This window comes from Cyanistes caeruleus, chromosome 10 (assembly GCF_971803275.1).
Source record: "Cyanistes caeruleus chromosome 10, bCyaCae1.hap1.1, whole genome shotgun sequence".
NCBI classification, from domain to species: domain Eukaryota; kingdom Metazoa; phylum Chordata; class Aves; order Passeriformes; family Paridae; genus Cyanistes; species Cyanistes caeruleus.
In genome coordinates, this window is record NC_141710.1 from 3,282,866 (window position 1) to 3,832,657 (window position 549,792).

The 549,792-nt window shown below is 40.6% G+C and overlaps 4 protein-coding genes and 4 long non-coding RNA genes across 33 annotated transcripts; 4 read left to right on the forward strand and 4 right to left on the reverse strand.

The window, feature by feature from the left end:
* Positions 1 to 1,183: 1,183 nt before the first annotated feature.
* Positions 1,184 to 3,507, forward strand: LOC111933751 (uncharacterized). The gene is made up of 2 exons (XR_002866862.2): positions 1,184 to 1,260; positions 1,353 to 3,507. It is a non-coding gene; the product is annotated as an uncharacterized LOC111933751 (long non-coding RNA).
* Positions 3,508 to 9,458: 5,951 nt separating this feature from the next.
* On the reverse strand, positions 9,459 to 18,134 carry RBP2 (retinol binding protein 2). The gene is made up of 4 exons (XM_023933506.2): positions 18,009 to 18,134; positions 15,191 to 15,369; positions 12,308 to 12,409; positions 9,459 to 10,616 (listed from the first exon to the last, which is right to left on the reverse strand). Exons 1-4 carry the CDS (start codon positions 18,079 to 18,081, stop codon positions 10,563 to 10,565), a joined length of 408 nt encoding a protein of 135 aa, XP_023789274.1. The 5' UTR covers positions 18,082 to 18,134; the 3' UTR covers positions 9,459 to 10,562.
* A 17,923-nt stretch (positions 18,135 to 36,057) lies between these two features.
* RBP1 (retinol binding protein 1) lies at positions 36,058 to 51,714 on the reverse strand. The gene is made up of 4 exons (XM_023933505.2): positions 51,639 to 51,714; positions 50,850 to 51,028; positions 39,410 to 39,511; positions 36,058 to 36,331 (listed from the first exon to the last, which is right to left on the reverse strand). Exons 1-4 carry the CDS (start codon positions 51,709 to 51,711, stop codon positions 36,278 to 36,280), a joined length of 408 nt encoding a protein of 135 aa, XP_023789273.1. The 5' UTR covers positions 51,712 to 51,714; the 3' UTR covers positions 36,058 to 36,277.
* NMNAT3 (nicotinamide nucleotide adenylyltransferase 3) lies at positions 51,310 to 72,582 on the reverse strand. Of its 7 annotated transcripts, none has more exons than XM_086843381.1 (8): positions 72,299 to 72,352; positions 68,152 to 68,192; positions 66,734 to 66,811; positions 64,639 to 64,775; positions 61,853 to 61,891; positions 58,804 to 58,987; positions 54,904 to 55,013; positions 51,310 to 53,593 (listed from the first exon to the last, which is right to left on the reverse strand). In XM_086843381.1, the coding sequence occupies exons 3-8, from the start codon at positions 66,775 to 66,777 to the stop codon at positions 53,184 to 53,186; spliced, it is 924 nt and encodes a 307-aa protein (XP_086699507.1). In that variant the 5' UTR covers positions 66,778 to 66,811; positions 68,152 to 68,192; positions 72,299 to 72,352; the 3' UTR covers positions 51,310 to 53,183. The 7 variants fall into 7 exon arrangements, with proteins under 7 accessions (XP_086699507.1, XP_086699506.1, XP_023789269.1 ...); XM_086843380.1 differs by having other exon boundaries at positions 66,734 to 66,827; positions 72,299 to 72,333; XM_023933501.2 differs by lacking the exon at positions 66,734 to 66,811 and having other exon boundaries at positions 72,299 to 72,327.
* A 40,963-nt stretch (positions 72,583 to 113,545) lies between these two features.
* Positions 113,546 to 120,583, reverse strand: LOC147651196 (uncharacterized). 2 transcript variants are annotated; one of them, XR_015274473.1, is made up of 3 exons: positions 119,767 to 120,583; positions 119,345 to 119,676; positions 117,677 to 118,669 (listed from the first exon to the last, which is right to left on the reverse strand). It is a non-coding gene; the product is annotated as an uncharacterized LOC147651196 (long non-coding RNA). The 2 variants fall into 2 exon arrangements; XR_015274472.1 differs by having other exon boundaries at positions 113,546 to 119,676.
* A 110-nt stretch (positions 120,584 to 120,693) lies between these two features.
* Positions 120,694 to 126,947, forward strand: LOC147651197 (uncharacterized). Its single transcript, XR_015274349.1, has 3 exons — positions 120,694 to 120,914; positions 124,624 to 124,647; positions 124,759 to 126,947. It is a non-coding gene; the product is annotated as an uncharacterized LOC147651197 (long non-coding RNA).
* Positions 126,948 to 131,646: 4,699 nt separating this feature from the next.
* CLSTN2 (calsyntenin 2) lies at positions 131,647 to 460,019 on the forward strand. Of its 19 annotated transcripts, none has more exons than XM_086843491.1 (20): positions 131,647 to 131,772; positions 131,927 to 132,573; positions 137,305 to 137,408; positions 289,917 to 290,039; positions 348,877 to 348,998; positions 392,256 to 392,451; positions 394,080 to 394,288; positions 400,261 to 400,410; positions 411,133 to 411,318; positions 415,341 to 415,589; positions 416,112 to 416,233; positions 439,518 to 439,680; positions 447,474 to 447,640; positions 451,051 to 451,199; positions 452,107 to 452,330; positions 454,757 to 454,927; positions 456,085 to 456,230; positions 456,707 to 456,830; positions 458,383 to 458,567; positions 459,169 to 460,019. In XM_086843491.1, the coding sequence occupies exons 6-20, from the start codon at positions 392,291 to 392,293 to the stop codon at positions 459,376 to 459,378; spliced, it is 2,616 nt and encodes an 871-aa protein (XP_086699617.1). In that variant the 5' UTR covers positions 131,647 to 131,772; positions 131,927 to 132,573; positions 137,305 to 137,408; positions 289,917 to 290,039; positions 348,877 to 348,998; positions 392,256 to 392,290; the 3' UTR covers positions 459,379 to 460,019. The 19 variants fall into 19 exon arrangements, with proteins under 19 accessions (XP_086699617.1, XP_086699609.1, XP_086699607.1 ...); XM_086843483.1 differs by lacking the exon at positions 348,877 to 348,998 and adding an exon at positions 170,541 to 170,696 and having other exon boundaries at positions 131,927 to 132,448; positions 137,283 to 137,408; XM_086843487.1 differs by lacking the exon at positions 348,877 to 348,998 and having other exon boundaries at positions 131,763 to 131,852; positions 132,112 to 132,344; positions 132,421 to 132,573.
* On the forward strand, positions 178,026 to 179,696 carry LOC111933745 (uncharacterized). Its single transcript, XR_002866854.2, has 2 exons — positions 178,026 to 178,481; positions 179,148 to 179,696. It is a non-coding gene; the product is annotated as an uncharacterized LOC111933745 (long non-coding RNA).
* Positions 460,020 to 549,792: the final 89,773 nt, after the last annotated feature.

The window sequence follows — 549,792 nt, forward strand, 5'->3', positions numbered from 1 at the left end:
GTGATAATAACCATCCCTCACACATCCTTTCATATCCTTTATGAAGTCTTCCATGGAGAATGGAGATGGGTTGTTTTTTATATGGCTTTCTGAATTGAAACTGAGGATTTTTAACACCATGTAGCCAGTATGTTGTTGGAATTTCATCCCCCCCCACCGAAGTAAAAGTACTTGGAAAGTTGTGGTGGCTTGTAAGTACACAAATTATCTTAACAGTTCTGTTCTTAAGAAAACATGACAGGGATGTAATTCAATTTACCACAGAGGTATGAAATGACTATAGTGACTATTTTTGGTTTGAGGGAAGAGGGCAGTGTGAGTACAAGATTCACCACTCGATGGCGCCTTGATTCTGTTCATCCCCATTTCTTTTTCCTCTCTGATGTCTGGACACAAAATTCCAAAACTAGTTTTGTAGTAAATCTGTCTGAGAAAGCAAATTTATCACATATTTCTAAACGATAGTTTTTAATGTCTTCTGCAGAAGTAAATAAAAATATTTCAATTTTCACTGATGCATTTTAATTCCAGTATTTCAATGAAAAACAGTGAATTAACTCAATTTTGGTTAAGCAGTTCTTCAATGTAAATATTTGTGGGAGGACAACGTCATGGGAACTGTTCCTGACATCAAATCGACTGACAAGGCTTTTTTCCTTTGTGACACCTTTTTCTGTATCAAGGGCTGCACTACACCCATGACAAAAACCCCAAACAGAACAGATTTTGGGATTTTGCTCTGTTCTGTGCACACTTGTCTGTTTTGCTGACAAATGCAGGCTCCTTGGATGGGTTTGTAACTGAAGAGATGCCATCCACTGCTTGAAACTCTTTAAAATGAGTGACAAAATTACTTGAATGAAAATGCTGTCTGATTTTCTATGTGAACTATTCCATGACAATTGATGAGTATTGTTACATTTGATGTATTACAAATTAGTGCTGGAGTTGTTTGAAAGCTCCTCTGAGATGGGATTCAGAAGATTGGCTCTGGCTGCTAATAGAAGCTAGACATATATATATATTAAAATATTAAATAACACTGGAGACAATGCCATTCTGTCAGCAGGGTCTTTAGTGGTTGTGTATTGGCTGACAGAATTCTGCTGGTTGGGAAAGTAGATTTGATTTGCACAAGACAAAAACTGTGCTTTGCTGGCTGTCATCATGTTTGTGTTTATAGACCTGTGACAAAAAGAGGTTTCTGGCAAGAAGCCTTTGCAGTGTAGACCAGACCGAGGAAATTTTTCTATGCTGAAGGTAATAGTATAGGAAAAAAAGTGCTTATTGTACTACTCATATAAGTTCTCTTAAAAAACCAAATATCACTAATTTAAAGCATTTATCTCCAGAGAAGATGCTGCAAATTCTCCTGTGGCTTCAAATAACTTCTGAAAGTTACAGCCTCACACTTCACAGGGAACTACAGAAACCAAGATTTATTTATTTTGCCCTCTAAATACTGCCAGATAAGAAGACATGACACTGAACTGGATATAGAAGTTCTCACATGAAATCCTCCCCTACCATAAGATGTTCTCTGGTGCCTTCTTTTTCTTTTTTTTTTTCTCCTTTTTTTTTTTTTTCCCTATATAATCATTATAATGCAGGGAAAAATGGTAATAAAAGCACCTTTATGCTCCTCAGTCAGAGGAGATTAATTACTGCTGAGGCAGCTGGCAGGGAAGGATAGGACAGTAATGGTGCAATGGTTTCATTACCAAAACCTAATGGAGTGCTTAGGGAAGAAGCATAAGTTATAACCTCTTAACAAAGTGAGAGAAATTGATAGAAATATTTTCATATTTTGGTCCTTAAATCCAAGTGGAATCCAGAAAACAAGCAAAACATGTCCCTCAAATGCTCTAGCATGGACCTAATATTTGAGAAAATGATTTGGCCTGTGAACTAAGGGGAAACTGGCTGTGAACACACCTGGCTGCAGAATTCTATCCAGAGTGGATGGACTGAGGAGTCTTGCTTGTTCTATTGTTTGCCATCAAGGCAGAGGACTGCATATATTTGGAATAAATTAGATTATTAGATAAATTGTTGCACTGTTGTTATATCTACCAGGGTGGCACTTATTTATTCTATGAAAGAATTTTAATCTCTGTCAATTCCTTAGGAAACAAATCTGCAGGGTGAGCTGAACTATTTGGGCCTTATTTGACCCATTCCAAGGTGCCAAAATGTGTTCCATTTTTCACTGAAAGATTCTAAATCTGGGTCTCTTTTTATTTAAACCATTTGCAGCAGGACAGCCACAGAGTTCTGTCACATGTTATAAATAAAACCTGAGATCTGAGGAGCTGTTAGGGTGTTTTCATGCACAGCCTTGCTTATATTTGTTTATATTGAGATACACAGTGAGCAAAACAGATCTTTTTTCTTGTGGTTTGTGAAGGATTGCCTTTCCTATTTGAAACAGAAGCATCTAGAGCATCTAGAGATTTATCCTTGTGAAGAAGCAAGTTATAAAAACCTGGAAAGCCAAGCTCAGGGAAAGGCTGGAGCTGCTTGGACTTCTCTGGGACCACAGTGATCCTGCCAAGGGTTCAGTTCCTCCTGCCACTGTCACTTCATCCTCTGTCCCCTGGCTCTCTGCAGAGCCACTGTGCAATCAGCATGGCCATAGAAAACCTGGGGCTGCTTCTTCTTTTGGATGACACAAGTCCCCTAAACCAGGAATCTTTCATCTCTGATGACCCAAATCCTCGCTCTGGAAATCAGTTATTTTCCTTCTGCAGCTCTGGATGTGCTCACATTTTAACTAAGTGCTCATGTTTGCTGTGTGTTCAACTGATGCCATCAAGGCAAGCAATTTGCTGTAATGCTACACAAGGCACCCATTAGTAGCAAACAGCAATCTGTGTTTTTAGAGAACCAAGGCTGTTATTTCACAAAGGGAGCAATTCAACTCTGCCTTAATCCTCTAACGAGTAAAGCTCATCTTCCAGGTGTTTTTCCTGACTATTTGGCTGCTCTTGGCTTCTCCAAAGTGTTTAGAAAATGAAAGTCTAATTTAAATTAAGTTGTACGTGATTATTAAAAAAAAACAATATATGTGTCTATATAAATAAATGTAAATACTCTTTTTTTTTAATGACAGAACAAAATGCCATATGTCACATGTCTCTATTTTTAGTTGCTTGTTTTCAATATCTAAGCAAAAAGAAAAATGTTTAACTTAAAACCTCATCTCTAAACATTCAGGACTTCATTGCATTTGTTTATTGTATCAACAACAGTGAACAGCAATACACATTTTTCTGACCATGATACTTTGAATGCATTAAATTCTGCAGCTTCAGAATCTGTTTTCAGTAGAGGCCTGATCAGAACTGGTCTGGCTGAACTGAACAAATGACTCCCTGGAAGTGCTCTGACTTAAGCAGAGCTACTTGCAAAACAAATTCCAATACCTATTTCAACACACAATTATTTCAAAAGCTGAAAATTAACTAAAACCATATCAAGAAAATATAAAATTATATCTTTTGAGAACCTGCTGTTGTCTCACTTGTTACACCAACTGACTTTTATTATGACTTTACTCACTTTTGTGCCAAAGCTCAATAAATAACCTTTCTCTGCCGAGGCTGGGAGGGATGATGATGGAGTGGGGGGATTTTCAGCAAAAAAGGCACAGTACAATCTTCAGCAGGACTGCTGCCCTGTTGGAAGAGCACTGCTTTAGTCTGATCATCAGAAAATTTAAGCAATCTTTGACTTTATGGCACCTCCAAGAAAAAGCATATACCTCTGTTATTAAAGTTCTTTTTCCCTACATAAGTGTAGGAAAAAGGTGAGCAAATTTTGAAAAAGCAAGTCAGTTCCTAGAGAGACAGCTGGAAAAAGGCAAATCAGATCATTTAGTAAGTAGAAAAAATATTAAGTATTGTAAAGTAGGCAATGAAACAAGCACTGCTGTGAGCAGCAGAACCACCAAAGCTTGGTTTCTAGGGGATTTTATCTCATGCTTGAGTTCATTGGCATCCAGCTGAAGGTTTTCCATGGTTACAGGCATTTATCCTAAATGATTTTCTGGGACTTGATAAACATGAGTTCACCCTTAGCCTTTATTTTACTGGAGGCATTCGATTGAGCTATTCATTTTCACATAATATCGTAGAAATATTATATTTAAAGAATTTATATTTTACAGTCAGGTTTGCTTGGCCAGTCTACCCTGGGAAACTGATTCAAAAGCTGTGGGCCAATAATCATCGTGGACACCTATGAACCCTTCCAGCCCTGGATATAAGCATATATATCCATGGATATGATACATGTATATATCCAAAAGGGAATGAAATAGAGGTGACAGGGGAAGACAATTAAGAAATTATAGGAAAACAATTAACTTTGGGTGCAGTGCAAAAGGCAGCAAGGGCACTGCACAGTAAAAAACATTTCAAAGGAAGCCTGTTGCAGCTTTCACAGGGAGCCATCCCACTTCACTTTCATGCTTTAATTCTGAAGTCATAATTAGGTTTACAGCCTTTGTGAAGGGTTTATCAGTTTTTCAGGAAGCCTTTCTTTGAAAGACTGGACCCTTAACCAAAGCCAGCAGAAATCCAAAGTACAGTAGCATGAAAACAGGTAAAGAGAACTTCCAGTAGTTCCTGTTTCTGGGTCTTGCTATACATTAGTAGCTTTTCTCTTACTACTTCTGGAATATCTACTGTCATCTACTGCATTCCCATTTCTATTTAATGGTGGCTGAAGCACTGCAGTGTGAGATACAATTAAGGAAATTGTGATATTTAGAGAATAACTGACAACATTTTTGCAGCTATTGAAAAGCTCGTCTCATTAATATTATTTTAAATCTCATTTTCACAAAATGATTTCTTCTAATCCTCACAATCTGCATAAGAAGTGTAATCAGCAAGCTGAAATTAAAGTATCTGCAACCTCTGCCCTTTTCATCAGTCACAAATTAAAGAAAATAATGTCTTCTAGTGGGAAGAACACTTTCTAAAGAAATGATTTCTATCAATCTCTCCCCTCTAAAGCAAAATATGTACCCTTGCTTAAAAGAATACAAATAACAAGAATACAAAATATAAAATATTATAAATATTTAAATATTTAATTTAATAATATAATATTTTAAATATAATAAAATATAAATATAAATACAAATGAATACAAATAATTAAGTAACATTTTTTTGGTTAAATTTTGTCTTCATCAGATCATGAAGTAAATGTTGGTTTAAAAACCTCAGTCTTCTTGCCAGATGGCAGTGGAGTATCTTTCACAAGCAGCAGAGCAGCACAGCATCCAGGATATCCATGGCAAACTGGGAAGGCATTTTCTGCATATCTGTGACCCTCCAGAGCTCTAGAGAAAGTCAGAATCATAGGGCAAGGAGCACAATTGGTAGGAGCAATAACATCATTCTACAGCCTCTGCCTGCAGCATTGCTCTCTTCTTTTAGCAGTTGGAAATAAAATGTTTAACTTTTGGAAGAAAAATTGGCTCGAAGCAGAGCCAGTTGGCTTAATGCAGATTTTTAGAAATTCCACCATAAACATTTGTTCCACACAGCTTTGCCATTGCCATTTGGAAAGCCCAGTGACAGGTGATGGTGCTGATTCTTTCCCAGTGCTGCACTCACGAGGAAGTGCTTTTGTGTTGTTCAGGCTTTTCTGTTCTGGATTTATTGGCTTTGCATGGCCAGGCTTTGGCAGGGTGGGAGCTCCAGGGCTGGATTCTGTGAGCAGCTGCTGGAAGCTTCCTCCGTGTCCAGCAGAGCCGACCCTGGCAGCTCCAAGGACGGAGGTGCTGCTGGCCAGGGCTGCTCAGCCACACACGGTGGGGACACCTCGGCCACAACAGAGCTGAGGAGAGAGAAAAGTTCCTGTGCAGCCCTGGCCAGAGAAGGGCAGCGTGAGAAGTGTGAGAGGAACAGCTCAGCAGGCAGCAAGGGCAGGGAGGAAGGGGGACAGGAGAGCTCCAGGCACCAGAGCAGGGATTCCTCTGAGCCTGAGGTGCAGCTGTGCCCCTACAGCCCCTGGAGGGCATGGGGGATGCAGAGATCCATCCACAGCCCCTGGGGATCCACAGGGATCCAGAGATCCATCCACAGCCCCTGGGGATCCACAGGGATCCAGAGATCCATCCACAGCCCCTGGGGATCCACAGGGATCCAGAGATCCATCCACAGCCCCTGGGGATTCACAGGGATCCAGAGATCCATCCACAGCCCCTGGGAATCCATGGGGGATGCAGAGATGTCCCCACAGCCCCTGGGGATCCATGGGGCATGCAGAAATGTCCCCACAGCCCCTGGGGATCCATGGGGGATGCAGAGATGTCCCCACAGCCCCTGGGGATCCATGGGGGATGCAGAGATGTCCCCACAGCCCCTGGGGATCCATGGGGGATGCAGAGATGTCCCCATAGCCCGGGGAGGAGCCCCCAGTGGAGCAGGACAATCCTGGAGGAGCTGGGAGCCCATGGGAGGCCTGTGCTGAGGGGTCCCTGCTCCCAGGCTGGAGCAGCCTGGCCTGGCAGGACTGAGCCGTGGCAGAGTGACCCCAGAGCAGCAGGGCTGGCAGCACTCTCTGCCCCAGGAGGGACTCAGGGGGGAGAAGTTCCTGGAGAAGTCTCCCGTGGGAGGGACCCCTGGGGCAGCAGGGAGTGACTCCTCTCCCCGAGCAGCAGGAGAAGCCAGGGGTGAGGAGCTGACCCAAACCCCCCCTCCCTTCTCCTTGCACTACTGGGGGCAGGAGGCAGAGCTGGGAATGAGGGAGGGGTGGCAGGAAGCTGTTTTTAAGGTTTTATTTTACTTTTCATTACCCTGCTCTGTTTTAGTTATAAAGTTATAAAGTTAGTTAGTTATCCTGCTCTGTTAGTAATAAAGTCAATTAATATCTCCAATTAGAGCCTGTTTCGCCCGTGATGGTATCTGGTGAGGGATCTCTCTCCCAGTCCTTATCTCAGCCCATGAACCCTTTGTTGTTTTTTCTCTCCCTGTGCAGTTGCAGAGGGCAGTGAGAGGCTTTGGTGGGTGCCCAGAATCCACCCAGGGCCAACCCACCACACAGGATCAGAAGGTTGCTGATAAATTCTCTTCCTGGGGCTGTACTTGAGCAATATTCTCTATGAGCAAAAGAACCCATGCAAATGGTAATCCTTCAAAACAGCCGAGACAGCACTGTGTGCCAGAGGGCTGAAAAAATGTGAATGAACGTTCTTTGATTTACCAGCAAGGTCTATTCCTCCAGCACAAGTATTTAATCTGCTGACAAGGAGATATGGGACTTTGAGCATCAGTGTAACATCACAAATATGATACAAACAAGGATACCTTTGGAAGTAATTCTAATGCAACAGTGTGAATATCTCCTCTGTCTCCAGAGCTGTGCATGCAGCTGTAAAGGAGGCTGCAAGTTCTTGCATATGTGCAAAAACAAAATGTCACTTTGGAGAGTAAAAAAGCTTGCATATTTTATCACTTCCTTTTAAAAAGTCTGGAATTTTCATTTCCAAGATAGGCAAAACAATAGGGTCAGATCCAGCCAAAGTCTACTTGTGCTCAGTTTCCTACTTTCTTTACTTCTAAACCATAACCATGAGATAGAACTAGTGAGCATAAGAAACCAGTTGAAGAACATTTGCTTTCCCTCTTCAAACTCACCCTTAGTGAATTGATGATAGTTCCTTGTGATATAGGAAAGGTTTTCTTTGGATTTATAATTTAGTGTGAATTTACAAACAGGGTTACTCCTGGCAAGAACCAACCAGGAGAAGCATCGCTGATTAAAACATGCACGTTTTGTTTCCTAGTGATTACATTCTGCTAATATTTTGAAAGTTTAATGAGGTGTGGTACTTTTTTGTCCTTGTAACTAACAGAGACTTAGAAATATGAATTAAATACATTTCTACTAAAAAAAAATCCAAGTCAGGGCTGAATACAACAAAATAAGGAGTTTACTAACTCCAAGTGCAGTTTCTTCTGTGCAAACTAACATGAAAGCGTTGCTCAGGCAAAGGACACAGGAAGTTTGATACCAAATCAACTTTTATCAGGAGAAGCAAAGTCCAATTCATAAAAATATCCTGCCATATGCACTTCTATGCCTGTCGTGATTTAACTCCAGCTGGCAACTGAGCACACACAGCCATTCCCTGAGAAAACTCCTGGGCTGAGCTAAAGACAGTTTAATGGTGAAGAAAAAGCTGAGTGCACAAGCAAAGCAGAACAAGGAATTCATTCACCGCTTCCCAGGTGGGTGTTCAGCCATGCCCAGGACAGTGGGGTCCATCACGGGTAACAGCTCCTTGGGAAGACCAAGGAATTTCTAGGGAATGCCATCCCAAACACAGCAGTTTTCCCTCTTCCTTCCTGTAACTTTACATACTCAGCCTGATGTTCTATGGTTTGGAATATCCCTCTGGCCAGGTTGGGTGAGCTGTCCTGGTTCTGCTCCCTCCCAGCATCTCGTGTACCTTCTCACAGGGAGAACAGGGAACCTGGAGTCCTCGACTTAGAGGAAGCACTAGTTAGCAACAACTAAACCATCAGTGTGATATCAGCATCTGTGGAGGGCCAAGGGACTCCGCAAAAATCCTCAGCCCTGGAAAGGTGGTAACAAGCAGTATCTCCCGAGGTGGGGGTGAGAGAAGCCTTTCTCCCCCAGGCCTTTGCAGTTGAACATTAATCTTCTTGGGTTCTGATGCTCTATCGGTTTGCCAAGTTTGTGTCACCCTGTTCAACCCCTGTTCACCATTTATGTAAATCCTCTAGAATGTTCTCCCTTCCCTGGACCCCCATTGGCCATATCTCAGTGCATTGCTCCACCCCTGCTGTCCTATTGGTTCTCCCTGTCCCTAACCCCGCCTATGCACCACTTTTACCTGTTCCCATTGGATCCCAGCCCTTGGAACCGCCCCCTCTTGCCTCAGATATAATCCTGACCCTCAGCCTGTCCTTGTCTTTGTCCTTGGATCCCGTTGAAGGCCAAGTGAAGCTCCTGGATTTCCATACCAAGAGCTGTCCCTTCGTCAGTCGTCGCCTTTTTTGCAGTGTGCTCTGGGCCCCAAAAGCGCAGGTCGCTCTTAGGGCCGTGGTGTTGTTCTCACACTAAATCCAAACCACAGCCAATAAAATGAAAACTAGCTCAATCCCAGCTGGAGCCAGGATAATGGCCACGGCCACAGAAGTATTGGTGGTATGTAAATTAATCAGATTTTTGCAGATGTAACCTAGTTGTCAGCTGGGAGACTCTCACTCCTTTCCTACCCTGAGCTATTGACAGCGAGTGGGCTGAGGAGCAGGTGGAGATGAGGAGAAAGCATATGCTCCTCCATTTCTGCCAAAGTGTTTTCACAATTTTCTGTACTTCCCTACCACTGATATGTTAGGCAGATTTTCACTCCTCCCATACTAAACAGAAGATGGAGGATATGGACAAGAGGGAACTTAAGAGTGCTAAAGCTGATGTGAAAGTTTTTTTATTTGAAAAGCAAAGTTGTAGGAAAGACAGTATTTTTTTAGAATAATTCATGTCATTGGGAAAAAGCGGATGAGCTTTTGGGCACACGAGGTCTTCTGGGGAAGGTATGCAAACATATTGTTGAATAATAAAGTTTTTATCTACTGAAGTAGTGTTCATCATGGTTAACTTAAACTTGCCTTTAGCAAAGAACATGTGAATTCTTTTAAAAAACCCTGAATAGAAGAGTTGCTGGGAAAAGACTTTTCTTTTTACAGTCTCTGAAAGGTGGTACAAGATGAAGATTGCAGCATGCTGACCGCTCTTTCTGCACAGGCTACGCTCAGACTGTGTATGCTCTGCAGTTTTCCTCTCACAGCCCTAAGTGTGCCCCAGTTTTCACACCATGGAGTAACTCTTCAATGCAGAGCTTGCTTCAAGCAGCAGATTTCTCTGCTGGGATGGTTATTAGGCTGCCAGTTCTAACTGGAAATTACAGCATTGCCATTGATCCACGTTAGGTTGGAGCTGAGGAGCTGCAGCTCTTCACAAAGGCCGTGAGATATTTGTCAGGTGATAACCAGCAGCACTTTTGACCTGGGCCAGATTCAAGGGAACAGTCCCCATGTGAAAGGACGTGTATTGTGCTCAGTGAGGCATTCTGTTGCCTGAAACTGTGGACTTAGTGATCCAGGACTAAATGAAACAGAAACAGTCCAGTGAATATCCAAAGTTACTCAGTCACCCAAAGACATGATGACAATACAGCACTTTGGAGACATAGGCTGTGATTGAAATAATTGTCACTGTTAATTTTCAGCCTTGTTGCTAATGGACGTTCTTCCTGAAGTCATTATAGAGATGTAGGGAAACATTATTTAAAAGACAATTGCTTTTATTTAACTCCAGACTGAAAGGCAAAGGAATTTATGAGGTTTGTAACTGTTTGATGTTATTTCTGTGAAATGTGTTTGTTTCCATAAACAGGCACATGATACATTCACACAGAAATGTCAAAGGAATGAAAATCGGGCTTCATTCTTCTTTTTAGACAAACCATAATAGCATAACATTGTGATGGAGATCTGTGAGGCTTTCTGCTCCATTTTAGTTCTTCTTCTTAAATGTCTGATGGCACACCTGGTCTTCACATGTCAGTTCCTACAGTATTAAAACAATTAGTAAGGACATAGTGGTAGAAGTTGTAGTTTGCATGTATATCAGATCCCACCAAAAATGACTGCAACTGAGCCACTGCATTAAAAACTTCTGCTTATGAAACAGAGAACAGTAAAAAAAAATGCATAAATATGTAAAGAGAAGGTTGCAGTAATTAGTTTTTGATATACAAATTGAACTCAAAGAAGAATAAACATGAAAAATACATTAAAATTGTGCTTTAGTTCAAGGCTTTTTCAGGCTCTGTTACTAAAACAATGTACTCTAATAGTTTATAATTCATGTTAGCTGAAAATGCACGAGATTCACTGGAACAAGGAAGTAAATAAAGAGGAATGCCTTAAAAAGCTGATTTGCTTCAGAGGGGTGCCCAGCCCTTTCTCAGGGGCCAGAACAATGCACCATTTCTGCCCAGGGCTGCAGTGACCCCTTGAAGGCTGCCCCACTGCAATGCAGCCAGTTTTGGTGTCATCAGCAGTGTTCCTGTGCCAGACAGGGCTTTGGAGGGACTGGAGCTGTCTTTGTGGCCAGCAGTGGGCCAGACCTGCAGGACAATTTCTGAAGACTGCTGTAAGGATCTGCTTGGCTTTGTTTCCACCAGCCTCAGCCCAAACCTTGGTGCCAGCATGTAGAACCTTTCAGGTCAGCTTTTGAATGTGTGTTCAGGCAGAGCTGGGGAAGTGCCCTGGACAGGTGATTTTAGTCAGGTGGCTCATTGTGGCTTTGAATTCCTGTCTTTGACCTTTTGGGCACAGAGATGGGAGCCACTGTGACTGCCTACACCAACTATGTGTAAAGGAAACTTGTGAAGGAGCAGATGGCTTGGGGCAAAGCAGGACAGACAGGACAGGACAGAACCATGGGCTTTTCTCAAGAATCTACGTACTCTCTACCCTCTGTGCCATCCAGTAGGTGCTACCATGCCCATTTCTTGGTTGCTTTCCCAAGAAACTCTGCAACCTTTATCATCACGAGAGATGTAGCAGTGTTCAGTCAAAACTGGGACTTTGTGATCTTGGAGGTCTTTTCCAACCTTAATGATCTGATGATTCTACAATACTGTTATTTTGAAATCTTCCTGCCCATCACTGATTGCTGATTTCCTGCACAGGCTTTTCTGACCTATCTTGGACTAACCACTTCTATCTTTGGGCTACAGTTTGCTACTTTAGATGTTTGAATTTGTTATTGAACTAGGAAAAAATAATTGCAGTATAGGTTGGTTGTGGGATCCACTTGAATGTCCAGGGGTTTCCAATCTGTATTACAGCACAGTGTGCTAAAATTTCATATTGCTTTGCTCTGAACAAAGAATACCATTTTTCTTCCAATCTGATTGGGTTTTTTTTTCTTCTTTTTTTCCCTACCAGTGATTTTATAAAAATGAAATTATGCTAGAGGTGAAATGTAACAAGAAGGGTTAAGAGCTGGAGGGAAGTGGACTGGAGCAAAAAAAAAAACCACTGCAGGGTTTTGACTTAATTGGGAGCAGGTGGAAAGAAATTGAGCATTCCTGAGTTGAACCAGAGGGGGAAATTCCTTAGAGTTCAGAGATCAGAACTGTCTAAAGACCTTTCTAACTAGAAAAAAAACCCCAAATCCTTTGAAATGGAAAGCTTGAGCCTGTGCTGCAGCCTCAGTGAAGTGCTGTGGATCTGTGGAGCAGCCCTTACCAGGTGCAGTATGTCTCCTTCAATCCAGTGCTTCCAGCCCCTGTTGTTCTTTTCACCTTTCTGAACAGAGACCAGTTTGTCACCATCCCAGGTCACCAGGGTCTGCATGAATCAGAGAATTAACTCAGTTATATTAACCAGAAGCTAATGAACATGCAAAAGTAAATTCAATGTGAATACACAATTACAATTGCTTCCTATCATTCTCCATCTTCCTCATAAAAAAACTAAATAACCCAAAGCATTTAAACAGTCACATTCAGAGTGACAACAGTGTGATGAAGGGAAGCTTTTGCAGTTCTTTGTTGTCATTTCCACGTGTTTCTTCCCATATGTGAGTATCAAGTGGTGAATTGTTGAGTGTGTTTACAGCTGCTTGTGTAATACATACAAAGTGCATTTTTTTCCTTGCTGTTTAAAGCCATTAATGAAAAAATTACAGAGTCTCATGAATGAAGCTTGGGAGCTTGTACTGAAAAGTGCAGTGCTAGCACCTTTTCTAGCTCTGCATAAAGTAACAAGAGGAAGAGTAAGTTAATATCATCTCCTACACTAAATTTGTTTGTGTATTTTCTTGTACTTTCACAAAGAAATTTAAAGAGAGGTGATCATAAGCTGGACAGTGTGGTGTAGCTGACCCTGCTTGAGCAGATGGGCTGGACCTGGTGTTCCCAGGAGATCCCTTCCACCCTCAACCATCTCCTGGTGTGATCCAGTCTGGCAGCAGCACACAAAGTACTGGGTTATCCCAGTTCTTGTCCAGGAGCAGGATAACCCTTAACCTAAGTGAGGAAAAGTTCTCTTTACAGGCTGAATTATCTGTCTGCAGATGTGCCTTTAGGGACGTATTTAACCATGTGTCAGACAACTCCCTGTTAGACACCAGCTACAGTCCATGAAAGCTCAGTTATTATAAAGCTCCAAGCGTATTGGGAGCTTAATTCATTTTCTAGTTCAGCACTGGATGATTTATTTCTGTTATGAGGGAGCTTTCCATTAATAATGAGACAAAACTCATTCCATTTCAGTTAATTTCTTTCTTATTTACGGAATTTTCAAGCTACATGCTCTTTAAATTATCTATGCCCTCTTTACATTTAAATGTGGCCTACTGATTTTATTACCTTCATCTAACTTTAATGTGTTTGAGGCATTGTTTTGTTAATAAAATGACCAGAAAATACTTTTAGAGCAATTCAGAGAATAATGGCACGACATGCATCCTTCTTCCTTCTCCTCTCTAGGAACAAATAACATGATTTGTTTAGAAATTAATGTTAGACTAAAGTAATTAAAGCAGGTAGGGTTATAAATGCATAATTCCTTCCTTCCTCCCTCCCTCTCTCCCTCCCTCAAGTGAACAGATTTTGCAGAGCAAGGCTTTGGTAGTGGTGATGAGCACTAGAGGAGCACTAATTGATGGATTTAAGGAGTGATGAAACTAATGAGTCCTTTGATCCTGAGCAATGCCTTCAACTGCTCTGAAGAGATGTGGGAGCAGTGTTTTAAAGTAAAGACTTTGTCACAGGAATTTGTTCCACCCAGTGCCCACTGGAGGAGGAGACAGAAAGACAATTTAGATATAGGGGTGTTCAGAGTAGTGAAAAAAATGGGTCTTACTCTTCGATGGCTTGCAGTGCTGTGAATGAGAAATAATTTGGAAGAAATCACAGGAATTACACTGCACAAAGTTAGCTGAGAATTCAAAGTGATCCATAGTGAACAAACAGCATCTTCTGTTAAATTTGTGCCCCTCCAGTAAAGGATAATGTGAGTTCAAATGTAAACTTTTCCTTTATGTGGCAATTGCCAAAACAAAGGTGTCTCGTTGACAGTGAGTTTTGGTCTCAGCTTCTCAGAGTTTGGCAGCTGTGAGCTGAGTGGCAGAACAGGGCTGGGAACTTGCAGAGCTGCTAACACAGAGATTCAGTGAATGATGACCAGAGGAGGAAGGAGATGCTGGACTAGCAAGGCTCCCACAGGGACAGCCAATGGAAATTTAAGATCTACATTTGAAAGTGTTGCTTACACATTTTAGGGTGAGAAGAAAGTAAAATAGAGGCAGTATTGATACAGAAACGTGAAACTGAATTCAGGATGTGAATCAGTGCTTGTGTGTGTTCTTTTCCTCCCTGACTGCTCTGAGAGAGCCTTGGTTGAATCCCCCAGGAGCTGACTCTGCCACAGGAGGCAGGGCAGGGGCTACAACACTGCCCTTAATGCAGGTATTGTCCTCAAATCTCCCTGGAAGGTGTCTGAGCAAATGGCCACAGGTTCCTGGGGGAGTTCAGAGCTCAGGTTACCCCAGTTATTCCCCAGGCAGTGAAGCACCCACTGCTGGGCCTCCTTGCCCCTCTGCCCTGCCACCTGAACCGCTCCAAGCTTTTTTTTTTGTCCTTGTCCCTTCCCAAAGCTCCCCTAACATTAAAATCTAAGTGCAGCTTTATTTTTAACAATGTCCAACTGTTAAACTGCGCAGCTGAGACTGATTAGTGCCAACACAGCCATCCCAAAATGAAAAGTTATATTGATACAGTCCTGAATTTACAGGGATGAACCCACAGTTTCATTGAGGAGGATGCAGAGGTAAAAATACAATTTTTCTACTTTCTAGAAACACAAGGTGTATCAGAAAAGCTGGAAAAATCCCCCAGTAGAAAAACCTAATTAATGATTGTCCTCACGTATCCCAGTAGCCATCCTGATTTGCATTTCTTATAAATGCTTGTAGCAGGAAAGAAAAGTGTCTCAGGCTGCTTTATAAAAATCCTCAGATGTCTGTAAAATATTTGGGTTTCACTTAACATATTCAGCTGATTTTGGGAGCTGCTGGCTGCTGGTGCTAACTGTGGTATAAACAGATATCAGGTACCAGGTTTTTACCTTTACCACTCGGTTATCCAGCCCTTTGGTGTGCTCTTCAAACTCCACTCCCACAGTGAAATCCACATCATAGTTTCTGAAAGTACTGATTGTTTTGGTTTTAAAATTGTCTCCATTTTGAACAATCTCCTTTGTTTGTTTCAAGTGTTTTGCAATCTTACGAGTTGCAAAATCAATACCTATCGAAAAGGAGAAAAGAGAGCGAAAATTCCAGTATTTGCTAACAAAATTAAAGTCCCCCAGCATTTATATTTACAAACTAAAAATAAATAAAATAAGTGAGACATACTTCCACAAATGGTGCTTTTACCTGCAGCATTTTTCAGAGAAAAAGGTAATGTCAAATAAAAATCATCTTGTATTTGCGAGTATCTTTCACTGATAATAGATTTATTTATTAACAGGATATCTGTGGGAACATTGTGAGCATCCAATACAAGATACAACCAGGACTGAATAGATGCTGGTATGTTAAATCACCTGAATTTTTTTTGAGAATGAGAAACAAGAGGGGCTATTAAGCCTGAGAGTGCCTTTTTGGCCTCACTAAAGAAGGATATGAGAATAACATTCTTTGTCAGAGATTTGGCATGTTAGAATGGGTGTGTAATCAAGGGAGAATGAGTATGTAATCAAGAGGACCTGGACATGTTACTTTCATGATGAACCTATGGTCTATGGGAGTATACAGGAGATTAATTAATTAGCTTAAAAGAAATAAAATTATATTCATGAAAAAAGAAGCAATCAAATAAAAACCTGAAATCCATTATTGTTGGATAGCAGACACACACATAAATTGCAGTTCAAAAGGAGACAAATTCGAAGTCAAAAGTCAAAGAAGTATCCATGTAGAGCATTTGACAGTTTCTGTTTAATATTCTGTCAGTGTTTTCTGCAGTGCTGATCTCCTTAACACCCTGATTTTGTTCATCATGAGGACTGACATGATGATGCACACAACTGCTGGGGGCTGAAAGCATTGCCAGTCACCAAAGGGAGAACATCCATGACCACCATCCCAGCTTGCCCAGTCAACCCCCCCAGTGCCAGCAGCATCACCATCTGCAATAAATGATATAAATAATAAATAGCTGCCAGGGAATCTTATTTTGGTGCTGTATGCAAATGAAATCATCTCCCATGTTTCTGCAAGAGACTGAGAAATGGGTTTGGTTTGCTGGCCATGCTTTGGTGGTTTCAGGTGGGTGTTAATCACTGTCAGCTCAGCAATGCCACTTGCTAATGGAGCCCTTTTTCTTCTGCTAGATTCATTATCCTACTTGGGAAGTACTAATCGAATTGAGTAAGAGGATAGGCTTGAAAAAAATGTGACTTTTAAACATGGGGAATAATGGTCTTGTTCAGTATTTATATTCAAGACTTCTTGGGTATATTTTATCTGCTGTGGTGGATTAAAGGTATCTCCAGGGCTGATTTATAGCCAGGCAACATAAAATTTAGTTCTCTCTGAGGGAAAAAAAATGTCTAGACCTCTAAAGAAATGCTATTTCTGACTAATATATTGGTCTTGTAGCTCCTGGAGAAAAATCGGGGAGGTTTTATTAAAGCATGGTTTTCATACCTGCATTTTGAACAATGTAAGCAATAAAAATGATATGTAGTTCTATTAGAGTAGATTTAAATACTTTGTAACATGTTTATGATAAAATCAAACTTTCTGATTTAAAGGGCAAAACTAATCTTAATTAAAGTATAGAAAAGTGTATTCATTAATTAAAAGGACAGATGAATTTTTTAAAAGAACTCAAAACCTCAGTGTGCTTTGAATCTGAGCACATTAATATTTGAAATATAAAATAAAAAAGATAAAATGGTGAGAAAAAGAGTAGAAGAATATCTTTGCAGCCTATCCCTGCCATTTCTTTCTGAGAATCACCTGCAGCACATGAATCTTTGCAGTGCTTTGGGGTTGGGTTTTTTTGCTTATTTATTGGCAGTTTTAAATTACTATAACTGATAGTGTATATATAACTTATCATTTATATATGCACGTAAATCACTTCAATTAATGTGTATCTTTCTCCTGAAGTTCAAGGCATTGTCCTAATCATTCTCATTGTCCTAATAATTCTCATTTCCAAGATCTCTTTTTGTCCCTCACATGTGCATATGCACATTATTTACAGATGGCCCTGAAGTTGTTGCGTTTTTTTCCACAAATGCAAAAGCTAAAAAGTATGAATTCTGAAACTTACCTTTCTCCCTTAAAAGGGTCAAAACTGAGAAAATTGCAACTGCTTTCAATTGTTGGTTAATAATGATGAGAGTTTATTTTTATGCGTTTATGTATTTAATCTATTTCAATCTGAACAGATCAATCAATTAGGATTAAGATTCTTTGGCAGAACTAGTAGAAAATCAGTTAAAGCATCAAATTTTCCATCTCTGTACTGTAAGTAGTTCAAAGCACTAATTAAATAATGGCATTGTTACTTTACTGCTACAGAATATCTTATTCCTCTTTAAGCAGATTGTGGCTCCACTGTTACAGTAAGAATATACCAGGAGTAAAAAAGAACTTCTAGATCTGAAAACCTTTTGGTTTGGGGCTTTTTTTCCTGACCTGTATCTGTTTTTTCATTTATCTAAATAAAGAACAGCATCTTTGTCTACAAGTCTTCATCTGCTTATGTAATTAGATCATTGCAATTTTAAGAACAATTACTTGATTTGTGATTGGCAGAAACCCTTATGCCACAATGTACATTACAGAAAAAGCTCATTAATTTTTAGAAGGATTTGACTTAGGATTGAACCATTTATCTCTTGATATCATGAATATTTTGCCATTTACCTAAAGCAACCATGTAGCCTTCAAAGTTTTCATTGGTTACCATTTCCCACGTCCCATTGTAGTCGGCAGGCATGGTGGCGAGAGCCCAGACCCAGCTTCAGCTCAGGAGGTGAGACTGGAACCAGCCTCTGCTCACAGAATGTTTTATAAACCTTTCCATATCTTTTTTCCCACTCAGGTTTATGGCTTTGCAGATAGTGCAGTTGAAGGGGCAGGGTGATAACCCTGGAAACTTTGCTTTCATTGGCAAAGTTCAGCTGAACAGCTGGCAGACAAGGAGCACTTTCAGAAATAGGGACTAATACAGGATGTGATTTTACAGTGACCTTTGTAAAGAAATGCTGGCACCATGGGATACCTTTGAAATATATTGAACACCATGGCAAATTGTACAACCCAGTTAAAGTCTCCAAAGTGAATTGTTCTTGGCTCCTTTCTACGTGTCACCTTTCCCTGTGAAGTGGAGTCTCCCAGAGCTGACCCATCCACAAGTCCCATTTAAAGCTGATGGAAATTTCACTTTAATGTGAAACAAATGTTAGGGCTTGAAAGAGAATATTCCTGTTCAAATCACTTTTTGGTTTTGATTGGTTTTCAATATATCTGCCATATACCAACAGCTGTACTTATACCAGCAACACTTTCATATTATTCTTTTGGTTTAAGAGCAAGTTTAGTAAATGTAAAGAAAACCAAAATCAATCATAATTAGTATCTCCTGCCCTGAAAATGATTTCTTAATTCCTCTGAAACATGTCAGTTTGCTTTGGAAAGCAGTTTTATACATTGTAGTGGATAAAACCAGGGATTTAAGTTGTGCAAATAAGCAAATTCAGAATGTCAGAATATGCAGTCAAACTTTATTGGAATTTAAGTACTAAAAGCAAATTAATTTAAGATAAGGTTTTATGTTATGTGGTTTTTATCAGTCAAGATAACTTACAGATGGCTCTACAGAGACAATAATTGAAGTGACCAAAAGTCAAAAACTTCTTGAACTCCTTGCCTTCCTCTCCTTTTTTTTTTCTTTCTTTCTTTTTTATTTTTTTTTTTTTAATGGGTATTTTATTTTAAAAATTGCTAGAAAAAGTATTAAGCTCCAGATCTTTAACTCAGAAGCTAGTAAAGGGAAGAGTTACTGATCTTATGATTTCTCTTCTATGCCTTTACTTTGTTAAACTGTAATGCAAAATCTCACAAATGCTGAAAGTTTGCCTGGGGATTAAAAAAACTCTCAAAACAAACCTAAAGAAAGTTGAGAGTTTCTGGGAGTTTGAGTTCTTAAAATGCCTCAACTTAAGGAGCTAATTTAAGACAAGGAAAAGAAGTATCTTGATGTGTACCTGTAGGAGGAGGGTTTGCAATGGGGCATCAGGCAGGGAAGTTCTGTGATGGAGAGGTGAATTCCTGTGGGAATGCCCCCAGGAAATGCCCTGCAGCCCTGCCTCTGGAGTGCAGTTTGTCTGAAGAGCAGGATGAGAACAGCTTTCTGAAACCTGGCTCGTTTCACAATTTATTGTGCTTATTGTTATTAAAATGATCGCATTTACTACTGATGTGTTTGTTCAAGAAATTCCAGATGAAACTGTGAGTGATGTCACATTGGAAGTGAAAATGAAACCCCTTTTGTTCTGTAGTGATATTATGCACTGCTTAAGGAATAGGTTGATTTTGGAAGTCTTTGTGTACTTTGTTTCTTAGCCTCTGTGTTGCATCAGTGTCAATAACACATTATTGCTATTCACACATTTTATGTGTGTACAAAAAGGTCCTGTAAAAATAAGAATACATCAGACTGAATGTCTACAATCACCTCCTAGAATCAGAGCACGTGCTAGAAGCTCAAGGTGGGATATTTTAGATGTTCACTGATTTCAGTTCAGCTCCTATGTAACACCCATGTTCATGAAGTGGGGAAGAGACTGAAGCTGTATGGTGTGACCATCAGCAATTAATGCCCATTAACAGCTAATAGAGTAACAGAAGGTTCCATTGCTGTAGCTGTGCAGAGCCAGGCACATTCTGAGAGAATTAATTATGACATGAATACATCCTTTGCATAAAATGTCATAACTAGTTAACAGCATAGACATATACTTGTGGATCTCTTCTTTCCCCAGTGTTTTGGTTATGCTCATCCCTTATTATTTTATACATTTTTTTCCCCCCAATATATGTGTTTTCTAAGCACTTGTTTAACCATCAGGCTAAATGAGCATTTTTGAGCCTTTTCAGGTAAAAATACAACTAGGAGGTTTATAGACACTACATTTAACCAATCAGAGAACTGGCTAAGTAGGGAATTAATAAAACATGAAATATTGACTTGACAGAGTTCTGTGACACCTCATGAGCTTTTAAAGACTGTTGTGCTAAGGTCCACAAAGAGAATATTACATTTTTGAATCAATATCTTGAGAGACAGTAAAGATAGTCAAATGCCTGCCTAAGTCACAGGGTGCCAGGGCACAGCACAGGCACTGCTCACACTATTGCTTGAAAACCCTGCATGGAGAGCTCAAAGTCTGCCTTGCTACTTAGACTGACCTGCCTCCCACAAAATTCTAAAATTTGGAATTGTTATCCACTTGAAATCTCTGAAATTATTCTTTGTGCTGTGTTTTTGTTGTTTATGTACTGCATACTCAGAGACAAACTTTCAAAATGGCAAAACAGTCTTTCCATCCCATAGAAAAAGTCTACATTTGGAGAAATGAAGGTAAGGTGTCCTCTCCTAATTGTCATGACTGTCTTGTTCCCAGCATCCTTTTCTTGAAAAAACAGTTTCTAAAAATGAAATGCTGAGCTCATATCTTCATATCTTTTTTTTTTTTTTTTTTTTTCAACACAGGGCTAAGGTTTATGGCTGAGTATTGAGGCCTTGGAAATAAAGCAAAGTCACAAAAAATCAACTTACTTCTGCTAAAACCCTAAGTAACTTTTCCAGTCTTTATTTGCATGTGAAGAAACAAAGATGTCATTGCTTGCCTCGTTCCTATGAGTCAGGTTTGATTAGAGGCAGTTTGAAAAGAAAAGATTTGATGGCAAACACCCAAGTGCTGTTTGTGTGGAAGAGTCAGCAGTCATGGATGCTGCTTCCAACACTTGCCTGCAGCTCCTCCCCTTGTGTCTGAGACCTGCCCAGAGAGAAATTCTGTCTGGGTAGGTGAACAAAGCTCAGCCTTCCTTGCCATCTGAAAGAGCTGCAGGTGCATTCCCCTTGGAAAAGTTCTTCTGTAAAGCACAGTCAGAGCTCCATATAAAGCACAGAAGGACCAGTCAAATGGAATTTTCCCTCTAAAGTTTTGGGGATGGTGTTTTGAAGAGACAGTAACATGCTTCCCACTCTGTCCTTGCCTCATGTAATTTTCCTTTTAAATTATCCAATCTGCAGATTTAACACAGGAGAGAAATGCCTGGTCCTCCCCCGAGCAGCCCTTACGCTCCTCATGCTTGACAGCTGGGACTTTTGCCTGTAGTTATTTGGTGTTTAACACATGGGAATATGGCAAACTGTGTAAGTTGTTCTTAGCAACTGAATACCCCTGAAGGATTCAGACAGAAGCAGCATGGTCACAGACACCTGTTATTATTTTTAACTTGTTAGCACATGTGCATGCAGTAGGTTTATTTTTATTTTTTTAGAAAATTAATCACTTGCAATGTATTCAGTGGTGGCTGCTGCTGTCAGAGGTGCTGTCTCACAGGCTGGGGGCTCAAACACCAGGAGTCACGTCCAGAAGTGCTCTGGAAGGAGGCAGTGGGCTCCTTGTCCATGTGTGATGTCCTGCAGCCTCAGCTGTCGCCCAGGGAGCTCCCCAGGATGTGGCAGGAGCAGGAGGAGAGGTGTGTACAGCAGGAGGGGACAGGAGCCAGAGGTGTTACTGCAAAAGGAGCTCAAAAAATGCACTTTGCTGGCCCACGTGGGGGCTGCCTTCCTGGTCCTGCTGTACCTTGGACAGCCCAGGCTTCCTCCCTGGCTCAGGGACACTCAGCATGGGCAGCTGCACCTCAGTGCCTTGGAGAGGAGGCTTGCCTGTGACTCCTGGGCTTTGTTGCTTCCTTCAGCCCTCCAGAGAAGGAATGGAAGGATTTTGGCCAGTTGTACAGAGTACTTGTTGCCCAAACACTTCTTATTTGGTGTTGGTTCTTAGCTGATCATGCCAGAACAGAGATCTGCAGGGACAAACTCATTGACCCTGAAGAGGAGGGGAAATTCCCTCATTCCCATCTCAGAACAGGAGCTTGTCGTTGACAAACCATGGACAGGGTGCAGATGCTGTGGGAGGACGAGGGTGTTGATGCTGGTTTGGGTTTTGCCTTTTCTTCTTTTCTATGTTCTCTGTATCCTTCACACATACATTTGTAGCTCTGGAGCCAATTGCATTAGTGGCTCATCTTCCCAGTACTTTTCCATGGCCTTTCCCTTGGCAGAAAGACAGAAGAGATTCCAGAGCTCCAGGTCCTGGGAGATGCAGGGCCCCTGTGCTGTCTTGCTTCTTGCTGGAACCAAGGCTGAGAACAACTCTTCAAAATGCATTTCATGGACAAAGTGCAGCCAGTGCTGATGGGAGTGCTCCAGAGAAGGGGCTTGACCTGGGGGGGAATTGCATCACCACTTGACCTCTTAATTGGTGCTTTTTATCAATTATGCTAATTTCCTAAAACCTATACAGTGTACTCATCCTTGCAGGGATGGGCTTTTGTGGACATCTTTCCATAACTGCTCCTGAAAGCCTTCAAATAAAGATCCACTCTTACATTACCTTCTTACTGAAAATATCTTGAGTTTCGTTTCCAGGTTGGGAAAAAGGCAACAGCGTACACAGGGCACACAGAGCTCACAGTTATGCCAGTTTAGCACATTTTGTGTTTGCCTTCAGCAAAGATGCACAAAATATGCTTTAAATCACTCTTAGAAATAAAATAATTGGCTTTCAGCCACTGAGGTTTTGTCTTTTTTCAGTCATTTCCATCTCTCTTGCTCCATCTGATTTTGCTGATGCAGTTGGATGCAGATGTTACACACATTATTAATCAAAAGCCTCCCTCCTGTCTTAACTAAGGACTTCAGCTTAGCTCTTAGAGACTTCATAATGTCACTTGTGATTGTGTTATTGAGTTTGATAGCATTAAAAATATAATCCAGTGGATTCTATTGTCTGGAGAACTCATTTTTATTAAGGTGGTTTACATTATTAAGTATTACGCTCTAGAGAACAATTAGCCAGTGGATAAAACTGACCGACCTTGATTTTCAAAGTAAATGGGGAATACTGAATTTATTCATTTATTAGTTCTCCTGAGCACTCATTCAAAGCTTTTCATTCAGGCTTCGAGGAAGCAGATAAAAACCATCAGCCTTTGTGAAATCAGAAAAACTGAGGAGACAGCGTGGTTTGGCCAAGGTTATGAGAGAAGCTCGCAGGCAGAGCAATCAGTGAGCAGAATCCTTTACATTCTTCACTAAAGCCTGCTTCCTTCTGCCTAACTCCAACGTGGATGGAAAATCTGAACCCAGTTCAAGTGCTTTGTCATTGCCATTAAGGCTGCTTCAATTTTCCCATAAAAGATTTTTTCAGGATGTGAATTCCCTGCATAAGCTATGCATTAATATCTGCAACTGTAATCTTTAACTTAATTGCATTTATTCTGTGGCAAAGTTTTGTAATTGCAACTGCCACTTCTTATCTTTATCAGATAAAGGTTGTATTACTTAGACATTGAACGGGAACGCTGATGAATGGATTTTGAATTAAAAGAATCTATAGAAAGAATTCTGAAGTTTTTTTTCTTTGATACTTCCATGACAAGCACTATTTAGTTAAGAAAATACATTTCTCTTTTGGCTGGTTCATGCATGGCCATAAAAGCTGAAATGCTATTTTAGTGCAGGGTCTCATCAGTTAGAAAAATATTTTAAAGAATCAGTTTTGTCAGACAGAAACAACCCTCTTTACCACATCTGAATAACACTTCATAGAGATACTTTCAAATGTCTTAGACCTCAAGTTTCCACATAACTCTCTGCTGGTTTTGCATTAATTGACATTTGGTGAGGCGGGAAGAGGCCACCCACAGAAATGATTTTTCTGAGGAAGCTGCCAAGAGCTCCCTCTGTGCCTGGGAAAATCCAGTTCTGACAACTGACAACGTATGGAACCATGGAGAAGCTGGATCGACCTCTGAGATTCACATTTTAGAGGCGGGCAAGCTGCAGAAATCTCTCTCTTGCTTCTTCTTTGAGACTTGCAAAACGTAGATCCTCTCTCAAGTGAGAGAAAAGGACAGAGTGAAAACATGTAGAAGGACAACATGAAGACACCAAGGTCAGTAGAGAACAAGTCAAGTCTCAGATGGAAGGAGAATGAGGAGATGCCCCAGTCTTGGGCTGAAAGCTCTTTTGGTAGGGCCATGGAGATGGACAATGATACACTGAAATATCCCATTTAATTCATGAGAGAGTAAGGGGTGATGGAGTGTTTGAACTGTAGATGTGAGCAGAGGCATCCACTGATGAAGCCAAGCAGATGCTGGAGTAGCTGTGATCCCATGAGAAGCTTGAACAGAGAGAGATGAGAGTGATGAAGACCCTTTGACCCCATGGAGAGAAGAAAACCTCTGTTCCCAGAGATGATCACAGAGACAGATGGAGAGAACCTTTGCCTTTGAACAACTCATCCTTGAAATAATACCCCATGAGTTCATGGCCATGGACACACCTCTAGGAGGGCTGTGAAAATTGGAGAAATTTCGTGATGCAGAACTTTTTCCTGGGCAGCTGCTATTTGTGGAAATGAAAATCCATGAGAGAACTGTTTCTTGTGGAGAAGTCTCCATGGCACGACAAGAGAAAACTCCTCTCCCTACAAGGACTGATGAAAGACTATTGTAGAGGTGGTAACTGATTGAAAATCCCAGGTTTTGTCTCTATGTTGTCAGTGGGGAAGAAGAGAGGTTGGGGGGAGAGGAGGAAAAGTGTTCTAAAGGTTTTATTCTGATTCTTGATATTCTTTTAGTTCTGTTAATAAAGTTTTCTTTATACCTGTTTTGAGCCTGCTTTGTTCCTAACTTATATCTCACAACAAGAAATGAGTAAATAATAATTCTAGTAGGTGCACTGGCAATTTTACCCAGTGCTAAACCCACTACAAACTCATAAGTGATAGAATTCAATGACAGAAATATTTTGCTTCCAGTTCTAGAATCCTGATTAAGAGACAAAAAAGTTGTATCAGCTGTTGTGATTAGTGCATGATTCTGGGTTCAGTGTAGCCATTTAGAAAAAGGTTAGAACCTTTCTAGTGATAACCTCAAGGACTTAAGGCCAGGGTCCCAGAAGGGCTGAGAGCAGAGCTATGGTTAGAAATCCACACTAACACCCAGCCTGTTTTACTTCACTTGGCTGCTATCAGTGCAGAGCAGTTCCAGAACTGTTACCCCACTCCAGGAAAATTCCTGGATAGGTGTATCTATTTCCTGACTGCTTTCTTTTTGCCATAAATCACTTTAACTGTTTTAGATAGAAAAAATTCCATCTCAGAAAGCCAGCAAATCAGGGTGACTGAGCACCCTGATCTGCGCTGCTGCGTCTCCCTGAGAATGTCAAGTCATTATTTTCTGTTGATTAAGGGATGCTTTGTGCAGTAAATCACATGAATTCACTCCTCTCACAGCCCTGTAGGGTTAATTCTTTTCTGTCTGCATCTCCAGCTCCACAGCAGCTTCCATCCCTTCTGTGGAAAAGGCTCTGGCTTCATTCTCCCACACCCTGTTTGAGGAATGAACCAGTGTTTAACTCGCCGAGGCATCCTGGCACATTGGAAAATCATTTCTTGTACTAACAGTGGCATTTAGATATCTGTCTGATCTTTCAGTGAGTTCCTGGCTCTAAGTTGGCAATTATTTGATACAAATAGCACTTGGGATGAAAATCTAGAGTAATCTTTAAAAAAAATCTAAGTTGACAAATCCCAGTATTGTCTGCTGTAGTTCAGTGAGTTCCTCCCCTCAGGGTTGTTAAAATGCAGCACACAGGACACTGCAAGCTGTCTCCTGAGAAATGTGTAGAATCAATCAGTTATTGGGGATGGGCCAAGCAAGATCATCCAGGACACATTGCTGAAGTTAAGATTTCTCCCAGACACAGAGCAGGATTGTTCCTTTACAGCAGTGATGCCGTGTGGTTTCACTTACTGGATGCATCCAAAACAGGGGAAGGAGCATTTAGATCTGTTCTAGTGATGTTGTCACTGGAAAACTGAACTGAAATAAGGAATTGATAAATATGGGAATTTCACTTTTCAGTAAAATGTACCAAGTGCATTTAATATAGGAGAAGATAAAAGAGAAAATAAAGTTTCTTAAATTCTGTATTTTAGATGAAAATATATAGATTTAGACAGAGATTTACCTATACCTGTATCCATATATATATAATATAAGAGAATGGCAGGCTGTGTTTCACTAGAAGAGTAAAAGAAAAGAGAAAATGATTGAAACTTGAAAGGGAGGGAGGGAGGGAGGGACATGACAGTGACATGTGGGAAAACAAAGTCCTGTGCTGAAATGAAATGTGTTACTTGTAAAAATATAGATAACTGGGCAGTTTCTTCTAACTTGTCAAACATAAAGCAAAGCTGTTGCAGTAAGGTATAGATCTGTTAGGATGATGTTTAACATGGCCTTTCTTGCTGTTAAAAGACAATCCTGTCAGGCAAAAGAGGAGTGGTGGCTCTCAGGGTGTGGTGCTCCATTGCTTGACAGCTGAAAGATGGGGAGAACTTTTGGGGAGAGTACTGCTGCATGAATTAGCTCTGCTATTGAAACCAGGGGATGTTTTTTAAGGTAGAAAAAAATGTCTGTTAGAACATTATTCAGCATGAGGGGGGAAAAAAAATATTCCTTTTCCTCCTGGTGACTACTCCAGTTACACCTTCAGCCAGCAGTGCTAAGGATTCAAACAGCACCACGTTGTAAGAGTGCCAGAGTACAGTGTGGCTGGGAGGGCTGGGAACAGACAGCTGGGAAATGACCTCGTGCCTGCCATCCCTTGGAATGTGCTCACAGCCTTCCAAGGCTGATTTACCATCTCTGATTTACCACATCCTTCACTCCCAGCTCAAGGTTCTATTGCTGTGTGGCAGTCAGGTGTAGCTGCAGTTTCAAGGAAGACATCCCATCATCATATAACTCTTCCTATTGCACACACACACTCACCACACCCAGTCTCTAATTGGATGCTTTGGAAGCTTAAATTAATCAAAATTTCCTTTCCCCCCCATTAATACATTTTCATTAGTGTCTGACCCAGCAGCTGCTGGCTCATCTCCCTTTTATTTTCTCAGCACATCAACATAACTTTTTTCTTTCTGTCATTGATAGCATTGTGCTTTAATAGTTTCCACATCAAGGCAGAGATCTCAGTCCCTTGCAGAATCCCATTCAAGAGCATTCACAATGCAGACAGTAGGTTGAATTTAGGTATTTAAATACAACAAGGAAACATACTTGCATTAATCTTAACATGGAAGTTAATTAATTAATCTTAAACATGGAAATATCTACTTTTGAAATCCTTGGCAAAATTACAGGTAATTTTGTTGTATTGTCGAAACATAAAAAAGAAATTAAAAAGTGTTATTTCAGCAAGTATTTTCATTGTGAAAAGACCAAATTATAAACAAATAAGCACCAGAATGGCCCATGGTACAGCTTAAAAAACCCGAATTTTCTAAAATTAAGGAGTACTTACACTATAAAGAAAGGGAGTATGAAAAAAGGAGAAATCTTTTTCTGCCCTGCTGTTTCATCAACAATTATTTTTGTCTGGTGGAATGCACCTGCTGCACAACAGAACCAAATGCACTCCAAAAAAAAGTTGTAGTGGGTCCAGGAAGAGCTTTACTTCACAAAGAAATATCTCATATGAAAATGGCCTTTTTCTCTGCATACCTAGTACATTTGTTTTTTCTCTCATGATCCAGTGTCTTGAGGTTTGATGCTTCAGAGATGAGCTGCAATGAACTGTTGGTCAGCTCTGTCGTTCTGTGTATTTATTTTGTATAATATTTATTTATTTTGCTGTTGTGGGGCCTTTTTTTCATTTTCATTCTGCAGGGGGGACTTAAAAGAAGAACAATATTACTTATCTGGGGATATGTTCTACATTTACCTTCACTAAGATTTGGGGATTCCCTTTTCAAATTTTTAGTGTCTAGTGGGTACTGAAAACCAATCACTTCAGGTGAATATGTGACTGAGAAGGTACCTAGGTGTCCCTGAAATTATATAAGCTGCAGTGGGAAGTACTGTGTGACATTAATCAGATTTTCAAAGCATTTTTGTGGCTGAAAAGGGAAAAACATCTTTCCTATAAACATCCATAGGATGTTCAAACAAGTGAAGTACTTTTTACCTTTAACTCAAAGTTAAGCACCTGGTAAGGTTTTTGAGTGGCTTTCAGCAGTTTAAGTAGCTCCTTGTTTCTTTGGTTCCCCAAATATATTTTGGAAAGACAGTCAAAAATGGAGGTGGAACCAGAAATGGAATTTTGTGTAACATGATAATTCAAATGTCTACAAGGTGGACTTGCTGTGAGAGAAATGTACATTAGAAAGGGATGAACATACATTGAAAAAAAATATTATCTGAAATAATTCTGTGTTTTTCATTTTCCTTGTGTTCAATTGCACAAAACATGACAAGTTGATAGTGGAAGTTTGGGGCTTTTTAGTCCTTAAGGAGGTGGAACCAGGCTGTCCACAGGTTATTTTGCTGAGGAACTCTGATGTTCTACTTCTTTTTTGTTTGGCTTGATAGGGAATGGATCATGATTTTCTGTATCATTTCAGGGTGTGAAACCTCGTGTGCAGCTCTTGTTTGTCTGGCTCCTGTCAGCCCCCGTGTCTCAGGCTGGCTGCAGCCAAGCTCAGGCAGAGCTGGGATGATGTGTTACTGCTGCAGAGCCCTGGGAAAGTCTGCTCTGTGCTTTTGGCTGCTTTTTTAGATATCATAGGCTAAAACTCCCAAGTAATTCTTTCAGAGTTAGAATTTATTACCAGTTCCAAAGAGGAACCGAGAGAGTATCTGTGCTTACAGCTGAAAAAACAAACGTGTTGGAATGAAGGAGCAGTGATGGCTTGGCTTTCCAGCCAGGGCTGCTTCAGACCATATTCTGCCCTCAAGGATTGTTCAGAGTAATTAAGTGTCTCTGATGAACATTGGCATCAGTGTGTTAATGGAGAGACAGCATTACCCTGTTGTACTCAAAGCTGGGTGTGTGGAGGAGCTGCTCAGTGCTGTGTCTGAGCAAGTTCTTTCTGTGTTGCTGTAACACACATAAAACAGCACTTCACTCCCATTTTCCTCTACAAAAATAACCTTGGAAATGTCAGCATCAAGAATGGCAACATGTTTCTTGACAGAACGAGTGAAAGATCACACAGTCATTTCACAGAAGTTCTACTGAGTTGTGTTAACTTCCTCTGCATGCCCTTAGCATGCCCAGCTGGAGAGAAGTGTTGGAAATTGGAATGGTTATGGATGACAAGCATCAGTGCCTTGCTAAGAAAATACAACTCAAATCATGCTGATTTCAAATTAGAGAAGGGGAGCAAGGAACTATTGTGAGTCTTACTGCACTTGATGAAAAGTTAAATTCCAGAGAGCTCTCCCCATATGCTGTGGTTCTAAGCCTCACCAAATCATAATGGTGACTGCACTGCATTATAAACACTTCCTTTTTGTAGCCAATCCACTGGCTTGCACAAGAAAAAAATTCAGTGGGAACATCAGGATGGAGAGGAACTTTTCTGTCTAACTGCAAATTTCAGTACAATTTTGCATTGGGTCTTCATCACTTCTTGTGTTTCACCTCTGCTTTTCTGCACCCTTGCCTTGTGTAGGTGGAAGGGGCAGGGAAATAAAGGCCAGCCAGCCACAAGAGAGCCCTGGAAGTGAGCCTGAAAGCATTTAAAGGACTGCCTGTCTTTGCAGTGTGCTGCTGATAACCAAGTTCTGTGTTTCTGCACATGCACACACAAGTTTTAAATGTTAGCTACTCTAAAATGCTTATGGGGCCATAAATAGCTGCTTGTGCTTCTGCTCCAATCTGGAAATGTTAAATAGCTGAACATTTAAATAAAATCTTTTAAGTTTGGAATGCTCTTGTCACAATATTGACCTTTTATTTGCTCAGCACTAGGATAGTGGTGTACCACAAAACAAATGGTCTCTTGTTATGTAAATAAGTGTAGAGTCAATAACCACAGACTGTTTCCTATCCTTCTTTCCTCCCTTCCTTTAATAAGAAACTTGCCATTTTCCTCCATGGTGCAGAAACTTAATTGTCATGCAGTTTTATCGAAGGGTTTGGTGAAGAACAGAAATGCCATTTTGTTTAAGTGTTCAGTGTGAATTCTTATAATTAGCTATTAATATAGAGAAAGTGCTTGTCCTGGTAATAAAATATATGGTACTGAAGGGACTCTACTTTTGTGTGCACTTTTCCTAGACAGGAGAAAATTATTTAAATAAACATTTGCTTTGAGGGGAAAAAAAAACAACCCAACTTCTTAAAATAGAAATAGCTGTACCACCCAGGTAATAATCCAAGACAAATGTGCTACTGATAGAGGGTGAAAGGATGAATAGCTGGGAGTCTGTTCTGTGAATACAGATGAGGCTGTCCAAAAGAGAATAGAATACAAAATGATACATACTAGGAAGTTTTATTAATGTTGCAGTGGTGAACTCTTGCTTTTTGCTGTCAGGTTTCAGAGAGTAGAGCCAAGCAAATGGCAGAGCTTGATGGAAGTGGATGCACCCAGGGGAGCCCATCCATGGCACACCAGGACTCTGCTGTGCTCCAGTGCTCGCTCCCAGGAGAGACTCTTGGGGAATCTGATGCTCATCCTGGCTGTGAGGAATTTGCCATTCAGCCTGTGTTTATTTTACAGTAAAACTGTTACACAGATCATGGTAAGGAGCTCCTCCCCATCCTTCACAGCTGGGCTGTTGTATAAATGGAGACTTGTCATGGAGTTACTTTACCTTTAAGGGAGTTGGAGTTGCTGGGAAGTGCTTGGAGTCTTTTCTCCTGACCAATTATCGGTCATTGCTGGGAATTGACAGCAGTTTAGGCCATTGAAAAGTGGGATCAACTTGTGAACCCTACCTTAAAATGTAAGAGCAGAGCTCTCTGGGTGCTCTTTGTTTTCTGGCTGTAGAGGGTGGCGGAGCTCCAGGCCTCCCGTCCCTGCCCAGGCCATGGGGCCGGGTGAGGCCTGGGCCGGGCCTGCCCCGTCTCCCGGCCGGGAGATGGGGGGGGCCTGGGGAAGGTTTTCCTCGGGCCCAGGCCGAGCCGATCTCTGGCTCGGCTGCAGGTTTTGCTGTAACTAATTCACTAGAAACTGCCTAGTGAAGAAAGAGAGAAGCTCTGGACCTGCAGCGGGTTAGAGCAGCGACCACACGCTCCAGAGCAGCCATGAGGAACTTTCCATCGCAGACGGCTCCAGCTCCTGTTCGGCAGAGATCCCTAAACCATCTACAAAAGCTTGGGCAAGATTTTAACTCCTTCATTACCCAGATGAGACTTGCGGATTAATCTTTTAATCCAGAGAGAGAAAAAGAGAGAGATCAACATGAAAAGAGACTTTATAAACTACCAGTGACAGGAAAGAAAAGAAGCTTCAGGAAAGGTAGAGAATTAAGAAGATGCTTTAATTAAGCTGAAATATCTTTCTGTTAAAACTATGGAGATGGACAATGAAGTCCTGAAAAGAACTCCTTTAATTCATGATACAGGATCTAGAGAGGAATAAAGTGTTCAAAGTGTAAATTTTGAGTAAAAAGTAGAGTAATTATGGTATAGTGAAGTGCTGGGAGATTTGAAGCCTTGAGAGGCAATGAGAAAACTCTTGGGAGATTTAAAGCCTTGAGAGGCAATGAGAAAACTGTTTTCTGGTGAAGCTCACAGAAACAGATGAAGAAGACTTTTTTGCCTTTGAATAACTTATCCTTAAAAATGCTATCTCTAGACTCATGGCCCATACACACTTCAGAGTGATGTGAAAATGGGAGGAGTGAACTCTAATAATAGCAGCTCTGGGCAGCGAACATTAGGGCAATGGGAAACTATAACAAAAATAGTTTTCTTGTGAGAAACTCCATAAATTAACAGGAAGAAACTTCTGTTTCTCTACAAAGACTGGTGAAAAGACTGTAGCAAGAATTGGGACTGTTTTAACCATCAAAGTTCCGAAGTTTTTGTCTCTGTTGTCATGTGAACAAGGGAATAGTGGGTAGATAGGGGATGGAAAGGTTTTTCTGGACGTTTATTCTGGTGTTCTTATTATTGTGGTTTGTCAATAAACTTTCTTTTTTTCCCTTTTAAGTTTTATGCCTGTTTTGCTCTTGTTCTAATCCATATCTCACAGCAAGAAATAAGTAATTTTCTTAGTTATTGGTTTAAAACCACGACAAGACTGTAACCCCAATTCTCATTTCCATACTTGTTCCTATGGCTTAGATTGTAAGAGATGAGAGCTGCCAAGTTTATACACTGAAAGGGGTAAAGAGAACCTGAGACAAAACAGGGAATGGCTGTTTGCTGGGAGGAATTACATTACAATGTACCTATGGGTTGCAGGTTCAAGTAAACAAAAAGTGTTTTCTCAACAATGGGAGAAATCTATTCTATTTACACTTTCCATTCACACTACTTCTGCAGGCACTGGTCTTTCCTAACAAAATATAAAATTCCCACTATCTGAAGGTGTTGCAGTTCTGTAGAACAGAGTGGATATTGGCAAACTATGGCTGAAAGTTTGTTGCAGGTCCAGGAAATCAATATAAAAGTTTGATTCTTGAGTAGCAAGCAAATGTGAGTATGAATTCCCTGTGAAGGTCTCGGTTACTAGGTAGTTATAAAATTAGCAGGGAGGCAGATGTTTGTCAAGTAATTGTAGAATGCTCACTCAGTAAGCAGCTATTTTATGGAGAAAGTTTTAAATTACATTTCATGAGAACAGTTGTTAAATGTTCATGGAAACAGCATGGTTAATTTTACACACATTAATTGGAAACCATCGTCATGGAAGCAATGAATGAACATAATTTCCTTTTCCAAGGGAAAAGGTTGCTGCAGTGAGATAGGAGGTTACAATTATAATGACAAGCAATTGAAATTATTTGAAACTAATCTATTCAAAGTTAAACATTTCTGAAGTTTCTGTGTTTTCCATCCATGAGCTGTGAAAGTGCTTTGTGAGCTTGCCTTTCCTCCATAATTAGCAGCAGGTTACATTGCTTCTGCTTGATAAGCCATTAGTTATTAGTATGGTGCTAAATTTGCCCTTGTACCAAATGACCCAAAGGGGAAAAGCTGTCTGATTACAATAATAATAGCTTTTAACAATTGGATTTACTTAGCTAGATGTTAATTGATCCACTTACAACCTTCTGCAAAAAGAGTTTTGAATGTTACACAAGACTGGAGAGAGCTGGAGGCAAAAATCAGAAGACAGCTGGTGAATTAAGGGTTATGAACTGCCAAGTTCTGTTGAAGGAAAACTACATTTCAAAAAAGGTCTCAGTCAGTGCTGAACATTAAAAAAAAAATCCTGTCAAGTTTATCTGGGGATAGTGGTGTGAGCCATCACTTTATTGCAGTTACTTGTTTGTTCTGTTGCTCTCCTTGGGGCTGAAGAGTGAAAAGATGCCTGGAGGGTGTCCATGATTATGAAATCAATAATTAGAAACTTGAAGGAAAAAAAAGTTTCTGTGCCCAATAATCTTTCAAGAAAAAAAAATAAAAATTACTGTTGCACTGAAATTTGGCAACTGGCATATCCTCAACCTTGTGTAAAATGATAAACAGTGTTTAAAATAGGCAAGTATTTGCAATTCCCCTTAAGCAGAGAAGCATTTTAGCCCAAGATCCACAGGTTTCTGATCCTTTCCCTCTCCTACACCCTCTTAACCTTATTTAATTGTAACCAGTTTTGACCTGTCCCACTCCAAGAACCAGAAAAGTCAATCCCCATGATCTGGTGGTCTGTCTGTCTGTCTGACAGGACATCTGTTCAGCTATGGACACACAGCTGGCTGGCTAACACACTCTTCCAGGACAGAAAAGCAGCTTCTGCATAGACCTAGCTGATCAGACTCAAGTATATTTCCCAGAGTATATTTCCTCAGCCATAAGTATTTCCAATAAAAAATAAAATATGGGGGAACTTAAATAATTTCATTGCACATCTGTAATTCTGAGTGGTATCATCAACAGATGTTGCAATGGTTATACAAGAATTGATGTGGAGAAGGAGAGTTATTCACCTATTTATCACATGGGGATGCTTAAGTCTCCATGGATAAAATCTTCTGTGTGCTTTCTGAAGTAAAGCAAACTCCAAAACTTTAGAAAATTGAATTATATGTCTGTTACAACACTCACAAGATGCAGCACCATTGAAATAGCAGAGTTCAGGAAGTTTACCATCCCTGCTGTGCTAACTGCAGACTTTGCAATGGCTGTTTCTGAAGCTCCTTTTCTCCATGCTGTGTCCCTGCGTATGGCAGGATGGAACTGCAGGATCTTTGAGGTCCCTTCCAACCCAGACCATTCTGTGAGTCTGTGATTCCAGGATTCCATGTTAGACCAGGCTCCCAGCTTTCCTAAACAGGACTAACAACAGTGCATGTTTTAGAACAAGCTCTGGTTCTAGAGGAGTGGAGGATGGCATCATTTTAGCATTTACATGTCTAAAATGTCTCAGCCAGCACTGAGTCCCTGGGGAAGGCAAAAGCAGGGCTAAGCAGAGGAGCTGCAGAAGAGCAGGGGAAGATGTTCCCATTTCAGAGCAGGGAAGGGATGTTCCCATTTCAGAGCAGGGGAAGATGTTCCCATTTCAGAGCAGGGAAGGGATGTTCCCATCTCAGAGCAGGGAAGGGATGTTCCCATCTCAGGGCAGGGAAGGGATGTTCCCATCTCAGAGCAGAGGAGGGATGTTCCCATCTCAGAGCAGAGAAGGGATGTTCCCATCTCAGGGCAGGGAAGGGATGTTCCCATCTCAGAGCAGGGGAAGGATGTTCCCATCTCAGGGCAGAGAAGGGATGTTCCCATCTCAGGGCAGGGAAGGGATGTTCCCATCTCAGAGCAGGAGAAGGATGTTCCCATCTCAGGGCAGAGAAGGGATGTTCCCATCTCAGAGCAGGGGAAGGATGTTCCCATCTCAGAGCAGGCTCTGCTATGCTGATTTCCCCACTGCCTTAGTCCCTGAAAATGGATGCTAATAGCTGTTCCAGGAGATGCTGGAATTCTGGGTTACATGCTAAAGCTTTGTGAATTTAAACCTTTTTGGATCTGATGTGATCTGGTGGTGCTCACTGTATCCAGTGTGCTGATGGACTGAAAACCTGGCAGAATTATTCCCCTCAGTAAGGTTTAATCAGTGTTCTGATTTCAACTGCCAGGCCAAGGCTTTCCTACACTCCACCTGCACTAGAAAATGGGACTGTGAAGGGCATAAAAACATCTGCACTGATACTGTACAAAGCAATGCTGGACTCATCTGTGTGGTGTGTCTACAGTTATAGACATTTTCTAGCTGTGATCTTACTCTCAGTGTCTCCAGAACAAGAAAAAAAAAACCATGGCCAGATATTGGGTAAAGCATTTGGTGAAGAATTTCCCCCTAGCCATGCTTTTGTAAACATTGTTTTTCCAAAGTACTGATCCATAAATTTACTCGTTTTGAGAAATCAGATTTTTATTTTTGATGGAACACTTCCAGTATGGAGCTACTCCCTGCAGCTAATGGTAACATCCTTACTGGCTTTAGTGAACTCAGGATTTAAGTGCAAGCTGCATCCTACAGCTCTAATTTGCTTCCCTACAACTGCAGCTCACCATTTGAAAACAAGGCTGAGGCTCTGAGTGATTCCTATTGAGAGTAAAAAAATAGCTTACAAGATCTAGCCCTCCAGCATCTTGTTTTATGCCTAATAATTCTTTTTAAGCATAGTTGAGAATTATGGTATGCACACATTTAGGGAGTTTAGTATTTTTAATTGGCATTTCTAAAAACAGCTTTAATTGCAGTCATTTTGTTCAATTTCCTAAAAATATTTTATCCAGCTATACAGTTCTACTGTGATCTTCATTTCTGTGTTTGTTCTTGTCACTGAAGATGCTCAGCACCAGCATTTGGAGAGTTGGTGGCAAGGCTGTAAATTCTACTGTTCTTCACTCCTGTGGAAGCAGTAGCTCACTGCACCTTCTTAAAGACCTGCTTGCATGTGACTCCACATACTCTTATTTCCTAGAAGAGAAAATAATTAAAACCCACAATTTTTACATAGGACACAAACATTATGGATTCATGTGTATGTCCAGCTGAATTTGAATCCACAATTTTCTATTAAATTGGATTGGAAGGTTTGTACATATTTCAGCCTATTTTTCATTGTAAAAGAAACCATCTGGTTTGGGTTTGTTTTCTGCTAAAAGGTGGAGCAAGGGAAGATATTTTGGGATCTCAGATCTTAAAGGGCCAAATATGTTCCTGGTGCATTATTCTCTATTTGCAGTGAATAATATATAACTGCCATTTAGGCCTTTGGAATGGGCATTTTCTATTTTGGATACATAAAGAAGTGGGGATGGATTTGCCTCACCAGCTCTGGGTATGTGTGGTGATGACTGGTAGCTCAAGCCTACATATTTAGCAATCAGAAATTTAGCAACACAGAGCTCATGGCTACAAAAGGCAGGTGACAGCAGATGTGCTCCAGGCTTGTCCACCTGCAGTGAGGTTTGGCTGAAAGCCCTGGGTTCATAAAGCTGTTCCTTTGAGCTCCACAAGAGCCTTCCCAAACCCCTCTGGCTGATCTCTGGATCTCTGTGAGCTGGGCATGAGTAGGGGCAGAGTTTCCCTCCTGGGCTGGGATTTGCTGCTGTTTGCCTGTTCACCCATCCCCGTTCCTGAAACTCCTCAGGTTTGACCTGGGAAGTGAACACAGGTGTGTGTTCCTGTGGCAAGGTTTAGGTGCAAGAAAAAAGAGTGTGGAAGTTCTTAAAGGACATAAAGACAGTATTTATGCACGACCAAGCAGAAGGCATGCACTTTCCAGTTCAAGATGAGACTTTTAATAAAGCTCCTGGAATATTTTGCAGAAATTATGTACATTTCTTATGGGGGACTTTGATAAAATGACTTAAAAAACCCTTAAACTGGGTCAATAACCTTAACTGACATATGTTGCTGGACCCCAATAAGAGCAAGTGCTTCATGCTGAGTTGGTGGAGCAACAGACTGATGCAGTGATTTTAGTTAGGACCTGTTCTGTTCACTCCTGCACAGGTAACCCAGAAGATGGAGTTTGGAATAGGGGCTGAGAGACCAGTTGACAGTGAAAAAAACTATGGAGCAGAAGCAAACACTACAATAGAAAAGGGCAATGAAACTTAAAAGGAAATGGGGAATAGTCAAATAAGTCACTCACATAAAATAAAATCTAAAAGGAACTACACAGTACAGACCACAGAATGAAATGAAGAAAATAGGAAGTGATAAACTACTGAAGGATGTGACCCTACTCTCTGCAGGGCTGTGAAAAAAATAAATTAACACTTGGCGTTGTTTAAAGTTCAATAGGATCATAAAGCTATTGAAGTATTAATTCTTTAAAGGTAACTGCTCATTGTATCATAGCACTCTTAAAAGGACAGAACTTAGTGATCTCAGCTGATCAAAAATAAGGTACTAAAGGGGACTCTACTGTACTTTTAATGGAGAGAGCTGCATTAACAAGGATTGGAGAAATAGAGGGGACATCATTTGAAATTCATGAAATACAAGTGAGAAAATTGAAATACTGAGGAGTAGACTCTAAAATACTTGGTTACTTCCTTTGCATGAATTAATTTTGTACTGACTTCTGCATACATGGGAGACAGATTGTGGTAAATTTTCCAAGTGCCAGTGAGTGAATGCAGGAGCTGGCAGGTATGATCCAGAATTCTTCCCAGCCTTCTGAAAAGCAGCATCAGAGTAGTCAGGTTACCCTTACCTTAACTGGCACTAAACACAAGTATTTGAGCAACTGAATCCGAGTTCCTGACATCTAAAATCAACCTCCAGACAGGGAGTCTAGGAAGTGCTCTGGGCATGGAGGTCCATGGGCAGGCTGTGTGGCTAGAGCAGGAATCAGAGGAAGGACAGCAGAAAGCAGGCTTGAAGGAATGTGTGCTGGGGACAGAAGATGGGAAGAGAATGCCTGGGAACTAGCAAAGGCCAGAAAGCAGGATGCCAGTGCAGGGAAATCCAAGAGCAGCTGATGCTATTGTGTGCATGTGCAGGAGAATGGCCAAGATGAGCAGGACTGAGGTGTGAGCTGAAGTCAGGCCAGGCACTGTGATGGGTAACAGGACCTGGCTGGTGCCTGCTGCCATGGCCCTGCAGGCTGTGCAGCTGGGAGCAGGGTGGAAGTGCTGAAAGGTGCTGCTGGGAGTGTGCATGCACAGGAAATCCAGGCTTCTCCTTCTCACTGCTGCCTCTCCTCCAGGTGAGCCTTGGCCTCAGCTCACTCACACAGCAACCCTCTCCCTGCCTGTGCTGCACCAAGTACAGGTGGGAAGATCTGTCATAGCCATTCCTCTCCTAAACTGGATTCTGGGACCACCAATACTTCCTCAAAATGACCTTTGGTAATAAGGGGCTTGGGGTACTTCTGCAAAGATTTCATAACTCTGCTACTGATTGGAACATTTAGAAGATATCATTTTAGATTGCTGGATGCTAATAGTACTGCACAGTGAGAAGAAATGGAGGTTGGAGTTTATTATCCCAGCAGGAACACTGCCTTTTACCCACACTGATGAGAGAGTGAGGATGCTATAAAGAGATACAGGACAAAAGAACAGGCATCTTCTTTCAGGTCCTGTTCATTTAGAAAGATAAAAATGACGATTTGGAAAAAAACATCAATTTCAAAAGCTTAATTGCTGTTTTAGTTCTCTAGGCTATAATGTAGTGTGGCCTGTAATTATTTTAAAAGAACAATGATGTATTTTTCTCTTGTTGTTGGGTGCTCAGTTTCACAGCTCCCATACTGAGTATTTTACAGACAGTGAGGTGCACTCTGGTAAATGCCTTCCTTGTGTGAACATTTCAGCCTGGGGAGTCTGGACAGACACTGAGCACAGAAAGAGCATTTGAAATTGTCAGGCTTTGTAAGGGATGTAAAAACATAATGTCTCCAAATGAAATTGTTCCTTTAGAGACAAGTCAAATGCTGCACCAGTACACAATCATGTCAAAGCAAGCCAAAATGACATAGCACATTCCCTGCTAACCATTTTAATGGAGGGGCATTCAAAACTGCTGACATGATCTTACCAGGTGCATTTCATCTCCTTCGATCCACTGGGTCCAACCACGGCCTTCCTTCTCTCCATTCTGTACACAAAGCAGCTTATCTCCATCCCAAGACACAGTGGTCTAACAAAACAGACATGTTTGGTATTACTGTAATATTCTCTAATATTATGATGAGTTTCTGCGAAGCAAAACTTATCTCTAATGATGAGTGCATCTCATAAGAAGAGAGATTGGAGAGTGTTGTACTACTTAGGATAACTACCAAAGAAATGAGCTTGAACAGAAAGTTGCTGCCCAAATGCCTGCCAAAAACTTGGAGGGATGAGATAAAGCAAGAAAAAGATATCATCAAAACCATTGTGTAAGAACACCCTCCTCTTTCCCTGCTGAAAAATGCAGGAGCAGAATGGCTCTGCAGCCTAACACTGCATTTACAAAAGGAGCTGAAAACTTAAGATCTAGTTTGGTTTTTTATACCCTATGAGTGATTCCCCAGCTGCTCTACCTGAAAACAATTCCCATTTCCTGGCATTATGGATGACCAAAGCTTTTGAATACTGAGCTGGCTTTTGCTCATGTGTCAGCCTGCCTTCCTGCACAGAGCAGAGTGGTTTGGAAGTATCAGCAGTTGGGTACTTTGTCAGCATCCAGCTTTTTGCAATTGAGGCTGGGGAACTACTCGAGCCAGAAGTGGCAAAGTCAAGAGTCAGGTGCAGTAATCCCTACTGCACTTCTGAAAATATTGGTGCTGTCCTGAGGGGTTCAGCAAAACCTGATTCATAAAACTCCTTCACTGTATGTGTGTGCATCCTGCAGCCTGTTCCTCTGCTTTGCATTTACTGACAATTTGCCTTTCCTGCCTCCCCAAGACAAAGAGAAGCAATGCTCTGTAAAATACTTAAAGAGGGAAGAGCAGAGACAGTTTGTGCTTCATGAGGATAGTTTAACATTAGCACATGGCCTGTAAATCAGCTTGTTTGAAGGTGCTCTGAGAACTAAATATGGAATTAGTGTCTACCTTGTAAAAGTCTTCAGCCACTGCTTGCATGTGCAGTCAGACATGGAGAGATGATGAATTCTGATCTGTCATTAAAGGACAATTACTGCATCCATCCTGTGTAGTTCCTGAGAGAAGAAGTCAGCCTACATTCTTCCTTCTGGTCATTAAACCCAGTTCAACACTCCAAAGCTATCCAGTCCTATTTATTTCATCTGTCACAAACAGTTAATTCTTAAATGATAACCATGACAGCCACTACCTTTGAATGAGTGCAGGCAGCAGCCTCCTCCCATGGGAAGCTTTAGACTAAACCAGCATGGAAAATGAATCACTCCAGGAGTGCCAGGATAGATAATCATGGGCAAGGCCATGGGATTGATCCCATCAGTCTGTCTGCACTACAAGGGGGCTCTGAGAGACAAACTCACGTGTCCTTGTTAAAGAAATCTCTCTAATTTAGAAAATGCATTCACAAATTCTTCCGTTCTCTTCTGTAAACTGATATATTTAAACCAAGCAGTAGAGGTAACATTTAATGAAATCGTATCTTTTTAATGCAAAAAATGCTAATGCAGGAAGGAACAACACATTTGGGTAAAGCTGTAGTTAATGTGGTCACCATTACCTAAATCCTCTCCCATATCTGAATCTGCACACATCCACTGAAGAGATAGAAGATGACAAACAACAGGAGTTAAAGTGACTAATGTTGAATTTATAAGTTAACATATCTACAAATTTCTGATTCTAAGAAATGAATGTAACAGAAAATGAATGATGATTTGTAAGTGTGAGGGATACTGTGGAATGAAGCAATTGTATGTGGAACTTTGCTTAATAACTGCACTTATTTATATCCATTATAACTCATTATATTATTATATCCAGTAATAGCTCAGCATAGTTTAATCTTTAGATTAACAGTTAAATTTGGTGGGTTTATATGTGAATTCAGAGGCAATACACCATGATAAAGTAGGATCCAATTTTATTAGTCCTACTAATGTTCAAAGTCAGTTGTGAGTGTTACACTGACCTAGTACACTTGGGGGAAATAGAGAAATATTTGTAGCAGCACAAGGAAATGTTAACTTTTTGGCCTCCAAGGGTGATTGAAATTGTTTCATCTCAGAAAACAACACAATTTTTTCTCAGGATTTTTTGTTTTTCCAGTCAAGATTAGAAATTGCTTTTTGCAATTTGGTTGTAACCACGAAGAGTCTAAACCCACAGACATTAACCAAGGTGTCTTATCAGACAATATTCTCAGGTATCCTCTGCCTTCCCTTTGAGAAATATAAATATTAAGGGGATATGAGTAAATTGTACAATTCCTGATTTCTGGATGTAGCTGTTTTGCTCTGAATGTTATAAAGGGCAGAACACATTGCAAGAGAACATAATGGGATTTTCTTTGTTAGCAGGAACTATCACTTTATGACAGTAAGATTAATCAGTGGCATCTGTATCCTTTAGGTCAAATTGTAATGTCTCAATGTCTCTTTTATTAAACTAATACATAAAATACAAAATTCTCTTTTAGCTCAGATTGAAACATGTCCTTCCACCCCAAATATCTCTGCTGAGACACAGTGAGTGTTAGCTGAGGCTGAAGTTGCTCTGGCTGTTAATGTGCCCTGGCTGCTGTCAACATTCCACCCTCCACAGCATCTAAAGCAGAGCAACACTTGCTTTACAACATTCCCAAATACTTGAATCAGAACATAAAAACGATTCTCCAGAAATACTGTAGGGCAAATTGCTGTATCAAAGAGCAAGGATTTATTTTTGAGGACGTGATCAGGATCATGGTGTAATCAGGAGCCAAGCACTTGCAGACTGCCAAGGCAGTTCTGTGTGACCCTTTGGTTCTTCCTGGCACACACTCCCAAGATAAACAAACACTTTACCTTTTATATAAAGCTACTTTCCTTAGTAAAGTATGCCTTTGTAATGAACCTTGTTTGCCCCCATTTTGGTAATAGCATTAGCTAAGGGCTGCCTGGTTACAGAGCTGCTGCCACCTGCCCAAATACTGAAAACCCTTGCCATGGCAGCCCAGGCACACAGCTCCCGCTCCTTGTCCTCTTCCACATGAGGGGGACAGGCAGACAAACTCCAGGCACACAGAAAGCTGCAGTTTCCAGTAACAGAACCAACTAGCTGAAAATGGAGTATTACTTCTCTAAAACTGAACTCTTGACTTTTCGAGCATCTTGTACTCCTTGATAATAAATGGAAGGTATTGTTTATTCCTTTCAACTACACAGTACTCAATCTAACTCACCATGAGCAAGCTTAAATCTTGCTCACTTCCTACTTGCTCATACTTAACCCTGAGATGAACATTTCCTAGGTCAGGTGCATGTAGTTCTGTAGGAAGCTTCAAGAGAGAATGGCAATGAGTGCAATCAGCCAGCAAAACTACCACCAATAGTACTAAAGGAACACCACAAAAGGTGACTGAGGGAGGGAAAACCAGGCAGTCTTGCCTTATTTAACTCTTCCCCAAAATTCCAACCCCCAATATTGCACATTTTTCAGATTATGTACACTTTGTTCTTGAGGTGTAATATTAGAGAATGGAGCTCTTCTGGGAAGTGAAAAAGCCTTTGAAGCCAGAGAAAACAAAAAAATGTTCAAATTTTCTTTAGTTTTATGGTATGGTTTCTGTAGTGTTTCACTTTTTATGTACTTTGATATTCTCCTTTTACTACTTGGGCATCCACATACTTTTGTTAGTGATTTAATCTCTTTGTGTTATGAAGTTTTAAATTTATATCCATAGCACCACCTACATTTTCCTGAATATTAAAGTTGGTGGAAATGATAATTAAAGTATTCTCATTACTGTTTCCCAGTTATGAGACAAGGTGGATTTATTAAATGAAGTATTTAGTAACCCCTAAACAAATTATTGACTATGTACCTGCTTTTTCTTTAGCAGGAGCAACTGTAGTGAAATGTTGCACAATTTCAGCTTCTGGTGGCAAATCATCCTGACCCACAGGTAGAGACAGTGACTTTTGTAATTTACTGAAATAGTCATCAAACCTTATCAGGGTACTTTGCATTTCCCAGTGAGGTCTAAGTGCAAAGACATTTGGTGCTGGTTTCACAATATTCCTCATTCCCCTGCTGGCAGTTCCTGTGTGCCTGCCTGGGTCAGGGGCTCGGCAGCTGAGGGTACAAAATGGATTTTACAGATGAATGGAAGAAAATAACTTTTTTTTTTTTTTCCAAGCAGTTCCTGAACATTTTTTTTAAATGCTGCATAGATTTTTGACACATTACCTTTACAAGTATGAATTGCAGCTCCCACATTTCATCAAAAATACGTTATTGATTTCCTATCTGTAGCAGAAACACAGCAGCACCAGTTCTATTTTCCTCCTGCCTCCCTCAGAGTGTTGTCTCTATACATGGAGCACCAAATGACTGCAAAGCTAGGTGTGCACCACACTCCCTGCTCCATCTCCATACAGTAATTCTCTGCTTGGGAGAATGACAGCCCATTTTACAACTGTAATTATGATCTAAGAAGGATTTAAAAAATGGAAAGTGTTTTTTTTTTTTTTTTAGATCAGATGAAACAGAAAAATCCAATTTGAGCTGTGTCTTGTAAATAACACCAAAGAAAGTATCCTAGAACTTTTGGTCAAACACAGCAATATCTCCAACAAGGTATTTAACAACTTCTCAAGATAAACCATTTCATCTGTACTGAGTACAAAGTGATATAAAAACCTCTTGTAAGCGGTTTTTTGGGGTAAAAAATGAAGTGCTGATAGGATAAACTCCTTGTGATGTCCCAGACAAAGTCCAGTATAGCTGTGAAGGGGAATTCTGCCAGGTGGTCACTCCCTACAGCCTTTATGCAGGAGGCTGCTCCAGGGGGTACAGCCATGGGAGTCACCTCTGCCCCTGAAACCCCTTTTGTCTCGTCACATCTGCATCTGGAAGTTCTGGAAGAAAAAAACAAAGCAAACAGAACAATTCCTGGCCTTTATCTCCAGATCGTGGTGCTGGCCAAAGGCTGAACCTATTTCACTCTGCTGCAGCTGAGTCAGGGCAAAGTCTCCTTTGCTTTTGTCATGGCCAACATCTCCAGGGGCAGCACTGCTGGGAAAGAGGCTTAGGATTGGAGTGAGAAGTTTTAGATGAAAGGTAAGCTGTTGTCATATAGGATCAGACCCTAAATGTTCCAATTCCTTATTTTGAATCCTTGCTCATAAGAGCAACAGAGCAAAGCAAAGACAAGGTATGTTCCAGGGACTAGGAAAGTGAAGCTGCAAAGCTCTGGGCTATGACAGTATGTGGGGGGAGGTGGAGAATCAATATTTTAGACAGTGCATATCGCTTTATTTCTTAGGAATGGGGTTTTTTTTCCTCACTGAAATAAAACTGTATACAAATAACACAAAACTAGGAAAAATTGTATATCCCATGCCAGAAAAAAGAGTAAAAGACATCACATCCAATTCACTCTGTGCAAAGATCAGAATCGATTCTAAGACACTTACTGTTTAAATTAATGGCTATAACTAATTTATCCCCTGTGTAATTTTAGCAAGATGCTATTGCACATAACACTAATGGTTTGTCATTCAAAATTGGATTTGTTAAGTCTGGTTCTCAGCTTTTCAGCTGATTCTGATTGCACTTTCTGCATTCATAACTCTCAGGGCTTTTTAGAGTTCACAAAAAGCTGAAATGCTAAACCTACTCAAACCCACTTTCCCTGCAGAGCTTCCATATGCTAGCAGCAGTTTTGTGAGTAACCAGCTCCAAAGCTTCTAATCAGCCTCGTGGTTTAGACATGAATCCAGCCCTGCAAAATGTGAAGTTTATGACATTTCTATGGCCAAAGATTCTGATCATCTCATTTGCTATCACTGTTCAAATGTGCTGAGCACATCACTTCCAGGCAGTAACTAATGCCCAAGGAGCAAGCAGGGTGGGACAAGGCAGGAAAAAGGAAACTCTTCCTCCTCACTGAGGCACAGACAGAAGGGACCAGAGTCCATTGTGACAGAGCCTGAGACAGACCCAGCTATCTGGAGCCTCAGAGGGGTTGACTGGAGGACTTTTCTTGTTGAGAGCAGTTTGTAAAGGACCAGAAATACCAACAGAAAACTATCATAAAGTCTACCTCTTAAATTACACCTCCCTCCCCCCCAAAATAAAAAAAATCAGGGATTATGCCAATAAGGAGCTGGGGAAGTTACAGTACTGCAAAGAGACAGGAGGCACTAAATCTGAGAGAAGACCAGCCCCAGCAACAGTGATTCTAGAATAATGCTTGTTCCACCAAAGTATAGGAGAAAATACAAGCCCAAAATGGTAAAGAAATAAAGCAGCTACATCAGAGGGATTGAGTAAAGATATATTGCTGATCTTGCATCTTACTGGACACGCACAATTTATTTTGAATCTTCTCACCCTGTGGGAGATCCCTCCTGCAATTCCATGAAAGTGGAATGTTGTTTATTGGTTGTTGTTTTTCTGGCAGCAAAGTCTTAATTCCCAGACCTGCTCAGACCTAGATTAACAGCTGTGAATTCCATTTGTGTAACAGAGGAACCTGCCTAAATAGTTAAATAAGCTTCAAGGACCATGTGATTTTGTAACAGGGCTTTATTCTGACCTTGCAGTGGTATAAATCAAATTATGGCCAGAACAACTACCTCCACTGGAGTTTTCCTGAAAACAAACTTGAGAGGAATCAGTGTCACATTAGGCATGTTTGTTAATTAAAACAGAGCCATGATCACTTTTGAGCAACTTCCCTCCCTTCAGCAGGATTTGGCACAGTCAGGTGTCTGTGAACAGTCCTTGTGTGGCTGTTTCAAACACTGACATTTCACATGGTAAGATGTTTTCTAGATTTAATGAGGGAACTCTACAACTCCCAAATCCTCCTCACCCTCCCCCACCCTAGCAAGTTTCACTTAGGACTACAAGTTCTGTTAGTTCCAATAAAGGAACCCTAAACACCCACTTGTTAACTTATTCATGGTTATATCCCACTTGTATTCAGGTTTAGATAACTAAATGGTTAGGATGTATTATTTCCCACATTCACTTTAAAATTCTTGCAGTTTTTCTCTGTTTCCCAGCTCCCTGCCTTTGTCATTTCATTTCCTGCTTCAATGGAAGAAGAAAATTACTGCATCAGAGAGCACAAGGTTCTGAGTTACCAAAGCATCTCTCATATGCTTGGACAAACACTCAGTTATAACACAACTGTTCTCAGTTATCCAAGAAATTCTGCTCTTCTATATTTAGAACATGAAATCTTTCTTGATTTTTTAACAGATCACTTGCCCTTAAGTCTCTGTCAAAAGAGATTAATTCTGCATAGTGTAAGATAAAGCAATTCAGGCTTTCATATGCCTGAAGAGCAGAGAATAATTACAATGCAAAAGTCTTCTCTGACTTTACCAGCAGAATCATTAGAAAACTAAAAATTTTAAGAAAATAATTTTTGCATCTGAGCTATCCAATTTTCAATCTGCTTTGATTCACTGGATGCAAAGACTTGCAATGTGAAACTCCAGCCTTCATTTCAGCATTTTAAGGTTTTTCAGTTAACTTTTTCATAATTTCTTTACTAAACACTAAGTAAATTACACTGTGAAGGTACAGAAGGCTTATGTGCCTTGTTCCTATGTGCTGGTCCATATTTCACACTGCAGATGATTCACCAGCTTCACTGGTTGTGACAGTGAGAAAGGGAAGCACAATTTCCTTTTTTTGCACACACACACCCCTTTGTAGTAGATGTTTTCAACATTGTTATCTTTGATGGTAGTTTAATCACCTCAGTCTTGAATCTTTCCTTGGGCTCATAACTGTTCAGTGAATCTGGACCTCAATATCCTGATTGAGAGCATTCCAGCAGCCCAAATCACACAGTGCCACTGGGGCACTTTCCTAAACACAAATGCACATACTTTCAGAGATGGGATTGGATTAATTGTTTCAATAATGCTTCCTTTTGCATGCACAGTAAATTTTTTCCACAGTAATGTTGATATAAATGAAACAAAGTTTCATACTTGGAGCAACACCTGAGATGGTAAAAAAATCACAAATTGAGATTGTAGAAATTCACTTTAAAATGGAGGAGATTTAATGATGAGACTGGAGCTTCACTGAGAATTAAGATAGCAGGATCAAAGACTCAGTGTGAGAAACACTAAAGCCAGAGCTCTCCATTTAACTTGAAATTTCTCTCCTGGTACATTCTCCATTTGTTAATATGTTACCAATTAAAACTATGAACAAACTCTTCAAAGCAGTTGAAACTTGACTACATGCTTCAATTCACATCATGTGAGAAAAAATGTAACCCAAATTCATGTCCTAAACTTCTTTCTACACCATCTAATGTACACCTTGGGACATCTCAAAGAATGAAAGATGTTCCTGAAGATGTAAACTTTCATTTTATATTTATACTTGAAACTGCCAAGTTTTTAACAACCTGAATTGTTAAGTATGATTGAAGTTGCAGGAAGATCTCTTTCACAAAACTGCCAAGTGAATAGATGAAATTTTTATCTCAGAGTGGGTGGAAAGCTCAAGGAGCACTGCTACCATCATTTGTGATCTCTCCTCTGGTCAACTATCTCCATCTTTGGTTTTGCAGAACACAGAAACTGCATCTTTGACTGAACTTCAGGGCTTTAGAGTTTCCAAAGTATCAAATTTTCACTTCCCAACAGAAACAAAATCCTGAAGTACCTGATGTCACCAACTGCTGTTCCCTCTATCCCTCCAGAGAACAGTCACCCAAAAACATGTGTATGCAAGAGAGCCAGGCTGAGGGTCAGAAAAAGGACAAACTGCAATTGCTCACGTTTATCCTTCTCAATTAACTCCCTGATGCAGAAAGTTCAGACAGGCTCCCAGGAGTGACCAACTATAAAACTGAAAACACCTTAATTGCAAAGGAGGAGAGGGCTTGTACTTTCCTAAGAGTATAAAGTTCCTAATGTCAAAACTTCAGCTTCTAACATAAGTATCAGCAAAACTTTTTAGCCCTTCCTCCTCACAGACAGTACTGATTTGGAATTACTCTAGTTACACTCTACCCTGACTGGCCTGAGGATATGTCTTACAACTGAAAGGTGAACACAATTTCAGTGAATTACACACAAGATCTAACCTGTCCACCATCCTGATACTATTTTTTTCAGATATGTTAACTCTAGCTAGATGACATATTCTTCATTAGAAGAAAAAACAATCCATACTTCTAGGAAGGATTACTTCTAAGGTTATTTTTGCTAGGCTCCTGATGATTGCTCTGCTGTATAGATTAATGTTTAATGTGTAATTTGTCTTATCCATGTTACTTTGTACTGCTCATACATCGAGCTCCTTGGATAAAACTTGCTCAGTGGTCTGCTCAGTCCACAATATAAATAACAATAATTGATTCACAACCTGTCCCATTACACAGGCTGACTATTAATGATTAAGCCATTTATGGCATGCAGTTCCACAGGCTCTACATGAACAAATGGAACATGAAGAATGATATTCAACCTTTGATTTTATGGTACTATTCTTTGTACCACCACTCAGGGACTGGCCCAGAATCTCTTGTAACCTCCATGACTCTTCTCTCACAAGACTCTTTGTGCACTGTTGGAGTCATTTTGCTGCTTAACTACAAATTTTGCCTGGCATTATGGTTATAAGCTTAGGACTGAAGTCACTTCAGAAAGACAGCTTCTTGTACTGTCTTGCTGTTGACAAAACAGAGGTCTCATGTAGAAAAGAAATCTTTAATAAGAAAATTGAACTATAAAGTGTGATGAAAGGCAAATGGAGTACCAGTGACCTGAACTGTCCAGCTACAGCTGGAGACCACAAAGAGACATGGAGATCTCTGGGGAGGTCTTGTGGAATTACATCCCTCCGTCCTTAGAAAAGCCCAGTCAGAGTCAGTGACTGCTATTAGGGGTGTTTGTTTGTTTGTAACAGGCAGGAAGGTGCTGATAACTTCTGCTTCCAAGGTTGAAGGAGCATTTCCCACTAAACAGTAGACAGAGGAATGTCTGAGTAACCTTTTGAAAGTAGGCTGAACTAGGTTCTACTCCAAATCAATCAGCTGTTGCAGTGACTGAAATTATCTCTCTCTAGTTTCTTCTTTCTGGTTTTGAACATTTTGAATCCTTCCCTTATCACTCAATTTAGCAAAACACGGTAGAGAATTTTGGCTTGTTAAAAATAATAAAATATTTCTTCTTTCCACCATGCAGAGGATGGTTTAGTTCTCCTTCAAATGGGAGTTTAATGATATTCAAGTACAGATAATGCTTACACAGGGACAGTTCTGTGCACACACACACCTTTGTAGCAGATGTTTTCAACATTGCTATCTTTGATGGTAGTTTAATCATCTTAGTCTTAAATCTTTCCTTGGGCTCATAACTGTTCAGTGAATCTGGACCTCAATATCCTGACTGAGAGCATTCCAGCAGCCCAAATCACACAGTGCCACTGGGGCACTTTCCTAAACACAAATGCTCCTCCCTTCTGTCCGTGGTGTATTCTGCACTCTCATTAAACTTGTACCCTCTGTAACAATGACTACAGAGGGATTTGCTGAGACACTCAGTAAGTGACCATTCTTTCTCCCTGGTCCTCCAATTTTTTCCTTTTCCTGCAATGATCAGGGCAAAAGCAAATTTGCAAATCTTAGTGTGAGAGAAAAATATTTCTATTTAAAATAGCACTATCTTTCTCAGAATGGAAACCTATTAATTCTCTTTCATGAGATTCTTTATCTAGAGTCCCTCCTGAGATAATTTTATTTGTCAACTTCCTCACTGTAGAATATTGCCAGTGTCAAGCTGTCAAACTAATAGATGAGAACTTGCTATTCTCAAGTTTTTCCCCTGTAAACTGGTATTTATCAGTCCTAAGTTAAAACGCAAAAAGTGCTCATAAAACAGAGCTATTGCAAAACAAAGTCCTCAGTGTTTGCTTATTCATTTCAGTAAGATTTGTTCCAGTGGGCTAATTAAGTGTGTGCTCTAATAAATACACCCAGGCAATCTTTAAGCACTTGGCTATTCTCACACAGGAGCAGTGCCTGACCTTGCAATCAGTGCATTTCCTCCAGTGTGAAACCTTACTCATTAAAGAGGTTCTGGAAGTGACCCTAGATGTCTTTTTGACTAAAAAAAGTCCCACTACAAATGAGCATAGCTTCACTGAGGTTATTATTCACTGATTGATAAAACTGCTTTGTGCTCCTGATGAAAATTAGCATTCCTCTAATCCAAAGGCACGCTCACAACTGTAGGTACATTGTGGCAAACTGAGAAGTACAGAAATGATTTCAGGAATAGCCACCAGGATGGTTAAAACTTGTGTTCTGTGAAAGGCCTCAGGTTGTCAATATTCCTTTTTGTCCATTGTTACAGCTCTACTTCTTACCATGCACTTGCGATCGTCCACCCCAGATAAATCCTCCTCAAACTCCTTCCCTATATCAAATTCCATGATGTAGTTTCTAAAAGTGCTTAGCGTTTTAATGATCATATGATCCCCGTTCTGAAGGATTTCTTTGTCAGGCTTCAGCAGGTTTGCTATTTTTCTTACAGCAACATTTACATCTGAAAAAGAAAGGAGTTATTTTTATCGAGAAAAGTCTTCCCCTTGTCGCTCCTAGGGAGAACTGAAATGAACAAAGATAAACAGATGTCCAAATCTTTCAAACTAGACTTCCCATCCAGAAAAAAATCTGTAACCTAATTCTTAAAACTTAAATAACTTAATGCTTCAATTTTCTGATTATGTGGAATCTTTAAAATATACCATTTGTATTTGACAGTTAATAAGGTTTACAATACTTCTATATGGATATGAACACAACATCAAATACAAACACACAAAATTGCATTAAGAACTGCATTGTATCTTTATTAAATATAAAAATTTTACTGCTTTTCAAATTATAGGAGTTTTTTTATGTTTGGAATCCACCACTTACCTCTTCAAGCTATGTAGTTTAATGTCTGTTAATGTAAGCTTTAAGATGGTAAAAAGTAGAGGCTGCTTAAGGCAAGTCAATTTTGCTTAAGGAAATTCTTAAAGTGCATTTCTGAAAAAAATACTTCTCATAAAAATGACTTATGACTGTACAAGAAAAAACAGATTCATGTAAAGAATAAGACAGGTGGCATTTATTGATTATTCATTCAAGAAGTTTGAAGGGAACCTTACCCAGTGCTTTCAGATACTCCTCAAAATTGTCATTGCTGACCATTTTCCAATAGCCATTGAAATCTGCAGGCATCCCTGCTTCAGGTGATTGTCAAAATCACAGGCTCAGAGCTGTGGTTGATTATGCACCACACAACTCACTGCCTTGCTTTGTGGCAAGTTTGAACTCTGGTTTCTTTTATCTCTTTTTTAGACCATGGGGCTATGCAAGTCCTTCTAATCCGATTATTGTTGAAGTGCTGCCTTTAGATCCTTCCACAAGGCTGAACCTGTGAGATTTCTAATGACAGCAGGATGACTTGATTTAAAATGAATGAAATATTCACCTTTCATATCACTTGTGTAAGGGAAATCCATTTTAACTGTATTATTCTTCATTCTTCATGCCACTCAGAAGAAAACCCCTTTCAAACAGCTTTAGGATATTAGCCAAAGCTATAAAAGTGCTTATCTTGTGTGTTTTTTGAGACCAATTCTTCTTTCTTGAATAGATTTCAGCTACTTTATGCTTTCTTTCAAGAAAAAATCATACAGACCCTTTCAGTCAAAGCCATTTTTGTCTGGTATTCCTTTGACTTGTTCCACAAGCTTCTGAATCAGAGAACCACCAGTGGAAGCTGCTTGGCCAGCTGGGGGCTCAGAAGGACCAGTTTGGTGGAAACTTATATTAGGAAACAGTGGTTACTCTGTACAGTGATAAATGCTACATCACTGCTGCACAAATGCTTTCAGTTAAGGAGCTCTGAAACACAGAGAGAGCACTTTATACAGTTCTGTATTCTCTGAAAGTGACTCCTGTCAGAAATGAGAGACACTGAATCAGCATAACAGCAGAGAGGAGATGGGTTTTCCCTGCTAACATCAGAGCTCAGGTACTGAGCCTCTCAGATGTTTGCATATGGTACAACTGAAGCCCCTACTGGATATTTTATCTACTCTGGGGCTTTGACAATTGCTTGCTCTTAAGACTCTGGATCAGAGAAGAAAAGAAACCCACTTTGAATGTCAGGATGAGGACTGTCATTTGAGAACGTGGAGCCTTAGAAGCAGCTGAAGTAGTAGCATTTTTAAGTGCTTGCATGAAAGAAAGATTGGTTTCCATATCTTGGTCAAATTGCCAAAAAATCCAAAAAGTTATTCAGGGTCTTATAAAGTCAAATTTTAGAAGTAATATATATTTACACATATCTCTCTCTCAAGATATGGTTCATTGTATTTTGCTGTTTTATAACAGTAAGGATTGCAGAATTACAAATTAGAAAAGTACTGTATTTGACCCTTAAGTCATATTTATTGACTTATTAAAATACTAAGAATATTCATGGTGAAGATCTCCTTTCTTTCATTTTCACAAGGAAGTTGTTGTGTATTTTAAGCTGTACAGATGAGCATCCCAATTTTCTTGAGCACTACCACACAGATTCATGGCTTTAAACCACCACATGATTCCAAGAAATTTTGGACTTTCATCATTATTAAGAAACAACTTTCTCAAGAAATCTGCATGAGAAAGCTCCTGGTCTGACACAGCACACAGTGCAGAAATCAGTCCCTCAGAGGCTTTATTGCTGTGTTTTGCAGCCTGCAGGGCTGCAGCAGGTGCCCCTCGTTCCTGCGCTCGCTCTCGGCCGTGTAGACGTTGTGCTGTGCAATGTAGGCAATGACAGAGTCTGGGATGAGATATTTCACACTCAGCCCTCTGCACAGGGCAGAGCGGATCTGTGTGGCACTGATTTCATTCTGGATCCACTCTCTCACCAGAAAAATATTGTGCTGAAATTTAGATAAAAGGTCCAATTCCTGTATGAACTGAGATGGATCAGAGCCAGCCCGGCTAACGCAGACCAAACCAAACTTTTCCACTATTTCTTTGATGTCTTCTTCCTTCCAGAGATTGGGTGTCTTAAATGTCTGTAGAAAATCAGCCCCACAGAGCAGCTTTAGTTCTGGTAGAACTGGAAAGACAAAAGGAAATAACAGATATCTTATCCTTTCTCAGTCTTCTAGGAACTTTATACTTAAAATTGGTTTTAACTCATCACTTTAATTATTTTTTTAAAATTTATTTTTAGAATAATTTACCTTTACTCTTTTTTTCAGAAGATTGCAAGAAAAATTCAGTTTAGGTTTTTATGTGTCTGGTCACAATTACTTTAACACCTGCTTCATCATCCCTCAAAGTATATTGAATATTATCACAGAGGATAATTTTTACTCCACTCAAGCAATCCAAAAAGGGGAAGAAGTAAGTAAAGAGAAATACTTTAGCACAAAGGTTAGACTTGGTTGAACCTGGCTACTCCACACAATCCTGCCCTGCTGTTCTTTATTGTCCCTATTTCTTATTTGCTGTTCCCTGCCTAAGCCCCAGCACAGAACTCTCTCCTCAAACTTCTTCCACAGCACTCATCATTATTCTACCTTGAGCGCTGTACAAACATTGACCAGATAGTTTCATAGCCTTTGTATTCATGTGAAATGAAGGGGAAGGATAGAGGTTTGCCTTCACTTTACACTTATTTGATGGTTAGCACATCTGCAAGTCTCCTACAAACACCTTACAGGATAGATTCAGAATGTAAGAAACATTCCAGTGATGATGCTTGAAAAGCGTGACTTCTTTCCTCCACCAGCTGTAAAGATACAACTCCTCAACAACCAGGAACAACTGAAATGTATTATTCATGTCCAAGAGATGCTACAACACTAGAGGAAAAAAGCAATGTATCAAAAATCCAGCAGCATCCTGGCAAGCCATAGGGCTAGGGAAGATGATTAGATAGGAAAGTGAAAACTGGCATTGTTTCCAGAGCCTGCCGTGCCTCTACTGCCAACAGGAGCTTTTCTGGCCAGCAAACATCAACATGGCAGCATCACTGCTGTGGTACCCACACACTCTGTCCATTGTCTAACAATCCTAGTAGAATTCCAGTAATCCCTGTATTTTCCATATTTTTTATTCATGTATTCTGTGCTTTGCACAATGCCCATCTCTGGTGGGCCACAATGTCCATCTGACAGAGCTAGAGAGATGCCTGTAAAACCAAGAATTAACACAACTCCAGGGTCTCCTCTCTGTGTGGGAGCTATAACAAAACAACTGCCCCAGCAGCTTTGTTGGCATTTGGCATGGCTTGGTTTTGGCACGCAGCTGCAACCCTCAAAACTCACCAGCTACTATATTCAACTTTCTCACAACTAATCTGGTAAAGCTGTACAGTTTTTAATGCTAAACACAGCATCGTGTTTGCAGCCATGAACCAACCTGGTTGCTGGCAAGGAAAGGAATCCACTGTAGAGCTTTCTGTGGGATGTTTGTTTCTCATGAACTCCTTCTTGGACTGGAACGCTCTGAGTGCTTCGTTATAATGGTGCCTGCATTTAAAATAAAGGCTTCTGTGTGAGGTAAATCCTCTCAGAGATGCAACAAAGCGATTACCTGGCACTTTCCCATTCCAGCAGGGGGTCTACTTTTATGCTCCTTGGATTTGAATACCATTTGTTAGAATTTGGCACATTTGTTCTGCCATGAGATTAGTACCAATGTAGTTACATTTTGTGGAATTCACAAGCAATCTCCTTAATGGCATTGTGGTTTGCAAATCCTTTTTGAAGTTCTACCATTATGGCAATTCTGATAGCTACTACAAAAGCATATTTTGCTTGAAACAGGACTAAATCTCACTTCAATCACTAGCTGTAATTTCTTGACTAAATGCAACCCCTCATGGTAGTGTTATAATGTGTGCTCTGTTTTGAGGAGGAGATGTTCTCGGTCCCTGTTCTCCATAAAAATACGTTCCCTGAGTTTTCACCTTGCTGTTTTCTCGTTCATTTTAATTAAAAGAAGCACAATTCCAAGGATCTAAAAATTCTCCTAAGATTTTTGACATCTGCTGGGCTTCTAATTTTACTGAGTTCAGATCCAGGAAGGCAGGCAAGGATCCCTTTGCAGGTTTTTCCAGGTTTCTGCTACTTCATCCTTTCACCACTCCCTGATTTCACTGATCCCTGGTGCCCCCCTGCAACACTGGTATTGCAACCTCATGGCAGTGGCCTTTTCTTTCCAAACCAGCACAGCCTTGCTTGTTTAGAACAGTCCCTGCCTTGCACCATCCTGAGCCAGGCCTAAGTATTGCTCATATTTGCACAAGCCAACACTGTTTGAAAGATACAAGCTCCTGGTCAGGCAGGACAAGCAGACACAGAATCAAGGCTGTGTCCAATTTCTGTGTAGGACATAAAGAGCCACAGTGACCATCAGCTCTTATTGACTGCAACAACACAGAGGGTTCAGAGTTCCAAGGAACCCAGTGTGTGTACAAAGCCCCAGCTGATCCTCAGAATGTCTGTAAGGAATAAATTCACAGGTTAGTGATTTAAAAGTGCACTCTTCAAAACATGGAAACACTTTAGCCACAAGAATTAGCTGCATATGTGTCAAGAACCTTCACCCAGCCAGGCTGCACAGCAGCCTCCAGCGATTTCTGATGCTCAGTCACTGGCCATAGAAACTGCACAGCCAAGAGGTGAGGCACATATGGCAGCAGAGAGTGGGCACCAGGAGCTTGGTCTGTGCCTTCCCACATGTCTAATTTTAACCCTGCCTTGCTGTAAACAGGCTGCTGCTATGTATAGCCAGGCACACTGACTGTGTGTCGTGCTCTGACATTCTTGGGCCGGGATTCAAAAACAAGAATGCTTGGCAAAGAGCTCCCTGCAGGACCAGCGTTACAAACACTGCAAAATCTGAGCTGCCCCAGGTCTAACCAGCAGTTCAAGGGCTGGAGCAAGTGGAGTTGCATTACTTTAGATACAGCTAAAAGAACAAACCCATCTGCTAGCTTCTTAAGTGTTTTCTGATCTGTGTATGACGCTTTGAGTAACTACAGAGCTAAATCACAAGCACAACTCAACAGAAGCTGGGTAATGCAGATCTTTGCCAATTTTTAATTACTCTGTAGTATAGCTGCATGCCAATCAAATCCACAGGAGCAACAAATGCAGTCCTTTGCCTACTGACAATACTGTTTCCTTGTCTAGGAATACTCACGAACAGCAAAGTGGAAAACAGCTCTATTATGTTCCCTCCTCCTCCTCTCTAAGAAAAGCACTGGGATATTCTCCAAGATTTCTATACTCATTTAATAAATACCACTGCTATAAGTGGGATCTGAGTTTTGCTGCTTAAAATTCTTTTATGTCACAACTACTTAGGATCCTCAGCAAAATGCACAGGTTTTGATGAAATGTGTCATTTTTATCGCACTCAGTTAAAACAAGTACTGTAGGAAAAGGCCATTCATGTGTTTCAGGACTAAATGTTCTACTGTAGGTAAGTGTGCAACTCCAACTACTGATAAGAAGAGACATTTAGGCAGAGTAATGATTTCCTCTGCCTTGCAATAGTAAAGTCTCTTTCTATTGGTATTGACACTTCCTACCTGAGGGAGCTTATAGTGAAGGCAGCAGTTAGTCAGTCCTTGGCTTTTTGAGGAGTGAAGAACCTATAGATTAGCTTTGAAAGCATGTGAAGAACAACCACTCTACCCTAAACCATTGCCTGTTCAAACTTACTAAATATCTTCTAAAGCCAGCACTTCTTTAATCTTTTTTTTTTTCACCTGTGACACTTAAATACAGTATAAAGCACAAACACCTGCATTTCATCAGAATGCTGCTTCTCCATGCAAGGGACAAGGTTCAGCACTGGATTATGGCACCACTTCAGCTCATTAATACACATCAACATTTGTGGACAAAACAAGATTTAAGCTCATTTCTCTCCTTAACAAGCAGCCATTTTAATATTTTGTGGATTTACTAATAAAGCTAGAGGTTCACTTTCTAGGCAGATGGGAAGTTTGGCTGTTATACCACACTGCCTGAGCAGAAGATTATACACAAAGGTTTTACTTACTGGACCTCTAATAATAAATAACTCTGAAGTGGATTTATAATTCACAAACCCATGCAAGCAGTGCTCACTTCAGTTGGAGCTGTGCAAGACCAAAGTAGGATATGTAGGATTTGGGAGTACTTTTCTAGAGGAAAATGGTTTGACTGAACTGAAGTTTAGGACAAAAGCCCCATACCCAGGCAATACTGTAGGACAGTACTTGGTGACTTCTCACTCTGGGACATACAGTTATGATTAGAGAAAGAATAGAGTTTTCTGCAAAGGCAGAAAACCTCCCACCCTGATCCTGCTCTGCTGCCTGGAGGGAAGGGGCAAAAGGAGCAACTGGATGTCTGTGTTCCCTCAGGGAAGACATGAAAGCAGATCTCAAATGTTCTATTTGTATTGTAAGTTTGTAGTGAATTCTTATGGATGCTTTTGTAAAGTAACAGGTCTGGCTTTTACAACTGCTTTCACACAGAGCCACAAGAGCTTTTGGGGCAGCTGTTGGAGGGCACAATTTAGAGCCTTGAACACCTGTGTCCACTTAGAAAGTAACATAGAAAGCAGGGATAAAAATCAAGAATCAGTGGCAGCTCTTGCAGCACATTTGCTGCAGACTTCAACGAAGGCTTTCAGTTTAATGGTATCTGTTACCTTCTGCAGCACCTTTTCCAAGGACCAGTTAGCACAAGAAGTTTGTGTTTTCACACCCTGCCCCATATGCATTTATTACTATATAGAAAAGACATATTTCAAGGTCCTTGCATCAAGTTATGGACAACTTGTTTAATTTTTCCTCAGCATAAAACCACAGCAAATTCTTGAGATTTTGAAGAAAACATCAGCAGTTATGGGCTTGGGCTTAATTTACTGTTAGAGTTAACAAGAAAACTTTACAAGCATGTGTAAACAGCTAAACCTGGAGGCATAATACTGTACCATAGCTAACCTGGAACAGAGATACACTTGAAGAACAGAATCATTTTGAACTCTCTTACTGACACCCAAGAAAGGTAACATGAACTTTTCCTGCATATCCCAGCAGTGGCCAACATTTTGCACCCAACTACTTGAAGGGCACAAGGGCACTACCGTGGTTATTGCACAGGTCTGGGAAAAACAAACAAAAGATTCCTGGTGGGGAGTCCTGACTTTGCCTGGATGTTTTAAAAGAGGAGCAAGTTCTGTGCATTGACATGGCAGCCTGGCAGATTTTTGGCAGTCAGTAATCTCATAAAGACAGGAAGAAGATAATGCAATCACCTTAATACTTTCACTGTCTCTGTCCACGTGTCCTGCTCGCTCTCCCAGGGATCCACCCGGATCCAGTCAGACGTCTCCAGGGCCAGTCTGGCCATTGCCACCCTGTGCCTTGCTGACACCAAGCCTTTCTTCCCATACTGATCACTGACAGGAGACATTATGCCTTCAATCACCTGATATCTTCCTGCAAGAAAAAAAGAACAGAAAAAAGTGAAAATTAAGTCCTCTTTACAGAATCTTAAAATTTAGGGTGGATAGGGCCTTGGGAGCTTACTGGTTAACTTCCACATTTTAAGAAGCTATGAATGACTTGATTTAGGTTTTGTTTTTAATCCATTCCCAGCAATGACAAAATTAAAATGCAAGCATTTTGTTCCTCTGTGAACTGCTCACAATTACCATCATGCTTATCCTAATAAATGACCCAAAAAAGCAAGCTGGGTAAACAGACAATTTTAAACCATGTGGACACAGTCAATTGCAACAATTGATGTTGCAAACTGTCAAAACTGTTAGACAGAATTAAGTTTCATAGTCCAGCATAGTACAGCTTTGATATAGCCAGAGCAAAGAATGACTTAACTACCCCTCTTTTATTCTTAAAGATCTGATCATCGTTATTTGCCTCCCTTTGTGTTTAAAGCAAGAATTACAGCATATTGCTGCAGCTGTGATTGATGTGGTTCAGACAAATCAGAAGATTCAAGCACAAAGATGGGGCTAATGAAATCTAAAATGAGACTTGGAGCACTATGCTCCACACATCAGCTCAACAGCCACTCAACACCTTTCTCTCTGGCTGACCATGTTAAATATATTTGACAATATAACCCTGTTTTTTTACCCCTGTAACACAACATAATCATTAAAACAACAGACTGGTTAGATTTTGCAGTTCTGGCCCCCAAAAAGGAAACAAAAATAAAGCACCACCATCAGCTGCATTCCTTGGGAAACTGAGAGGAGAGGAAGAGTGTTTCAACTGAGCAAAAATGAACAGAATTATTTCTTATGTAACACAGGCATTTTAAATAACTATGATAAATATGACACTGAAGAGGAAAATAAACCTGTTCCTTTTTTCTAATTCAATTATTTTAACAAAGAAACTTCAATGCAGCATGCCACCTTTATTGCTTTGTAAGGAAAGCAATACCCCTGACATTTCTGATACTGGCACATGACAATTTAATATTCTAACATGACAATGTCACTCTTGCAATGTCACATTTATTTTGATGTAATAAAATTTTCAGAAGGACTTCATCAAATTTGACTTAAAAAAACCAGCATTAAGATTCAGTGAGATTTACATCCTCTTAAGATGTCAGTTCAAACCATGCTCTGTTTTGAAATATTCTCATTACAGGCAAAATGAGAAAGATGAAGTTTTCCAGAATCATGCAAAGATGTGTATATAATTAAGTCAATCTCTTGATTTGAAATTGGAAATAATTCTGCTTGATTTATGAAGAGCAATTATTCTCTCGTACTCTGGTATTATACAGTGCTATAACAAGTTGTCATTTAAAGGGAAAGAAATTACAGTTTAAATTCATTTCTTGTTTAAAGGGAAGGAAACTGCTGAATTCACTACTATGTTAAATGTATTAAAAGGTTTTTCCTACACGATGATTTTATTTTCCACATTTCAGTTTCTTTAAGCATCTACAGAAAAAGGTTGTTCCTTTTTACCTTAAATGAATATATGAAATGAAAAAAATCATATTTCTGTGAGCTCATGCTAAGCAAGAATGATATAGGTCTGCCACATCCTTGCGAGATGGAAAGATTTCAGTCTCCAGTCTGCTCTAGAGCTGCACAAATGGGATGAGATAAGAGCTTCTGGTGCTATATCAGCTTGTTGCAAAGCAGAAATGAAACCAAGTGGTGGAGAAAAATTAAGACTGGTAACACTTTAGAGAGTCAAACACAGGAATGGCCTGAGAAGACTGACAATGGAGTAACCCAGCACTGTGCAAACAGGATGCATGAGAGCCTTCCACATACAAACACAGGCTTTAGCTGTCAAAATATAGGAAATAGTTTTATTGCTGGCTCTAAAGAACTTTTTTCCTATTCTGTAATTTAAAAGTTCACTTGTCCAAATATGCCCCTCAGTTTTGCCAGGTGGAAAGGAAGAGAAAATCATTAAATTCTGTCACCTTGGGCTTTTCTTAATATCCACTGCAATTCTCTTCTCTCTCACATAAACTATTACAGGTTGCTTCAAACCTTTCTTGCTCCACAGTTATCTTCAAATTCTATTTCTTTGGAATTCTATTTGTTTGCATCATGTAGTATGTTATTATTGCTTGTCCTAAATACGTGTAAAAGTCCTCCAGGCCTTCAAGTGGCTTTGTTTTTCAAAATATAACTACCAAAAGCAGCAAAGAAGTTCCTCTTGCTATGAACTTTTAGTCTCTAAGAACTGTTTAGGAGAACTGGCTAGTGCTCAGAAAACTAAATGTAACAAAAGTAATGAAACAAAAACTGTCCCTCAAACATGTTAAAGCAGATTACAGTTTTCTGTTACCAAGGTGTCACTGTAAATTGTCACAAATACTAACACAAATAGTAATGCTTAATAATACTAAAGCAAATTAATCAAATGCCAATTTCATACAAAATTGTTTGTGTACTTTGGTGGGGCTTCTGAAGATCCATTTCTTCTGGTAGTAAGTCTGGAATTCAATGGGAGAAATTATGCCAGAAATAAATAATAAAAGTAAATAACCACTACAGAAAAGCAAATAAATGAAAGACTTCCTTATATTTAACTCTTGCTCACTGCTCATTTTCCTCTCATTTTCCTTTTTCAGTGTTAAGGGAAAATCCCCCAAGAGAAGCTCTGCAGCTTCCTGGTGTTACCCTACTCAGTGAACAGGAATGCATTTGACTGAACCCACTAATGGTGTCACATTTTCCCAAGTTTTTATAAGATAATAACTCATTATCCTTCACCCTCCTCTCACATTTGTCTTACCACATATAAAGCATCTTGTCTTTCACACCCTCCTCCTTTGCCCTCCATCCCTTTGGGTCTCACCTGGAAACTTGGGGATGTAAGTGTCCTCCACTGGCAACACTTGGGAAACAAGATTAAAAGTATCTCAGATTGATTCTAGCACTATTTCTTTGGTCTTTATAGTAAAACCAGGAATACAGTCACAGAGAAGTAAAAGTGCCTGACATTAGGTATTAAAATACTCCAAAGGCATCTGCCACAGTCAAGTTTCAAAAAACAATTTTAAAACAAGGGACTGAATCTCAGAAAACTTTAGCTGTGTCTGAGGATGTGTAAAGTGTCAAATTCAAATGAGTAGACAGAAATTCCAGATAGAATGATTTGAGTCATTCAGGCACACAGAGCTGTGTGCGTTGTATTTAAAAGGCAGCATGACAAGATTTATTGGCTGATATTAATAGAAAAAAAGATTAATTACTTGACATGTGGCAATGAAACTGCACTTAAACTATCAGAAACCCAATAAAATGTCTTACTTAAAATAGGGATGTATGAAAAATAAGATTAGGCAGCATTAGAAACTGACAAAAAGCTGGCAGCCAGAATTACTGGAGATGTCAGTCAGGATGCACATCAGGGATAGTCATGTCATTCATGGCAGTGAAACCTGCCTCTGAAGTCACAGAATCCTGGAATTGTTAAGGCTGGAAAAGCCCTAAAGACCACTGAGTCCAACCAGTAACCCAGCACTAGAACATGGCCCCAAGTGCCCCATCCACACGTCCTTTGAGCACTTCCAGGGTTGGTGACTGGCCCAGCTCATCATTTCAGCCTGATTTGTGACAGAGCAGCACTACTGAAGCAGCAGGAGGATGAAACTATTCCCAAGCCTAGGAAACATGTCCCTCACACTAATTAATGAATTCCTCACTTATTTCAGGCATCCAGTGTGGATGTCAGCTCCAAGGTGCACTGTTCCCTCTGAGAAGGGAATCAGTGCTGCCTCAGCTCAGACAGGCCCTGTTCTCCACCCTCCACCAGCTCCCAGGCTGCAGCTGCTGCTTCTCAGTAAGTAAGCTCCAAAAAATTTCTCCTTTCCTTCCCTGCATAATCCCAAAAGTGGAAACAGGGCTAAAATCATGAGAGAATGTCCAATTAATGTTCTGTCTAGGAATGGTTCTGCTATAAAACAGACATCTAGAATCAGTCATTTTTACAGCAAGCTGCCAAGCCCTTCTGCTTGAGTAACTCTGTTCCCTGTTGAGGAGGGGCCATAGACGGGATCTGTAGCTGCACATACAAACACATCCATCTGCTCCTGGAGTTCCTACAGCCACCTCTGCCCAGGATGGGGAAAGCTGCTGCAGGCAAACAGCGTTCTGACTTTGCTGCCAAGCTGGGTTAAGCTTTCAGAAAGTGCATAGACAATGCTGTAGGCAACCCAGACACCAAAGAAGGATTCTTTAATGCAGAAAGCCCTTGGACTTGTAAGGTTTCACAAATTAAAGTAAGAAACCAAAACGCAAGTCACACCCTACCCAGACCTAGGCATTGACATCAGGTGTAATATAATGCACAATTTCCATTTCAGCCTTTCAAAATTTCATTTTTAATATGATTTTTACTACATTTTAAGAAAACTGCCTTGAGTAGGGGGTAGAGTCTTTCTAAACAGACCCTGGAGCAGACCAGACATCAAATTGATTCAGACAGAATAATAATTAATTTCCCAGTTCAGTCCTTCTTTAATGGCAAAGAGAAATGTTACTGGACTGTAATTTATGACTTAAAGAGAATTACCAGTAGGTCTCATATTACCTTTCTACTCTTTGCATATCTGGGCAGCAGAATCAGTTATAAAACTACAGTGAAAAAAGTAAATTAAAATCTCTTTTTAACCCTTTATTTCCAGTCCCGCAGGAGCAAAAAAAAAATAAAATAATTTAGTTGCAGGAAAACAGATTTGTAAAGGCTGCTCTGAGAGCCAGCTCTGTAATTGTTCCTCAAGACAGTCAAAGTATCCTCACAGGATATTCTGAGTATGCAGCTGCAGCTGCTGCTTTTACTGCACAGTGCTATCAGTGGTTTCCCAGGTTCTCTCCCCCTGCTCAATTTGACAGCCAAATTTGTTTTACTATTATTTTCTGTTCAGGTTCCAACTGACCCACCTCTCTAGGAACTGCTCTGTCATATTCCAACAAATAATGATTCCCTCCTAAACCCTTCCTGAAACCTAAGTGCATATTTTAGGAGCCAGTTGCAAAAAACAAAAAAAAGAATCCCTGAGCAAGTAAGGAGCTGCTCAAGCTTAGAGTTCAAGGTTTTCCAGTAGCATTCCTGATTCTTTCTTTCGTTCTTGATGTTACCACCTTGCTCTTTTGTTGCCAAAACATTCTAGCCTGGTGGCATCCCGCTTTTCTCATCTTTTTCTAGGACAGATAAAGTGCCTCTTAGTGAAGACAGATAATGAATAATTAATGTTTCATCTTTTCTCTAGTTTCCCCCAGCTGTCAAAACTGCTACCTGGAACTTTTCATATTAAAACACATCTTATCATTGTATCATAAAAGCATGGAATTGGAACATAAATGATTTTCCTAAGTTCCAAAATTTTTAACTGCATTATTTCACAAGGTTCAGCCAGTGCCACAAAAAGGATCCTCAAACTGCTGATAAAACTTTTACTCTCTTTGCATAAACACTTATTGTACTTGTTTATACACTGAGGTAATGCCAGACTTTCTATATTGAATATCCCATGAAAGCTTTACATTAACATCAGTAAAGAATATTAAAATAAACCCAGCTGTAAAGTAGATCCAAGTGAGTACTGAAACTCTTTCTTGCTTTTCCCAGCCCTCACTGACCTGTCTGGTGCAGGTGGTCTCTGGCCAGCTCAAACAGACGCATGTGCATGTTGGTGGTGGGGTTGAAGGAGCCACAGGCCAGGAGGATGACAGGGATCCTGCTCCTCATCCTGACAGCAAAACATGACACCTCTTCCCTGAAGAAAAAAGACATTAAAACAAAAGACAAACCTGAGAAAGAGCAATCTGCCCTTGGTTCCTGAACTAAAAGGAGCTGTTTCCAGAACTAGATGTTCCCAGAGCACCAGTGCAGTGTCCAGAGATCAGTCCTGTCCCAGCACTCAGCACCTGCCTGCTCAGGAACACAGCTGGATATTAATTAGGAGAACACCAACACATTCTGCATCCCCACAGACACGGCTAGAACATACTTCTAGAAATTTACTGTCTTATTATTAAAACCTGACAATTGTTTTACTTTTTAATTTTTAACCTGCTTTTATTAAAGGGAAAGGTGTCTCCTTATCTTTGTGGCCATTGATAATGCTGGAACCCACAAGCCTGCTACAAAATCAGATTTTATTTTTTTTTAAAGAACTTCTTACAGTGAACCTTTACAACACGTGACAAAACTTCACATGCAACACCCAGTGCTAAGGTATGACTTCTTGGAGCTGGGCAGGCAGCACTGGGGGTCAGCCAGCTGGCAAACACTTGCAGCCAGATTATCAGCACTGGTCTGTGTGGTTCCTCTGCTGGGCTGCAGAGCGATGCACAGTGCAGCAACAAGAGGGAGCAGTAGGGAAGAGGAAATCCCTAGGGCATTAAAAAGCTGTGAACAGGGGGAATGGGTAAGGAGATATGCTGTGAGGAGCCTTGCAGGGGTGTTTACAGACAACCCTTGTGTACTTTGGTTAACCTGTCAGTCATCCACTAAAAATATACCAAAAATCAGTTTAAATCCACTGTGCTTGGAGCTATTTACTTGCATAATTCTTTTAAAAACTAATCCGGACTACAACTGGCACGATAAAAACAATTGTGTCCCACATCCATGTCTGCAAACCCAAAGTATTTTCCTAGAATTTGCAATCTCTACATTGCTCACACCTGTGTATCATATAAACACCACATCTCCCTCCTGGCCTAGAGCTCTCCCCATCAAATGGAACAGGTATCCTCCAGGAGATACCTGCATCCCAAACTTCAGAACTCAGTCCAAACCCAGCACAGATTGTGTGTTCTGATCAGCCAAATCTCATTCTCCATCTGCACTGTACCTGTAGCTCAGACCCCACCTCTTATTGTTCCCAGTTCTTACAGTCCCTTTTTTCCCCCCACTTTTTCTGACTTATTAAAATTAATAATCATGGTTAAATCCATGTCAAGTCGATGTTTTATAGCTGCCAACATGATCGGTTCATTTATGGAGGATTTACAACCTGAAGAGTGGGACTGTGTGGGAATAGCACTCAGTGCAAAAAGCAGCAAATACTGTCATTTGTCAATAATATTGTCACTTTTCAAACTTTGACATTTGAACCTTTTTACCAAGAAAATCCTCTGAAGCATTAAGTGCTATCTGTATCTCCAGCATCTAGTACTGAATACAATCATTGTTTTATAATGTTTTTATTCTACTTTCCTCATTTCTCATCCCTTCCATCACACTAGGGGAGACAAACAGGGGAGAAAAGACTTGCTGGCTGTAGAACCACTGAAAGTTAGCAACAGTTTTATGGTCTGTGACAGGAGCAGCTGGAGGAAGCTCCTTTCACTGCACCCTGCACCCTACTCCCTCCTCTGGCTTACTGTCCCTGTGCAGACACAAAAATTCACACGTGGAAACTGTATAAAATGTACAGCTTCTTTATCTGGAAAAAAACAAAAAATGTTCTTCTGTTCAGGATCAGCAATTGTGTAAATGCATCTCCATTGCAGGGAGGAAGGTGTTTCTGCCCTGAAACTGAGCAAAACACCAGCATCTGAATGGAGCTCTCTCAGTGCTGGCTCAGGGCTCTCCTGTGTCCCTCCCTCCTCCCTCCTGCTCTGATCAAGTGCACTTTTTATTTCCATAGCTGTCCTTTATTTGCCATCTCAGCTGAATGATTTCTTTTGCTTTGCTTTTAATTCTACAGACTACTCTATTTCTCACCTGAAACAAAGGTGTTGGACGGTTTCATTGCAGCTCTTACTCATTTACACCCTGGAAACTCCAGGGAAAGACTTCAACCTGTGATTTTTAATAACTGGATAGTAGTGATAACAGAAACTCAAAAATCAAACCAACAAAAACAAAACAAAAGAAAAACAAAAAACTCACAACAAACCAAGACTGTACTAACAATAAATAAAAATGTAATGAAAAAGCATTTCACAAGGTAGTATACATCCATAAACTCACAAACACCCCATATAGATATATATAAAGAAATCAGTGTTTTTATTTTTACTATCCCCAAATATAGTGCACTCTTCAAAAGGTCTAGAGCAACTTTTAGTATTTGAAACAAAACTTTTGGATTCATTTGCTATCTCAGCTGGTATTAATTACCTAAGGGGTTTTAAATCACTAGAACACCACTCAAAGTAACAGGAAAAAAAGAGAGTTAACTGATTTTTCAGCCAAGCTCTCTTGAGGAATCAAACACTGGGGAAAGTTTAAACACAGAGTCTGTGTGCCCCACTCTGGGCCTATGGACCAGCAGCCCTGGGCAAGCAGTGCATTCCCAGAAATGGCAGCCTGCATTTTGGGAAGCTTCCAACAACAGGGACACCGTGTGGCAGTGCAGAAAAGGGCAGTCACCTTCAGACAGGGAGGCCACACTCAAGCTACAGAAAAAAGGGTAATGATGGACAAAGTATTATGATTTTTATTAGGTAATTCCTGCAAGTCCTTTTTATGGTGCCTGTATTCCTACAAAGTGTCAATAACAGATGATGTTACGGATGACCACAGTTAAGCTCTGCTGAAAGTCAGTAATTAGACCCATATCTGATTAATTATCAGCAGCAGAATGGAGTGCTGAGCAGGAAAGTCTGATTCATGAGCTGTTAAATTAGTAAACTGGAGAACAAGACACTGATACGTGCACACTATGAGGCACTCACCCTTGAGGGAACATTTCTGCAAAAAGCAGAAATAAACCAAATCCTAGCACAGGATTAAAGTGTTATCTCCTCCTGTGAGGGTGAATCTAGATTAATTTAGATGAAATTTAGATTTTAACAAGTTCAAAGCTGCCTGATTCCATTCTCTTACTGGGCCACATCGTTACCTCATATAAATTCATGCAGATGCACTGGGACCAGCTGAGTTACACCAAATGACACTAAGAATATTAGAGCTGCGAGGCAGATTTTGAAAGTTGGGGAATAAAAACACATTTAGTAGCTGACCCAAATCACAGCAGCCACAGTACACAAATATCCCTTAAAAATATTACTGAATATGAGAGTTTCTCATGCTGTTAATAATAAGAACTGCTGCCATACAGAAGTTATTCCAGTCAGGAAGTTCCCAGAATTTGCTGTCACCAAAACCAACCCTCCACAACAGTGACAAACATTTACCTGTATATCCTCACCTCCCCTTTAATAATGGGCATATGTACCTGGGTGAGGAAAAATGGAAAATGCATAATCTGAGATTGTATTTTATTTACTCATCAAAAAGTTATTCACTCCAGCCACAAAGGATTTTGCAAGGAGCACATATGTATTACACACAGCCCAATATGATGCTGCAACCCTCCAAAACAGCTTTTTCAGGGCCACACGGTAAGTCATATTATTATTAAATTCCAGTGATTCAGGTGAGCCCCATTTATTTGACTTTCACTGAAAGCCATGACAGGATACATGATTTCCTATCAGATTCACCAGATCACAACCATGAAGCTGCTCCTTCCAATGCCCACACCAGACTTTGAGTCAGAGCACACAAGACCCATTGCAGCTTCAGAGAAATCCCAAGATCTGCTCCCCTCCTACCTACAGTATTCACTAGAGCAGCAATTTATCCAAGTCTATAAAAATCATCTGGGCTTTTTCACGTGTAACACTGCAGATGGCCCAAAACACAACAAATGCTGCCTTTAACAATGCACAGGGGGTTTTGCCTGACACAGACTGCTCGCTTTGGGGGTACTCACTATTTCTTCTTCCTCCCTGTCCAGGTTGCAATTTTCCCAGCAAAACAAAAAATTCTCTGTGAACAAGTCACCTCATGGGAAACTTGTCCAAATTCCAAGTGTCCTGGTGGCAATCAGAGAAAGCAGCCTCAGCAGAAGCATCTCCTCCTCTCCTGAGATTATAATCACAGCACAACACTCTTGCCATTCCTTTAAGAACCAACAAAACCTCTCTATCAGTTATATTTCTGAAATCAACCTAAACACGACTTATGGTTCCATGTACATGGAATGAGTTTTTTCTTCTGAATGAACTCACTTCTGTTTTCAACTTCCAATCCCAACTCTTTCTGCTCCACTGCTACAGAGAATCAGCAGTTCAAAGGAACTAAAGAAAATTCACCACAAAGAGCTCACACTAACAAAAGCATAACAAATATATATATAAATAAGAAATATAATTATTACAATATAAATAATCAATTGAGCACAGGACTCATGCAGTCTGAAACACATGCAAATATTGAACCTCCAGCTAATAATGAACACAGCATTGACTTCAACAATTTTGAACTCTGAAAAATTTGAGCAGAATTATTGCTTATTAGCACAAGGTTACAAAGATTATGTGCTCAACACATTTTTTTTAAGCCTGTGAGTTGCTGCAAGTTTATAACTAGTTTATAACTAGACTTCCACAGTGATGCACAAGAGTGTCTGGTCCCAGAGTCCAGCCAATAAATTATCCACAGAGATATTCCCACTATAATATCCTACATGACATATTTTTCTTAGTGTTCTTAAGGATATTGTATGTTATTCATATCCTTAATTATCTTGCAAAATAATCACGCTTACAGGCTGCCCATTGCCTGAACAGCAAGAAGGAATACAACAACTCAGCAGCATGGAATTCAGAAACCACCATTCGTGCACATCAACAGTAAACTCCCATATATTTCACATCCCTATTTGTGCATTTACTAAATGTTCTGAGGTTATTTCAGATTTTCTCCTGTCCTTAAACAGCAAACATGTAAAGACAACAACAGCATAATGTCCTTAATGTTCTTTTTATGTACTAGGGAAAACAATGAAATAATCCCATTTTGTACAAAAGGTATTAATTACATTCTAACTGCTCATACAACACTTGACAAGACTTGAGACATTGAGCTCTGCAGCAGTTTCATGTGGTTACAAGGCAGTGATACTCCACTAACCCAGAACCATGCAGAAAGTAAGTAAAAAAACCAACCAGACTGGCCAACACCTGGTACCCAGTGTTAGCTGGGTAGTGCAGGATCTCACTGGCCTCAAACACCACCCCCTGCACAGTTCTGCAGCATTTCCACATCTCAAGGGAATACAACCATCTCCTGGTACCTTCTATTTCCCACAGTATGAACTTGATAATTACTTCTCCAATAATCCCTAGTGATCCCTTCCTATTTTTGTGCCCATATCACACTAATAAATAAGATTTTCTTCTTCTACAGCTGTCTAACCTATTCTAAGTAAAGGCAGTAGCCCTTCTGTTTGCATGCACAAGTCAGTCATCCACAATGCACAATATATTGGTTTACAGAAAAGGAGGATTCATGTAGAACTGCAACTCTGGGAGTCTATTTTTAAGCAAACAAACTACTGATTTAGTAAAAGCACCAACTTGGCTGTCAAAACAAACTCTTGCTAAAACTTCAAGAGTTCCTGTAGAGAAGCCATTCAGGGTGATTTTTTGTCTATCAACATCCCTAATTTTCTTTCAACTAGCAAAACACACTTAGCATGTCCTAAGGCAAATCTCAGAAACTGAGCTCGCACACAAATGTAAGATAAATTTAAGTGGTAAACATCTTCAATGATAAAAACCTGCTCTTATAAAGCTGGTTTTAAAAGGGAGCGAGCTAATGAAACCCCTAGCAGTATCACTGCAGAACACTCATGCAAAATAATCATATATAGCATCCATGGCGTGAGGCAGGATTTCCATAACACAGAGCAAGACCTGCCTGTGCCAGATCACTGGGCTGAACAGCATTTCTTATGTTTTTGAAGTTCCCCATTATACCTTGAGTCTGCATGGCTAATTTCTTCATTTCTGCTAGTTATCGTTCAGAGAATGCAGAGTGCTCGGTGAGCAGAGTGACATGCACACAAGTCCGAGTGGTAATCGCACTAAATCAGCGATGTGGTGGGGATAGATGCAGCTGTGCAGCTGGCTGGGGAGACTGCAGCACTTCTGCAGTGGCACCTGCTGGGCCAGGACAGGCAGCTGGGCTTTGACAGCTGCACCCGGCCAACTTCACCTGCTGCAGGTGCAGCAGCAGCAACTGAAACATTGCATGAATGAAACCCTTGGAAATCATCGCTGCTGTGAAACCCAGTTTGTCTCATTAAATTATTTTAAAAGGCTCAAATTCCCCTTGGACAGGACTGTCACCTGTTGTGTCCTCAGTGCCCCCCGCAGGTATCTCTGGACTGCCCAAAGATCTTTGAGATTAGATTGTCACAGGTAGACTAAATTCTAAAATTCGCATTTCTGAAGTTAAAGGCACGAAGGCAGTTTGCTGCTACAATCACACAGTGGAACCAGACTTCAGTAGCAAAACTCGCCTGGAAAACGAACTGGATTGTATTGTTGCAAAGCTTAAAGAAAACAAACATCACGCATTGTTTATAAAATCAAACAGCAGCTGCTGTGACCCCTTATGGCCGGAGGGAAAGACGAGTAAAATACGCGGTGCAAGCCAGACGGATTAAAATAAACAAAATGTAACTCTACGTGCGGTTGTCCTCTTTAACTCTCACTGCACTCGGCTAGGTGTTGGGGGAGAAGGGAAAAAAAAGCTTTCTGTTTTAAACACAAACACACACACACACGTAAATGTGATATATATTTATGTCTATATGGTGGTGGATGTTTATCGAGTGCGAGGCGTGGCCAGCCCGGCAGCACCGGCCGCGAGTTTGAGGCCTGCCCGCGGAGCCCACAGAGCCCGCGGTGCCCCCAGAGCCCCCAGAGCCCGCGGAGCCCACAGAGCCCGCGGAGCCCACAGAGCCCGCGGAGCCCGCGGTGCCCCCAGAGCCCGCGGAGCCCGCGGTGCCCACAGAGCCCGCGGTGCCCACAGAGCCCGCGGTGCCCACCGAGCCCACCGAGCCCACAGAGCCCGCGGTGCCCCCAGAGCCCACGGAGCCCACGGAGCCCGCGGTACCCACAGAGCACACGGAGCCCACGGAGCCCGCGGTGCCCATAGAGCCCGCGGTGCCCGCGGAGCCCACAGAGCCCGCGGTGCCCACAGAGCCCACGGAGCCCGCGGAGCCCACAGAGCCCGCGGTGCCCACAGAGCCCGCGGTGCCCACAGAGCCCGCGGTGCCCACAGAGCCCACGGAGCCCGCGGAGCCCACAGAGCCCGCGGTGCCCACAGAGCCCGCGGTGCCCACAGAGCCCACGGAGCCCGCGGTGCCCACAGAGCCCGCGGTGCCCACAGAGCCCACGGAGCCCGCGGTGCCCGCAGAGCCCACAGCCGCTCCCAGCGGGATCCGCTCGGCTCCTCCCCGGCTCCCCTCCGTCCTCCCGTGCTTACCGCGGGACAAGCGGGGCCTCCCCCGGCGCTGCTCCACACGGCAGCCGGGCCTCCTCACACAGGAGGTGTATTTTTATTGTGTCACCTCAAGGTGACCTCCCAAACTTTCGGCTTCCTGCCGTTAGTAAGGAAGGCCCTGAGATGAGTATCAGATAAGAAGGTGTACACTAGCTGAAGTGCTGAGATCTTCCTCTGCAAGGAAGAGCAAATGACCACAGAAAGTTCCCCAGCAATAATGAAAAATGGGCTAATTAAAACCTGTCTTCTGGCAACCAAATGAAGACAAAGTTGCCGCTGCAGAATCATGTGATGTTCTGACAATTTCCTAAAGAGAAGGGTAATCACTGGACTGGCTTCTACTCTTTATCACAGAATTATTTTCATGGGTTTCTGGCCTAGTTTCAGGGGGAATTTGGAGCAGCATGTTATTATTTTGTTACTCTTACATTAGTATTAAGTCAAACATAAGTCAGAATACTCATGTCAAGGTGTGAAACTATGAGTATGGAATTCCAAGCCAAAGTTGTTGTTGTGAATTGGTTTTTGTAAGAAAATTTGGCATTTAATGCAGTTCTTGAGACACAAAACTCCCAGGGTCTTACACAAGTTATGCACACTGAGGCTGTAGAATTAGGGCTTGTAATTGTAAATAAATAAAAAATCTTTTAGTTCTTGGCATCTGCTCTGTTCTGATGTGTCCAGATCTGAAGAAATGAGATGAGATGGACAAGAGACAAGAGAAGTGTTTGTTAACCTTTCCCCTCCATAACAGAGTTGGAGATCATTAACTTGAAGCTTTGGTGATATTCACATGGCTTCATCTATACACAAGTAAAGGAAATACACAGCTTTTATCTTGAAATTACTTGAGTACTACAGTTATAGCTACTTTGAACATTATATTGAATATCACACTTACGGGTGGGCAAGAAAATGTTAACTTCCTGCAGATGAAAATCATTCCGTTGGTTGATTGCTGTTGAAATTAAAGGCAAACATTAGCAAACCCATTATTACTGAGACAAGCAGCAGGAATCAAAAGGCTAAACTGCAGCACAGAAACAAAGCAAAGAAGCTTCGGTGTGCTGATTCTTCTGAAGCCACAGAAGATAAATGAGCTGAGGTAGAGACAGGGCAGAATACAAAGCTTTGTCTGAAAGCTAAGAAAAAAACCCCAAATCAGCTTTAAAAGATTCAAAAACAATCATAAAACTTTTAAACTTGGCTGCCAGGAAGACTTATCTAGAAGATAAAATACAAACAGAGAAAGGGAGATAAACAAAATTCTTCACTTGTTTAAGGTTCCATAACCATCAAAACAGTCTTTTATTTTTTTTTTTTGGTCACAGGTGAACAGAATGAAATGTTTGGTTCATTTCTTTCTGTGTTTAGAGAGTCTCTCAGACATGCATTTTAAATTGCTTTGGGTTCTTTTTTTTCCTTCCTCTCCTTAATCCTCCATTGTTTGTAAAGTTAGGCCAATGTGTATCAATTGTTTTTGTCATTTCCTTTACTTGCTTGTATTTTGAATTTCAGTGTAGCTAAAATAACTTGTTTTGTTTGCATAATGTTTCTGAAGACATTCCATATTATCATTCCAGCACAGTAAGTGCTATTACTGGCTGATACAATCTTGCAGTTGTTTGGTATTTTAATCACAATTAAAAACAATTTAATTAACAGGGTTGTGTCTGGAGGTAGCAACAGCAACATATAACCAGTGCAACAAAAATGTTATGAGGTCATTTAAAAATCAATTTTTTAATATAAGAAATTTGATATTCTTTTTTCAAGTGGATTTTATTAAAGTATTTGGCACCTTTTCATTCATGCATTCTTTGGGATCATTGTTGGTGAAGGTTAGTGTGGTGCTGTGTTCTTCTGTAAACTATGGAATTTAACTGCAGGTATTTCTAATAATTGCACTGGAAATCACAGCACCATTTTTGTCAAATGTCAGCTTTTCTGTACCTAAAGCCTCTGTATCATTGGAAGTTTAAGATTTAATAGTTCTGCTGAGCTGAAAGTGGGAGTAATCCCATTATCAGAAGGAAACCATTCCTGTTTTCTTGGTATGGTTCTGTTCTAATTCAGAAAGGAGCAAGACAAAAACATACTGCCACTGTGGTGTGTGATACATTTCTGCATAGCAAAGGTGCTGTGACATCCCCATCAAGGAACATGCAGAGTCAGAACTTCTCACTGGTACTTGCTGGATTCCGTGTGCCCTGTGCTGATGATTTTAATTAAACTGCTTTTAGTTCAAACATGGCAGGAGTCAATATGGAAATGCATTGTTGTAGCATATTTGTTCTGATGACGTTCTGACTGCAGAGTGCTCGCTGATCCCTTGCACAGGTAGGGAAGAGAGAAAGGAGATGAGTCCAGGACTGGAAAGCATTTCGGTTTTCATAAAATTGAGTATCTGACACATTTCCCTTCGGAAAAGATACAGGGAGGATTTTGTGTTCTTTCAATGCAGAACAAAGACTAATTTCAAACCTTGAAGGTTTGTTGTGAAACAGAGCTGTCATTTTTTGGAGCTCTGTAATTTTTAGAATAGCTTCTCTGTAACACCAAATTGTGTAGCGTAGAAAAACTGGCGATAAGATGTGGATTTCATTATTGCTTTTCTGAGAGGAATTGCTATAAAGGCATATCATTTCCCCACTCAGAAGCAGAGGTACTCCAGCCTTTGCTTCTTCTGTCACAGCCATGCAGGTTTGCTGAAATACTCAAATTTGTTGCTATTTTCTGATAGAAAACCATACTTACAGGGTTTTCCCCCCACCATGTAACTTTCTTTTCCTCTCCTGGAGTTGTCAGGAGGAAATTGAATTTTTCTCTTCCTCTAACTGATCTCCAGTTGGCACAGTGGGGTTTGTGTTTTGGGGAGGCACTGCAGGGTCACAGGGATTTCCCACAGGGAATTCCCTCTGTGCCCACCCAGTGCTGGTGCTCTGGCTCTCAGCAATGTCACCAGGCCATGGCAGGTCAGCTGCTACCCTCCCTGGGGACCTGGTACTGCCATCCTCCTCAAGGCCTAACCACAACATGGTTTCAATTTCAAAAAGAAAGAAATTAATTTTTTATTCCTATTAATACACTTCTTTAGGACATGCAAGGTTGTACTTTAGAGAGTAAAAATTAAACGTGCTGTAAACATCACATTTTACCCAGTTTTTGACTATCGTTTCTGTTATCTTTGTCAGCTAGAAAATTTCGTTCATCCCTCACCAGTTTACTTTTCAGTGGCTTGGCCAGAGGATTATTTAATCTGTTTTATATAAACTTTGAAATGATATAATGATGCATAGTCATAATGCTTAAAATCTTGATTTCAGTATCATTTAATATAAAGGGCCTTTTACAAAGCCTTATTGTGCAGTGCAAAGCATCAAGGTTTCCATCCATCTTTATTGTTCCTCATTTAGGCCCGGATCGACATTTGCATACCAGATGGCAGCTGCAGAGGAGTTCCAAGTTCTAGCAGTGATGGCTGGGAAGATAAGTGCATCTGGAGAAGGGAAAGCCAGATTGCAGATTCCTTGCAGTTGCACCTGATGACTTATTGCCAGTCACTAATTGGTTTGCCCATACACAGGAAATTCAGAATCCAGCAGCAGTGCCTGACTTTGTCTGGAGCTCTGTTCTTCCTGCAGAGATCACTGCTGAAATAAACCCTTGCAGAGAAAAATGCTTTTATATGAAGCTCTGGGAAAGCAGACCTAAGTGTGTTGGGGGATTTTTTTTGTTGTTTTTGTTTTTACTTTTCATAACTGCTGTGTCAAGATTTTTTCCTTCAGGAGAGCCACAAAATCTTGTGTAACTGTCATTGTTATTTATTATTGCAAAATAGTACAGCTGGCTGTGATATGCTAACAGTTGACAATATATGCATATTTAAAACAGAGACAGAAATGATAAGGAGAGATTGGTCTATTTTTCATTAAAGATAAGAATGTTTTCATAAAAATCTCCCTTTCCCACATATTTCTGAATGCATTTTTATTTTGGTCCTGGATGGGATATTTGACTTATTTATACAGCATCCAGAGAAGTAAGAGAGCCAGCTATGAAAAACACAGAATAACTCAGGAACAAGAAACCGCTGGTTATTTGTACCACTCTGAGGCCATGAGCAGCTGAAGTGTCTCTGGAGCTGTAGAGCAGTGTTGGTGATTGCCATTGTTGTTGATGAAAGACAAAATCTGCGTGCAATGGTACAGCCTACAGCAAAGCTTGTAATAAGCCTTTTAAAAGGTGAAGTATCCACTTCAGAAGCAGCATCCCTCATGCAGTGAAATGTCAGTAATTTTCCTGCTAATGCAGAACCAGCATTATCTCCTGACCTCGTCAGTGGAAAGCATTTCCACTAGATGTGTTTTCCTGAACGCAGTGACAACATAACGGTTATGTAGGAACAGAAAAATAAACAGCTGTCTGTGTTATAAATGATTATTAGTTGTCCTGAAGAAAAAAAAAAAAAACAAGGAAAAAGAGGCTCTGTAATCAAGATCTTCAGTGTCCACTGTCTTTGTTGCCCATGTGTCTGTGATCACAATCCCCACAAAACCTGAAGTGGAGCTGTGAGAGTGCAGCATGTCAGGGCTGGAACAACACAAGTGGGTAAAGAGCATGTCTTGTTAAATAAACATGAAGTAAAGAAATCAGTGGTACTTACCAAAGGTATTCTCAACAAAGAAGAGTGAAAGAGTTGAAATATTCCCAAGTACAACAGAACCACATTAAACATAGGGACAGATTAAACTGGGGAGATTCCCAACACTTCAACTGGACTGTGAATTGAGTTAACGTACTGTAAGTTATTGTTAGCTTGAAAAAATCACTACATTGACTTTGCCTGTTGAGGGCCCTAACAATAAAAGATAAAATTAAATAAAATCACAGCATCCAATCACAAATGAAGCTGTTTAACACTTGGATAGCTGTGCAGTCAAACCTATAGTCCACAGGGAAATGAAATTTAGACATCTCAAATGCGTTAGAAAGCAATGAATGTAGATTCCTAAAAATCCTAGTTCAGGTATTTTCAGTGTTTTACTTTGTTTTTTCTCCAGACCTAAAGGAGAATGGGGTACTTGCAGTGGTCCCACTTCTAGAGCTAAGCCAATGGCTTGTAGCTGACATGACTTGAAATTCTTTCTTGAGATTGGAAGAAATTCTGTTGCTCATACACAGCCACAGGGTGGCAGAGTGAAGAAACCACTTATTTAGCAGAACAGTCTCCCTTTTGGGTTTGATAGCAGCAATGAAGGGTCATTTATCCAGTACAGGGGGTGTCTGCAGCTGTTCCTCAAGCAGAATTTAACAGATGCTGGGGATCCCCTGGGTTTATGTGAGTGAGTGAGTGAGTGACTGCTGTGGTAGTGCACCCTCGGAGTGGGGCTTTGGGAACAATGCACTCATCTGGGATCTCTGCAGAGTGATCAGTGTAGTGGGGTCTGTCATGGCTGAGGCAAAACTGACCTCACTTGATAAACGCCTCTCAAAACATAACTGTGTATTGGTGGATAAAAATGGTTGGGGTGCTTTGTGTTCTAAAGGATTTCTTAAACCCTCTGAGGAATACAAATAATTGCCATGTACAGGGAAAAGTCTGTTACAGTTTGAAGTGAGCACGTTTAGAGATGAAACCCAAATATTTTTGAGGAATGGCTGCAAAGACAGCAAAGATTAAGGTAAGATGCAAAGAGATGTCTGAAATGGTTTTCTGCTTTGTAGTGATCTGAAGACAAACACTTCCTAAGAATAAGAATGGTGAAGTAATACCAGAGTCAGTATCTGAAATCTCTAAAAGTGTTAAATTGAACATTATCAGGTTTTTTTTCCATGACAAGATTTATGTCTGCCTGTATATGTTACAAGGTAGTGTAACAGATGAAATTATCAGATAGAAGCAACCCTTCACCAGATTTGGTTGGTGATTTTACAAATCACTGTAAGAGAACAGATGCTTTACTTCAGGGCATTGCTGCTTTACTTGTGAGGGATTCGGCATTGGTTATAGTCAGAGGAAATTCAGAGGCACAATTGGGCCAATAGTGCAGTTCTGGCAAAGTGACAAAAATAATTTGTATGTGAATTTATTGCTCCTGAAGATGCTGCCTTGAATAGCATAATATACAACAAATTCACCTTTAGACATGCAGTCTCCAAACATGGAAAAGTAGTTTGGTTACTGTACAACTAAGAGAGAATGGTTGTCAACAGAGAAAAATCACTGCTCTTTCTTCTTGAGTTTGAATGCCATTTGTTGAAAATTTTAAGTTCAGCTTTATTTTTCCTTTTGGGCTGAATTCAGTGGAATTGTGAGACCTAGATCAGAGAGTTTTTGCTTGAAACCAGGTAGACTGATTGACCTTGGTTAGAGTTATTTAGTGAGAAGAGAGGTGATGGAGATGCTTATTTTTTTGGTGAGATGGAACATCCTACATTTGAGAATAAGTTAAGATCTCCCTAAACTGGCAGTGAATAGATGACAGCTCTGCATGAACAGTGGGGACCTTTTTGTGCTTACTGTTCTGCCACAGAGACATTTGTGTGTGGACTTTTTAAACTTTCGTTGCGTTTGTTAAACTTGATATTTAAATACTGTAACCACTGCGTTTATTTGTTATTGTAACACATCACACACAGCTCTGCAAATACTGCAGTGGGTGATTTATTTGCGAGGTCAAACCTGTTGCAGAAGGTGCTGTCTCCCAGATGGGTTCAAGGTGCTTTTCAATGAATCATTGCTCTAATAAATCATATTGTATACATACTGGCATATCCAAGCCAGGATATTAATTCCCAAGCAGTGCCTGTCATGAATATGGAGTTTAAAAGACCTGAGATGAATAAAGCATATGGCCTTTACATTTCAAGACCGTATCTGTAATTCACTGTACTTCTTGATACACAGACAAAGGTGAATTAGTTCCAGACAAAAATGCATCAATGCTCTATTGAATAGTCAATTATTAAACATGTAATGGAATCTCTGGTTATCAAGGCATGCTCAGTATGTGCACAGAGTACATAATTTGTCCCAGAATGGAGTGGAATTAGTCTATTTTGAAAAAAATCCAGGCAAAATTATATTAACATGGAATTAAAACAAGTTATTGCTTCTCCTGTGCAATGAATGGGCTTACTTGACTTCATTAACCATCCCAAGGAGCTAATTTCAGAGTCTTATTATATGTACAAGCCTAGAAAAAATAGCAGTAAACAACATTATTTTCCTTGCCCTCAAGAAATAGTCTATCCAATTTACAATGTTCTGAGTTTTTGAGAAATAATGTTTTTGACAAACATACGTGAAGGTAAATGTTCCCACATAAATGTCCTGGCAAATTGTGACTTGCTTGTATAAAATAAAAAATAGAATAAAAAAAAGAAGTTGTTGCTGAACAATGAGGAAAATACGTCATGAATGTCTCCTGCAGGAGGTTTTAAATATTATTCATTTCTCTAAATTTTATTCAGGAGAAAAAGTATTTGACTTTTTGATTGTTGACATTGTCATCAAACTAAAAACATTATTCAAGCTGTGTCTGTTTATTGTTTTACTGCAATTATGGACCATGATTGCTGCATTGGATCATTCATCTATTGCATATTTTTGATTAGCATCAGGAAAGCTGCGGATTTATTGCAGTGTGTGAAAGGCACCATTTAAATCAGCAGATGTGGGGTTTAGGAAAACTTCATTCTCAGTTGTGTTAAATGTAATTATGAATAGTTGATTGCAATATTCCTGTATATGTTTTCATTGTTTATTTAAAAAAAAAAATATTTTTTGCTTTGTGACTTCCAAAATTACTTTTTACTAATCTTTTTTGTGGCGTAAGTAATTACAGTTATTTGCATGCTCTAATATAAATTGCAAAATCTCCCTTCGGTGTAATTCAGCAGTTTGCCATCAATTTATTTTCAAAGAACACCTGGACAGTATGTGAGATGATTATTACTGATATTTTGTGTATATTAAGCAAGAAGTAGGAGTGATGGAGACTTTATAAGTCAAAACTGATATGTGAAACATAAAGAAAAAAGCAGAAATTATTTAAGATATTGCAAGAATTTCTTGCCTAATAAGATGACAAGAACAAGTTAATTTATCTGCAGGAAAGGAGAGGAACAGAGAGGCAGAAATTCAGAAGTGAAAACAACATGTTGATTTCAGAGGCACCTTTTCATCTAGAAATTGGAATTTCTGTTGGAATTGGAATGCAAAAGTTAGCTCTTGATTCTGCAATCCATAATTCTTTGGGGAATTTTTGCCAATTCTCACTGCTGGATTGTTCTTTTGTGAGAGATACTGAAGACAAGAATGATTTTATGTGCAAAAAAATTCTTAGCTGAATTACTTGACGCAGAAGAAAAGTTTGCAAGGGAGCTGGGATAACATTTCCCCATTTCTGCATAGGGAGTGTAAATGATCTGAAGGTGAATGATGCAGGTGGAGTTCTGCTGCAGTACAACACAGGGAGAACAGGCTGGGACTGTAAAAGCTGTGTCTTGTGGTGCTCTGGATGGCTCCAGTCACACTCAGCCCTTGGAAATGATGACCTGCAGGACTCTGATGCCTGTGATAACTCCTTGAAGTTAACTCAAAGTGAGCAGACTTTCAGAAAAGATTTTAACAAGAACTCAACAAATGAGTTAAAATTCCCAGTCCACATCCTCAACATGCAACACACCATTAAGTGCTAACCCCATCAGTGCATGGGTGTCCCAGCAGAGCCCTGAGCAGAAATCTCTGTCGCTGCCTGTTGTAGTTCGCAACCTCAGGATTGTGTCCAGGGAAGCCACAGGTTCTGGGGACCAGCATGGAACACCAATGAGACTGGGTTCTGTTCATGAAACCATTTATTCAGCACGGGAACAACTCAGATCCAGAACAGACAGCCCCAAACAGAGGCTGAGCAGGGGTTTTTGAGGGACAGAACTCTTGAGGGTCTCCACCCTTGAGGGTGGAGTTCAGGGTCAGGGACCACTGGAAACACAGCAAGGGAGAAACCCCCAGGGACTCAAACCCAATCAGAACCCCTGGGGTGCCCTTCACAAGGGGTTTGGGGTAGGGGAACTTCATCCAGGGCTCACACTGCCCATCCCCAACACAGGGGGTCAGAATTCACACACACGGCTTACAGCCATTCCTCTCCTTTCACAATGCTGATCTGAAACTAACTCTGCCTCCCTGAGGCACCTCACAACAGCTGCCCACTGGCCCTGCTGGGACTCTGTGAGGGGAACCTGCCTTTAACAGTGATCAACTCCAGGCACCTGCAGCCAGGGCTTTACCAGAGCTGGCAGTCACCTCCTGACACTGATGAGCTTCTTTATCCTCCTCCTCCTAGCATTGATCAACAAGCTTCTGGTGTTCTGAGTGCCTTGTTGATGCTGCAGCAGATGAAATTGTCTGCTATTCATTCTGTTACTTCTATTGACCTTACAGGATTGTTTTAGTCCTCTGGAAGCAGAAGGTATTTTGTCAGCTATCTGATGTTAGCCTTCTGATTAACAATGTGAGCAGAGGACAGGGGGAGATGTCTGGAATATGAAACCATCTGGGTATGAAGGAGGAGCTCAGTCCCTGAGATTTTTTTGCTTGTATTTTTGTAGCTGCTGGTATAAACCTCAGAATAAGGCCACATCTGCCTAGATGTACTTCAGGCTAAGTCTGTTTCTTACATAAAAACTATTCAGGAGGGAGATACTGTTCCTAAAGCTTTCTCATGGAAATTTTGTCACGTTCTCTGAAAGAAAAGACAATTCTACTCCCAAGTTCTCTGAGTCCTTGGGGAAGTCCTGAGCTTGTTTGGATGTTTGGGGACAATGTGTGCTGATTTTGGCTGCTGTACCTCTGCTGAGTGTGGAGGGGAAGATATGGCCTGTTACTTCTGCACCTTAGTGTGAAATCTGTGTGCACCTTAATCTGTGTGCTCTTCTATTGTCTGGTTGGTTCTTGGGCAAAGTGGTTACTTGAGTTCTGCCCCTGACCAAAACTTTGTCTCCAGGGAACCCCAGAGAGTCTAAAAAGATATCTCAGTACCCCTTTCTAGTTCATCTCACTGTGCTTGCAGTTTTGTCCCCTTCTTTTCACTGAGCTTTATGGTTTTGCCAGTCCACAAAGTCTCTGTTGTTCTTTTCACATTCATTTTCCTCCTGCTCTACTGCTTCTTGCTAATGACTGCTTCTGCTAATCTAGAAGATGTTTATAATAAGAAAACTCCTCAAAATGTGCAATAAAAATGATATGTGAGGTTTTTAATGCAGCAAGACAGACATGAAAATCATTATTTGCATACCTTGTTAAAATTAAAAGCTAAGCATTGTGTTAGGCTAGTAGCTGTTTCAGCAGCAGAAGGACATTCAGCCCATTTAAAAAGATTTTTCCTTAAATACTTCTTGGATTAGAAAAGGAGAAAAGGGAAAAGGAAACAGTAGTTCTGCTAAAAACATTCATGAATTGCAGAGCAGACTTGTTTGCTTGTTTCTTTCTGCCCCTTAGGCATCTGTAAGTCAAATAAACAGAAATCCAAAGTGGTTACTCTGTTTGTCCCCTAATCCCCTGAGCTTTTCCAGGCATCAGTGTCTTTACCTCAGCAGAGCTTCAGTCCTGTTGCTGCTGTCCATGACTAACCCTGGCCCACAAGGGCTGCATCTGTCACTCCCTGAAGCCTGCAGAGTCAGGACTGCCTTATGTACAGTGATGCAACTTTACTGTGGTGTCATTTCTTTGTGCTGCTGGTTTTACAGAAAAAGTGAAGAAGAGAAGGTAGAAAGCCAGCTCTCCGTGTTTCTCCTGTCCTACCCAGACTTTTCTGCAGATGTGTTGAGACTCATCACAAACAGACTTTTGTTTTTAAAGCTCCCACCCCTCTGTAGTGCTGGAAGCTGGGATTTGATTCCTTGCTCTTTTCAGTTTCTCTGCTTTCCCCCCATGGTGGTGTTTGTTGGTAGCAGAGCGTGACTCCAGCGTGGAGCCCTTGGAGTCGCATAAGTGACCAACTCAGTGCCAGCTGCAGGATTGATAGGTTTTTGGAATTTAATGCTGCAAACTCCAGTGGAAACAATGAGAGATTTCTTTGCAAGATAAAAGTTATGAACCTTCAAGGTAAAGCAAAGCACTGAATAAAGAACTGGTTAAAAATGTATGAGGAAAGCAGGGTGGAATCCTTCCTCTCTTTGGAGCAAGGATTACTTGCATGTACTGAAATGTTAAAACACTGATGTCTTTAACCTCTAATTGCTGTTTATGAATACAAGATGTACAACTAAACAACTGCAGAAAGGCCTGGTCTTTTTCAGAAAGGAAGGGAAATCAGACAGTAAACCAGAGGAGAAAAGAGGAGGAAAAATAACCTTTAAAACTTGAATATATGTTGACATTGAAATGCAGGGAGTGCGTTTGGTAGTGCCATTTTTAGAACAACTCAATTGCTCTGCAATTTGCGGGAAATGACACAATAACAGGATTGAAGAAGGAAAAGTATGCCTGATGTTCTTACATAGCTAATGGACTTTCCTTAAGAGAAGTCTTAAACTCCAAAAAATACTCAGAAAAAAAAATAAATTGAAAGAAATAATTAATAGCTAGGAAATGTAATACCTGACTTCAGTCTTTTCACATCTGAAATAAAGCTTCTTAACCCAAGAACACTTCAGCCATCTATGGATATGGTATTCCTAGAAACAGGTATATTAAAGGAGGGTTAGGTTAAAAGAAACATAATTAACATTTTCTTTCTTCTTCCTTAGCCCGTGCATAGCAGCTCTGAATTGTGAGCAGGCAGTTAAAGTTCTCTTTTACAGTTCTCTGCAGCAAAGGTGCAGCTGCTCATATCTCTGAAATTGCTTTATGGAACTGAATTCACATTTCCTACTAATTTGGCTTTCTTTAATCATGAATAATTACATTCAAAGAAGTAGCAGGAAAGGTGGTTTTCTTTTTTGCCAAGACTTGCAATTCAGTGAGGTTAATGACACTGGCACTGCTTTATTCAAGAAATGAATTTGCCCTTAAGTTAGAATAATAATTCTTCAAAAGACATGCTTCAAAAAACCTGGGTAACTTTTTCTCCTATCAATCACTGGCACTTGTTACAGACAGACTGATGGCCTTTAAAATGTGTATTAGCTTTTCATTTGTACGGGATAAGGCTTTACTTCTTAAAAAAGAAGTAAAGGAGGAGGAAAAGGATACAGATTCTATTAAGGTAGATTAGTCTAAAGCATCTAGATAAATTTAGAAGGCCTGAGTTTGGATAATTTGGTCAAGGTAAAATAGGAAATTTTTGAGAGAATAAAGCACAAATTTATGTCTCAGGTCAACCCTGTAGGACTCTCCATGCCCTGCAGAAGTTCTGTAGCTGTCTGGTATCAGGCTTCCCTGTAGGAAGGTGACATTCTTGTGCCATCAGGATCAGTAAAAAATGTTTTTCCCACATTTTCATCTGGAACATTCCTCTAGCAAATTATATAAATATTTTTGAACAGCATAACTAGAATTTCTTATAGTAATTATGGAAAGGTATTTTTTTAAATTTCTTCTGTAAAAGAAGCTGTGTCAGGATGTGCATAGAGGCAGGAAGGAATCTCAGAAAATATAATCCACATATTGTAAAATGTAACTGCCCTTGTCTTGTCAAAGAAAGGGTTAAAATAAGTTTGACCAGCTGATCCAGAAGTACAGAACACAATAAAGAATAACCAAGTCATGTCATTCCTTTTAGCAGTAATAAGTCAATGAATTCTTGATCTACACAATTCAATACTCTCCCTAAGCTGTGCAGTGCACCGTACTTAAAATCAATACTGAAAAGGGAGAGAAACTGTGAAAAGTTAAAGCAAATGATACAAAAATTAGCAGGAAATTGTACCAGATGTATGTAAGATTAAATTTATTGGTAGGTACTTCCTACAAATGTATCATTCTGTATCTTTATCTACTGCCTACCAAGTCAAACTGTCTAAAAAATGCAATTCTGTTCATGTATCTGTGAGGATGAAAAAAAACCACCAAAAAATTTTCAAATATTATTAATGCCTCTGTAGAGTCCGTAATGGAATCTATGTCAGTATAAATCAGTAAAATCCTTGTTACCACTGAAATGATGCTAGAAGTGTACCCTACACAGAAAGTCCAGTGAGTGATCATTTACTCCTCAGATACACTTACTGGATTAGCAGGGAAATGACAGATTGATTTTTGACACTTTTAGAATGGCATTGGCTTTAGTGGTTTGTTAAATGAAACATTGGCAGCGCTAATAAGAAATCCATGCAATTGTTCCAAAAACCCAGAACTAAAGGAGATCCAAAGCAGGGAAAAGCCACATTTCACACACTGGAGAACAGAGCACTAATAAGCTGCTTCTGAGAAAAGACTGAATAAGCAAGAAATACAGGTTTGCAAAAATTCATTTACTTTGTATGGAGGGGAGTGTTTATGTGGTGTTCAGCCTGCATTTCCATGCCAAATAGAAAAGAGCTCAGCTGACATTCCTGCTGGGAGTTCCTGTGTCAGGGTCCAGGGCTTGGTCCTTTATGGCTCTGCTTTGGTGTTCCAAAATGAAGTCCCCTGTGGGCCACTCGTGCTGTTCCCTAACCCAGTTCTGGTGTTTGCATTGGAAACATGATATTAAAAGTGAGCAAAAACTGCTGCTGCCCAGCCAAGTGAGCAGGACAAAAATTAATGATCACATTTTTGGTGGCAGATTTGCATTTCACACAGATACTCGTGCAGCTCAGTGTGAATGCCAGAGCTGGCCTTGCTGATATGCTGTGGTAATGTATGAAAAGGAAGGTGAAGTGAGAGGACAAGGTTAATCTGCCCTGAAAAATGAGAGAGCTCTTAAGACACCAGCAAACTTACAGATTCCTTGTGTTCAATGCGTGGTCTTCCACTTCTTCTCTCCACATCTGATGTTAGCAGCCGTTTTCTTGCACGAGAGTCAGAGATGTACTTGTCCCTCTATCATAAGTTCCACCAGGCAGATAACATGTTGTGCTTCTAATAAATGTGTGTGATCAGGCTGTTAATGACTTCATATTCAGTTGACACTAGAAAGTTCCTGTTCCTGTAACAAAGGAGTTGGCACAAGCGGCACAGTTCTGCCATAAGAGCTGTAGCTATATTGGTCTTTTAATTTTTGAGCTATTTTATATAATTTCCCTCTCTGAATCTGAAAAGCTGAATATGCTTATTTTCCTGCTTTATCCATTCAGATCCTCACTGACATTGACAAACACAGGTGTGCAAACTAGCCTAACAAGTGGCATGTCTTGGGCTGCAATGCAAGATGTAACCAAAAGTAGGAATTCTATCACCATCTATTAAAACCAGGTGGGGCAGTGCTCTTTATCTCTTCCACCACCCATCCTCTCTCCAGGGGGATCTCTTCTGTTCATGGGCCATTGAGTCTCACTGCAGGACTGATAAAATGACATCACCCCACTGTGAGATGCTCCACCCAGGGCGAGGAGCCAAGCATCTGAACATGGATATCCTTGGAGACTCGGAACCCCACAGGAGCCTTTCTCCACTGGATTCCCTGAGGAGAGAGCCCGGAGCCATCTACAGCACCAGACCTTCAGAGGAAAGCTACACCCTGCTATGGGATCACTGCTTCAACAGAAGCATGTCTGTCACTCCAGGAGGACTGCAGCCACCATTTGATCAGACTGTCACCAACACCCTGACCAACAGGGTGTCAGGATGTATTCTGACTGTCTGTGGGTGGGGTTTTTGTTGGTTTTCTTTTATTGTATTACTGGATTTTTATTTTAATTTTCCTGGTAAAGAATTGTTATTCCTATTCCCATATCTTTGCCTGAGACCCCCCTTGATTTCAAGATTATAATAATTCAGAGGGGAGGAGGGTGGTTTGCATTTTTCCATTTCAAGAGAGGTGTCAGCCTTCCTTAGCAGACACCTGTCTTTTCAAACAAAGATATGGCATCACCTGGAGAAATTGTTTACCCCTCTTCTATGTGCATCCAGCCATTTCTGGCTGGAAACACCCCCTTTTGCCATGAGTGTTTTCCTGCTGCACCTCCCTGGATGCTGGGCTGTCCCACAGGTGTGAGAACAGCTGGCTGAGCACACCAGGGGCAGTGGCTGAACTGGGGGAGATGCACAGAGCCGAGCTGCCTGTGCCTGCCTGCCGTTTGTCTGATCTCAGATGCAACTGCAGATCTTGTGCTTCAGTCTTGGAGCTTTTGCAAGGTATTTCAAAGGGCATCCCTCAGCAATTTGCTGAAGCAGCTGTGATAAATGTGGGGAAGGACCTTTGTAGAACAAGGACTAGGAAAGTCTGACTGTGCTTAAAGTCTATTGCAGGATTTTAAAGTCAGAATTTCTTCACAACATAATGTGTTGTTTGGGTTAATTCTGGCTGAAAACATTCAGAATATCCTGAGAATTGACTCAAAAATAAAAGGAAGGGTGTCATACAGTAACCTGCACTTTAGATTAATGTATGTGAAATTAAAATACTAGGAATATTTAAAAATATTAGTTTTCTACAAAGATGGAGGAAAAAATTATCTATTGCAATTCTAAGGATGTTCCTGCATTTAGTTACATTTGTCCATTTTAAATTTTGGAGATACTGTTAGAACCAGGTTATTTTGTCTAAAGATCCACAGGAACTAATACTATTGATCATGGCATAAAAGGAGGAAGGACTTCACATCTGTAAAGTATTTTGTCTTCTGCAACCAAGAGCTTGTTTCAGCTTGCCTTTTGGAACCTTTGTTAAGATATTTTCCTTTCTCTTTTTTTGAAAATACGTAATATTTTCAACTTCATGCATCACTATGCCTTTCCCCCCTCTCCCTGAGAGCTGTGTTGAGACTAAGCCCCTTCTTACACCAAAGAGATGAAGGAGAAGCAAACAAGGCAGTCCCATAAATACATCATAAGGTGGCCTGCAGAAGGCAACAGCCCACGTTGGAAAACACAAAAAATGCTCCATCTTCACACCAAAAAAACGAGACACAAAAACTGCAGCAAATATTGCATTCAGTGTGTGTAGTTTTCAGTTTCTTGGTGGGGCTGAGGAAATCGATGTTATCTCAGTGGCAGCAGTGAATTGCTGCAGCTTTGCTCCTCTGGTGCGGAGGAGCCAGTCCTAGCTCTTCCCAGGGCTCTCTGGATTTGGGGTGATTTGCATTGCCAGTGGCTCAGGCCATTGGGCTGTGGCAGCAAATCTAATCTCCCATCTCTCTGATGTCAGAATGAATCTGGCATCATCTCCCTTATGTGAGGTTGTCCCACTGCAGCTGAAATCAAAAGCTGCTTCTTGCTTGCACATTGATTGGTTTTCATTGGTATTGAGTTTACAGAGCTCTCTGTATGGCTTGTGCTTCTTTAGGGGAACAATAAATATTACAAGGAAGCTGTATATTTTAATGTACATAGCTCATCTCTTGCAGATTCTGAAATACTGCTAAATCAAAAACTACACCACTTAGATTTTTAAAAAGATTTAGATTTTTAAAAGTTAAATAAATTTCACTCAGGCAGGTTCTGTGCTCAGAAGTGCAGCTCACCTCCAGGTTAGAGCCTGGGTGCTCCAGAGCCACCTCAGCACACCTAGCTGCTCATCCCTGCTCTGTGTCCAGTCCCATCACTCCTCTCATTCCTGTGCTTAGGTCAGGAGCACAGGTCACTGGGCCAGCACTGCTGGGACTTCCAGCCCTTCTGGGGAGAAGCTGTGGCTTTAATTTGCACTCTGTGTGTGCCACCTCTGCTGTGCCAGGAAGAGTTTTTCCCTCTGAACAGCTGGTGGCAGGGAACAGAATTCCACTTACTGCAAGATCAGGCATTTGTTTGCTGCTGCTTTTCACTAGGTTGTGTCAAAATAATTTGAATGACAGAGGGATGGCAATTCTGAGCTCTAGCAGCTCCTCATGTAGTAAACTCAGGGCTGGGTGGTAGGGTGGAGTTAGGAGTTAGGGACCCCAGACAGCCTCAGGAGGATGAAGCTCTCTGCAAGGGTCTGAGTCCTCACCAGAACTGTGGGGCTGCATCGGGACTGACAGTGAAATTCTCATTCCTTATGATGTCTTAGGATTTTAGCATTTATACTTTTCATAGATTTGTAATCACTTCTTTAGTGCATCACTAAAGAACTGCAGTTCTTCAGTGTGTAACTCCAAACTCCACACACAGTGTGAGCTGCTGCTTTCCCATTTTGCTCAGACACAGCAATTCCTCTCCAGGCCTGGCAATCAAGGACACCTCACTGCCTCAGGCTGAGAGATGGAAACAAAAGGGAGTTGGGGCAGCAAACTTGGGGTAAATGAGTTCATTCCCTGAAGCTGGAATTGGAAGATGAACCCCCAATGTGTAAATGGACCAAACTGATAAAAGTGTGAAAACCTGTGACCCATCATCCATTTTTGGGTGTAGCCTCTGGGTGGGCTTCATCTTCTCTAACTGTACCTGAAGGCCTTTCATTAAATATATCCATTTTTTATTCTCTTAATTTCGTCTGGCCTCTGTTTTTAAGTAGCCCCAAGAAGGCATCACTTAAGGCAGGGAAATGGAACCCTGTCACTGGTCCTACCAGAGCCCACATACTTACAGAACACAATGGAAATTTCCTGTCTTTGAGAACTGGGACAGAAAATTCTGATACTTTGAGGTGATGCAAGTGAAGTTTGACACAGAAAGTAAGCTTGAGTTAGAAATGGAAATGAAGATCCTTAGCCATGGGAAATAGTCTCTGGAGTTACCACAAACCCAGAAATAGACGCCTTTATTTTTATATCACTCAGTAACTCATGTCTCCTGCTCCTTTTGATAATTGTTGAGGATCTCTGTAACTCCTGATTCCTCTGACAGAAAAAAGTTGAAGACCAGATGGGACTGATGAAAGACACCCTCCAAATCACAGAGTATAATTCAGCAATTGGAGCTAATGTTGATAATCCATAGGTAGTTTGTGTCAAATGAAAAACCATCATTTTGTCATATCTGTCTTTGCTGGATAACACTGAATTTAATCCATTCACACTCTGGATTATTTTTTTTTTCAATCTGAAAGTGGAGGAAGGTGATATGAAAGGCTAGCAGGACAGATGATAGAATTTCCTGTAGCTGCCCTTAATAATTGAGTAAGAGAGACTTTGAATCCCTGTTCTGATTACCATTGTCTTCTTTATTCCCTCAGTGTGGGATGCAGCAGGATCAATCCAACCCCAAATCTTGGTAGCTCTAAGGATCCTCAGGGTAATTCTACTGTCCAACTGTATATTTCACCTTCTCATGCTATTCTGGCTTAGCATTCTCCTCAAAATATACAGAATTTAATCTTTACACTACCTCAAGAAAATCCCTACTTATTTTATGCTTGAAGAAATTTGAAATAAAAGCACAAATAAAGGGCATCTAGACACAGAATCACTGAACAGTTTGGGTTGAAAGGGACCTTTAAAAGTATCAAGTTCATCTCCCTGCAGTGAACAGGGACATCTTAAATGAGACCAGGTTGCTCAGAGCCCTGGCTTGAATTTTTTCAGGGATGGAGCATCCATCACTTTTTTGGGAAACTTGTCTCACCAGCCTTATTGTAAAAATGCCTTCCTTGTATCTAGCCTAAAGCTACCCTCCCTTGAGTTAAAAACTTTCCTTCCTCCTGTTGCAACAGGCCCTGCAAAAATGTTTCTTGTTCCAGGACCCTGCTGTAAAGCATCCCCAGAGCCTTCTGCTCTTCAGGCTGAACAGCCCCAGCCTCAGCCTTTCCCCAGAGAGGTGCTCCAGCATTCCAGTGTTTCTGTCCCTGCTCCAAGAGGTCCCTGTGGATCCACAGGGCTGAGGGATCCACAGCTGGACACAGGGTTCATCCAGGACAGTAATAATGTCTAGAAGGAAGCCTTCTGCACACACTGTCTTTTGTGTTTTATTCTGACTCGTTGCCAAAATTTACCAAAAAATATTTGATAGAAGAGAGTTTCAGGAGTCTATTTCATGGTGGGGTTGAATGAAAGAATATCAGAAATAAAGATTGAGGTTGAGGCCCAGCAAACCCCTGGGTGCTGATGAAAGGTTGAACTCCACGATGGACAACAGGAGAGGGAGCAGAACAAGAGAGGAGTGAACCTGGTTCATAGCATCTTATAATGCTCAAATTCTGTATTTTGCCAGCTTTGGTACAGTTATGGCACAACATGGGTAGCAAGGTGTTTATTGTTTCTGTCAGTGAGCTGATCAGAAAGGGTTCAGATGCCCCAGCAAGCTGAGCCATTGTTTGTCAGAGGAGGAGGTGGTTTAGAGCTGAGGCTCCACAGGAAAAGGCTGCTCTCACTGTGGGTTTGTCCCCAGCTTGCCCTGGCACAGCTGCCTTTGTCAGGATCAATTCACCACTTCCAGAGTGTGGTTTTCTACCTGGCAACGTGTCAGGCAAGACTGAAGGATCTGTGTCTGGTGTGTTCTTAAAGGCTGGAATGCTCTCGTTAGAGAGCACATAACTGTTCAAAACTCCTCATTATTTTACTGGAAAGGTTTGCTTGTTCTGGGTGCATCTGGAGCAGTCCTTTCTGCAGCTAATGACTATAAGGATGCTTCTCAGTAGCAATACTGTCTCTTCTCCCTCCCCTACAACCTCCCCAGTCTGAAGTGCAATCAATTAACTTCTAATTTGGAAGTGCTCTCTGGCTGTTTATATTTTCCAAGTCAGTGTAAAACAACTTATCCAAAGCAATATGGAAAATGAAAGCTTCTGTGGGAAAACATTTAAAAGCTTTCCAATGTTTCTGCTTATTGAACTGATAAAAGTTTGGGGTCTTATGTGAAACATCAGCATGAAATGTATTATGCTCATAATGTGCATTCTCAAATTGCTAGTAAACTTCCAGAGGTATCCAAAGCAATGATACCTGCTTTGAAAAATGTAACTGATGAAAAACTAGAAGAAAGTATAAATAGAAAGGGAGCCTGGCCTTACTAAGGTATCTCTGATTACCCTTTCCACATGTGGAAATTCAGATGAATTAAGCATGTCATCAATAGGATTACTTCATCCTCTTGGGCTTGCTTTGTGTCCTCTAATCTTTTCTCAAATGGTTCTCAGCCAAGTTATCAACACACATCAGCTTTGAACTGGTCATTGGTTCAATTTTACCTTGTAAGGGTACCAAAGACCAATTAATAATGAATGGGCTGGAGTCAAGAAGTATCTCAAGTGTCCCTAGCTTTCAAAAATCTCTCTCCTTCCTCACTCGCTTCTCTGTGCTTAGTGCTTCAAACTGACAATGACAAGAATTGAAATAACTCAAACCTTGCTATTATTGTAGCATTCCAAGCCTGACTTAAATGGTTTTACTGTGTTTCTTGCTGAGTTAGGCTCTCTTGAAAGAGTCAGGGTAGTGTTCTTTTGAATGTCAAATCAATACCAATAACCTGTAGAGCTCTTGAGCTCATGCAGGCTATGCAAAATCTGTTTTATTCCTGGTGACTTGTTCTTAACAATCCATAGTTCATAAAAAATTTCTGTCCTAAGCAGGCAGAATTTTTCACAGGTACAAACTACTCATTATATGTTTTAGAGTGGTTAGATGTTCCCATATAGCTCTGGATGTTAGAGTATCTACAGAAAGTGATTGCATTTTAAGTTTAGCTGTGGTTGTTCCTATCAAGTCACTTTATCACAGTGCACTTCCTACAGCAAAGTCATGGGTCCAGTGGTGATGAAACAGCTATGGCTGGCTGTGGGTAGTGTCAGCTGAATATGCTGGGAGAAGAAAATTACTGAGGAAAAAAATAATGGTATTCCAAAACTCAGTGTAAGTGGGGCCCTGTTCATTTAAAAAAGAATTTAGGTGATAAAATTTAACTATAATATGTACAATTGTATCAAGATACATCACAACAATGCCTGTTTTGAGTGATCTTACAAGTATTTCCATGGTGTTTCTCCAGGTTCAGAAAGTCTGCAGGCAGATCAGTGTGATGGTGACTAGAAGCTGGAGGATTGTTTTTGTAGAAGTGTCTACTCCCCGTGCAGTTTTACTCCAGATGTGTGCTACTGTTCTGTACTGGGGTAGTGCCAGTTCCTTCTAGATAGGAAAACTGTGGTCATTTGTGGGTGCTTTACTAAATCACTATGTAAACAGTAGAAAAGGTTTGGTTTTGCAATAAAGATGGCATTTATAGGCAATTCTGACCCTGGAAACCTTGGTGTGTACAGCATTGTGTGAGACCCTCCTTGATGGTCGTGATCCTTTGATGGGGTTCACCAGTCCCACTGTTCTTCCCATTTTTAGGCAATTCTTCCAACAATCTTTTACCTTTACAGTGCTGCACTTTCTGGTACACCAAGGTTCAGTGAGAGCATCATGCCCTTACACATCTCCATAGAAACAAACTCTCCCAGCCAGGACTTGTGGACAGGGATGTTAAAGGCAGCTCACACTCCTGCCACAGTGTGTGCTGGGCTCATGGAGCGGTCACTCTTGGTAATGGCCAGTTCTCTGAGGCCACAGACTGTGCTTAAATCTCTGCCTTGATCCTGCCTGAAATCTGCCTCTTATTACTGCTGTGGTGTCCACCTGCTACTGATATCAAAATGTGGAGAATAACCAAAAAGATATGCTCACAAAAGTGGGAGTTATGAGCAATGAACAAAATCATGACTTTGACCCTGATGATATGCAAAATCTCCAGGTTTTGAATGAAAGAACAATCGAGGCTTCAGAGGTAAACAGAATAATTTGGAAATGGAATATAATTCCATCGAGTGCAGGTTTCATCAGACTGATTTAATACCGATAATACTGATTTAATACTGATAAGATAGCTGACTTCTTAAACAAGGGGAATACAATGAACCTAATCTGTCTAAATTTAAGCAAAGTGTTTGACATAGTTCCTCAAGGGAAATTATTCTTAAGGAATGAGGAAATGGGGATTAATTAAAAAACTACGAGGTGGATAAAAAGCTTGCTCAAGTAGAAGCTTTGGTAAATTCGATGGAAGGGAAAGTTCCCGGAATGAGAAGTTACTAGTGCTGGTTCTGGAGAGCAACCCTGTCCAGTATTTCAATTAGCAACTTTGTTACAAGAGCAAAGTGGGTACAATTATGAAATTTGTGTCTGACACGAAGTCAGAAAGTGTTACCAATTTTGGAAGAGGACTAGGTCATAATTTAGGAAGGATTAGATAGCCTTAAGGGAATAATTCTTTCTGAATTATGACTCAGTCTTCCTCTAGGACTGGCAATACTTTCTCATTTTGTCATCCACAAATTTTATATGGCCTTGTAGACTTGACTAATGGGAATGGAATGAAGTTTAATTGCACAAAGTCAAACACATAGAGACTAATTACAATAACTTTTGCTGTGAGAGGGAACTTCATTGCTTGGAGTTGGCTATTTCCTGGTTTGTTGTATGCTGGAGAGGGACAGTGAGACCATAGGACTGGTTACACATGCTGTGCTGGGGGTCTGGAGTGGCTAAAAGGAATTTTCATCTAATCATTTACACCAGCATAGGTGAGGGACTGTCATGGAAAAAATTACTATAAAGTTGCATCCGTGATGGCCAATGGCTGCTCTTCCTTGGCTGGGCTGTATCTGGGGTGGTTCCTTCAAGGAGTGCCTTATTCTCACTTTTAAGCACAAATAAGTTGCAGCTCAGTTATGTTGGAACTCCAATTCACACTAACTGTAACACCATAAATTCTTTCAATTTCCCTTTCAAGGGATGATGTCATTGGGGTCTTTTATGATCTACAGATCCATTTTAGGCCCTTCCCTCCAAGACATTGAGGAGCTGGACTGTGCCCAGAGCAGGGCAGCAATACTGGGGAAGGAACTGGTGCACAAATCCTACCAGGAGCAGCTGAGGGAGCTGGGAAAGGGGCTCAGCCTGGAGAAAAGGAGGCTCGGGAGGGCCCTTCTGGCTTTGCACAGAGAGAGAGGTGAAGGGGATGGAGCAGCTGAGTGGGGGTCAGGCTCTGTTCCCATGTAACAAGTGACAGGACCAGAGGAAACAGCCCTGATTTAGACTGAATATTAGGAAAACTTCACAGAAAGGTGGCCTGGCCTTGGAAGAGATTGCCCAGGGAAATGCTGGAGCCTCTATCCCTGGAGGGATTTAAAAGATGTGTAAATGTGCCACTGAGGGAGATGACTTAGTGGCAGACTTGGCAGTGCTGGAAGTGGTTGGACACCATTGTCTTAGAGTTTTTTCCAACCTTAATTATTCTATGATCTCTTGTACTTGGTGTAATTCTGAAGGGATGAAATCTATTGACTTGGGACTACTCTAAGTTATGTGAAATCACTTTTGAAGATGAAGCACACATGGTGAGTCAGTCAGTAATTTGGTGTTTCTCAGGTCACAACATTCATCATATTGCTTAGAATAGTTTAAAAACTGCTATTGATGTGATGCTTTTTTTGTCTGCCTGCTGTATTTTCATAGATATCTAGAAGCCAATTTTTTATAGCTTATAAAATTTCTGTACTGATGTTATTTTTCAGGATTATGAAGTTACAATGAGGCAGAGACAGACATTGACCAACAGCAGTTCAGGGAAGGGTTGAGCCTGGAGAAGGTCAAATTGCAATGAAGTTTGCCAGTAAATGCTGTCCCTAGCAAACACCAAATATTATTGAATTCTATTGACAGTACACAATTTGTAAAAAGGAACCAGTGTCTATATAATCCTCACAAAATTCTCACTGAATTCTGAGTTTACCGGCAGACACTGAATATTCCAAGAACCCTGATAAAGTTAGGAAGTTGGACACTGAGAAATTGGAAAATGCCACATCTAAGTGAAATCTGAGCACTTATAATCTAAGGTGTGTCTAAAGGTAAAAAAGTGATCAAATACATGGTTTTCCATGTGACTTGATACCAGAAATCCTGTCTTGCTTTCATTCTGTGATGCAAATAATAGAACTGCTCAGAATCCTCTGAAAGAATTCTCAGAAGCAAAAGAAAAGGAACAAAACAAACCTGTAATTTTTCTAGAACATGATCACAGAAATGACAAGACCATATTTCATTTAATTTTTATAGGAAAACTTCCCAAAACCCAAAGAAAATTTCAGATATGGAGAACTTAACCTTTCAGAGCAGACTGGAAATCAGAATATCAGAAGAAAGATAAATCTTTGCAAGAGTTATCTCCAACGTGTCTATGGGTCAATACAGACCAGTAGCACTGCTGTGAGCATTGTGGTGGGCACTGCTCTAAATGCTAAGTGGTCACATCAAGGTTTTTATAAAGCCCTAAATTAGACCATTATCTGAATGTGTCTATTAAGAAGTAGGTATTCAATAGGATATATCGCATTTCTACATCATACATTTCTATCCATCGCATCTTCATGCCCAATGTTAACAAATGTAAAGTTTCTCAGAGCTTTTTGAGATCCTCTGTCAGATTGTGATCTGGTAAATCATTCACACAAGCGATTGCACTGACCCAAACAGAGCTATTTCAGTCAGAAGCTCCCCATGGGGGTTATTAACCTGATCACAATAGAGTTCATCAGTGACAAGGTTTTGGTATTGCTGGGGTAGGTAATTAAAGTGGGAAATGCAGATTTTAACAGTGAGGATCACTGGAAGTATTCATAAGTGAAGTACATTTTATATTTTTTTTCTTCAAAAGAACAGAGAAAGTAGGAGTTATGAAAATTATTATGGAATAATAGTGGCTTTGAACACTTGTGTTAGACAACAGCGATGGAATTTCCGAGGCTTTGAGGAGCTGAAACCATGCTTTTATTTTCTAACTTATGCTTCTGTGTTTATTTCTTTGTTGCTATATCTCTCTAGGAGATAAAAATAAAATTACTGTGTTATTGAAGCAATATATCAAATAGGGGAACATTTAGATATATATAATAATTTCTTTCCTTTGACTCTTATGGTCCAGAAGGAATTAAATAATAAATAATAACAATACAGAGATAATCAGAGTTTGGAGCTAAAATAGATTCAACCTACTTCACTTCTGAGTGTGGCTAATACAATCTAATATACTGCTAAGGTGAAAAATCTATTCCATAGGAACGAGTCTCTGCATTTGAAGTGTGAAGGTAGGTGCATGACCTGCTGAGTTAGCTCTCTGCTTTTTGAGACAATCACAGATAATACCAAAACTAAAATCTTGCCATTAGTGCTATTAAAATCGTTCCCCCAGTAAATCCTCCTGCCTTGAACTTTTAGCCAGTGACCATGTCAGGCTGACTTTTATATAAAGCTCAGGCTATTCTTGGTGCTGATTTCCTGCAGTCTGAGTTGATTCACCATACAGCATCCTTGGAGGATCTCTGCATGCAGTGCTTCTTCTCAAATTCAAGAGTTTTAAACCAGACAGAGTTTGGAATACCCAGAGATTTCTCATATTTAATTATTACTAAAGCCACAACCTATTAGAATAAGCAGCAACAAGTGTTGGAGAGAAATCTTTGTTCCGGTTCTGAATGTGAATATAGAATATTTCCTTTGGCATAGCTAAATTCAAACTCACGAGTGAATATTTCAGATCTAAGTATCAGCAATGAAATAGTGAACTATTGTTTATGTGTAAGATGCAAAACATTTAAACATGGCTTTCTGTAAGGGTGGTGATCCAAGCAGCCAGGAGTGAAGACACTTTATGTAGCTGAGCTCAGAGCCAAAGAGAAGATACGGATATTGGGAATTCTGAGAGAAAACCTTGAAGGATTTCTTTTTTTCCCCATGCCATTGTTTTGCACAAAGTTCATTATGATCCCTGTAAAAAGAACACTTGGACTCTGTGAGGGGGTTTTTAAAAAACCTTGAGGCCCTTCAGACACTGGGAACCTCAAACTGTTTGTAATCAGGTGGGTTTTCACCCAGGCAGATCCCACCTGTGGAAAACTTGCCCCTCAATTTTGGGTTTTTTGAGATCTTTCAGGATTTTGTTTACAGAAAGCTATCCCACTAAATACTTATCAAACCACCCCAAAGTTCAAAGGCAGACTTGTGGCACTTGTGGTGGCAGGCAGGGCCCGCAGGCAGTGACATCCGAGCTGAGGAGCTGCCCTCTGTCACCCTGGGCTGGGGGAGCTCTGCAGCCAAGGCCCCTGGCAGTGAGCAAAACTTAGTCAAGCTGGACCTGCAGCCCAGCCCAACAAAGCCTAGCCCAACTCGGCCCAGTCCAGCTCATCACAGCCCAGCTCGGCCCAGCCCGGCCCAGCCCGGCCCAGTCCAGCTCATCACAGCCCAGCTTGGCCCAGTCCAGCTCATCACAGCCCAGCCCGGCCCAGCCCGGCCCAGCTCGGCCCAGTCCAGCTCATCACAGCCCAGCCCGGCCCAGCCCGGCCCAGCTCGGACCAGTCCAGCTCATCACAGCCCAGCCTGGCCCAGCCCGGCCCAGCTCAGTCCAGCCCGGCCCAGCCCAGCCCAGCCCAGCCCAGCTCGGCCCAGTCCAGCTCATCACAGCCCAGCCTGGCCCAGCCCGGCCCAGCTCAGTCCAGCCCGGCCCAGCCCAGCCCAGCCCAGCCCAGCCCGGCCCAGCCCAGCCCAGCCCAGCCCAGCTCAGCCCAGCCCAGCCCAGCCCAGCCCAGCCCAGCCCAGCCCAGCTCAGCCCAGCTCAGCCCAGCTCAGCCCAGCTCAGCCCAGCCCAGCCCAGCCCAGCCCAGCCTGTGCCTCCTCAGGCTGAGCTGCTCAGGGCATCAATAACCCCCTGATTTACAGGGGCCGTCTGCTTAGAATCACTGCAGTGATTCATTTTGATTTCCACCGCTCTCATCTCCCTGCCCACGGGGACCAATCTGGTGACTTCAGACTTAAAAATATAAGGGCCTTTAATTGCAATTAGGATTAGGTTGTGCTAATGTGTCCTACTGGACAGTGACTTTTCAGATTTATTTCAGGTGGATTATATACTACTCAGCACTGTTTAAGAGTGCCCTCAGTTTCAGAATGCTTAAATATCACTCCTCTTTGATTATTGATATCTTTCCCTTCTGAGAAAAGTAGTTACAGCCAAGGAAAAATGGTTCCAAAATGGCTTGTAGTTACCAGTTCCTTTAGGAATAGAATAGTGTGTATCTCTTTGCTTATATATGAATGTATTTATGGAAATTGAGCTGATAAATTGAGTGCTGTCAATGTAATTGATAGCTGGAACATTCCAGGTAGCCAGGGAATGAGGTAGCCGTGCTTCCCCAGCAGTGGCTCAGTGTAGGACTGAGCCCAGGGGATGGTGACACCCATCCCAACAGCTCCCAGAGCCCTGGTGCCTGGCAGAGCTGGCACAGCAGGCAAGGGGAGCCTCAGCTGGCATCAGACTGCATTTGGCTCCTGTGTTTGTAGCAGACCTTCATTCCCATAGTGCCTAACAATAGGAACATGTTTTAGGGGGCTGGGCCCAGTGCTGTGAGCTGCCTAGGTTAAATTAGAGTTTATACGTGGGCTGATCAAGTTGGTTTTCATTCATGTGTAGAGAGGAACTGTCCAGTCTGATTAGCAGAGCCAAGGTGCAATAGGAAAGGGCCACCAATGCCCTGGGTTTTGGCAGCTGTTGTTTAAAGCAAGAATAGCATGGTTTCACTGCTACTTGTTTAAGCTTTTAAAGTTAAAAAAGTAATTTGCATGATAATATATGATTGTTTTAAGCCAGTTGAGCTCTTTGTTAATTTTAAATGGTCCGTTTTGGAGTCTATTTAAGTCTTCACCTTACAAACAACGTTTACTTTTTCAAGTCCTTCTCTTCTTCTCTTGCTAATGTTGAGAGCATTTGTGGCTCAAACAGTTTGAAATATTTACTGGACGCATCATAGGCTTGCACATTCATATTGTATTGTATATATTTGAAAGATGACTTTAAAATAATATTTTGTATTTCTGCTTTGAAGTGAAAAGCAGGTGAGGTGTCTTTGTTTAATCATGGAACTCCTTATTACTATAGGTAGTTCCAAAAGTTCTGTGTGAGAATAAAGAAATAGTTAATTTCATTAAGCCTGGTAAACCTAACAAAAAAATCAATAAGCTTAGGGGGGGAAAAGGTGTATTTATGTTCTCAAGTTGCTTTATCTTATGTGTATCTCACATGTAATAAGGCTTCTAATTAATCTTCTGAATCTTTGTACTAAGGATAATGCCTGTCACCTGTGAACTGTCAAAATCACACAAAGGATTGGCACCTTCTAAACTTTGTATAAAATAAATTTCTCTGACATTTTTCCCCCATTTATTTATTAATCCAAAAGTAAAGATTTATGCTGTCAAACTTTGATCCACCGAAACCCTTCTGTAGAAACATGGGGAAAACGCGCTGCATCAGCCAGCAAAGGAAAAAGATGTTTCCCTTGAATTATTTAAATTTTAAAATAAATAAATAAATTAATAAAATAATCTAATTTCTCTGTATAGAACTACATGGGTTTATTTTTGTGAGAAGAAAGTTGTCCTGTTTCTGCTGTCATAGCTCCTTGCAGTATTTTCCAGGAGGGAATGAGGAGGCGCTCTGGACTCTCATGGATACACGAGCAGCTTTGTACTTTGGAAACAGCAGTTCATAATTGGATGAATTTGAACTTAGAATTGCCTTGGAGTAACCTGAAATTTGTGTTTGGCACTTGGAAGCTGGCACAGCTGTCAGGTTTTGATGGGGGTAGCAGAAATGGCATCCCTCCTGCAAAGTCCAGGGCATGTGGAGTGGAGTTTCCATGTCTGGGCACTGTGTTTTGCCCAAGGTCAGTAATACCTGTCTCGGTTTTCTGAGAGCAAAGGTCCTAATGGTAAAAAGGGAATTAATTCTTGTCACTAGAAAGGGAAAAACTTTGAGTTTGATCTCATGGAAGTCTAGCTCAGTACAGGCACACATTTGTATGAGTATTTGGCCTGTGACAATTTTCCTTTACAATTACTTACACTAACAACTGGCAGCAGATGGCTTCCTACAGGATTGCTACCAAATTGTCTGTCCATCATGAATGTAGCAGGAAAACCAAGAATTTAGGAGATCTGGGTTCTAGTTCTGTGTCTTCTCTAGACTCAGTGTGGTACTGGGCAGTCACCTCACTTTGTCATCTGTAAAATGGGAGACTGTACATCTTTGTGAAGGACTTGGAGCTGTCTGTGCTTTACCAGAACAAGTTTCTTTACAGGCAAATTAAAGGGCACTGGTATAGGAATGTGGGTTTTGTTTCCTTATTGAGTAAAATAAAAGGACAGGTCAAGGTATGAATAAGCAATTCCTCAGCAAGTTAGAAACCTATATTTTAATTCTTGTTTTATTGATTTTCACTGACAGCAAATGCCAGATTAAGCCTGGAGGCTCATGGCTCTTGAAGCTCTGGGAGGAGTGTCCAGGCAGCAGGCAGCACCCAGATCCTTCAATGTCAGCCCAGAAGAGCCACAGGGAAATACAGAAGGCTCCTATTCTATTCTATTCTATTCTATTCTATTCTATTCTATTCTATTCTATTCTATTCTATTCTATTCTATTCTATTCTATTCTATTCTATTCTATTCTATTCTATTCTATTCTATTCTATTCTATTCTATTCTATTCTATTCTATTCTATTCTATTCTATTCTATTCTATTCTATTCTATTCTATTCTATTCTATTCTATTCTATTCTATTCTATTCTATTCTATTCTATTCTATTCTATTCTATTCTTCATTGTTCGTGGCTGTCAAGGTCTGGCTTTGTGAATGTGCCTGCCAGTGCAGGTGTTGGCTGTGACAGGATGTTTGGGAGGGGGACACCTTCTGGCTGGAGCTGTGGTTTGCCCAAACTCCACTCACACAGGCAGTGAATAGCAACCAAAATGGGTTGAGCAGCTGTTGGACTCTGCCACCAGACCTCCTTGGGACTGGGAGGCAATGTTTAATGAAATACATGGCACCAGCTACTCCTCCTGGGAATCAGCTCTTTCTATAGCTGATGCTGGTGTTGGTCAGTCTTATATTTAAACTGATTTCAAATACATTGATCAGACTTCTTGTGAAGTATTAACATGCTATTAAGGCTGATGCTGAAAAATCCTGGGTAGACTGGGAGCTTCATTTCATGAATGACACCTAAAAATCCAAACAGTGAAGCTGCTGTGCAGAAGAGATCTGCTCCATAGAAACGAAATGTTTGCAAATATGTCTCTCCCTTAAGAGCTGAAAGCCTTTAACTTCATCTTTTAGCCAGCAAGAACTTGAAAGCTTGCACTCTCTAATGGAAAACATCTTTCAGCACTAATAACATAATAAGAACAAATTGGGCAATGATCACACATAAAGCAGGATGGATTGCACCCCGGGAATACAATCTCTAACAGATTGTTAAAGGTGAGGCTGTTTCCCCATTTCCAAAGAAATGCTGTTTCAGGGGTGGCAGCTGCAGGCTCTGCAGGGGATACTGCTGGCTCCACATTCAAATGCTGGATTTGTGCTACTTAGAAGGGGATTAGGTAGAAAAAGAATAATCCCTAAACAGGCAAGAATATGCCTTTGAAATGAGAGGCTGAGTGCTGTTGGAAATGGGGCAGCACGAGTTTCAGTTTCTCTCTGTTTGCTGTTAGCTTTTTCCTGTTAAATACATGACAAGTATATTTTCTTATTTAAAATGATCTTTAGAATATTGTTACAGGCATTTGTCTGTATTTTTTCTCTCACTTATCAAAATTTTCCAAAGCTGCAACCACAGGTATGCTATATACATCACAGTCAGTTTGAAAGGTAGTCCTGGAGTAGTTTTTCCAACAATATTTCACCTCTGTTTCAAAAGTGTATCTAAACAGGCTAAAAGGAAATTGAAAGGAAGAAAAAATTCAGTGAATTTGAAGCATATTTTTTCTCAACAGATTAAATTTCCTTGACTATTATATTCCAGGTGTGGTGAACCTAAGATGGAGAATTGAAAAGGTGTTTAAAATAATAAAACAACTATCAAAGTTCTGTTGCTTGCACCATTAAACCTCCCAGTTTATGCTCATAGGTGACCTCTTCTTGTCTTGTTTAGTAGTTAGTGTGCAGCTCTACTGGTCCTTTAAAAACCATATTTGAGTTGCTGTGATGGAAATGGGGTGTTCCTGCTGCTACAGGGGCATGCATTGGGTCAGTCACACTGATTATATATCAGTCCTTCTCTGGTGTCCATTGATGCCTGCCTGGAAAGATTTGCCACCAAACACTTGACAAATGGTGGAAATCAGTTTATGTCCTCCTCAAGGCATTCACAGCTGAAGCCTGCTTTGCTGAGAGAGTCTGATTTTTGGGGTTTTTTTTGGGTGGGAGTAGGGAACACATCCATGTTTAGGGCTGTGGGAGGGAGACAAATCGTGGGAGATGGGAAATGGGCAGCTTGGGGCAAAGCCTGGGGTCAGAACCATCTCAGTTCTGAATGAACAGTTTAATTGAGGCATTTCCTGACCCACTGCAGCAGGGGAAGCCTCCCTGGTGGCACTGGGGTGGCTTTGGACCTGCATGGGGTGCTCACAGCCACACCTCTGCCACCTCTGCATTTAGGCTGAGCTTCCTCCTCAGCCTGCCTAAACGAGGTGGGTGTGCAGTAGAAGAAGGTGTCCTGACCCAATTACCAGCACTTTGCTGAGCTCAGGTTCCTCTCAGCACAAATTCCAGCTAAGTCCCTGTGAATGGCTGTTCCCACTCTGCTTCTGACTTGCCTGCAGGAAATTCAAACCTCAAAGGCTTAAGAGCAGGGAGGGAGGGGAGGATTATCTGGGTTTCCTCTGTTAGAGTCAGCTCTTCTTAAGGAAATTAATGGAAAAGTTAGTTCCTAGTCTCTCATACTTGTTATGATTTGAAAACTAGGGGTAACTATTAGGAAAAGCCTTTATTATGCCAGAGAGTGAAATTAAGTGGGCTGGTTGACCAGCAGGAGGAACCAAATGTTTGTAAGAAAAAGGCTGGCTAAGGCAGCAAATACATTGCACTGCCTTGCCTTGTGCCAATGAACAGTGTCCTCAGATATTGAGTTTGGTTTGTGTAGTAAACACTCGAATTTCTCATTCTGTTGGTTCATTTTAATTTGGTAAAGAGCCACAGCCTCTCTCTAACATTATAGTGTGTAAACTGAGAATTCATGTCTTTATCATGTCCTGATTGATAGGGATGATGGATTTGTCTTTACAAACAGGTTGTGGGTCTGCTGGTAAATAAAACTAGCAATGGGAAGGATTCCACTGATTGATAAATGGAAAAAAGATATTTGCCTTTACAAACAAACTGTGGGTTTGCTGATAAATGAAATTGGATATTGAAAGATAAAAGAGATTGATGAAACACCATAAATTCCTAAGAATTAAAAATTAAGATGGAGAGTTATAGATTAGAGGGGAATTTTAGATACCAGGTGTTATGGGAAGTCTGTACCTCTCAAGTACCTCAGCCAACGGGGAAAGAGAGAGGGACATGGAGCCAGGAAATTGGGATAAAAAGGAGGCTTTGTCCTCCAAAAATCTGAGAGACCCCAGGGGAATGCCCCATGGCCTTTCCCTTTATTTGAATAAAGTAAAAGGACTCCTCTGTCTCCTTTTTGGACATAAACCTCTGATGTTTGTGGATTAATTTTCCTGACATGATAAACCCACTAAAAGGTTGTATTTGAGGCTTTCCTGTTTCTCTTCATTTGATGCCCATCAATAAGGTGAGAAGGTTGCTATTGTTATTTTATTGCAGTACTAACATTTCCATTATTATAACATCTCCTGTTACTACAGGTTTGAATTTCTGAGATTTATATTTTGGGCATGAGATAGTTTGGCCTTGCTGAAATTTGGCAAAGAAATTCTACAGCCTGAAGGGATTTGAAGCTTGTGTTGCTGTTAAAAACAACAAAAGCCAAACCCCAAACACCTCACAGCTCCAGATATTCTTTCACTAAAAAAGAAAAATAATTTAAAAATTAAACAATATGGAGAAATTTCTGTTTCCAGTTGCCTGTAACTTAAAAAGAACAAGGCAAAGTGGTTAAAAAAAGCCCATTTCTAGTGGCCTTAGGAATTTGTCAGCTGTCTCAGTGATGAATCTTCCTGAAACTGAAATGATTCCACAAAATGCGAACATTTTTGGTGCCAGCTGGTTACAGTGACAGTCTTTAGAAGAAGAAAATTCTTGTTTTAACTCAAAGTCATATGTCTGAATATTGCTAAGTATTCCTGGAGTTGTACTTACTTGGATATTGAAAAAAAATTATTGGATAAAAAATATTGGATAGAAAAGTGTAGTTAAATGGTCAGACATCAGTTGAATATTATTTGTCATCATATCTCAAGTAATATTAAGTTGAACTTCAACTTCTTTAGCACTTTAATACTATTATATATAATATACTGTGCTACATGAGTGGTAGTTTCATGGTTTAGCAGGCTGGGTCCTTGAGCTTTTCTTGTTTGCTGCCTTAAGAAAAAGGTCCAATTTTTTTTATTTGTTTTTGTGTTTCACCTAAACATCTGTTCTAAAAGTCATGTATGATAGTTTTTTTCAAGTTGGACATGGTACTTCTAATTTTCAAAAAATTTGCTTTATAGACACAGCTCTACTGTCTTCACAGATTCATAGTGTGTAACTTGGGGATAAATCTAAATACTGGGGAGTTTCCACTGCTGCCTAATTTGCTGCTCTTCATGAACTCTGATCTCATTCTTTTTTAGTAATTGCCTCTCTTCTGAAGCAGACCTAAATCTTGGTGGTTGGAAAAACCAACACGATCGATATTCTGTTGGTCCTCCTGCCAACAAGATTTAAGTTCAGTTTGCAGAAGGATCTAATCTAATGTCTCTTACAAATCCAACTCTGCTCTCAAATGTTTGCCTGCCCTGCAGCCAGACTGCTTCCCTGCCCTCCACAGAGCTCTGGGGATAGGGGAAAGTCCTGGAGCACCCAAGGGGGAGAGCCAGTGTCTGCCCCATCCCTCTCCAAGGGCTGAATACACTGAATTACAGCGCAGCTGAGATGGCCCTGCTCATTCTGTGTCTGCCAAATAAAACCACTGCAAACCTAGAGATAGATAAACCTATCTATGTACAGCTTCACAAACTGTTATAAATGCCCAGGAAGACCCTGAAATCTGAGAGGTGGTCAGTGTTAAAGCAAAGATGATCAATATTAAAGGAATACTTGGAAATGCTTTCTCTTCTGTGTACCAAGCCATGGGTAATTTTGTTTGGTTGCCAGAATAACTGTGGTGGGTGTTCAGTGGGGAACTTCCCACTTTCCAACAAATGATGTAGGATTTTGGAAGGATTTAAGAATATTTTGATCTACTGTTACTCAAGACTATACATAAACACTAAGCTCCAGTAATCTCAGGCTGAAATTAGGAGTGGCATTTTTAACCTAAAAGAGGACAACTCACTAGCTGTTTCAAGGAGGAAGGATTTATCTCCTGAAGTATTTGGTGCTTCTGGCTGCTAAGGGCAAACATTTAGACTTGCCAGAATAGTGGCCTGATCCTGGATGGATGCTTCAAGCTGCCAGATTGGCTGTGAGTGCTTCAGGCAGCCTGGCTGGGTGCCCCAGTTGGAGGCTATCATTCTCCTGTGTCATCTGCCTCTCCTGTATCTGGCATTGCTGCCTTGTTTGCAGGGATAAGCAACAGAACAGAATTACATCTTTAGCAGCTGATGATGTGGGAAAAATCCCCAGCACACTGAGAGCAAGTGTGTTTGGAGAAGTGTTCCTTCAGCCAAGCAGGCAGAGAGGCTCATGGTTCTACAGAGAGGGAACTGAGACAGACTTTTTGGACTCTGCTGGTCAAGAGTCCCCATAATTCAGGTGTCAAGGTGCACATCTTGCCATTTCCACCCCACACTTTGATTTCCCAGCAAAGTTAAATGACTTTCTTGCTGTCAATAGAGAGCTGATAGAGCCAAGCACAGGCCCCAAGGACCTGATTAAAGCCATTTTTCACCTTGGTGAAAAGTCAATGCAAAGCGCAGAAGTGCGGCTGAGCAGAGCGGCTTCCCTTTGTTCCATCAGAGTTCTTGCTCATTTGCTGTCTCCTCACATCAGTTTTCTCTGTGTTGTTTTCTGTCAGTTCTCCATGCACTTTGGTGTTTGTGGACTTCCTTGCATATGTTCTTTTAATGATCCATTTCTGCTGAATTTCTTCCCATCAATAGATGTGACATGCTATTTCAGGGTGTCGGAGGTTCATGCTTGCCATTAGGGATGCCAGCTGAAGTGCACCAATGTGGTCCTTGCCCTGGGAAGATACATTCTTGTGTGTAGATTGCCTTTCATTTCTCTCTTCTGTTAATCTGCAATATTTCCTAGCAGGTAATTTCTGGTTATCCCTCCCCTCATGACCTAGAAGAAATAAAGAACAAGTAACAGCCTCCCTGCTGCTCAATACAGCCAAACTCATAAATTAACAACACGATATTTCCTCAACAAACATGGCTTCTTTTGAATCTGGTAATGACCAATGGCATTATGATTTTCATCAAAATCTCACCCAGATAGCTTTAAGAAATTAATTATTTTTTTCATTCTTCTTGTATCTCTTTCTCTTCATTGCCTTTTCTTTCCCTTCTTAGATTAACTGTAGGCAATTATTACCCAGTTCTTTCCAGCACCCAAAGTTTGACTGGAGCTGTTTTGGTGACAGGTGGCTGGGCTCAGATCCTGGTGCTGAGTGAGTGAATTGCACAAGGCAGAGGGCTCTGAGCTGCTGCTGGGGATGGCTGTTCCAGAGATGAAGGCATTGCCCTCTTGCCAGACCACTTGCACCGTAGATTCATTTGACAAAATCCTGCCCAAGGTCATGCAGAGCACACACCTCAGTGAAAAGGGGACCTGGGGAACACAGAGATGGAAAACATAAGTAGCAGCTCTAAATAAGAAGACTTTTCCTTCCCGTGTGTGTGTGGTCTGTTCTGATGAGGAGCTCCTTGAGGCTGGAGAACACCTCTGCTGTGTCTGTGCAGCACAAGGTCCGTCCTCTGTTAGGACCTGCTGAAATCATGAGGGTGTAAATAGCACCACAAAATGCTTTGGGGGCAGATAAACAGGAGAAGGTAAGGAAATTGCACAGCCAGCCTGGGATGGAAAAGGCAGTGGTCCATGGCAGAGCTCCCAGCAGGAGCATTCCCAGCAGGATTGTGTAAGAGCACGGTGCCAGACAGCCACGCTCACACACCCACGGGCTGGCTGCTGGGCCAGACACGCTTGGAGAGCTTCCATTACACACCAAAAAAAGAACAGTTGCCTTCCTCTTTCTGGTCAATAGCCAGCTGATGCAGTAGGGACTAATAGAGTCTATTTGGTTTCCAATTGTTACTTACTTTGTTCCGATTGTGAGCTGCAGGAAAGTTCCTGCCCTTCAAGATTTCCAATTAAAATAGCTTTGATGTGGGGATGTTGGATACCACAACAATCTGTGAGACAAATATTTTTTCCCTCAATTGAGATGATGAATTTATTTAGTTGCCTGCTAAGAAAATAATGCCTGGGTTTTTTTGTTTCCATCATTTATCTCCCTCTGCAGAGATAAATATGATTTTGGAGGTCCATGGGGAAAGGCTGGCTCTTCCAGTGTCACTCAGCTAAAGGGCTTTAGGGAAGAATGGGGTGTCACAACGAATGTGTGGGTGAGTGGATTGCTCTTGCCACAAGCTCCCATTGCTATTTGGAATTTCTCATCCTTGCCATTATTCAGTGGCTGCCAAATGGACTTGCTGACTTCTGGACTGACCTGCTAGGCTTTATGTTTTATTGATGTCCTATGGTTTTCATGAATTCAGAATTCTCCATTCACTCTAATTAGTTGAACTTGAGTTCATAAACTCAGAGACCTTTCAAAGCATTTGGCAAACTGCATGAAAGTATCACAGCCAAAGTCTCTGAAGTGCACAATGCAATCCATATTGAAAATGCAGGGAGGCTATACAGGCGCTTTTTGAAATCCTGAATAACGAGAGAAAAAAATATCTCAGAAAAAAATACTCTACTTTTCTGCTGAACATCCCCAAAAGAAACTCAGGATGAGCTTTCCCTGAGTATCTAGTGTAGACTTAACGTAGCTCTCGGTGATTAAAACTACAATGGAAATAACCTGAGTACCAAAAGTGTCTCCCCAGCTAAGGAGTTTCTTGGTGTTCTCTCCAAAGCTATTCCCAGTGCAGAGTGAAAGTGTGATGTTGATGTTATCTGAACAATCCATTGTTCAAGTAGCAGCTGGTGCCCCAAGGATAGTTTTAAGTCTATTTCAAGTGTGTGCAGCATCTTGCAATCCAGTTGTGTCCTGGTATTGGTTCTCCAAATAATAGCCATTAAGGAAAATCACAATCATCCCTGAACCTTGTGGATTTTACCTCTGGTATCACTGATCTGAATCAGCACTGTGGTAGCTGAGCACTGAAAGTGTAGGTACAAATCTCTTGAGGCTTTATGGAAATACAGTGGCAAAAATAAAAGGTTTAATTTAAACTATTTAAGATTCACTTAATAAATATTTAAATATATTAAAACCTCTGATAGTGAAGTGGTGGTGCTTAGCAGAAAGTGTTCCAGGGCTGGTATCTGAATTTCAGGTTCCAGACTGCTCCTCTGCAGCCTTTCCTGCTGAGCATGGCAGGGCTCATCTCTGGCTGTCCTGAGAGCTGCCTGGCTCTGTTTGCCCAGCTCTGCTTCTGTCTTGCTCAGATCACAACGTGGGGATGATGAAAAGCAGCTGAGCACTTGTAGGGCTGCAAGTAGAGTGAAGTGTGCAAGGGGAAATCCCCCTGTAAGGCAGGAGCTCTTCCACCCCTTAGGAGGAGAAGCTGCTGGTGCTGAAGGTGTTAGATGGCTTGAGCTACCATACACCTGGAAATTCAGTGATGCAAACTGGGACTGGAAGCCCAGCTGAAAAATTAGTGCAGTTTTACTGCATGAGTAAGTAATGTGTTCCTGATTCTTGTTAAAGGTGAAATAGAGAGGTCACTTCTGGGAAACTGTTATCAGTGTGATGGGAGCTGGAAGAATCCCAGAACCCCCGGGTCAGATTGTATCCCTGCTACTCTGCTCTCTGACTGTTTCCATGGCAATGAATGTCAGTCTGCTGAAAATGGAGAAAAGGAGAGTTTGGAAACAATTATTATTTAAAATCTCTTTGTTTTTGTAGTCTGACAAGGGTTCCTGTGGCACTAGCAGCAAGTACGGAGCAGTTTGGTTGTCAGGTTCGCATCCAGCTACTAAGTGACAGCTGAAAAATCTTGTTTTGCTGGGAGCAAAAAACCAGTGAAAGCACCTAGGTTTATGGATGTGAGAAATAGGAAGTGGTTTCAAAGTGTTTATTAGATAAAAAGATTTAATATGCCTACTTCTAGGACAATATAGAAAGGGAATGTTAAGGAAAAAATGGGTGTTTTAATACTCCTCACATTTCTTGGTGGAGGGAGCAGAGCTGGTCTCCACACACATAAAACTTCCCATCACCATATGTTCAGCTCTTGTAAAACTAACTTGTTTTAACTGTAGATTTCAAATCCAACTCACCCTTGAGGTTTCAAAGATAAGAACTTAATGCCAGGTTTTTTTCTAGATTCCTTTTATGTCTTGGTGAGTCTGTAGGGAGTGGGAGAAGGAGGAGAAGAGGTTTAAAAAAATATAGAAGGTGTGCATACAAGACATAGCAAGGGGAATCTGTCACAGCATCCTGCTCAAAATTTAATTAAAGGGAAATAAATGCTGGCAACACTTTCAAGTGTTTGGAAAAGGAATCTGCAGAATTTGCCTATATTAATAGGTCTTATTTCTACAAAACTGGATTCCAGCTATATGTTTGCCTGACCCGTGGACTGAAACCTCTTCTGGTGTAAATTAATCCAAGAGACATCACACTGAATTCAGTCTCTAGATGACTGGAGAAGTTCTGGGCTGACCAGGAGCTGTGGTGAGGTGTTTTATAGGAAGTGAACATAAGGCCAAAACTCTCTGCAGGGGTGTTAAGGCCACATAATCAATGGAATTTTAGAAATGGGATATTTACATTGTGCATAAATGGTTGTTGATCTTGAGAAATTGTAATGTGCTGGAAAGTGAGGGCATGTTGAAAAATAACACAAGGTTTCACTGATTCTGGATTTTGAAGTGTGATTCAGGAGCTTCTGTCCTGTGGCAAACCAACACATATTAGATTCCAGACTGCAGCATCTACTGCCAGATACACTATTCTCATTCAAATCCCCCTTTAAAATCTACATCTGTCAGAAAGCTTGAGAAAAGGTAAACTAATTAAAATGTTACAGTGGAGTAATTCTGCTTGCCAAACAGCCTCTGATTTTAGGAAGGCAGGAAAGTCTTGTCACTGAGGTCCATCTGTGTTTTGTCATCTCAGCCTTGAGTCTTGGTGTACAGAGCTCACAAGTGTCTCACGTGCCCTGTGAGATACCTGGGGCATTTGTGGGCAAGAAGGGATCAGTAGTGCTAATTAATAAAAATTTCAGTAGGCATTTCAGATATGGTTTTGTCTTTATTAATATGAATTAATGTCAGTCTTACGCTATCTGTAAATTCTCTAGGATTTTTTTGTTCTCATTTACTTTATAAAGACCAGTGCTTCTATTTTTCTCTCCCAGTCTCTCAGACAGCTCTCAATCTGCTCTTCTATTTGTGAATCTTTCTTGCTTTCCCTTTTCTCTGTCAATTCTTTGATCTTTGCTGTGTTTTGCAATTCAGAAAGTTTTTATTTCCCTAGATAATGTGCAGTGTTACCATTTTTCTCCAGAGATCTGCAGAATTCCTTTTAAAGGCAGCAAGAACCTGACAGCTCTGTGGAAATGCCAAACCTTAGGCTTGCACATCATAGGATTCCCTCAGTTTTGTATCCCTAGTATCTCACATTCACACTGCAACAATACCTGTGCAAATAAGTTAAAATGCAGAAGTCAAAGCAAATAACTGCTGTGCTAGAAACTCCTCCCATCCAGAATCAGCCTTAACTCAGCTCCTCAGGTTGCCTTAAACATAGTGATTGACAAGGCTAGAAACAAACATAAAGGTTTTTTTCTTGTGGCAAAGAACAAATTTAAAAAAAAAAAAAAGATAAAAAAATTAAAAACAAAGTCTCCTAAATGAGTAGTGGGCAGGCTGATCTGCATTTGGGGAAGCCTACAGCCCTCTGACAGCTGAACAAGTGAAATTACCAAACCTTGAACTCCAGTATATTTACCCACCACGCTCTGGTGATGGGTCTGTTTATCAAACACTGGCAGAATTTAATTCTTGGGTTGGTTGGGGTTTTTTGTGGGTTTTAATGTTCATTTTAGGGACAGGTAGCATTAGTGTGCCACAGTTTCTCTCAGCCAGTAAAGCTGCTGGTAAAGGAGTAGACAGAGGCATGGAAGAACAAAAGCAGACTATAGGTACAAAGCCCATTGATTTGGCTTTCTCTCTCCTAACTACTCAGCTTCATGTTAACCTCGTGATGCACAAGGGCTTCAGACAGGTGATAGCTTGGTTCCAGAAATGGATTTCATAAAGAATGGGATATTTCTGTAATTGCAGCAGTGTGAGGAAGCGAATGTTCCACTTAATGGCCTCCTGTAATAACCCCCTCATATTTGCTGGGAATTTGTTGCTGTGCTAGAAACTGTTCCTCCTCTTTGCACTGCTTTATTCACTCTCTTTGCTGTAGTAATCTTAAACTTGATAGCAGCTATCTTTTGCTAAAAGTAAAGAAGAAATAAAAAACCCCTTTTGAAGTAGGTTTCTAAACTATAACAGCAGTGGCTTCTAGAACAATCACCCACTAGATGATAAAAGAAACTGATTAATATCTTTGAATATCTGAAGTGAACACTGATAGCCAAGAGCTGACAGAGAGTGATTTAAAAATGAAAATGAAGCCATAATATATTCAAAGGGTGAAATGGGTATTACTTGGGGGGAGGGGGAGGGGTGTGCTGATGTATTTAGTTTGATTTCCAAATTAAAGGAAAAAAACTTGGGAGCCAATTATCACCCAATTGCTTCAGGCTGGATTTCCAAGATGATGTACAAAAATGGCAATTATACAACATTATATCCCTAGAAAAACAGCACTAATCAAAGATCACTTCAGCAAGTGCCTGCAAGTTCTGGCTGGTTGGATCCCAAGTGCAACATCCACCAGGAAAGAGGAGGGAGGAGAGGATTTATGCACAGTCAAAGATATGGGGAAACAGAGACTCAGTCCCAAACTAAAATTGTGAACTGCATCTAATTTCACAACTTATAAAAGGTGATGCTTTAGCAGCATTTAGGGACAAAAAAAAAATCTGGAATTTTTATTATGGAATCAAAAGGAAACGACACGTCCAGTAGGGCTCTGGTGGGAAGGAAAGATGAGGAAATGAAAAGCCACGCATGGTGATCTTCCTGAGAGGTGTGACCCAACTGAGAAACACTTGTTTGTCCTTTGGTTGCAGGGTTTTGATAAATCTTTGTCAAGTTGCTGATCGATTCCCACTGGAAGCCTTGTTGGTTTTCTAGCACATTGTCTGGGAGGTTGCTTGGGAGTCAGAGCTCCTGTGAGCTGCTCCTGCAGTTGTGTCCTGCCATGTGAGGCACTGCAGAGTCTGGGCAGCTGGCAGGAGCTGCCAGGACTCCTCAGGAATCCTGGGGAACTTGCTGTGTTCATCCCAGGTACATATGTCTGTGTGTGTGTGTGTTTATACTTGCTTTGTTACAGCTGATGTGTGCCATGTAAAGTCAGCCTTCACTGAAGATATTTCTCTTTCCACTGGTGCACTTAGTGCTCATAGCACTTCAGAAATGACCCTGTCCAGTCCACTGTAAAGACAAATTCCATTGCTGATGTGCTGCTCATCCCAATTCCTGTTAGTCCCCCTCTTTCCCCTTTGTTCCCCAGATCTGTGCCCCATCCCTGGCAGTGCTCAGGGCAGGCTGGAGGGGCTCTGAGCAGGCTCTGCTGGAAGGTGTCCGTGGCAGGGGATTGGAATGAGAGGATCTTTGAGGTCCCTTCCAGCCCAAAGCATTCCCTGACAGAGCCCATGGAAAATTCTCCATGGTCATTCCAAGTGAGTTTCTGCTGCTGGTGCTAACACACACCAGTAATTTTATAACCTGCATGCATATTCCTGTACAGCTGAGGTAAAGGGCACACTTGGGGAACCAGGAGAGCAGGGTTTGAGTTGTTTTAGTGAGGACAGTAGGTTGGGCTGCTTTTACCAGGCCTTCTAAATCAGTTAAACTTTGGAAAATGGACTTGTTTTCTTTTGGCTGGTCCAGAACATCCAATTAACATTTCAGTGACTTAAGTGCATCTTGTAATAATCCATCTCCTAGAGCTGCCTTAATTGCTCACAGAAAAATAGGTTTCTGCCATAAAAAATGTATTTTTGGGCTGGAAGAAGACGAGGCTGGCAGTTCAGAATGCTGAACAGATGGTGGTGCAGAGTTGTGGACTGCCAATTCAGCTGTGCTTTGGGGTGCCTTTGGTGATAAGGCCACCCCTTTGGAATGCTGCAGAGCCAACAAGGATCTATTCAGGACCTTTTTATTATAGCTGGTGCTTCATCCTATGTTGAGCCACTGAAATAGCTGTTGTTATTTTCATTTTCCCATCATAATCGTGCCCCATAAACTGCTGGATCTGCTTTCTAGCTGTGAGTGCAGGTAATCAGATCTAGCTGGCAGCTGTGCTTCAGGGGCAGTTATTGTAAATATCTCAATAAAGTGTTTTCATTCTTTGCACAAGCAGTGCTTGCTGAAAAAATGCTAAAATAGAAAGGTTTCATGTTCTTAAACTGAAGCAAACGCTGATATTTCACTAATTATGTACAAATGTGTTTTGCTAATGCAACATTGAAGTTTATGTTACGTAGTTTCTTTGGACTTTGTGTTATTACAGTAAGTGTTCAATACCTGGAGATGTTTAATCTGCAGATTTAGGTATGTGATCAGATTAAGAACTTTATTGGAGAATACAAAGAAATGTCATTAAATGTGCAGATGTACTGAGGGGTTCACCTTCACATTTTTGAATGATAACATTTGAATGATAAGGAGCTGATAAAACTCAGTGACCTCTTGAAGGAGCCAGTGTTTCAAGCTGATATTGGCACAAGAAAAGATGCTACCAAATGTAGCATCTTTTAACATGTTCACTTTAAATTCACAGAAAACCAGAGTAAATTATAGATGGAGCCAGGGCTATGATCATCTGTTTTAACATAAATCTATTTCTCAGAGCTACATCACAGTGAGTAAAGGAATGTGAGGTTGTACAAACCCTGAAAGATGCAAAGATCTTGGTCAGTGATTGCTGTGTGATTTTGCATTATTCACATAATGTGCCATTACTGATGGATTAAATCATTCTATTAGAGCTCCGTGCTTCCAGTTTAAAAGTCAGTATCTCTAAGCTGAATGGGATTCACCAGAATTAGTTAAATAACTTTCACTCTCTCTGTTGCCCAACAAATTATCATTCTTCCAGTTCAAATCTCTCAAATAAAACATTTTAACCTTACTTATTGTGTGCATACACAGCAGGAAAGAGTCTGCTTTCTACAACATTTTACAGGCAGATGTAGTCCATTCCAGTCTAAAGGGATTGTCCTATTCTTGGTGTTTTGCAAAACATTTCCTAAAAAATCCAGTTGACAGAGTTAACTGATGAGAACAAGGCATTAATACAAAAGACAAGGAATATTTTTTTTTCTTGCCTGAATTCACTGACAGAAGTATTTGAATGTTGTTACCACTGAACAGGTGGGGCTGTCACTTGAAAATCTGCGTGATCTAAATATATCAATCCTCTAATTATATTGGGTCGTATTAAAAAGGAAACACAAAAGCTTTTTTTTATTCCTGTATAAAGAAAAATCTAAAACTTCCTAGCACTTAACACCTTTGGGGAAGCAGGGAGGGAATGTCCTGGGCTAACCATCCCCCTGAGCACCTCCTTTGGGAACCATGGGACAACATTTCAGAGTGGCAGGCAAGCCACATGGGGGCAAAGGAGGTTTTGCTATGAGTTAGAGCAAAAGTACAAAATTATTCCAAGAGCTCAGCAAAAGAAGACAATAGATGGAAAGGCTCCACAATCAGTGGACTGACTTACAGTATCTGAGTGCTTGATGCTGCCAGTTCTTCAGATTTAGTCATAATTAGTCTAGCATTTGCTCATTTTGCTGCTCTTCTCAGCTACTCATTCTCTTACTGGCTATAGCTTATTAGTGACCATAGTTTCATTTGCACTCTGCTTCCTACTCTGTTTCTGTACCACTTATCCTGCAGGAAATACTTCTTTTTGGCTCTTCCTTGGCCTCGTGCCCTGAGGAGGCCCCAGACCCACAGGTGATTCCTTTATCTGAAGCAGAAAGTGGGTCACTGCTTTTCATAAAACTGGGGACGACGCTTCCTTAGATTTTATCTTCACCTGCTGCTCCTGCATTTTTAAAGCCATCAGACACATCCCAGCTCCATGGGAGACTCTTCCACATCACTGCCCTGCAGCAGGCCTCAGCTGATGGTGTGTTCTCCTCAGCACAGTGATGGTGTGTTCTCCTCAGCACAGTGATGTGTGTTCTCCTCAGCACAGTGATGTGTGTTCTCAGCACAGTGATGGTGTGATCTCCTCAGCACAGTCATGTGTGTTCTCCTCAGCACAGTGATGGTGTGTTCTCAGCACAGTCATGTGTGTTCTCCTCAGCACAGTGATGTGTGTTCTCCTATGCACAGTGATGTGTGTTCTCCTCAGCACAGTGATGGTGTGATCTCCTCAGCACAGTGATGTGTGATCTCCTCAGCACAGTGATGGTGTGTTCTCCTCAGCACAGTGATGTGTGTTCTCCTATGCACAGTCATGTGTGTTCTCCTCAGCACAGTGATGTGTGTTCTCCTATGCACAGTGATGTGTGTTCTCCTCAGCACAGTGATGTGTGATCTCCTCAGCACAGTGATGTGTGTTCTCCTCAGCACAGTGATGTGTGATCTCCTCAGCACAGTCATGGTGTGTTCTCCTCAGCACAGTGATGTGTGTTCTCCTCAGCACAGTGATGGTGTGTTCTCCTCAGCACAGTGATGGTGTGTTCTCAGCACAGTGATGGTGTGTTCTCCTCAGCACAGTGATGTGTGTTCTCCTCAGCACAGTGATGGTGTGTTCTGCTCAGCACAGTGATGGTGTGTTCTCCTCAGCACAGTGATGGTGTGTTCTCCTCAGCACAGTGATGGTGTGATCTCCTCAGCACAGTGATGTGTGATCTCCTCAGCACAGTGATGGTGTGTTCTCCTCAGCACAGTGATGTGTGATCTCCTCAGCACAGTCATGTGTGATCTCCTCAGCACAGTGATGTGTGTTCTCCTCAGCACAGTGATGTGTGATCTCCTCAGCACAGTGATGGTGTGATCTCCTCAGCACAGTGATGGTGTGATCTCCTCAGCACAGTGATGGTGTGATCTCCTCAGCACAGTCATGTGTGATCTCCTCAGCACAGTGATGGTGTGATCTCCTCAGCACAGTGATGTGTGTTCTCCTCAGCACAGTGATGTGTGTTCTCCTCAGCACAGTGATGGTGTGATCTCCTCAGCACAGTGATGGTGTGATCTCCTCAGCACAGTCATGTGTGTTCTCCTCAGCACAGTGATGTGTGTTCTCCTCAGCACAGTGATGGTGTGTTCTCAGCACAGTGATGTGTGTTCTCCTCAGCACAGTGATGTGTGTTCTCCTCAGCACAGTGATGTGTGTTCTCCTCAGCACAGTGATGTGTGATCTCCTCAGCACAGTGATGTGTGTTCTCCTCAGCACAGTGATGTGTGTTCTCCTCAGCACAGTCATGTGTGTTCTCCTCAGCACAGTGATGTGTGATCTCCTCAGCACAGTGAGCCTTTCCCCACAAGTCTGGCAGTGCAGATCATTCAGTGATGGGATCAGATCAGATCAGATCAGATGGGATCACTCCAGCAGAAGTGCAGAGTGCTAACTCTGCCCTCACAGAGTGTGGTGAGCTGGGATAACACATCCTGCTCACTCCTGCACCTTGGCTTTCTAGTGCTGGAACACCCAGCCCTCACTGCCCCCTGTCTCTGCATGGCACCAGGGTACTCACCTTGTTTCCCAAGGCAAAGGGAGCTGCTGTTGCAGCTGAAAACTGAACGTGAACAAGGTTTTTCTGTGTATCCAAAACAGGTATTACACATTACATGTATTCAGAGTTCAGGCGCTATTCAAAAGATAGCCAAACAACTCAGAAAGAAATACATAACTAAGGCACACATGCAGTTTTAGTTTGTGCTGTTGTGGAAGAGCTGCAATTACAAAGGAGGAGGTTAAATGTTTGTAGTGTTGGACAGTCTGAAAGTAGCTCTTGAGTACACAGAGGTTATGTCTGTCTATTCATTGTTCCTGCTTTTGGTGTCCTTTATGTTGTCTGGCTGTGTAATTCCTTACCTACAGTTTCACTGAGACCAAAGGAATCTTGAGAGATCTTATATATTTAACAGTACAGCCTTTAATAGACTCAAAGATAACAGAAAAATCCTTCCCTATTCAAAGATAACTTTAGACAACGAATTCCCATTTGTTTATATAAGATAAAACTTTGATTTAATCAAAGATACATCCATGCTAAAGTGATGGACTCATGGCTGCTTATCTGCTGTAGATACACTGGGAAAAGGGCAAATCTATACTTTTTCTGACTATAGGAACTCCACTCACAGGCTTAGATCTTGTCTTAGAAGCAGCCTATTAGTGAGAGTAAGGCTTGTTGCACCTTTTGTTCGCTCCTTGATTTACTGATGAACTAATTTGAATATTGGCAGTAGTGGTGATGGGCTGTTTGTAGCTATTGATGCTCTACAGAGCTGGACTGAGGCAAACAGCAAAATTAACACAGGCAACTGAGCTGCCATTCTCACTGACCTGAGCTGGACTCACAGCAGTGACCCAGTGCTAAAAGACCCCATTAGCAGTCCCCAGAGCCTCCTGCTCGTCCGCAGCACACAGAAAAATCAGCCACTGGAAATTCAGTGCTGAAAACCGTGTGATCTGCTAAAGTAGAATTATGATTCCCTTATCCTGATTTTAGCCCCTTTTTTTTTGGACTGAGTGGTGAAATGAAAGGCAAAACTTACTCTGTGCCAAGGAAGTGGAGCAGCAGCACATCTCAGCAGTACAACCTGTCACTCCAGGGAGAGCACTTAATTCTTCTCCACTGTCTCTCGCAGCGTGGCCAAGGCTGAGCGGTAATTTAGGGACTGCAGAACCAGGCAGGATTTGTAATACAGCACTCCCCAGCACCCTGAGGTGAGCACACAGGCTCTGCTGCACTCCTGGGGAAGCTGGGTGCCCCAAATGCTGCCGAGTGGGAACACAGGCAGGACACACCAGAGGCAGTGCTGTTCAGCAGGAGTTATTTTAGAAACTCGAGGGTGACTTCTGAGCCTGCCTGAAGGCTGAGGAGCTTCTGCAATGAAACTGGAGTGAGTCAGGAGGCAGGAAAGGGCACAAAACCTTGTAAGATTCCTTACAGAATCTTACAGGGCGTGCAGAGTACCTGGATGTCTGTGTGGAGCCAGCAGTGCAGAACAGCAGGAACACAGTTGTTCCCAAAGGGAAGAACAGCAGGAACACAGTTGTTCCCAAAGGGAAGAACAGCAGGAACACAGTTGTTCCCAGAATGAAGTCCAGCAGTGCAGAACAGCAGGAACACAGTTGTTCCCAGAATGAAGTCCAGCAGTGTAGGAGAACAGCAGGAACACAGTTGTTCCCAAGGGGAAATCCAGCAGTGCAGAACAGCAGGAACACAGTTGTTCCCAAGGGGAAGAACAGCAGGAACACAGTTGTTCCCAGAATGAAGTCCAGCAGTGTAGGAGAACAGCAGGAACACAGTTGTTCCCAAGGGGAAATCCAGCAGTGCAGAACAGCAGGAACACAGTTGTTCCCAAAGGGAAGAACAGCAGGAACACAGTTGTTCCCAAGGGGAAATCCAGCAGTGCAGAACAGCAGGAACACAGTTGTTCCCAAAGGGAAGAACAGCAGGAACACAGTTGTTCCCAAGGGGAAATCCAGCAGTGCAGAACAGCAGGAACACAGTTGTTCCCAAAGGGAAGAACAGCAGGGAGCCAAGCAGAGCCAGAGATAGCTGCAGAGCACAGTCCCACAGTACTGGAGCTGAGCAGGCAGAGCACAAGGGTGGCACCAGCAGTTTTTCCCATCAGTGACACCAAATAAAGCACCAAGTGTTGTCAGATTAAAGCACCAAAAGAACAGGGGTAAAAACAAGAATCTACAAATGGCTTTAAAGTGAGACTGAAAGCTCCTGGGCACAAGGATGGGATCCTGAGAGAGGCTGCTTAGAGCAATTAGTGGCTGTTAATGATCTCTACAATGTGAGATTAAGGCCACTGAAACCCACCTGCAGTGATTAATCACAGGATGAGCCTTACAGCACTTCCTTACTCTCTATTAATATTCTGAGAATAGGTAAATCAGCCAGAGCAACTCAGCAGTTATGGCATGGGGAAGCTACAGGAGCAACTTAATTTGGAGTTGGATAGGATGGGGTTTCAAGAAAGAAAATTGACAATTAAGAAAATTCATCTGTGCTTGATTGGAATGAGCTCTTAAAGTGTATCTAATTTTACAGAAACCAAAAATAAAATAGATTATTTTAATAGTAACTTCATTTGTTTCTAACTCCAGGTAGGGAAAAATTGATATTAATACTTTTGATGAATTTCCAGTTGACTGCACTGTTGAATAGGCTACACTTAAACTGAGTGCAGCAAAGCCTTTTCTTCAAAGACTTATTGTTTTGACAAAAAGTACAATAAACAGAAGCATGTTTGACCAGCTAAGCTTTTATAGAGGTTTTTGGCACAGATTATATTACAGGCTCTTAAAATATGGATGCAGTGACTGCTTTTTCCTCCCCTATTTGGGAAACTCTGTATGCCTTTGTGGTGCCTGGTTAAACCAGGTGTGGTGCTTTTCCCTATTTATTGGGTTTGCTCTTCTAGGGTAAAGTATCAAACTGAGCCCAGAGTGAGCTTTGAGGTAAAAGGTTTAATTTAGTCAGTTCCTTACACCTTGCACAAACACACTGCCTGCAAAGAGGAGCACTTGAGATTTATCTGTGTCATCATTAAAGTAGAGAGAATGCATTAAGAAAAGCTGATAGACAGTAAAATTTGCTGTCTCTTTGCTTTTCATCAGCACTGACTCTGAGCTTGGCTTCTTTCTCTACTCATGAAATCTTAGGGGATAAAAAAGTTGCAATTCCTCATTATTTATAACTACCCAACTGATTTCCTGCTGCTATTAGGACTTTTTTCTATTGGATTTAGGGATGATAACAGGCATTTAATTCCAGTGTTTGAGATGTGATCGGTCAGTTACGTGTCAGGAGTTCTTTTTAGTGTGAGAGGACTAAGTGGAGGTGGTTTTGATTAAGTGGGGGCTTAAAAATGTGTCCCAGAGAGCAGAGAAAGAATGGTTGTCACAGATTTTTAAGGCATCTTCTGTGCCTTTCCCTTCCTTGATTGCCAAGAAATTCTCTGGGTGCTTTTACTACTGCACTGTCATTAGAATTTGTGCCTAACCCTATTAAATCTGATTAGTTGTTTTATGAGAATAGAATTCAGTGTTTGCAGCAGAAACACCAAGAGGTAGATTTGATGTCTGTATTTAAGAGAGAATCAGTTAATCCAGTCTCCCAGAGTTTATGTTAGTTCTGTGGGTTGTGAACCCTTTTCATGATTTGAATTTCCCTCTACTCAGTCTGAATGCTTTTTCCTTCTAGCATCTGAGGATTATTTGAATATTATGGTTGGTTTTTAATTAACTAATTAATTTTTTAGAAAAAAAGCCAAAACTTAGTCAATCACATTCAGTTTTTGGAAAATACACAGTTATGACTATAATGAAATTCTGTTGTGGTACTGAGAACTAGTGCAGCTTTGAACTTTTTAATGCAAATAATGAAATTGAAATAAGTCTCACTAAAATTTGTTTTAAAAGACCACTGAATAACTCAGGTAGAAGATTAATAGGTTTTATTTTTGTTTCTAAAATGCCAACTCTACCCCAAAAAGCTGGCAGAGACAAAGAACCACACAAGTGCAGCTTGTATGTCTTGCCAGGGAAGGAAGTCCCTGCCTTCCCCCGCACAGCAAGGCTTGGCCAAGATTTCAGGGATGGTTGTTTCAGACTCTGAGGGAATCCCTGCCAGGCACTTGGGTGTGGGGAAGCCATACCCTAATTTCACAGATGAACTAAAGTGTTCTTTGCACTGAAAACAGAATTTGGGCGAAGTTTAGGAGGTCACTTGGATTATTGTGAGAGAACTCCCTGGCTGGAGAAGTGCAGGTGTGTGAAAATGCTTTAGTTGGCCACGAGGACAGAGGTCCAACTGAGTGTCCTGGTGTCACAGTGCAGCCTGGAAAGCACAAATCCTGCAGTCTGATGATGTGGCCAATCTGGTTCCTGGCACTGCTGGATTATTCTGAAGGACCTTGTGAATCCCCTTGTGTCCCAAGACCACGACCCCAGAGTGCCCTCACTTCTGCATATCCCAACTCCTCATAGCACAAATTACACACGTGCATCAAATGCTCTTTAAAACAGGGGATTCATCATTTTCCCTCTGTCTATTAATTCCAAAATTCATGTACTGTTACCATGCTAATTCTCTAGACTAGAACAGAACCCAGGCTTGGAAGTTGGGATGTCATTTATACCTTTATTTTTTTTCTAAATATGCTTCCTTATATTAATGTTTAGAACACCCCAAAACCTCATGTTCTCTGAATGTTACTTGTGCACTTGATTAATTCATCTTTATCATGTCGTCCAAGAGTTCCTTGGCCTACTTAAAAATGTCCACTTGGAAAGTGCCCTTGAATCCAGCAGACAGCATGTGATATATGAGACAGAGCACAGTCAAAAAAACTTTCTGAGCACAAGTGGAGAGGATTTACAACTCCAGCTTTCTCCTGCAGGAGGGCATGATTGGTGGATTTGGGCTGTCCAGAGCTATTTGTATTGCAGTGAAACCTGGAAGTCTCAGGGGATCCTGTATTTAGAGCTAGCTCTTTCACTGGCTGCATCAGGAGGGTGAGCAGAGAGCTGAGCTTCCTCCAGTTCTCTCAATAAATGAATGGCCAAGTTGGCATTTTGGGTGCCTGGCTAGTTAGAGAGGGTCAGTATTGACTGGGGAAAATACAAATCAAAATGTAAAGCCTGAAAACTGTCCCAGTGGACGTTGCCCAGGAAATCTGAAGGAAAACAAACCATGTGGAAGAAATAGAGTAGGTAGAAAATAGTGATTTAAAATATATTGTTTATTTGTCTGTTGGTTTATTTGGGCTGTAAGGAGGGAAATTGGAAAAGTTCTTATGTTTTGCCCATAGCTTGATATAATACAGAGAGTCTTCAACTGTAAAATAAAATCCAGGTTCAGTTTTATATGCCAAACTGGATATTTGTGTTCCAGTTTCTAGTTCAAGCCTATTTCTAATACATTTTGCTAATAAAACACAGAGGTTCTGCTGGTTGAAGTGGTTACACATCGAGTCACATTTTGGTTAATTCCTACCTAAAAACATCTTTTCCTTTATCCATCCCACCCCACCCTCCCCCCCTCCAGATTTAATTAGAGAATCTCAATACTAAACCATTCTGGGCTGCTGAAACATTTGATTAATTTTGTGTGGTTGCAGCTCTGTAATGAAACCCTGCAAGCAGTCGAGGAGCTTTCCACAGCTCCATGAACACAGCTGTGAATTATGGCTGTGCTAACACTCCAAGGAAATAAGTGCAGCATCCAGTCTCAGAGGAAGGTTTCCATCTGATTGGTTTTTCAGTCACAACTTCTTCCCCTTGATGTGGCAAGGCTGGGATTCCTGTGAGGGTGCTGGGCTCTGTCTTGGAGAAGGGCAAATATTTACAGTGTCCAGACAGCTTTCTAGTCAGCCATAAAGATGGGTAGCCATGGCACGGGGCTTTGAGAGAAGATTTAAGTGAAGAAGAAATTACAAATGAATCTGACTAACTCAGAGGGGAGTAAATGGTGAAATTTGCAGACAAATAGCTTTGGAAAACATCCTATTAAATTATGGGGAAGGTTTGTCTTGAAAAAACCCCGAGCCACCATCTAGTTTATACTTTTTCACAAGGCAAGATAACTTCTACCAAGCTTTTCCTGATAAATGTTCCTGTAATGTGTTCTCCAAAAGCCTTCAGTGCTAAAGCAATGTATCACAGCTCTCCACTGTCCTCACCACACGAGTTTTCTTAGTGCCTTGCCCAAATCTCTCCTGCTGAATGCTGAGCCCATTACTTTTTCTTTTGCCCACAGAGGATAAACAATTTATTAACTCTTTCTCTTCCCCTCCGTATTGTGTATGTACAGATTTAGACTCAGAGCCACAGAAAGGTGAGTTTTTTAAAGAACACACAATCCTGTTTCAGTCCTTTCCTCAGGAATTTCAATAGAAGTGTGATTCTGTGATATCATGCTGGGTTTTGGGTCATTGTTCTCCTACAGGGAGTCTGTGATGGATGTGAACCTCCAATGATCCATTCCACCACTGCACTGCCAGGCTGGACACAGCAATGACATCCTGATGGCACTTCATGTTGGAATAGTGATCTGATAAGGCTGATTTCAATTTGTGATCTACCAAACTCTGGTATCCTTATCTAGAAAATTGGTGCTTCTTGCATTTTTCCTCCGTCGTGTTTTTTTTGGGATTTTTCTTGTGTCTTTGCTGTTGTTGTGGGTTTGTGTTGTTTTTTGGAGGGGGTTAGTCCTCACTGCAGTGACTTGCACCTGTGTATTTCAGATCTTTTCTTCAGTTTCTCAAGATCATTCCCAGAACACTAATAGCTTTTTCTGTTATCACATTATCTTTCTATTTAATCAATTAACAGCATTTAAATTTTTCTTCCGGAATTTTGTTTTTCTTGGTTATTTACACAGAAAAACAGAAGCAGTCTGCTAAAAATATATGTGCATGCATTTGCACATGCTGTTTAATTTAAAATACTGCCTTGTGTCTGGCAATATTTAGTACGAATGGGAATGTTCAGAAAAATACGTCAGGGAAAATGTCAGGAGGAGATGGAAAACCATTTTGGAAAACTCCAAAAAGGGGAAGAGTGAGCCAGTAGAGGCTTGGAGTCTGATAATCTCCCGTGGGGAGCAGCCTGGAGGAATTGTCGAGGAGCTGTGGAAGCCAAGAAGTTTGGGGAGCTCACTCAGAGCCCACCTGCTCTTCAGCCACAGGGGAAAAAAGGAGAAGAATGATCAGAAACTGTGGTTTTCTTGCTCTTGGCACAATGGAAGGATGTAACCTCTCCATAAAATATCTCCACCTTTATTGCTGAGCTACTGCTCTGAAACTTCCTTGCTGTGCCAGGCACTGGAGGAGCTGTGGGAGCAGTGAGGGGTGTCTCCCTCTCCAGGAGCACTCTGTGCTCCCTTTCACTCGCTCAGTTGCTGATATTTTGGAGGCAGAGGTGACAGCAGGGGTTGTTCCTGAGGAACAGTTTCCAGAGAGATCCTCCCCAGTGTCACTCTGGGGGTAGCACTGGGAGGGAGCTCCTGCTCCGCTCCCATCACGCCTGGCATTTGGCAATTCTTGTTCCAAAATAGGAATGCCAAATAAAGTTGGATTCCAAAATGCTTCGGCTCTCCTGAGCAAAGCAGTATTTACAAGGACAGAAATAGATGTAGCATGGTATCAGCAGCCCTTTAATGCATGTTTTAAATACTAGGCACTCCTCCGGGGGAAGGAGCAGGGAGAGTTGTAGCTGTGCATAAATAAAATGCCCAAGCTGTAAATAACAAAGGGGAGCAGAGGTGAAAAAATCAGGCCTTTTGGAGAGCTCATGACTGGACCTTGAAAATTCCTAGAAAGTGTGATTTTAAAAATCAGATTTTTCTTTCCCCTTTTAATTTCAACAGTTTTAAGATGGAATCCTTAATTGAGATCAGGTTGCCAGTGGCACAGTTACGCTCTTTAATTATCTGCTGTCGCTTCTAGATGACCTTGGAATTTATTGATGTGGAATTACCAGTCCCTGGTGTTTCCATCTTTTACATTTTTGCAGCACCAGGAAATTTTTTCTCCTCCAGACAGATCCACCTGACATCTCCTCCATGACCACAAATCAATTAAATGGTCTTGCCAGGATTGCACAATTTTACGGATTGAAATCCAGCAGTTGTCCTTTACTGCAGGCTGTGGAGAAAACTGTGAAATGTGATAGAGTAGGAAACAACACCCATTTGGGAGCCAGGCCAGGCTGCATGAGAAACTGAGAGCTGGAAAGTCATCATGAGAATGAGGGGAACTGAGGAAAGGAACCTGGGTATGGAGTGTGGGTGCCTATGGACAAGAGTGGTGGAAGAAGAATTTCGACTGACCAGCTCTGGAAATTACAAAAAAAAAAAAATAAGAACTTCGGAAAATATTTTATATATTTAAAAAATTCTTCACTTCTGTTTGAAACTATTTTGAAACTTGAAAGTTTTTTTTCTGTTATATGGTGCAAGGAAAAAGCTCCAGAACACTGAAGATGACACTGCCATTCCTGTTTTAAGCAGAGGGAGAGCAATCTGGAAGGTTCCCATTGTCTGAGGGAGAGCAAGGACCAGAACCTCAGAGCCTGGGCCACAGGGAAATCACCCAGAGATTCTGGATTTCCTTTTCCTTGGGAGCTTTCTCATTGTCTATAAATCTAAGGTCAAGCTGGTCATTTGGGGATCACAGCACAGCTTCTAATTCTGCAGGTTTGAATTTAATCATGAACTTCAGAAGCCTTTTCTGATAAAATTTTCATGAAAATTTAGTAAGACTCTTGTTTCAACAAAGTAATATTTCTTTGTATAATCCCTAACCATTTTTATTCATCTACTACTGAAACAGAACTTTTATCCTTTGTGCTATCAAAAAACTTCATCCTGTAATCCAAAGTATTTATGCAAAGATTTCCCAGAAGCAAGGAAAAAAACCCCAAAACTCATCAAAAGAGAGATGCCAGAATTTCTTGAAACACATCAAATATCTGTGACTGGGGAATTTGTGTAAAATAACTTTAACAAGTGTAGTCTTTTCAGAAATCAGGCTTTATAAAATTCAGAAGCAACAGGGTAATGCCCTTTTACGTGGATTTGAAAGGAACTCAGTGGAACAAATACACGAAGTGTTACTGATTCTATTTTCTTTCAATAACTGTAAGCCTCAAATTCCCACTGGGCTCCCTCCTTCATTGCAGCAGTTGATCCTGCTCTGTTTTTAGCAGGAATTGCTCATGCAGGTGGTGGGGTTTGGAATCCAGCCTGCCTTCCTTGCCCAAGGAGATGCCACCCAAGAGGGAATTGCCAGAGTTAGGGGCTGACACGGGTTCTGACAGGCAGTTCCTAGAAGAGGAGGGAAGAGAAACTTCTCAAGTGACAAATACTAAAATGGGTGAAACAAATGCTTTCAGTGGGGTTGGATGGGAATGTTCTTGTGTGGAAGAATCAAGTGACACAAATATACATATATATTTATATATACACACACACACATGCACACACACACACATCTTTGGGTGGTGCTGGGAACAGAGCCCTGCGGGATGCTGACAATTCCAGCAGAAAGTGGGCCTGGGAGCAGGAACCACAGCCAGGCTGCTCATTCCCTGAAGGTGAATCTGCTAACCCTGGCAGCAGCAGAGCTGAGACTTTGCATCCTTTCATTCCTCTGCTCTCAGATCTCCCTGAGCCTCGGGACTGAGGCAAGGCATGTGCACTTGGTTTCGCCTTCTCCCCTGCCAGTTCCCCAGAAGTTTCTGGTGGCATCCAGCAGGGATTGTTGTTTTGATGTGCTGATGGTGCTTCACAGAGAGCTCAGAGTGATTCCTGCCTGTCAGCTTCTGTGTAGTCCCACAGCAATCAGCACTTTTTAATGGAGCCAGCTAATAAACCTGCTAAATTCTTTATAGAACATTTTAGGACTGCTTCATCTGGACCTGAGGAAGGTTAAAAACTCCAGTTGCAGTTTACAGGATGGGGAACAGCAACTGTCTGAAGTCTAGAAAGCCTGGCTTCAGCATATGGAAATAATTAAAAGCAACATTTAAAGTGTCTTTTGTAAGCAGAGATTGTGTACCAAGAACACTCTCTAATACTGACAGGGACAGCTGGCACAATCTAGCTAAAGCCTAACCTTCCTCTATTCCCAAGAATAAGAGATGAATTGTCCTTATTTAGACAAATATTGCAGAGTTGTCTGTTCATTTCAATTAGTAACTTGTTTTGTCATTTAGGTTAGGTTTTCCTTTGGCCTTTGATAATTTTTCTGAAGTTAGCATGCCTAGCTGTGACTTCTGACAAGACTAAATCTTCTCCAATCTTAGTTTACGTCGTTGTTTAATGCTTGCAATATTAGGGCTTACAAGGACCACAAAGCTGACTCATGAGATTTAAAAAAAAAAAAAATTAAAAAAAAATAAATGGAGGAGGGTTTTTTCAGCTGTTTTTTTGTGGTTTAGTTTGGTTTTGGTTTGTTGGGTTTTTTTGTGGTTTTTTCTGTGGGTTTTTAGTGTTTTGTGTGGGTTTTGTTTTTTATGCTGCGATTGCTGATTCTGGGCCAGTTTGAATTCTGACACTGGAAATAAAACTGAACTCCTGTAATATTTCTGGTGTTACAGAATAATGAAAGCACAATGTTCCACCAGGCAGCAGTTTGGGGAGCCTGGCAGTAGTGGGGTCTGGTAGTGTGGTCTTTTTATGTGACGTTGTTGACATCAGGATTGCTTTTGGCTACTTGGGCAGAAACTTCCAGCTGCACTCTCACTGAATTTTCATGGTTACCCCTTGCTGCTCAAAACCAACCTTGGAAGCCTGCCTTGTTTCTGGAAAACAACCTCAAATTTCTTACAAGAAATAAAGGTCAGATTTGAAACATTGATGCTACAAAGAGACAGAAACCCCTGCTTGCAGATAAATCCTTCGCTATTTCAAAGAGACTGGCCCCAGGTCTGCCTGCAGAACCCTTCAGAAAATGCCAGCCAGGACTTTTCCTGCCAATTGCTGTGCAAAACCACCCCTGTGTGGTCACACAGCATCCAAGGGTAGCCCAGTGTTTGGGTACCACATTCTCCAGCTGATGGGCAAAACCTGGCTGTGCCCAGAGCAGCTCACTGGAGAGCTTTTCTGTAGAGCCATAAAGCACAGCAGAACGCTGAGCCATTTAAAACCCAAACATTTGGCATCTCCAGTCTCACTGCTCTCCTCCACAGCCATGCTGGCTTTTAGCTTCCTCCTTTTATTAAACTATTAAATTGGGAATTTTTATTACTCCCAATTTAGCACTTCTAATAAAAAGTCACAGTTAAAAGCCTCTGTGGGTACTGAAACTTGCAGCTGTGATTTCTCTTGATGAAAATAAAGACAAGCCCTGCTTTTAAAGCTCACCCCTGTCATGGGGTGGCTCCAAATCAGAGGGAGCTGGGTGGGATAGCAGCTGAGAGGGAATTATAGCAGCAGGAAGGGGTGAGGAGTAAGGAGAGAAGGTGGCAGCAGAAGAGAAATATTAATTAGGTGTTCACAGTGCAGCTGCAGTATGAAAATACCTCAAAGCCTAGATATAGTCCAAAACCCCTCACTGCTTTATTACAGGACTTATTTAAACATGACATCAGTGCTAAGTAGCAGTGCCTGGGAGCTCACTGGAGAGGCTAATTTTACCTTTAATGGGCAGTTCTGTAGTGTGCAGTGGTCTTGATGAGTGCTCACCCCAGCAAAACTGTGGCAGCAGGGTGAGGGAGCCCATCACTGTAAATCCTGCAAAGTGGCTGTTTGAGACTGACTGCCTGGAAAGGGCAGCTTGACACCTTGACCTGGGGGACTCAAAGCAACAATACAAGAAATTTTAGTACAAAGGAAGTTCTTTTCTATGCAGCTTCTTAAACTGACCTTATTAGCTTTTACTGGGAAAAAAAAAAAAAAAAAAAAAAAAGAAGAAGAAGGAATATTTTAGAAGTGCAAGAATATATTTTTTTAAACTATGTTTCTGCTGGAAATAAATCTTTTCATTAAGAAAAAACCACTGAGATGAAAACTCTGATATATCATGATTTGAAGTTTTCTATCTTAAGGTAAAGTTTTTTATGGTCCCTTATGTGGGAGGAAGATAGAATATTTTCAATTACTAAAGTTGAATTCAAAGTTACCGGACTGGACCGCAGGAGTCAGTTCTGGGATAAGAGGAATTCTGAAGGCAGGAACGGTGTCTCCTGCAGGGCCTTGGAAATCTCCAGGAATTCTGCTCTTCTCTGCTACCTCTGCTTTTCCCTCTACTGAGGAAATGAGGCCGCTTCCCCAGAGGGAGCTTGCATGGCTCGTAACTTAGTGTGTGTTTTATTCCAAAGCACATCCCAGAACCACAGACCTACAGAACTACAGACCCCCGAAATAAAAAAGGATAAGAGCATAAAACTGCCCCCTCTTTCATTGTGTGTCTGATGACCAGAGCTGTCACAGCTGAACAGCTGCTCAGATGTCTCATCGCTTACAAAGCACCGCTGAAGGCTTGAGGGGGAAATATTCTTTCATTGAAGACAAAACTCCCTTTGATTTCTGCTGGAGCTGTATTTCAGGCTTACAATCTGATGGTGCACTCAGTTGTGTCAGAAAACAGGTCAGTCCATCCAGACCCATCTTCAGAAACATTCCTCAGCAACGTGACTGGGTTAAATTTAGCTCCACCGATTTTGCTGAAATTTCCTTGAATGCCTTGAATTCCTGTGCTGGAATTGGATGATAAACTGTGGGGGTTGCTGGGGCTGAATAACCTTTGGTGCTGTCTTCCCTCCTCAGCTCTCCCATCCCCTCATCATGTTCTGGGAGCGAGGCAGTGGTTTTTAACCTACTCGAAGTGTCCCTGAGGCCAAAGCCAGGATGTGTTTGTGTGACAGGGTGCCCCTTAGGACAGCAGACTTTAAGGGATGGCAGGTCTCTGTTTTTGGCAGTGCTGCACATCTGGGCCAGCTCAGGAGTGACTCTCCTGCTCTTGGAGGCCACTGCTCCTGCCACAGCTGGCTGTGGGAGAAATGGTGTCCACAGAGCTGTCCCAGTTCCATCCTGGGACTAACATCCCTTCCTGCCCACGTGTGTGTGGGGCATTCCTCATCCCTGGGCAGGGTTTGTGTGTCTCTGGGAGCCTCCATCCCTTCTGGGCATTCCTCATCCCTGGGCAGGGTTTGTGTGTCTCTGGGAGCCCCCATCTGTTCTGTGTAAGTCCTGAGTACCCCCTGAGTGTTTGCTGGTGCTCAGGAAGGAGGCACATCAGCCAGAAGTTGTTTTGCTCCACTGCCACCCCATCAGCTGCCCTGATGTCACCACACAGTCCCCAGGCTTTCAGCAGGTAGAGCAAAGGTGTGAGACCACAGCCCAGAGCTCAGCAGTGTCACCATGGCCCAGAACTCAGCAGTGTCACCATGGCCCAGGACTCAGCAGTGTCACCATGGCCCAGGACTCAGCAGTGTGACCATGGCCCAGAGCTCAGCAGTGTCACCATGGCCCAGGACTGAGCAGTGTCACCACAGCCCAGGACTCAGCAGTGTCACCATGGCCCAGAGCTCAGCAGTGTGACCACAGCCCAGAGCTCAGCAGTGTCACCGTGGCCCAGGACTGAGCAGTGTGACCACGGCCCAGGACTCAGCAGTGTGACCATGGCCCAGAGCTCAGCAGTGTCACCATGGCCCAGAACTCAGCAGTGTGACCATGGCCCAGAGCTCAGCAGTGTCACCATGGCCCAGAACTCAGCAGTGTGACCATGGCCCAGAGCTCAGCAGTGTCACCATGGCCCAGAGCTCAGCAGTGTGACCATGGCCCAGAGCTCAGCAGTGTCACCATGGCCCAGAGCTCAGCAGTGTCACCATGGCCCAGGACTGAGCAGTGTGTCCATGGCCCAGAGCTCAGCAGTGTCACCATGGCCCAGGACTGAGCAGTGTCACCATGGCCCAGAGCTCAACAGTGTCACCATGGCCCAGAGCTCAGCAGTGTCACCATGGCCCAGAGCTCAGCAGTATGACCACAGCTCAGAGCTCAGCAGTGTCACCATGGCCCAGGACTCAGCAGTGTCACCATGGCCCAGGACTGAGCAGTGTCACCACAGCCCAGGACTCAGCAGTGTCATCATGGCCCAGAGCTCAGCAGTGTCACCATGGCCCAGGACTCAGCAGTGTCACCATGGCCCAGGACTCAGCAGTGTGGCTGCCTGAGGTGACAGCAGTGGCTCAGCTTCTGGGCAGTGGGGAAGGGACAGTGGCCACAGGGACACCAGTGAAGAAGTGAAGAGATATTTGGGTATGAGCCAGTGAAAAGTGAAACACAATTATTCTGATGCAGGGAGCAGTGAGGGATGTGCCTTTGTGCTTGCACTAATCAACAGACTGAGTGTTTGTATTTCTCCAGGGCAGGAATCGGGGCAGGGGACACACACAACTGACTCTCCTGAATAATTAATATATATATATATATTTTAAATGTTTCATCAACTCAGTGAATTAAGGGGACCTGCAATGAACAGATGAAGTATTAGACTCTGTGGAGTGAAGACAAGCATTTAAATTAAGAAAACAGCATGATAAGATTGTGCATGCTGAGTCTAAGAACCCTTGATCTAGACATTTAATGGATGGAAGGGAAGACAAGCAGGAATATATAAAAATATGCTATTAGTGCCCTGGGGTTGTCTGAGGAAAGAGGAGTTTTCAGTGTAAGAAATTAATTTGAAAATGTTGACTTTTTGTCCAGATATTTTATGAGGAACCCTATGGCAAAGTACAGAAAGAATAGGAAACATAAAAATAAAAGTAGGGAAGGAAGATACAATATTTTAGAGTCTCTTTTTCCAGGATTTTTTTTCTCACATTCTTGTATAGTGGAGCAGTCTGCCTTTTGTAAAGGAGATCAAAGCTGTAGGAGAAGCAAAGTCTAATGAAAAGCATCTGGGTCTGGCGATAAAAGGAGTGTCTGCAGTGGGATGACAAGTGTGTAGTTGTTCCTTCTGTCAGGTCTGACATGAAACTGGAGAAACAAAACAACCTGCACCAGTCCAGCTCTCTTCCCATCAGGAGTGCTGGGCTGTGGGGGACACACACAGGTGCTGATAAACTCAGGGGCACAGAAAAGCTGCTGTGCTACAACTGGAAAGAAACGGCAGAAAATTTCAGCAGGTGCACTGCTTAAGAACAAATATGATCAAATTTTGGATTGAAAACTAACTGAAATTCAGTCAGAAAATGGTGGAAGGCAAATTTTTTTTTCATTTTTGTCTGTCTTGAAACACAAGGTTTGGGTTTACTTTCTCAATCTCTTTGTGTGGTAGAGACCAGAACTTGATGAGGAAGGTGGAGAGAAGCCTCCAGCCCTATCCTTGTCCCAGCTGCATTCCACATTCCAGGTTTCCTAGTCCATATTTCCAATTTCCCATTCCACATTCCATATTTCCTGTTCCATATTTCCCATTTCTGCTGCTGAAGCAGCCCCAGCTTTCTGTCTGTGTGTGAGGCACTGCAGGGCTGTGCTGCAGGGAGCTGAGGTTCACACAGCACCATTCCCCCAGCTCTTCCTTTCAGAGCCAGCAGCAGGGTACATGAGTGAGCTGGGAAATTATTTGCTATGTGGATGGCCCTGTATTTTTTTTTTTAATCTAAATCTTACCTGCTGTTTTGTGACCTGATCACTTGCTGTTAAGCTGGTGTGGAATTTCTTATGCTATCTGTACTGCAAATATGATAAAATTATTTAGATCCTTTCAAATGCTTTGTTTAAACATGCCCAAAGTTCTCTAATGCATAGCTTAAATAATTGGTACGCTTAATGAACATGCAAAAAAATTATGTTTTTAAACATTTCATATGCCTCAACACTGAATTTTTTATTCTTTCTTTGCTGTGTTTTGCACTTTTTTTTTTTGTTTTCTGTGTGAGGGGGTGGTCAGGTGGAACAGAATCAGCACAAGCAACATGGTTGCTCTATGTGAGCCCATTTTGTGCATAAGTTGAAATGTCAGAGGAGTTTATCAGGGGTCCCTGACGGCTCCAATGCTTGTGTCAGAGCTCACCAAATGTATTCTGAATTTGCAGCCCCAGCTCTGGATGAATTCACTTGCCTTCTGTTGCTCACTGTTTTTTGTTTGCTCTCTGCAAACTTCTTATAAGCGATGGGATGCTCACTGCAGAATTTCCAGAAACTCATCTTTTCACCTCATAACCATTAAATATTGGAAGTATCTCGTGCTCTTTGCTTGTCCAAGTGAATTTCTGAGACAGTGATCTGCCTCTGGGAACTGGCTATGATTATCTGTGGACCTTTGGAACAAAGAACACTAACTTGTGACTTTCAGATACTCCCTTTATGATTCTTACTCTAATATTTACCTTTCTGAAGCAGAATTAAAGGGGATTTTGGAGATGCTGAAGCATCAATTTTACCTCTGTTGTCCAGGGAACCCTGAAGTACAGTCCATTTGTGATTTTGCAGACCTTTCTGCCTGAAAACACTTCTGTGGCTGCTGCTGACTTTCCCCAGGTCATCCCTGAGGGAAAGAGGGGAGCCAGTGAGCAGGGATTCCTCCCTCCCTCCCTTCCCCTACCACAGCTGGATTAAGCAACTGAGCACTTGGCTGGAATGCCTGGAAAATGAAGAAACAAATGGGCTGGCTATGTAAGAAAATAGAAAAATCTTTTCTTGTCCCAGAAAAAGTTCCCCTAATCCTAAATTGCAATGCTCTTATCTCCATCACTGCCTGTAACTCATTTCTGTTATGTAACTGCACCATTTTGCTGACCATTTAAAAACTCAGGAGAAATTCCTCAGCTCCATCCCTGTTTTGTTGCACACTTACTCTTCTTTACTACTTCTGCTCCAATATAATCTCTGTGTAACACCTTTTGGCTCCAGATGTATTTTTCCCTTCTCTCTTTTATATTTGTCTCATTGTTTTGGTTTATGCTCTTTCTTTGTTCTCTGGATCATGAGAGAGATAAGCTGCTTTGGAAGCACCTTTGCTGTTCTGGCCTGACAGGGAGCTAAAGCATCTTCATGATGGCTCCTCTTCCTCACAGGGGCTGGCACAAACTGGGGGGGCATCAGCTGAGACTTGTGGCTCTAACAGAACAGATCAAACCCCCCCAAATGGGTTGGGATGCTAAACCATCCCCAGGACAGCCCTGCAGCCTTTGGAGGTGGCTGGAAAGGCACAGCTTGCTCAACTGGCAATGGAAAGCTGTCATTCCATCTAACATCCTTTTCTCTTGGTTTTGGGGTTTTTCTTTTGGAGGTGTCTGTCTGGGGTTTTTTTTTACTGTGTTTTTGTTGTGGTGTTTCTGTTTTGTTTTGTTTAATTTTTTGGTTGTTTATTTTTTGTTAAGTAGCAATATGGCCTGCTCTCTTTGCTACTAAATTGTCCCACCAGCCTCCTATTTTTCTACATTTTCTCAAGTACATTTGGGGTTTTCTCCTTTGCTTCAGCTCCCTCTTTCTCACCTTTCTTGCCCCAATTCCAATATGATAAAATGGATAACTAAAATTCCTTCTCAGAATGAGAAAAAAAAAAAAAAAGTCAGAAAATTGGAATTGAAAAGTGATAACTCTGATCTGGACTCTTTCTCTCTTAGGGAGTTTGAATTAGTTTGATGGAATTTATTAGCACAAAGCAGATAACAGCAGAACTGTTGCAGTTTGGATGTAAATCAGGAGCTGAAGTTACTGATCCCACAACCCTTGGTCTCAGGTGAGAGGGGAGTGGCTGAGGCTTGGAAGGAAAGGCAAAGTGCTCAGCAATCACCTTTGACCAGGTATGTGGTGTGAAACTGTGAAACATTTATGTTGAAAAAATCTTTAATTCACAATCACAGGTGCCACATGGAATCCATTGCATTTCTCACCACATATTTTCTAGAACTGGAAAAGCAAACCGAATGCTAGAAACAAACCCAACACTGTTTTTTTTTTTGAACAAAAAGCACTCTCTGCTTTTGGTTGACTTTCCTCTCTAATCCTGACCAAGGTTTCCTGTGAGATCCTCATTTTCACCAGGAGTTTCCAGGTTCTTGTAGATGCTGACAGTACCTATTGTAAAACCATCAGTGTAACATCACTCCAGCAGAATTGCTTCTTTGCAAACAGTGCCATTTATATGACTGATTTTGACCTTTTCTCCCCTCTGGAAACCTGTGCTCTTGACATGCTGAGGTCTTTGCTCTGCTGTAGCATTGTTTAATACAGGTTTAGGTATCATTAAATGAGTATGAAATAAGACTGCCATGGAAGGGAGACATGTTCACAGCTCAGAATGTCACTGTCTTGCACGTGCTTGTTTAAATTCTCACCTGTGAGAGGATATGAGGTCTCTGAGATCAACAGTGGCTTGAAAAAATAGAAAAATATTTACAGAAAAAAAATAATCAGTGTTTCTCAAGAAAAGCCTTGAGGATTTTTTGAGTTATCAGGCTTATAAAAGCAAAGTATCTTTCAAAAAGTCACAGTGAATCAATAGGGATTTTTTTTAAACACCATTTTGTCCATGTGAATTTTATCTCAAAACAGCTGCTATTGTTTAAGGCAGGAACTCACAAGAACACATTTTTCTGGGTTTATGTTCTTTCCTGAATCATCTCTTACAGCAGAGCAGCTCTTTGGCTGTAAAGGGACCCTGGCTGGGAGCTGAGGCTGTTCTCCTCATGTGCCTGGTCTGGGATGTGAAATGAGGGGCTGCAGCTCCTGTTGGATTGGGGCTCACTCCAGCACCTTTCAGTGCCATCTCTCCATGCTCAGAATGTTTAAGCAGCTTTAAAATCGCTGTTACAAACAAAAGAAAGCTGCTCTTGAAGCAGAACGTGGGCTTTGACCCTTTCTTTGACTGCAGTTATTTTAGCTTTCATTCAATTCTACTGGAACTGCCACTTCAATCTTTGGCTTTTTATTTAATAGACCCCTGTCAAAGTCAGCATAAAACTGATTTAAAATAACTATAGAAACAGACAGAGTGTATTGTCTTCATCTTTCAGACTGATGTTTTGTTTCTCTTAGATCTTTGTAAAACTTCAGTGGAGGGACTTGAAACGCTGCATTTAAATGCAAGAAAATCTGACATACAGAAGGAAAAAGCCAAGCCCAAACTCTGTGTGCTGAAGGTATGTTTTATACAATATAGTTTAGCTAAGACCCACTGAAGGAGAAACTTCAGCAGCTTGTCAGGGCTTTCTCCATCAGCTGTGGCTGCTCTTAGGGCCTGCTGGAAATATTCTGCTGGTTTACAGCTGGCAGCTCTTGCACTTGGCACTGCCCATGTGAAATGTTTAGATAAAAAAAATAAATATTTCTCTTCTCTCCCTTCAGACGTAATCATGGCAATAAATAGCAAGAAGGACAAACCATCAAATTAGTGGTGAGGACTCTTTTGCAAATGCTGTTGTCTCACTCATTTCATTCATAAAGCTGCACCAGCCAGGTGCTTGGGAACCATTTGCTGTTTTTTTAACAGCAAATCTACTAAACTGCAGTGGGTCTGTCTCTATGGCACAGCTTTATTTACTTTCACTGAAGGAAAGGGGTTGTCCTTGGCACTTTGAGCAGATGGTCTGGGCTCTCCAGTTCTACTGAGAAATGTATTTGTAAGTAAGGCAATATTTATAATAAAATTTCATGCTATTTCTAATTTTTTAATGAACTGTTTTATAAAGAAGCTTTGGAAAGTGAAGAGTGACCTTTCTGAATCCCATCTATAGAATGTTTTACAACTTGAGACTAAAGAAGATATTTTTACATCTATTTGTGAGCCTGTTTTTACCATATTTTATGGTTTAGACTTCCAAATGTTTCACAGGTCATGTACTTGTTATATTGTGCCTGTGCTGTAGAAGTAATAGCATGAATAGTTTCTCTTTAGAGGTTAGCTTGCTTAAAAACCAGTTTGGGGCACATTGTTACCTGTGGCTGATGAAATGGCATGGAAAATTTAATCACAGTTTCCAAGTTATGGTCATCGCTTCTGGAGCATTTTTATCTGCATTAGCAGTTCAGCATTATGTTTAATGTGTTCTTCACATCCCCCGTGCTCAGTGGCCAGAGGGTTGGAACTTGTCCCCTCGTGCCAGGGAGTGAAGCCATGCCATGAGCCAGCCCCTGGCTGAGCACCCAGCTTTGGGCCCCAGGGTTTGGCTGTAGGACACCGCTTCCAAAAGTGTCCCCTGGACCTCTCACCACCCCTGGACCTCCCATCACCCCAACTTTTGTGCTTTCTGTTCGCTGTGGATCCCAAAACTTCTGCCTCTGTGCAGGCCTGCCCCTCAACCCGTGTCTTAAACAGCTCCTTGTTCACATTGGCACCTTAAGGAGCTACTCCAAGAAGGAAAATCCTACAGTCCCAACAGTGAGGAATGCAGTTTGATCCTTCTTTTTAATGTTTATTTTTTCCCATGTCATCCTCCAGGCTGTTGGCTCTCAGCCTAGGAGTTGTATGATTTTTACTGGGAGGTCTAGGTCCCCAAATGCTTTAAGTAAGAGTTATCTCCTTGGCTTGGAAAAAGCTCAGCAGCATTCTGGCTTTAAGTATGGCTCTAATGTGAGGGACAGGAAGCCAAAGTGAAGTGGTGATATTTATGTGTGGAACAGAGCTGCCTCAGTTCTCCAAGAGCAGATTTTAGTGGTGAGTGGCTGCCCACAGAAACCCATGGCTGAGAGGAAGCAGATTCCCAGCACACATCAATTACCTCAGCCTTGTTCACTTGAGTGGAGCTGCCAGTTTACTGCAGGATTTGCTGCAGGAGCCTGGCACAGAAAAAGGGAATATCAGCAAGGACATCCATCACTTGTTGCACTGAAGTTTGCTTGGCACGTGGCCACTTGCTACAAATGGCCCTCAAAAGCTTTACCTCTCCTTGGAGCACGGAACTATTTAATGTGTTAAGCTTCCTGCACTCTGGGGGCTGATAGAATTCCCTTTGTGGGCAATGCTCTAGCTGGCAGGACTTTAGGATACAAATACATGTACATAAAATCAGGTGTCAAGGGCTAAACAAGGAGAAATTGGGTTCTAGTGTGAAAATGTCATGTTTTCAGCATTCTTGCAGCCACAGAAAAGCCAAGAAGCCGTGTGGGGCTGGAAGCTTCTTCAGGAAAGACACAGAGAGAGAGAAAGGTGAATTTCTCCTGTCTCCAGATTTCTGCTCTATCAACAATGCCCATCAGATGTCATATCAAAAAGGGTTTTCACATTGAACACGAGACCCTGGTTAATGGTTCAAAACTTTCACATCCTCTTTAGCTGTGCAAGTCTCCTTACCTGTAACCTGTTTGTGCTTTTGATTTCAAAAAATTGCCAGACTGGAAATTTCAGAGCCTCTCATTAGCCATGGGCACCATGAACAACTCAGGAAAAGACAATGAGCAAAACAAACACCAGTTCTCAGTCTTTTCTCTGAGAAAGTTCAGGTCTGGCTGTCAGTTTGCAGTTTGGTTAATTATTCTTGCTCTTTGGACAACTTGTTCTTACATTTATTAATCCCATTGTGCTTCAGAGTGTCACAGCTTCTTCCCTGGCAGCATCTCCTCCATTTTCCAGTTTCCCTTTCTCATCAGGCATCAGAAGGATTTTCCATTTGACTCCACCAGAACAGACCCCTGGGAAAGTCTTGATCTCCATCCCATTTCTTTACAGGGTTTGTCATTGTTGGTGACACAGCGAGACTCGGAATTTGGGGGTGAAATAAGGACAATATCTAGTTTTTGTGTTTAGACACTGTGGAAACTCCAGCACTCCAATCATATGATGCTCACAGGGCTTTTTTATGGGTTTTCAGTATTTAAAAATATTCCAAAACACTGTTTGATTAGCTTTTTCTATTGGAAAAACTAACAAAATCAGAAGAAAAACAAATGTCTGCTTTTTTTTTTTTAATAAAGAAACCAAGTTTCTCTATTTACAGTCTTTAACAAAATTGATATGAACTAGCAAACTGAGGGGTTTTTTGAGCTTTAACAGCAACTTTGGGAGAGGTGAGGTTTCCAGAGCAGGAATCTGACATAATCATAAAAATAAATGTCAAAGAGTTGTGACATTCAGAGTCTTGCAACAAACTGAAAAACCCATTAAATCAGGCATGTACTCAGGTAACTCCACTGCATCCAGGCCCCTTCTTCGTTCCTTTTGGAACCTGGAAATCTTTGGATAAGGAAATTCTGGAGGACATTTTTGTGTTCTGCTTCATCCCACCCCAGAGCAGTGACATTGGTCCCCATTGTTTTTTTCACGCCTTCCAATCCCAGCCCTCACCTTGCACCTTCTGCTTCCCAACCTCCCTGGGTGCTCCTGTGCTTCCCCTCCTCCAGAAAATGCTCTTGGGTCCCAAACTTCTAATTTCCTTCTCTCTGAGTCCAGAGTGGCCCTGTTCTGTGCCAAGAAATGCACTTATGGAGATGTCACTGAGAACATCAATGCATCAGCTCTGAAGAGAGGACACAAGGGAATTTAGGGCTCAAATAGCTGAAAATAGTCATGGCCATAGGGATTGCATTGGGTGTGTGTGATATGATGATTATATGCCCCCTGTTCTCAAGTCTTCTTATTCTTGTTTTGCCTTTAGCATCTCAAAGCCATTTTGGAGAAACAAACTCTGAGTATCATTACTGCACAAATTGGTAAACTGGGTGTAAACATTTTATAAGCAACATGTTCAGTCTTAATTTTTTTGTGGTGGGATTTGTTGGGCTTTGGGTTTCTTGCTTTGTTTTTTTTTTTTTTTTTCAGTGAACATGTTATTTCACAGCTGCTAGCTTACTGGGTCACAAGTTAATAGCATCTCTGCCTGGCACTGAATTTGAGTTATTACTGACTCTCATCAAGAGTTAGGCCACTGTGGATTTTTTCATTTCTAGCACTTGTTGTTATAAATTCTGTACCATCATTGTATTTCTCTGATCTTATAACATAAAGTTTATTTGATGTATCCTGAATGTGTCTGTTTCCTGATGGAATATCAGCTAGAAGTAACTTGAAATAGCAATGAACATCATATTTAAGGAATGGAATGTTAGGATGATAGCTATAGTCTTCAGCTGACTCAGTGTTTCAATTTCCTGGATTCATTGGAAAAAAAATGGAAAATGTTGTTCTCTGTGTTTGTAACAATGTTTTAAAAGAAGCTTCAGGGATAGTTATGACCTCAGTGATCTATTGCTGCCTTGAGTTAAAGCAGCAAGAAGAGGAATTTCAGGAAGTCCATTGGGATTTCAGCTGTCACTGCCTTGGGTGCTGTCACGAGAGGGGAGATGACATAATCCACGTATCTGCAAGTCCATGGCAAAAGTATCTCACATTCCCAGCAGGCATTCAAGGTATAGGAGAGATACTCACTGAATACAGTAGAAGAAGTCTTGGAAGGTTTATTAGCACCCTTGTAAAGGCAGGAGAGCTGTTCATAAACTCAGTCCTGCTTTCAGGAGCCATTACCACAGGCTTTAGCTCCCTTTGTGTTACAGGCTGCTGTTTCTGCATCTCTCAGAGATGTCTCTGGTTTCCTCTGTGGCATCTTCTGTAAATCATATTTTTGCAGGAGACACTGGAGGGTGCTTTCTTTAGAGGCAATAACCCTTGGCATTGATAGGGCACACCAGGGAATCACACAGAACTTTGCTGATCTTCAGAACAACCCTCTGAGCAAGTAAGCATCATCACTGCCATTTTTCAAATATGAATTCTGACCTTTTGCTGTACCTTATGGCCTGTTCTGTTTAGCCTTCATATTCTGATCTTAAACTTGTAGCTGAGTGGAATCCTCATGTATTTCACATGGTAAAACCCTTATGTTCTGGTTCATGCTGCTCCCTGGGGTGTCCCAGGCAGTGTGAGATGGCCTTGGCTACCTGGAGCTGCCTCTGAGGGATCTTTTCTGAATGAGGCTCGAGGCAGAATGCCTTCCCTTCTCTGCTGCTCCCTGGCCAGCTGTCAGAAATCTCTCTGTTTAGTCCATCATCCCTCTGTGGAGGTGAATCCTGCAGCCCAGAGTGCCCAGTGGAGGCTGCTGAAGCAGCTGGAGCAGGGTCTGCACAGCTGGATGAACCTGAACGTGTTTGTACTGAGGCTGGATAAACCTGAATGTGTTTGTAACAAGACCCATGAGACACACAGAGCTGGTGCATCTCTCTGTGCTTCCAGGGAGAAATGTTGGGGTTTTGAGGTCACAGAAACCCAGAACACTCAGCTTCATGTTTGTATCTCCAGGTAGCAGAGAAATGGGAAACAGGAGCTCTAAGGGACAAGTGTCCTTGTACTCCTGGTTCAGTGATGCCAGGTGGGTAAATGTGGTGAAGACCCACACAGTTTTGTGTCAGTTCAGGAAGCTGGACAAAGGGAAGTGGGGAGGGATTTGGACAACTAATCCTGACCTGAGATCACAATCACAGGTTTCTTTACAGGGAAAGAAGTGGGGGGAAGAATCCACTACAAAACCCAACGTCTGGTCTTTTTGTCTGAGCCTTACCTAGGGATGACGTGGATATGTGAACAGCATCTTTTCCCATAAAGGGCAATTCCTGATGTCATGAACAGGCCAAATCAGCTGTGCTCCATCACTGTCCCAGGGACTCAACAACTGCTGGGTCATACCTGGGAGGGATAACAACTGTGGGCTCAAAGCCCTGGCCTTCAGGAGGAGATGGGGGTACACCTGAGGATGCACTACTGGAGAATATCAAAGAATAAGTGACCAAAACTATAGAAGAGAAAACAAATCCAAGGTAAGAAACTGCCCTTGTTTCATTCAAGTGTCTTGTAAAAACATGCACTATTTGAACTGCTGGCTAGAAAGATTAAAGTGTCCGGATTAAATGGTGCCAGAGGCTCGCATGAAATGGCACAATTCTGTTAACTTTACTGGAGCCTCAGAGATTTGCAGCAGGTTAGAATTTGACTTCTTACCATGTAATTATTCTGGAAAACTCCCACTGACATCTGTCAGGTTAAGGACAACTGTATTCTTTATCTATAGACATTGTAGACTCAAGATTGAAGAGCATAATCTTGACTTTAAACAGTGACACGGGCATTACATGAAATTGTTTCAGAATTTCTTTTGCTGAGCTGTAATGTTCCATATTTTAGTATTTCTAAAGGAAAATATGTAGTATTTCTAAAGGAAAATATGAAAAACTGCAGGTATCACACAGAAGCAATTACCTTTGAACTCAATGTTCTTTTTGCTCAGCTTTGCCTCCTTTTTTTTTCTGCTCACTGTATTTCACATTATGCCCCAACTAGTTTAACATCAAGTGTTTGTGGAAGACAAATACAGTGTGCATATAGTCATTAAGGCTGAAATATTTGCTTTTAGTACTAAAGAGAAAAGATGTTGCCATAATTTGATGGTTATTCAGAAGAAATGGAAAGGCTTCTAACACGGAGAATGGTTTGGGCGGTTGAAAAAAGATCTAAGGGTAATTTTTGTTTCACTCCTAAAAAGAGTTCATGATAATGAGGCTGACATTTGCCAGTTGTTCTTCTCTATTTTTTACTCAGAAGGAATCCTAACTAGCCTTATGGCTGTAGTTATGGATAAGGTCATTTCTGCTTCATTCTTTTTTTGCTTCTTTGCTTCACGGTGGATTTGAAATGGAGTTTGGTTTGTTTTAACAGTTGCTGCTCATTGCTTCCAAAAGTGACTGACTTCTTACAACACAAGGGCTTCCATTCCATTTCAAATGGGGGGGGTTTGCTTTTGGGAGCACGGGGCAGGAGGGTGAGCAACTAAACCTCTCTGTATGGGGAAAATCCTGCTGCTAGCCAGGCTGAATCCCATGCCCTGTAAGCAAGAGAGTTCCACTGGCTGCACCTCCTGGTAGGGAAGGGCAGTCTGAGGCTGGCAGTGAATTCTGTATTCTCATCCTGGGGTTTGCAGGGCGAGGCCCCTGCCCTGCAGCATGGTGTGCACAGGCAGCAGCAGCTCTGGAGACACAGCTCCTTGGGCTGGGTGTCTGTAACAGGATGCAGTGGAATGTGAATGCTGGAGTTTGCAGGGAAAGCAGAGCTTTTTTCTGCTTTTGGCCTGAAACATTTCTGATCCCACTTTCTGGAGCGGAGCTGAAGGTACTGGCACTTCCCCCAGTCTTCCAGTGGCTGGTGAATTCAAGCAGTTGTGCACCTTTTCTTTATTTGCTGGCTGATGTTTCAGAATGGACACAAAAGATTGAAGTCCTTAGTGTGGTATTCCTCAGTGAGAAACATTCCCATTGTTCCACCACTTTCCAAATCACTAACAGAGATTTGATAATTGGCTGCATGTGAATAAATTACCATCAGGTATGTTTAATTATGAATGGGGATGCGTATGTAAGAGAGCAGAAGACATCTAAAGGAAATATGATATACACAAGAGATAGAGAAAAAGGAAATATTCCTTCTTGCTAAAGGCCATAAACTGTCAGGCACTTCAGTGATTTGTCACCTCTGCATTAACCACTGACTCAAGCTATTAATGATAAAAGCAGATAATGACAGTGCCATCCTCTAACAAAGAAGCTATTATAGCTGGGTAAATAACAAGCCCTATAAAATCATCTTAAATTTGTGTTTGCACAGCACACAGCATTTGGTAAGCTCCTGTTAGCTCTGGAGATGTTTGGGGGAGGAAACATTTTCTTTTGTGTGTTTTCTGTTGTAATATCAGGGGAAAAATGAAAGGTAAAAAAGCCCCCAGATTGTATGACAAGCTTCAGAGTGTCTGCTGCAGAGGGATAAAGCCAAAATGGCCTTCTCAAAGCCAAAGGCAAGTCTTTGGGATTGCCACAGAGCTTGCAGTAGTTGAGCTGCATTTCCTCCCAATGAAGTGAGGTGTGGCAGTGCATTTTTACAGCCGTGCTGATATTCTCTACACTTCATCCCTTATTCTTTCCCTGGCAGCAGCAAAGTCCTGATGGCTGGGTGAAACAGGAGTGGGGAGTGTGCAGTGAGGGCATCCTGCTGGAGCTGTTCTGGTGGCCACAGCCACACCAGACGAGGTCCCCAGTGCCAGCAAACACCAGCCTGGGGTGGGCAGACAGAGTTATCCTTGCCACAGCAGCTCAGAGATACCTGGAAAGTGCTGCTGCAGGAAGAGGTGAGTGCAGCTGAGCTGCCTCCTCACATCTGGGGCTCTGCTGGGTGAGTGCTGTATGGCTGGAACAAAGAAAACGTGAGAGCAGAGCCCCAGGGAATGTCTCATCTGTGTCTCAGGAGGTACAGCTTCTGCTGGCTGCGGGAACAACTCACTCCTGGTGGCACTGAGGTGACAGCCCCCACGCCCACCCAGCCTCCCAGACAACAAGGGACAAGGTGCACCTCTCACAGGAAAGAAATTTCCTGTAATAAATACAGACAGGAAAAAGATGATGAGAATAGAGCAGTTTTCTGATTCTAATTAGTGCTTCACACTGAGAATATCGTGAGCATAAAGCATCTTGCAGAATAAAAAATTATCAGGACAACAGCAGTCATCAGTTCAAGTAATAAAAAGGCACTTAGGTATTAAAAAAGGGAATCTAGAAATAGATTCATTTAATGGGACTTTTTTCCTAGAGAAAGTTTAGCATTTCCTGCTGTACTGATGTTTATGTGAGATAAATATAAAGTATTATCAGTTGAACAGCATTAGTTGCCACTGAAAGCCTCTATCTCCTTCAGCTGAATCTGCTTACCACAACTAAAGTAACTGAGTGATGCACTTGCTCAGATTCCAATTCAATTTAGGGAAAGGGTGGAAATGAAATTGCTCTTGGCCTTGATTAGTGTTGAAAATATTGATCAAATGGCTTATCTATCAAAAATGAAAGGCTTGTGAGTGTTCTTTGAAGATAGAACATTGGTGAGGATCTGAGGGGATGATTCTAATACGTTGTTATTTTTTGTTTTTGTTTTTGTATGGGGACCAATGTCTGCTAGAGAAGTCTGTACTAAAAAAAAAAAAAGAAAAAAAAAGGATATATTTTTTTAAAATGTTGCTTTTCTTGTGTATACACACATGTCTATGTACTCTGTTGGTTAGCAGAGCTCATTCAAGGTACAAATTGTGTCCAAAGGGGGACAGGGACAGCTTTGGAGCACAGGGCCTGCCCAGCTGCAGTCCCTGCCTCTGTGGCCATTTCCTTCTCACAAACACTGCTCACCTAAAAAACTGCCCCCCAAACGTTTTTAGCTGAACACTGCCTTCCACCTTCTCTCCCCATGGCTGAATTTCTGGTCTCCAGCCTCATTTGCTCCTTATGCTGTTGCTTCTTGTCACAGTTTTCCTGCCTTGCTCTCTCCCTCCTGCTGATCCCACTGTGGAACTGTTTTTTGGCTGTGCTGATTGCATTTCCCTTTTTTTCTGTTCTTGCTGGCCTTTATTGCAATAAGCACAGCACTGGCAGTTTCTTTGTTGACATATGTGGGATAAGATATGACAATACATTATTTCACTGAAAATTTGCCTCAAAGGATTATCCCTCCAGGGTGAAATGATTGTTTCCTCTGTTTCAGATTAACCATGCTAGCAAGGAAATATTTCATGCTTCATTACTACCATTAATCTTCCAAGGTGCCCCTCTGAATGAAAATCCATTGTTTTCTTTAACAGAGAGGGACACCAGTACAAGTTATCCCATGTAATTATACTTCTAACAGATGTATCTGTCAGGTTGCTCAGTGCTTGGTAACATAACAACACTGAATATTACATTGCAGTGTAAAATACTCTCAACTAGGTATGCAGACCTGCAGTTTTTCTCTTAACTCTAATAAAAGGTGATGGTACTTCATCTGCTGGAGTGCACAGGGAAGTGTATTTACCTTGCAAGACCGAGGGAGACTCACCTCTGATGCTGTGGCAAGAACACCCAAGGTAATGGAATGAGACTGGAAAGCAGGAGAGGGAGGTGAAGTTCAGAACCCTTTGGACTTGGGAGCAAAAAATCCCTTTTTCTGCGGAGATAGGACCAGGATCACCCAACGTTCCCTCTGGGTTTGCTCTCTGGTTTGTGCTGTGAGTGGTGGTGTGAGTCAGAGGCTGCAGTTTCACCTGGGGCACTCCCAGACCTGCTGCTCCTCCTGCATCCTGCCCCCTCTGGAAGGCAGCACTTCACCTTCTGCAGCAAAAGGAACAATAATTTGCAGATGCTGCTCGCTCATTTCTTGAGGTACTCAGGTATTTCTGTGAAAACCTTGCATGAATTAACGTGTGGGATGTGCCAAACCCATTGTGTTGCTAGCTATCATTTCTAATTTCATCCTTTTCTTCTCCAAGCAGGAATACTCAGGTGTAGGAGAGCACTCAAGGCAGAGGAGGCAATAAGCCAGTGTGTTTGATTAGCTGTGTGTGCTGTCCTGTGAGGATTGCACAGTCTTGTCAGTCCTGCTGCTTCTTCCAGGCTTTTGTGTTATTTATTGCCCATAAAGCAAATCAAAGTACTCCTTTGCCACAGCCACTGAAGGGAGGGCTTTGAATGAAGTGCTTTGCCTCTTAAAGCTCTCCTTGTGATACCTTCTGAGATTTCGAAATGCTTATGCAGGAATTGTCACTTACACTGAGGTTTTACAGTGCTTAGCAACTTTCAACCTGATCTGAGGATTGCTAAATAATAATTACATCATTCTCTTCTGTTCTCTTTCTGTTCCTTTTGCTCCCACATGTACCCATCATGCTCCTACAGTTTCCAAGTCAAATATTAATGTGCTCACACGTACTGGAATTAAGTTTGCATTCTGTATTACAGCTTAGCTAACATGCCATTAGCAGGCACTGGGGTCTCTCTGCTCCCAGCTCAGGATCCTTTTTCTTCCTGGGAGTGGGGACAGCAGACTGGGGAGCACAGAATGGATCCCTGCCCTCAGATTCCAGGTACCAACCCTGGCACCACCTGGGAAAAGGAGGCAAAATCTTTGAAATGCTGGGATAAAGCTTTCCCAAAACACACAGAACTTAAGCTCCAGGCCCTTTTCAGGAACTCCAGAATGGAGGTGTATTTAAGACTTTTAAAAATACAGCTGTGAGAACATATTTTTAAATGTCCTTAATGACAGGGATCCCTACTTTTATTTAGAAAGAAAGATTTGTATTTCTAATAAATGCTTTTTCTGAAGCTGAGTGTTTGCAACCTGTTGGGGTTCACTCCTTGGAATCAGAGGTTTACACATCTGGAGATTTATCACACTGCTTGAAATGGCTGTGATTATAATAAACCATGAAAAAATTAAACCTGAAGATTCTTTTGACAAATTAGTTAGGCTCCTGCTTCCTTTACTCTGCATACTCAGGGCAATGATTCTGGTGCTCATGGAGAGATGAATTTTAAATTAGTGTGAATACCTGGGCTCATAAGGAATCGTGCATCAATTTTAATTCTCAGCTGGAAAGCAGAATGCAAGTTAGTCATTTCTGTCTCTTATATCAAAAAGATTTTAATCCCTTTCAAGTATCTTTCTTTTCCTATATTTAGAAAATAGGTTTCCTTGTCCAAATCTTTAGAGACAGGTTAGAATTAGTTACTGTAAAAAAAAGGGAAAAATCCTACTGATTATTTTTATTTTTCAATGCATCCAACTCTTCTCTCCAGTAGTGGTGTCATAGCACAGAGCAAAACCTGGAGCTCCTTAAGAGGCTTAAATGTATATAATGATTTCTAATAACGACTGCAGGATTGTCTTTATTGGAGTTTTAATGGGGATCAATGAGGTTAGACTGGGGAATATAAATTAAGAAGGGAAATTCAGGAGGTTTCCTTCTTCTCTCTGTGAGATATTGTCAGGGCAGATGAGGAGCCCTGCACTGTCAGTCAACAGCCCAGCACTGAGAAAAGGGAAGATCTTTCATGCTCAGCTCTCAAGTGGTCCCTTTTCCTTTGGTTAACAGAATTCCCATTGGTTTCAGGGAGTTTTACCCCCATAATCAAAGTGCATCTCTGGATCAGTCTCATCCTGGGAAAGTACGAAGGATATTTTTCTCCTGCACTGCTTAGTTATTGCAATAATGAATTAGTTTATGCCTGGCTTTGTGAACTTGCTGATAATTTCTCCAGGGAGATGTGAGGTTTGACTGTGCCTGAAAGCAGGGTAGTGCTACCCTCTGTCCTAATAAATTGGAAATAAATTGGAGAAGAGAAGCCATGAAATGTTTCTGCTGGAGTTAGGATTCCATGGCCCCCACACCTCCTCAGTGCCCACAGATTCTGTTCTTCTGCAATCTCCAAACCTAATGGAAGCTCCCAGATGCTCCTAAACCGACCACAGAAAGTAAAGTGTTATTTTCTTCTTTGGAAAGGTTGAGGGAAAGACTAAGAAACAAAATTCTCATCTTTCTCACCCAGGAAAAAAATATTCAGGTCTTCCAGCGACAATTGCAGAAAACATTGCCCGAGGATGTAACAGAAGGAGCAGAGTGGAAAGTTCCCTCACTGTTGCAAGACTGATGTGATCATTGTTGTTCCTGCTAGAAAACTCTGCTAGTGTGTTTTACAGCAATATTTAAAAAAAAAAAAATATTTCCCCCCCTTTATTTATTTTAAATGAAATGTTCTTATATGTAAGAAATAAGGTTTGTGAATTCAAGAAATTCAAGTCTTCTGTTCAAGTCTAGGCTTAGTCCTTCCTGCATTTGTTTAATTTTCAATTTTCCTTCTGAGTAGAATGAGCTCCTTTGTTATGCAAAGTCTTCCACACTCTGCTCTTATACTGAAGTTCCTGGGCAGTATCACCTGCATGCTGTGTATTGAGAGGAATACAAATAAACTGGAAGAACTACAAGTATTCCTTCTTCTCAAGAAAGAAATATCTGAATAGATTCATGCAGAAATGGGAAATGGAAAGAAAGCATTTAAATTTTTTCTTGTAGCTTGGTTTAGGATATTCCTTTGCAATCATTTTAGATTTGTAACACCTGTATTTTATTTCAAAGAAAGTTGATTCTGGATGATCATATTAATTAAAGCAGAGAGAATTAAAATGTGCTTGTGACATCCCTGCACCATAAAAGTCTAATGTTGCCATATGGACAAGTTTAATGTGAAGTTGAAATCTTTTGTCAAAGCCCTGAATAAAGTGACTCATTAATTATCATCAGTTCAACTCTTTTAGAAAGGCAGATTTGGAGAGCCCAAACCAGCACAAACATTAATTTTTATTCAGTAATCCTTCTATTACTTTTACATTGTTATGCAGAGAGACTGTGGCGTAACAAAATGTGCTGTGTTGCATGTTTACCTATATTTTAACCAATTTGAGGCTTTGTTTTTTTCTCCAATTCCTGTGATTTCCTGCTGGTTGTAGCTGTGAGCCCATGAGTGCCTCTCTGGGTTTAACCCAACAGGGTTATCCATGTGACAAGGCTGCAGCTCTCCCTTTCCATGGGCCCCTGGAGATTACCAAACACCAAGCTGGACCTTCAAAACACTCTCTGCAAACAGAGGAATTGCAGTTCTTTGTGTTCACCCACACTGCACCATCTGACAGCAGCATCCACCTCTGCTGCTAATGGCAGGGGTTTTGCTGGAAGGGATCCTGTGTGGAGGGCAGGGAATGGGCTCAGCTGAGCAAAGTGGGCACCAAAGTCCTGCCAGGCAGTGCAGGGGGTCAGCTGACAAGAAATAATTGACTTCTTAAAATGCATTTCAATGACATAATCTCTTTTTTGGCAGTCTGTGTGCTGACATACATATCCATATTTTTGCTTCTCATAATGGGGTAGCATTTCCATATACTTTTCATAGATTGGTCTCCTGATTCATACTCTTCCGTGAGCTATCGATTTTATGGACCTTTAAACAATTGTTACATGTACAACAATTACATAATTGGCCATGCTGGGGGACAGGGCCCAGCTGGGGGACAGCAGAGCCTTTTCAGAGCCCTGTGAGCAAAGCACAAGGCTGGGTCCCCATTCTGGCCCCATTCCAGTGGAATTCCTGCCCCTGCCCCTCCAGGAGAGCAGATGTGGCAGTGGCACTGCCCAGGGAAGCAGGAGCCAGAGCTGCTCCTGCTTCCAGCAGTGTCCTGCCCTCCCTGCTGTCACCTGAAGTGACTTCTGCTCTCACTGTGCATGAAAGATTCTGCCCTGCACCGTAGGCAGGTCTGAAGCTGCTGCTAGAAAATCTGGCAGAGTTTATCTTTTAAAAAACAAAACCAAAACAGCACCCAAGGAGAAGAGAGGAAAAGGATTGCTCATGGTCTGTCTTGTCCATCTGCCTAGGGGGGTTACACAGTGGCAGGTTTTGACCACAATGCTCATCAGTGGCACCTATCTAAAACAGATGGATCTGACTGAAAACTCTGCTCCCTGAATTTTTATTTACCAAGCTTTCCTATTCCCAGATTAGGCAGATAATGGTTTGCAATGGCGACTAAGAAGTTAATCTTTTTCTTGCTAAGTCTGAAAGCTAAGAGCTGTGTTTAACAAAATGACTAATGGAGTAGCTCTATTTAATGTTTGGGGTTTTTTTAAGAAAAAGCAATTATTGTGTAAAGAATGGAAAAATCATAGACCAGAAATTACTGCCTTTTCATTAATGTGAAATCACTTTCTCCTGATGCATTTCCTGATTTCCAAGGCATGTGACTTTTGAAAGGGCAGGAAAGCTTGACCAAATAACTAAATCACCGTAACATTTTCATGGTTGGGAAGGATCTGCACAGAAATCATGTGCTTCATAGCAATTTGGTGGCTTTAAGGTTACACCAAATCCTTTGTAGTCATAAAGCTGACCTAAACTGCAGCTCTCAGCTTCCAATCAGCTGTCCCTCTTTCTGAAATGCAGCTGGCTTCACTTTAGAAGTGTTGCCTGTTGGCAAATTCATCAGCTTTGTTATTAATCTATTCCAATAGGTGATGAATTATTTAAGAAAAAAGATTCAATTTGTAGTGTTGTCTTTTGGTGTGTTTATTTTTTCTCATTTTGTCACCTGAATTAAATAGCCCCATAATTTAGAAATTGTTCTATTTAAAGTATTCTGCTTTAGCTGGTTCCTGGCTTAACATGTTTTGCTAAAATATGTAGGTTGAATTTCCTGCTTATGTGTGCAAAGCAAATTTTTCAGGTCTCTGGACATCTTTGTGGTGGAAAACTAAAACCAAGGAGGTAAGAGGTGAAGATATATTGGAAGTGTTATTCATCTTTCCACATCAGACAGCTTTACATGTGAAAGAACTACAGAATTTGGTCCTGAAGAGAACAACAATATGTTAGGTTTAGAAAAGAAATGAGGTGATTTAATGCTGAATGCTACCAGAGTTGTCAAATATGGGTTGTTTTTTCACTGTGTTCTGCTGTTGCTACTGAATTGTCTACCAACACCTCCCCTGTAAATCTCCTGGCGTGGTATTTAAGGAAAAGTAGCAGAAGAGGCTCAGATCCTCCATCATTAGCAGATATGAGAGCTCTAAAGCTATGAAAATAAGGAACTACCAAACTAATCTCTGTTCTGGGGATGGCTCCTGCCTGTCCTGCTCCTCTCCCTTTTGAGAACAGTTATTCAGTTCCATGATGACTTTGCAGTGCAGAAACCTCTCCTTCCTGAAAAACCCCGTGGAAAGGGCCTAACACCCTTCTGAAGTGAGGCTAACTGCGAGATGTAATTAAATGTTTGACAAGATGCTTTGAAATCCTTCAGAAGGAGCTGCCTTTGTATAATTAATAAACAGTATGGTTCCTGTTCTCCTGCATCTCTAGAGATTCTGTGGAAACAGGTAGGAAGGGGCAAGAAATGGATGAGGATTTCCCCATCTCTGAATGCGTTGCTTATTTTAGACAATTAATTGCACCAAGTTCCTCATTAAAAGTGGATGAGCAGGCCCTGCTGACACAGACTCTCTCCAGTCTGTCTGCCTTGTGCCTTCACTGCACTGCACTGATTTTTCCAACTCTTTGCTGATTCTTCGTTGGATTTCTGTTAAGACAATTTTTTCATTTTTCAAACTCATTTTTGTTCTCGTTTTGATCTGGCTTTCTTACATCTGCTTTCTGACAAACATGACTCAGAACGTAGGCAATGTTTTTGATGTAAAGATTGGTCAGATGAGAGGATATAATTGACTTTTTAAAATGCATTTCAATGACATAATCTCTTTTATAACATAAATCTATGTGCTGACATACTTATCCATCTTTTTGCATCTCATAATGGGGTAGCATTTACATATATTTTTCATATATTAGTTTCATAATTCATACTCTTCCGTGAGTTATCAGCTTCACACACCTTTAAATAATTGTTACATACACAGTAATTAGCTTTGTAAAACATCTACATTCATGGAACTGCAGAAGTATTAAGGCAAGTTTACAATGCAAGCAGTTGTAGGAGGAGCAAATTACAAACAGCAGACAAAAGTAAAACACAGGAAAAAGATATTTGATAGCTGCAGAAGATTAGTCTTTATTATACTGTATATGATATATATTTTATATCATTTAGTGGGAAGCTAGTGAAAAAGTCAAAGTTTCAAGCTAGCAAAGCCTGCTTTGAACACAAAGAAAGCAGCAGCTCGGGTGGAATATAGGAACATGATGCAGTTTTATTAGAGAGAAACAAGCAGTGAGCTGCTCAGCCCCAGCCTCCAGGAGCAGATCCACGAGCAGGGACAAACCCCAGCTCACTGCTGATGTCCAGTGACACTCTGGCTCTTCTCTTAACTTCCAGAATGAGCCAAAAACAAACAAAACAAGCACAACAAAAATCAAACAAAACCACAGAAAGTGGTGGTGAAAATTAGGGTTTGGACTTAATTCTTCTGTGTTTCACGCATGCCTTAGAGATGTGATTTCTTGGCCTCATTGAAGTCGCTGCAAATTTTGCTCAGAGCCTTTGGATATCAACTTTTAAGGCAAAACTTGGAGGAATTGGTGGTGGTTGATCCTCTGGAGTCCATGGCTCTGAAATGAGCCTTCCTCCCAGCTTTGTTATAACTCCAATAGTGCTGGAACAAATTTCTTCTACGGTTTCAATATTTGTGTTACAACAGAGCTTTTATTTTTTTCCAAAACAGTGAGGAACAATCTAGGATGAAATATTAGAGTTTTTATCCTAGCAATTGGAGAGCAAAATCAGGATTTTAACTGGTAGGAGGTTAGGATTACACCATTCATTTTTCTGTCCTGCTGTTCATGTTGGTATAGGGTTCTATGGGAATTAAAGTCTAAAACAAATTTATATTTTCTCATATGAGAAACAATTTAACAGCTTTTTTCTCAGAAGCCTTAAGTAATCAATACTTGATTATATGAAATATGATTTATAATTTGAAAGCTGTAACTATTTGTGTAATCTAACAAGTTTTGTCTTGATTCTTGTGTGGTAGCCCTACAGGTTAATCACATCTGAGTTGAAATAGCCTCTATTCTGCAGTAGTTGGAATCTGGACTCAGTGAAAGCAGCATCACTTCTGAACAGCATCTCCTGATAACTCTGAGATTAGTTTGGTAGTTCCTTATTTTCATAGCTTTAGAGCTCTCATATCTGCTAATGATGGAGGATCTGAGCCTCTTCTGCTACTTTTCCTTAAATACCACGCCAGGAGATTTACAGGGGAGGTGTTGGTAGACAATTCAGCAGCAACAGCAGAACACAGTGAAAAAACAACCCATATTTGACAACTCTGGTAGCATTCAGCATTAAATCACCTCATTTCTTTTCTAAACCTAACATATTGTTGTTCTGTTCAGGACCAAATTCTGTAGTTCTTTCACATGTAAAGCTGTCTGATGTGGAAAGATGAATAACACTTCCAATATATCTTCACCTCTGACCTCCTTGGCTTTAGTTTTCTTAATTTTTTTCCCCTCAGTCCTTTCTACTTTGTCATTCCCAAGAATTGTCTCATAATGTGCCATCTCATCAGATGCCTTTTTATGTATGCTAATCTACAAAAGCACAACTATAAAGTATTACAGCAGGGTGCTGCATTCACCAGCCAGTAATTACCTCATGTTCAAGACTGAACACAGCCAGTTTTTGTAGGGAACATTTTTTCTGCAGCACGGGATGGAGATACTGGAAGATAACAGTATGAAATTAATAAAAAAAAAAAAAAGAAAAAGAAAAAAAAATTAAAGAAAAAAAGAAAAATAACACTGAAGAGTGGGAGAGAAAGTTGTGTTTTGTCTTCCTTGGAAAGTATTTAGGCACAAAGACATTCCTGGGAAATGCCAGTGAGAACAAGACAGTGCTGGGAGCATTGAAGGTCCTGCCTGGGCTCCCATCTCACCACAGGCTGAGTGAGAAGGGAAAGGACATCTGAGCAGGGAATGGAAAACTGAAATTTCCAGGGAAGTGCTGACATGGCCAGAATTACAACCTGGCCCCCAGTCTTGCTTTTTTCATTGAGATAACAGAATTAAGTAGACCTTATGTAGGTCTCAGTTCTCTTAATTAACAGTTTTATAACACATCTGAGGGACCACAGGCTGGCACAATTTCCTAACTCACTTCCATTTATGCAGAAACATATTGCTATTTCAGATTAATGATCCAGAAGTAGTAATTATGGTTTTATGATAGTTTTTGATAGGATATAAGCTCTATGTCAAAGAGTCATTTGTATGACAAGATATAGATAGAAACAAGCCTTACTTGAATGCAATTTCCCAAACAGAGACCATTGTACTGCTCTGCTCACTGCAGCCTCTGCTGCATTTACCATGGATATCTTTTGTTCATAATTGATTCAGTCTGAGGCTTTTTTGGTTTTTTTTGGTTTTTTTGTTTGTTTTTTTTCCTCAGGAGATCAATTTTTCTGAAAATGCACTGAAAACCATGCAAAATCCTTTTACATTTATTTAGGACATGAAAATATATACAATAAATTGGTAGCAGACCTGTTGCCTACATGCTATACTGTTGATGTTCACTAAGGCAAAATGGGAAAAGCTGGATTACCACTGTTAAAATACTTCTACCATTTTCCTTCTGGATGGGAAATGTAGCTCAAGCTGGCTTTGTTTAACTCCTATAAATATTTGAAAATTACATTTTAATCACTTTAGGGTTCACAGAATCTGAACTTCAAATATTCACATTTAAAATGTCCAGGTGCTTGGATGATATTCAAGCTACCTAGAATGCAGAAATACTTGTCAGCATGGGATCACTAAATTGCTGTGCCAGAGCCAAGATAGAAAACTGATTAAATGGATCAGATCAATACCTGACAGCACCTTGTACATCTTGAGAGATGACAGGACAAAGGGTAATGGCTTCAGGCTGGAAGAGGGTGGGTTCACATGAGATAAGAGACAAAAATCCTTCCTGTGAGGGAGGCAGGGCCCTGGCACAGGTGCCCAGAGCAGCTGGGGCTGCCCCTGGATCCCTGGCAGTGCCCAAGGCCAGGCTGGACACTGGGGCTGGAGCTCCTGGGATAGTGGGAGGTGTCCCTGTACATGGCAGGGGGTGGCACTGGGTAGGATTTGAGGTTCCTCCAACCCAAACCATCCTGGGATTCTGTGAACATGCACAAGTGTTCCTTAACAGGAGTGTAAGGAGAGGAATGTAACTCTAAAACCACAAAGGAGGTCCTTCTGTACATTACCTTGAAAGATAACTTATCAGATAAGGAAAATGGGGGAGAAGGGACTATGGACTGCAACATGAATTATTACAGAATAGTAAAGACACCTAGATATCCTATTTGTCCATTTCCAGTTTTTTTAAAATGTTTGATTGAAAAAATAAAATAAATCACAAAATCTTTGTCAGATTGCAGTTTGTTTTTGGAAGGAAATATTTGAAATTAACTCCATGCCACTGAATCCCAGCTCAGCTTGGTCTGCTCTGCTAATGAGCAATAGGAGGAGATGGAATGATTGCAGCTTTCATGCTGAGAACCCTTTGCCCACACTACCCCATTTCATGAATTTAACTCCAAGCTGGAGGACACCAAGTGTGGGCAGGACCACATTTGCTGCTTTGGTGTCACTTGTCAGGAATCCAGCTCCTGTGCTCTGTGTTTGCTCCACAGTGTGAACAGGGCATGGTGGGCTGGGACTGTTTGTTTTGTTTGCAAAGTGAGTCAAAGTAAAGTGGCAACATGTTCATTCTCTGATGTCTCTTATCAAAATCATCTCTTATGTTTATTACCTAGTTTGCTGCTGATCCTGCACTTATAATTAAAAAATAAATTAAAAAGGAAACCTTACACTTTTGATGTGCTTAATTTACAATATAATCACACTTCTTTTGATTGATTCAGTAAGGTGGGAACAGCTGAGAGAAGGAAAGCTTGTTTTGAATGTTCTGAACAGCCTATCAATCAATCAATGTGCTTGGCACGGTGATGCCACACCAGTGATGGGCTGGGGAAGGTGTTTTGTCTGAGATGCTGAGCCCACAGCCAGCATTCCCTGCTCAGAGTGCCCCTGCAGCACTGGCTCAGTCCCTGGGAGAAAGGCAGAGCCTCCTCTCCCTCCCAGCCCATGCTGCTGGGACTGAGCTGTGCTCCCTGGGTGTTTCTCAGCTGCAGGAATTCCCTTCCCATGCAGCATTCCTGGAGCTCCCTGCTGCTCCTGCTCAGCCACAGAGCTCCTGCCTCAGGTGTCCTGGTGCTGCTTTGGGGGATCCCATGGGATGAGCCCCGAGGATGGGAAAGAGCTGGGGGCCCCCTTGGATCAGGGACTGGGAATTTGCTTTCTCTTTCACTTTGGAGTTACTCTCTTCTTCCAGCAACTGCATTGACACTACAAACCTCCAGTCAAAGGAGGCAAAATAATGATGTGCTTACTAAAAACATTTTAGGAACAGTAAACATTCCTCTTGATTAATGAACAGTTTTAAGCAGCTCAGGGAACAGGCCATTCCTTATTGACCCATGGGCAGCTGAAAGAATATCATACTGCATGATTGTTTTTTTATTTTAAGCATATTTTTGCTTTACCTATCAAATTCTAGGAGATTTTAGAAGCTAATCTTTTTTTTCTTTTGTATTACAATAATGGCTTTTCATAATATCCCATCTAAATTGCAGCCTTTCCAAACTGAAGTAACTGAAATATGGAAGTTATTTTGTTGTTGCATAAGACAGATGAAATGTGAATGTCAGTCACTTGTTGGGCAACTGCTAAACAATCCTTGACTACTGAGTTTTGGGGATAAGAAATTTCCCTGGGGAATTTGAATTCTGTGCAGCAAAACTCTGCTCTGTGAAAATGCTCTGCTTCTTTTCCTTTTTATTTTGTTAGTCTATATACAGTAGAATTTGAGTCAGTGGGCAAATAAGTTTATTCTAAATTCATTGCCTACCACAAGCTTTGCTGAAGTTTACAGTCCTCAAAAAAAAAAAAGACAATTGTCAATTACTTGGAAGACCAGCACTGTCCTTGGAAGTGTAGCAAGATGTAATTTGCCAAACCTGAGCAGTTCCACCAATGATAGTCTATACAAAAAATAAATATACTTAACCTGGGGTCCTGTGCTGTGTTGCCAGAAAGTGAGGGGATGGAAAGGGCACTGCAAGGGCAACCCCATGCAGGCAGAAGCCAAAATCTTTTTTGATTTTTAGAGAATGGGGTAGGACACCTTGTGTTCCAATGAACTATTTCTGCAAGTTACTGATGGTAATGGCCACTCAGTGTGTCCCTGGTGGTGTAAACCAGGCAGGAGAGTCTGGAGGAATACTTCAGATTTGGTTCACAAAATGCATTTAGGAGAATTCTTTTCGTCTCCCTTGCAGTGTTTGGCTCTGAACCATTTAATGTGGAAAAAGATTCCTGGCTCACATTTTATTTGTACACTAAAACTTTTCATTTGGGGAAATTGAGAGTAATTGCAACATTTATCACTTTCACAGCTAAAGGATTAGTAATTCTGGAAACTGGAAGCTTTTCCCCAGTGATCCAGGACATCAGGGGGATATTGCAATAGCTCCTGCATCAGTTTTCCAGCAGCAGTCTGGACACTGTGGGTTTGGAGATGTCTTCTGTGACTAAAGCAGGAGCTGTCCTTGGCTGTATTTGAGTTTCCCATAAGAAAATTGCTGTTTTGTGGGTATCTATGCTGAAGAGATAACACTGCATTTGGAACGGTTCTAGGATGTGAAATCTGGTGGTTTTATTTCCTTTAGTTCACAAACCCAACAAATAAGGTTACGTTTTTAAGAATTCATCTCGGCTCCTGGAATGATGAATCTGCTATCTCTGCCCTGTGTATGTAATTCCTCTCTGAAGTCACTCGGGGTTTCTCAAAATCATTTTTTAGAAGGACTTGACTGCAATTCCTTTGTTTGGTTTCAGCTGAATTTTGCTGAAATTCAGAGATTCATGGATAGCAATGTGGATGCATTTCAGCACTGAATCTCCCTACTGTAATATTTCCTTTATTTATCATCCTTGGAAACAGCGTCTTTCAGTAAGAGCTTTTCTGACTGGCTTCCAAACCACATTTTCATTCATCAGGGTGTGATACAGTCACCCACAAAAATCACAGTAGTTTCTCTCCTGCAGAGAAGGGCTCAGATTTGTAAAGGGCACAGCTGGAGCAGAAGCTGTGTGCTAACAACAGCACAACATGAGGCACTGCTGAGGACCCAGGAACACTGATTTCCTGTGATACAGATCCAACCTGGGCTGCTCTTCCACACAAAAATAATCCACATTGCACTGGATTTCCCAGAGTAGGCAGAAAGCCACCTGTGCTGTGTCTCAGGCAGGTTTCCCCATTTCCCTGGAGCTCTGGATGTGACTCAGGTTTCCCATTTCTCTGGAGCTCTGGATGTGACTCAGGTTTCCCCATTTCTCTGGAGCTCTGGGTGGCTCTGGATGGCACTCTTCACCTACATTCCCTCTGAAATGATGAACTCCTGGAAAGATCAGCTCTTGCTAAGTGATGAGCCAAAACACAGCAGCTCGAGGCAGCTCTGATTGAGCAGCACTAAATCTAACGTGGTTACTATCGAGAAATACACCTCAGAAGAAAGCAAAATAGATATGGTATAGCATTACATTATTATAATAATCAGGAGAAATCAGACATGGGATAAAAGGTAGGGAATTATAAGGAATTATCATCAATCAAAAAAAAAAATGAAGAGCAGCAATTGAAAGTTAACTGGTTCAAATTTAGCTCGAGGAGGAAATTTTACAGTGAGTGGAAAATCTTTACCTACAGCAACACTTTTTGACGTTCAGCCTGATGTAATAATGGTAATTAAACTACAGGAAAGGTAACACTACAGAAATGTTAACAGCCACATAGAGATTCCAAGCTTTGACTGCATTTTTGTATTAGATTATTCTTCTCCTGCAAAGGTGTGTTTTTTCATTTTGAAGTCTGTGACTTGGAAAAGGAAAGCTGTCCTTTGCCAAATAAATAGATGCTAAGTGTTAGTTTAGAATTACTTGTGTTTGTTACAAATATAACTTGAAAACCTCATAAATTTTAGCCTACTTTACCGTAATTTATAATCTGACACTGTTCTAGAGCTTCAGGACGTATTAAGAAAATTTACAGAAACTAGGCACAGCAACTACTGATAAACTGAAAGGTTAATATGTAAAATAATGAGGGTGAAGTAAATGAAATGTTCATTTAAATGTTCTAGAACACAGGAAAAGGTATAAGAGCTGAGAGAGTTCTGAAGAAGGCATGGAGCATGAAAAACATCCTACAGAAATTCTGTTTTGCTATCTGAGGGGAGCCATAAAGGGCACTCAGGGTAGATAGAATTAAAATTTTGTCAAATCACGTTTTTAGTTGGGCTTCAAAGGTCACCTTGAATATTTATTGTCATTCCCCCTCCACACATTCAAATATCTCCCTACATGGATTCACAACTTCCCTACAGTCTGTATGAAGCAAAAAGAAGAATATAATGAATGAACACGGGCTATAAACCTTGCAATGGGGTTCCAGTTTACACCTCCAGCTTTGCTGTGCTTTTCACAGACTGTTCTGTATGTAGGAGAGGAAGGTTGGTTTGAAGGCAGGAAATATGAGGAAGGAGAAATAAATGTTTTGAAGAAACACTTAAGAGTTAAATGAGTTAAAGAATTTGCTTGCTGTTCCTTCAGGTGACAGCATTTCCTCCCAAGAACCAGGACTACTGGAGTTATGGTGATGTTCTCATTTCCTCTGGATATTTAAGTTACCTAAAATGCCATCCAAGTTCAGCCAGCATGAAGTTCATCCCATGAAGAGCTGACCTAGCGTTCCACAAGGCCAGATTTTTGGCTCTCTGAGTGCAGGAAAAATGGTCCCAAAGAAAGGACTTGGTTCAGCAGGTTGCACAGCAGCACCAATTCCATGATCTGATAATCTGCAAACAGCGTTATCCACTTGTGCCAAGCCCCCTCTGCTCACTTTCCATGTTGTTTGGAGCAAGCCCCAGCGCAGATGATTCTGTCACCCCTCTCCTGCCCTGCTTCAGGTCCTGTGTCCTGCTGGGGCAGCTCTGATCACCCAGTGCCTGCCCAGCCACCAAATCAAAACTCAGCTGCTGCTGCTGCTGCTGGGACACAATTGCTATTGCCAGAGAGAAGAGGTGAGAAGGGCTGTCACTTTTACAGCAGGAATGACACCCAGAACACTCTCACACGAAAATGGCAGAATTTGGGGTGTTGTGAAATCACGTTAAGATTCATTACTTTTCCATTGAAATCTTTCTCAAAAGTCTAAAAATATTAACTGGGGAGATCCCAGAGGTAAAACAGTGACTTACTTGAAATCAGCAGCCACCAGTTTAAATGTACATATGTTTATGTATATATGTACATTTATGAGCTTGGAAGGGTACTGCATTGCCCAGACTTCCAGGAGGGGAGGGAATTTCTGGTGAGGGGATGTGGGAAGCTGCAGTTGTGGCTCTGCTGGAGGCATTAATCTCTCTGAGTAGTCAGAATCTCAGACAGTGCCCTAGCTGTGACTTACACCCAGTGGTCTTGATACCTTTGGACAGAGGCATCAAAAACTAATTGTAAGTCAGACTTCACAGAACTAAAAAAATATATATTTATGCAGTGTGTTCCTGGTTTAATTTTCTTGAAATTGCATTTTTATTTTATATTTATATTACAAATACTTATTCACTTCCAATTTTCAATTTTAACTGTATCTTTCCCAATTTGGATCCAATGTTAAGGTGGAAATTCTGTGTAACCTTCATTAAAAACTTCTGATAGATTTGCTGATTTTCTTGTTCTCTGCTGACCATCTCATTAATGCTATAAAAAATATTATCTCTGCTTCCAAATTCTATTTTATTTATATAAAATGTAAAATTTCTTAAAATTGAATGTTTTAAATGAAAGACCTAAACTGGATAACACAAAAGAAGGATAATAGCACCCAGTAATTCATCCTGTCAACATGAAAAGACAAGTGTTTTACACAGGTGTCCACCAAAGGCCTGCTTGGATGTGATTAAGCAAGATTAACTTTTAGCATGTAACATGATTTTATTCAGTGATCTCTCACAATTAAAAACCCAGGGTTTTATGATTACAAGAATAACAAACTAAAATACTAAAATAAATTAATTTTAATAAATTAAATAAATGTATTACTAAATAAAATATTATTTTATGAAGGCTCATAATAGGTTAAGGACAATAACAATTAAACCCATGTGCCTCTTCTGCAGCCTAAAACAGGATGGGAGCTGAGGAGTATGACAGGAGCAGAGTTTGAAGGCAGTAAGGATTCAAACACCAGAGCTGAGGAGCTGAGTGCACATTTCCATTATTCTGATTAGCCACTGTAGGCTTAAATGCACTTGCAGAGCTCCCATTTGTATTCTCCAAGAGGAATTACAGCCCTGTGCACAAAGTGTACAGGACAATGCAATAGCCTGTCAGCAGTATTAATTCCCACTATTACAGCTATTTGGCTTTGCTTGGCTTCTTAATGGTATTTAAACAAATACAGTTCTCTCCCCACCTTTCATGTGATTTTTCCTTCTGCAAAAGGACCTTTTGTTTAAAAAACCTTCCTGATGCTAATAGACCACGCAAATTTATTATTCAGATGGTTCATTTATTAAGAATAAATAATTTAAGTACATTTTCTTCTGTTTAATTAACACATTAGCGGTTGCAGCCTATATGGGAGGTAATGTTTGTATTTATACTCGTTTCTCAGGCTGTTTGCTTTGTTCTGCTTGATGGCCACTGTGTTTATTTATTGAAAGTTCCTGGCCTGCAGAAGTCTGCAGAAATGCTTGCAAACTTCTACAAAGGCAATGACCCCTGTGGAAGCAGTAGCAAAATGCTGCCTCATTCTCTACATGTCCTCAGATGTCCAAGGCGAGTTTAAACCCATGCAGCAAGAACAAATAATCAGGATGGGCCCAGCTCTACTTCATGCTTGTTGGGAAGAAACATAAATTACATCATCCTTACTGCTGCTGCATTTGGCACACAGAAAAAGCCATTACTTTATATTCACCAGCAAAATTTTACTTCCATTCTATTGGAAACTTTTTTTGCTATCCTGTGACTGCAATAACAAACTTCTGTGTATCACAGAAAGTGCTCTGGAATGCTGTACTTTAAATCCATTTTCCTCTTTAAAATGACATTTATGCTCCTTTTGTTTCTCCAACATGAAAATATGCTGCCATTCTCTTGGGTAATACATAAACATCTTCTAAATGTGATCAAATCTAGATTCTTGTACTTTGGTTGGCTGATTATTTTAAACTATACGTTAACATTGTTGGAATCATGGCTACAGGCACCCAAACAGATTATGTATCAGATTATTCCCATTTTTTGTGTTACACAAAAATGCCCCAAAATAAAATTATGAAGGACTTTGAACCTTACACCCTGATCCTACAACCAGTGCTACAATGGGGTTTGCTACAGGATCTGAATTATGTGTTTTTACATACTGAATTATTTTCTATGGATGATAAAGTGATTTTTATAATGTTAAAATAGATTCTTCTTTTATGATTTCCTTTATGATTTTTGTTGCTTCAGTTATATTTTTAACTAATGGAGTCCAATGCACTTAACAGCAAACACGCTTTATACCTGAATATTACTTCTAAATTCTCTCTTCTTCATTACTTAGAAAATATTCACCTTGGTATTAAAGAATTTTATTCAGAAAACATGAACATCAATAGTTAATATGAAATTAAATATGAAATTAATTTTAATAAATATGAAATTAAATATGAAATTAAAACATGAACAACCAATAGTTAAAGCTCCCAACTAAATGCCCTGATATATGATGAGGTAGGATTGACCACGACCTTGGAGCAGCTCAGATCTCTTCAGCAAACTCTGCCTGTCAGGGATAAATCCCGGCCTCCAGAAGCATCTTGAATCCACACTAGGGAAATTATGCTAAAAATAATCTTTACATCTCCAGACTCAAATGGATCTTTCTGATTGACTGCCTCTGGTGCCAGGTCCGTGTCAATAATTCGCAGGGAATGCATGGCTGTGACCTTTTCCCCCTTCTTTTAGAATTTCTATTTTACAGGACCAATAAACCATGTCAGGGGAAAGTGGCAGTTCCAGACACATGAACGGATGGATCTCAGGTCGGAGGTAATCCTTCAGCATGCTCCTGTTTGGGACTACAGAATACATCTCCCTGCTGTAATGGTTCTGTCAAAAATGTATGCAAGGAAAAATTGAGGGATACACTCTTTCAGTTAAGCAATGACTAGAAAGAAAGAATAAAATGAGTAAAGGATTTCCCACTTGCTTTCTCAAGCCCTAATGAAGGCTGTAGGAGTTAATGCACACACTGGGTTGCAAGTCAGCATTAAATAGAAGAGGTAATGGCAATTATCTATTATAAATTCCTGCACAGTGCCATGTCATCATTACTGTTTGTAAACCTTTCTATCCATCTACATCCATCACCTGTATGAGCCACCAGCAGAAGACTGCAGAACACCCAGGCTGTCACATCCATAAACAAACACAGTTGGGTAAAAAGGCAGAGAGTTTTTGATTAAGGTACCAGAGCTGAAATTAGGTTTTGACTCTGACACCACTGTAATGTTATCTATTGGTGAAGCTTCTTCATCTTTTGTGCTTTAGCTCTTTGCCCAAGGAATGGAGCAGCATTTATCCCTTTTCATTTTTGGTTTCTGGCTTATTTGTTTATACTGTAAGTTGGCTGAGGAGATGCTTCTTCCTATAGAGCATCTGCCTTGCAAACCTGCTCTCTACATCCCACCACCACATCAGTTGTCTTTGGGATTGTTATAACAGGTTCATACTAAAAATGCAGTATTTTCCAATTTTAGCTCCCTCAAAGACTTGCTGGTTCCCTGTATGAAAATACCCTCCTCTGAACGATGACGCCGTGTTTATATATATTTATATAAATTTATTTATATTTATGTGTGTTTTAGAGTGTTAGTCCACAGGTCACATTTCTTGCCTTTCAGAAAGTGGGATGTTGTGTTAAAAAAAAATCTTATGCTGCTTGCCACTATTTTTATTAATTCATTTATTTATAAATTAACAAGTTACAGTCCTATAGATTTTAAAGTTTTTAAAAGAAGTGAATGCTGGCAAAAATTTGATTCTTCTGTGTAGTTTTCTGGTATTCAAAGTTATTTCTGATTTTCCCTGGCTTTTCTATACACTATTCTACTCAAGCTCACAAGAGAGATTACAGGAAAGCAGATTCCATAACTAATTTGTCAAGCAGCCAAAAAGAACTTTACAAGTTTGTCCCAACAGTTTTAATTAGCTTTTTTTTTTTTTTTTGTCTGAATGCAATATAACAGTAAATGTGTATTTCCATCTGTCTTCCTTAACAGATGAAGCATTACATCTTTGGTTTGGAAAAGGACTTGGGTTCTTGTCTCTGTATCCCCTCCCATTTTTTTTTTGTGTGTGTGTGTGTGGGCAGAAGGAAGAGGGAATCCTGCATTCCATCTACTCCATGCAATTTGCTCGATGATTCATGCTTCCAGCACCACATGCAGGGAAAAATAATGGAAAGGAGTGGAGACCTGAAGCCAAATGATTTTGTTCAAGGCCTGTGTTGGCTGTGGTGCTGAAGTTACAGTGTGGGATGGCCCAAGGGGCTGCTGTCGGGCACGATGAGATCAGGGAACATTTCAGGGGAGCATCCCAATGTTTCTGTCACAATGACAACGCTCCCACAGCCCAGTGATCAACATCAACCCCTTGGAGCGGTGATTCTCTAGGAAGTACTGGCTTTTCCAGAGTCAGGTGGCTTTGCTGAGCAATTTATGGGACAGAGCACAGACGATGGAGCATTTGAAGCAGGGAGGGAACTTGGAAGGGTTCAAGCTACCTGCAATAATTCCTCCTGGCTCTCACAGCTTATATAGAGCGAATTCCTTGTGGCCAGTGTAACGTGTGATGTTAATGTGATAATGTGAGTGGCCTGGCGTTTGTCGGTGCTTTCCTGCTAGAATATCTCAGCTGTCAGCAGTCCTGGTACCGAGTTGCACCAGGGCATCATCTGTGAGGCCCCAGGCCTGTCCTTGGCCTCTGTGCATCCTCCGGGCCTGCCGGGGCACTCTCTGTGCCCCATCCATTCCTCGCCCTTACCAAAACCTTTGCAATTTATCTTCTTCCTAAAACAAAAACATTTCGTGTTCTCTCCCCACCTTGCGTTTCCAAGGTCTTCTGTTTCCCTCCAACTTTACCGAACTGTTGCTTGATCTTTTATTCTCCTTTCCTTTCTTGCAGCCACCGCCTTTGCTTCTCCCTTTCCCGGTGCCCTTCGCATCCTTCACCAGTGCCTCATTTTCTTCCCCTCCGTCCCGTGTCCTTCCCTGCCCCCGGCTGTGTCCTGGCAGCCGGCTGGCCGTGCCCAGCCCGGGGGGTGACAGCGGGGGGCAGGTGCGGAGCCGCTGTCCGGGCCGTGAGGGCTCATGAATATTCGGGCCTGCCCTCGCCGTGACGTGGCCGCGGTCCCGGGCGGGCCGGAGCCGCCCCGGCGCTGGCAGCGAGGGCGGGTGACGGCGGCTGCAGCCTCCGCCCGCCCGGCCCGCAGCGCTCGCAGCCGGCCGGGCAGCCTCCACCAGCGCCGGGGATGCGGAGGCGCCGCTGCTGCTGCTGCTGGGGCCCGGCGGCGCTGCTGCTGCTGCCGCTGGGGCTGGGCAGCCTGCTCGCCGCCAAAGGCAGGTACCGGGGCGCGGGCCCGGCCGAGCGCCGGGGCGGGGGAACGGAGCGGGGCCGCTCCTCGCCCTGCGGGGGCTGAGCGGGGCTGCCGGGCAGAGCAGGCACAAAGTTCGGGCGGGGGGATCTCCGCGGGTCGGCGGCGCTGCCCGCGGCTGTCCCGGGCCGGGCGGGAGCCGCTGGGGCCGGGCGGGAGGTGCCGCTGCCGCGGGGATGCTGCGGCGGCCGGGGCCGCGCCTCAGCGCACCGGGGCCGGGCGGGGAGAGCAGCGCTGGGGCTCCCCGGGCGGGCACCGGAGGAGAGGCGCCGTGCTTTCCCCGGGCGGGTACCGGAGGAGCGGTGCCGCGGTTCCCCCGGGCCGGTACCGGAGGAGAGGTGCCGTGCTTTCCCCGGGCCGGCACCGGAGGAGCGGTGCCGTGCTTTCCCCGGGCCGGTACCGGAGGAGCGGTGCCCCGGTTCCCCCGGGCCGGTACCGGAGGAGCGGTGCCCCGGTCCCCCCGGGCCGGTACCGGAGGAGCGGTGCCCCGGTTCCCCCGGGCCGGTACCGGAGGAGCGGTGCCCCGGTTCCCCCGGGCCGGACAGGGCTGACCCGGCGGGGCTGCCGCCCTCTCCCTCCTCCCAGCCGGCCGTGCCTCCTCCACCTCCCAGCTGTCGGCGATTCCTTGCCTCTGCTTTTTGCTTTCTCCTTGCATTGCTTCCATGCCGTTTAGGACTGGCTCTCGAGCCCCAAGTTTTAGAAACTTAGTTTTGAGAGCTCTGTCTCAGTCTATTTTATATTATTTTCAAACGTTTCAGTTGCTCTTAATTTTGTATGGGGCTTTGATGTTTATAGAAAACTTCAGTGTTTGTTTTCCTAACAAAACCCCAACTTTGAGCCGTAACTTTGTGAGGAAATTGATTGTTTCCAGCAAATGTTACTTGACTTTGTTTACATTTACACGTACGAATAGCAGAAAGTGACTGTAGGACGTGAGTTGCTCCTTCTGTTTCTGAGCCGACGTGCCTCGCTGTCCTGGTGGGAACGCCGTGCTTTGTGGGCAGATTAACACAAAACGCATTTTGATGGATGGCAATCACTTTCCTTCTCTTTACTGTCTAATGGAATTCAAGGTAATTAACCCCTTTATAAGGGTCTTTCCTTTAGACGAGCGTAGGAGGTTGATGTCTGTTTTATTTGGTGGTTCATCAGCCAAAACCGGGGTCGTTCCCTGTGCTGTGCCTTTGACCACTGGAGGGCTGCAGAGAACATTTTTGGATAACGGGAGCCACAATCTCACAGTAGTTGGTGGTTAAAAATAGGCATTTTAAGGTTATTTATATTGATATTCAAACGCTTTAAGTTTTTGCTTGTTACTTTATGTATTTTGTTCCTTAAAATTGGATCTTTTCAAAGAGTGTAATGCAGTGTTAATAAATGAAGTAAAATATCTTGGCACTGTATGGACTTAATATATGAGATGCTTTTTCCTCCTCCACCTGATCGGTAGAGGAAAGAAAAAAAGGATTTATTTCAGCAAGAACCTCGTGCTCATTTCCCCTTGCTCTGTTTTCCTACAGTAAGCAAGTTTAAAGGCGTTTTATGGGTGTCTCGTGCACACAACTGCAGTGCTTTTGAAACTATAACCTGGACTTGTGGCTTGAAGGTGCATTCTGGTGGGAGGTGGAGGTGGGATGTGGTGTGTACAAAGCTCCCCATCTGCCCTGAGCATCCTGTTGTATAGAGAATCAAAGATAATGATTGCAGTTCTCATCTCATCTAACTTCTATGGGCTCTGCTGCTTCTCATTTTAAAACCAAAACCAAGCCCCCTCCACCCCCGCTCTTTTTCCCCACATGTTTGTGAGGATGGGGAGAAGGATTACAGGAACAGTTCTGGTTGCCACTTTTTTCACTTAGTAGAAAATAACAATTTCTTTCACTAAATATCTCCAGGCTGCAAAAATTGTTTACTCTCAATAGAAGGGGGGACCTTCCCCCCCCCCCCCAAAAAAAAACCAAAACAGGAAACAAACCAAACACCTCTCTAAATTCTTCCAAGGAAAAAGAAATACATCAGAGTGGTTAGGAGGTGGTTAGTTACAGAACTTAATGTGTGTATTAAATATGCATATGCAGTTTTTTAGCTTTGCAGGAGGTTGTTGACGCCGAGATCTCTATCATAGGGTCAAATAAAAATTGTCATTGTTGGACAGAAAAATGTTTTCTTTTGAGTATTTCCAGCTAGCTTTGCTCAGTAAGACAGAGAGGCAGACTTTCTGGTTTATTGAAATTGAGGATTGTCAATTGATATGAAATTAATGATGTCTGGAATGTGTAGGAACTGTCTCTTGTGGTCTTCAGTTATGGAAAGGAGAATATGCTGAAGGGTAAGGTTTGTTTTTTTTTTCTCTCCATCATACTCAAAATTCACAGGTCCATGTGGTCACAGGCAGGGAGCAATACAACCTGCAGCACTTTCTCTTTTGTTTCCCCAAATCTCTGAATAAGGCTGATCTCTGAAATAATTCATTGTTATAGTAAGTACTAAACTACTCAATGAAGTCTCAAAATTCTTGTAAGACTCAATTAATCAACCTCTTAAATTTCATTGTATTTGAACTTCATCATTACCATAAACAACATTTTTATTTTTAAGTACAGCCAAAAGCCTCTCAATGATCTGAATAACTAAGACTATTTTATTCCAATTAAATTAATTACATGGGCAAAACTTGAAGTTTTAGCCATTGCAGCCATTTCCAAATCCGTGGAACATTCAGTCCCACTTGCTGGGTGTGTGCTGTGAGTACATCAGATCTGACTCCCAGCAGCAGAGCCAGCATCCTCTGCCTGAGAGAAACCTTCAGTTCTGAGGAGAGGAAAGTGAAGGAAAAGCTTTGAGAATGCACCGGACAGATCCTAGAGTCTGATATTTTCTGCATCACTTAGTGTTTCCTTGTATTTCTTTTTGTAGTAAATAATAATGAAATCCTTCTCATTATCAGTTCATTTGAGACATTAAAAAAAAAGCTTTCTTTTCAACCTCATCCAGAATACATGAGAAGCAGTGTTTGGCAAGTGCTTAGGTCAGAAGATGGGAGTTGAAGCAACTGTGCTTTCTTTTGCTGGTGCTTCCTGTAGCTCACCAATAAACCCCAATAAAGACATGTAAATTATTTCATCTTTCTGTTTCTTTTCATCAATAAATTGAGTGAGGAATCCTTTTTTTTTTTCCCCAGAGTGTTTTGATTGAAAAGCAGTTCATGAAGACCGACTCTTGTGTCTCACAGGATAAAAGATTCGTCTGATTATGAAGTCCGGGTGTCAAGATAATGAAATGATTCAAAGGTCTCAAAAGACAGAAGTCAGTATTTGATAGCAGCTTTAGTATTCAGGTATTACAGCATAGAAGACTGACAACTATATTTAAATTGTCATTATGAAGTTGGAGAATGTTCGTCAGTCAGAATCATATTTATTACCAATTTTAATTGCATGACTTGGAAGGCTACCAAGACAGGGAACTGAACAGCTTCCAGAGCATGTTTTAATTGTGAGCAGAGTGTGTGCCACTTAAAGAACATCCTCCAAGGTGTGTCTTTTGTCACCTCTCATTAAGTGGTTTTTGAGCAGAGTTTCATCCCTTTCTCTCCCCTTTAAAGTGACCTCAGTTTTCTTCAGTTGGTTTTTAAACACCCAGCAGCAGTACCCAGGAGGTGAGAGTCCTGCATGCTCACTGGGGGCTTTCAGCACAAAATTCAGGATGCCTGTAATGCTTCAGTGTTTTGTTTCTTTTTATGAGCTGCAAATTTACTCTCTCCAGAAGGTTAATGATTGGAATCTTAACTATTTTAAATGTGCAAGTGTCAATATCTGAAGTGCACTTCAGGACAGTTCACTCTAAATGCCTTCCCATTTTTTGCTGTGTGCCTTACAATAAAAATGGACATGGTGATTGCTTAAAGATGTAAAGCAGGGGAGTGAGTTACCTCGAGTAAGTTGTTAGAATGTTATGCATTATAATATGGCATCAAACTTCAAGTGACTTCTTAATTAAATTAACCTAAAGGCTCTGGATGTGCATCTCACTGCATCAGTTAATTTGGTGCTTATTGTTCTTCATAACTGATATTGGGGAAAAAAAAAAATTAAAAAATCAGTGTTTAAGACATGTGGGTTTTACCCTCCCTTCCCAGAAATCCTGCTTTATGTGGAAGATGGATAATTCTTAAAATCCATCTTTTAAGAAATTATTTGGGTTTCTGTAAATCTCTCATGGTGCTTGGTGGTGAGGTATCCCTGATGCCGCTGGCTTTCTGGTACAGGTTGGGGGTGTACAAGATGTTCAAGCTTGGCAGAAATTAAAGGGTTTGGAGAAGTGGTTCAGGTTTTTTGAGCTCTTACAAGTCTGAGTATCCTCAAGATCCAGATAGAGCATGAGTTGACCAATATATAACAATGAATTTAAGAGTATTGGGCTAGGAAAGACGGATTTTGCAGTTTACCTAAAAAACATGTTTTGGAATAGAATAGAAGTGTATGTGCTGAATTACAAGTCATTTTAATGTTGTTTTTCTCTGTATTGATTTTAAAGATGGCTCTGCAGGATTTGCAGTTTCTCAGCAGTTAATGCTATTATTTAGATGATTGGTCTTTGTACGTGGAATCCTGACCCTCGTTAAATCAATGTGAGATTTGCCTCGTGTCTTGGTAGAATGGAGTTTCATCCTTTGTGTGTTTTCCTCTAAATGTAAACAGTTATTTCAAAGCTTTTAAAGTTATTCTGCTAATAGTTGCCTTTATCCAAACAGGAGGAATACTTGATTTCATCTCTTTCACCTTACAACTGCTTTCATTGAGCCAAGAGAACAAGTCTTGATGGCTTTTGTTGGTTTTGTTTGGGTTTTTTTGTTTGTTTTGTTTGGGTTTTTTTTGTTCTTTTCGAAGTGCTTTTTTTAAAACTATTGAGTGAAGCTGGCCAAGACGGGTGTCCTGCAGGTTTAAGTGAGGTTGTTCTTCCCTGTGCTGCCTGTCAGAACAGCTGTATTGGAAGCAGGCTGTTTGCTCCTTGCCTGTATTACAGCCTCAGGATTCCTGCCTGGTACTGGGTAAATACTGGGAGTGCAGTAAAGTCAAGCAGTGGTGCACCCTGCCAAGGTTTCTCACTTGTGCTTGTTTTGTGGAGCTGTTCCTTGTTGCTCTTACAAATCAGACCCATCACTTGAAATTGCATATCCCAAATCTGGATAGTACTTGCCTGTTTTTCTAATAATAATAATTAACATTTAATTTACTACTACTTTACTTTGCAGGTCTCAGGACAGTTAAAAAGAAGTGAACCTTTTATTTAATTTGATGAAAATTGCAATCAAATGCAAATATTGAAATTCTGCTTTTTGATCAGCATTCATCTACTTCTCATTTGCTTGTGGATTGGAGTAAGTAGGTGAGAAGAAACAGACTCACTGATTTCCTCTTTCTTTCTAGTGTAGATTCTCCTCTCATTGAGTATGCACAAGATTATCAACACTTTGTGTTTATATATGTACTGCATATGTCTGATCATTGTCAGCTTACAAGGACTTCATGACTTTCGAGGCACTTGGGTTTTTCCCTCCTTAAACTCCTGAAATCAAGCAACTAAGAAAATGTAGTCTTTTATACCCTAAAAAAATAATAAACCCTACCTTGAATGTTAGGGATGAAGCACAAAGGTTGTGCTGGTAAATCACAAAAACTTAAAAGCACAAAGAAAGTAGTGAGGGTTTCCCACATAACTTGGTGGGTTGTTTTTGCCTAGCACCTGACTCTTGGAAATGCAGTCAAAGTCTGACTGTGGCTGGAAAGTATCATACCCCTTGCCTATACCAGGTTGGAAATTTGCAGTAATTGGCTTGAATTTCGTGGTTGTGAGAGGAGCTTGTAAAATATGGGTCGGTGGGACAAAGTTAAAATAATTTGTGAACTCCCTCTCATGATTTTCTGTGTGATAGATGGAGGTTGGATTCTGAAATTTGGTTTGGAGTTAGTTTCACAAAGGCTACTAGTGCAGGTCAGTCTGTGACAGAATGCACTGACAGGCATATTTGAGACATTTCTGAAGAAACTGTAAAGCAATCGTGTTTGAAGGGTGATTTTCCCTTTTCCTTATGATAACTGCTTTAAAAATTCCTCAGCTCCAGCTGAACAGATGGTATTTGCTGTTACTGTCAGGCTTAGATCTTAAAAGTTCATTTTTTTCATCCTTAGTTAACAGAATTTTAAATTTGTGTTGAAAAAGGAAGCCTAGAAAGATGTTAAATGTCTGATTTATACTTAATTGCCTTAAAAAGCCAGCCTTTTGATAGTGGTCTTTCAACCTTGCACAGGTAGGCTCAAACTCTTGATTTGATGTCAAAGAGAAAAGCATTGGCTGCTGAAGCCAATTGTAGTTGGTTTCTATCTTTTTCTTCCTCAAAAACAGCATAAGAAGCGGTGTATAAAATGATCAAAATGCAATTATTTCAGGATTTTGCTGAAGTGAAAGGCACAAGATGAGGCAGAGTTATTGAGATGAAATAATTTGAAGAGAAATACTTGGAGTTTTATTTTGGGAAACTGAGATAATTTCCTTTTTTGATTCCTCTGCACTCCTCCTTTAATGGTGGTCTTTGGTGTTGTGGGATCTGTGGGCCCGTTCCAACGGCATCAAAAAATAATCAAGAAAAACACATCTATTTTCAGTAGGCTTGTGATACCATTCAGCTGTCCATCTAAATTTGTAGGGCTTCACAAATCAAAAAGAGCTGGTGCTGCTTGTGAAGATCAGCAAAAAATATCTGAGAATATTTTTGGTGGAAACAACATGACCTCAAAAAACGTCAGTCTGTTTGTTAGATGTTTGGCTTTCTAATAGTAAAAAAAATTAAAATATTTTGTCCAATATGTTTTATTTTTAGTAACTTAAATCAGTGTAGATTTGAGTATTATGCCTTTATTTAGAAAGTACCTCAATTTGAGATGTCTTAAAGAGGTAGTTCCCTTATAAGTTCAGGGGAATACTTACTTTTTTCCCCTACATTCTGCAAAATACAAGCTTGTCTTCTTTTCCAGTCTCAAAGAGTATATATTCCTTAATGTACAGTGGAATTTCTGAGGAGATCAATCCTGAAATGCTGTTAGGATTTCTTACACTCTCCATTTGAATGTGAAGAGCTAAATCTGAACATGGTTTGGCTTAACCTTCTTTGGAAATGCTTGAAGCTGAACAATATAAATGCTTTTTGTACAGATGAGGCTGTGTACTCACTTTGCACAATAGAGAGCTTTTACTTACAGCAAGACCAACAGAGGAGGAAAAGCAGTTTGGTGTTTTGATAAACAAAGTGGTTGGCAAATCGAGTTCTGAGGTTTTAAGGCTTTCAGCACTGCAAACCCAGGAGAGGGACAGGAGCTCTGAGCCAAAGAGTTCGGATTGATGGGAAAACGTTGAAATTCTGTAAACTTCTGGGTGTGTGGCCTTGACTGTATTTCAGGAAGCAGTTCTCATTGAGACCACAAATTCTAAAAATAAGTTAGGGCGAGGGAATAAGGTCTGTTATAGAAATTTAATTATAGACCAGCTTCTGTTTCTTTGGAAGCTAATAAAACCCAATATATTTTTGCAAGGCTTGCCAATATTGGCAGATTAGTGGATTTAGTGAAACCTTGAGAATAGCTGAAGGGTAAACTGGGACATAGGAGGAAAATTAATTTTAGTCTGTGTTTAAGTTCACCACTTTCTATACTAAAATACCTTCTACAGAGTGCTGACTGTAGCATAATTGTAAAGGATTTTTGAGGTTTTTGAATTTATCTTTGCAAAATATTTCCTGGGTATCTTTTTGCAGATCTTGTCTAGCCCAGTTCTTTTAGGCTGATTGTACATCAGATAATTATCTTATATTCCACATAAGCAATTGCTCTGATATAATTTATGACCTGCTGACCTTTTCACTTTTCTGCTGCAATGATTATAATGAGTGTGTTGAACAAAGGAGGAAATTGAAGGCCAAATACCCAGGGGAGTTGAATCACCTAGGAGCTGGAGAAGTCTGGTGTAATCTGTGGGCAGGGAGCTGATTGCTGTCTTTTCCTGGGGATAATGTGCAGATCTCTTTCTCAGCTATTGTTGTGTGCACAGGAGGAGAAATTTGATGGTGGGGAGGTGAGGCAAGCAAGGAAATGAACGGGTTTTGTTTTTTTTTTAATTAATTTTTTCTGGGAATTCACACCTGTGTCAGTGCCCCCTCGAGCACGGGGGACACCACATGGTGCTCTTGGTTTCTTCTCTGCTTCATAAGAAATGTAATACTTCTCAGGCTCCAGAGGCTGGGTTGGCTGAACTGAAGGGCTCTTCTTACAGAAAGACAGTGTTTCTCCTGATTTGGCTTGTAATAAATACTTTTGCTGTTTCATGTTTGTTATTATAGGGTAAATTCCAAGTCTCAGATCTAAATGTAAAATTTTGTCAGAACTCTGTAAACTTGGCAGTGTTTTTGTGATGCATATCAGCGTGTGTAGTGGCTCTGTCAAAATTCAGCACTTTGTGATCACTGGGAGATCAGGAGAGCAGAGAGAAAATGAAATGGAACCTGCATCCTTTCATATTCTTAGGCATGTAGAAATTAATATCTTAAAAGCTTGGGTTTTGCTCCCAACTGAGTGCTTGCTCTTGCAGAAAGTTGATCTGAAATGCAGAAGAACTGATGCTTAATTTCTGTAGTAATAAATGCTGTTCCATTTGGCATTCCCATTATTGAGTGAAACTGCCATCAGCTTTGTATGACCCATCAGGGGGGGAACTCGCTTTGGCTAAACTTTGGAGTGCATTCAGCAAAACTGAGAGTGACTTCTGTCCTTCAAAGGGAAGATTCTTCATAGCCTTTCCAAAATACCTGGCTCAGAACAACAATTGCACCTGCCTTGGGAGGATCATGATTTCCCTTGTGATCCTCATGGAAAAATGGGCTGCTCAAATTGCACAAGACCTGCAGCATCCTGTGCTCACCCTCAGCCTGGTGTTTTTGCTCCAGGATGTGTTTGATGGGGACTGCCATTGTAGAAAGGGACTGGAAATATCATTGCCAGCTTACAGTTCTAAATGGGTTGTGTAAGACTGTGACCCTGAAAAGCTGCTGCTCTCTTCACTGCAGTGATTTAGCTGGAGACACTTTGGCTGCATGGGAATTTCCATGCAGTATTTATTTTGACAAAAATTGGAGAAAAAGTTTTACTGACGTATCATTCTGAAGCATTGTCCTATTTTAGGGGCTCAGATGGAAATGAATGGCTCATTCCCCTAACTCTGGGAAGGCTGGGTCAGTCCCTGGTAATCTGCAGGTTTGCACACAGGAGTTCAGGGTGTCTGCCAGAAATGGTGTTGACTGTGTTTGATAGCCTTTGTACAAAGTAATGCTCCACACTGTTGTGACCTTAAAGAGAAATGTTGTGGGTAGTGTGCTTGAAAACCCAATAAACTGCGTGGGATTGTGCTCCTTTGTGCTGACAGAAATTACTGAGAATATTTTCCAGTGATTTGCAATATCTGGGTATGTGTGTGATAAACTTTTGTGTGACCTGTCAAACACCTGACTGCTGCTGAGATTAACATGTTCTGTTAACACCCCAGACTTTGTCTGGGCAGGACAGAAATAAAGAATGCTTTTGATTTTTAAATAAACTTTCATCAGCTGCTGACTGGGGTTAACGTGACACTACTGATGAGTTGCTGTGTGTGCTGTGTTGATCATGCAGCTTCACATATGTTATTTTCAAGTATCACTGAAAATAACATTGCAGGGAAAATTTGGGTCTTGTCTTCCTAGCTTTCACAGCAGCAATTACATGAGGTTTGACCATTCCTCCTCTGTATTCAGGCCTGGATTCAGTGTGACCACTACCAGTGGTTTGGGTTTTCTTTTTCTTTTTCATTCATAGTGGAGATACTGACTTTGTTCTGACTGTACTCAGGCTATGAGCTCCTTTTATGTATGCTAATGATTCACTTTCTTTGCTATAATTCATGAACAACTGTCTTTTGTAAAGTTGGCCTTGGTATTTCAAAATCTTCTTCAATTTGAGGGAATTTTTCTGGGATGTAAACAGGTGCCTTTGTAGAACCAGTTCAAATTCCAGGGAAGTTCTCTGTGTTGTTTCCTTCCTTTGCCTTCATAATAAGGGCAAATAGATTTTAATATTTTTTTGAGTTCTTTTTAAGGGTATTAACTTCTGGGTGGGATAATCTGCTGAAGTGCTTCATTTGCATAACAAATTACTAGAATGCAGTATTGATGGCTATTCATGAGCACCAACATTCACTGAATAGCTTGGAAAGCTAATTAAATTATAATTGACTTTATTCCTCTCTCTCCTGTTAATGTTTCATTTTCCTGTCAAATTGTTAAGTTGGTTTTTGTCTTCAGTTGTTAAAAATAACCTGTCTTCAGCACACTCAAGGGACTTCTGCAGCCTGTTCTGAATTGTTCAGGTGCAAAGTTATGGGTAAGTGGGCTGCAGTCTCCTGGTTCTTCTTGATACCTCTTTGTAACCCAGATTAGTTTAAAGACAGAATGTTTACATATTTCATAGCCTCTTAAGATTTTAGTTTAACAATTCTAGAGAACTCAAAAAGAACCAAAATGTTGATATATTACAAAGAAATATTTACATGTCAGTATTGTAAATCTCTTTACAAATCTTGTCTTGAGCAAATTGCTGCCTGACCAAGTGATGTGGTTACTGTTGATGTGCTGAAAAGTGTCTTTATTGCACCAGTTTTAAACACCATTTAGTTGAACTAATGTTTTGTAAAGTGCAGGAATAAATGACAGGAATCATGATACTGTCCCTGTTTCTGAAGTCTCTGAGGTGAGTCTGGGGTGGTGTACCAGGAAGTCTTGCTTTGTGCTAGTGGCTCCAATTTTCCCTGTTTCTGGAAAATGCTGTTTAGCCCACCCTGACCTTTTGACCTCCTCTCTTTCTCAAGGGGCTGACCTGGGCAGGTTTTCTTTTAACTGCAAGTCCTTTCACTCAGGGACGTAATTCTTGAACCTGCAGCTTGGAGAAACTCAGCAGAGGACACCACTGTTGCCATTCCTAACTCACGCCAGTGAATTTTTGATTACATCCCATGAGAAATATTGAATATCATGGTGCAATTGGTAAGGATATTAAAACTAAGGGAATGTATTAAAATAGCTTGTTCAGGTAGAAAAAGTATTGAAAGACTAAGAAGATAATTGATTTCCAATTATCATGCTGCTGGATGGACCGGGCTCTTTCTCAGGATGGTGCTTCTGAGGAGAAGATGAATTTTAAAAAGTCTCATCACCAACATATCCCAGTGCAGCTGCTGACAGGATAAAGTTCATTGTACGTGCTTCTTGCAGTTCCTTGTGTTGTACTCGGACTTCTCATACAAAACGTTACACCAACAGCTGGGGAAATGAGTTAGTCCAAAGTTAGGCTTACTTTAGGTGTATGTATTGCTGATTACAATTTAAATTTATTTGTCAAGTGTTACAGATGCATATTATATTGTTGGTTTTTTGCAAATATTAAAATGAATGTTATATGTATAAGGTTAGAAAACTTTGTTATATTAATATAGTTCCTTCTATTTCTTTTATTGATGAAACTTAGTAGTGTAATATACATATATGTTGAGCTATGGCATAGTATTAAAACGCAAACTACTTTTGTTTGTATAACCCAAAGACTGAAAATGGTAATTAGAGACCCCTCTCCATTCTTAGATTATCTTGTCCAGGTGAGGACAGCAGTGACCAGAGCTCTGGGGGAGGAATTTATTGCATTTCTGTTCACAGGGAATGTGAAACTCGGTGCAGCCAAGAAGATTGATCAATTGGGAAGGGAGCGAGTCAAAAACTAAACAAAGAAACATCCAAAACTGAAGAAGAATGTTTGAATATGTATGAGAATTTATGAATATGTAGTAGGATTCTGTTTTTAAGGGACAATCCTGTGTCAGTAAGGTGTGCTCTCATGGCTGAATTCAGAGACACCTGGCCCTATCTGTATACTTTATTTCTATCTCCTAATTGTCTTTCTGTTAAACTTTTAAATTCTATTAAAAAATATGTGAACCTCGTTTTTCACATTAAGTAATTTGTAAAAACTCTGCCCTAAAGAAGGATTTTTCACGCTGATAGCTCTTTTTAAATACATTTGGAGCACTGATTCATGAAAACGTTTACCATTTTAAGTTGACTTCTTGAAGAGAACTGTCATAGGATGTGAAGACTTGAGGAAATCATATAAACCACTTTAAAAAATATTGTGCATCCTTGCTGCATGTCTTGTATTATTTATATGTACATACCCTGTGTATTCTGAATAAATGATTATATGTGGAATTCAGCTGTTCCATTTCCATTTTGTACAGCAATTGATTGATTAGCTTTAGGCCACTGTTTCTGTGAATGGGAATGGTGCATTTGTTAACTTCTTAAATATTAATTTGTAATTTTTGCAGGCAAGATCTGTAAACAGTTGAAGTGCAGAAAATACAAATGTTTTATGCATTTCTTAATGACTTGGTGAAAAGATGCTTTTTGACTTAAGTTTTATGTGTCTTTTTGTTACACATTATTTGTGGTTTGTTCTGTAATTAGATGGCTTTTTGGGATTGATATGCATCAGATTCTAATCCCTTTAAATATGCTAAGATGTGTCTTTTCCTATTTTTTTTTCCTTCATTGAAGTCAGGAGGGTGGCTTGTGAATAAAGTTGAGTGTAAAGAAATCAAAACTGGGCTTTCAGTTGGGAAATCATAGCTCTGCATATTCTGCAGATCAGGATTAGTGTCCAAGGCAGTACAAAACTGTGCTCTTTTTCAAGGAGCTGATAAAGCCATATTTCACAATGAGATGACTTTGTATTAGGATTTGCCTCTGAGTGCAGTGTTGGAAGGCAGGCTCTGGGCTAAGACTTTGTTCATGAGACACCACAGATTTGCTCCTCGTGCTTCCTTCTTGGCTCACTGAGATTCCATGGACAGCACTTGGCTTGAAGTTTATTTTCCTTTGCTGCTTATTCTTTGTGACAGAGGTGTGACGCCTGTTCTGTGTTAAATGGTGCTCTTTGTTGAGAGATGATCCATGTGCTGTGACAATCTCCTTGTCACCTGTTCTGTGCTCCCAGGCCAGATCTCTCTGCTCTGTGTAGCTGAATGAGGAACAAGGTGAAGTGCAATGAGAGCAAGCAGTGTGTGCTGTGTGTGTGGAGCCAGAACACGGCTTTTTCTGCCTGCTTTTGTTCTTGGGAACGGGCAAAATCATCTCTGAATTCTCTCACGAGCCAGCTGGGTGATGGTGCTAGAACCACCACTGTCATTCACTCTCAGCTCTGCTGTTAAAGTAAAACAAGTGCCTTGGTTTTGTGAAGTGTGCTGAAAATGTTTCCCACTAAAACTTCGGAAGAAAACATCTTCCACAGCCCAAATGCCCTATCCCAAAAGGTTCAGTTAGCTTGGAGGAGCTCAGACTAGCTGGTTGTTTTCCTGATTTCAGTTTTCTTTCCTCTTGCTGCCTTACAGTTTGTAGCCATCTTTAATGGCACACACTTTAATTTAATGCCTTTGAAGTGCAGTAACTCAACTGCATTTTTACCCAGGATGTAGAGACTGAGAGGCAATACTGTCACTGTGGGCTTCTAAGTCCCAGACTACAGTTCTCCCCTTCCTTTCCCTTGGGGTTTTCTACTATTCCTGAAAAACAGTTTGCAATTTGTTCATTTTTTTATTTTTTCAATGTTTTGGTTGTTTGGCTTGTGGTGGGTTTTTTTTTTGTGGGTTTTGTTTTTTTTTTTTTTGGGAAGGTTGTTTGGTTTTGTGTGTTTGGGGTTTTATCTGTTTTTTTCTTTGCTGACTCTGGTAGCTCTTAAAGAATTATCTTCCCCTTGCACTATGTTTTATTGAGACCATTAGATTTCATAAAGCTGATTTATTTATTTGATCTCCTCAAGAAGACAGTGTGCAGCTTGGATCCTGTCCAGAGCTGCCTGCTCTGCCCACCAGCACCCAGGGCTTACTGGTTCCAGTTGCAGCCATCCTGCAGTGCTCTCAGAGCCAGTGGCTGTCCCCAGCCGGGGCAGAGCTGGGCTGGGAGTTGTGTTTGCTGCCTGCTGAGGGGTTTGAGCAGCACCCTGGGCTGTTGTTCACCTCCTGCTCCAAGGGATGGAGTTTCTCCTGGAGCACTGGTGCAGTTGTGTTGCAGGGCTGACGATGCTCATGGTCTGTGTCTGCAAAGAAAGATGGGACAGTGTCCTGATGGGACACTGGTGGTTGGGTTCTTTATCTCCCTTGGACCGAGACTGATGAGAGAGAGGCAGTTTTCTCTTGTTCAGACTTGGTTGTTTATTCTTACCTATATTACATGTATACAGGGTACAAGGAGCTACATGCACTAAGATGGAAAGGTGCAAAATGGCTAACAAAGACCTTCTTCAAGGTCTTTTCTATGTCTATTTATCCAATTAACAATTGTCAAGTAAGCTATTTTCCTTAGTGACCCAATGACCCAACACCTGTGTGCTGCACTGCAGCATTCTCTATCCAGTCACTTACTACTACCAAAAAACCTCCAGATGAAGAAGGAAGAAGGAAGAAGAGACAACACCCTAAATCCTCCAGCTTGTCTTTTGTTTTCTAACTAGCTTGAACCTTAAACTTTAACTTTTTTACCTAGTAGCTTAAGAAAACTAACTTACACACTGACTTGTTTTTCTGTTTAACAGTTGTTTCCATGGTGTTATATGAAATTCAGTGCTTTCTTGGATGTCAGAGCCAGGTCTCAGAGATAAGGGCACACACTCTGTGCCTCTGACTCCAGCACCCTGGTCACTCCAGTGACCCAGAGGCACTGCTGCTGCAGCCAGGTGTGTGTCCTGTCTGGGATGCAGGGCTGGGATGCAGCCAGGTGTGGGCAGGGCTGGGATGCAGGGCTGGGATGCAGCCAGGTGTGAGCAGGGCTGGGATGCAGGGCTGGGATGCAGCCAGGTGTGAGCAGGGCTGGGATGCAGGGCTGGGATGCAGCCAGGTGTGAGCAGGGCTGGGATGCAGGGCTGGGATGCAGCCAGGTGTGTGCAGGGCTGGGATGCAGGGCTGGGATGCAGCCAGGTGTGTGCAGGGCTGGGATGCAGGGCTGGGATGCAGCCAGGTGTGTGCAGGGCTGGGATGCAGGGCTGGGATGCAGCCAGGTGTGTGCAGGGCTGGGATGCAGGGCTGGGATGCAGCCAGGTGTGTGCCCTGTCTGGGATGCAGGGCTGGGATGCAGCCAGGTATGAGCAGGGCTGGGATGCAGCCAGGTGTGTGCCCTGTCTGGGATGCAGGGCTGGGATGCAGCCAGGTGTGAGCAGGGCTGGGATGCAGGGCTGGGATGCAGCCAGGTGTGAGCAGGGCTGGGATGCAGGGCCAGGTGTGAGCAGGGCTGGGATGCAGGGCTGGGATGCAGCCAGGTGTGTGCCCTGGCTGGGATGCAGCTGCTGGGGAGGGCAGCCCCATGACTGAGTGACTGCCCAGTCCCTGACAGCGGTGCAGCCAGCACTGGGGTGGTTACTCCAGGCTTACACATCTTCCTGCATTGCAGGGTTTTTTTAAGAAGATTATTCATTATTCTGAGCATCCCCACACCATCTGAGAAATAGGGGGTTTTGTTTTGGGTAGGCTCTGATAGCAATAGTTGCACTCTGTTCCTTCAGCTAAACCACAGCGTGACTGTGAGTTCCAAGGAGAACTGGAAGGTGTGGTGAGTGCTGCTGGTAATTACTGATGTGTGATGTGCTCCTGCAGTGTACATCAGGCTGGCATTTGTTCCTGTGTGCCCACTTTCCCCTTACTGTGTCACTTGTGGCACAGCAGGGTCCCACTTGGTGACAGGGATTAAGGAATGTGCCATGCAGTGATTATGCCCTGGCTGGAAATGCTCTTCAGGGCATTACAAATACTCTTCTTAGGATGTTGCTAGTTTTCCTATCCCCCCAGTTTATGTTTAAGTTTCTCCTCTAGCAAAAGCACTGAAGGAGCCTCAGAAAACAGAGATGGGAGAAAAGATTTGGGGTTTTTTTTTTTGCTTTTTTTTCTCGGCAGAACTCTGGCTCTTATCTCTGCTTTTCATTTACGTAGGTTTTTAGTTTAGCATTTCTAGCTACTGTTAAATAAGGATTTTATTTTTAATAGGTGTGAAATTGCAGATAAGAATGGTTTGAAAGAATGGTTTGAAAGTGGGGAAAAACCGCCCACCAAAGCCCCAAAGCAATCCTATATTGTGATACAAATGCTATTTATATTTGCATGTTGTGTATTTAAGCATAACAGCCAGACTCCTGGCCTTGATTCTGAATGGAACATAGTTTTCTTTTACTTTATTGGCTAGGGAAAATTAAGAATTGTTTGTTTGGGTTTTTTATTCTTCTCCTTAAAAATTCTATATGACTTAGGTTTTAGACTGCATAAAGTGTGTAACTACTCTTATTGATTTTTCTTACTGATGGAATAATGGTCATCTCTCTTCTTAGCTGGTCTCCTGAGATTCTGGAGGTCACCCAGTAACATAATAAAATCCAGTACAGACACATTATTTGTTAAGCTATACACCATGAATAGCAGATGAGCTCTGAAGTGACTCTTTGGTCTCTCTTGTATTTTGTTTTACTGCTGACTTTGTTCTTGTGGTTTTTGTGGGTTTTTTAAAAGATCATGGAGTATTAATATAGAAAAAGCAGTAAGTGACAGAAACTACTGGTCAGGTGGAAGTGCCATGTTGTTATATTAGGAGTAGCTGACAGATAAAACATTAATTATAATCTAATTGTTTGCACTCGTGTACAAAAAAAAGGGAATCAGAATGTCTCCAGTGTTTTTACCTCCCTTCGTCCTTTTGTAAAATCAAGATTAGTGGGAAAATTTCATAAGCTGAAAAAAGGGTCCTAGGATGATGTGTGAGCCATTTAAGCAGTAATTTCTTATATTAATTTTTTACTTCTTAAAATTCAAGGGGGAATAATAAAGCCATGAGTGTAACAGCAGGGACAACTCCTTATTTGAGAAGAGGTCTCAGAACAAAATTAGGACAAAGCTTTATTTTAGTCCACATAAGAATAAAATTAAGTCAACTCATATTTTCAATAATTTAGAAGTAATTACCCATCTTGGATGTTTATTGTTGTCAAAATGTATTATAAGCTTCATTTGAAAATAAATCTATTTAAATGTGATGCAGCTTTACCTTGCAGGAGGAAGCATCTCCCTGCAGCACATTCTTCTGTGGTTTTCTTTTTGCCTGTGAACAGACCATTTTTTACCTTAAATTACAGCTCAATATCCCTGATTGTTTTCTTTGTAGGTTCTTCTGTGCCATCAGTGTGCAGGGTTTCATGGAGCACCAGTTAGGGGACACGATGGAGGAGGCTGTGGTTCTTTTCAGACTGATTCAGGGGATCTCTTCTATCCTACATTAATATCAGCAGAATCGTATTTCTTTATTCAATTTAGAAAATTGTTCTGCAGTCAGAATGCTGCTGTTGAGTTTAACTTTCATTAACAAGGAATAGCTAGTACTAAACAAAAAGCCAAGGTAATGTTGAAGAATATCTGATACTATAAATACAATCCAGACTGACAGTGGTTTAACCAGTGAGTATCATGGGCCTTCTTTTGGATGACTTTTTAAATGGTTTGATGGATTCTGTGAAGAGCTTCCTGTATTTCTGTTTGTGGAATAGAAATATTTGTATTTCTTCCTGCATTTGACAGTTTTCTATCAAATAAATGCTATCACAGTTCAAATAACTAGTTAAGAAGAGCCTAAATTGTAACAAAAAACCAGTCAGCCAACTTGAGCGCAGTATTTAAATAAAAAGTGAAAGCTGCTGTTCCTCTTTCCAGCTCTTTTCCCATAGCTCCCCCTTTGTTTTAGGCTCTGTTGAGCAGGTTTTGATTAAACTGGCTGTGGTGTGGTTTTGTTGGTTTTTTATTGCAGTCAGCAAGGAAGTTTTACTGGTGAGTAAATCAGTCATTTGCACAAGTATGAAAAGGCAAATTCAGTCAAGAAAAAAGGCACAGGCGCTAGTGCTGGTCTAGAATTGGATTCACTCCAAGCCCCACCACGAGGTAATAAGGCTGTGACGATACTCAGCAGCAAATGAATGTTTAATCAACAAAGCTTCCCATCTGAGCATTAACATAAATGCAGTGAGAAGTCTGTTGCTCTTGAATGTAAAGATCTGAATCAAAGATTGTATTTAATCTGTGGGAAAGATATTTTTTCCTCTGTGAAAAAATGATTTATGTGAATTCCCTGTTTCTGCTGCTTCCCATGTTTGTAGCTGTGGAGCAGGAGGCTGGGGGTTCACAGTGGCATTCTTTGTGCTGGATGTAAAACACAATTAGTGTGTCAGAGAGGAATACAGGTCAGTATTTGTTCTCCTGGCAGTCCCTGTAGCTGTTCTTGCACAGGTTTATTTTTGGTGCCAGTTTTGCTCTGCTGTGTCCACACTGCAGTGCTGCTAACACAAAGCCATATACTGGCACTGCTTTTGGGGCTGCTTTCAGGTGAGTTTTGTGAAATGTCTTTCCTGTGAATCTCCTCTTGCATTGTCCTTTTTTCAGCATGCCATGGGTGCTTTCAGTGTTGTGGGGTCAGTCTGTGAGTGCTCTTACCCTGAGATGAGAGCTCCCTTTGGTCACAACTGGCCATATCTTGGTGATCAACAGCACCCGTGTGTTCCCATGGCACACTTCACAGAATAGCTTTGCTCTTTATTATTTCAGCAGCATTCTTTCTAAATGTACTCACTATGCAAGGGATTTCCCTTTCCTCCTTTCACATGTCTGGTAAAAATACAAAGCTCTTTCTGCACTTGATGTGAGTGTGAGCTGTTGGTGTGGGTGCTGTCAGGGTTCTCCAGGCAGCTTTGTGGAACTGGCCATCCTGTCAGCTGGGGCCCTCTGTAAGTACAAGGATCAAACACATTTCTTCATCTGGAAGAATGATTCCATCTATTCCAGGATCCTGAAGGGAGGATGGAATTAATATCCCGTTGATTTCTGGTGGGGCAGCTCTGTCTTTCACGTGCTGACATTGCTCATTGCCTGAGAATTTGCGGTGACACCTGGAGTTTGATGCAGATATTGATGTTAATGCAGCAGTTTCTGAGGCATAATCAGGATGATAAATGGGATAATTCCATGGTTAGATGCTTCTGCCACATGCTGTGCCATGGAGCTGCATCTTAGCTTGCAGCCCAGCGGGAGGGGAAGCGTTGGCTGTTGGCTGAATGCAGCGTGGAATGTTCAGACCACGTTCAAATCTGAATAATGTTTTTAATAAAAGTAAATGCTTTTGGTAATCAATATCCCCGTGTAATTGTTTATCTGCTTTCCCAGTATGAATCTGTGTACTTTAGGTACTCTTTTGCTTAACAAGCTACAGCCAGTGAAGCGTTTCTTGTAGTAAAAGGTTTTTGAGGAGGGGTGGGAGCAGAGGCAACTGGGTTTTGACAAATGGAAGCTTTAGGAGTAAGATCAAAGCACAAGATACCAGGTGCTTCTCTCCTAAATTGTGGAAATCTCTCGGTGCCTTAGTGAATATATACTATTTCATTTAGATTGAAAATTGGTGTGGATACTGTTAAGCTTTTACAGTTGTGTGGAATTTGATGGTTATAATTGAAATTTGCAGCTGTTGTTTGTTACTTGTCAGGGTGAAAAAGATTAATCTTCATTTGTGTTGTGCCCTGCAATTATCTAGAGGTACTGTGTGCCCTACATTACATAATCTGATGCAGCACAGGATTACTTGGAGTCGTCATTCAAGCAAAACCTGCAGTTTCTGAAGGGAGAATTTAATTTCAGGAAGGATGTTTGTCATGAATCAGAACAGAAAGTTCTGTATCAGAAATGCTTCTCAATTTCATGCCAGTAGTTCAAGCCCTGCTGTAAAATAGCAACAGAATATCATTGTCCTCCCCATGGAGATGAGCTAAGGTGTAAATACAAAGCATACAGGGGTGCAAAGATACTGAAGATAGTGGAAAAGATAAATTAAATTTGTGGGAGTGTGGCTTCATAATAGGAAGGAAAAAAAGAATTTGCTCTCTCCACTGTATGTATTTCCACTCTGTAGTTAGCCCAGATGACTTGCACTTGAATTTAAAGGGTTTAAGTAGAGCAGGCAGTGTCTGAGCAGAGGCCTATTGCATGTCTGTGCTTTCTGTGTTTTTATGCTCATTTCCTGGGCCTTCTGGATATTGCAGCCTTAGTTCAAGAAACTGTAAATTGCCTCGTTTTTCGTGGGGTTATTTCTGCTTTTGGCTGGTCCTTGTGCAGCACCGAACACAGCTGGGTCTTCATTCTTCCAAAAATACATTTTTCTGGCAGTGGCATTAAAGAAACAGTGACTGCTGCTCCTGGTTCTCGGCAGCTGTGAAGCAGCATTGCAGGAGCAGCTGATGCAGGATGTTGATGTTCTCTGCTGTCTGTGAAGGCAGAATGAAGGAGTCCCAAGTCCATGAGATGAGCAATGAAAGGAGCTCAGTGCTAATGACAGTGTGGGTGCAATCCCTCCCGTGAGAGTTGGGCTCTGTGGTCCTGCGGGTTCCCTTCCAGCTCAGAATGTTCTGGGACATCAGACACAGCTCTTCTGTGGAATCAGGATGTTCACTGGGAGAAAGTGAAAATCTTGGGAACTGTGACAATCAGTGACTAAAACAGTAAGTTTTCCAGTGAGTTAAAAATTCCTATCAAGTGGATATGAGTAATTACAGCTTTTAGATTTTGGTGTGGATTCTAAAAGCAGGAACAGGGGTGCTGTTGTTGTACATGGATACACAGGCACATGTCTATCCTTTGAACACCTGTAAAACTCAGAGTAAAGCTGTTGCTGTCTGGGATTGTTGTTAGACCTGGTTTACTAATCCAAACTAACCACGTTTCTTTGGTACCAAATAATTTATTTCTTTTTGTTGTAAAAGTAATTTCAGCACGTTTCAGGAGGAGGTGAGGAATCAAAATTTAATTTTGGTATTGAAGCAGAGTCTGCAGACTTCCAATTTGCTTCTGAAAAGCTGTACATGCACATCATCTTGTAAGTCATAACATTAATAGATTTCTACAGAAATACTGAGGACATTGCTTTGCAGACTTACAGTTTTTCACAATGCTGTACTTTATTTAGTATTATTTATTCAGTATTCCATAAACTTAGGTAGCAGCTACAACTGTAAGTGATGTTTTTTGGAGCCATAAAGAAGTTCATAAAGACTTAAACTAATCTGGTTATTTCAGGGTTTCTCCTTCTGTCTCATGGTTCTCCTTTTCTCATTCATGAATTGGTGTGAGATACTCTTTTCCTCCCTGGGTCAGAGAGGTGTTGGAAAGGGAGAACATTGTTCTTCAAACCTTGCTAAAACAGAGGAAAATGATAACCACAAAAGACTTAAAATTTAATCACGGCCAAATAAAATGTTTGTGAAATTAAATACTGTTTCTAACAATGTGAAATAATGGAGGCCAGCTGTGGTCAGCTGTAATAGGAAAAGCCCCCAGAAAGTATTGAGAAGCAATTAGTTAACTTTAAGGACTAAGTGATTTTTTTTGAGTTTTCATTGAGCTCTTCTGTTTTTATCTCTGCTTTGTGAGTAGGACAGTATTTCTTTCTGAGGATTAATTAATAATAGTACATGGTAGGTGCAAGTAACCCATTGATTGGAGCTCTTTTGACCTCTTGGGCAGCATATTGATCTGAAATGACTTTGCCATGATGTGATCAAAAGGAATAGAAGAACATAAGAATTGGAGTTAACAGAAACTCTACAAAGTTACTGTAACATGAACGGAGCAAAACCTTACATCTGAAAACATCAAGGTAAGGTTTTATTCCAGTGAAGAGTGACTGTCTTGTCTCTTCAGGTCAGTCTAAGGTTTTGGAGGATTTTTTCCAATAGGGCTACTTTAATTTTATAGCAGAGGGAATGCTGTAGTGGAGAGGGAATGGAAATAGTTCCACTGCATACATTCCTGTGTCCTCTTGCAGATGGGATCCCACAGTCTGCATTTGCAGTATATGTACCTGTGTGATATTTATACATTTACAGTATATTTATGTACCCATGTGCACACCACCAGTACTTTGACTTTGAACTGAGTCGATGCAGATGCTGCTGCAGCTGCCAGGGGTGGCTCACACCTCATTTGTGGACCAGCTTTCTGACTTGTGTGGCTGGCACTTAGCTTCCATCCTGTTCTTGCAGCTCCTTGTAACATCCCTGCAACTTAAATGCTGGAAAAGTGGAGAGGTGTTCTGTCCAGTCCCTTGTCATGTCTGGGGATTGGTATCATAGCCTCAGGATAAATTCTGCTGACTTTCATGAGAAGGCCTTAAGACATTCAGGCTTTGTCTTTCTGGTTCACATCTAGGAAAATGGTTGGAAAATCAAGTAAAACTGTGGTGTTCAAGTCCATCAGTGCACAAACCGAAGTGCAGACCTGTTAGTTCTGATGTGCTGTGTGTGAGAGTTAATTTAAATCCCTTTTTAGGTTTCCCCTGCTGTGCAGGGGCTGTGGTGCCTTGTTTCCCCATTCCCACGGCTGATACACCGCAGGTGCTTGCTTGGGGATGTGATCCATGGCAGGAAACATTGCTCTGGCCAGGGGAGAGGATGTGGGATCTCAGGATATACCTGGAATCTCCAATCCAGCTCCCACTAAACGCTTTCCCTTATTAAAGGAGGAAGTTGGGTGCCTTCTGTGACTTCTGTGGTATGGATAAGGGGACAGGTAATTTCTGTCCTGCATCTGGAGCTCTGTGGATCTGCTGCCATCCCAGCTGGAGGTGCTGGTGTGTGAATGGCTGGTGGAGCCCAACAGCCCAAACCAGTGTCACCTTCTGAACAGACTGAGGAGTGTGGTGGTGACACTGGTGGCTGGGTTCCTTTCCTCAGGACTCAGATTGATCAGAGAGAGAGAGAGGCTGATTTCTTGTGTTCAGGCTCAGTTGTTTATTCTTTCTTTATCTATGTTACATAAACACAGAACACAAGGAGCTGCATACAGTAAGATAGGAAAGTGCAAAATGGAGAAAGAAGAATCCCTCCAAGATCTTTTATATGTCTATTTGTCCAATAATAAAATGCCAAGTTACTTGTTAGAGTGACCCAATGACCCCACACCAGTGTGCTGTACTGCAGTTTCTTTCATCCAATCACTCATTATTACTCAAAAACCCTTGGAAGAAGAAGATAAAGAAGGACAGGAAGGAGAAAGAGACAACGCCCCAAAATCTCCATCTTGAATTCATTTATTAATATAACTAAAACTCCAAACTCTTTGTCACCCAGTGATTTAAGAGAACTCCAGCTAACTTACACACTCTTAGTTTCTTTACTTAACTTTAAAAGCTGTCTCCATGGTTTTAGGCTAAACTCAGTGCTCTCTTGGGTGTCAGAGCCAGGCACCACAGAGGAGCATTGGGGTGGGTAATCCCCTCTGGGAATGGAGGGGTGCAGAACCTCAAGCCTTAATCTCTGCCCCACCAAAGTGCTCATGCTGTCCAGGGGATTCAGCTGCAATGAACAGATGTGGCTTTCCTGGAAGGTCCAGCTCTCTTAATACCACCCTTTATACATGTGTGGTCATGCACAGCTGTGTGTGGGACAGGTGTGGCATAGAGGTTTGTACAGGGTGAATGTTTTCCATGCTAAAGGATTTTCTTTATTGCTCTAGTGTACCATAAGTAAATAAGTTTAAATAGGTTAGGAAGCTTTTTAACCAATTGGTCAGTGGAAGTAACTATATGTAGAAATAAGCTCAGGGTTGTAATAGAGGGAAAGTGTAACTGTAACTCCCAATTTCTGTGTGAAATCTCTTACTTTACAATGTTCAGTGTAGCATATTCCTCTGTGTATAATACTACAGGATTTCTCAGCAGTTCACTTTCTCCATGGCAAAACAGTGTCCTGGTAAGGGGTGAATGATAATTTGAATTTGTTTTTTCTGAGGATGGAGTTGAGTGTGTGCTGATGTAATTGAGAAGGTTTAACTCTGTGTTTAAGGCTGCTGAATGTGCTGATACACCAGAGTTTGACTGCTCTGGTCCTGCGGGCTGGGACAGCCACTGCCTGCTGGGCTGCTTGGATTTGCCTGTGGAATCCAGCATTTCTGGAGTGAGGAGGTCTGTCCAGCTGAGAAGTGATGGGTTGTAGTCAGTGTTGCTATCCTGCCTTTCCAGCAGCTTTTCTTGCAGATCCTGGAATTACTGCCTTGCCCGCAGAGCCTTTTGCAGCCAAAGCTGCGTATGGCACACAGTCCACTGCAGCTGAACCCATTTTATGAACTTGAGCTGGCTAGAAATTGTCTCTAAGCTATTTCTCTAATCAATATTTATAAAGAGAGGAAGGCTCATCTGGAGAAGATGGAACAAATCATTCTTTTTGACAGCTAAAGTAAGTGGAGTTGCGTTCTGGCTTAAGTCTAGATTATGAAATAGTGAGTTTGAAACATTTTTTAATTTGGCCAGTATGTTTCTGCTGCAGAAACAACTGGATAGGTTTTTGGTAATTCATTATTTGGGTTGATTTTCTCTGACAAGGAAGGAGGACTTAGTTCACATGCATTGCTTGTTTATAATTTATAATCAAAGGTAAACAAATTGAAGTGCTCTAGGTAAAAGATTGCATGAAAGACCCCGTGAATCAGAATGTGGAAATATGTTCATATAATGTTGATAAATATTTTCTCTAAATGAGAAAAATTTCAATTTATTTCAGCTTTATGTGGCATAAGAAGGCAACTTGCTACAGAATATTCTTTGCCACCAGAAAGGATCTTTGGGAAGTGAGGTGAATGTCACATTTTGTAAAGTGCTCCTGGTTGCTGTTTGCCCTACATCTGGTTCTGCTGTCCATAGTGAAATTAACTGCTTCTCATTCTTTCATGAGAGGAAACTCACTTTTTTGACCTTGATTTGCAATTTAAGAGCAGCAAGAGTGGCCTGAGCTGGAGAGCCATGGTTCTGACCTTTAGCACGACATGAAGTCACTTGTGAGTGCAGCTTTGACAGCTGAGCTGAATAAATAACTTGAGATAGGAGAGCCTGAAGCGTTCCTGGGAGGAAAGGGCAGAAGGAGCCTGTTCAAAGACTGCTGGACATCCCTCCAGCAGAGGAGCCTGTGGGCCACTAATCTCACCTCCCAGTCTGTTTACAAGCAGCCCATATCATTTTTTGCTGTTTCATTTTCTGTATTCCATCAACAGTTCGAAGTGTTAAGAGTATAATTTACAAATCTTGACTGTTATAATTACTCAGCAGAACAGAAGACTGAAACAAGCATTCAGAGTACTCGTGGCTTTTATGACAGAATTCAGTCATTGAGGCAGTCTCATGGACTTTTGTTGGAAAGATACCAATGGAAATTATTTCTATAATGTTGATTAAAATTTTAAAACTTAAAATCTTCTAAATTCATTCAGTTAATTTAAGAATATTCTTAAGACTCTGATTACATTTTCTTTAAGGGGCTGAACACAGTGCTGCTTGTTTGGGTGTATCTGACCTATTATTTCCAGTCACAGCACTGCAAGTCGTGAAGGGGCTATAACTATAATATATATATAATATATATATATTTGGTGATGGCAAACTAATGATGAGTATTACTCTGCAAACATTTATTTCAGAGGAGATGGAGTTAATTTTTGTAGATGTCCAAGGTGGCCAAGGTGTCCTGTAGATTTCTTTTCTGGTTTTGAGGTTCTTTAGGGAAGAACTATAAATATTGTTGTGTAAGTTGCAGGAGGGAAAATGTGCTTTTTGGAAGATTGCTGGATTAGTCTTTGCAGCCACTGTCCCCATGAAACTCCCATGCTAGGACAAAACTTTTAGTTCTGATACTTGTACAGGATCACTGATAGTTACACCACAACTCTTGTCCAGTATCTTCTGTTGTTTTTACTGGGCAATACAGTCAGAAAAGCTCAAAACAGCTTTTTTGACTCAGGTGAAAAAAACTCAACTATTAAATGTCTTAATGTTACCAGGATGAATTGTATAAAATTGAATGTGGTCTATGATTTAGAATGGGTTTTATGATCATTAAGATGGGAGGGATCCTCCCAGAAGTGACTCCTCAGCTCCTTGGCTGCAAGGTCAGGATTTATCCTGTTCAGTCACGCCCTGGGCTCCCGTCAGTGCCCTGGATGGTTCCCTAGCCAAGCTGGGGAGCCCATCCCTATAATCTTTGTACTGAGTATTTTTTTAGGAGAACATTACTTTCACTAAGTTGTTGGAGTTAAACTTCAATTAAAGAGTTTTATTGCCAAAGACTTTTATTAGAAATAAAAATTTAATACTTTTGTACCTACTGTTGTTTGAAAAATGCTGGTGGAGGAACATGACACCTTTGTTATGAAAAGTGGCCTGAAGAGGAAGAGATTCCAAAGAACTGAACAGTGTGAAGCATCACTGGTACCACTGACTGTTCTTTTGCACTTGCTCAAGGTGTTTCACTTTGAAATATGCTTAGATAGTGTTTGGATTTCAATTACAGGTAATTGAAATCACTTGAATCTGAAGTGATCTGAAGAACTTCCTTTCATTTCCAAGGTGTTTGATTTCAGTGTTAGTCAACACCTGGTACGATTGATCTTACGAGGGAGCAGGGTTGTAATAGTCTTCTGTAAGTCCTGGGCACTCTGTGCTAAAACTGATTCTTCTAAAAGCTGGAACAGGCAAGGCTCAGCTGAAAATGTGATGGCAGTCGTGGAATATTGGATCTTCAGGGAGCCAGGTCTGTTGGGGTAGACCCTGGACTGCAGGGAGAACTTACCTAGATGAGGAAGAGACTGCTGGGTGACCCTGCCCTGATTTATTTTACTCATCTAGAGAGGTTCACAGATCTAGTTCAGTTTTGTCAGCTTAAGTTAGGCATGAGTGGGAGGTGGGGTCAAAACTTGAAGTGAAGTTGAATTTGATTTTGTTCCCCCTGTACAAGCAGTGTTGGAAAGTTTGGGGACCTTCTGTTTCCCTTCCTTAAAGCATGAATGAGCCCTTCCCTCTGCCCAGAGCCAAAGGCAGTTTGTGTTTCAGAAAGAAGTGGTGTCATATCTTACAGTGGCAGGGATTGATGGAAGAGGAGGACAAAGAAGGGTGGAAATAAATCTTGTGTATACAAACCTTGCACTGAATACACTGGGAATGTACAGCCCCTGAAACTGTGACAAATCCTTTCTCACTTTTTGGTTCCTAAGAAAACAAGTGGCCTGTGTGTTTATTAATTCTGAATGCAAGAGCTGCATTTCTGAGGGCCAAAATGCTTTATTTAAAATAATCCACCAGTGTTCAGATAAGACCCTCATTTATCCCCCAAATGAAAAGTTTTCTAAATTTCTAATTAATATTTGTTTCTAATTGGATGGATTTTGAAACAAATCAGTCTAAACTCTCTTTCTGAAAGTGCTTTTAAGTGTTCTTTGTGTTTTGCTTCAGTACATGACCTGAACTTCTAGGTGTTAATGCCTTTAGCATGATGAAAGATTTAATACAGGAGAAAAATAAATGTTCACTAGAAGTTATATTATTTATTATATGATGGCAAAAAAAAATCTTTTCATAAGGTTAGCTCTGCCTAAGGAGTTTAGTTAATGTTGAGTGTGGGCTCATTAGGAATTCTTTTGAAATGTATCATAAAACTGCATATTAACTATGCTTATTTGCTATTCCTGCCAGGGTGCTGTGGAACAGCATAAAGGATTTATTATAATTCACCTTTACCTATGTTCTAGTTGCTAGACACAAGTGGCTCCCTGAGCTCTTTGTTAAAGGTCATTTTGCTGGTGGAAATTTCTGACTTTCATCATTATTTTAATACCTAAGGTGTCTCCTTGTCTTTGGGAATATTATTGCCAAGTTGGGGGGAAATTCAGTGTATATAAAAGCCCAGAAATAAGAAGAAATGATAAACAGAGCAGGAGCCTTGCTGTCACACAGAGCTGTACCCAGCCTTAGAGCCATGGCTAGGAGAGGATCAGTAATTTTAGGAGCTTGTGGCTGCTCAGCTGTAGCACAGACAGGTCCAGCTGTGGCCAAGAGTGAGAAGAATAAATATATCAGGGGCAATTCCAGCAGTGGGTGGGTTGGATCTTGGTGAGCAGTTAAGGGATAAGGCCTCCCCCAGCAGCAGTTCAGAGACAAACAGAAAAGGAACTCAGACCACTGAATGAGGACTGGGTTTTGAGCTTTAAACCTTCCTAAGAAAATGTGATCAAAAAGAGGCTAAAACACTAAATTTGAGTTTAGTGAGAGTTACCTTAGAGAAAAATTGCATCCAGATGTAACTTACAGGCACAATAACAGAGTCTGAAACACAAATGCAGTGTGACAGCATGTCCCAAAATCTGCTTTGGAAAGGGACAAGTCCCATGTTTTTTCTTAGTTTGCAAAGTTTTAACCAGTTTTATTTAATTAGGTACTTTAATTGTCCCCAGTGCAGGTCATCACATTGAATTGTTGAGTTGGGTTTGGATGTTTCCTGCAAACAAATAGGGGAATTCTGGAATTTGTTTGGTTATCATAACATTTGGGCTGATACAAGCAGCTGACATTGTGAGTTGGTGTCTTCCAGGCTGCTTTCCTTTCTGAAATGACAATGGCTGTGAGGACTCTGTACCATGAGAATAAAAAAAAAAATAGAGGTAAAGTTGTGAAATTAAATCCTTGAGTAAAGTGAATCCAGTAATTGGTAGATCATGTTGTTAGTCATATATTTCTCATATTTGGAATGGTCTGCTAAAGTTTTTATTAATAGCTATTTTTTTCTATTCTAGAATGGTACAGTCTTAACATTCTATTACTTTAGATTTCTTTTTCTGGTAGGGGAGCACGAGACATTAATGAAAAGTGAATGTCTTGCACTTGAATTATAATTTAGACATGGAAAGAGACCTAAATTCTTAGTGAGATTAGAGAGGCTAATAAAGGGAACACAGTCAGTTCACACTTTCAAACGGTGTTTTGGCATTTGCCAAATTAATTTTAATTACCTTCATAACAATAGCTTTTTCTGAAGTGCAGCTTTGAGTCTTTTTCAGAGCAATTGGAGACTCAGTTTGGCTGGATTTTATTTTGGTGCTGTTCAGTCTAGTTACACTTTCTTCAAGAACAACATCCCTCAAGTTCATTAGGTGACCCGATAAAGAAGATTTTTTTGGTGCTGCCTCGTATAATATGGATATTTTTTAATACCCTTGAGACTGTAATCACGTAGAGTACCCTCAGATAACTGATGGAGAGATTTGTAACCAAAAGGTACATTTGTTTTAGCAGTCAGCAGAATGGAAAAGGTGAGTGGGACACACAAAATGACTGACAGAGGTTGACAAGGCTGCAGTGGACAGGCATTTCTCTGCCTGTGGTACAGTCTGATCATGCCATTAGTGGGTTTTTATTACTCTGCCAACCACTGCAATCCAATTATGCTGCAGCAATCAGATTTGTTCCAGTTTCTCAACACCCACAGATGCAGAGGAAGCCCCTCCTTCATTCGGTTGCTGCAGAAGTGAGCACGGGACAGGTTCCTCCAGAACACCTGTGCACAGGGCAGCTCCTGATGGATCTGCACAGAAATACTCTCCTGGAGCACCTCTTGAAACAGATACCAAGAGTACAGACTCTACCTTTTTTATTACTGGTTGGTTGGGGTCTTTTTCCCACCCCCCAGGGTTCTTGTTTTTTGATTGGTGATGAAATACCAACACCAGAGTTGTGAGTTCCTTCTCATAGGGAAGATGTAGTGATGCTGTTTGATGGCTTTACAATTTTTCTTTTTCTACACTTTCATATTGTTTATGTATATATGTTATGTATACTCTTTCATATAGTTATGTAGATTTTTTTCCCCCATTTTATCTCTTTTCAGAGACTGAGCATTTGAAATGTAGCTTGCTGTAGAAATGGTTACAAGTGTCCACAATAGTTTGATATCTTTTGTGATTATTCATTTCTGAATGTTGATGTGAAATATGAAATATCTATTCCTTCAGTTGTAAAAAACCCTAAACCCTATGTGCTTCCTATTTTAATATGATAATTTGTACTCTTAAAAAATACCTCAAATTCAGTTTTTCAAGAGCTGGAATTGACATCAGTCAATTTGGAGATCCCTGAGCTGTGCTGGGGCCATCTGTGATGTGCACAGGCCAGAGGTAACTGCACAGCACCAGTGAACTCATGGGACAATAAATGTGTCACATGCTGCTGCACTGTTCTGCCACCTACCAGTATTTCTGGTAGCAGCAGCACTATGAGCCCTGCTGGACTGTCACAGAAGAATCAGGAGCAGTTTTTTCCTGGAGGCTGTTTACCTTCAAATAAAATCATTTAACAGAGTTGAGTTAATGCTAGCACAAGAGATCATCAATGTTTTATAATCTTTTCAAACACCAGTAACCAGTGGTGAGCAGAGCTTTGTTAGATATGGGCTTTGCTTCTCTTTGTTTGCTCTGTTGTAGAATTAGGAGTAAACATCAATTAAATGCATTATTTCAGAATCAATACTACTGTGGACTAGACATGGAAAATGAATAGTATTTGGCTGCCAGGTTTTGGATGGAGGGCTGGAACAGGAGATGCAGGAACAAACAGGAGCTCATTGTGTGAGCTTTGTGTGTGTGTGTGTAATTCTGAAAAGTGTTTTAGGTGGAACCTGAAACTAGAGTTTGGATAAAATAGGTTAACTATGAGTCTTGCAGTCCATTTTCACAGCTGCAAATTTGTCATTTACAAATTCAGGTCAGATTTTTGAATTCCTTCTGTTTTGGGAAATACCCTTTCTGGCTTACTCCATAAGTGGTTCTGAAGAGCTTTTTGTTCTCCTGGAAAAGAAAAGAGGGTGTTTTGTAATATATCTGAGGTGGGACAGAATTTTAGGAGTAGATGAAAGATCTTCTACACTAAAAAAAAATTTGGTACTTGCTGCTTTTTCTTTTTTTTCCCTTGAATATCATTGAAGTTGGAAATGGGTCCTTTCATGGAGGAATCACTTTTAAAGCAGGGACAAAACATGAATGATATGGACAGGAGACACAAAAAATGAAGAACTCCAGTTTATGAGGACAGAAATGTAAATGTGCAGTTCTGTAAACTTGTGTAAGAGAGCAGTAATCTGTGTGTTATCTGTAATGTCACATTTCACTGCATTGTGGAATTCATAAGAAAAAGATATTTTGGAAAAATTATAAAATATGTTTGCAGAGTTGTTAAAAGAACTAAAGAGGGGTGCAAGGATTGATGAAATTCTCAGAGCATGTTCATTGTTCCTGAGCAGTCTTGTATACACAAAACACAGCAATTAACACTTGATAGATTTCTTGAGGCAAAAAAGCTGGGAGAATGTATTAAGGAAAAATTACTTTGCACATTCCCTAACCCTATTTAAATAAAGGGAGGTACTTGCTAGTTAATGGTATTTTGATCTATGAACGTGAATAGGTTTGGAAAAATCTCAACCCTGTGCAATGTATGAATGGATTTGCATAGTGATTCTAATGAATGGTTAATTAACAGTTGAGATTAAGTCATCCCATCAAGAAGCAACTTCTTACTGTGGAAATGTATCAAGTAATAAAGGTTTTATGCAATAGGCTCTTTTAGCCCTCTTAGAGCATGAATCTGTGTGCAAGCCAAGGTGGTTCCTGAGGAGCTGGAGCAGAACATCTCAGGTGCTGCTCTCATCCAGGCACTGACTGCACCTGGACCCCAGGAATCTGATCCTGACCAACCAGAAATAACAAACCCTTCTGTTTCCTTAGCCACATTTGGAAGGAACTTCTTTCAGTACTGCTGCAGTTTCTGTGTGAAGGAGCTAAGACCCATATCCCGTTATTTGTTGTCTCCAGAAGGGGAAATCTTGCATAGTTTGGGATTTCCTCAGGTGACCAACAGTGGCAGAAATTGAATTGCAGTCATTAAATAAAAAAAGGCTTTATATTCCATGTCCTTAGAGAGCTTAGTCATTGAGCTGGCTTTGGTTGAAACAACACAATTAGATTGCTCTTGGCTTGTCTTTGCAAATTTATCACTGTCTTTACCTCATTTGCAATATTCCGCTGCTAAAGTCCCTGAACATACACATGAAAAGAAGCTTTTCACACAGGATGAGAAATGTTAGCTTGGATTTTCAGAGAAAATATGCCAGCAAAGCCTTTTTTTCCCTCTTAATGTGCTCTAAGTTAGTCTTTTTTCTGCCTAATTAGCTTTATTAATATTAAAGACTACAAGCTGGTGTTCCCTTAATTCAGGGATCTTAACTTTAATACTTATCTAGGGATGCAGAGAAAATGTACATTATCATGTTCTGTCAATGCAAAGCAAGGGACCTGAAGTCCTGTATTTATCTCAGTCTTAGTAAGGCTTAAGAAAACAAGTTACTAAAGTTGTAAACCAGCTGAGAAATAAACATCTAAAGCTAGATCTGTTTCTAGGGAAAGGGAGATGAACAGGTGGTGGGGGAAAATTACTTCAGGTAGGTTCATCTTGTTTTTCTCTTGGCTCTTTGATATTTCTTGTGAGCAGAACATGAGCTGGACAAGTCAGCTCCCTTCCAGGCTGGTGAGAGGTGAGAGAGAGCTGCTGTGGGATGGGGAGATGCTGTTTCCTGCAGAAGATGCAGTGGGATGGGGAGATGCTGTTTCTGCAGGAGGAGCTGTGGGATGGGGAGATGCTGTTTCTGCAGGAGGAGCTGTGGGATGGGGAGATGCTGTTTCTGCAGGAGGAGCTGTGGGATGGGGAGATGCTGTTTCTGCAGGAGGAGCTGTGGGATGGGGAGATGCTGTTTCCTGCAGCAGCAGCAGTGGGATGGGAAGATGCTGTTTCTGCAGCAGATGCTGTGGGATGGGAAGATGCTGTTTCCTGCAGCAGAAGCTGTGGGATGGGGGGATGCTGTTTCTGCAGCAGATGCTGTGGGATGGGAAGATGCTGTTTCCTGCAGCAGAAGCTGTGGGATGGGGGGATGCTGTTCCTGCAGCAGATGCTGTGGGATGGGGAGATGCTGTTTCCTGTGGCACCTCTGGCTCAGTGCCCCTGCCCTGTGCTGCCCCAGGGGCTCTGTGCTGTGCTGTCCCTGTTGTTGTCCCACTACAGCTTGTGCAGCAGTGGGCAGTGTCTGTGGCTCTAAGACAGTTCCAAACCCTACAGGAAAACTGCCCATACAAGGACCTGACCCTCAAATCCATCTTGGCAGCTGAGGTAGGTATCTCAGTGCTTGAGCTGTGTTCAGAAGCTGGTTTGGGTGTTCCCAGGGCCAGGACTGGCACATGCTGAGAGCCTCTCCCTTGCTGCTGCTGTTATCCCTGGATCCATTCCCTGGATGCTGCAGGGCAGTTCAGGCAGCACTGGGTGCCTGCTGTGCAGCTGTTCCACCAAGCTGCAGGTGCCTGCTCTGAATTTCCCCCTGAGCTGCAATTCTTGCAGTGGCAGCAGCTGCAGACAAGCACTGAGCTCACCCCTGGCTGGGTGCTTGCACACTAATTGGAGTTATTATTCAAGGAAGTGTTTTCATACCATATTTCTGTAAGGTCTGACTGAATAACTGAGATAGAGCCTATGGAAGATTTATATTGCAGGATACATTCATACTGAGTGGTGTTTCTGTCAAATCTGCAAAGCTTTCTCACTCATTTATCTGGTCTAGAAGAGGCTTTTAAATAACTTCATCTGTTTTGCTTGTGAGAATGTGCAAGAGACATTTTCCTTTACTGTGTTTTCATTGTAAAACAAAGAAGTGCTTCTTTCAATCTGAAGTTTTGTGTGGAGGGGATGGAGGAGGAGCAAGTATCCAATACAGATTTTTTTTAATACCTGAAGAAAAAAAGAATGCTAGAAACAAGCCCTAACCCACATACTTCAGTGCTTTTTGCAAAGAATAATAGAATGCTATGTTCCTAATTGCATTGAAGCCTTGTATTTACACTTTTATCACTTGACTGCAAATGCATGATCTCCTTTGGTATGCTTATTATCCTTGTATTTTATTTAAAATTTTATTAAGTCTTCATTAGCTCTGTAGTTGTTGTGTGAGGAGCATTTCCTCTGTGTTAAGAACCTGTTTTTATTTTCAGTGATAGTTCTGAACATAAAGCAGTGTTTCTTCTATGACAGAATTAGTCTTTTGTATTAATGTTTGCCTCTGGCCTCCTGACCTTTTGGTGTGTTACTGAATTTCCAGACTTACCTTCAATCATTATTTATCTTTAAAAGAACAGATTAAAACAATGTGTGTAGTGACTTCCAAGCCAGCTTTTCTGTTATCAGTTACCTTGTCCTAAATACTCCCTGAGCTCATCTGCTCCCAGCCATCGTGGGTGCCCTTAAAGAGTGAGAGAAACATCCTGCACAAGCCTGTTAAAGGCTAATTAATAGATGAACTTTGTCAGCTAGACTGAGATTGCTGTGCTCTGTAGGCAACTTCAGTCTTTCTTAAATTATGCTAAGATTCCTGTTGCTTCATCTGCTGCACCTGGCACTTAGATTTTTGTATTTCCATTTTTATTTAACAGTCTGATGGTTCTGTATTAAGTTCTTAGGGGCTTCCTTATGTTATCTCTATTCCTATTTCCCTGTGCCATGGGCTGTAGAATTTATATCTTGCTTTTGTTTTAGACGTTTGAGTCATACCTGCACACTTTGGATAAAAAGTTGAGCACTAATTTGCATTTTTCTTCTCTTTGGTTTTCTTCTGTGCCTGCTCTTTTCTTTTTCCAGCTCTATCCCATTATTGTACTCTGAGGCTTGGGGCAGATACCCATTTTGAAAGCCTTTTGAAATTTTTCACATTAATTTTGGAGAAAGAAAGGATATAATTTGCTCTTCAGGTGTTTAAATGTCTTGCTGCTCACTTGAAGGGAGTTGACGTGAATTTTCTCTGAAGAGCCTGAGAATCTGCCCAAATGATTCCAGTTCCATGGGGGACATTTGTTACCATAAGTGGTGGATTTTGCAGCCTTCCTCTCAGGCATTAAACTTGTCCAGAAAATTAAAGGAGCTCTCCATGGTTATGAGGGTTCAGCATAAATTCCTCTGTCCTTAAATTCAGTTTCAGTTCTCAGCTGCCCCACTCTATCTAACAGATGTACCCCAAAATACTTACTTTGCCTTTACACAGGGATATTTGGTCTATCTGTCCTAACTGGCTGAGAAAAATGTCATATTTTCACAGTTAAAGAAGGCATCTGAATGTCCCTTCATTAAAAAAACTTGTGTCTTTCTCTCTTCTCCTCTCAGAGAGTGGGAGAGGAAATGGAATTTGAGAGCATCTTCTGCAGTCAGAATAAATGGCTTTCACAAACCACCATTTGTATAAAATCATTGAGGGTTGAAGAATGGTGCCTCTTTGGAGACCTGTTTTAAAATTGGTTTCTTGAGCCTGCATGGATTCCAAAATAAAGTTTCTTCAAGTGGAAATAAAAAGGCATAAATACGTATTTTTCCTTAAGATGTCATTATGAAAGCCATCATAACTTTTTGTGCTCAAAAATCCTGCCTTAAATTGCATTTGTGAAAATCCAACAGAGTAAACAAAAATTTAATTTACTTGTACGATAGGAACATGATTAATGTGTATTATGATGGTACCTGGGGCAGAAAAAAATCACTTTTTTTTTTGCTCTCAAATTAAATTGATTCTTGATCAAGAGGATCTGAAAAAATACAAACAAACCATTTCATCATCAAAAGGAGAAAGCTGTGAAGGATTCTGTTGGATAAAATGATGTGATATTAAGTCATTTTTGAAACTGTAGCTATTTTATTTATTTAGTAAGGAATTTGTACATTATGGCTGAGAGCCACTGATTTCTGTTGATTTCTAGCAAAAGAACTTTGGCTGAATTGCCTGGTTTTGTATATGTTCCTTCTTAGGAGTAAGTAGGTGCAGTTCTTTCAAACACTTGGGTAATTTGGGATATGAAAAAAATCAAAAGGCCTTACATGAAGTATTTTCTTTACAGATGGACAAATTTTCCTCCTCTTTTGCTAGAAGTTAACAAGATTAAAGTGAGTAAGCAAATGCGTTGAATTGCTTTGCATAACTATAAAAAGCCTACTCTTGTATTTTCGAATACCTTCTCATAAGGTATTTACAGAAATTATATTTGAAATTATAAAAGGATTTATTAGCCCACACTAGGATTTAGGAAGCAGTAATGCTCTTTAAAGATTAAGGTTTGGGATTTTTTTTTTTCTTTATAATTCCGCCTTCATCCAATCAGGGACTTCATTCTCATTACTGCTGAAAAGGCATTTGACATGTAAAGGCATTGTGTGCTTAGCACAAAATATAAATTAATTGAGAGTAATCCTGATTTTGTAACTGAGGATTATGATAATTTCCTGTTTATACAAATAGTTGTTCCCTGAGTTTGGTTCATTTGGGTTTGCTCATGAAATGTTCATCTGGTGAATATGAGCAGAACTCAGTGGATGCCTCATTTTGCCATGGTACCTGGGGCTTGCAGTGGGGAGCCCAGAGGGCTGTGATGGAGAGAACTCCTTTCCATGTGCATCCAGAACAGTGGCAATTGTCAAATACACCATTCAGTTGGTTTGCTAGGAAATGAGAATCAATTTGGGGTGCTTGGGTGTGAAGCTGGGTGTGTGATTTGATCCAAAGAAAGGAGTTAAAGATGGGAGCAAGCTGGACAATGTGGCTGTAGGAGGAAAACTGGGATGTGTGGTAGGTGGGGAAGTGTTTTTCTCTTCAAACTGGGAATGTAACCTGCACTTTTGTTTCCTGCTGTGCTCATTTCCTGATTGGAACTGAACCTTTGTGTGCCACCATGATGATTCCTGCAGTTGTTTGTCCATCCCCTTGGGGTGCAGTGCTGTGCTTTGCCCCTCTGCACTGCAGGCACACTGAGCACAGATCATTTATGGATCTTATGGATCATTGATGGATCTTCAGCCTTCCAAAACCCTTGGAAATTTTGCTGAGACTTGTCCACTGCCAGGTTCTGTGAAAGGTAAGGTGATGACAGAGCTGATAGGAAAGCACCTTGAAGCAGGTATGCTCTTGGATCCCTGTATTTCTTGCTCAAGTGACTGCCAGGTCCTTCAGTTTGCTAAAATCAAGCACAAATACCTGTAGAAGATAAGGGCAGGACCTCATTTGAGGATACCAATTTTTGTTGAGGAGGAGGATTTAGGGTGATTGGAAATAAAGAGAGATTCAAGCTATGTCAGGAGGAAATTCTGTGTTTCTCAGAGAGAAGAGACTGATAGATGTGTAATTGGGAGGACTGGAGGTGAGGCAGCAGAGGGAGGCAGAAGAAGAGCTCTTTGTAGCTGGAGAAATGTGTAAAGAAAAAATCCTAGTGGAAGAGATGGATCTCTGCCTTACAGATGGGAAGACTAAAGAATGAAGGACACGATTTGAGGAGGCATTAAATGTCCTTGGAGTTTTTCAGGCATGTGACATGAGGGCACAATTAAAACTGGACAGAAAGGAGATTTACTTGCTGTACAGATGTGTGGGAAAGGTAGACATTTAGCTGGTCATTTGGAAGATGCCAAGATCAGTGACAGCAACAGACTGACTTGAACTGGCTTTAATTCCAGCAGCTGTTTTGCAAGGTTTTGTATCTAGTATTGGCATTAAAAGCAGACTGTGTATAATTAAAAGTACATTTTTTTCTGCTGCTGCCAATTAATTAGAGAAACACAATTACATTAATGCTTTTAAGCATCCTTTTATTGATACTATTTCATTTCCAGATGGATGGTTCAAAACCTGCTATGAGGAGTGGAATAGACAATAATGCTGGAAGAGGCTTCAGTTTTCTATTTAGTAGACAGAAAATTACATAGTCAGTTTTTTTCACAGGCTACTCTGCCTTGTGAAATACGTTGAGAGAAGTACAAGTGAACTTCCTGGAGATGTGGCTTCTTTAGGCCATTATTTATTGATCAGAAGGGTGAGACAAAAGTGGCTGAGAACCACCATGCAAAGCACTGCAATAACAGCCTCTGTATTAAAGAGGCTGCAGGGCTGTATAAAAACCCTGCTGAGCTCTTCTCTGAAAGCCTTTGTGACTCTGGAGATGTGAAATTCATGGCATTCCAGGGTGAACATTCTGCTTTCTTCCTTTTCTTGGTTTAGGACATTTTCTGTCTGTTAATATTGAGTTATTGTTTCTGGTGGTCTTTTTGACACTAATCATGGCAGTGATACCTTTTGTTTTACAGAATCAGCTTTGTAGCAATAGTGAGCTGCATTTCTGTAATGTAGCCTAATGACCCCAAGGCCATGGGCAATGTGTTCCTCTGAAACTTGCTTATAAACGTTTTAAAGTCTCCTGTTCACTCTAGCATTTAAAATCCAGCTTTTTTTGGCAGATGGACTTCTTGGCTCTGCTAGCTGTAAACAACTTCCAGCCCTGAGTTAAGGCTTGTACAAAATAAGTAGGCCAATTAAATTAAAATTTAAAATTTATATTATTTTGCTTACATCTGAGTGACATGGGGCCCTGGACACTCAGTTCATGTATTTCTGGTATTTTCTTGTATGTCTCATGACAATCTCTAAAAAGATTTTCAAATTATTATCTTCCTGGAGGGACTGTGTAGACTTAATACCATTAATAGAGAGTTTGGTTTTATAGAGTGGATGTTCTTGACCAGGTTTATGATGTTCTTCAGTACATAAGAGCATAGGACAAGTCTAGTCAGGAGGGGAATTTTACCATTTCTTGAGCAATGGTACAATGAAGCTGCTGTGGAAAGAAGCCTGAGCAGCAATGGGTGGTGCCCAGGAGTGCCCCAAGCTGTCTCTGCATACCTCACTCAGCCCTGAGAGCACAAGAGATGGGCTTGCCTGGATGCCTCCCCATCAGCTGCACCACTCGATGCTGGCAGCTGAGCACCTAGAACAGACTGAAAATAATCTTCTTTAATAGTTCAGGTCATGAGTATTCAGAGAAGGAAACAGCTTTTTTTTTAATTGCCTCTCCTGCATTAATTCTCAGTGCTAACACAGTGAAGTCCCAAAGCTTTAGGACTGAGCAGAGTCCATTTGAAGAGAAGTTTCTGGATATGTGATAGGATAGATTTGGTTTGTGCACTGGTTAATTGTGGGGCTGGCAGAGGTGTGTGCAGAGCTGCTGCCCAGGGGAGCCTGGGGCTGTTGGGATATGTGTGCTGTGTCCTCAGTGCCAGAGGATTTCTTTGTTTGCATCCCATGTGGGGCAGTGAACCTGACACCTGTGAGATTAACTGAACGTGTGCCGTAATTAACACATGATACTCTGTGTTTATTCACAGAAAAAGGTCATTAATCAGCAGGAATTTGGGTCTCTTAATTTAAACAGATGTCTGCTAAGACCCCTGGTGTCAGCACTGGCAGGTTCAGCCCAAGAAGAGAACTGCTGTGAAGAGCAGTTCTCAGAGACTGATTGCAGGGGGCTGTGCCTGCTGAGAATGAATCCCAGCAAATGCTCCCTCTGGCCATCTGCATCCTGGCAGAAAGATGGGGAGAGATCAGGTGTAGCCAAGGACATCACACAAAGGTGGCCTGGCAAGATGGCTGTTTCAAAAAAGTATTGCAAGTCCTTGTGTAGTGGCAAGTTTGCACAAGAAAAAGTAATTTATCAGTGATGAAGGAAGGCTGAATAGAGAAATTAAGAGAGAAAGGGCCTTTATTTGATATTTTTTGCTACAAGCCTCTTAGTCCAGTCAGTCCTGCTGTGGGCAACCACAGGGCCTGTGTGTCCTCTGCCAGAACTTCCCTTTGCTCCTTTGTTGTTCTGCACTCTGCAGTTTCTAGATAGGAAAATGCATTTCATTCCAGTGGTAGGACTGGTTTTATAAAGCAGCTTGGAAATCTGTGGGATGGAAAGGTGGGACCTGTCTGAATCATTACTTTTCCTCTCTGTGTTGCATTTTTGCAGTGTAACTGTAGTTTCAAGACCTTGATTTCCAGAAGACAGCTTTAGTGGAAAGACAGAAGTATGGGTTTGGCTGCTGCTGGAATGAGTGACTTCTCATCTAATACTCAGTAGCTGATTGGTTTTTCTCCTCTAAATCTGTGTTTTCCATTTGCAGTACATATTGCTTAATTAAATGATGTCAGCTACTGTCTGACATGTGGTTGTGCAAAATCCTTAGGCTCAATTTATAAAGGAAGAATCCATGCTGTAGTGTTGGTGGGACTAGTGGTTCTGAAAATGCCATCATTGTTTAGACCAGAAAAACTGGAAAAACAATGAGCATGTATGTGGACCACAGGAAAAGGTTTTCTTTCCCGAAATTCTATCAATCTCTGTCTTTATGAGTGTCTTGTTTTTTTTTTCTTCGAAACAATTTCAAGTCGTTTCCTTCCTGTATTGTTGTTTCCTCATTCTCATTGACATTTGAGATGATGTTTTCCTCTTCAAGTGAGACTTGAGGGAGCTGTCAGCACCTGACAGAGAGCTGATACTCAAATATATCCTGGTTTGAGAGCAGCCTTTCCTAATGCACTGTGCAAGGGGCACCCTGTGACCCTGACTGAAAGCAGCCAGGGTGGAAGGGGCATGGCACTCCTCGATTTTATTGCTAGTGAGTGGTGTTAAGTTCAACCATGCAGAGGCAGAAAGTGATGCACAAAATATGATTTTTCATGCTTTTCTCTTTTAAACTAGCAGGAATGTCAGTAACTACTGTGCTGTAGCACCAGGTCTGATTTAGTGGGCACTTACTCTGTAATTAGTGCTCTCAATTTAGCATCTGTTTTTGAGGTAGCACAGCGGGTCCCAAGGTAATCACAATGCATATGCTCTTTTGGAGTATTTTGAAGAATTAAGTTCTAAAAATCAAAGTTCTGCTTGACTGTATCTATGAATTTTTCTACTTTTCCAGACTGTGGAAGCTACGTGTTCATCTTTAGTCAGGGGAAGTAAAGACTTAAATGCCTCTATTTGTATCTCCTAATGACCATTGCTGAAATCATCCTGTGACTGGCTTGGTGTACCCAGGTATCCTTGATTCCATGGGAGGATGGGTTTTGCTCAGAGCTCCAAAGGCAGGACAAAGGGAATGTTGATATTTGTCTCATTCTAATCTTAAAGTCTTCATTTGTGGTGGAAATAATAATTCAAAGGATCACAGTATTTCAGAGAAATGGATCTATTAAGGAAGTAAAAAAGCAGGTATTTTATAAATGGCAGTAGGTAGCTGATGTTTACAGATGTAAATAAATGTTTGCCCAAGTGATCAGTGCCTCTCACTGTTGTCAGCACCTCTGTTTGCAAGAGAAATGACTGCAGGCTGCTCTAATAAACAGCACTGTCATCCTTAAAAGAAAACTTCTTGCTTATTTAGAACTAAGGCAAACTTTTCTTTATTTTTTCCTATAAAGTAACAAATACTTCCTTAAAACAATCTGTTCTGTTGTGATTGTAGTTGTCACATGGGTTTTTAATATGGAAATATCTCTTTATTAGAAGTACAGAGTAATTTTTTGAAATACTACTTTCCTTGGCTTTAAGAAAGTTCTAGGATAGGAGCAAGGGAGTATTTTTCAAATGACTGCGTAAATATAAATAATGCATTGAGATATTCAGATTAAAATTCAGAATTTTTTGTTCAAAAATACACAGCCATTAATCTCAGAATGGAAGTGTCATTTTGGTTTTCATATTTTCAGCTGAAAAACATGTCTAAAAGAAAAGAGGAGATTTTTTTTTTTTCCTAATAAGCAGAAAACAATAAAAACAAAGCTGTGATTGTCATATGAACTTCTCTGCAGCAGTATAGCAGCAATCACTCTTCTGGGTTGCACTAATACCCCTCAAATTGTATAATAAACCACTGCATCATAAATAATTACCTGGCAATTGTGTATTTCTCATTACCATATCCCAGCTGATGCCTTTCAATTCTCCCAGGCACAGAACATTTAAGTGTTTAAGCCATTTTAACAATAGCTGTTTCTCTGCTTGTTGGAAATGGAGAGAAAGGCTTTTCTTTTCTAGGGCTTCTGTAGAGGTTTCAGACGTTTTAAAGCTCTCAGGAAGTTTTTTTTTTGCTCAAAAGGCTTCCACTGGCTGCAGTGGTTTCTAAGGAAAATCAAGAAGCAGGGGTTTCTGTGATGAAGTCCCATTTGCAGTAGCTGGAGGAGTGAGCTGATGAGTGAGGTGTGAAAGCAGCCCTGGAGGAATTGGCTGTGTGTCCTTTACACACTGTGTACAGTGTGGGTGCTATGCTCTGTGCTTCAGTGCTGGGCTTCAAAATTGCTTACTCTCTGTTTTTTCTAAAGAAAAATTCAAGTTCAGATCTGGTGCACATCTCCTTCCTGATGAGGGCCCTGCTAAAGAAGAGCAGCACCCCAGCTGGGTGAGCAGCATTGCCCATCACCACAGTACGATACTGTCACTCTACAAACTCCTGAGTATGAAACAAAAGCTCTTCAAGCTGATTAAAAGGGTGGTGTGTAGTCATTTGCTGTTGTTCTAGTCCCTTGTATAAGGAGAATTCCTGGTTTTGGTTGAATGCTGCCTTGGAGGTGCTCAGCATGACCAGAAGAGAGGGCGAGGTCCTTGTGTCCTTGTTGTGGCTCCCTGCCCGGCTCCTGTGCTTGTCCAGGCTGCAAGGGAGCATCTGTTTCTTCCACACACTATTTCCAAATTTCTTGGTGCTCTAATGGAGAAACTGCCTGGCTTGGCAGCTCCCTCACCTGAAACCACCGTGTTTTCACAAAAAATCAGCATTATGTACAAGTGCCTGTGTGGAGCTTCCTCAAACCGCTGCTGATTTATTGCTTTTACATCAACTTCTCCAGGCCATGCTTTGTTATTAGATTGCCCATGGAGTCCAGCCTTAAAGGTAGCTTTAGGCTTTTTTTTAGCTCACTACCTGATTATGTTTAACCACAGCAAAGTTGGGAGGCTTGAGGAAGGCCTGGGATAGGATGCAGCACTTGTGGGGCTTTGTTTGGAGTGAATAGGATCCCATCAGTCCCCATTCCTTGGGCTATATAAAATAAGTATCTTTAGAATTTTGGAAGCTCTTCAAAGAAGTTATGGAAACCATTGCAACTTGCAAACTGTGTAGGAAACCTTTTAGTTTTTCAAAGGTGCTTTAGCGTCTTGTTATTGCCTTCCAGCAAATTTGTGTACTTGCTTCATTTATGAAAATTAAGTTCTTGTAATATTTAGGGTAAGATAATATCAACAGGAATCCTGTGGGAAAATTTTATTACCAGCATTTGCCTTGGGTAATATCTTATTTCATATAGTGATGAAATAGGTCTTTTTGTATTCTCTGGGGTGATTCAAAAACATCTGCTTCACATTAGCTCCTCCAGGTACTTCTTTTAAAATAAATGTATTAAAGAAACCTTTTGCAGCTTTTAGTAGAGCAACTGTCTCTTATTTAGTCTTGGGCTAAGTGCTTTCCTTTGTGAATGATTGCTCTGGCAGCAAGGACAATTAGAACAGCAGCATGCAATAAAACAGCACCCAGTCCTATTTGCAGGGTATTAATGGTCTGCTTTCCCAGCACGTTATGATCCAGATAATGCAAAATGAGCTGCTGCTAAGAGTTCCTAGAATTTTATAATGCTTTATTATATTTCCTTCTTCCTGCAGCAGCTGCTGTAAGTGAACAAGTTAGAGATCATTGGTGGTTCAGATTTTGCAAAGGAGTGGGATGATCCTCAGATTTGTGATTATTAGACAATTATCCCTGAGTTAACAGGAATGTTGTTGTCCTTCAGTGTTGCTGTTTTGTTGTCTCTGTTTTCCAGTCAGAAAAGCATTTGAATTTTTGTTCAAGGATTTTCATGATTTAATCTGAAACCATCATCAGAAGGTAACACTGAGAGCTATTTTTAGTAACCTTCCTGTCTGGTCTTACTCCATTACCACTGTTCCATTAGTATTCAGTCCTGTTTTCCTCTCTTGCATCTGTCCTGTGTTTCTTGTTTTCAGGCAGAACTAAATTTATAGCTGCCTTTTTACCCTCTGATCCCAGACTGATCCCTTCACTGCAGAATTCTCTCAGCATTACAGTGTTGGGAGTCTGTGCCCCACAGCTGCCTGTGGCTCCCTGGGGAAGTGGAGCCTCAGCCATTCTCACTTTAGCAAATTATTCCCTTGTACATCCCTGATTTGCCCTGTGTCCTTCCCCTGGATGTGCACTAATGTTTCCATACTGCACATTTTACGCCTTGCTGCTGGACTGATACACGTGAAGTTTGAACTCCCTGAAATATTTGAAATAACTATTTCATTTTCATTCCTCCAACTGCTTACCATGGAAATGGACAGAACTAGGCTTTTTTTTCTGGGATTTTAAGTGTAATACTTAGTTTCATGTAATTTTATGTTTCTGTTTTTAAGAAAGTGGTTCAGATGTGTGATTTTTTTTTCCTCACTTGTTGATTTACCAAGTAGTGTCCAAGGGATTTTTTTTTTAAAATTTGAAGCATATTTTTTTCTGCTCTATTTCATCTTTCTAATAATGCTGATAGTCCAAAACGGTGTCAACAGCTGACTATCAGTAATTAAATTTGGAATGTTTATTGCACATCCAAAAGGCAGCTAATCTTTTGTGATAAGAGCCAGTATTTAATGATGACATGCCCAGCTTTACTGAACTGCTGTGTGCTTCTATTTCATGCACCATGGGCTTGGTGGAAGCCTCTTTATGAACCTTAGACTTGCTTATATATATATATATAAACAAAGCACACTGTGACATAAACACATCCATGGCTGTCATGTTGTGTGTTTTGTGGTGAGAGTTAGGGATTTAGGAGAATTTGCTTGTTTGCTTTAGTAGCATCATTGTGAAGGAATTCATGTTGCCATTGCTGCAGGCAGGTTCTGGGTTTTGTCTTTTTAATAGGTGTGCATGTTTCAGTTGGTCTCCTAGCACCTTGGTGCATCATAGCATTATTGTTTGTGTAAAGCAGTTGTACTAATTCCTACTTTTTTCACATCCTACTGGAAAAACAACTGACTCTTCTCAGCCTTGTAAATCATAGAATATTGCAAAGGTAGATATAAAGCAAAATAATGCATCAGTAATACACCAACCTTTGTTTCTCTGTAACATCTGTCAGCTCCTAATCAGAGGACAGTACAGGATGGGACATTCCTGTATGTCTGTAATTTCTTTCCCAAACCTGAGTGTTAGCAGTAGTAAATATTCATGTATTGCATCTGTAGCAGTGCTAGAAACTATTTTTTGTGAGTGCTGCTTTATGAGTCCTCTCAGCAGGCACCCAGTACATGAATGGACTGTGAGACATGAGGGCTCTGAAATACCAAGGTACTAAATGAGTTTTCTGGACAACTCTGACTGAAAAGCCAAGTGAATTTTTCCTTTCTCATGCTGTAACTGTGCTCCCATCCTTCCTTTGCTTGGAGCTCCAGTCTGACCTGTGCACAGCACTGCTGTCACTGAGCACGAGTGGGAAACATTTCCCACATTTCTGTGCTACCCATGCAGGTTTGTAGCTGTTTCTTATCCCAAATTCAGGACTGGTGTCTGTGTTGATGCCTCTAAAAGCCAGCCAAGTGGACAGGAGGTGTGTCTGCAGAGTGCTGGTTGTTTTAACCACATGCAATAAGCAAATAGCAAAATGTGTGTGCAGCCCCCAAAGCAGTTCTGTTTCTACAGGGTCATTTGTAGTTAGCTAGCAGGATCATGGTGTCACAAATGCTCATTCTAACTAAATCTTGCTGTGTTTTGAGGTTTGCTCAAATGGGGGATGAATGTTTGGTCTTGAAGCAAAGCAAAATATGCACTTCTTTTGAGAGGTTGAAATTATTTCAGCTTCATCAGAAAATGCACTGATTTTTCAAACTCATCTTAAAATACAGATTGCTCATCTCTATCCTATTCCATTTCTTTGACCTTTCTGAAATGGATTTGATGGCAATTTTACATGTAAGCAACAGATAACCAACTCAGACTATAATGTGAAAATTACTAGTATTGGTGTTTGACTCCAGAGCTCAGGCATTGGTATTAATTTATGACTTGGAAATGAATAAAACTGTAGCTTACAGCTCTGAGTTGCTAAACCTTAATGCATTAATGGCTGACTCAGCAATGCTTAAAGCTTTCATGCTCATCCCTTGAGGTATGTGAGAATGGCAGTAAGTCATGGCCTGTCTGTCATGCAACATTTGGAGATTTCTGGGGATAGAGCAGTAAATTTCAGAGGAAGGCAAAGGAAACTTTAGTCTATTACTGATTTCCAGCTCACTGGTGAGGCCTATAAATTTAGCAAAGTGTGGTTCAAAGAAGATTGAGGAGTTAAAGTCTAAATAAAAAGTTTCAGGGGGAATGGATTAATATATGGGAACATTACTTGTCTACTGAAAAACACTTAGAAAAAGAAATGCTTTTTCCCTAAATTTTACGGACCCTGAAAGAATCAAAGCTGTTGTGCACAGGTGCAGCAGCCTTGGTGAAATCCAGGGGATTATTTGTCACATTGCTAATGAAGAGTCAATTTTATTGCTAATCTGCTCAAAATACTGTAAGAATCCACGTGGACAATTAGTCTATTTGTAATAAAAGTTGTAGCTGCCATGGAAGTTGTGCCTGGTTTGTCCACTGATGAAATTTCATTACCTACAGCAGCATAAAAAGAGTCTTTGAAGGAAAGCACTAGTCTGGAGAAGGTGAAAAAGGGGAGAGCACAGTGTGCTAACTGCCCTTGTTTTACTGAGCCAGCAAGATAAATCCTGCAACTTTCAGGGCTCTCAGTGAGGGATAAAGAAAATCCTGTCCTGAATGATAGGTCTCATGAGAATTAGGTGTTTGTTAGCTGATGAAAGCATACTTACATGATGGGAGGAAAAGCCTGGAATTTCAGGCAGCAAATGATGTAACTGTTTATCCTCTTCAACACATGATGCCTTTCTGAACTGCTCCAGTGAATGCCTCTTGCCTCAGGGGCTTGCTTAACATTCCCACACACAGGGATCTAACTTCTAGCTCAGATCAGCGTTCCCTTTGCCATTTCAACTTCTCCTTTGGTTTTGGTGCTCCCAAAAGATTGCGCTTGAGCTCTGGGGAAATTTGTTCCAGCAGCTGTAGTCTTGCTTGAGAGGTGCCTTCAAAGGTTATTGAGTACAAAGTTATGCAAGATCAGCCCCTGACGATAATTAAAACTCTAAAATTGGCTTATACATTGTGCAGTTGAAAAAGAAAGACAACTTGAGGTAATTTCCTGAATGATCTGGGTTCAGAGAAAGTGCAGGATTACAGGGAAAAGATGACACACATCTGATATGTGATGCAAAACACTCTTCCCTGAAGAAAGCTTTATTCCTGAGTCTGTGATAGAAAGTCTGAATTTTTAATTTGTATAAAAACTTTTCTGAAAAAGCATGAAGTTGAGATACAAGGAAAATCCATTGTGGCAGTGTTCATTTAGGGGTTAGTATAAACTATGGGGCTTTCTTGGTATAATGAAAACATACCTGCTGCATGGAGCTGATTTATTCAAAACAACCACTGGAGATTAAATGGTTGGCATTTATTTGCATCATGGTTGAGATGTAAATCTAGTCATCTCAGCACTCTGCCTCAAAGCCAGGCCACCTTGAAATATGCTGCTGAGCTTTCTCCTCTTATTGAGAACATTTCTATTGTGCAGATTGCCCTCAGGTAGATAAGCAAAATTAATCCTATGGTTCTCTGTGTTTTAAGGGCCCACTTAACAAGATAAAGTAGAAATACAAGAACATTTTTCTAGCTGCCAAAACTGCCGGCTGAGGAGAGCCTGATGAATGCTCAACTGTGTTTGCTTAAGTAGAGAGACTGTCTCAGGTGAGTGAGTACTGTGCTGTTTCCCAGGTGGGGCATTCCCTGGAAAAGGCTTTCCTGAAAGCAGCAGATGGCTTTATTGCTGTTTCTACAGTCTTTGCCTGCTAAGGCTGTGGCCCATATTGTCTGGGGTTTTGTCCCCAGCACTTCCAGTTAGCAGCAGCCTGCACTGGTGACAGAAATTCAGTTGTACTCCGAGTTACAGGAGCCTGTTCTCATAATGCATAAAGCTGCTCTGCACTGTTTTCCTGAAAACAGTGATGGTTCTCATTAGATGAAGATCTGTGGATCACAGAACCACTCAGGTTGGAAAAGACCTTTAAGATCATCAAGTCCAGCTGTTAATCTAGCACTGCACATGAGAATGTGGAACATATTTTATCACCCAGCCTGTGCATCTTGTAGCTTGGTTCTGATGGCAGTGCTTTCATAGTCTCACAGAGGAAGCAGAACAAGTGTGGATCTTCAGTAGACAAAAAGTTTATCCAGTGTTGAAGCAACTGAACATGTAATTTTTGATAACAGGGAAGTGTTACTCTGTTTTCTTATGGACAGCAAAATAAATGGCCTCTTCACCCAGCCGAATGCTTTTCTGTCTCTGTTCAGTAGATGTAGAAGATAAAGTAGATTTCTAGCCTTGGTGCTGTATTGAGCTCAAGTTGCACAGGTTCCCTGTTTTTGACATGAGGCTATTTTGCCATGAAACACTGGCTGGGTGAAGTATTGCAATGGGCTGTTTCCAGCAGCCACATCCTGGAACACAGATGTGCAGGGAAGGGATTTGTTGTGCTGAACACACTGCAAGGAAGATCTTTTCCAGACAGAAATTACACATTGCTGCCAGAAGAGTAGAAGCCTACAGAAAAGCATGATAATACATTTTTTAGGTCGTTTATGTATTATTGGCTAACACATTGAGCTTTGTATGGCTGAAGAATAGTGAGATAAACTGACCTACACTGCTGCATCTGTTTATAATGATAATAACGATATAGCCTCAGCAGAGATATGAAATGCCAGTATATTTTGGAAGTGTAGAGATATATTTGAAGTCTGGTTTCCAGTGTTAACTTTGGTTCTTTGCTGTTTAGGCTGTAGTCCCTTAAATTCACTTGAAAGGAGACAGCACTTGGCTTTTACAGTGATTCAGACTTAATTTCATTCTGTGTATGTTCACCATCCCCAAATACTTCCTGAGAATATAGATCTGTGAATTTCTTTATTTTATTGTACTGTGGCCCTTTGGCTTGTGCACATTGTTGCTGTGTCAGTTCTGTCTCTCCTGGTGTGGAAAGGGAACAATGCCTATTGTGCTCAGCACAGCAGGTGAGAAGGTCAGGGAGTCTTGGAGACTGTGAAGAGACAGTGTTTTATGCTTGAGTTTTAAACTAAAGTTTGTCAAAAAGAGTTGTGATTATTAAAGGTGAAGTGTTTGTAATTGTCTGAAGTTAATCTGATTTTTTTAAAAGGAATATGGAGATTAAAAAAAGGAAAGGATGTTTTTCGTAGAACCCAGTGCTTTTTATCTGTTTACTTAAAACTTTCATATGTGTGGCTTTTGTACCTGATTTTAAAGCCATATCTCAGGAATTAATTTTTGAATGATGGACAAGTCATTAGAGAGCTGAGGAGCTGTGTGTGGGATGGTTGTCACCAGTCCTGTTGTCACCAGTCCTGTGCTCCCATGTTGTGTTGCTTTCAATTCAGGCAGCCACAGGAAAATAAAAGCTTGCTGCCCTTGCGATGCAGAAGATCACAAGGAGCTGCTGATTTGGATGGAGAACCTGCCTCAGCAGAAGGAAACAGCACTGGCTGTGAGAAGCTTTGTGGAGAGACAGCAGCAGCTATTAGCACAGGTGGGATTTTAGCTGTCAGCTCGCTGGGGATGCTGCTGGTGCCAGTGGTTTGTCACCCACGTCACTGTGACATTTTCTGTGAGCTGCTTGCTGTGAGTGCCATGAACTCACGGGGGCTGGTGTGCAAGGAAAGGCCTGGAAATGGGAAACACCAGACTTCAGAACAGGGGAGGTGTGTTCAGACTTCAGTATGAGGTGGAGCTTGAAGTTTTAGGTAGTCTGGAATGCAAACCAAAGTCCTTTCAGATTATAATGAATTGTTTTCAAAACCTGAATTGTATATATCACTATTAAACTATTGTTAGGAAGCAATACACGTGAACCCTGAAAATGGGGTAATAAATCTTCCATGTTACCTTTTTGAAATGCTCAACTGATTTATGTAGCTGGAGAGCAAGACCTCCAATGGCTATCCACCCAGTGTGTTGAAACAGGACTGTGCAGCCAGTGTGTAATTCAAATATCCAGGGCGTGGAGTGGCCTCTGAGAGCTGTGACAGGCAGTGGTGAGAAATGCTGTTGGGAAGAATTAACAGCAATGATTATCAAAGCTAAAAGAAGGTACACAAAAATCAGGAAGTGAGTTTTGAAAGTCTGAAATACATTGCTAGGGATAAGGTGGAAGGCTTAAATTCAGCAATGGAGCTGCATAAATTGGTGCTTAGTGGTCTTTGAGGACTTTGTGGGCAGATAAACCTTGGCCTAGGGTTTGTCAGATCAGAATAAGATAGAAATAATAACTTAAGCCTGTCTTTGTTCCAAAGAAGGTGATGAAAAGATGGCTTTGTCCCTCACAATTGCTGGATCACCGACCCCAGGGAATAGCTGTGGCAGGAGGTGTGTGGAGCCTTGTGCAGCTTCTGTTTGTCTGGGTGTGTTTGTCCTGCAGAGCTGAGGGACAGCTCTTTGTGCAGCATTTCCATGGAGCTCTCAGTGATTTCCATTTCTCAGGAGCTCTCAGTAACCACACACCATATTTCTTTGACATAAATGGAGGGCACACTGCTAATTTCTCTAGTGTATTTTCTGGTGCTGGGAGGAGCACCAAAGCTGTCATGATTAATCTTAGAAAAAAAAATCCAAGAGCAAAATCCTAGGAGTCGTGGACCATGAGTATTTACATAGTAGCACGAGTGCATTTAAATAAATGAGCCTTAAAAATCAGTTTAAAACACTGGAATGTACTAACAGAAAACAATGCTTTGCAGTCACAGCTGTGAGAATAAAACTGTTTATGGTATGTGGTGTGTGAGCTGATACAGGACTCTGCTCAGAGGTTACACTGATAAATTATTTATCCATGTAGGGAGAAGCAAACCTTCCCTTAACAGAAGCACCCTGTGGTGAGGCATGGAGATTTAAAAAAGCACGGTTTGACTCGTGATGCTGATTCCTCACCGTGCTCTGGAGCATTGCTGTGCAGGCACCACTGGAATTGTTAACTGCACCTTGTCCAGAACTGGGACTGCAGAGCTCCAGAGACCCTGCTCAGGCTGCATAAAACCTCTTATTCCTGTTATTCTTTCACATGTGCCTTCATTCAGCTAGTTCAGCTGGAATTGGCCTTGGTAACCTGTGATGGGGCTGCCCTGGAAGTGCTCATTAGGGGAAATGTTGGGAATGTGATGTAACACTGCTCGGGCAGCAGTGTTGGGTGATTTTTATTCCAGCAGCTGTTTTCTTCTCATACATTCCAAAAAACATGGTAAAAGAACAATTTCAACTTATGTTTTCAGGTTTGAATATTCTAAGGTAAGGGAGAAAATAGTGATGTTTTTAATGTTGTGCTTAGCCTTGAAATCCAGATTTCAGGAGTTGCTTTATAATTTTTTTGGGGGGTTTGTGATTGTTCAACATCTCAGATGATGTGATTTTTATGAAGCTTCATTTAGAGCTTTCTTTTGGTATTTATTTCTGTGCTGTTAGAAGGGGAGCAGGAAAATATTTAAACTCTGTGACTTCTAGAGGGTCCCATTCACTTTAAACTCATTTCAGTGCAAACTGTAGCAGTGTCATGTAACTTTTGACAGCATTAAAATATCTCTCACTGAGCCTTTAAGGACTCCTGCAGATGTGCAGAGATTCTGTGGAGGGAAGGAGAACAGAATATCCCAGGATACTTCCCTGCACAGTGGTCTTGGTGGAGATTTACATTTTTAGAGCAGATGTGGGACCTGTGAAGGAAAGCCAAGTGTGCTTTGCATCTTGATGGTCCTAAATGCAGGCTGAGTGAAATGAACTTCCAGTTCTGTGAATTTAGTAATTTGTTACTTTATTTTACTTCATTGTAAGCTCCTTCAGTATATCTCAGGAAAGGTCAAACCGCTGTATTTTGTCTTTTCTGATAATCTGCTATCCCACTTATTCTCTAGTTACAAGGAGAATTTATTTTGCAACAACTAGAGGAGCACCAAGTGCTTGAAAGATCTTTATTTATTTTTTTTCCAGAGTGAATTCATTGCTTTTGAGAAATGTTTTTGCCCAACCTGAGCCACAGCGGCTCAGGTAGAAATCAGAAATGTAGAAAGTTGATGTATTTTATGTTTTAGTTACCTTGCCTTGCTGATGATAATGCTTAGAAGCACATGTTGGTATTGCTGTGGGGGAAGACATGAGAACCTCTGGTACCAGACTGTCCTGGGAGCAGGGGAGAACTTGCCTGTAGTGTCTGGCCGACCTCAGTTGTATTTGTTTTTCTTGTCAATGACTTCTGTCACATCCAAACAGAAATGCTATTGCTGAAATACCACCAAAGATCAAAAGCCTCCCTGTGGCTCGTGGGACAGTTCAGCTGCAGAGGAGAGCAGAGCTTTGCAGGTGTTCCATGGGAGCTGTGGACAATCAGCTCTTCTTTACCCTGATGGAACTTTGTGTGAGTGGAAAATGGAATCAGAACACCTTTTCAGTGGTAATTTGGATTTGTACAGCACTAAAGATCTGAGAGACGTGACCACATTGTAGGTCCTTGTCTGTCTCTTTCTTGCGTAGTTTTTATTTAGTTAAAACATGTCTTAAACAATTTGAGATGCACTTCAAGACAGACCTATATCTGTTTTTTCTGGCTCTTGATTGCAAATTACATTTTCTTTTTAGCCAGCTTCTTCCAAAGTAACTTTTCAGCCTTTTACACTGATTATTCCCCCAGGAAATGTCAGATGCCTTGATTTTTGTCTTGTCTGTACCTTCTCACAATTAATCCAGCTGATGCCAATTTGTTCTTTTCTCTGGATGGTTCCCTGCTTCAGTTCCCACAGCTGCCAGTCTTGCTGTGGAGCCTGTGATAGGTAAAGCTCACAAAGTATTTCACATTTGTGACATAGCCAGGCTGAGTTGTCCTGTGGAACAGACTGTTTCCGTCTGTGAGAGCTAAGGAGGTCTGAAACGACCTTAAAGGGACATTCTCTTTTTATCTTGGGATAACCCAGGAAAGGGAAATTAAAAATGCTGTGGTGTAAAGTAGGATCCCTGGTGTTGCCACAGGTTGGCATTAAAAATGTTGAAAAGTATGAAGAGCTAAATCAATTTTAGAAGTTGCCTGAAGAAACTAACTGCTGATAATCAAACTATTTAAAGAAGTGGTACCTGGTTATGGGATTTTAAAATAATTAAACTCCTAATCAAGAATTAACTCCTTTTCTTTATTCTCAGAATAGGGTGCTGATATCATTTAATATCAATGGAATCAGCTGAGAAAGAAGAAGGAGCATTAGTCTGAAAACCCAAGAGCACAGTCTTAGCAATTTGTGAGAAGGTGATGAATTGCTGTATTTTCAGGTGATTACAACTTGCACTTTTTGTTCCTTATCTTTGCAAATGTCTCATGGAAGGGCAGTACTGAACAGATCTGATTTTTGTGCCAGACCATCCGGAAGTAAAAGTCTTGTCCTCTTGCTCAGGAAGGAACCTCCAGTACTTCATCTGCTACTTCCCCACATTTATCTATCATGCCATCTGTTTTTACAGAAAAGCCTCTCACCTGCTGCTTGGTCATTCTCTGGAACATGTGATGAGTAATGTCTTCCTTGGCTATCTTCAATCTTTGCAGCAATGCAAAATTAATCTGCTGCCAATTCAGCCAAGTGTATCATGAATGAAATGTTTACTTACAAATAAAACCTGCTTCAGACTATTGTACCTAAAATACTCTTTCCAGAGTTTTTTTCTTATGTACCATCTTGTTTTTATAGATTGGTTGCTGTCATTTTCACAGACCTCTTTCTCTGCCTTGTCACTTTTGCTTTTCCCCCACAGACAAAACAATCTTGATCCAGCTCTGACTTAAAGATATTTCTTTTTCCTCTTTTTTTGCTCATGAAAAATTCAGTACCAGCTTTTTATAACTCCCTGCTGCCATTGTTATTTGAGCTTTTTGCACAGCTTGGTTTTGGTAAGATTATACCAAGACTTACTCCATTGAAGACAAGCCATGGCAGTGTGGCCATGGTGGTTCTGCTCTGGTACAAGTTGATTCCCTTGGCAGAAAGTGCTTTGGGTTCTGTATCCTCACAGTGGGACAAGTGTGTCCCAGTGCTTTAGCTAACAAGGAGACAGGGGCATCTGATTGTCTGTGTGTTTTGTCACTGGTTTTAAACCACGCCAAAGACATTGGAAAGATGTTGCAGAAATCTGTTTCCTTTCTATGACTTAAAGAAAGGTTGGTGATGATCAGAGTCTTCTAGTGATGGTGTATCTGCATCTTTGTTTTTATGGGGAAAAGAAAATGGCTTATGTCTCTGTGCACCCTAAAAGGTTTGACATCTCTAACTAGCCTTGAGACCTTCCCTAAATCTTCACCTCTGTTAATCCCACAGGGGTCTTTCCACAGTGCACACAGCTGGATGCAGAGATGATTTATTGCTAGTTTGGGTACTGCCTTCATTGGTCTGGTACTTCCATTGCCTTCCTCCTCCTCGGACAGATCCTGGGACAGATCCCAGGCACTGCTTTCACCTCTGCTGTGGTACAGACACATCACAGCAGTTCTGCCAGATGTGACAGCAAACAGTTCCTGCTAAAACAGCTTAAATGCTTTATGAATTAGCAAAAATAATACATATATATATATATATATATATATAATTCATATATTCATATTCATATATATATATATATATATATAATTCATATATTCATATTCATATATATAATTCCAGGCAAAATAGAATATCCACTAATGAAAACATCTGCTTGGTTTTATTACCTGTAGTCTCTCTTTGTAAAAGGAACAAAAATGCTACATCAAACTGCCTATAACTGTGTTTCATTATCAAGACTTATTTCTGGTTTTTCTTCTCTCACAGCTTTTAAAATTATTGTTGTCTTTGACTAACCATCAACGGCTCATTTAACTGAGATTAGCTAATTCCCAAGAAAATTAGATTTTGCTGAAGAATATGAGCTGATAAAAATGACTGTTTGATGTGTGTGTGGTCAGGTGGTCCCTGCCAGTACATGGTGAGCATCTGAAAAGCTTCTCTGTACAATGTACTCTGTACATTTCTGCCAGGAGAAACGTGGGGACTCTGCAGGAGCTGCTGCAGCCGGGTGGGACAGGCAGTTCTGCAGCAGACAGAACAGGAGGGCATGGAGAGGAACAGATTTCTGTCCTTAGCTTTTGGGTGGTGGGGGTTTGGGGGTTCTCTTTTGTTTGTTTTTGTTTTGTTTTTAAGTTTCTGTGATTTTTCATCATTTGCTTTGACTAGAATCTCAGAATAAGTGAGACTTCTTAAGATTCCCAATGCCTTGGTCCCTAGACAGTTCTGTAGGGGCCTGTTGAGAACTCTGGTTAGGATGAGGCTTTCTGCCATCCTAAGTCAGCTGAAATCTGATTGCTTTAGTGCATCACTTCTGTCTGTTCAGCACAATTATCCCCATCCTGCCCAATCAAAAGTGCCTAAGCATGTCTTGCAATATTTTGACAAAACACCTTGCTTTGAAGGCTAGCTGAACAGATCTACTGGGGACACATTCCTGCAAAGTCAACAGCCAAGTCCAATCTGCTTAGCACTTTATGTGTAAAATTTCAGCTTCCTTTGATGGGTATTTTCCTCACTTGGCAGCTCTTGCATGTCAGAATCCTCAGTGACAGCTCAGCAAGGTGAGCAGGTATTGAAACGAGGTGCAGGCTGCTAAAGCATGTGTGGAATGATGGTTTTGTACAGAGTTTGATTGCTTTGCTCAAGCTGCAATAAGGACTCGTTCTGTAGGATCTTACTTCAGGAAGATGCCATGTGATGTTTTCCCAGGAAATTTTCTCTCTGAGTGTGAGAGGGGCTGGCAGGCAGCCCGTGGTGGTGCTGAGGGGCAGAGCCAGGAGCTGGCATCTTGGGGCTGCTCTCATTTGGCAACAGCTCCTTCACTCCCTGCTTGGGAATTCTGTGTGTGGCCTCACAGGCATACAGGAGATGGAGGGTTTGTCACCTTTGTGTTCAGACTGCTTCCCCAGTATTAATAACAGCCTGCAGTGGGTGGTTCACCCTGATTGCTCCCTGTTCCTCTGGGGGATCTGCACACACTTGGAACTTTCTCAGGGCTGACTCTCAACCTGTCTGCCTCCAGCTGCCTGCTCCTCCAGCCTTTCACTCTGGCAAGATATCAGATGAATTTCTGCACTTGTGACTAATATGTAAGGTGAAGGAGGTTCCAGAAATATTTAGAGAAGTGATTAAATCCCTTGATAGGATGTAATTCTTTTGAATAATTGCCAAGAAGTCACCTTCTGCTTTGAAACTCAAGCTTTCTGTTGTGGTGTGCAGTCTGCAGCCTCCTCCACCACACAAGGGCACATGTACCTGTCTGCTTTTTTTTTTGCATTTTGTCTTTGCATGCCTTTTACCACCAAAGGATCCTTGTGCTTGAAAGTATGACAGATCTGCTGAAAGGCAGGAAACTACTCAGAATTATTTTCTGCATTGTATATAAACGTATTTTCAAAGAGAAGCATTGTTAATTACCTAGTTGTATTATAAGATGAAAATGCTTTGCAGGATCACCTCTCCTACTTCTTTTCCCATGTCTCTGGGTTATGTGTCACATCATTTCCATCATTCCATGGTTTCCAAGCAGCAATGTTGAGCACCTTTCTTCTCACAGCTGGTTTTGAGACAGGTGGGGTGCTCATCTGACCCAGAACTTTATTCATGCAGTATATTTCACATCTTCATCCAGCTGCTTCAGCCACAGCAGTTAAAATAGTTCATCTAATCAATAAAAACACCTGAAGGAGCAGGGAAAATACTAAACAAGTCTTCTGCCAGAAATACTGCTCAAATTATGTGTTGGTTTTTTTTTTTTTGTCTGTTTGTATTGTGTCAAAACCTATTTCAGTGTAGATCTGTTTAAATAATAGATAAATGAATTGTGAAGTGGTTTATAATCCTGTTACGGTCTCTGGAGAAATTTAACCAAAACTATTTTGTTTAAAGAACTCCAGTATTTGTAACAAATTTCATGTGAATGTGAAAACAAGACTGGTGTTCCCTCTAGAAGGGAGCAGTGCATGAGCAGCTGCCTGGACAAATACAGACATGTGAATTAAGAATATCTTTTATCCCCACACACATTTCAAAATTTAGTAATTAAAAAAAAGAACCTTGATATTAATCCTAGAGACTCATCTTATTTCTGTCATTTGTGGACTGTTTGTTTTTTCACCTTCAGTAAGGACTGAAAAATGGGTGTTCATTTCTCAGAACAGAGAAAAATGCCCTTGGGATTTACATACCTTTGCAAAGTTCTGTCTGTGAGCTCTCAGCGTATCTGTCAGCTGCTCTGGAAAATACAGAAGTTTGTTATGAGGTGACAGATCATTTGAGAAAAGAGCAATGAGAATGAGATGCTTTCACCTACTAAAGGGGCCACAAGTCTTCTGCTCAGGCTGCAGAGGTCAGGAAATGATGACGTTTGCTGTCAGCCCAAGCTCACAGGTGAGCTTCCAGCTGCACATCGCAGGGATAACTGCACTGTATTTTCACATTGGGGCTTTAATGACCACATGTCTCATATTTACACTTCTTTCTTAATTGGACATTTGGAGGAAAATTTATTTGGTAGTTTTCCTGCATTACAGTTTCCATCTTCAGCAACTTATTTAAGAGCACAGTCTTGGTCAGAAAGTCTTTAAAGCACCTTGCCTGCTTAAAAATCATCTGTACAAGGATAATGAAGGGTCTAATTATCACTGCAGTTACAAACTAATTCTCCAATGCAAAATACACCTCCCATATAATTACTGGGATCAAACCAGATTTTCAAATCATTTATCCTGTTTAACTGGAATGCCTTCTAAAATTAACCTGTCTCGATGCTATAGAAGGCAATGGATTCCCCTTTTATTGTTCTTTTGGCTTTACTGTGCACTGGGAGTCTTTCTGGTTTTTTTTTATTTTAGATACTCTGTGAGTGTTATTCTAACCTAGAAATCAGTGTTACCCTGAGTTTGTGCAAACATACTCCTGAAGATTTTCCTGCAGGAAAACACTGAAAGAAACAAAAAGACACGGTGAAATGTTTTTTTAGGATCCAGTAAAAAAAAGTGGATAGGTAGTAAGGGTTCTGTGTTTTGGCTTCTGTTAGATGAGTGGTGGTTGGGTGAGATATACTGGTTTATCTTAGAATTAAAAATATGGACATGAAACTTAGCTTGATTTTCCTATTGATTTTGTCTTGGTTTTCCCCTTTCCCTGGCTTTTCACTCTTCTTCCAAGTGCCATGATATTTTTCAGCCAAGGTCTTTATGTATCTGGTTATTTACTGGTTGTAGTAGTAATTTCTGCTGCAGTGATGGTCCAGATCAGGGACTAATACAACTACCAGACAGAATAATAGGCTCCAGATTCTTGCAGGTACTTAAAACTTATTTTGCAGTGTATTAATGTTTCATTCATTCTCCCTCATTACCACATCTGGAGTCTGTCCTTGCCTTGCCATTTTCTTTGGGCAGCTCAGAGGTGTCTCTTCCATACTGAAGATAACATTCCTCTCCTCTGCTCCTTGTCTCCTTTAAGCAGTTCATCTGTGGAAAGGGAAAAGCAAACATGTCTGATCACATTCTGACCATCTCAGGTCAGTCACTTTCTCCTCCACTTTGGGAAGTCTGGGAATAAATCACGGCTTCCTAAATTCTCTTTGGAATGAGTCAGGGGTGGGTGGATACCAACGGCTCAGCTCCAAATCCAGGATGATAGGGAGGAAGTTTATGTTCATAGAACCTTGATATATTGGTAGTAACTTCTGGGTTAGTCTTATTCTTTTTTAAATTTAAAAAAAAACAAATTTTGGGGTTCAGAAATGAAATTCTTTCTGAGCCGATGCAAAACGATTTAAAAACCCCTCCTGGTGTAATGGCCTTGGCAGGTTATAGATGCACCATTTAAACAGAGAATCTCTTCTTGTGACTTGGGTTTAGGCTTCAGTGGTGTCAGAGCCTCTGAAGGCTCAGAGGAGCTGACTTGGCTTCAGGGAATTCAGGGAATTTTGGAAGTTGTAGCTTTACTGTGTTCTGTCCAGGCTGGTTGTCCAGAGAAAGAGGAGTTTGCTCCTGGTTGTGAGGACTTTGTCCAGCAGCAGCTCCCCACGGGAAGGGGAACTGGGAGCCTGAACAGGGACAGGCCTTGGCAAACAGACCCAGGGGCAAAATTAGGGAGTTGAAAATAAACTTTGATGCACTGCACTTCCTAAAACAAATATTTCATTATTTCTTGAAAATGGAGAATTATGAAAATGTGCCGTGAAAGCCCTAGTGGTAGAAAATGTGTTTGAAGTACTTAGCAGATCCAGAATTACATGCTTAGTATCTATGGGGTTAGTTTTTTTTAGTTCTTTCTGTAAATTACAATGATGTTTTTCCCTTGGAGATTATACCTCTGCTCATTTGGAGTTTAAGTTCTAAGAGTCTAAGAATGTGCTAAGTCATTACAAAAAACATCCAAGTTATTGTAATGTGTGCTCTGTCTTTTGACATCTGTAAATAGCAATCCTTTTAACAATGCATATTTGTAAATTAGTTTTTCTAAGAAGGAAGTTCTGCATCAAGATGAAGGGGGATTTTTCAGCTATAAGAGCCAATTGTGAAAAACGAGGTTCACATATTTTTTATAGAATTAAAAGTTTAATAGAAAGACGATTAGGAGAAAGAAATAAAGTAAAGTATACAGATAGGGCCAGGTGTCTCTGCATTCAGCCAAGAGAGCACACCTTACTAACACAGGATTGTCCCTTAAAAACAGAATCCTACTACATATCCATAAATTCTCATACATATTCAAACATTCTTCTTCAGTTTTGGATGTTTCTTTGTTTAGTTTTTGACTCACCCCCTTCCCAATTGATCAATCTTCTTGGCTGCACCGAGTTTCACATTCCCTGCGAACAGAAATGCAATAAATTCCTCCCCCAGAGCTCTGGTCACTGCTGTCCTCACCTGGACAAGATAATCTAAGACTGGAGAGGGGTCTCTAATTATCTTTTTCAGTCTTTGGGTTATACAAACAAAAGTAGTTTTTGTTTTAATACTATGCCATAGCTCAACATATATGTATATTATACTACTAAGTTTCATCAATAACAGAAATAGAAGGAACTATATTAATATAACAAAGTTTTCTAACCTTATACCTATAACATTCATTTTAATATTTGTGAAAAGCCAACAATATAATATGTATCTATAACACAATTTGCTGCAAATGCAAATTAAAGGTTTTATTCCAGTGGGGAAGTTAGTGGTCAGAAAAGTCACCCTCCTGTAGTATAATCTACCTAGTATTTATGGAAGTAAATGTAATACCAAGATACAACTCTGTGATAAAGACACTATGAACCTGAAAATCCCTTCTGGTGTTGAGTCAAAACCATTTTGTGTCTTTGAACTGAGAAGAGGGTTTGGCTCTTGGCTTCACTGAGAGAGAGAACATCATCTGTTTGGGGTGAGTTCCTGCTTGGAGGAGGGGGAGACAGTTCAGTGCAGTCACTAATTCCCATTTTCTTTTGCTCCCAAGACTACTGGGAGCGAGGACTTCACTTGTGCTGCAGAGAAAGGGAAGGAAAAAATAAGTGATAATGGTCCTGTATTTGTGGACTACTGGAGGAGAAAATCTTCCTTCCTTCCTTCCCCATCTTTGAGAAGAAAGTGCAGGGTTGCAGAAGAACAGGCTGTCTTCTGAGACTTTTTCATCCCCTTTTTTTCTTTTAAACCTTTTTGTAAAGTGAGACTGCACCAGTGTTGAGAGCTGCCCTGAAAGACTTGGAGCTGCTCTTTCTTTTTGTCACTGCTGTGGAAACTGCGTCACCATTCTCCAGCGGGCAGTCCCCCAGGAACTGCTCCCTGGGGAAAAATTCTGCCTTTTCCATGCTGACAGACCCCCAGGAACTGCTCCCTGGGGAAATTCTGCCTTTTCCATGCTGACAGACCCCCAGGAACTGCTCCCTGGGGAAATTCTGCCTTTTCCATGCTGACAGACCCCCAGGAACTGCTCCCTGGGGAAATTCTGCCTTTTCCATGGGCAGTGCATGGGTGGGATGGGTCACTCAGTCTGGCCACCCAGGCCTGGAGGTGTGACAGGTGTGAAGCCCTGGTTTGGACTGGACTCTTCTCCATGGCTGTGTTTGTGCTCGGCACAGGTGCAGCAGCTGGAGCTGAAAAAGGTAATTTGAATTTTATATTCAGCATGGCCAGGTCCCTGTCCAGGCTGTGTCCTGCTTACCCCTGCTGGCTCTGGGGGCAGAGTGGGGAAAAAGGGAGAAAAGCCTTGAGGATGTGCATGGACTGCTCAGCAACAGCCAAAACTCTGCTGCGTTTTCTTGCTGCTTTAGTCAAAAACAGCACCAGGTCACCAACAGGGAGCACAGTTCACTCCACCCCTACCAGACTTAGGGGGATAATTAGCTGAGGTACCTGTCTTGGATGGCAATTGTGCCATCAAGTCTGAAAATTATACATCTGTTATTCCAGGGTGTGCCAAAGCTCTTCAGAACTGAGTTTGTCTTCTGGAACAGTAAAAATGTAGGTGATGGTTAGATACCATAAATAAAAGCATGAAGGGGATATTATGCAGCACTTAACTGCTGGGCATGCAAGTGTTCAGCTTATGCATGATCCAGCAGTGGGTATTTTTGAACAACAAAATTACCATCATTTTAAACCACTTTACACTTCTTCATCTAGAATCCAGTACTTCTAGTAAGTTAAATTTCTTGTTTTCTTATGGAAGTCTTTTAGACCTCACATCTTTCAGTGTTCTGAAAAACACCAGAGTGTTTTAAAACCAAGCTCTGCTTCTTGCACCCTTGACCTCGTCTTCCTCTTTGTACTGCCAAAATAATTCTTGGCCTAAGGAAGCTAAAAATGGGCAGTGAGGTGGCAGACCTCTCTCTCCCTCCCTTCTCACTGGTAGTGTTTTCATTGAGATTTCCTATAGAGGAGTACTAGATAAACAATATAAAGTGGTAACCTAAAGTTATGAGAGTTCTCAGAATGATAATCATGTAATTTCTCACACCCAGGAGTGGGGAAAAATCTGATGATTTCTCTTCTGTGGCAGGTCAGTGTGGCCCAGACCCAGGGTGGGATCTCTTGTGTTGGGGATAGAGGTGGAGATAGCCATGGAAATGCTCCTCTTCTCCCTGGATATCAGGAATCCTCTCTGATTTTACAGTGGCTGAAGAGTCTGTGCTGCCTCAAACTTCTGCTCCCCAACATCTGCCTCATGCTCAGCAGTCCCAAAGATAAAGCTGCAAATATTGTCACCTGCTGGGTGTGTATTCATCATCTTGACTGCAAAATCCCCTCAGATAATTTTTAGTCTGTAAGGGCAAACAAACTACACTTATTACATAGCTGAAATTAATTTTAATAAGTGGACATCTGGTTTTTCTTCTAAAATGAAAGTGTAGAGGTGGATAAACTGACCCTGTGAGTTTTAATCCAACATTTCTTGTTGTGGGAGCACTTGACAGAGTTAACAAGCAAATATGAGTTGCTCTTTTAAATCTTGGCTTTTGCCAAGTAAACATCAATGCAGTAATGGTGAAAAAGAGCACTTACAAACAGTCCAATGAATGCCTGATATTTGGGTTTTTGGGAAGTTTGAATCAGTACTGCAGATGTTACCTGCCTGTTTCCAGCTCTGAGTGATTCCAGGACCAATTTAAAAAAAGGAGAAATTATCTATGTTAGACATCACCCTTTGCACTGAAAGTATTGTGTAATTGGCCATTTTCCTCATTTTTAAAGGCTGGAGAAACGATATTATAACAAATCCTGATCGTCAGCACTTCATAAAGCCTTTTGTTGACGGAGTGTGTGTTTGCTTTTGGGTTATTTTTTGGATTTTTTTTTGTCTGCATCTCCATGTTCTGCTCAAATGAAATGTTTAAAGACAATGTTCTATGTGGTATTTTCATAGCCAAACCAAGCAGAGTCTTTGGGATTTAGGAGTCATGAATGCTTATTTTGGCTTCCTGATGTTTCTTGTGGATGTGTGAACAGGAATGATGCAGACTTTCTGTATGAAATTACATGAAGGAAAACAATATAAATTTTCTGAAATTTCTCTTAAATGCTAAATATTCTAAATTTCAAACCACTTGGGTCGAAAGAGACTCTTGTGGCCACTGTTGCTCAAATCCAAAACTTACATAACTTAACAGATCCAAACATAATGAGATTCTGATGGTCTGAGGACATTTGCAGAACAAATTCCAAACAGACTTTGTTTCACCTTTTTCCTGAATCATTCTGCTGCAATTTGGAGAGCATATGGCCTGGAAAAGTATTTCCAGGCAGATGTAACAAGAATTCTTCTCATAATGGCTGCAAATAATTCAGATAAATATGTCATGGATGGTTGTTCCTGACAGGAGGGAGTATATAATATATAGAAATGATAACTTGTGGAAGACTGACTTTGAGGAACCTCATTCTTTGCAATAAATGAGCTCCAAATGTATGAAATCCTGGTACAGCTGCATAATGAAGGTGATTCACTTATGTTCCAAGGTTTTTTCCAGCTAGAAATTACATCAGGTGAGATTTTATTGATTTGTTACCATACCAGTCTACACCTAAACAGTAGCTAAAGGAGGATTTAAGTACTTTTATAGTTTGGGTTTGGTTTTTTTCCTTTATTACTTAAAATTTTCGAAATAATTCTTTGTGGAAAAAAGAAAACATTTCTAATGTAACCTTCTATTAACATCTGTCTGAAAACATTCATCTGGTTCTGGTGGTGACAAGACAGAATGAAATGGATTATTGCCCTTTTAAATCTAAAATTATTCACGTGAAGAATTCAAGTGATTTTATTTCAAATGTTTGAATGGAATGATGGCTTTACAGATGAGTTTTAGGTGCTGTTTGCTGTTGCTGTTTTACTGAGAAATACAATTTATATTTGCAATTTAGTTTTGGATTTATTGCAAACTGAAGAGTAATGAAGGAAGCTGCTGACTTTACATGTAATTACTTAAAGTTTCATTGTGGTGGAATTGTGATGCAGATCCTGGAATTTTATGTATGGAGGAGAGGTTAAAAATGGTTTGTGGTTGAATATAAAACTTCAGCTGTGATCAGTCTATCTGTAATTTGGTTATAATGTGTATATACATTTTTAGTTTTGTTTAGGCAGAGCTAGATTGTTTTGAAACGTAAAAAGGGGCAATATTCATCTCAGAACTAAGGATAAGGATAATGATTGGTTTGCCATCTGTTCTTCAAAAATGAGCATTTGAATTGGCTTCTAATCTTCATGTGTGCTGACACGTTAACAGACATAAAATGAAATTAGACCTTGATCCTGACCTTCCTCACTCCAACCACTCCTGCCCCAGTTATCCCATCCTCAGCAAAAGGTTGAAGTGAAACTGAATTCAGGATGAGCAGCTTGGGCTGACCTCATGCTCGTGGCTCAGGTTCTGTGAGCTCACTCGGTGCTGGGAGAGGCAGGACTCCAAGCCCTGGCAATGAGGTGCTGTGGAGAGCTGGGGTGGGCTCAGGGGGTTCTGCAGCTTTCCCACGAGGGATATGTCTTCCCCATCATCCTCAAGGACAGCAGGGGTTTGTTGGAGCAGAGGAAACATCCACATTTCCTCACAGATCTGAGAAGAACTGCCCATGAGGTCTGGGTGGGAGGAAGGGGGATGCCTGCTTGGGAAACCTTTGAGAAAGAAGGAAATGAAAACAAGTGCAGTTCTCTTCTTATTTGCTTGGAATTTTTTTTCCTTTGGTATCCTTCAGAAAAAGGTGCCATTTCTGCACTTTCAGTTCTCAAACTGTTATATCATCTATAAATAACTACTTTTTAGATTTTTCTTTAAAATAAATTTTAATGCAATTGAACTAGCAGGTGCCATAAAATTAAGTTCTGGGATGTGGTAAGAATAAGGTAGGATTGCTACCTGATACAGGCTTATCTTAATCACAATGGGTGCTTTTTTAATTTTTAAGATTCTGTTCTCAAACTTCCGGAATCAATAACGTCAAAATAAAAAACTGTGTCTGGATTTAGTGGGGCTTTAAAATCTGTTTTAGGGTTTAAAATCCCAGATATTGACTGCAGACTTGAACCCTGTGGGCAACTTTCCTCCATACATCCATTCCTGGAAATGTTCCTGATAGCACTGAGAGATGAGAAGGTGCCAGATGCTCCTAGAGAGAGCCTCAATCTTGTCCTTCCACAGGTACAGTGAGGTGTTTTCCTTGTTGGAGGATGATCAGGCATACAAAAGGTGTGGATGGAATGGTACCTGTACCTGCTTTCCACCCATCCCAGCCCCTTGCCTCAGGGAATGGAAACTGCTGCTGAAAAGAAAGTGTCTTTTGGAAGCAGTTCCACCATACCTCTCATGAATTTCTACCATGTGGCTCTAGGCTAAATACCCAAATGAAATACCCATAAATGTATTCGTTGGGTCTAAATAAAAAATAAAATTGGAAAGGGAAGCTGAAAGGGGGATGCACGTGGAGATCCCTTGAGATTCCCTCTCTCCCTACAGGAGAGATGAGGGAAAGAGAGGCTGTAGATACTTGCAGATACTGAAAACAGGGTGTGTAAGGCCCTGAACAAGTGCATTTAGCTTCAGATTTGGCCCTGGTTTGAGGAGGTGGCTGCAGCAGATGGCCTTGAAGGGTTCTTTGACTTAATTTATTCTATGACTCCATCTTCCAGTGTATAAAAAAAAACTACCAGTAGCAAGTGTATTTTGTTTTCAAAGCTGACTTGGATACAGAACGTTGCATTAATTGTATCTTGCCATTTACACTGAAAACTGTCAAGATCAAATTTGTAACAGTAGTTAGTGAAACCACAGGAACAGCTTTATTGGCTGAGCTGACTTGATGGTTTTGAAAGAGAAAATGCTTTTGGGAGCTGCCATCACTGTATTTGGTTTGGGCTGATTAAGAGTGGGAAAACAGAGATGTACAGGCTAGTATTCTCTTTGGTGTGAACAGTTAATTTGATACTGAAGTGACAAAAGGAGGCTAAATAATTACATTGTTCACGTATTGCCTAACAGAATAAATAGAAACGGGTGAAGCTCCCTAAAATGTTGGGGGTGGTGTGAAAGACTCGATCATCAGCATATTGTAATTGCAGCACTGCAGTTTGCTGAGGCATTTTCTAGAAAGAGCAGTTGCAGTGAAATATAACCAGTCCTTGGTGTGGTAACTGTGCAGAGTGTTCAGAGCTGCTGGAGGTTGTGCAGGGCCACGTGTACACACTTGGCACACTGCTAAGAGTGTAATTTAACAAGGAAATGCTTGCAAATCATGAGTGGAAGTAACTGTGTGGTGCTGGGTCCCGAGGAATAACTGTTTTTTTCATGCTTACGCCTTGAGATTACAATTCTGGACTCTGTTTTTCTGTGGAGAGGCACGACACAGAGCAGTGTAATAAAGCTTCTGTTGAGAAGCACAAGTGTGGAATAAACCTTGTCCCTTTCAGGAAATACTGTGGAGTCTTAACTTTGCAGTTTGTGCCGCTGTGTCTGCATGGGAATGCTTCTGAGGGACTGCTGTTACCTGGAATTCAGCCAGGGATACCCTTCCTGAGCAGGAGGGGATGTGGCCAGGTCAATACCGAGCCAACTGAGAAAGAGAGGAAGAAAGGTAGGAGCAGTATCCATCTTATTTCAGGGATATATGTGAAGAAGGAGATCCACTTAGGGACCCTGGAAAATCACAAGTGACTTTTGCATTGGAGATAAATTTGCTGTAATCCTGTGCCTCAGGAACTCCGTGTGGCCGTGATGTGTGAGCGCAGTTCAAAGGCTTCCATCTACTCGGTGGATTGGTTAAATCCTTCATGTTAAATCCACTCTGGGACTCGTGTTCTTAAGACCAAGAGGTACATAAAATCTGTGTGGGCAGAGGCTGTTGAGCTAGACATCATCATTAAAATAAGAATGTAAGTATTGGAGCTTGTTCCTGTAAATACTTGCTGCAAGGGAACTTGCTCCCTACTCAGTGAACTAGGGCAAACCCGCACAAATCTTTGTCAAAGCCTGGATCACGGCAAGTGCAGGTGGCTAAAATTAAACACCTAAATAAGCCATCTGCATTTGAGAACTCCCAAAGCTCCCATTAAAGAAATTAATGCCAAAGGAGAGCAATTTCCAGTAATGCTTGGGAGGGGTGAAGTCACTTGAATTGCTGTTGTCAATAATTTTGATTTTAGTCGTAAAGCTCAGGCTGATACTCTGCTGACCAGTAAATATTGTCTATTGATTCTGTCACCTGAATTAATGTCTCTGAACTGGATCCTGCTTCCCCTTAATGCTTGCTTTCTTAGTTTCAGATGCAAGAGGCAGAAGCAATGTGAAATTACAATTATTGTTCTAAAACATCAGTTTGGGCTGTATAAAACTTGCCCAAATATATATCCCGTGCGAATACTTCCTTGTGGTGGTTAATACATGGCCATTGCATTTGTGTTGGGAATGGAATATTGCATGGTGTGGGGTTGTGCTTCGTTAGCACTTACTGCACCATGCTGTTCTGATGATTGGAATATTTTGGTAGCCTTTCATTCTTTTCCACCCAAGGAAAACCAGGCACAAGTAGAATTGCTTTGCTAAAGTAAGAATGAGGTGAGTTTTACTTGTGAAGAAATAGTTTTGTCATAAAAGCATGTCCCTCAGAGGCAATGTTTTCCATTAAGAGTGGAGGATTTAGTGAATGCCCATTAGAATGGGGTATCTTCTGCTAATAGATAGTCCCAGGAACACTTCCTCTCACAAGCTTTTTACAGAGCAAATCCTTGAGGGTCACTTGTATTATACCATACAAACTCTAGTCTGGGTCTTATGACATGTGTTGTATAATTATTTTCTTGTTCTTTTTGACCTTCCACCCTTAACTTCTTGGCAATTTTTTAAACTGATAAACCTTTCAACACCTACAACTTTTTCCCTTCAAATAATAGAAGCTGCTGTTTCTGACAAAGTTCAAGTTCTGAGATTTTTGTTGAGCTGAAACAAGTCTTTTCCCCATCGTTAAATTTTAACCTTTCACATTTTTGAGTATTTGGCTATTAACACAGTTTTATTTCTAATGAGAAAACTCACAGCAGATTTCTTGCCAGCTGTCAAAGTGAAATATGCTGGGCATTAAATGTTATCTGAGAGAGAAGCTGCAAAATGATGTCAATGGCTAAATAAAAGGTTTGTCAGGAAATGAGTAAAAATTACATGTTTATAATTTCAAAGACAGTTAATTACAGCTGGGATTTTTTTTTAACCTATCTTTCAATATTTTAAAATGCCTCAAAGTCATATTAAAAATATGATATTTCTCTTATTTTTCTGGGCCTTGTTTCCAGTTCTCTTTTCCTTCCTGTTACTCAACTGACTTGCTTTGCATTATTGACTGATTCATCTTTTAGGATGAATTTATGATGGTTAAACATGGAGTAATGCTGAGTTTCAAAATATGTTCTTTACACTCTTCATTTTAGGTATCCTCTCCGTTCTTTCAAATGCAATTTCCAGAGAGGTTAGTTCAGCAAAAAATTCAGTTGAGCATGGTATTTAGGAACTTTCTAGGCGATTAATTATTTTTCTTCTTTCTGAGGTTGTTGGCAGTGCTTGTCTGTTTTTCTCTCGGAGTGCTGTTGCTAGAATGGGGTGGAATGTAATGTTTAACTGGAATCTCTTGATGTGTTTTACCAAGAAAAGCCATGTATCTGCTGCACAGCTGACTAACAGTCTCTGATATAACAGATGCTGTGTACGATATTGTGGGAGCAGTTTGTTCTCCGATGTGAGCGAGGGAAGAAGGTCCCCAGCCATGGATGTGTGGTGAGGACACAGTTTGTGTCACAGGGCTCTGCCCTCCTCGGCTGCTGCAGGAGCAGCTCCATTTATTTATGGAGGGCCCTCAGCCCCTGGCCTGTGGTGCACAGCATTTCCCCCCTGTGCTCCCATTCGTGTGGGGAGCTGAATCTCCTTTCTGGCATTCCTGTGTAGAAGTGTTACTGTTCCAAAGAAGGGATCCGAGCCTTCGGGGGCTTGCAGAGGAGCCGGAGCCTTCGGACAGTGTCCGGCTCCACGTTCTTCAGCCGCTGGGGCAGAGCCTTCCTGTTGTGAGGTGCCTCAGGGAGGCAGAGTTAGTTTCAGATCAGCATTGTGAAAGGAGAGGAATGGCTGTAAGCCATGTGTGTGAATTCTGACCCCCTGTGTTGGGGATGGGCAGTGTGAGCCCTGGATGAAGTTACCCCACCCCAAACCCCTTGTGAAGGGCGCCCCAGGGGTTCTGATTGGGTTTGAGTCCCTGGGGGTTTCTCCCTTGCTGTGTTTCCAGTGGTCCCTGACCCTGAACTCCACCCTCAAGGGTGGAGACCCTCAAGAGTTCTGTCCCTCAAAAACCCCTGCTCAGCCTCTGTTTGGGGCTGTCTGTTCTGGATCTGAGTTGTTCCCGTGCTGAATAAATGGTTTCATGAACAGAGGCCTGTCTCATGGGTGTTCCATGCTGGTCCCCAGAACCTGTGGCTTCCCTGGACACAATCCTGAGGTTGCAGATTGCGACACCTTCCCACGGCCTGTTCAGGTGTAAATCAGAGAAATAAACAGATCCAGGTCCCTCCTGTGTCCCTGCTCCCAGTGCAGGGAGAAAAGTGCTTTTCCTTCCCACACTCAAAGCCACACAGAGGTCGGGCTGGCCCTGCCCGGCGTGGCTGCCTCAGGTGCCTCTTCTGCCGGCCTGCGTTTCCAGCTGCAAGCCTGTGGACAGGAAGGTTTTTAGGACAGAAGCATTTTTGTGTTGTCTGAGCACTCTGGCTCCTGGTGGCACCTCCAGGCAGAATGAAATATTCATTGGAGGCACGACAAATCATAAGACCTGCACTGGAGGCTGGTTCTTCTGTGGTTGATCTGACCTCTGCGTAGCTCTCTGCTAGAAACTTTTTCTTGCTCTTGTCAGACTGCTTCAACATCTGAAAGTGCAGTCTTATCCTTGGCAATTAATCCCTGCATCACATGAAGATTTGCATTCAAGCAGATGATGAGCTGTTGTCTGATCTTCTTGAGGAAGAGTTGAGGCTTTAAAAACAAAACCAAAAACGTACTGAAGAGCAGCATTTTAGAAGTGGGCCTGACAGAAGATACCATTCCCTTTGAGATTATGAGCAGTAAAAAGTCCAGAAATGGAACAGTCAGGACCTTTGCTTTTTTTCTTCTTTCTGTGGCAACAGTGTAGGGATGTAACAAAACTGAATTGTCAGTCATTCCACACTGCTGGTGGAACCTTTGAAGTTTGTTGTGGAATTATGTAACCTCATCAGCAGCTCATTTTTTTTTCCCACCAAACCCACTGTGGTGTTGGTGTTCTCACACTTCTGTAATGGCATATGATGGTGGGGGAATTCAGCTGCTGTGCTTTCTCTGGCACCACCAGCATATCCCAGATGTCATCCAGTCTCTAAGCTCAGATAAACTTCTGTTGGCAGAGCAGGGACAGGGAAAATTATTACTGTTAGAACTCTGATACTTCAGTATGACCAGGATGTACTGCAAATCTTGTATGAAATGTGTAATCTCATTTATATGGATTTGATTTTACTTGGAAATTTGCCAGCTCAGTAAAAAAAAAAAAAAAAAAAAATCCTTGAAGCATATTTGCTATTTGTTTTCTCCCCCAGAAGTCTGACAGTGCTATTCCAGTATAAGTTAGAAGAGAGTTTCCAAATCTCAAATATACATAACCTGAACTAATTTTGTCCAGAAAATGATGGGTAGCATTTCCAGCTACAAATGATGAAGAAGGATGTTTCTGAAAGGACAAAGTCTCTATAAACTGAAGCTGGAGCATTGTTTTAAAGTCCCTTCAGACTCTGATATTTTTATATTCTTCTGTATCAGTTGTGTGTTGTAGAGGTTGCAGCAGTCCTTTGAAATTTCCAATTATTCAAGACCTTCTAATTATGTCTCTTATTGATCAGCATGCTGGAAACTTGTCTAGGCAGAATCAATGATGGGTGACCCTCTGGGAGGCTTCCCATGTGCTAATTCAAAGCTTGTGGATAATTCAGGAACAATAGCATAAGCCTTTGTGGGCTTAGGATGTTTGCAGTGGAATTAATGCACTCGCTAGTTCGAGGGCTTTGCATGCCAAATGTCAGCTCAGCTCCCTGTTAAACACTTCCCTTGGACGTGGCACTGGGAACCTGTGAAATTACACTGATAATCTTCATCAAATTCCAAATACAAACCCAGCATTTATTTGTTCATAACGTAAAAAAAAGCTTTGAAGAGAAAAGCCTTTCTGTGCTGCAGCATTTCCTTCATTTCATAAAAGGAGAGAATAAATACAGCCTGGTCATTTCATGACTACTCCAGTGGTCTCAAGGCCATAATTTATTGAAATGTAATGAATTATTCTTTGTGAGGGGGTACTACATGGTTGATTACTTTTTCCTAGGAGCTTTTTTCTTTTTCTCGTGGTGGCTTTTTGTTGCTGTTGATTTGTTTTGTTTGGGGTTTTTTTATTTGTTGGTTTTTTTTTTTTGTTTTTTGCTCTTTTTTTTGTTTGTTTGTTTGTTTTGTTTGAGTTTTTTGTTTGTTTTTGTTTTGGATCGATTTAGGAGTTTACTTTGGGTCTTTTTTAACCTTGGAGAATAAGTTGCACAGGAATGCCTTTTAAGGTGGAGATGATGTAGCGTCATTCCTTTTCCCAGAAATGAAAAGTCTACTACACAATTAGTTTGTAAAGGAAACACTGAAATGAAAACTTTTCTGCTGTTATAATTTAGAGTTGGTTCTGCCACCATTGGTGTTTGCATGCAGGACATCTGGGAACAGAGGATTGGCGTGGGCTTTCGTAGCCCCTGTGGGTACACACAGTAAGTTTAGAAAATTCCCAATTCAGGCTGCACAATATAAGGAAACTCAGCATTCTGTGCACCTTTCTGGGCCTGTACTTCAAAGATATTGCTGCAAGAGTCAATAAAAATGAGGATTTGTAGCAGCTATAGAGCTTCTGTTACTGCTAGCTTCTGAAATTTCTTCAGGGTTTTTTTCCTTTGATCATTGACAGACTGTGTATTATTAGCCTGGAGTGAAATAAAGGCAGTTAACTTTCCTCAACATAGGATTTTTTTTTTTTTTTTTTAAAGATTACAAAAATTGATCTAAGTATTTTTCATTTTGGAATTGTGTTTTCCTCAAGTCTACATTTCAGCTGTCAGGATGTTTTAGCACATCTGGAGCTGGGTAAAAGCAGTAAGTTCTGTTGATGAAAATGTCTATCAATGTTTTCAAATCTCTTCTGTCACAAAGGGATCCTGTAATTTCTGTCAGAATTGTGTCTGTGCTGAAGTGAACCCAGCCAGCACAAAACTCGCTCCAGTTTCTTCACTGTTGGCTTTCTATAAATGGAGCTTTGCTGGAAGGTAAAGCAGGTCAGTGCATGAGGAGGGTGAGTTAGTGCAGTGTGCTCTGGCCCCTGGGAATGGCCATGGGCACTTAGCTGTGATTTTCATCCTTTCATCACGAGAGCCCTGCTGGCACTGCCGGGCTCAGCTGCAATCTTCCCTCTGAGCCACGCTCCTGGGGAACAGAGGCGCCTGCAGAGCAGCTCAGAGGATCTGCAGCTCAGCTCTGATCCTGACAGTCCCCAGGAGCTGGGATAACACACAAAGCTGAGTTACTCCTGCCCCTGCTCCTCACCTGGCCAGGCACTGGGCTGTCCCACCAGTCTCCCTGGCAGTGGTTCCCTTCAGAGCCTGCTGGAACTGCAGCACAGAGTGTGGTACCAGTTCCCAGGTGCCAGAGCTCAGCGGGGATCACAAAGGCTGCGGCAGGAATGGGAGGGTCAGCTGCTGGAGATGTGCCCCATCTGATCAGGATCAGCTTGCACACAGGATGATAACGAGTTCTCTTGGGTGATGGAGCTGTGTGTTCAGCCACGGACACAGAATTCATCCTCCTGCTCAGGCAGTCTGCAGCACGTGCCTGGGATGGGTGGGTCATGGCAGAGAAATGGGGACTACCTGGGGAAAAGAGGGGAAAAATGGTCAGGGCTTATTTTTCTCTTCTCCTGCTACCCTTTGATTAGCTTATAAATCAATTTATTGTGCATTTTACTCGATAAGTAAGAAGCTCTGTGAGGAAAGTGGGTGATCTGAGATGGTTGTGTTTCTTTTGTAACATTCTTAATTTTTTATTAAGGACATGTGGAGATCATACACACACACACATGCATTTTTTCTGTGCTGGATTGTTCCCTTGGCATTTAAATGTCCTCTGCAGTCAGAGGAGACACACAACCCTTTAAAGTAAACAGAATCCATTATACAGTATCAGATTATACAGGAGCATGGAGAAGGGAGAAAACCCACTGAAAAAGTAATGATGTGTATGTTTTGTCAAAATCATGTGTCCTGTGCCTACCAGCAAGAAACTGCTATGATCCAGATTAAAAACACCTGTTCAATAGCTAATCATTTATCTGTCATATCAGATGTTTGAGCTATTCTGGTTTGTTGTTTGCAATTAAATTTTTGGCAGCCACTTTCTTTTTATTTCCTAGAAATAAAAGCACAGTCATCTTTCCTGCTCTGAGTGCCTGGGGACTTCTCATTTCAATGGGAAGTACTGTAGGAGTTGTTTTTCTGTCTCAGGTAGGATTTTCTGACCACCAGGTGCAGGCCTGAATCCGAGCTCAGTTCTTTTCCTCTCTGGGCTCTGTAGCTGTGATCACTGGGGCTGTTCCCCAACTTTTTCTCCTGTTCCAGAAGCAGGAGCCATGTGGAAGCTCAGCAATACAAGATGCTGTAAATGTCACTTGTTTCTACCCACGTGGATTTCATTGTAGCAGCTGCTCACCTGATCAGTGTAGGTATCAAATATTGCTTGGTAATAAAGATATAGCAAATTTGAATAAAAAAGAACTTTTTGAAGAGCTTTTATATTTAATTAGCTGTCTGTCTCTTTAAAGCCATATGAAAGTAAAGGTTCAGTGAAAGGTTCCTCAAAATGTGATTTGCTCCTACAATAATATGGAGCTACAAAAAAGCCAGATGTGTTTGTTCCTTAGGTGTGAGTTAGCTCTGTGTCCAGTTCTGTGACCTCCCTGATGAATTATCCTGGAGTGTTTGTTAAATAATAGGTTCCAAAAGACCTTTACAAGGTCACCCTGACAGGTGAAGTCTAATTTCATGCATCACCAACTGATTAGTTCAGCAGGAGTGGATATTTAGGGTATAGAAAAACCTCTCGCCTCCCCAAAAGGAGAGATTGCAGCATTTTTTGGAGGCAGGGCAATTTCCACAATTAGAAACACCTTATCAGCTTTCATGAAATATGTATTTCTCTCTGCAAATTAAGCCTTCCTCGCAATCAAGCTTTGTGTTAATTGCTCTACAGAAAATACCTGCCAATTAAAAAAAAAAGTCATATTTAAATACTTTTGTCAATAATGCTTGTTGATCTATAGAAGAGAGGAATCAGTTCCTTACCAAGAGCTTGGTTTTGCCAGCAACTGCTCCGTGAGGGTAACTAATTGTTGGTTTGTTTTTTTTTTTCAAGATACATGCTAAAAGGTTCATCTCATTCCATGTACTTTCCGTTTCATGTCTAATATATAATTTTATATATAATATATATATAATTATATATATAATATATTAAATATTATATATATATATATATAAAAATTAGTTTATTGTGTCAACTTAAACTTGATTTGGATGTGGCCTAGCACATCTACACCTGTCCTAGTGCACTCTGTGGGCTACAGAAGTCATGAATTCAAGTCATGAAAAGGAAGAAAGAGGAAAGGGAAAGAGGGAAGGAAAGGAGGGAAGGGAGGAAGGGAAGGAAGGAAGGGAAGGAAGGAAGGGAAGGGAAGGGAAGGGAAGGGAAGGAAGGAAGGAAGGAAGGAAGGAAGGAAGGAAGGAAGGAAGGAAGGAAGGAAGGAAGGAAGGAAGGAAGGAAGGAAGGAAGGAAGGAAGGAAGGAAGGAAGGAAGGAAGGAAGGAAGGAAGGAAGGAAGGAAGGAAGGAAGGAAGGAAGGAAGGAAGGAAGGAAGGAAGGAAGGAAGGAAGGAAGGAAGGAAGTGGCGGAAGGAAGTGGCGGAAGGAAGTGGCGGAAGGAAGTGGCGGAAGGAAGTGGCGGAAGGAAGGAAGTGGCGGAAGGAAGGAAGTGGCGGAAGGAAGGAAGTGGCGGAAGGAAGGAAGTGGCGGAAGGAAGGAAGTGGCGGAAGGAAGGAAGGAAGGAAGGAAGGAAGGAAGGAAGGAAGGAAGGAAGGAAGGAAGGAAGGAAGGAGGAAGGAAGGAAGGAAGGAAGGAAGGAAGGAAGGAAGGAAGGAAGGAAGGAAGGAAGGAAGGAAGGAAGGAAGGAAGGAAGGAAGGAAGGAAGGAAGGAAGGAAGGAAGGAAGGAAGGAAGGAAGTGGCGGAAGGAAGGAAGTGGCGGAAGGAAGGAAGTGGCGGAAGGAAGGAAGTGGCGGAAGGAAGGAAGTGGCGGAAGGAAGGAAGTGGCGGAAGGAAGGAAGTGGCGGAAGGAAGGAAGTGGCGGAAGGAGGGAAGTGGCGGAAGGAAGTGGCGGAAGGAAGTGGCGGAAGGAAGTGGCGGAAGGAAGTGGCGGAAGGAAGTGGCGGAAGGAAGGAAGGAAGGAAGGAAGGAAGGAAGGAAGGAAGGAAGGAAGGAAGGAAGGAAGGAAGGAAGGAAGGAAGGAAGGAAGGAAGGAAGGAAGGAAGGAAGGAAGGAAGGAAGGAAGGAAGGAAGGAAGGAAGGAAGGAAGGAAGGAAGGAAAAGGAAGGAAGGGAGGGAGGAAGGGAAGGGGGAAGGGAAGGGAAGGGAAGGGAAGGGAAGGGAAGGGAAGGGAAGGGAAGGGAAGGGAAGGGAAGGGAAGGGAAGGGAAGGGAAGGGAAGGGAAGGGAAGGGAAGGGAAGGGAAGGGAAGGGAAGGGAAGGGAAGGGAAGGGAAGGGAAGGGAAGGGAAGTTGGTTAACTGAGTCTTGATATGACCCAAGAAGAAAGTAACACATGATACTCCTGAGGTGTTTCCTGCTTGGTTGTGCTGTTTGAACAACACTGCTGGGGGGCAGCTGGGGGACTGTGGAACTGAGCATGGGAAAGGTGCAGAGCTGCAGGAACCTCTGAGAAATTGATGTGTGTGAGCTGCAGCCTCAAGTGCCTCTGTCTCGGGCACCTCTGGTAAGCAGATGTGTTCTTGGTGCATGGAGTGTCTTTCCCTGGAGGCACTTGGAAGGAAAAGCCTTGCTCAGGTCACTGGTGCAGCCTTTGGCAGCGCAGTGTGCGGTCACTGAGGGCAGGAGGATCCACCAGGATTATTCCTGGGAGGTGAAGAGCAGCTCACTTAGCAGGGCAAGGGTTGCTGCAGGTGTTGCAGCTGCTGTTGTGCTGGGTTACAGACAGCTCTCCAGAGGTGTGCTCTGTGCAGAGCTTGCTTTGGGACAGCTTTCTGCTGAGCCTCTGTGCTCTGGAGGTGACACCCAGGGACAGGGAGTGCTCCAGGGCTGCTCTGCAGCATCTCCTGCCTCATACTGGGCTGGCAGCTGCATCCTCTGGCAAAAAGGACATTTTTGAGATAGAAAATCGCTCGGTTCTGCGATTTCTTTCCTTTTCTTACCAGTTTATCTGAGTGGAGGTAAGGCAGGGCCGAGGAGCAGTGGTGTATCCCAGGTAGCTGAGGGAAGAGGTGGCTCAGCTGAGCTGTCCAAATGAACAGTTTCATGGGATATCATCCTTTCAGTCAGCAGGGACAGGGAGGAAAAGTTCTTTGTGAGACTCACCTCAATCTGTTCTTGCATTCTATGGCCTAGAAAAATAAGGGGTCACTTGATTATGTAATTGCCATTGTAGGAGGGAGAGAGACATTCATGATAACAGCCCTCTAATCTACCAAAACCCCCAGAAGCAGTAATGGGATCCAATTATGACAATTTGAAGTTGAATTAGAAATTGAAATGAGGGGATATTAGAAACAATTAATAGAATTAAGTAGACTCTTTCTACTGTAATGCTTTTCAGTGGACATGCCAAGCCAGCATCCTGTCAGGGTTTATTCATACAAAAATGGATTTCCTCCCTGGCTGACAGAGCTGGGCAGTCAAGGATTTTAGGTTCCTTTCTCCTTTCAATTTGAAACTCTGAAACTGAAATGCTTAAAACAAGTGCAGATTTCAAATTTGAATATTGAACAGTTCAAGCTGAACTTTTATTTTATTGGAATGCAGAACTTTTGGTGCTCTTCTAAAAAAGGATATTTCAGTTGTATCTGTGATTGTTCCAGGATAGTAATTGTGAAAATGGTGAGTTTTTAACATGAAAAAAAGGACAATGAAATTTAGAGGAAGTAGTTAATTCTCTTTTTCTTCTTACACAGTTTATCATTTCGATAGATCAGAAACTGTAAGATAAAAGGGTATATTAGAAAAAGACAAAAGAAAATAGTAACTCTGGCAGTTGGCTAAGAAAATATTGCAAAAGGTCATGGAGTTAAATACTCATTTCTTGCAAAAGGTTGAAGAATTCCCTCAGAAAACACCTTCCCACTGCCTGGTGGATCAGTTTCTATTGAGCAGCTGGATTTGAGCTTCATGTTACCAATGGTAAATACTAGGAGGGGCTGTGTTTGCAAGTACATTTTGCTGTTGACTAACAAACAGCTGGGCTATGTTATGTTGGACACGAGGATTTTCAGAAATCATGTTTGGAAATAAAGGCTTCATGAATTGAAGCATTTAGTATGCTTAGATTTAAATCTGCTTTTAAACCCAGTATTTTCAAACCTACCTGCCTTGTGAGACATTAATGCTCTTTCCTTAGTCATTAAATCTGTGGAAGATGCCACTAGTCTAAATGGGAAGCTTTCAAATTGGTAATGCTGGTTTGTAGTTTAGCACAGGCACCCAGTCTGTGGGATTTGAAAGCAAAATGTGTATTTTATGATTAACCATCCTATAAATCATCTTCAGTGTTACAAAACATTGCATTTCTCCCCTTTAATCATCCTCTTCTGTTTTAACAACAGCAGGAAAAAAAAAACCTAAAAAAATCCCAGCAAACAATTTATACTGTTAATGTCTCATTTCTGGTTTTCTGGACTTGCAAACCAGATAAGGATTTCCCAAATAGAATCTTTCTGTCCCAGCTCCCAGGCTGGAAGATCTGCCCATCTCCTGTTGCCATTTACATAACATGAATAACTTTTCGTGTTCTCTGCTATCAAAGTTGCTAAACTGCTTCTCATTGACACCTTGTTCCATAGAAGATGAAAGCTGTTGAATAGGTTACTGTATTTCCTGCCTGAAACTACATTTAGCAAGTAAAATGTGTGCCCAAAAGGACCCCTGTTATTTTCCTAGTACTTGTTTTAAGAATCAGTAGAAGATCAGGAATCATACATCACTTGACGACATTGTTTAGATGATATCAAAGCCATAAAATAAGGAATTAAAAAGTGATCTTGGCCTGACAGGGCCAATGGAGGAGGGGACAGTGCAGGGTGAGAGACTTTGGCCATTGTGTTCTGGATGCCCCCTTGTCCTGTCTCAGTTCACCTGGCCCTGCTGAGCAGGGGCTGCCTTGGTTGGTGATGGGGGAGTTTTCTCTGCTGGGGCCATGGCAGAGGGGATGGGTAGGACAAGCAGGAGTGCAGTGCTGGGACATCCTCCTGGGTGGAATATTCATCATTATGAATATTCCCAAATATTCATCTGTCACTGCCCAAATATTCATCTGTCACTCAGGGCTCAGTTACCTTGAGTGTCTGTCCTTTTCAGCAGTGGGTACTGAGAGAAGAAGAAACAATTCCCAGTACGGAATTAAAACTAAATTTATTATTTAAAAAAAAAAAAAAATCCAGAAGAATTAAGTTAATAAAATACTATTTCTACTTTGCTGAAATAATAATTAGTTTGTGTTTTGGTTTTGTTCTGCATGGAGCTGGTTGTAGGCAGCATTTTAGGGACCATTTGCATGACCTGGGCAATCAAAGTTCATATAACCAAACAAGTTTCCTGGCTTCAGCAGTCCTCACTTTGCCACAGAAATACAGGGCCAAATTTTATTCTTGATAATTGATGTTGTATGGATTAGCAGCAGGAAAAGGCTTATAACTGATTAATTTGTCTGCTATTTAATGTCTAACATGTATTCTTAACTGAAGGGAATAAGTGGAGCTTCATTGAATGAACCAGTGCAGGTTCTTGGTAGTAATTTGCATGTAAAATCCTAGGAGTTAAAAATAGCTGATAGAGTTTGTGCCTTTGACAAGGGCCCCCATTTGCTTTGTGATGTTTTATCTCAGATGGGGTGACTTTGCCTATAAAGGTTCCTTTTCCATCCACAGTTGATTTCTCACACAGTTAATCCTGGAAGAGAAGATCCTCCTGAGCCTTTCTTGGAGCTGGAGTTCCCCCCCTGAGCTTTAGGCTGAATGGTTTTTCTTTTCTCTCCCTTGGTCTGCTCACACTCCAGGCCTGGAGCTTAGGGATGTGTGTGAAGCACAACAGCCAGAGCTTCCCACAGCTTCCTCTTCTGCCTTGGGGGAAATTCTTGCTCTGTTCTGGAAAGAGACTTTACAGGGTCACCCCAAAAGCCTGGCCAGGTGGGGTGTGCTTTGGGAAAAAAATGAAATTAAAAAACACGATTCTAGACCTTTCACTTCCTCTGTTACATCCTTCCAGTTTCTCTGTTCCTTTTCTGTTCCTGAGAATTGTTGTTATAATGGGCCACTAAAAAAATGAACAAAACCCAATGAGCAAGAGAAAACCCTCTCCAATTATTGGAAAGACAGGATTACTGAAAGCAAGTAATTATTTTTACCCAAATTGATACTGGACATGTTTTTAATAGGACAAAAGTTGAAGACATCACACTTTATTCTTAAATAAATCTACTTCACCAACATCTCAGCCCAGCTCTGACTTCACAGATGATTTATAAGAACTTTCCTCCTTTCAGACAGTGCATTTGTTACCTGTTCATTGAAGTGATGATAAATGTTGGAAAGTCTCATATGCATTAATTATTCCATGAAAATGGAAATCATTTGTATAGTTCCTAACTAATTCTTGGGGGGCTTTTTTGGCTGAACATAGAATAAATGTAATGATTATCTACATGCTGTGTGAAAATTACTTTTTGGGACTGCATAACCTTTCAGATTCTTTATTGTGCTGGAATCTTCATAATTAGTATATTAGTACATTATCAAAGAATATTGCCCCCTTGCAAAGATGAACTAAGCAACTTATCTGGGTTCTAAGAGACTAAAGAGATGGCCAAACAGAGACTAAATTGATATTGAGCAAAATTGACTTATTTTTCTACTGATCTGAACTGTGACATCTTTATCAAAGAAAAGAACTCTGTGATCTCTTTCTGACCACCTCTTAATCTCCCTGAGATTCTGGGAGAGCTGCAATAAACCAGTAGTGTGGCTTTGATCTGAACAATCCTGGAGGTTATTACACCTTATCCCTTTACAGGATATCCCTTTACCCCTTCACACCCCTGTGCTTTTCTCAGGATGTTACTGGAAACTGGGATCCTTCCCAGCTCCCTGCCTTCGTCACTTGGGGTGTTTCAAATTGGCACCAGCAGCGAAGGACAAGTGGCTGCAGTATGGATGTGGCTGCCTCACAAATCTCAAAGTCTGCCCATTCCAAAATGCTAATATTTAACATCAGAACCATGTTGGGTTTCATTCCATCTTGTACTGAAGGAAAGTAGCTCGAGGAAGCTGCTGACACCTGAGTTGGTTACCTGAGAAAGTCTCTTAAAAGGAGAGCAGGTTTTGGGTGAAATCTGAATGTTCATTTTCCTACCCAAAGGGGACTTCCCTTTCCAGAAACTTCAGCAACGGGATGCTCAGACAGTGGGTGCATATCCAGTTATTTCCAGCTAATAAATGTTGTCCTCCTATGCAGGTATGAACAGGTCTGATGGACTGGCAGAGTCCCTGTTTGGGACTGGATGCAGTTAATTGATAGAAGTGTTGATTTAAGGCTACCTGCCTGAGCTGTGAGTCTGAAAACGAGCAGCATTTCTCTGAAAATTCAGTCATCTTCTATGTTTTCCTTGTTACTTAAGTACAGTTTGAAATTTTGAGAAAGGGATGCTTGAGGAAGTTCAGGACAGGGTTCCTTGCCTATCCTGAGGGAGACACATAGAGGGAAAACATGATTGTTTTATTTAAGTACAATATATAATTAATTATAATTATATAATTAAGTACAATATAATAATAACAAAGCTTCCAATTGATTTTTTTTTTTATTTCATTGAAGCTTGTGTTCTTACTTTCCATAAATAACTATTCTACCATTATCAATGTATCTTCCAGATGATGCCTTGTCATCGGGTGACTCTTAGCTGAGAAAGCAGATGTTTATTTTTTGGAATATTACTAAAATTTTCACAGTACAAACACATTTTATTGCCAACTAAATGATAACGCCTTTTAAAAGAATTTTACCATCACAGACAACTCCATATTTTACACTCCAGTAATTCAGGTCAATAAATCCAGTTACATAACTGGAGATACACAAGATCACACCAGAGAAAGGAAAAGCAAAGATTTGAATCTCTAGTTTGATGTTAAGTACTGAACTTGGTTATGTGTCCTTCTTCTCTGTTGTGTAGCAGAGCACTTCATTTTTTTAAATTAAAATCCTAAATTTGGAATTGCTTTGCTGAATCTGTAAAGTATTAATTGTTTTATTAGTTTTATGCACCAAATGGGTGAGACTGTTCACTTACACTGAGAAGGTGCTGCATCTTTACAGCCTCTAAAGTGGAGGCATTAAAAATAGAAATGGGTCAGATAGGTTGTTCTGAAGCACAGCTTGGTTAAGGTGTTCTGTAATTTCAGAGTTACATCCTGACAGGTCGAATGAGACCTCCACAGAACCTTTACAGAACATAGCAGAAGTGATTTACACAAATGCTGGGAGCAGAGTGAGTGCTCCTCACTGCTTCTGCAGGTGCTTGTCCTTCAGCAGAGAGCACAGAGCAGGGCTGGGAGAGCAGGGCTGGGAGAGCAGGAGCAGGGCTGGGAGAGCAGGAGCAGGGCTGGGAGAGCAGAGCAGGGCTGGGAGAGCAGAGCAGGGCTGGGAGAGCAGAGCAGGGCTGGGAGAGCAGGGCTGGGAGAGCAGGGCAGGGCTGGGAGAGCAGGGCTGGGAGAGCAGGGCTGGGAGAGCAGGGCTGGGAGAGCAGAGCTGGGAGAGCAGAGCAGGGCTGGGAGAGCAGGGCTGGGAGAGCAGGGCAGGGCTGGGAGAGCAGGGCTGGGAGAGCAGGGCTGGGAGAGCAGGGCTGGGAGAGCAGAGCTGGGAGAGCAGAGCAGGGCTGGGAGAGCAGGAGCAGGGCTGGGAGAGCAGGGCTGGGAGAGCAGGGCTGGGAGAGCAGGGCTGGGAGAGCAAGGCTGGGAGAGCAGGGCTGGGAGAGCAGGGCTGGGAGAGCAGGGCTGGGAGAGCAGGGCTGGGCTGGGAGAGCAGGGCTGGGAGAGCAGGGCTGGGAGAGCAGGACTGGGAGAGCAGGAGCAGGGCTGGGAGAGCAGAGCAGGGCTGGGAGAGCAGGGCAGGGCTGGGAGAGCAGAGCAGGGCTGGGAGAGCAGGGCAGGGCTGGGAGAGCAGGGCTGGGAGAGCAGAGCAGGGCTGGGAGAGCAGGGCTGGGAGAGCAGGGCAGGGCTGGGAGAGCAGGGCTGGGAGAGCAGAGCAGGGCTGGGAGAGCAGGGCTGGGAGAGCAGGGCTGGGAGAGCAGGAGCAGGGCAGGGCTGGGAGAGCAGAGCAGGGCTGGGAGAGCAGAGCAGGGCAGGGAGAGCAGGGCAGGGCTGGGAGAGCAGGGCTGGGAGAGCAGGAGCAGGGCAGGGAGAGCAGGGCAGGGAGAGCAGGGCTGGGAGAGCAGGGCTGGGAGAGCAGAGCAGGGCTGGGAGAGCAGGGCTGGGAGAGCAGAGCAGGGCTGGGAGAGCAGAGCAGGGCTGGGAGAGCAGGGCTGGGAGAGCAGGGCTGGGAGAGCAGGGCTGGGCTGGGAGAGCAGGGCTGGGAGAGCAGGGCTGGGAGAGCAGGAGTAGGGCTGGGAGAGCAGGAGTAGGGCTGGGAGAGCAGGAGCAGGGCTGGGAGAGCAGGAGCAGGGCAGGGAGAGCAGGGCTGGGAGAGCAGGGCAGGGCTGGGAGAGCAGGAGCAGGGCTGGGAGAGCAGGGCTGGGAGAGCAGGGCAGGGCTGGGAGAGCAGGGCAGGGAGAGCAGGGCTGGGAGAGCAGGGCTGGGAGAGCAGGGTTGGGGTCCCTGCTTCCCTCAGAGCCCCCTGCTCTAAAAAAAAAAAAGTTTTTTAAAGCTAAAGTAAAGTCTGCTTAAAACTTTCTTTGTTCACGGGATTAAGGAAAACTTAATTACTGCTGCACTGCAGAAGTAAAAGTAACTTTGAAAAAAACCTACCCCCTTTTCTATTGCATTGTTCTTTTCCACGTTTGGAAGTATGTGGAAAATCTCTGTGCATTTTTGGTGAACCCGACAGTATTTTCCTCTGATTCTCTGCTCCTAGTCTCAAAACCAGTCTTTTTGCTGCCTTTGGTCTCTGAGTGTCTCGAGGCTGTGGGTGTGCTCTTGCTCTCCTCCAATACTTGGCAGCTTCAGTTCTGGTCAGCTCACAGACAAAGGCACTCTGGTGGGGTTTCATGGGTGTCTTCTGAGGTGCTGAATGAGGTCATTCCTCACTCTAGAACTTCATTAATTTTATTGTTTAATTATTATTGTCATGTTATGTTTTTATAATTATTATATAAATATTTCTTATTTAATAATTTAATTAAAATTATTTATTTACATTTATTTTTTAATGGAAGAAGAATTGTTTATTCATGGCATAAACGTTTCAGTGACTGTAAACCAGAAGCTGTGTCTGTGTTATAGGAGTAGAGATCAAAAGTACTTTCCTCTTGGAGAAACATGGTACCAAATAGATCTGTGGAAAGTCTGGGGGGGAAGAACATGGGCTGAAGGGTACATGTGTGACCAGGTAAGACAGAAGGAATGGAAAGTTGGGGGTTTCTAAAAGAAATCTGCAAGAAACCAGTAGGTGCAGCAGACCTTGAGTTTAGAGATGAGATTATAGACAGGTCTGATTCTACACAGGCAATGCTACATTCAGTTCCAGATCTGCAGCAGAAAGAAGTGAAACACTACGGAAAACTGAATAAAGGAAGGGATAAATTTTGAGGACTAGAGGGAAAAGAACTCTGAAGAGCAGAACAGGAAAAGAACTCTGAAAAGCAGAACATGTGTAATAACATTAATCTAATTGCCAACAAACCATTTCTGTGTAAGCACAAATAAAGAACTCAATTTTTGTTCCATGTTCAGCAGTGAGGAGGGCAGTAAAGGGGTATCCTTAATACAAATACCGAGGGGAAAAAAAATCTGTAGCTAGATGCTCTTAGTGCTGCTGAGGAGTTTCTCAGGGGAGGTGTTGCCACCTGAAACACTGGGGAATGTGCTGTAAGGAAGGACCTTTGTGCAGCAGAGGTGGCTGCACACTGTGCTGTGGGATGTCACACAGGGCACTGGGGACCAGACTGCCTTCTCTGAGTCCCCAAACATGCTGTGTCAAAAAGGCACTTAGCTTTTCTACACCTGCACAGAAGAACAGGCAATATTGTGCTTTTCTTCCATTCTTTTTTCAACACTGGGATACCTGCTTGGTCTGCATGGTGTAAATACTTAAAGTTTTCTGTGGGATTAGGGATTTAAAGGAGAAATATGATGGCTGCTGTGCGAAGGAAGCAGATTATGGTAGAATTATGTGGGAAGAAACAGGATCAGTACTGGTCTGATTGAAGTCAGTGAAGAGGCTTTAATTGAATGAGGGCTTCAATATGAGTTTGGGAATGATGAATTTCAAATTGAAAAAAAATAGAACATTCATGTGACATTTCTGCTGTGGACTGTGGCTTTAGGAAAGTTAAATTCTGCTGAATGGTGACAAAAATGCTTCCTTCTGTAAAGTGTATGAAAATAGGAGCAGCAGCTCAAAACCAAGCCATGATCTTTGGGATGTGAGAGAGAATACAGACACAGAAGAGTTGGCAGGTGGATGTGTTTGGGGGCTTTGTTTTGGTGTTGGGTTTATGGAGGTTAAGTTTTTTTGGGTTTTTTCCCTTGGGGTTTTTTGGGGTTTTTTTGATTTGGAAGGAAGGAGTTTTTAAAAAAGCCAAACTGAAACCAAAATTAAGGAGATGTCAAGGTATAACCTACCCTTGTTCTGTACTGTGAGTTGTTCATGTATTGTGAGCATTTACTTTAGACAAGTGTAAGGAATTGTCAGGTTTTTAGACCTTGACGGACCAGTAGTTTTATAATTACAGGTTTTAAGTTAAAGATCTGAAGATCTGTCCAACACAGGTCACTAAAGGGCATCCTTTCTGAGCAAAATATACTGATTTTATCTTTCTGTGGATACCTGGGCCAACTTCCCCTCATTAATGCTAATGAAGCGAGCCTCACTTAAAAAAAGCAGCAGAGGCCATCATGCTTTTCCTTCCCTTAGTAATTTGAATGCCAGTAGTTTTGAAGGTCCCTTCTATATTCAGAGGTCCCAAAAAACTTCAGGCTTGTTTTACTCAAGTCTCTGTAATTGCAGCCACTCCTGAGACTTTGACTGGAGGTGACCAATGTAAGTAATGTAAGGGAAGTATTGAATGTGCTCTGCAAATTCTGCTCGGACCAAGCTTTCAAAATTGCACCAAATCTGATCTGGAAGCTTCACAGCTATGAGTCTGTGAGAGCTGTTGTGCTTTGGGGCACACCCAGAGCAGACCTGAGATCTACACTGTTGTACCTGTGGAATGTAGTAGATACCATTTATTAAGTAAAATCTGTTCAGGGAGAGATCTTTCCCCCAAATTCTAAAGGCCATTGGTTCTCTGGTAAATTCAACACTTCTATTCAAGTGTGACAGTCTCCCACACCAAGCTGGCAGGATGCCCACAGCAGCCAGACCATGCAGGAGCTGTGCACAGCTTCAGTTGTGTTGCAGGTTCTTATTGTCACAATAATAAAGCCAAGTTTACACCAGAATCCAAAGCATTCCTGGAAAGGAAAATAAGCTGGTAATTACATTGCATTTTACTTTTTGGAGCATTCAGTCCTTTCCTCCTACTTGTAATTATTGCAAGAAGACTGGCAAAGTAAATATTTTACCTCTGGTCTGTGCACATGGCACTGTTTTCTAGAAATTGGTTTTTTTCCTGTTAATGATTTGCAATTCTTGACTCAAAGGAAAGGAGTAATATGCCAAGGAAGCTGAGGAACCTCAGACAAAGTATAAAAGGTTCAGGAAAAAGTGTAGCAGCCACTATTACTTTCTTCTTCTTTTAAATTTAACCTCTCCATGTTTCTTATTAAATTAACTGAAGTTTAGAACTAATTTTGCAGCTCAAATTTGTATACCCTGTTTGCTGACATTAAGAAATTTGATGTAATACCTAGTTATAAAATAAACTAGCAACACTGTTAATTTGACCTTGGCTTTAATTAACCAAGTGTGTTTTGACATCCAAGCTTCCCAGGGCGTGACACAGTCTAATGGACACTGCATAAAAGCTGCTTGCCTTGCATTGCAGCTCAGTGCAGATTTTGGAGTTGATTCAGTTATTTTTATCTTCAGGCAACATTGATCTGCTTTACACAAAGTTAGCAGCAATTGGTTAGTGTGCTGAAACTGTAATGATACGTAAAAGTGAATTAATGATGGAACTTGTACAGGCAAATGCTTCTGTTTATTGTGCTTTTGTGAGAATAGCTGTCCTAAAACAATTCCAGAAATGTAAGATTAAAGACAAAAAAAAAAAAAAAAGGAATTGAGGTAATTATTCAGTAGAGAGGAATCCAGTACTGAGGTGGATAAACTTCCCCATCCCTGTGAAAAACCATATTCCATAAATCCTCCTTCCTTCTGTGCTTGGAGTTACATGCCTGAGATCTCTCACGCCATTAAAATGTATTTGCTAACGATAACTCATTAGTAGTGATTACCCTGTACTAATAACTCTTCACAGGCTTCTTTATTCTTGTTATCCTTTTAAACTCTAATCGATATAAAAGATTCTGTGATCTTGAGGTAACTTTCATTTCTGCCCACCTCCTCTTTAAATGGAGTAATCATTGCACATGTGGCTTTTTTTTTTTTTTTTTTCTTTCTATTTTTAAGCTGAGCCTCCTTTGCAAATCACAGACTAATTTTGTGGCTGGGCACACTGTGCATGGTTTGAATTGTAAAGGGTTAGAGGTTCAGAAGTGTGTGTTTGGACTCCTTGGGAGTTAGAAACACAAAAAAAGAATGGGAGGAGGAAGTTGAAGAACTGAGACTTTGAAGAACTGAAATTTGGGTATTTTAAGTAAACAGTAAACTGCAAGCATATGTTGTAGATCTATAAATATTAGTGTCTGAAATAAAACCAAGGAATTTCAAGAGAATAGGACTGAACTGTGACCTGTTCCCTGGAGCAGGGGACTAAAACTCCTTGGGAGCAGGGGCATACATTTGCAGTTCAACTTCCAGTTTGGTTCAGCTTGGTTTATTCCATCTGGGACTGAATTTGGCAGATTTAGGCCAGCACTTTGAGACTGGAGTGCTTTGAAATCCAAACTGTCTCCGTTTGGTGGATCATCATTACCTCGGGAAGTCAGGGCTGCAGAAGGTGAGTGTGGTCCCTCTGCACCAGGTAGGATTAACTAAAAAACACTTGAGGAATAGAAAGAGGCTTTTGAACAAGGAATTGATCAAAGCAGAATTAGGGGGAGATGCTGTTCAGGAGGAAACTAGGGTTTAGAACTAAAATAAGTTGTCAGTGATTTACATTCATTCTACCTGTTTCTTCCTGTGCCATGTGACTCAGTTATTTCTGTATTTCTTAGCTTCATTTGCTGGTTTGGGATTACAGTTGAGGATGAGGTTAATTAATATGGAGAGGTGATGATGCTCTTTTAGAAAACAAAGGTATTTGACAGCCTTAATGTCTTAATGTCAGGGCACACAGAATGATCAAATTGGTTCTTCCCAAAGCAGAATGACTGGGAATAGTGCAGAAGAAAGAGGAGGACTGGCAAGTACAAATCCACTATTCTGTATGTGTATCCTTCTATTTTCAGGGAAAATAAGGTTTTTCCTTTAAATACTTGGGGTTTTAACCTTTTTTTTGGCATAGAATTATGTATCCATCTTCTGTGAGTAGGAGATTGCAGAACCACCCTGTAAACAGGTAACACATTCTGGAATTTTTAGAGTTCCCATCTGGATCCTTCTGTTGCTGGTATTTTTGATTAATATGATTGACCAGAGGAGGGACAGCTCATGCATCTCGTGTTCCATGTGGCTCCCCACCCCTGCCTGTGAGCAGTGGGATGTGATTCCAGCATTGTGCTGCTGGAGGAAGCTGCGCTGGCTTTGGGGAAATCTGCAGTGAGGAAGCTCAAGGAGTGCCATGTTATTAGCTGCAGTGGTGGTGGAGTGCTGGCAGTTATCATCCAGACAGAACTGATTAAAAGTGAAACCTCTTCCTGTTGTGTGCTGTTGTGTTTTCAGGAAAACTATGTGGTTTTGAAACATATGAACTTGCCAGTTTGGATCAAAAGCTCAAGATTTATGCTAAAAGCTTTTAGTTGGGCTTCATAGGCATCCTTGTAGCATATCACAAGATAAAAACCTGCTAGTGTAGCTCTGTGGTGTTTTCTTTGAACTTTCTGCAAGGACTAACTGTAGCAAAGAGTAAATAATTTACAGATAATTGTGAACATGATGAAATTTTAAAAATTATTTGATGTTACATGGTGATCATGGGTTGGAGACAGGAACTACAGCTTGAGTCCCCCCTTGATCATCAGCCTGGTTTATTGTTCAGAGCTCACTTATATCATCCATTCAAAACTTCCACGTCTAGAGAATTTATTGTTTGAGGTTTCAGCACCGCCCAGCTCCCTGACCAGGGCTGTGTCTGCTTTCTGGATTGAACATCACTGGCTGAGGTCCCTGCTTGGGGCTGAATCCAACCCTTCCCTGCCCCATCCAGGCACTTGTTTCACTTCTAGGCTGGTTGAGTTTGGGAATCTGATATGGCCGAATTTATTTGGCAGCTGTAAGCTAACTGCCATGGTGACAATTTGAATATGCTGTTTTTTATTATTTGTATTTTTATTTGCTGAGAGATGATGTGCTGATGAACACTTGCTCTTGGTGTGAGTTCTTCCAGCTGACCTGTCTGTACAGTTCTGCAATGGCAAGTGCTTCTCCTTGTGCCTCACACAGAGCACATCAAGTTACTTTTCCTGAGTGTTATAGATACATTTTATATTGTTGGCTTTTCACAAATATTAAAATGAATGTTATGTGTATAAGAATGAGAAATTTTGTTGTATTAATATAATTTTATTTCTGTTATTGATGAAATTTAGAAATAGTAGTATAATACATATATGTTAGGCTATGGCATAGTATTAAAATAAAAACTGCTTTTGTTTGTATAACCCAAAGACTGAGGAAAAAAAAATAGCTAGAGAACTCCTGCATTTGTAAACTATCTTATCCACATGAAGACAGCAGTGACCAGAACTCTGGGGGAGGAATTTATTGCATTTCTGGTATCAGGGAATGTAAATCTCGATGGTGCCAAGAAGACTGATCTATTGGGAAGGGGGCAAGAGAAAACTAAACTAGAAGAACACCAAAGATCCTAAGAAGAATGTATGAATATGTATGAGAATTTATGGGTATGTAGTAGGGTTCTGTTTTTAAGGGACAAGCCTTTGTCAGTAAGGTGTGCTCTCTTGGCTGAATGCAGAGACACCTGGCCATATTTGTATACTTTATTTTTTTCTCCTAATTGTCTTTTTTATTAAACTTTTAAATTCTATAAAAATTATGTGAACCTCGTTTTTCACACTGAGCATTCAGGCTCATATGCTGGTAAAACTGATAAAGGGATGTGAAGCAGTAAAATCACAGACCAAGGACTCTCCAACTATTTCAAGTTAGGGAGGGTATGTTTTTATTATTCCAGCTGGGTGGCACACCAGGGTTCTCTCCCAAAGATGTGTGCCCCCCACTGCCCCTCATTCCCTGTTTATTCCCCAAAGTGTTACATATGCATAGGATTACCCCATACACCTATACACATTCATTGCCTGACTCTGCCTGCTCTCATCTCAGATGGTAATGAGCTCCACGCCCCTCTGGACATGCTCAGTTCCTCTTTTGAAATGGGTCTGGGGTCTTTTTAATGAAATCTTTTTCCTTGGGCTTGAACTTCTTGGCTGTGTGCTGTTGGTGGTTCTCCTGGTTCTCTTGGACGTGGGTCAGATCCCTTGCTTGCAGGTGCACACTCGGTTCCTTTCATTCCCACAGTCATCTTTCATGTCTCCTGCTATAAACACAACTGGACACAAGCAGAATGATACATATATTCATGGACCATTCATTTCCTCTTGGCACCATTGTATTCCCTTTGCAATTAGGAGCTCTATAGGCTTGCCTTTAGCTAAGCATACTTACTCCTACATGGCTTCTACCTTAAATTCTTTTTCATTTCTTTCACTTTAAATTTTCTCATAAGCTGCTCCTATTCTAGTTAAAATCTTAATTTTCTAATTTTCTTAACTCAGATGGAGAGAATTGCATTTTTTTTTGCATTGCCAAAAGGTGACTTACTCCATTTAAGACAACCTCTTTGCTTTACTTCATTAAATACTTAATTTTTTGTTGAACCAATTTTTATTTCTGCTGTTAATTTTTTTTTAATTTGGAGAAGGCTAAGGAGAAGGCTTGAAGGAGTATGAAGGGTTTGTTCTCTTGACATAGTGAAAATGGGAGCATGAGTGGTGATGTGGAGTCTGCTGGTCCATGGGCTCTCATTCTCTGTTGCATTTACAGAAACAGCAGGCTCAGATTTTTGTATTCATCTGTGATTTCACTTGTTGCAAACTGAAATACAACACACTTTAGAAAGATGATTTAATGCAGCAAAAAATACATGCAATTCTTTCCCAGTTATTAATCATTTATGTATCTATAAAAGTGGCAGGTTTGCCCTTGGGTTTTGGTAATAGGTCATTATGATTTGCAATCCAGTATAGATCCTGTTGTAGCTTGATCCAGGGCAGAAGAAGAGAGCCTGAGGTATGAATAAATCATTCAGCCTGCTGTGGTAGTGCACAGCAGTTTGTGTCACCACTGAAAGGCCAACAGGCTGACTTGCCAGGAGCAGAAAGTTTTAAAGAACACAGCATCCCTGCGTTTCGGTCTGCAAAATGTAGAAAGGATTAAATGTCTGAAAGGTTTTTTTTTTAAGGATAATGAGAGGTCTGAAGTTTGGGGAGCCTTTCAGTAGGGGTTCAGCACATACAGGCTATCAGCCTTTCAGATCATCAGTGAAAACCAGGAGCTAATCAGCAAACTGGACATTTCCTCTCATCAGCTTGACAGAAGCTGTATCTAAAATATCAAGATTGATATTGTGTCCACTTTAAAGAAAAAAAGGTATGCTTGAAAAACCCCACTGATATATCAGGTAACAAGGAGATACCAGAGGGTTTTCAGAGTGGCACTTGTACCTCCATGGTACATGTTCCTCCATCAGTGTTCTACTGATCCTGCTGAAACTAAGGTGCTCACTGGAATTAGCTCTGGAAAATCCCCTGGGCTGTAAATGACTTTTCCCTGGGTTCTGCTCAGGCCAGGCTCTGTGTTAATTAACCCATGCACTTTTTCAAAACTCAAGCTATCAGTGCCTCCAGAGCAGAAGTTTAGTGTTTCAGACTTGGAGCTTTCAAGGTTGGTTGAAGCCTCTTTTGTGGTATTTTTCCATTCTCTCCAATATTCAGTTCATGATCATATTATTCTGTAAAATGCGTGGGAAATACAATAGTTTTAGTTCAAATACAAAGAAGTAGGTCATGAGCAGACTGTGAAATGTGGATAAAATCCTTTAAATTAAATTGTTTTATTGAAGAAAATTATCTCAGTGCTTCCATGATGAAAAGGCTGAACATGAAAGAGATGTTTACTGAAAAAATGTATTGATAGCAGCTTACTATTGTGCTGATGAAAATTATTTCTGTATATTCTGCATTGGCTGTTGAAATTACAGCATTATTTTTATTTACACAGAAAAACTGATATAGGACTTAGACTTGTATCCAGAAGTCTTTGAAATTATATCTGCTTTAAAATTAGATAAATACTTTCAGCATTTTTCAGCAAGTTAATTGGCATCCTATAATTTTACTCTAATTAATCTCTTTTGTTCTAGACCTTGTCCTAACTAAAAAAGGGGAAAACAAACTATATAAGTATAGTTTTTTACTATATAAGTAAATAACTTATATTAATAAGTTATATTATGTATAACTTTTACTATATAAGTAAAATTATCCATTTCCTGTATCTTGAAGTCTTATCTTGCTAAGATGGCTCTTGGATCTGTAATTAACAGTGTTGACCTTTAATGGGTACACATCACTTTTTTTTCCAAAATAGCACAGTGAAGTTTGCTTTTTTTTTTTTTTTTTTGTATAATAGGAAGATTAAAAGGTCTGGCCTTGTTATCATTTCTGTGATTCTGTGCAAAAATGGCTTTTTCAGTGGTCAATAGCAGGATTATGAGATAAAATTCAATTTTTATCATCTTCCCTGTATCTGGTTCAATGGTGACCTGATTACTGGGCAACCCTTTATTGCACCTGGGTGAGACACTGAGCTTCTGTTGTCTGTTAAAATGATATTTTGGGTTACCAGTAATAGCATTTTTCAGGGAATTTGGATGTTTTTAATTACAAAATTATAGTTTTTTCATACATGATGGTGAACTCCTTGTGCAGTTGATTCTGAGGAATTAGTCCCAAAGCAGAAAACCTGTCTGAGTTATTGCTCCCCTGCCTGTACTCTTGATTAATGGCACAACCACAACAGTTAAAAACCGACAATGGAAAGAGCTACATGGAAATTGCAAGTGAGAGTAGAAATGTTTCCTAAGAAAGGAGGCTGTGTTTGCAAACAGGTAATTTAATTTCCTTGCACTGCTTGGTAAACTGAACTTTGTGAAATCAAAGTGAGATATTTTTTTTCATGCTAAAATCCATTGGGAGGGTGATTATGCTGAAACACACTTCAAGTGTTGAAGGAACAAAGAGAAATGCAAAGAACACTGCAATATATGGAAACTGCATATTAAGTAACTCCTTGATTTTCCTAAATGAATACACTAAAATGAGAAAAAATATTTCTTAAAGAGCCAAATTAAGATTTACCACAGAGTAATGAGTAACTGCAAGCGAAATTATAGCTCTTTAGCCAGCTCACTTTATGTTAATTTCATTGCTAAATACTTGGAGGATAATTTCTTATGCAGGAATTGTGTTGCTCTCCTTCCACAAGGCAAGTGCAGGTAAACTCCTGCTGTGGATCTGCACAAGTCCCAGATAGATTCTGATAGTCATTGCCACAATGATCTGGTGTTACCTTCACACCCATTTTTCCACCAGCTGCATCCACACATATAAACTACCAAAACACCAGACAAACCAGAACAAGAACATTTATTTGACTCCAAGAATTCATTCATCATCACACTAAGGAATAAGCTGTTCTGCTCTTAGGTAGCAATCATCTGGGATCAAAACAAAGACAGGAATGCTTGAACCTAGACAATGACACATCAATAGTCAAATGATTAAATTCTGCAGATTTTTTCCCATTTGAACTTCAAGCAAACCCAGGACAGGGCTGTGGAAGATGTTTCACCTGAGCCAAGGCATGCAGTACTGTGGAGGCACGAGGTATTAAACACCTTAACACAGTGCAGTAGTGCATCCTCACCTGTAACCTGTGAGAAAGTTTGGTTTCCCAGTCCTGATGGGAATCCTTTCCCCATCCCTCCCTCTCTCTCTCATGTCAGGATAGAACTGGGCTGATAATGAATCTAGCCTGTAAGGCAGGATATTAGCAAGTCTGTTCATACAAGGTTATGCTTCCAGAACGTTCTTAGTTCTCCCCTGATTTGCTGTCTTTTGTCATATTATTTTTAATATTTTTAATCCCAGTTTGTAATTGGAACCCTGCCTTCAGACATACCGTCAGATCTCCTGTATATATACTGTTGTATCCAGCCTTTTTGCCCCTTTTGTGGCTGACTGTATCCCTGTGTTCACCTTCTGCTGTTTACCTTGCCATTAAAGCCATTTCACTTTTTGGCTCACCCAGTGGTGCCTGTCCTTTTTATTTGCCACAGCACTCCCAGCTGGCCCGGGTCCAAAACACGACAGAGTTGGGGGGAAAAAAACATCTCTGCTGATCTCATGAGCACATCTCAAAATTACATCCCAATCAAGTGCGTGCATAATAATCTCACATTACATCAAAGTTGTTCAGGAATGAAAGATTCAACAAATATTTTTGTAAATTTCTATAAATGCGAAGCTTTGGGCTGTTTTAAGACAGTACATTTTGAAATGCTTCTCCTGGAAAGTGAGAAAAAGTCTGTCCCAAGAAATGCTGCTGGGTGTTTCAAGTCACAAAATAGTAGGGATGTCTCACCCTCACAGAGTTGCAAGAGTTTCATCAGAGAGTGTTTCCTTTCAAATGAATTAACAGGAGAATGGTGCAGGCATTAACCCCCTGGAATTGTGCACTGCTTGGGTGCTTCCAACAAGGCTTCAAAGGCTGCCCTTAGGAGTCTTACCACAGCAGATTGATTTCAGTCAAATGGCCCCATCTGTCATTCTCATTCCTGTGGCTGCAGCCTGAACTCAGAGAACACCCAGGGCACATTTTCATCAAAATGCCTTGCTAAGCAATCCAAGAGATGAAAAAGATAAAGATGATAATGCTCCAAATCTTACACTAAGCAGAGATTCTGACCCAAACAGAATGAAATTCTGCCAGATTCATTCACATTAAGAGATAGGAATAGAATATTCCCCTTTTTTTCCCTTCACCCAATGAGCTGTAGAGGTATTTGGCAGAGGAAATTTTCTCCTTGCTGTCATTTCCTATTTTCCAGGGTTTGGCCATCTGTCCACTATTAGGTCCCCTTTGAATGAGAAACCAGTTTAGAAGCACAGAGTCATCTTCACAACTGTTCTCTTGCAGGGCAGATAGGGATAGAAAGGGATGATTAAAGCTTTTGCTGGCTAACAATAAAATAAAGCAGGAGGAGGAGAAAAAGAGCTGATCTGAGTCTTGCAAGACAGAAGATGGTTTCAGACTCGTGCTGCCCATAATTTGCCTGTCTGGAGAACGGAATCCACCCCACACTTGGCAGCACAGCAGACTCATTTGAAATTTATAGCACCTGGGTTCTATTAAAATGTCCTCATTTGAAGAACATGCAGTCAGATGTAGACATTGCATTTCCAGTAAAGAAGGTGACTCATACAGATGGTGCACACAGCTCCAGGGGACACAGCCCCACCTTTTCAGGAAGGGGCACTTGGTGCTCATCTCTCCCACAGAGCTGTCCTCTTTCACAGGCAATTCAACATCCTTGCACCTACCATAGACTGGTTTTACCTTTTCCTTTCTTTTCTTGTCTCTCCTGAGAGTTTTTAGTGGAGTCCTGAGTGTCTCAGTGGAGACAGTTATCAAATGCAGCAGTAGGGAGAGACAATAACAAGTTTTCTGATAGTTGTCTGGATCAGGATAGTCTCTGGATCACAGTGTATTCTATTGGTGTAAAGAAATAAAGAGTAGGTTTCAACTGACTAGAACAAAGAGCTGTGTTTCTCAAAAAAACCTTAAGAACTTGAAACACCAAAACCTGTTCAAAAAGCAGTGTTTTTCAGAAACATGTAATTAATTTAACAATAAATCTGTGAGTTGCCAGACAAATCCCCACCTGTTACCTGACCAGCTGTTACCTCATTATGAATTTCAGGTAGCAACTGGTGTCTGGTAAATGGACAGCAATTCTGCAAGATTTGTAAAGGTATCAACAGTTAGGAGCTGCAGACACTCAGCTGGTTCTAAAGGAGCCCTGCTCCCATCCCCAGCTGAAGAATGAGGCAAGGAACCTGCATTGTTGGGTGCTAACCACAGCAGGGAGCCTTCTCCTCCTGAGCAGACACTGCTGGCACACAGCACATTGCAGTTTACCCTTCCTTGCACAGGTCAGCAAATTCCTGACAGCATCCACGTCTCAAGTTATGCCAAAGCACCTTTTTTTTCCTCAGAAAAGAACCATACTCATATTCAAACTACATTTTGACACCAGTCTCTGACACTCTTTTCTCTTGACCCCCTGGACTGGCACCCTAATCACGCCCTCAAATCTGAATCTACACATCAGAAAATGCATATTTCTTCTTATCAGAGGGATGATGCAAATATAAATTCAGCATTTGTACCATGCTGAAACTCCAAGGCCGTAAGAAAGTTGGATCCTGAAGGAAACACAATGGAAAGTATGTAAGAATTCTCAGTGGAACAATACCCTCACAAAAAGCAATTCCAAATGCTCTGCATCAATGCAGAGAATTGCTACCAATAATGACATTTCTGCTGGCGTTTTAAAGCTATTCTGTATGTAAAACATTTTTTGCAGACAGATATTAGACTATAATCAAGCCAATGCCAGTAAGACTTTAATGTGACAAGATCAATCACAGGAACCCAATAGCTTGGGTAATCATTCTGTTAACTCCCAAGAACTGGCAGAGCTCCGTGGCTGTGCTTTACCCAACATTTTATCACTGAGCCACATGATACAAAGCATCTTGTGATGCAGACTGAAAATCACTGCTGTAAATATGAGAGAAACAAGATGAAAAATAGGGAGAGCAAGAAATCATGCAGGTAAAATCATCAAGAACTGTTGGAGCTACACAAAGAGCTTGCAAAGCATTTGCCTGCAGTAGGCCTAATCCCAGTCAGCAAGATCTTAGTTTATGAATAGTAAATTCCTCTCACACGAAATATTTACAGTAATTGATTAAAAATGTAACTCTATATAATGTCTCTCTGCATACACATGTGTTACATAGACTGCTGTGACAAAGACAGGAGAGTCACAATTCTGAGGTGTTTGAATCACTTTACAAAATGTTCTTATGGAAACTCAGGAGGGAATTCCTTGACTGGTGGGTAATTGCTTGTTCCCTCAGTAGTGCTGAATTTAGAAATGAACAGTAGTAGTGATATTCATAACGAAAATCTCTTAACTGTTTAGAGACCACTGCTCTGCATACTATTCACTAACTACTGTATTAGTCATTTTTCAAAGGACAGGGAGTTTTGGCATAATTTTTTGTTAGAAATGCTATAGTATTTATTCACATAATGGCTATTTTCAAGCTCTTTAGGCAGTCAACTGAGTCTGGGGAAAAAAAGCTCATAGGGGAATGTTACAATAATCACACAGATGAATTCACCATCACTTTTGGCAGCACACACTCACACCCAGAGGACCTCCCAAGAGCCCAGCAGGAAAAGAGGAATCAAAGAGCTGAAAAGTCTGGGCTACTACCAGGGTGAGTGGGCAGGTGTAAGGTACCACACTGAGCCAAGGTTAGATCAGCTACACCTTGTCTCCTTGGCTAGAGGAAACATAAACCCTTATCTAGCAGGACTTGGGATAAACAAAATTGACTTTAAATGTGCACTGATCGTCATTCCCAAATTTAGCACATCACCCTCTACTCCAGACACATTTCCTGCTGCCCAGGAACCCATTCAGCAGCTCTCAGTCCATTGTGGTGGACTGTGGGCTCAAGAAAAGGTGATGATATCAAACCAGAGCTCAGTCACTGTAGGGTACATCTGCAGGAGTGTAGTGGTGACACTGGGGCAGCTAGCAGGTTGATTGATATGTTGATTTGGTCCTGGAAAACCATATTGTCTCTATCTTGAATAATGTCCTCTGCTTAAATAATTTCATATGTATTTTGGGTTTGAGTATTCAGAATTTTGAATACATTGTTTCTCAGCTCATGATCCTTAAGCTGCTTTTGTGTTATGCCAGTGGTAGGCACGATTCCTTACAGCTTTATAGCACCTTTTAGCACTGATGAAAACAAAGTTTTAATGAAACTGCCCATCCTTTTAGAGCAAGCCCATTTTTGTAGAAACAAATTATCCTTTAGAAGGATATAAGAGAAGGTGATAATTTTTTCAGCACAGGGTGCTTTATCAGAAACACTGATTTATTGACTGTGAAATTTTACAGGGAAATGTGCCAGCTTTGATGAGCCTTTTGTGGAGTATTTCCTCAGGTCTCTGATGAAAGTGATATCTTTAAAGATATCACTTTTTTTAACAATTCTTAAATTGCTTTGGTTTTCTAGTGATATAAATAGAAGATATTTTAAAATATTTTCCTTAATCTGTTAACTGTTTCTTTGTCATCTTTATGTGGCTCTTGTATCATTTTATCATCTGCTGCCTGGATTGACCCCCTGCCAGGGAAGGGGTTTGTCTGACACTCCCATGTCCACCTGGGAAAGAATCAAAATGAGTCTTCATGGCAAACATGGCAAGCATGGGAAGCAGTGCCTCAAACACAAGGAGAGTAAATCCCTCTCCCCTCAGATGAAGTGCTTCTCTGAATGACAGTCCTTTATGGATTTTTCATTGGGATGATGTACAGCATCCATTATTTTGAAGGACTGTTCTTAGATACAGGTAATCCCACAGCGCTGGATGTTTGTGGCTTTGGCATGTAGGCATTAAGTCTTAGCAGTATGGACACAGGCACAGAGTTTTATGGGCTATAGAGATTCCTGGGATGGCAAATTACATCTCAGCCAGGCTGAGCAACAGAAAACATAATGGTTGATGTTTTATAGAAAATTATTCACTTACAATAAAGGAGTGGGGGTTGGAGAGGGAGGTGTTTCCCCTCTGAGTGATCAACCAAACCATTAAAGGCAGCTCCTATAGGTAGGTGCATGTACAAGATATTTGTGTGGTGTGGGAGTCTCCAACTACAGACTTGTACTGGCTCCTTTGAGTAAAAAAATCTCTGGCATGAAGTTAGTTATGAAATTGTAACTGATCATGTCTATTATTGCCTTAAACTGATGCATGGGGTTCATGCTGAAATCGGGAATCGCTATAATCTCTTTTGGTTCTCTGTTCTGGAGTGTACATGGAACTCTGAGGTAGATCTATTATTTCATTTTTCTTTTTGAAGGAAGAAGGGAGTCATGGTAGCAGTCTTCAGCAGGGCACTGAAATAGGACTGCAAGAAGATGAAGATTTCTGTGCTTGTGGCCGTGGCCCAGGCTGGGGTGTGAGAGGGGAACTGGGGTGAGTCCACACTCCAGGGTGAGGTTAAACAGCCTCAGGCTGTAGCAATCTGCTCTTGGCAGACTGAATAATAAATGAGGCCTCAGGGTGGGGGGAAAGGCCACAACAGACACGCTCAGGGAATAATTCTCTAGTATGTTTTTACCAGTAGGGAAGCTTAAGAAAGTTTTTGTTTTGAATAAGTGTTTCCTGCCTCTGCATTTTGTTCCTGTACTGTCCTTGTTTTGCTTTTGTGTAACAATGCTGGACTGGTTTTGAACTTTCTTCTACCCAACTTCGTTTAGTATTCATTTTTTATTATTATTTTATTATTATTTATTATTCATTTTTTCTTGAACTGTCTAGTCTGTGTTTCACAAATTCCACACACAAAATTGTGCTGTGTGATTCCAAAGTCCTGTGGGTAAAAAAATAACACTTTTTCTCTCTGTCTTCTATATTTTGTTTTATTTTTTTGTTTGTTTGTTTGTTTGTTTGGGGTTTTTTTAATGAAGCATTATTTTGGTCCTGAAGAAATTTAAATGGTCCCATTACAGTGTGACCTCACAGCGTGATGCAGTGATGGTTCCCTGCAGGGGTAAGCAGGCAGTGAGTACCATATGTACCCAGTTCAGTCCCTGTGGAAAATATGTGAGAATGTGGGGTAGATTTAGTCAAAGTTAACACCCCTCTGCTTGAGGAAAAATAGCAAAGTGTGACTGTGACTAACTGAATAATTGAATGGATAATTTAATTTAATTCATTTCTGAAGGTGACTGCTGTGAGTCTGCTGACTGCTTGTTAGTGAAGACAACTTCCTTCTTAAAATTAAGTCATTTCTGTAAACCTACTCATAATAGTGAGTATATAGATAATAGTGCATGGAAATGGATTTGAATGTGGCTGTGTTTATTTTTTGTATTGGTACATCATTAAAATCATGTCTAGTGTGTTGAGATCAGAGCAGTTACTCTAATGCTAAACAGCTGGAGAGGACTGAAGTAACCAATGCATAGTTTATATTGTGAGTATTCATTTTTGGATGGTTTTTTTTGTTTGTTTTTTTTTATACTACTTGGCTAGCTGCAGGTGTGTGGTGTGACTCTCCATTACTCAGCAGTTAAAGAAGAATTACTGAATTACTTTGATTTGTACAGCGTGCTGCTTGCAGTTTAAACCCCAGCTCAGTGGCTCTGGATTGGTGTGCACCTCTCTCCCCCATGGGAGAGGTTATCCCAGTCTGCTCTGTGCAGAGGTTTAGATAGAAACAAGGCATGACACAAGCCAGAACAAAGGGCAGCTGGTCTGAAGGACTCATTACAAATGTTACCTCTGTATCTACTCTTGATGCAAGAAGAAGTGCTTCTGACAGGCTTCTGTTCTGCACTTGGTGCTTTGGCACTTGACATGGCAGATAATCCATGCAGACACTGATCCAGCAGATTCCTTTGTCTCAACATGCTGGAAATATACAAGTGTATACCCCTAAGTCAATTAACTCATCTTGAGGACTTCAGACTGGAACTTTCACTGCTGTGTTCTGCCCTCTTTGGCCAGCACTATTTACACATGCATCCCTTTTATTAACTGTGTCTAATCCATATTGGATGACATCTAGGTAAGATCTGATATTCCCTTTATTTTACCTCTAACTATTGCTATTTTGTCAGTTCAGTAGGGAATGTGTTCCAGAGATGGAACCTGTCCTATTGTCTTACTGCTGCTTCATGTGACATGGATCTAATTTCCAAAGTATTAGTTTTAAGCTAAAAAACACCCCTAAAAAAAAAATTAAATGTCATTAAATGTAAATTAAATTAAATGTAAACTAAACTGTCATTGCTTTTAATAATTTGCTATGATTGGGACGGTTACATTTGTTACATTAGTTTCAGTATATAGTAGTTCCTGTGGTCATCTTTTCTTCTTGGCTGATTTGTTTCCTCTGTTATAAAAGGGATGTCAGATCTTTTTGTCAGCTCAACATTTAATTCTGCTTCAGTTCTGTTTCCTAAAAAAGATACATAGCTTCAGGGCTGATCAGACCTAACACTGACAGACTGCTATCCTTGCCTCTTTATGTTGATTCAAAAGTTCCTGCAAGTGCAAGTTACTGCTTTTATTTATCATTCACCCACTTCAAAAATGTTAACATAACAAGACTGAAAGAGATAATAGTATTTGTACACTTGTGGGTTGCATAATCCTGTTAGTTTTGAAAGCAGACTCTTACTGCCAGTACTTTCATGTGACTGTCATTTTGCATATGAGAAAGTTTAATTCCTCCACCTGAAAAACAGGTGGAAAAGAAAGGACTTGGGCTGTCAGCCAGAAATGATTACACCTGAGTCCTCAGTGTGTGGTGCTACCTACAAACAGTTTCTTCTTCAGGGGGAATGCGTCTGCACTGCTCTGGGAGTCTGGTGTCTGGTGTCTGTCTGGCTCATCTGTGCTCCCCTGCCACAGAGGGAATGAAAACAACATTCATTCCATGTTTAGTAGTAAATGGCCTGGGAAGCCCAAAGGCAGGGCTTTGTCCATAGCAGAATACAAGCAGGCAGATTCTTTATCTGCTGGCAAAGCAGTGGTCACAGAGCAGCCCCTGATCCTCTCTGGGTTCTGTCTGTCACACAGGTGTAGTTTCTGTCTGCAGATGGGATTTTATCCCTCTGCTCATTTGCATCTCTGTGTTTTTTCATTCCGTGCTAATTGCTATTCTGTATTTCACTCCTGTGACATGTCTGTGCCTTATCACTTTCTGAGCTTGCAGTTGCTACACATTATTAAGGCAAATTATATCATAACTGACAAGTTAATAGATATTTTCCTCATAGTGACACAGCTCCACTCTTTCATGTTGGTAAAAAACTATATGAGTGGACAGGTCTCTGTACTTGTAATCTTCCATGTCTCAGAAAAAGCAAATCCGTGCCACTGTTATAACAAATAGTAATAAAATTAGTTTTTCCTACTGCTTCATGTAACAAAGCAGTCAGTTAAAATAATAATTTATAAACATCATCTATTTCCACAGAATTACAACTTACAAGTCTTAGGAAGCTGACTGACATTGTACTCCTAATTTTTATAAACATCATTTGTTAACACCTGCAGGCAAATCAAGGAGATGATACTACTTAAAGGAACAGAATTATGGCTACAAATAAAAGCTGTAAAATACATGCTGTCTGAATAAAATAATTTTAAAAGGACATTTGAGGGCTATTGAGTGCACACTTTACTATGTTGCTCAGAATTCTGTTTTCATTGTTGCAAGAGGTGTAAAGAATGTGATAGTTAAATTACAGGGGGGTGAGGAGATGTGCAGATTTCTGAGGAGAATGGCAAGAACTGTAAACAACTGCAAAGCTGTTTGTGCTTTCTTCAAACAGAAGAATAAGGACAGTGTGTTTGTACTGAAATAGGGTGGCTGTACAGAGAGAGAATAATAAAAAATGGAATTATAGTCTCAATTTGCTTACTTTAAACTGTTTTAAAAACACAAAATAGAGCTGTTACTATGTCCAGGCCAGGGCAGCCCCATAGCCAAACACTCCCAAAGCCTACTAGTACCTGCTTTTTTATAATTTATTGTTAATAGAAAAGGAACATTCAGCTTCCTCAGGGATTACAGTGGATGTACCTGCAAGTCATGTTTGGAAAAACAGGAGTCTAAAGTGGGAGAGAGAAGAGGAGGAAAAGCCTATCATCTGGGGAAGGAGGAGAAGTTCACTTTATGAATGAAGCAATGTAATAATGAATTGCAGTGGATTAATTTAAATTTCATCTTTTTCTTATTATACATTAAAATGCTGCTGTGGAAGGTATTTCTTTAGGGGTTAAACATCAGCTGAGACATGAAAGTAGAACATGTGGGGCACATGAAGAGGTTGTGAGGAATGGGTTGGTTCTTGATGTTCGTTTTGTAAGTGGAAATCCCAAAGTTTAATCTCCAGTTACTGTTCAGCCCAAGTATTTGTATTATGCCACTGAAAAACAATTGGAAGTTGGAGATGTGTGGTCTTGGGTTTTGAGAACATCTGTGAGTGATTAAGTAGTTTTAAAAACAAGACCAAAACAAAGGCAGGCAGTTGGGCACTGTGTGGGTTGTGATGGCCACCTCTGGCTGCCCTCAGCTGAGGGCTCTGAGCCACCTCTGCTTTGCTTTTCTTGCAGATTTTTTTGTCCAGATTTTACCCATTTGATAACAGAACTAGGTGAAATCTGAAATGAGGCCATATTAAGAGTTACACTCGTGTTTCAGGGCTGGGGTTGGGCTGCCAGATTGTGTTCTGTGACCAGATCCCCATGTCAGGCAGAGTTATTTGGTGTGGTCACGCTGCTGAGTTCAGAGATGCTGCCTTGTTCTGCCGTGTTTGAGGCTGTGCTGTCTCTGTCACCTGCTAGAACTGGCTCTCTGAAAGCTGGGATGTGGCTCAGACACTTGTGCCTTCCACTTGTGTCCCTGCTGGACCTGTGGGCACTCGTGATTTTGTAGAGCTTTGGCTCTGCACTGGAATGGCTTGGAGCATTCATAGATTCACACTCAAATCACAGCTCAAGGGATTTCTTCAAAACCTTGAGAATTGTGTATTGTAGTCTGAAGATTGCAATATACTCCCAATTTTCATAATTTAGACATTTTTCTATTCATAAATGCTTTATAATCCTGCCCTCTGAGAAATGCCCTGAAGGAAATGATGAGGGGAAAAGGTCTGGTCTGTCTGCATGTGGCCTCTTATGGTAACTGCTGGCTCAGATGAAGATTCATAAAAAGTTATTTTAAAAGCTTAAAAGTGTACTCATAACTATTGCCTGTCCTTTTTCTGTGGAGCCCTGAATGTGCTTTAGCCTCTGAATGTGCACCATTCCCTTGGGAAGAAGAAATCTGTATTGCTGTATTTTGGCCATTGTATAGAAGGAAAAAAAAAAAAACCAAAAAACTAAAAACAAACAAAAAAGAGCAACCAAAAAAAGAGCAAAACAAAACAAAAACCCCAAATAACCTGAAAATAAATACACTGTGATCAATACCAGAAACAGACAAGGATAAGTGAATCCAAACACGGACTGACAAATGTACAGGAATAAAGTTCACTGTCTATAACAATTAAAAGTTTAAGGCAACAGAAAAAAAAAATAAAAAAGGAAGAAACCAAGCAGAAAAAGCCCCATCCTGTGACCCTTCCTTTTAACTTGTGGAACTGTTTTGTGTGCTCACCTGGGAGCAGCAGAGGAGCTTGTGGCTGTGCACTGCTCACAGTCCTGCGGGGCTCACTGTGCTGGGGATATTCTCCTTGTCCTGCTCTCTCTGCTGGCAGCGTTTTGCTGTAAGTGACCCTGTGAGCACTTGTGATGTTCCTTGGAGCTGAGCCCTGTCTTGGCCATGTGCCATCACCCATAATCTCTTGTCTGAAAAGAACTTTCGTTTTAACCTTGTTCGGTTCAGAAAGAAGATTGCACGGGGGGAGTTTAAACCACTGCATTTGAAACTGATGATTAGAACCTCTATTTTTCCTAATGATCTTTCTATTGCAAACAGCACAAGATGACCATAGAATAAACCCAGAAGTAGGATCAGAACCTGGAAGAATACACATTGAAAAGTTAATTTATTTATAAGCTTGGGGTCTTATTTGGATTAATTCACCAAAGATTCTTCAATCCTGTCTCCTAGCTGTGTGCAAACATGACCAAGGCAGGTTATTGGCCTAAAACTGCAATAATCTCATTGATGTCTGTGATGCTGTTTCAGATTGCTCTGCTATAGTTGTGATGTGGAATTTTGTGACGCTGTTTATTGCACAGAAGCTTTCAGCAGGTATTTGTTACATCCTCCAAAAGAAATTGACTTCCCAACAGATGCCTTTGCAAGGGGAAGGTGTGGGAAGATTTTACTGCTGCACATTGTCTTGAGTATCTTTTTCTGGGGGTGATGCTGCTACGAGACAGTGGCTACAGAAGCCCAGGATACACTGAAACTGCTGGAGTAGAGCTGACTTAGTTTATTTCAGTGTCCATCAAATTAAGACTTGTGTAGGTTGTTGTCCTGCTTCTGATAAAAAAGGTTTGGTAATGAACCTGGCCACAGCATTTCTCTGTGGAATATGACTGAATGAAAAAAAACAAAAACAAAAGAAATGAAACAACTGTCAGGAGTATTTTTATAAACAAATATTTCTTCCCCTTCCTAAAATTCAATGGTTATAAAATATATATAATATATTTGATGTGATATTTGTTTTCTTTCCTTAAACCAAATTTTTTGACGCTGTCCCATATTCAGTGGCTAAGACTAGAAGCTACCTGCAGAGATGAGCTGCCTTTTCCCTCAGCCCTTTGTTCTCAGATTTTGCAGGTAGCTGGCAGATCTGTCTCCCCAGAAAGGCAGAACCTCTGCCCCATGCTGCCTGCACCATAGAGATGCTGGCATTGCATCCTGCTGTTACAAAAGCAGAAAACTTTCCTCTGGCAGTGCTTTCCCTGCGAAGCCTGGAGGCTGCTCAAAGTGCTGCTGCTCTGCTAAGCTCTCTGAACAGGCTCTGTCCTAAAAGCTGTGCTTAACAAAACCAGCAGCTTTGATCCATGGAGAAAGAGAAGAAAAAGTCTCAAGCAGCTCCTTCCTCCTTCAGGCAGGTGGTGGACTGCAGAATGTTGGTGGATTGTAGTGATGGGTTGTGGTCCAGGACAGGCAATGAGCAAAGCAGCTGAGCTGCAGCTTTGTGGAGAGATCTTGTCAAAGCTGATGCACTGACCTGAAAGTCTGGAGTATTTTAGGAGCTCATTCCCAGTGGGATACCAAGGCCCAGCCTCAGGGGAGTGCAGAGTTATTTGTCAAAAACATGGGGTAAAAGGCAGCACAGAGGATTTTCATCCATGCATTTCTACTCCAGGCCTGAAGTATGGCAAACCTTGGAGCTCATAGTGATGAATATATACTCATATTATATATATAACAAGTATATATTTGTTATCTTTAAATCAGCTGCTTAAATTCTGATGTGACTTGTTGCACCAGTGCGAATGTGATCTGCATGATAATCTTAACATTTTCTTTTTTATTAAGTTTTAATTAAGGAACAGTGAAAGGAAGACTTGTTGCTGGTATTAGGTAGGAGGGAGCAGATAAATTATTTGGTTAGCATGGCTCTTATTTATGATATTGTTTAATTAACAAGGGCCATACCAAGCAAATTCAGTGACTTTTTCCATGTTGCCCCTCCCAGTGATACAAGCACGTGGCCTGCATGTTTTTACACATTGTTATGCAAATGTGCAGTGTAGTATCAGTGGTAAGACTGATGAAAATATGTGCAGCATTTGTTAGGGCAGCTTGCTTGTCATCGTTTGTCATCTGCATCTCGTTAAAACGTATGAACACATTAAACACATTGGGATAATGGTGTGTGATGTGTCTGGGAGGGGCACTGGCTCCCAGGCCATCTCTGCACAGCTCTGTGTGTGTGTGCAGTGTCTGGCAGTGGCTCCCAGGCCATCTCTGCACAGCTCTGTCTGTGTGTGCAGTGTCTGGCAGTGGCTCCCAGGCCATCTCTGCACAGCTCTGTGTGTGTGTGCAGTGTCTGTGTGTGTGCAGTGTCTGTGTGTGTGCAGTGTCTGTGTGTGTGCAGTGTCTGGTTTTGGCTCAGGGGCCATCTCTGCACAGCTCTGTGTGTGTGTGCAGTGTCTGTGTGTGTGCAGTGTCTGGTTTTGGCTCCCAGGCCATGTTCTGCAGAACTTTTCAGGTCCCACATGTGCAGGTCCTGCTGTTCCCCCTCCATGCTCAGATGAGGCCTGCAAGGGTTGGGAGATGTGGAGCTGCTGCTGCTGCTGGGGAGATGCAGGGGCATCCTTGATAAAGAGGCACTCAAAAGTGCTGCTTTGAAAGGGAAGAGACTTCTGAAGGGTTGCCAAACCCTGCTCCATTCCGTGTCCCTTCTGCCTCCTCTGTGTGGGACTGCCCAGATGTGAGAGCAGTCAAACACAAGAGGCCTCTTTTGCCTGTTCTTGCTAAACCACTGCAGGCCTCTCACCTCTCACTGCTCTTGCCAGGCAGGTGACTTTAGTTAATTGGGCTTGTAGATTCCATTACTGACACAAATAACATAAAATACTTTGTCTGTCTCCAAAGGCAACTTTGTCTGGATTTTTGGTTTTGTTTTATTTTTTGCTCCCCTGCCTCTTTAATCTCTGCCATAGCAATAAAGGGTGATGAGCAGTGTTGAAGATGTGCTGATATAAACACAGCCAATTGCCAAATCCCTGTACCAGCCTTGTAAAATTCATGTTTACGTGATTATGGGCTGTCATTTCTGCATTTATGTAGCTGCAGTCACTTTCCTAGGCTCCCAAGCGTGATTCAAACATTGAAGGAACTTTGCTGTTTCCTGTTGCATTTTAATATATTACAACTTTGGTGTTTTTAAGTGTGATTGTCAAGTTGCTGTTTGTGGATCTTGAGTGAATGAAGTTTAAAAGTCACAAAATACTGGAGTTGTGTGGGATTATTTTGGGTTTTATTCAGGACAGGCTCTGGGCAGTTACAAGTGTGCTTTTAGATCAGGTAAATTCTTGTGTAGAGTTCAGCTGAGGACATGACAAGTCCAGACCTTTCTGCTGCTGAACAGGGGGTCATACATTCAGGGTGAAGTCTTTAGAACTTTTATTTATTTGAAAAATGCAAATTAATTAATAAAGCCTGTAGCTGTGATTTAATTCATTCTATCATCCTTTCAAGCATTGGTCTCTCCAAATCAGGCAATAAACAACTGTCAGTGTTTAAATAATAATTATTTTATGCCTTGCCACTTACGATATGGTGTCATTTCTGCTTATTTAAATAGCTCCAGGCAGTTTCTTCTGCATCCTGGCTGACTTGTTTTGTGGAGATCTTGACTCCTGAGGGATCTGGTGTGCCCCCCCTGTTTGGGATCTGCCACACCCTGCCTGGGCTGTACAGACTGATACAGAAGGTTCTCACCAGCCTGGGGACTGAACAGATTGTCTTGTTTTGGTCCCTTTTGGTGTCACCCAAAGGAGGTGCTCAGTCATTGATGTGGTTCAGCTGAGGTTATCACAAAGCTTCATTTTATCCTCTCTTGGCTTGCATTGAGGTGTATCTGGTTTGGTGTTTTATGTGTGCTTGCTCTCCACCTGTACTCATTCCTTCCATGTATTTTCTATTTAACATGCCATATTTCTTATAGCATAGCCTCCTGTTTTGGAGCCAGAACCTCTTCCTGGGGACATTAAAAAGAAGAGCAGAACAATTTTCTGTTAGCAACCCGAGTTTTGTGATGGCCAAGCCTCCTTTGAATATACCATTGAATATATCCATTGCAATCAATGGATGAAGAGATTCTGATTATCAGCAGTTATTTCTGATGGAAGGAGCTGCAAAAACAGAGTATCCAGAGAGCTCTTACATAGATTGGAACATAGAAATCGGCTGGAGTAGTTGCTTTAGGAAGCACAGAAAAAAAGATCTTTATGTTACATTTTCAAGTAATCCCTGGCTATCACCAGGGTGACTTTTTGCAATACAAAAAATTAATGATTTTTTTGTGAAATCTGAAGTACTAGGAAATACAAAGTTAATTTATTGAAAATATGTCCAGGAGCTTTAACCTTTTCTTCATATTTCATAGGAATTATTTATATAGTTGTATATTTTTATGCCCAAACCTAGTTTTTTAAATCAAGTTGTAAAAAATATCAGAAGTGTGACTTTTGTCAGCTGTTTCTTTGACAGCAGCCCCTAAAGTTAATGTAACAAGCTAGCAGAACTTTTTTGAATTTTGCTGGAGTTTTTTTTAATGGAAACTTGGTTGCAATCTCCTTTCAAAATTCTGTTGCTTGCTAAAATGCAGATAATATGTGCATGATGAGGGGCAAAACTGAGATGACATGTCTGTCACTGGAATAATGAATATGAAATGATCAGTTTGAAATGAATGAACTGTAAAATATATAATTATTGTTCAGTGTTCCATACCTTTCACAATAAAAAGTAAAATGAAATTTCACAGTAAAATGAAATTTGCAATAAAGTGTGTCCCATCTGCAGTACTGTAGGACAAAAGCTGAGATGTCATGGGTCAAAATCATTCATATTAGCAATTCATAGAGGTGGTTTGTAATTAGGGACCAACTGATGAGGGGCAATAGTGTTTCGTATTTAGTCATGAGACTTAACCAATTAATCAAAAAAAAATCCCAAATGGGTAGAAGATGAAACTTCAGTTTTCTTCCATCAGTCTGTCTTTTGTTTGACAAACAAGTTTTTCTGCGCTGACCAGAACCCTGGAAACTTTTTACAGCAGACAGCAGTAATTAGGAAATGATCTGTTTAATTATCAGGGAATGCTAATAAGAAATGAATGGAAGTTTAGCTGGTTTTGAGATTAGACAAAAATGAATTAATTTATAGATAAAGAATGTATCTTATGCAAGTACTCATATCAAGCTCTTGTGAGCAATTAATTGTTCCAGTATTATACAGTACCTGTTTTGGAGGAAAAAGTATTGATTGCATATAGTGTTCCCATATTTCTTAAAATCAGATGTTTTCTCCAAATGAGTATTGTCATTTTTGGAGAAGAAATGTGGCTAAGTTGTCACCTCCTAAGCAGTGAGCATTCCTTGGGACTGTGGTGTCTGAGGGCAGGAGTTCCCGTGTGGCTGCCCAGTGGTTCTTTCACTCCTGTGGGAGTGCTGGCCTGGAGCACCACAGACTGTTCTACACCACAAGGCAGACCAGCAGCTCTCCAGCATCATCTGATTTTCCTTCATTTCCCTTGGTGCTGCCCATTCCTCATATGAGCCTTGCTGGGCTCAGGGCCCCATTCCCAGGCTGGGAATGTCACCTGGGACACGGCAGGGCTGGGGATGTCACTGAACAAGGCAGCAGGGCTGGGGGTGTCACTGGATGGGCAGCAGGGCTGGCAGTGTCACTGGATGGGCAGCAGGGCTGGGGATGTCACTGAACAAGGCAGCAGGGCTGGGGGTGTCACTGGATGGGCAGCAGGGCTGGGGGTGTCACTGGATGGGCAGCAGGGCTGGCAGTGTCACTGGATGGGCAGCAGGGCTGGGGATGGCACTGGATGGGCAGCAGGGCTGGCAGTGTCACTGGATGGGCAGCAGGGCTGGGGATGGCACTGGATGGGCAGCAGGGCTGGCAGTGTCACTGGATGAACAGCAGGGCTGGCAGTGTCACTGGATGGGCAGCAGGGCTGGGGATGGCACTGGATGGGCAGCAGGGCTGGGGATGTCACTGGATGAACAGCAGGGCTGGCAGTGTCACTGGATGGGCAGCAGGGCTGGCAGTGTCACTGGATGGGCAGCAGGGCTGGCAGTGTCACTGGATGGGCAGCAGGGCTGGGGATGGCACTGGATGGGCAGCAGGGCTGGGGGTGTCACTGGATGGGCAGCAGGGCTGGCAGTGTCACTGGATGGGCAGCAGGGCTGGCAGTGTCACTGGATGGGCAGCAGGGCTGGGGATGTCACTGAACAAGGCAGCAGGGCTGTGCTGGAAGGGAGGAGCTGGTGGATATCCGTGCTTGCTGCTGGGGACAGCTGCCAAGCAGGAGTCACTGTGCAGATGTCCCTTGGTTTGCACAGGGGCTGGTGAATGTCCCATCCCACAGAACCTGCTCCCTCATCACCTCCCACGGGTAACCCAGCTGTTGGCTTGATGGGTTTTCATGAGAAACAGGAGGTGGTGTTACCGTGTGGTTTTGTACGGTCAGAAAGATCAGTCAGCCTTGCCTCAGTTCTTTGTTTCCTGTGGGGTTCCCTGTACCCTGTGCCCCAAGTCTAAAAGTCAAAATTTTGGTATTGTCCAAGGAAGGCAGAAAAGTGGGCAGGAACTTCAATTTTATTGAAGAAGTAGAAACCCTAAAAGAAACCTTGGAATAATATTTATCTTGGCATCTGATGAAAAGCTGTGCAGACCCCAGAATGCTGGTTTCAGTTATGTTTAACACCAGAGGGAGGGGAAAAGGTAACCTGCACACTGAGGTGATCTCTAGGTTTACCTTCCTCTACTTGGATATCTCCTTCCTCACTTGTTTATATGATCAGGCTAACATGAGAGGGACACTTGTGCAGGGAGGTTCTTTGGGGTCAAGATTCAGATTCAGAGTCAAGATTTAGGAGAGCAGGAAATTACATTGTGGAATTTGATAGTTTGTTCTCATTCCTAAAGAGGCTGAAATACAAAAAGCATCTTGATGCTGTTTTTGGAGCCATGTGGGGACAAAAATTTGTCATTTGATGCAAGGTCATGGTCCAGCTCTGACTGAAACTCTGGCAACTCCTGACTGGAAATGCAGGAAAATTGTGCCACAATTTCACCCCAAGCTCCACCTGTACTCAGCACTTGTTATTTAAGTACATAAATGTGGATATGAGGAAGGAGTACTTGCATTTTTTAATTGCATTTTAAAACATGGCTCTTGGCAGTATAATTTCTATGTAAATAGACTGATATGTTTCAAAACACTCAGCAATTAGAAGATACTCGAGAATGTTGAGGGAAGAAAGAAAAATAAGAGCCTGTTTCCAGGTTGAAATGCAAAAAAAAAAAGAGGTGAGGGAGTTTGGGGGGAAGAATAAACCATTCAAATAGGATCAGTGATAATTTTAGGTTTAAATCTGTAGAAAATATATTGAGAGAAAAGATTGCCTTGGAAAACATAAAGACTGCATTGATAATGAGGAGGTGCATAAAAGTCAATTAAATTAAGCATTGTGTTATAAAGTCAGAGCTGTTTATAATCAGAAACATCATCTAAGCCTAAAACCATATTTATTTCAGGCAGTTCTTAGGTCTAGACACAACTGTCAGAAGAAAAAAAAAAAAGTAGAAAAAATTCAAGTGTAACTAGAATATGTCTGAAGAATGCAGAATAGTTATGAAAAGCAGCGTGTCGGTGTGTTCACCATATGGATTACATAGCCCATGGAATTAAGGCAATTGGAGAGCTGAAATACAGAGGTCTTGACTCCTACAATGTCTAAAACACCCACATTCCCATTGAATTTGGGGGGTACACAGATCATTATTTGTTTTGGAGTGTATAGAAGCTTCCATCAGAACCACAAAGTAGTAAGAGTAATAAGAGCTATTGTATGAAAGTGCAAAGAAGTGGGGCTCTGTCCCTAAAAGCTGCTGTTCTTCAGGAGACAGCAGAGAGTGTCAGGAATGCCCAGTGTGGATAGAACTGCACTGGACAGCACCAAAGCAGGAGATGCTCCAGTGTTTCCTTTGTGCTGCCTGTGTGTCATTTACTGCCTTCCTGCTTTCTGCAGGGACCGAGAAGGGTGACACCATCACCTGCCTTGTGCACTGATGGCAGTAAAACTTACATAATCCTTGTTTAATGTATGCCTGGGACCATGTGACAAATGCCATTTAAAGGCATATTCTGAGGGGTTTGCAGTGAGGATGGAAATTCAGTTAATAGATTTATTTTGAGGTATATTTTGACTTGAGAGACATCTGAACACAAAATAAAGACTTGCAAATTGACTTCCCGTTGTGTTTCTCTGTGGTGCCCTTCTGCCTGCATTGCTGGTAGTTATTTTTACACTTCATGGTTCATATGTGGGTTTGGTCATGGCTGTTGGACAGGTTATGATGACCCTGACTGGCATGGAACAGAGCTGTGCCACCCTGTGAGCTGTGAGCTGTCCCAATCCTGGGAAAAGCTTGCAGTGGAACCATGGATGTGACACGTCCAGTCCCCCTGTGCTCTGCCCATAATGCACAAATGGTGCAAGACAGTCAGAAGAGATGTACTCTAAAGGGTTCTCATGCTCCCACTCTGGATTTCTGTGCATTTTCACATCTCTTTCTTGACCTTTCAGCTTCATGAGCCTTTGCCCACACAAACATGCCTAGAATTTATCAGTCTCTCCCAGTTTCTTGCACTCTTCCTGTAATTCCCTCTTAAAGAATTGGAGTTTCTTGGTTTTCATCAGGGAATAAACCATGTCTTCTATAGTGCAGTCACAATTTTAAAACCAACATGGTTGATTTGGAAGGAGTGGTTGCCATATAAAAGAAAAATGATGAGTAGTTTCTTCCAGGATCTGCTGAATGAAGTACAGGACAGGTAATTTACAGCAATACCTGTCCTATACGTGATCAGCTTCTCTCTACTGCAGTATCCTTCAGCTTCTGCTGGATGGAAATCTGTCATTTTAAATAAATAATAAAAAGATGAACATTAATACTTCTGTTTTTTTAAAGAAGAAACTACTTACTCCTTTGAAATCCATGGCATTAAGATTTATCTCATTTCCCAAGATTTCCAAATGTGTAGGTTTATATGTAGGAGCCTAGGATTTCAGTGAGATTAAATTTGTGATAGCACTCAATTCTATGCTATACATAGTGTGGTATGAAATTTTATAAAGGCTACCATTCTTTAAGGTTTTTCTTTTCATTTATTTCAGCCTCATAATGTAACAGTGGTTTTAACTTGGAATTTTTCAAAATACTCTTCAGCTACATAGTATTGCTGAAACTCTTGAGACATAATTGCATAAAACCCAAGGTACCTTAATATTCTCTTTAAAAACTTCAACTCAAATTTCTATTTACGAAGGAAAACATGCTAATCTGAATGATAAGGTGCTGAAAAACCTTTGAAAATCTGCTCAGGCAGTGTTAAAATGTCTCAAGTTCTTTAGTAGCTGCAATGTTTGCTTTAGAGATGCCATAATTGAGACATTCAAAGGGAGAAATGGCAGCAGTTGGAATCCCTGGGTTTTGTTATTTCAGGCAGTAAGAGAGGTTTTCCAGATGGAAATTAGTTCTTCAGTTAAACTGGGCATCCTGCAGCTCCTCAGTGAGGTCTGTCTTTGGTGCTGGTACGGGATTGCTCTTATTTTCTGCAGAACCACTGATTTGTATTTGTTTTTCTTCCTGTGAAAACACATTGTCATGACTAAAATGTTCACTGGAGATCCGTGTGCTCCTCAGCATTACGTGAAATATCTGCAGTGTTTGCAAGGCATTGTGCTCTATCAGTGAAACAGTGCTGGGAGCCCTGGTCAGCTCTGACAGAACCCTTCAGAGCTCACTCCATTCTTGGCTATTTAAGGAATGAGAGTCAGGTTCATTTAGAATTCCTGCTGTTAATGCTCCCAATGGAAAAAAAAAAATAAAAAAAATCCACGTTCTGAACAACTTTCAGCCCAAACAAAAAGAGATAAAGTATGTAAGACAGGGACAGCTTCATACAGTGAGTGTGGAGTTATTAAATATTGAAGAGGATAAATTAAATGATAGAAGGGTTAAATATTGGGAATGTCAAGCTTTATGTCTTTTTAAATGAGAATGAAGCTGTTCATGAGGAATTCATGTTGAAGCACTGATAAGCAAGATAAGTGAAATGCTTTTTGAGTACAAATAAATAGGAGAACACCTTGTTTGTGAGTTTTTTGTGCCCTTGAGATATCAATGAAAACATTTTTTTAACTGTGTAATTTTCATGTCTGAGGATGCAATCAGTAAGTCCTGTTAAAGTTACCTTGGGTAGCTGGGAACACATCCCATGTTTAAAGGCAATTTAAGGCCCAGAGATCACAACTGCTTGGTCCATTCCCTAAAACAGGGCAATGAGATAGGATGTACAGGCTAATTCCTGTATGCATATGTAAATTCAAAATGTGCTCTTCAGAAATTAGGGTCAGATGTAAAAAATGCTGCTGAAAGTTTTGCATCTCAGTATTGTAATTGGAGTTCTACAAAATTTGCAGCTAGATTGTTTTTTTCCTGAACAGCACAGGTTTGGGTTGAGCAAAGTATTCACAAAGTTTCTGTTAAATGTTTAATTTTTATTTGGTCAGTGTTAAGAAGTTTCTCTCCCCCACTCACAAAAAGCCCCAAACAAATAAACAGATTTACAAGAGAATTAAGCATATTTATAGCTGCAGAAACATCTCAACATGTCAGAATAAGTACAGAGTATGTTATTTTACTTCAGAAATAGCCAACAGCATAGTAATTACTGATATTGTCAAGTCTCTTAGGCAAGGTACTCAGTGCTTTTGGTTAAATTAGTTTGTAATAAGAATTAACTACCACCAAAAGAGTCTTCCTTTTCAAATGTTCCTTTATTAATATAAGAAAAATTTTGTTGCTAGGAGCTGTCATTATTGAAAGGCCTTTTCTGGGGTTCCAGAAGATGTGTTATGGCAGAAAATGTAGTGCAGTGGGTTTGGTGCAGGATAGGTTTTGTACAATCAAAGCAGAGCCAAGTCATCCACAGGAGCTCCACTGAGTAATTTGATGTTGCTGAGATGCACTACCCATAATGTGTTGCTCAGTTAAAATGCTCTCCAAAGAGTTCACATCACCACACATCATAAATCCTATAAATTCTGCTTTAACTGATCTTAGTATCAAAACTCCCATTGCCTTAATTGGGGCAGGAGTTTCATATCATTTTATGTGAAAGCACATAAACCATTATGGTTTAAAGTTGTCTATCAAAAAATAAAGCCAGAACATAACTACTGGAATTTCAGTAATTCAGGCATTGGCATCACAGGGAGAATGAAGGGTGTGGGACAGAATAAATTTCTTCTCTACAATTTGTCTTCGGCAAAGCATATAAATGTGTTCTATATCTGAACATTTCTGGAAAGTTTTCAGGGTTTTTGTAGGTAAGGAAATACAGTTCCTCCTGATAGAGGATACTCAGTGTTTTTTGGGGTTTTTTTCCTAATGATGAGAAGGATTTAATCCTGTAAAATGCAAATGTTTATTTACTTCTCCTGCTTCACAGACATTTTCAGCTTCCTCTTTTTCCTTAGTTTCTTTTTCCTCGAAAATACCTTTATCCATGTCCTTGTTTTCTCTGCCTTCCAGAGAAAGTCTTAAATTCTTTCTCAAGCTCCAATCCTCATTTCTTTAGTGATCTAAGCCCCCAAATCTGCCTGTCTTCTGAACATTTTTGTTCTTAGCTGCTACTTTATAAGATCTGTGATTTTGCTGCTGCCTTTGGTTTCTATTCCTGACTCATTCTGGAAATCCAGGTTTCTGTCTCAAGACATACCTTGGAGGAATCTTAGTAAAAAACATCAATCTCTGAAATACTTCAGTTACCAGAAACTGGAGTTACTGGGGACTCCAATGAATTTCTGTGCAAGGTTATGTGTTTTCAAAATGTCAAAATGTTTTTCATCAAAGAATGTCCATGGCACATGCCACACTTGTGAGTCAAAATCATCTTCTGACCTCATTCTCTTTCAAGTTTCTTTTTTGTCCAGAGCCCAGGGCTGTAAAAACTCTGCAGGGAACAGCTCACAGAAACTCAGCAGTGGACAGATTGTGGTTTTAGTTGCCATTTCCTTTGAAACACCTGAGAAATGTGGTGTTTGCCCAGGAGAGCACAGTCCCCATGACAGAACAGTCCCCAGGAGAGAACAGTCCCCAGGAGAGAACAGTCCCCAGGAGAGCACAGTCCCCATGAGAGCACAGTCCCCAGGAGAGAACAGTCCCCATGACAGAACAGTCCCCAGGAGAGCACAGTCCCCATGACAGAACAGTCCCCATGACAGAACAGTCCCCAGGAGAGCACAGTCCCCATGACAGAACAGTCCCCATGAGAGCACAGTCCCCAGGAGAGCACAGTCCCCATGACAGAACAGTCCCCAGGAGAGCACAGTCCCCATTAAAGCACAGTCCCCAGGACAGAACAGTCCCCAGGAGAGAACAGTCCCCATGACAGAACAGTCCCCAGGAGAGAACAGTCCCCAGGAGTGCACAGTCCCCAGGAGAGCACAGTCCCCAGGAGAGAACAGTCCCCAGGAGAGAACAGTCCTTATGATAGAACAGTCCCCAGGACAGAACAGTCCCCAGGAGAGCACAGTCCCCATTAAAGCACAGTCCCCAGGACAGAACAGTCCCCAGGAGAGCACAGTCCCCATGAGAGCACAGTCCCCAGGAGAGAACAGTCCCCATGACAGAACAGTCCCCATGAAAGCACAGTCCCCAGGAGAGAACAGTCCCCATGACAGAACAGTCCCCATGAAAGCACAGTCCCCATGACAGAACAGTCCCCAGGGAGGGGTGGCAGCCAGGTCAGTGTGCCCAGGACTGGGGGCTTTTCCAGCTGCAGGGATGGTGCCTGTGGCAGCTGCATCCCTCAGGAATTGGCTGTGCAGCATCCCCCAGCAGGACAGGGGGCAGGAGCTTCAGTCTCTGGCATTCTGCAGGAGTTAATGGCATTTAATGGGATTTCCTGCGTGTCTCAAAGACTTGCTGGGCATCTTCAGTTTGGTTGGTTCTGAGGGGAAGGCCTTTGACACCTACACAGCATTCCAGCAGGCTGAGCTGAAGATCATTGAAGATAGCAGATGAAAAGACTTAGAGCTGAAAGAAGTGGTAAGAAAAACTAAATTTTCTGCCAATTTTTCTGGAATTGGCAACCTCTTTAAGCTAAAGATGAGAGAACATATTATCAACACAATTAAATGGAAAATAAATCCATTGTGCTATTTAGAGGAGACAAAGAAAGAAAACATTTGCATTCATAAAGCAATTCTTAACCATTGTAATTTGCTACCTCAGGTTTTAGCTGCCTTAACTTTAGAAATTGTCAGTTAAATCAACTGATAATATTGAATCTTGCCCTGGTGTCAGGAGTTAAACCTTCTAATAGTCACTTTTTTCTTTTATAATGTGTTATTTTTGAATCAGTGAAATTTTCTGTCTTGAGTCAGAAACCATGTGAATTTTGGAAATAGCCTTGTAGTGTGTCCCTTGTGCATGTGCTGCTTTCCACCCAGTCCCCTCTCCCCTGGCCCAAACAAGTGCATGTCTCAGCTGAGAGATAAGGATGGCTTTGCTCATGAGATGATGTCCTCATACATTTTGTCCTTATTGTACTCCCGTTATTATCATGTTCCTGCACTGACAGATCACAGCTCCGTTGCTCACAGGCTTGGAGACTTGGAAGAATTAAAGCCCAGGCTGTGATTGCATTTGGGAAGTGCTGTGCATGTCCTGCACTCTTGAATTCCCTGTCCAAGCTTGTGGGGGCTCTGAAGGTGACCTGGAGCTTTGTGTGCCCTGGTTCCATTTGGGGCTGTGACTTCCAGGACAGCAGTGCTGGGGCACAGGGCTCCCTGCAGCCACCTCAGCCAGGGCTGCTTTTCCTGGCCTCCACTCAGCTGCTTCCACACCCAGAACATTGGCAGAGGGCACTTTTCTGGTCTCACTGCATCCCAAGGCTTGTGATCACAGCCTCTGGTGGGACAGACTGGGAAAATGCCCTGGGAATGGTGCAGACAAATTTTAATGGATTGACTTCGAACTGTAATAAAGGAAGATTAATTGCCTTATCCTAGATGCTATAAATTATTTATAGTATGGATTTATATGAATGAATAGTAGATTTTAGGAAGGGAGGCAAGTTTAAAAAGGGCAAATAACCCGCAGCTTGGGTATCTTTGTGTCTTAACTAAATATGTTTGAATTCATGCAAGCCTTGTAATTCCACCCAGCTAGACAAATGCAAGGAAAGGAGGGACAATAAATGCTTCCAGAGAAGATATTTTCTGAGAAAGACAAAACCTCTTTTTTTTTTTCATAGTTTTAGAGTTAACATCAGTGTGCTACAACTTAATATGCCTTAAGAGGGAAATATATTTTTGTATAACTCTTATCTGCTGATTATCCAGCTTATTTGCTCATTTGAGCATAACTGGCTGTGTAGTGCTCTGCCTTTTTAGTTCCAGAAACTTCACATACAAATCTGTGTATAGATCCCTTCCATCATCTTTAGCAAATGCAAACCAAAGAAAAGGACTCTGCCTATCATTTTATTTTATAGAATGCTGTGAATTTGTAAGCATTGTTGAAAAACATTGAAATATTTTTTAGCCATTCCTGCCTTTTCCTTACTTTTAAAAGATAAAAAGTCACGTCTTATTTAAAGCTTTAAAGAATTCCAAAATGGATACATGATAATCTTTAAAATATTCTAATAAGCACTGTATATAATCAAAATAATGAACTTGACTTCAATAATGGGATTTTCTTTTTTTCTTTCCTAGTTAAGCATACAGTTTCTTATAGCCTGAAATAGACAGCGTGGTAAAATGTTTTTGTTGTGGTGTTTAAATAAATGCAGCGTGGCATTACTATGTTTTTGGAAACCTGAAATCTGACTCACATATCCTGAAGTAGAGTCAGTAGCTCAAGTAAGACAAGACAAAACACTTTTGAATTTTGAAAATTCTGTTCTTTTGAAGACACTGCATAGAAATGGGAAAGTATCAGAGGTTTGAGAGCTGTGTTAACCTGTGGATAAACACTGACTTGAACCAGTCTAATATTTTGTAGTTTTCCTTTTGTCTCAGAGTAAAAAACTTCAGGTATTCATTGATCGTGTTATATATGAAGTTTTTTCCTTTAGAATCTATTATTTAATGAAAGCCTGTGGAGTGGTTTCTACAGTTAGTTCTGTAGCAATATTTTACCAGCCTTAAGCAGGGAGAATATAAAGAACCCCTCCAGCCAGAACAGCAGCTGCTCATCTCAGGATTAGAGATTTCTTATTTTTAAGCCAGAATCTGGAACAGTGTAAAATGATCAATAAATTTCATGATGTGAAAAATATTTGAAGAGGGATCATCTGATGCAAAAGAATTGCTTTGCACTCCTAAAGAGCATGGATGTTTTCCATTATTTGTAAAATCTCTACAACGTGGGACACATGAAGTTTATATATCCATAGTTTTTACATTTGGGTATGAATCTCCAAGATTAATCTCCAAGATAATTGAAAATAATTTGATATTTTATTTTATTTTGCTTTTGCTTTACTGTTCTTTTCCTCTTCCCAGTACCAGTCTCTAAGGTCTAAACTTTTGATAGACCTTAGCATTTGTTCGTAATGTACTTTTATTTTCTTCCCCCAATATAATTTAAGAAATGTTGTTGCTGTCACTCATTTGACTGCTGTTATTGCTCATTGGACACCAACTGGAGAAAGCTGAGGCTGGTAGAATTGTACTCAGTGTATCCTGAGGGTTCCTTAAGTAAAAATACCATCAAAAGTATTCTTTAGGAAGCAGTAAAAGGAAAGTTTTGGTGCTTTTTCTGTTTGTTTCTTTGAGTTTTTTTGTTTGATTTATTGTTTTTTTAAGAGCTCAAACCCTTCACAGAAGCAGAAGGAATAAAAAGCATTTTCTACTTCAAATATGAGTTTCATAAGGAGTTCCCTTTTCATGTGAGCTCCTGTTTTGTGTTTCATTGCGGTTCAATTGCATCTGCCCGCAATCAGGGGATGCTTTTTGGCTCAGTACAGCCTGTGTCCCTCCGAGCCCCAGGCACAGCTGAGTGCCACTGCAGCACTTCTGTGGGGCTGTGTCTTCAGGCAATTCACCTATTCCAATAACAAATACAGAATACTTCAGCTGCCCTGCAAACCAGAATCCCAAATGCCATAAAAAGCTCTGAAATTGCATCCATCACTTCTCATTTTTCAACATTGACAAGACTTTTGGCCTTCATCTATTACATAAACTCACCAATTTCTCCTCTGGCTGCACAGTCATTACAAGATAAAGAGATTTGAGATCCCTGTTTTCCATTTCACCTTTCCCTGACACATCCCCAGTTTAATCTTCCCGTTGCTTAGTTATTGCAAAAATGGACAAAACCAACTGCTGTGAAGATAAGTATGCTTTCTTCTGAAAGATCTGTTGCAACACAGAAATGAACTTAAAGCACCCAGATTAATGCTAGAATATAAACTAATTCAGCTTTAGAAGGATCAGTCTTCCCAAGTCCAGTTTCCTAATGGTTAAACAAAAGAAACAAGAAAGGAAAAGAATGAATTTCAATTTGCCATAAATATATTTGAATGCTTTTCCCAAATAGGCAGAGAGAAAAAATAATTTGTTAATTGCCCACATTTATTGGTGGCCAGAGCCCTCTCCATTGTCTTGGTGGGTTTACTGCTTTCTTCACAAAGGGAGAAACTTGAATCTCACTGATGTCTTGGGCTGTCACAGAAGACAAGGCAGGGAAGAGTTTGTGGTTGTATCTGAGGATTTTGTTTGGTTTTGTAATTTTTTATTTTTTATTTATTAATTTGGTATCACTTTAAGTGTAAATTCTCCACCTTTGAGGTGATTTCTCATAACTTACCAGGTATTTTCCCCAGCATCTGGTACACACAGCTAAATAAAAGGTATAGATATTACCTTGCATCTGAGTTTACTGCAAATGGGGTAGATATTCCTTGGTGCAGTGCTCCATCTTGCCTGGGGGAGTACACTCCTCAAATTGAAGTTCCTTTAGCTGTCACTGTTGTATTCCTTGTGTAGGAGTTCCAGTGACATAATATTCAGATTGTGCCTGAGGGAAGAAAGCTCAATTTATAAGCAGAGCAAAGCTAAGCCTTTTACATTTCCCCCTTCTTTTATTTTGTGTCTTCATCTTTTCCAGTCATCAGGAGATGGGTGGTGAGAGGGTTCAGCAATAAGACAATCTGGTGATGTGGTGTAGCCTCTCCTTAAACATCTTTTTGTGTGATCTTCCTGTGTGCTTCGAGACCAGATATCCAGATGTTCAACAGCTGGATTTGAAGGATAGGTTTTTCCAGAAAAACTTCAGATCCCCTGGTTAAATTGTAAAGAAGTGCAGACTTTTATCAATGCTTAAAATGTAGAAGTTTGTTTTCTTGACAATGTAGAGAACACAGAAGTAATTGTAGGTATTTTTCCAAAAACACAAAGTGAGAGTGTGACCAAGAGTTGAGTGTTCTCAGCCACTCTGCTGGTGTCTCACCATTCTGCTTTGTGTCATGTCAGGTTGGGTTTCTCTGCATGCCCTTTCTTTTGCACCTGAAAGCAATTCCTTAAAAAATGTCTTAACCTAATTAGGCTGACAGTTTGGAACACGTTAAAATCGTTTTGCAAATCGCCTTTTTATGTCAGTGTCTTAATTGGAGGGATGTCTGCAAGTGTTGGTTTTCTCATCAGTGCTGTACAATGTGCATGCCATTTTTCTTTTATATCTGAATATTTATTGTAGGGATTTTGTTAGTGGCTTTTGAGTAATACCATTAACACTGGAAGTATGTTAAATAATTTCTCTTTCCAGATAAAACGAGCTGAATGGATATGAAATGCAAACCAAATTAATTAGGCATGTTTTTTTCTGTTTCTAGTGAACAAACACAAACCCTGGATTGAGACATCATACCATGGAATCATAACTGAAAACAATGACACTGTGATCTTGGACCCTCCCCTGGTTGCTTTGGATAAAGATGCTCCTGTTCCCTTTGCAGGTAGGAATGAACATGGGCAGCAGCATTGGAGCCTGGGGAATGCATTGGGAATTTATGGGCATTTGTAAGGAAGGAATTTCCAGTGCAGTTTGACACATGTCAAGGTTTCATGGAAAGTTCTGAGTACTCAGGACCTGACTGTTGGCCCACAGATCCTGAAATGAGATGTTTCCTGCACTGAATTTGTTGTGAAGCAGAACAGAATAAAGAGAATAATACAGCAGGCACCCACTATCAATATATTTTTAATGAAAACACAATAATTATGCAATTACACTTGAATTTGCTTTTATGGAAATGAATTTTAGCATTTTCCTAAAGTAATAATGTATAATTAATTTTGTTCAGCAGTAACAGCCCCTGCTTTCTCTGTTCCTGTTCTGTTCCCTGGCTATGGATAAAATGTGTGACAAATATTTAAAGTTGCTCAAATCATATCTTACTGTGTAAGTACTTTGTAACTGTCAAGAGTTGATGGAATTAAGAAAATTTAATGGAGGTTTTGAACATTTTTGCTCAGATTTCTGTATGATAGATGTATGTTATATACAAGTTTGCATTTGTATTAAGTCTATTTTACCTGACATTTTTCTGTCCCGAGTCTCTTAAGCAGAATATGGGATTCTGCATGCTGAGCAATTTTTCTCTTAAATTCTCTCTTTCATTAAAAATACATTTTGAAGAAAAGGGAGAACAGTAAAGTTTGATAGCTGCTCTGAGGATCCTAAGATGGTGCAGTTGTTAAAAAGATAATATTGCTTAAGAATCTTCACCTTTTCTAAGGAAAGGAACTGGTAAAGGTGAGTATCCTTGTTCTTGGGGAGTTGTCCCAGAAGTCCAAGTGCTTGTCCCAAACAGCATTTTACAGCATCTTGAAGGAATTGCTCTCAGTCGCTTTTCCCAAAAGCTTATGCTGGCATCAGCTCCTACCCTGTCAAACCAGGGGTCGCAAATGGATTTTATACATTGACCCCCATTTTAATATCAAGATTTGTTTGTCACTCACAGTGCCCAGTGATGCTTGGCTGCATGAAGATCAATTCCTAGTGAAAAGAGGCCCTTCTGATTTTTTTTTTCCTTTCTTTAAAGTTTTCTGTCACTGTGGGTGTTCCATCTTAATTTGGATTCTTTGGCTTGCATTCCCTTAGGATCCATCCAGGGGTGTTAATCACGTGCTGTTGTCACTGCCACTGCAAACTCTCCCAACTGGGAATTCATTAGCCTGATTATTTTCTTAGCTTTTACATTGGGAGAATCAACACATTTTTCATTAAATAGTGATTTACTTTTCTTGTAGAAAATTATCCTTTCAAATACTGAACTTTGGCTTTTGTGATACAGGTTCTGTTGGACAGTAGTTTTAATTTAGCTTCTTCATTTGTTGATTTGAAATATCTCTGTTGTGAGAAGTATTTACTTCTTGCAAGGGTAAGTACTTTCTGTGTATTCCCTGATATTAATAGTTCATTTCCTGATATTATTTGGCTTCATGATCTGCAGTCCAGGCATAATAATATAGTATTGATTGAACCTCTCATTCCCTTGAAGGGCCTGCATTCCCTGTTTTTGGAAAAACCTCTATGCACTTTTTAAAAAAATTCCTTTATTTTTAAATGTTGGAGGAACTTCCTATTTCTGTTGTAATTTTTGCTTTAATATCATGTACTTTTATTTGGTTTCATAGTATCATTAATTCAATAAAGGTGTTTGTGGAAAATTCAATTTGCATCATGTATTTAGTAGGAGAAAACTGAAAAAGATACAAGTACAAAATTGACAATATTCAGTAGCTGTTAATTTAATAGTGTGGTAATGTGGAATATCTTTTATGGCCATATTTTGTTTAAATGTGGAAATTTCAGTTGTGTAATATATCAGTCTTCAATTGTAACAGAGAATCAGAGCTCCAACTGTTCTTTTATCATCAGCCTGTTAATATTTTCAGTATTTTGTGCAAATACTGGAGAAGAAAAACAGTGCTTGGAAAGTTCTCCATGTTTGCTTGGTTGGTTGTTTTTTTAACAGGCCCAAATTCAAGAATGTATCAGGGCAGTTTCTGATCTGTGCTGAGATCTCCTTGAGCAAACTGTAGTAAGACTAAATTTCTGTGATTTCTCCTCTGGAAAAACCCCTGCAATAGTTAACAGGCAGATTGTTGGCTCTTCCATCAGGATTAGAGTTACCTTATAGAAGTAAACTTCTTTTTTCAGTAGTACTAGTGTACATTTGACTTTAAAAACACACTTCCTTTCATTGTCTTCCATCAGAGACAAGTTTAGGGGAATTTATCACTGTGACAGGTCATGGTAGGGGAAATGCCTCTTTATTTAATAAATTTATCTACCAGCTTAATACTTACTTATTCCATATTTATATGTTGCTTGTGAGGATGTAGTTCTTTTGGACATGTGCTTAACTTAGTCCTTGTGTTTGTACCTTTCTGCTTCCCCTGGTGCACAGGTAGTTCATGCATTTGTATTTTTCACCTGGGCAAATAATTGTTCACCAGGTAACTGCTTTGTGACTAAACAGAACTAAGCTGTTAAGAGGCATTTGCCTCTTACCAATTAATTTGATAATTTCAGTGATTCTTGTCTGCCCTCAGTGCTTTGATGTGTTTTCTATCCCCATGATCTCATTTTTTTAGTTTAAATGTTATTTGTGGCACAGGCCTACTCCAAGCTGCAAACAGTGTTTTGATTTTCACTTATGGAAACTTTAATGTTTTTTTTCTAATACCTCTGCCTTTTTTCATCACCATGGCTACTAAGGTAAGTCTGTCAACCCCTCCTAGGAGTGCACACATTATGGTGCACATCAAACCTGAGTGGTCACAGGAGAAAATTACTGTAATCTGCACTTTTTTTCCACCTCTGTCTAATGTTTAACATCAGGGGTGATGACAGGAGAAAATTCTGTGCATTTTCCTTCCCAACAGCTCTGTGTTCCAGGAAGGACTATGGAGAGACTAACAGGACTAAATGTGCCTGTGAAAGTGCTGCCTGTCAAATGTGATCAGCATTTTTCATAACTGGAGCATGAAGACTTTCACAAGACTTCAATGAATGGCTTTTGGTGTCTCTTCATCTAATGAATTTATTGTGAATAATTGAAGTATATGTAAAGTCCTGGTTCTTAACATTATCATGGTATAAGCATACCTCACTTTCTCTTTTTTATGCAATTGTATTTTTTGTCTCCTAGTTTTGAAGAAAGCTTGAAAATAACAGATTGTGAGAAGTTTCAGGATCAGCAGTTTTCTGTATTTCAGTTTTTCAAGTCCTGGCCCAAAAAGGATTTTTACAGACTGGTGTTGAAATGCAACTGACCTTTAAAATAACTAAACTCACCGTGGCACCTTGGAGCCTTTTGTAGGGTATCAGAGACATTCCCTGGCCCTCTTCCCCTCCCCTTGGCCAAAAAATACCCCCCAAAAAATAAACCCCTACAAAACCTACAGAGAAACTGTAAGCATTGTATAGGTGCAAAGTGGACTTAGCTCATTTAGGGACATCCATGGGAGCAATCTCTGTTTTAAAAAATCTGATCAAATATCCCCAAAAGAAGGATGTAACTTTAATTCAATTTACACCACCTGGCACAGGCAGCCATGCAACAATCAACACCCTTTCTGGTGGGGAGGCTGGGAGCCACTTCCAGAATTTGACTTTCAGGCTTAGGGGTAGTTTGGCCAGAAACAAGGTGGGATCTGCTGAATCAATTTTCCAGGATTCTGTCTCTCACAAAATGCTGTGAGATGATGGAAGGCTTTTGGAAGAGACATCTAGCTGCACTCCAATAGCAGCAACTACGTTTCATCAGCAGTGCTGTGCAAAAACAGATCTGAAGGGAACTTCAGGATGTCCTCAGTCCATCCTCCTCCCTTGTCATTCCTGAAAAAACAGTTTTCTCTCCTAATCTTACAGATCTGTAGTGGCAGAGATGCACCAGCTTCCCTGGGCAATCTGTTGTACACTTCACCATACTTCTGGTTTTTTGTGAAGCTTGGTCTGAAGTTTCTGTACAGTGCTTTTAGTCCATTAGTTTTAGTCCTATCCACAAGGCAGAGCAGATTTTTCCCACTCTTTTTGTGCAGAAGCCTTTTATGTTCCTCCCTGAAAGCACTGTGAGCATCTTAAACAGCCTGGTGTGGAGGGGGCTCCTGCTGTTGGTGGTGTTTTCTGAAGCAGAAAAACAGCAGGTAATACTCAGGGCAGTGAGGGGATGGATGTCCCTTCTCACCCTGGAAGAGCCAAACTTGTCACTGTGCCCCCATTTCTGGGCTGATAAAGTCACATTTGAGTGCCTGGTGTCCCAGCAAGGCTGAGCTGGGTGATTGTACTGGGGTGAGCTGGGCACATGACGTCTTCAGCTGCTTTTATGCTCTTGATAAATTTATAGAGAACCTTCTTAGCGAGGTCAGAGGTCTGGCTCCCCCCAGACACGTAATCTTTGTCTCAGAAGCAGTTCCAGTTCACACCTCCTGGGCAGATGGAGTCCCAGTCTCTGACTGTGCTTTGGCTGTGCTAAAAGCACTGTAAAGAATAAGGAGACAATAAAACCAGCCAGGAAGGATGCCTGAATATTCATATTCAATATCACTAAACTACAAGCTGCAACCATAAACTCTCCAAATCTTCTTTTTTATTTTTAGCAGTTGAGAGTAGTGTGTGTTGTCAGCTGCACCACAGCAAATCCACTGCTTGTCTCTTACACCTTCCACCTAGGAGCTGAACACAAATTCCCATTGCTCTGCTTCTGACTGTGAAGCTGCCCAGCCTCCTTGTTTGTCTGTTTGTATTGATAAGCAGTGGCATTAATAACAGCTACTATCCTTTTGGTACAACATTAAAAGTACAGAAATTATTTTTAAGTTGTCATTCCGAATATTATCCTTTCACTGTCAGCCAGACTTAGAACATGAGTCAGTTTAGGTTGCCCAGAATTCATTGGTGTTAAATATCTCTCTGTGAAAATGAGACATGACCAAAAAATATGAAGGCAAAGCCATGGAGTGTTGCAGTTGTTTATAACAATTTTTAAATGGTTCTTTATTTCTACCTTTGAAGCTTACCTTTATTACTGTAACTTAATTAGCTAAGACTTTAGCCTTCAAAGCCAAAAAAACCAATCTCTTCACAATGATCCTAATCTAAGGTACAATTAAAGATCGGTAATAGCACAATTAATTATGGAGAATCTATTTTTGACTTAAGGGATGCTGCTCATCATCCAGTAAAAGAGTGATAAAAATGCTCAGGTTTCAGATTGAGAATGCTCCAAAAAATCAGTCACTCTCACAGTGACCTCTGTTAGTCCCTGAAGCTCAGAGATGAGGGGTTTGAGGGCTTTGGGGTTTGGTTCTTTTCTGTGATTGCCTTTCTTAGTCATTTTTACAGCTGTGAAATAATAGTAGGTGACATCAGTGTGTCCAAAGGAGACTGAAGGGTCTGTTCTGATGGAGCTTTCAGTGGCTGCTGCGAGGTCTTCACTGCAGGAGGAAGGGGCTAGGGAGAAAATGAGAATTATATACATGGGAGTGAATGGCAGCTCCTCCTGACAGGTAAAACCAATAATGAATGTGAACACTGAGATACTTCATTACACCAAAATATGCTAGACTACTTAAAGCTAGAAAGAAGCAAGGAAAATAACCAACTAATTCCAGAATGATGATATCCACTTGGACTTCTAAAATTACTTAAGCAAAATAGTGATTTGAGATACATTTGAACTGTTTTTGAGTAGTTTTCTTTTTATGTATAAGACTTGATATTTAGAAAAATAGGACAGGATATTACAGTGGATTGCAACCCTACACAACAGGATAGGGGCAGAATTTGTCATTTTATAATCCTGATGTATACTAAATAACCATTTAAGTAAAAAATTGTGAAGTTAAAACAGGCTGTCACTGAAGGTGCCAGGAAAATAGTGAGAGTTGTTAAACTTCTGGGCTATCCAGAACACAAAACAGAAACCTGAGTGGGGACTACTGGAACTGCTGAGACTGTTGGTCCAAAAAATTTGTTGCTGCTGTTATGCTCTGAGGTGGATGTAGATTTTGTGTCACACTCCTTTGAAACAAATGAAGCCTTGCTGTATGAGAGCCATTGCTTGTAGTTAAAAATTATACCGTGAACTCTGTGTCTGAATCTGCAGCTGAAATATGAAGTCATTTATTTCAATGAACTATAGCCATTACCTTTTTATTTTCAAAAAAAAAAAAATTTAAAAGCTGCAGAAAGTATTTATTTTGTTGAGGTACTTTTTTAACACATTTTTCTTCTGCAGTGAAACATTTTAGTGTGGACTTTGAATGTAACTTGCTTTTGAGGTGTGATTTTTGCTGTGTACTTAAGCATGGTTTCTACAATTTTTAGACATTCTCTGAAATCAGAGATAGTTCCTCAAGGATTTCAAATTCTGAAAGTCACAGGAAGGACAGCAGAGGAAACTCATCTGTTTGGGGGTAAAAAAGATGTGGAACAGGTCTCTCCTTATGGTTTGAGTGATACATGGAGGGTTACCTGAGGTCTGAACAGGCTCATATATTAAAATAACTGTGAGCAGCTGAAAAATGAGAAACTGCTCCAGTTATTCCTCATCATTAAGATTGCAGTGGAAATCATAGCTGCTTAGGTTTTTACAATTTCAGGTAGACATGAAGGTTTTCTAACATGTACTAATATCTAATATAATAATATCTAATATCTAATATCTAACATATAAATGAAATTATTTAAAAGCTGTGCTAGCAAGCATAACTCTAGTCAGGAAGATTTTCAGTGAGCCAGTTGAAGCAAACAAGAATGATACCCCAGGACATTTTCTCTTCTTGTGTAGTTTGATTCTCTTCATTATTTGGTGTTCAGGGAGCAGTAAACTTGAGCTGCTCACTTCTGCTCTCCAGTGTGTGTGAACCTGAGAATCCAAAATCTGAACCCACCTTTACTTCCAGTGCTGCAATAACAGGAGGGACCCTCAGAAGGAACAGTGGGAAGACCTGAAGGAATAAATTGAGTCAAATAATGCAAATTCTACTCTAATATCTCTCTTCACACTTTCATTCCATCTGTGTTCTACCCATTAATTCAATTACACCTCTCTCCTTTACATAAATATTAATAAATATTTCATTTTCTTTTCCTTTATACATACTTAGAAAAATAATTTATAATACCAGGAAATGTTAGTAATGCAACAAGTGGAATTGGAATATTCACCACTTAAAAGTTTACTGCAACAAAATTGGCACTGCAGGATTGTAGCTTGCTTTAAAAATAAAATCAAAAGGCTTTAAAATGTGTTCCTCAGAATGGAGTTGAGTTAGTGTAACTTGAGTTAGTGTAAAGCAGCAGGGACATGTCACTTGCTTGTAATGGTTTCTAAATATTAAAAAACATTTTAGAACAGCAGCCTGAATAGGTAATTATTTATTCTTTAGAGCTCCTTGTGCTTATTGGTCAATGATTCTCTTGTGGAAAGATTTTTTTTTTAAACCTGCTTTTTAAAGCAGCTTTAAAGAAACCACTTTTCTTTAAACCTGTTTCTTTCCAATCAGCTGAAAACAAATTATTTTTCTGGACAAGAACAAACACTCCTGATAGCCTGAAAGTGCTGATGATCCCTTTGCTTGCTAGGGCCACCTAAAAAATGCATGTGATGCTTCTTTCATGAAGCAAGAAGGGGAAAGAGAATATAAAGAATTCAAACTCTGGACAGGAGGTTTAGGTCATTGATTTTCTGCTCAATTCTCCTGATTCTGGCTGTGTGAAATGGATCAAACCAATTTGTTCTCCTGGCCTTTGGTTTCCTCCACTGTCCTTTTTCCTTTGTGTTCTCACAAGTGCTTTTATCTCAGTGTCTGTGGAGCACTGAGCATCTCTGGGAGCAGTCCCAGCACCAGGAGGATTTGCTGTTCCACAACCATTTGTGGTGTGTTTGTAGGGAGTGTGACAGTGACACCAGACTGGCACAAGTCTTTATAATATTTTAAATGTTGTCTGATGTCAGGGTGACTCTTGTTTCTCAGACTGAAAGGCAGTGTAGAAAGGACAATGGAGGCAATATTAGATCTTATTTTATTTTTTTGTTTTGGTTTGTTGTCTCCATCTTAGGGGGGGTGAACATAAACATAGTACAGTTTAGAATGTTTTGAGAATACAATATATATATAATATATATATAATATTATAATTATATAATTATATAATATATATAATATTATATATATAATATATATAAATGTATAAGAATACAATATAAATATATAATTTGTGTTAGTTTTTGCACGCTCTGCCACTCCCAGGCTTGACAGAGCCCTCCTGCCCTGCCCTGCTGGCAGGTGCTGGAGCTGCCTGGTTGTGTAGCCATTAAATTGGCTCAGGGCAGTTTAATTAAGGTGGACATGCTGGGCTGGTCAAGTGATGGAAAACAGGCACCCAATCCTATCCCCAGAGCTCCAGTCATCTCCTGGGTGCTGTGATCCCTTCCTTGGAGAGTTGTGTGGTCCCACACTCAGATTCTTGCTCTCTGCCCCCCCCTCAGTATCTTGTGTTAGTCTGAAGGATTTAATTGATTTCTTTGTCACCCCCTTCCACCACCCTGAGCCCAAGGCATTCTGTGCTTACTGAGAACCCAGGAGGGTGTGAATACACAAAATATTGGTAGGTATGAAGTATAGAGAGGTGTGTTTTAGGCATTCGTGGTGGAGGTTACTGTAAAACTTCTCTGGTGTAATAGTAGCTGTTGGACACAGCCAGCAGATGTGCTTTGTATCCACACAAACACCTTACACCGTTTCTGTAATAAAATAAAATAAAATAAAATAAAATAAAATAAAATAAAATAAAATAAAATAAATAATAAAATAATAAAATAAAATATTTCACACCTAGGTCAGCTTTCCTCATTTATGGCACTGGCTCTTATGTGAAGTTTTGAAAATTAGACAAAGATTGAGAGAAAAAGAACTATTTCTTTGAAGTTATTGGTTTTTACTTTACAGACTGATTCCTGTTGGTGTGCAATTACCATGGTGACATGGACTGCAAAACAAACCTACATTACCTTAAAAAATGTAATTTTTAAATTTCTGATTTCTTCTTGGTTTGTAAAAATCATGATGTAGTCTAACTTACTTGCCCTCTGTATAAAGTTTAAAATAACAGAAAAATAATTTGGATTAACAAGTGAGAGCAATTTCCAACCTGTTGTAGGGATTCATCTCCATAAAAAACTGTATTTAAATTTAACTGATTTTCCTTAAAATTATTTAATTAATTTAATTTTAATTTAGTTCAGACATTTAAAATTAACTTATTTCTGTCACATGACAAAGAAATTTAAGTAACTGTGATTCTGCAGCTGTTCTGCAGGCCTAGTGTGTTTTGTGGTCGCTGAAAAGTTTTGAGTCAGGTGAGTCCCTTTTTAACCAGCTGCTCAAAAAATTTCTGAAAGGCTCATTGGCACTCAATTGATTTGTTAGTACCTGTGACAGATTTAATGGATATTTCTGACAAGACTTCAGCTCCTTACTGCTGCCTGCCTTGGAGAGCTTCCAGGTGTGCTAATGAAAAAAGTCATGAATGAAGGCAGGAAGGGTGAGCCATGTATTTGGTGTGGAATCCAGAGTACAGAAATTAAATTCAGTACAGCCCTGTAATTAACAGCCTTGCTAGAATTGAAAAGATGACAGCAATTTAACATCAGCTTTAGATGCTTTTGGACTAGAATACATTATTTAGGACAGCAAAGCTTCTGGCAGCTTCCCTGGAGCTGGGAGCTGTTTCTGCACAGCCTCTTCTCCTTGGGCTGCACCTCTGCAGCTTCACTAAAACTGGGGAGAGCAAAGGGCAGAATTCTGCAGCTCTGTCACCTCCAGTGGATGCTTGCCCATTTCTGCCTCAGTGCTGTCCTTGTGTGTGGGAACTGGCTGCTGTGTGGGAGCTGCGTGCTGGAACAGCAGCATGAAAGGCAGTGAGAATCATGTGCAGTGAAAGAGAAATCATGTGCAGTGAAAGAGAAATCATGTGCAATGAAAGAGAAATCATGTGCAGTGAAAGAGAAATCATGTGCAGTGAAAGAGAAATCATGTGCAATGAAAGAGAAATCATGTGCAATGAAAGAGAAATCATGTGCAGTGAAAGAGAAATCATGTGCAATGAAAAGCCCCATATGCTTTGTATAAAATTTTTGATTAAAAAGTGCTTCCTTGAATGGAATTTGCCCCAGCTGTCGCATCTGTCAGTTCTTCAGTGCCCTTTCCAAAACACCAGAGTGTTGATTTGGGTCCATCTCTCTGGGGGTGCTGCTGTAGGATGTGCCACATATGGCAGATCATCAGTGGCACTGCAGGAGCCAAGGGCTGCGGCTGTGGGGCTGAGCTGCTGCACTGAAAACAAAACAGTCCCTTCCTTTAATCTGCAAGATTGAAGTAGCAGGCCCTGCCTGCTGTTTACTGCAAAGTGCTTTTCTATGCTGCATGTGAAAGCACAGCAGAAAAATCACAGCTTTCTCCGGAGTCCCCGTGTAATTCGTTTGCTTGGTGTGGTTTTATGTACGGGGAAAAGTTAATTTGGTTAGAACTTTCCTTGCCAATGACTGTGGCTTTGTTGAGCAGAATTATATATAGAAATAACTCCCCTTGTACTGATTTATTTTAAAGTTTTTTATTTCAGTATCATGTTATCTTCATAGAACAGAGGGAATGAACACTCAGGGACAAACACTTCCACGTGTGTCTGTCCTGATACTGTGACTGCAGCTGTAGAGGTGGTGGCATGACTTCAGAGAGGAGAAAAACAAAACAAAAGGACAGTTTCTTGGAATAGAGTTTTTGGAGTAAAAAAAACCTCCAAGATAAATAATTCTGAAAATGTATTAAGTGTATTTAAATGTATTAAATAAACCCTTAGGTCAGAAAGTTATAGACCATCTTAAAATATGTTAAATCCTTTGCCATGTCTTAAGCTGCCTCAGCACGTGAAGGTTTGCTGAGGTTTGAAATAATAATATTATATTATATATATATATGAAATAACTGGTGGAGGGGCATTAGATAAACAGCTGGGGCATCTGGAGCCACAGGCTGGCTGCATTTTGGGGTTTTCAGCATGCACCTTCTGGAAGGACAACACAGCCATGATGTAGCTAAGGTAGTGCTTAAATTTGCTCTGTCATTAAATTTAGTCTGAATTTTCAGCAACATTTTTCCCCACAGTGCAATTTTTGTATGAATTGGTCTGAGACCCAGAATAAGGGACTGAAGTACAGTTACTTTGCTGAAATAACATACATTGTTTAAAATAACATACAGCTTCCTAGGAGGTTTTGAAATTGCTGTACTGAAGTTACTTCCTACACTCACCCTTAAAACCGACTCTTAATTGTAGAAGATACTGACTTATGTTCAGATTGCAAGTTTAAATCATACATTAATAACATCAAATATTTGTTTGTTCATTCTGGGATATTTTTATTATGAAAATGGGAGATTTTGATCTCTGTTCCTGTGATAAAGATGTAAAAATCCAAGCATCAGAAGTGAATGTAGATTAAAAAAATTAAATTTTAGCTTTGAATGAAAAAAGAGAAAGCTGAGTCATTGTTTCCTAAAACTAATGGGAAGTAATTTAAGGTGCTCAAATAAACTGTACTGATGTTGGCTTATAATTAACTTTGGAGATTGATAAGTCAGTAGATAAACTCTAGGAAACAGAAGCCTGAATACACAGTAGGAGAGACATGCTGAGCATTTCAGGTAGTTCTGTGATTGCTACAGTCATAATATTTATTCTGAGTTTGTCTTCATCTCAAGAAATGTTCAGACTCAATAGTATTTTGCATAGGAAGAAGGAACTGGTATCTTTCACTGTGATTTATTGAAAACTCTGCTGGGTTTGTGATATTGCACTGTGGTCTTCTGCTGAGTGCACCAAAGCTGCTACCACTGTGCTGCCTCTCCAGCTGCCACTTGAGTAAAATCAGGCTTTTTAGGAGGTTTGCACCGGTCAGAATCAATCAATTTTTTATCAGGCAACCAAAAGGAGTAACTTACCACACTTCAGGAGGGTGCACAGAGCACAAAACTAGGGCATAGGAATTAATATTTCAGTGTTCTGCACTTTAGCCACTACATGCTCTTTTGCTGATGACAATGGAAACAGCTGAGAAAAGGAGGGGAAGAGAGGAGTTCCCTTTCTTCCATTAATTGTCAGCAAATACTTGAATTGGCTGGCACAGGCTGTGATCTGGGAGCTGGTGTTTCCATCTCACCTGACAGCCAGTTTTCCCATACACTCAGTTTATTTTGTTCCTATTTAAGGATTATAAATTCATTTAATTTAATTTCTTCTTTGAGCAAGGGTGTCTATCTGTAATTGTACTTAGAACTAATTAGAGCCCAGAGTACTTCAGAAATGAAAATTTAATTCTTTCATCTGACACAGATTTTGGGCAGTCACTTAAGAAGTGCCCAGGTTTATTACCATTCATCATTTGGTGTCCATCAACATCAGCAAATAGCACCAGAGGAATCTATTGAAACAAATGGCTGTTACCAATATAATTGCTGCTGTTCATGTTCCCTGTTGCCTGTAATGTGTGCAGTCCTTCTTCTTTCACATTTGTCTGAGCTTTTTCTGCCTTGCATTTCCTTTTGGTCTGGAAAGGTGGCTTCTCCTGTTCCCAAAAGCGTCCTTGCTTCTGTTTCAGGGCCCTGTCCAAACTGGTCAAAATACAGGATGTATGTCTGTGGATATTCCTCTCCTTGAAGGAAAAATTCTTAGCAACTTAAAACCCTCAGAGTGTTTCATTTTATTTACTGTGGACATCCAGAAGACTGAGGTTAGGCCTGAGAGGGAGCTGTTTGCCTCTCATGGCTTACTGCAAATTCTTCAATTGTCTCACTTGATAAGCATTTAATTTTAGATTTCTTGCTGTTTTGTTAATCACAGTCTGTACTTGAAGTAGAACCTAAACACACAATTCTCATGTGCTGTTGTCTCTCAAATGATTCCAGATAATCAGTGCACTAGGTGAGGAAAATGCAAACTGCAGTGCTCCATGTGCTGGGCGAGCCCATCCTGCAGGGAACAGAGAATTCTCAGCTGTTCAATATTTGTGCACTTCAGCAGACATGTCCAACAGGTTATACACAAAGGCTTTCTTGTTTGTCTGTTTCTAAGTGGTCTTAATCACTGGCAATGGAATTATAGTTTTAATTTAATGTGTAAGATTTTAAAGTTAAATGGAGGTTGCCTTTTCTGCTATGCCACAAATAAATATGTGTGTATTTACGATTTGGCTCCTGTCTCTTTTATTTCTCTTGCCACACAGTACTGCAATTGTCACAGGATTTCTGATCTAATAATGATCTCATCACTGACATTAGAACCTTTGACTTGCACTGACACACTTCTGAAGAGGATTACTCATGTCAGGGCTGCACCTATTGGCAATTTCTGCTTTCTGCTGCTTCCTTCTTCTGAGTGTTTTTCAGAAAGGAAAAATAAAAAGCTTTTCATGAAGACACTCTGTTTATTCTTGGCACTGGAATAGTCCAGAGGCCATTTGTTCACTTAATAGATGAGCTGTGGTTTATTAAGAAAATGGAGATGATCCATTTGAAATGATAATAAGTCAGATTTTCATCTGCAGTGAGTTATCTCTGCTCTACTTAAAGACTAAAGGTAATATGAGTCTGGCCCAACAAGACACACATGGGTCTGGCCCAACAATTTTTTCTCATTTACTCTCCTTTCTAATCAGGAAAGTAGCTTTGTTTTAAAAAGCCCTTTTGAAGGTATTTCTGATAGTCAGAAAATTATTTAATGGCTTCGTATTTACTATAAGAATGACAAGTTTAATAAGCTACATTCTGTGACATCAGTGAATCCTCTTTTTTTTTCAGAGACAAGGGTAGGAAATGTATATTTTAATATTTATTCTTGTTAATAGATCTGTTTGCTTGAGAGTGGACAGCTGCAATAGCTCAGTTCTGGGGCTGATTTAAATAACATGTCTCTTGGTTTCCAAGGGGAAGCAATTGCTTCCTTGATAAATAAAACAGTTTCCATGTTTTAGACACTAATGAGAAAAGCCCAATAATGATGAAATGTGTCAGTGTTCATTTCTGGTCTGTGTGAAGTGTGTGACACAAAATAATTCTGTTTGGGGGAAACCAGCCTCCACCTGCTACAGAGAAACAGAAACAGCCAAGAATTCCATCTGAGCCAAAATTCCCAACCACCTTGCCTCCCTCTGCTTTTCTTGGAATAACATTGCATCTTTTATTTCATTATTATGGCCATGTTATTGCAGCAAATAAATGTCTGTTAGATCTGCAAATATCAAAAGTGTAATGGATTTAAAATTATACGTACAGAATTAAATATTAAACAGCTGTTTGAACCCACTGCTCTGTTAATGATGACTCAAGTCCTGGATCTACTTTTCATTTCTTTCAGTGAAATGCTGACAGAAGTTCCTTGGCTTTTTTCCCAGTCTCCCCTGTAAAAATGCTGTATTTCTAATGCATTACCTTCTTCCTGTGCTCAGCAAATAGGGACTGACCTTCCTGATGGACCTTATCTTCCTAATTTCTAGCCCTTGAAGAATTGCAAAATTGACTATCAAACAAAATCCAGTTACCTATAAAGCAAAATGAATCAACTGCTGCAGAAAAACAGCCAATCTTTATCACTGCCAGGAGAGCAGGATCTTCAGTGTGGCTGAAAATGAGCAAAAATAACAGTAAAAGAGAAACAATCTTTTTCTTTTTTTTTTTTTTTTTCCCCCCACTCTGTGTTTTCTTCTCATGACTAATTACTAATTCTAAGTGTGCAACCATCTGCTGCAGCCAGCAGTAATAGCCAAGAAAATCTGAGCTGGGATTTGCATCAGGATGAGTGGCATGGAAATCTTGGGCACTGTAAATGAAATAGTTCTCCTGGTTTGGAAGTTCATTGTTCACTACAAACCAGTATTTAAGTGTTCAGCTCAGCCCTCTGGGGCACACGAGGAGAGAGTTCCCAGCTCTTCCCAAAGACTTAACTCGTACAAAAAGTTCTGATTTGCACATCAGAGTCCTCAGAGACACCTGGGCCTGAAATTTGCAGTAGAGTGGATGCTCTTCCCTGCTGCTAAAGATTTGCTTCACATGTTTAAGAATTGCTTTGGATATGAGCTCCAGACTACAGTACCAAAGTACCTAAGGAAATGAGAACAGATACATATTCCAAGTTAGGAAAGTTGAGCAGGAACAGGAGAAGAAGGTCCTGTAGAGCAGGTGTTTTCCTACTGTTTCCAAGGGGATAGGGTATAAACTGCTGGGTATTCTTTTCCTTTTACAAATACCTTCTTGTAGGCCTATTGAGCCAGCTGTGAGGGATTACTCAAGAGTCAAATAATCCTTTGCATGTTTCCTGGGATGGTGCTGTGGGAGTTTGACTCATGGTAGACAATCTGTAGCAGTAAATTTAAGAAGAGCATCTCCATTACATCCCTAAGGAAACTCTGTGTTTTCACAGTGTGAAAACAGCCATGCCAGTGCTGGTTCTTTCTGCTGGATTCTCCTTGGTGCTGACACCAGCTGTGATGTATGTATGTAACTGTAATGATGTTGGATTGTTTTGGTGCTGGTGATCCTTCTGCCAGTCCAAAAGGCAGTGATTTTGGAAGTGCTGTCCATCGCAGCTCTCAGGCTGAGAACCCCCTTGCTCAAGCAGGATTTGACTGCAGAGCAGAGGGCTGTGCCCATGGGCACTTGAGGAGCAGCAATAACTCAGTTCAGGGAGGGGAGCTGTGCCAAGGGAGGACTTTAAGCATCATCAGAGCAAAGTGCAGCAGCCTCTGCTGATGGGCAACTGCTGCTTTCAGCTTCTCCTCTGTTTAAACTCTTAAAGGCCTTCACTGTTCCTTTTTAGGATGCAGAGTTCCCTCAGTTCCTCATACCATATTTTTCAATTTCCTTGAACAATCCTGTGAACTTGGGTGTGAACCTCTAATGTCCAGGGTGCTTCCTATTCCTCTCACTGCTTCAAGTAACCTATTTCTATTAGCTATTGTATCATTTCTGCCCAAACATAAACCCATTTATTTGGTTTGTAATGTTCTTTATCTCCCTTAGTTTTCATAAGTATGAAATATTTCCCCAAGCATTATGAAATGATTAAAATTCAATTGGAGTGCTGAATTATGCATGATTTTCAATTTGGCAATACCCTAAGAATTTTTTGTTTCCCAGCTTTTTAGTGTTATGAGAAAATATCTACTATCAAATGTATTTTTACATTTGATCTGTCATCTGGTATTAGATGACACAGTTGACATTTAATCCATTCTACAAAGCTGTCTAAATATTTAATTTTACAATTCATAGTGACCAATCTTTTTGATAAATGAAATGGTTCCATTTATGGCTACAACTGGGGGGGGAGCAAGCATATAAACAAAATTACTTCCAGAGGGAAGGAAAATCAGGTCAGTTAATTATTTTACTTAAATGTGCATGGCAATATCTATCAAGCTGCCAACATAGGAAAATAACCATCAGCAGAATAAACCCTGAAAAGCATTAATCAAAATTCAGTATGATTGGTATTCTTAATTTGAATAAGGAGTAGGATCCTGAAGATACCCAATGCTGCAGGAAGTAAGTGAATAATGGATAATAATAAAAGCCTTAAGACAGAGTCAAAGCTTGAAACACCCAGAGTTTTGCTCTACAATTTTTTATCTTTTAGTATCTGAGTTGAAATTACAGATATTTTATATCTTTTTTTAATATTCATGTAGATATATAAATGAATCTTCAGAATATACTGGAATCACTTTGCTGGAATTAAAAAGTACCAAAGCTTAAGATACTGATTTCTTTTCTTTTATACTTAGATCTTTGTAGTTCTTTAGTTGGAGACCTTTCAGGGGTTGTCAAGGTGAAGTTCCTTCTTCTTGAAGGTTGTTGAAAGCTGCTGAAGAGAACATACTTCTTTAAACATACTGCTTTTCTTTCTCTTTTGTTTTAAAGTGACATTTGAACACAGCCAATAAACCTTGTACCTTCATATAATCTTATATAATCTTGACCTTCTCAGGCATGCAGAGAATCAAATGAATTTCACTTACCTGAACTTGGTTCTCTAGGTACTCTCAGCATTAGCTCTTGATATACCTATTTGCTTTAAATGCTTCCAGGAATGATTAGAGTTTAAATGTGTGTGTACATTCTTGCTATAAATATGACAGAGCAAATTTTATTGACTGTATTGGTTCATAATTTTAGCTTTATTGATTTATTGGTTCATAATTCTAGCTTTATATATGGAATGTGTAAAGCAGTGCAAGTAAACACATTCATGTTCATGAAATGCATAGCTGAGGTCCTTAACTCTAGGATATTTCTGGACATTCACATAAATGTGTTCATTAAGTAATCAATAGCATTGAGTATTTGTACATAAACCATATGGATGAGAGATGTCAAAAAGTAATAGGGATTATAAATCCATTTTGTCACTTCTCAGACTTTAGGTGCCTCAATAGAAAATAAAGCTATATAACTGTGCATCTGTTTAAGAACTGATAGCTGTAATATTAATACACTCTAGACATGTTTTAGTAATGCAGAAATAAGTTTTTGGTTATTGAGTTTAGTTAGAAACCTGCAGGTTTTGACCTACTGTTGGTGAATTTATAATGAAAATACTAATGAAAATGCTTTAAATTAATCAGCTCCTTTATACTTGTACAAAAACAATTTTTCCTTTTTGTATTAAACAAAGGTTTCCTTTTGTACCTGTTTCGTTGTTTAAAGGTCTAAAACATTGAATTAAAATGTTTAGTGTTGAAGTTAAATCAAAAATAGGCTAGCTTCAAAGGATTTCATAGTTGGCCACAAATGAGCAGGTTATAAAATAATCAGTTACAGTAATCTGTAATTTGTTTTTACTGGAAAATAAAATCCAATTCCAAATTTTATAAAAGCATTTCAGAGTTCATGTTTTTCCAACAGCTACATAAATTAGGACTTGCTCAGCTTCTTAACTTACAGTACATAAAAATCCTCCTTTAAACTTGTCTCTGAAATGAATTTGTGGGAGTAGAAAAGTGATGAAGTCAAAAGCAGGTGAGAGGATTGTTACCAGTGTTGTTATGTTATTGATAACACAAGGTTTTGTTGATGATCTCCCCACAAACAGATCTGGGAATGCAATGAATTGTTCACAGGATAACATGCTGGCCAGAAGTGGCAGAGGGTTCTCCTCTGTTGTGCATCTCTCTGGTGGCACTTGGCTGAAATACCAATGTATCCAAAGAAAACAGATTCCAGCATGCTCGTATTTCAAATCAGGGAAATCTTCTTTGCTTCTAAAGACAAGCAAATCAACCAGTCAAGCATTCCTCACTCCATCAATCTCATTTAATTACCAGGAATTTAATTGAGAGGGATGTACAGAACACAACCTGAAGGTGCAAGCATCCTGTTAAAATTCCCATTGGACTTGAATCTCAGGGATAACTTTGCTCCTTCTTGCCATACAATTCTTGTCTAACTTTCATGCACCTGAAAATTAACTCTGATTTTAAGATCATAAATTATCAAATGCCAGTGCTGTTCCTCGTGTCAGCCATTGGTTCCACTGGCTGCACCTTCCTTGGTCCCATTCTTGCCTGTTATTACATGATCTTAGACCAAGAAAAGGTCCCTTGGCTGCTGTTGAAAGGGTATTTACATGAATTAAATGTGGCTTGGCTCGTAGGATCAAGTCTTCTCACTTTTGACTAACTTCAAGTAATTTTCACAAAGAAGATGAAACATGTAAAGTCTGCCTTTAATAAGTGGATTTTACAGCTATGACACCTTTCCTTGTGTGTGTAAGCATGGGGATGCTATGCCCTTTATTCATTAGCAGCTCACTTCTGTGCACACACACACACAGAGTCATGCTGCACTGTAGGAATCCTGGGCAGTGATCCCAGGAAGGGACCATGGAAGGAATTTGGGTTATTTGATCTCTTGAAGAGAGGACTGCTGGAACAAAGGAGTTTTCAGGTAGATGAAAGGGTTGATAAGAGGAAGGTGGGAATCTAGAGAAAATAGCTTCTCTGCTTGCCAGGACTAGAGCAGAGTAGTATTTTGAAATTGCAGTAAGAGAGCTGCTGATCCATTGCTATTTATTTTTGTTTTATGAGAACCTGTGATGTGCTTACTATCATTAACTACTAGACTAGCAGGGTAAGGAACTTTTGGCATTTCTGTCATTAGAAACTTTTAAATAGATGTTGAAAAAGGTTTGGGTTAGAAATATATTTGCTTAGAGATACAGTTGGAATAAATAGTTCTTTACTACCCCTTTCAGCCAGCTTCTGGTTATTTTATGAAGGATTTGAAATTCACCCTATTAAAGGGTTAAAAGCATGTGGCAGGGAGTCTCCACTGTGGTGTCAAGCAATGCAGTTTCCATGACAAGACTAGGAATAGCAGTTTGAAGTCTCACTGTTTTAACAAGTTATTTTTTTTTTCCATGGAAAATGTTGTCAGTACATCACAAGAAATGGGAAAAAGAATAGAAATACTGCATCCTTCTCTCAGTTTTGTTTCCAGTTTCCCAGATGACACACAGCCAAAAATTTAAAGCATTAAGAAAGAGTGTTTGGATATTTTAACATCTAATTGATTGTCCTTAAGATGGATACTATTCTTCTGTTTTAGAAGTTTATAAAATGTCATGCATGTCTCCATCCAGATTGTTTTTCTCTGGTGGGTGATCTAATTTTAATACAACTGTCTTCTGTTTTGTTTGTTGTGTTGGTCCCATTTTGTTTTGTCCTCCTGTGAGAGGAGCTGTTAATCTGTCTTTTTGAATAGCCCATGTTTTGAAGACAAACTGCCCAGAATACTTTAACCAAGTAGAAATGTAAATAGGAAAGAAAAGCCACATCAGTCTTTTCTTTGCAACTTAAAAGTAAAAATCTCTTAACCTGCATAAGCATATTCAGTAACACAGTACATACCTTCAACATTATGTTTTGCCTATGTTTTCCAAAAGTAAATACTGTGCTTAGAGGTATTTTACTGTTAATTCCTTGATACTAAAATTATGGCTGATGATTGCTCTGTGCTCTGTGTGCAAGGGAAAGCCCAGGTATGCCCCCAGCTTCTTGACTCTCATAGATACAGTTTTCTCTGGTAGCTTTGGGTTGTTCTCAGGTATAGACAAATCTGTTTGAGATCATTTAAGATGAGAAAAAATTAGAATTTATCAGTGTTCAGAGAGAGGCTTCTGCAGTAGAAGTCTTTGGCATGGTGTACTCTTAGTGCCCTGTGTAACTGAGCACATCAACTTCACTGGGCTTATTTTTCAAGTGTCAGAATCTTTGAATATCTTTATTTTTCAGCCTTCCAGAGTGAGAACAGCTTGGTATCCTATTTGAAAGAAGTATTTGCTGTTGGTCCACTGGGTCTCCACATGTTGTTCAGGATGAGCTTTTTCTGATGGGTAGAATGATGGCTCTCTGCCAAAGGAGGCACTGGGTTATAGCACTGGATGTGAGAGCACTTCAGCTTGACAAGTCAATTCATGATTGGCAATTATTCTGCAAAGCTTTCCTTTCCTTTCCTTTTTGTGCAATAAAGAATGATGCTTCATGTAAAGGCAAGAGTTTCTGCCAGTAGCAGAGAACTCAGCCTGATATCAAGGCATCTATGTCTGCCCAAATTCTGATTTACTCTCCCATTTTTTTCCTCTCTTAATTTGAGCAGGGATTACAGGATGGGTATCTCTTGCCCCAGGGACCAAAGTGTCCATGATTTGATGACAAAATGGATTGCATTTGCAAGTCCTGCTCTGAGAAGCAGAATTTTTCAGGAAATGACCCAGTGGGCAGGGAGATGCAAGAAATGTCCAGCCACATGTACATGGAAATTTTGATTTCTCTCTACAGTATCAGTTTTCATTTCAGTCAGCTCTTTTGAAAACTGGTAGTTGTTGAGGGCTGAGGGTTTTTTTTTCAAGACACAAACCAATTTCCTGTGTGTTGTTGTAAATCTCTGCACTGCAGAGAGGAGGATGATTCCTTCTGAAATGAGATTTGCATTACTGCATTTGATTAGAAGTTTCTGAGTTATATGGTGTTTACTTTAGGCCTGTTTCCCTAAGAGCCAGATCACATGTAAGTGGTGGTGGCTGACAGAAGAGGAGAAATGCACAGATAGTGATGAAGAAGGGCTGGCTGGATGTTGCACTGTGCTGCTGTTGGGAGGCCAACACTGAGCAATTAAAGATCTAATGCAGTGTGGTAAGAAATGGAGTCATTTTAAAAACAGAGCTCAGTGTAAGGCATGCAGATGGAGCACAGCAGTGAATTCCTGATGCCATGAGAAGCCCTGTAAACCACTCTCTGGGGCACAAAATTTCAGGTTCAGGTCCAGGTTCAGAACCCATTCAGGATATTTCCTCACCTTTTCATTGGCTGTAGCTAACTATCACAGTCTCAGGCTTTGTTAATGCACTTTAATAGGTGTGCTTTATTCAGACATGTGATTACCTCTTAACTGGAGCTAAAGTGATTTCCTATGAATAGACTTAAAAATACCTTTCATGATGTCCCGTTTCCTTCTTTTTTATGTTGTCTTGTACTTTAGATACATATTTTTGGCTAACCTTTACAGTTTTCCTTAACTCTTCCTGAAATTAATTGATCCTAGCTGGGGTGTTGATCAGGTTTTCATTATGATTATGCAAGTGTCTAATCTTTCTGACAACTGCTAGCCAACCCAGTTTCTTGTAAATGATAATTCATTAGAAATCCCCGTCTCAGAAACCTTTACATATCTCATACAAGGGGGGAAAAAAGAGCAGCATTTCTTCTGCATGTAGTAAATAGCAAGGCTACTTTCCCCTGAGGGCTCCCACTTACATGACAGTGGTTGGCTGAATGTTCATATCTGATTTAGTAAATTGGTGGATGATAGCAATCAGGACGCTGCCTGCTTGAGTAATGAGATTCTGATGAATACCAGCTCCCTGATGAGAAGTGCTTCAGAACCATTAAATGCTGTAAGATTCATAACATGGAAAGAGTGTACTGAGCCCTTAGTATTTAAAAATTGTAGTAATTGTTTTTCATAGATTTTTTTTTTAATTCCAATAAATAAAGCTTATTTGCTTTGTCTGTAGTTCTGTAGGTTTTAAATTTCTGAGTTTAAGGATTGCCTTTTTGTGTTCTTCTAATCATTGGTAAAGACATAAGCCATAGGGTTTCTGTATGGACGCAGGGATCATGGCAATGGTGTTTGGCCTCGGCCAGCCCTGCAATAGATCCACAGGCAGCCCACACATCACAGCACCACCAGTGCCACACATTCCCTCAGATTTTTGTTTCTCCTAGTGACCTTTCTGAAGAGAGCGGGTACATTCATGTAAACATTTCCATAGAGACATGCTTTACTATGTATAGTGGTTTAGATTTGCCAGTTTGAGTTTCTTGGACAATGCACCAAATAATGTGGTGGGTTTTAGCTCTAGCTAAAATCACCAGGGTATTTACTCATTTCTTGCTGTGAGATGTAGATTAGGAGAAGGGCAAAACAGGCTTAAAACTTAAAAGGTGTAAAGAAAGTTTATTAACAGGACTACAAGAAAAAGAAACGAGAATAAAACATCCAAAACAGCTTTCTTCCCCCTGCCCAACATTTTCCTTTCCCAGCTGACAATGTAGAGACAAAACCTGGGAGATTAAAGCAGTACCAACTATAAAAATACTCCTCTATCAGTCCTTGTAAGGAGAGGAGTTTTCTCTTGTCATGCCATGGAGACTTCTCCACAAGAAACAGTTCTCTCATGGATTTTCATTTCCACAAATAGCAGCTGCCCAGGAAAAAGTTCTGCATCATGAAATTTCTCCAATTTTCACAGCCCTCCTAGAGGTGTGTCCATGGCCATGAACTCATGGGGTATTATTTTAAGGATGAGCTGTTCAAAGGCAAAGGTTCTCTCCATCTGTCTTTGTGATCATCTCTGGGAACAGAGGTTTTCTTCTCTCCATGGGGTCAAAGGGTCTTCATCACTCTCATCTCTCTCTGTTCAAGCTTCTCATGGGAGCACAGCTACTCCAGCATCTGCTTGGCTTCATCAGTGGATGCCTCTGCTCACATCTACAGGTTGAATGCTTCAGCCCCCCCATACTCCCTCATGAATTAAAGGAGATATTTTCAGTGTATCATTGTCCATCTCCATGCTACTACCAAAAGAATATTTCAGCCCTGTTCAGCATCTCCTCATCCCTCTTCCATCTGAGGCTTGGCTCCTTCTTTTACTGACCTTGATATTTTCATGTTGTCTTTCTATGTGTCAATCACTCTTTTTCTCTCCCTAGAGAGATGCACAAGGTCTGCAGGTCTCATCTGTGTAGTGAAAAGGTCAATATCTTGCCCAGGGGCCACAGCAGTCAGTGGTGGATTTCAGGCAGTCAGGGTGTTGGATTTCAGGCAGTCACAGTGTTGGATTTCAGGCAGTCAGGGTGTTGGATTTCAGGCAGTCACGGTGTTGGATTTCAGGTAGTCAGTGTCAGATTTCAGGCAGTCAGTGTCAGATTTCAGGCAGTCAGTGTCAGATTTCAGGCAGTCAGTGGTCAGATTTCAGGCAGTCACGGTGTTGGATTTCAGGCAGTCACGGTGTTGGATTTCAGGCAGTCACAGTGTTGGATTTCAGGCAGTCACAGTGTTGGATTTCAGGCAGTCAGTGTCAGATTTCAGGCAGTCAGGGTGTTGGATTTCAGGCAGTCACAGTGTTGGATTTCAGGCAGTCACAGTGTTGGATTTCAGGCAGTCAGTGTCAGATTTCAGGCAGTTACGGTGTTGGATTTCAGGCAGTCACAGTGTTGGATTTCAGGCAGTCAGGGTGATGGGTTTCAGGTAGTCAGGGTGTTGGATTTCAGGCAGTCACGGTGTTGGATTTCAGGCAGTCAGTGTCAGATTTCAGGCAGTCAGTGTCAGATTTCAGGCAGTCACGGTGTTGGATTTCAGGCAGTCACGGTGTTGGATTTCAGGCAGTCAGTGTCAGATTTCAGGCAGTCAGTGTCAGATTTCAGATAGTTAGTGTCAGATTTCAGGCAGTCATTGTCAGATTTCAGGCAGTCAGGGTGTTGGGTTTCAGGTAGTGTCAGATTTCAGGCAGTTACGGTGTTGGATTTCAGGCCCCATTGGTGCCTCCCTTTGCCCAGCAGCCGCTGGGAGGGCTGGACAGTCCTCGGTCTGGAGCTGTCGGTGCTGGTCGAGGAGGGGGTTTTGTGTTGGCCAGTGTCAGCAGCCGTGGCCCGGCCCAGCCTGGGGCTGGACCACCCCTCGACCTCCATCCCCCACCCGGGAGCCACTGTGTCCGGCCTAGCCCAGCCCGGCCCGGCCCAGGCCGCACAGGCCGCAGGGGAGCAGGGCCAGACTCATCAAAGCTCCACCACCTTTCAATGCCAGAAACAAAGAGAAAGTTCCTGGGATTCTGGTTTTTAAAAGGTGGTATTTACAGAGGTGGACCTAATTTCTAAATGGTGGGAAATGTTGTCAGTTCTCAGAACTAGCCAGCTATTGGCCTATCTCAGGCATGGAGGAAGCTCCCAGCAACTTCTCAAAGAAATCACTTCTGTGGGTGTTTCCCACTTACTTCCCTAAATATCAATCAATCAATGTCAAACTACCACACCATGTTACCAAAATTAAATATTTGATGCTGTGCCACTAGCCCTAGTGCTTGGTTTAGCTGTTCCTTCTTCACCAAAGCTGTTTATTCAGTGAATACCCAGTTTTAAAATACCTTTTTCAAGAATAAATGGCAGAGATTGTGATTGTTATATATTCTGTATATCTACAATTTATTTTATCATTAGAATGCTATATTGTAACAGTTATTGAGACCAAATTCTTTGTAATCTATTTTTGAGGTTTGCTACTGAATTTTTACTACATTCTTCCTATCTCCTAAGCCAAATATTTTAATATCACATCTCTTGAATGTCAGGATCTTCCTTAATTTGCTAGACACTCTTTGAGAACAGAAACAAGCTAAGTGAGAGAGTCCTCTGGTAGAAAAAATGTTGGCGTGATAATTCTGTTTAAATATTAACTTTTTTCATTAAAATTATTTTATGCTTCTTAATTGGCTGGAATAGAGAACTTAATGTGGTCTTACGAGGAATAGCTATTGTTTACAAGGACTGTCAGCTGCTTTTATGAACTTTTGAAGCCGTGCTAATATGGCAGCAGATGAGTTCAGTGGGATTTAATTAATTTGGGAAATGTATGAAATTCTTTTTCATAAGATCATTAAATTATTATGAGTATTTAATTCATTTTAAATTCAAAAACTGATAAAAATACAAGTGAGAAGATTGATGGGTTCTGCCATATTTTTAGACTTCATGACTTTGCATTAGGCTGGGCAGTGGACGCTGAATGATAGAATAACAATATTTGAAGTTAAAGCAGGAAAAAGGATGAACTACTCAGCTTTAGAAAAAATTAGGCTTATTAGCCTTTCTTTACTTACTGAAGACGTTTTAGAGTCCCAAAAATAAGTTGCATCACTGGAGTGCTCACATCTTTTGGGGCTCCTGCACTGGCATCTTGTTGTTTTGATGAGAGATTTCTGTGTGACCTCAGCAAAATATTGTCTTGTGCTGCAGGAGGAGGAATAGAAACACTTCTGTGTTCTTTTCCCAGGGCTTTGATAAGCATCATCATGGGTACAGCTCTGAATCTGTTGTGCTCTGGTGCTGGAAAGGTGAGCTGCAGTTATTAACCTGGTGCTTTCCAGCCTGTCAGATGTTCCTGTACACAATCAATCTTGGGCAGAGCTATTTGTTTGTGCTTCAGAGAAATGAAGAACCAGAACACAGCATCTTCATGCAGATGGCAGTGTCTCTGCCTGAATGTCCTATTCCTCTCCTTTTTGTAGACACAAAATTATTTTTAAATAAAGGCACTGAAAACTCTCCAGCTGCTCACACATTGTGTTCCTTTAGCTGGTTAGTGAATGGATAATCCTTTATTAGGAACTACCAGAAAAATCAAGAGATGAAGACCAAACACATGCAAGATGATTTTCAGGGATGAAAATTTTCTCTATTCCACCTAAAGTCCAAGAACTCGGAACTACTGGCTGATTCAGCTCCGTTTGAAGTATTCCAGGAATTTTTCCTCCCTGGAACATCTTTCAGAAAGGCTTCTGCTGGCAGTGCCCTGTATCATTTGAGAGAATAAGAGACTTCACTCTTCAGTCTAACTTGTATGCTCTTCCTGTCCTATTTTGCATTGAATACAGAGGATAGAGTAAAAAAAAAACCCTGTAACAATGAAGAAAACTTGACATGTTGACTGCGAGTCTCAAGTAGCTCAGGTTATTTTCTGTCTGAATTCTGGTTTTTAGTGTGTAACCTTTAAGGACACTGTCCTATTTCCAGTTAGTTTTATCACCATGCTATTGTCAATTACCACCTGTCATAATTTTTCTAATGTAACATTTGGAGCTCACTAAACACAGACAGTGTTTCATACATTTTCTTACAGGCTTTGACATGGCCTATTAGCCTATAATCTTCATGATAAATCATCTGCCTGATATTGTCATTATACTCCTTCCCCTTTTCTTATGATTTCCAATACTAAACCTGCCAGAAGAGAACAGAGAAAGACAAAGAAATTGTGCTTCTGAAATGAAAGATTGTAAATTATAGATGTAGATGAAAGATAAAATAGAAAATAACTTTAATTAGGAGAAAAAATCAAGCAGAAAGTAGAAAGATGCAATAAAATGGTGAAGTGAAAATCACAGAGAGAAGAGATAAAACTTTGATGCCATTCTAATTAGAATTGTGAAAATCACCATTTTTTTTCCTATTGATATGAAGTAAAGGATCTTTTATTTCTATTGATATAGATCTCATTGAGTATTACACGACTGTGCTCTTGTTCAGGCTGACATTTACAAGAGGACGTTTGTTGAAAGTGAAGAAGAATAACAGAAAATGTAGACAATTCAGCAGTGAGGCCATTTAAGAGGTATTAATACCCTGACAAGTTTTCAGGCTGCTAGAAGGCCTTCAGGTAGACCATGAATTAGGACCTGAATCTAAATTCCCTTTTGTTTTTATGCTGTGGAATGTTTGTGTCCTTGTGGAGGAGCTGGAGTTTTTGTGAAGCAGCTTTTAACTCACACTAGTACTTGTTTAATCTTTCACAGGGACCAGATTTTTAGGATAAGCCATTCAGCGTTTTCTAAAATGTCCCACAACCCAGTGGAGATGTTTGAAATACACCACAGGAAACTGGCTGAAGGTACCACCCTGCCTCAAATAATAACAATAGCAATAACAATAATAAATTCCTCTAGTAGAATAACGAGATGGAATGAGAAAAGGTTTCAAAAATCTGATGAGACCAACTGTTACCTCTCCCCTTTCTCAGATGTAAAAAGCCTTCTGACATAATATCATGAGGATCCTTGGATTACAGAACATCATCCCCATGGCCCTGCACCCCTCACTGACAAATGACACTGTATTTTAAAAACAGTGGATTAGGTATATTTTCTCAAATTTTGGCTAAGCTGCTTCTCTTCTAAGACAAAGCACAGAATCGTCATCATTTTTAGGCTGCATCACTGTTTCCCAGGGAACAACACAGGAGATCACAACATCAGTGACTAAGCCTTCCCTGGAGCCTGTGACAAACAGACAAACCACCTTAAACACCATCTTTGTCAAAATAGACCATAACTGATGCACAGGCACAAATCAAGCAGAATCAGTGGATGATCAAACAGATGTCCCCATATCCAGGCCTCTCAGACATCTACTGCTTCCTGTGACAATTTCTTGGAGCTTCTGAAGAGATTAATTTCCAAGCATTTTTACCCCCTGATTCTGTGCTTACTCTGCAGAGGGATCTCTATCAGATTCATATTTGTTCTTATAAAGGTACAGCCCTGGGAAGAGTCCAGTTTTAAGCCTAAATAGGCTGTTCAATTAACCAAATTATGGTTATCTACCCTTACTTAGGGTACCACTTTGTTGGTCTTTTAATTATTATTTGTATCTTTTAGAAGACCCTTTTGGATCAATTGTGTACTGACAGGCAGAATTGAAATGCACATTAGTGTCATTAAAAATGGAGATATCTGCTTTCATTTCCTGAAACTTTTTACTAGAAATAATGTGAAATATGTATTACATTTAATGCATGATAAAAATATAATTAACTCAATATAAATAGGACTACTAAAGTTTTTTAGTGCTTGTGCCATCTTAGGTTATGTTTCTTGTCATGATTTGTAAATGGACCACAGAAAATTCAAGTCATTGTTAGCATGACCGTCTTAGGCCAGAAATCACAAAATCCCATGGGTTTAAGTGAAATTTTGCCATTTTAACTTGAAGGAATAGTGACTTAGCCTGAGGCAGTTAAGTGCATTAAAACTCTTGTTGTCTTCCTGAAAGAATTTTACCCTGAGGGACAATAAGTAGCTTTAAAATATTCAGTCCAGGTGTGTGTGTGTGGCTTTGGAAATTTCAGCCTTTGTGTTTACAGTGATGTTTCTATTAAAACCATGCTTGACAGGCATCAAAATGAAAAGTTCCTCTAACTAGTCACAGGAATGAATCCAAGTTTAACAAGTGCTACAAAAGATGGGCTGGACCTTTTCAAGTGACTTTGTAGCATCTCTACCACATCTTTTGGAAACAGATTTGAAGAATGTTGTTTTTTTTTCCCCACATCCCTTTTTTTGTTTAAAGGTATTAGTTTGGTTGCTTCAACCAAATTAAAATAATGAGAATGTTCATTTTAAGTTGTAAGGGCATGAAAAGGCAGGAGTCTTTAGGTACAGAAGAACCTCACATCACACAGTGCCCCATGATACCTGTGTTTTCTTTGCTCTACAAAACATAGCCAAAGGGAGAAAGCCCTTTAGCAAAGGATTGTGGAAAATCCTAAATGAGTGAAGTGTATTGACATGGCCTGATCTAAGCTGTGGCGTGACCAGGACATTAATTTAGACAGGTAGAACCTAGAAAGGCAAAGTTTGGGGCATGTGTTCAGCACAGCATTATTTCTTACTAAATGAATTGGAGTCAGGGTTAAAACAAAATAAAAAAATATTTCCCCCTGTCAGCTTTTCCACTTGCATTGGGAGTGTGTGTGTGTTTTATTAGACTGAGATAGGGATACAGCCCTGATTCAGAGCTGTTAACTGTGTTAACAGCTCAGAGTCGATGAATTGCTGTCGGATCATTTTGGTGATTTCCTCTCCAGAAGTCCTATTAGCACCCTGCCACAGCCACAGCCACACTCTGGTGATCTTCCAAATGCAAATGTGCCTCAGGGAGGCAAAGCTCAGGGCCTTGTGTGGAGGAGAGCACGGTGTCCTGTGATACAAAGCTCCTGCAATGCTGCCACAAGGCCAGAGAAATGCAGGAGTACAAACAATTATTTATTCCAGCTAGGAGTTGGAGCCTCCTCTATCTTCCACAACATATGGAAATAATGACTGTCAACAAAGAAATACTTAACTTTTAATGTTAGATGGCCAGGTTACACTCCAGCACTCATATTCTGCTTGAGCACTCTCTCCTATGTGTCAGGGAGTTACTGGTGTGGGAGGAAAGCTCTTCATCCTGCCCTCAACACCTGACAGTCACTGATGAGATCACTGATGTAGCAAGTAATATTTTAAAGAGGCTGTTAACAGTCTTGTCAGCCATTCTGTGATTTCATGTCTGAATTAAGGTAGGTGCAAAAGTGAGAACTTTTTTCATCTCGTGGAGAGGCACCTGCCCTTTTTATGCTACATAGAAAACAGCTACCAAGTCTTTGCATGAGGAATTGTGAGGAAGGACTGTCTGTATAGATGAGGCATTCTGGTGTTTTCAGATGCCAAAAGGTGCCCCACTACTGGGAACTGTGAGAAGCACGACACAGACTCTCTTGTGCATTGAACAGGAGAGAGAGGTTTATTACCTCAGATCTTCTTTTATAGACTGATACATGAGAGTACAGAAAGGTAGAACTTGTATTGGTCAGTGAACTAACACATCACCATCATTGGTCACTGGGGTACACCACCCCTCCACCTCCTCTTGCAAGGAAACAAGAAAGTGACAAACAGCACCTGCAAGGCTGTTTTTTGTCTCTGAGAATTGTCTTGATTCCTACTTATGATTTCCCAGGCCACTTTCTCAGGTGAGACTGAGAAAATTACACAGCCTGCTTTTCCACAGGCACTGTGCCCTGCTTTTGTTCATATTTAGCATCCATAAAAGGGCATGGGGTTTTTTTTCCTCAACAGAACATTTCTGAGCATGGAATAAATCATTCCTATGAAATTGAGTTAGCAGTAAGCAAAAGCAAATTAAGCTCCATCAGAGACTGAGGTCTGTTCCTTCACATGTGCCAGAGCTGTCTGCTTTTGAGGCAATTTATTGGAAATTGCTGCCTTTCTATACTGGTTTATTTGTCATTAGAAGGACACCATGTATATTTTAGAGGCAATTTTTTTGAACTTAGTATTCAAGCTAAATTCATTTAGCCACTGTACACAATGAATGCAAAGACAGGCATTTACCCCACCGTCCTTTAAACCATCATTAAAGGTAGAGGTACACATTGTATCTGTGCAAAATTGCTCTCAGTATAGAAGCACAGATTTGTAAAGCAAGAGTATTTTTTAGGGCTGTGGTACCAAGAGAAGTGTCTTTCCTGATTTTCCCTTGGCTGCATTCAGACTGACACAATGAGGAAGGGCTGTGCAAGCATGAACAGTTCTGTAGGTATTGCTGTAAGCACCAAAGAGCCTTTCCTACAAATGCCCCCTTGTTGCCTACAGATAGCCCTGTGTGCATATTGGAGATGCTCACAGAGGTGATTATAACTGCACAGAATGAGCTGGGAGGAATTCATTGTGGAAGCACTGCAAGACCTGTCCTGTACCCAGACACAGCAACAGAACTGCACTTGGTCTGTGTGCTAAAGGGCAAGCATGCAGGAAGACTAAATGAGAAAAAGGAAACAGCATTTACACCTTTAGGATCATTTATACAGCAACAGCACTGCCTTAGCCAGCCATCTGAGCCCTCTTCATAATGCCCCACTGCTGACCTGATTCAGTGGCATTTAAGGAAGTGTTGCTGTGATGATGTGAAATGATTCCAGCTGTGAGCACCTTGTGAGGTTTTTTCTCACGCAACAAATTTTACTGACATGTAAAAATATAAAAATACTAAACCCATCAAGAGTATTTAGAATATTCATGCTTCTTTTTAATTTATGTTGTCTCACCGGAGCTCTAAAACTAAATATCCCAGTGTATGTCCTGTCTGGAAGCTGTAAAGTATACTCAGCTCTTTTCAGAGTAGACCAAAGGTATGTGACACATGGATATTTGAGGAGTAAGAAATTAATTTAATCTTCCAGGGAGCTGTTAAGTATTTGTAGCAATATATAAAATCATTGTGACTTAAGAATTGGAGAACCTCAACATTTGCAAGCTGTGTTGACCTCCCTATTGCAGAATCACTTTGTTTCAGAGGGCTCAAGCTGTGTCTTTAGTTCTGGTTTAATTCTGAAGCAAATGGGAGCACTCTCTTGGTTCATCCTAGCAGAAATATAAATTAGTTAAAGAATCTTTATATTACATTTCCATGACAGCACCTTTCAGCATTTTTTCAGAAGCTGCTGCATGGCAAGTGCCCACAGCAGGTATTGGGCCTGTCCTACATGGCTTCCATCATGCACAGCAGTGACATAAGGCACTCCTGGCCTTCCATTTCATGCCATCAAATCATGCTGTATCAATGATGGATATAGCAAAATGTACATACTGAATTCTTAGTTCACATTCATTTGGAAAAAAAGAGATTTTCAACCCCTTCCCACTTGGAAGTGATAACCAGATTCACCTCTGTTACCTGAAGAACCATCTTTAGCTTTGCTGTAAAGCACCAATACAGCAGATGAAGCAAACAGAATTTTTATGCTAATTGAATTGACTTGCTTTCTTAGTATTTCTTTTCACCTATTTTCTGGGATGGACTGTTATTAAGTGACAGGTGTTTGCAGTGCAAATAATTGTGCTCCACACTGTTGAGTCTGGAGGTTTTGCAGGCAGTGGTGCAGATGTGACTGGGTAGTGCCTGCTGGTGGCCATTATCCAGTTACCCAGTTAGCCACAGCTGGGGCTACTGGCCTTGGGTGGGGCAGAGTTTCCTTGTCACACAATTTATGGGGAACCTCGTGAACCTGGACTTTTCTGCAGCATCTTGGGTGTATGGGAGTTTATTTTCACATTTATTTTCTAGACTCTTCCTTTAGGGAGCAGCAGCCCCAAGATGGGGCGTGGGGCAGAGAGAGTTGGCCACACCACAGTGCCCAGGTGTGGTAGCCAGTCCAGGTCTGTTGATCTGACCTGGGATGCCACAACCTTCCCAGAGAGAGAGGTCCCCAAGAGAGCTTCAGGGGTCTCTGGCAATCCCTGCCCCCTCCAAGAGACAGCTTCAGGGGTCGCTGGCAATCCCTGACCCCTCCAAGAGACAGCTTCAGGGGTCTCTGGCAATCCCTGACCCCTCCAAGAGACAGCTTCAGGGGTCTCTGGCAATCCCTGACCGCTCCAAGAGACAGCTTCAGGGGTCTCTGGCAATCCCTGACCCCTCCAAGAGACAGCTTCAGGGGTCTCTGGCAATCCCTGCCCCCTCCAAGAGACAGCTTCAGGGGTCTCTGGCAATCCCTGACCGCTCCAAGAGACAGCTTCAGGGGTCTCTGGCAATCCCTGACCCCTCCAAGAGACAGCTTCAGGGGTCTCTGGCAATCCCTGACCCCTCCAAGAGACAGCTTCAGGGGTCTCTGGCAATCCCTGACCCCTCCAAGAGACAGCTTCAGGGCTCTCTGGCAATCCCTGACCCCTCCAAGAGACAGCTTCAGGGGTCTCTGGCAATCCCTGGCCGCTGGGTAACCTCAGCAAGGGGCAGCCTGTGGCCTGTGAGTGATTTCAGCTCAGCTTGTGAGGTTACCCTGGGCCAAGTCAGAGACAGGAGCACCATGTGGCAGTTCCACAGAGACAGCCTTTATTGTCCAACAGCTCTGCAAGGGGGAGCCAGAACCGGGCAGGAGCTGGGGTTTTTATGGGGGAAAGCCAGGGTGGTACCAAGGGGGAAAAGCCAGTGGGTTACAAAGAATCAACACAGTCACCAAGGCATGGTGGGATAGCTCACCATAAGAAGAGAGGATGGTCCCATCTAAGGGGTATCTCTCCAGGAGAGGGTTGAGATAATTTATTTCAGGTCCCTCAGGGCACACTTCTCCAAGGGAAAGCTTTGGCAGGCTGACCTGCACCTACACCCAGGGACTCCCTGGATCCCGGTTGTGCCCCCAGCTCAGCCAGGCTGGGGACAAAAGCAGGTTAGCTGTGTGGGGAGCCCCCAGGCTTCACAATTTCTGTGTGAAGGTGAAGCTCAGGAGAAGTGTTTGTCCTCAGCATTTCCCCTGAATATTTCTTTTAATCTGCTCTTTTAGTAGATCGTTTCCACATTAAAACATGGGGGAAAAGCTTTATTATCCCTGCTTTATTCTTTTAGCTGTACTATGAATGTGAAAGAAAAACTATCATTGTGTTTTGGGGAGCTTTAAATTTAACACAATTATTGCACAGTCATTTTAAGGACAGAAGAATGTTGTTCTTAGATGAGAAAGTAGTCAGTAGTAATGTCTTATGTACAAAGGGAGTCAAAGGGTAAAAGTGAGGGAAATTTGATGTGTGTCAGTTTTGTATTTTCTTTTTCATCCTAATTTTTGGTTTTACTTAGGTCATTGAAAAGGAGGAAAGGAAATGGTTCTTAGAAAAAAGTAGCACAGCTGTTTCTCAGTAATGTTCTGTAGGTTATGAGACAGTTGAATTTTAAAAGTTGCACGTTTTTTTTTTACTTCAATTTCCTAAAGCTGTTATTAAAATGGATGAAGTGCTATATTTGAACCTTTAAATGGCTTCACGGGGAAATGCGTCATAACTTTGCACTTTCTGCAGGCTTTTCTTCATCTTACCTAGGTTAACCTAGCCCTAGGTTATAGATGAACATAGTTTAAAGAGAAGAGCTGTGTGGTAGATTTTAAATACTTTCATCTTTAATGGAAGGAGGAGGGAGAACAGTTTAAAATGATCATAAAATTTTGAATGCAATTTGCAGACCATTTGGTATGTTGATTTAGGCAACAACAGAAGCAGAGATTCAGCTACACAGGGGTGCTAAGAGACTGGAGTTTCCACAGCAGCACGTTGAGCTGGAGGCCATGTGCATGCTGGAAAATTTGGCTTTTACATCTACCATGAGAAATTCTGTCTGGGGTTTCATAGGGCCCTAATTTTGGTGCTCTTGTAATACTGTGTAACAAAATTAGTGTTGAAATAATTATATTGCACTAGACAACAAGGTACCCTGGAGTGCTCTGTGATAATTGTTGTGTATATAGTGAATGGATGTGTTGGCTTCATGGGATGCTGTAACTGTTTGTGAAGAATTGATTGGATTGACTGCTTTGGACCTTGGTGGTTTTCTTCACTGATGAAATTCAAAGCTGGGAAGAAGTTCATGTATGAACACTATTTGTGTAAAGCATTCTTAGATCAACACTTAACTGAAGTTCAGGTAAATACACTTTACAGTCTGAACACTTAAACATGTGCTGGGGGTGGTGGGTTTTGGGTTTTTTTTAGAATAAACCTGTAACCACTTGCAGTGGTAAGGATGAGTAAATACCAATATTTAATATAAAAATAGACAGAGATTTAATATTTCAGTCAGCAGTCTTTGTTTCTCTGCTAACTGCAGTGTTTGTTGGCCATCTCACATTCCCAGATCCATAGCTTTGTTTACGTGACTGCATCCAGCATTTCCTCTTCTGTCTCTCATCTCTCCACTTCAGTGATGAAAACTGATAACTTTAGAGGAGCAAACTCTTGCTGCTTTGCTCTTTGATGTACCTTTTGACTATTTGTTTCAATCTTGTTTGTACTGAGATATTTTTGCTGGAATGTGATGGCCTGCTAAGTGTGTGGAGGTTTATGCAGAATAAATATAAAATACTTGCTCCACTACATCCTCTGAACAATCTGGCAACTTCTAGGTTTTTTTGAACATTAGGAATTTTGCAGCTCGTGGTGTTGAGCAGAAAAATGTACGTGTTAATTCAAATGAAATGTGTCCAGTGCAGTGTTTCCCTTTGGAATCTGCAGTCAAACAGTACCACAGATGTTCATTGTTTTTTTTCAAGATGTGGCATGGCTGAAGTTAGAGCCATCCCAGGATCCTTCAAAAATGTCACAAAATTGAAGTTTGCAGCCTTTCTGAGGAGATTCCTTATCCTAGAAAATAGAAGGAGCACAGGAATTTGGCCTGGTGTTGTGCCCCCAGCCAGGACAGCGTAGTCTGTGTCCGAGGTGCTGGATCCCAAACTCTTCCCATATCCCTGTGCAGTCTCCTCCTCCTGCTGGGAGCCCGGGATCTGGGAACTCCAGCATGGGCTGAGCAAGCTCTGCTCAGCAGTGCTTTGCTTTGCCTGTGCCATGAGTTTTCTGTGGTTAAAATCCACAGTGTGTGCCTCAGAAACTTCTGTAAACCTGGCAGAGATCACCTTGGGCTGACACTGCTGTTCCTGGCACGGTCCCGTCTGTGTGGGCATTTGTGAGACAAGCTGGAGGAGGACTTGGAAGAGAGGAGGCTTCCCTCTCCCCCTGTCACAGCAGCAGGAAGGGTGCTGAAAGAAAACAGGAAGAAAATATTTGCCTGTTGTCAGTTTGTATTAGGGAGATTTACATCCAGCAGAACTTCCAGGGATGATCTCCGAGATGAAGGCCAAAGCTCCCTGTAAGAAACCTGAGTACAAACAGCTCAGCATGTGGCTCAACAAGTGACTGATGGCCAAAAAACCCCTCCAGGTGCTGGCTGTGGGCTTCCCTTCCATGTTTGCTTCCCTTCCATGTTTGCTTCCCTTCCATGGGCTAGATATTAGAACATCCCAGTGAGACAGGAGTGGCAGGAGCTCTGCAGCCACAAACACAGCAAATGTCCTGTGCTGAGGAATTGACTGCCTGGAGCATGAGGTACAGCTCAATAAAAAGCACAGAGAGGAAAACATACTCAGATTTCTATAAGCAAATATCATTTGAGCTGGGGAAGAATAAAAGTTGGAATCTTTAGGACAAGAAGAAGCAGTACAATAAAATATATGAGGCTGCTGAGTTTCCAGATAATACTTAGTGGCAAATTTTTTACTATTATAATGTGCAAAAATGGTAGTAATGGTTCTGGTTGCAGGACTTGTGGAGAATTTGAACACAATAGGTATGGCAGCAAATGTTTGGGGATTTTCCAGGGTATTGTCCTCTGAGTCCTCTTAGGTAAATTAACCTTGGCACTAATTTAACAAAAAACTCACCTCAAAAAATAGGAAGGTTAACAGAGAATGGAATTTTAGGTTTAGTGCAGCTATACAAGTGTCCTTTATGGAGTCCTAAGGGAATATGTAACTGAACAATTAAGATGATTAATTGTTATTATTTTGTTTGTAACTTACCCCTTTTCTGCTGAAAGTACACTGCTAATATCAGGAAGCAGTGTATTATTTATCTATAAATTTTTAATCCTATTTGTTTTAATGCTTTACTGTTAATCTCAGAGAATAAATGTTGGACATGAAAATTAAGATGCTCCTACGTAAGTTCAGAAAATACTTCATAAAAAAATACTTCTGTATGGGCAAATTATGCATATCTTAGACACTTTAGGTTATTTTCCAAATAATGGATCGTCTATTATTAATTTTGGACTTGTGAGAGCCGTTACAAATGTTAAATATATAATAAAACAATTAACAAGGATCCCACAAATGTAATAGTGTGTCTATTGTATTTTTAAATTAGGTGCAAAGGCAGTTCCTTAATAGTAAAAGTAGGTTCCCTGAAGTCTCTTTATGTCTTTATAGGTTTAGTTATTATTCAGGCCTTATTGATCTGAACAGAATTATGTAAACACATTGTCTATTCTCCCTGAGCTATAGCAGAGATTTACCCATATAATTCATAGTGCTTCTGCATGATGCTTTTAAATTAGGGAGGAATATTTACAAATTACCTTAAAATTTGCATTTGTTGAATTGCTAATGAAGTTTTACATAAATATTTAGCGTGGTGGTGTGCCAGGAGTTGGGTGCTGGTGGTGTGCCAGTGTGTAGCAGAGGGAAAGGTGCCTCAGGTTAAAGCATCCTGTTGTCCTAACCTGTATTTACTTACTGTGTCCTTCTTCTGCATCTTAGAGTTACTGCTTTAAATTCTAAAGCTTAGTTGCTTAAAAAAAAAACCAACCAAAAAATCCCAAGTATGTAAGCTTGGATTTTTGCATTCCTTTTAAAAGTGCATTGCTGATTTCTTCAAAGATGCTTTATTGCATGCATTTGATGTTGTGACTTTACAGGAGTTGTGGCTGTACATTGTCAAAACTGCTAGGAAATTAAATATATACTGTTAATATCAGGGAAAATAAGCAATATATAATATATATATTAAGATAAATATATTAAAATAAGCAATATATAATATATATATTATATATATGTGTGTATATATATAAGCAATATGGACATATCTGACTTCTGGAGTAAAAAGTACCTGAATTCTGTCCATCTGGCAAACATAATGTATCGGTGGTGAGGTTGTTAAAATTCTTTCCTGTAGATCTCTTCAGGCATAGACTTAATTGTTGGGCAAGCATTGGTAAACAAAGTTGAAATGATAGTAAGTGCTGTGAGTTTAGAAACACAACAGAAATCCTAAGGATAAAAGCAGTAGTTTTTAACTGTTTTGGAAATCATATAAAGGGTGTTCATGCAGAAGAGCAGTTTTTGAAATGTCAGAATCTCCAGTGATTTTCTGGTCACATGGATGCTGCATATTTCAGTCCACGGAGCACAAGGTATGGCCTCTTCTCTCCTCTCTTCTCTCTCTTCTCCTCTCTGCCTTGTCATGTAGCACTTGGAAAATCAATTTGATGTTGGTGTTTTAGCCATCAGCCCATTTCTTTTTGTTTAGGCCTTTTTCTTTTGACAACATCAATACTTGGGTGCAGTTTTCTTATTTTTGCCAGACTATAGTTTTGCCAAACATACAGTATAAGGCTTGAATTTTTGCCAAACTATAGGGGAAGCTGAGGGCTTCCCCTGCCAAATGCTGACTGAGGAGTATAAACATTTTCCTGTGTGTGCAGAAACCTAGAAATGGTTCCAAGTTTTATATTGACTTCAAAGAGATTCTGCGGAACTGAAAATAATTCCATGCACACATCAAATGAAATGTGTATGTTTCAAATACTTCTAGGTCAAGCAAAAAACCTTGATATTGCTTTTGCTGGCAGTATCTTTTCTGGTTTTATTCTAGTTTTCCTGTTTGTTTCTTTTTTTTTCTCACTGGTCTTATGTGAATATGAAATTCTCATTATTATTTTATTTTTAACTGGAAATTATGTCCAGGTTGACTGTATTCAAAATGCATGAAACCAAGTGATTGGAAGCATCTAGAGAGTGAAACTGCACTGATGGAATTGCTGTTGAATGTTAGTTAAACCTTAAAAATAAAATCTTCACTGTGGTGTAGGTGTATTGTGGGATGCTCTAACAACCAAATTTTTCAACTAAGGAAGCTTCAAACCCAAAGTAGGACCAATCAGATGAAAAAGGCTCAAAGTGAGTTTGAGAGGTGGTTTTCAACTAAACCTATAGAGAGAGGACACCTGTTCTACACTTTCATGATACTGGACATTGAAGAGTAGAATTTATAATGCAGAAAAGAATTGGGAAAGTTCTCTAAGGTTTAATACACTGGGAGATGAAGATATTGTTCTTAGTGTTCTCTGTTAGTATTTGATTTGTATGTTTCTAAACAGATGTAGACTCCCATGTCTTCATTCTACTAGTGGCTTAGCTGGGACCCTAATTTGTGTTTACTGTTTTCAAGTTCTTATGAACAAATAAATCTGCATGGCTGCTGTGATGAGAAAAACATGGAAAAGCAGTGCACACCTAGGAAAATGCTGCCATGTCCTTTGTGTGACAAAAAACATCCACTTTTTTTCCTGATGCTATTTGATAATAAGCCCTATAACAGAATCTACAGACTTTCTTCAAGGAGATGTAGTGTATTTTTCTTGCAGTACCTGGTGCACAGGCTTTAAGTCAATTGTGTCTGTGTGACCCTGATCCTGCAGCCAGGTGGAGGTAGAAGAACATTCTGGCCAATTTTTCAGGATTTGAAAGTGTCAGGCATGAAAGGGAAGGTCAGAGGTTTTTTTGAAGCTGAAATGCTAATGTTATTGTACACTCTGAGCAGACTTTCAGTACTTGGGCCTTAGTTCTGTTCTGTATTAGAGTAAAGCATTCAGCTAAATGCTTCATTCTAAAAAAGGCTGGTGGTTTTGCTCATATCTCCACAGGTATGAGTGCAATTATAAGTTCACAGAATGGTTTTCTGAATTGAGACAACTAAAATCACTGAAATTAATATTTTTAATATATATTCAGGACCTTAAAGTGAGCACAATCATAAGCCTTCAAAAATCAACTTTACCAAACCGACTAAAATTTTGCTGTTGGCCCTTATTTGAATCAAACATTAAAAACATAAGTGTGTCTTCTTTTTTTAATTTGAATTTTTATTTTTTTGCACATTTGATATTGGCTAAGTGTGAAAAGAGATGGGATGGAGTTGAGCTGTGGGACACACCTGCAGAAGCAGGAGGAGGCACAGAAGGGCTCAGAGGAGGCACAGAGGGGCTCAGAGGAGGCACAGAGGTGGCATAGGGTGGCTCAGGGTGGCACAGAGGGGCTCAGAGGTGGCACAGAGGGGCTCAGGGTGGCACAGAGGGGCTCAGGGTGGCACAGAGGGGCTCAGAGGAGGCACAGAGGGGCTCAGGGTGGCACAGAGGGGCTCAGGGTGGCACAGAGGGGCTCAGGGTGGCACAGAGGGGCTCAGAGGAGGCACAGAGGGGCTCAGAGGTGGCACAGAGGTGGCACAGTGGGGCTCAGAGGTGGCACAGAGGGGCTCAGAGGTGGCACAGAGGGGCTCAGGGTGGCACAGAGGGGCTCAGGGTGGCTCAGAGGGGCTCAGGGTGGCACAGAGGGGCTCAGAGGAGGCACAGAGGGGCTCAGGGTGGCACAGAGGGGCTCAGGGTGGCACAGAGGTGGCACAGAGGGGCTCAGGGTGGCACAGAAGGGCTCAGAGTGGCACAGAAGGGCTCAGAGGTGGCACAGAGGGGCTCAGAGGTGGCAGAGATGGGCTCAGGGTGGCACAGAAGGGCTCAGAGTGGCACAGAGGGGCTCAGAGGTGGCACAGAGGGGCTCAGAGGTGGCACAGAGGGGCTCAGGGTGGCACAGAAGGGCTCAGGGTGGCACAGAAGGGCTCAGAGGTGGCTCAGAGGGGCTCAGGGTGGCACAGAGGGGCTCAGAGGAGGCACAGAGGGGCTCAGGGTGGCACAGAGGGGCTCAGGGTGGCACAGAGGGGCTCAGGGTGGCACAGAGGGGCTCAGAGGTGGCACAGAGGGGCTCAGGGTGGCACAGAGGGGCTCAGAGGAGGCACAGAGGGGCTCAGGGTGGCACAGAGGTGGCACAGAAGGGCTCAGAGGTGGCACAGAGGGGCTCAGAGGTGGCACAGAGGGGCTCAGGGTGTCACAGAGGAGCTCAGGGTGGCTCAGAGGTGCTCAGGGTGGCACAGATGGGCTCAGGGTGGCACAGACGGGCTCAGGGTGGCTCAGAGGTGCTCAGAGGTGGCACAGAGGTGGCACAGAGGGGCTCAGGGTGGCACAGAAGGGCTCAGGGTGGCACAGAGGGGCTCAGAGGAGGCACAGAGGGGCTCAGGGTGGCACAGAGGGGATTAGGGTGGCACAGAAGGGCTCAGAGGTGGCACAGAGGGGGTCAGGGTGGCACGGAGGGGCTCAGGGTGGCTCAGAGGTGCTCAGAGGTGGCACAGAAGGGCTCAGAGGAGGCACAGAGGGGCTCAGGGTGGCACAGAGGTGCTCAGAGGTGGCACAGAGGGGCTCAGGGTGGCACAGAGGGGCTCAGGGTGGCACAGAGGGGCTCAGAGGAGGCACAGAGGGGCTCAGGGTGGCACAGAGGGGATATGGGTGGCACAGAAGGACTCAGAGGAGGCACAGAGGGGCTCAGAGGAGGCACAGACGGGCTCAGGGTGGCACAGACGGGCTCAGGGTGGCACAGACGGGCTCAGGGTGGCACAGAAGGACTCAGAGGAGGCACAGAGGGGCTCAGGGTGGCTCAGAGGTGGCACAGAGGGGATTAGGGTGGCACAGAGGGGCTCAGAGGTGGCACAGACGGGCTCAGGGTGGCACAGAGGGGATTAGGGTGGCACAGACGGGCTCAGAGGTGGCACAGAGGGGCTCAGGGTGGCTCAGAGGTGGCACAGAGGGGATTAGGGTGGCACAGAGGGGCTCAGAGGTGGCACAGAGGGGCTCAGGGTGGCTCAGAGGTGGCACAGAGGGGATTAGGGTGGCACAGAGGGGCTCAGAGGTGGCACAGACGGGCTCAGGGTGGCACAGACGGGCTCAGGGTGGCACAGAGGGGATTAGGGTGGCACAGAGGGACTCAGAGGAGGCACAGAGGTGGCACAGATGTGACACAGACGGGCTCAGGGTGGCACAGACAGGCTCAGGGTGGCACAGATGGGCTCAGGGTGGCACAGAGGGGATATGGGTGGCACAGAAGGACTCAGAGGAGGCACAGAGGGGCTCAGAGGAGGCACAGACGGGCTCAGGGTGGCACAGAGGGGATTAGGGTGGCACAGAAGGACTCAGAGGTGGCACAGACGGGCTCAGGGTGGCACAGAGGGGATTAGGGTGGCACAGATGGGCTCAGGGTGGCACAGATGGGCTCAGGGTGGCACAGATGGGCTCAGGGTGGCACAGAGGGGATTAGGGTGTCACAGAGGGGCTCAGGGTGGCACAGAGGGGATTAGGGTGGCACAGAGGGGCTCAGAGGTGGCACAGAGGGGCTCAGGGTGGCACAGAGGGGCTCAGGGTGGCACAGAGGGGCTCAGAGGTGGCACAGAGGGGCTCAGGGTGGCACAGAGGGGCTCAGGGTGGCACAGAGGGGATTAGGGTGGCACAGAGGGGCTCAGAGGTGGCACAGACGGGCTCAGGGTGGCACAGAAGGACTCAGAGGTGGCACAGATGGGCTCAGGATGGCACAGAGGGGCTCAGAGGTGGCACAGAGGAGGCACACAGTGCCTTGTCTCTGCAGGACCGTGTGTCAGAGTCCTGCAGAGAGGAGCCTGCTGGAAGCTGGCAGAGCCCTGAACTGCACAGAGAAGGAGACTGGACATTTTGAATGTGTGTTGCTGATGTGGCAGCATAGGATTGGCCATGTAGTAAGAATTACCATGGAAGGAAATACTGTGCCTTGAAAAGTGCAGAAAGCCAGCTTGTTTCTTTGAATAAACTATTCAGATTCCCTGCTGGGCTGAGTCTGTGGCTCTGTCTCTCACAGCTAAAGGCAGAAGGCCACAAAATAGTGAAGCCTTTTTCAAGGTTCTCTGAAAGGCTCCATCATGTGGGTATCTTCCAGGATTGATCCCAGTGTACACAGTACACATACTGAAAGATGAAGCTTTATAGATCAGGGATGTTGATAATAGACCTTGGATTATTTAAGAGAGAATATCAGAACAGAACATTGGAATGGGATAATGTCCTCCCACTGCAGGATGAATGTCTCAGCATCCCTTGGCACTCATAGGAAATAAACACTGAGGTGAAGCAGGGACATTTATTTTCAAAGTGAGAGTCATTTATCCTTCTAGAACATTGTATTTCAGGGACTCTGTTTCCATTACAGCAAATAGCTGATGATGGAATATGTTGTCATTTGATGGATGTTGGTATTGTAGAATGACAAGTGATCTTCATGTGACATTTATGTAAAATACACATAGGTAGTTAGAATAAGAGAAATGTTTCCTAAATGTTTTAGATGACAGATTTGCATTTTGCTTTTAGCCATACCAATGGAACTCATCATAATGCAGTCAATTTAAATTTTACATACTTGTCACACTGATTGTAATATAGCTACAAGAATCAAAATTTTGTCATTCAGCTAGTAAAAATATTTAAGATATCTGTAGCAGGTAATAGAGATGTCCTGTCATTTAATGCAGCTTTTAGTAGTTCACAAATGGCTTGAGCACTCACTTGATCCAAAAATGAACTTCAGCCTTTGTGAGTTTTGAATCTGATTTCAGAACTGGACAGGCCATGTTCAGCTATTTCATATATATGTATATATATATATAGTATTAAATTATCTCCTAGGTAAAGTGTGGCCCTTGTGCCATTTTCCCAAGGGTAGAGAAGGTAACTCCCTGCAGGGTCTGTCCTAGGTGAAATCACAGAGCAGACTTTCCCAGAGCAGCATTTCTGAGTACTAGAAAGAGAAGAGGTGATACACTGAAGGCAAGATAACTTCACAAAATAATTTTTCACTCAAAGCATATGGTACTGTTTACCTTAGAATGTTTTCCTAATTAATGTGACCATAAAAAGATGACTGTTGAAAGTTAATAGTAACTCTGATTTTTAAAATCCTAATTACAGTTCTGTTAACAACTGTAGTTTGGGTAATATTTTTTATTATTAGTTCCACATCTGAGAATCAGAGAATCAGTTTGTTCATATTAATTTCCGGGAACTTTGGGAGAGAATGTGTGTGAACTTTGGGAAAGCCTGCTGAAGCATTTATGAAAGATAACTTGATATTGAACTATCCCTTTCTGTTTTCAGTCTGTGGAATATGGTGACTACAGGAAAATAAACTAGATTACCTGATTTAAATGTGTAGATATTGAGAATTAATTTACACAGTGTTTTATTAGAGAACCAGCATTGTTTTGGGAGGAAAAACACTGAGTACAAATAAAGAGCAAGAGAGTTGCAGGTATGCCACTGGCTAGTGAAGCAGGGCTTGTAGATTGCAGTGTACAGTGGCCAGTTCAAACCCAAGGGCAGTGCATTTATTAGCATTCAGGAACACACAGAATCACAGAAGGATTATATGAAAGTGCTTTATGAAGAGCTCTGGGTGTCAGGGGTGCACAGACCCAAATCTGACCCGATTTGGTTTTGAGTTGAACATGTTTTATACTCTATCGTTATACAACTTACTTTAATATTAATTATTAAACTTCCATTGTTCTATTTTAAGCATTGTTTTTACCCAAGCATGAATTTCTTGTGATCCTCCCTAGCCCCCTAACATTGTTCCTCATGTTCTTTAAACAATAATTATATCTAATCACATCTAACAATTGTATCATTTATCATATATTGATTACACAGGTGCAGTTTCACATGATCTTTAGCAAGCACAAGGCCTAACATTTCTTAGGGCCTACTTTTCCCAGGGCTTTCCAAACCCAACCTTCTTTCTAAGTCTCTGAATTTTCTAAGATTTTAGAACCTTTTACTATCACATTTTGCAGGTCTTTGAAATTAATTCCAAAGATAGAGGAGAAAAAAGGAATTGCCGTTTCTAACAACAACTGACATGATCTATTTTGAGGTAATAAAAAATGTTCCTTGTAGGGATGGTTAGCCAAGGGAGAGTTAATAGAGACAGTTACTTGAGAAGGGCCAGAGCTACTACTGAAGTCAAGCCTACTTCTTTCAGGTGGAAAGAAGACAAATACAGGAAAGAGGAGAGGAAACCAATATTAAAAGTAAAAAAAAAAAACCAAAAAAACAACACCTTTCTGTTTGTTTGTTTTTCATTCAGCCTTTTGCTGTTGTACTGCCTCTGCAGAAGCAGAGGGCTCGGCTCAAAGTCTTACCAGGAATTTTGTCACCTGACAAAACTGAATGAATGTTGAACTGTTCAGGTCAATGCTTCTGACTGCCTCATTGGTCACAGGCTCAGTGAAAAATGGTCTTGTCTGGATAAACCCAATACTTGCTAAGCAAAAGGCAACTGAAGGATTAAAGGAAAGAGAATAGGTAGAGAAAGAAAACAAGCAAAAAAGGAAAGGTTAACCAAACCAGTACTTTTAAGTCTGACTTAAAATTGTGATGAATATCTAATATATTCACACAAGTGGTTTTGATCAGGGAAATAAAAATTCAGGGGTGTTACAGAGAACCCAGCAAGACTAAAGGACTGGAAACTATGCTGATAAGGCTGTTCAGATGATGCAGAAAGAATTAATGTGTAAATTGTTATGTGCCATTTTGCAGATTGTGGTCCAGTGTCGGGCCTAAATCATAGATGCCAATTTCAGATTTCCTGCTCTTTTGTTTGACATTGCTTTTGGGGTTCATCTATGCAATACTCTTGTTGCTTCAACTTGACATAGTGAATTTTGTTAATTCTGAGTATGTTTTTGTGGTAATTGTGAAAAAGATTCCATTGCTTAAGATACCAGAAAGAAACATGACTGCATTGGTTGAAATGAAGACATCAGTTCGTTTGTTAAGGCTTTTTTTAAATTTGAAGTTAAGCTGCAGGTACATAGTGATGCTAGTGGAAGACAGCTGGCAGCAAAGATTAATTTTGCTTTGGAATTTTGGGTCATAAATTCCTATATTGTGTAAGGATTTTCATCACAGGGATAGCACCTAAGTAATCAGTGGATATAATCAGTAATATGGGATTAATAAGGAGGATTTCTCTTTCGTAAATATATTCAACACCCTCTCCTGAGCAGAAACCTTTCCTTTCTCTTCATCCTCTCAATCTCAGTGATTGTAATTTTGTAAGATCCTTTATTCTGGGCTCCAGTGCCACAGAAATGCAGACAGTATTTAATGACCTTCTGCATCAGTGGTTTCATCTCCTGAAAAATTAGAATTGATTTGTTTTGTCTTTGATATTGAAAACCTAAAGCAGACCTTTTCTTTCTAACTTGTGGAATAGCAGCAGCTGTATTGAGGAAAGATTGGGGAAGAGGACAAAAGTTCACAGAAGGTACATTGCAGAATTAAGACTACCTTACAATAAACTCTGTTAACTAACATGGTCTAAAAAAAACCCAAACAAAACAACAAAAACATTTGTCTCTAGGCAGTTTAACATATGTCCCTTAGAAGAATGAATGCTTTGCATCATCTCTTTATTTTTACAGGCAGTTCTGTCTGTGTAAAGAAAAAAAACCCCATGTTTTAATATGACCAATTGTTTCCCTGTGTCTTCTGCAGGGCCTTTTTCCCATTCCTTCTTCTCATCCTATCTTGGAAAGCTGCCAGGTTAACCTATAGACTGTTTAAGAAACCCTATACCATCCTTTAAAGGATAAACCAGTGTTTGACCTCAAACACCTTACTCTTTTCTGCAATAGACTGTGATTTTTAGTTTATTATTTTAATAGATCAATAGGTACATTAATTCTAACAGGAAGCTCAGACTCTGCCTGAAGTTAAATTTTCCAGGTTTTTTAATTAGTTTTATTCTCCCAGAAGGTTAAAATTTCTTTAGGAGAATTGAAGACAGGAATGTAATTCACTGGTGAAAGAGCAAATGATGCAGAAAATGCCAATATCAATTTCCTAAACAAATTATCACTGGAATGCCAAGAACCTTGTTTCCGGCTCTAACACTAATCACATGAGTAATGTAAGGCCCTGATCAGAGGCACATTTGACAAACCTGTGATTTAACTTAAAAAGATGACTGAGATAAATAAAACCCTGCTGAGCTGTGTGAGATAATGTCTTGAAGAGAACCCTAGAGGAATATTTGTTGTAGCATGATTTATATTTTAAAGGCATTATCAAAGATGTAGATGGCCAAGTGCTGAAGATTTGTTTAGGGACATTCCCAGTTGCATTTCTGTACCGTGTCATATATTTGAAATTGGATGGAATCTGAAAACAGGCCTTTAAAGGGAAGAAACCAGTTAAAATAAAAATTCCTTTGTGTCTTTGACCTCAGCCAGTTCACACATTTTTCACCTTAGAAGCACAGTCCATCACATTTTGTGGCTCTAGCTGGAAATTGGGTTGCTGTAATAACTTGTGGCTCAGTGGTAGAAGGAGTGTAAAAATACTGAAGTTATTGTTGATTTCCTCAAAGACACAGGGGGACAGGACATGAAGACAAATGTAAGGTTTCAGGTTAGCCTAAACCAATTTTTTTCTCTGCCTATCTTCCACACTCTTCACTTCTCTGTAGCTTGGAAAACATAGGAAATTAAACTTGTGTTGGTGGCTAATCTTGTGGAAAGGTGCATCTACAGTCCTTAGCCCGGGCTGACTTCAGCTCAGAATGGGCAGGGCCATCCTCTGAGGCTCTGTGACAGCACTGGCATGTGTAATGTTCTGCTGGTGCTCTCAAAAGGGGTGAAATGGCTTTCAGGAAGATTAAGATACCAATAGAAACAAATTGATGAGGTAATTAATGAAAATGAGGAATTTCCATGTGTTAACAGCAGTGGGGGGAAAAGTGATTTTCATCCTGTGTGTTGACATTTTGGAGCTTTAGTGCATTATCAGGCATAGATAAAACTCCCTACAACACAACTTGTGTGCACTGCCTGCTTTTCCCCCACCCTGAATTCCTGCACAGCTCAGTTCTACCCACAGCTTTGTGGGCTTTAGCTGAAATCCAGGACATGAGAAACATGGCACATCGAAAGGTTGTTGCTCATTTTAATTTTTTGACCACCACTTTCCCCAAAATGCAGTTTTACTTCTTGTGTGTGGACAATGTATAAGGGAAGACGAGTTGTCCCTCAAAGTCAGATGATTGTGATCCAGCAGTCCAGTGCTGATCCACACTGGTATTAGGAACTATGCTGAAGACAGATATATACTGAATAACAAATTCTAAGCTTTTTTGGTTGCTAGAGTGTATTATCCTGGTCTGCTCCTTCAGTCTGGGCTGCATTTTGACCAGAGTAGCTGCCTGGCTCCCTACCAGTTCTTAGTCCAGAGCTGACTGCACCAGCTCTAGAGTAAACTTTTATTTCCTAAGACACATGGACAGGTGCAGTATAAATGTTTTGTATGAGCAAAGCTTGTTGAGATCTTAGGGTGACATGTGCTGAAGAGTGGTAGTTGGTATTTTTGTACTTTGTGTTTTAGGAGTGCACAACAGACATAGCAAAATGTGTAGATGAAATTTTCCTGGATTAGCCATCCAGATGTTGTCTTCATTTCTCACTCCAAACACCCAGAGCAGGATTCAGGAGACCTTGTGTTTACATCTGTAGTATTTCAGACTCAAAGGATTCTTCTGTGTTCTAGAAATGTTGACTTGCCATCACAGGCTTGCTGTTTAGGTAATATTTTTCTAGGGTTGCTTTCCAATCAGTTTTTGTTTCCAATTCTTTATTGATAGTTCTTCTCTCTCTAGCAGAGGGCCATTGTATTCTGTAACACAAACAGATGCAGCGGATCTTTATTCTCTGATAAAAGTGGCAAAGTCCTTTTTGTGTTATGTTAATCCTTATGAGTGAGAGAAACAATCCTTTGCTAAGAGAATCTCTTACACACAGTTTTAGTTTCCAGTCATGCACTCCTCTGGACGCTCTTATGGTTTTTTGTCTTTTTGGCTCCCAAAACTGCTCACAGCCCTTGAGGTGTGGCAGTCGTGTCCTGTGACCAGCTGGCAGTGACAGCTTGGCCCTTTTGTGTCAGGGCCCACTGGCTGCTTGTATTCATCAGCTTTTTCACATGGCACTGCTCTCCAGCAGTGTCCCCCAATTCCTACCTATAACTGGAATAATCCCATCCCAGTTAGAGAGTCCTGCACTTCCTCTGGTTAAATTTAATACAGTTGCTGATTGCCCAGCTCTGATCTACCCACATGTGTCCATCAGTAATTTCCAAATTAATATTCTCCCCTTCTTCTATTTAGCACAATTCTAATGGCACTGAATCAGTGCAATAACAGATGACAATTGCTGCTGGGGAATATTCAGTGCAGTATCTAGAAGTACCCAGAAGCTCTCTTAAGAATTCTTCAGGACTTAATGAGGCACTGGATGCAGGCTGCTCAGTGTTGGAGACCTGACTTAAAGGGCTCACAACTGAAAATGGTAAAGTTTTGCCCAGAGCTGAGATGCTGGTATAGTGAACTTCCTTATTTTCCTCTGAAGAGAGTAGTCTCGTGTCCTGCTTGTTTTCTTTTCAGTTCTTCCACTTACTTTGAAGCATCTCATGTAATTTATCAGAGGGAAACCTAAGTTCATTCTAACACTTATTTTCCCTTCAAGTTTGTCAGTGCTTCTGTTGTCCCATCTGAGCTCAGTGTACAAACAGAACAGCAAAATCTCCTGTATGATTTTGCACCTGGAAGTTCATCTCTTTCTTGATCAAATATGAGAATTAGTACAATTTCCTGTCTATACAAATACAATGCCCAGGTAAATCAATCTCTTGGAGTCAGGCTCAGATGTGCTTGTACAAGGCAATATTTAACATCACAATATTTACATGCCATCTAATGCAGTGGAACCAGAGCAAAACTAATGTCCAGTAAAGTAGATGAAAATGCTTCTCCAGTCTTTTATACTTTCTTTCTGCTGGAAGACAATGCTTTTGATAGCCTTGCTCTCCCTTCAGTGAATCCTGTCTTCTTTCATACCATTCCACAAAAAGATCTCTTCTCAGAAGAACCCATAACTAAAGCCAGCAAATAAAGAAGGAGATGGGTCCAATGTGTTCATATTTACAGGAAAAATTGATTTGTGTCTCTTGTGCCATTGCAAGATCTAACATGAGTGAAAAAATCTGGGAAATCTAAAACCAAAAAGTGACTTTTTTTTTTTTTTTTTGTTACCAGCTTATTAAGTTTTGCCTTCAGATTTCTGAATGTTTGTATTAAGGAAAAGAGAAACTGGGTTTTTTCTGCTTGTAGCTTTGTGTCTTAAAGTTTAATTGTATTTTAATTTTAATATATATTGTCTTATTATATTATTTTGAAAGGGTCTGTATGTTGGATCTTTACTTTGAAGAGGAAAACATTTTTAGATGGCCTCATTATTTTACCATCCAAACAAAAAGCCTGTAGGTAATAGTTACCTCTAATGGTAACTATTTTTTGTTGCATTCTAATTATTGCTAATTAGGTTTTATTACAAAATGGAGTTCAAGATAATAATTGCTTTACGTTATAAGGGCACCATCCTAGTGGAAATAGATTAGGTGTGATTTATAAAAAGAAAACATTAATAGGCTTTTGGAAAATAATCCTGGTTATATATGTGCAGCAGCAAATAAAGTTCAGGACTGTAAGTATTCATCCCAAGGGAATAAATCAAGACAAAAGGCAGCTAATTGGAAGAATTTCTAAGGTGTGCTAGTGGAAATGAATTTTCATTGCTTTATAGCTGAAATTCAAATCCTGTTGACAGAAACTTCAGTTATTGACTTGCAGCTAATTAGCAGCTGGCAAACTAGACAATTAGCTGGAATGGAATGGAGTTTGAGAAACAAAATTTAAAAGTTTGTACAACTCATTGAAAACAAGTTTCAGTTTCTAGAAATACACCAGCTTAATTGCCAGCACGATGAGAGTGCTCTATGCATCTAGTCTGAAGTCTTTTTTATTAAATGTTTAGGTATTTAAACCTGTGGTGCAGCTGAGATTTGCAAAGCCTGTGACACTCCTCTACTCATGCAGCAGAAAGAAGTGACAGGAGCATTCCTTGGGAGGCAAGAATGAATGCAGGCAGTGTCAGGAAGGATTCTCCTGGTTAGAACAGATGTGGTAGCTTTTAAATAATTAGGACAAAGCCAATGAGTAATATTTTTCCAAGGAGTTTGAGATTGCCTCCAGTGTGTGTAGTGTTAGGAAATGTTAGAGACTGTAGGAGAACTGTTTTGTCATTTTTCTTAATGTTAAGCATGATTTACAGTAAAATTGAAAAAATAACCTATTGACATGTATATTTTAAGTCATGGTGTTACAAAAGCTCTCTTGCCAGATTCTGGTAAAGTCTTCAAGGCTTCCTGCTTGCAGTAAGAAACGGGTTTTTTTTCCAATTTTATTATACTTGGATGCAAAACATGTTGTTTTGTTACATTTACAGCTTCCTGGAGTTACAAAACAAACATTTAAAAAACTACATTTGTCAGAGAGCTGCTATCAGAACTGTGCATTAATAAGTATCTAAATTACAGCTCTTGCCATGTAGAACAAATTAGATTTCTTTTCATTAATATCAAGGAAGCAGAAAACAAGCTGAATCCCAAGTGAATTAAATGAACATCATCATTTGCCATTTCTTTTTCTACTACAAACCAGTCTTTATTCAATTAAACAACTCCTAATCATGTACCCTCTATTCCAGTGGAGTTCAAAACTGCTGGTGTCAAAATTAAGTAGTTTCCTTATATGTTGTATACAGGACTTTGAGCTCTGGTTACCCTGTTCATGGCAAGGCTTCTGGTGCTTTGTTTTAAGCTGAACAAACTGCTGGGGGCTCTGCAGAGTTTTTCTCCTATGTAGGTGTTTGAAATGCTGTGGTAAAAAACTTTAAAACATGGATGTTTCTATGTTTTGTCAAACTTGATACCAGTCCTAGATTAGGCTGCTGGGAAATTAATTCTTTTTTCTCCCTGAATGTGTTTTTGTGTTTGTTTTCGTTGATGGAGGGAAAAAAAAAATCTCATAATCCCCAAAATCCTTAATTACTAACCATGCCACTGTTTCATTCAGAGCTTTATTACTTCCATGGTAACCAGTGCTGAACTAATGAGATATTTTATAAAATGCAGAGCAAAATCTCAAATATTTAATCCTCAAAGGTATTTTTTCCCTCTACTTCCAGTGATATATTTCTCAATGGGTAAAGTTGTATTTTATGGGAGAACAGAGAAAAACCTCTCGTTTCTGCTGCTTCAATCAACATAAATGGATTTGTTAATTTTTTTGAGACTGTTCTCCCAGAACTTCTCATTTCTGCCTCATACCTAAACATTTCTAGCTGGTAGTTAATTGTTCCTTTCAGTATCACTCCAGAGATCCTCAATGGATTAGAACTTCAGTAGAAAACATTAACATAATAAGATAATTCTCATAATGATACAAAAGAAAGTGCCCTGAAGTGATTAAAGCACTTTTCCCTTCGTGTTGTCATGTGCAGAGACAATTTGTGTTACAGCTTTTGAAAAACACGTTCTTGCTATACCTGTGCTGCAGAATCAGAGTTAATTTCAGAAGAGCAGACACAGCATTAGGTGGAAGAGATGAGAAAATCTTCTCAGCCCTCCTGAGCAGCTGAGGCTGAGCACAGCTGTGCCCTGGGAAACAGAGAAATACCAGAAATTCTGCATTTCTCTGTAGGATAGATGGGACACTCCCCACTCTGAGGGGTCAGAAGTGAGTGAAGAAAAGTGTCTCATTCCTCTTAGATCAAACCCCCTGAGCATTGCAGCATTTGGATGGAATAGAATTTCCTTCTATTTACACACATAATTGGTGTAAAATTATTATTGCTGTTGAAATGATGTCCATTGTTCTTTGAAGCTAGGTTATTGCCTCCACAACTGAATTAATGGAATAATTCAAATAAGTTTGTTTGGGTAGTCTTAGGCTCCTGTACAGACCAGGGTTTAGAATTTTTGGTTTGGTTTGGTTTGGTTTGGTTTTTTTGCTTGTTTGGTTTTGTTTTGTTTTGGGGGCTGTTTTTTGTTCGTTTTTTGGGGAGGGAGGTTGTTGTTTTTTTGGGTTTGTTTGCTTGTTTATTTTTTTTATTTAAGAATAGCTGTATGTCAGAGACTATGCTCAAATATACTTCTGTGATGGTGACCTAAAAAAGGACACTTGGAACAATATAATTTATATCTGTACATGTACCAGTTCATTAAAATCCAAACTTGAACAACTTTAGGTTCCAGAGTAAAGCCAGACTATATCTAGATTTTAACTTTTCACATAATTTGCTTTATTGTCATCTGCACCTAAATTCTTACTTTTTTGAATTTCTTTTTCCACTGCTCTGGATTCCAGTTAGGTTCAGAAGCAAAACAACATGCTTGTGGGCATGTGCTATCATCAATTTTTACCATCTACTATAAATTACCTCTCTCTGAGATTTAATATGGTGTCAGATAATGAAGATTCTTTTTATGTGTGAAAGGATAATTAACTCTTGACTGAAGCTGCTTCCTTACGTGGACAGAAATAGAATACAAAGCTATCACTGTAGACTGGTTGTCTGCTTTTGAGTTTTGCTTTTTCCATAAGAGAAATGCATAATATTTTTTAGGATGAAAGATAAAATAACCTGGAAGTGAGTGTGCAGCATTTGATGTGCATTGCAGTGTTCTGGGATACACTTGTTTAATTTCCAAGTAAAGCTCCTCAGTATTTCTTGCTGCTGTTTTGTCAGGGCTGTGAGCTCAGCTGGAGATGCAAATCCAGCTGTGTTCATCCTGGTTCATGCTTCATTGCCAATAAACTGGTTTGGGAAGTGAAACTGAGCTGGTACAGCCTGGCTGTTTGGAGATGCAATCCAGGTCACATTTCCACAACAGCCCAGGTTATTCAGAGCTGTTGCAGTACACAGTAAAGACACTTTTTTCTCTTTGTTCTCTTTTGAGGTCTTTGGGAGGACTCTTGGGTTGACTGTCTCAAATCAGTGTTTTCAAGATCACAAACAGCAAACATGCACACAAGTGAAACCACACAATAATGGGGGCTTTAATAAGAGACTAATTTTGTGAAATAAAAACACTGATTTTATTAAAATAACAAATCTAACAAAATTAATAGATGGTTTTATGAAAGCATTTCATCCATAACTTTGCAGATATATTTTTCATTAGCCAGAATAAGCTAGTTTCTCATTCTAGTGCCTTTGCAAAATTCTCAAATGAACACTGTGTAGACTCCTCAGCATTAAACAGCCCTTTGGTTTTTCCTTTTTAAAATGCCCATAATTTTATCTTTTATGGTTATTCATAAATACAAAACTGTTTTAAAATCAGTTTTAATTCCGGCATAAAGCTAAACCCAAGTTTCTTATGAGCTCATATCTGTGTTGGGTGAAGGAATATGGCACTGTATTGTTTATCTGTGCTTGGGAACAATTTCTTTCTATTTAAATTTGCTCCAGTGGCACCCTAGAATTTACTTTATTGTATGGAATTAAAGTGCCACTCAGCCATCATCTCAGAGTGCCTTTTCATATAAATCAACATCATCAATGTTTTATAAAAGCAAGAAAGCTGAGCCACACTGATATGTAGAGAGTTAATTTATATGTAATGCATAGACATTGGATTGAAATACTCAGATGAAAACAGAGCAACGTTAACAGGGAGTAACAGGGAGGGAGGGATGTAAAGTTTTTTCTTCTCTAAATGGAACTTAGAAGGAGTAATTGAAGTCTTCACTATTCCTGTTCAAGTTTCTCTTATATATTCCTTATATACTTATATACTCCTTATATACTTATATACTCCTCTTATATACTTATATACTCCTCTTATATACTTATATCCTCCTGCTCAAAGTAGGCAGTAACAGAAGGCAAAACATTAGTCCCCCTAATGGGACAGAGATCTCATGTTCTGTACAAATCAGAATGAATTCTCTTGGACTCAAGAGAAAAACTATTGGTCCAGTGGAACTTGATCTTTTGCATAATAGATGGATGTCTGTAGTATTTTGTTAGTTGATATGCTTACTTTATTTAATAGGGATATTTGAATGTGTTTGGGGATGTCTGAATGAACAGTTCTCCCTTCAGCAGCAGAATGTGACCAGCAGCCCCAGGCTGGTGTGAGTGTAGCACTTGTGGAGTCTGATCCCACAAACAGAAACAATTGTAGTTGTTTGACACTGATTTGAAGTCCATGGAGAAAAGGAAGGTCCTCCCTGGAGTGAATGAAACTCTAAATGCCTAAAAGCTGTACCTGCCTCTGTTCAAAGCAGACAGGCTGAAAAATGCTGTCTCCCACCAAACTGCAGCTGGATCCAAACAGGCTTCACTTGTGGTTGCAGAATAAACTCCTAAATAATAGCTTGTCAGAAGAGGTTAATTTTCAGACCTGATGCTCATGACCAGACTGTAAAGCATCAATTTAAATGTCCAAACATATAAAACAGTTTGCCCTAGAAATTAAAATTAGCATGTAAGCTGACAGAATGTGTGCTGACATCTAATTATGGGCATAATAGGGTTTTGTTCTACTGTACTAACACTTCTCTTATTTTTATTTTTTCTAATCATATTAATCTGGACACGTGGGCTTTTTATCTCTTTTGGGCTCTCATTTCCTAAGATTCTAATTCTGTTTCAAAATCCTGTTATGGTTGACTAGCAATTTTTGCTGAAAACAGTTTTTTCTAGTAGATTAAGTAAGAATGTTATTCAGATTCTGTCTTGTCTGCATTTAAACATCAAAGGATACGAGTGAGAGGAATCTTAAAGGCAGGTCTGTGTCATATCCTGTTCTGTGCCTCTTGAGCTGCTTCACTCTCTGTTGTAATTGGCTTTTGGTGTCATCTTTTGGTTCTGTTCTTTTTCTCAGTCTCTGATGGATGCCATTCATAGGGGTATTGACTGCTTGTAGCAGGACATGTGCTGTGGGTGTCAGTGTCACCTGGGGAGTGTCTGAGCCCTGGTGACAGAGGTGTGGTGTCCAGGAGAGCCTGAGCTCCCAGGGGTGCCTGCTGCACGGCAGGGAGATGCTGGCAGGAGCTTTTGGTGAGAGGGAAGGATTGCTGAGCACTCGAGGTGATGCTAAATCTCTGCATCAATGTGTTTGTTTGCTTTTTACCCTGCTGAGCTCACAAAACCAGCGCTGGGCACGAGCACATAAGCACAGCCATCGTGGTTCTGAGGACAGCAGCGTGCTGGGAGGTGGAACACCAGGGCTGCTGAAATCCATGAGCACTTTCCTCAGTGAATTCAAGGGAAGCAGAGTTTATGGGATATATCACTTCATCTGTCACTTGATGTGCATGGGTTGAACACTGAAGGAGCTTGAACAGAGGGGCAAGCAACACCCCACATGTTGGGAATAAAATCTCAGGGAAACAACGTGGACAGGAGAGTGTCTGACACTCGCATTTCATAGATTAAACAACAACAGCCAAACAAAAAAAGGCCAGTTCAGATCTGAAAAATGAAATTGGCCAATCCAAAGTGACTCCAAGGAGGTTAAGTGCAGTTGGGTAGTGTTGGCCAGCTGGGACATTGAATTTGGCTTGCACTTGGGAATGGACACAGGTTCCAAGTGCGGTTTTCTCTGTGCCCAAAGATGATAAAGAGGGCGTTTCCAAACGTAGTTCAGGAGTTGTAGTATCTGTAATTACTGACAGAAATGCAGTTTTACCAAACTGATTTGAACATTCATGTTTACAGAGAAGCCTACCTTTATGAATTACAATATTTGCTTGTAACGTTCACAGATGTTAGAATTTAATTAGAGCGTTTATTGTGGTCTGCAACAACAAATTGAATTTCCATGTTTTCTGTAATTCTGTTTTTACTTGACTTCAAGTAAAAGTGGCCTGACTTGTCACTGTGTTAGCTGAAACACTTGCAGTAAATACATGCCATACTGCTATCCAGTGCAAAATAAATTAGGAAACTGTAAAGAAAAAAAACCCAACCAGCATTCCAAAGAATATTAAGTTACTGAAGAAGAAACTTCATGTTTTTTCACGTATTACCCATGAAAAATAATATATTGCTAGTAATTTAAAAACTGTCTCCTAAAGCTTATGAACTTGCATAGTCCTAAATGTGTGTATTAGAGATGTTCCCATCGTGTTGGGTAGTTCTGGACTTCACTGAATACCAGCTCCAGGTGTTGAATGTTTCTGAGGAACTTTTTTTTGTTTATATAGCTTTAATGTTTATAGCTTTAATTTTTTAGGGGATATGATCCAGTGAATTCCTATGCAATACCAGCTAGAAAAATTCATGTGTTCTTCAGCATGATACTGGGATGTATCAATACAGCCCACTCATGCTGTGTCCTTAAAATTGCATTTGTTGAACCACAAGTTTTATTTTGACCTCGGTGGTTCTGTTGTTTATTTCTATTTTTGGCCAGGTTCTTCTAGGAAAATGTTATTAATAGCTCCTTCTTCTTTTTTTTTTTTTTTTTTCCCTATTCTGTTGTTCCCCAGGGCTATGTCTTAAATACAGATTAAATGACAATATTTACAGTCTCTGAGGAGGCTTGTAAAACTGAGGTTTACCATCTTTTAGGACTCCTATTTATCAGTAAAACTGGCAAGAAAAGGGGAAGAACAGATAAAGAAAACCTCTTTCTCTGAATCCCACTTGGGGTCTCAGAATTCGGTTTCCTTTACACTATTTTTAGCTGTTAACATTTACACTTTTAACTCATTTGAAAGACATTTTTTTCTCACGAATTTCTACACCACATCTTTGATACAGAATAAAGGTCTGTCTTCTGTAAATATTTCTGGGTTTTATGAGGTTTACTTGGTTTTCTTATGTTTTTTTTTTTTGTTTAGAAAAACCTAAAATTTAAAAAAATATATATAGGGAGACTAATGATGGTCCAGATCTTTTTTGTTGATGCAGAATTTTCTCATAATCCTTTGAAAAATGGATATAAACCTGTTAACTTAAAATGAATATACATATCCATATATTGTTGTATATATCCACATATTCTCTTCCTTTCTTGATATAACAGGATTAGATATTTTTCTGTGTTTTATATAATACAATTAATTTTTTTCCTTTAATCTGTTGCATATACAAAGGAAGTGCAGCACAGATGTGACCTGGAAGCATATAAAAATTGGCAGAATAAATGAATGTTGCCTTCTCTTTTTCAAGGTGGCTGTAAAACAGGCTCAGTGCAGGGAAGTGTTTGCATGGCAAAATTCTCCTTTAATTCTCCCTAATCTTCACTGGGTGACCTTTTCCTGTTCAGAACTATCCCCTGACAGAGGGATAAAATAAATAAAAGATGACTCTTTTATTATCTATTTATTATTTACTTTGTTTTGGTAATTCTCAAGTCATTTTACCAAATTTTGCCAAATCCTTAATGTTCATTAACATTTTGTTGATTACCAGATGTTAATGAAATGGACAAAAACCTTGACTTTTTTAATTATCCTGTTCTGCCTACCTCTTGAAATGATTTGGAGCAAACAGTCTAAGGCTGTTCTAATTCAGTATTTAGACATAATTTGAGAGTAGATGATGGTGTATATCCTGTATTTTGAATTTTTACACGTGAGAAAAACAACAACAAAACCATTAGAATATTTTTTCAGTGCCTTTGAAAGCAGGTGTGTTCTGCACTCTGGATAACAGGGGAAAAATAGCCTGTAGTTCTCTTATCAATCAGATTGAGATTTATATGGTTGATATAGAAGCAAATCAATGTAGTGTATTGAATTCTACAGAGTTTTCCAGACCGTGGGGTGAGCTCAAAGTTTAATCCATATGTATCTAATTATTCAGTAGCTCTAGATTATTTTATGCAGATTCATTCTGTGATGGCCATTTTCTACTTTAAATGCAGTAGTTCCATCAATCTTGAGTTGTCCTTCCTGGTCCCCAGAGGACAAAGCTGTGGCAGGAGGGACAGTGCAGAGATGAGCAGGATTTGGGATCAGGAGATCCTGGGGAGGTGTGCAGCATCCAAAACAAGCAAGGGTTTTTTTCTCATCACTTTTTTCCTTTGCTTTATGTTGCAGAAATATTGAAATAGTTGTTGGGATGGGAAATTGAACACTTCTCTTTCTCTATCCCAAGCAAATGCCTTCACCAGTTGACTGTAGAGTGTTTATCTTTCTCTTTCCCCTCAGAATCAGCCAAACAAAACCAGCTTCAGCAGAAGAATTTATAAGAAAAAGAGAATTACATTGAACCCAGTGCTGAGAGATTTCATTTGGAGTGCAGGAGACAAAGATTTTCATCTGAGTCAGAGGTGAAATATGAGATTGACAGTTAAAATGATGCTTTTTACTCCTTCCCCTATCTCTGTTATTTTGGGGGTTTTTTTTTGTTTCCCCCCCAAAGCATCTTTTTGGTCACCATTTCATCCCTTTGCAAGATAAATTTGCAATGTCCAAGACTCCCTCCTCCTATAGCCCCCTCTGAAAGGTTAATTGTTATTTTAATAGACAGCACACAGTAATAGAGCAGAGTTTTAGACATATAGAAATTTGCCAGAGAAAAGCTAAAAGATAGGAAGTAGTTTTACAGCATCAGCTTGCTAGAAATTATTTAATTGCACTTGCTCAAAAATAGTTATTTTTTGATTGAGCTGTGAGTTTTTATGATGATGATTTGTGTCTCCATGCAATCCTTTAATTCCTGAGAACCTTGGCAGCTTGGAAAGTGGAAACTGGAGTACAGTTAATATTCCTTGTCATTCCATCCTTTTAGAAACAGAGAGCTATGAGTAAAAAAATATCCTGTATGTATGATGTCATTATAAATACATGTGACATCATATAAAAGTGTGAGAATAAACTTTTATTTCTAAGATATAATAGAGTTCATAGGATCTTTATTCAGTTTTTTCAGCCTGATTTGAAGAATTAAATGAATGATGATAAGAAAGAACATTAATATTTTTAAAAGTACTTGTTTCCTAGAGAAGTGTTTTTATTTCTGGGTGGAATTTAATAGACTATTTCATAGAACTTCACTTTAGGACAACCTCTAGGCCATGTTCCTTAAATTTCTAGTCCCTTTGCAGGAAGGAAAATGTCATTTTGAGTCTCTAAAACCTAGGGAGTGCTGCTTTAATGGCAAAAATGGTAATAAAGACCTGAAAAATCTGAACTGAGGTCTCACTGATGTACTAAACGTAATTTTTTAGGCATGAGGCTTATGTCAAAGTAGAATGCACAGTCTCTAGAAATAACCATTTTCTGTGTTCTCAAAGAATCCCTCGGAGAGCTCATCCACAAGGAATTTACTGTAAGACTGTTATTTCCATCTGTTCCTCATGGATATAAGCACCTTCCTCCACTCCTGTGCTATCAAAGCTGTGATACTGAATTAGAAGAGTATTCTAGAACAGCATTTCCAGGCTTTACTCTTGCAGTCAGCTTCGAATTGAGTAAAAAGGTGCCACGGTATTTTGGAAATTAATGTTTAGCCTAGCCAAATATTTTAACCAGATATGATCACAAATGACCCAGGAAATTAATAATTCCAGTAGTAAAGGGAATTGGTATATTGTGGAAAATCCTTGTGCTGTGTAATAGTTTGTTTGTTAAGCCATCTGTTCTTCCTTTGGTATGAGCACATTTTGGATAGGGACACTTTACTCTTCATTCCATCACTGTGGCTAATCACTTGCACTAACTAAAGATCAGCTTTATAGAATAAAAATATCTAACACACAAATCTGGAGCCCAGTTCTCCCTTTGCCATGCAGAAACACATGGCAGGAAATTTTTTCATGGATTTCAGAGCAGATTTTCCTTTCCACTGGCTCTTTAATGTGATTTAAGGCAATGGCTCATGCAGCACGGTCTGTTCTCTGGTTATTTAATGCTTGCCAGGGCACACACATTTCTGTGCAGCAGTACCTTGAGTGCAGTCTGTGTCTCTTGGGGCTGAGCTGGGGGCTCCTGGCATTGTGCCATTCCAGCCTCCTGGATGCTGGGGCTCAGCTCTGCCTCCGTCAGAGCCACATCTTGAGGCCTCACCTGTGTTTGTACCACACCAGCTTCTAACACCATCAAAACTTGGTGAGTTTTAGTCCAGTTTTGGAGGTGTTTGGAGTTTTGAACTTGCTTGTGCAGTGACTACAAAGCTCATGCATTTGGGAATTTGAACTGCTGCAAAGGATCCACATCCTTAAGAAAGGAGGGGAGACCCTTTCTTAATGGAGATAGGGAAGAATCCTTCAGCACCACCTTTCCACATCCAGCAAGGCAGATCCTCATGGGGGTTCCTCTTTCTGTTTGAGGAGCTCCAGCTCTCCTGGGCACTGTGCAGTGCTGCTGTTTGGTTCCTGGGACACTGGGTTCTGGCTGTGGTGATCTCCCTCCTTTGCTGCTCTGAGCAGTGGCACTGTCCCCACGCTGGGCTCCTTTTCCTCCCTTGTGGTGGCACCGCTGGCTTTGGGAGGGGAAGGGCTGCAGATTGGGTTAGATGGGCTCAGAAAACATCCCCTGAGCAGGGGCCAGCACCTTTCTCAAGGAGACTCTCCCTCTCCTGAAGTGCATTTGTGGGGAGGGAATTCCACATTTTTTGTTCAGTCCGATAGTTAGCTGAAAGGTTGGCCACCTCATAAGTGTATAAAATATTTGAATGCTGGAAAATCACGGGGCTTGTAAAAGATGTTTAGCCATTTTTACGTACAGAGAGAGAGATCAGACGATGTTGATTTGTTTTGTTGCCTCACCTTTGCACTGTGAATGAAGGATCCTTGCCTTCCTGCAGAGGTGGAACCCCTGGTTCAGCATACCCCGAATGCACCTGGGGAAATAACCGTGACTAAATGTTTTCCTGAATCAGAACCTCACTGAAATAATTACAAATTTTGTCTTACAGGAGGATAAATTATTTCCTATTATCTCCTCTCCATTCCTTTAAGTCTGCTTCTTACCTCTAAATCTTGTCTATCTACCTTGGGTGTTTTTCTGCATTATGGTCACATCATCATTGATTTGCTCTTTGAGGCTAAACAAAGCAAAGTAGGGAAAATTGTGTTGCTGCCTTTGTGCTTTAATCAATGTTTTTCTTCACATCCCCCAGGGACTGGGGTGGCTACAGATGGGCAGAGAATGGACCATTTTCTGTGATAGAGATTTTGTGTTCAAAGTCCTGGGATGTGCTTTGTAGGGTGAGATCTTCAGCACAGAACTGCCTAGAAAATGTTAAGCCTTCTTCATGAGACTGCACACTTTAGGATTAAAGGGTGAGGGCTCTGACATTCAGATACAAACCAGCTTTTCTTTCGAAGCAATGTGTCTTTAAAACTCCCCATATTTTAGTAGTAGACCAGTAATTGCAGTGATTTTATTCTTTCTCATTCCCCCCCGGTCCTTCTCATTAAAATAAATTCATAACTTAGAAACAGCAGATTGTAATGAAAAGAAGAAATTACTTTAAAATGAAGATCATTCTTCTTGGAATGACAGTTTAGTTTTGTATCCTTTGAGATTGCAGCAGTGAAAAATGGTTGAGCTATCCGTGTTCTGCAGCTTTCTGGAATTAGAAGTGGTTCTGGACCTTGTGCTGTGCACATTTGTAGGGCAGTCCTCAGCCCCAGCACTACAATTCTTTAGTTGCTGGTAAAACAAACAAACTGTAGAAGAATTACTGTGAGACAAATCCCTGGGGGAATGACCAAGTGATTCTGAGGGAAGTGGCAGCATGGAACACAATTTGGCTTTTGGCACCCTGTTTGAGCCCACTGTGTGATGCCAACTGAAGCATGGGGAAGATGGGGACACTGGGGAATGCCTGTCAAACACAGGCTCCTGATGGGAAATTAAATGCTAACATTGAACTAAATTGTACATTTAAAAGAATAATTCCTGTAGCATAACATTTCTCTTTCTGGAATGTGTCAGGAAATTTATTAGGGAATTTTGGTTATTTAATGCTCTTTGGGTACATTTTTACCCATTAAGCTTCTCAGACACAGTTCACTAATTGATACTAAATCTTGCTAAAAGCCAAGATTTATCCTCATTTCCTGCTAATTTCAAGGTAGTTGAAAAGAGGCAGCTAAGTAGCTAAAGATGACAAACACCTTTTTCCCTCAAGTGTTCTGTGAAAACACCATGATAAAACCAAGCTTTTCATTGTTCTGGGGACTCTTCATATGGTGTGATTGAGATACCTATTTTTTTTATTTTAAACCTCAAACAAAATCAATTAACTGAAAGGCTTTGATGACAAAAAAAATCTTATTTTGATCCCAGAAAAGTTATATGGAAGTATTGTAAAAATGCTAAACATCAGGATGTTCATTGCATTAAAGAAAATTGATCAAATAATTGATCAATAAATTGATTGTGAACCCCATCCTTTGGCAGCTGTTGTATTTTATTGGCTCAATGACCCTGAAGAATATTTATTGCTTAAGTGATCTTTTGCTGTGCCTTTTGTTCCTTCTGTTATTCTTCCACATTGCTGGGGGAGAGAAACCCCAGAGAACTTGAAGTGTCATTATCATGGTGCAGCAAAGACAGTTTCATGGCAGCAATGAAATTAACTCTATTCCTATTAATGAATGCTGTTTTAATCCTTCTACTCAGTAATCACTGGGACTCACATCTTTCCAGTGTGGCAAAATGTGATAGGGCTCACTGGGAAATGCAGTAATGTGCCATCCATAAAAACAGATCAAGGCTTGTGCAGGGAGCTTTGCTGTAGAGTTCCTGCTGGATGTCACCTGGCAAGGTTTTACAGTTTTTATAATGTTTTTACAATGTTTTGGGTGCAGTATTCAGGATGACGTGTGTGTGCTCCCCAGGGTGGCTCAGCACTCACAGGAGTCACTGCTGGGAGAGAGGGGTTTGCTTTGAGCAGAGGTGTTCACTGGGAGCTCTGCTCCAGCAGGGATAATCCATATTCCCTTGGAAGCTGGACAGAGTTCCTGGGAACCTTTGCAGTGCCAGGGTGAAGCTCCAGTGGCACAGACAGGTGTGGGACTGTCACCTTCTGAAGTTCAGCAGCAGAGCACTGGCTGCCAAGGAGCTTCGTGCTCCCTGCACCTTGCTCTGATGTTCCATCCAGAAATGCAGAGTTCTGGGGACAAAAGGAAGTCTTTTCTCTGAACATCACCTGTGTTGTCACCTTTTCTTCCTGGCCCAGGAGTGCTCAGTGATGCAGCAGGACCCCCAGTACAGCCTGATCATCAGCAGCCATGGGAACCAAGCACTGAACAGGGCCAGGGCTTCAGTATTCACAAGGCACCGCTCAGCTGTTATTTCACTGCCACAAAACCAGTTCAATTAATGGGGATAATACAAGAAACTCAAATGAAGAGGCAGAGCTAAGTGGAATACAGAGCAGCTTTAAATCAATAGCAGTCAGGTTGCATTATGAAGCAGTTGTGAGGTGCTGTTGTTCAAGGTCTGTCAAAGTTTCCTTAGCAAACTTCTGTTTTCAAGGATTTATAACTAAGTATAATATCAACTTCAAAACTTGCAGCTTGAATACAGAGATTTAATTTACCATATCTGGGAAAATACAAGGATACTCAGGGAAGCAAGGATTTTTTTTAAAATTTCATTTTACGTCGAGCCTCCCTCATTGTCTCTAGCCTTGATTTTGTAGGGAATGTAACAAGATCCACAACTGAGAAAACATAGCTCATAGTCTAAGAAAGAACTGATTTTCAGAATCAGATTTTGTGGCTGACATGCCTTAAACAACTCTGTAAGAATTTGACTTTACCTAAATGGGAATATATAATCTTTACTTAAAGGGAAAATAATTTTAAATACTTTATTACCAGCTTTTAAATGTCAAATTTTATAAGACCCCATAGACATAAGGGCAGATATTTATAGACCCTTTGAAATATTGAACAATAAACAGAGCACTTATTTTAAAAGATGGGGAAAATAAAAAAGAAACACACCTGTTTTCAGTGGGGGTGTTTTAATTTTGTTTGTTTGTTTTAAAGAATAAACACATAATTTTTTGTTGAATTCATTAAGCATAAGCTTGAATTTCAGTTCAACTACTTATGATTAGATTTGCATTCCAGGTGCAGTTACTGCTGGCCTTGGTGCGAAGCACACACTAGCACAAGATTTTCTTGGCCTGTGTCACCTATAGAAACACCTATATATAACACCTATATATATATATATATATATATAACACCTGTAGTGTGCTCACTAAGGTGATCCAAAGTGAGCCATGTCTGGAACTGTTCTCTGATGAAATCTATGATGCTGTTTCAAGATGTACCAGAGTTGGGATCCCCTGGGCAGGTGGAGTTCCTGGTGACCTGGAGTGCTGAGTCCTTACATGCTCTGAGTTCCCAGCTTTTGCCTTTGTGGTAAGGGTGAGCTAAAAGCATGTTTGGAGAATAGATTGTCTGTTTTACCACAGTGAACCCTGCTTTACTTATCAATGTATTTCTTTTAATAACATAAAATAAAAAATGTCAAAGGCCTGTTTGTTCTATAAAGGTTGGTGGAGCTCCAGAAGTCTGTCTGTGGTGTGGAAGAGTCCTGAAAGCAGTGCTGCTGATGTTATGTACTGGTGAGCCTGCTTTCAAGTATCCCATGGTGCACAGAATGGGAGGGCAGATCTGTTCTGGGGACAGAAGAGCATCAGATTCAACATAAAGTGGCTTTTGTGATTTGTTTGAGCAAACCAGGTGACTCAAGTCTCTGATTGACAGAGGAAATTAAAAGTTTGTTCATTCTTGCCCATCTGAGAGGAAGGTGATTGGGACAGAACATCTCTCCTGTGCTTTCTTTGAGAGCCCTTTTCCACCTCCTGGAAGCCAGTGCCATACATTTCCCTTGGAAAGGCACACTGGAATACACTGACATAGAGCATTGCTTCATAAAGCAATCTAAAATTCTGACTTTAGTCAACATCTCTAAACACTTGTTTTTTTGGAGTTTTTTTGATACTTATACTAAAACCACAAAGATAAAAATTTATGTATTTATGTTTTGTGGACTTGCTAGGAACTTTGTGACTTACTGGGCTGGGAAAGCACTCCCTAAATCTGCATCATGACTGTCTTCTGTAATCTGAAGCTGAAGGTCGTGTGTACGTGTTTGCACAGCCTCCCACTGGCCAGCAGACTTAGCAAAAATCATTCAGAGGTTTCTGCAAGATCACTGCTTCAGAGTATAGAGAAATTGTACTGATCTGTGGAGACATTTCTGCTTATATAATTGCCTTTTTATTCCCCCATCTGAACTTACCCCAGTAGAGAGCATGTGCCTCGTCCCCTCTTGATTTTTCTTTTCACGGCAACAAATGTCAGCAGGACACCATTTGCAATTCCCCTTGGTGGCAAAGACAACTTCTGGGCATCAGAGTAATTTTCTTACATATGGGTTGACATGACATTGTGTTTCTGATGCATTTGCAATAGATTTTGATGTGTGGTGGCTCTTTGTGTTGAGATGGTTGTCTCTTCACATTTGTGTGTCTAACTGTGACCTCAGTGACAGCTCCTGCTCCCCTGCTGTGGTAAATACTGGATCACAGAATTGACACAGCTTCCAATTTCCTGCATTCTGGATATTACCCTTGAAATTTCTAACAACTTCCAGATAAACAATGAATTAATTATTGCCCTGATCTAGTTTTCTGCTCTCAAGTATAACACACCCATTCGAATTCTCCTCTGAACTTGAAAGGCAGCCAGCAGCTCTGTTTTCTGTCTCTGCTTATTAGTGACCTTGCTTGTTTACAGCTGCAGTTTAATTCCCCCAGAACTCATTTAGGGTGCAGCCTGCTGTTACTGCCCCTGTAGTTACTGGAGTTTGAAGTGTGTGTCACATGTGGCATTTAACACCACAGTATATAAATATATATAATGTATTTATATATAAATATATAGAATAGATTTCCTTAAGGCAAATGATTGGAAGTGTGCCCTTGCTACACTGACAGCAACTGGGAAAATGTTGATTTGGTTTATTAGAGGAAAATTTAATGTTTCAAATTCTAAGAGGGCACCGTGCACGCTGTAGAGCCTTTAGTGTTTGAGATCTGTTAGAACAAGAGAGGATTACATCCTTTGTGCCCCTACAAATTGATGGGATCTGGATAACCTAGATAAGATATTCACCTTTTAAATTGGCTGAAAGGGATGATTTAGTTTGCATTTCTAGCTCCAGATCTTAAATCCGTCTCTCCTTATTGATACAATACAGAAGAATAAAGCAAACATATTTTTAATGGACCACATCCAGAAGCTGCTTCCTGCTACAGAGATAAGCAAACTGCAGGGAATGCCTGCAAGATGATATTACAGGAGGAATAACCCAGGTACACCTCATTCTTCCATGCTGAGGGATGCACTGCTGAAGCAACTGCACGTCAGTGTGGTTAAGTGGTGAATTCCACCTTTGTACTAAGGTGTGTAAGAAAAATTAGGCCTTTATTTAATTAATTAAATTAATTAATTGCCTTTATTAATACTTTCTTTTATAAACATCCTAAATTAAGTTGTCAGAACAAAAAGGCAGAGACACTCATGGAGGCTGCTGAACATCTTTTCCATCCTGCATCAGTGGGTGACGGTACATGAGTATTCTCTTCTTATTGAAGTAATCACTGAACAAAACCCCGTTTTTCACAGCATCACTTCTTTCTGCATTTTTCTCAGTTTTGTTCTCTTTGCCACTAGTAATTTTGCCATGCACAATTTTGGGAAGAAATGGTACTGATCAGTTGGATTTTCTCAAAGTTCAAAACTGAAATGTAAAAAGCAGATCTTTAGAATTACGAAGAAGAAAAATCCATTATTTTTTTCTGCCATAAACGACAGGCTTTAACAGGTACTTTAATATTTTCTCTAGTAGAGTTTGGTTATTCTGTTGCCTTCAACTGTGGGAAGTTCCCTTTTAGATACAGAAATAAAACAATTAACTGAGATGCAGCAAATTAGCTTCTGGAAACCAAAACTCCGTGTGTGGTAACAGTGGTACCAGAAAAAGGTAAAATAAAGTTTTTACCAAGAGGGTTTTGTGTACAAGTAGTGGAGCCTCTGTTTGTGAATCTTTCAATCAGTACTGCTTGGTGGCTCTGTGTATTCAGAACAGCAAAATCACACCAAAAAAAAAAATCCCCCAGCACCCAACCAAACTGTTAGTTACAGCATTATTGTAGTTTCTCTCTGTCAAGTCTCAGAATGTGACAGAATAAATGGATTTCAGATAACTCATGAAGCCTGCAGCGTGCCAGGACACTGGGCTAATTAGTTTGTGTGGGAAAATCCAGACTGACCAGACAAAAACATTTGTGGCTCATCCCTTACAATATCTTCGTTATGTTTTGGCAGCCTGGCTTAACACCACAGCACTGGTGAATTGCAGTTCAGCCTGGGAAAGGTGTTTCTGTTTTGTTCTCAAGCAGAGAAATCCTCAGTCCCTGCTTGAATCACTCCAGAATTTGATGGCATTTCAGATGGCTGTGAGAAGGGGATGATGAAAGTCTGACAGAAGCTTGTGGAGCATTCAGTTGTACAACACTCAGTGGCAGGATGCACAAACAGCAGACAGAAAGTGCTATGGGAGAGAAAAATTCCCCAGAGGAGTGTGTTTGGAACACACTGCCTTATTCCAGCTCTCTTAGGGTTTGTTTTCTTCTATACAAATACATGTGCAAAATATCTGAGGCTCACCTTGTGTTTTTCCCTCTTGTTCTTTGCATGTGCTGTGGAGCCAGAGGGGACAGACTGGGAACAGCAGCAGGGCACTTGGAAACTTCGAAACTTTCTGAACTTTTTCTCAGTTCCTTGAGAAAAATGGAGACACATGCCATTGTTCTGGGCTCACTCAGGTGTGAGAGACACTTCTGCTGTCATCCAGTGTCCCAGAAGCCCAGACACTTCAGGCACAAATGCAGTATGGCAAGTCCAGAAAGCAGAAGCATTGGAATGGTACTTAGATTCTTTAATTTCTAGTATGCATCATTAAACTTAGGAATTGCACAAAATGTCAGAGGGATAAAAGGTTGATAGGGGCTGTGTCTGTTTTTGGATTGCATTAGTACTTTCAGATTAATTCCCCTGGTCAGTAGGAAATAAAGGACAGACTTTATTGCTGGACACTTGTAAGCACTGAGGGCTTCAAGGGAATTACCTTTGTGATATCAAATGCTGTCTGCTAAACTCTGCTGCTGAGGAGAGGGGAAAATTCTCCTCCAGACTCCCCTTTCATTTTCAGATGCACTAACTATTAGAATTCTGGTGGGGCTGGAACAAGCTCATGAATTTGGGTGTTCAGGTGCCAGTTTGAGAGAGATACACCCTTCCACCTCGAACCTCTTCATTCTCTATGTTGCAGCTGATATCTCTGCTCTGGAAAATCATCTTGTCAGTGCTGTGGAGCATTTTCTGAGGAATGTTCTGTCATTCCTGCAGCTCCTTAAATGCTTCACCCTGCAGTAAACCCAGCCTGGTCCAAAATTTGACCAAATTGTGTTTGTAATCCAGATACATTCCTTGAACTGCTGGTAAACAGAGCCCCAGGTGTAGAAAATCTGCATACAAAATCTGCTCTTCTGTCTCTGTAGCTGAGGCACCCACCTAGCAGGATCTTCCTGCATGAATTAGGGCAGAAAAGGAAACCTGAAATATTTAATGAAGAATTTATACTTTAGGGGAAAAAAAGCAAAATAAATATATTCATAGATGAGTGAGCTACCATACACCTGCTTGATACAAAAAATGATGTCTAGTCTGGAGATGAAATATGCTTGAATCTTCCTAGTTTGTAGAAAATATCTGGCTTTATTTAAGAACTTCTCTCAACTGTTGCTGTTTCTAATCTGCACTATAATATATCTATATTAGATATATTATATATCTACTATATATCAGACCCTCTAATAGCCAGTCACCCTCTCTCTGCAAGGGGGGATTCTGGCAGTGTTAGCTTTAGGTATAGCCTGTGGATATTCCATACTCTGAACTCCTGTGCCTGAAGGAACAGAAGTGTTATCTTGCCATTTTCAAACCTTTTGCTGCCTTTATTATTATTTGTTTTTCTCACAGGCACATATTGCAAACTTGTTCATGTAAACAGTAATTTGCAAATTGCTTTGTTTGATTTTAAGTAGGTTTGTCTGACCTCCTCTGTCCTCGAAGGCTTGGAGGGCTTGGGATTCTTCTAATAAAATTTTTTAAAATAAAAATGCTTCAGTCTTTATTCAATTAACACAAATTGGCTAGGACTGGTTTTTTTTTTTTTTCTTTTTAATTGAAAAGCTCTCATTTTTTTTCAGGATTTTGAAAAATACATTCTGTTGTGTTTGGTGTAATTTAGAATAAGTTTATTCAGGCTGTAAAATATGCCTTTCTGTTCCCTCTATTGCTGATAGAGGGATATTTTCTTCCCCTTAATGCAAGATAAAAATTCAATTACTTTTCTCCATGCCTATAAAACTCATAAGCTGCCTAACCTTGGTTTTTTTTTTTTGCCATGTCACTCACAGCTCTACCCCTTGTTTTGTTTTGGATTGTTTCCAGTCAGGGAAATGTCTTTTCTAAAATGGCCCTGGATTAAACCAGGCTTCAGCCATGCTAAAATGTAAAGGAAAAAAATGATTTTCATTCCTAGGAGCTTTTCAGCAGACCTGTATTTCTGCATTGCATGATGTTAAAGGAAAATCTCCTTTGGAATTAGAGGTCATCTGTTATTCTCACACTGATGCCAGAATTTCCAAATGGTCAGAAGATTACGAGGAAGCTCTAGCTGAGCGTGGCTCTGTTGAGGTATTTTCTTTAAGTAATCTCGGTGTCAAAGAAGCAAGAAACACTTTGAGTCTCTAAATTCTCTGTTATCATCCTGCTTTTCTTTTCTCCTGAAATGCTGCCACCTTCTGTTTTGTGGTTTTGGGAGTGGGTGTGTCAATAATTCAGACAAAAATCCCTCACTGTCTCAGGACATACCTGAAAAGCAAAAATCTGAATGAACACTTGCCCAAACATAGCCTAATTTTCTCCATTTGAATTCCATTCATCCAGCTTGACATGATTAGAATGGAAAACGTTTTAGCATGTGGAAATTTAAAATGTTGAAGTTTTTTATGTCTTTTCTCTCTGCAGTGTATAACGAATTGAGGGGTTGCATTTTGACAGCCCATTTCCAAAGACTACATCTGTAGTCTGAGTGAAAGGAAAGAACATCACCAAAGTCACTGAAAGAGAAAATACTGAAGGCTTTGTCTTTGGTATCAGGGATGAATGAACATCTAAAGTTCATTCATCAAGCGGATGCTGGGAGGACCTTTTTGATGCTGATGATAACATGGTTTAGCATTTATTTAATTATTCATTCATTCATTTTATTGCTACAGACTGTACTCTGGATGTTTTTTCTTTCCTGGTTTGAGGTTTGTTCCAACCTCCTCTCACTCTGAACCTTGAAGACTTTGCAGTCCAGTCTCACATGGTCTGAGCTTGCTTTCACTGTTTTACTTCCTTCCTAATCACATCTGCCTGGAGAAATAATTCTCTGCCTCATGTTGAAGCTCCATTGTTTGTATTGCAGGCTGTGGTGTTATATTTTATCTGCCTTTCTCATGCACAAAAAAGTTTCTTTGTTGCTTTAACACCATTTAGCTTTACCTGTCAGGAATATGGATCAAGTGCTACTCAGATTAAATTTAGCACTCTCAGGAAGAGTTGTTCTCTCATATCTGCTGCCAGCAAAACATCTTGTGTTGCAATCCTACTATCCTGTTATTCAAGCATTGTTTTATTAGACATGAATGCTTTTCAAGCAAGTAAAGCTGATTCATCAAGAGTTATCTCGAGCAAATACTTCAGAAGACAAGCCTGTAATAAATAATCATACAGAAGAGAGCTGTTCTTCAGTCTTCAGTCAAGAAGATTAAAGTTACAAATAACTGCTAATGAGAGTCCATAATTCAGGATCTCTACCCCTCACTTCTGTTCCAATACATTCTTACAGGAACATGGCATTTTGGATCCTGCTTCAGCACATAAATATCTGAAGTACATCTCTGCTCACTATCACCTGCAATCAATCACTGTGTTCTGCATGTTCACCCGTTATTTAATTTAATTACCTTTTTAATGGCCTCTCTATGCAGAAAGAGGAAATTACACTACCAAAGTAAAAACAAGAGCTTACTTGAACATAAGTAATTATCTAATGAAGAAAAAAACCATATCAAGCAGTGACAAAAGCAGTCCTAGACACTTGTGTTTCGTAGATGCAGGAGAAAATTAAACAGGTTTTGTGAAGACATCCTGTGCTTACATTTCATTTAGCACTGGAGAACCATCCACAATAAATGACAGCAGCAACAACTGAGGAGGGAGCAAGCCAGTTTACCATTGAGTAAATAAAGCAAACAAGTCCCTGATTTAATTCACTGAAAAGCAAGGGGAACTATGAACTGTGTATCTGAAACACTGATCTGGGGCAGGGTGTCATCTCTTGCTCCCAGGGCTCCTATCAGCAGCACAGAGTTCCAAGTCAAGTCCTTTCTCCTTGATGTTTAAAGTGGTCACATTCCAGTTCCTCGTCCAGCTCATAATGCCATGGAGGAAAGTTGTTGTGAGCTTTGCAAGCCCTAAAGTTTGCAAGCCCTAAAGAGCTGTTACATCTTGCATTTTCTAGCTCTAAGAACTGAGGTATTTAGACAAACACCATTTGAAATGCTACAAATGCCTGGTATGAAATGAAGCCTTTTTTATGCCTTTACTAACTACGGCAAAATCCGTCAGCTGTCTTCATTAACAGACTTTCAAAATTTTTATCTTGAGCAAGAATCAAAATATATATCTAAAAAGTGATGAGCATAAAATCTTTCTGAATAGAAGTTCTTTCTTTATGAATGCACAGAATGTTCAGACAGTGGAGTGCAGGGACTGAGAGACAGCAGCATCTTGCTCTGACACACTCACACAGACCCCACTTGAAAGCAGAGTGGGAGGATAACATTCTCACACAGCAGGAAACAGGATGTTCCAGGACAGATGAGTGAATGGAAGGGGGGAAAAGGCATGTACTGATAGCTGACCTCAGATGCCATCATCTCAATGGGATAATGAGTAAAAGCTGTGTTAGCAAAGCAGCGGAGAGTCTGAAGGGACAAAACAAAACAAATCCATCTGTGGTCCACCAACGTGTTGCCATTATTTCCTGAACAACCCAACTATCATTAAAGTGCTCTTCAGGGACTCAGAATAGAGGTAAAAAGGGATTTATTTATTTTATTTATTTTTTTTCTGACAGCAATGGCAGAGAAGCTAAAAGATGAGCTGTTTACAAACACAGCTCCTTTCGTACCAGCCGTGGCTTTAGATAATATTTCTGTTTTAGACGTGGTTCCTCCTTGTGCAGTATTTTCCTGGAAGTGCAGCAGACTGTGCTCAGCTGCCAGGGGACTGTGACCCTGCCCAGGGATGGTGCAGGAGCAGCCTGGGCACAGGTGGAACCCAGAGGTGACACTCCACACCTTCAGCTGTGCTGTTTCTTGACACTCACTCCATTCCCAGGGCATTTTTCCTGGCATCCCAAAGCGGATGTTTCTGTGGGCCAGAGGCCTCCTGGCAGTGAAATAAAGAGGGGCCCTGAGGGCAGGCCAGAGAGGTGACAATGGCAGCAGGAGAGGAGCAGTGCCCAGTGGGGTACCTGTGTGGGGTATTCAACCTCCCTTCTCCATCAGCTTTAAAGTGGTCACATTCCAATTCCTTGTTCTCTGCAGATGAATGCACCACACAGACCAAACACACCTTGGTGCTAAATGGCATTATCAGTTATGTGAGGAACACAGCATTTGTGGCCCCTGGTTAAAAACAGAGTGAAAAGACTCTAGATAGCTCCTTTGAAAGCTAAAACTCCCCAGACAGACATTGTACATAAAATAAAGCCTGAAAAAGACAAATTACACAGGCAAAAACCTGTCCAAAGCTATTGGAATAAACACACAACCATTCTTTTGGTATTTCAAGCATTTTAAAGACCCAAAAAACTCCAGAAAAGAACAGCTCTCCTGCACACAATTGCAGAAGAACATTTATTTCTAAACCTGAGGATGAGAGCTGCATTCAGGGTTACTGAGAAGGTGATGAATTAGGATTAGAAAGGTAATACAAGTAATTCTTCCCACTGGAGTGGCAGTAACAGCTAATTTAAGGCCAGGAAGACTGAAATGGGTACAGTAGCTGGAAGGTGCTTTTGTTGTGAATACTGACTGCTGGGGAGACAGAGCTTCCTACCTATTATGCTGCAAAATTCATCCTGCAAGGTTCTTCCATAAAAGTTACATTTTCAGACTCTGATCAAAGTGTTTTACACAAGCTTTAGGTCATATATGTAAGTAATCCTATAGCTGTCATTTATTTGAAAAGAGATTGAAAATAGTACTAGATTTTTTTCCTTTATATATATATATATATATTTTTTTTTTTTTAACATTTAAATGAAACAGAATCTTATCCTGTTTCTCTACACAAAGGAACACTGATGCAATTTCCAAGCATTTATAAAGATGATTTCCAGCTGTTTCTCATGTGCTATTTAAAGTCAAAGCACTAATCCCTTAGGTACAACTGATAAACTTAGTATAACTAAGTTAAGGCTTGAAATCTTGGATATTGTGCAATTCTAGAACTAGGTCTGAAAAAAAAGGCCAGTTTTCCATGTAAATGAAAAGCATCAAATACACTTAAAGAAAATGTATCATAAATCCATAAATTCCCTGAAATAAGTAGAAGACTCAAATGAGGAGGAAATCAGTAGATTGATTAGGACACTTCTTAGTGAGTTGTGTTTTCTTATTTTTCTGATTAAGGCTAAAATAATAACTTGCATTCTGTGAATTTGTAGTTGTATAATTACTAGGACATAATAATTGAATCTTTGAAAAAATTGTAGAACAGAGAACCTTTGAGAAAAATTGTACCAATTTTTCAGTTATACAGAATGAAAATCCCTTTCTATTAGAATTATCCTGCAGTTACTTCTGAATCTTTCTTCCTCTTAAATGTACAAGAAACACAGAGTGAGCTACTGCAAAAAAATACATCTTTACCAAAACTATGTGCTTAAGCTGTAGTCCCAAAGTGAAACATTTCTAAAGTCTATTTATGTGCCAAGAAATGTAACACTTATAGTCTAGGTATGTGCACCCACTAAAAAGTTTTTGATAACCAAAAAATAAACTGATAAAAGGAGCAAGATAAAAGTGAAGAAACAAAACTAACTGATTTTAATAAAATTACAGTTTAGATTGAAATCTTCCATGTAAAGAAATGAATGGAAAAGATTGACATTGCTACTTCAGATCATGTAATTGAATAAATTCTCTGCTTTTTATTTCTCTGAGGATATTTTTACCTTTTAATGCAGACAAGAGAAACCTCACATATTAGGTCCTTTTCATTCTGATGCTTCAGGTCCCAGTTGGAGTTAGAAAACCTGTGAGGTATTGATGCATTTCCACCCATGTCCAAAAGTTACCAAGGATGTGGAGCTCTTGGCTAGGGTGGAATTCAGAAATGTGGCCTGAAAAGCAAATGTGAGCTCACTTTGATTATTGTTCTAGCACTTCTCATTGGAGCACAGCATTTCTCACAGAGTCCCATTAACAAAATCTCCATAACAGCATTAATCACAACGTGCCACACTGCTGGGACTGCTGTCCCAGCCTCCTGCATCTACAGGCTGTAAAACTCCTTGGATCCTTGGAACCAAAATGCCCCTTCACCCCTTCCTTGTGGATACCAGAAGGTGAGAAGAATGACTGGCTACTTAGGGCTGGGAATTGATTTCATTACTTTTTTCCCTACAGCTTTTTCTTTTCGGGGTTCTGCTCTAATAAAAAGCCTCCTCAGAGACACCTTACACACTGTGGTGGCTCTAAGGGAGCTGAACAGAAAGGGATCAGGACTGCTGAGAGTTGAGCAGCTCAGAGCTCCCATCCTAGGAAATCTGGTGTCACCCCCTTGGGCAGCTCTGGAAGCATCCAGAACTGCACAGCTTTCCTGCAGGAGAAGAGTCAGGTCACAACAGAGCATCAGTGTGCAGGCTACCCCAGATCCAAACCTTCTCTGGCAGCTCTTTTCTTTGTCTGCAAGAATCAGTTTCAAAAGTCAAATATTTGAGCTTTGTGTAGGCAGTAATGATATTGTAGGTAACATGAATTTACACAGCCTGCTTTATCATCAGGCTTCTAACTCCTACATGTTTTTTAAAACCCAGGACATAAAAATGCTACAAGTCTAATAAAAGTCAGGTTAGGCAGATTTTTAAGTAGTCTGGTGAAAACTGAGCCCAAGATGCCATCTGATAGCATTTGTACCATTTATTTATTCTGCCTATTGCCCTGATTGGAATGCATAGAATTCATTCTGCTTTCTACCATGAACTGGCCAGAGCAAGACTGACAAAAAGACAATTTTAGTAGTTTGTTATAATTAGTGAATTGAGGCAAGAAAACAAAGTTTAGAGGTTTGGTTCAGGCTAAAGGACAATACTTCCCTCTCTTGCTTAAAGGAAGAGGCATCATTGTCAGGAAAAGACAAAAATAAAGAGACAACAAGCCATCCTTTTGAAAAGCACTGACAATAAAGCAAGTGAGAGTCCCATGGGGAGCTGTGCACCAAGAGAGAAGGGAAGATGCACGGTCATGTGCCCTGCTTTGCTCCCAGGGCACAAGGGAAGCATTCTTCATCTTCTCTTTGCCTGCCTGAGACCAATGTCGCCTACAAGCTGCCAAATGAAGATGAATTAGCAATGTCCTGAGTCTGTGAGTTTGTGTTCTAACAGTTTCAACTCTGTTCTTTCCTGTCCAAAACTCACCAATTCTTTCCCTTCACCAAATCCTGTGACTTTCCTACAGGTTTTTGTGTGTTTACAGATATTTCCAACAGATTTTTGTGTGCTTACACCACCCACCCATGGGCCGAAAGCAGCAATCTCCCACTTGATTTAAATGTAGTCCTAGCGCCAGCAGATCATCCCATGGAGCTGCATGGATGAACTCCCCTGGGAGTAACCCTGATGTGTTTGTACAGATGAGGGTAGAGACTGGACAAGAGCTCACCCTGCCCTGGAGGGGAGGCAGAGGTGATGAGGGCACAGCTGGAGTCACCACAGAGCTCCTAATCCAGGAGGCAGAGCAGCACTCTGCACTTAGTCACTTCTGCTTCTGGACCTGAATCTCTCTTCTCAAGAGCAATAAGAAATAAATGCTCTGGAAAGGATGAAGGACATTTAACAAGTTGTTTATAAGCATGGGGGAAAGCTGCCTTGTTGCTGCTGCCTCCCCATTTGCCAGTGTCATTTTTGGACATGCTCTAGACCTTAGCAGCTCCCTGGCTCAGAAGTGAATATATAAATATGGAGGGGCTCTCCCTGTGTGTGAGAAGCTGCACGACTTTGAAAGACCCTGATAATTCAATATAATAAATTGCTGGATGTTTTACATTTACATTTACATTTACATTTACATTTACATTTACATTTACATTTACATTTACAGGGTGTTTGGCACCCTGTGGATGCTGACTGTGCATTACAGAAGTGTCTAAGCTTGCAGACTTACATCCTGGCAAATATATTCATGTTTAAGGGTAGGCAGAAAGGAGACACCTCCTTGGTGGCTGAAAGCATGAAGGCTCTTCTCCATTTCCAAGCTTTCTCAAGAGGAAAGGAGTAAGCCCATGTGTACATGCTCGTGGCATAAAAGGTGTTCATTGCTGGCTCAGTGCCTTGTAGAGTAGAAGATTAAAGATGCATCAGGATCATTGTTTTACTGGAGACAGCACACAATAAAACATCAGAAAGAATAAAGCCAGGAGCTTTAAAACAGTTAATTTTCCTGTACGTTAAAATATTTGTAGAACGTCAGATACTACGTGAAGGGACATAGCTTACCAACAAGGTGAAGAAATTATTAAAATGTACATAACACCAGAGTAGAAACCTATGTAATCTTTTTATAGTAGTTTTCATGGTGTATGTTAATTATTTAGCAGAATGAGTTCCCTGCCTAACAGAAATAGTTAAATAAAGAGATGACAAAGAAAGGAGAACCAGGAGTATCTTCAAAACATACTGTTGCAGAATGTTTTCTAAGCATATTTTTGACAGAAAAAAGTAAAAGCAGGCCCTTTGTTTTTCCTAGGGCATGTTTGAAAAAACCCACATAACCTGTATTTTAGCCTCTCTGCAGAGATCCAGGAGAGACTATTGCCAGATTGCTTCAGACAATATCTTGTTCCACACATGCAGTTGTTCACCACCACTGAACACTTGAAATCCATCATTAGTGGGGGCCCTCAGTCTGATATCTCATTTGTTTCACAGATGCTTTTTCAGTGTCATTCCAAATGGCTTCTGCCTCCCCAAAGCAGCATCTCCAGCATCCCTCCTTCTGGAAAATGAATGCTCTCCTTCCTCAGAGAGCAGTAACAGGGAGACAGGAATGTGCTTTCATCCACATTTTTGATAACTCTGTTCCATAGTGTATGCCTTCATTTTCTTTCATTATGGTATTCATCAGAGCTCTGAAAACTACTCAAAATGTTTCTTTGAGCTTTTTTCCCCCCACAAAACTGTTTGTTATTTGAGGCAATTTTACTTCCCCTCAGATCCACTTTTCCATAAGATTTGACAAAATTGTCTTCTTATTTTTTGTGTCAAAACCTGGAAAATGGCAAAATCAGATTATTCCTCTTGGTGTGGAATGAATAGATGTTGGTCTAATTCTACTGGAAAGCAACCATTCTACTGGTAACATAAAAATTTAAATATATAAAACTCCATAGAATTCCTTAATAACATTGAGATCCTTTGTCCTCTTCTACATCCTTTAAAATAATAAAAATTTTTTGCCTCTTTAGGAAAATATTTTTGTGTTTTAAGAGATATTGAGTCACTCTGTGGTCACACTTTTTTCTCAGTTTCAGAATATCTAGTTCCACATATTCTGTATAAGATATAAATTGCAATACAGCCTGGTGTAATCCAAGTCCAAGGAGGCGCGTTGTGTATTTCCAACTCAAATGCCTTTCTGAGGAATTAAGCTATTAAATAATGAACATGTGCACATCACACCTTGCTGCAGAGCACTGCAATATTTAATTTCTCTGCACTCTTTACTCAGCTCTGCGTTACGCCCTCCCAATTTCCTGTTAATTATTTTATTTCTACCCTTGATACTGAGGTGAGTCTTGTCAGTCAACACACCTGAAAATTTTATCATCTTCTCTCAGTTCTCAGTGCCTGTAAAGTGCATCAATATTCCTCTTCTAAGTTGAGATGTTTCCTCCCAGTGATGTAAAATGTCAGCCAGATGTGCATGAAGGATGAATCCCAGGTTAAAAGTGACCACTTCAAGTATTTGTGTGTCAGGAAATCCAGTCTTAAGTTTTAATAGACCTCACTGTCTCCTTATCTGGGCTGAACTTCCTCAGTTTGTCAGTGAGGATGTTGTGGACACAGTGAAGAAAACCTTCCTGAAGTTAAGATGAATAATGTCCATTGCTCTCCCCTTGCCTGCATTTAGGGAATGAGCGAGGTGACCTCGCAGAGAAAACTCAAGTGCCTTCTGTGGCCAAGGAAATACCTCAAATCTTGAATATGGATTGGAATGTTCATCAATGCTTCCTTTCTTCCTTGAATGAATTGCATCTGGCTAATGAATAGTGCTGGTGTATGTTTGTTTATTGAAATTAGTTCATTTCCCCCATGCAATGTTGATATTTTTAATGAAAGACTGACACTTAAAAGTCTGGCTTTAAGCCAGCCCTAAATATTTTGATGTGTAATCACTGTGTGTACAGTCTGTGTGAAAACTTGAGGCATTTCTTTAAAATGTTGAAAAAAGGGGTTAAGGGCTTCATAATTTGAGTAAAATTCTGTGCAGTAAGTAGGATTAGAGGCCAGATGAAAGTCTTAACAGGTGCTCCTGATAATACAGGAGAGAGAAGGCAAAATGTTGTTAAGTATTGTCAGGGTGTCAGAGGTGAGCCTCAAAATTGGAGTATTTGTCACAGAATTAACTGGTGTGAAAAATTAGAACGGCACAAAGTACTTTTTTAAATGAGCAGAGCACTTCCATTTTGCTGGTTGAGTTGAGAAGACTTTCCCTTGATTCTCTATCATGCACTGGGCAGCTGGTACATTAATATTAGTTTCTAAGTACTAAAGGTTAGAAAGACAATGCAAGACCAAGTGATTTTAATACGACTTCCATCAGGACACAACAGGAAAAAATACATTCACAAAGAACATAATACCTCTGCTTAAAAATATTACTGAAGATTTTCACTGAGGCAATGTTGGGTGACTTAAAATTCAAAATGAAAATTATGTTGTGCTTTTAGCCTATGCTTCCTGCCTTTAGGGCCCCTGGTGCTTACTTAGTCCCAAAATTCACCGTGATTGACACAAACCTGGCATGCTGTCATTGCACTCTTCAAAATTGCAGGTGCTGGAAATAGGACTCTTTGCACAGAGGAAGTGAATTGCCCATAATTTTTCAATTTCCTGCTTGGATATTACGAGTTTTATCACAGATTGTGTCCCATATCTATGCCTTGGCAGGTAGGAGGGTGAGGTTGGAATAACCCTGGTTGCTAGGAGCTGATGTTATAAAAGTGGTTGAAAGGATTTCTTATTCCATCATCACAAACCAATTAAGCTTTTAAATACTTCTGAGAAATCACCCTCGGTTTCTTTGTATATCAGATAAATCTTTGGTCTTTAGACAAGCCCTGCTTTTGCTTGCAGAGTCTCTATGATTAAATGTTGCTTTTAAATGAGAGATAAAATGCACACAGATGTATTTTTGCACCTACTTGCAATTGCTTCTCTGTGGAGTCTGTTGTTTTCTTAAATACTCTGTGTCTCTACAAACACATGCCCAAAAAAAATAAAATAAAAATAATGAAAAAACCCAGCTCACTGTAGCAGTGCACCCAAGGTGCCTCACAGCATCATTCTCTTCCTTTTTACCCACCCCTTGTACCTGCAGAAATAGTTCTTGAATTACAATTTGTGACTGCTTTAAATCTAAGGGTAGTGAGAAAATAGCAACAAACAACGTGCTAAAGCTTTTGTCTGTGCTATTTCATGCTTTGTTTCATTTTTAGTGGTTCTCTATTCCTTTGAATGTTTTTAATGTTCTACACATGAATAACAGGACAAGTTTTTGCCAAGCAGTGTAACTTTTGTCATAGAGGGTGAGTTATTTTAAGTCCTGTGAGGAGCAGCTGAGGGAGCTGTGAGGATTTAACCTGGGTACACTCAAGTAAAAGACTCTGGTTTGAGAACAGCAGTATATTCTGAGTTAAATTTCATTGAGTGAATCAAAGTCTTCTTGAACTACACTAACTGCCTGCTCTGAGTAGTGCCTTTCCTTTGTGCATTATATTTCAGCTTATTTTTTTCTCTCTGTAATTTCCTGTACAGTTTCTTGCTCTCCTCACCTGGCTCTGCTCCCCAAAGAAGGGCTGCAGGATGCCTTCTTTTCCTTTAGACCACCATTATAGGAAAAGCAGGGGGAAAAAAATCTCACCATCCTTTCAACAGGAGGGAGAGGATAGATTTTGCATTTGCTGGCTCATAAAATGATATGGCCATTCAATTGAAGTACCCAGTTTTTCTCTTGCAGGGGAGAGCATTTAAGCACAATTTTTTTTTCTGAATAAAAAGTTGTGTTCCACAGACACCAACAGCAAGTCTCAATCCACACCAAAAAAATGAGGAAACTGTCTTCCAAATAAAAAGGCATCAAAAAACCTCTAACCTTTTCTATGTAGGCCTGGAAACTGAAAGTCAGTTTAGTTTTAGTTAGGTCCCAGGAGTTAGTGCCCTCCTGGGACATGGCACTAATGATTTTCTGCCTTTAGTTATATGTAGATTTAATCTTGGGATCTTCAGTGAGATGACAAACCTAAGTCATAGCTCTTTGTCTGTGGAACAAACACAGATGAGTGTCAGAATAAAGGGCAAAGCCCAAGCGGTATTTGCTTTTGCTTGGGTGGGTTGGTTATGGATGCGAAAACAACCTTAAAAAGGCTTTTCTGAAACCCTGAGGGTTATGTCAAAATGTGAAGACTTGGCTTTGGTTTTAAGAGTTATTTTTAACCTGGCTCAGCTCGCAATCTGTTTCAGAACACATTCCCATGAGTATTTTTCAGTGAACAACGGAGGAAGAGACGCGGTGAGAGCGAGCAGCGAGAACAGGGGCTGGGTGTTGGTGTCATCTTAGGGCCTTCCCACCTCACCTGTGCACCTCAGAGAGGAATTTTGGCTCCTAAAATGTATTTGTCACAAATAAAATGGTGAAATGAAGGGTTGGCCTCACCAATTTCACTGATCAGATGTGCTGGAGCAAGAAATACATTTAGTATGTCCCATTAAAGAAAAGGCAATAGATTTGCATATTGATTTAGATGCAGGAGAAAGGAAAGGCAAAAACCAATAAAGGCATCTCACTCAGATAATCCTGCATACATGGAACACATTTGAGAGGTAAATAAATAATGTTATTGACAGTTTTAAGTTGGTTTTCACTTAGTGTTTTATGAGAGTGTTTTACAGATTTTTTTCGACTGGTTCAAAAGATTTCTTTCATTTTGTCTTTTAATTAAGCAAAGGAGTGCCTGCTTTGGTTCTCTGCTGTGATAAAATCATGGAAAAGTTATGGGCAAGGGAAGATTGCTACTAATGCTGGTTTTTGCTTACACAGTTAACTGACTTTATAATGAAAGAAGATAATGATTATTTCGTATCTCCCCCTTCTTGTCAATCAGAAAATAGGAAGTAAAATCTCACAATTCCGTCTCAGATAATTTTTATGATTTCCTGGCATTTTTAAAAAAAGCATAATTTTACTATGATAGTAAATTGGTATTTGCCTGTGTACTACATGCTTTTGAGTAGTAAACAGATAAATATTTCAAGAGGTTTTTGTGAAATCCATATATCATGAATTTTGAAGCATTATTTCAGTTTCTATTTGCAAATTTTCAAAGGCATTTGCAGGAAAACACTCTGGTCCAAAATAAATAAAGTTACTGGTACTAAATAATTTTTCCCATTTGCTTTTCATGTTTAATCTCAGCCAGAAACTCAAAAGCCAATTAAAGTGTTCATGGTTTATTTCTGCAGATTTTACTTGAAGGAAATGGAGAGAGATGTAAATTATTACACGAGTAATGTGTGTCAGGAGCTAATGAATTCCAGATGAAAAATATTTCCCCATAATGTTCTTAACATTTCTTTTCCAACAATCATACAGATTTTATTTCTGGGCATTGGGCACTCTCCTTTTGTTCCCTGATTTTCAGAGACTCCAGCAATATTTAAAATAACCCTTACTTCCCACAGAGTTTTATTCAATACCAATGACCTCTTGATGATATATTTCAACATGGAGGGAATATATCAGATTTGTCAGGATTTAAAAACAAATTATATTTCAATATGATTAATAACAGAGCTACTGCAAAAAATCCCTTTTTCTATGAGTAGCAGGTAGATGTTTTCTGACATTATACAGACACCTAGAAGTTTTACAGACATCAGAACACTGCAGCAGAAACCTTCATGAACCAAGCCAGCAGCATGGCTGGCTTTTATTTCTTTTTTTCTGCTCTGTGGGAGTCTGAATCAGGGCATTCTAACATATTCTATTAGAGAGAAGTGACTAAGTGTCAGTTTTTAAAAGGTGAAGGGTGAAGCCCAGGCTCTGAGAAACTCCAATTAAAATTCATGGATGATTTCTATACTTTCAAACTACTTTTTTCAGTAGTGCAACAGTTAGAAATTAAATATAGTAATAAATGAATATTCCATTGTTGAATATTTAATTAAAAAATGAAATCTCTTTCTTTCTGGCATTTGAAGTTAATGTTCTCACATGGAAAAGAAGCTGGCTTTATCTGTGGGGGTGCAGCAATATTATCCTGCCTTTCCCCATGCAAACACAAGTGGTTGGGGAACTTGCATCAGGTTGGGGTTTTTTATTATGCTGGGGTTTTTTTTTTTTCCCTTGGTCAACTGGATCCTCCAGCAAATGATTTTGCTGTAGGAAATTGTGACTGACCCTCTTCATTTTGCCTGGCCATGTCTCCAGGGTCCAGGAGAGATGGAATAGTTCCTGTGTGTTCACAGAGAACTGTTTGAGATGAGTTTCTGTTCACAGAGCTGCTACTCCAGGTGTCTGGTTGGTAGATGGGAGAAATAATTGTAGGTTCTACATTTCATGGAATGAGATCCCTAAATTTGTTTTTGCATTTCTTCTTTCATAGTTGGGAGTTGGCACAGCAGAGAGGGTTTGAGCTGTGCCTTTAGAGACACTGCCCTCAGAGTGCCCAGGTGGCTGTGTCTGAAATCCCACAGGGTCCTGGGTAGTATGAATCCTTGTGGAGTGTCTCATGCAAAAACCACTGAAAAGGTTTTTCAGTGTTAGTGAAATGCAGTGGTTTATTCCCAGGAAAGGCACAGCAGTGGTTTATTCCCAGGAAAGGCACAGCTGTGGTAGAAGTGTGGAGTTAGCAGCAAAAGTAGTTATTTGCAAATACTCTCTGATTTTCTGCACCATGATTTGGTTGGAAATGTCCACTTATTTCTGCTACTTAACCTTTTCCTGCCTGATAGAAAACACCTCAAAATCCCTGCACTGAACAACAGCCTGTCAAGTAAAGGAATACATTAATGGCAACAAAAGCAGGGCCTGTCATTTACTGGGATAATTAGCTGTTACATTAATAATAACGTAGTTTAAAATGTTTTAGAGGAATATTGGACATGGCAATTCATTAGTTTCATTTGAGGTTTCAGCCATGGATGCTAATTGAATTCTATATATTTTGGCACAGCAGAATTCCCGTTATGTTTCCATTCTCATCTGTGTTTCCTGAAAAAAAAATTAAAAATGCTGCCATTAAGGACAATCCTTAGAAGCTGAATATTAAAATTTGTATTACACTGCAGACTGAACTGCATAGTGATGGGAAAAAAATCTGAATTTTCCATATTGTAATTTTGAAACTGTGCGTAGCTTTCTCCTAATGCGGTGCATATTTCATGTCTTCTTCCCCTCCCTGTTTTGGTGTATTTAGTTAAATAATAAATTAAAATACATTATTATTTCTATTTTTTTTATTATTTTTTTTTTCTCTTCTAAACTTTAATTTCCATAACTTCCTCTTTGGAAATTTTACTTACTTTTTACAGTAATTTCTTTTAAATAGCATTTTTTAGTGTGTAATATATGGTCCATATATATAAAGGAGGCCACTGACATTACAGAAATTCTGTTTTATGTGTTAAACCTGTAAATAACTTTTTTCCCTCAGTTAATGAACAGTACAATTAGGAAAGTGGTTTGGAATGCATTTAAAGTTTCACTGAGTGAAAACAACTCCTAATCTGAAAAAGTACTTTTTTCTCATCAATGATTCTGATTGACAAAGAATTCCTCACCATCCCTATTCCCCATTTTGTCTAAATACATCTTAAATGCCAAGAAGCATTTAAAAGTTAAACCACCTGCTAGACCAGGTTTCCATCTTTCCAGCCAACATCCCAAGAGGGGTCTAAGGGAAGCCTGGTCATTAGGAAATACTGTGTCTTTCTCAAATGCTTTCCCTGACCAGAGATTTTCATAGCACAGCAGGTGAGACCAAGAATACTTGGTTTAAAAAAAAAATAAAAAAAAATAAATAAAAGCACTTGTTTTGAAATAAAAAATATCCAACTACTTTAAATTGCAGTTGTGGTGGCAGCGACTTGGGTAAAATTCACTGTTTCTCTTGTGGCTTCATTTAATTTCAAGTCATTGATGCTGTATTTTACTTCCTATTCTGCAAGATATTGCTGGCAGTCTTTTATGGGGAATTGGTATGGGTGAATGAATTCAAAATTGTTCGCTAGGAAAACATATAGAGAACTAGAAAATAAATATCTCTATAAGCAGAAATCTATTCTGAGAAATGAATCCTGAGTAGCTGGACTGATAAGATGCATTTACTGCTACTTTAACTGTATTTAGAGGAAAGAATTGAATCATTTTTTGAAGACGATGATTCTGTTCTATCTGAAGAAAAACTCTCAATATATTTCATACTGCCTTGGGTAATATTGAAGAGAACATTAAATCCATACTGGTTGGAAGCTGAAAGTTGTTTGAAAAAAAAAAACCTTAAGGGGGATGCTCTTTCCTAGTGATGTGATTTGTTTTTTTTCTTGGAAGATCTACACCTACATTCAATCAAGAATTTCTGTGTGCTCACAGAAGAATGAGGTTTTTAGTGGCATTTCTACCTTAGCACCTATTTGGTGGCTGTTATGAGATGAAAAGCTTGGTTGGCAGAGTTTCTTAAAAAGCAATTTTCACGAGTCATTAAAAGGCATTCCCACAATAATCCTTTGAAAAGAGGAAACTTTTCTGGGGTCTGCAGATCTCCAATGCCCAGAGGGGGGAAGTTGGTCCAGAGCAGATGTGTTGGTGCCCACCCATCCTGTGAGCCCAGTGGTGGCCTGGTGGACATAATGCAAATTCATAGCAAGTATTTAAAAACATTTGAAATATTTTTTAAGCCATGACAAATAGTAAAAATTAGGAGGGTAAGGGAACAGCACAAAAAATACTTTATAAAAGAAAGTGTCATATAATTTATTTATAATTTTATTTAAACTTCTTATCTCCACAATAGATTTTGACTGTGAATGTTATGCATGCTTTAATTTTTTTCATTCTACATTCACATTTCCTTTCCTTTCTCATTTTGTTTTGGGGTTGGTTTTTGTTTGTTTGGGGTTTTTTGTGGTTTATTTTTGTTTTTAAGAGAGAAGAAACAACTGGTGTTTTTATTTTCAGAGCCATAATGTGCTTGAATTCTTATTCTGAGCAGGCTAGATTTGTTGAAGGAGAAAATGAGTAATCTAAGTCTTTGAGCTGTGACTGCTTTATATCCCATGTGTTTTTTTCAACCATTTTTGCTTCTTTATTAGCACCTTTCATAGCTGTCAGCTCAAAGAGATTGAAAAGTAATGGTGAGGTCCAGCTGCTAAGTTAATGCTAACAGAGAACAAAATCATTTTGGAGTAGGCAACTAAATTCCTCTGCAATCTGATTCAGTCTTCTGGCATGGGGGACATTGTTTCTGTTCAGTTCAGGCTGAACTCTGTGGTTTGAAATACCAGAATGAGTCAGGCTTTGAAGAATCAGCTCACTCCTCAATTAAACTACATCTCCCCATTATTTGTATTTACAGCTTTTAAATCAGTTCCCACAAAAACTGCTGGGGAAAGAAAGCTTCACAAGGTTATAAACAACAGCAGAGTCACTTGAATAATTTAAGCAAGCTGCACGGAATAATTGGATGCTCTGCGCTGTGATGATCAGCCACCCCGGTTTTTTCCCTTGTTCTCAGGCTTTTGATCCTTTGCCTGAAATCAGACAAAGGAGTAACAGATACTGAAAACAAGGTAGCTGGAGCAAAGACGAATGAGCTGACAGATCAAACACCATATCAAACAAACGACCAAAAAACCAACAAATCAATGTGTGACTGCTTTATCTGTCACACAGAGAATCTGGGACTGAGTAGGTCCAGTGGGAATGGTTAGTCTTTTCCTTCCTCTGTATTTTTAAACTGTTTTTCTTATCCATTTTCTCATTTGAAAGGTTTATTTCGTTTTGCTTCTGAGGAAGAAAGGATGCTCCTCATTAAAGCTTCACTGGCTAACAAGGAGTTATGTTGCCAGGTCACTGTGATTGTCCCTTACCCAGAGGAGTCAGGACCATCCTTGTGCTCTGCAAGACTGCAGGAAAGAGCAATCTTTTATGTGCTCCCATAACTGCCATAGAACAACATATCCTTTTATGAGAGCCCTTAAAGGTTGTCTCTGTCTAAGGACTTGGGTATTAGTTGTGGCTCCTGGTTTTTAGGTCTTGGCTCTGACTGCATGAAAATGCTGTTCTCTGCTACAGCATGAGAGTGAATGTGTCTCCTTTCACTGGTGGCCGAGCATAGGGAGGAAGTTGAAACACTAAGGAATATCAGAGAAAGTGAAAGAGAAATAGATTGGTGGAGTTCAGCCCTTCCATCTTTAAGGGAGGCCCCCCAAAAGTCAGAGGACTGCCTTGCCTCCCATGTCAGGAAGCAGAAGGGCACCTGGGGGATGAAGGGGACTGGAAATGGGTCCCTGCTTGGGGAGGTAATTCAGAACTGGCTGGAGGCCAGAGCGTGGTGGGGATGGTGCTGCTTCCAGCTGGGGGCCAGGGTGAACCTCAGGGGTCTGTGCTGGGGCCAGTTGTGTTCAATATTTTTTATTGATAACATGGATGAGGTTATTGAGTCTTTATCAGTAAATTTGCAGATGACACTAAGCTGGGAGCGTGTGTCCATCTGTTGGAAGGGAGGAGGGCTCTGCAGAGAGACCTGGAACGATTGGATGGGTGGGCAGAGTCCAACAAGATGATGTTTAACAAGTCCAAGTGCTGAATCCTGCACTTTGGCCACAATAACCCCTGCAGTGCTGCAGGCTGGGGATGCTGTGGCTGGACAGTGCCCAGAAAGGGACCTGGGGGTGCTGGTGGCAGCAGCTGAACACGAGCCAGCAGTGCCCAGGTGGCCAAGAAAGGCAGTGGCCCCTGGCCTGGATCAGGAATGGTGTGGCCAGCAGGAGCAGGGAGATCATTCTCCCCCTGTGCTCGGCACTGCTGAGGCCACACCTGGAGCTGTGACCAGTTCTGGCTCCTCAGTTTGGGAAGGACACTGAGACACTGGAGCACATCCAGAGGAGGCAACGAGGCTGGTGAGGGGCTAGGAGCATGAGCCCTGTAAGGAACAGCTGAGGGAGCTGGGGTTGTTTGGCCTGGAGAAAAAGAGACTCAGGAGTGACCTCATCACTCTCTACAACCTCCTGAAAGGTGGTTGCAGCCAGGTGGGGTCGGTCTCTTTCTCCAGGCAGCAGCAGACAGAACCAGAGGACACAGCCATGAGCTGAGCCAAGGGAAGTTTCGGTTGGACATTAAGAAAAAGTTTTTCACAGAAAGAGTAATAAAAGTACTGGAATAGTCTGCCTGGGGAGGTGGTGGAGTCACCATCCCTGGAGGTGTTAAAAACAGATTGGATGTGGCACTCGGTGCCAGGGTTTATTGAGGTGTTAGAGCTGGGTGATGTTAAAGGTCTCTTCCAACCTTGTGATTCTGTGAGTTCTGTGAATTTAGGACAAGGCCCTGCAATCTGCCCCTCAGGCAGCCTCCTGATAGGAGTGGTGGCAAATAGCCACCTTGTATTCAGCATGTACAAGATCTTTCTTTGTGCCTCACATACCCCTGGGGTTACTAAAAATATGAAAGTTAAGAGAAAATACATGTGTATATATAGGAACATCTAGTTCCAAAAATGTGTCTGTAATCAGGAGGTCTTGATGGACATAGAATAAACTGTGCAGTTGCTGCCATGGTGTATTTCTGACAGCTTTGCTGGCTCTGACTTGAAAATCTGGCAGCTTTGTTTTCTTTAAAATGGTGTTATGGCTCAGGGATAAGCTGCACTCATACCTTGTTCCCAGCTCCCCTACCGAAGATGCTCTCCAAGAGACAGCTCTAACAGCACTTAAACCTGGTGTTTAACCTAGGTGAGGCAGGGCTGGCACTATAAACTGCAGGTTTCTTTATTTCCATGATGTTTTGGCAAGTCTGGTTTAGTCACTGACCTCTCTTTGCTATCAGTCTCTGACAGCGTCTTGTTGGAGTCAAGCCTGACTCTGTCTGACCCTCTTGAGCCTGTCTTGGTGTGGAATTCCACTGATCAAATACTGCTGTGTCACAAGAGGAATCATAAACTAGAATAGTAATCTTTGTGGTCATGCTGGGTCTGTGTGTCCCGTGTGGCAGGGACACCCCTTGCTGCTGCCCCCTGAGCTGCTCTCCATCAACCCCTGCTGCAGCTGACCCCTCTGTTCCAGGAGCAGGGACTTTGTCACTGGGCTTTGGTTCTGGGAGTTACAGGTTCATTGAGCCTGGCTGGAAGCAGCAGTCTTATTGATAATTGTTCATTCACAGACCCCTCAGGTATTTCTTTGCAAGGTTTGCTTCCATCATCATTTAGTTTCTTGTTTTGCCTGATTATTTCTGAGGCAATTCCACGCCTCATAGAATGATTTTAAAGGAGATGGAGGGAGGAACTTGTAACATAAATAAATAATATTCACTTTAAATAAGTCCCTGTTGTCTGGCATCAGCAGCATTTTCGGTATAGAAACCAGAAAGCCACACTGAGTTGTTGAATATCTGTATTTTTAAAGCTGTGTATTTTTACAGAACAGAACTGGAAACACAGGGAGTATCTCAGAATAATTGCTGCCAGACTATTCTCCACCTTAAACCTTCTCATTCTACCAATGGTGCAATTCAGTAGCAGAAATCAAGGGTGTGAGAGTCATTGCAACTAAATATTTTTGATACTCTAACAAAACACAGACTGCCTGGTGGGCAGTGACCTCCTCAGAGCTTCTACTCTGGAGAGCAAGGAACTAATGGAATAATGAATATTGAATTTTCTAGCTCTACCTGGGTTTTCTATGTCGTCAGTTTCATGGAAACTTTTGTTGTGATTTTGAATTGGTGCTTTCACTGTTTTAAATCCATTCTCACGTAAAGAATTTCTGATTCTTTTTGTTGGTTTGTTTTTTCCCTCATGATCAAGGCAAAGAGATCTCTCATTCCTGGATAGCACAGTCTGTCAGACATCCTTCCAAAGCTCCTGTCAGAGTAGCACTGTAGTTGTATTTTCATATCATCCTTTCCACATCCATATTTTGCTTCCATTTTCAGGCTAAGAGAATATAATTCAGGGCAGATGCAATGGGTACTGTGTAAAAATACCTGTTTATTCCTCTGTCATGGCCAATAATCACTCTCTGGGTGTGGTTATATCCATGTACTCTTGATTTATAGGTCACAATACTAGTGACTTGTAGGAGTAATAATAACCTTTAAATTATGTTTTTGAGATCTCCAGTGAATTTACACAGGCCCTTGCACAGTTTTTTACACTTCCAGTGAATATGCACTATTGAAACAATAAATGTTGATGTGTTGTTCACAGGAAAAAGGCATTAATGCTCTGGAATTCCCCCCCAAAATAACTCATTTGCAGCTGTCACTGGGAATTATTTGGCTTACTCCATTCCCTTCCAGCTGTGAAAACAGAGAACAGTTTCCTGAAGTCAGTGGAACAATGTTATGAATAAATTGATATGAGATCTAGTTCATAATCTAGTTCATCACTAAAAGAAAAAAAAAAAGTCATTATCAGTTCTTTTACATGATTGTCTTCTTCCCAGAATGTAAAACTGTGAAAAAGAAAAACTGGATGTTTTAGTAAAACACTTGATTCTTCTTCCCCCATCACTTTCTGCTGCCCTATCCCACAAAACAAAACAAACAAAAAAAACCCCAAAAAATCCAAACAAACAAAAAACCAAAACCCCCCCCAAAAAAAGTAAAAAAAAGAGGAGGAGGAGGAGGAGGAGGAGGAGGAGGAGGAGGAGGAGGAGGAGGAGGAGCTGCTGCTCCACCTGAAATGGGCCAAATATGTTCCTTTCAAACTTTATCACACACACTTGTACCAGTGCCAAAGCTGGGAAGCTTTTTTTACCCCATCTACAGAATGTGGTATGTAGATGTAAAAGTTGGCACACTTGGTAATTTGAAAATCCCAACTTGTGAAAAATGAGAAGTGCTTTAATAACTTTCCTTTCATTATCATCTAATTTATCAGACCTGTAATAGTCAAAATTCTTCAAGGGTTCCTCAGCTGCATATCTCTGTACAATTATGGCTCTTTAAGTAGTTATAATCTGCCAAGTGAGCTGTCATTGTACCTGATAAGTGATTTTGACAGCCATAATGTGCTGATTATGGAGCAACACTGGGATGATGATGATGAGGGTTCGAGTTGAGGATGTTTATTTTTCATTAACCAAAGAACTAGTGTTAATAAAAATTAACAACTGGAGTGTTGAAGAACTTGGGTGAGTTTTACCTGCATGAGAGCACCCTGTTTCTCTGGATTCCTTCTGGTCCCCAGGAGATCACCCTGCCCAGAGAGCCATGCCAGGAAACAAGTGGATGTGCAAGCGGGCAAGTTTTGGTCCTGAATTCTGAACCCTAGTGTTCCCAGGTGTTTGCTGGGTTTTTGGATATGGTTCCTATCGTCTCATGGTGTGCAGCTCTGCCCTGCAGACAAGAGCCTTGGCACAAGCATGGCTAAATTCCCAGTGCTATTTCATTTCCAGCAGTTCTTAAAGCAGTGCTTTGTCACTCTTTCATTATTTCCTTTGTGCTCAGTTTGCAAACAAGTGAAAAGCTTTTTTTAACTGCTAGATCTATAAACTCAGCCCAGTCTTACAGAGTCAAAATGTTCTAAGTATGTAATGAGAATAAAGATTCCTTGTGCTCTCCCTGACAACTGTTTGATCCCTCTGTGTTCAGAATATGCCCCTAAAGCCACTTGTACAGTTCTGTTACCTAGCTGAAATGTGGCAGTGGCAGAAAGCCTGCTCTTCAGGCTCCGTAACCACCTGCAATTCCCAGGGAATCCCCAAGGATCAGCATTTCCTCAGTGCATCTGGAAATTAGTTTTTCAGTAAACAAGGTTTACTGAAGGTTTAATGCTGTGGCAGGGGAGTGATGATGGTCTGGTCACTCCATGTGAGTTGTTTGCTGCAGGGCTGAGAGGAGAAGACACTCTCAGGGGCATTTGTGTACTCAGAGCACAGATTTTGCACTGCTTAAGCATTTGTGCTGCTATTAGGAGAATGAAAAGCTGGGAATAAGAAGTGAAATGTCAAGTAGGGGCTGCCTGAGGACAGCTGGAAGTACTGAGGTAGCCAGCTCACACAGCTTAGGTTCTCACACCTCTCATGTGTCAGATACTGAGCCTGAGCTGGCAAAGGCAGCTCTGCCCAAAGCTGTGCTGGGAACTCTTGGATTGCTGTGTCTGAAAAGCCACGTTCTCCTGAGCTGCCTGGCAGTGACACAGCCCTGCAAGCCTGGTCTGCACTAAATTACAGACATTTGCTGGCTGCCTGAAGTCTGGGCAGTGGCTGGAGCTATGTCCTGCGTTATTGGGCTGGTGGGGAGCTACCCTTAAGACCAGCACAGTACAAGAAGGCACTGACACATCCCTTTATAAAGGTGTAGGAAATACTAAACTCAATAGAACAAAAGAGGAGGAGACTGTGAGGGTCAGAGGAATAGAAGGAACTGAATATATTTTGTTAGAAATAAAAAAAGCAATTCTAAATGCCCAAACCAATTAGAGTACAACTGATCTTCCTGGGGAGATGTGCATTTACTTTTTCTTTTGATCAGTTTTATTATCTTCACTATGTGATTTCCATTCTGATAAAAAGCCAGATGCTATAATTTTGATTGTGTTGCTTTTCATTTGAGATGATGCTTTGTAGCAGAAGCATTTGTGTCCAAAGTAACTTATCCCATCTAGATATCCAATCCAAATTATAACTTTACATCTGGAGCTGAGTATTTCAGATTGTTTAAAGACAGGCAAGTGGAAGTAAAGACAAATGAAAAAAAGCCATGATCAGGAGGAACCATATGGTACTCTTGTAACAATTAAATTCAGTGCTCTACTTTGCTGCGTGTCTGCAGGATGCACACACTAATCCCTTGTGTCCAGGCTCCGTGCCAAGAGTAAATTAATGTTCCTACATTTTTTATTTAATCTGCTGCTGTAAGAAGAGGCCACAACAGAATGAATAGCTGAGTGAAAACTTCAGGATGTGTGAGCACTGTATCCCTTTCCTAATCTCTCACTCAGTGCATTGCCTCTCACCTGTGTTTTCGTGGGCAAAAGGTAGAAGAGTCCTGATGATACGCTGACAAAAAAACCTCCAAATAATTAAAATTAGAGATAATATGTTTATTATGATGCCAGGCACATCCAAAGGCATGTTCACACATGTCTACAAGGCTCTTACATATCCATATAGTTATTTACTATGTCTATACATATGCATTAACCCTGCCTACCACTGCTTTGTATTAAAATGAGCTCAAAGTCCTTCTGAGCCTGCATATTTCCTTCTTCTACACAGGTCAGCGGGTTTTGAAATGAGTCAGTGGTCTCCTGAGATGATGCCAGAGGTGTCTTCCTCACGTTAAACTTTTCACCTTTCTCTTGTTGGCAGGTTCTCTGTTCCCCTGGCCATAATCCACCCTCCCCATCCTGGCTCTGGCTGGTTTCTGGGCCCAGGTGCAATTATGGTTTCTTCATCTTCACAGAGCCTCATCTTCCTTCTACAAACACAAATAAGTTGGGCAAATATATTGCCTTAGCTCTAATAATAATCTAATAATAATTCATCCTTTATATGGTTTCTACTACCCCTCTTAATCAAAATATATTTTCTGTCTTGCTAGCTATGTTCTTAGCTTCGAAGTTCTTTTACCCCATTGATTCACTGGCACACCTAATGCATTTCCAACATTTTTCTGTGTCTTAGCAAGAGATTAGGAGCCACTGAAATGATCCAAACTTTCCCTTTGAACTTGTTTCATAGGCAGACAATGCCATGCAAGCTCCACAATTATTCAAAGGTATAATATTTGGATTATTTTGGTTATTATGGTTGTTATTTTTGCAGGATAGCCCTAGCTGCTAGTACTTGGCTCTCCTCTGGTTTGCATAGTTGAGTCTGCTGTTTAAATTATGTGCCAGCCAGTCCAAAGTACCTGGTATAGCTCTTGAGTTAGAGCTAACTCATGCCTTTTATTCAAAAGAAAGAAAAACTCATTGATCACTCACTGTGTGCTTTGAATTAGCAAATGATGCCCCAAAACAATGCTTTTAAGATTATTCAGGGAAATAATAATTAAATAAATTCAACATTTTTCAAGCTGCTTTATCTCAGAAATTGTCTGCCTTGATATAAGGCCCTAGGGAAAGTAGTTTAATTAAAAAGTAAGGTTTTCTGTCAGTCTGCTGAGTCCTCTGCAGACTAAACAGCTGCTGATTTTCTACTCTGAGTGTGAGATGGTGATGTTAATTTTCTTATTTCTCTCAGCGTGTCTCACAAGGGAGCCAAATCTAGCAGATCATTTTGGATCACCTATCCTGCTGCAGGAAATGTTTGTGTTAGGCTTGCATGTAGGACTGTAGGAATTCTGTAAGCAACATAGGTATTTGCTCACCACCATTCTAATTCTAGGTCTCTACTTAATTTGAAAATCTTGGGAACGTTACACATCATAGCTACTTTCACATATTTTATTAGCATTTGTTCTTTAACTGCTCATTAATACTCAGTGGCAGGAAATTATTGCAAGCATTGTAATAACCTTTTTAATTTTACATGCAGAGACCTCTAGGTTGCTCTTTTAATAATAGGTGCACTTTTTTTTATTTTTTAAGGATATTCACCATAAATTGGGTCAGGTCCTCACAAGGCACGTTATCTCCTATTTTTCTGAGTGTAGACCTCACTAATCCAGAGGTGAAATATCTTTGTGACCCATCTTTCAGGCACGAAAGTGGAATTAGGGCAGTGGGAGCATCTGGGTCTCTGTGTTTCCTGGGAGTGCTGCTTGATCTGATCAGCAGCAAAGCTGCAGCCTGGCAGCCTGGAGTGAGCTCTGCCCAAGGAATGGGTGTGAAGACAACCACCCAGAGGTGTTTGTGATTGTTATTCACCTGTTCCAAAGGAGAACAGAAAATGCTGGGAAATTCTTTTTATTAATTGTGCTTTTTCCCACAGGCTTAACTACACTGTTGCAGGATTAATTTTTCAAATAGTTCCTTTTAATGTGGTGTTGTAAAAACTGTCAAGGGAAATATTTCTCAGTGATGCTGGTGTGACTGTCAGAGTCACAGTGCTGTGGCACTGTGTGAGCTCCAGACATGAAACCTGAGCCTGACAAAGCCTTCCATTTCATACCCACTTCATACCAGTGGGTATGAAGCTCCACACGTGGATTACAAAACTACTTTTTTGCTACTGTTCTTAAAATCACACTTTCTTCCTTTTTTTTTTCCTGTCTTGAATCTTGCAGATTTTAGAAAGAATAAAAGACTATGAAATGCTTCAATTATTTGCAATAAAGTGTTAATTTGGTAATTTGATCGATGGGATGAAGGAATGACAGTATTTTGTATTTCTCTGCTTTTATAAAAGAGGGTGTTTGCAAAAGACACAGTCAGTAGTTAATTAAGCACATCTTTATGTGCACAAACATTTATCTTCTTGTTACTTATTTCCTAATCCACCTCAATGTTTATTGCAGTTTTCAAACAAACATCTATCAGTTCTCCATCACTGGAGCTGGAGTGCAGACCTGAGTGGGATGTGTTGTGCATCTCAGCAGTGGGGGATTCCAATAGCAATGTGGTCAGATATCTCAATAGAATCAGTTTGTCCAGAAAAATCACACTTTTAAAGCAAGGTTTATGTAAACAAAATTGTAGAGTAAGGAAACTTATTGTGAAGCCAGGAGGAAATCCAGGTATCACTGCTGCTTTTTTGCTGCCCACAGAACTATCCTTTTTATCCTAAGCCATTGGTCCCTGCTTCAGCAGAAGGATGAAGTCTGGTTCATTTGGTGTGAGCTTATGGCAGCAATTAATTACTTGAAGTGCAGTTTTCCAGTTTCAAATCCATGGAACAGGTAGGGTAGCAGTGGATTTATGCTCTTGCTTTGCAGAGCATGTTGCCCATAAAATTAGGTATGAGGAAATAATAGTTTTTGGTATTATATCAAGGCATGGATACCTCCTCATGATTCATGATTTCAGTGTTGCTTCCTGGAGTTAAGTATTTCAGTGTGAGTTAAATAACACTGACTTAAATGATCTGGAAAAGCATATACATACCCTACCTTATGGGTTTTTTTCCTACCCTTAGAGATATTTTACATCTTTAATTATTATTTTGCCTCCTTTTCCAAAACAACTGCCCTTTCCTCCTTCAGAACATAACCTTCTGCATTCTGTAATTATTTAAACAGTAGGTACAGCATGTGATAGAAAAACATGTCAAAGCTGTGAACATTGCAAGTGGCACACAGGCACTCAAAGGGTCACCAGCTCTGCACTGCAGGAGGCATTTGCAGGATTCCAGCTGAGAAACTTGTATACACCTGTTATTGTGGAAGGCTGGATTAAAAAAGAAAAACAAACCAGAGAAACAGCAGCCCCTAAAAAAAGTTATTGGGAAAGCTGACATTGACAGCATGCCGTGGGTCTGTGCTGTACTCCTGAGAAAACAGCAAACTGAGCAGTGTCCTAGCAGGTTACCTATTTGCAGGTGTCCATCCAAATTCCAGAAGAGATCTTTGCTGGTACATTTTCCAAGAGCACCGTGCCCGTGTTTGGATTTCCATCCACCTGTAAAGCCTCAAGGATTCAAATCTGATTCATACTGAGAGTACTTCAATTTTGTTGACAAACTTTTAGTTAGAACAAGAGGAAAGTCACGCTGCAAGCAAATCCACACGTTACATAAAATTCTTGGAAGCCTTCTGGTGGCATGTAGTGCATGGAGAAGATTCATCAGTGGTGATTCCTAGATCCCTCTGTTAGCACTTGATGGATCTGTGGAGCTGAATTAGGTTCTTGAGGGACACACCCAAGGAAACAGCAGTGTTCTTGTCATGCATGTGCAAAGCTTTAGAGGTCACTGTAACACCTTGACCGTGGCATTTCTGTCTGTTCTTTGCATCAAAACTTGATATACATCTGTCCTGGCCAGGGGTTTTGTCTCCTTCAAGGTGGGAGTGGATTTGCCATGTGATCCTGGGGCTTTGATTCTTAGGTGCTTGAGGATCTTCTTGTGTCTCTGTGCTTACCTCAGGAAGTATAAAACTGCAACCTTAATTTTGCATAAGGCATTATCTATGTTGATTTGCACGTTGGAGAAAAACACGCATGAAAGTGTAATAAAAGGCTGGAGAGTAATAAAATTAGAACAGGATATGAATGTAAATGAGTCATTTTGTCAGCAGCAAACTAATGAAGCCTGGTTTCCTAGAGGTTTGAGCTTCACGTTTGATTTACTGCTACCTAAAAGGTACAAGATGTAATTGAAGCTTTTCTTCTTGTGGAGCTTTTAAAACACTTTTGTGTGCTCTGTTTGCTGTTTAGTGAGATGTGACCTCTTTGTCACCTCTGTGCTTTTTCTGTAGCATCTCTGTATTGTGGAGTTGCATCATTTCATAGCACTTGAGGGAAACAATTCATCTTTTTAAAACACAGTTGAAGTTAACAGATGGTTTCAGGAACAAATCCATGTGTGTAGTCACACACCCAGATGTGTCCTGGACACAGCAGCGTGAGCTCCATTCCCATGAGGAATCACGGGATTGCCTGAGCACGCAGTTATCACTGAGGTTGGAAAGACCTTTAAAATCATTGAGTGCAGCATTAACCCAGCACTTCCAAGCCCATCACTAACCCATGTCCCTGAGTGCCACATTTCCATGTCTTCTGAATCCCTCCAGGTTTGGTTGTGCCAGTGCCTAACCCACACTTCTGGTGGAAGCATTTTTCCTGGCCTGCAGTCTGAAGCTGCCCTGGTGCAACTTGAGGCCATTCATTCACCCCATCAGTTGTTACCCTGGAGAAGAGACTGACTCCCATCCCACCAGAGCCTTCTCTCAGAGAGCCCTGACCCCCCTTTCCTTCAGGCTGAGCCCCCCCAGCTCCCCCAGCTGCTCCTCACCAGCCTGGTGCTCCAACCTTCTCCAGCTCCCCTCTCTGGGCTCACTCAGCCCCTCAGGGTCTTTCTGAGGGACCCAGAACTGGGCAGGGGATTTGGAGTGTGGCCTCCCCAGTGCTGAGTGTAGAGGGACAATCACTGGTCCTGCTGGCCACACTGGTCCAGTTGCCACTGGCCTTTTGGGCCTCCTGGGCACACCTGGCTCACGTTGAGCCATTGGTGACCAGCACCCTCAGGTCCTGTTGAGCCACTGTGCCCCAGCCTGCAGCCCAGTGAAACAGCATTTGGTGATTCCTGGTTCACATACAACTGGTATGTGAACTGTGTAACCCTTTTTAACTGTTGATGCCAATGATAGAATGTCAGAGATTCCAGCTTTCCATCTGAAGTCTTCAGTATTCTTGGTGCAGTGAAGGCTGAGGAAACAGCAAAGGGCCAATAAGCCCAATAAGTGAAAGGCCAAATAAGCATGCAGTGATTTTTTAATAACTTCTGAAATTGATTTCAAGTGAATGAGGCTGTGTAGTTATTAAAGGAGTAACACTGGGGGTTTGTTATTTTACTGCAAGGATCATGAATCTGGTGCTTCATATAAAAAAGGCAGTCATTTGTAATACATTTTTATTGATTAAGGCTTACAATCGCTAAATGTTGCATGTAAATATTACTGAATGTGAAACATTGTCTTTATCAGTTTCCAAACAGTGGATAAATTTGTTGGTTATGGTTCAAAAATTATGAACCATCAGTAGCTTTTTTTCAGGCTATTATAATTTTTACAGAGGAAATTATTTCCTTATTATCCCTGCAGTAGTAACATATGGATCTACCAAGGCTTTCAAATGGAAAAAAATGTAAACTTAAAAATTAATACGTGCTTATTACTAATGATAGTCTGAATGATTTGAAGAAAAAATGTGTCCAGAGTTTAGTTAAAACATGTATTAAAGTGAAACTCTCAGCAGAGTTCAACCCTGCAATCAGGTTTTATAGGAAGCCCTCAGAATGTGTTTCCTGGCCTGGCAGAAGAGATACTTTCCCTCTGCCCCGGAAATTGTTATGGGATTTAATGAATGTGCTTCTACCTTTACATGCTGTCACCAGCTTATCTTTTCTGCTTTGTTACAGCTCTTACAACTCTGTTATCATTTCCACTTGCATTACAGCCATTTTAAAAACATTTAAAAACATCATGATTCTATACATTTAAATTTTTTCTACAGTATTATTTAATTTCTTTGGAAACAACAGTAAAGCCCTTCTTTTGAAGAAAAAAACAAAACAACTTACCCAGTTTTTCAAAACATTTGAAGTTGTTTTAAAATAAGCAGGTTTCTGTGGCCACATTCTGGAACTGTATGTGGGGTTTTTGCAGTGTGTTTACAAATATCTGATCATTTCCAGGCAGCTGTCATTTTTTTATCTTTGGCAAATGGGAATATGGAGACAAAATTAGAGTTATATTTAAAGCTGGAGTATCTTGCATAGGAGTGGGATATAAAGACTTCTAAAATATTTCACAAGAACTAATTGGGATCTGTGCTGCTTCTATGATTGCTTTGCATTAGGGCTCTGCCTTTGGAGAGGGAAAATGATAAATATTTAGATTGGGGCCAAGAAAACTTTTTTCTGCCCAGAGCTATTTCTGTTTTTTAAGAACTGCAGCTTGGATGTCTGCAAATGCTGTCTTGTTTGCAATCAAACAGTGGATCAATAAAATAATAAACACAAACCACTGAAGTCAGGATTTCTGTTGATGGATTGTGCATCTGAGGAAAACTGTTAAGAAACTATGAAGGCCAGTCTTTATAGAACACAACAAACAGTATTTTCCATTAGACTTCCCATGTTTGCACTGAAATCCACAGTATCACTTCAGATGAATGTTTTATTTTGTAGTTACAAAGAAGTGTGAATAATTTTTTTCAAAAGTCGTGTGTGACAGCAGTGGGATACAAACTCAGAGATCAGTGCCCATGATTAAAGCTGGACAAGCTGCTTCCCTTCAGCCTTCTCTTCATCCTGTGCTTTGGCCCCTGTGCACAGTTCATCACCATTGTGCAATCTGCTTTTGTGGATGTGCAAGGTGTTAGTCTTGTTGGAAATCTGATTCTCAGGCTGAAGTCCAGTGCTTCTTCTGTAGCCCAAATATTTGAGCTCACTGAGGGTGAAGAGCAGAGGGCTTGGGAAAGAGCACAGCTTTGTCCTGGGAAACTCCATGGTCCTTTCACACCAATGGAGGGAGAGGGTGCAGCAGGAAAATGCCTAAGCAATGCTTAATGGATGTTTTCAGTGCCCCATAATTACCAAAACAGCTGTGTGCCAATCCTTTAAAGACATTCATAGGATTGATTGCAATTGTTAGGTGTGGGATTTGTCTGCCTGGATGTCAGTGGATGTAGCTGAGCAAAGCTTCAGCTCCTGTGGTCATAAAGGTAAACCTGTGTGATGATAATCGAGGGAATTTTCTAAAAATCCTGTGTTTATACCTCAGTGTGCCTAATCCCCACCCTCCCTGCACAAACACCTTTGCCATTTTTTATTTTTCAGACATAATGGGAGTTATGAACTCCAGCATTTTTACAAAGTCACTGTCTGTTCTCTTTTGCAAAAATAAACAGTATATTGTAATAGAGAAAGAGAAGCCAGCCCTGAATTAGAGGTCATAGATTCAGAGTTAATTTAGAATTTGGCACTTAGCTCAAATATGATTGGCAAGATTTTCAAAAGGCTGCAACTGTAAATTAGAAATAAATGGAAAAGGATTATGTGAGTGGGAGACAGCTTTGAATCTATAATGCATGTCCCAAGACTGATTTGTTCATAAAAGAGCATGTGTTTAATGTGTCATCAAAATATTTAAGTTACATTGATCTTTGTATATTTCATTTTTAAAGCTGGATTCTGGAGTGGTTAAAAATTAACTCCCTGTGCATATTCTTGCTATGATTATGAAGGATAAAATAAGAAACACCAGAAACTGGGTCTTTTTTTTCCCTTTCCAGTCTCATATTCTCCCAAGATTCTTTACATTGTCTTTTGTGACCAAATCAAATTTTTTTTAGTCCTTGCTATATCATCTGTTCTGTAGTGCTCCTCTGAGAGATGCTACCGATCTTTTATATTAGGAAGCAGTTTGGAGGCAGAGCGAGCTGCTGCCAAGAATGTGCTCATGTATGAGAGTGAGAACGTGGGTAGCTGACTGAGACATCCAAAAGGGACTCTTGTCTGTGTGCCTTCAGCTACTTCTGCTCCAAAGAAAATGTATGTCTGTAAATAAAGGAGGATGTATTTTGAATGTGCCCATGTTCCACACCATTAGTTTTTCCACTGTTGGGAAACTAAGCTGCAAGAATCTGCACATCCACACAGCTACCACCTGGCAGCTCAAGAGGCTCAAGGAGTGACAGCACTTAAAAAAGGACCACCTCTGAAGTATTATCTATTGTTCTTTTTGTTATTTTCTTTAAATAAATACAGTCTCTTAATTTAGCTCAGAAGTCATTTGCTCACCATTGCTGTTGGTACCATATGGAATGGCCTCTAGGGCTTTCAGAAACCATTTAGTAGTGGCAGAGGAAGAGGGAGGAGTGTTCTTGGAGCTGCACTCAGCACATCCCACCACACAGGCACCTGCTCAGTGGTCTTTTGGATACATAATTTGGATACATAACTACCTGGTGTCTGAGCCTGTATTTCCCTCCTCAGCAACAGCAGGTGAAATACAAATGAACTTTGCAGGTGTCACTCCAGTGCATAAAGAGTCAGACCCCACCCCCCCAGTTATGACTGTTTTGTGCTGTTCCTCACAGGTGAAATCTGTGCTTTTAAAATCCATGGGCAAGAAATGCCCTTTGAGGCTGTTGTGCTGAACAAGACATCTGGAGAAGGTCAGCTCCGAGCGAAGAGTCCCGTTGACTGTGAGCTGCAGAAGGAATACACATTCATCATCCAGGCCTATGACTGTGGATCAGGACCAGGTGGAAAAAACTGGAAGAAATCTCACAAGTGGGTGAAAATGAGGAGAAATATTTTTTTTTTTTTTGCTTTGGCATACATTCACTCCCACAGTCTGTGTTATTGTCAGGTAGAAAGCAAATAAAACAAAGATGAACCGTTGTTGCAATATTCCACCCATGTTTTAATTCCTTTTTCCTATTAGGAAATACACTCCTTTTTGCTTGCTCCAGTTGAAGTTTTAGACAGGACTCTCCTTCGGGTGGATAAATGCATCTCAGTTTTGGTTTATATTTTCCATTCTTACCTTCATGTTAAATACATCCAGGTCATAGAAGCCAGCTTTCAATTGATATTTGCAATTTTTAAACAGGTTTTCTCTCTGTTCATCTCATTTCAAAGGGTAAGAGAAGAGGAATCATCCCCTTTTTTTAGTATCTGTATGTCATAAGCTGAGCAGTGTCACATTTGAATGGTGTCTGACACCAGCTTTTGTCCAGGGAGTCTCAAAGTGAAGTCCTGTGAAGAGGGGTGTATTGAAAGCCAGTAGGTGGTACTTTTTACTGTAGAGCCAATTCCCTGAATAAGCTTAGGTGGCACAGTGCTTTTCTTCCCTTTGAATTCATGAAACTTAAGCTCCAGACCATTTGTCATTAAAGATGGATTTAATTCACATGGATGTATAAGTGCTGTACAAATAGTTCGTTTTGCTGAGAGCAATTATAATAAATGATTTATAGTAGTCATTCTTCCTTTTGCTCATCCAGAACACATGACAATTAAAAATTTAATTAGGTCTATAATGCATGCTGAAGTTTTCAGGGTATTTATAAAAAAATACAGATCTAGGAGGAAGCCTGCAATAGCAGATCACCATCAAATCACAGAAACAGGTTTTGCTTCACAATATCGAGTTTTCTTGTATTCCCCCCTCTTATATCAGTAACAATCTGGTAGAAATACAGTTGTGGAAATTTTTTGTCTAATTTTGACTAAATGAAATCTGGCCCACTGCCAGCAGACTTTGCCTGGTAGCTGCACAGTCTCAGCCACACTGCCTGGGGCTCCAGCCTTTACTGTGGCTCTGCCACTGCTCCAGGACATCCCTCTGCGTCCCTCTGGCACCCTGCCCATCAAACCAGAAAGCAAATTCTTACCAAGCAAGGCCTTGAGGGTTTATTCACTAAATACCAAAGGCCTTGGTGGGCTAAATGTACAGTGCTGTAACTCATTGAAGGGTTAGATAATTATCAGCAGCAGAAGGTGTCAGCCTTAATTAATATGGAAGAATGTTTGTAAACTGACCATTTTTAGGTAGTGGATATGGAAGACTACTGTGAATTTTTTTCCTCATTGCTTATTTTACCCTGTAATTATATCATTTGCTTTCTGCCACGGTTCATTTTTAGAGGCAGATTTTAATAGGGAGCCTCAAGAAACTCTCTTCCTACAAGCCATGGCAATGGGCTTTTACCTCGTGCCACATTAAGATACTAAATTAGGCAAATTAAACATAAAAATTCAGCAATATCTCATTTTAATAGGGACTTACCTATTAATTACCTATTAGTTTTCCAGATACATTTTGTCAGTCTTTTCAAGTGTTTTCAAAATAATCTGTTAGTGAGGCGTCCCAATAAACTAATTTTTCTCTTTGATATTTTCTGTGCCTTTTTCAGGGCAGTAGTCCATATCCAGGTGAAGGATGTCAATGAGTTCTCCCCAGCATTCAAGGAGAGTGTGTACAAGGCCTCAGTGACAGAGGGGAAGATCTATGACAGCATCCTGCAGGTGGAAGCCACAGACGAGGACTGCTCCCCCCAGTACAGCCAGATCTGCAACTACAAGATCGTCACGGCAGATGTGCCCTTTGCCATCGACAGGAACGGTGAGTCTGCAGGGCCTGGGGCCACCAGCTGAACACCTGGCTGGACAGGGAACTCCAGAGGGACATCCTGTCCTCATCTCTGAGAATGGAGGGATCCTCACAGCGAGCAGTTCCAGCCCTTTTGTGTAACCCTGGGGCAGAAAGCAATGCAGTAATCTCCCGTGGAAATTAAACCACTGGATTTGGGTGAGCAGCGTGACTCTTGGTCACTCACTCCGTTCTCCTGACTGCCTCAGGTCATGTTTCCCAGCCAAATGATGGCATTCCCCAAGGCAGCAGGTATTCCCCAGTGCAGGGTTTATTCACTGGATTACAGCTGAACTTCCTGAAGCAGAGCCTGAATATGCAATAGTCTGCATATGTTCATTGGTCGTTAACACTTTTAGGATCTGCCTAGTCAGATTCCTGAAGTGAATCTATTATTCTGCAGCATGGAAGCAAATGTACTTTGGAGAATTAGTAGCATTCTTAAGTTTTTGGTAAAACTTTGGGGTTTTTTTTGTTTTAGTTGTTTTTCTGAGGTATATATTTTGTATTTTAGGGACAATAATAAACCGTATTAAGTTTTCCATATGGAGTAGTTTTTCTCTGTATGGCAGCTTCCAGGAACAGCAAAGAACATGGAAGTGAGTTTGGGAATGGTGGCTGACCTGCATGAAAAGTGTGTGGAAGGTCCTTACTCCCTTTCTCTGCTAGCTTCAGACAATACAAAATATATTCCCCAGAAGAAACACCCTGTGTGCATACCCAGGAGTGCTCTGTTGTCTCTCTCCTAGCAGAAACATTTAACCCACGTTGTTTGTAGGAGGAGAGTACAGTTTGGAAGTTAAATCTGATTTTTGGCCAAGCTGTAAATTGAAAGTGTGCATGGAGCCACTGTTTTCTCTGAGCAGTCATTTTAATGTTGGGGTGTTCTATAAAAACTCTTTACCCTGTTCAAAGATTATTCATCTGTATTTGTGCAGCTCTTGCACAATGCACAGATGAGCATCAGAAGACAATAACCCTTTACATCAATAAACTGTAATGACTTTGGGGAAAATTCCCTCTCATTACCACACACTGGGAAGCAAGCATATGGTATAGGAAGTGCAGTCATAAGGAGTGTGTTTGTGTTTGCATAAATACAGGCACTGGCACATATTCTAGAGAATCCAGAGCACTGCACAAAGGATTTTTTACAGCAAGTGCACATTTGGAAGGAGACATTTGGAAGCAATTCCCTAGAATTCCCAGTTTTCCTCTCCATGGATTTTTTTTCTATCTGAGAGATTTCCCTTGTCATAAAAGAAAGTTCTCCATGTCTCTGAATCCATTTTTTCCCAAGGCTCCACATGGCTTGCCTGTGTGGAGGGTGGGTACTTGGAGAAGTCGCAGGTTGTGTCTGATTTTCTGCAAGGTTTGTGGCAGATGTAAGGGACAGAGAATACCCTGAAACTGGTGTGGTACAGACCAGTCATTTCTGCTTTTCAGCTCCTGTGACACAGAGCAGCTGCCTCAGGAGTGCTCATGTCTTTCTGCAGCCACAGACATGATCAAAAGCATGGGAAATGTCAGGAGTCCTTGGTTACATCTTTGTCCTCATCTGCCTGGGACCTGCTTTTCAGCAAAGGCAATGAGAAAACCATTGATTTAAATGTGACTTTAAAGCCTGCAGTGAATAATTGGTGTAAGGTTGTAATACTCGCAGTTTCTTGGTCATTAATTCAATTAATATTTTTGATCTATTTGTTCACTAAAAGAACACTGCTGTCACAACCAACAGTAATTGCAGTCTAATTTGCAATTTTTAAAGATAATGGTAATTGCTTAAACCCACTGGGATTAGAGACAAAGTTAGAATAGATGGCTATACTTTCATTTTGTGACAGAAGTATGTTGCTTAGTTGCAACACATTTCACTGCTGAGAATGTCTCTGTATGGCAGCTGATATAAACTGTCTCTGGTGCAAATTCTTTGGAAACTTGCCCATTTTTGTTCCCTGCAGGGTGGTTAAAATAGATGTATGAAATGCCTGGGACTGTCTGGTAATACTGTGCTAATTAGGATTTTGTTAACAGGGGTTTTTTTTTTAGCCATTGTGAAATACAGATTTAGGTTCTTGTGTCTTCTGAGGCTTGTGATTTTTTTTATGCTTTTCAGTCACCTACATGTGGAGCTTCATTGCTCAGAAAGAGTATAACCAGATACCTTAAATTCAAATCTAAATATTACAGGAGGCCCCAAAAGATGGAGGTGGGGGTGAATTGTGAGGAAAACATGCCATTGTCTGCCCCAGATGGTGGATGTTTTTCATGACCAACATATGGAAATAACCCCAAATATAAATCTGTAAAAAAGTGAAGCTATTTCATCAGCCCTTTTTCTTTAGGCAGGTCACTGTCTTGTTAGGTAAAACTGATTTCTTGTCCCTAGATCCATGCATGGAGCACTTTTTGGCCTTGAAAAAATGATATTACACATTGGGGAAGCTTTGCAGAGTGGCAGAGAGAGCCCTGCAGGCTGTGTTGGTGCCCAGGCTGCCTCAGCCCCACTCCATGTGAGGCAGGAGTGGGTGGGCTCAGGAAGCAGCATCAGCTCTGGGGGTATTTCCTACAGGTCCTTGTAACTTAGGCACTTTGGGGAGGTAATACAAAAGTTCCCAGTTATGTTTGGGAACCCTGGCCCTTGATATGTGATTTCTTTGTGGATAAAATTACTTTGTGTTCTGAAACTGTAGCACTAATAAAATTCACTCTTGTATGTGATGAGCCCAACTTGGAGGGTAATGAACTCTGAGTCATAAAATACAGTCTTGTAAAGGCAGAGGACAAATTTATGCTTTGCTGTGCAAAGAACTGTGATTAAAGGTATGAGGTGTAATATGTTTTAAAGCAGTATTGCATAGAGATTAGTCTCATTTTCTCCTTAGCAGAGAATCCAAATCAAGTCAGTTACTGCAGCAATACTGGGTAGGCTTTTTTCAGAAAAAAGAAAAATTACAGAAAAATTAAACCACAATGTACAGATCTGTTGGAATGCCAGAAAAACTCATTTCTATTCACATATCTTGTGCTTTATTTATCAGGGATTATGGTCAGATAATCTGGGAACTCAGGTATAAATAGAAATTCTGTCAAGGCTCTGACCTAGTCTCACCTCAAAAATGGGGATGACTCTTACTTGCCACCCAGCTCTGGGGAGCACTTCACAAATGTGTGTTCAGACTGTTCCATGTGAGGATGAGACAGGGACCTGTCCAGGCACTACAAGTTTTATCAGATTACAAATCCTAGACAGGACAGGGTCTCACAAGATCCCCCTTAACAGCACCCAGAGCTGCAGCAGGAGCAAGTCTTTCCCCATCCTGGTGAGTGCTCCAGAGTAAGGTGGAAGAGCTGTAAAAGAGGGGTGTCTATATCCATCTATCCCTAAAACTGACTTTGAAGAAGCAGAGGTGTAAATGTCTGTGTCCTCAGGAAGGACTTTTTATACTCCTGTAGTCACTGATCTGCTTTTTGTTGTTTGAAAATTTCCAGGAATAGGCAGATATTTGGGGACACTGAAAAAAACCTGTGTGGCCTGATTTTGGATTGAATAGACATGTACTTCTCCCATTAAAATTTTCTCTTTTTAATGTTATTAACTTTTTTGTCTGTGGTGAGATGTAAATAGAAACTTGCAGACTGTCATCCCTAAAACTTTAATTGCTCTGTGTTTATACTGCTTCCCTTCTGTGTCTACTTTTTAATCATATTGATTAAATTATAAAAACCCAAAGAATCATAAAGCATCAGTGGTAAGGAAAAAAAGTTATTAGGAAATCAATAAACTATTGGGTAGCATCTGCAAGTCATCCAAGTGACCTTCCAGAATAAAACCTGAGAATCAGAATCTTTGTAGTCCAAATCCAAAATGGCCATAATGAGGTACACAAATACAGATCTTGGAAGATAGATTTAATGAAATGTAAATATGATGTAATGATTTATGAATCTTGTAGGACAGTTAATGTGCCACACCAATTCTAGCCATCTGCTAATGAAAATTTGAACAATTTTGGTTTCTTGAGAATTATCTTTGCTGATCACAGACTAAAATAATACCAAGGAAAAACAAATAGGGAAATATAAAGGAAATACAAAGAATCATGTAAGAAATAATATAATGCAGAAAGGACAGAAGAACTGAGCAGATGAAAAATCAGTAATTAAGTATATACAGTGGCAGTTTAAATCCTCTTAGGCAGCCACTAATCAGGCAACTGAAGACAGTGGAATGGGTGATCAGATTGTTTTGTCAATCACTCACTCAAAGCCCAGTGAAGGAGTTGGTGGTGGTTGTTGCTGTTCCTGTGGGAAGAAAGAGCTGTGCCCATGGCAGGCCTGAAAATGCCTGGCAAGATGAGGTACCCCAGGGAGAGAACCCCAGAGTCTGCAGGGCACTGTCCTGTTTCCAAATCAGCCTTCAGCAGCTCATTTCATTTCTCCTTCCAAGACTTAAAAATACGAGAAGGGCTTGTCCTCCTCTGTGCCCTGCTCACTGAGGGAGCAAGGGAGAGTCAGCAGTAAATGGGTTTTTGGGCCTGACCTATAACTGCAGGTGCCAGGGGCTATTTAAGCTACAGGTTTTGAACCTAAAGGTGGTGATAAATGCAAACAGCAGAGCCTTCCTTGAGGCCTGACCTGGAAAGTTTTGCATCCATTTCAATTAAACTCCTAAGCTTTAATGTAGTAGTAGCAGTAGTGGAAAGAAAAGTGGGCTCTGACAAGATAAGGAGTGTGCAGCAGAGACACCTGCTGAAAAGTCTTCACTTGTCAAATAAATACTGAAAGACTTCTTTTAAGAAGCTGCATTTGTCTGCTTTCTCCTGTCTCTCACTCATTTGAGTGAAAAGGAAAAAGAAAATGAAACTCAAATGCCCAAACCAAACCTAACATTGTGTGCCTGACAAAAGAGACTTTGGCCAGCACCTGTGGGGATCAGTTCACTGCATCTGACTAAACTCCAGGACATGGGGGCTGCCCAGCTGTCCTTTTCAAATTTAGCACAAACAACTGGATTTTGCTGCTCCTTGCTTGAAAGCAGTTGTTGTGTGTAGCACTGCTGCAGAGTAAGTTTTTCCCTTGAATTCTAAAACAGAAACCCTCATTCAAAGAGATGGTAAAACAAATAGGCCTGAGCAAAAGCACAAAATGAATTAGACAGGATGAAGTTTCAACTTGTGCAAAAAGTAAATTTTGGTGGAAATGGACAGAATTAAAATGCTGACCTTGTTAATAGAAAACCCATGCATTTTGCATGGTGCTCTCCCAGTCCTCCAGGAACTATTCAGAGAGAAATCTTTCCCTTTCCATTTGAAAGTTTGGATATCTTTGTTCCCAAAGCAGGTAATTTGTCACCTTTATATGTGTGTCAGGTTCAGCAGATAAACCCTGTTGTTGCTGGGCTTTCTTTTCCATGTGATAACTCTGTGCTGCCCTATCAAATACTGCTGAGTGCTGCAGAGCAGGAGGTGATTCTGGGGATTTTCCTGTTTTTAAAATGTCTCTCATTTACATGGTAATAGCTTTTGGGAAATCAGGAAGATACCTGGGCTCAGTAATGGATCTCAGGAATGTGGCTGTTAAAGCCATGTATTGGGGCAAATGTGGAAAAGAAGGGTGAGCCTACTCACAGCTCACGTGTCAAGATTTAACAAGATTTAATTACTTCTACCCTCTTTAGAAAGTGTTGTTGATCAGATGTTTTCTGATAGAGCCATGCCCACATGGTATCCTTCCCATCTTATATTTGCCTACAAGTTTCTTAATTTCCCTCCTGGATTGAAAGAAAATCTTTCCTGTTCCTCTGACCTGTCCTTCCTGTGCATGTCCCGTGTGCTTCAAAGAGCTCAAAGTCACAAAGCACTCGATGAACCAGGACCCAAACGTTGCAGTCTGTGCGTGCTCAGCCAAGAATCTCTGAATGTTTTCTTGTGTTGAACCTCTAGGTAACATCAGGAACACCGAGAAACTGAGCTATGATAAACAGCACCAGTATGAGATACTGGTGACAGCTTTTGACTGTGGGCAGAAACACGCAACAGAAGATGTCTTGGTGCACGTTAATGTCAAACCCGTGTGCAAACCAGGCTGGCAAGGTAAGGTTGAAGAGCTTTTCTGTTTTAATTTTTTATTGAAATCTCTTTGCTTTGGTGTTTTCCCTCCACCTTGCAGTAAGGAAAGTAGGGTGCTTATGGCACTGGTGTGGAAAACTGCTGCTGTTCTTCTGCCTCATTGCAAGGCTGCTAACAAAGTAGATGGTAATCCCACATTTGCTTCCATTTGCCATGCCAGAACAAAGAGTGGACCAGACAAAAAGGAGTAAGACTCTAATAATAAGTTGTCTTATGAGTCAGTCTGAATATTCTGGAAGATTGAAAAAAAAATGCTGCTGATTTGCCTACTGTTCCTTAAAAGAAGGTTTTTGAAGGCACTCCTGCCAGGTGAGTTGGAGTTGCTCAGGTTATCTTGTTCCAGGTTCAGGATTGGCTTTTGTGGCATGCAGGAGCCAAGGCACCCTCACTGGGACTGAAAAGCATCTTTGAACTGATTCCTGTCTTGCTATTGAGATATTTTGGTAGGAATCAATTTGGTTTTCTAAAAAGGCTGTAAGGATCCATACCCTGTCTGGAATAGAGAAAACCCCAGCTGACAATGTACAGGGAAGATAGATATGCCACTAATTATTAGGAATTAAGATGGAAATGAGGACTGGATTATAGACAAACCAATTGGATGTGACCACATTATGCAGGTGTCCTTCAGGACTAACTGGACATTCATAACTGTAATTTTTAAACATAATGATTGAGAAGGAAAAAAAGCAGTTTGGCTGTTGTACTTAAAGGTAAATTTGCAGGTTGACATTTAGATGAAAAAAAGGTTTTCTTTGTCAAATGAGAAGCTCTGGTCTAGAGCTAATAATGAAGTGTTTGCAATGGCAGGATTCCATTTCCACATCCCTCACCTAGAGCAGAACCACATTTCAGTTTTTTGGGATGTACTAGTACCCAAGTACTTTGAAGAGCATTTTTGTTAAAAAAAGCCACAATACCTATGAACTACTTCCACATTCTCTAACAGATCTTACTGTTCAAATTATTTATTCTATAAAACTAATTATGGTCTCTAAACTGAAGAAATGTTCTGCTTCCATTTTGTGGAGTTATCTCAGATAAATTAAGTACCCCCCAAATTAGCTTGGAATTTGTATTAAAATGGGTGTAATTGATGATTTTTTTTTCATTTCTATTTTTTTTAATTTAGGTATTTTATTGATTGAGTAAGTTTTGCAGAGGTGGTAATGGTGTATTTCTATTGCTCACTATTATTTCACAGTTAATGTGGTTGTTATGGTTGTTACTGGTTCCATCAGTCAGTTTAGGCACCAGGCAACCAATAAAAGGAAAGGAACAACCTCAAGCAGGTTTGGTCAGGGTTTGGGGGTTTTTTTTTTTGGTTTATTTTTTGATGCTTTGCTCATATTATTTGTGCCTTTCCATCTGTCAAACACATGACATTTCACCTCCCTGGCACATCCCCAGGTCAAGGAGCACAAAGTGCAAGAAGAGGATGTCTCCTACTCAGGGTGGAAGGTCTTTAAGGAAACAATTACTACCAAGGGTAGATTAAGGGCATCAGTCCTTAATTATTATCAATTCATTGATTGTAATTTGAAAATGAGCTGCAACATAATACTCCCAGAAATTTATACATTTCTCTTAATGAGATTTTTTTTTAATGCCTATTTAAAGGCAGAGAAATTCAGGTAGATGATGTTGTTTGCTAGTTTGAGCCAGTATCTGTAAAAATCACCTGTGTCTAAGGAAAAAAAAAAAAAAAAGAAAAAAATAAGATCAAATAAGCAAAACCTTCCAAGAGTATTCTAGTAGTGTTAAAGAGGAAATCTGGAGACTAGAAATGGAAGATATGTACAGTGTTCTTTCTTCTCTCTGTCTGTTGCTCTGTGACCTCCCCACAAAGGGGCAGCCAGCAGGTTTTCTCCATCTTCTTTGAAATAATGCTGTATTTGTAAAGATTGGATGACTACAGGAAGTAAAATAATGACAGAAAAGAGGAATATTCTGAGTCTTTGGATATAATAGAGATGTTGCTAAAATACGTGATTTTTTTTTCTTGTTCTTCAGTTATCCTGAACAAATAAATACTTGGATTTTCAATTTATGGCATTGGCACCTAGTTCCTAAAAGTTAATGACTTTTGTAATTTGAAATATTGTGCACTTGTTTATGTATAACTATCATGAACAGAAATAGGAGTAGTCTAATGCAAATTCAGTATTAAAAATTTTAGTGCAGCAAATTTCAGTGCAGATGCCCTTCAGATAACCTCCACTGTGCAGGGCTGGGACAGGGAAGAACAGGCTTATGTAAAACAATTCAGAATTATTTGTGTTCCTCGAGGCCCACAGCACGTGACTGATGTGTGGCAGAGCAAATAAGGCTCCACCAGCCAAGGTGCTTTCCTTTCATCAGTATTCCCTTGGGCTAACAGCATTGAAGTCTTCATTAAATCCAGGAGCTGCTTCCCTGCTCTCTGATGATGAACATTAACCCAGCAGTGGCCAGATCCCCACACAGACATTTTCAGCAAAAAAGCCTCCCCTCTATTCAGAGGCTGCTTTAGAAACAAACTCGACCCAAGCTGACGTTTGCTTCCTGAGCAGACCACTCTGGAGTGTTATTTGTATCCTGAGCAAGCTAAGAATGTAAATCTGTGAGCTTAATTCATTCCTAATCAGTTATTTTAATTGGAAATTCTCATTGTGAGTTTTGTGACGTGACTTCTAGAGCTGTGCTACAAAATCTCTTCATGCCAGCTGCGTTTTCATGTCCATGATTTCCAAAGAGGGGAGTGACCATGTCCTGCCAGGTAGGTGAAGGACTGCATTACCAAGAAAAGCTGGATGATGCCAGTACTCCTGACACAATTTTATTTTATTTAAAAATAAAAACATTTTTAAACACCATTATGGGGTTTCCATCCCAAGCAAAAACCTGTTACCTTCAACATCTTCCCCAGGTTCTGTCCTTCCAGAGCTGGTTTCAGTCCTGTGGACACAAAGCTCACACCTCACTTCTTCCTGGACATTCACTATCAGTGAAAGGGGTTCCTTCCACTGCTGCTGTTTCAAAGTCACAAATACCAATTTCTGTAAAGTTACATCTTCCTTATTCAAAGGAGGGTGGGCAGACTTGTGGCACCCCAGTACTAAACATCCATAAAGTATTTTCATTAAATAGCATGAGGTGAAGTAAGACAAAATCCTGCAATCTAGACCAGATTTCCTTTAGCTCATTTATGGTACTTTTAATCTTTTGTCACATTACTGTTAACCTTCAGGAACATTTTTCACAAAACTGTTACTGTTCCCCCCATAGTGGGATAACAAATGGAAATTAAATATAACCCAATGTGCTGGAAGATGCAAGATAGCAGAAAATTGAACAGAACTATTCCTGTAACAAGCTCTCTGGTGAGTGATTTACTGTGTGGGGAGAAAAAGAGTTTAGCCTCAAAAAAAAAGGGCAGAATAATGGACCCAAAAAGTTGAAAAATATGTTTTGAGACTGTCAGAGGTCTGCTCAATTATTGACACCACAATTATTAAACCACAAGTGAGGTTGCTCCCTAAAAAGCAATTGATTTCAGACAGAAAATAGTTACTAGAAGAAAAAAAACTTATCTAAAGCAACTGAGTGAATACCCTGGGAAAGTGTCAGAGAGCTCACGACTGGGAAGGCTGGCTGTGCTTCCTGGGGAGGTGGGTATGGAGCAAAGACAACAGTCCAAAACTCAAAAGTCACAAATTTCTCTTCTCAAGAAAGAGAATTAGGTTGAAGTTCTTTAATAATTCATAAAAAAAAAAAAAAAAGATAGTATTGAAAAATTCAATTACTTTTACATAGTGCTGGCTTAAAAACAGTTTTGAAATAAAAGCATCTCTTGTTTATTCACCTAATAGATTATAAAAATATCTAATAAAGGTGGTTAATGCATCAAAGATAGTACATTTCATTTCTAAGGCATGTAGGGCTCACTGAGGTAAGCTGGGCACCCAAAGGCACATTCCTACCTCCTCTTCAAGGCTGAGTAGTCATTCAGAGGCTGTGTGCAGTCAGATCAGCTTGCCTTTCCTGCTGAAATAAAATCCTTCTTTTGTACAGGAAGGGCAGGACCTTTCCATTTCGGTAGCAGAGTGATCTCCCATCACTTCTAAGTCAACATTCCTCAGAGATGCTGTTTGCAGTAGCTGCTGAGTGACTTCAGAATGGTTTTCATGGGGGCTTTCTAAGAAGATCCAATCACTGAGTAAAACCAAAACCATATTGGCTTTCATTCTGCCAATACTTTTAACGAAGAGGAATATGATTACTGAGGCAATTAAATATTTGGAGGAGGCTGGTCAAGTGCAGAAACCTTGCTGATGAGGAGAATATTCTCAGTCTTTCTGAACAATTTTAAAGGGCCAAGTATTTTCTGCACTAAATATAAATCAATTTGTATTACTCTTGTGCACACACCTTGCAGCTCAAAACACCATCCTTGTGTTGCCTTAGCTGTAAGATACTCACCCATATTTTTATAAATTAAATTTATTGTGAAGCAGGGAGTCTTTATGCCAGGCTAGGCTTGGCACTGCTGTGCGTGCATTAGCCACACATCCTTCAGGATGAATTTCTTCAAATCCTTACATTCATCTGGTAACTTGAATGGCACCATTTTAGTAAAATACCCACTCCAGACATTTGAAAATTAACTGAACTGAGTACTACCAAGTCTTGAGTTTTAAATTTATGTAAGTTCCTTCTTGATTTTTACTTGTTTACAAGTACATTGGTTTTGTTTTGCTTTGACTACCAGATGTATTCAGAGAAAGCAGTCATACCTGTTTCAATCTGATTTTTCAGATATGCTCTCTTTAATACATTCTGGGTCTGCTTTTTAGCTAAATACATCTTCCCTGAGAGCTCCAGGTCCTTTCCTGTTTCTTTGTACCATGGACTCTTTCTGAAAACAGTGTTTTGTATTTTCCAAGGTTGCCTTGCTTTTGCCTGGCTGTATCAGACTGGTGGCCCGTGGAAATGCTGTTCTTGTCTTAATGGAATCAGCTCTTTTTCTATTTGTCATTTTTCAGTGATTTCCCAGCAGTTTGCTGAAATTCCTGAGCACTTTGTATCATTACTAAGCACTATCTCTGTAACACCAAGGTCATCTTATTCTGTGCTTAGGATATTCTCTTTCTGGACTGACTTCTAGTGTGGCACTGCCCTCCTTTCCCTTGGCTGGCAGCAGTAACTAACACAGTTCTGCTCTTGTGCCAGGACTGCAAATGGAAATATCAAATAACACTCCCAAGGCAGACTCACAGGGATCATTACCAGTGAGTTCCCTGTGTACCATGAACTTCACATTTTCAGAGTAACCCATTTTTGCCCTCTCTGCAGCCTGTTCTGCTTATCTATGAGGATTGAAATACTGAAACCAGTCTTCTCCATCTTAAGTGATACAAAAACTCCATTCATTTTAGATCTATTTAACTAGAATTTTATTTCCATATAACTGTGTGGAAGATAACTCCTTTGTTCACATTTCTGAATTTGCAACTACAAAAATAGTCTTTTCTTGTTTGAATTTTCACTGCAAAATCCTCCTGAGCTTTACTGAGGCAATTATAATTTCATTGAGAAGTTTCTTATCTCTGAGATGCAGCTGACAGCATCCTTCCATTAACATGTTCTCTGCTCAAAAATTAAAGCACTATGGGATATCCAGTTAGATTTGAAGCTTTTCTTTATGATATTTTTTTTTTCTCTGCGTGTAAAAAGTTCCACATATTCTTAGGATGTGGGCTGAAAAATTTCAGACTTTCTACATGAGTTATGACACTCAATTCATTGATTTGAGTAACTACTCCAGGCAGTGTTTCAGAGTATGTCTTTGAGAAGCTGAAAAGCACTTTGCAGACTCTCCAGGAGAGACATTAGAAGCCTGTGACCAGCCCAAACCTGGCAAGAAGAAGGTTATTTCCTAAAGGAAAGCAAGCAGAGAGCAATTGTAATGGCAGAGCTGGCAGGGTGGGGTGGCAGCCACCCAGGGCCAAGCCCTGACCCTGCTCAGGGGAGCAGGACAGACCCAGAGAAGGGAGGTTCTTTAGGGCTTATTAGTGCCCTTGGGGCTCTGACATTGTGGAAAATAACATTATTCATATGCAATCTCACAACAAATAACAGCTTAACCTGTGCTGTTTCATGGTTTTTAGATTCTTATGTTTTTATTTCACAAAATGAAGCGCCATTAGATCTGGGAACTTTATCACTTGATGGAATATTCAGTTTCAGTAGGTCAGGCACAGCATTTATTCCACTGGGTTCACCAGCTCCTGCAGCAGCAGGCTGTCCACTGTCCTGTACTAAGCACACATTTCTGTGTCTTTTTTGTTTGTCTTTTTAAAACTACCAGCATGCTGTACAAGGAAAAGGTGTGTATGAATGTTTGTTTACTCTTTGAGATGTGCACTTAAATCTCTGAGCAAACCAGGAGAGCAAAAAAAAAAAATCAAACCTAGTTTGATTTTTCTCTTTGCTGTGGAAATGCTTTAACTGAGTCAGACCTGATTATCATGTCTGTAACAAGTCTCTCATTTCACATAAAGAAGGCACCAGAGTAACCTTTAGCCAAGTCTCTAGCCTACATAAACAGCACAGGTGTGAAGATGCTGCAGAGGAAACAGAAGAGGTACCAATTACACTGCTCTGGGAAACTTCTCCTCCAGCAGTTATGTAGGGATGCTGCAGAGACTCACTAGTGGCACTAGTGGCACCACATAAATTTTATCCTACATTTAGCTGCCACAATGCAGATCTTCAGTGCAACAGGAGAGAAGTTTCACATTTCATTGTGCTACAATTATCTTTAATTACATTACTGTAGCTTTTAACACCCTGAAATGGAATCAAAGTTTATGGCCACACACATGTAGGAGACATGAAGCACATCATACCTCCTCTGTGTGATCTCCTTCAAGGAAAAAAAAAAGTCAGATTAAATCCTTCTTAGTGTCATCTAGCATTAGAAATTAATTAAAATATAAAACGGATCACAAAGACAGTACAGAAAACCTTAAGTTTAGAAATCAAGAACAGTCTTTACATTAGCCATCTGTTAAAAGGAAAATTTGTTTAGTGCATTAGGATTTACTTTTAAAGGCTCAAAGTGTCAATGAAGTTTGATCCATTTTGAGTTTGGGACAGTTTGAGTATCTCAGCAATCAAGATCCATGTTTACATAGCTGCTCTGTAATTGATGAAATCTGAAGCAAAAGCCTGATGTGTGATATTTACACTCCAATGTGATATTGTAGGGATAACCCAGCTGGGGCTGTCTTGCATTGTCTGGAGCAGCTTTATGCCACAAGTGCCAAGTAAAGCCTGTTGAGCTACAAAATCCAAACAGAGGCTTCCAGACTAAACAGTGGTAGATTTATTCAGACTTTCCCCCTGGGATTAGTCTTCTGCCCTGACAGCGTTTACTTTCTTAAGTTTGCAGTGTAACATGGGGTTGTAGCAGGATTTGTGTCAGGTTTGTGTCAAACCTGTGTTGGTTGGGTTTAGCTGATCTAAGTGCAGCCTGACAGTTCAAGTGTGATTATGTATCTGAATTTATCTAGAAAATACCTAAATTCAGAGGCTTTTGCAGACTCAGGTTATGTAGGACTTTTCCTCTGAGTCACTCCAGAGGAAACAAAAAAGTGCCACCACATTCCTGAAGGGAAAGGGTTGATCTTTTGAGTAAGTCCAGTGTGGGATGTTATTCTGGGAGAAAGCAAAACAATGATATTCACCCCATTCAAAATTAATTTAAGGACTTGGGTTACTCTCACAATAATTTCTTTGTACTGTTATTACCACTTACTTTTGCTTGTTTCAACTCTGCATTTCCCAGCGTTGCTGCCTGCATTGGTGGTGAGATGCAGAGAGTGCTGGCCTCAGCTCTGGGAGCTGGAGTTCTTGGGGGAGGGTTCTGTAGAAATAATCCAGGTGGTTTTTATCAAACAGAGCTGTTGCTGCCTTTAGGGATGGTTCTGCCATCGCAGGTTTTACTGCAACCTGCTCCAGTATTGCCTCATGCCTGCCTGGGAATGCCCTTGGCATGGAGAGGGACTTCTTGGTGGAATTCCTAAATCTGCACTAAGTCAATGAAGGAAGTCCTGGTGCAGTTTAGGAAGACTGAAACAGAGACTTGATCTGTGGTGATGCAGTGGACCAAGGGACAGAGACACTCGTTCAAGTCTCCTTGATGTTTTACAGCCTAGAGCTGAGATGAATGTGGGAGATTTAGGAATTTAGGAGATGCAGGGTTTATGATCTCTGAGTACAAATTCCCACTTCTGCCAAGCTGAAAGGATAATACAGTGAAACAAAATACCTCTTTCAGTTCTTGTGGCAAAAACAGAGGGCTCCCATCGTTCTTCCTTGTCAGCACTGGCATTTTATATGTTGTGGGTTTTACAGGACAATCCTTGGATGTGAGTGTGCAGCTGCAGGTGCCTTGCAGTTCTGAATTCAGTCACATCTCACTTCCACTAATGAATATTTTGCATGAGTAACAGTTCATTTGGTATAGCTGAGAAATGAAATGTGGCTGAAAGCTGCTGAAATAGTCAGAAAGGTTTCAGATATATATAAGACTTTATCTTCCTTTTTTGGGTAGAGGAACACAGTGCCTAAACTGGTGAATAAGGGATTACAAAGATCAATAATTCATTCATTATTAGTTTGTATAAAACTAGCAAATTCTTTTATTTTTACCTGAAGTATCTGAAAGAATTTGCTGCTCTTGTTCTATTGGAAAAGTGTTAACCTGAAATTTCTGCAATGGAGAGGGAACAGAAACTTATTATTGTAATGATGTCCCATATATGGTACTTGAAATTCTAATGGAACTGTTTAAACTGACAATTGCAGAGATATTAGGCAGTACTGTAGATCAAGTTTAACTTAATATGGAGCAAACTGAGTGAATTACCTGAAAATTACAACTGAAAAAGCAACTCAGTTATTTGTGCATAGGCAGTCATGGTGTCATGGTTGTCTTATTCATAATGTCCAAGTCCTAAAGATTTTAGTAAAAACAGATACTAAAAATACTTTCAGAATGTTCCAGGAAGTCTCATCTTCCTCTTAAAAAAATGCTGCATGATTGATTACCAGTTGGGTTATGTCAGGAAGAAGATCTGAGAATTCTGGGATGCAGACCAGTGGTTGTAACATCTTTGCCTGGACTCTGGAGTGCCTCATACTCCAAAGTGTTTGCATGGATGTTCAGCCTGTCTGCTAAAAATGTAATGCAGTTTAAGACCAGGGGAGAGAGCACCAGCACCACTTTTCAAGCTTTCTGAAATGAGATCTGTTGAAAAACACCAAACTCCTTCACCTACTAAATGCACATACGTATTTCTATCCACTATTACTTTTCCTTCCACTGATATTTAGAATGAATCTCTGTCCATTTGCTTTCAGGAATTTTGCTGACTGCCAGGACCTAGAACTTTTCCATTTGTGAAGTCTTCTTTTACCTAGAAAGATTTGAACTTGTTAGAGCAATGAGGGGAAGGGCCATGAACATGGCCAGAAGGCTGGAGCATCTCTCCTTTAAGGACAGGCTGGGGTTATTCAGTGTGGAGAAGGCTCCACAGAGATCCTGCAGAGTCCTTTCAGTGCTTAAGGGGACTTATGAGAAAGATGGATAGAAAGATTTTACTGAGGCCTGTAGTGACAGGAAAAGAGACAACAGCTTTTAAGTTGGATTTAGATTGGATACATGAAAGAGATGTTTTTTCTTATAAGGATGCTGAGGCACAGCACAGGTTTCCCAGAGAAGCTGTGGATGCCCTGTTCCTCAAATCGTTTGAGGTCAGGTTGGGTGGGACCTTGAGCAACCTGGTTTAGTGGCAGGGTCCCCTGCCCATGGCAAGGGGATGGACTAAGTGAGCTTTGAGGATCTCTCTTCCAGCTCCAGTCATCCTGTGACCTGATGAAAATATGAGCTATAAAGACAGCTAAAATACACGTTTATAATTACTGCTGCTTGTTTGGGTTTTCTCTGAAGTGTGTTGCAAACACCATAATTAATTGGATTTCAAACATTAAATGCTTCAGTTGAGCAGACAGGGGTATGTGTGGCACAAACAGGTGGCTGCCTGAGGCAGGGGATTGTTTAAATGTTACGGGGTGTGAGGCATCTGCATAAGCACAGATTAGTCAGATCTGGCTGGAAGCACAAGTCATCCTTTCAGCTGGACCTTCCTGTCATTAGTGCTTCACAAAATTAGGAAGCTGTTCCAAGGCAAGAAGTGACTCTACAGAGGTGTTATATTAGAATGATGTGTGTAGCTCCTTGGAGGCATTTGTTCTTACCACAACATTGTGAAATCTGACCAAACTGGGTGCAGCAGACACCTCCTCCCTGCAGAGCTGGCTTGTAGTCTGTCACAGGAGCGTGAGCACTGCAGCTCCAGACTGACACCAATTAGCACTTCTTGTCAGCAGATGTGTGGAGCCCTCACCTGTGTGACTCAACCAGCAGCAGTGTTACTTAAGTAAGCCTGACACTCTTAGAAAAACAAGGCCAAAATCCAGGTTTTTTTCAGGAGAGTAGTTTACTGATGCCAAGTTCAGGAACTCTTTGCCTCAGACAGCGACCTTTGAGAACACTATGTCACGTGAAATTACATAACTCCCTCCTCTTTTTTTCTTCACCGTTGGATCTTGTTGTTTTTGATCTGTTTGTTTTTACAGACTGGAACAAACGGATTGAATACAGGCCTGGCTCTGGCAGCATCCCCTTGTTCCCCAGCATCCACCTGGAGACCTGTGATGGACCAGTGTCCTCCATCCACACCACCATCGAGCTGCAGACCAGTTCCATCGGAAAGGGCTGTGACCGCGAAACCTACTCCGAAAAGTCTCTGCAGAAATTATGTGGTACGAATATGGATTTCAGTTGCCATAATAATGTTTGTGCAGACAAGACAGCAGTTCCCTGTGACCTGTGAGCATGGATTTAGCTCAGCTGGCTCACTCTGGATCGTAGCAATGAAAATGGAGAGAGTGGTGATAATTGACAGCTGCTCCATCCTTTTTTTCCATTTATTTTCATCTCATACTTTCTCCCTGCTTTCTTTTAATTTTTTTCTCTCCTGCTCCTATTCCTTTCTCCTTACTCCTCATTCTTACCTCTTTCTCCTTTCTTCCCTCTGCTGCAGATACTGGTGTGATAGTCTAGTGAGGTTTCCAGTGTAGATTTGCCATCACAGGAAGATCACAGGATGTGAAGGGAATTGAATCTCCCTGTTTCAGTCTTTCAGTCCTCCTAACTCAGCTTTCTGCTTTGCTGTTCAGTGCTGTGCCAGAGGACAAACAAACAAACAAACAAAAAGTAAAGCAATACTCTGGGCAATATTTTGAGCAAAAATATTTAAGAATCATGAACTTCAAATAAGAGCTGACCTGGTGAAGAAATAGTTCCTAATTTTTTCCTCCCTTTTTGGGCTTTTTGATGACTTTGTGTAAAATGCAAAAGTCAGTTTTGACAGGCAGTTTAAACACTTGAAAGTACTGCTGGGTTTTTTTTTAAGACTTTAAGATTCTGTATCTGGCAAGGCAATGGCCATGAAATAATCCCTTTATCTTTTGTGATCAGAGGTCTCTCCTGCTCTAATATCCTGTCTTTAGAGTCCTCCTCTGAGTCCCTGATGGTGTGGACATTAATTCTCATCTTCTGCATCTTTTTGCCTGGCTTTTGTCTGAGCTACAGTAGCAGTTGTGTAATTTTCTCTATATAAATGGGTGGATTTTGGTTTGGGGTGCTCTGGTGTAGGGCTTGCCTTTGCTCTGATAACCACCCAGCAGTGCTGCAGATATGTTAAGATCAATAGACTAACCTTTAGGAAATAATTTTTGTAAATGAAAAATTTCAGCCAGTGTTACTAAATCATTAAAAATGTGGAAGCAATTCCCAGGGAAAAATGGTTGGCAGTCACAATTACCAGTTATCTGTGGAGATGGAGAAAGGGATGTAAAGGTGAGTGGGAGTAGTAGCATTGCGATAAAATTTGAATGTTTTCAACTTCAAAATTGCTTAGTTAAGATCACAGAAACAATCATGACTTCAATTCTGTGTCTTTATCCAAATGCCTGGGCTCTAGAAGAGCAGATGAAAATCCATCTGCCACAATTTGCACCTTAATCACTAAATTTGAGAGGCTGTGCAAGGCTTGATTTCATAAAATACTAGAATTTTAATAAAAATAAATATGTTATAGCTAAAGTCTCATACTTTTGCCTCCTGTAGGAAGCTGTATTGGCAGCCAAAAGAACATTGCTGTGTGCTCTTACAGACCTGAACTGCAAACAGCACAGTCACTCAGTGACTGTGAACGAGACCTAAACCACAAAATTATTACCTTGGAATCAAACACTGATAGCAGCTACATCTAACAATGTTATCATTTCAAGTGCAGGGCTGAGAGCAGGTACCTTCAGCTGCTGTAAGAGTCTCTAGCTGAGGAAGGTTGTGCAAACTCTAAGGGGTTCAGCTTGCAGAGTGTGGCTTGACTGCCTCACCTGATGACACTGGAGTAGAAAAGAGAATTAAAGACATTTCTCAGGTCTGCCAGGGCCATTGTGGTGGCTGCAGGTAGCTCTGAGCAGTGGACAGATGTCAGGAATGAACCTCAGCTCAGGCTCAGCACATCAGCCAAGGGGCAGAATGGAAAGCACTTGAGAAGATGGCCAAGGGTTTGAGAGTGTACATAAATAGGGGAAAATTCTCACTGCTGAAAGAATGCATTTCTTGGTCCAGGTTTTCCATGTTTTCATAGAGAGCAGACATGGTAGAAACTTGTAACAGGACTTCGATAAGAAAGATTGTAAGTGACAATGTGCTGTACATGAGAATTGCATTTAGTTCAGCCTGCACTTTGTGATTTAATATTTATTGCCATCCTTAATGTAGAGAGAACTCTTATGAAAGCAGGTTAAATTATTTCTGGAAATCAGCTTTCTCCCAGAAATTACCTTATTGTAACTAATTCCTGGATGATAAAATCCTTTGAAAAGGAAGAAAACCATGATTAATTTTTTTTTTTGTACAGTGAAACACTGTGTGACTGCAGAGAGTGCAGAACTGAGCACTCAGATGTCTCTGCACCATGTAAAAATGCAAGGCTCTCTCTGTGTAATTAAAGATCCTGTTTATAAATCCTGTGCTAATTTCTTCATTTGTCTGTTGGAAATCTGGAGAAGGCAGATGCTAAGGAGGGTGAATTAAAATTCATTTTTATATGACAGAAGGTTCAAGTCTGCCTTTCAATAACCCAGAGACTTGCACACCCTTGGATGGTAAAGGTGGGAAGCTTAAATGATTAAATTACACTTGAGTCATTTTAAAGTCAAAGAATTATTAGTGTTGTGCCTCAAAGCATTTTAGTAAGCATTCTTTCACCTTGTCACCTGACAGTAATGAGAAGTACAGACTGTCCAAAAGACACCATTTGGACTGCAAAAACACATCAGAATAAATCACACTAAAATAAACATAGGTTAAGGAGCCTAAAATATAGTGAAAAGATGGCTCTGTTGCTGTGTCCTTTCTTTCTAAATGTAAATAAAATAGAAAATAATGGGATTGTTAAATCTCACATGTGGCAGATGGGAAACTGAGAGAGGGAAACACTGAGTATCAGACTCAAGGATCCTGCCCTCTTTCCCTTATCCTGGGTGGTGCAGCATTGCAGGAGGCTCAAAGAAAGTTGCTGATCTGATCATGAAGGACAATTTGGGCTGGGTAGATCATATTTGGATGATTTGTCTCCAGCTAAGCCAGCAGGCTGGTCCAGCTCAGCAAGCAACATCACCGAGTGCTTACCCTGGCACAAAGTTTGGAGCCCAAATGCGCAGGACTGGGAGAGAAGGTGGAGCCAACTGCAGAAATCACCTGTGAAAATAAGCACTTTTATATGCAAGAGGTGCCTCAGGGGTCTCAACCCAAAACTGCACTTCATGCAGCAGTTCCTGCATTGTTCTGGAAGCATTTTGGGAGAAAACAGCACCAGGCACTGACGCAGTGGTGAGGCTGTTCTGGGAACAGCTCCAGAGAGATCCTGTTTGCATTGTTCCAGCTCTGACTCTGTTCATGGCTGAGCAGCCTGCGACTCTGGCTGGATTTATTAGGATAGGAAAAGCCTGATTTATTCCAGCCAATCTCCCAAGCACATAATCCACTGTTTTTTCTTGGAGCAGGATTAAAACACGCTAACAGGATGAGATTCCAAACTTAGACATATATCTCCATACAAATATGGGCAGGTAAAATAGAACCTGTTGAGCTTGGTGCTGGTTACACAAATGCAATGTTTACAGTTTGTAAAATAAATACACTTTGTCTCCATGCTCAAACTATGAACATGTAGGTGTTAGTTTTGGTATTCAAAACATCACTTCAAAATATCACTTCAAAATTGTACAGTAAAAAATTTTGGAGAAGAATCCAAGACTTTGGTGAATATTTCCAAATCATAACTGTAATACTTTTTTTTAAAAAAAGCCTATATGAAACAATTTTACACACTTTTGGCTTAAAATTTTTGCATTCCTAAAGAGATTTGGGATCTTTTATCTCTTCTTGTTTTGACCCTTAGCAGATCTTGAAACAGCTGAAGAAATGTCATTAATGGATTTCAGAAAATTAACATTTCTGAGAAAGATAACTTTACATTATTTTCTATAGTTTTCTGTGCAGTACGTTTAAACTTGAAAACTCCTGCTGGTTTACGATGGTGGGTGTTTTATTTATGTTTCAGTGATTTAGCATTGAGGCTGGTAGGGCCATTTGGGTAGTAAAATAGTCTAAAGAGTGTGCCTCAGAACCCTGGCCTACATTAAATTAGTCTTGACAGCTTTTTCATTGGTCTCTTATTGCATTTTTCATTCTATGTGATTTGCAGGAGCTTCCTCAGGTGCCATTGATCTGTTACCATCTCCCAGTGCAACAACCAACTGGACAGCTGGGCTCCTCATGGATAACAACGACATAATTTTTAAATTTGATGGAAAGCAAGGAGCCAAAATCCCAGATGGAATTGTCCCGAAAAATTTAACTGATCAATTCACCATCACTCTGTGGATGAAACATGGACCTAGTCCTGGATTAAGGGCCGAGAAGGAAACCATTCTCTGCAACTCTGACAAGACAGGTGAGTCTGTGTATGGGAAAAGTGTTATGAAAAGGGAATTTCACCAGCAGTAGTGTTGCCATCTCTCCTCATTTAATTTGGTCTGATAAAAAAACAACTAATCTCAGATGGTGCCCCTCCAAACATTGCTGACTTGAGAGCTTATTGGGGGGCCTGATGACAACCTAAATTTCAAACACAGCTGGGATAACACAGCTAGAGATTTCACAGGAATTGATTGATTTAAAAAAAAATAATAAAAAAAAGTATTTTTTCTTCATGACTTAGATTGGGAGAAACAGTTCTAACTCTTCACTGAAGCTTAGTTAGATGAAATAAGTGTTTGGATTTGATTTATTAGCTGGGACACGATGATTCCATGGACAAAGCTGTTGCAGCATAGTTCAAGAGGAGCCATAAGGATCCGTGAGCGAGCTCCAGGGTTATGCAGGGTTTGTGTGCTGTGGCTGGGTGCTGTCAGTGTGGCAGGTTCCCAGGCAGGGCTGAGCTGTGTGTGGTGCTGAGCTGGCTGTGTCCCCGCAGAGATGAACCGGCACCACTACGCGCTCTACGTGCACAACTGCCGCCTCGTGCTCCTGCTGCGCAAGGACTTCCACCGCGCCGACACCTTCCGCCCCGCCGAGTTCCACTGGAAGCTTGACCAGGTACCCAGCTCATCCAGGACCTTCCCCTCCCCTCAGCCCCTAGGACAGCACAGGGAACCTCCCAGATCCCAGATCCCTTCTGTCAGCCCCTTGGACAGTGCACAGAATCACCCAGATCCAGATCCCAGATCTCAGATCTCAGATCCCTCCTGTCAGCTCTTTAGACAGCACAGGGAACCTCCCAGATCCCAGATCCCTTCTTTCAACCCCTAGGACAGCACAGGGAACCTCCCAGATCCCAGATCCCTTCTGTCAACCCCTAGGACAGCACAGGGAACCTCCCAGATCCCAGATCCCTTCTGTCAGCCCCTTGGACAGCACAGGGAACCTCCCAGATCCCGGATCCCAGATCCCAGATCCCTCCTGTCAGCTCTTTAGACAGCACAGGGAACCTCCCAGATCCCAGAGCAGCCGTTACAATTCTAATTAGGATCCACAGAAAAACAGAGAAATGAATTAACTTTGTCTAGTCATTTTATGCACTAGTTGTGTTTTTTTAATTGAGACACTTTAAATGGTAAGTAGAGGTTTATATCCTTTGGCAGTGGAGAGAGATGTGACATTGCATGCAGTTCCCTAAAAGTTTTCCATTTATAATTTTTTTTTAAATCTGCTTTATCAGCACAATGGGAGTGATGGAAACCTTTTCAGTAAAGAGTGTGCTGACACACAGAAAGGCACTCTTATTATATTGTAAATCCAATCTGCAGACCTTTTATTTCATCTGCTGTGCTGTATGTAGTTTGCCTTATTATTAAGAATATATTACGAGAAAATTATGATTAAAGAGATAAGAGTTGCCTTTCATAGATTTATTAATTTTAGGTAGGATAAGGATCATTTGCATGAAAGACTTCAGCAAAGCACTGTTTTTTCAAAGCAAGTTTCTTCTTATCTTTGAGTTCAAACTATGCTATTGAAGATGTAGCTATAGGAATGTTTACTTTTCTAATTCACCTTCTTTATACATATAAAAATGAGATCTCCATCGTGTTTATCAGATGAGTGTGGTAAGAAAGCCTGTGGTGGTCATAGCACTTGCTCTTCATTTACACTAACCAGCCTGGAATCAGTCTGTGCTGTACCCAATATGAAATCTTACTGTGTCTCAAAAGAAACTGAAATTAAATCATACTGAAGATTGCAAGTCAGGAGTAACTGATATCACTTCAGATAAGGCTGTTCTGAGTTCTGAAGATGGACTTGTACTTCTGTATTAAGCATCTAAATTAATAATAATGCGAAGTTTCTGAGAAGTATTTTGATTTTGAAAATTGAGTGCAGTCTATGTCCTTGCAATGAGAGAGAACCAGTGTCCTCCCAATGAATGAAATTTGTGTGTGTTTCTTATAACTTGGACACAAACCTTCCTAACTACTGCTGGAAACTCCTACATGATGGAGGCTAGAGACAGAAAACATTTTTTTTTTAGGTCACTTGATTAATGTTCTTTCATTCAGCTGCTGTCAATTGATTTCCACAGTGTATTTTCAGCTGTTGTTCATAGCTGAAGAAGAAAGTAAGATTAAAGTATAAATAAAGTTTGTTATGGGTTGTGTGCCCAGACTTCCATGAAGATAAATTTATATTGTCATGGTGATACTGTTGTAAGTTTTGTCATGAAGGGACCTCATAAAAATTGCTGCTTTATCTCTTCTTCATGCTCCATCTGGCCTATATGGTAGAGTAAATTAAAAGAAACTGAAAATAAAACATATGTGAGTAATGGGTCAGGAAAGAATTTGCATGGTTTTGAAGACAAGGCAGTGAGAAATTGTCACTATAACGTAGTAAAATGATGCCTTCTTCTAACTGTATACCCAGAGTGTTCTATCTTAGATTGCACAGGATATTTTAAAACCACATCATAAAACAAGTTGGATCCTACTCAATATGAAAAGAAGCTGGGCTAGATTTTCAGGAGTAGATTAAGTTGATTGTTTGCATATTTAGACACTGACATACCTCTGGAAATCTCACCTCCAGAACAGTTCATTCTGTGGTGGCAAACTGCCCCATTCCCTGTTGTTGTTTTTGTTTTGTTAAGAGAAGCCTGGGAATGGAGCTGTGCCCAGCTGCTGTCCCTGTTCCCCCTCCTGCCCTGTGGGACAGGGCTCTGCAGACAGGGAAATGTAGAAATGACTCTGCAGGAGCCTCCAGGGCTCGGTCCCAAGCACAGCCAGAGCAGAGGAAAACGTGGCAGAGCATTTTATTGCTGAGCTCACTTCATGAGTGCAACATAAAGTTGCAGATCCAGAGATTGTTTTTGCTGAGAGGAATCCAGTGACCTTGGAAGAGGGTGAAGCTTGAACTGGTGAAATCATTTATCACTCTCACTGTGGATCAGTAAAATTTATGATACCAGCTGCTCTGGGCTCTATCTCCTCCATGAGACTTCTCATTCTTTCAGGGCACTGACAAGGAATGTGAGCTAATTGTCATTCCAAGTTTAGTTTAATTGTCTAGATCTCATTTCTGTGGTGGGTATGACACACACCTTAGCTGCAGGCTCTGTCCTTGACTGGATACAGGGATCCACTGAACATTTCCTGCCCCTGAGCAGTGCATCTGGAGCCTCTTGACACCATAGCAGCCTTGCTCAAGAAGTGTCTGGAACCTCCACGTGACAGTGTCTGCCAGGTTAGCTCTGGGAAGATTGTCTCTTTACATCAGTTCATAAACCTAAGGATTTATTTCCAGTATGGCTTTCAGTTTATTTAACCCTACTTGTTCCATCAATGGCTTTTTCTAGGTGAATTTTTCACTTGTATTTTTCAATGAAGTGAATTTTTCACTTCACTTGTGAAGTTTTCACTTTCATCATGCAGTGGTCCTTGATCTCAGAGTGCCACAGTCCTGGGCAGACATGCCTTCATCAGTGACTTGCTGACACAGGACCTCTGCAAAAGATGCTGATAATCAGAGGTGTCAGACTTTTTACTGAGGGTATCCTTGTTATTTATAAGAAACATTGGGGAAAAAAATGTGGATAGTTTGGGATTTTACCCACTTTCATCCTTTTGCAAATTAAGTGTCGTAGTTGTGGGAGAATCCATTAGCAGTAACCTGTAAGAAAAGGTATGGAAAGAGCAATGTTAAAGAAAATCAGTGTCAGGTCTTTAAAAGGCTGGGTAATAAAAACTGCAATAGATACCCAGGTAAAGGAGGTTCCTTCCTTTTACTTGCCCAAGAACTTACTACAAAAAGTTTTGTTACCAAAGTCAGTAAAAGACATCTAAATTGTCATCTAATTGTCTCAGATAGGAACACAGGTGTGATTTTAAGTGCCAAATATGCATTTGGGCCATCTAAGAATAACATACAAAGTACTGCAAAGACAGAAAGTATTTTGGACCTGATTAGCATAAAAGATTTGATAATCAAGATGCCTTGGCAAGAACAAACAGAGCTTTGAAGACTGCAGTAGGATTGGATCAGAGTGGCACAGGGAAGAAGATTGAATCAGGTAGAAGAGATGTTGCAAAAATGTGTAAGTTTGTTTGTATGATGTTTAACCCAATCATAGTAAAAAATTACTAGCCCTCCTAGCAGTGTATGTGAGCATATGTAACCCACAGTAAATTTGGATTCTGGTCACCACTCAGTTGTCCCCATCTCTCTCAATTGCCGATAATAAAATATTAAAACTGTTTCTTTGGCTTGCTTAGAAATCTGTGAACCAAAAAAAATGTAGTTTGAATGATGAAACAATTCATTTAAGCCTTTGGTGAGAGTGGAATACGTAACATTAAATAGGATGGGGTATTTCACACTCTGTTCAGCACAGGTATTACACTTTTCATACAAATATGAATCAAGCCAAAAGGCTTTCCTTCTCTTAAATCAATAGGATAGCAACACATTTTTTAGTGGGAGAAGGTTTCTGAGCCAGAGATTAACAATTCTTTCATGTACTTTATGCACAGTTCAGCATTATTTTCAGGATGTTACTATTGGAAAACCTCTCAGACTATTCACTGAGTCTTCACAGAAGTATGGTGAACATCATTTATTTCTATCTCTAGCACACTTTTATAGGGTCTGACAGGGTTCACAGGGCTTAGCAAGCTACTATTGGTTAATCCATATTGTTTTACATTCTTTTGCATGTACACAATGCCATTGTTTTTCTTTATTCTCACTGTTCCAAGAGAGTTTCAAGGACACTGCCTTTAATATTGTCGTCTGGATTGAAAGCTGGGCTGTGCAGACAGGCTTTTACTAAAATATCATGCTTTTACTCTGTTAAAATGTTTCTCTATGTGTTATCAGTCTGCAAACAGTCTTCACCCCATGGGCAAAATTCATGTTGATCCCATTAAAAACAGGGAATGCAGTGCATGGTGTGGAATCATTCTAAATCAGGAAAAACCAGATAAACATGCAGAAAGTTACTGTTTCTTTAGTGAGAGGAGATAAATTGCTTTGAATAATCCAGAATTAACCCTCAATGCTTTTCATTGTGAAAAACACCCAAAACAATTCCTTTTCTAACAGGAACTACAGAAGACAGTTTAGATAAATCTGAATGTGCTGCATTTTGTCTGTGTGGGCACAGAGCTGGTAAAGGATCAAGGCAAGGCCTTGGTTTGTGCTTCACCACTTCAGTGGCCACACACCCCAAGGGTTCTCTGGAGGAAGCAGTCAAGCCCTTTGATCACTCCCAGATCCTTTTTTAAAATCAGCACCTGCTCAAGGATGTGGTAATGCAAGAAGTGACTTTTGAAGGAACTTACGTTGCATGATAAGAGGGTAAAGCAAAACTGATTTGGTATCTGGACTCATTTTATATATATATTTGTATTTTTAAATTAGATATTTCCATCAAACAGGATTTATGCCTGGATATTTTTCTTTTATGCTGCATTGTTAGACATTTTTTAGAATTGTTATTTGTGTGCATTCAGTTTTGAGAAGAGCCTCCTTCATATAATGAAAGCTGTGAGTTGCCTCCCTCTTGAGAGATTCAGAGAGAGAGAAAACAAGGGAATACTTGTGGAAAGTACACAGTCATCTCAGTCCAGGAGGGGTAAGGGTACACAGAGGGACAGGATGCTGCAAGTTTTCATCATCTGTGTGCATGAAAAAAGCCCTCAGGCTTGCCAGTCCATCCTTCCCAACACGATGCTCTATTTGAAGTCAACTTTTTTTTTTTTATGATGGAGTTTAGCTGTTAATTACTTGAAGCTCAAAAGAGTTTCTTATGCTCTTAAACATTTACTTTAGAAATTAGTATGCAGGCCTTGCACTGCTTTAAGCATACACCTTTAATGGAACTGCAGAAACAAATCAGTGAGGTGTTTGCCTACAGAGCCAGTAAGAGAAATGACAAATGAATCACTAATTCTACAACAGAGATTAAATAATTGCAAGACTTAAAAGTCTTTGCTGCGTTCCTGGCACCTCAAGTGCCTTCCATTACAGCCCTGCCTATTCTGACACACTTTATTGCCACTTTCCATCTTTAAATGGTATTTTGACAAATATTTATTCAATCTTTTGCTTCAGAACAGTTTCTGGTAGCACAAGGATGCGTCACCAGTGATGATAAATGCCAAAAATATTCTTTGAGATCCCAACTGAAAGAAACTTGTTTAATATAAGTTCTTAATGTGGCTGCTCTATCACTGGTAACAACAAAACCTTGACAAAGCAGTCACAGTAGGTGTCCAGAACTTGCTTTATGACACAGAAATTCCCTTGGGCCCCCTCTGGAGTACTCCTGGTATGGTCTGGTACTGGTGTGGGTTTGTGCATTCCTGATTTCTGCAGTACAGCCCAGTGTGGAATGCAGGGGACTGCTCTGTGCTTCTGTAAAACTTCTATGACCTTAAGGAGCAATCAAGCTCAGTATTTTACAATTTCTCTACTTGCTTTTGCTTGAAGTTATTTGGAGATTTTTCTGCATATTTCCGTTCTGCATTTTGGAATTTTCTGACTTGTTTTATTACATTGGTGTGGGATTTTCACACCTGTTCATGCTCAGCTACTGTTCCCCAAGACTTTAAATGACCTGAGTCGACCCTTCTGAAAATGATCCCTATTGTGTGCTGTCCTTTGGACAACTTTTTTTCCCATATGTTGTTCTGGTCATTCCCAAGGGAAGTCAGAACTGTTGCAAACATCCTTTGGACCCTAAGACACCCATTTCTCAGTCAATACTGGAAAAAGAAAAGGAAGAAAGCTCTGCAGAGAATAAAAAGGGCATAAAATTGTCTATAGTACCATGAAATAATAAATAAAAAGTATAACATTCTTAAAACATCCTTTGGAAAAGGCCCTCAGAATAATTTAATTTCTTAGAGAAAATCTTGATATGGAGTTAATACACCTAAACAAGCTGGGTTAAAGTGTCTGTTAATATCCTGATTTTACAGTACTCTGGGAACTTGAGGAATTTAAAGCCTAGAACAGGAATTCCCAATCAAACAATCATTAGAAGGTGAACAGTCACATTCGCTCTCCTATTTGTCAGCTATTTCTAATATTTCTCATTTTCACCATCTGTGATTTATCACTTGTGCACCAGAATTTGTTCAACACGTGCCCAAACTGTTTTGGAAATGTACTTGGGCAATTTCCTGAGGCCCCTCAGGAAATTTATCTTAAAAGAAAAGCGGGTTGGCTTTCAGGTGCTGTCTGAAGCATTTCACAAAGGTAGGAGTGACATCTTCATCACTCCAAAGGCAGGTTAGGAGACAAAGAGGTTGTGTAATTAAGAAATATAAATTCATTTCTCCATGAACTGTTTATTCCAGCCTTGGTGGCAGGGTTTCTGGATGTCTGTAGTTCAGCAATGAAGTATGAACGATTCCACAGTTTTACTTTAACATCTGGGTAGTCTCTTGAAAATGTCAAAGCCTAGAAAGGCATGTGTTCAAGCACATGATGAAGAATTATGTAAAAATGCAGAACTGAGCAGCTTTCTAGTTCTACAGTTAAAAATTAAACACAGGGTTCTGCCTAGCTGCAGTCAGTGACTGTTATTGAACAGACAGATTTGCTTAATGCAATTTAGCAACAAGAAAGGTGGGTTATAATAGAATTATTTCATCATGAATGAACGACTGATCTAATTTACTAAGACACCTGGAAGTTACAGCATGACAGCACTAAGACATGCTGCAGCTACAGTACATAATCAAGCTATTCAGGTGCTTTATCTGTCAGCATAATTAAGCAATTTCATTATTTAAAGTTGCAATTAAGCCATCCCTATTTTTGGAGCCCGTTGTGAAAATCAGTATTACACATTACATTAGGAGTTTCAAGGCTACAAAAGCAGCTCACACCTTGCATGTAAATCAGTTTGCAAACTTCCTGTCACTGCTGGGAAATGTCCTGTGTTACTGCCACAAGTGAATATACCTTGAATAGAAAGGTTCTTACTTGAAAGCTGCATTTTCTAATGCAGTTATTTACTTGCACCAAATAAGAACTCCTAATCTTCCGTTTCTATACTTCACCAACTAAAATTTTATTTTCTTACAATTATTATTGAAGTTGTAGTGGGAATATGTCATGCAGCCTTGGCAGAGAGAGAGATGCACTTTAAATACCCCCTTAAAATTCCTCCCAGCTTTACCTGTTACCCTCTAAGTAATGCCTAATATTTTAAAAATATATTATTATGGTTGCCAGTGGTTTAATAAAACTTACATCAGGCATTTGTCATGTGAAAGTAGCCATATAAACAACTCCCCACTTAAGACTGTAGGAGTCATTTAGCTTTACAATGGATTTGTCAGTTCTCACTGCACCACCTCCCTAGGTCATCAAAATCAATATTCTTATTTACAGAGCTCCTGGCAGGTATTGGGAATGACTGTGGTGGGTAAACCAAATGCGTGATTTACATGAATTTGAAGAAAGATCAATTTCACTTTTCATAAAGAGGTCTACTTTTCAAAAGATATCGACTGTCTTAAGACACAGATTTAAAAACCACTTTTTTTGCATTCACCAGGCTTTCAGAAGAATTGATATCTATTGGCCATATTGAACTCTGATGTTATTACTGTGTTTATGTGCTGCAGGAAAGTTAAAAGATTCCTGAGGGCTGCGCTAGTGCAGAGCTGATGAGGCAGTGTGAACTCACTGGTGTGAGTGTGCCCAAACCCCTGCATCCTTACCAGCAGATGCTAAATGGGTAAGGACAAAGCTGCTAAATTAGGTCAGGGTAACTATGCAGGTTTCCAGTTCAATGCCACCAATTAAAAATGTACTCTTCAAGTTGTGTTTGGATCCGTGAGCTTTGCAATCCGTGAGCGTGGCAAAGCCAGGATAACTTCTAAGTTTGACATTAACCATTCCCTCATAAGCAATTATGACCTGATTAGGTTACAAATAATTGTGGATCCACTTACAGTTTTTTAGCAGTACTAATGCTGGCTAGGAAATGGAAATCCTTATAAATAATTTCATGTCGTGAAAGCTTTTTCTACTTCAGAGTTGCAAATTCTTCATAAGCAAGCAATGAGCCCCATGGAAACTTCCCAGGGAGGCAAAACCAGGATCCTCACTTGAATTTTCCATTAGCAGAAGTTGTTTTCAAATGAAATTCTAAGTGCAACTTTAATGTTAGAAATCACAAGTTTATTGAATCATAATTTCAGGAAAATTCGTGGCATTCTTTGGTGTTATTGATAGCTGTGATTTTTTTTTTTAGTATTAGGGTGTTTTTTTTTTAAGTAATTGCATATTAAAGTCATAAAAACCTCCATCAGCAAGAAAATTTCCCAAAAGAAGCATTAAGTTCTGGTAGAGTATTATAACAAACATTCCAATTTTAAAATAACCTCACAGCAGCCAGTGAAGTTCCTATTTCTAATTTACTCACAACTGTTTGAAACTGTTTGAAAACAAACAAAAAGCTGCAGACTGATATTGCACAGATCTTCCTAGCCCTGCTTTAGTGTTCTTCCAAATGGACAATTCATGGTATTCCAGACACCCCAGAATTTTACTGTATTTTTCCAAGCAGTTACTCAGAGTCCAGGGTCTCACTAGTTCGTTTCCAATCTTACAGAGATCCTTTCATTACTAATTCAGTCTTTTCCCTTCCAGTTTGTTTGCTCCAGTTAACCTGTGGACTCAGACCTGTTCAGAGGAATTCACTGTTGCTGTAATTGCATGCATGGCCTGCGTGGCATTTTTTATTCTTTCCTGAGTGGCCTCATGCCCTCTCTCCCTGAGGCATTTCTGCCACCATCCCTGGCTTTGGATGCACTCCCTAGTGAGTGTTTGCTGCAATTCCATGGCCAGCACAGAGACCCTGTGTGGTGGGTTTAGAATTATATACTAGAATTATTTACTCATTTCCTGCTGTGAGATATGAGTTAGGAGGAGGGCAAAGCAGGCTCAAAACTTAAAAGGTATAAAGAAAACTTTTTTAACAGAAATAAAAGAATAATAAGAATCAGAATAAAACCTTCAGAACACTTCTCCCCTCCCTAGAAGCTCTTTTCTTTCCTTCTGATAACGTAGAGACAAAACCTGTGATTTTCAATCAGTTGCCACCTCTGCAATAGTCTTTTATCAATTCTTGTAGGGAGAGGAGTTTCTTTCACTATACCATGGAGACTTCTCCACAAGGAACAGTTCTCTGGTGGCTTTAATGTCACAGGGAATCAGCTGCTGGGGAAAGGAAAACGTTCACGGTGTGAAAGTTCCACTTATGCTTTCCCAGAGTTTGCTTTCATGGGCCATGTGAACTTATGGGGCACTGTTTTAAGGATGAGCTGTTGTAGAATAAAAAAAAAAAAAAAACTTCTTTTATCTCTGGGAACAGAGGCTTTTCCTCTTCTATCCCTGGGGCAGAGTTTGTCATCTCTCTCTGTTCAAGCTTCTCACTGGATTGGAACTTTTCAGCATCCACACGCTCCAGCACGAGTGCCCTTTTCTCATGGGCTGAGGGTGAATGCTGCATCCCCCCGTGCCCTTCATGAATTACAGGGAATTACAAAGTCTGATATATCAAAATTACACCTTCACCAAAGCCTTACAAAAAGAATTTTCAGCCCAAGACCAAGGCATCTCCTCAATCCCCTCCTACCTGACTCCTTCTTTACTGACCTCAGTGTCCTGTGTTATTTTCTCTATGTATCTTCACCCTTTCCTTTTCCTGAATCAGGAAAGAATTGGTGTTCATAGGTTGATATGTTCTCAAACTTTTATCAATTGAAACAGTTTTTATGGAGTTCCTCAGCACTGAAAGGTTGATCTCATCCAGGCTGTGCACTGGGGAGATCTCTCACCGTGCTCTCACAGAGGCAGGTCTAGCTTCCTAATGGTTTAGTACATTTTCAGTTCTCAGAGCTAGCCAGCTATTGGTTTTTGCCTGGCACAGAGGAAGCTCTTGGCAGCTCTTAGCCAGAGAACCCAGAAAAAAAAAAAAAAAATTAATTCTGTGGGTGACTTCTTCCCTGCTCACCAAATGTCAATTAATGCAAAACCAGCACACCCTGATTTGAAATTCAGCCTTCATTTTCTGTATGATGAATATTTAACCAAATGTGGCTGATTTATTGAAAATTCTTGCAGTAACTTATCACCCAGTGCTCAGCTAAAGTAAATAGAAGGAGAACTGGGATAACAGTTAAGTGTATTACAATTCAAACATAAAAGGATGGTATTAATCTGACTCTAGAGTGCATGCAATAAGAGACCATGGATAGTCCTGTGTGTGCAGAGGTGACAGGAAATGTCCAGTTGCCTTTAGGTAATAAAGAGACACTGCTGAATGTCACACTTGATCCCTTCCTGCAAGAACTGCTCTTGCTCTCTCTGACCATCACTTCCTAGTCCAAATGGACTAATTGTCTTTGGATTTCAAAAATACACAGCAATTCATGTATTGTCTTTATTTCTGCAGTTACAGCTGATTCATGTCATGTAAGACTTCCACATGACTTGGCCTGACTCTTATTATGTACTTGAGGGGAGCATGTTGAAATTTTTGTCCTTAATATTCAGATTTTTTTTCTTGAAGTTATTTACAGTTTTGAAAGCAAACACCTGACCTATTTGGCAAAACTAAAAAGCCATATTTTTCTGTGTTGGGTTTTGTGGGTTTTTTTTACCTGAAAAACCTGTTGTCCCATTTCTAACAACAGTAATTTCAGCACCCATTTGCCAGTCAGCAAAACAGTGTCTCACTGGGAAAATTTCAGTCAGGTCAATTCTGAATAAATGTTTGAGCCTTTAAACAATTACTTTAATGAGATCCATAAAACTTTAAGGGCTTGTACAACACTGATATTGAGAATGTCTTGCCACAGTCTGTTTGTTTCATTCCCTTATGTCAGCCCAGAACTGCTGTGGGAAACAGACCCTAGTGCTGACTTGTTTCCTCCCATGAAAGCCCTAAGAACATGATCATGATTAGCACCAAAAGCAAGCTGCATATTGACAAAATAACAGCATTCTCTGACAAAGTCACAAATACAGCTGATAACTAGTTACCTTCCTATGGTATGTAACATATAATCAGTCTGTCTGCAGAATGCCAGCTCTGTAATTAAAGTCCCAGCAGTCCCCATTTTACTAAAGAGACTGTGCATAACTCAGGTTTTATCATTTCCTGACATATCTCTGTGGATAAATACAGCAGCATGGACACACAACCAATCTTCACAGAAATTATTAAGGTAGCCAAGTGTGATTCACTGCCACCTTTTAGCTGCATTAAAAACAAAACAGCATTTGCTTTTCCCTGCATTATGCCTTAATTGCCTGCTGGAACAGAAGTAAATCCCAGAGTAATCTGTATGGGGAAGGAGCACCTGTTTCTGCTGTGCCTTTGTGCTGCTGTGGCTGCCTCCAGCTCAGCCTGCTGCAGTATCCAGATGTGCCAGAGTCATGGGCTCTGAGCTGCATGAGATTCCCCCCATGGCTCCCTGCAGAGATCCTGTCAGTTCAGTGTGACACACGTGTAAGAGCAGGGATTCTTTCATCCCCCATTTGCACTGTGCACTTTGAACAGAGAAAATAATCTTTCAAGTAAATTACCTCTCCCAAAAGGTGGAAATTGTGAGAGGTGTTTAACACCCCTAGCAGCTCCATCTGCCTTTGCCTGGTACCTTTAAAGCAACCCTTGCAAGTGGTCTCAGCCCTTCCTTCAGAGATCAGAGCCTTTGAAGAGGGATTTGCCAAGTGATGGGAGCCTTCAAAGAGCCAGCCAAGGACAGGTCTGCAGCCCAGGGCAGGATCCAGGTGGGCATACCAGCCTGGAACCTTTGCCAGGTGGGAGCTGAGATCAGAGGCATCAATTCTGGATGTTTATTTAATGAATTCATGCCAGCATACAACACCTCCAGTGGGATGTGGATCGATGAGGGGGTGTAGTCCTTTGGTCTGACAGAGTGAGTGGTGTGTGTAGGTGGGACTGTGTGAGAGGGAGGAGACAAGAGCTCTCTTCAGGAGGTGTTTTCAGAGCTGAGCAGAAGTGTTTGGCCTTCAAAGCAAACAAGCTCCAGCTACCCTTTCTTTGTCTCGGGGGTCTAGTTTGCATTAATCCCACTCTTTGTTCCTTTAGAACACCCTGCAAGCTGCCAGAACCAAGTGTTTTATTTGTTCAGACACCACCAGCAAGGATGTATCCTCCTTCTGTGAACAGTGACATGCAAACTTCTGATGCCCAGAGAGACAAAAATCCTCAGTTCCTGAGTTCATTCAGGAGTGTGACCATGTCTCTCAGTTGTCCCAGTTCTTGGAGCAGCAGGCAGTCAAGATGCCTGACTCAAATGTAACCTTGAAACATTTAAGTATTGGCATTTCAGCCAGGTTTCTGTAAAGCAAACTGAATAAAACCCCTGTATATATCTGAGAGGTAATGGCAAAGAATAGCAGGGCTTGTTTTGTATTAACACTCACAGTTTTTGGGTTTTTTAAATTAAGTCTATGCTTTAATTAAGTACTATTAATAAACTGAAAATTCTTTGCTTGGTTTTCTAGTAAATAACGTGTGTTTCAGGAGGCATGTTAAATGGGAATTTCATTTAGTTTATGACCACAATTCCATTTGCAGACAGAGCCCTCCAAAGAGTGAAAAATACATTTGTTGCAAATCTCTTAATAGAAATATCTAACAGGCATTTACACTTCCCTGCATGTGTCACCTAAGAAGGCAGATCCTGGAGATGACACAAAGTGATTTAAATTCCTTATAAGAGTCAAAGATGAATGATGAAGGTTCATGACAGAAATGAAGTAGAATTCTGTGTGCTGTCTTGAGAAGGGAACAAACTCACAGACCAAAAGTGAATTTCAGCTCCCTTTGAAGTCAGGATATTCAAAAGCCCACACCTTATCAGTTTTGGAAAGGATATTAATAATGTAAGAAAATAAGACTGACACAATTTATGCCTCAATGTATGTGAAAACATCCCTGATCTCTGTGCTCCCTTCCCAGTGAGGACCTCAGGAATATAATGGGTACCATTTGAAAATAAAACAGTTTCATGCTTTATAAACACATTAATGGTCAAAATTAAAAAAAAAAAATAATTGAACACTTCAATAAATTATGTCAATCAGATGTCAGGTCTCAGATTAGGAAACAAAGGAGGTATTTGGGCTGTTTCTGTTAGGTGGGAGCTCAAAAGATCTGGTGGGTTTCATAGTTCTCCTTAATATTATTCTTACTTGCTAAGTGGTAGACGTGTTCTGTTTGTGAAAAATTCCCAAAGACATGATCTTCCCAAATCTTTGCATTTTTTCATCTCTGATCATATATATACACATGTAGGTATTGAACATTTCTAGTAGCTTCTTTACTTTAAAGAGATATTTAACAGAAAATTTATACTGACAAATCAGAGCGTAGATCAATATCAGGCATATAAATGAAAGAATCATAGAAGCACTTTAAATATAGATGCAGGAATTCAAACTTGTAGTGTTTGTTCTGGCTAAGACTTTGGTTGATCTTTCTACTCCTCAGATTCAGTTGATTCAAGCTGATCTATAAAAATGTCCCCATATTTCATTACTTGGTCGAAAGTGCATTTATCTCAGAATATTGATCATTCTTTCCATTTAGATAGGAGAAGTTTTCTGCCCTGATAGGAGCAAGGCAATACTTTATTAAGCCTGACAAGCTGCAGATCTGTAGTGGGAGGTTCAGTGTGTCCCTTCCCATCCTTTTCCTGCTCTCCTCAGCTGTAGATTTTTCAAGGGCAACTCGAAGCTGGCAGTGCCCATGCTGCATCTCTGAAGCAAAATTCTTTGCATTAATCTTAATGGTTTTATTTGTTCTTTTATACCCTGACATCAGGGGACTTTTCTGCCTTTTGTTAATTTGTGATCGATTGGTGCTAATGAATAGAAAAATTAAGGAGATTTTTAAAAAAAGGAAAAAAGGGGAATAATTAAGATGACTTGGAGTTGCCCTTGAAAATCTACAGCTGAGAAGAGCAGGAAAAGCATGGGAAGAGACACACTGGAATACCAATAATAACATTAATAGTAGGGTTAACAGGTATCAGTTTTCATTAGCTGTGTATCACTTCAGTAGTTTTTTTTCAATTTCAGTCCAACTCAGTTATTAAATACTTAGTTTCTGAAAATGTTTTTCATTTTTGTATGCTCTGATAATTTCTCTTTCTTTAATAGTTTTAAAACCAATTTATTCTGATAGGAGCTGTTGAAAGTACCCTGAAATCTTTACAACTAGAATTAATTGAGAAAAATTAAGAAAATATTCATTGATATGAGCTGTTTGGAGTTTATTCATTTCAGTGGCTGTACCATGTTGACTTTGTAAAAGCAGTGTTCCCTTTTTACTTTAAAGCTTTGGAAACACGTAACTATTCTATGGCACTGTTTTCAAATGTTTCACTCTAGTTTGAAATCAGAAACCTTGAAGTTTATGTGTGTATACATATGGATACATATAAGTATGTATATGCATATTTATATGTATATATGTACCACTAAAAGGTGTAAAGGACTGCACCAGTGAATTGTTTTTACCATCCCTCAGTCTTACAGTAATGTAAAAGTCTTCAGAGACAGAGCTGTCAAGTCTCTTCTAGGAGTAAGACAGGAGATAAATCTGTGCAGGTGAACAGCCAGTTAAATTTCAAATGAGGGTGGTTTCTGATGGAAATGGGCCAGCACTGTGGTCATGCAAGATCTCATCAGGGAACTGCAGAATAAGAAACTAAGAGATGTCTTTGATTATTGTTTCATTCCCTTTTCTTTTTCTATGGTTAGTGCATTGAGGTTTACCCTGAGAGTTCTTAAATCCTTCCTGTTTTTACAGGCTGAAGGTTCATTTGCAGAGGGCTCCAATGCCATGTATGCTTGGGATGAAGCTGGCTTCATTAAGTGCTGAATAATCGAGTGGTTGTTCAGATTCCAGAAGGGGCAGGGGATGCTGAGGTGCAGGGCAGTGATCTGCTCTGCCTGGCTACCAGGGAGCTCCGTGCCACAGTTAACATCCTCTCTCCAGCACACACAACAGGGAGATCAGACAAAATCTGAGCATAAATCTTGGAAAACTCACAGTCAGATTTGTATACTTAGCTCTTTTACACCAAGAATGACACACCAACCAGAATAAAACTAACACAAAATAACAAAAAATTTTCCCCAGTTGCTACAGGGTGACTTGCAGTGTCTGTGTTCACCTTTTTTGAGATGAAAGATGTTGGCTGTGTCAGTCCACCTCCAAATAAAACACACTGCAGAGTTCTGTAAGATTCAGGTTTTTAATCACAGGAAAATCAAAGATCAAGACGTGTCTTACATCTGGAATTCTGGTGCTCAGCACAGACTCACCTGTTCCTGCATTCATTTGAATGGATGTGGAGAGGAAATGGCTGAGGAGGATAAAAATAATTACTTCTATTTGTCACTACAAAGTAAAGAAGAATTTCTGATAAAATACAACAAGGCATTTCCTATGGGAACATCCGTAGCTATGAAGAAAGATACTTGGCAAATTTGCTATATAAATGTATTTCAGGAATAGGCTTGATGAATTTGTATTGCTGGGATATTTCTCAAGAGAAAAAATAAAAAATGGTTGAAAGATAGAACTTTCCTCACCAGATTTTCTGTGTGATTTAATGGACATCCACCCTTCTGTTTGACATGTTAAATAAACCATATTGTGTAATAAATTGCAGGGCTCAAGGTTTTCTAACAAAATATTCTACCCATATTTTCTTTAAAATATCAAATCTTAGGGATGTTTCCTGAACAGCATGTAAAAATCTGTCTTTTAAAGTGAAAGAAAATGTCTAAGTCATATAAACATTAAGCAGAAGAATAAAACATGTACTAGACAGTGAGTAAATAATTGGAAATATCAGTTTGGAAAGACTGTGGTTAGGTACATGCTTGTTTGCATAATATATTTACTTGAGCAGGTACACAAGAAATTCCAGCAGGTTTTTCTAGTGGATAGTTTTATAAACTATCCAACTGAATAGTTCATACTGAAGAAACAATTATTTTATAAGGTACACAAAGTCTCATTTTAAATCAGTCAGCATGAGGCTGCATTATCCTTTCAATTAGTGAGGCTTATAAGGACAAGGAAGTGTTTCCCAGTCCTTCACCCCCAGTTTGTTTCAAAGTACACAATTGTAGGAAATCCCTTCTGCTTTGCCCAGCTTTCTGAAGAAGTAATGCTCTTCTGAGAGGGAGCTGAGGTCCCAGAAAGAAGGTGCTCATCTCCTTTATTCTGTGAGTGATCACACACAGTCCTTTACAAATACAGCTGCAGAAGAATGGTTATTTAATGTTCCAGATTAACTCCCTGCACACTGAGCTGTAACATCACACCAGCATCTGTAGCAGAGACATCCAAGTTGTGATACAGCTCTGATAGCTGAGGATCAGCTTCCTTACCAAGGATTGCAAATTGCACCATGCCACAGCCACTGCTGCTGACACTTGGAAGAGAGGTGATGCTCCAATCTCAAAAGCAGAAAAACTGGTCCAGAGCAAAGAAGTCTGGTTGGTTGAGTTTCTTCCTTCACTGCCAGCTGTCAGAATTCTGCAGCTTGCTCAGGGAGACTCTGTGACCATTTTTGAGCAGGGCTATGCAGGCTGAGGTTCAAGCTGCAAGATCTATGTGGAGGTTGCACGTGCAGCAGTATTCTTACGGACAAAACACTGCTTTGGTAGATTTTGGTGATTCTTTGCAGTGTATCACCTGTAAATTCAACTGTGGGGGTGTGTATCAATGTCTTGTTTTCCCATATGCAGTATATTCTCCTTCCATCCTGCCTTAATTACTACTTCCACACTGTACCTATTGGCACTGCAGAGACAGAATGTATTGATTTTACAGACAGGGGAAAAAGATGTGTGAAGGAACTGCTGAAGGATAAACGTAGAAGATGAAACACAGAGTATCAAAGAAAAAAGCCCTGATACGTAATATGAATATTTTATAGCTTTATTTAAAATTTTCAGAAGAGGTTGTGGAGATATTGGAGACCTATCTGCAACCTGCACACCTTCACTTAGTGGTCAGGAATATCAAAGCCTTTCCCAGAGATGTTTTGATTATTTCCAGGGAAGCAGTGCTTAGGCTGAGTAAAGCCAGCACGTGGCAAATAAGTCCTAATACTGAGCCTATTACTGAAGTAGAATAAATAATGCTACAAGATACAGCAATTCACATGATTGAATTGATTTGATTAGTCAGTGTTTGCACTTTTCCCCAAAATGAGTATCAGACTGTACTGTAGCACAAAGCCAGTTTCAAGTGCATATCTGTTGATTCCCACAAAAGCAGACTTCTGCCATAAAACCACATATTCACAGCAGAAACAGGTTTTTGTTCATTACAAGAAAAAACAGAAAGGCACCAGGTAACCCAGGTACCCAGTGAAACAATGCCATCCTTTACACTCAGTATCTGCATACTGAATTACACACTTGAGATCTACACCAGGACATTTTTTAGCAGTGTTTTCTTCTATTCCTGGTGGTATAAGGATAATTCATAAATAAATCAATCAATAAATCAACCAAAAGTGCTTATAGACAATGAGAAAAAGAGCTCCAAAACTCAGCTGTGTAACTTTTTTTCTTATACCACTTAATCAGGTAGCTCAGATACTGAAATTTAAGTTTTATTAGAAGAAATCAAAAGGAAGCAGCAGTTATAGCAACAGCAAAGCCCCAAGTCATTTGGTCCTTTTCTTCTTTTAAACTAACATGCCCCGATTACAGACATCCGTGTATGAGAACTGGCATCAGCAAAACAATTAGGATAATAAATCAGTTTCTAAAGTAATAGATAAAAGCTCATTCAATATCTTTAAAGATTCCATTTCAGACAATTTTGTGCCCCAAAGCAGGAGAGGAGGAAGGCTCTCTGTGCTCACCTGTGAATGGCCTCCATGCAAAACTCAACAGTCTCTGGCAGAATGACTCAGCTGCCTAAAATGCTTAATTTTTGTTAAATTTACATATGCAAGTACACAACACCTTTCTTTTAAAAAATTGCAAATATATGTAACTTTTAAAATTTGATATGAAATCCACTGCCAACCAGTTCCAAATGTTTATCTTTTTTAGGCTTCCTTGTTGAAGTGGCACTATTCCTTAGGTCCTCGTTCTAAGTATAATGAAGCAGTCTTTCAGAACCTTCCTTTTAGCTCCCTGTTTGTAAACAGTGCAGTTCTTTCTCTCAGTACCATAAAAATATGTTCAAAACACATAATAAAATATTTTCTTGTCCCAAAATTACAAAATTATTGTAATCAACAGATAAAGAGCAATGCCAAACCTTGCAAATATTTTAAAAGCTCTTTCAGAAGGATTTTTTTAGAGATGGAGATAAAAATATGGTATCTTTTTTAACTCAAAGCAATACCTCTCTCCCCATCCAATTGTCATCTATTTTCAGTGCTCTGAGCCAGGGTAGTGGGGGCCAGGCTTTGAAGCAGAGCCACAAAGCATTTGGCTGCTTTCAGAACAAGGCAGGAGGGTTGACTGGGGGTCTGTGGCTGAGTGAATAATGCTGATGCCATTGAGATTCCCTGCATTTATTGCCTTCTTTAGTGAGGGGATATAAAAATACAGAGCTGTCCACTTTGAAAAGCCTGTCTGTGGTCTGTCTTCTCCCTTGGCACTATGGGGCTGCTGTTTTTCCCTAAGGCTGCCTCCCTCCAGGCCAAACAAGCCCAGTTTCCCCAGCCTTTCCTCCTGTGGCCGGAGCTGGCCCTTCTGCTGGTTCTCCATCAGATTCACTCCAGTTTATCTAAATACTCCTTGCACTCAGGGGCCCAAAGCAGGCCCAGTGCTTTATGATAGCTAAGGATGGGGGTGATGGTTTCAGGGCTTGTTAAGATGCTACAAAAGGCATCAAGAAGTGACTGCACTGACATCCTCTTTGTTTTAAATTTGGATTAAGATGCTTTCTTCAGAAAAGTGATCAGACCACTTTTGGTAACTGAACGAGTGGTTCAGACCACTCAGGCAGAAGGATTTTTGTCTGATAGCTGCAATAAGTGGTGCTATTTGCAGTGAGCAGAGCACTTTCCTTGCTTTCCTTTCCTCCTTCCTGCTCTTTCTGAGGATGTTTGAATGTGCTCTGAGAGTACTTCCTCAGCAAAGTCCCGGGAAGCAGAAGATGGAAGCCACACCTGAGGGGACACTCAGGTGTGCTCTGAGCAGCACTGAGGGGATGCAGAGCTGTTCTCCTGCTCAGGCTCCCTGGGATGGGCAGACTGGGATGTGCAGATTGGGATGTGCAGAGCTGCTCTCCTGCTTCAGGCTCCCTGGGATGTGCAGACTGGGATGTGCAGATTGGGATGTGCAGATTGGGATGTGCAGAGCTGTTTTCCTGCTCAGGCTCCCTGGGATGTGCAGACTGGGATGTGCAGACTGGGATGTGCAGACTGGGATGTGCAGACTGGGATGTGCAGGCTGGGATGTGCAGGCTGGGATGTGCAGAGCTGTTTTCCTGCTCAGGCTCCCTGGGATGTGCAGACTGGGATGTGCAGAGCTGTTTTCCTGCTCAGGCTCCCTGGGATGGGCAGATTGGGATGTGCAGATTGGGATGTGCAGATTGGGATGTGCAGACTGGGATGTGCAGAGCTGTTCTCCTGCTCAGGCTCCCTGGGATGTGCAGACTGGGATATGGAGAGCTCTTCTCCTGCTCAGGCTCCCTGGGCTGCTGAGGGACACCAGAGGGAGGTGCAGGTTGCTCAGCAGAGGCTCGTGGTGAGCATCAACAGCTCTTCACTGGCTTCTCAAGGAGCACAGGCTGCCTTGGTGTGTGCAGCCATGCAGGTGGATGACCCACAGTCTAGGAGTGGCCCCAGCTGACGCAGGGGAAGCTTCCAGAGATGGAAATTGCCAATTCTCCCAGGCACATGCCAGGCCTGTGTAGACAAAGCTGAAAAATGGGGTATCTTGTAGACCACCAAGTCTGGTTCTAAGCACCACATGCTTCTCAGACCAAGAACTTTGGTTTCACTCTTCTCCTGAGAATTCCAATATAAAGCACAAAAATCTGACATTTTTCATTAGAAGATGCCAAGAGCCTAGAACACATAGATTTATATAAAAGCTGTTTCCAGCTATTTAATAAAAGCATATTCCAGTGCAATGGCTTGTACTCAGCACAAGGACTTTAGGCTGTTTAATTCACTGTGATTCAATTAATACTTTTTAGAGGCAGACTGGCATGATAAAGTGATTAGAACAAGCCATCCAGCAGTTTTGGAAAGTCCAGCTTCCTCATCTGTAATTTTATCTCATTACAATAGCTTTATACGTTAGATTTTAAAAATGAATTTCCAACTTGACAGTATTAAAATTTCTTTATTTGCCATTGTAGTATATTTTACAATTTTCTTTTCCTGGCCTCACTGCTTCATATTGCATTCCATTGCCACAATGGAATCCGTGCAGGGAAAAAATTGTCTTCCTGTGTTAAGAAGGGGAAGAAGGTGTCTGAAACAACAGCATAAGAAATTGCACACCACAATTATTCAGTTTTTGATTTTGTTGCTTGTGAAATGGCCACCTGCTGCTGAATGACTGGGACATATCCCAGAGTTTGGAATTAATTTCTTGCTTCCTTGTAAAACAATTGTTTTTTCACTTCGGCCCAGTACAGATACTGAAAGGTGATTTGGAGGAATAAATGTGTCTGTGTCCCTAAGCTGAAGTGAAATCAGGTGACAATTAAGATGACAAACAAATGCTGTTGAAATCTCAGGAACAACTGAGCTGAGCCTTTAAGTGTGTAAATTCCCTTCCAAACAATGTGTTCATGTGCTGGAATTTAAGGAAATGCAGGTAAGTGAGGGTTTGAGGGCATCACTGAGTGGTCTGCACTTGCAATAACTTTTGTTCCAGAATGTACACGAAAAAATAAAAGTTACTGAATACTTTGTGTGGACATCTGCAGTTGGACATCTGCATTTCTCTTGGAAGCACTTAGCCTAGTTGCAGGAGCCCTGAATTGTGGAAGTCATGAATGTGTTTCCAGGAAGCATTTTTTTGGAAAAATGTGACTGACTAATGGAGTAATTACACTAGCTACACATTATCATGCTCTCTGTGTCTGAAATGCCCCAAAATGTTTGGGTTTGTTGTGTCAAAGTTAAATATGCTTTAATTAAATATGAGGATCACTCACTCATTGGGGTACACCTGAGGCATCCTGCCTGATGCAGTTCAGGGCTGCAAAACAGAAATAGTGTGGAACAGCTCTCCACAAAGTGCCGGGTATTCATCCTGTAGGTTTGGCCATGCAAGGTCTCTCAAAACCAGGTTTTGTTTTCTGTGAAATGTCAGCTGCATGTGGCTGTGGTGCATCACATGTTAATGAGCAGGTCTGGGGCTTGGCAAGCTGCTTTTCCTTGGAAGGCAGGGCTGCATAATGCTGTTGGTGCTTGGTGTTTGTTCAGCAAAGTTTTCAGTCTTCCAATTTATTTACTTTCAATTTTGGTTTCAGCTCATTTAACCTTCAGAAAACATTTGTGCTGTCTGCTGTTTACAAAAGGAAGGCTCCCTCCAGCAGCCCCTTGCTGCATTTATCTCTTGCTGTGGAGCTATGATGTCTGCAGTAATAAATGTATCCGTTTGAAATAGGGGTGATTAAGTGCTTGTTGAAATGTCTTCTGGAAGAAAACATTAGTTTTTGCTTTCAAAGGGCAGATACTGCACCAGCTTAACCTGACCAAGGACAAAGTGTTACGTTTAAACATCATTTTCTGCTTGCTTCTGTGAAACAGCAAGGATATCTGCATTCAAGCATTTCCATTTCTTAATACCTCAAAACAAGGATCTCCCCAGAACTGAAAGTACCATTGTTGTAACTATTGTTTTGATTTTAAAACAGCCCACTCATCCTACCAGTTTGCTGTGATTCATTCCTTTAAACTTTCAAATCTGCGAGATACAACAACAGAAAAAAATTAATTGGGCCGACATTGGTATTTGCACACCAGACTTCTGTCTCTAGAGGCATGGGTTCACCCAGCTGGACATTTCTGAACTAAAGCTGAGTTTGGCCATCCTGGATGTCCCTGGTTGTCCAGCTCAGAAATTCATATGTGATTTGACCCTAATGTTGTCATCCCTTACATGCTGAAGGTTGTAACTGTGGCCATTGCTTTTCAAAGCTGGTGGGTATCAGGAAAACCATGAAGATCCTCATTTTCCCACCACCTGGGAAAAAGCTCAAGGCCAAAAGATGAAGGGTAGAGAAGAGGTGAGTTCCCTGCCCAGATCTGTAGACTGCTGGTCCCTCTGTGTTACACAGAGCATGGCCCAGGTCCTTTCAGCACCTCTGAGATCCTGGCAGGTTGCACAGGACTTTCTAAGTACTGGTGGGATGAGTTAATAATGACAATCATTGGTAATAGCTCTTCAATCCAGTGACTAAGGACTGTATATTTTCTTAATCTGAACCTAATAGGGATCCCCAGTATCTAGACCAGTATATCCTGTGTGTATTTTACATGAAATGTGTTTTCAAAGCTATAGACAAACATTAAGAAACTAATATTATGTATTAGCAAATGTGAAAATATAGATCAAATACCAAATTGTCTGATTTTTCTATTTTCTATTCATGTCTTGTTTTCAGGATGTGTTTTCTATTTATCACCTGTATTTTCAAAATGTGCTAAGAGTATTTATTAACATTGTTTTGGCTTTCATTAATGTTAGAAATGTAGAAATTGCAGTAACGTTATTCACTAGAAGTGAAATTTGGAAACAGCACAGTTTAAAAATCATATGGGATCTAAAAACCAGTCACTGTAAGAGCCAGCTAATACTCTGCTGTGTCTCCCAGATCTGTGACAAGGAGTGGCACTACTACGTGGTCAACGTGGAGTTCCCTGTGGTGACGCTGTATATGGACGGGACCACCTATGAGCCGTACCTGGTGACCAACGACTGGCCCATCCACCCCTCCCACATCGCCATGCAGCTCACAGTGGGGGCTTGCTGGCAAGGTAAAACCACAGCAGATAACAAACAGCACACTCAGGAGCTCAGGCCAAGACAGTATCTCGTCTCGCTGATTGCATAGGAAATAAACCGCTAAAAGATCGATGGGATAAAATCAGATGTAAATCCAGAGTTGTTAATGAATCAAGTCCAAGGATAAAATGGACTAACCCTAACCCTAACCCTCTTTATCACCTGAAGAGGTACTGGATACAGTTTGTCTACACAGTGTGAAAGATTGTTGTCTTTATCTTTTATCTTCACTTCTTTCAATTTTTTTCCCTTATCCTCCAACCTTAAGTAAACAATCTAGGTATTAAAGAACTCCAACTATCTCTTTTCAGTCCCTCCCTCAGATTTCTTTTAGAATTCATGGCCCAGTCCTGAGCTCACACTGGATGTACCTCACCAGTAATTTACTAGATTCACTCTGTTATACTAGACTATTACTATAATAATCTACTCTATTACTAGATTAAAATCAGTAATTTACTAGATTCACTCTGTTATACACCAGAGGTAAAAGTGAGAGTAAAATAAATCCAAAAGTCGAAACCCCTGAGCCATTCCTGTACAGGTGTTTGCTTAAATATCACCTTTCTCTGTTTTCTACCCTTCATAATCCCATACTTCTCATTAATTTTACCTGGTCCTTACACCACTTTCTTTATCTGTTCTCTGCCTTACACCTGAAACTTTCTCTGCTTGTCTGTTTTTGTAAAGTTGTCTCCATTACCTCTCCATGTTTATTTTCTATTTACACTGTCTTTTTTCCAATGAAGTGAACTATAATTAGGAAAAAAATGCTTTAACATAGATTGTGTTTCTTCCCCACTCTTTCATGTGGTCTCACTTCCTCCATGAATAGCTTGTTTGCCAATTTGATCTGTGTTTATTTGTAAAATTTGGGCATCTTATGCATGGCAGGGCTGCTCAGTGTAAATAGTAATTGAAGCAAATCCAGCTGTTAGATTATGAGTGGGGTAAAGATCCAGTCTTTACTCTGATGACAACATGCAGAATGAAGCCACACTAACCCTAAAAACAAAATTTGGTGAGTTTACAATATTTACAATTATTGGAGGTGTGATAATCAGGTTGGCATTCCACTAATCCCATGTACTTGGAAAAGTATAGACTGTTTCTTGTCTGGCTGGTGTTTGCATGGGCTGATTTTTTTGTTGTGCAGTATTGGTGAAGTACTTTTAGATCAAAGTTCTGGAGTTAGCAAATGCCGATGTCATTTGTAAATTTAGTTCTTTCCAGAGATGAGCAAATGCCATAGAGGCTCAACAATGATAACCTTGTTCCCTTTGCACCTCTGTCTGAGGAGGAATTAAGGCAAAACTGCTCCCATAGGCTCACAATACATCCAGACAACAGAGTATATTTCATATTTAAGCTGTTAAATAAAAAGTTGCAATCATTTTCAAGCATTTTTATTTTTGCCTGGGCTAATTTGATGGCTTAATTAGCCATTCAGGATAAGATTCTTCTTCTGTTACGGTGAAACACCTGATTTAAATGACTGAAATCGTACCTATAGCTGCCATTAATATTTACAGCAATATTATGTTATTGCTCTTTTAATACTAAGAGAATTGGAGTGCCTCAAAATTAGAAAAAAATTTTCCACCTTGTAAAAATGCTAAGATTTAGTAATACAGTGTGCTAAAGAATCTGATAAACTATCATGTGCTAAGCAAAAAGATAAACTTTCAATGGTTATGTGAAACAAGATTTCAAGATACTGCTTTTGACAAAGCTTATCATTTGGTACATTTGTTTTAAACCACTCATTCTGTTTGAAATGAATGGTGTGGAAAGTTACTTTGTTAATAAGATTCAGCGCTGTATTTCAGTCTGTGAAATAGTAATTAATCAACATAGAAACCCAATCTATTCTAGTCAAAACATTAATTTTCCAAGTTTTTATATTTCAAGAAAAAGGGGCTCTATCAAATAAATATTTTAACTACAGATACTTTCTGTGAAACTGTTAGTAAGTCTACTTAGGCTAATACATTTTAGCCAGTAACAATAGTTGAAACCTCTGTATTTTCAAAGCACTATAAAGCTGCTTTACAATATTCTATGATTTATTTCAGTAAAGTAAAAAGTGATTTTGGTGTCATAAGGAGTGTCCTTGTTAAGAGGATATGAAGAGTTCCAAGCTCTGCTTTGCTACTACTTCCTTTCTTTTCATCAAAGCTCTGCTCTAACCTCTTCCTTCAGAAAGGGCAAGACCTTCTTTTCCATCTTTACTAAACCACTTTAATGCTCTGAGTACACAGCATGCATTTGTCAAAGTCAAATTATTTGAAAAACAGTCTCAGACAAGTAAATGAATCAAAAGAAATAACATTGCTTTTTTTCTTCCCACACTGACTGATTTGCTGACAGCCAAAAGTCGTCGTGGCTGTGGGGTGGCTGAAGGACTGGCAGGGAGCAGGAAGAGAGTGTTTAGAGGACAGTGAAAAATCAAGAACAAGAATTGCAATTAATGGTCTGTTAGCACCAGTAGGAAAATCTGGCACTGCCATGAGGGATTTACCCTCTTGTAGGTGAAAATGTTCAGTTCTGGTTTGGAAACTGGGAATTGTTCTGCTGCTTCTTTAGGAGCCTGAGTGTCCCCTGTGATACAAGTGAGCCCTGATCTTTTCATCACTGACACTGGTTCCCATCCTGGTGTTCTGCAGCAAGCACCATGCCTGCACCTTCCCTCTGTCTTTCTCAGACTTGTATCCCACAGGAATCTTGGACGTGGAAAATTCTTCAAGGTTATTATTGCCTATTATTAATATTTCAGTGACTGAGTAACTGTTTTCTGACTTTTATAGCCTTGTTTATAGCATCCATTATGAAAAGTTAGGTTGTTTTTTTATTTCTACCTTCAGCTGCTCAAGTGAAATATAAGAGCAGTTTAAGATCAGTGCTGTTCTCCTGACCATAACACGAAAACAAACCAAATGTGCAGTTCTTCAGGCTTATGTGACAAATCCCAGCTTTAGCCTATGATGTGCTCACTGTGCCTTGGTTTGTCTGTGCCATCAGCAAATCTCTCCTACATCTTTACACTTTTCCCTGGTAATGTAAAAAACTCGCCTGATTTGATTGTTCCTGATTTTATGCAATTTTTTTTTTAAAATAATGTGAATCAAGTGCTGGGACTCTCTAAAAAGGAGGGAAAGTCAGCCTCTTCCTGAAGGGCAGATTCTTGGAGACAAGCAAGAAGTGAAGATGGTTGAAAGGGCAGAAAGCCAGCCTTTAAAAGTGATAGAAGAGACCCTTCCCAGGGACTGTCAGGCACTGGGTGAAGTTTACTGCAGCCCAGGAAATGGCCAAATTACTTAAAACCAAGCCTGGGGAATGGTTCCCAGCTCTAATGACACTCTGTGCATGAGGAAAATTGCATGATTTGTTCTGGCATTATCAATATGAGCTTTATCTACTAAAAATTAGGTATACTGTATGTTACTGTGGTGTAGTTTTCCTTTTTTAATCTAAAAACCCATAAACAATAAACATAGTGCTGAGTGAAACACAGATACAACATAGTTGAGGCTTAGGTTTTCTCATTCTCTCAGAACTTACCAACATCTCCGTGGAGATGAGCTGTATCTGAGCAGTATCTCACTTGTAGGAAAGGGCAAAAAGACCCTGACATCAAAGAAGTGCCAAGAACCTTGCTGAGGCAATCCAGGTTTACTGGGTATGCTGATCTCTGGAGAGAATCTGGAGATGCTGTGTTACAGAACAAATTTTTGTATTCTTGGATTACCTCAAGACCATTGTCACTGGAGCTGCACTTTGTTCTCTGTGTAATCTATTTGGGTCTTCTTCATTATCCCTAAAACGCTGTTGCTTGGGCTCAGTTTGGTGTCAGAACAGAGCTCAAATTGCCTTAAAGCAGTAAGGGCTGTTAGGAGCAACTGATTTCTTTTCTCAGTTGTTTCTTAGCAGGTGGTAATGTCAGTGCTGAGTCAAATCCAGGCAGTGGAACTGAGCATCCTCCTGCCCAGTGAAGCCACTGACTCTGAGCTGCCTGGGGAGCATGAAATGAATCATGCTCAGGGTCAAATGATCTCTATTTGAAAAAAAATCAGTATTTAGAAGAATTTCAATAATATTCTGTAAAATGTTACTATCAGCATTAGGTACAGTTGCCCATTGTGCTTACACATGCAATGGAATTGTCGTGTTCATTCTGGATTAAATATATTTATAGTCATCTAGTCTTGGGAGCTCAGAATTTTAGAGTGTCTAGGATTTGGAGATTGGCCATCCCGAGCTAAATTTCCACCCACTGAGAAGCTGAAGTCAAATACTCAAAGAATATCAGATTGCAGAAGTAGAAGGAAACACAGCTTTCAAACACACTAATACAGTAAAACCAAGTATGAATAAAACATTTTATCAGAGCTAGAAAGCAGGATTGTAGGAAACTGGCTTTAGGTCATTCCTTTAATTTTAGTGAGAGTTTTGGGTTTTGCTTCCCAGTTTTACTGCATTTGATTTTGTCCATTTGCAATCTAATAATTACTGAACATCAGCAGCTAACATACCCCACTGAGCTGAGAAGACTCTGAAATGCTGAGAAAAAAGAATATCAAAATGACAGCATGCTGCTATTACAAGCAACTATAAGAAGAGTCAGATATAATGACTTCTGTTTACCTTCAAGTTCAGAATTGGCAGGTACATCATTTTGTCTTTAACACTGAGAAGAGTTGCTTATGGAAGGCTTATTTAGCAATTTGGTACAAGATGGTATTCCCTCTTTAAGTGCTTTTGGTTTTTTTATGTGATTACAAGCTGGGGTTCTCATTGCCCTGGATGAGCAGGCACCTCCTGTTTTACACATACAGTGACAAGAACACTACATTAGGGCTAGTACTTCAGCAAGATGAGTTTCAGGAGGAGCAACAGGGATGGTCACAGTGTACAGTGTTAGGTGGAAGATGTAAAGAGAAGTCCTTGTTCAGCCTGGCAAAGGAAAATGATACAGCTCTATTTTACCACTCACATTTCCTATTGGGAATAAATGTACACCTCAAGGGTCAGTGGTCAGTGGAGGGGATTGCTTGGGGAGCCTCTGTCTTCAGGAGAGTTTGGAAAGCTCAGGCAATATTCTCAAGAATAGATTAGGTACAGAACTATTTGTCTTGGTGCTGGGGACAGAGTGCCTCACCCCTCCATGTCCCTGCAGACTCTGCTCTCAGTTGTTCATGTCTCAGCCTGGATTACCCTGTCATCACCATGGCCCTGCAGATTTTCTCTGCTCACACACTATGACACTGGCTACTTCATCTATTTTTCACTCACATTTTCTTGAAATACTTGGGGATTTTTGTTTAAATAACATTTGACAGCCTTTTACAAGCAAAGATTATATCACCTCCTTCACAGTCGAGTCTCAATCTCTGCACCCACACAAAACACCACCCTCATTCCCTTGAAGAGGGTATGTAAGTCTAGTTCTTTAAATGCTCAATGTTTTTGTAGTGCCTGTATTTTCAGAGTATTTTAAAAGCTTATTCCTGGAAACACACATATTCCTTTCCATGCTTTGATGTTGGTGGATGGACAAATGACTTTAAATGAGAATTATACATCTCCAAGATGGCAATACCTCCTTGTGCACCAGCACTATTTAAAAGCGTGGCTTAGGCACAGTGAATACCCTGCACATTGAATGATTTATGGGCAAATACTGTATCACTGCTAATGGACTTGCAATGTAATTGTAAGTTCTGTGTCAAGAATACCAGAGGAGAACTAGTCCAAAGTGGAAGAACAACCAATATCTGTTCATGTATGCTTTGGTTCATTCAGCTTCTTCTGTCAGGCAAAGCCACAGCACTGAGTTCTTTGTTCTGTCTTCTTGTCTGGTCTTTTATATACATTTTAATGAGTGTATTTAACGTTTAAATACATTCACTGATCTGAACCTGCTTTTTATTTTGCATCACCTCAGAAGTACTAAAAACTACTGGCAGACTTATTATACTGGCAGACTTATTATATTTCTAAATTTCAAAGCTCCAGGATTAGCGTTGGTATTTTAGCCTTGGAATTTGCTATCTTCGCAATCCTGTAGTGATACGAGAATGTGAAGCTTCAAACAAAATGTGATTCCTACTTCTTCTGTAAGCTCTTAAATGGTTTTCTCTCTTAGTCTTCTTTTTAAGAAGAGGTTTGCTTTTTTATTTTTTTCTTTTTTTTAATTTGGCACACCTTTTTCTGTCCAGTTACATTACTGCTGTATACGTACTTTTAAAGACAATGTAAGAAGATAAATATAACAGCATTTTGGCTGAAAAGCAAATGTCCCCATAATGCACTATCGATTCACCAAATAATTACCAAATAATTGTCTTGGTAAGTATCAGAAAGGCTGAACTATAGCTATTGTAAATGTAAAAGTTTCTAGGAAATCTCAACAAAATTCTGCCCAGAGGAAATTTCCCACGTAATGGACAAACGAATGAGAGTGGACAAGTGGACAAGAATAACAGCCCCTTGTGAGCCTTCTGTTGGGGTAAGAAAAAGAGGCAGTTTATGCTGTAATGTTAAAAAAAGGAAGAACAAAACCTGCCTGTTTCTCTGAAGAAACAGCCTGCTTGGATGCCTCTTTTCTGCCAGCACACCAGTGTGTGTTTTCTTCACTATATAAAATAGCTCATCCTGCAGAGGCTGGAAGTGAGGGTTTGCAGGTTTTTAGGAACAATAGCAGCCTAAAGAAAATCTGCCACTTCATCCCTATCCACACACAAGTTCAAGTTCAAGCTTGAGCTATCTTGCCTGGCAAAAACAAGTTGTTTGACACTAAAGCTACAAACACCGTAGAGATGAGTTATCTACCAATTACAACACCTTATCAACAGGCTATCAGCTGCTAATCCAATTAGTCTGCCTAGCTGGCTGCCCTGTGGCTCCCTCCGTCCTCCCAGGCCTGAGGTAGGCCGTAATTCACATGCACTGTGAGAGATAACACTGAAGGAAAAACAAGCTTTAAAAATGCTCCTAAAGGAGGATGAGCAAATCACTAACTGTCCCAAGAGTAATTGAGATGCCATGATCACTGGAGCAGGAGTCTGTAATCACATTTTATTGACAGCTTCTAAAGATCAGTCTTCCTTGGGAGCCTCCTGGAGTAGAAGCGAGCCGAGCGTGTCTGCAGGGGCTGGTGCTACACAGAGTGCCAGGACCAAATGATGTTCCCTGAGTCTGTCACAGCACTCCCAGCCTCTTAGAGAGGGGCTGTGCACAGGTCCCTGCTCACTCTGCAGTCCCCAGTGTGTCCTCAGACCCAGCCCAGGGAATGTGGCACTTCGTGTACAGAGGCACCGCTGTCAGCTCATCTGGGACCGTGTTCTCAGGAGGACAAAGGCAGAGGTAGCTGATCTTGTCATGGAATGCTTGCAAATACAGCTTCTCTATAAATAAATATTGGACTTAAACATTTATTAGATTGGTGTTTGAGTACTTGAATAGGTTCATTTTTAGAAATCACATGCTTCCTTGTGAGAAACCGTGTTTCGTATCTGGGTTTGCTGTCTCAGCTTTATAAATACCTGAATACAATCCTGGAAAAACAAGCATCTTAAAGGCATCCTGCTACCAGCTACCACCCAACCCACAAAGATATTCCTCTGTACCACAATAAATGGGATTTCAAATACACTTGGCTAAGATGGATTGAGATTCTTTAAATATATTAAAACACAAAGTGATTTATTACATGTGCAGTTTGTGTGTTGGTACCAATAACCATTTTGCATCCTTCTTCTTGCAGGAGGTGAAGTCACCAAGGCCAGATTTGCACAGTATTTCCACGGCAGCCTGGCCAGTCTGACAATCCGGCCAGGGAAAATTGAGAGCCAGAAAGTGATTTCCTGTTTGCAGGCCTGCAAGGAAGGCCTCGATATCAATTCTCTTGAGAGTCTTGGCCAAGGAATAAAGGTGAGGGATGAACTGACATCATCTTTGATAAAAAATTGGATGTGATTTATGAAGTGGGGAGCCCAAGGTAGAGTGTACACAGTTCAGATGTACTCCCAGAAGCAATGTAATTTCCCATAAAATCATGCAAAGAAAAAAACAGAACAGTAGAAGAGCTGTGACACTGCAAAGAAAAACATTTCCATTATTGCAGTGCTGGATGATCAGAAAGTAACACACTGCTGATATTTCAGAGTCTGTATGAATTGCTAGGTTGCTTATTTTGTAACTTGTACAGAAATAGACGTGATACCAAAGATTTATTGAATTTTGATCTCAAGTAGTTTTAAAGCAGTGGAATACATAAGTCCTAATGCAATAGCATTCTAAAATTCAGTGTTTTCAAAGAGGAAAACTTTATGGTACATGAAAATTTAAAAATAAAAACTCCTAAAGTTAATAAATTAAATTTTTAGATTTAAATGTAAGTCATTATCCATCTTCAATACGCATATGATTACTGGTAATGTAGAGCTTTTTCTAAGATTGGGGAGTAACAGAGAGAAATCCTGTTTCAGTTGACCTAGTGGTCAGCTGGCTTTGCATTCATTCAGAGAATTATGAAATCCTGTTCTTTAGATACAGAATGCATCCAATTGTTCTTTGTAGGATCATGGCTATCCCAATGCTCACATGAGCTGCACTGTCAGTTTTCCTTTACTGACACCATCATCTGGTGACAGTGTTCCTGTGCTCAGTGTAAATGCACTTGTGAAGCTGTTTCCTGCTACCCAAATTCCACTTCCAAAGGAGCTGAGATTCAGACCCAGCTCAGGAAGTTCCTTTGGGTGCACACAATGTGTCCCACAAAACTGAACCAGTTTTGGTGTGGAGTTCTCAGAGGGGAGGAGGATGGTGCTGAAACACCTCACCTGGAACATTGCAGTGGGAATACCATGGACTGCATTTTATTAGCCAAACCTTTCTGTTGTATAGACTGAGCTGAAATGTCAGTTTATAGACATTGTGTGTCCAGGTGATGATAGTTTGCAGTGATAACTGACACATTTTGTGAAAACAAGGGTAAAAATGAAAATTGAAAGTGCAAAAGTAACGAGGAATTTTGCTAGCTCTTTTACATACGAGGAAAGACCCCAAAGAATTCTATTATCATCCTACCAGCAACATCATTAAGAATTTCACATTGCTGCTTCTCACAGCAACAGGATACAGGGGTTGGTTTAAGCTGTTTTTAAAATGCAGTATACACCAGGAGCAGGTTGGCATTTCTGGAACCCACATGGTAGATGCCTAACAGTAAGTTCTTTGCTGGGATTTTCCATTAATTAAAGCACTGTACACTTCTCCATGGTGCTTAAAAGCATCGTAATTCCTCCCCTGTTGTTGTCCTCTGAAACCTGACAATATTTGAGTCACCCCAGTTTCATGGGCTTGGGAAAATCCCTCTTCTGCCACCAACTGCTGGTCCAGCATTTGTGACTTCCTTAATGTACTGGCAGTGCAGAGGGTAAAAGGAAGATAAGGGATTGTTTTCTGCCTTTTCATGCTTTTGCAAACCTTCAAAACATCTTAATTTTCTGAAATACAGATGAGGCATAGTGGTTTTTTTTAAGTTACTGATGTTGCTTTTACTGCCTCAGCAAGCCAAGAGTAAGAGCAACAGCAGGAGGCAAAAATGAAAGGAACAGCCAGAGATATTGTGGAAGGGTTTCTTTGGGGGGCTGACAGAAGGAAGCTCAGCTGAAAGCAGAACCTTGCCTGACCTTGAAGAGAAAATTAGAGAGAAAGGTGGTGTGGTGTGAAAAACAAGCACACCTGATCCCAGACAGGTAAGTGTGACAGCTGCACAGATGATGGGTTCTGTGGGGTTGTTTATGTGGTGCTTTGCAGATTAAGTGTTGACAGACTGATGCTGGAAGGTGTTTCCAGGCCCTTTGTGTCATGGAGATTCACCCTTTAACCAGCTGAGAAAGAGCAGAGCAGCAGCAGTTTCTGACATGATTGTGCTGGACGTTTTTGGGCTGCAGCCTAATTTTCAGTTGTCTCTAACAGCTCTCTGCGACACTGCCTAAGCTGTTGCTATTTTTAGCTTTTTTTAATGAGAAAGACAAAAATGGCTCAGAACTGGGGCTTTCTCCAGTCCCTCTGGCAGCATTCCAGCTGTTTTGGCAGCTGAGCTATTAACTGGCTAGCTAGAGTCTCCTTTTGCTAATTTTATTCTCTACTGCTGCTAGCTTAAAGAGAGGAAAAAGAGGTGTATGCAGGCTGCAATTCATGTTAGTCCTCCTCTTTGTTAAAAAATACCCTTCAGTATGTTGTGATCTTCCTGCACAAGCTTTTAACCCAGTCCTCCACGTTCTGTTCACCAGAGGGCCCTGCACTTCCTCCTGTTCTTCACAGTCTGTTTGATGTGTTTTGCTTTTTAACCTTTCTGGCTGTAAGGAAGTGTAGGCAGCCACTGTCTGTATTTAACAGAACGTGTTCATGTAATCCATGCCCAGCTTTTTTGGGGAGGGAGTACCCAGGAGAGAGAGGTGTGTTTGTGTTCCGTGCTGACAGCAGTAGGGGGTTACACTGCTTTCCTCTGCTGTGCAGATGGTTTACTGAACCAATTCAAAGACAAAACATGGAATTAGGATTAATTGCAGTGAAGGTACAGATCAGTCATTGGTTATGTCACAATAGTGACAAAGTTTCTCGGTCAGCAAGACTGATGTGTGTTCACTGCAGTGGAGTAGAGAAGGCTTGGGGCTACAAGCACAGGCAGTGACTTTGCAGGGTTTGCTGGCCCAAGTGAGCAGCTCTGTCTTAAATCATGACACCCTTATTGATCATCAGACAGGATGGAGAGCCTCCTTTAGTGTGTCTGACGTTAATGAAGATGTGGGAGGCAAATGCTGTAAGTGTTGTGATTGTTCATGTTGAAATACACCTCAGAAAGGTGTCCCAGGATAAAACCACACAGAAAGCAGCCAAAATATGCTTCTGCACACCAGGCTGGCTCAAAAGGCAATGCTTTTATATGGGGAGTGTGTTTAACCTAAAAAAGATTACATAGGAATAATAGTCATGGTGGTAAGTTAAAGGTTTTGAACATCTACAGAATTCAAAAATAAATAGCATTGGAAAATGCTGCAGAAATTGTATCATCAAGGTTGATAAGGCTGGGCAAAGAACAACAAATCTGGAATAATTTACTATAAAATTAATTATAACAGTAGTTATTTAGGTGATACAAGTACATGTTTTAGAGAGCAACATGTGGATTCAGCCAACGATAGCTACTAAAATTTTTTTTTTCTTAAATTATTAAATTTTTAACTTCCATCTGTGCAACATTCCTTAAAAAATACACTATTTTGTACTCTGTACCTGGTCCCTTAAACACTAATTATTTGCATCTCTCCTAGTATCACTTCAACCCTTCCCAGTCAGTCCTTGTGATGGAAGGAGATGACATTGAGAATATAAATCAAGCCCTTCGAAAGGTCTCATACATCAACTCCAGACAGTTTCCTACTGCAGGCATACGATGTCTCAAAGTCTCATCTAAAGTCCAGTAAGTTATACATCAGCTGAACTAAATAAATAAGGAACATTTTTAATGAATTACTTTGTTCTTTGGTCATGTAAAAAGAATAATTTTGACTAAATTAAATTAATAAATCATACCGCTTTTTTTATTGAACCTAAAAGATTTATGCCAATTTACATGGTGGTTTTCTCTTGATATTGTCTTCTTAAGAAACCTTTCTTGTTAATGTGTCTTCTCTTTACAGTTTGGGGTGTATGGTCTGGACTGAGCAGTGCATTCACTGCAATCTTATTTACTTTTAATTTTAAACATTTAGAGTTCCTTCTAAGCTAGCCAGAGCCATGACTTTTTAAAGCAGGCCTATTCTATCTAACAGAGGACATATCTCTGGAATGAAGCAGAGCTTGTCAGGGAGTTCCCTGCCAAAGCACACTCATGATTCAGATGAAAATGGAAGTACCTTTTTGCCCCCTGCAAATATTGGAGGGTCCCAAAAAGAGTTCATGATGGGACCAATTTAAATGGAAAATTAGGCCCTTTTAATCACACATGACAAGATAACCACATTGTATTCGTTTGCTAGCACTTTCTGAATTTAATGTTAGGTTTACTGAAGTTAGTTGTTACCTAGTTAACTTTTTTAACCATTTACTGCTCTGTTAAATGTCAGTTAAACATGAAAAATATTATTCTGATAGTGACCTTAGGGAAGAATGATTTTCTCCTTCAGAATGAGTATCTGTGAAGGAGGAGGGGGCCAGAGCTGGGCTGTGTGCACAGTGGCACAGCAATATATCCTCATGTGTGGCAGTGCCTGGGGATGAATTGGACTGATCTGAGAGCCATGAGCTGGGTTTGGAGCAGTTCCCGTGCCACACTCCTCTGATTTGCAATGTGTTACATGCAGTTAATGACTGATGTGTTTTTCCAGGTGTTTTGGTGAAGATGTCTGCATTAATATCCCAGACATAGATGCCTATGTAATGGTGTTTCAGGCCAATGAGCCTAAGATTACCATAACTGGGATGGACCACTTTGCTAGACCAGCTGCAGAGTTTGAAAGTGAAAGAGGTGTTATTTTGTTACCTGACATCAGGATCATCAGCACAGTCACCAAAATGGAGCATTCAGTGGACTTGAGAGAATATGACAGAGGTTTGTGTTTTTCTTCTACATATTTGTCTCGGTTTTGGAAGACAGGTGTCTGCTAGGGAGGGCAGGAGCCTCCCCTGGAATGAAAATGTAACCCCCTCCCTCATAATTATTATAATCCTGAAATCAAGGGGCTCTCAGGCAGAGATCTGGGGATAGGAATAACAGTTCTTTACTGGTATAACCAGGCAAACAAACAAACAATAACTACAGCATTAACAAGAACACAGAACCAGGGACCCTGGGACAGCTTTCTGGGCTGAGACGGGATGGAGGAGAGGCTTTGCTTCATAAACCCCTCGGGCAGTCCCAGTGCTCCTGTGGGGCTCTGAGGAACACTCAGCTGGAACAGCAGGGATGAGCTGAGATCCTGGGCCGGTGGCTGAGGTGGAACAGCAGGGATGAGCTGAGATCCTGGGCTGGTGGATGAGGTGGAACAGCAGGGATGAGCTGAGATCCTGGGCCGGTGGCTGAGGTGTATCAGCAGCTCCGTGGCGGTGGCTGGCACTGCCACACGTCCCGGCAGGACAGGGGGTGCGAGGCCACCAACAAAGAGGGGAGAAGGAGAAGCAGCAGCAGCTCTGTCTGGGTGATGGAGAAATTCCCTTCTCCCCACTGCAACAGCTCTGTGCCCAAAGTGTCCTTCTCCAAACCTGAAGAAAGCCCACCAGACTGTCCCCACCCTCCTTTCTCCTGCCCCCTTTCCCCCCTGGGCTTTTGCCATGCACCCACCAAGTACCCACAGTCAGGTTTTCCCCACAATTAATGGGTAAAAATTCCACAGGTGAGCCAGAACTAAAAGGAGGACACGTAACCCCCAACAATATTATTAGTCATCTTGTAAGGTCTCCTCATATTTTTAAAGGCTGGTGCAAAGAAGTAATGCAAAGGTTGTCGCTTCACCCAGATTAATTAGGCCACAGTAATGCTGTACTGAAGAAATTCAATTCAACACATTGAAAAATGTGTTAAATGGTGGAAGATCAAAAGGTTCTTCAAAAAAAGCAGATTTTCCATGCATTGTCTATTTATTATACTTCAGAGTAATTCCTTTCTACTCTTCCTTTCATACTCTGTTACATAGGTTATTTTCATTAAAATGCCTCTACTTGTGATTGTGTTGATAAAGTGAAAGGCAGTAATTGAACAAAAGTTGAAGTTTTACTCTGTTCTTATGTTTCCAGTTCTGAAATTGGCTTGTGAGTGATACTTGATAAAGTAATCTCATGTCTCAATTTCCCACCTATAAAAGTATATATAATCCTTTTAAAATATTTCTTTTCAATGATGACAGTTTCTAATGCTAAGCAATGTATGTATTATTATTCAACACTGTGTGAATGTTCAAAAGTATGCATCAAAAGTATGTATCAAGTTTAAAATCACTGTCTGTAAAGGAATATTCCTTTTGCATGTTAGTGTGCAAGGCAGATGAAATGCCTAATTTGAGAGATCATTCTAAACACTGTTGGACTAGAATAAGCAGCAACTAGATGTAAGTCTCTGGAGAAGAGAAAATGGGTAATGATATGCAAATTTAGGGACATGGGTTACCTAAAGCCTTCAAATTTGACTTGGGCTGCATTTTTGGATATGTCACGGCTGTACCTAGAGCTTAGGTACCCAGAGTCACTGCACCAGGAGTTGGCAATCTAAGGAGTAAGGCTTTCCTGGCTGTGCCTTCCTTCCCAGGATACCCTCTAACATCATCTTCACAAAATGGGCAGGAAGTTCCAGGACTGCAGTGTCTGTGCCCTCAGGGAGCTGTTTAAGCAGTTTTACCATGCACTCAGTGCTAAGTTGATCAGAGGATTTAAATACTAACTTGATATGTTACTCTTTTTCCAGTGAATTATTTTTTCACTTGTACATGTTGAAGGACAGTCACTTTATAACTTAATTTCTTTGATTCACACAGCACAGGCTCTTGCTATTTATAATAATGCCCTGCTCTTGGATAGGTGGCCAGGTCTTTGTAATGCAAATTGTTTATGGGGCATAGAGTAACTAAGAGAATCATCCAGCATAAATATGTTGGATGTGTATTTTTCCATTTGATTTTCCTTGAGAAAGCTGGTACCAATACAGCACTGAAACCTGGAATTTTTTATAGTACTTTATTTCCAAGATCAAATCTCAGTTTTCTACTTCCAGTAATGTTCTTGGGTACCTTTTATTATAGAGCAATATATTTTCTATTTATCTTAGAGGGTATTTGTAAGCCTTCATCATCACAGCCCCTGTACAGACAGGAAGCTTCCCTTGATTTGCTTCAAGTGTGCTGGATTTAATATCAGCAAAAACAGTTCAGCCATCTTGGCAAAAATTGAAAGCTGTGATGCAAAGCACATAAATTAACTGAGCTGTTCTGTGATCATTTCTCTTCATTTCCTTCTTTTTCTTCCATGCTCTATGCCATGGGTTCACAGCCAATAAGCAAGTGGTAGTAGAGGAAATGGTCCACAACTTGGATTTCTGTGATGTTTTGGTCATTGGTGCAGAACTAGACCCCCAGCAGGAGTGTTTAGAACTAGATCATGGGGAGCTTCAAGGAAAACATCTAGATGCCACAAATTCCACTGCAGGATATTCAATCTATGGTAAGTTCATGAATTTTATTTTCCATTATTTTGTCACATCATTCATATATTGGAACAAAAGCTCAAATGTGTAAGAAATTGGACAGAAATCTGTGATTTTCTAGCCATGAAAATATCCCAAGAGTGACTGTATCTTAAAAAAACACAGTTGCTTCTTGATCTCTGGATGTGCTGTGTTTGCCCTTAGGATTCTCAGCATCCCTCCTGCTACTCCCCAGGTAAGGAAAATGGCATCCCTGCTTCCTTGAAATTTGGAGTTCTTGTGGACCATCACAGTGGAACATGAGAGTGAGGGGGTTCCTCAGTGTTCCTGTGCAATGCTGGGAAACTGGCCAACTTTTTCTGGTCACTAAGTAATTTATTCTGTACCATTGTTATGTATTTACCCCTCTCCATTAGGGACCTACATTCAATTCTGAAAGCTATCCTCACATAATTGAGGATCAGGGTGTCAGGGTGTGACACTGATGGCTCAGTTCTTTTTCCTCAGGACCAAGATTAACGAGAGAGAGAGAGAGAGACTGTTTTCATGTTTGGGCTTAGGATGTTTATTCTATCCTATCTGTATTACATCTTGACAGACAGTAAGGACTGATGTACTCTAGGATAACAAGATACAAAGTGGAGGAGGAAGTATCTCTCCAAGGTCTTTTAAGTGTCAATTCACCCAATAATGAAATGCCAAGTGGCTTATTTTCACTTATAACCCAATAACCAAGGACCTGTGTCCTGCAATGCGGATTCTTCCATCCAATGCCCTAACAGTACCCAAAAACCCTAAAAGAAGAAAGAGAAAGGGGAAGGGACATTGCCCTAAATCCTCCATGTTGTCTCTTATTCACTAATGTAGCTTAAACCCTAAACTCTAGCTTTCTCACCTAGTGATTTAATATACATTCGCATTTCCAGTTGTATCTGTTAATTTTGGAAGCCTTTCCCATGGCCTCAGGCCAAACAGTGTTTTCTTGTGGGTCTGTGCCTGTCAGCACAGAAAGCATGAATTTCTCTGTGCCCAGGCTTCCAGCATTAGGGAACATTTGATGCCCTGTCACTTCCAGACCTTTCCACCAGTTTCCATGTGTTCTGTGTGGTTGTGCATCACCAGAGCAGCGTTCCCTTGGCTGTCCCTGAGCTGTCCCTGCCCTCCCACCCTGCAGGTGTTGACAGCATGTTCAGCTACGAGCAGGTGCTGCGGCAGCTCCGCTACCGCAACTGGGGCAGCTCGGCCACCTCCGACAGGAAATTCAGGGTCAAGTGCTCCGAGCTCAACGGGCGCTACACCAGCAACGAGTTCAACCTGGAGGTGAGCGATGTCTGAGTCGTGTGTTCCCACCTGGAGCCCAGGCAACAGCTCCAGGAAATTGCAGGGCCCACTTAGCAGTATGGTGAGAATTAATAATTGTTTGTAAAGACAGTTAACGGCTTAATAATTGTTAATGAAATTAACAGCTATGCCATAATGTTTAGGTAACACCTAAAAGCTGATTAATACAGAGAGGAGAAAAAGTCACTGCTTGTCCAAACAGGTAAATCAAAAGAGTCCTGATCTGTGCCACTTCAGAGTCAAGAGCCAGAAAGGTTAGAATGCATTTTTCATGCTACAAAGCTGTGTATTGTCCACAGGCATAAAAAAATAAGTTCATTTGGTCTTATAGAATCTATGAAGCAGTATTCCTATCTGCTGATGAACTTCATAGTCCAATGTAATATATGGAACCAGCAGGCTTGGAGTATAAAATCCTTTCTAGTATCTAGTCTCTTATTTTTCTTTTCTCCCAGATTAATATTCTACACAGTTCCAACTCCAACTTCATGGACCATGTAAATCACATGATAGTCCAGCCCAAATTTCTCCAATCTGTTCAGCACCCTGAGGGGAGTGTAAGTGCAGCTCACAGCTCAGGTACGTGACAACTTCCCAGAGGCTGCTCACAATGATTCCAGTGTGTCAGTGCTTCCCTTGTGGGTGAGCCTGCTCCACAGACTGAAGCCCTGAGGTCCTTTATTTCAGCTTCCAAAACCTCTCAGAGATCACTGCAGAGGTGCAGAAGAAGGTAACACTGGATTATGTTCTGTCCAAGAATGTACTTTGCAATTAAAACCTGGTATCGTTTTTTAAAGTCTTCATTGATGGTTTTGTACCCTGACCCCTGCAGTTAAAAATGCCTTGTTTCTAGTATTGAATAGTATGAAGGGTAATATTTATGCTTACATTATTCTTACACATTTGTAGTTCTGTGGCATATTAATTTCTACCCACTCTAAACAAAAGAAAGAAACTGTATTATTTTTAAAATGCAAAATTGCTGCAGTGCCTCTGTTAGCTGCTGTCAAGGCCTCAGTCTGGGCTCTCTGGAGATAAGAAAGGTTCATCTAGTCATGTGCATCCTAAAAATAGGATGTATTTTTATTTAATTTTAATTTTAATTGTGTAATTTTATTAAATTTTTTTATATGAGTTAAGATATATACCCAAATCTTAAACCTTTTCAGTGAAGTTAAATCCAGGGCAAAGATACCTGTTTAAAAGTTGGATTCTGAAATCCTTTTAGCTGAATGATATATATGTAAAAAAGGAAAGCTGATGTAAAGTGTATAAGTAGCTACATACAGACATGCTTAGAAAATTACTGTATTTTTCTTTATATTGTGCAGACAGTTCACTAAAATGAAACTGAATGTTTCATGGATAAACTATTGCAAAGCAGGTTTTTTATTTTTTGTTCCTAAATACTGTTTTGATTTCATACTTCCATTCTTATAGGCAGGGCAAGTCAATAAAATGGGTTGTGGATTGGGTTATACTGTTGTTCCTGGAACTGCAGTACCTTGAGAGTACCACAGAGAGTGGCAGCATTTCTCCACTAACCTAATTGTGGAGCTGACTACATGTGGTAGTTCAGAGAGATTTCTTCCTGTGGCTTCTCAGAGTGCAACCAAACAGTGAGAAAAAATGTCTTAAGTCTCAAGAGTCTCCCAGGAATGTTGTAAACACAGGCAAATAGGGTAGCAATGCATTTGTTTCTGGGAGCTCAAGATTTAAATCACAAGTGTTTGAAACCTTTGAAAATACCAGCTTTGAGATGTATAATTTGAGTCCTCAGGTGAGATCAGAAGGGGTCAACACGCAGGTGAGGTAACAGAATTTTACTGCAAAAACTCACTGATTCTGCACTTACTAACTGCCTGTCTTCTGTAGTTAAGTGGCTCAAAGAGCATGCCCACTGTTTAGTTAGGATTTATCACACTCAGGATATCTGAGAACATCGTTTGTGTGTGCTCCTCCTTAGTGGATGGGCACTGGTCCACACTTGCTGTCATCCCAGGCAAGTGTCTGTCCTGCTTCTCAGGCCAAAGGAGGGCGTGCTGTGGGTTGAAAGCTAACCAGGTTAGTGGGGTTTAGGTGACTTGTTCCACAAATGTAATTGCATTCCCTCTGCCACCCTTTGTCCCAGTGATTCCCGGCGTGGCCACAATCGTTATCATCATCTGTGTGAGCATCCTGGTGTTGGTGATAACCCTGGGAGTGTTCCGGCTCCGCTCGGCTCGTCAGCGCGGCTCCGTGGGGCACGAGGGAGCCAGGGAGAGCGAGATGGACTGGGATGACTCTGCTCTCACCATCACTGTCAACCCCATGGAGGTACATAACTGGGGCACAGCACTGCGCCCTGGCACTGCCAGGAGCCACTGGTGGGACTGGCAGCAGGTTTGAGCCTCTTTCAGGGTGCACTTGTTCAGCTGTGGGTCTGCACACTCAGGAGCCCAGCCCAGCTATCAGCACTGCACACCTAGATCAGATCTAATTGAGAGCTTCAGAGTTGTTGTTGTGTATAATTACTAAAGAAGATGGTGAAGAACTCTCAGGTCCAGCATCGCTTCCATTCAATTCATGTCTGTTTGTAGGAATCCAAGATAGCAGTTGGTTTGGCTTTAACTTTTTCATGTCAGCATTTATACACTAAAAGGAGGGGAAATCATCAGCAGTTTAAAGGAGCTGATGTTGGAGGTTTAAATTTTGGCAGTGTGGGTAACAAATAGATTGGTTATTGAAATCCATTCTTCTTACAGTATTTTTTGAATGTTTGCTAGCAACTTGTATGAATTTGATGCCTGATAATCACATAATGGTGGAAAGCAGATTTGCCCATCATGTTAGCATTTCTAAATGCTCATTTGAGACAGCTCTGGCTGGCAAGAAGGCACCTTTCTGCTACTGTCTCATTTCTTTAAATGTATTGTAGAAATATGAAAAGCCACACCAGACAGAAGAGGAGAGTGAGGAAGAAGACATAGACGATGAAGAGGAAGACACAACCAGTGCTGAATCAGATGACAGTGAAGAGGAGGAAGAGGAGGAAGAGGAGGAGGAAGTGATTGTCCAAAAGGGAGACAAACAGAATGGCACCAGGCAAGAGCAGTTGGAGTGGGATGATTCAACACTCCCCTACTAACAAACAGCCCTTCAGCCACAGCTCTTTTGTAGCAACCAATACAATGTTTTTTCAGAGTCTATGAATTCATTGACAGGATTTGAACTTCTGCTTGCCTATAACTGTTTAGCCTAAAATGATCTTGTTGTAGTAATTGATACTGATAGAACTGACCCTTTTCTTACAAAGCCTGGGGAGAACGTGGTACAAACCTCCTGGTGCACACACTAATAAAGTGATCCAGAACTTGATCTGTTAGCAAGCATAGTTCTCAATTTCCTGTTTCTACCCTGCAGATGTGTGACAAAAGTCCTGTCACTCAATCCATTAAAGTTTTTGCCTTTGCTACTTTTTTCACACAGGAGAGATTTCAGCTTGTTATGGAAAAATTACTTCTGTGGGTCTAAATACCAGTTGCCATCTAACTTCATATTCTTACAGGTGTAAAACACATAATCCACCTCCAAAGTGGGGCAGGGCTTTAGTGCTACAGGGGCTGAACTCCTGCCTTTTGGATATTAGCTGTCTTCTCCACGGGAATATCTAGGCTTGACAAGGGATGCATGTGTGCCTATGTAGATGTGGATGGTGTATTTTTTCAGGCATGCTGTCATACCCTCAAGAGAGGGATTTTTATCCAACCTACCAATAGAAATTAAAAATGAGTTTAAGAAAAACAGCAACAAGAAGGGGCTGCTGAAGGTTACCAGAAAAAAAAACCAAAAAAACGACCCAGCTCATTCTCTGTCCACAAAAAGTAATATGGTCTTATGCAAACTGTAAATTCTAATGGGATTGATTCACTGAAAATCTGTAGAGCTGTTCATTAGTTATGGATTGAGCAATTTGCAGCAAATCGATGCTTTAAACCGTCTGTCTCATGGAATCATTGGCTTGCTGCAGCATCTTACTGAACTAGAGGAAAATAAGTGACCCCATTATTCCTGAACTATGTATGGCTGGGATTTAAGCAATTACCTTAAATGAAGAAAATGTTCCCTTTTGCTTAGTGAATGCCAGCTGGAATTCCTGTCTGACTGTATTCTAGAGAAACATGATACCCTATTTCTTCTGTACCCCTGCCTGCCTGTAGTGCACAAGAGAAAGGAACAACACTGTGAGCCCTCTTCTGTGCTCATCATTCTCCCTTATTTCTTCTTCCTGAAGCCATTAAAGTTGAGACTTTATAAAGTAGACAAGGAAAAATAAAACCTACATGGAACCAAAATAGTTGAAAACTAAAATCTTAAGAGGTTGAGAGAGTATTTTAGTTTGTTATGGTAACACAGCATATTTTTCTTAAACACTGTTTAAAAAGAAAGAAAAAAAAAAAAGGAAAAAGCAGAGTTACGTACACAGTGTGTTGATAAGTCTGTGTGGTGTGGTCTTTTGTCCCCTTTCTTTGAGTACCTTTGCATCTTCATCTGCTCTGCTTACCAAATGCTGCAGCAATTGCTGGGGTAGCTTCTCCAATGCTTAGAGGCAAAATAGCATGGAAGTGAACGCTGCTTAGTGGCTTGTCTGGGTTCTTTTCCTGAGTACTTTGTTTTCTTTGCAATTTCATCTTTGACTTTTGCTGTTGTAATCTGCTGTTTAAAATGAGCTGCTTCCTCTTTCCACTCCCCCAGTCAGTCTTGCCACAACAGAACCTTCCTGAGTGCCCTGAGTGGGGGCTGATGTTGCAAAGGATACTTGGAACAATCTTGAGGGAATCCACCTCCATCAATACTGGATTATTCAGCAGCCCCTGAATGTCATGGGATATAGGGAATACATAGTGTGTTTGGGGGTTCTTGTAATTCCAGTTTCTGCATTTGATAGCTGAAGGGAAATGCTGACAACAACCAGGCCTTCTAGTAGAATAACTAAAAAGTAAATGAAAGAAAAATCTGTATTAATTTTAAAATGAGAGATATTCATGCTTTTATTTATTTGTGCCAGCAATCACGTTGCCACATGGTTGTTAAGATTGGCAATGCAGTGGTTTTCTTTTGTTTTCAATCCTGTTTCTTTCTATTCCCTCACACATACTAATTTGGAATATTTGCAGAATCAAGGCCACATAAGGTACATTTTATATGCAGAAATAACAACTGCAAAAATGCCCACAATTTCTGTTTAATACAAAGGTAATATTTCTGAATATCTTGAACAAAAAAATGTTATGTTAGATCAGTTCCTACCATCCTGCTATTCTAGATAATTTCCTAGTTTTAATTTTTTTAGTGACATGAAGCAGGCTCTTCATGATGCTTGTTATCAGCACATATCAGCAAATCTTTCTGCTCAGAAAGAAAAGATTTAAAATTAAATGTAGATATTTAAAAGTTAACTTCAGATTTAAAACTGGACTTAAATTATTTTAAAGTTTCTGTTATTCCTGATGATTATTATTATAATTATTATTATTATTATTGTTGTTGTTTTTGTTGTTGTTGTCATAGCAAACATTAGGACAACTTGAAAACAGCAATTTACAATCTTATTGACAGCCTTTAATTCTTTTATATGTTTGTGAATTCATCAGTGTGTTTCTCCATCTAGTAGACTTATCTTTTTGTTACTGGAAGCAGACCTTTTTCAGGCTGTACTCATACATTACACAAGAAGCAAACAAAGTATTTTCTCTACTGTAAATAAACCTACATTTTTAAACCTAAGCAAAGTAATACAGGCATGTGTGTTATCACTAAAACCTGGTTTGCAGTAAGATATTCAGCAAACTAAAATGTATCACTGTACTTATTTTAGATTACTCATTGGAGTGCATTATGCAGCATTTTTCATTCAAATAAATAGAAACATCCTTTTCACAAAATGGCAGTGAGAATGAGATACTTCTTTACAAAATGGGCCCTAGAATATTTGGGTAGCACTGAAAGCAGTGACTTCCTGAGCAAAACTACTACTAGAAAATCAGAGAAATATCTCCTTTTCTAAAACAATTCTAACAACATTTCCATGCCTCTAGAAATCATTTTTCCATGTAACCTACTTCCTTAAAAACCAACCAGAACATACACACACATATGTATATAAAGACACGTGCATGGGGGGTTTTTGCCCCTAATCAAAAACTAAAATTCTCTCCTCCCTGAAAGAAGTGCTTAGAACTGTAAAACCAAGGTTGGAAAAGACCTGTGAGATCACTGAGCACTGCCAAGCCCACTGCTGACATGTCCCCAGGCCCCCCATTCACATGTCCTGCAATTCCCCCAGAGGTGGTGACCCCACACGTCCCCAGGCAGCCTCTCCCAATGATCATCCTTTCCATCAGGAAATTTTCCCCACTATTCAGTCTACACCTCCCCAGGACAGCTCAAGGCTGTTTCCCCTTGTCCTAGCACTTCTTGAGAAGGGAAACCATCCCCTCCTGGCTGCAGCCTCCTCTCACAGAGCTGGAGTTTAAAAAAGTCTCTCTTGAGCCTCCTTCCCTGCAGGCTGAGCCCCCCCAGCTCTGTTCCCTTCCCTGGACCCACTGCAGCCCCTCAGGGTGTGTCTTGTGCTGAGGTGGCTTTTTTTACACTAACAAAAAAACAAGTGTATCCAAAGAAAGCAGTTCTGAAGAGGTACCCACAATCCATGGCATCAGGAATCCAGAGGTGACAACTGAGGTCTAAAATGACATCACATCAATGACGCCTTTAAGGTTTGAAGTTCTACTCTAAGGCTGGAAAAAGCTGCAAAACCTACAAATGTAAATTAAAGATGTTATCTGAATTAATAAAACTGCCTAAGAGGCTATTTGTGATTAACAGCTCCCATTTCTCTTTCACTTCTACCCCATCCACAGGTGTTTTATCTTTGCAAGTAAACCTTAAAATGCACAGTTGAGATTAATCTCAATATTTAGTGCATTGGCTGACACCAGTTCAAATTAGAAATAGACATGTAGGGTTTGTGACATCTTTAATACTAATTAAAATAAACTGTTGCTATTTTCTTATGCCAACAGGTAGTACCTTGCAGTGGTGGTGGGACTGGTTTTACCTCACCAGAGGCTAATGGGAGGGAGCAGCTTATTTTCCTGTCTGGCATGTGGCAGTGATGAACTTGCTGAGCACCATCCTTACTCCATTCTGGAACAAAGCAAGGCTCAGAAAGGATCAGAGTGTTCTAAATTTCCTCCTGTGGTGATGAAATCCACTGTTTCCACTGCAGGAGCTGTCTCTGCCTGACCCCAAACTGAAAATAATGCCATGGGAGATCAGCAGCCCCAGGTAATGGGCAGAGGGTCCCTTAATTCACTGTGGCAAAGCCTTTTGAGCTTTGATAAAATAATTTTTGATAAATAATAAATAATTTGTGTCTCAGCTGTCCCTTTCCCCAGCTGTGACCTCAGAGGCAGCAGCACTGCCTCTTCTGAAAGTTTTGGTGTCAGCACACACAGCTCTTCATTTCCACAGAACAGCACCAGGAAAGACTTCACTGGAGTAGCAGCAGGTAAAGGTCTGGTGGGATGGGGCTGCTTCTGGTATCGTGGAATAGAAATTATAATACCAAAATTAAGGATGTTTGCAAAAACATCTGGATAATGAGAGAGAGAGGAAATAAAGCTGTGGGTACATCTCCTCTAAGGTGCTTCCCTTTCCCTTAATTCACATATGCTGACCAGAATAAGGATCTCAAAACTAGGATATCCCCAGCCTCAGGGGAGATAACAGGTTTTATCAGGTCCTGCCCTGATAAAATTACTGAATAAAAAAAAGTGGAAATATTGGGAGGAAGCTGGTTGATGCAGCAGCCTCATCTAGCGGCAGGTGTTGAGATCTCTGGGTGATCCCTGTGGGTGCTGACCTTCATGGAGCAACTGCTCCATCAAAAAGATTGCCAAAGAAATCACACTACCCTCTAAATCACTAAATTAATTCCTGTTGATGGTACATAATCCTGTGCTGTATAACCTCCCCCATGCTCCAAGCAGTATCAGCAGCCACAGAATGGGATTAGGTTTTCTCTCAGCACAGCCAGGCCTTGTTCCTGCACAGCCAGAGCCTGCAGAGTTCACAGCATCCCAGTGTGGGAAAAAGCAGCTAGCCCATCCCTCAAAGACTTCTGTGTTAGCAAAGAAACCAACATTCCCAACACCAAACCATGCAACACTTTGTAATATAAAATAAATGCTTCTCACAGCACCCAGAAGTTGTGATCTTGTACAATCTTTGTACATTGGGTCAAATGTGTTGTGTTTTTTTTTAATAAAGGCATAACAAGCAGTGTGTGGGGAGTGATGGAAAGTGACATGGATCAGGTTCCCTGAAGCTGCATGTCTCAGATTGTGTATCCAATGATCAGACTTCTGGTTGCTGGACTCTCTTGGAATCCAGCTTCATTTTTTTTAGCATGGAGAATAAAGACACAAAGAATAGAGATAACCACTAAAGCTACAGCGGAGCAAAATCCCTACTCTCTTAACACACACCCAATCTCAAGAAATATTTCTGCTAAATACATTGGGAAAATTGCTCCAGTGATATCTCATAAAGTAATTATAATTCATCATCTCTGTAGGATTAGCAAGGTACAAGCCTGGTATGTTCTTTTTGGTTTTTTCTCTGTAAAAGAAGACATGGCCATAAATTAAAAACACACAACACTTGAACAGTGCAAAAACGAAAGGGGAGTAAGGGCTTTAATCTCCTTAGCCTCTGTCTAACATAGGGGTTAAAATAATAAACAACTTTAGCCCTCATTATTGAAACTCAGCAGAATAAAATCAACCCAGGAAGTTTTGTATATTCACATTTTCTGGTGATGAAAATGGAGGCATCAGAGCAGGTACCCTTATTCTCTAGAGGCATTTTGCTGCCTTTGGAGTATGGGTTGCCAGTGGTTTCCTCGTTATGATTTCCATGTCTCTGCTGGCAACAGGAGCAATGCTGAAACATCCTTTGAAACCCTGGTGGTGAACCAGAATTCAGTAATTCTCCTGCAGCTCTGCTCCCATCCCTCCATGCTGCAGCACTCCAAACATATGCAGCAGGAATGACACAGTGGTTGCAGTGGAGTGCTCTAGGCTGGTGCTTCATTAGTTACTGCCCATAAAGAAACACCCTCAGCAGCATGGAGCACTGCAAAAGTATGAAACAGAGTTCAGGAAAAGCCCTCTTTCTTATTTTCAGTAGTAGCTCATGGGGAAATTGTGCATTCATCAGCTGTTGAAGCTCCATGGCCGTGTATTGTCACTATTTATGTCTGTGCTGAGAACAAAGAAGCAGCAGATTTTTTTCCCCTGTTAAGTACATTGTACAATAAAAGAGTTCAGCTTTCCCTTGACAAGGTGCACAAAGCTTGCCAAATGCAAAAAGAAGCTTTCCAAATTTTTCGAAGCTTTTTGAAGCTTTTTCAGTTTTTCCCTATTTTCCAAATGGGGAACAAAGGTTTTACAATGGTATTCCATCATCATACTTCAGAAACACAGAAAATTTAATGGGAGTAAAATGCTTTTCTGCAGCCCTACCTATTCCTTTTCTATAAATCTGGATACAGTCTTGGGTTTTCAGAGGCATTTAACTTCACAGATGGGTAGAAAGTTCTTTCAGGTGTCTTTTGGTGTACTAATATATAAAACTATTCTTGGCTGAAGGTTTCAGGATATCCTAAGGGGGGAGGAAAAGAAAAGGTTTTTAAAATTGCAATGTCCTTTTTTTTTCTACTCCTGCCTCTCCTAAATATATAAACAGGTACAAAAGAGTTATCAGACAACCCTGACCAATTCTGTGACTACAATGACATTTCAAAGCAGTACTGAAATTGGCAATAAATCTTTGTCTAGAAGCTGCTTAATGTGCAGTAGATGAGAAGGTGGATGGTTGTTTTAACTGGGTGTGCTCCTTGGAATATGAAATGGATCAACTACAGTCAGTTCCATTAGAAAATCAAGTTTTCACTTAAGGAAGAGTAAGCAGAAAGGCAGAAGAGAATACTACATGAACAACAGAAAGCGTTAATGCTTACAGTGATGTGAAAAAAATTGAAATTTAATCTTGTAGAAAAGATAGAGACATAAAGGCTTGAGTGTCGAATAGAAATAAAATGGAAACATTTTCTGTTTTGATGCCAGAACTCACACTGTCATGATGAACAAAAAAGAGAAGGGATGTAGGATGTCAAAGGGTTCTGAGATGACCAGACATAGATGCAATACACATCAATTACGTTGCAATACACAAAAATTATGTTTTGTATACACATACATGTTGTGTACGAGAAAAATCACAGAATGGTGCCCGTGGGGAGGTGGTGGCTGTGGTGATGAAGGAGAACTTGTAGGGTTTTAGCCTGGCTGATGCTGAAGTTGCCTCCTTGAGTTCCAGAAGAGCTGGGAAGGGAGCAGCAGGGCCATGGGAGTTGTTGCTACCCTGTACATGCATGAAGTAGAAAAATGTAGAGCCAAAGCCAGCCCAGGGAGCCTGGGGCACACATTCTGTCTACTGTGACTCAAGTTTGAGGGCACAGTTACCACATAGTTTAATTTGATGTAAGAAATGGAACTTTTGCCCACAGACAGTTGTTGATTTGTTTTAGAGAACAAACATACTCCATGGGTTGATGAGAAGCTGGAGACACCGAAGGGAGAATATACTCCATATTGAAAAGGCCCTCAAGTAAACTTTTTGTAGTGATACAATCTCCTAAGTGGCCACATAGTTAGGACTCCTGATTTTTGAAAACTTTTCAAGGATAGCCACCATCCCTGCACCGATCTGAGAGCTGAAGTTATTGCCTCCATTCTCAGAATCAATTACCGGCACGTTTATTTTTGGCCTCTCCACAAACGGACGTAGAAGTGTGAGGTACATCTGAAAAGAAATGAGGTTTTTATATGTATTCTGCTGCAAATACTGCACCACCAGTTCAGTAAATTTTTGATTGTGGTTAACAGGCAGTTCTGCTCAGACATTCATCACAACAGAGATGAGAAGATACAGCAGAGTGCATTATTGCTTTGAGGGGCAATACACACTATGGGTGGGCTTCCTAAGAACTTCAATGTGTGTAGAAGTTCATACTAGACTTATCAAATTCTAGAAATAAAGATTAGTAGACAAAAGGGAAAAGTAGTTCCAGTAGAGTATTATGCTAACAGTGCAGAATTCTTTCCCAGAATATGTTTTTTCAGTGTTAGGGGTGGGGGTGCTTCAACCTACTTAAATGTTTCTAGGCTTGGGGCTTCTACCTCTTCCCCTGGGAGATTGTTCTAGAGTCTATTAGAATTCACCATTAGAAAGCTTTTCCTGAAAATGAATTTAAATAATCCTTTTTGTAATTTTTATCGCATTAGTCTCAGTTATACCCTTTTGCTTTAAATAGTTCCTCTAACTATGATTTATATCTGTTGAATATTTTTAGATAGTTATCAAGTTCATTGCCTTTGGCCATTTATTAGAGAAGCTATGAAACCCTTCTCATCCCAATTCATTCCTTCACTTTTGTATTTCTTACCTTTTCATTAAATGTCTTTAATCCACAAACTAAATCCCATGCTATTTCCTTAAATGAGTCACAGTCAGTTCATTCCCTTAAGGTGCTCTGTGTTGGTGCGTGTCACTGCATAAGTTGTCAAACATTAAACAATAAATTTGAATTGAAACCTGATTTTGTAAAAATCTTTTCTGTAATCTATGGATAAGTTCTCATATGATATGAATTTGGCAGTGTATTTTACACGGGTATGATTTAACAAAATATAAATAAACAGTGAATAAACACTGGAGTCAGCTAAACAGTAATACAAAGTAGAATTTGTCAAAAATTAGATTGCTGTCTTTAATGTGAAAATAGACATTGGTCTGTTCATGTGCCCATGTTTTTAAGTGTCCCTACAATAAAGAGAAGCTATTACCCAGCAGTTTCACTAAGACAGATAATACTGCTTCTCCTCAAATGTCACTAGAATACACCTACTTTCTTAAACAAACGCTCAAGATTTCTAGCCAAGCACAAACTGCTGCAAAGAAATAGAATTGTGCCCACTCTTCTGATTACTGCCATGCCTACCCTTCCATTGCAAATTGGTGCTCCATTTCTGGTCTGTGGATGGCAGGATGACCTTGTGGTTTGTTTCCAAGCATGCCCCAAGCACACCTGTGTTCTCTGGCTCAGAAGCCACACAGGCAAACGGGGAGGATGCACAAAGTCAGCTTGGGTCTTTCCACTGAAGTGTTTCCTTCATCTGCTCCTGCCTTCTGTACCTGAACTCCAAACCTTGAACTCCAAACTGAAATCTTTGTGCTGGAAGAGCCACTGCATCACTAAGACCCGAGGAAAATAGAATTTGATTTCTTCCTCATTTGCTCTGTCTGCAAAGATTGGCATAAAGGGGAGAGCAGATACACTGAGGGTTCCAGTGGTGACTTCAGTGAGCTCTCTGCTTCCCTCAGCACATCTCTGCCCCCAGTGAGTGCAAATTGTGCAGACCATACTGTAGGAAACTCTCAATTGCCAGGAGTGGGTTTGGGTCAGATGAGCAAACAATGAGTGCTGTGGCAGTGGCTGCTGGCTGTCACTGCTCTGCTCACCTCCCCAAAATGAGACACGGCATGGGGAGCAGCCATGGACAGCGGGGAAGGTGAATGAGCCCTGCAAGGTCAGGTTGCAACACAAAGGAGAGGAAAAAGAAGAGGAATTCCTGAGAAAGGAGCTGTAAAACGTGACTTGCACAAGCAGCAGGACAGGAATCAGACAGGCACCCCGAATGTTGTTGCAGTATGGTGAGAGGAGTTGTTCTAGTTAGAATTAACCATATATTAAATATTTTATATGCTACTTAGAGTGTAGGATTTTGAAGAGCTGAGAAACAATCTCATCATGTTGAATGTAACAGCTGTGCTCTAAGTGGCTGGGACAATTCTATTTCATATTTCATCATCTCTTGGCAGTAAAAACGGTATTTCATCTGCCTGCAAAAATGTACAATTTTCCCCACACAGTTTGTCATTTCCCATATTGCTTCCATGTTAGGATTGGTTCTTGTTGAGGAGCAGGAACTGCAGATGGTAGCATGTATTTTGTAGCTTGGGATTCCATCCTGGCTGTCCAAATTCTGTGTAGTTGTGGCCACTTCTATGGATAATAAAAAATATACCAGAGAAGGGATTAAATAAACACATGATGTATGGTTGTACATACGAGAGTTGTACTCCATAAATGTGTCTCAAACCAACAGACTGTTCAGCCCAGGAAAAATGCTCTTACATGAAATATCTTATTGTTGATGTGAAACAACCATAAACCATATCTTGAAATGTCTTGTTGCAGATGCTAAATGCATTTCTGAAAGCATGAACCTACGCAATTTATGCAGTATGATTAATTAAATGACTATATGCAATTAAAAAGATGAATATGAAATGATTTTAAATAGATATGAATCAGCTGTTTGTTTTTTTTTAAAATAAAGAAAACCCAACCCTTTTTTTAATGAAAATGTACAGTAAATTTTGACAGACAAAACAGAACACAAACTCTAAACACAGAGTAAGAAGAAGTTGTACTAAACTAACTTCATGGCATAGTGGTGTATTTCATAAAAGCCACGTCAATTTGCACAGTCGTTTATGAATTAGACATTGTTAGTACCCATATGTTTTCCACAGGACTGATTAAATGCATATTCCAAATAGTTCTTTTAAAATTTGTTCTGTACATCTGTATTTGTATAAAGCCAGAGTCATTTCTGTGGTCACTACAGCACTTCCTGTGAATTGGCCAATAAATATAATTTTAGAATTTCACATAAAAGGTAATGTTATGTAATCTTTATTTCACTGATTATTGGGATGTTCTCATTTCCTGAACCACGACCCTTAAACGCTAACACACTTCTGGTGGCAAAGGTTAAATATCTGGCCCTTGTCTGCCACCTCTCTTGCAAATTGCTCGGGAGGAAAATGCCAGATGTCAAAAGACTCAGCCCAGTTTTAGAGCATCTACACGACTTTTTATCCTGCTGCTGAGAAAGGGAAGCAAGGGAAAGGGAACTTTTTGAAGAGCTGCTGGTATTTACATTTAATAGCCATCTATTTTCCTCCTTCATTTTGGTGTGATAAAAGATGATAAAATATTAAAGAGAAGGATGAATATACTGCATTTTACACACATAAAATGTGAAATAGTACAAGGGGAAAAACTTCTTCTGGGTCACCAGCCTGTGAATTGCATTAGCACGTGTAAGTGGTATATGTGAGCTCATCACACACAGGACTGTGCCTGACTTCTCTTTGCCTTCTGCTCTGCCTGGAGCTCCTCAGGCTCTAAAGTCATTTTTTTCCAAGATGTTCCACTGATTACCTGTTTGTGCACATCACAAGCTCACCATGCACACTCCTTCACCACATACAGACAAGATGGAGGAGTTAGGGCATTGTCCCTTTCTCCTTCTTCCTTCTTCATCTTCTTCTTCAAAGGGTTTTTGGGTAATAATGAGTGATTGGATAGAGAACGCTGCAGTGCAGCACACTGGGGTCATTGGGTCACTAGGAACAATAGCTTACTTGGCATTTGTTAATTGGATAAATAGACATAGAAAAAAACCTTGAAGAGGTTCTTCATTAGCCATTTTGCACCCATCTTAGTGCATGTAGGTCCTTGTACCCTGTATATATGTAATATATAGATAAGGAAGGAATAAACTATTGAACAAGGTAAGTCAGAAAAAGAAAAAACAGCCTCTCCTTTGTCAGTCTCAGTCCTAGGGAAAAGAACCCAATCACCAGTGTCATCCCCACAGAAGTTACAGTCTGATGTTCCTCAGCAAAAACAGGACAAACTAGTAAATAAGACCACAGGCAGTTTTTACATTTCCCTGGCTGCTTCTGCATGAAATGCTTAGAGAAGAGCTCACCAAGGGAATCAAAGTGTGCCTTCCAGCAGGGAAGCTCCTGAAACAGAGAATTTTTCAGTGTGACTTCTGCAAATCCCACTAACTTCTCAATCAGAAACCCCTGCTCAAATGAAAACACCACCAAAAAAAGGATTCACAAACGTCTGTGAATGAGAAAAATTGCTGCACGGGCTCAGAGAGAAAAATAAATCTGTGCAAAAGATTTTGTTACAATAAAATTAACACACAGCTGTCTCCAGATTTCCCAAGACTTTGTAAGATGCCATGTGCTGTAGAGTTAATGGTGTTACAAACAGACATTGACAGAATTGTGCATTAGGCACAAAAATCACTAGAGACCTTGGAGTCAGGAAAAACAGGGAGTTATTTTCGCTGTGTTTTAAATTAGAGGGTTTGAAATGTCTTTCTAGTCTGACCTTAATAAAAAGAAAAATTATAACTTCCCTGAACATACTAGTAGATAAAGTGAGGAAGAAATTATTTAGGCATATTATTGCAAACATCATCCTTAGAACAGAGCTCACACAGAAATACAAGCAAAACCTTTAGAAATTTAGTGAAAGAGTTCTACTGTGTCTCTGAGATTAGTAAAACTTTGTAAGCAGTGCTTTATTTTAACCTTTTCTAGCTCTGCCAGCAGCTTTTTCAAAGGAAAAGGAAGGATTCTGTCAGCTCTTGCTGTCTTTCAGTCCAGTGGTCAAGGAAAAGAGCAAAAACTGTGGATTTATTTGTGAAGCTAATGTTTTCACAGAAGATAGGCAGAAATGAGAGGCTGGGAGTTTCAGTGATGACTCAAGCTCAATTATATCTTTAGAACAAGAAAAGTATTTTTGTGTTGAAGACATGGTAGTTTATGGAGAGGATTGGTTGTGCTCTCTCATTTTATATTCATTCTTTTATCTGCGAGCTTTCTATGTTTAACTGCAGTACACTTCTGTCTCATCCCTTCCAGCAGGTATTTATGACAGAGGAATCACCATCTAAATTAGTTATACTATTAGCAACTCCAGCAAGAAGCAAATAATTAATGTCTGTAGATGAAATACTTGGAGGAGCCCTCAGTGGTGACATCCACAGTCTGCCTTTCTGTGGGTCAAAGAACCCATCCAGTCTCTGAATTTTTCTTCTGTGCCACTCATGAGTAAAAATATTACTCAAGATAGAAATAGCCATTCTTGGAATAACAGTTCCAAAAATTATTGGAACTGTTTATTGTCAGACTTCAGCAATCTGAAGACTGCTGATCAGACTGCTCAACTTTGTTTGAGATTTAGCTGTTTGTTGTGGCCTGTTAAAACTTACCTTGTAAGGTTTTGGGAATAGTCTTTTCTACTTCATATTTTACAGTGTAGCATGGAGAACACTTGGATTTATTCACATGAATGATACCACACAGAACAGATCACAGAAGGGATAAAAATATTATTGTTATACCTGGAATGTGAGGGGGGAACAGGTAGAAGTGTTCCTCAGCTATGCCAGCCTAGACTCTTTTCCTGTAATTTTTGCCTGTCATCTTCATAAGATTCTGCATCCTCCTTTTTGTTGCAGTTTTTACACCTATAAAGTGGATCTAAAACACTTTTCTGGTTATCTTTTCTCCTGTATGGTGTGACTCTGTCTGTGCTTCACCCAACATAACACTTTACAGGGCAATACAACTAACCAAATACAATTACTGCAGGTGGTAAATATTGCCATTACAAGCAAATCTTATTTTCCTACAGCTCCTTTACAGACTGAATCAGAGGGTGACATCCAACTGCCCAAGAGTGAAAGGCTCTGTCCAGGGAAAGAAGATAATTGCAACAGTCCTAATGAAATTCATTATTCATTAATGAAATTCATTACTTATACTGAATATAATTTTCTCCTTAAATACGTGACAAGTAAATATAGATATGTACTTGTCATGTTATCAGGGAAAGTTTAATAATAAAAATATTGTTTATTTAACAATAAGAGGCTACAGAAGCCTCTGATTTTTATGAAGATTAGGACCAGCTCTACAGTGGTCTAGAAGACCTTTAGAAATTCATTAGAATAAAAAGTTACATGATTGTTGAATATTAATGTAGGTATTGCTAAAGTGATTCAGACACTGAAGATTTTTTTCACATTAAGAAGCACAACATCAAAAAATACTCAAGGTACTAGAAATACCTTCTACCTTATTATCTATGAAATCTTATAGTCCAAAATTCCACAATACATGCTGGGGATCTCAGTTATACACAAACAAGAATTGAAAAGTACACAATGCTGGTGGGGGATGTCTCTGGAGAGGATAAAATCAAGCCTACTAAGAAGCAGTGATATGCAGGAAGGACAGCAAGAGGAGTCTGCAATTCACAGCTTTCAGGGCTTCTTCTAGCACATTATGTTTTAAAAAGTAAAATCTAAATGCTGATGCCTGCTTTGACAGGTTATCCTCCTGAAAGGATAATCCAGCAATGAGATTAGGCCTCATTCCAGGGATTGCTACAATGCAATTTTTGATTTACTTTTTTTAACTTACAATACTTCTGAGGCAGTTAAAAGGTAAGAAGTAGAGTTTATATCTAAGGATAAAACTGTTAGTCACCACTATTGCATTCCCATATGTTTGGAAGACAACAATAACCGTAGAGATGGGGAGAGACTTGAAATTGGGAAGGTTACATAGAAGTTCTGAAATTATCATGGCCAAAAGTTTGAGCCTGAATACCATATATTTCTTCAGTTTAATGGTATCATTGTGGTTATTAGGTCTTCTTTTACAATAAATAAGTGCCTTTTTTCCCAATGTGCTGGTTTCAGTCATATTTAGGGTAGCTAAGAGAGCCTGTCCAGAGACTACAGCATTGTTGCAGAATACATTCCTCTGCTGTTTAAATAAAAGTCAAGAAAAAGCTGAAGCATTTAGTCAAAATAATTGTTGAGGCAAAAAGCCTATTAAAGTGGGAAGCATCTATTTTATTTATCTTGTCTCTGCTGATTTTCACTGAAGACAGATATATTTTGTACTGTTTTTTTAAAAACCTCCATTCTAAGTGGAATAATTATCACAGGGAAAATTAATCTTAACTACCAGCTTCATTTAAGTGTGACAGAGCAGGAAATTAGCTAGGATTTTGTACCATGTCTACTCAGCCTGGAAGTGGTTGCATTTTGGGGCACTTCAGTGAGGGTTGATTTTCACATAATATTGAACCATCACCCTCTGAAAATATTTTGGCCATGACTCTCTCATCCAGAAACCTCCTCGTTCCCCAGCTGCTTCAGAGACTCTGTGTGATGGAAACTAATTCCCACTGGACAGGCACACAGCCTGGTCCATGAACTGAAAGAAAACCTGTTCTTGGGAAGCTCCCTAGTACTAGAGGTGAAAAAAAGAATGAACACTCAGCTTCACCACAGCCATCCCAGCTCTGGCAGCAGTGTGAGCTGAGGAGGAAGGTTCAGTACCTGTGAATACCTGACTGCAATATAGAGATGGATAAGGGATAACTAAAGGAATAAACAAAAAATGAGTCAGAGTCTTGAAGGGGAAAGAGAAGGAATTACTCACTGGAGTGCTGCTGAACAAGATTCAGCCTTCCTTTGCACACTGGGCATGACTTAACAAAGGTTTTTACAACAATAAATGTTAAAGAGTAACTTCGCTACTTGGCATGTGTATTGGGAAATTCTCCAATTCTCTGGGCCCTGTGGAATCACAGAGGAAAAAAAGCTCTTAAATACTGCTGCATTCTTTTGTACTTATATTTGTGAACATCAGGTTACAATAACAAATCATTTTCTGAAATTTAAAATACAATTATTGAGCATTCAGCTGCAGTCCTCAGATGTAGTATTCAAGTAAACAGTTTTTTTCTCATATGCACAGTCAAGGCAATTGTGTGTTCAATTATGCTGGGAGAATTGGACCTTGCAGTGCAAATCTAAACATGGAGCAAGAGACATGGCTGGTTTATGTTAGTGCAGCAACACTAAAGCCACAAGTGTGGCAATTGACACCACTTTATGTGACATTTATATACAGAAAAGCGCTATATTCATCACAGATTAATTTTTTTTTACAACACTGGTTTTTTTTTCTTTAAAAAATAAATTCCAGAGTGGTTTCTTTGGGAAAAACAGATTTTGAGATTTCTCAAAGGCAACATTTGACCTGCAATAATATTAAGGAGACATGTGGTGTGGGCATCAGTGGAGATCAGGAATCATCTTGATCACTGATTGAAACAGTTTATAATCCAATGGAGCCTGAAAATCATAGACCAAACTACACCAGGAGATTCATGGCATAGCTGGGATTTGAGAGATGCAGAGATTCCTCAGGATCCACAGTGATTACTAACACTGCAGTTTGAAAGCTAAAACTTTTTACTGTTGTCCTGGTACTGTTGAGGTGATGCTGTGTCACAGAATCACAGAAGGCTGGAGCCCAGAATGAATTACTGGGGGTCCAAGAGCCTGCCCCAGCAGGAACCTTACACCTCAAGCAGGCTGCCCAGAGCCACATCCAGATGGTTTGGGAACACCTCCAAGGATACAGACTCCACAACCTCTCTGGGTAGCTGTTGCCTCTGTTCAACACCCTCACGGTAGGAAAAGCCTTCCCTGAAGTTCATAAGGAATCTCCTGTGTTTCACATTGTACTCCTTGCCTTTTGTCCTGTCACTGGGCACTGCTGCAAAGACCCAGCACTCCTCTATACCATCTCCTGAAATACTTACACACTTTGATAAGATCCCTCATGACCTTCTCAAATGACAGAACTCACACTGTTTCCCTGCTGTCTAATTTTCACCTATTAAAACCTGGAGGATCCAAATTAGGCACTGTATCATATTTACCTACCTTAGTAGAATTTATATTTCTTTATATACTATTCACCCCTTCTTCTCACATAGTTGTCAGTAAATATCTAGACTTAAACTAAGGCTCTTATTCAGTCAACAAGCAAAGATCAATAAGCAGATTAAACAAAACACGTTCTGTGTGTCTAATGCACTTCATGTATTGATCAGTTAACTCTGTAAAGTGTTTTGGCTCTCCTGGAAAGGAGAATGAGAAGGGAATGTAAGGCACTCAACCTGTCTGATTGACAAGCACAATCAACTCAGATTAACAGTTTATCTGTGGATAAACAGTACCACAGGTAAAGCAGCTCCCAAGATACAAAGGCAGATGGATTGGGAAAGGCTGGGCAGCTCGAGTGTGCTACCAAGGAAATGCAGGGGCACTGCCTCCCTCCCTGCCAGGAAACCCAGCAGATGTGTTTGCAGAACACAGAAGGGGCTGGCCAAGACTGCTGGCCCTAAGCTGGTGCAGCTGTAAAGTCAGGCTGGGCATCTCTGTCCAAAGCTCCACGTGGTCACCTTGTATTTCACACAGCTTGTTCACTCAGGTTCACTGCTGCCTACTAAAAGCCTCTGGGTATCCAAGATATCAAAAGTCTCTCTAATATCTTCACAAAGGATGAGTTGACTATTAAAAATACCCTCCTAGCTTTCCAAAGCTGTCAGGCTGACTTTTAATACTGGATTTTTTCAAATTTTTTTTTTTTTCAATTTTCTGTGGCATGCTTATCTGAAAACATTTGTGCATTGTGCCTCACAGGTACTGTTAAGACATCCTTTGGAACATGTAAAGGGGTTTTCTTATCCAGAAACAGGTTTCTTTTTACGTGGGCAGTGATTCATGGGCACTGTCATTAGGAAGTGAATTGGAATCTCTGGAGTGCATCACAACTGGACTTTGCTACTTGGGTCAGAGTCTGTGTCCAGCTGAAATTTCTATTACACTATCTAGACTTCATTGCTGTTATTAATACAAGTTGTGCTTCATTAAGCATATATTCGAAGTGAACCAGGCTCTGAAGTTCAATAAAGTGCTGAAGGACAAAGAACAATTGTTTTTATTCCTAGAAATGTTAGCAAGACAGAGAAGAAGAATTTTTTTCCACTGTATATCCACCTCAGAAACAGGTGGCTCTTTTAGAATGATAGTTTCCTCACAGATTTGATTTTTCCCCTTTAAATAAAACTTATTTTGCTTCAGGCTTAGCCAAAAGGTAGATGAATACTGCTCTGAAATACACATTTTTTTCTCAGACTCTATTTTTTTACAAGTCCATTGTTGCATAGAGGTAACCTTATAAAGGTTACAAAAGGAAGGACTTGTAAAATCACAGCTTGAGCCTGTTACTTTGGCTAAGTAAAAAAGGACTATGGGAAAGTGACTGAGCTAAATTAGAGGTGGAAAAACAAGCTATGTTCACGTTGTTGTGTATGGTGGTTGGTTGAATTATGGTTGTTATGATTTAAAACTATGCACTGATAAAGGCCTGGCTTTTGCAATAAAGCAGCTCTCCTTTGCATCTGCCTGGGGACCCTGCATCACTTTGGACCCTCGCTTACAGTCCATACCACACAACTTTTTGATTAAAAGTTTTTCCAACCTGCCTTGAACTGCCAGGTGTAGCTGGGGTATCTTCACTACAGTGGGGCAACTCTCCTGCCATCTGTCAGGATTCACAGTGTCAGCCAGACATCCCAGAAGAGCTGTGTCCTGCCCAAGCAGCCCACACTGTGTGTGCTGCCACACACCTGGCCACAGGGACACCTGGCCACATGGACACCTGGCCACAGGGACACCTGGCCACATGGACACCTGGCCACAGGGACACCTGGCCACAGGGACACCTGGTTACATGGACACCTGGCCACAGGGACACCTGGCCACATGGACACCTGGCCACATGGATGCAGTGGCCACATGGACACCTGGCCACAGGGACACCTGGCCACATGGACACCTGGCCACATGGACACCTGGTCACAGGGACACCTGGCCACATGGACACCTGGCCACATGGACACACAGGGCAGGCTGCACACTGGCCTGGACTGTTCTCTCAAGGACACTGCAGGTATCACATCCTTGCATAAATACGCTCGTTGTGAAGGCTACTAATTGACAAGCAATTAAGTTACAGACAGGGAGGCAGCTCTGGGTCATCAGGTCCTTGACAATGATTGTTTTTGTATAGCAAACAGGTTTGGCTGGAACTGAGAGCAGCCATTTGCTTGTCACAGGCATAAAATTCACAGGAAGAGCCAGGACAAAGTGTGAGCCTTGATTTTGGCTTCACATCTCCCCTTATCCCAAAGCAGAACCAAATGGGGTCAGGTCTAAGTCTCTATAAGGGTATGAGATGTGCTCAGAAGGCACCACTCCTTGGAAGTTACCACAAAACGGCTCCTTGCCTTGGAGGGATTTATTTCTGAGCACACATGTCCAGCAGGACAAGGGGAACACTTCCCCCAGCATTACCCTGCATCCATAAGAGCATACAAAGAAGGAGGTTTTAGTGAAAAGGTGGGAGCTTACAAAACAACAGAGAGCTGAGACAAAAGCAGTTTGGATACTGAGAGAGAGGAGGGGAGGGAGAAGCTGGGTAAAAGGAGATTTGGCAAGCAGGGGCTGTGAGGCCAGTGGCAAGGAGTGGGTGTGTAAGTGTAGTAATTAGTGCAGTGTAAGACTCCCATCCATGGGGCTTGGTTAGGTTTGGCAGGCACCAGCAATTGTTGAAGTGCATTCATTTTGTGCAGCTCCAGTCTACAGGAGCTGTGATTGGCTTTTAAAGAGTTACAAGCAGAGGCCATTCAGATGCCAAGTCTGCTTCCAGTTACTCAGCTTTCATAAATGTGAGAAAACTGTGTCTGGAAGTCGTACTTAGCTTTGTCCTTCTTCCAGCCAATAAAAGATTTATTTTCTATTTTAATAGAATAGAGCATTCCTACTTCATTGGTTCTGTAAAGGGATTGTTGGCCCTTAATGGCTCAAAGCTCAGTATTCCTTGACTCACTCTGGGGGTACTTTGCTTCCATTGTTGTGTACCAGATCCTAACACCTGAGGCTAATTTGCCTTCCTTCTATCACACATTTGTTATGATTGTGACTGCTTAAATTCTTCATTTCTCATTAAACAAATGCCACCTGTATTTCCAGTCATGCTGATTGGCTACATAAGTACTTTAAGAAGAGGCAGCCTATTCTGCCCATTGTGCAGCTGCAAGGCAGGTAGTCCAGAAATATTTCAAATTTCAGTTGTTTGAGTCTTGTAATGATATTATTTTATTCAACCCAGAAGCTCCTCATTCTATTAAGCCTGCCATTCAACTACTCCTTTCTAGAGACCTCCAATGTTAAATCCACGGTTACCTAGGCTTTCCAAATAAGTAACCTGAAACAGAATATGACTACAAAGGTTGCTCAGTCCCAGTTATTCTGTGGCAAAGCTTGGTAGAAGTCCCCTAATAGTGTATTTTATCCAAATCATGTTATATCAATAACAAATTTTACAAGAAACGTGGAAATTATCATTAACAGACAGCAACTAGAACCCATAAGCTGCAAATATCAAAAAATCAATAAAATACAAAGAAATAGAATCAGTTGGGAAAATGTGCAGGAACTGATGGCAGGAGAGACCTTGTCCTCCTAAAAGACAGCTTGCCTCAGAAAAGCCCCCTTTCTCCTCCCCAGGGAGCTCCTAGTACTTAAACAACTGCTTCCAACTGCTGAATTTCCAGATAGCAGCTATTAACCTTCAGAAAAAACATCTAATCCTTTTACCCTATAATTTTTTTTTTTTTTTCATGAGGAGCATAGGATCATTAGACATAGCACAAGGACATTTTTCTGTATAGTTTAGAGCCAAAATATTCTTTAAAATGTAGCTATTCATCTTCCTGGCTCTGGCCTCCCCTCTGACACTATTTTAGAAGTAGGTGCCATTAGTTATCAGCCAAATCCATGCTGCCCATGTGTGGGGGCCCATGGGAATCAACTCAGGACTCAGCTCTGGCTGTCTCCACTCCATGGCACAGCACAGTGGGGAGCTGGAGGAACAAACCAGGTTTTCTCCACAACACTCCCATCACAGGGATAATTAACACATCTCTCAGATTTGAACTGCACTGGGAAAAAATTCTGATAAAAGAGCAGACAGAGAACACTGGTTATATCAGAAAACTAAGGAGGATAACTACAGACAGATTTTGGGATGTTCTAGATAGTCTTAGCAATTGAAGAAAAATTGTAACCCATCACCATCGTGGCTATGAATCAGAGAACTCTTTGAGTACGTTATAGAAGAGGGGATTTTTCAAGTGTAGAGTTAAAGGGGATTTCTGAAGGAAGCAAAATACAGCTTTTCTACCTCAAGGTTTGGTGAGCCTCTGTAAAAATACTCAATCCTCAAAAGTATCACAAAAGAAATGAGTAATTGTCCTAAAGAATGTGATCATACTGGCAAAAAACAATTAATTCCTTTGGGAAATTCTTGCAGATTTTTAAAACCAGCCTCTGAGATTTGCTAACAGAGGTATAATTATTCATGATCTTCTAAAGGATTATTAAATAAAGAAACCCTACAAAAAGAGCAATTTCTCTTTATTAAATACAGTATCTCTTTGAAACAAATTCAATAGAATCCTCTTGGGTTTATTCCTTATTGGTTTCATAGGATGGTCCCAAAAGGGAAACATTTTTGAACAGAATTCCACTGGCATATTTTCATCATCTTTTAATAATTCTGATCATATGTCATTACTAAGAGCCTGCTATATTTCTAGCCCCAAGTTTAATATAAAGCATTTTTTCTTCTGTCATTTCTTATGTTAAGCCTCAGATGCAGAAAAGACCACAGGCAGCTTGTGGGCACATTATGTATGGTATCTGCTAAACTACTTGTGCCTGAATAAAAGAATATTTAACAAGCATGCTGTGATTCATAAGTGAAATAATGAAATAATGAGAGAAACAAATTTACAGGAAAAGCATATTCAGCAGTGCTCTCATTGCTTTCACAGCTCACAATCATATTTATTATGCATTACTTGGAGCCACTTATTTTGAGAGGGAAAATTGCACCTTGCAGACAACTTCACTGTATTACTAAGTACCAAGACCATATTTTTCCTTCCTACTTAAGTCTGGAATGAAAATGAAATATTTATCTTTCTTTTTTTTTTTTTTTTGCATTTTCCCATGACAACTAATTTCTAAATGGTGGGAAATGTTGTCAGTTCTCAGAACTAGCCAGCCATTGGCCTGTCTCAGGCATGGAGGAAGCTCCCAGCAACTTCTCTCAAAGAAATCACTTCTGTGGGCTTTTTACTTCTTTCTCTAAATGTCAAACTACCACACATGGACATGCCTTATAGAACACCAGGATGTTTTAATACCATGATGATTGAATTGCCTGTTCAAACCCTAATACTGACATTAATATTTGCTTCAGATTGTAAGGAGAAGGAGTAAACAAATGAACAAAAACAAAAAATCAAGAATGTCCCTTCAGAGATGTTTTCATGCAGAACTGGCAATTTTTCTGTCCTCAAACTGATCAAAAATGGAAATGCAATGTGGGACAATGGGAACCAGTGGACAAAGTGGATTGTTCAGAAGTAGCCTTTCAATTCCAATGGCACCACTTGACATGGTGGTGTCACCAGCAGAGCTAAAAACCTGAAAGATCAGCTATTCAAACAAAAGCTATTCAAACAAAAGATCTTCTTCAGTATTGGGAACCTAAAGGAGGCTCAAGCACATTGACCCAAAGGGACACCAACAGTGTGAGAGTGTCACTCTTTATCTGCCAATACAAAATTAGTGCAAAGGGCAGAGAATCAGGACCAGTACATCCAGACCATATCTGAAATGATCACTTCCCATGTAGAGTACTAAAACTGCACAACTCATGTCTGCATGACCACCTAAAGAAAAATCCAGCCTATTTACTGTTTAATTCAAGAGGAAGAGCATAAGAAAAAAAAACCTGCTTGCAATTTAGCACATTATTTAAGGCATGATTTAAAAAAGAAAAAGAAGGAATGTATTACAAGATCACTCAGTGCAAAGTGCAGAGAACCACACATGAACATCTTTATTCTGTATTTGTACTTCGTTTTTCTAATCCCTAAGGCACTTCTAAAAGATTTTCTAATAAGAAAAGTTTTATTCTCTGGGGTAAAAGTTTTCAACTGATGTCTCACTACCTCAAGGATAATTATCTTCTCTACCCACTGATATATTGTCTGCTTTGAATCTTCCACTTCTTTGACCAAGGAGTTCAATTTAATAGAAAAAGTTTAATCTTCCCTTCCAGGGAGTTTCTCTAATGCTTTAATTTCATTTGTCTAGAAGGTGATCAAGTCTAGCACTTTTATAGAATCTGCTTTCAGTAGCTGTCACAAAGATCAAGTCTGTGGGAGATTATCCCTGACCACGGTGTGGGGCAGGGGTCTGTGCAGAGAAACAGCACAAACGGCTGGCAAGCATAAAGAAAACATCCATCAAGAGCCATTAAGCTAAAAAGTATTGTCTCCAGTTCAATAATTCCTGCATTTTGCACATTTATGCAGGGTGGAGGAGTATTTTGATGAACTGATACCTTTGCACTGTTCCCATTTTCTTCCTTAGGGCTACCATGCTGTTCAGTGTCCGAGGCAAACAACACTGTTGGGACCACACTCCAAGTGACACCACAACCCTATGTGACCTTACAAGTGCCTATTTGAGCACTCATTTCCCACAAGTGTCATTCACCATCAAATTCAGCAATGCCATGAAGCACTCAGCTCATGAAGGAAAGGTTGCTGGAATCACCACCCCACCTGCAGAACTCAGAGGGAGTTAAACCTTCCTCTGTCCCCCAGGCACTGCTTTGCCCACAAATGTTTGCTGCAGCCTGAAGCCTGCCTGGCACCCACAGGGGCTGCTGGATTGCCATGATCACTCTAACCCAGTGTTTTACTACTGCAGCTACACAGACTTGGACCAATTTAAAAGCAGAAAGAGACTCTGCAACATCTCACTTTATATTGACCTGGTATATTGACCAGGTATATTGACCAGGTATATTATCAGCTGAACTGATAAAGCAGGACACCTTGGGATTTGGAGACCCAGGGTGCTGTTAGGGATTTTCCTTTTCTCCTTTTCACTCTCACTGTATTTCTGTGCCCATCTAAATTGCATGTGTTCTGTGCTTGATTCAAATCAGCCAAACCTTTCTTGGTTTCATAAAAATTTACAAATTTGCCATGCAAAAGGCTTGTCTGTTGATTTTAATGAACATAGGTATCTTTAAAGGTGATGAAGAAAGAAAAATCACTGTATAGTAAGAATGTTAATAAAATGTTACAAGTATAACCACATCTTAATACCTGAACTGCTTGAAAATACATGTCCCTTTTTGTGCTCATTCATCTTGTTTTCTCTTGAGCTCCAATATATTTTCCTGCACCATTTCTAACTTGTTTTGAAAACTCCTAGCCTAAGGCAGTAAGACAGACTCTGCAGGGACTCCATGTACAAGGAGTCTTGATCATCTCTTGATGACATGTAGTCTAATTAGGAAATCAGGTAAGGGTGGGCAAGGCAGCAGGAGCAAAACCTGTTAAAAGCAACCAGCACTTAATTAATTTTCTTGGGAAAATAAAAATTAATTTTATTATTATTTTTTCTTTTTTTCACAAAGAGTCTTGCTTTATCAGAAGTCTTGTGCCCTGAACCGTTAATTAATTAAACTTATGGTTTCAACCAGCTCTCGCAGTAACCTGCTTAATTTCATCCTCACTGAGAAAACTCCCCAGCAATTTTGTACTTCCTTGACTTTCAGCTATTTAATGTTTTAAAATCGGGAGATATGGAAACTAATTGTGCAATAGCATGGTTGTTGGGATTGTTGTTACTAAAAATATTAATGTGTTATGCAATAAGACAGACTATTTATCATATTTTATTTTAGAAATTAATTTTCTCACTCTCCTTTTGTATTCAAAATAGAATTTCCCTGAAGTCAAACAGAATGAAATGTCAGTGGTATGAACAATCACAAAACCTAAAGTTTAGATTTGCATATGCATAGATCTTCTCTAAGAATGCTTCCATCCTATGCAGCAAAAGTGCATTCTCAAAGGAAAAAAAAACTTTAGCATTGAGATTGCTTACAAGAACTCAGTAGTAAAGGAGAAGGGCAGAACTCCAAGCCCAGACCACTAAAATCATGTAGCAAAGAGATTGAAGGGAACTGAGGCTACTGAAAGGTAGTGATTATGTACAGTAAAATAGGCTGTGTGGAATTAGTAGATTCCTTTAGCACTTTATTCCCTAAGGCTTAGTGACAACATGTTTGTGTGTTTTATTGCATGGGTGCTTTGGATGATCAGTGACCTCTCAGAAAGGTTTTAGCAAGGGCTGAATAACTACTCTTGACATTCATGTTGACATAAATGAAGACAAACTTTTACTAGAAAATGAGAAACCCCCATAAAAGTAATTCTGTGTAAATGTATTTCTTAAAAAACCTGTCAAGACAAGTGAGCTCAGTAGTGAGTCCATCTCCAGACATCACGCTCCTAATTTTTGTATATACTCAAGCACAAAAATTCAACAACATAAAGCAACACAGATTAATCAGTATGTCTCACCCCAGAAATTTTTGCTTGAAAACAAGGAAGTTTAGCAAAAGCTGTATTGCAATGGATGGCTGAACCAGATCCATATTTAAACCAGGAAATGCTGATATTACCTGTCTCAAGAGAAGAAAACTCTAAACTTTATGTAAGATGAGTATCACTGATGGTGGAGACAGGAATGCAACAAGCACACACCAAATTCACGCAGCAACAGCTGAAGTTTATTCTTGGGCAGCCCCTTTTATAGGACTTTCAAACTTTCCATGCTTACATATCTGATTGGTCAGGGGTCTTAAATCCACTGGCCAAAGTGATATGTGATGGAAATGTGCATTCATACTTCAAAGGCGTTGGCTGCAGTCTCCTGTTTGAACTTGAGTCTGTCCTGTCAACAACATCCTTGGGGACTTGTTTACTTCGACTCTCCTAATGGGTTAAACTGGTTGAGCTGGTACCCATTAATCCAAATTATCTGTGCAGCTACAGTCCAGCTATAGCTGTCACAGATGAGACTCTGCAGAGTATGTAGGCCAGATAAAAACAAAAAAAGTCCTTCTCTAGAGAGCAGCATTTTAACCCCAGTGCTCACTGCTTAGGCCTGGGAAAGTGATGTGGTGCAGCCAGGGACACCAGGCTATGCCAAAGCTCCAAGTGCTGCAGTCCGCTCCTGGGGGACCCCTCTGTGCTATCCCCCCTGGTGAGAGCCCTGCTCTTCAAGGAACACGGGCAGGGGAGAGGTCCTGGAGTGGATACAACCCAGACTCAAAGTATGTAGACACAGGAGGGCCAAACTTGCTGGAATAATCCCAGGTTTATTGCATTTCCATCCATCCAGGGCAAGAAAGAGACCAAAATGCCCTGGGTCTTATCTTTTGTAGCAGGGGTCATCGGGGGATATAAGGAGGTCACAGTCAAAGGGAAGGGAGAAGGGAAAAGGTTCTCAGGTAGGAACTAGCATTACACAGACCAAAGGTGACTTTTACCCTTGGGATATACCAAGATTTTTAGATGCACTACAACATATTAGAATTGTTAGCTGTGATTAATCAGATTCCTGAGAAGGTGTGAGGGGTGCCTGTTTGTGGATTCACACGCTTCTTTGGGCAAGGATCTTGCTCATATCCTTCTACCCTGGAGCATAGACAGAGCTGGATCCTCTCAAGCTATGTCTTGTCAAGAACTGAAGAGGAGCAGCTCCTCAGTGCCAGAGGTTTTGAGCACTTTGCTCTGAAAGAAAGAGGATGAGAATTTGCACAAGCAGGAAGTGTTGAATATCAACAGAGCCATCAGGTGAAGCAGAGAAGACAGGACATGTGGCAAAGCTGGAATGATAATGTAACAAGGGGAAATTCAGAAATCACATGTCCTGCAGCTGTCCTCATCTGGCTTAAAAACCTTGTGCATCCTTGGAACTGGAGAGATACTGCCTGTCACAGAGAGGGAACAGGGCTTCTGCCACAGACACCCCTCAACACTGCACTGCTGTGCTCTGTGTCTGTTCCATGCCAGAAAGCTGGAAGAACAACAGGTCAACAGACATCTTTAAAGAATCAGGAAAAAATAAACACTGAAAGAATTAGATTTAGTCAGCAGAAGCAATACTGCATTTCCTTCTCTTATCCCAGTCTTGAGCTTCTGAAAAGCAAAGGCAATGTTCTGCTGATTTATTTCCCCAGAGACGGAGAGCAAAAATTGTCAGACAGGAAAGGAAATAAAAGTTATGCCTGCATATGACAATGGCTGGAAAAAGCAATAATAAAGAAATGAATGTTTCTTGTATATACTTGTTCAATTCAATTAGAACACAAGATGTTTGTTTCTTGTAAATTCTGCTCCATATAACAGACACATAAAGGTACAATAACCCTGTTTGCAAAAGAACAAAGCCAACAATAATGTCCTATAAAATTAATTTCCAGCTTCTTACTAAAACAAGTCACTTTTAAATAATATGTCATGGCATTATTTATTTGCTATAATTTTAATAACAAATGAATTTTGAAAATAATGTATATATTGAAAGTGTACAGTCTCATTTTTGGAATGATATTTGCAAGAATAATTTCATGCAGCTCTTTACGTGACACACTTTTGAGTTACTATGCAGATCTTTTATCTTTTGTTGCTATGATCCTGACAGGTCCTTTCCAACTCAGCACATTCTATGAAGAGATAAAAAAACTTGGATAAAACTCAGTAAAATTTAATGAGTTTCTGAAAAAATAATCTTGCTTTATTATCCCAAATTTGTAGGCCAGACCAATATGTAAGTGGTTTAATAACAGCACACACAGCTTCATTAACAGCTGTGGTTTTATGGACAGTTCAATGAGAAAAGGAGACAAAACTTATTTCTAAGATCCAATTTTTATATATTTCTTCCGAATTTTATGGCATGCAGGCAAAAAGTGTATATGTAAGCTTAATAAGAGATGGACAGAAGATAGCTGACACCATTTTCTTCACTGCCAAACAAAATATACATGGAAATGTTGCCTCTTCAACTACATTTGGATTTTGGATTCTAGATGAGAAATTGATCTACTTATACAATACCAAAATTGTTGCCTACCCCAACAACTTTAAGCAGGCATCTCCCCCTTTAGGTTTCCCATTCATTTTTGCAGAGGCCAAAAGACCTTGGTAATTTGAATTTTCATTTAATTTCATGCAGTGCGTGCAACTTCACACAACTTGAGCAAAGAGCAGAGCATCGGGGTACAGACTGTTTATCTAAATAACAAATAAAATATCCATTATTCATGAATAATCCAGCACTGAAGGATGAATAAGGTGCTGCACCAGTATGGAAATCAAATCTGTGGGTTTTGGGCCTGAGGATCCCTTGTGAGCTGTATTTTAATTGGAGCTGCATAAAACCTGGCAGTATTGATTCCCAAGGGCATGAGCAAGTATTTTATTTGGTTCAGATTCAGACATTGTCTCACACAATGCAGGATTTGTTGCAATGTCTTTTGACAAAAGTTGACATAGGATTATAATTTGAAAATGTCTGTGTCCTCTGTAATTTGCAGTTTTTAATACTTGCTACAGTTAATGAGATAGGTGTATGTATACTGATTTTGTTTGAATAAGAGCCCACCCTCTTGATACCTGCAGAAAAAATGTAAAAAAATCCTCCTTCATATCTCTGAGAGTTGTTTTCTACTACAGAGCAAAAACTCAGACTGGAGATAATAGGTGACAACATAGCCAAAATGTCAGGGCTATTTAGAAAATTTCTGACTACATGTCAAGACTGAGGCTCAATGAAGCCTTTTTCATTTTACAGGCTGAGAACCAGAGGGACAGAAGTTGACACCAGGACATCAAAAGTGGGATAAGAACACAGACCTTCCTTCTCTCAAGCAAGGACAACATAGGATAATAGCAAGCACATCTTGTAGGTGTCCTTAGATGTGTATTTCCACAGCAGACAAGACATGCATGAGAAATTCACAAAAATCTGAATATAACAGGGGTGCAAAAGTACTTCTGACCGAAGTTTAGCCTGTCATTTAGTTATTTCTCTGTTCAGTTACACCACTACTGATTTGGTATATCCTTACCTTGAAACTACTCAGACAAAGAGTGTTCTGAGTGTAACTGAGGAATAACTCAGTGATTCACAGAGACACCTCTGAGAGCTGCCCCTGGGCAGTCCTTTCCATGTACAGAGCCCATTTCCCAGGTTCTTTCAGACAGGCAAAACACAGAGCACACATCAAAATAGCCACTGAAACCCATTCCTGACTTTGGATCTTCCAGCTAATTTAAAGATGGACATAAAAAGCAACCAGTGAGGACTATATCTATGGTCTTATAGCTCCTGTGGAGTCACCTTATAGATAGACTACTAACCTAATTATATTCCTCCAGCTATAAAAGTTTTATGTATTTCTTGCTGAACAAAATTCTGGCAGTAACAGTTAAACAGAGAAACAGCCTTAACTTGTGTTTGGTGGGCCCTAGGATAATATAAGCAAGTCTCTAAGAAGTATAGTCTCCTTCTTTTCTCTTTTGAAATGGAACACATTCAAACTGTAATTGCTTGCACAAAGTGCAAGAAAATTTTTAAATAATTTGCCCTGTGTGACACTTCCCTTATGAAGTAAGAGACATGTAATATTCTGGGTGTTATTTTTTAATTAAAGCCAAAAAGAGCAATATGGATAGATTTTTTTTTCCTTTCATTAATATTGTGGTGGTTTCACATGGATCAACATTTGGAGAAGAAGTGAGAAACCACCCACAGAAGTGATTTCTTTGAGAGAAGCTACTGGGAGCTTCCTCTGTGCCTGGGAAAGGCAAATACCTAAGGCAAATAGTTCTGAGAACTGACAGCATTTTCCACCATTTAGAAATCAGATCTGCCTCTGTGAGATCCACATTTTAAGAACCATAAATCTGGGAAATCTCTCTCTTTGCTTCCGGCCTCAGAAGGTGACTGAGCTGTGGTGGGGCCGGCCCTGCTCCCACACAGCCTGTGTGACCTGGGCAGCCTGGGGGAGGCCAGGCCGGGCCTCAGCAGCTCCCAGGTGGGGGATGGAGGCTGTGGGACCCCGGCCCCAGGCTGGGCTGGGCCATGGCTGCTGACACATCTTGCCAACATTAATGCCCCCCAGCCCGTACTGATGGCTCCAGGCCAAGCCAGGACCACACATCCCTGCCAGCGGCTGCCGGGCAAAGGGAGGGGCCCAGCATGGCCTGAAATCCACCACTGACTGCTGTGGCCCCTGGGCAAGATCTTGACCTTTTCACTACACAGATGAGACCTGCAGACCTTGTGCATCTCTCTAGGGAGAGAAAAAGAGTGATTGACACATAGAAAGACAACATGAAAATATCAAGGTCAGTAAAAGAAGGAGCCAAGCCTCAGATGGAAGAGGGATGAGGAGATGCCGAATGGGGCTGAAATATTCTTTTGGTAGGGCCACGGAGAAGGATAATGATACACTGAAAATATCTCCTTTAATTCATGAGGGAGTATGGGGGGGCTGAAGCATTCAACCTGTAGATGTGAGCAGAGGCATCCACTGATGAAGCCAAGCAGATGCTGGAGTAGCTGTGATCCCATGAGAAGCTTGAACAGAGAGAGATGAGAGTGATGAAGACCCTTTGACCCCATGGAGAGAAGAAAACCTCTGTTCCCAGAGATGATCACAGAGACAGATGGAGAGAACCTTTGCCTTTGAACAACTCATCCTTAAAATAATACCCCATGAGTTCATGGCCATGGACACATCCTTAGGAGGGCTGTGAAAATTGGAGAAATTTCATGATGCAGAACTTTTTCCTGGGCAGCTATTTGTGGAAATCAAAATCCATGAGAGAACTGTTTCTTGTGGAGAAGTCTCCATGGCATGACAAGAGAAAACTCCTCTCCCTATAAGAATTGATGAAAGACATTGTGTAGTTGGTACTGCTTTAACATCCCAGGTTTTGTCTCTACATGGTCAGTTGGGAAAGGAAAATGTTGGGTAGGGGCAAGAAAGGTGTTCTGGAGGTTTTAGTCTGATGCTTCTTATTCTTGTATTCCTGTTAATAAAGTTTCTTTATACCTTTTAAATTTTAAGCCTGTTTTGCCCTTCTCCTAATCCATATCTCACAGCAAGAAATGAGTAAATGCCCTGGTGATTTCAGCTAGAGCTAAAACCCACCACAAACATACAAGTCATCCCCAGTAACACAATGCTGTGAAATATTTACTTCTTAAACAACAACAAGGAATTGCAAACCATTATGCACTTCTTCACTGCAAAAAATGAATAGAATATGATTGATGGAAACATCTCAAGACAAATTGTTTTCTTTCTCTTTTTTAATACATCTGTCTTTGAAGTTATGCTTCTGGAAGGCTACAATGTGAAGCAAATATGACTTAGGGGTTCCTGTACTGTGTGTACCATGTACAGAATGAAAACTGTACAAGGGGGTTTATCATTTTGATGTTCTGCTTGGCTTATTAGGGTTGCTCTCATCAGTTCTGGGTAAAAGGAACAAGGAACTCTGTTGTGGCTAGTTATAAAAAGTCACTATAGAGAAATACAAGACCCAATTACTTTAACACGTATTTCCACATGGTTTGGACTACAAAACTTTCCAGCATGGATAAGGACACACCAGAATCACATCAGCACACAAATTTTGCTCAAATGAAGGTTGGTCCACTTTTTACAGCTTTGATGGATTAAAAACTGTTATATAACATTTAGTTTACCAGTCAGATTTTTTCTTTCATTTTGACTTCCTGATACCATTTGAGCTGTAAATAAGAATGCACATGGATACAAAGCAAAAGTATCTCATTGACTTTGTGACTTGTTTCTTCCTCTGTGGGGCTACTCTAGAGCTTTGACTGTGTACTTTATTGAATCAGGACAACACTGAAGTCTGCATAAAGTCTCAGATCAGGCAAGGAGACATGCAGAGGATTCAAGTCCTCTGGCAGCATTTTGTTAAATATCCTTCTGTCTTTTTCAAAGGGGGAACATAAGGTATGTTCTCAGAAATTCAGTCTGAGGCACTGGGGAAGGGGACTGCACTTTCCAGTAGGGAAGGTCAATATGAAGCTGTGTGAAGATGAAAAGTGACAGGTGTGATCACTCAGTGTCCAGAAACAGCCCCGCTGCACCTCGCATGGAATTCTCTGCAGCAGCCCACGCGTGTCCGGCACGCTGCACGTGAGGAACACAGAAACCAGGGTGGCTCAGGAGCAAAGGTTTGTCCCTTCTCATGCCATCACAAGGGACACCACAGCTGCTCTCACCCTGCCCAGAGAATGGGAATTATCTCCACTGCTCCTAGCTGAATTACTGCCTTCCCTGTCACGCTGAAGTGCTGCTGCACTGCAGCTTGGAGCTGGAGCTGGGATGGTCTCTCCTTCTTACAGGCTAAGATGGCTTTGGCTGCATGGCTGCAAAATGAAAATCTACTCTTTAGGAATGGGAAATGTGTAATGAGGAGAGAAAAAGAGAGTCCTCCTGTGGACATGATTTTCTGAGCCTGAGAGAGTTTTCAGCCTGTCAGTGGCTGATCTGTTTCCCAAGGGAAAGTCTTTTGGGAAACTTTTCTCTCTCAAGGACTGTTTTGTAAATAGGTTTTTGGTTCTCAAAACAATGTTGTACAGATGTCTGAGTGTGTTTTTCTCTTGTTCCACCAATGGGACAAGAGAGGTGTTGTTCCTTTTACAAATCATGTTAACCTCTATCGGAACACCTTGTAAAAGGGGCTGAAGACCCCGAAATAAAGGCTTCTGCCTCCTTGGGATGAAAACCTCTGCTGCTGTGATTTTGAATCCATGCTTCTATTTGTGTGCTCTAGCAACATCCTCCTGCCTGTGTTTAGGAACTGTGGGCATGAATGTACATATAATTATATAATCATGCTGTGTTTCTAAATGGGACTGCCTCTATCTGAATATCCCACTGCACCTGAAATGATTCCAGCCTGTGGGGGGACCAGATGATGAAAGCCCCTGCATCTGCAAAGTGAAGAAACTACTTTAACCCTTCCAACTCACAAGTCTGTCATATTTCTTGGAAACAATAGGCAGAAAATGATGTTACCTTAATTTTTTCCTGTTTTAAAAAAGATGAAAGCAATATTTAGGTCATCAACTACCACTGAAATTTTATTTTTATCTGAAGAGACTTGTGGATTTCCTCTGCAGTGGATATCCTCAGTCCAAATCAGGGACTGGGTGGAGATCACAGTTCCCTCATGGCCATTGCCTATGGAAACTAGGATGTGCTCAGTAGATGATGCCTGCATGTAGCAGGACCAGCCCCAAAATACAGCACAGGGGGGGATTATGTCTTCAAGTTTCATAGTAGGTGAGACATCCAACTATTTTTCCCCAGATGAGGTCCCAGACACAATATAAATTATTATGGAATATCTATGCCTTCAGTTCAGAATCATGACTTGTTTATGAGTGGGATGCTTTGCAAAACATTCTTGAAAAATAGGTTTGCCTATTCTGCCTCCCTTTCCCTAGATTTTAGCAATATTTCTTCTCCATAACTTTCTAATCTGTTTTTCTCACCTTCACCTGAAAGGTGACTTCTTTGGAGGGATGAATGATGAGATCTCTGCAGTGTCTGAAGACAAATCTGGATGAAAGATGCTGCAGGAATGCAAGTCATTACCAGTACTCTATTTCTCTGCATTGTGGCATGTTTAGCCTTATTCTCTTTTTTCTTTGCCAGCTATTTGCACATGTGAGCTCTTCTTTCAGTCCTATCCCTCCTCTCTGCTTGTGTTTACCCTGCAATCTTATCAATCAATCAATCAATCAGTCAATCAATCTTTTTCATTATTCATTACCTACATAAAAATGCACTCTGTTTCTTGGTGATTTAAAGTAATATTAGTAAGGAAAACTCTCTGTGGTCCACAAGAGAAAATCCTTTGGTATCACGTGGAATCCTGAGATTGGTTACAGCAAAGAGAGAAATGTATCAGTGTCATACAGATGGAATGAGGATGCCACCTACAACCAGAATCTCCACATTAATATTTGGCTTTCTTTTAAAATTTTCCAGATGACAAAAGATTGTTGTTGCTGTTGAAGCTCCAGTTCTGTACCCAACACAAAAAGCTTGTTCAAGATGTAATGGGCAGCATACAGAGCAGTAGTTCTCAACCTGATTTTTAAGGACCCTCATTTGAAAGGAGGCTTCATTAGTCCTCACCATAACAGCTAGAACTATTTCTGCATCCTAATCCAATAATGGAGATTTGTTAGCAGCAGAACCAATGAATTCACTCTTAGTTACTACCAGTATTCAGTTTAAAACAAGATCCATGGTAGTCACCAAACCCACGCTATTCCTTCCCAGAGGGACTTATTAAACACTTTTTTCCTGTCTCCCACATCCACAAATCAGTCTTGTGAGGTTATTCCTTGAAAAATGTTCTATTTCTTCCTGTTTTGGCATTTAGGCTCAATGCAGAGATCTTAATTACCTTCCATCAATAGTTTGTTTAGTATTCTAAAAACTTGTAAATATAATAATGAAGGCTTAGAATGGAGGTGAGAAGAAAAATATGTAAGAGAAATATACTTTTTGTCAACTCTAAGTGTTTTTCATCACCAGCTTTCAATGCATAGTGCAGCACTGTTGATGGAAGAACTCTGAATTACTCCGTTGTCTCTGCATCACAAGACATGTTAAGAATTTATGGCTGCACACAGCCCCTTAATCTGCCCTAAATTTGGACAAGCCTTCAAGCATTCCTGAAGAAATCTCCCTTTGGAAAGGTGGGGGAAGCAGGACCTAACTTTACCTTTAAAAACATGGAAACACACCCACATTTAGCAGCTGTGGAGGAGGTGAGCTGGAAGGTGCAGGCTGGAAGGCAAGAGGCAGCAGTACACACATTTTCTTGTTGTGCTGAAGAAAAGTAGTTTTTCCTACACTGGATTAGATGTACTTTTTAATGCAGTGTATCCCATTTCCCCCTTGCCTTCTTATTTAGCAGTTTATTTGCGTTTTGGTGAATTATCAAAAGGGAAACCTTATTAAATTAAAATGCTGTCACAAAGAGATGATCGCTTTAGAGCTTTCTTTCAATCCATTTCATCCAGACAAAACCAAAACAAAAGCAGGAGGGAAAATAAGCCACTTTCCTCAGGATCAGTGTTCCCCATTCTGGCCTCCTCACAGGTTTTCCTGGCCTTTTCCAAGTGTTTCACACTGGAAAGATTGTGCTGCACCAGACAAATGGCTGGGAGGATGCACTATGGCAGCTCCCATGCTCCTAAGTGATACATTCAGAACAGGAGCAGGAACTCTTGCACTCACAAATAAGACTTTAGAGCAATAGAAAATTCATTTTAATCATACTGCTCATTTCTCCTTGCTGAAAAACACCTCTTCCCCTTAATCTACCCTGGAAAGTTACATATTTATCAAAATTTTAATAATTCTTTTTGTATTAAAAAATCGTACTAGATGACTTTAAATGAAGCTAATTGGAGCTAATGCTTAACAAAGGATGATTTCAGCAGGACTTTCCTTTTTTGAGCTCTGCAGGAAATCAATTAATTTTATCTGCCTTTTGAAAGAACAAAACTTCAAAGGATAAATGATTTCTGTTTTAATCAATACTACCATTCTGAGAGAGATTTGTAACATAAATAAAAATAGATCCAGAAGCCAATGATACTGGAATAAAATAGGATGCATCAGGGACTCAGCTTTTGGCACACAGGGACAGTCTGTTCCTGTGTCTTCAAGATCTCAGTTTTGTAGCACACCCACCTTTCCTGAACTCCTTTGTTTTTAAGAGCTGCTTCCCAAGGAACTCTCTGAATAAGTCTCCTAAATAGGCCAAATCAAACAAATTCAGGAATATGTTGGGAGCTGCAGGGAACTCTTCTGCCTCCCCAGCAGGAGATCACATACCAGTCTCCTACCAACATGAAGTCACATGTGTGTGCTAGGCATGAGGGAAGTGCAGTTAAAAAATGATTAAAATATTTTAAAAATAATAATTATAAAAAAAAACACCCAAAAATACCCCTTCACACCCTCTCCCCCCCCAAAAAAAAGCTACCCAGTATCTTAACTGGGTCATCTGTGGTACCTTAGTGCTACAAAACCATTTGACAAATACCCTTCTTAAAATCCTGGAAGCTGTATTTCCTTCCTTCAAGAAAATGGTGGAACTGGACAGAAAGCTGTAAAGCTCTTTAGTGCAGCTGAACATAGATACCATAGGAATACAGAAAGAATGAAAGTTTTACACATTTTACTTTCATTTTTTTTCCTAGTGAGCTATGACACCTACTATTTCTCACCCATCTTTCCTCTTACCAGAAAATTACTCTCTATGTAGACACACCCATGTAATCACTGTAATTATCTTCAAAAACTGAACAGATGTCCTTGAAATGAAGAGCTTTCATCTTTGTTTCATTAAACTAGGACTTTAGATAAGCAACTTCACATACCTTTTAATTTTCTTTAGGCAAACTCTATTCCTTTGCAAAGCTTTTCTACAGACAACAAAGCTGTGAAGAAGCAGGCAAAGAATTATGAGTGACTTTTACTTTCCAAGTTTTTGTGTTATTTTCAAAAGCCTCTGAGGCATTTCTGAGAGGGAAGGGAGATAGAAAACAACAATAAAAATTATAATGTCATTAAGGATGCCTGAAAGGACATTGTCAATGTTAAGGAAATGTCTGTGTTTGTAACATCTCATCATTTAAGACTGCCACTGACAAATTGCCATAGCTAAATGGCACTGCAGATGCAGCACTTGCCAGCTACTCTGTGCACAAACTTTGACCCAATCAAATTGGTTTGGATACCATAGATTTAATTAGGCAGCCAGAAACTATTGTGTACCCATGAATAAATCTTTGTAATAGTGACTTTACATTGATCTTTTTTTACACAGCCAAGAATGCAAGTTATGCTACATTGTTATAAATCAAATTATAGTTAATGTCTTGGAGAATTTATCAATGGATATGATTGATTATTTTAAGAAGTACATCTCTGAGATTCATGTTTGTGCATCTTAGTTCAAACCAGTCATCAAAGAGCATGTTAGAAATCATTCTGATTTCCTTCTTTGTATTTTGCTCTACATACAAAGAAAGCAGAGAATTCATGGAGCCCTAGCAAGACCTGCCAAGAATACTGTGATGTCAGACCAGAATTCCAAACATTCTGCATTTGCTGTTCTAGTGCATCTGGTTGTACCTGACTGTGTTTTTCAGTGCCTAATGTTTTTTGTCACCTCCATTTTGTATTTCTTCTGCAAAAAAATCTATTTAAACCTTGCAGCCCTTCACCTTGCAAGAAAAGAAAACAGACTAGCAGATGTTAAGTGCCCCCCAATTCACAAAACTCCATGGATGTACTTTACTGTTAATAAAATCCTTATAGTTGTGCTGTCACTACAGGAAATAAGCAGGGGCACAAGGTAGCAAAAGGCAGCAGAAGGGCTAGAAATACATGGCAAGAGATAAAATTTTCTTGAGGACTCAATTTTCTTGGGGAATAAAAGGTGCATCTCTGTGTGATCTATCTGCCCCTCCTGCTGCCACCACAAGCTGACCCCTGTGCTTCCTCTTCATGGTGAATATGTCCCAGTTAGGTCGAGGTAATTCTTCCTTCTGTCTACAGGGCTCCCACAGAAAATTAGCTACCAAAGACAACTCAAAAAACAATATTTTCAAAACTAGCTGAGACAAAATCTGAGTTAGGAAGCAGACAAGCCAGTTTCCAGCTAGATACAGAATACAGAGGGTTGAAAGATATCAACAATAATTTTCATTGCTTTTGAGGTTAAAATTTATTATTACTATTTATTAATTTTCAGGTTTTGGGGGGGGGGGGGGGGGGGGGGAAACAACACCCAAACCCAAACCCTTCTCATTGCTGTGATGTTGTGGGGAATTTGCTGCTGATAGAAGAAAGCTGTGGGGTAGGCAGAGTGCACTGTGGGCAGCCATAGCCTGCACAGCTGATGTCCAGAGAAGTCAATATTGCCTTTTTTTAATCTCATTCTTGTTACCCTTCATAGAAAAATAAAAGGTTCAAGCAGTATCTCAGACCACGTATTACAGCTCCAGGTGATCTGTTTGACTTTATTATCTAGGCTATTTATCTCTGCCTTCAGCAGCAGCTTGACTGTCTCGTATTTTTTTTAATGAGAGAAGTTGAGTGTTCTTGTTAAGGCTAAGAAAGAGCACTTGGCAAGGCCACTGATTTTAATGGAGCATGTCTTCCCTACCCTCAGTTCATACTTGTTTGGCAAACACAGTCATTGTTCAGCATAAGAGCAGTATTTACCCTGTGCCAAAACAAAATTAAGTGGTACACTGTGATCTTAGCCAGGGTGAGGGATTTATGGTACCAGGCATTGTGCAAAAACAGAATTAATGACAAGGCTGGAAACCTTACAAAGCAAAGAGATGGGATAAGCTATGAAGTGAGGTAAAAGAGAGAATGTGTTGGGAGAGATTCAAGGGTCTACTATGGGATAGTGAAATTGAATCAGTAGTGTCTTTACTGTTTTTCTAATTTTGCTCTTTTGGACATTAGCAAAACTGTTCCTTCTTCACATTTTTCTGTTCTTTACAGGGGTATGATGGTTATTTAGCTATGAGGGTAAGGCACTTGGCTGAGAAACTCAGACCTTTACACTTATCTCTGCATTATCTTACTCAAAGTGAAATATATTCTTCAGATTAGGTGTTTTACATTAGCATTCAGCAGCATCACCCTGAAAACCTGTACATAGTCATCATCACATGAGGGAGGGAAAGGGATCTGATAACAGGATCTTGGCTCCTCCTTGTGTAACCTTTTTCACATGGGTGAGATAAGATTCACAGAAAATCTGCTGGTTACAGTAATGACACTGAACAAACAAATTCAGAGAGTTTTTCAAATTAATGTTGTGCTTCAACCTCTCTAACTCATACAGTGACAGTTTTTTCATGCACTGTGTGCTGCATTAACTTAGCTGTCAAAGAGATGAGCAATAATCCAGAGAAGGAAATGTTTACAACCTGCTTAACTCCACATTATGAGTACTAATGACCCCAGACATATGTCAAAAATGATGGATTATATGGATGTTTCCTACTTTAGGTTTAAAATTAATCAAATTTAAAATAACCAGTATTTCATAATTTACTGACATGTAGAATATTTAAGGTAAAATATAATGTTTCACATCATCTCCACTCAAGACACTTATTCAAGCCTTTTACTTTTCTTACAGACATGCTTCTTTCTTTTGTGTACAAAACAATGGTTATAGACAGCAAAGGCAATATAGATGTCATCTTCTGTATAGAAGTACAACTCTCCTACTACTCCAAATACCAGCAGTTGCAATTTTCACAGTCACTAAATTCCATAAATATTTTATAAGTTCTGTTATGTATTTCTAAGATACACGGTGCTTATGAAGTTTGTCACACTAACAGCTCTGAAGACTAGAATCTTCTATCATGTTTTCTTTTCCTTTTGTTCCTTCTCTATGGAATTTTTACTCATCAGTGGCAGGGAAAATGTGACTGCTGGTACTTGGTGGGAGCTTGAGAAACACAAAGAGTTCAGCTGGGCCCAGGGGGAAGTGGGGCAGGAAAAAGGGAGAGCAGGGGGGAGAGCTGGAGCACGGCTGGTTTTTGGGCTGGAGAGCGAGACACTCACTGGGAGCTGTTGCAGTGGGGAGAAGGGAATTTCTCCATCACCCAGATGGAGCTGCTGCTTCTTCTCCTTCTTCCCTCTTTGTTGGTGGCCTCACACCCCCTGTCCTGCCGGGACGTGTGGCAGTGCCAGCCACCGCCGCAGAGCTGCTGATCCACCTCAGCCACCAGCCCAGGATCTCAGCTCATCCCTGCTGTTCCACCAGCCCAGGATCTCAGCTCATCCCTGCTGTTCCACCAGCCCAGGATCTCAGCTCATCCCTGCTGTTCCACCAGCCCAGGATCTCAGCTCATCCCTGCTGATCCACCTCATCCACTGCCCCAGGATCTCAGCTCATCCCTGCTGTTCCACCAGCCCAGGATCTCAGCTCATCCCTGCTGTTCCACCTCAGCCACCAGCCCAGGATCTCAGCTCATCCCTGCTGTTCCACCTCAGCCACCAGCCCAGGATCTCAGCTCATCCCTGCTGTTCCACCTCAGCCACTGCCCCAGGATCTCAGCTCATCCCTGCTGATCCACCTCAGCCACTGCCCCAGGATCTCAGCTCATCCCTGCTGTTCCAGCTGAGTGTTCCTCAGAGCCCCACAGGAGCACCGGCACTGCCCGAGGGGGTTTGTGAAACAAAGCCTCTCCTCCATCCCATCTCAGCCCAGAAAGCTGTCCCGGGGTCCCTGGTTCTGTGTTCTTGTTAATGCTGTAGTTATTGTTGTTTGTTTGCCTGGTTATACCAGTAAAGAACTGTTATTCCTATCCCCAGATCTCTGCCTGAGAGCCCCTTGATTTCAGGATTATAATAATTTGGAGGGAGGGGGTTACATTTTCATTCCAGGGGAGGCTCCTGCCCTCCCTAGCAGACACCTGTCTTCCAAAACCGAGACACTGTCACACCTCATGATATAGCTTCATATGTTTAAAATACATAGACTTCTAAAAATGTATTTCTGTTAAACCTATATGCATGCTTGTTGTTATATGTGTATATACAGCAAATAAAATGTCAAGGCTATAAACAGTTTCACTGCTCTGTTTTCTTTAAAAGATAAATTTACAAGCTTTCTATTTTAATATTTGCAGTGAAAAGCAACATGATAAATTATTTCTTTTCCTTTGACTGTAGCTTACTACAAGTCTTCCAGTTGTCTCTTTGGTCACCTGAATGAGGGAGCGAGAGAATAAAGTATGGTTTCTTCCTTCCAGTCCTTTGAAATATTTCATTGTCAGGTTCTTATTTCTGAAAAAAATTGTCCTGATTTTGGTCTAGGTTTGGTGGCTAAATTTAAATTTATAATATAATTTTGTTAAAAAATTAAATAAATAAATAAATAAATAAATAAATAAATGCTATATTAAAAAAAAATATATAAAATAATATAATTAATTTAATTAAACCTGAATTTAAAAGCTTTACTCACACAGTTGTTTCTTTGGAAGAGATTACAAGCCAGGATAACACAGCAGCACAGAGGCTTCATCACACAAACCACCATCCCTCTTTTCCCCACCACCCAAGATCTGCATTCCAATGTGCAGTTCCCCACATTTTACTGGATAAATACAGCTACAGCCAGTACACAAGGAAAGCTAATATCCTGAAATTAGTAATTACTCCAAGATTCAATGTCTATCTTTACATGAAAAGGCTTTTTTTAATTTTTTTTTTTCTGATACACATTGGCAATGCTATTCCCAGTTATTAAGGCCTCACTTTTTCCCAAAATTTCTAGGATGGGCTTCAGACAAAATACTGTCTAATGACTGCCTAAATGAAGTGAAGAATCTAGTTTAGACATCATGGAACCAGGGACTGTGCTTACATTTTATAAACCATTATGAACTGCAGTTCACATAGCACCTTCTATCATATTTAGGAGCCAAGGAATCAGAGGTGTCAGAAATATGAAGTTGATTAATCACTGAAATAGCTTTCTCCAGGTCCACTGCACCTGCCTACCACCTACAGTGTTTATTCAGTCACACACTGTAGGTTCTTTGAAAAAAATACTATCTTCCCCTCAGCAGAAAAACTGGCAAGACAGTCCAGCCTAGACTCAAGTAAAGAGATTGTTCAGTTTGCCTCTTGGCATGAAAAGCCTTAACAGTCATATTCTTTACATCTTCCTAAGAAAAACTGAGAAAAATAAGTTTCAGCCAAAATAAATCAAAATATTCTTGTAAACAAGTCAGACTTTCCTTCTAATCTAATTTTCTTGCATTGTAATGTTAGAAGTATATAGATATTTGGGGGGAGTTATTTTTGATTTTACACCAGCAGGTGTTTATCAATCACATGGTGTATTCACAGATTTCAGAAATTCAGTGTAACTTCTGAATAAAAGAGGTTGCAGTGGTTTGCCCAAGAACAAACACAAAACAACACCTGGCACATGCTGAAGTCCACTACCATCCATTCTATTTGCCAGATCTTCAGAACTTTGGTTTTGTTAGTTCATGATCAAGCCAAATTCTCTTCCTATCAGTGAAGAATAAGCTCCAGGTTAATGCAGTGTGCTCCTCTGTGCCTGGCCTCCCCAGGCTTCTTTGTAGTACAAACAATTACTCATAACAGCTACTAAGCAAAACAAATTGTTTTATGCTTCACAGTTTCTGGCACTCAGAGGACACATCCTGCTGCAGTGGGGGGCTGAGAGCTCAGCTGTCTGACACAGTCTTCAGAGGAAAGGTCATCTCTTTGCTCTTGGAATAAAGTCAGATCAGTCATTAATGGAAATACTGCCACAAAAAAGAGGAGTTCAGAGGGAACTCAAAATTCAGACAGAAGCTGAGAAAGCAGGAGGGACCTGCAACTCATTTGCTGAATGTAATGATTCGTTGCTATAAAATTACAAAATGAGAAAACATGTAGGTGGAAGGACACTGTGCGTGGAAGCAGAGAATCCAGACAAACTGGTACTTCATTATGGAATGGGAAATAATGTCAGATTTTAAATGTGTCAATAGGAATAGCCTTCAATCTCCTCATAAGCTGGTCTGCTAAACACTCCACTATGGAAAAGACAAGGGAGATCTGATACAATTGTTAAATTGATTTGCTAAATCAGATATCCTTCATTCACAATCTTGCTGTACATGCTGACAAGGCCCATAATCCAACATTTGTATATTAATCTCTACTAGAGATGTGAAAGATTGGAATACTGATAAAACACATTGAGGATGGTGGGGAAAAATACTGTTCCCTTGTTTCTTTTTCCATGTGGAAACAGTTTTTTCAGCTATGTACCAAGAAGGAAAAAACCACTGCAGTCTGAAGATGAAATAATTAAAGGGATAAATACAATTTCTCAATAATCAAACAGCTCCCAAGACAAGGACAGTTCCTTTGTTTACTTTCACAGCAAAGAGATTTACTGTATCATCAACTACTAAAGCAAATATTCCTGGCAAGAATCTCAGATTCAAAGAACTATAAAGATCATATCTTATTCTGAGATGAGGTCTAAATCGTAGCAGCTTCATGAGAAGTTTTTTTTTACACAAATTAGCTTCTGGCAAACAGATTTGCTTTCATCAAATCACAATTCCCTGATGTTTCTGGCTTAGGGCTATTATACACACCAGGATTCTCATGTGAAGGAAAAGGGAAACCATATGTTTTGGTTCACCTTCAGCTGTTTCTGCCACGTGATCTTGTATTCTAGTGACAAAATGCTTTTAATGGACTGAATGTGTTGAAATCTATTTCCAAAAATGCATAAAAATAAAATACTAAACCCATATTAAGACTAAAGATCTGTATTAATAAAAACACTACAGTTAGATATAAATTAACAAATTTTCTTTTATTCCATAGCCTGGTTTTCCATAAAGATACTTCAGACTCTAAGAACTGATTTTGCTTTCTTGTTAAGCAAGTTTAAACAGAGATCAAATGAAAAAAAACCCCAGATCTTGAGGGAAAAAACCTGCTGGGGAGAGGAGTGACAGCGTGTGAGAGAAACACCAGGGTCAGTAAAGAGGAAGGGGCAGGAGCTGGTGCAGAAGTGAGAGCAGAGATCCCATGGTAGCCTGTAGTGCAGACAGGGAGGAGAAGAGATCTGCCTGCAGCTGTGCAGGACCTGGAGCAGGTGGATGCCTGCATTTCTGGATGAGTTCAAGGCCAGGCTGGATGGGGCTAAGAGCAACCTGTCCTAGTGGAAGGTGTCCCTGTCCACAGAAGGGGTTTGGAATGAGATGACTTTTAAGGTCTGTTTCAGCCCAAGACATTCTATGGTTCTCCTCAGAGGAGGCTGTGACCTCCACAGGAAGGAAGCCTGCACTGAGGCAGGATCCTGGCAGGACCAGGGGACCTGTGGAGATAGGGACCCACAGTGGGACAGGGGAAGAATGTGAGGAGAATGGAGTGACAGAGACATGGGATAAACTGACTTCAACCCACCTTCCCTGTCCCCCTACACTGCTCATGGGAAGAAATTGAAAGAGAAAAGAAATTGGGACTGAAGCTGAAGCAATAAAATCATGGACAAAGGACTCTCCAACTATTTAAAGTTAGAAAGTGGTGCATTTTATTACCACTGGGCAGCACACCAGTCCTCTCCCAAAGAAGTGTGCAGTCTACCACTGCCCCTTACTCCCTACTTATCCCCCAAAGTATTACATATGCATAAGATTACACAACATGCCTAATACATGTTCACTGCCTCATATTGCAATGAGTTCCTTGTCCCTCTGGGTATGCTCAGTTCCTCTTTTGAAATGGGTCTTGCATTCTTTTAATGACATCTTTCTCTTTGTTGGGCTTGAACTTTTTAACTGTGTTCTGTTGGTAGCTCTCCTAGTTTTCTTGGACTTGGTTCAGACCCCTTGCCTGGGAGTGCAGACATGGTTCTCTCTGTTCCACAATGGTCCATCTTTCTTATCTCCTTCTACAAACACAGCTTAAGACAAGTAAATGATATATAGTCTTGTTCTTAACTAGGTATTAAGACAAGCAGAATGGTATTATATATCCTTGGGCTATTCATTTTATCTTGGCAATCGTTGACTACAAGCAGGAGCTGAATAGGAGCTTCCCTCCAACCACACCTAGTAATCATTAATCACCTACATTGCTTCTTAGATTCTTTATATTTCTTTTAAACTGATCCAATTCTAGTTAAAAATCTTCATTTTCTAATTTTCTTAACTCAAAGCTGAGCCCAGGAAGAAGGGAGGGGTGAAGGGAAGGTCTTTTAATTTTTGAGTGATGTCTCCTTGTCCTTGTCTCAGCCCATGAGCTTTTTGTTATATTCTATGCCTCTGTCCACCTGAGGAGGGGAGTGATTGAGAGCTTGGTGGGCATCTTTTGCCCATGGGAGTGAATGCACAAGAGGTAAGCACAGAGCAAGCACAGGGGCATAAAGAGGAGAAAAAACTAAAGAGCTGCAAAATTGTTGTTGCGTTCTGCAGCTGCAGGATCATGTCCAGGCAGGCAATAGTTACCAGGAACAGGCATGGGACACCAACAAGACTGGCTTCTGCTCAGGAAAACATTCATTCAGCACAGGAACAAACTCAGACCCAAACAGAGGCAGGGAGATGGGTTTTGAGGGACAGAACCAGGGTGGAGTTGAAGGTCAGGGACCACTGGGAACACAAGGGAGAAACCCCAGGGGCACAGAATCAATCCGAACACCCTGGGATGCCACCCCATGAGGGGTCTGGGGTGAGACAACTCTTCCAGGCCTCTCACACAGCACATCCCCCAAGGCAGAGGAATGGAATTCAGATTTCCCAGGCTTAAAACCACACCTCTCACTTTAACAATGCTTATCTGAAACTAAATCTCTGCCTCCCTGGGCGGGGGGCACCTCACAAACTGTAAGTAAAATTGAATGTTTACTGTTTGTGACACAATAGTTCCAGCCCTAAATCAAGTGCAAACTTTGACTCACAGCAGCCAACTTTGTTCAAGAAGCATGCAGTGCATGCAGACAGGTATATTCTCCATCCTCACCACAGGGGAGCTGCAAGCATTGTCTTCAGATCTTAATTACAGATGAAGTGTTTACACTTGTTGACTTCCTTGCTTCGACCTCTTCTTTCCCTCTTCAAAAGTTCTTCTAAAACCAACTTATTTTATTTTTCTTTTACATATATGATAAACCTTCTCAGGTGGAGAAAAGGAGATGAAGGAAAATTCTCACTTCCCTGATCATAGGGAGCTTCTGCTTACCACAGCTTTAATTCCTTGTGATTACCACTGCTTATTCCATAAAGCTTTTACTCTCACCTCACCCACTTCATTTTTATTTTCCTCTCCTCCCCTAGGAGCGTAAGTGATAAAATTAGTTGGGTTGGTTTTTTTTTCCTTTTAAGTAGAACCAAGTTATTAGTGCATATTTCACTTCTCAGCTAGGCCTTCTAATAAGCTCATTACTGCTTGCAGGCAGGCTAATCAAGAGAGGAGTCAGGATGTCCAACAGAGAACCAACACAAAAATGAAAACCAGACTGAAAAATGAGGCTAGAGCTGGATCCTAGGGTTGGGAAAGTGGGTACACCAGTCTGAAGGTGTGCAAACACCCTGTCACTGCTGACCATGACAAAGACTGGACATTAAGAAGCACGGTTCTATTGGTGTCCAGTTTTGTAATAGAATTTAAAAAAAAACAAAAACCAAAACCTCAAAGAAGTTTGGTTGGTTTGTAGCCACGCAGACAGTTGTTTAACATGCAGTACAGCATCTTTTAACACAGCATGGCCCTAAATTCTAAATGTGTTGGTTCGCAGCTGCTCCATTTGTTGTGGCTAGCACTGCTGCAGAGTTTGCTTTGAACTGAAGTTTCTCCTCTGGGGTCTGAAGAGCAGCACAGTCATGTCTGCCTTGAGGAGATGGAGACCCTTACTCTGGGAATAAACAAGTTCAAAAAGAAACCAAGGGGATCCAAAAGTGAGCCAACCCAGCAAGCAAAACACATCAGGCAAAGGATATGTGTGTGACCAGCAGGATAAGGACAAAGTACACAAGGGCTGGAGAGGAATCAAGGAGAGACAGATAATACACAGCCAGTATTTCCAGTCATTCTGTAAAATGTTTTTATGACTTTTTTCATAAATTTTATGGGTCCCAAACAATGACAGGGCTCGCCTTGTAACACTAATACATAAAACAAGGCTTCATACAGCAGGAGTAAGAAATAGGTTGGAAAAGCTGATGCATTCAGACCCTATTGTTCATGCAGACTGTGGAAATAGTGTGCTGTTGTAGTTCCTTAATATCCACCAAAAATAGACCCTCTTGAGCATCTTGTAGAGATTCACTTAATGCCTCTGAGATTTCTGCAAAGGGGAATGAAATGCTGTGATTTCTCTCTCACATGAGCATTATAAAGCCCTTGTCCTGTGGGTAATGCGTCTCAACCAAAATGAGATTTTTTTAGGTTTTCTTCTAAATTGTGTAATACTAAATTTCATCTAGTCCTGTACCTTTTGCAACATTTTTCATGTGTTCTCAAAAAAGAACAAGCCCATTGTGAATACTTCAAGTATTTGTCTATATTCCTTTGAATGAATTTTATTAGGCCCTGATACTTTGAAAATATTAGGTTCATTTAAATTGTTTTTTAAAAATTATTCCATCTAGATTATTCTTATCTAGACATTTCTGGTGCTAATTGTGTTACTATATGATCTCAGTTAAGTTTGCTAATGAGAAATGCAACCAAAATTATATTAGAAAATCCTTTCCTTTGGCACTGCATACTCTTAGCTTTCCCTCTGGGTCAAATAATATACTCCTCAAATACAATATTCCTCATTCCCAATCAATCATAACAGTTGTAGTTTTTGTAGTCTACAGTAGTTACAAATAGTTCTGAAGTCAAAGTCAGTTTAAATTACAATAAAATGAGGATTCATATTATGTGGTCAGCGGAGTGACCTCATAAATGAATCAGATTACATTCCTTGTATCCAGAATCAGAAAGTGGTCAAAGGAAATTTGCAATAATTTCTCATCCATTTTTTTATCTAGGAGCAAAGGCTTCTGGCACTCAGTGTGATATACTTCTTATCCAGTTTTGAAGCAATGAATAAGCCTTAAAGTCTAACAGCACTTTGTTCTTACCAGATACTGACCTTGAGAGCAAATCCCCATCCCTGCGCTGGTCTGGCTGCTGCATCCAGCCTCCCTAACTGCCAAAACTCCTGCTCAGTTGTGGAGATTGGAATATCACCAATTCTGCCTTTTTTCAATAGAAAGTAGCAAAATAATTCTGCTGCTAGAAACGTAAGTCGAGGATGGCATTTCACTACAGGCAAAAAGTGGAATGAAGGACGAACAACAAGGCTCATGAAAATCAGAAAAAATAAGTACTGGAAATTCTACTGTTTCTTAATTAGTATTTCTTTATTATTATTATTATTATTATTATTATTATTATTATTATTATTATTACAGTATTTCTATATTATTCTTCTTTAATTACTATTTCTTAATTCTTACAGGAATTATATGAGGCAGAAGACAAAATTGTCCAAGAAAAGTAGAAAAAGCACAATTCACACAGAATGCAAGAAAAAACAATGTTTCTAAGAATTACATATGCACAAGGTGCTATTAACCTCAGTATTATGCAAAAATGAAAAAGAGGGTCTAAGTATCAGTATGAGGTGTGCAAGACACACATTTTGTTTGTTTTCTTATTCTCCCACTTTCTTCCTCAAAAAAATTCCACATGTATTCACAAATGTGTTGCAAAAGTCAGACAAGCATCACAAGATCCATTTCTAATGACCAAATTTAAAAGCCTTTCAATACCCCAAAATTAAATACACAGAGAAAAAAAAAAAAAAAAGGACTACCATTGCTTAAACTGGAAAGAAAAAGGGAATAAATAACATCCATTAAAGGTTCAGGTTATGCTACAGAAAGCTATTCACCACACAAATTTAGTACTTATGCATGCAAATCCAATTGGCACAATAGGTTATAACCATTCCAAAGAACCTATTGTGGCCCATCATGTAAATGGTTACACATAAGACACAGCCATTATGGACTGTAGGGCTCTGGATCAGTGAATTAAAATGTCTCTGGGCAGAACAGACTTTAAACAAACAGGCTCAAAGAAGCTGTTACAATAAACTATGCTAAGACCTGTCTAACTAACTCCCCATTACACATTAACCCACTAAAACAAGCTGAATTGCTAAATTTTGGGAAATTCAGTTAGTTGCAGTACAGAAACCAACACTGAAAGTCAGAGTTCTTGAATATGTACAATATAGATGTCCTTTACTGTTTCACAAAAGAGAATAAGTTGTTTCAGATGTAAGTTGCAGATAGCTATTAGAGGGTGGATTTCCTTTTTCTTCCCTATCAAGTAGGACATTTAGATGGGAATGGAAATAGAGTCACTACCAGCTCATTTAAACTGCATGTCTGTGTCTTACCTTCTGCACAGAACAAATCCATTTGGGGAAAATTACATAATATGAACACTGCTTATGAAATCATGGACCTCCTACTACCTTCCTTAAGGCAAATAATACATCTTAGGCATTTTTATTAATAATAAATGATTTTTCTATTGCACCTTTCATTTCTAAAGCTCTGCTTTAGCTTTGCTGCCAGGTAGTGATGCTCTACTCACTTTATGGATGGCAAATGTAGCAAAAGAGTCCAAGCAAAAGGGCAAAGCTGAAATCTGAACTCTGAGAGTGCCAAGTTCTCTGTCTTATGCTAGTCAGGGAGGTATTAGTGATGCTTAGTAGTTGTTGTTATTATTATTATTATTATTATTATTATTATTATTATTATTATTATTATTATTATTATTATTATTATTTAATGTTCAGTTCATGCCAAGACCTCTGTGCAGCCTTTCCTTGACAACATACATTTCTTTCAGCCAAGCCTCTTGACAGGAGTAAAGGCTATTAAAAGAAGCTTGCATTTTCAAACCTATTAAATAATGACATCATTGTCTGATTTTGAGAAGCTTATATTGGAATATTTAGAGGAACCTGATTATCACACCTGCATTCTAAAACTTTTGCTAGATTTTTGCAGAAATCTAAATGTCAGCTCTCCATATAGTAAAGCCCAATTATTCCTCCAATGCTTACGGTTTCTAAAACCCCTTCCCCAGACAGCAACATTTTCCACTTTTTTCAAGGACAGGTGAGTTTTTGTTGGTGGTTTGTAGCTCCCCAGATACTCACCCATCCCTTTTAGTTTATTTCAAGCTTTAGGATTTTTGTTCCAGCAGTAGGGGCTGCTGGAAGCCTACATTTCTTTTTTAACAAATTCAAACATCTCTATCTCAGCTCCTTCCTTTTTTTTTCCTCCAGGGTTGCCTCCTTATTTTTGTGGGAGAAAAAAAAGATGTGTTAAGTTTTTTACATGCAATAGGCAGGCACTGAACTGAGCAGAGTCAAATCCCCTGGTGACTGGATGTCTACAACCCAATTTACTGCACTCCTCCTTCCAGTAAGAGGGAAAGGCAAGGCAAGGAATGGAACAATTTTCCTTTTCAGCAATGGATGGGGAGACAACACCATCTCTCACTCCAAGCAGACCTTTCTCAGCTGCATGCCCAGAAATTGAAATATTGAGATGTTTATAAATAAGTAAAAACCTGCCTGTATTTAATGCAATGTGATATTTCCATAATTACTTTTCGAGGTAATGAGTATAACAGAAGCCAAACCACAGAAGGTTGAATATTTTTAGAGCAGGCTGTGCCAGCAAATAAACACAGAACTCTTGTATAAAATTGCAGAGAAGTTTAGAACCAATATAATTTATTTAGGGAAAAATAAGCATCTATTTGTGCTGGGCAGGTGGCCAAGATAAATAAATGAAAGACATATACATAATCAAATATTAGATGAACCATGGTTTCATTTCCCACCATTTGTCTCTTGGAATATCTGTAACCAATCCTGAACAAAACATTACAGAATAAAGGTGGCTGTCAAACTACCTCCTCCAAAGGCAAGAAAACAGCTGGGCTGAAGCAAGTCATGAATATTTGAAAGAAAATATTCTGAGATGGTGGGTCCTCTCTTTGTTAAATGATGAAATCAAGACCAACTACAAGTATTGTTTTAAGTCAGCATTTTAAGAAAATAAAGCAGAGCAATACATACATAAAACCAGCCTGTTAAAACTCTTCTGTTCTGGACTATACTGCTATGGTCTAATGCTGCTGAGAAATATATTATAAAAACCAGGAGATTCTGTAAACTTAATTAGAAGAGAGAACAAAACTGAAAAAATAACTCATAAAGTGATTTGAACAACATCCCTTTTGTAAAAAATGCAAAATCACAACTTTTAGTCTCCCCAATGCATCTTCAGTCAAAATCTGAATAATGTAGTTTGAAAATACAAACAGAACTCAAATAAACAGAAAATAGAACTAGATATTAGAAAATAAAAAATTAAAAATACATGAAACATGTACCCATAAATGTAAGGTTTTGGTTACTTGTTCCTGCCATAGAAAGTAGAATCACTAGTGGAACTGGAACAAAATTCAGGATGGTAAAGTCTAGATAGTAAAAGACAAACAAAATTACTGGAGATCAGAGAGGATTAATTTACACAGAAAAATTAAACTAACTTCTCTGTTGCGTTACTGAAGACCTCAAGCTCTCCCTAACATATTATATATGTTTAACTTTCCAGGAAAGTTAATGTATGTATGAGAACAAAGTCCTCAATATCCATCCAAGTGACAGCAAAGCAAGGATAAAGTAACAGCCTGTCTGAAAGGTGTAAACATCTGAGAGCAGGGAGAAAACTTCCCAAGTACCATGACACAACAGTGTTCAGAAATTATTGCTTTCACTTAAGCAGCTGGTGTTATACAAAATTTAAATTATATATTCTTAATTATACATTTTTCCTAATTTTTCCAAGACTTATTCGGAAGTAGACAAGTGGTCAAGAAAATGCTTTAGTTAATTCTTTTGAAAACTCTACAGTTTAAGTTATCCCTACCTACATTTTTAGAAAATCATTTTAGGGGATGATATTTATTATTCTAGTTGTCACTGGTGGAAATCTGTCTGGAGAATAAATGATGGAGCAACATCTCTGAGTCAAGCAGAATCAAGTTCTGCGTTTCTGCACATCCATGACTGCTCTGTGAGTTTAGAAGTGGATGAGTCTGCCACAGTGCAGAGAAATTTGGTAAAAATGCTGATTTTATCTTGTACTGATCTTTTCTCATCAAATACTTAGTCAGTAAATTACTCACTGAGGCATGAATTCCAAGCGAGCCCTCATTCAAGTTCCCTTTTTGCTATAAAATTAGAAATCAAATCATCACAAGCTTATCCAGCCAAACATCCATTTGACTCAGTTAAAACACATTAAAAGTAACTAAAACTATACAAACGCCCTCTCATCAGAGTTTATTCTTAATTAAACACAACAGACCAACTGTGCTGTGCACCTCAGGAAACTTCAGGAGCTACAGAAAGCTCCAGATTAGATTACTGTCTGTCATCCACAAATTTACCAGGAATTTTGCTCAGCTACAGACATGTTTTATGTTCCACGTGGATTTTTTTTTTAGAGGGTTAATCAGAAAATTCTGCTCACGGTTTTGTTAGGTGTTTGTCCTCCCTTAAACTCAAAGCACTTATTTTCCCTGCAAATAAATGTATTTGACAAATAGAGGCAATTGTGGTATTTAACACAGCACCTCAAAATGCTCTTCTGAGGACAACATTATGTGGCTTTTGTGTCCTTAGCAGGACAGGACTTAGGGCCTTTGAGACACACAGCCCTTAGAGACACCCCATTAATACAGTGCTGAAAGTGGGCTAATAAAACAGCCTATTCAGTGGGATATTATAAACTCAGAGTGGTGTTATTGCAATAATTAACATTTTATTAACCTCAGAAGTGACACAGTTTGCTGGTGTCTGCCCTCTGAAATCTCCTGGAACCTTTTGGAAGACAGACAACCAACACATAAACACCTGGAAAAGCAGGACCTCATCTACTCAGCCAAGGGGAAGTTTACTCAATTCTTATTTCCCAGACTCAGGGAGGAGGGAACAGAGGAGCGAGAAAAAACAGAATCCTGCTACTACAGTTGGATTTCAGGGTGCTGTAAGCTTTGCAGTGCTGCAGTGTCCTTTTCAAAGCATGGAAGGAGGGCAGAGTGATGGCCCTTCTTTCTTTCACAAATACCAGAAAGTCTCACAATTCATGTTCTCAGCAAAAAAAGGAATTTTTGCTAACCTTTACAGTGCAGTTTCAGACAAATAAGAAGGTTTCTGCATTCTGCACAAAGACCAGGGGTAATCTGAGCCTTTAAAATCTGGAGAAGATACATTGCATCTGGCAAATCCTTACAACTTGTGCATTCGAAGTTTCACTCACAGGTACTTGTCATTAATTTAATACATCAGGGAAACCACCCTACCACACTTCTTGTGATGGTATTGCTTCAGAATCACATTTCCATTATTTCAGTTTCCTTCCCTGATGGAAATAGATGGAAATGGATTTCCATAGATGGAAATGGCCCCCTTTTCCTAGCAACTGGTGGTGTGTTTGCTGCGAACCCACACTGATAGATCGTGTCCAACAGCAACACCCCATGACCTTTATTCCAACTAGAGAGCACATTCCTCTCTGCTAAGTACCACTGCCTTTTCCTGTGACCTTTTTCTGGGTTAACCTTAAATACTTTTGCTATTCCTCACTGCTTTCCCCTCTTGCAAGTCTTCATAACTTTCGGAAAGAAAACCGCCAAGAGTTACGTGTCAATTACTGCTGGAATGCAAAAGCTTCAGCTCTAAGTTTGGAATTGAGGAGATGGAAGAACTTGCAGGATAAGGTATTTTTCATTATTGCAGTCTTTGCCTGAACATACGTAACAAATGTGCTTGACAAACCAAGTATGAAATTGCTACAGGCAAGGGGCATTAACAAATTGGCAAATCCGGTGCCTTAGGGAAGTAACCAAGATGAAGTTGCCTATCTGAAACTGCTGTTCTGTCAGTCTAAATATGCACTTTCTTCAAGTGCTGCAGGGTGTAAGCTCAAAGTAACTTGCTGAGAGAGTGCTGACTGAATACTCTGAAGGAGACTTCATTTGTGATGGCAGAGCAGTATGTCAACTCACACCAGTGATAAATTCAGGGAACTCTCCTTGGGGTTTAGGAAGGGTATTTGTCAAGCCTGTATCACGCTGCTGTGTGGAATATCATGTCAAACTCACTCGTCTCTGATATATCTGGAACTATTTTTAAGGCCCAGGACATTGAACTGTGAATTGTCTGTTTCTGCATGATCCACATGGTCTTCTCCTGCCTGAACCATGGAAGTAGAAACTGACCTGTTCATGTACTCATTTTCCTTATAAAGGACATTTTGAGATGGATAAAAGATTGGTACGCAAAGCAATGAGGCAAAAATACACTTTCAGATTGATATGCAATATTTGTCCACCTGATAAGAACTGGCTTAATGTGCAAGAGTTTTAAGAAAGTCGATAATGGAGAAAATTTCTAAGCATTTCTAAGCATTCTAATTTCTAAGCATTCCAGCTAGAACTTTGATGAGCAGTTAATTGTGCTTGCAGCTATGTATGGTGATCAACTTTAGCTGTAAAAAAAACTAAATAAATACTTTACTATTGCTGCTGGTGGTATTAGCAAGGAACGTGGCTGCTGTCTCTGAAGCAGCATCAAAACTGACAGGAGATACACAGCTATTCATTTATCAGAGATTCCTGGGAGACAGGAGTGACCTGCTGCTCAGTTCTACAGCATTATTAGAAATTTGCAACTTCAGACAGATTGCAGCGTTAGTGTTACAGACTCATAAAAACAGAAAAATTCACACTGCTGAGCTGAGAGCACAGATAGTTTCCAGGACTTGGTGTGAATTAACAGTGAAAAAACTAGGAGATGCATTTCCTGAGAAAGGCAAGAACCACTGCAGTAAAAATGTCAGGTAAGGGTAAAAACAGCCAATAGTAAATGTTATTCAAATGTGAAAAGAGAAGCATATCAAAGAAGGAGGTAAAAGTGTGATTTTTGTAAGTAATAAACAGTTCAGTGGGAAGCCAGGCACCAGCAATCTTTCAGCACTTTAGCTTATGATCATTTGTGATTTGAGCTGTATAACCTCATTGTCTGCAGCATTTTGATTCTTTTGAAACTTACACAAAATGTTCTAATTAGGCCTTAGCAATGCAGTTTTCCATTTCTGAATTTGATTGCTACTCAGTAAGACAAAAGGTCTTTCAAAAGACACCAGACTCAGGATATCTACAAAACAGACCTTCAGAGATTAAAGTTTCTCAAAGATCATGGCTATCACATTTTAAAAGTTATATTGCAAATAATGAAGTCCACTTCAAAACAGAAGTTACCAACTTCTTTCTAGCAAAGGATGTCAACCATTAATTGGAATTTGAGGCCACTCAACTCTGCTCTCACCTATTCTGCAGCAAAGCTTCAGCCACAAAAGGATGACAGAGTAGGGCAAGATGCATAAGATATCATATGAATGAACCACAGCAGACTAGCAGCTTTTGAGGCAGCCCATGAAAAGCTCTCAGAATAAAGCACATTTTCTCCTTTTCCTGCTGCTGGGCTCTGTCTCACAAAATTGTGTTTTCCCTTGTGGTGATCATTCTTTAAACCTCAGCCTCATTTATCATGAATTCTCACACAGATCTTTCACAAAGAAGAGCTAAATGCCAAAAATGAATTGGTCTTTTTGACTACCTAGGCAAATTTGCTAAAGGTGCCACCTTTTGCAGAATCTCAGATCTTTGGTTTGAACCCTAACATGCTGTGTGCTTAATCTGGTCAATTCAATTTTTATTTTATTTTATTTTATTTTATTTTATTTTATTTTATTTTATTTTATTTTATTTTATTTTATTTTATTTTATTTTATTTTATTTTATTTTATTTTATTTTATTTTATTTTATTTTATTTTATTTTATTTTATTTTATTTTATTAAATTTCGTTTTATTTTATTTTATTTCATTTCATTTCATTTCATTCCATTTCATTCCATTTTATTTTATTTCATTTCATTTCATTTCATTTATTTTTTAGTTTAAGTGTAGCTACAAAAACAACAGGCTTAATTAGGGAAATTAAGAGCATAAAGCAGTATTGTGGGACAGTTCTCAAATGGAAATGAAAAGCAGAATTCATCAGCAGATTAGTAAAGTCTAACTATCTGCTTAGTTTTAAAAGTAACATATATAACCAGGCTTCCCTGCTCTTTCACATGCTTCTGCACCATGCATCCAGTTCCCTTTGAGTCCCCTTGTTTTGTGACTGTAATTGTGGTCATCATTAAAAATAGTCTTCCTCTTTTGTTTCTATAGAGCTTTTGGGAGTTTTGTATGAAAAAAGCTTTGTTTTAAGTTGAATGGCATTATATGCAGCCTTCCATATTGACTTTAGAGCCTAAATTTATAATTTATAGTAGTGAGCAGCTGATTGACATTCCGTTATATTGCATACCTAAATTGGATCCTTTCCTATTATAACCCACACTTTCTAGTATCTAAATTGCCTTCATGCTGATTTGCACTGATTTACTGGCATGTCATACCACTTACAACATCACTAAATTTAGCTCAAGCCAAGCTCCTGCAAGTGTCAGCACACTGTGCTACAAATGGATTTGCTGGGCTGGACCAGATGGCAAAATTCTGTTTTGCAATTGTTCTGTTGTGTGCATTTGTGTCTCTGTGGGAATAACAAGACAAGAGAACAAAACTAAAAAATCCTCACAAGAAAAAGGTTTGGAACCACTGTGAAGAAGGAGGCCCAGTTAGGAGGCAGATGAGCTCTACTAACGTGTTTATGTATGTCCCTTTAATTAAGGTGATCATGTTTCCTACAAAAACTCCTTAGATCCAAGCTGCTGGGTTTGATCTCCCTATGGGCCATCCACTTGAGAGCTGGACTCAATAATCCTTGTGTGTCCTTCCAACTCAAAATATTCTGTGATTCATTTATTGTAACTTTAGTAGAAGTAGTGTTGGTTCATTCAGGCAATGTGAATAATGACTATTAGGCAAATTCTGTCTTTCATGGAATAATTGTGGGAAGGAGAGTAGACACCACTCTGCCTTACACTTTTCAGTTCTGATTCATAGAGGAGGGCTTTGCATTCCCAGTAAAATATTGAGAACAGTGATACTGGTGGCTGGGTCCCTTTCCTCAGGACTGAGACTGACCAGAGAGAGAGAGAGAGAGAGGGGCTGATTTCTTGTGTTCAGGCTCAGTTGTTTATTCTTTCTTTATCTATGTTACATATACACAGAACACAAGGAGCTACATACACTAAGATAGGAAAGTGCAAAATGGAGAACGAAGAATCTCTCCAGGGTCTTTTATGTGTCTATTTGTCCAATAATCCAATGCCAATTTAATTATTTTTCTTAGTGACTCAATGACCCAACACCTGTGTGCTGCACTGCAGATTTCTTTGTCCAATCCCTCATTATTACCCAAAAACCCTTGGAAGAAGAAGATTAAGAAGGAAGAAGGAGAAGAAGAAGAAAGGGACAATGCTCTAAATCCTCCATCTTGTCTCTTATTCTCTAATACAGCTTAAATCCTAAACTCTTTCTCACCCAGTGACTTAAGGAAACTCTGACTTACGCACTCACATTCCCAGTTTCTCTGCTTAACTTTAAAAGCTGTCTTCATAGTGTTCTGCTAAACTCAGTGCTCTCTTAGGTATCAGAGCCAGGCAGCACAGATAAGGGGCTATTTTCTGTGCTTCTGACCCCAACAAACCTGATTGTTTTGTGACACAGAGTGGGAAAGCTCAGTGACATAACTCTGATCTGAAATTGTCAACATCTGAAAAAATGAAGAAAAAATTCACATTTTAATCAGAAAATAAATTGAGAACTCTTTTCCCTTTGTTCACTGAAGTAGCACAGCTATTCTTATCAGATCTCCTCTTCCAGAAGTTACAATTCCTAATGTATATGTGTACTTCAAATATCTAAAGCTCATTAAAAGCAGGTATAAACAACTTAGTGTATATAATTTTGTGCTAATTCAGGCGAAGTTGAGCCAGTTTGGAACTTAACAAAAAGAGCTCCTGTTGAATTCCACTGTTGAATGCACAGAGATTTTTCTTTCATGGGGATGTCTATATTTTTCATGACTGAAAAAGACTAAAAATCTCTGAAAGAAAATACTCTATTGAGAGAAAAAGAGATCCATTTCCCTCATGCCACTTTCACAAACTTCAAATTCATTGCCAGGTCTCCAGTGTCAGTTGGAGAACTTCAGTGCAGATCTCTGTAGAAGGTGATGCTGAGAATGCAGTACCTAGACTACGTGTGGCTTAGGGACTTTATTTTGGAATATTTATAACCTGAGTGCCCATTAATGGTTGTGGCACATCAGGTGAACCCTTTGAGCACATCTTCTAATTTAGTTGTATCTGAGAGCAAATCAGCTGGCAGACTCTGAAACAAAAGCACCGGAGATAATGAGGCTATTCTTTTCCAAAGTGTGATTCCCCATCCAAATTAAAGGCAGATTCATGTACACAGCCCATCCCTAATTTAAGCACCAAAGGCAAGCATCATTAAAAGTGAGCATACCAGATTTTAAACTGAATTCTTAGCAAGAAGGGTGCCCAGAAGAATGAACAAATTGCTACAACCCCTACAAGCCTTCTCTTCCTTGCCCTACCTTCCTGTTTGATCCTTCACTAAATATCCAGACCCATTCTGCAATTTCTTACATTTTATCTGTAATATCACAATGACTTGAGTCTGAAAATGCTGCTTGCAGTTTGCTGCTGCAATTTAGACTAAAAATTGACACATCAACTTCAGGGACTGTCCTTGGAAACTATATAGGCATTTAATTAATTTTCTTTTTGTCCTAAGGATTTAGGTTCACATTGATACAGAATTCCCTTTTTATTTCATAACTGTAGCTCATTAAATGTGTTTTCTAATCCAGACAAATTACTGCTTTATAAACAGTAATTGGCACCAAGTTTTTCTACAATCACTCTTATTTCTTTATATTTTTGGAGGTGGTCTCACTGTTTGGGGCTGTGGTGCTCCCAAAGAATGCTGACATTTTATTGCAGCCAGCAGCTGAATTTTCACTTCCTCTGCATGGCACAATTATTCTGTGATTTTCCCCCTCCCCTTTGCAATCTAAGAAATTGCTTGCTACATACACTAAAAAACTCAGGGAGCTCAGGGAGGGTGGAGGGTTTGGGGTGGGGGCTTAAAATAAAATAAAATGTAATTATATCCTCAGGAGCTGTGTTATTGAATCAGGGCCTAATCAATGCAATCAGAAGTTCAATCTGGAAATAAAAATGCCACCACACTTGTTCAACTACTCTGCAGTACTTCTCACAGTCCTGGCTAAACAGAAGGCATTATCCAAACCAGGAGAAGCACTTTCATCGCTTCTGCACCTCACACAGCCCCTGTAACTCAGAGATAATCAAAGCAACACACAAACAGGTCACTGCATGTGTTTGAGTTCTCTGCAAACAGCCTAAATTCTGCTTTCATCTTCAGGGTTTAATGCAGTTATTAGCATTATCTGCTCAAATCAGCCCAGTCCATGATCTGATCAGTCAATGAATCATTGTGTGCCTTGTAAAAGCAGAGAGAATTCCTTGTGCAAAACCAAAGAAGATGATAGTGCTATCACTAGGGATAAGACTTGACAATTTCTTCCCTTCCCTTGTGTGCTGAAATTAGAGTTTTCTCAGTAGAGAAACTAAAATCCAGCAGTGGGGAATCATCCTTTGGTGACTCACAGGTACCCCTTCTACAAAACTTTTGATAGGGAGTAAAGACATAGTGGGAAAGTCAACAGAGTCATTTCAGTTGTGTTCAAAGGACCACCTTTAAATTATCTCTGCTTCTATTAATACATTACACTCAAATTAATATCAGGCTAGAGTTATGCTGCAAATACAACACACTAACTCCACTCATACAATTCAACCTCCACTTTATTTTTTTCCTCATCCAGGAGGGCTGACTAAAAAGCATCTCTAAGGAATAAGAGAACAGCAGCTTAACCTTTATGGCAGGGGAAGAACTGCACACCAAAAAGTATTTAGGAAGAGGTACTGTGGCCTCCTGTGCCTCTGCACAGAGACAGAGAATAGTTCAGGAGTTTAGTGCCTACATTCCTGATGTGGAGTACTGTCTGAACCTACCTTATTTATCATTATTATTCGGTACTGCTGCGGACATACAGAAACATGAGGAGAAAAAAAAACTAATAAAAATAAAGCTATGGGGAGATAAAAACTTTCATACCTGTGTGGAAGAACTTTTTGCTCTGTCTTTCCAACCTACCTCAAATTAAGGTGCTGAGATATGAAATTATTAACAGAAGAAATGGCAGAGGGGCTCTATACACAACACGAATTATGTAAGATATGATTCATAGACATCAGAGGCAGAACTTTTTTTTAAAAACAACTACTGTAGGGTGATATAAGGTGAGTAAAGATGACCTATATGAAGTACTTACTGGTTAGACAGCAGTGTCTATCTGTATAATAATAATAATAATAATAATAATAATAATAATAATAAAGTCACAATCATGTCTTCAATTCAGAACAGCAGCATTACTGTAAAGGATTGTTCTCATCTACTTTTAGATGCTATGAACTTTCAGAGGTATAAATATGAAACTGGATGGTGATTTGGATAAGAGGACAGCAAGTAAAGATGGGGCACTCTATTGCAGATTCTCAAAGGCAAAAGAGGTGGATCAGTGGTGAGAAGGCCAAAAGATAAAGGGCATAAAAGAAGTACCTGATCCTGTAGTTAAATGAAGGCTCCCAGATGTCATTCTAAGACAACTCTCTTAAAAGAGCACTGCTTGACTTACAGAAGATTGAATCTGTGCAATTCAGAGAAACTGAAATAACAAGAAAAACTTAGGAAAAAAAGTACTGCTAAATAGATTTATGATTTTCAAAAAAGAAAAATTTTAAAAGAGCAGATACATAGATACATATATAACTACCTCTTAAATATACACCCAATTTTCATACCATGACATTCCTTCAAAAATGATGTTACCAGAAGTTCTTGGCCCATTCAAATGTTTATTTTTGTTTTGTTCTTTTGAAATTTCAAACAAAATATTCAGAATACCTTAGCGAACCTTGAACCCAACACAGTAATTTTTTTTTTAATGACTGTTTTCTCCAAGTTACAAACTGTGGCAGTCTGACATTTGTACCACACCTCTTTGCTTTCTGTGAACAATGTCCAAACATTTACAGAAAGCAAGGTTCCAGGAAAGGTATGGCAGGGCATACATACTTCAAACAGAATTTTGAAAATTGTTTTGCTTCTACTTAAAATAAAAAATCAATATGTTTTCCTTGTTCTTCACAAAAGGGTTCTGACAGGCTGCATCACAGCCAGGGGCATGGGAGATCCATCATCTGTTAAAGCAGAGCAGGCTGTGTGACAGCAGGTCCAGGCAGTGTCAGCTACCAGTGTGGCTCTAGCAGAATTTCCAGCCCTGTTTTCCTAATGAAAGTAGATTTACACAGTCACATCATCTGTTCATCTTTCACACTTTCACACATTCCTAATTTACTGGCCAAATCACAAACTTTGAAAGAGATCTCAAAGGCAGAAAGAATTTTGACGGGTTTGAGGTTTGGGACCGCTTTTAGGGGTGAAGGGAGTGCTCTTGGTTTTCAGGCTGGGGATGGGAATTTTTGAGTTTTATGAGAACGTGCAGATAGATAAAGGGAAGGAATGTGCAGTGTAAGCAGAGCTGTTGGATTGGATTTGCTTGCTGGGCTGTGAGTGCATGCACAGCCCTGGAGAGGAGCAGAGCATCACTGGAGCTTCAGGGTACATCCTGGGGAAATGAAAAAGGGTGGACAACACAGGAATTTAATGGAGGGACTTACGAAGAAATGAAGCTACTTCCATAGGCATGTAGGATAAATTGTCAGAAAACCAAGCTTCATTACTTCTGCTGCTTACAAAAGAACATTTTTAACTTAGTTATCACTGTGGGACATTTTAATTACACCTAATTAGGAAGTTCTGGCAGAATTCTGATAAAACCTTTTTTCAGTCACCACTGATGAATTGCAAGCAGTTTGGGGAACTGTAGGTACCAAAAGCAGCAATGAAAAAGAAGCATTGGAGGTACCTAACCAATATTACATTATTAAATTCAAAACTCAAGCACTTACAGTGATTAAGTATGCTTCAATGGTGAATACACTTCTGACATCTCAATATATTAATTGGTATTTCATCATTAAAATGCAGAATTTTAATGCATAACAGATAAAGATGAAGTTTTTATTAGGAAAAGAAACAACATAAAAGTGTTTCCCTGAGGAAAGCATTGTGGCCTAGCAGCTGCCATCACCTCTCAACCTCCAGATGCCTGCTTTAAAAGTCAGTTCTTTGGGTGCTGGATATGTCCAGCATTGCTCCATCATGCACTGAGGACAAGCAGCACCAGGACACTTTAACTGCCTTGCACAAGCCTGTGCCCCACGGAAGGAATTGCTTCCCAAATAAGCAATTAGCAAACAATAAGAATGACAAAACACAACCTATCATTGCCTTCTTTCCATCACTATTAAGTAAACTGAAAAGCATATTCCCACTGACAGCAAAATTTTGACAGCCGGAGTTGAGACTGATGAGATTAATAAAATGCAAAGATATTCTTTGGTGTGCTTGGCTTCAAAGGCACCACTTCATTTTAAGCACCAGGGATTGCCAATTACTCTTGCAGTGCAGGGGCATTCTGTCCTCCTGCCTTCCACAGCACTGGAAAGAGAGTTTGCCTTGCAGAGAGTTTTCACTACATATTTTAAAAGTTAGAAATCCCTACTGGCCAACATCTTTCAATTCACTGTCTCAGGAAATTCTGCACACTGTAAAAGCATCATGGCTTGTGACAGGACCGCTCAGCACTGCTTCTTGTCTCTCTCCCCATGACAATTTGGCTCATGCTGTTTCCCTGACCTGATTGCTTCCTCTTTGTAGTAGCTAAGTATCCCCAAAAGCAAATGACATTTTACACCTCCTGTGTTTCCACCAGCCAGGAAAATATGAGCTGCAAAGTAATACCAACACCAAATGTCACATGGGACAGAGAGCCAACTAAAATGACAGGGTCAGTCAGCATCAGAGCCTAGTCTGTGGGATCTGCTTCCATCCTTTAGCTCTGGCAGCAGGGATCAGGTTGTCCTCTTTTCCTTGCAGCAACAAACAGTTCACCATTTGCCCTGACTGATTTAGTTCCACTGTGAATGCTACCTATGTTTCTGGAACAATTTACACTTTTAAAACACCCTTGCTGCATACATATTTTATGATTTACCCCAGTATTCACTGCAAAATGGGAGAAAGGCTGTTACACTGAAGAGAAGAGCAATATCAAGGTGGGGAACCAGCCCTCCCTGGAATTCAAGTGCAGCTGTTGAGAAAAATGTACAAATGGCTATTTTTTTATCTGGAACATTTTAAGTCTAAGTTCTTGCCAACCTCATTCAAACAGTTATGGATTCATTTCTTGTCATCTGCTGTGCTCTTTTGCAATTTCTGACAGAGAAATTATGTATTTGAAATGGAAAGCCTCATGTATTCTGTAGATTACCATTGTGAGCAGCACTGCCTTGACCTTTTCAATAGGCTGTAATTTCATTTGCTGCCAGGGCTATTTAGGTTGCTCTCTTCTGTCTCAGTGTGGTGGTTCCACATTGATTGATATTTGGTGAAGAGGGAAGAAACCACCCACAGAAATGAGTTTTCTGAGAGAAGTTTCAGGAAGCTTCCTCTGTTCCTGGAAAAGGCCAATAGCTGTCTAGTTCTGAGAACTGCCAACATTTTGAACCCTTCAGAAATCAGATCCGCCTCTGTGAGGTCCACATTTTAAAAACAGCAAGCCCAGGAAATCTGTCTCTTGGCTTCTGGTTCAGAAGGGAACGGAGCTCTGGTGAGGGGTCCGTGCTCCCTCACAGCCGGTGCAGCCTGGGCAAGGCCAGGCCGGACCCCAGCAGCTTCTGGGCAGGGATGGAGACTGTGGGGTCCTGGCCCCAGACTGGGCTGGGCCATGGCTGCTGACACCTCACCAACACTAAACCCCAACCCTGGCCTGCACCCACGGCTCCAGGCCAAGCCAGGTCTGCCGAGCCCCCTCAGTGGCTGCTGGGCCAAGGGAGGGGCACGGCATGGCCTGCAATCCAACACCATGACTGTCTGGCCACTGCCTATGACCATCTGCAGGCCTGGGGGAGATACTGAATCTTTCCCTACACAGATGAGACCTGCAGACCTTAATCATCTCTCCAGGGAGAGAAAAGGTGTGATGACACAGAAAGACAACGTGAAGACACTGAGGTCAGTAAAGAAGGCGTTAAGCCTCAGATGGAAGGAGAATGAGGAAATGCCCTAATGGGCATGGCAGGGCCATGGAGATGGACAACGATACACTGAAATATCCCATTTAATTCATGAGAGAGTATGGCGGGGGATGAAGCATTCAAACTAGATCTGAGCACAAGCATCCATCGATGAGGCCAAGCAGATGTTGAAGTAGCTGTGATCCCATCAGACACTTGGACAGAGAGATGAGTTGATGAAGACTCTTTGCCCCCAGGGAAAGAAGAAGAAAACCTCTGTTCCCAGAGATGAAGATGATCACAGAGACAGATGAAGAGAATCTTTGTCTTTGAACAACTCATCTTTATAATACCCCATGATATACCCCATAATACCCCATAAATAATACCCCATGAATTTATGGACCATGGACACACCTCTAGGAGGGCTGCGAAAATGGGAGGAATTTCACGACTGAAGAACTTATCGTGGGCAGCTGCTATTCATGAAAATGAAAAGTCATGAGAGAACTGTTTCTTGTGGAGAAGTCTCCATGGCACAGCAAGAGAAAACTCCTCTCCTTACAAAAACTGATGAAAGACTATTCTATAGTTGGTAACTGATTTAACATCCCAGGGATGTTGTCCAGGGAAAGGAAAGAAGTTGGGCAGGAGGAGGAAAAGTGTCCTGAAGGTTTTATTCTGATTCTTGTTATTCTTTTAGTTCTGTTAATAAAGTTGCTTTATACCTTTTAAGGTTTGAGCCTGTTTTGGCCTCCTCCTAATGCATATCTCACAGCAAGAAATGAATAAGTGCATTGGTGATTTTAGCCAGTGCTAAGCCCACCACATTATTTGGTGCATTGGCTGTGAAACAAAAAATTGGAAAATCTAAACCACTACACTCAGGTTCTCTAAACTGCAGGTAACAGACAAGAATGGCCAACCAGCCAAACAACAAAAGAAAATTTGTCACGTTTTCATGGGGATTACCAGGTCTCAAGGAGACAAGAGCAGTTATTGGTTGCTATAAAGAGGTTCTATTATGAATACATCAGTCTCAAAGGCAAAGAGTTTAGAGAGTTAAAGTCCATGCTAAAAGCTTTTGACATAAAGTCATGAATTCTGAGCAGCAGCTTCTCTCTGGTACAAAGTCCTGGTGCTCTGGGCAGCAGCTTCCCAGCATAGAGTTTCTATGATCTGGGCTGCAGAAGCAGTTGCAGTAGTTCTTCTTTTTTGGTGATGATGGTGATGTTGTTGTTCTTCTTTGGGTGCATGTGTGTGAGTGTGTGATTTCCAATACTGGGGATTAAATTCATTAATTATCCAATCAACTAAAAACATGATTCTAAAACATTCTTTCTATACCAATCTAAGCTTAATTCTAACATTTGAAAGCAGTGTTCTTTTTACCTAAATCCTACATATAGAGTATTATCTGTTTATGTGAGTAGTTCTATCTGTTCGATCTAAGAATGCAAGCTATGTTTTCATTGTGTCTAGGGCTAAGCTGAATCTGTGAAGAATATCATTACTGAACTTTAAACTAGGTATTAGGGCTTTTCACTAGCTAACACAGATTCTTAAGGCATTTAACCTGTATTAAAACTTATTTAAAACTAAAACTTACACTCTTACTTTATATCTATGTGATTCAATATATTTTAGTTCTTTTCTCCCTCTGAGGGGCCCAGTGAGGCTTTTATTTTAGATTCCAACAATATTTAAAATTAAGTCTCAAAGTATAATAAAAAAGCTGATTGCCTCTCACAACAGGAACCTTGTGTTGAAATGAAGTTTCACCCTGGCATTGCAGCTGATTCTGAACACTGTGACTAGGTGAATCCATTCATCCAGCCAAATCTGTAAAAGAACAAAAAAAACCCAGCCAACCTATTTCATCTACAACTAGACCCATTTCAGCTAAACAGCTAAAACACTCTCATCCTCTACTCTGGAATACTAATATGTCTCTGTGAAGAGTCACAACTCAACTTTGTCTCAGGTTTAGGATCTTTCCCTGTTTCAAATGACTCACAATGAAATCTGACCATAGGGCTGAAGGAATCTCTTTTACAGAGCAGTAAAGTTTATATTAATACAAGAGAAATGCCTTGATAGAAAGAAAAGAAAACCAAACCAAAATAATAAAAAAACCCCAAACTATAAATACTGTCTAAATATATGTATTTAAGAAAATTAACAAGCCTGAAAACAGATGAGTATAGACCCATTATTTGTGATCTAGTCTTTAGGTTGCTGATATTTTAAAAATAATTTCTTATTAAAAACAATATCTTTGATATTTCTGGAGTATTAGCTTTGCCCTTCCTTTCCACTGAATAAATTATTTTAGCTTTTCACCTTTAAGCACATTATTAACTCAATCATTCTATCTCCATTCTCTGTAGTTTATAATATTAACACAGTTGTATAAGAGAAGAAAAAAATTTACTACATTGTTAAATTCGTGGGTGTTTATTCATTCTACATGTTGCAGCAGTTGCTCATTTATTATTTTAGAAAATAACTAGTCTTTCTCTGTTAGATAAAAGCCTGAAAGGTAGCATAAAATATCATGGCTCTCTAGACAGCAGCTGCTTGATTCAGTAAATCTGCATTTAGAAATATGAAATTGAACACAGGCAGTTCAACGCCTTCAGTTCCTATTTTACCTTTAAAGCAAGGCTCAACACATCACTTCTCTATGGAGCAAGGAAAGGTATAAACTGAGAATAACTGGAAAAATATCTTTAATAAAGAATGTTCACTCTTTCTGTGGAATATAACTCAAACAAGTCATTACACCTTGTCTTCATTTCTTGCACCATTTGCATCTGCTATGATTTTACAGCTCTTCTCTTTACTGTGCCTGTACTGCCAGCACCTCTGCAGCACAGGACAAATACACAAGTGCATTGCAGATGGTGCAGAAGATGGTAAAGAGGGGCCTTGAGCCAGACAGGAAGATACAAGCCATACCTCTAGATGGGAGTTAGATGGAGAAATAATCAGAGCAAGCGAAAGAAGAGGGACACTCAAAACTGACCAAGCTGGGATATCCATTTGTTAGAAGATGAATCTGAAAGGAATTGAAGTGTTGGAAACCCTTTTTATTCATTCCTAAGTACAGCACTCTGTACATTCACCAAAGTACTCCCTTTAGCCACAGTCCTCTCATAATCATTACTTTCCACAGAAATAAAGAGAAAAATGAGAAGTAACTATTTTAATTTTCAGCACCAAAGAAAGCGCTCAATCTTCTGACAAGCAAATAGGTTTCAACCCTCCTGTCACATGTACAGTTATTTCTTGGTAACTTTCTTTTGTTTATTCAATAGAATTATTTCTTTCTGATAGAGGTTCAACAGGAGCTCTTGGAGCACATTGCAAATTTGTGCCAGTCAGCCCTACAGAAAAAGTGCTTTTGGAGACATCCAATTAATGTGTTTAATGAGGCTGTGGTAAATAAGAGGAGAGGAAAGGAGCCAGAATTTTTGCAGTTGGCAATTGTATTTTTATGTTTGTACTTTTGTAGGGTTTTTGCTTGTTGGACTGTTTTCAACATTTGCTGAAACTTTCCAGAACATGCCAATGCTGATAGCATTTTTCTCAAAGTACAGCTTTGGGTTTGATCCCTGCATAACTTTGATTATTCTCTGCTAATGCAGGCAGATCATATGGTTGCCTAGAGCACAGATGGGAAGAATAATAATTCCTATTGAGATGAATCTGTGTTGGGTTTTTTATTTTAGAAAATTGGAAACAAAGGACTTTATGTAATCTTTCTGGTATCACATAGTAAGATCACTGAGAAAGTCTGTTAATTTTAATTAATAATTCAGGGCAATCTTTATCATCTGGGGTTTTTTTGCAGACAAGGAACTATACCTCAGTCATGCACCTCCTGAAACAGCCCTCAGGGCACCCCTGAACATAAAGTGGCAATAAGTGAACTGCTGTCATGGTGCACAGGCACCGTGCAGGAAACCCAGTCCCAGGTGCATCATGTGCCAGATATCTGAGGTATAAACTGACTAAACCCAGCTCCACCTCTCTGTCTCCACCCTCATGTACTACCTGGCTAAAACACTGACATGAACTCTTCCTGGTTTTATCCTGTTAACAGGTCTCTTTACTGGGATTTGTTTTCACCGCCTAATGCAGAGCTGAGATCCTGATTCCATCAGGAGCCACCAAAATGTTTACCCCAAACAGCAATGGGGAATGAATACCAGTGAGATAGCCAAATAATGAAAATGTTTTTCTTCTAGATGGAGTCCAGAGGAGAACAGTATGATCTTCCATAATTAGAATTTCAGCATGCTTCTTCTGTGACCCAAATATTTTTTGTCCCTCTCCTGAGACTGATCTATCTTCTCAAGAGCAGTCTAAATGCTATAGCAGGTCTTATATAAAGTATGTTTAAACTGCAGTAAGTGCTACCTCATATTTTTCACTGGCTGTGCTCTGTGCTGCTTAAGCATCTCTGCTGCCACTTACACTGTTCACAGCAAGTAACTTCAGGTTCTGTCATTTCCCTCCTAGCAATCAGGTACTGCTTTGAAAGGTGAGCCATAATGATGACAGCACCTCCAGCAGCGCTCTGCAAGAGCCTCTGGTGCTTACACCAAGACATTGGTCTGGCTGTTCAAACCTAATCTAACCAATCTAACTCCTAAAATTAACATCCTCAAAGCAAGGTTAAAAACCTGAATACTAATTTGTTCCCAGACACTAAGAGCCTTAGATGTAAATTGCCTCAAATGAAGTCACAGAAGTTCACCAGTTCAGGAAACTGGGTTCAGCTTCTTATTAGCCAATGAGTAACAGATTAATGTATTAAGGTGACAGAAACAGGTCTCAGTAAAACCAGTAGCAAATAACAGATGAATCTGCCTTCCTGGGATATGGTATTAATTACCCTGTGCTGGCCATCAAGTACCCAAACTTGACTTAATGTTCTGTAGACAACACAGAAGCTGGGTGCAGATGAGACCTGGTGTATAAAACTGGTGAGAAATTAGTATGTCCTGCACATTGATTTGCTGAACTGGAAAATCAGAATGGGGGGGGGAAGAGGGAAGGAGCTAACGAAAAACTTCCTTTATGAGTTATTAAGAAGTCTTGAAAAATTCTCTCTTTTAACAGATGTCAAGGAAACTTTGGGCTACACATCTCTCCCAAGAACTACAGCTATCTTGACAAAAGCCTACACAGTTTTACTTTGCAGCCATATGGACTAAAAAATAATACGGCCTATTTCTGTGGAAAAGAGTGTGTAAAGAAAGAGAAGTGTCAAAAGTGTCAAAGTGAAAACTTTCATTTGCCACACCAGTTCGAGTTCCCATGTTATCTAATAAACAACAATTCAGGTTGCAAAGAGCAAGGTGTCAAAACTGCTTCTCTCATTTTTGTCTAATCTTGAATGGAAAAGGAAGGATCTGCCAGTAAATAGACTACAATGTGTCAAGGTATGGGGAAAATAAATGCAGAAGTAACATTAGATATATTTGAAATGTGTCAGTTTGGAGAAGGAGTAGCAGGATTTGCAGTGCCATTGGTAAAATGTGACACTGGTGAGCATGGCCTGTTCCTGAAGACAGCTAATAACCATCAGAATAAAACAACCAGGTTTTGAGATGGTTATAATACTTCAAAACATCCCAAGCCTCCCATCTGCTATACCAGAAGTCGTGTGCTTCACAGGGTGTTGAGTCCCCTTGGGAATTCATATCAGTGTTCCCATTGCTATATCTGTAAATACTTACCTGGGCTACCTGTAGGGACAGAGCTGCCAAAATTCTATGCAACATTGTGTTGTTATAAACACAGTGAATTAAAAAATGAGCAACAAGCCCTTTTCTACATTTCTAGAAATCTGCAAGTTACATCAGAATCTGAATGCCCTGAACTGCTGTCCCTGGCAAAGGAAACCACAGCAGCCTGTTCTCAGTGTCATCCAAGAACAGGTGACACCATGGAAGAAGGGGCAGTGACTTTGGTTAACTGCCATTATCAGTTCCCTGTTTTCAAGATGATAGAGGGAAAAGTTGGACAAAAGCTTTTCCCTCAAATACTGCACTATGCTTGAAAAAGTGGATGGATTCCGCTGTAGATTCTGATGTAGGATAATATCTCTCTGTAGTTGCTATTGTGTACTTTATTTTTCACCAGAATATAATGACAGGCAGTGCACATAGCACTGTTTTAAGGTAATGAAATACAGCTCAAGACCCAGAATTTTGGGTAGAAATCACTAATGCTCCAACAGCTGCTGCAAATGTAGTACAGGCTTATACTGGGGCTCTGCCAATTAAACTGTTGGATTTGCTCCTGCCTGTATGATTGGATTTACTTCCCACAAAACACTACAAATTTCTACAAATGCAGAGGGAATCATATCCTTAGAGAAGGGATGAAAGTGGTGGTGGTGGAGAGGGAGGAGAGAATGACAAGTTCTTGCAATGTGTGAAGTTATTGATGGGTTCTGATAGCACAGCCAAAGTAATTTTTCCCTTTCTACTTAAGTGTTGTGGCTTGACACTGACTGGATGCCAGGCACCCACAAAAAACCTTCTCACTCACCCTCCTCTGAAACTTGACAGAGGAGACAATATATACTGAAGGGTTCATGAGTTAAGGTCTGTGAGAAAACACTCATCAATTACCAAGGGCAAAACCAGGCCCCACTCGGAGATATAAAGTGAATTTATTACCAACAAAATCAACGCAGGGTAATGAGAATTAAAATAAGCCCTTAAAAGCACCTTTCCCCCTCCAATCCCTCCCTCCTTCCCACTGACAGTGCAGAAGGACAGGGAATGGGGGTTATGGTCAGTCCATCCTGGTTTCTCTGCTGCTGAGGGAGAGGAGCCCCATCACTGCTGTACCATACTTCTCACAGAGGCCCCCTCTATGACCCTCACATTCCCAAAATCCAAGCCAGGCAAACCCAAGACAATTGAAAAAAAAAAACTACAACAAAAACCCAACATCAATAAAACAAACAAAAAATCCCCCACAAACTAAGAGTCCAAATAAGTGAATAAGCAATTAAGAGCTGTCAATTCACAACAGATGCAAGGCATGCACTGTGTAAGGATGTTTACATCCATGTTTTTCCACAGCACACTACTGAAGAGATAGGAATGTAAAGTTAAGAGAAAAAAAAAAGCCTTTTTTCTAGGAAACTATATATTATTTTTAATAATTATTTAATAATTAATAATAATTAATAATTATTTAATATATTTTTAAAAGAAAAATTGATATAGTATCCACAGCACAATTTATTGTGCTTGCCAGAGAAAGTCCCTGTGGACATACATCTAAAAGCACATTTTACTTTTAATAAACATACACTGGCAGATCAATACAAATTGTTTTCTGTATTATAAAATACTAACTTTATAGGTGCAGTTAAAGAACTTTCAAACTCTGCACTTCTTTTGTTTCTGCAAAACCAATTTAAAGTGGGCCTCAAAACCTTAACTTAGTCCCCTTTCCAAAGCAGGATTATTATCCAGCAGGGTTATCAAGTTTCTTGCAAACTTTTATGTTATCTTGTCTTTATATCTTAAATTCAAATGCTGATGTAATACTGTTACAATTGTTCTGGATTTGGTTTTGAAATAGGGCCATTTTGTAGGATTGCTCGTGAAAGATAGTCAAGTCTCAACACACAGATTTCTTTATGTCCTTTATGACCTCAAACACCCTAATTATTTAATTCCCTTTCCCCTCTTGAGCCTCTTTTTCTCTTGAGTGAGAAAAAGAAGTTTGCAAAGCATTGTCCAGAATTAACAGTAGAAAGCACTACAATGCTCACTTCTGTTAAGAAGCCAACAGTGACCACCCAAAGTGGTCTACATGAAAATTGGAAAAACAACAGTCATGCTATTTTAACCCTGCTGTTGCCAGTAAATCTACTCATTCTTCTGGAGTTTGCTTCTGCATTTACCTGAACCACCTCTCTAGTGAAATGAATTTATCTCTCAGCAGTCTCAACAGCAGGGCAGAGCTGGATAGCTGAGGCTGAACTTCTGAACAGCAGTACAAGGAAAATAAGGATATAAGCATAGCTGAGAAGGTCTCCCAAACTCCTTGAGTGATATCCAGGAGATAAAAACTATTAGTTCATGTCTCTCCACAGGGTTAGGCTGTGACTGATCCTTGAAAAAGCATGTAGGAAATAAATTTGAAAAAAGCTCAAAAAGAGGTTTCCCACAGTGCAGACTTTGCATTCAGCTGAATATCCTGAGAGCATCCCTGTTTTACTGGGGCACGTTGGATCAATCAGCCACTGGTTGAAAGAGTGACTGCTCCCTCCTGTGGACTGTGCACCATCCCTTCTTTCCCACTAAACTCATCGTGTATGCTCAACAGCACGGTACAGAACAAAACCCACTGATTCTACCACCGAAAGAAAGCAGGCTGGTAAAACAAGAGAGCTCTGAATACACAGGGACACTGCCAGGAGTAGTTAGTGCACTGCTTTAATTTTTCTTAGCTCTTCACTGGTCCCAGGCTTTGAGAAGGCTCTGTGTCCCAAAGCAGGCACCAGATGTTGCAGTGAGCCTGGCTCTGTGCTGAGCACACCCCACATCTTCATCTCCACAGGCCAGGGGGTCAGCTCCTTGGGCTGGACGTGCCTGAACCCTCCCATTTTGCTCCCTCTGGGAAGATGCAGTGTTCTTCAGTGACACATTCACTGCAGCACTTGACATCAGCAAACTACTTCTAATTATCCTTTCCATGCTGTCTCTTTCTCCACAGAACCCATTCATCTCAAATATTTGTATCCCAAGACAGACAGATGGTTAGAGGGAGGCTCCTTGAAACTTCTACATTTTAGTGCCAGATTAGTACATTTTTCCTTGAAAAACTAGTCTGTGACTTTCCTGCACAGTGAATGTGATCTTTATTGGCAATTAATGAGCATTTGACTACTTTCACACTACTGAATCAATAAATGCACACAGAATTTCAAGTAAGTTGAAATAAACTCTTTTGGTTTGCTCCATGAAAGTTGCACGAAAACATTCATAGCTGTGTTATCTATGTCAGCTTTACATCTGTCATCTCTCTTATCTTTCCTTTCTTTAATATTTCTTCTACTCTTCTCCCAGTTCATCTTTCTTTTGTATTCTTTATTTTTGTTCTATTCCCTTTTATTTCACTTGCCTTTTGATCTTGTTGCCAGAGGGCAAGAGCTACAGTGGTGGCACAGAGGAAGCATTCAAGTTTTGGAAAACAGAGGGGAATGAAGAAATCTCTCACATACATAATGATAGATTTCATTCATATTCTGGAACATCAGAACGAACAATTTTTTTTTTCTTTTCTTTTTTCAATTACAAAGAAATAAAAAATTCCAGTCTTGAGTGATTTGGCACAAGGGAAAATATCCTGCTTATCAAGCAAGAAATATAACTTTAGCAGTGCTATTTTTGTTGGTCTGACAATTAAGTTGATAGATAATAAAGAAAGATTATCTTATTATTTACAGAGCTGCAATGTGTAAATATTATTTGTTTTCAAAAGTATAATAGAATGAATGTTAGTTGGTGATAAAAACATCAATGAAAAAAAAATGTAAAGCTCCCATAGAGACTCAGTCTTGGTATATGATTCATATCATGTTGTGGACACATCAGGTTGTGGTCACCGTACCAAGTTCCAATACCACATAAGTTGGTGGGTCAGTGTCACCCTGAAAATTAAGCCTTCTGATCTTGTTTTTCATAGTTGTAGCTATTTTCCCAGGAAAGTAATTGTAAACATAGATGTTTGTGCATTCCTTCTAAGAAACATCTTCTGATGGACATTTCGCATGACCAGTGTGCTTGGGAAGGTGGTAACTTAATTATCCAATCCCTGGTCATTGTCAAGAATCTATAAATACTGGAGTCAGAAAAATAAAAGGCCTTATCTTTCCTGTCATACCATCAAGATGTGTCTGTGTGAATCATTCTGTGTCCCTTAGCAACACATCAGGCTGGATACACGTGGAACTTAACAAACAAGTACTGTGAATAATATTTCTAATAAAAGAACCACGATTCGGATTTTATATACTTAGCTAGAAAATGCAGTTTCTTCATATTGACATTTGGAAGGTATTAAAATGTTATGAAAAGTTATTCTTGTTCTATAGCAGCCTGATGCAGCACAAAGCAAGTGCAATGGGATCAATTAAGTTCTGCTGGACTGCCCAGATTTCTTCAGTTTTCAGTTTCAGGGTTTGGGAAGAGGTGATAGAGGCTGAAGGGATCCTTTTGTGTTTGATAGCACAGCTTTTTGTCTCCTTACTTTATGGACTAGCCAGTACCTTTTAAACTTCTTTTACTCTCATAAAATAACTGAGAGAATGAATGCAGTCTCTCATTTATTCCAAATATCTATTTTGCTATCAGGAGGAATAAATACTAATGCACATCATAAATTCAAATCAATCTGCATCTCTTTTTGTTCTGGCAAAACTAATAGACAACAGAAGCAATGTTTTCTCAGCAATCATTTCTGGAATGCAGTTCTAGCATTGTATATTAAACCAATTATTAACAGAACACGTCCACATGGCACAGTTCAGAAAAACATGGAATATAGCTCCAGTGGGATACCTTGCTGATTTTGCTTTCATTACCCAGCCCATTTCTTTTTATAAAGTATGAAATTGGGCAGCTTCATTTTGTGCAGCTGTAAATATAGAATTGGACCAGAACTTTCCAACATTCAGGTCGTGTATCTGATTATTTTGTATTTTGGCACATCCTTTTCAAGAAGTGAGAGATGAAATTTTTTTCCAATTAACTTGTGTACATTCTATACTGGTGAGCATTGTACTGTTTTAAACTGAGAATTAAACTGAATGTTAATGTGCTTCAAAAAGTTGAGGACCCAATATCTTAATATCACCAAATACAAGTTTGACATTAACTGAACTTTAGTCATAGGCAAAAACAGAAGTTACTTAATAGAGCTGTAACCTTGCTAAGCACACACACAGTTTCTATTTTATGTCAAGAGGAATTTCATTTTCCCTAATAATTGATAGATAGTTGTTTATCAGTTTCTAAGAACTTATTCAATCTTATTTTTATAAATTTTCATTGAAATCCTGTGTGCTCATACCTAGTTTTCCTTCCTTTACCTTTGGTTTCCAAGATCAATTGTGAACTATTTATGGTGTTGAAATATGTTGAAAATTCGCATTTTACATTGTGGGGCAACCTGCACTACCAGGTGTACTTAGAAATTAACTCTCAAAGCCATGTTTAAGGGCATTGTTCAATTTTTACATTTTTGTACCTGGGGAGTTGGTAGACAACTATAAGGGGATTTTTCCTCATGCTATTTTTTGACTAATTAGGAAGAAAAGTCCCTCAGTTAATGTATTCTGTATCAACTTTGTACTTGTGCTCAAGTGAAATTCCCTTCCTGCATAAAGTGCAGCCTTGGTACGACACAGACCCGATAAGATTTGAGACTAAGACACTTGAGTATTCCAGTTCATTGTCAATATGACAACTCAAATTCACAAGGTCGAATCAGTCAATAATAAAAGACCACTTCTCCTCACAGCATCTGCTAAAATCTTAGCTTTTGATTTCATTGCACCACCTTTGGCCTAAAACTAGATTGTTTGTATTATCAGACTCCTAACTTCAGACCTCTTTTCCCCCAACCAAAACCCACCTGACACACATCCAAAGTCTCCCTTTATTCTGCAAGCACTCCTTGAATACTTCTCAGCTCTCACTTTGTTTAGGCAACTCACTAGGATTGCAAGGAAAAGCTCATTTTGACATGAGGTAAAGGAAAATGAATAGAAAAACAACCACTGGGTACTAGGTTGCTGTACAAACTGTCAGAAGCACAAGTTCACCAGTTTTGTACACTCCACACAAAGTGGCTTTGTGGTATAGAAAGGAAAAATGGCCTTTTTATAGAACAAGGAACACCTCCAGCATCATTTCCAGCTGACCCTGACCTTAGCTCATCACCTGTATGATTTCTGTGAGCATTTCCAATGGGAATGCTCAAGTTTGGCTGCCTTCAACAGCCAAATATGTCCATAATGTAAATGTTGTTTAAATTATGTTTTCATTCAGAAATATTAATATTTTTCTTTTTATACCTTTTTTTTGATCACACACCAGTCTACAGTTACCCATAATGGAATTATTATGACCTCTAGGTTGTATTTTCCAAATACAGAGCAAAAGAAAAGTGCAGTTAGAATATTCCTAAGGACCACTGACAATCACTTTCCCTTGCAGACCTGTTCAGAGCCTCTTGTGAGTAAAGGACAATGACATTGTAGCAGCATAATAGATACCACAGTGTGTGATCCATACTAACAGAATTATCTGTTTGATTTAGCATGACTAAGGGCAGCTAGGGACAAGATTGCTGCTGAAGTTAAATTACCCTGAAAACATAATCCCTGGTGAGCACTGTGCAGAACTGGGCTGCACAGAGGTGCCTACACAATCCATATGTGACAGCAGGAGGGCTCGTGGGCTGCACAGCAGCTGCAGTGATGGAGCAGCAGCCCAGCATGGGGATGGGACAGTATGGACCCAAACTGACCAGAGCAGGGTCCATTAGCAAACCTTCACCACAAACTGCAGCTCATTTCAAACTCCTGGGGTTTTGCAGGTACGCAGGAAGTTTCAATTCTCTGGGAAATAAAAAGTATGTGCAATCTCTCCAGGAAGAGTTTCTGGATAGCGAGTGATCATCATACTCTCTGGTTCTTTACTCCAATCTTCTTAATGTGTAATCTTAATTTACTTTAGAGCACTTTTGTAGTGTAATGTCTCACTAGGATGATATGGGATATTAAACCATATGTGGTATATAAATTGTATGGGTTATTGCCAAGGACATCATAAAGGGTACATGAAGCATTTAATGGAATACTCTAATTTACATTGTAATGGCTGTCTTGCAAACAGTGCTGTTGAAGAGACATAGGGCATTATGACTGACAATGTCAGTCACTCAGCTGCTTCAGTGGCATTATATCATCTCCACAGTGCTCCCTTCATCTGTCCTGCAGTTACTGCTGCTCAGCTTTACTACTTGCTCGAGGTACCCAAGTCTGGTAAATTAATTGTAGCAAAATCACTTAATTGTTTTGCAAAATGCCAGGAATTTTGGTCCTCTTCTTTTGTAAATCCTTCAAACCAAACTGTCTTACTTGTCTTCTATGCAATTATTTACAGAGGAAAAAATTTCAGCCTGAATAAAGTAACAGAATGCAATGATCTGAGTGTTACTTTTTATATTTATAAAAGACTCGAGTTGTTTTGGTGTTTATTTTTTTAATTACATGAAGTAGCAAATTAAATAAGAACAAGAAGATTGATAAAAATGCACATTAAGTAATTTATGAGGAAAACTGAGACACTCCTCCCCTTCCCCAAAACATACATAAATTATTACATAAATTATATAATACTTGATAATAAAACCTCATTCCTTTAAAGTTAGAATTTCACCTTTCAGTAGAGTACTGTGTCCTTGCTGTAACAGAAATCAGTACACAGATGATGTGGAATGGTGCACATATTGTCAGTCACAGACTGACAGTCAATATAAGTATGAAAGAGTCTTAGGTAATATTTAACAAATTATGCAAACATTATTTCTTAAAAAAAAATTAATTGAAACAGAGGCAAAAAATAGAAAAATAACTCCTGTTGACTGTAGATAAACATGCTTCATTCCAATTTTCAGTTTACTTTCATTTCATATAATAGGACTATTTTGTTTGCCAGACAAATTCTTTGTCACTTTTTCCTTTGATTTTGATTGACACATGCACAATTAGATTTACAGACATGTTAATTAATTTAGCAATTGAACACTATGACTGAACAGTGTTCATTAAATAGAAGAATAAAATTTAATCACAACTAAACATTGTTTAAACAAGTCAACTTTGTTTCAAGAGCACGGACTTATTCTAATAAATTGATTTGGATGCGCAAGTGTACCATTATTCAAATAGTTTTAGAAGTAACACAGCTCAAAGGAAAATGCCATTTTCTACACCAACAGAGCATGTAATACTTTTTCTTTACAAACAAAGTTTAACTTGCACTGAAGTTGACTCCTGCTCCTTGCAAGCTTTGTTCTAGAAGGAACGGGTCATACATGCATGATGCAGCATATTGACATGTTGACTGCTTGTTGCAACTCATTTCTGACCTTTCTTTTAGAGGCATAAAAGTCACCTTTCCTTTCCATGGTATGTTCCTTACTTTCAGTGACTTGGATTGACTGTAAATACTGAACTGCATTCATCTGCCCACTTAAAACATCCACTCAAAAAGTCTAAAGCACACTTTGAGAAGCAGTTCACAACATACACCTCCATCAGAACTCTTTAGAATTCACCTACCTTGTAAGAGTTCCAGTACATTTTCATTTCACTATTACAGGAGGGGGAAATGCTTTGAATCTTGAGTTATTTTACATCCCTGACACAGTAGATGTCCTGTATTATTTAAATTACTCTTGCTGATTAAAAGCATATTTCTTGGTCAATGTCTTCTCCCAGAAAAAGTATTGATACATGAATGGTCACTTGCCTTGAAAATAATTAGCTTTCCCTCTCTCCTTTCATAACTTCTTAGTTCATTGAATTCTGTCCTTTGTTTGCACTTACCTGACATAGTACATTTATGTAAAAAATGATTTCTCACATAATCTTCTAAATGCAGATGAGCTTTCTAACTGTAGGCACTCTTACTGGGTATGAAATTCACATTTCATACATAAATGTTTGTTCACCCTCCCTTTCAAACATGTTCAGATATTCCCAAACGATTGCTTTTGAAACAATTACCTTCAGGTATTTTTCTTCTTACTCCACCATCAACTGCGCTTTCAGTTTTAAGCAAACAAAGGGAATTAACAGCTGTACTGAATTTCTCCTTTGGATCATGATATAATTGTGATAGAAGTTTATCATTGTATCAGTTACCTAATTGGATCAGTAGTGCACCATTACAGGAACAGTGTGGCAGAGGGAAGGACAGTCTGAGTTACCTTTAATTTCATTAAAGGTGTTCCTCCACCTAAGCCCTCCCACTGCTGCTGTGCCCCTGTGTTGTTGCAGGATTGTCAATAGATGAATAATTTCTAGAAAAACATTTTTTTTTATCACTCCCTTTCTCAGAAAAGTTGAGAATTTCCACAACAAACAGAAGAGCATTTCAGGACAAACAGAGTAGCTTCAGGGAACAGAAGATGATGACAGAATACACCACTATTTAAAGAAGGATCAGCAAATACCACAGGGGACCATATAAAATCCCAGAAAAGTGGCTGAATTCCCAAGTAAGCCAAGCTGTGAGAGGACATAGATTTTTCTCTTTACAGTGAACACTGCAGAAAAGGCCAAAACCTTTTCAATTTGTAAAAGATAAGTTTTAATACATGATTCATGAAAATATCCACTTTTTAAGCAGTGAAAACTGAACTCATGCAGAGAAGAGAGAACTCTGAATGGGGAGATTTATTATTTCAGGGCCAAAAATGGAAGAGGAAGGTGTCTAGAGGAGTATGGGCTTTAATTAGTATAAGTCCCTATTACTAGGCTTCTCCCAGTACCAGGATAAAGCCTTTAAAAGTGGAGAAAAGAGAAAAAACATACTGAGAGGAGAAAAATCCCCATTGCTGAGGGAAGAGGCAGCATTTAGAAGTGACATTATTGGTGTCAGATTGTCTTTGCTCAATCCACTCCTGCAAATGATTCCTCAGCAGCCTGAGAAACTTTTACAAATTGGGTTGTTTTGGTGCATGAGGGCATAAATAAATACTATGTAATTGCCTCATAAATACTTTCTAAAGACAGGCATCCTATGAAATAGCTCTTCTGTAGCCAGAATACATGAACAAAATCTTTTCACGTGCAATACTGTCTTCCTGCTGACAAATCACCTCCAGGTCAATCTGAGAATTATTTAATCAAAACTATCCAAATAAATAATGCAGGAGGAAACCTATTAAAAAATTAAACCTTCTACACACCAGTTAAGTATAAGCTAATAACTGACAAGTAGTGACATAATTATTTATTATTAGTTTGATTAAAAGAATAAACTTGCTAAATAAACATGTGATTTGCACCAAATCAACTATGACTTACTAAAATAATAGGTTTGCCCTTCCAGCATCACATAAGGAGTGTTCAACCTATCATATTTTTCCACACTGCTCATGATCTTGTTAATCAGAAGCAGTTGATAATATAAAATATTTAATTGTGTAGTGTTTTATTAATCTATGCTCATGAAATGTTAATAACAAAATTTGGTTAATATAGTATGGAGCTCTTGGTAAATGTAGCTTTTTTTTTCTTGATGCATTTTGCTGCTGTATATTTTGTGATGGTCATGGAGCAACAGAATCAAAAAGACAACACTATGAGGATTAAATGCACACTCACTAGCACCAGAAAAACAAAATGCATACAACACTCTAAAAAATAGTTAAAGGAGTATGGTTTTTCTCATGTCTCTCCAAGGATCTGGAGGACAAAATGATTAACATTCTGCAACAAACTGTCCAGCATTAACTTTAGTTTAATTACATGATATGCAATTTTCAAGGAGTACACTGGGATAATCTTCCTGGATGACTAAATCTTCAATTAACACAGCAACACTGGGATGTGTGTGGGATGACTGTGAATTACAGTGCAGGTATAACAAAACCACCAAGGTGTATCAAAAGAGAACTTCTGAGATTCTGTTTAAATAGGCCCTAAAATATTCCTGTGTTCCTCTGAATGCTGTTCTTCTTCATCTCACATTCTCACTTCTTTCTTTAAAACCAAGCAGTTGTCAACCTCTGCCACTCCTTCTTGGGAGATATTTAAACTCCCAACCCAGCCTTCGAAACTCCTCTATTCACTTTAAAGAAACGCAAAAAAACCCCTAATGAAATACTAGAGCTAATAATTCTGAAGTAGTTTATTGCCACACCATTGGCTGTGGAACTCTCTACCACTGCTTTTCTTCAGCCCTCAGGAGCACATTCAAGGTCAATGAAGAGTAGAAGCTCTTCTACAGACCCTGCCAATCTCCAGTTATTATCTGTATTTGGTAATATCCAATTGTTCTGGTCACTCAGAAGTTAAAGCCAGAGGAGTCTGTTAAACAACCCAATCCTAGAGGATGAATTTCAGTCAGAATCAGTACATAGGTGGGATTATTTACAAAAGAGGTAGACTTATCCAAAACAATACTGACCTATAAAAACACAGTCTAATTCCTGCAGTCACAAGAAAAAAACCTGGCCCCGCCCATTTTTCTATGCCCCGCCCCTCCCATAGCCACACCCCCATCCACAGCCACGCCCCTCCACCCATAGCCACGCCCCTCCTGGAGTAGATCTTGAGACCGGCGAAGCCCTAATGCCCTTCACTTAAGGACCCTGAATTGGGGTGCAGGTACAGAAATGATCCTACCAGCCTTTCCAGTTCTGGATATTGGGGTTCAGCGCATTCAAGCCCCACCAATACTGGGGTTCAGGCACCCCAAAACTCCTCCCAGCAGGGGTCAGTTACCATTGTTCTCCTAAGAACTGCTCCAGGAGCAATAGAGAGGTGCAAGTACCGTAATGCCTCTAAGAGCTGTGCCACCCACAATAGCCGCCTTGGGCGGAACCCATTGCTGCTGCTGCCTTCCGTAATGCTCCTAATAGCGCTGCACTTCCTTAACCTCCTAGGAGAAGCGCACTCCGGCTATGATCAATACCAGCTCAATACCGTAACCCACCTAACAGCAGCACACAGCATACCTGAGCACATCTGGCCACACCACAGCACACCTGGGCACACCTGGGGACACACCTCAGCACACCTGGGCACCCCCAGCCCCTCCACTGACACCCCTCCTCTCGTCCAGAAGCCACAGAGCCAGGGCAAGAAGGAGAAGAAGCCAGGACGACCCCCAAAGCTCCCTGGCATCTGCAAGGTGAGAGACAAATCCTGTCCCCGCCCCTTTTTCTAAGCCACGCCCCTCCACCCATAGCCACGCCCCTCCCAAAGCCACCCTTGAGACCAGCAAAGCCCCAATGCCCTTCACTTAAGGGCCCTGAATCTGGGTGCAGGTACAGAAATGATTCTTCCAGCCCTTCCAGAACTGGATATTGGGGTTCAGCACATTCCAGCCTGTCACAATCCACAAGGTGGGATTCGTGATGTGGTTCTTTTAGTCGGTCTTAGAATACAAAAGATTATCAGCAAACCAAGGACTTAAACAGCAAAACACACTTTATGGAGTGCTCATCAGCACTAATATGCGATAGAGGGAAAGAAAAGAGAAAGCAAAGCATAAGGAAAAGAGAGTAAGGGGATTATTGCTGCCAACATCAAAGTCCACTCAGCCGTCCAACAACGCAGAGTCTTCTGTCCGTTGGGGAGATCTCAAAGGAAGGTAAGTTTGGGGTATAATTTTATAGTCTTTTGCAAAGCGAGGGGCGCAGGGCCAAAGCCAAATGAGATTGATGATCATTGTGATGAATTCCATTGTGCGGGGAGCAGGTGTAGGGTACAGAGCGATCCATGTCTTGCAAGTCTTTGCTCACCAGTAGGAATGAGGGCAAGGTGTTGTGGAAAACCTATTGCACAGGGTACCAGGCACAAACCTCTGCTCACCAGCAGGAATGAGAGCAGTGTACCATGCAACCATCTGCAAAAAATCACTTAGCAAACATCCATCTCAGCTAGGCCCAAACCCCCAAACCAAGTCCCTTGTGACATTCAGAGTCTCAGTCTTTGTCCTTAAGACGGTTGTGAGACAGATGAGGGAATCTTCAGACCGTCTCTTACACCCTGTTAAAGTGACAGAATATTTGCAAGGAGAATGCTGTGGCAGGTCCTGAGAGGAGTAACTTATTGCTGTGTACTGAGCCCTGGCTTTCATTTACTGGGCAGTGCTCGTCACTAGAGAGCACCCTCTGGCAAGGAGGAGGAAAGCAAAGCAACAGGCACTGTGACTGTCTTTAGACTCTTTCCCTTTCTTTGCTACTTCCATCTGGGATCCTGCAAGCTCCCAGCATTTTCCTTGTATTTCATCCATACTTTTGGGATAGCATTTTTGTGGGTTCCGCTTGTCCTGGTTAGAGTGACATTTGTGTGCTCAAATGTTCCCTTTTCTGAGGAGAGTAGTTCAAGTTCACTCCCTGGCCATCGTGGCTCTTCGGCAAAGAATAAGGAAAAAGATCATTCAGAGCCTGTGTTGTGCCTTTTCCAGGTAGTTTTGAATATTAGGATGGCTGGGCTGGAGATCAAATTGACACTGCTTGCTCCCAGGCTTTCCATTTGTGTGACATCTGTGGATGAATTAGTCACACCTCTGTCTTCATACACACTCTAAATGACCTCAGAGTAAGCCACTAAGGAGAAAACTCTCCTGTGATGTGAATGGAAGGGAATGTTTGGCATTTCATTAACAAATGCTACCAATCCCAACTGTATTCAGTAGACATTTAGTAGGAAACCCTCCCAAGACTGAAAGAAATGAAGTTCAGGTTAATGGATTGTAACTTCGATATCAGTTGTGTACTTTGCTGTTTCTACCTCAGTAGAAAGCATGAGTGCAGAGAATTGCCTTGTTTTCAGGCAACTCTTCTGCTCCACACTGCCAAATATTGCCTGGATCTTTTTGAGTATTTGGACAGGGCTAGTCTGACCTCGTGTGTCAGTTTTATTTGCTTCTCCGAGGTGCTCTTGCTGGTTTATCTGGCTTCTGGGCCTCGGAGCAGGATTGCCATCAGGATTTTGCTAGCTTGTTACACAGTTTTAGTAGTTACAAAAAAGAAAAAGAAAGCGAACAAAATATCCTTAAACCCATGTTTCAGGCCATCTGAGTTAGGAAAAATGGAAAATGTAACTTTTTTTGCATTTCTCTGGACACTTTGTAATAGATCCTGAAATGCTACATGCTTTAGGGAAGTGTTTGAACTAGAGGACAAATGAGGTCGTAATTGCTCTGAATGTGCAAGAATATAACCCATAAAGGCTTTGGGAAGAGTTGAAACTATTTCCTGGAAGGACTTTGTACTAGAACTCAGTGCAAGGGACTCCATGACATTATGTGCTCTTCCCTATTTGCTGTTTTCTCTCAACGCTGTGTATGGAATGGAGCACAAAGCTTAACACAGAGCTCCTGCTGTCAGAGAGAGCCTGAAAGAAATGCTGAAAGGATTCCTGCAGTGCAAGAAAGCTGTGATTAAAACATTTCATAACTCAGCTTGCCATGGAGATTTTCCCACAGCCCACGGTTCCCAAGGGCACTTTTTCAGGAGAGATAACAGTTTGATTATCAGCTAGTTGTCTTGAAGCCCTATTCGTACCATGTCTGCCACCTCTTCTTGGAGATGCTGAAGGAGACTGGGGGCTGTGATGCCTTTGGACAGCCCTGAAGGCGTGTGGCTGGCAATGCAGGCCAGTTTACCAGTGAAGCAGGTGTTGTCCCTGTGCTGGAACAGCCTTTGGTGTGTAGTTGTTTCCTAAAGAATCTCTTTGTAATCCAAAAATGGGAGCTGCTGTCAACCTGCTCCTGTGTCCTTTTATATGAAGACTTGAAGAGTGCTGGAACCAGGCTGTTGTCACAGTGACCAGGTGAGCACATGTGCAGTAGGTTACATTTGATGTCATTCTGGGTCAAGCCCATAAACTGGGAATGGAGGGAGAATGAGGAGGAAGAGCTTTGTCTAAGGAGTGGTGTGATGGCCAGACAAACTGCCAGTGCAGCCCAGACATGATGGGATCACCTGGGCCTGGCTCATAGCCACGGCAGGGTGTGCCCAAGTTTCAGGTGAGTTGTGGAGTTTCTGCAGCATGTAGCAAGGCAAGATCTGGTGTAGCTGTGTGTTTGCAAGTTTAGTTTCGGTACTTGAAATGCAGAAGGCAAATGAATTTCACTCCCACCCACAGGAATGAGAGCCTGTCAGTCCAGCAAGGCAGAGGAGGCATCCAGCTACCTCAGAGAGAGAACAACACACTTTTGGGAACCTACCCTGGCAAGAGCAGACACAGCCCTGCAGCCATCCTGCCTGGCTTTGTGGAGCAATCCCACAGAGAAAGCAGTGCAGCACTCTCATTGCTGTAGGAAACACTGAACTTCTAGATAGGAAAAGAATGAGGAGCCCTCATACTCTCTCTCCCAAGCCTGGGGCTTACCCTATTCCTTTTGAAATGTGCTGTAAACAGTTCTGTAGAACTGATGGAACCGGTTTTTTTCGCTCTATCCCAGCCTTCCCTGGCTCTCAGCTTTGCACATCTCATCTTTGGTGATGTAAATGGTGTCAGGTTTAAGGCTGTGTTCCAAGAATGATCCATGCTGCCAGATAGAAATTTCTGTTCAGCCCTGTAAGTCACATCCAGAAAGACGCAGCAAAAAATCAGGGAGATCTGAGTTATAAGATGTGCCTTCCATGAACAACTTCACCAAGTTGAGGGGTCATGCTTAAAGTGCCTCAGCCTGGCTGTCCAGCTGTATTTTATTGACAAACAATTTGAAGCTGGTGGGACAATGAGGAATTGCCTCATTTTTAAAAGCAGGAGCCAAAAATTCATGGGGGAAAACCCCATGTAGGAAGCATAGGAGCTCAGAAGTGTTGTGAAGATAACACAGTGTATTCTATAAAATAGGCAAATAAACACACCCTGAGAGCTAATGCAAAACACTCTTTAAGATTCTGAGCTGCTTCAATAGCATATTTATTTAAAAAAAAAAAAAAAAAAAAGGCACTGACAGGAAAAGGCTTTGTTCAGAACATGTTCACTCTTGTGTCTTGCAATTTAAAATTCACCTGTTGTTTTAAAGTTTTTGATTTATTTTTACTTTTAAGAAGCTTTTCCACAGAGTAGAGACCAAAATCTAGGTTGATCTGTTCCTGTGGTGGTACTTGCTCCGAGTTGAGAGCTTCAGAGAGAACATGTGATTTGGCTCTCCAGGAGTATTTCAGTCTCTTTGAAAATTTACACCCAGAGCAAGAAAACTTGTTTGAATCTTCTTTTTCTGCTCAGCAAATAGTCTCAGGCTGCTTTGAAACATGGAAACACGGCATGGCAGGGATGGTTGTCCGTGTGTCTGACAGCTGGGCTCAGCTCAGGGGCTGTGTCTAGGCAGCAGTGGGATTGCTGTGCTCTGTGTCCTGCACAAACAGCTGGAACAGCCCTTTTGATTGTGGGCAAAGTGGGGAATCCACCAGTTTGTTTTGCCAGCAATCTGTGTTTGGCTGCCTCATTTCTGAAAGAACTTAATGCAGCAGAGTTGGTGTTACTGGCAGACTTAGCTGTGGTTTATCTGGCAGTAAAATAATCACCAAGCTTATCTGTGTCTATTGTTTGGAGATCATAAATTTACAATTTTATTCTAAGTATCCTGTCCATAAAACAGAACTAGGCCTTTTTCTCCTTTATATTTAACTGGGCATTTGTGCATTTGTTGACTTGTTGACTGAAGTTGACTGGTATGTGAAGCTGATGAGGTGAATTTCTCTTTTGTGAGAACTTCAGATTGTGAGGGAGCAGTGTTTTCTGTCTGGGGATGTCTTGTTTCCCTCCCTCCCCAAACACACACAGACATTTTTCATGTAGATCTTTGAGGCATTGTACAAGACATGACTGAATTGAACCTTTGTGCAACTTCTCTGAGGTAACAAAACCCAGGTTCATTTGATGGGCAGGGAAATGAGATGAACCTCAATGGGATTTAAAAATAATAAAAGAAAAAAATGCAGGGTGAGCTTTCTCACACTCCCAATTTTATTGGGGGGTGGCTTTTCTGCTTTAGGCATACTTGGTTGCCCTCACTGTGCAGACATTGTTAAGTGGGAGAGAGGAACAAACCAATATAATTGCAGAAAAGACTATCTGGTAGCAGCTTAATGTTAAACTGTTACAGCCAGAGAACTAACATCTATCAAAAAACTTTTGGATTCAATTTAAAGCAAATTTAGAGGAATTCTGGGCATGTTGGTGCTTTTGTGCAATAGGATTGATGCACCACGTGGGGGCAATAAGTGATTGTCAGTGTCTCAGCTTTTACCTGTGGATAAGAACACGGCGGGCACAGTTGTCAGATTTTGCCTGGACTTTTGTTCCAGTGTTGTGGCTGGAAGCAGCTCTATTTCATAGCAGTTTGTAGCTTGTATACGCTCTTGATTTTTGTCCTGTGGCTTCAGAACTGCTGCTGGCTACAGACTGAACCTTCTGGGCAGGGAGGATGTGCTTGGACAAGTTCACTAGTCAGACTGAGAGAAGCTGCTGAGTGAGTGCGTCTGTGTGTGTGTGTGTGTGTGTGTGCAAGTATGAACATATGCTGTGCTTAATTTACTTGTTCTAATTGCCACCTTCACCATGAGAGCCAAGTTAAAATAGAGATATAATTATGAAAGTCAAAGTAGGTGATTGCAAAAAGGGATTGCAGCCTCTTGGGGTTTTTTCTGTTAGCAGAAGTTTTTCCTGTATGTAAGTACCCAGGCCTGTTCTAAAGAATGGGTTAATAATGAGGGTTTAATTCCAAGTCACAGTCTGGGGCTGGTGGGCTCTGTGCTTTATAAAGGCCAATGTAATTGGAAGTTGCAGTGTGTAGAAGGACTCTCGAAAAATGCTCCCAAGGGGAACAATCTGAGAAGCCCAAAGCTTTCCTTCTGGGAGAAGTGCTAGAATATGATTGTGGGGGGAAGAACTATTTAAGATTGGAAGTGTAAAATCACAACCACAGAGTCTACAAGTATCTGTATCTGTAGCATGGAAATCAGTTGGTTTAGCAAGGCACTGCTGCTGCTGCCTTTGCCATTCCGTGTCTGCCAGTAGAACGAGGTGCATTCTGGCCATCTTTTGAAGCATCTTCATTCATTGCTGTTGAAGAATAGTATTTCTCATATGCTTTCAGCTCAATTTTAAGAATAAGTGAGCCTAGAGTAAAGGAGTAATTCTGGTAAGTGACAGGTATGGCTCTGTTGTTCCATCTTTGTGCTCATCATGTGGATCGTATCTCTGCTTATCCAGTAATTCCTGTTCACCTTGACTTGAGTCTTTTGTCATTTGCTAATGACAGTTGGTGGATTGGTCAGATTTTATGACTTCATTCTTTTCAGTTTTTCTACCATCTGGGGTCTGGTGTGGGGCTGTTAGTGCAGAGCACCATCTGACCAAAATTGCTGAAATAGGCTTGATTTTGCTATTTAAGAAGCAAACTTATGCTCTTTGTGACTGTTGGGTAGAGAACTTGTTCATCAGTGCTGAGGCAGCTTAAAGAATGATTTGTTGATCCATGCAGACTAATCCCTACTGAGATGTCTAAGGTGATGTGGAAGGCAATCCAGAGGATGGGTCAGTAAGACAAGATAACTGGTCTCTGTCTGGTTCTGCTGCACAGGCCATTAAAGGCTGCAAAATACTTGGCTCAACTCTTCAGGGCTGAAACATTTCCAGACCAGAAACATGGCCAGGGTAGTCACTAATTGCCATGACATTTATGTAACATGTGAACACAGTCATGGAAAAGCCAGTTTTTCCCCTGGTGGACCTCTGAGGTGCTCTGCAAGTGGTGCAGTGTCACCAGGTCCTCAAGAGGATGGAACAAAGAGTGATCATCTTGTGGAGAAAGCTCTCAGCCCTTCCAGTTAGTTCTAAGTGACACTGTGCTTAGGTTTAGGTTAGCAATGCCTACAGCAAATTGTTGAGTACCTCCAGGTAGAGGAACAGATGAGAGGATGGTCATACAAGGCTCTGACTTGAACTAAAGTAGGACAGTGGCAGTGAACTGTGGCAGTCAAAGGTCTGTGAACCACCCCAAAAGGGATTCTGGTGTTTTCAGTGACCCACCTGCAATGAAATCCATACCAATTCATCTTCTCCTTTCCATCCATGGCATGCCCATGTGTGTTGTCATTGTGGAGTCCCAGTAAAACACACTACAAGTGAACTGGTGACATGTGGTTAGTTTGGTGTACATGGTATAAAACACTAGCTTAAATGGTTGCAAATAATTTAGCTCTCAGCTATGCCTACTTGCTGCTGTAGACAGAGGAGAAGACGTGATGTAAGCATTTGAAACTGCTTGCCTTGTTTTTATGAGATGGAGACCTCTGAGAGACAGAGCTTTGTAGTGTGTATTTGGAAAATATGTGCTGACAAAATCATCAATAGGTGTAATTTTTCAATCTGCAGAGTTTCTCTTTGTCATGGTGAAGGAAAAAGAAGCTTTCCCAGATGTTATCTTGGCTGGATAAGAAGTCTGCTTTGAAGGACTTCCTCAACCATCATCCAGGGAGTGGTTAAAGAAAAAGATGATATTATAGTGTAGTGAAAGGGTAATTGTTCTGTTCAGGCCAAGATGAAAATGTGGTGCAGATTATTTCTTATATTACTTGAGTAAGAGTTACACCTTGTTATCAATTTTTTATCTCAAAAGGAGAAAGTTGTGCTTTGTTCTGACACTGCATACTTCCAACAGCAACAGCTGGCTTTCATGTGTAATGACATTCTTCTTCTAGTTTTGGTCTCTAAACTTCCTCCTCCTCCTGTAAAGGCTTCAAACACTGTCTGGATGGCTGAAAAGTTTGACTTCATGGGTGTAACAGAAACTCAGAGGTCTTTGTGGATAGCTATGAAGAATATCCTGCTGAGTCTAGTAGACTTTTAGTCTTCAAAATCACCAAAAACCATATCCCAGGCATATTTCTTATTACAGTTGCTGAGGATGTATTAAATGATTGAGTGTATAGAACAGAGATTCAACCTGAATCCCTTCCTAAGTGTACCCTGCAGCTGTTCCACCCCTGGAAGTGTCCAAGGCCAGGCTGGACAGGGCTTGGAGCTGTTTGGGGTAGTGGAAGATGTCCCTGCCCAGGGCAGAGGAGTTGAAACTGGATGGTCTTTAAGGTCCTTTCTATCCCAAACTATTCTGGAATTCTCTGATATGATGGAAAAGAAACTTTTTGGTTGGGTGTGTAGACAGGTCAGAAAAGAGATGTGTGTAGAAACAGAGGTGCTCAGGACAAGGACAATTAAAAACATTGAAGCTTTGTGCCTTTTCCTTACTGCATTGTTTCAGTTCAGCAAATTCCTTGTGTTTTGGGAAGCAATAAAATCAGGACTCTTGAGGGAAGCATAAAGATCAGCAGCAGGCCATTGCTGTTTCTAAAGACTCTGCCACATCTGTAATTTTTGCTTCCTCTCCTGAGTGTGGTGGTATGCAATCACATCAGTTTTGTTCTCTGACTTAGTGGCAGCTGCTTTTTTTGCACAAGAAAACTTTAGTGCTCTATTTAGATGTTAAAGAAAGTGATTGAAATGAAGATGACTCTGAGATGTCTGCACTTTGAAGGATGTGAAACTGTATTAGCAGTTCAGTTGCAAATAAAAAGCCATGCAAATAGGATACTGAAACCACCTGTCAGTAATGAAAGCACTTCACCTGACTGAAATCACAATTGTTCTTACAAATGGAGTTGTCTAAAATGTTGTGTACACTTTTGCAACTTTCCCATTTATGTTTTTTTTCTGTATCCATGAGATTCTTCAGCTCCACAAAACTTTTTAAGGAG

Excerpts from the sequence above, each read along its gene's own strand:
- RBP1 (XM_023933505.2), bottom strand. The coding sequence starts at position 51,711 with ATGCCTGCAGATTTCAATGGCTATTGGAAAATGGTCAGCAATGACAAT. Across the intron at positions 51,029-51,638 it reads GGAGTATCTGAAAGCACTGG|ATGTAAATGTTGCTGTAAGA; the intron begins GTAAGGTTCCCT and ends TTTCTTTTTCAG. Across the intron at positions 39,512-50,849 it reads TGGACGATCGCAAGTGCATG|ACCACTGTGTCTTGGGATGG; the intron begins GTAAGAAGTAGA and ends CTGTTTTGTTAG.
- CLSTN2 (XM_086843479.1), top strand. The coding sequence starts at position 167,237 with ATGCGGAGGCGCCGCTGCTGCTGCTGCTGGGGCCCGGCGGCGCTGCTG. Across the intron at positions 416,234-439,517 it reads TCCACTGGAAGCTTGACCAG|ATCTGTGACAAGGAGTGGCA; the intron begins GTACCCAGCTCA and ends TGTGTCTCCCAG. Across the intron at positions 456,831-458,382 it reads AAGTGCAGCTCACAGCTCAG|TGATTCCCGGCGTGGCCACA; the intron begins GTACGTGACAAC and ends CCTTTGTCCCAG.
- NMNAT3 (XM_086843381.1), bottom strand. The coding sequence starts at position 66,777 with ATGAGTAAGAGCTGCAATGAAACCGTCCAACACCTTTGTTTCAG. Across the intron at positions 64,776-66,733 it reads GTCCAACACCTTTGTTTCAG|GGAAGAGGTGTCATGTTTTG; the intron begins GTGAGAAATAGA and ends TTTTTTCTTCAG. Across the intron at positions 58,988-61,852 it reads TTACATCCCCAAGTTTCCAG|GAAGATATCAGGTGATTGAA; the intron begins GTGAGACCCAAA and ends TTTTTCTTGCAG.
- RBP2 (XM_023933506.2), bottom strand. The coding sequence starts at position 18,081 with ATGCCTGCCGACTACAATGGGACGTGGGAAATGGTAACCAATGAAAAC. Across the intron at positions 15,370-18,008 it reads AGGCTACATGGTTGCTTTAG|GTATTGATTTTGCAACTCGT; the intron begins GTAAATGGCAAA and ends CCTTTTCGATAG. Across the intron at positions 10,617-12,307 it reads AAGGAGACATACTGCACCTG|GAACTGACATGTGAAGACCA; the intron begins GTAAGGGCTGCT and ends TTAATACTGTAG.